Source organism: Cupressus sempervirens, chromosome 6 (genome assembly GCF_028749045.1).
Source record: "Cupressus sempervirens isolate cs-2001-9-10 chromosome 6, ASM2874904v1, whole genome shotgun sequence".
Lineage (NCBI taxonomy): Eukaryota > Viridiplantae > Streptophyta > Pinopsida > Cupressales > Cupressaceae > Cupressus > Cupressus sempervirens.
The window spans coordinates 613,508,628-614,080,827 of NC_143123.1; the positions used below are offsets into that span (position 1 = coordinate 613,508,628).

Consider the following 572,200-nt stretch of genomic DNA (forward strand, 5'->3'; position numbering starts at 1 on the left):
TAGCAAAATTTGTGGGCCTGTAGCAAAGACTAAAATTAAAAGATTGCACAACTAGAATAATGCATTAAAACTATTGGCTCAATTACATTCCTTGAACACAAATCCACAAAATATAACACACTTAGGTAAGTATCACTACACTCCAAATGCAAGCACCAATAGCATATATTATTGCATCAAAATAATGGTAGCCTAGAATACATAGTACAATCCTCAATTTATAGGAAATCTTCTGCTCAATTTGTGTTGAGAGTGAGAGATCTCTTTGTGCAAACATATGCTTCTAAACTAATAAAACAAATCTATTTATGTACAAACTGACTCTCTAACTAGTGCTTAATAGGACTTCATCCATATTTATATCATTAAATGGATGCATGAGTCTTTACATGTCTTAAAACAAAGAAAGCATGAGAAAATAAGAAGAAGAAAGCCTTTAGATGATGTAGGAGTGTTTGGAGGTGCCAAAAATAGAAGCTCCATGTTCACTAGGTGTCTGTAGGAGTTAAACTGCTATCCAAATGCGTTTCTAATGCATGGAAAGCTCCAAATTTAGAACTGGCAGTTAACTATTGGCACACCTCTAAATTCTTCAAAAACTTCTAGTGCAGCTCTGAAAAAGTGCACCTTGGAAGTAGTGCACCTATGCACCTAGTGCACCTGCGTACCTCGTGCACCTACGCACCTTGGAAGTAGGTTCAAAAAATGCAAAATTTCACCAAGTGTCAAAACTAAAATTCTAGCTTTTAGGTTTTGTTCTCATTTATACCATAGCTATGTTTGGGTATTTGCTCTTGAATTTCTCAATAATCTTAGTGACTTGAGCTACATCTGGCAAATCTAAAGCTTCATATTTTTCCTTCACTTTTTTCCTATAGTTGCCCACCTCAATGCGAGTCTCCGCAAAATCTCCTAGTTTCACATCCAAGTCTAATAATGCTTCTTCCATTTTGAATGCTTGTATACTATCATCATCATTAAAGCTTCTTCAAAAGTTTTCTAGAACTACAACAACTACTTCCATAGATATCAATTTGTCCCTTGAATCATCTCCAAAAATATCTAAGCATGCATCACTAAAATGTTTCTATGCCTCCAAAATTTGCTTTTCGATTTGATCCTTGAGCTTATGAATCTCCATGTGTAATGTTTCTATTACTTTATATCCATCCACAATCTTCTCTATCCAATCATCAATTCTATCTAACTCGTCTATTGTATATATCTCGATTAACATTTGATACCTTTGACCTTTGATTGACTATAATGCTTGTACGTCCTTGCCCTAGGTATGTACTTCATCCATCAAACCAAAATCTTGATTCAAAATGGCTACCAGCTTATTTGCATCATCCTACATTATATGGTGTAATAGCTTAAGATTTCCTTGTATAATCTACACACCTTTTTCTTCAAAACTTTCTTGCCATTGCTGACAAGCTCTAAAAAATGGATCAAGTTGCATTGTCTCCCTATCCCTTTTCTTCAATGCTACATTCAAAGTCTCTTCAAGATTTTTAGGATCTAAGGGACCAACAACTTTGTTTAGATATCCTTTTAGTATCTCATTCTATTTCTAAAGTGTTATCAATTTTGTGTCATCCTATTCTAAGTGCCTAAACACTTCTTTAATCCTAGTTGTCACCATCAACTTGGTAGTGTCCAACGTGGATTTCCCAAGCATAACCTCCCTAATTTGATAATCCTTCAGATTCAATTCTTCAACATCTATATGTGGAGGAGGGATAACAACATGAGAAAATAAATATCGGTTAAGATCACTCATAATGAAGACCAATGCCTGTGCATCTTTTGGAGGTGACTCAAGTTTTTTGAGAACTTCAATCAATTCTCTCATATCCTGTTCCTCAATGGAGTATTGCTACCTTTTGTTTCTAATCACCTCTTTCCTCAATCATCTTGGAACATATTCCATTGGAGATTTTCCTTTTGAAGATGAAGGAGCTTTCTTTTTTATGCTCTTCCCCTTATCACTCCTCTTCAGAGTCTTCTCCTTTTGTGAGAGATCCACATCGGGAGTCTTTGTGTCTGTAGAGTCCACAATTCTCACCTCTATGTCTTGGGAGGTCTACTAAGGGTACTCACATATTTTCCCTTCCTCTAACACTTCATCAACGGGTATTTGTTGTGGTTCTTCCTTTTGTTCCACTTGGACTCGTTCTTCTTCATTGCTTGGAGGGAGAGGAGTAGTAGAACCTTTATCCATGCAAAATATAACCTAATTTGGTGATGGTGGAGCTACTTTAGGTCCTTGTGGATTAGGTGCTAACCTACTCCAATCCTCCTATTGAGGTTGATTAGTCAGAGTATCTCTTATTTTATCTCCCACCAATTTAGTGCTAACTGGCATGAAATCAAAATTTGACATCTAAAAGACATCAGTGCCTTCACCATCCTGCTCATCAATCCATTTTTGTAGTTCATCTTCTAATGTAGTAGATGTAATAGGCTACTTAGGAATGGATGGTGGTGTAATTGTGGAGCTTCTTCTCCTTTTAAACTCTATAGCTCTAGCAAGATGAGTTGTCTAGTTTAAAGGAAGGTTATCTTCTTCTTCCTCATCATCCTATTCTTCCTCTACTTCTAGGAGAACTTCTAAGATTGATGGAAAATGAATAACTCTCCTAATCACCGTTTTTCTCCTCTTGACCAGAGTCTTGCTTTTTCTTCTCTTAGGAGAAGATGGGGAGGCTTATACCTCTTATTGAGGTAGAGAAAATGCTTGTACTTCTACTTTAGGTCTTCCTTGCCCTTGTTCAATCAGTGGCACTTGAGGATTATCCTAGGTCTATGTAGCTTCAACATTCTCTAACCCTTGTAGATTTTCTGCTCCAAGCTATGGCGGTGCTTGAGTTGTTTCCTCTTCTAGCTTGGCTTGTTGGTGAGAAGTTCTCTTCCTCTCGCCTTTACCTTTATGAGCCCTATAATATCCAACTTCTCAGTCAAGTTGCTGCACTATTTCTAGCTTCATTAGGTATTGAGTTATAAAAGTGGTCACTATTACCTTAGCTCCTCAACCTATTGCTAGACGAGCTGTAGCATGGAAGACTACCACTTGAGGAATTGGATCCAATTTGAAAGGTCTCTTGATCCAATACTTGGTCAGTTTGATGACATGCTTGGCCCTATGATTAATATCTAAGATAACTCTTCCTTATCAATCGTAGCATTCATAATGGGTCGATCACCAATATTGTCCCTATTGAACAATGGATCAAGGACATCCTTAGTATCCTATTGTGAAATCTTCAAAGGAACCTTTATCTTCAAGGCACTACTCACTAGATAGAGAGTCATCCTACAATAATCCTTTATATAGATATCGTAGTCCTCTACTACATTCATCTAGTGCTCCTTATTGCATCTTCATGTTGAAATGTCTTGCCAGCCAAATACTGTACCATTCCAATGTTATCAAAATAAGGGCGAGGAGAGTTGTACCTCCAAGGGATACTGATCCCACTTAGGCTCAAAAGATGAAATATCTTGTCTCCTGACAAAACTAAATGGTCCTATAGTAATAGGCCATAGCCATGTTATTTTATGTTGCTTCCTTACTTTGTTGTAGGCAGACAAGAGTTGTCAAGCAATCTCCAATAGTATAAGTCTATAACTTGGATACCTAGGGAGCTTCTTGGGATTGATCATTGTACCCGCTACTGTCAAATAAGTGAAAGTTAGATATTGGATATAATAGGTTCCAACTTCTAAAATCTTTGCCACTACCTCCTTTGACATCCTCTTCACATAATCCCTCTCAATAAATTGGATAATTGTAAATATAAATGCATCATTTACTATCTTATATTCGTTGCTATGCTTTGGAAGCTTTTTCTTCACCAACTGAGGATATACTATATAGGGCCATGCATTTGCATCTTGCATACTGCACTTTTTGAAGGGTCTGTAATAATTGGTCGCCCTTGTAGCTAACAAGTATACCAAATGTGATGTCATGTAGAACTTACAGTTATTCTTAACCATCACTAGCTATTCATCCAAGTTCTCACTAAGAATGGAAGCCCAATCAATTAGCATCTTCACTATCTTAATAGTCTCAATAAAGTGCACCATCCATATATTGAGGTGTCTTGATGCTAGCAACCCCATGACTCTAACCAAGAGTATTATAGAATATCCAATATCTTCTTTCATGCAACCTCTCATCTTGTCCACTTTTCCTACTTTATTCCCTAGAGGAGTCTTCTCAATGAGGTATGAGGACTGGATGATTTTAGACACTTCCTCTACATGTTCCCTATACCATCTTTCAACCTGGTGATAGGTTAATCTGATAAACTGGTCTACTATTAGAAGATGGAACACCTTCTCTATGTTCTTAGGTCAGAGATCTAGTATGATCTCTCTAGTTATAATCTTCACGACCCTTTCCTTAGAAACATATTCTCCACAAGTGTCATAATCAACTCTAAGGATTGTACTGATACTTGGTGTGATGTAACATTGACTAGTCCTGGTTGGATAAGAGTGGATATCAATGGGGACCTTTTTGTGGGGTTGTTGCACAGTACTAGGAATGCATTCCAATCTAAATGACCAAGTTCAATGTCCCAAATCTCTAAATGATCATCTTGGAAATGTGACTTTGTAGGAACACCTTAAAAGTTGAACACCACTAGTTTTGGGACTATCTTTGTAGCAAGGGAGGATGATGAAGAAGCCAGTGAATGTGCACAAAAATAACATCTATTTGTCTAGAGTCGAAGAAAAATCAATTAATACCAAGCCTAATAATGACACAGAAAAACCCAAAAACCCTAAATGTTAAAAAAAATCTAAAAACCTAAATTTATCCCTTTATTGGTGTAATTAAATATTCACTAATTACACTCACTTAAGATTACTTAGGATAATGCATTGCATAGTAATTTGTGATTGAGACATTTAGGAGTTTACACCTCAATTAAACACACGGTGTAGGAGAATTCCACTCTAGGTGGTCATAGTTGTTATCTCATTCCACCTTTAGTGCACATATCACATTATCATCCTCATCATCGCATATACTTCATTACACAATGGAGGATGATCCACCTTTTGTGGACATGTGATTCCACCTTGTGTGGGTGATAGCTTATCTTCTCCTTATCATTGTCTCTTATCGACTCTCCTATATAAGGAGGTCTATGATGTACATTTCAAATCAATCCATTGGATGTCAATCAAGTCCATTATCAATAATATCATTGTTTCATCTTCATGCAATTGTCTTGCCAATCTCTTTTGGAATTTATCTTGGTTTTTCATTTGATCCTGGGGGTGTTGTAAAGTCACCTAAAACTGTAACATGGTATCAAAGCTCTCATGGTGTGAAGACTTCTTCTCAAGAAGTGCAATCTTGGCTTGACTCATTATTGGTGCAACATTTGGTAGTTTGGACATCACAATTTGGAGGAGACTTCAAGATTCATATTTTGTGACCTTCTATTGTAGGCAAACATTGGGGCTTGCTAGTGCAAATAAGAGGTTGGCATCATATAGAGGAGGTCCAAAAACCCCTAAATCAAATTTTGTTTCATCTAAATTGGACGTCTAAGGCCAAATCTAGAGCCTTTTAATTTTCGAAGGTGCAATAACAACATTTTAGAGAAAATAATTTCAGAGGCAATTTTGAAACAATGATATCTCCCTCATACTGACTCCTTTTTCCGAGCAATTTTTTTTTTGTTTTGTGGTAGAATTTCACAATCTACATAGTGGTGCAAGTGATTTTGGATCTCTGTCTTTAAATTTGTTTGAAAATCACAAATCTTGTTTTTTTCAACTTTTAAGGCTCTGTTTGGGCACATTCAATAACATTTTCAGGTGCAATTTTTTTTTTGAAAGTGCATGATTTTTACTCTATTTTCCAGATCTATAATCAGATTTTAGTGATTTTTAGTGGTTATATCACTTTTAGATTTAGGTTTTTTTTTGCTATATTTACACTTGGTGAATAGTTGGATTACAATTTTATGAATTGAATCAGTAATTTGAAGGATTTATTAGTTGATTTTAGTCATTCTTTGATTCATTATGGATTTTTCAAAAGTTCCATTACTCACTCCATATAACTATCATAAATGGAAACAAGTAGTTTCTAATCAGTTGATGAGTATTGGATTTCTTAGAATGATTCTTGGACAGGACTAGAACTAGCTACAAGTGTTTCAGAAAGAAGGAAATGGTTTGATAGAAGGGATAAAGCACTTGGCTCTCTTAGATCTACCATCTCCAATGATTTTCTATATCATATTGCATCCTACACACATCCTCATGATGCTTGGTCGACATTGGAAAGAATCTTTGGTAAACCTAATAGAATAAGAAAATTCAAATTGGAGAGTGAGCTTATAGGTCTAAGTCCATGTGATTTTGACCATATTCAAGACTTTTTATTTAAGTTCAATTCCATTATATTGGAGCTTTCTAATTGTGGTATTACTAAAGATGATGAGCAATTGATATTATCTATTCTTTCCAAGCTAGGTCCTAAATATTCAATCTTTGTTTCCACATTCTATACAACTATGGATGCTATTGGTAGTGCATACAAAATGCCTTCTCTTGATGAATTTGTAGCTTACCTCACAAGGGAATAAGAAAATTTAGCACACATGGGTCAATTGAAGCCTTCAAACTGATGGGCTCCTAAATTAGCCATCTTTCTAATCACTTTTACCCTCTTTCTAAGACATTTGATTGCACATAGACATACATTTATGGTTTCTATGTATATGATTATATGTATGTGTGTGAACATAATATGGAATGTGGATATCTCTAAAGAAATAATGTCTACCTAATTTCATGGACAAGAATGGTGAATATAATATGTATGTTAATGGATGTTTTTCCTCCTAAGCTATGTTTTGGGTAGTTACCTCCTCTAATTGTAGGTTTGCAAGAGTGACAATTAAAGCTAACACCATTTCCAAATATTGATAGTACAGAAATATGTATAAGTATATGGTTGGATGTGTGTGCATTAATTATTTTATAGGAGTTGAACATGGATATTCAAGGATTGACATACTAGCGCAAGAGTTGTCAAAGTCAACTGTGATTACATAATCTTTGCAAACAAGTCAATGCCTTCTGTTGCATGTAATGCACATATTTATTGTGTGCTATATTTTGGGATTGTTCATGGTCAATAATGTTTTTTTATGAAACTTTACAAGTTGTAACTAACCCTCATTATGAAGTGATCATAGGTTTAGGAGTTAGTGTAGTTTTTCTTTTAAATAATCGATTGTTATGACTCTTTAGAGTTAGTTGAACAAACTAGTTTTAATACATAACTCTTGCATACTATTTTCAATCAAGTGTAATAATTTTTATGGATGAATAGACTGATCAGCTCAAGTTTGCAACTTTTATCTTGATTGTATTTTCCATTCACTCATTCAAGGGGACCCACTTGATGAGTGAATTTCTTTTTTAGTATAGAGTTTGTTTCCTATTTATTTTAGATGTCTTGGAACTTTGTTGTTCCTGTAGCCATTGATACAAGAATTAGTAGCCTGTTCCTACAACACAGTCAGTTGGAGTAGTTTCTAGTTGTAATTTCTTGCTTTGATTAGAATACAATTGCTTATTAGTTTTAGTTTAGTTTTCCTGAAGCATAAGCATTTAAATTCCTCAAATAGACTTAAGAAAGGAAGTTTGAAGCATACACTTTACAGATGCCATTCCAAGTTTATGTCCCTAATTGATAAATTAAATGAGACTAAATAGTGTATTAGGAATCATTTAGGGTGTCCAATCCTAAATTAAGTAGTCCATTGCTTTGGGTTTATGATACCATTATTTGGCCAAGCACAAAGCATCAAACATTGGTTGAAAATGAATCCTCTCCAAAAGCTCCCAAAGGAAAGGGAAACAAACAACATAAGGATCCTAAGAAACATGAAAAAGGTGATGACTCTCCTTCACAACATAATATTGAATCGAAGTCCTCTTCAAGAGAGGAAACATCTAGAAGAAAGAGAGATAATTGTGCTTATTGCAAAAAGTTAGGACATGATGAGCATAAATGTTTCCATAAGAAGATTGATGAGCTCACTCACATTATTCAAAAGAACACTATCCAGTTTTCCTCATTAGTGTCTTCTCCTTCTCAATATCAGACAATTGCTACATCTACATCATCATCTAAAGGCAAAGGACAAGCATTCATTGCTTCTACACATCTTGAGCAAGGTAAATGGCTTCTTGATTCAGGTGCATCACATCATATGGCATCTTCTATGGATATGTTTTCTTCTATTGAGCCTTGTACTTCACCTATATTGATGGGTAATAATACATGCATGAAGGTTTGTGAGAAAGCTTCTATTCCTATGGGATAGGGTACATTTAATGATGTTCTTTGTGTACCATCCTTGACCATTAATATCCTTTCCATTCACCAAATTACTCATGGGGCACAAGGTAAAATTATTGAGTTCACTTCTTATTATGTCTATATTAGGGACATGGAGACTAGAGATGTGATGGTTATGGGAGTTGTTGATCATACATCACATTTGTATTTTTTTGGACATTTTGTTGATAATGATGATGATATTCATGATGTACCTAACCCTTTATCAAGGGTGAATAATTCATGCGAGGAGAACATTGGACACTTGAATAATTTTGTTGTTCAGACAAGTGTTGAACTTCCTACTCCTCCACCTCGTGCTTCGTTAGACATGAGTTCTACTATTTAGTAGGATGATCTTTATGCTTCAGATCTTGTAGTGTGGGATGAATTTGTAGATGCTCTTTTAGATGAGTCTCATAATGTAGATTTGGTTAATACATCTAAGGGGGTTTCTCTTCAAGGTTCTTCTTCACCTTCTCTGGAGATTGGATTTCCAACTCTTCACGTTCTCTTAGTTTTTGACATCTCATAGGTCAGCTTGATGGTGTGATAGAATCTTTGAGCTTGGAGACACCTATTTAGTCTTCAAAGATGCATACATGGAGACATTCTTCCTCCTTCCTCACTTTTTACATGGAGTGATTTCATCATTTGATGTATTTATCTCTTCCTAAGGAGAGACATGTTTCTTGTAGGCATTGGATTAGATTTTTCTTGTAGGTACTCTTCATATACATTGGAGTTTCTTCATTATGGAGGGGATATCATGTCTCCTTATTTCCTTCCTATTGGGGTATTATTCTTTGTATATACATGATGTATGCAATTTTTGGGGGGTCTTGAGTACTCCATCCATCCATGCATCTTGTTGTCATCTCTCTTTTTGGAGGAGGGTTTTTCCAATGAAGTTTTCTCTCTTTCCCCACTTTATGAGAGATTACATTTCATGTATTTTATTGCATATTGTTCATGGGTACCTAAAATAGCCTAGTAGTTGTCATGCCCAAAAACATGAAGGCAAAAACACACAATTTTTTTTTGAATTAATCATTTATCATGCCCTAGGTTTGAAATGATTGATAATAGTTCTAGTACAGGTTCTTTACTTTACGTCTTAAGGTTATAAACATGAGAATGATTACATTGATAAGACTTTGAGACTTTTGTTACTAGATTGATATCAATCTTACGTTATGCCATTTAAGAATTAAACATATCAAAAGATCTTAACAATGTAAGTTACTCTTAATTTTTGACTAAAAGATAAAGGAAACAATCCAACATTTCCTATAGGTTTTAACATATGCTAACGTAATGAAACAGATGATAGTTTCAAGATGAGTTTGTTAAAACCTTAAATGTTTAAAATTTATACTAACTATATTAAGACAGATAACCTAAAACCAACTCACAATTAAACAACATAGTTATCAACTAACTTAATAATTAAAGGATTATATAAGTTTCAACGTAATACTAACTTAAAACTTTACTAAATTAGACTAAGTACACTTTAACAAATTTGAATATCATTTTAAAAACTAACAATTTAAAATTTAAAAACAATATATAAAAAAAAGAACTAACTAAACTAATCATGCTAAAATAAAATAACTTAAAGATTTAAACTAATTAACTAATTACATTTATAAAATAACTAAATTAACTAAATACTAACTAGCTAATCTAACACTAAATTATATTCTAAATTCTAACTAAAATAAAAAAAAAGAACAATTAAATCATACCCTACTAACTAAGCCTACCTATTGACTAGCATCTAACCACTAACCCTCCTGTCCTAAGACCTAACCTACACCCTAGCCTCTAACATCCACTTGACCACAAGTCAAGTGGATGTGACCCCTCCCTACTCCTCTCCCTAGGCCCCACGCAATCCCAAACCTGCACATCCAAAAGGAGGTACGCAGGGGAAACTAAGGACTAAGGATTAAGACAAGCAAGCAAAAAAAACTTACTAACAACAAACTCGACCCCACACTTAAACCAACGTCCAAATGAAATGTCATATCATGACATAACACTCTCTCCACTCCACTTGCCACGCAGCCTGAGGTAGTGAAAACGTAGCCCAAGAGGGGCACGTGAACAGAGGTGGAAAGGAAGGGTTAAGGAAATGAAGGTGGTCATTCAAATTTTCCCTTCACAACATTAATGCCACCTTTCCCACAACTGGCCGCTAGGAATGGAGGAGGATGGGGAAAGACAACTCATGACAACCACTTGCAATTTTCGCACAAAGGCAAAAAGGGACTTTTTGAGTGCCCTCAAAAGTCAAAGCTAGGGGCTTAGGGGTTGGAAAAGACCCCTAACCCATACCCACACCCATAGGTTAGAAAAAAAACATGTTTTAAAGCCTTAGGGAAGAGGTTAGAGTCAAGTAAAAATCTAGAAATAAAATAGGTCCATCTAACAACTCTAACTAGCAAATTAAGTACATAAACATTTTACGAGTGTCAAGCGACACTGAAAGAACATAATTACGAACAATAGGGTTTCCAAATTTTAGCACATGGAGATCAGTTTTGTTCCTCCGTAGGGTTCCTCGGCTAAATATCTGCACACTCATTGCACCCATCAGTAGTCCCGTAAAATCACATGTATATAAACGTATATGTATCAATTTTTTTCATAATTTAAAACATACATCAATAAAGTTTCTTCATCCTTTATAATTCTTAACCATTTGAAATATCTTAAATCACATCTCAATCCTACATCTACTGATTTCGTCAACATACATATACATGAAAATTAAATGACAATCATCAAATATATCTGGAAATAACATCACACAACATGAAATAATAAAATATATGCCAAGCATAGGATAATGTCTTGACATCTCGAGTCGTGTATAACAAAATAAGGGTAATGTATCACTATGCCACGATGGGTCGGGGCGAGGCCTCACAGTAGTCGGCACCCATCTTGCATTGTGAGTTTAAGTGTATTCCCCTAAGTTTCACTAAAGGTGGGGTGTTGGTGTAATTAAATATTCACTAATTATACTTAATTTAAGCTTACTCAGGATAATGCATTGCATAGTAATTTGTGATTCATACAGTTAGGAGTTTACATCTTAATTAAACAAATGGTGTAGGAGAATTCCACTCTAGGTGGTCATAGTTGTTATCTCATTCCACCTTTAGTGCACATATCACATTATCGTCCTCATCATCGCACATAGTTCATTGCATAATGGAGGATGATCCACCTTTCATCGACATGTGATTCCACCTTGTGTGGATGATAGCTTATCTTCTCCTTATCATTGTCTCTTATTGCCTCTCCTATATAAGGAGGCCTATTATGTACATTTTAAATCAATCCATTGGATGTCAATCAAGTCCATTATCAATAATAGCATTCTTGCATCTTCACGCAATTGTCTTGCCAATCCATTCTGGAAGTTATTTTGGTCTTTCATTTGATCTTGGGGGTGTTGTAGAGTTACCTAAAACTCTAACACCCTTAAATGTAAAAAAGAGTGCACCTGGCACACCTCAGAGGTGCGTTTCCTTACACTTAGACCCTTTTATTACTGAGCATGTGCATCTGGCACACCTCATGGGTGCACCAGGTGTGCATCCTTAGAATAAATAGGCACAAAAGGGTGGGCATTTAGCACACCTCATGGGGCACACCCTTTATCCTTTAAGGGATACTTTTTATTAAAGGTATGCAGCTATGCACTGAGACAGGTGCATAGATGTGCACCTTTAGTTAGGTTTGTTTATTTTTAAGATTTTTTAAAAGATTTTTTTGAGTTTCAGGTTTTTACAAAGACAAAGGTGTACCTTTAACTAGGTGTTTTTAATGTTTTTTTTTACTATGTAGGTAGAGTGGAGGGACATGACATGGCGGATCAATGCACCTAGATATATGTGCTGATGTGGTTGTAGAGCTTAGAGTGAAGAGAATGAAGTAAGGAGGGGAGGGGGGTCCTAGGTTTTATAGACTCAGGACTTAACGCACCCCTTGGTGATGCGCAGCTGCACTATTGTGCATTATCAAGGGGAAGATGCTTTTCTTGAATTTTTGGCACACTAGTGCACCTAGGGAGGTGTGCTAGGTGCACCATTTTCCTTGCAAAAATGACTTATCCTCTTAGATGATGATGTCCTGAATCTGGGTTTTCAAACTAGGACTCAGATCTGATAAAAGACATTAGGTAAAACCCCATAAAAGACTCTGACCTCGAACTAAGGATCCATAAAATTGAAAAATAAAGTAGGGGGTCCCCATTTCCAGGTGAAATGAGGTATGGGTTGTGGTTTACAATAGTATTCATTAAGTATCTTTTCAATTTTTGTTGACACTCGACTTACACTGTCATCTTTTGTTGTCACTTGGTAAATACTTTCTTCTGTCACTCAGCCATTACTATCTTCTATCACTCGACCATTACTATCACAAATGGTCCTTTAGTAATCATAACAAAAAAATATTTGTTCTTCTTCATGTCTTTTTCAAATTGTTTTCCATTAACCATACAAACTATAACAGTAGTACAATTTACCTCATATGGAACTTCAATAAAAGGAAACAATTTTTTTCTTTCTTCCATTCACCCAAAGAGTATATTGATTCAATCTACCATCATGTACAACATGTCTATCATAGTGCCAAGGTCTATGCAACAAAATATGACAACAATCCTTAGACATAATATGACATAGAAATTCATCAAAGCAATTTCCAATCTTGAATTTCACAATACATTGCTCACTCACCAATAGATTATGCTCAGCTTTGATCCATGAAATGTGATAGAGTTTAGGGTGTCTTAACCTTTGCAACTTTGTAACCAACTCCTTAGATGACAAATTTTCTAAACTACCACCATCAATGATCACTTTGCAAAATTTTCCAGCCATCTTACATATGGTTTTGAAAAGGCTTCTCCTTAGGATAGATTATTGATCAACTCTTTCACTACACAAAGTTATCCTTACCATCAAGTTTTCTCCAGCCTCAAGTCCACTCGGTGAACCTTCAAGATCGCCTTGAACCACAACATTTTGGTCATTATTACCTTCATTCTTCCTTCTAGAATTTTTACATTAAAAGTCTCCATGTCTTCCTTCACCACATTTGAAACAATTACCAATAAATCCTCCTCTTCCATAACTACCTCAATAAGAACTACCACCCTTCCACTTGAGCTTCCCTTTGTCTTCAATTTTCCACTCAGTTTTGCTCTTACCTTGCATAGAATTGTTAGATCTATCACTTTCTCCATAAGATCTAACTTTTCCTCTTTGAAATTTTTGACCTCTACCTCTTTGTCTTTTTTCATGCTCCTTTTTCAAGATTTCCTCATCTTTCAAGGAATATTGATATGCTTCTTCCACACTATCCAGTTTCACAAAACTTATCTCATCTTGAATCCTAGATCTCAAACCATTTAGGCACCTTGTAAATTTCTCAACCTCATCATCAACATGTCTAGATTTGATGTCTAATTTGTCGAATTCCTCTATTTACTCCTTCATAGTCATGTCCTTTTGTCTCAAATTTTGCATCTTCCTCAATAGGTTTACTTGATAATCAACATAGAGAAACTTCTTCTATAGATTATTCACCATCTTTAGCTAGGTTCGTATCTTTAGTTTTCCCTTCCTTTTCTTATCAATTTTAAAATGCTCCCACCAAAGTTAGGTGCAACCTTTCAATTTAGTAACATATATTTTCACCTTCCTATTATTAGAGGTGCCTTCAAATTCAAAGAATTTTTCCATCTCGGAGATCCAATCCAGCAAAGCATTGGTGTCCAATCTTCCATCATAACTTATTACTTCAATAACAAGCTTTGAGCGTGCTCTAGATAGGACTTGCAATAATATTTCCTCATAAGATTCCACCTCAGGTTCAAGATTATGGTTTGGTGCTCTACATGCTCCTTTTTCATCACTAACATCATCAAGATGTACTCCTCTCCTTTGGGATGTCTCCACAACATCTCATTTAGCTGCAACTTATCTCAACATGTCCATAATACCATTATTAACATTTTCTCTACCATAAACAATTTTGAATAGGCTCCTGCAAGATCGTAACCCTCTGCATGTTATAGGTCTCACTCATATCTGCCACCCCACAACCAAGATCAACTAGGGATCTACATGATCCAATCTCCAGAAGGATGAACCTCAATCTAATACTACCTGACACAAGGTAGGTTAGGTAATTAGGGCCAAAGGCATGCCTAACTATCAAACTACCCCACCAAGTAAACACAATGGAAGCAAAAAAAAGAGAACAATAACAAGGAGAAAGAGAAACAACAATATATTATAGATTCACAAAATGATATACAAACATGCCCATCTATAAGGTCTTTTGGGTTGTGGCTAACAAAATGGTTTATAAGTTATAAATCAAGATCCATGATCTCACCATAGATCTGACTCTATACACTAATCCCTCAAAATTGTCCTTCCAAAAATATGCTACTTAACCTAAGCCGAGACACCCTTATTTATACTTTCCAAAAATGGATTACAAAAGATGCTAGATCTTCACATTAGAGAAGGTTGACCACATAACAATCTGCACACATCTAATGCATGATCCTTAAATTAAATGCACAACTTAAAATAAATGAACAAGTCATCTCACAAAAGAACCATCTCATAGAGAAACATGACCAAATAAAGACTTAGATATGACTAAGCATCAAGAAGAATGACATTGAGTAGACACAACCAATATAGAAAGAACTTGAAAAATACTAGCACTTGGTAAACACTGGCATCCAACACTAAACTCAAACTTGGTGGAAACTACAACTTGGCCAACACTGAACTTGAATTTGATCGAAACTACAACTTGACCAACACTAAACTCGAACTTGGTCAAAGTTGCAACTCAACCAACACTAGAACTTGAACTCATCCAACACTAGAACTCAATAAAAACAAAAAAGATAATGAGGTTAGCAAAGAAACCTAGGATGCTCCTGCATCATCCACTACTTCCTTTTCTTCATCAATACTGGACTCAATGTGCTCTTCTTCAACAATGTAGCTTGATTTCTTCCCTTCATCTTTGTAATTCATATGCTTTCTATAGTTAAAATATTTCTTTTCATTTGTATCACTGTTATTTTTGTTAGGAAATTTAGTAGCAAAGTGACCAACTTCATTACACTTGAAACAAATAATAGGGAGTTTACATTTGTATTTACCTTTTTCTTTTGACAACCTTCTTGCAAGTAATGCTTCAAGTTCATCCAAATCATACTAAGATTCAAATTCACTTTCTTCCTTACTTTTCTTTTCTTTCTTGGAACTTCCAATGGTTAGTGAAGATTTAAAAGCATTTCCAAGTGTAACTATATTATTTTAGTTAGAGTAATAAAGTATTTTCTTATTAATTAAATCGTATTGATTTAATTATTAAGTCACTTATTATCTCTAGGTTACTTAAGCTAAACTTTGGGCATATAATAATTAATTCTTTTATCAATTATTATCATGAAACCTAGGTTTTTTACCTATTAGGGTTTTGATCTCCTTTTATAAGGATTGATATCTTTGTAATTCATTCATTCACTTTTGATTATAGCAATCTATTTTTTTCTCATCAAGAATGTATCATTTATGGATTTGGAAATTCTACCCTCCATAGCTTTTGCTTCTCTCTTTTTGTGATAGGTGTTTGCATGCAGGTGATTCTTGGGAGCTATGGGGTTTAGCTTTCATCAAATTTAACAATTGTCATAATTTCTCAATTCAAATTTAGTCAATTTACCAACTAAACTTTCAAGTGTCAACATTACCAAGCATCACTCTCACTTATTGAATTGCATAATCTTTGATAACATAAATATGAAAAAGAAACTTGAGAACTTTACTTTGAATCTTAGAATCATTGATAGCTCCTCCAAAAGATTTGATTGCACTCACAACTTCCTTAATTTGATTTACATATTGTGCAACATTATCACTTTATTTCATTCTCATGTCATCATACATTCCTCTAAGACTTTTATCTTTAGCTCTTCTTACATTATCATCTCCTCCATGATGTGCAAATACTACCAATTTATCCCACATTTGTTTGGTAGCAGTGCATTCCTTGATATCATCAAACTCGACATCATTGAGTGTAGAGGTAATCTCAATCATTAGGCTATTGTAATTCCTCTTCTCATTCATTTTCTCCCAGTCAGAGGACCAATAGGGATATCATAATCATATTCCAACCAATGTGTGACATTATCTCTAATTCCATATAGATACAACTTTATTCTATCTTTCCATGATGAGAAGTAATCTTTGTTCAATCTTGGTAGGTCTCTCTCTTATACATCTTTGATATTTAGCTCAAGTTCCTTTAAGCTTATTTCTCTAAGAACTATGCTTTGATACCAATTGTTAGATAACTGAGTGGGGGGAGGGGGGGCCAAATCAATTATGCTACAATCCCTTCAAATAATTTTAGTACCAAACAACATCCATAAATATCATTAATAATCACTTAGTGTATACATGTAATTTCACATTTAACTCTTTCAATTACTTTACTCCAAACTATGTATTTACTGTTCTGTTATAACCAAATGATAGTAATATAACTTAGTTGTTACCGAGTAGCAATTAAATGAAAATAATATGTAAGTCAACTTCCATCATAACAATATTAACACATTTGACACCCAAACTTTTAATGTGGAAACCCTGTAAAGGAGAAAACCATTTGGGATTGGCAACTTAAAATTTACTCTTCTAAAGTGATCTTGGCTAAGAGCCAACCTTGTTACAGGTTACATACACTTTGTTAATGTGACCTTATTAGATGATTTTAACCAAAAGATCATCTAGACCTTATCAATACTTAATCATCTCTAAAGAGTGGCCTCCGCTAAAGGACTTACAAACATCACTAATCGATATTACCATATAATATTTCATAGACTTGTTAGGTTAAGTTAATTTATGAGATTTTTTTTTACATTAATTAGAAAGTAACAATATAAAAATGATCTATTAGGTATAGCACTACCTTGATTATTAAAATCTCCTTTCCACTTGGTCTCTTTATGATCTCCTTACGTTGTTCTCTTGAATGGTTGATTCACACTTACACTCTTTCTCCTTCTTTCAACTCTACTCAGTTCACCTAGATTAACTATATCCTTTTAGCTTTCAAAAAATTCACACAATCATCACCTTAAAAATAAAAATTAACCGCAACTCAATTAGATTCCAACTAGCAACCAAAAAATTGTCCTGAACATCTCCTTAAATAATTGTCTCTATGCTTCCAAATTCTTTCCTTTTTTGTTGCTTAATCATAATCATCGATCTTAGATTTTACCAAATACAATGTATCTAGCCACTTAGAAAATATAACTTTCATAGAATTTTGTGCATATCCATATCCTTTTTCAATCCACATCATTAGATCCTTATTGAATTTTCCCAATCGTTAATCTTGTAACAAAATTTGACTCTCAACTTTGAAAATCTCAAACTTTCCATCTTTCTATCAAAAGTTAGCCTCATATTCCATCTTTGCAATATTGTTCTTCTAGTTGTTACTTGGTGAACATAAAATTTCACTCAGGTAATATAGTACTTGAGCAAAACTAGACTTTCTCAAGGAATACTAAACTTCTTCTTTACTTTTGAAACTTCTCGGTGAGCACTATAGTCACTCGACAAATACTATATTCCTTCTTTATCCTTGTCACTCAGTTTAGCTTGTGTAGCTCAATGCATTACACTATTATATTATTGTAAAATAATCAAACCAATATTACATTATCACTATCCAATCCATTCAAGTTCCCATTGAATACCATATCAACTCTATCTTAAACATACTTTCTTCAAATCTTCTTCATCAATCAAATGATATGACACTCTACTGAATTAGCATAATGTCTAGCTAACTAAGACTTGACATTAGTGACAACATAACAACTGATATGACTCTTTTACATACATTCATAGCATTGCCAATTACTTTATTAGTTGGAGCTAACATTTTCAACAAACATGCCTTTCATTTTGACTAAATCCTCTTCATATTTCTTGTTTCTTGTGCTTCCACCAACATGACTATCCAATATATCTTCTATTCCTTCTTTAGATGAAGTGGGTGTACAAATATTCTAATATTATTCTTCTATCTCATCCTTAATACTTTCTTTATGACGCTCAATGAAATTTGAAATATTAAACACCAATGTAATGTTGAGTTTATTGGACACTTGTACTCAATTTTTTTTTCCTAAATCATGCTTCTTCAAGATTTTGTATGGTCTCTCTTTCCTCAAACAAACCATGACTTCATCTTTAATAAAAAATCCCTTATATCTCCTTTTCTAATCTACCTTAGCATTGTATTGGTAATTCATTCTATTAAATATGTTTTATCAACTCTTCATGTAAATTCTTCAAGTGTTTTGCAAAGTCTTCATCTTTAGCACAACTCTTCTCTCCTTTTCCCAACTTCCTTTATTCTAAAGTATTTCTATGACTAGTTCATATAAAATGTAGAATAGTAATTTACTAATGCTCCAATTAAAATAATTATCATATGCAAGTTATTCCTATGGTTATACCAAAACCCAACTGTTGGGTTTATCTCCTACTAAGAACTTCAATAGATTTTATGAACTCATATTCACTAATTTTGGCTAAGTATTAGTCAATGGATGGCATACAAAGTTGAAGTTCAAATATATCATTATCTTTTTTCACAATGTCCTAAAAAATTTAGTATCTTCATCCTAAACTATGCTCTTTGTAAACCAAATAGTCTCACTATTAGCTATTTATGCAACCCTTTAGCCAATTACAAATAACTAATCGGAGATCTTTCATGGGATAATTTTTGTACATTTTCAACATAGGAAATGTACTGTGTATTCTCCATTATTCAAGAAGGTAAAAATATCATGTGTTTTTATCATTGGTTTAACTTGGCTTATTGTTTGGAATTTTTGGGTCCATCTTGATGAGAAAAGTTATGTGGATAACTCTTGTCAGGGTAACTTTTTATTATTTATTTGATATATTCTCATAGATGAAAATATTATGTGTTTTCTCACACAAGAGATCAATAATTCATATTTCATCATGCTTGTATGACTAAATCTAACATGTGCAAAATATTAAATGCAAGCACAGTGTGGAAAATATCTCGTGTTTTCTATATTATGGGTCGTAGTTGCTTTATTTTCATAATCTTTAAATTTTGATTATCTTTTTCAAGATCTATTGAACTTTAATGGTTTAATATAAGGATAATAAAATATTAAGTATGTATGTACAAAAAGGTTGTGTGTTTTTTACCATTTTGGCAAAAATTTTTTATGTTTTTTCACCTACATTTATTTTTAGTGTGGTTGGAGTTCAAACTTTACTTTTTTAGTCCAAGTTATACATGATCTATTTAAAAGGAAACCTTGTATATATTTTTTGGGGTCTTCTTTGGTTCTCTTGTAGCATTTTATGCTCGACAACTATTACTTTTTTTTTTCCTTCCATTATTGAACTTCCCTATTTTTACCTCCATTTGCATTCAAATATCTTGTGCATGTTATCTTGCCTTGTATTTGAATGTCTCTTTCTCTATCCTTAGTTTGAATGTTGTGTTGAATTGCTTATCATTATTTTCTTGTGAATGTATTTTCCTTGTAGTGGATCTTAAAAATCAACCTACTCTTTTTTGTGTTTAGGGTGGAATTAGAACAAGAATTGTGTGTGTTTTAGGGTATTATTTATTACTTTTGCATCTAGAGGCAAATGTAATAACCAAGATTTAATCTAGTGCATCACTAAATCATTATTTCAACATTTAGTTTTTGTGCATCTTTTTGTCTTTTCCTAAAAAGTAATAGTTTGGGTTAACCATAATTGTAAGAAAGCCAACCTTCTCCAAATATTTAGTTTCAAAGCACAAGTTGCACACTCGAAGGTTGTTTCTATGTTTCACAAGGTTGCATGGGGGTTAAGTCCCAAGCATGAGTGCAAACTTTTGTGACTATAATTTTTGGCCCCCTTGATGGAACACAATTTAATTGCATAAATCTATTGGTTAACCAATTAAAATTCTATTCACTAAGAATATGAGTGTTATTATTAGTGCCAACAATCTTTAGAGGCATTCAATCAAACAAAATGGTGACTCAAAGTACAAAATCTACTAGTTTCAAGTAGATACAATATTGGTATCTAACAAAGATCACTTTTTATCTTTCACATTTCTTTAGCTTTCTATGAAATTGTAACTTTTTAAAATTATCTATCATGGATCATTTTCATAGACATGTCTATTATTCTCCCCCATATCATGATCATTCTTCCTCTAATCCCTCCTACTATTAGTATCAATTTCAATTGCAACCTCATTATGGTCCAAATCTATCTATTGTGCCATAGAACCCACATGTCTAACACGTAGACAAATCTCTCACCCATGCTCCATCAATTCCAACATTCTTATACCATGTAAGCTTGAAGACATGATGTCAAACTTCTAAAGGAAGGTGGACTTAAAGTTTCATAAATATAACAAGAAATTTTTGGATTGGAGTAAGAGGTCCCAAGAGAAGTTACAAACTTGTGACTCTCAACTTGATGAAATTTAAATGCAATGGGAGCTCAACCAATAGTAGGAGGAGATGACATACAAACCCTATATCCAAGAAGAGTAAGATATGGAGACACGATAGAGACATTTTGAGGAGAGAAAGTTTCTACAATAGAAGAATAGAAGATGACACTTGGGTTAGCTCATTTATAGACCAAAGAAGCATATGCAACCCCTCTAAAAGAAAAATCCCAATCTTAAAGAATTCCCCTCTATTATAAGGGCCATTTTTTTGTAGCTTCTCTACTCCATGTGCAAGAATCTTCACCCTCTTAACCTTCCATACTTGTCTCGATTTCAGTTTTAAAGGGTGGGCTAATTGAATGGACTACTGATGGTCCTAATATGTTATTTTGGGAGGATCTTCAACCTATGTTCATGAGCTTCCACATGAGCCTAAACTAGAGTAGCCAAAGGAGGAAATAAATGCGATGCAAGAGCTTTTGAGAAGGTTGTATCTATTCATCTCTGTAGATAAATAATGAACAAGGAAAAGAAGAGGACACAATCCTCTTGTTTGAAGACATTTCATCTTTTGTGGAGGAATAATAAATAAAAATGGTTGTTCCTTCCATTGGGGAACAAATGATGGCTATTGAGCCTTTGAAAGAATTAGAGGATCTAAAACAAGAAGAAATGGAAGAAAATAAATTATTGCAGCAAGATTTCATTTTTTTCCTGGAGGAATAACATGTTGATATGCATGGTGTTTCTCATCAACCCAAGAATATTACTTCAATAGAGAAAAAAGTGTTCAATGAAGAGGAGAATTTTTGGGATTAGTTGGAAATATTTTTCTCATCAAATTATCTTGTCCTCTATCAAAATATCATGAGTTACAACAAAAATTTGTGGAGATGAACACCATACTAGGAGCTCCCAAGGAGGTGAATCATGTACAAAAAAATGAGGAGTTGTAGATCATATCTTCATAAAAAATAGGATCCATTTTTCAAACTATTAGAATACCAAAATAGTAGAGCATGATAGTGAGGTCAAGGTTTATTGCTTAGACACTAATACATTAGGACCTCTTTATTGATGATCATTTATGACAGTTGGTGCACATTATATGAGATTTGTATTTTTTTTGTTAATGTGCCCGATGATGTCATAATTGCAATGCCATTTATAGAGACCATTGCAATTGTATTGACCATAGGAAAACATAATAAAGAAGATAAAAAAAAAATTCATTTTTGTTCTCGTGCACTCTATAGTATCACATTGTGTGCTCTACATCTACAAGAAATATTTTATCAAGTAGAAAATTTGAGCTCTCTTGTAAGAATGATATTTGTTATTATTGATTCCTAGTGTTATTATTCTACTATAAGGGTACATAATAGGGGTTTGGTTTTAAACCCACCACATAAAATGAACTATGTTTCTAATTATTGAAATTCTCTCCCTGTGGATTCTTCAAAATGCATAAAAAGCATAGAAAACATCCTACCTAAACAAGGTCAAAAGTTCCTAATCTACACCTCCATGCATAGAAAGAATAAAATGCATCTTACCTATGGATTCTTGGATGACATAAAAAGGATTTCAGAAAAACCCAAATATACATATCCCTAACATTAAAAATTCAACATAGAGGCATTTCATGAGGTTAAACACAACCAAGCTTAATATTCTCCCATTCCCATAGCTTGGTTTCTATTCTGGATTCCATTCTTCATAACATTTGTTCTAGAAACTTTCTTGCCAAAGCCTTTGGATTAAATATTTAAAAGTAGTCCTTATAAATCATATCCAAAGTAGAGCCCAATCCAACAAACCAATTACAAGTAATGATGTCTATATCAAGACCCAATTTTACTGTATAGTAAAACTCACAACCTTGCCTAGGGAATCCAATATCTTTTTAAAAAAAAATATTATGGAGGGGCACCTTGGTGGGCTAAGGAAGATCTAGGGTTATCTTTGAGTTTTTGGCTTGTAGTGGTGCTAGCCACACTACTAGGTGAATAATAGAGTGATCTTACCCTAAGATGGGGTTATATAGGAAAAGTTGCTCATAGTTGCTCAATGTTGCTTAATTAGCCTATTTAGAGCATTTTTGGGTTTTGAGGGCTAGAAAGGTCAAATATTTGTTTGAAGTACCTTATTACATGTTTTTTAACCCTCTAAGTCCTTTGGAATGGTTTTTTATCATTTGGAGCAAGTTTGAGAAGCAGATGCACAAAATTGCTCAACTTGCAAAAGTTGTCATTGACAACTTTTTGACAATTTTCTTGCAATGGAACAAATTTTCAGTTAGAGATTTTGAAATTTCTGAAAAATTTGGGAGAAACCATGGGAACCCTATATTAGGCCATTCTCAACATGTCCAAGGGGTTGGAGAAAGTAAGTTTGTCACTATATAGACTAAGCAAGTAGGATTCAAATAACAATTTTGTTTTTTAAGTGTTCTTGGCATTTGTATAGATTAGATTCAATAATTTTTGTGTTGAGGTGTCATTATTAATTGAATTAAGGTTCTATACATTTTTTTTTTGTTTTACAGAGTTTGGTGTGCTTAGAGTAATTGTTTTGGTTTCTACCAATCTTCTATTTGAAACAGGTTGTTTGCAAGAATGGAGTCATAGGGCCATCTCCCACCATAGGTACAATACGATCTCTTGGGATTTGGAACATGACTCCATGTACATTCTATATAGTGGAGGCAGGGCCTTGTAGTGTTGAGGAGTTGTTTATGCAGTGATTCCCTAGGCAAGTCTTTGCAACTTGGTTAGGGATCACAGAATAGGAAAGTGTAGTGGGAGTGGTTGAATATTCTTAATACTTCAACCTAATGAGGGTGTTAGGAAGTATTATGGAGTAACCCCAAACTAGATGGGAAGCTTTTATGGAATCCCTAAGGAGTGCAAAAATAGTTTTTGTATCAAACAACAATTAAACTCTTGAAACCCTTGATTTTAGGCTAAATTTTTGCTCATATAGTACAAACAACTTGGGAACCTAAGACCCAAAAATTATTTAAGGAATCTAAAAAGGGTACTCAAAATGGTGATTTTTTTGACCCCTTGTTAGGGAGTTTTGCATGATATTTGGGTTTTAGTGCAATTGGAGGGCTAATCCTAATAACTTTTTTACAAGCATTTGAATGCATTTTCACTTGTGGATTGGAACTCGATTAGGGTTTTAGTATAGTTTTTGATTTGGAAGCTTGAAAGGAGTCCAAAAACATTCCAAGGTGGCCATCCATCTCTTTGGAGGGAAAAATGAGCATTTAGGGATATCTGTGTTGGTGGGGATTATTAAGCAAGTTGTTCTACCTTATGAATGTGTACCAATTCAATAGTCAAGATCTATTGTGTAGACTCCTAAGGAGCCTAGGGTGGATAGAATACATAGTTGGTCAAATGTATGATCAAAGGAGAACCTGAGAGAGCTTGGGGAAAATTCAAGATTGGTGGTTACATTAGAGTGGTATCAGAGCAAGTTAAAGATTTGGGAAAAAGTGGTGTATATCTACAGCTATTGGCGAGTTAGTAGGTGAGTCTAGCATGGTGACTAATGCATATTTAGCAAAAGAAGTTGATGAGAAAAAGGATAAGAACTTGCTCCTTGAAGTAGCCTTGGAAGAGGTGAAGACAAAACTTGAGGAAGTTATTGATGCAACTAAAAAGAAAGAAGAAGAAGACAATGAGAAGGGTAAAGAGGTAGCAAAAGAGGATGTTGTACCTAAAACTAACCCTATCTTGAATGAAGATCCCTTATTGAAGGCTATCAAAGCCTTAGGAGCAGGGTATACTTTAAGAAACCCCTCCTTTAGAAAAGGTGTAAAGACTTGGCGAAAGGTGTAAAACACCTGACAAAAAAATTTATTTTTTGTGGCAAAAAAAAAAAGATTACAAAGAAAAAATAATAATCTCTATTGGCGAATCATTCATAGTCTCTCAAACAATGCGTAAAATTTGGGCGAATTGTGTTATTTTAAAACCACAAAAAATTTATACATTGGCGAACAAAAAATAATAATCATAGTAAAATTTTAATTTTTTGGGCAAATCATTTCATTGTATTCAAGGTTTAAAAAAACATATGCGAAGTCAATGGCATCCGAGGTTCGTAAAGTGTTTCATCAGCTTGAGGTTGGCAGTTATGACACCGTGAGAAAGGCTTTAATAGGTCTATCACAATGTCACTACCAAAGTGAAAGTTAATAGTTTGTGTGTAGTGAAACCACGAGGAGAGTAGAGATCTCATCATCGTCAATTGAAAAGATAAAGGAGGAGTTAACATTATGGCTTTGTGAAAAGGATATTTTGTATCATTGACAATTAAATGATGGTGATTTGGTGAACTTTTATGTTGCGAAGTTGCGAAAAGGGAGATCACATCACCATAGGTTTTTTCTAGGTAGTTAGTCTATTGGTTGTGAGCCTGCAAAATGTTAATTTAGGTAGTTTTTGCATGTTCGTAGCGGTTAAAGGGAAAAGACTTTTGGTAGTTGCGAGACCGTGATGGTAGGAGTTTTCATGTTTTGAGGTTTTGATAGAAAGATATGTCATCCTGCGAAGCTACAAAAAGTTAAGATGAAGCCATCTTCACCACTTCACACTAGTTAGAAGGAAATGGGTTTTGACAATTGTGAGATCGCGATGTGAGAAGTTTAAGTTTTGCAGCTACGAAAGAAGGGGAATCTCATTGGAAGAGGATATAAGGCTTATAGTAGGGTCACAAGGGTAAAGTGAATATTTGATTTAGTGGTTGTGATAGCTCGAGAAAAGAAAAAGAAGGGTTTTGCAGTTTTGTGAAAAGAATTCAAGGTTAAGTTAAACCGCTTGTGATAGAGCACAAAAAGAAGAGTTTTGCAACTCATAAGATTTTATTTTTAAAGCTTGAAAGTACAAAAGACTTTTTTTTCAAATCTATTATCTAATTTTTGACAGTTTATGAGTTGACATTCTAAGGCAAATGAAATAAAGGCAGTACTTACTACTGGTCGATATCCATGCACATGCAAGCTTTTAAAGCCATTAACACTATGACCTATCACCAAGTTGCAGAAAACTAGAATCTAGAAGTAACAGAGCAAAAATAATTTGTAGTAAGATCAAAATGGCAAAAGCAGAATCATCAGTAAAGAAGGGCACTACAAAGGGCAACAAGGTTTCATTATTTGCCAAATTTGTAGAAGAATGGTTGAAGATTCTCCCTAAATCTTCAAATGCTCAAAGTACTAATGTCCTCATGTTTAGAGACCCTTACAACTTTTGTAGAGATGCTCAAGTACCAGACACCAATGGAACTGAATTGTTCTAGTACTTTTACAGGAATAGGGTGCAGAAGGTTCCCATCCCAAATCCATGGATGAAGAATTTGGGGAAGTTGATAATGCTGGAGGTATACGTGTACGTTGACGTTATCAAGGCACTGGTAAATGCATATAATCCAACTACTTGATCTTTTCATAGAAAGGATATGAGAATTCTCTGTACGTTAAGTAAGGATGCTTTTGCTGAAGCATTTGATTTGTAGGGTCCCATGTCAGTTCCTATTAACGTAGAATTGGAAGTAGAATTTTAGAAATAGAGAGGTTTCTATACAAAATAGGAAATATTGTGACATATCACGAGGGAAAACAAGATGAAAGGAGAATTCTCGAAAAAGGTTACTGATTTTATACCCTTGTTATATCTCTATCCATACTTTCAAAAAATAGTTTTTAGGTTGAACAAATTATTGGGAGTAGATGGATCCATGGATGCCTCCCCAACATTGTATGTGATAGCTCTAGACATTCAAGACCCACATGCTAATGTGCAGTATGATTTTTGAACATTCAATGCTAATAGTATTCATGGGCAGATGGTGACAAGGTGAGCTAAGAAATTTCAAATTTCTACATTACTCATTGCTTATGTATCTCATCCTCTTCTACAATGTGGGCCATGTGGATTGTAGTCTCATTGAAGCTTTGGACAACTTTGGAGAGGCATTGCCTGTTCAAAGATGGACAAGATTATGGTAGAGGTTCTACTCTTTTTCTAATTCCCTCTCTTTTTATAATGATTTTGTTGCAATTATTCATAGAATGTTAGGTTCAAAATTGGAAAGATTACCTAGGTTAATCAGGAAGATTATTAGACCAACTATGTGTTTTGATGATGAGGGACCAATTGATCATGATTGGGGTAGTGCATTTTTGTTAGAAAAATATACAGTGATTAGAATTTTTGGTTGTTCCCAACCCCCTCATTTCTTTCCAAGATATGTACCAGAGAGGGTGGGTGTAGTGGAAATTTTTTGGTAGTTTTTATCCATGAATAAAGAATATCTAGGGCCAACCATCAATAAGGGGTCTTTTTGGTGTAGAAATTTCAAAGTAGGGGATTTTGAAATTGGTAAAGCGGCCATTAAGGAAGTTGATGCCTTCCTAAGAGAGTTAAATTTCCCCACTACCCCCACTAGGGTTTCTGACCCATATAACATTGTTAGAAGTGCTCTTAAAAAAATGAGGGGTTATAATGTTGTCATTGGAAGGAAAATTTGGGAAGAGGATGTCATTAGGGATCAATTGGATGAAGATGTCTATGCTGATAGGATGTAGAAGTGGAGAGAAATCCTATTAGTAGAGGAAGAAATGAAGAAAGTAGATCATAATTTCTAGGGATTCTATTCTGATTTACCCTATTTTTTACAAATTGATAAGTGTATTAAGGAGTTTGATAATATTATGGCTTAAGTTCCTCAAAATTATAGAGATAAGGTAAACCCTTCTTCTCTAGAGGTAGATGTTGTATTGGAAATTAGTGACGAAGAAGATTAGCCTGGCCTTTTAGATTGGGATAAAAGGGGCAAGAAGGAACAAAAATTGATTAAGGTTCTAGAAAAGGCTAGAGAGAAAGGCTTACAAGTGCTTCCAAAAGGAACTGGGTATTTTGATGATGCCAGACAAAAGTTCTTAATTGATCAAGCTACTCAAGAGGAAAGGAGACCCGATAGTTTAGAACTATAGTCCATGATGCTGGATGACAAAATTATATAGGCTCAGGAATTCATGAAGGATGATGATTTTATCAAGAGTGAAGAATTCAAAAGTTTTTCTGTATAAACTCAAATAGAATGAACTTTCTTTGCATGTAAAACCTAGAGACATAGATGAAAAAGTGTCTAAAAAAATGCAGAAGCTCCAAGCCTATGATCCTAACAGTGAAAACCTCACTGTAAAGGAGGCTAGGGAATTGGTACAAAGGAGTGGTATGATAGTTTTCCCAGGATGGGATATTAGTTCATCATTCCTACTTAATCAAATGAGGAGAGAAGAAAAATCAATCTCTTATGAGGAGATTAATTCATTTGGTGAGTTGTAGGGGGCAGGATTTAATATAGATAGTAAGACAATGGCTATTTGGAGTATAGCTCTAGAATCAGAGAAGCCTACCCTGATGGAAATTAAAGAGACACCCGTAGGTAATGAAATTTTTTGGAATGCACATTCAACTTCTTCAGATCAAATTTACAACCTCCAAAACATTGCTGCTATGCTAGGCAAGAATAAGATTGATATTCTTCAAGAACAACTGGTGCAAATGTATGAAAAGTACCTTGACACCAGGAAGAAGTATGAAGAGGAAATGAAAAGAACATATGTTCTATAACAGGCTTTGGAGGAATAAAAAAAGGAGAATAAAGATTTGAAAAGAGAAGAAAGGTCACTAAGGGAGGTACAAGACTAGAATATTCAAATTGACTAGATAGTAGAAGAACCATATCCAGTAACACATATGGATGTAGATGAGTTTGAGATTAGCAAGGATGTAGAGATCAAGAAAATGAAATAGTTTTTGATTCATAGAATCACTACTTTAAAGAGAGACTCTATAAATGTACATAGTATGTACAATACTCTGTAGAGTAATAATACCAATGCTCTGAGGCTTTATCACTATTATCTCCATTATTTGCCCAGTGGGGCCCATACATTCAATTCTTTGATAGGTTAGTTCCTTTACTCATGCAGAAAAAGGAGCTACCTAAGGAGATCATTGTTCTTATAAGGAAAATGATACATCAAGTTAAAGAATTGAATTCATTCTTCAATGGTAAGATCAAAGCAATAAGGGGAAAATTGAAAAGCATAGCATTGGGTACCCTAGATTTCATTCCAACAATTTTGAATAGTGAATGGTATGTCAAATCTTGGCAAGAGTGGTCTGAATCTTTTGATCTAATATAGACCATCCAAGATTTCTAGTATTTTCAAGGGGTGAATCAAGTGCTCAAGTTGTACGTGATATGATTGATATGACATACAAAATTGAAGCAAATATGAACAAAATTACTGGAGGGTAAAGCCATCACAGATGCAAAATGGACTAAAAACATCAATGAATTAGAGGCAGTTAGAAATACAATGTGGCCTATTGTGGATACAAATTTTGCCATCTAGGAGGTTATAGTAGATATCAAAGTAATCCCTTCAGTTGAAGATGATTAGTAGAAAAGATGGTGGCCCTGGGGAATCAATTGGAGGACAAGTGTTGTAGAAGAATATCAAAGAGAAGCTGTTCATCATAACAAATTACTTTACCTTTGCAAAATATTCACTATGGGTAATGCTGCAGTTAGAATTGGAAGATAGGCTTAATGATCACTTGCCAATTGTCACATTTTGTAATTGTTTCCCCTTTTTCTGTTAAAAGATGTTACAAAAAGTTTCAAAAAATTATAATGATTATCTTAATTGTTGTTATCTTTTATCTTTTCTAATGAATCATGATGTAACCTTTCTAAGCCTGAAGCTTGTTGCAACTCAAGTGATATAAATATGAGTTCCCAAGGCTTAGAAATGGTCCGATCTGTTGTTATTTTTTAGATTAAGTATAATTTTCTTTAAGAGCATAGATTGTCCCAACTTTGTGTATTTCCATTATGTTTTGTAGTCAGTAGTTCTCTTTGATGTTAATGTTAATGAAAAGTATCATATTCTAAGCTGATATTATGGCCTTTGCACACATCTCTATTATCTCTTTTTTTATTATCAAACAACTAAATCAAGAGAAAGATACAAAAATAACATTGTGTCAACAATATGAATAGAGCAACAAAAATCTTGAACTCAAATCAAGAGAAAGATACAAAAATAACATTATGTCAACAATAGAGTAACAAAAATCTTGAACTCAATTTCTGTAAATTGTAATTGCAATATGACTAAATATGGAAGAACTAAAGTAGAGTATACCTATAAATTCCTTAGAATTAAATGCTACATTGCTAAATCATGATTCACTTCATTGACTTAGTCTCAAATGTGATGCTTCTATATCCCATATGGACTCCAAATCCTAAAATTGACTAGTACTAATAGGTTCCTCTTCATTCTAAATTGGTTATTCAAAATCCTTAAAATCTTCATCTTCATTATGACTTTGAGACCTAAATTCATCATTTATTTTGGAGTCAGTAGTAGAAGTAGAATTACCATCTTTTAAAGTGTTCCAAAGGCCTCGTATTTCACGTGTGGAATTCCAAATGGGCAATGACCTATCATAAGGAAAATCTCTAACATTGTATTGAGTTACAAACAACCTCAAGAAAGTTTCCAAATTTTTGTCTAGTTTGTTTTGACATTTGATTTCAAAAACCCCAATGCATTGAAAACTCTCTCATCTTCCACCAACCCTAATATCATTGTTTGACATAAATCAACAAGTTTGAAATATTCTGATATCGAAGTACATAATACTTCACTCTGACTTATCCTTTTCTAGAGCCTTGTTATTGCACCAGTATCAAATGGATTCTCAAAGTTTTCCATTTGCTGTTTCATACACAATGCAAAAAGTTTACATTATTTTTCAAGATTATTTGAATCTAAGATTCCTTGTATTAGTTGTCCATTGGAATCTATATGCTTTGAAAACTGTGTTATCAATTCGTCAAGTTTATTATGAAACAACTTTGCGTCACTTGGATTATGTTCAAAGTGTTTTCAAAATTGAGGAAACACATAACTCATGGCTTCAAAAATTTCTTGTCGAGGGAATCTTTCACGAATCTCACTTGAAAGTTGGTAGGAAATAGACTTCACATTTTCACTAACAGATTTAACAATCTTGTCAAAATCATCCTTTCTAAGTCATAGTACTCTGCCTCTCTTGGTTGTTTTAGATTGGTGCATTGGTATTTCAAATCCTTTCACAAACACACATAGCTCATTTTTTCCATTGAATCATAAAAAAATCTCAGCATGATTCAAATTTGTAATTATCTCCCACCTTGAAAATATTGGGCTATGACTTGAGAGATCTGAATACAAAGAAACTAGAGCCATGCATGTCATTTTATGTAAATCACAATACTCATGAATATACATAGTTCTGTCTTGGGCTTTCTTAACAAGTTTTTTCATTAAATCCAGCATGGGGAGAAGACTGGCTAAAGTTAATAGGTTCTCTATATCACTTAACTTATTTAACAAAATAGGAGCTTTGTCCACTGTAAGGCATTTCTCATATAGAACTCCAATCAAGGATTGATATTCTGCTAGAACTCGTTCTGCTAGTCCATGCAAAGATATCCATCTAGTCTCAACATCCTTGAGAATCTTATTTCCTGCTATTACTACCTCAGAAAAAAATCTTAGATTCTGCAAAGTGTTTAGGACTTCTGCAAAAGTATGAGTGGAGCTCACGGATTAGATCTTCAACTTTTGACACTATAGGAAAAGTAATTACAATCTTATATGCTAAATTCATTCATTGGGCCATGCAGTTTATGCCAAGCATGTAAGGTGCAATACTAGTTTGTAATCTTGCACAAAGACCAGTCCTTTGCCCTTGCATTACTGCTGCTCTAACACACACTAACTTCTTTACAATTGTCAAGTCATCCATACTAGCAATTTCATTCAAAGCTTTCTTAACTTCTAGATATAAATTTTTTGTAGTTGAATTGGCCCTCATTTTATGAACACAAAGTAGATTAGCTTGATAGACATGATCTTTTACAATATATACGTGCATACAAACCCAAGCAGTATTATCTACCACAGTGACTTCATCTAAGGATAATGAAATGAACTTGGATTCTTTTACTCTGTCTTGTACATTTTGCTTTTCCACCTTAGCAAGACAACTTGCCATTTCCCATCCAGTGTATATTGACCAATGTGACATAAGATAGTGAGGAACTCTCAAAAAAGATAATAAATTACTATATTCTAAAAAGTCTCTCATAGGACACCCTCTAGATAGAATATGAAAAATAACACTCATTTGAATAGTCTTTGCAAAGTCTGCATCATTGGCTGCATGTTGAAGCCCATCCTTGATTGGATTGCCACTATTGCCACTACTAATTACCGCTATTTTCTTGAAATGATCTTCTTATTCCATGGCATAATTAACATGAAGGCATTCTTCCTTTGATTTCCATCTCACTGCCGCTACTTCCTTTCCATCTATGATTTATTTTTCATTAACCTTACCAATATGTTTTTCTATAGTGTTGAGCTTTAGCTGTAACTTTTTCTCTCTTTTAGTTTTCCAGGTACAAATCGTACACCTACATTCTGTTGGTTGTTCATCATTATTTGTGACCAGTTTAATAAACTAGTACTTTGCTACCCAATCAATTTGGAAAGTCCTTTTCATTTTCCACTCCCGCCTCATTTTTACATTCCTTTTTCTTTTCTTCCTACCAACAACAATATTATCTTCTGTTACAACATCTTCTGTTGTTCAAACATTATTATCCTCGTTTGATGAATTTTGATTTAATTGAATAACAACCTAGTCTACTAGTGGTGGTGAGGTATTGTGATTTCCTTTTGCACTTGTACTTGCCGAAGTTGGTGGACCAGAAACATTATCAATTCCAAAGAAAGCCTTTATGGCAGTATCTCTAAGTTTTCAACATTTTGATGTAAGATTAATCCCTTCACTACCCTTGGGGGTCTTACCCTTGTCACTTCCCTGAGACTGAGCAATATTAGTTATAGAGTCACCCTCCCTTAACATCTCAATCCACTAACAATCCATTTACTTCCCTGAGAATAAGTAGTATTAATTTCAGACTAGGAGTTGAAACTTAAAGAAAAAAAGTTAAATTTCAAATCTAATTTTTGACAGTTGGTGAATTGACATTCCATAGCAAAGGAAATAAAGGTGGTCAATATCCATGCATGCAAGCTTTAAGAACCATTAACATCTCTAGCAACTTCTAGCATTGCATCCACTTTTTGAAAAATTCCTAATGAAAATGAGATAAGAAAGGAAACTGTAAATAAGCTTCTTATTAAATTAAACTAGATAAGCTCAAGGAGAGTATTTTACAGCACATACCACCACTTGTGGAAGCTATCTCTGGAGTCTAAGTCATACCCGCGATGTGTCCTATGTTGCCAAAAATTTGATGGAGTGCCAATGGTATTTAGTGAATGTCTCATTGCTTGGGAAAATTTGGATTTATACATATTACAAATCAATTACCAATTTACCATGCCAAACGAGCTGACTCCTCCATGGCAAAATGAAAGTGTGTTGGCAAAATGAGCCGACTCCTCCACTTTCCATAACGTGAAAGGAGCCAACTCCTCCACTTTCCATAACGTGAAAGGAGCCAACTCCTCCACTTTCCATAACGTGAAATGAGCCAACTCCTCCATGGTAAAATGAAAGTGGGATGGCGAATTCCCCCATATTGCATGAAATGGAAACTTGAAACCTGGTGAACATTACCTGATAATCATTACCTGGTTAGCTGTGTGAAAGGCAAATACTACCAAGAAAATAACTCAAATGTAACATTTGCCTTGGCGATTACAATGATATGTAACCAAGTAAACCCAACAAAGCTTGGCGACCAAGGAAACCATGGAAGGGCTCACAAATCGCCAAAAATAACACTAGCAAAACCTCAAATTTTCCAAAATACAAAAATTTTCCACTATATTATACCTTGCCTAGGACGAAAAGCTTTGGACGGTGTGCCACTATTTAGTGGAAAGATAGACATAGATGCAATGATGGATTGGATAGATGGAATGGAGAACCATTTTGAGTGTGAAGGGGTGTCAAATACATAGAAGGTCAAAGTGGCTAAGTCGAGGCTTAGAGGATCAACTTTGACATGGTAGAAATATGTCAAAGATGAGAGGATCAACATGGGCAAGAATCCTATAGCCAATTGGAATGCCATGGTTACTAAGTTTAGGGAGAATTTCCTCCCAAAGGATTATGAGATTCAAATCCATAAAAGGAGATAGGGACTAAAGCAAAAAGACCTAGATGTGGCCTCTTACATAGAGGAGTTTTAGATATTGCGTCTCAGATCTAAGAAATAAGAAGATGAGCCAATAAAGGTGGCTAGATACTTAGGAGGTTTGAAGTGGAATATCCAAGAAGAGATTAGTTTATGGGCACCTAGCACTATCCAAAGGTGCCATCAACTAGCTCTAAAGTTTGAAGAAAAGAAGAAGAAGAAAGGGGATTCCAACTTTATAGGCAGAGGCAAGGGCATAAATTAGAGAGGAAAAAGAGGAGCTTACCAAGGTCGAAGGAACAAGAAAAAGAATCAAGGTGAGAACAAACTCACTTAACAGACCAATGAAGGAACTTCTGTTAGAAATGATAGTCCACCAAGGTAACTGAGAAGGGTGGGGGGTGAATGGGTTATCCAAAAATTAAAACATTTATCAACCTTAAACAATCTTATCCATTCAACCAAAGTAAACAACCATAACAAGATGCACATAGACAATTACACTAGATATGTTAACTATGGAAACCCTTGATTAAAGGGAAAACCCCAATGGGAATGATGCCCATAAGATGATGTACAAATATGAATATTCCTTGTTAGAGGATGGACCCTGTTAGGAGTATATTACAAAATTTAGTACATATGAGTCCCTATTAGGAGACTTTGAATCCCTATTAGGAGATTCTAAACCTATTAGGAGTTGTGCCAACCCTGTTAGGAGTTGTATTACAATTTATTCAAGAAGAGCCCAATACCCAAACATGCAATTTCAATTACAAGAAGAGCTCACTACCCAAAAAAGTAATTTACTATTAAGTTACTCTTTCCTCTATTCTATTAACCAAGCCAATCACTGTTAGACCTTGTAGACTAGGTCACATACACCAGATCCAAATATCAAAACTCGGATCACACAATAAAACCTCAGTAATGAAGTTTCCTTCACTTCCGCTCTTCTCTGCTCAACTTCACATTCCTCTCTCTCTTATTCTTACAATCACTTCTCTATGCCATTCATAATAAAGGAAAATATCCTTCATTTATACTAAATCCATAAAACAATTCTCTGAGTCAATTGTTAGATCTTCTCAATTAATTATTATAAGACCACATTAAGAACATGTTATACTTAGCGATACCATTAATCTTTCACTTTGCAACTTAAATAAATTTCCATACATTCAATATTATGGTGAGAAAACTTAGCCACACAATCATCAACATGTCTTCTTCACATCCTCAAACTTGATTCTCAGAATAACATTTTTGCTAAGAGATATAACAAGTTTATGAGAACATGCCTCTATAAACTCTATCTCAAAATAGGCATCACCAAAACTTGCATAACTTCTTCTAGACTTAACATTTCTTCACTCATTGTTAACTACATTTGCTAGATACTTAGAAGTATCTCCCAAAACCTTGGATAGTGAGAATACTCAACTAGCCATCCATACCAACTTGATATTTCCATTGTTCTTCTGTCAGATACCACAAAAGACTACTATGTTGAGATCAATGACAAACATAGTCATGAATGTAACATATCATCATGATAACATATCTGCAATACTCCCCCATAGGAATTTCATCAACATTCATTCTTCCAACAATCTTCCCCTTTGGCATTGATGGCAACATAGATGAAAAACATCTAGTTTCAAGAATACCAACTGCAAAAGACAATTAACCTTTCTTTTCAAATCCTCTTCATTATTCATTCTCCCCCATTGATATAACTCAATGTGTTTTCTATTTTTCCATGCCTCCAAATTGTTCTCATGTAGTATTTTTCCTGAATATGTTGTACTTGTTCTTGCTTCTCCCCTATGATATTTTTCATGCGATACTTCTTCCCCATTGATGTCAATGTCAAAGGTTTCTGTAACCATCAAACTCTACAACAATTGATTCTTACTAGCTCAAGTGTCCAAAGAAATTGTTCAAAAGAACATCCAACAAGAATTCTAGATGACTCTGTCCATCATAGATACTCCCCCATATAGGAAGCATCAACATTCAGTCCAGAAAAACAATAGTGCTCTGCTATACTAGACTATTACACTCTTGCATAATCTACTTTGATGTAGGAAGGGGCATAACCCCTAGCATACCTCTCAAATACTCAATAGTCTCTTTGGAAAGAGGCTTAGTGAATATATCCGCAATCTACTCTTTAGTGCTCACATCCTCCAATCTAATTTCCTTTTCTGCAACTTTCTCTCTCAACATGTGATACTTAATAGAAATATGCTCTGTCTTCAAATGCAACACTAGATCCTTAGACATATTTACTATGCTTATGTTGTCACAATATACAAAAATAGGTTCACTGATTTCTATCTGTATATCATTCAACATCTTCTTCATCCAAACAACTTGATTACAATTGTTTGTTACTGCAACATATTCTACTTTCAATGTACTTTGTGAGGTACAATCCTACTTCTTTCTTAGCTAATAAACCAATCTTCCTCCAAGAAAGAAGGCTACACCACTGTTTCTCTTTCTATCATCCATGCTACTTGCCTAATCAACATCAATATAAGCACTTAGAGTGAAATCATTAGATATGTCATACCACAATCCAAAATCTTGTGGTTCTTTCAGGCATCTAAATATCCTTTTGACTATTGCATAATATGTTTCTCTAGGATCGACTTGGAATCTTGAAACAATTCTAACTACATTTACTATATCTAGCCTTGTGTGAGTTAGATGTTGTAATCCTTTGATCATAGATTTGTAATTCTTTTACTCAAATAGTAGATGTCTCATCCTTTGAAGATAACTTGTGTCCAGTTACCATAGGTTTTCCAATAAGTTTACATGTTTCCAAACCAAACCTTTTCAGTAAATCCTTCAAGTACTCAATCTGAGAAATAAAGATTCCTTCTTTATCCTGCACAATGTATAATCCTTGAAAATATTTCATTTCTCCTATCATACTGATTTCAAATTCCTTCTTCAATTCTTCTTCAAACTTGTCACTTTCATCACCATTTCATCCAAATATGATATCATCAATAAATATTACCAAGATCATTAATCCATCATCAATTTCTTTCCAATACATATTACTATCTTGTTGATCTCAGATTGGTTTTGACAAGTGAGTGTCAACACACTTAAGTTGTTTACTTAGTTCATGTCAAACAAGTAGTACATGCTAAGCACAACATGTATATTATAGAGCATGCTGATTCATAGTGAGTGTCAAGTCATTCAAGTGCTAAGCAAATAGTGTATGCTGAGTAACATGGGAGCCAAGTAAGTAGTGCATGCTGAGTGACACAAATGTTGAGTCACAACATAGAGAATAATATATCCCAAGCATTAGAGACTTCTGATGTTGAGTAAAATAGTTTTGACATATTTTCAAACAACTACCTAAACCATTTGTGAGCCAACTTAAGATTGAATTTCAATATTTTGGAGGGATGAATCTCAAGTTGGATTCCCTATGCAATAACATGCAACCAATCAAAAATCGAGAAGGATTAAGCAGAAAAATGGATGAATCTCAGTTGTAGATTCGTACCTAAACCTAAGTCGCCTAAGTCTTCTTAAGGAGGACAAAACCTAAACTCTCTAGTGGGTGAGTAAGGTATTGAAGGAGCTAAGAGAGAAGTTTGCATGCACAAATAGTGCATTCATAGTGGCTAAGGAGTTATGAAGTGAGATTACATTATGTAATCAGTTAGAGCAGAACAAAGGAAAGGAAAAGGATACAACAAAGAGACATCTCATCAAAGAGGATCAAGAAGACATCAATTTAGAGGTGATCTATTATTAAGAAATTAAGTGCTAACTGTAGGATCAAAGTTGAGACATTCTAATAGGTGATTTTAGTCAAAATATCTTAAAAGAGTAGTCCTAATAAGAAATATAAAATCCTTTAATATGGTGCTTACTTAATTGTAAGTTAAAGTCCTTTAACTAGACACACTTCTAACAGGGTGTTGAAATCCTCTAACAAGGTGAGACCTAATAATCTTTGTAAGCCTTTGACATGGCAGACCTTTCATAGGGTAGGTTATGTTTCATGGTCAAAACATTGTAACTTTTATTGGATACACTTTATTGCTGTAGTAGTGAAGATTTGTGGGTGTCATCCCCACCTTAGTTTTACCTTCTTATTGGAGAATTTTTGGGTAATCATATCTGGTGTTATATGTATGTGAATTCTTATATGTTTACATGATTTAGATGTACATTCTTTACATGTTATTTCAATTTACTCATTGAATGTATGAGATGGATGTGCAATGAAATTTTTATGGGTCCAAGTTTAAACTACTGATTCACCCCCACCCCCCTGCTCAGAGTTTTACCTATTCTATTGTAATTCCAACAATTGGTATCAGAGCCTTGTCCTTTGAAAGAGAAGTTTTGTAGCTTTGAGGAAAGATCTTGAAATGAAAGTCTACAAGTTGTGAAATATTTTAAGAACCAGGGAATTGAAATACAACTCATTCTACATCAACTGGATGAAGCAAGGGAAGAACTAAAGAAGTCTTTGAAGAGAAGGAAATAAATTGCTATTGTGGAGGATGACAAACAATTCAAAGAGATGGAAACTACTAAGCTATTTGCAAGTGGAGACTCCAATGAATTTGATGCAACAATTGCAGATCTAATGGAAAAGAATAGAGCCCAAGTTGAGGAAATAAAAAATCTCAAGTTAGAAAAAGAATCACAAGCTATACTGCTATGTGAGGTGATTGAACAAAAGAAGAAAGCTATGGAAGAAAAAACCATGATTGATTAAGACAAAGGAATTTTAAGCAACAGACTAGAAGAGAAGTCAAGAGGGCTAACCAAGAATTCCAACATGCAATTGGATACTCTATGTCAAATGATGAATGCCAACTATGAATTGAATGTCAAGGACATTGAGATAACCACATTGAAATTGCAAAATGAGCAATTACAAAATGATCTAAAAAAGGAAAAGGAATCTACTAAGATCTTCAATAAGCTAAATGAAGGCATCAAATAATTTGAGCAATTATTGAGATCCCCTAGATCCAATAATGATACATTTGGACTATGATATACAAGCACTGAAGAAAATTCATCCAAAAGTACTTAAGAAAGGAAGAACAAAGGTAAGAACTCCAAACCTACTTGTCATAATTGTGGTAAGAAAGGATATACTACTAATGTGTGTAGGAGCAAAACTAAAAATCAAAATATCAATCCTAAGCACATGGTTTACTGTCATAAGTGCAAAAAGTAAGGTCATCAAGCACATGAATACAAAAACAAGACCATGAATACACAAAGATTTGAAGGATGTTGCTACAACTATCAAAAGTATGGACATAGAGAATTTGAGTGTAGATCCAAACCCATGTGGTCATCAAATAGGCAAACAAAGGTAAGGAATAATGAAAACTCTTATAATTGGGATTATAATACAAGATATAGCTATCACTACTATCAAGAATATGGACATGCTCCTAAAACTTGTATTAGGACACACTTTAGAGGTAACTATCAAAGGTGGTTAAGTCAAACCACATGTTTTAGTTGCTTGAAGACTAGTCACATCAATAAATATTATCCAACAAGGTCAAAGACACCAAGTTGTGAGTTTGATAAAGGAAAAGGTAAGGCAAATGTTGAACACATCAAAGATGAAATGAATCTAACATAGAGAAAAATGGATGATTGCAGCACATCAAATGGAGAAGGGATCACTTCACCCAATGGGTTAGGTGATCACACCTCATCAAACTAGGCAATCAAGAGGTATGTGGAATTGATATTCAAAAGTTACATCATACATCAATTCCAAGAGGTTTTAGTACTGAAAATATTACATTAGCATGAAAAAAGATGCAAGATGTTGTTAGAAATCCAAGATGAATCTTTAAGTTTTTCATGTTTTTGTCGAGTATGAAAAGTTTTCTATATGTGCTGAGTGGAATGATAAAAGATGCCAAGCTGATATACTGGCTAGTTGATGTCAAGCTCATAGTGGTTTCTAAGTGATTGAAATGATAATGGATGTCAAGTGAGCCTGAAACTAGTTCATGCCAAGCTTACAGTTGTGTAAGGGCTCAACATTAATTGTAGGGTTTCAAAGGGGATTTGATCAATTTTCAACTCATTTTTCATCATTCCAAAATCAAGAAAGAGCAAGAAAAGAAGAAGGCGATATGTAAAACCATCCAAAGTGATTGCAGAAGGTTTAAGCAATGATTCATCACTAGTTCATCATATTTCATAAGGTATTTATCAAGAGCCGAGCTATGCAGTTTACATTTTCATAAACCCTAGTTTCATAGAATGGCATCTAGTTCAAAGAATGTAGAGGGAAGGGAAGTTTTGAATGTTCAATTAGTAGGTTATGAAGTTAAGCCACCCACTTGGAAAGCTATTCCTAACATTGTGTACAAGCAAGATCTTCTGGTGCATTGTCAATGATTCCAACAAATGTGTTAATGGTGCAAGATGTAAGGAAATGCTATAATTGTAAAATTGGTAGCACTAGGGATATGGAGATTAGGGAGGTATACAATAGACTATATGATAATGGTTTGTTGAAGGAAGAATTCAAAATCGTAGAGAAAAAGGAATTAACACGAGCCCTAGATTTTGTAGTGCCTACCCTAGTTTGCATTTCGCTATGATTGATTTTCGTATTTTTCCTTGTGAGTCCTTGGTGTATTTTCTATTAATTAAGTCTAATTAAAAGATTTAATTAATGAATTAATTAAATAGAAAATTAATATGAGATTTTATTATTTAATTTAATTTAATTAATTGGGAAATTAACTAAATAAACAAATTAAATTTGGAGATGAAAATTATAAGTTCAAAGTTGGAACGTGATAATATTTAAACTTAATAATAATATGTTTAGTGTTCATTTTTAAATACATGTTAAATAATAATATTATTTAAATAAATATTTTATTAATTAAGTTTCAAAAAATAAATTTTTAAAGTGGAAAATAAATTAATTTATTAAAAATGTCATGAATTGCATTATAAGTGCATGAGATTTTAAAAAAATAATTAAAAAAAAATAAGGTCAGGTGAATATTAAATAAAGTAATGTGAATTATTTTAATAATTACTCACTTAGAAGTATGCGTACCTCCTTGATGCATGAGTTATCTACAACACAAGAGTTAGCGTACTAATTAAGCACATGGTGTCTACAACCTTATCATTCTTATTCATTTATCTAGAAGGTAGGATAAGGCTCGTGCTTAGTTGTCAACACTTATCTCCTGGTTGCTTCTAGAGGATTCTAGGGCTCCCTAAGAGGTCTTTAAATCCAGGCATTCCTAGTCACTCAGGTGTGTGGTTGGAGGGATTGCAAATTAGCACCTATGTTCAACAATTTAGTGACAACCTTCGATGCATGGAATTGGGTGTTTGAGCAAATTAGAGCCTTCATTTCTTCATGACTGTAGCCATGTTTTCCATGGATGGAGTCGACATAATTATTTTACAACACTGATTTGAAGAGCGATATTTAGGATTCAAACCATGATTGGAGAATAAGTTGACTAGAACACAACATTCCCTCTTTTGCTTGGACTTCTTGAGAAATACAAAACATTAAGCTATAGGAGAATAGATTAAGGCAGTAGATGGATATTTTGGAAATGAATATCTTCTACTAAGGCTCAAAATAACCATCTACATACATATATCAGGTATGTTTTTTTTTCCTGCTTAGAAATGCATTATGTAATTTGCTCATAAGTGACTGAGACTAAGTAGAGTTTTTGGATTGGTATTCTTACATTTTGCCTTGAGTTATGCTACCATTTAGTTCAACCCAGCAACGAGCTTTAGGAAGCAATAAATTCTCCTTAGGACATTCGAAAAAGAAACTTTGATTTTTCATTTGGTACAATTTTGAAATTATTGTATAGATTTAAAAGAGAGATAAAAATTTGTGATATAATATATAGAGAGTACTAGAAGGTTGCATTTTCTTTACAATATATTTTAATTGTGGTAAAAGACGTGGCTTAAGAAAAAATACCTCTAAATATAGTCTTTTATGTCAAGAGGTTCCTGAGGATTAAGGCTTAAATATTTCCTCCGATGGTGAGCAATCATGTTCCTTATGCAGTTGTGACTTCTTGGAAGAGAAGTAACTTTTCCACGCGTGACCTGTCCCTTTCATAACTGAACATTATCTTATCAATGTCAGATTATAAACTTGTAGAACCACTTGTTTATCATTAATCAATTGCATCTTACTATTCTAATATAGTATTATGTGTATTGTTGTTCGAGGGAGTTACTGTCATAGCAGGAGCTGGCTTTTCATCCCATCTATTACACCTATTAATTGCAAGCGTGACATCAACATTTTCCCTCCCTAGAGTTGGCGTTGCATCCCATCTACTAATTCTAGGGGTGGCATCCAACGCATCCCAATTTAGAAAAAAACAAAAAAAACAAAACTCATTTCGTATGCATGGGGAAAAAGATGTTTGAAGGTTTATAAAATCTTATATATATAAAAAAAATAAAAAATAATAAAAATATATATATAAAATATGTGGGGAGGTAGTTTAACCCATTTCCCCCCCACCTTCTTAAACTTCGTTGGTGCTGACTATTGATGCAGTCGTACCTGCAATTGCGATCGCAGGGCCAACTGCGACAGTAGTCACACGGCCTCATGAATGCTATCTGCAGCGATATGAATTGCTTTGCAAAGATGTTTATTTTGCTTTATGTATGGTATGTTTTAAATTATGAAGTACTTAATTAAAGTTTTCTTTGAATTTAATAATATATATATTCATCGATTCCACTTTCTAATTCATACATGCATTCTTTTTTTAATTGTCACTATGCTAGCACCTAGCTGGGTACCTACGGTCTCGCCTAGGGAAAGCCAGTTTTAATATAATCAACTGCTTCAACCTGACCCTGAATTGATAATTTACAAGGAGGACATTTTCATATCTCAAGGAGAAATGATGACAATGATTGGAATTTTATTTTACCTTGCGAAACTACTGAACTAAGCCTTTCCATGATTCAATTGCTAATGAATAACCATACCATCAATTTTGTATGGTTTACGCTTTGTTTCCTTGTCCCTGATGAAAGTAGTGGAATAACCTTTATCATAATATGCCATCAACAGTTCCCGTACCCTATCTATGTGACTCACCATCTATACTATTTTCTTATATGATTTTGGAGATCGTCAATTCATCTTCCTTATATCAAGACGAATCGTTGTATCAATTTGTACACACAAAAGTTCGACATGAAAGTTTTGTAGCACTTGCTCTGGTATGCAATAACCACCTACTATCATGTGAGCTTTAAATGGTTTATCGGGTTTACCATCTTGTCTTGCCATTCAACATCATATTCAAAGGTTACTCCATTAAATTTCCATTGATGCCACCCTTGTATAGTTAAGGGTTTAAGTAAAGCTCTTGTGCAACATAATGACCATGTTAGCTCTGTCAAATGTAATGCTAGTGTGTCCAGTTATGTCATTGATTGTCTTTTATCAGTGGTATAGAAATTATATGTTAAACCCTCACTATGTTGTTTGTATTTCTCCAAACCAATCTCTTACTACCTATCTTAAACATGGCTGAGGTTCCCATGGCATCAGGCATCAGAAAATCATCATCTAACATATGCTTTGCATGGTCTACTCATACAGCCGCATGGCTTCTATCAAGATTGGCAGATTGTTATGAAGTTTGGTATTATATTAAAGTTTTAAAAAAGATTATAAATTGAAATCAGTAATATTGACATCTTTATCTATCTACATTAAAAAAAAGACAATGCCCGATTTCAAATGATGTTTCTAATGTAATGTCCTCATGTGGCATTTTAATCTAGTGGTTGTTTGACACCATATTTCTAAACTATGTAATCGATATACATAAAAACATCTTAGAAGAAAATCTCTGGCTTTTAAACAATCTATGCAGAGTTGGCATAGTCTTCTGGTACATTATTAAGAATTAAAATTGAAAAGAGAAAACTCAACTTTAAGATCCTCATAAATAGAAGAATAATTATATATGTTGATAATTATATATGTTTAAATAACTAATATTGATATATATGTTATGTTATTTAATATATATATCAATGTTAATGTTTTATAACTTGTTGATATTATATTAATCATATTTATTGTTTAGTTGATAATATTGTTCTATTTTAAATAATAACGATTATTAATAAGTTTTAATATAACTTGTTATTATAATATTTAATAACAAGTTTATTATTATTTGTTAATATTAATCCTTTAAGTGTAGTTAACTTTTAATTAGTTTGATATGACTCATTAAATAATATAATTAAATTAAACTTAATTAAGATAATTACTGATTGCTTGTTGAGAATTGGCAGATATTATGGATTATCATCTAATGCTTTTTAGTTGCTCGTAAAGAACTATTGTGGATATTGTGGATTATCATTTAATGCTTTTCAGTTGCTTGTAAAGAACTATTGTGGATATTGTGGATTATCATTTAATGCTTTTCAGTTGCTCGTAAAGAACTATTGTGGATAGTGTGGTTTATCTTTTAATGCTTTCCAGACGTTTGTTTATGACTGAGGTGATTTATATGATTCTTGATTTGTGATTTCATAAGCGTACACCAGAGGTTTGTGAGATACTTTTTATACTATTACGTGGCTGAATGCCATGATATGTCTTGTGATTCAATTGAAAATTATATTTATGAGGTTTACTTTATGGAGCATTTATGTGTACTTGGGTGGAAGTACCAACTTATTTTTAGGTTGCCTATTAAGGAACCGAGTTTGATTATTGTGAATGTTGTGGTATGGGACACAACTGTGTATTATGTTCTTAAGAGAGGTTGTCTAGGTACATTTCTTTGGGAGTGGCTTGCAGTAGGGGTCCAGGGCCCAAAGTGGCCAGTACCAGGGTAACCTATTGCAAGTTAAGTAATAAGTGATAATCTAGTAATTAATAATTTAGGGGAAAAACACTAAAAAGATAAGTTAGGGATATTTGACCCACCCATACCTTGAGTGCTTGTATAGACTGGGGATGGGAATGGGATGATTGCCTCGTCTTATCTAGAGGGCTTTTTAGTTCCACATTTGCCACGTTGAGGGTCCGAGGTTCAGAGTAACCAGTCTAGGGTAACTCAACACTTGAGGGTCCGGGGTCTAATGAGAGACCAATCCAAGGTAACTCAAGCAGCCATGTGATGACAATCCATAGAATGTAGCCTAAGTCTCCTCTATAGAGTTGATGTACCTCTGGTGGTGTACCTATTGTTGGATGTGCTTATTGTGGTTATTTACTTTCATTGATGATGATTGGCAATTTTTGGATGATGTTCTCTTGACATGTGGATTTTGACTTGAGCCTATCTCCTCCAGTGCATTCTTTGATGGCATTTACCTTCCTTTTGTTCTTGGATCATTATGATGGGAGTTATATCTTATGCTTTATTTTGCATGATTAGATTTCCTATGTATATGTTGTAGCATGTTAGATTTCTTTCTGCATATGTTGTAGTATGTTTTACGAGTGACATCCCTACTATGATAATATTGACGATCTCTTCGATGACTTGGGATGTTACACGCAGAGGGATGACTAGGGCCCATGATAGTCTAATGATGCTATTGATGATCGGGAGGAACCACACACTTAGATTAATTGTGTTTTATGATGGATCATAATCTGTATTGACAGATGGATGATTGTGTATGATGGATGGTATCATTGAATTTACTATACTTGTATCATGGATTCAATGAGGATGAAGTATCTTTATTTTCACATGTGTTTATTCTTTTAAGCCTTTCTGTAATGACCCCTTTTTAAATCTTTGACCTGTTATTCAAAATTTAATAATTTTAGGAAGTCATTCTAGTTAACATGCCTTAGATCCTTATTATTATTCAAAATAGAGGGATTGAGCAATATAATTAATTAATTAAATTGATTTATAAAGTTTCACTAAATAGCACCAGGCAAGCTATTCTCTCAGGGTTATGACTATCTAGAGACGGTAGATTGACGATGCAAAGGGTGCGTGAAACAAGCTACAAGCGGCTCCCTAGAGGATACTGTCAGGTGCTCGAATTTACTCTGCCTCTCCCTCCACCGACTCCCTATCTGAAGATGCCATAACTCAGAAGAGAGCAAGCTTCCTGGACTATAGTTGGAAAAAATATATCTTTATTGGTAATCTTTAAGATTGTATAATATAATGGGATCTTAATATAGTTATACCCACATTTACAAATTGAAATATTAATCATTGGATATATATATATATATATATATATAAAATAATTTATAATATAAATTATTTGATTACAATCCTATGCATACCCACGAATTATATTTACTAATCTAAGTGGGTGAATGACATAGCCATTTAATTAAGCTCAATGTAATGCGCATGATACCAATCCGCATAATTGGTTCTGCATACGATTCGATTATACTTACCTTTATTATAACACAATTGAAATGTTAATAACATGAAGGAAATTGCAAATTGATAACTATGATACAGAGGTAATTGTAATGTTTAATACAATAATACAATGACTGCAATTGTGAATTTATAACTATAATACTGCCACAGAGTCCAAATAATCATACCGATATTAATGATGGTTCAGAGGTTTGCAATGCTGTGGTACGGTAGTTTGATTAGACCTCAGTACGTCCTGTGGTAGTTGTACAGGTGCTGAACGAGTTGATTTGTGAGCGACTTGAAAATGTTCTCCTTCTTTATTAAATCTTCTATCTACTCACGCCTTGTTCGCTTGTCTTGGCGTATTAATATATTGTATCTCCTGCGTGTCCTTTACCTCACCCTAATCATGATATATATATATATATATATATATATATATATATATATATATATATATATATATATATATATATATATATATATATATATATATATATATATATATATATATATATATATATATATATATATATATATATATATATATATATATATATATATATATATATATATCATGCACAATTGCGAATGAAAGGTCGTGACTATCAAGATTTATTTAGTTTTTCATAATTCAATTCCTATTTAATATTATATTGATGTAGCAACTTTTATGCTATCATCATATTTTAGTAATTTTAGGGTTTCAATTTTAAAAGAATGTTTGTAGTAATCAAATTTGATTTTAGGTAAAACATTTTAGAATAGTAAAATGAATATTTTGGGAACTTGACAATATTAATACATCTAATAATAATAATAATATATTTAATGTTTGTATGGGACTTCTCTGTAATATTAGTAATATTTATGACAACTTATGAGTCATTTGATTAAAACAAAATTTTAAAAATAAAATAAAATTTATTATATCAATAATTATTTGAACTTAATACATAATATTCTTGATAGAGTAAAACACATTAATCCAAGTTCATTATAGTCCCCCCTTCCAAATTTTTCTTGTCCCCAAGCAGTGTTGTATGAGAAAGGGCTTCTTCTCCAACCTAGGTAGTATCTTCCTTGGGAAGATTTTTCCATCTTACTAAGTACTCTAGAATAGTCCTATTCCTTAACCTCTTCTCCCATTTTTCAAGAATAGTCTCAGGCTCTAGAACAAGCTTTCCTTCATTGTCTAGTGGTGGCAGATCAACACAGGGGTTTATATTCTTACCGAGGACCCTTTTTAGTCTGGATACATAGAATATGTTGTGGATTTTACTATTTTCAGGTAACTCTATCTCATATTCCACTTCTTCTAGCCTTCTTAGGATCCGGTATGGCCCATAGAAACGGGGCTTTAATTTCTCTTCTCCATTGATCTTGAGTGAGGTTTGTTTTTAGGGTTGCAATCTTAGGAATACTAGATCTCTGACTTGGAATGATCTTTCTACTCGTCTCTGACCAGCATAAATCTTCTGTTGGTTTTGAGCATGGCGAAGATTATCTTTGAGAACTTCCATAATATCAAAGCTTTGTTGAATGAAGTCCTTGGCTCCTGGTATCCTATTTTCTTGGCTGATTAAATCTCCAAATGTAGTGGCTTCATATCCATACAATGCCTTAAACGGACTCATCTCAATTGACATATGATGGGTATTATTATAACAATATTCTCCCAAGTACAACCATTTGACCCATGTATTTTGTTGTCCTGTCACATAATTTCTAAGATAACCTTCTATCCACTTATTGACAATTTCAATTTGTCCATCTATTTAGGGATGATAGGTAGTGTTGGGGGTTAATTCAGTTCCTGCTAACCTAAAGAGTTCTTTCCAGAATAGGCTAAGGAATTTGCTGTCCCTATCACTTATGATATTTCTTGGTAATCCGTGAAGCCTGAAGATCTCTTTAAAGAATAATTCTGCTATCTGTGGTGCTTTATAATGTATGGATATGGGAAGGAAATGTACAAATTTTGTTAGCCTATCCACCACTACCAGGATGGAATCTTTTTCTTGCACTTTAGGTAAGCCTGTGATGAAATCCATAGAAATGCTCTCCCACTTTTGATTGGGAATGGGTAATGGTTGTAATAAACCCTGGTCAGGTAATGCTGTTCAAATTTATTTTTCTGACATATTATACATTCTTGGACATGCTTTATGATGTCCTTCTTCATACCTTTCCAAGAGTACCTTTCTTTAACCTTTATGTAAGTTTTTTAAAATCCAGTGTGACCAGATAGGGGGTTGTCATGATACTCCTTCATGATCTTTCTTCTAACTTTGGAATTTGTTGCTAGCAATATTCTTCCTCTATATAGTATGAGCTCCTCCACAATTTTGATTTCCTCATTGGTTCTAGGATCTTTAGCATTTTTTGCAATAATTTCATTTTTCCAATTATCTGTGATACTAGTAAGAGTATTCAATTGTCCTTGCCTGGATAAAGCATCAGCTACCACATTATGAGTGCCTTTGACATACTCAATATCAAAGTTATAGGCTTGGATTTTACTTATACATTTCTATTTTTGATCATTAAGATCTTTTTGACTCATGAAGAATCTTAGGCTATTGTGATTTGTTTTAATATTGAACCTTCTATACACTAGGTATTGCCTAAATTTTGCTAGTGTGTGCATGATAGCTAACATTTCCTTATCATAAATTGAGAAGTGTCTTTCTGTCTTGGAAAGTTTTTGACTTTCAAAAGCAATAGGGTGTTTGTTTTACATAAGCACAACCCTAATTCCTTCACCAGAAGCATCACATTGTAATTCAAAAGGTTTTGTAAAATCTGGGATAGCTAAGACTGGGCACGAACTCATTCTTTCTTTTAATGCTTCAAAAGCTTCATGCGCCGCTTTATTCCATCCGAAATTTCCTTTCTTGGTTAGATCTGTCAAAGGAGATGCTAATTTTGAAAAATTCTTCACAAACCATATATAGTAGCTGCATAGGCCTAAGAACCCTCTGAGTTGAGTAAGATTTTTGGGTTTTGGCCATTCTCTTATTGCTTTAATCTTTTCCTCATCCACACTTACACCTTTGGCATTGATTTTATGACCAAGATATAAAATTTCTTCTAATCCAAATTTGCACTTTGATGCTTTTGCAAATAGGGATTCAGATTCCAATATACTCAGGACTTCATCAATGTGTTGGAGATGTTTTGCCCATGTTTTTCTATAAATAAGGAGGTCATCAAAGAAAATAAGAAGGAATTTCCTGAGTTGTTTTAGGAATATATGATTGATACATGATTGGAAGGTGGCTGGAGCATTAGTTAGGTGAAAGGGTAGAACTAGAAACTCAAAATGCCTGTAATGACATCTAAATGCCGTCTTGGGAACATCCTCCTTCCTCATCCTGATCTGATGGTATCCTAAATGTAAATCAATTTTAGAGAAATATACTGCTCCATGAAGTTCATCTATGAGTTCATCCACCCTAGGAATGGGATAGAGATTTTTTATAGTCTTCTTATTTAAGGCTCGATAATCTATACACATCCTCATTGTCCCATCTTTCTTTTTCACAAGTACTACTGGTGATGCAAAGGGACTGGAGTTGAGTTGAATGTGTCCCATTGCTAAGAGTTCTTGATTGGCCTTTTTAATTTCATCCTTATACTTTTGAGGATGTCAGTAAGGGGTGGTGATCACTGGTTTAACATCTTTTTCCAATCCTATAATGTGTTCAAATCCTCTTTTGGGAGGTAATCCTGGGGGAATCTCTTCAAATACTCTTTGATGTTTTTCAATGATAGGTTCAATGTCAATATGGATGAAAGATTCTTCTAGAGTTGATTTATTTAATACTAAACATTGTGCAATCCATTCTCCCTGATCATGTCGTAGTATTCTTTCTATTCTTTTGCAAGAAACTAGTTTCGCAGAATCATCAGGTATTCCTTCCAATGTTATTTCTTCGCCATTGTGCTCAAAATGGATTTTTAGGTTTGGAAGGTCGAACCTAAAATATCCTAGAGAAAATATCCATGGACTACCCAAAATTATGTCTAATTCTAGTGGAACCACATGTAGGTCTTCTCTGATGGTGTGCTTTCTTCCTAAAGTGATTTCTTGCTGTGGAATTACCTTTGTGCAATGTACCAATGATCCTGTGGCTTGAATAGCAGTAAAGCTTTTAAACTTCTCTATTTTTAATTTCATTTTGTTAACCAGTCTTTCATTAATGTAGTTATGGGATGCTCCACTATCCACCAGTGCAATGACTTTCTGTCCATTAAGGGTGCATCTAATTCTTAAGACCCTATTTTTCGAGGGTTGAGTCATAGTGGCTATTACTTCATATTCTTCCCCCTCTGCTTCTTCTTCATTTCCTTTGTCACATCTTGCCTTTTTTCTCACCCTTTCTTCCTCATCATCCTCTTCTATTCTTTGGATGCGGCCTTTTTTCCCACATCTGTGTCCGGGCACCCAGTCGATTCCACAATTTTTACAAGTGTTCTTTTTGCAGCTATGGCCTGGCTCCCATGGTTCTTGGCATTTAAAGCATAAATTCCTTTTCTTTAATTCCTCTCATTCTTTAGTTGGAATGAACTTTTTGTAGGATTTTTTTTTTTTGTGATTTTTAATAGTTGGCTTATTCCATGATTTGTTGCTCATGTTTGAGACTTCCAACCTCAATGCCATTTCAAAAGCATCATCTAAGGATGAAGGCTTTAAGGCACTTACTAGACCTTTTAGTGAATCTTTTAACCCTTCTATGAAAAAGTAGGTAAAGTGTTCATCATCTACTCCTGTGACTTGGACAGAGATCCTTTGGAATTCTTTAATATAATCTTCTACTGTTCCTTGTTGCCTTAATTGAGTTAATTTCTTAAAGTTTTCTTGAGGATGCTTCCTATCAAATCTCTTAATGGGTTTTTGAGAAAATTCTTTATAGGAAGTAATATTTTGGTGTCTCTGGGTGACAAGGCCATGATGCCACCAATCATGAGCTACGCCTTCTAAGTGAAGGATTACGAATTGAAGCACATCTTCCTCTGTCATTGGACTTAGGGTGAGATAGGTGTTCAATTTTTGTAGCCATGCACGTGCCGTAAGTTTTTCTGATCCATCAAAATTTGGAAGTGTCACTTTATTTACTTTACTTCTAAAATCTTGATTCTGATGTCTTTTTTCTTTCCTATGACTTTCTTGCCTATTGGCTTCACAGAATTCCCTAAATGTTATTAACTCCCTGATTTCTGGTTCAAGATTGGCATAAGCTCTGGCATTTTCAATAGCAATATTGGGTGTTTGACCTTCTTCTTCCATTGAGGGGCCTTCCCTGAGTAAGAAAGGAGGTTTGGGTACTTGAGATGGCATAGCCCCATTATTTTTCGGATGATTTGAACTTATGTCCCTTCCATTAGAATTATTATTTTTAAGATTGTTTATGGAATTTCCCATGTTTTGCAGTGCTTGAAGAAGTGCTTGATTTGATCTTTCTATTTGCTCTTCTAAGGTTTGGTTTGTTTGTTCCATAAAATTCCTAATTTCATTGGATAGTTGCGAATGAAAGCTCGTGACTATCAATTCCTATTTAATATTATATCGATGTAGCAACTTTTATGCTATCATCATATTTTAGTAATTTTAGGGTTTCCATTTTAAAAGAATGTTTGTAGTAATTAGATTTGATTTTAGGTAAAACATTTTAGAATAGTAAAATGAATATTTTGGGAAGTTGACAATATTAATACATCTAATAATAATAATATATTTAATGTTTGTACAGAACTTCTCTGTAATATTAATAATATTTATGCAAACTTATGAGTCATTTGATTAAAACAAATTTTTAAAAATAAAATAAAATTTATTATATCAATAATTATTTGAACTTAATACATAATATTCTTGATAGAGTAAAACACATTAGTCCAGGTTCATTACACTTTCATACCCTATGACATGTATAGTGGATGATTGAGCATTTCGAAATTTCATTTTCCAAGAGGCATTGAAACAAATGTATATTATGAACCTTGGACTTCTGATTATTCTTTTATGTTGATGTGGTAGTTGTTAGACTTAGTATAGTTAGATTAAATGTGACTCAACGTCTTGGGATCCTTAAGGAATGTAACTTGTATGTGTTCTTTAGATGATTACATGTCATTGCTTTCGCTATTATGTGTTTGAGGTGTATGATGTTATCTTTTCAAAAAAAAAAAAAAAAATTGTTCGACAAACTTAGGTTAATTCTTTTGGATCCCTTGACGGGGCGTTACAGGTTTTCCAAATGTGTTTGAAACTAAGTGGATCATGATAGTACTTAGCCCAATACATGATAATTAATTGTGGCTGGATAATGGACCTATCAAAATTACTAAGAGGATAATCCATAGGGTTACTGGTTACCCAACCCTAGATTAGCCTAAGACATTGAGAAGTGATGCTAAATAAGTGATTGAGAAGAACACTGGAGTTGTGTAGAACAAAAGAGGCATGACAATTGATACAATTACTGATCCATTCATTGAGTTTTCTGTCAAGGTGATTTCACACAAGTTTTACCAATCTAGTAGATTAAATAGTGTGCCCTACATAGCTATGGATGTGGGATACACAAATTTCAAGAAAGATCATATATATGATCTAGCAGAACTCCAACTATAGCAGCTAGTTGAGAACCTTGGAGCCATTAGAATGACAAAGAGTACACAATGCAAACTTGGTTCTATATTGATATGCATATATTTTTTATGTGCAAACCACCTTTCCAACATTTGGAACAATATTTTGGAAAACCAATAGGTTAGTAGTAGTTCAGATTGGTGAATATATTGAGTAGTTAGGAGAGAACTTTGAATTTGCAATGACTAGCTACTTTGAGGATTTCAAATAGTCAATGAAGAAAAGGTTGAGAATACCAGTGTCACTAGTAGAAAAACACTATGATATGTATGTTTTCTAGTGGATGCCAACTACACTTTTGTGCAAGCTGCTACACCAAGGGTGATATGGTTGAGACCCTTAGGTTATGAAATCAATGTGGATGAAACCTCTACAACTATTACTGCATTACTTGAAAGAAGAGGTAGATAAAAGTGTAAAGATATTTGGAAATTATGAAAAAGCTAAATTCAAAATAAAAATGGAACTCAAGACTACCTCTACCATGAAGGAAAAGGAGAAGATAGTGAAGAAATTAAAATCTAAGTTTGGAGAGGGTGTCGAGGAGGAGGAATAAGAGGAAGAAGAGGATGAAGAGGAAGAAGACATTCAAGCACAAGAACCTCTTACATTAACTCAAGGTATGGGTGAAAATTAGTTGGAAGAGGAGGAGACTGAATTAGCTAAAGATGCCAAGGAAGAAGAAGCTAAGGAAGCACCTACACCCATTGATACAAAGAAGAGGAAGGCCAAGGCACAACCAATGGAAAAGGCTACGACTAAGAAAACTATAAAACCAAACCAAGCCAAGCCTATTGCACCTACTACAAGAGTTGGTACATGTGCAACTACACAAAAGGATAAAGAAAAGACCAAACAAGTAGAGAAAGGAGGTCAATTGCAAAAAAGGCCAAGGAGGAGGTATATAGCACAAGCCAAAGTTTGATGAAGAGAAAATTGAGTCAAATGAAATCAACCAATTTAAGGTGGTGAGTCACAATCCTCTTTCAAACCTAAAAATATTATGTGAAAATGTTAAGAATAATGCAGATTTATGAGGATTTACACATATAGATTTTGAAAATCTTGGTAAAGTAGAGAAGAAACAAGTGGAGGAGGCCATATATGCCATGATGAAAAATTCAAGACTACTCCACTAGAGATTGCCAACTCTATGCCCAAAAGTTTATATGATTGAGTTGAGCAGAAATGACACTATTGTCTAAATCCAGAAAGACAAATTAGGGAGACCTCACTAGCACAAGTGATGCCTAAACTAACTAAGGCATGAATTGCTAAGGCTATAAAGAAATATGTAGTTAGGTCCACACCTAAATACAAAGCCTTTAGCATATTACAAAACAACATTAAGGGTGTGCTGAAAAAGTCCACATAGGTTTGGAAACTTACTTATGGGTTGACTACAATAAAGGAAGGAGAACTAGAACCTATTGAAGTAAAGGATGATGAAAAAGATAACACTGTTGAGGAATGAACAATAATGCAAATAGATGACAAGGTAATAATTGAGCTAGAGCAGCATGAATAACAAAGTGTGCAAGACACAAAATTGCCGAGTGTTAGTCCTCAACATGTCACAAGTGAGACTATTGAAATAGTATTTGTTAAAGATGTATCTAACCTATCAGCTCACAACATCAATCCCCTTAAAAAGGATGACCTGAAGAAGATATTAGATCAGTTTATACTATAGGCCAAACTTTGTGAGAATCCTATTTTGGTTAATATAGATGAATTGCAAAAATCAGTGACTAATACTGAAAGGGAAAAGGTGAATCCACAAGAACCACCTTCTATCATCCATCAAGTCACTACCATACAACCTTTTTTCAAAGAATCTATAGCTACATCAAATAAGGTTGATACAGTTGAGAATAGTATAGTGGAAACACAAACCACTATAGAAGAATAGAGTGGAATAGGACAAGTAATCTTATCTGCACCTGCAACACAAGATCAAGGTGCAAGTCAAGTCATTGTGGTAGAATAGGGAAAGCCTATAGAGAGTGAGATGAAACTTAAATTGAAGGAGCAAATGGCCATCCAAGCATTGGTAACCTTACCCAAATTTGGAACTCTTTCCACTCAAACTCTTCAGAAGCTGAGCACAAATGCAACGCCTTTATAGATCTCAGTGTCGATCCCAAGTTCATCAAAGGCAGAAGAAGTGATCCAATATGGAGATGTGAGCCTTGATGAAGAAATTGTTCTACCTAAGTATGATAATGATATAATAACTATAGAACAAATGGACATATTGCAACAAGCCCTAGCAAAGAAAAAGCATCTGGAAATGCTTAGAAGGGAGCATAGGCAGAAGCAGACACTATAGGACATCAAAGACATCTTTTTAGATGTATTCAGTCTGCCAACTCCAAATTAGACCAAGACAATAATAGAAAAACTAACAAATATAGTGGAGAAAGTGAGTGATGCTGACTTAGACACAAATGCCAAATTATTGGAATGGTCAGAAAAGAAATTTCAACACAAAGTCAATGAGAAAATATTGGGTGACATAGCACTGACACAAGTTGCATTGGAAACTAAGGTTGAGGATGTAAAGAAAGTACTTGAGAATATCTTCTCATTGTACAATAAATTGTGTAATTCAATACTCTTCACCCAAGAAACCATAAGTCACATCTTGAGCTTGGAAAGTTATACAAGTTCATTAGGTGCCAAACTACCTATGAATCCAGCTCAGAGTGAGAAGCACTTTAGTACATTGCTTCAAACCTAGTGTCAGTTAACTACATTGTCAAAAGATGAAGGCAAGTTTCAAACTAACTAGCATCTAGGCCACTCTAATCCCTCATATGGAGATTTTGCACAAGGAGCTAGGCTATGTTGAAACCCTAATGAAGAAAGACCCAAATCTTTCAACCTTAGATGGTCTCGTTCACCTTACTACTGAGCTAACTATCCAAATAAAGTCTTTTGATGTGGCATGTGAGAAATAGGATGCAATTCTCAAGATAATATTAGATGTCCATAAATCTTTTTTGGACAAACACACAATAAGTGTATAGCCCTTTGACATAAGTATCAAAAAGGGGGAGAATATTCTTGGGGAGATGAGATATTTTGAGAGGAGAGAAAAAGATAAAAGAAATGATATAAAAGGGAGAGCACAACATTTCACAATATTTTTAGGGAGATACAAAATTTTGCGAAGATATATGGAGATCAAGTAAAGAAGGAGAAGCATGAAGTAAAAGAGTATCAGATAAGATACATTTACTTAGTAGGTGTACAAATTTTGGATACAGAATAGACATATCAACTCAAGGGGAGATATCAGATTATGAGGTATCTAAGTTGTTCCAAAATTTTGAAAATTTCAAGTTATGTATATAAGGCAAGTTAGAGATATGTTATGCTCATGAGATTAAGGATAGTAATGTATACTCAAGTGTTTTTGACACTCATATCAAAGGGGGAGATTGTTGATCTCATATTGGTTTGACAAGTGAGTGTCAACACACTTAAGTTACTTAGTTCATGCCAAACAAGTAGCACATGCCAAGCACAACATGTATATTATAGAGCATGCCGAGTCATAGTGAGTGCTGAGTCACTCAAGTGTCAAGCAAACAATGTATGCCAAGTGACATAGGAGCTAAGTAAGCAGTGCATTCTGAGTAATACAAATGCCGAGTCACAACATATAGAACAGTATATGCCAAGCATTAGAGACTTCAGATGCTAAGTGAAAAAGTTTTGACATATTTTTTTATAAAGGCACAAACAACTATGTAAACCATTTTTGAGCTGACTTAAGATTGAATTTTGATATTTTGGAGATAAAGATGAATCTTGAGTTGGATTCCCTATGCAATTACATGCAACCAATCAAAAAATGGGAAGGATTAAGCGATAAAATGGATGAATCTTAGTCAAAGATTCATACATAACCCTAAGTCACCTAAGTCTTCCTAAGGAGGACAAACCCTAAAATCTCTAGCAAGTAAGGTATTGAAGGAGCTAAGAGAGAAGTTTGCATGCACAAACAATGCATTCATAGTGGCTAAGGAGTTATGAAGTGAGATTACATTACAAAATTAGTTAGAGTAGAACAAAGGAAAGGAAAAGGATATAGCAAAGAGAAATCTGATCAAGGAGGATCAAGAAGACGTCTATTTAGAGGTGATCTATTATTAAGAAATTAAGTGCTAACCATAGGATCAAAGTTGAGACATTCTAATCGGTGATTTCAGTCAAAATCTCTTAACAAACTAGTCCTAATAGACTGTATGAAATCCTTTAATAGGGTGCTTACTTAATTGTAAGTTAAAGTCCTTTAACCAAGCACAGTTCTAACAAGGTGTTGAAATCCTCTAACAAGGTGAGACCTAACAATCTTTTTAAGCCTTTAATAAGGTAGATCATGTTTCATGGTCAAAAGGTTGTAACCTTCATTAGATACACTTTATTGCTGTAGTAGTGAATATTTGTGGGTGTCATCCACACCTCAGTTTTACCTTCTCATTGGAGGGTTTTTGGGTAATCATATTTGGTGTTATAAGTGTGTGAAAGCTTATATGTTTACATGATTTAGATGTACATGCTTTACAAGTTATTTCAATTTACTCATTGAATGTATGAGATGGATGTGTGGTGAAATTTTTATGGGTCCAAGTTTAAACTACTGATTCACCCCCCCAGAAGTTTACCTTTCCTATTGTAATTCCAACATATTTTCCATACCTATGCTATATCCAAGCTTTGTTAAATGCTTGTCCAACCTTGCATACGAGGTTATGGGTGCTTGTTTCAAGCCATACAATGCTTTTATTAAGCCCGCATACTATGTCCTTGTCATCTATCAAAGGAAAACCTTTAGGCTGCTCTATGTAAACCTCTTCTTCAAGTTCTCCATTCGAAAATGCTAACTTGACATCCATCTAATATAATTTAAATTTCTTATATGTTGCATATGCTAAGAATAGCCTTATTGCTTCTATTCTTGCCACAGGAGCATAGGTCCCATCATAGTCTATTCCTTCTTGTTGTGAGTAACCTTTACATACCAATCTTGCTTTGTTCCTTATAAGTTTTCCTTGTTCATTCATCTTGTTTCTGAATACCCATTTAGTTCCTATCACATTCTTGTTTGCTAATCTAGGGACCAATTCTCATGTCTCATTCTTTACTATCTAATCCAATTCCTCTTTCATAACTTGTTTCCAATGATCATCTTTACATGCTTCGTCTACATTCTTAGGTTCAACTTGAGATACCAAACATAGTTCTTCATTGAATCTACTTCTTCTCATCACACCTTTATCTCTCCTTTCGATATATTCTCGGATGGATGATTCTTTGTCATATTCTTTCCAAAAGTAGGAGTTGTTATCTCAACTCTTGGCTCTATTGAAGGTTTCAAGCTTTGATCCTACCTCTACAAATCATTTTTAGCCTCAAGGAATACTTCATCATTCCTTGGTTTAGTAACAACATCATCATCTAAATTGTAATCAACTACTCTTTCTTGTATCCTGCATTTATCATCAACACTTACATTTGCACTTTCCATAATAGTCTTAGTTCTCATATTATAACATCTATAAGCCTTTCTTTTCAATGAATAACCAATAAAAATGCCTTACATCACTTCTAGCATCAAACTTACCAATATCATCATCTCTTTTCATACAATACTTACTGCCAATTTTTTTGAAATACTCAACTGTTCATAAGGGTCTTATCTATGTCTTTCTTGACCTACACTCTATTCATAGTGTAGAATTTTGTATTCAAAGCTTCTCTCCAAAACATCTTGTATACACCATTCTTAGATAACATAGCTCTTGTTGCTTCTGTAACTAACATGTTCCTTCTTTCTGCTATACCATTCTGTTCACGAGTCTTCAACTCAATTCTTTCTTCTTCTCTAGGATCAGGTCACTATTTTTTAATCTAATTCCCATTCTACAAATAATTCTTAATGATAATTTCCACATTTTCATGGTTAGCCTCTAGATCAACAATAGCTACCAAAGCTATTTGTTCTAATACTTCTATTGGAATACCTTAGAATAATTGAGGAGGGGGGGGGGGGGGGGGTTGAATCAGTTATTCAAGGTCTAGATGTATAAATAAATTTTTTCATAGCTTAGTGAACCCATTAATATCCATGCATGCATCCATAAGATTATTCAATCACCAAAACTTGTAGGTTACTATCAAATCAACTTGCAGAAATGTAAAGCATGAAACATAACAGATTCATCAACACACTTGACATAATGATTTACATGGAAACCCAATTTGAGAAAAACCACCAGTAACATGCTACTCCTTTTCACCCTTCTGAAGTGATGTCCTGCAAAAGGCCAACCCTATTAAATGTTACAATACACATTGTTAAATGTAACCCAGTTAAGGGATTTCAATCACCCTGTTAGAAGTGAGCCTTGTTAGAGGACTTTAGGCTATTCACTTGAATGTCGCTTGGTTAAAGGATTTACAAACGATTGTTAAGTCAACCTTACTCAAAAGGATTTACCCTAGACTGATACAATTGTTAGAGAGTAACAGTAGAGCTTTGATATGATACACCTTACAGCTTCTCTTGCAAATTACAGATCTCTATTCACTCTTTAATTATGCTTGGCCTTCATACTTTGTAGCTATTATAGCTTGTTCACCCTTCAAGCATTCATCTCCTTAAGCCTTCTTGCTTAACATGCCATTGTAGACTCTTCTCTTGGGTCACTTGATAAAGCAAAAACCTTAACTCCTTCTCTTCCTTAGGTTCTCGCACATGACAACTTTGCTTGATGATTAGACATTCCTATGAGTAGGAAATTAAGATATTTTCCTACTCATTTTTCATCATCAAAATTTAGTGTTTGGATGGATTAGGTAGGATACAATGTATCTACCTCATATCTCATATCTCTTCTAGAAACATATCCTAGAATCCATTTGTTTTCCCCTAAAAATGGTTTAATTTACCTCAAATTCTGTGCTACTAGCTCATCAACCCTATTTCTACCTGGTTCACAAATTCAAGAAAACAAACTTGTTAGCTCAGATTCAATGAATCTTTGATCTTTAAAATAATGCAGTAGCTCAATATTATCAGCCTTCTGATGCTCGACACATACTATGTTGCTTGGCATCTATTAACCTTCTGATGCTTGACACATACTATGTTGCTCGACATCAATTGTGAATTCACTTGACATCAATTAAAGTTCACTGATGCTCGACATCAATTAAAATTTAATCAACATCAGCTATCTTGCTTGACATCCACTAGAATTTGCTTTCACTTGGCTCTAACTAACTTTCTTCTTGGTTTGCACCGTCTTTGCTTGGCACCTACTATCCATTCAGTCAAGCTTGGCTGAAAAACTTTATGTAACTTGTTCTTTTAAAATTTCTAATTGTAGCCAACATTTGTAACCTTAAGTAGATTATCAATACATCATGTCATCATTGTCTTAACTGATTCTTGTACTTCATTACATAATCATAACTCAACCTTTCCTCTAGGTGCTTTTGTTACATCTTATTGATAAAATCCTCTTCATCAATCAACTAAGTGACAATACTTGAATCTTATAAGTAGTTGTCATAACAACAAATAACAAGTTTGACATCAATGACAAAACAATAATTAAAACACATAGTCTTCTTCAACAATCTCCCTCTTTCAATGATCTCTTTCAATCAAATCTCAACAATCTCCCTCTTTGGCATTGATGGAAAACCAAACTAATCAACTAGGTCAATCAAATGATGAACATCTTGTTCAACTAAACTGACTAGGTTAAAATAGTAAGACAATATCAAAAATAAAAACTTGTATCAAAATTTCTCCCTCTATCAGCAACTTCAATTTTCTAATTAGGTTACAAAACTCCTTCTTATGACTCCATTTGAGTTCTTTCTTGTATCTTTTTTGTCATACATGTATTTTCTTCTGATATTGCTGACCACTAACACTCTTCATCTCTTTGACAACAATCTCTTGATACTTCCATCTTGATACTATTGATCAGGAATGTCTCCCTCAATATTTATACTAGTTAGATCAGAAAAATGTCTCCCTTTTTATCATTAAATCTCTCCCTCTTTTCAAGCTCTTGATCAATATCTCCTCTCTCTGTTTTGACTCTTGATTAGTAGAATATTTCCCTCTTTGAAAATAATGCCAAAGGCATGTCATATTACTATCTTAAACATGTAGATAGAGGCTTTTGCAGTTTCTTCAGTTCCTCCCTTTGTCACCTTGCTTGTGACTGATTTGAAGTTTCAGCTCTCTGATTACTTTAGGCAGCTCCTAAAGTAAGATCCTTTGCATCAATGTGTAACATATGAATATCAACTTGTTTTATGCAAGGCACTCCTCTTGTTACTTAGATAGCCTTTGATAGGGGTATCACCTCTAATTTACCTCTTAGATTCTCATGAGCATCCTTAGGTAATGGTTTTGTGAAGATATCAACAATTTTCTCCTTTGTGTTAACATATTCCATCTTCACTTCTTTCTCTTGAACTAACTCTCTCAAGTAATGATACTTGATTGCAATGTGCTCAGTCTTTGTATACATCATTGGATTCTTTGATATATTGATAGCACTTGTATTATCATTTTGATTTCTTCCTTCATTCCTTTGGGTAGTTATTTGATCCATACAATGTTTGTGCTATTTATAGTAGCAGCAACATATTCAGCTTCAATAGTAGATTGTAAAGTACAACTTTGTTTCTTGCTAGTCCATGTGACTAGTCTCTTTCCTGAGAAAAATACTCCTTCACTAGTACTCTTTCTGTCATTAATGTTTCCAGCCCAATCAACATCAATGTAGGTTCTCAATTTAAACTTTTAATTCTTCTTGTAATCTAGACCAAATTCTATTTTTCCTTTTAGATACTCATTATTCTCTTCACAACCATTAAATGATTTTCCTTAGGATTAGCAAAGAATCTTGCAACTATCCCTATCGATAATGCAATATCAAGTCTTCTATGTACTATATATTGTAATTTTCCAGTCATAGACCTATGCTATGTACTATGTATAAATTTCTATTATCATTGATCCTTTCAATTCCAATCTTCACGAGATAATTATAAAGTCTCTCATACCATGCTCTAGGTGCTTGTTTTAAACCATATAGAGCTTTGTGCAATCTGCATAACATGTTCTTATTATTATCATCAACAAAACCTTCTGGCTATTTTATGTAAACCTCTTCCTCTAATATGCCATTCAAAATTATAGATTTAACATCCATTTGATAAACTTTTTAACCTTTGTATGCAACATAAGCAAGTAGAGTTTTTACTCCTTCTAATCTAGAAACAGGGGCATATGTCTCTCCATAGTCAATTCTTTCTTCTTGTGCATATCCCTTGCAAAATAATCTTGCTTTGTTTCTTGTGACTTCACCATTCTCATCTAGCTTGTTTTCGAATACCCACTTGGTATTAATCACATTCTTGTGTTTTGGTCTGGGAACTAGACTCCATGTTTTATTCTTTTCTATTTGTTCAATCTCCTCTTCGATGGCTTTGTACTAGTCAATATCTTCTAGTGCATCTCTTACTGATTTGGGCTCCTTCATTCTCAACAATCATGATTCAATCTATTTCTTTTCATTGGCATAGCATATTTATCTCCAATGATTTGAGTAATAGGATTATGTCTTTTGACATATTTGGACAATCTTGGCTTAGCTCTTATTTCTTCATTTTGTCTTTCAACTTTAGAATCACTATGTATATCTCTGTCAAGTATCTTAGGATGTCTTTCACATGTCCTAATCTTAGAATCATAATACACATCTACTTCATTGTGTAACTCAACATTTGAATGTAGTTCAGGTCCTGAATGCAAGTTGGCATTCATAGGATGTGACTTGATGGTCACTAAAACTTGTTGTTGGCTTGTAGCTTGATTTGCAATATCTTCTTCGGCAAGCATTTCTTCATAAAAGTATACAAATGATTTGTATCTTCTATCTTTTTCATTGGTTCAGCCTCATCTACTTTTGTATATTCATCAAAATTCACATTTGCACTTTCCACAATTTTGTTAGTGTTAGTATTCAAACACTTATAACCTTTACTTCTTGTAGAATATCCTAAGAATATACCTTCTTCACTTTTTGCATCAAGTATTCCATTCCTAAAATCTTTAAGAATGTAACACTTAATTCCAAATACTTTAAAATATTTTACATTGGGTGGATATCCATACTATAGTTCAAAAGGTGTTGAATGAGTACCTTTCTTGATTTGCACATAGTTCAACGTATAGACAGCTATGCTTACAACTTCTCTCTAGTATTTCAAAGCAACATTCTTCTCCATCATGAGTGTTCTAGCATAGTCCATTATAGATCTATTTCTCATTTTAGCTATTCCATTTTGTGGAGGGGTCCTAGGGGTAGATGTCTGTCTTTTAATTCCTCTATCATTACAGAACATCTCAAATTCACTTGATGTAAATTCTCCTCCTCTGTCAGATCTCAAACATTTCAATTTTTTTCTTGTTTCTTTCTCAACTCTTGCCAAGTACCACTTAAACATTTGAAAAGCATCAAATTTCTATTTTAGAAACATAATAGTCATCATCCTAGAATAATCATCAACAAATATCATTATTTACTTATCTTCCTTGTAGCTTTGTACTTCAATAGATCCACACAAGTTAGTATGAACAATCTCTAGTATTCTTTTAGAGGTATAGGTTTTACTCTTAAAACTTGACTTTGTCATTTTGCCTAGTTGACATTGTTTGCACACTACATTATCAAGCGTATTCAACTTAGGCAGACCTCTAACTTTCTTCATGTTACTAATACTAACAAAGTTATCAAAATTAACATGACATAACCTTTTGTGCCAAAGCCATACATCATCAAATTTTTTAACAAGACAAGTAGCATCCTCTATATCAAGATAAAATAGATTACTTTTAGTTTGATCACCTTTTCCAATTAGTTTCCCATTTTTTTCATACATCTTAGCAATCTTGTTTTCAAATTCAAACTTGTATCATAAATTGTTCAATTGTGACACACTCAACAAGTTATAGTTTAGTCCTTCAAAATAGTAAGCATTGTCACATGAAATCTTATTTGTGAGTTTTATAGAACCTTTTCCTTTTATCAAACATGGTGCATCATTATTGAATCTTACACTATTTCCATCATAACAATTTTATGTAATGAAGTTATTTTTGTCTCGAGTCATATGATGTGAGGATCCACTTTCAATGATCCGTCTATCATTTTTGTTCACACAAGTCACAAATGCAATTGTCTCATCTTCATCAGATTCATCTTTCATTGCAACACATACCACTTCATCATCATGTTTATTAGAATCATCCCTTGTTTCCTCTTCAACAATGTAGCATGACTTTTTGCCTTTATCTTTGTAATCTTTGCTATCATCTTCTCTTCTGATCTTGTACTTGTCACCACCTCTGTAGTTCTTCTTCTATGTACATCTTGCACTAGTATGGCCAACCTCATTGCAATTGAAACAAATTATGGGTAACTTACTTTTGAACTTGCCTTTACCTCTGTGGAATCTTTTTGCTAGTAGTGCTTCCAGTTGTTCAACATCTTCCTCATTTGTATCACTACCACTAGATACATATTTTATCTTTCACTTCTTCTTTTGCTTCACTTCATTAGAGTTTTTTTTTAATAGCAACTTAGCTTTGAAAGGAGATTCAAGAATCTCAGGTTTGTAATTATCAAAGTTAGATAGCTCAAAAGAAGTGAGTCTACCTACCAGAATTTCAAGGGTTAGATTATTTGTTGAAATACATTTCAGTTCTTGAATTGCAGAAACTCTAATAGCATAAGTAGATAGTAATGTTCTCAAGACTTTTCTTAACAAAGTATCATCATCTATTTGACCGGTAGCTCCTTTTATTGCACTAACAACTTATTTTATTCTAGCAACATATTGAGCAATATTTTCACTTTCTTCCATTCTCATATCATCAAAATTACCTCTAAGACTCTCAGATTTGGCTCTTTGAACATTTTTTTCTCCTCCATAGATGGTTGCTAGGGCATCTCACATTTTCTTTGCACTATCAAGACCTTTGATATCATCAAGTTTGGCATAGTTTAGGGTAGAGGAAATCTCCAACATCACCTGATTGTGTTCTTTCTTCTTCTTCATATCTTCAATAGATCTCAAAGTCCTCCAAGGCGTAGTTTCATCATAGTTTTCCATGCAGGAAAGTTATCTCTATTGAGCTTGGCTACTTCTCTTTTAGACATCTCAATCTTTGTGCTTCTAGTACCTTAAAACTAGTCCTCTTAAGCAAATGGATATGATGCTAATTGTTGGAATACTTTAGAATAACTTGGGGGGGGGGTGTGCAGTGAATCATTTATTCAAAGTCCAAAAGTTTAAATAAAACTTTTCACATCTTAGTGAACCCATTCATATCCATGCATACATCCATAAGATTATGCAATCACTAAAACTTGTAGGTTACTGTCAAATCAACTTGCAAAAATGTAAAGCATGAAACATAACATATTCATCAACACACTTGACACAATGATTTATGTGGAAACCCAATTTGGAAAAAACCACCAGTAACATGATACTCCTTTTCACTCTTATGAAGTGATTCCCTATGAAAGGTCAACCTTGTTAAAGGTTACAATACACACTGTTAAATGTGACTCGGTTAAGTAATTTCAATCACCTTGTTAGAAGTGAGCCTTGCTAGAGGACTTTAGGACATTCAATTGGAATGCCACTAGGTTAAAGGATTTACAAATGAATATTAAGTCAACCTTACTCCAAAGGATTTACTCTAGACTGATGCAATTGTTAGAGATTGATAGTAGAGCTTTGATCTGATACAACTTACAACTTCTCTTGCAGATTATAGATCTCTATTTAGTCCTGAATTCTGCTTGGCCTTCATATTTTTTAGCTCTAATAGATTGTTCACTCTTCAAGCATTCATCTCCTTAAGCCTTCTTGCTTAACATGCCATTGCTGACTCTTCTCTTGGGACACTTGATGAAGCAAAACCCTTAACTGCTTTTCCTTAGATTCTCGCACATGACAACTTTGCTTCATGACCAGACATTCCTATAAGTAGGAAATTAGGATATTTTCTCATTCATTTTCCATCAACAAAATTTAGGGTTTGGATGGATTAGCTAGGATACATTTTATCTACCCCATATCTCATATCTCTTCTAGAAACTTCTCCTTAAATCCATTTGAATTTTCCTAAAAATGGTGTACCTCTAATTTTAGGCCAGCAGCTCATCAACCCTATCTTCCACCTAGTTCATAAAATTCAAGAAAATAAACTTGTTAGCTCAGATTTAGTGAATCTTCAATCTTTAAAATAATGTAGCACCTCAGCATTATCAACCTTCTGATGCTCAGCACATACTTTGTTGCTCAACATCTATTAACCTTCTGATGCTTGGCACATACTATGTTCCTTGGCATCTATTGTGAATTCACTTGACATCAACTAAAGTTTATTGATGCTCAACATCAATTAAACTTTACTTAGCATTAACTGTCTTGCTTGGAATCTACTAGAATTTTCTTTCACTTAGCTCCAACTAACTTTCTGCTTGACTTGCACTGTCTTTGCTTGATACCTACTATCCACTTGGTCAAGCTTGGTAGACAAAATTTATGTAACTTGTTCTTCTAAACTTTCTAAGTGTACCCAACATTTGTAACCTTAAGTAAATTATCAATACATCATGTCATCACTACCTTAACTAATCCATGTACTTCATTACATAATCATAACTCAACCTTTCCTCTAGGTGCTTTTATTACATCTTATTGATCAAATCCTCTTCATCAATCAACTAAGTGATAGTACTTGAATCTTATAAGTAGTTGTATTACCAACAAATAGCATGTTTAACATTAGTGACAAAACAATGATTAAAACACATTGTCTTCTTCAATAATCTCCCTCTTTCATTGATCTCTTTCAATCAGATCTCAACAACTTCCTCTTTCTTAACCAAATCATCCTTATCACAACCATTCAAGAATCTTTCCATTTTACCTTTAATTCTTCATCTTTATCATAAAGAAATCTCTTTCTAGTTTCCCTTACTCTCTTAGGGCATGTAGATGAAAAATGACCAAACTCATTACATGTCCAACAAGAAAAAAATTCCATACCTTCTTTGATCTCTATGTCTTCTTTGGATCTAAATCTATCATTACTTATGCCTCTATCTAGAAACTCAATGCTCAATTTTGTACATGATTTTTATCTCTCACCAAGAAGTTCCAACTTGTGGGTGTTGAAATTTCCTGCATTAGACTTAGGATTATCTTTTCTAAAATAACTCCCCATTGATCTCCTAAAGATGTTAAAATTTATCTTCAAGGACGTGATACTTTAATACCAATTATTAGAAAGAATAGTCCACAAGATAATTGAGAGGTGGGGTGGGGCTGAATCAGTTGTCCAACAATTAAAAAATTTATCCACCTTAAACAATCTTATCTATTCAACCAAAGTAAAAAACAACCATAATAAGATGCACATAAACAATTACACCAAATATGTTAACTAGGGAAACCCTTGTTGAAAGGGAAAACCTCAGTGGGAATGATGCCCACAAGATGATGTACTAATATAAAATATTCCTTGTTAGAGGATGAACCCTGTTAGGAGTCTATTACAACATTTAGTACATATGAGTCCCTATTAGAAGACGTTGAATCCCTGCTAGGAGTTGTGCTAACCCTGTTAGGAGTTGTAGTACAATGTATGCAAGAAGAGCTCACTACCTAAACATGCAATTTTAATTGCAAGAAGAGCTCATTTCCAAAAAAAGTAATTTACTACTAAGTTCCTCTTTCCTCTATTCTGTCAATCAAACCAATCACTATTAGACCTTGTAGACCAAGTCACAAACCTCTGATCAAAATATCAAACCTTGTATCACATAATGAAACCTTGGCAATGAAGTTTCCTTCACTTCCACTCTGCTCTGCTCAACTTTGCATTCCACTCTCTTTGCTGCTTACAATCACTTCTCTATGTCATTCATGATAAAGGAAAATTTCCTTAATTTATACTAAATCCATAAAAAAATTCCCTTGGTTGTTATACCTTCTCAATTAATTATTATAGGACCACATTAAGAACATGTTACACTTAGCAATAACGTCAATATTATATTATGACAAGAAAATTTAGCCACGTCATCACCAACATGTCTTCTTCACATTCTCAACCTCGATTCTCACAATAATTTTTTTGCTAAGAGATATAGCAAGTTTACTAGAACATGCCTTTGCAAACTCTATCTTAGAAAAAACATCACCAAAGCTTGTATAACTTCTTCTAGACTTAACTGCATATACTAGATACTCAGAAGTATCTCCCATAACCTTGGATAGTGAAAATACTCAACTAGTCATCTGTACCAACTTGATATTTCTATTGTTCTTCTATCAGATACCAAAGAATACTACCATGTTGACATCAATGACAAACATAGTCATGAATGTAACATATCATCATGATAACATATCTACAATACTCCCCCATAGGAATATCATCAGCATTCATGCTACCAACAACTTCTATAGGAGGTTATGGTAGAGGTAGGGGTAACCAAGGATGCTCAAATAGAGGTAGAGGATCAAATAGAAGTAGCTCTTATAATTTTACCACCATGAAATGCTATAATTGTGGTTAATTAGGACACCCTGCCTATTGGTGTCCTAAAAAACATTTTTCATCTAATCTTGATAAGAGGATATCATATGTCTAAGAGAACAACTATTGAAATGATTTTGAAGTGGATCATATTGAATCAAAAAAGGGAGAGAATCTAATGTTTAGAAGGGTGTTGATTAAACAAGCTGCTCCTAATGAGCCTAAGCATAGAAGAGCTTTATTTAGGATTAGATATAAGATCCTAGGGTAAGTGTGCAAGTCAGTGGTAGATTCTAGATCTATTGATAACATCATATCAGAGGAGTTAGTAAATAAGCTCAATTTGACTAAGATACCTCATGTCAATCCTTATAAAGTGGCTTGGATCAATAAGGGAGCATACTAGTGAATGAGAAAACTTGGGTGCACTTCTCCATTATAGGGCATAAAGAAAAATTGTTGTGTGACATCCTACCCATGGATTTTTTCCATTTGTTATGGGGCAAACCTTGGAAATTTGATAGGGAAGCAATATATGATGGAAAGAAAAATTCCATCTCATTTAAGAAGGGAGGAAGAACATTCAAAATTCAATCTTTATTGGAGGGAGAAGAACCATAGACTAAGGTACCTAGTATACTATTTTGCAGTGGTAAAGAATTTTTGAAGGACCTCAAGGATGGAGTAAGTAAAAGTTATGCCATAGTGCTAAAGTCTAAAGGAAAAGAAAATGTAGTCAAAGAACCATTACCCAAAGAGGTGCAGGAGTTGCTTGAGAAATAAAAAGACATCATGAGTGATGAGGAACCTACTACACTACCTCCTAGAAGGGTTATAAGTCACAAAATTGACTTTGTTCTAGGTGCATCCTTGCCTAACAAAGCATCATACAAGATCACTCCAAATTAGAACTTGGATGTGGCACTTGAGACAAGTACAAGACTTAATGGACCAAGGTCTGGTACAAAAGAGCATAAGCCCATGTGTAGTCCCTGTTGTGTTGGAATCCAAAAAGAGAGAAAATGGAGATAGTATATAGACTCAAGAGCCATAAATAAGATCACAATTAGGTATAAGTTCCCCATACCTAGGATTAAGGATCTCATGGATTTTCATAGTGGAGCTAGGTACTTTACTAAGTTGGATTTGAAGAGTGGATACCACCAAATTAGGATTAAAGAGGAAGATGAATGGAAGACCATAAATGGACTATATGAGTGGCTAGTGATGCCATTTGGTCTCTCTAATTCTCCTAGCACAATCATGGGGCTCATGAATGAAGTGCTTAAAGATTTCATAGGAATATTTTTGGTTGTGTACCTAGATGATATAATCATCTTTATAAAGACTAAGGAGTAGCACATCAAGCACATGGAAGCAGTATTGCAAAGAATTCATGAAGAGAAGCTTGCCATAAATCTTGAGAAGTGTGACTTCTTCAAGAAAGAACTAGTGTACCTAAGCTTTGTGGTGTCCCAAGGAACATTGAAGATGGATCAAGAGAAGGTTGCTACAATTCTCAACTAGCCACCACTTACTACTTCAACTGAGGTAAGGATTTTTCATGGTCTTTCTCAATTCTATAGGAAGTTCATTAGAAACTTTAGTGGCATATGTGCACCATTGTCAGAGACCATAAAGGGTGGGGTCAAGTCCATGTTTAGGTGGACCTTAGAAGCTAAAAAGTATTTTGAGATGATCAAGAAGCAAGTAACTACCCAACATGTTTTACAACTCCCTAGCTTTGAGAAAATTTTTACCCTCGAATGTGATGCAAGTGGCCTAGCAATAGGGGGAGTATTGAGTCAAGAAGGTAGGCTAGTAGCTTTCTTTAGTGAGAAGAATAATGATTCCAAAAAGAAATTTTCTTCATATGACCTTGAACTTCATACCTTAGTTTAGTCCCTTAGGAAGTGGAGGCATTATTTGTTGCCCAAAGAATTTTTTGTGTTCATAGATAACTAGGCCCTAAGCTACATCAATGAATGGGAAAATTTGAGCAATAGGCACTTGAAGTGGATGGATTATTTGTAGGCTTTCACTTTCACAATCAAGCACAAGAAAGGACCAATGAACAAAGTGGAAAATGTATTGAGTAGGAGAGTGTTGATGGTTCAAGAAGTCCAATTGCATAGCATTGGGATGGAAAGCTTTAAGAGTCTCTATAAGGAGGATGAAGACTTTGGAGAAGCATACAAAGTATGTTTAGATTTTGAGAACCACTTTCATAGAAAATTTGCAAATTTTACCTTGCAAAATGAATTTCTCTTTAAAGGTAACTAGTTGTGTGTACAAATGGGATCCATAAGAGAGAACTTTACATAGGAGAAACACAATGGAAATCTAAGTGGATAGTTTGGGGTCAAAAAGACATTAGAATTGGTCCAAAGGTTTTATTATTGGTCTAAACTAGTCAAAGATGTGACTAAATATGTGGAGAAATGCATGGTTTGCATGAGAGCTAACGAAGGGATGAGTAATGTAGGTCTTTATCAGCCCTTCCTAGTCCCTAATAGACCACAGGAATGTGTGAGAATGGATTTCATAGTAGGATTACCCAAGACAAAATAAGGTTATGACAATATTTATGTGGCTTACATGATTAGTTGTTTTACATGTGGTTGTTGACAATATTTATGGAGTATCAGCTAGAACAAGTTTGAGAAGCAGTTGCACAAAATTGCAAAAATTGCTCAACTTGCAAAAGTTGTCATTGATAATTTTTTGATAATTTTCTTACAATGGAGCATCTTTTCGGTTAGTGCTTTTCAATAGTTTGAAATATTTGGGAGTGTTCATGGGAAGCCTATATAAGGCCATTCTCAACCTATCCAAGGGGTTGGAGGAAGGGGGTTTGTCATTTTACGGACTGAGCAAGCACAATTCAAATAACAATTTTGAGTATTGAGTGTTCTTGGCATGTGTATGGATTAGATTCAATAATTTTTATGTTGAAGGTGTTAGTAGTAATTGATTTAAGTTTCTTTACATATTTGGTTTGTTGTTTTACAAAGTTTGGTGTGCTTAGAATAATTGTTTTGGTTTTTACCAGTTTGCTGTTTTGAAATAGATTGTTTGCAAGAATGGAGTCATGAGGCCATCTCCCAGGTACAATATGGTCTCTTGGGATTTGGAACATGACTCCAAGTACATTTTTCATAGTGGAGGTGGGGCTCTAGAATGTTGAGGATTTGTTTATGCAGTGATTCCCTAGGCAAGCCTTTGCAACTTGGTTAGGGATCAAAGAGTTGGAAAGTGTAGTGGGAGTGGTTGAATGTTCTTAATACTTCAACCCAAGATTTGAGGGTGTTAGGAGGTATTGTGGAGTAACCCCAAATTAGAGGGGAAGCTTTGATGGAAGCCCTAAGGAGTGAAAAGCTAGTTTTTGTATCAAACAACAATTAAACCCTTGAAAACCTTGATTTTAGGCTAAATTTGTGCCCATACAGTATGGACAACTTGGGAGCTGAAGACCCCCAAATTCCTTAAGGACTTTGAAAATTGTACCAAAATGGTGATTTTTTTGAACCCTTGTTAGGGATTTTTGCAAGATATATGGGTTTTAGTGCAATTGGAGGGCTATTCCTAGTAGAACTCGATTAGGGTTTTAGTGTATTTTTTGGTTTGAAATCTTGAAGGGAGTCCCAAAACATTCCAAGGTGGCCATCCATCCATTTGGAATAAAAAATGAACATTTGGGGTTATTTGTGTTGATGGGGATTATCAAGAAAGTTGTTCTACCTTATTGATGTGTACCAATTGAATAGTTAGGATCTATTGTGTAGAGTCCTAAGGAGCCTAGGGTGGATAGAAGCCCTAGTTGAACAAGTCTATGTCTAAGGAGACCCTGAGAGAGCTTGGGGAAAAAGAAATATTGGTGGTTACATAAAAATCAAAATGAAACCAAACCAATTTCAAATTGACCACTTATGAGTTTAGTTTCCAAATATGTAAGTCATTAATTTTTGCAATGCATAAATCATTCTACAAGAACAAATCTTTGACTATAACTTTAATGAACATCTTTAAAAGATAGTTTTCACCAAACTTATCATAACTTTCACAATTTTTTTATATCAAAATGACTCAAACCAATGAGAAAATAAAGATACGTCACATATCTTTCCATTCATTATAATTAGGTGTTCTAATTTGTCCAAATGTGGTCATACAAAATGTTTCAATATGACTATAGTTGGATATCTTTAGATTTGCAAATAACAAATTTTACCAAAATGCTCATAATTTATTACTTTCTCCATGAAATAAATCCAATGCAAAGCTAGAACAAAGGTTATTAACTAAAATATCAAAATATATAGATTATACATGGTTCCCAAGCTATAGATGGCTATACAAGACCTAGAACCACAACAAAAACTGAAACACTAATCAAAACAATAACTTAGAATCACCCCAAATTTATTTCAAATATAACTATTTCCTTCCATTCTTGATTTGGTTAGACCATAAATCAGTTGTTATAGTGGTTTTAGTTGGTTATAACTTCCAAACCATATCCTTACATTCTTTTAAACATTATGCATTTTTGACAATATTTTATGCACTTTATGCATTCTTGCATTACAACTTTTGCAAGTTTAACTCTAAAATTGACAAATCTTTGCACAGACAATTTAATCACCCTAAAATGGAATTAAATGAACATTTTACATCAAGTTTCACCTTTTTGACATTCTTGACCACTTTAAGACCTCCATGTATAATTTTGACAACTTATTACAAATCGCTTCTCTAGCCTTTACATTGCAACTTATGGACTCAAACACATTATAAATGTCTTAAAGAAATTTGAATATATGAGATAAGGACTCTTAACCTCCTTTTTCTCTTGTAATTTAGGTCCTCCTACACCATTGAAATTCCCTACTTGAACACAATTGGATGTGCCTAATCCATCCCTCATAGAATGTATAGTTTACCAACATAGCCTAATGACTAGAGAAAGGATGGAGTAGGATGCATGTCGGGTAACCAGTTGAATGGACATGATAATAGAAAGCCAAAAATTAGGTTGTGGCATCTTAGGATAAATCTATAACTTTCATTTTTTGTGGTTTCACAATGCACGCCCCATTTTGAGTCACAAAATGGAGACCCCCTAGTATATTTTTTAGTTTTCCAGACCCCTAGTCTAGTGTTTGAGTCTTTATTAAGGTCCTACCTAGTGTCTAAGCCTAGTTTGGCTCATTGTTTAAAAAACCTAGTTGATAGAAACTGAAGGTTTCTAGGAAAAAGTGAATTTTGGTGCTAAGGTGCACTAATATTTTGTTCTTCAGAGGTGTAAATTAGGTTTTTAAGGTGTTTTAATAAGGTTTTATGTTCTAGGTCATTTTTTGTTGCAATTAGGGTTTGTTTAAGGTTTGATTTTCAGATTTATGGACTAATGTTTGCTTCTTTGTGCAGAGAAAAGGGCATCCTTAACTTGTCAAGGTCATAACTTTTGACCTAGAGCTCAAAATTCAAAACTGCTTACACCACTAGAAAGAAGAACTTAAAATGTAATTTTAGTCCCTAAAATAGAGAGCCTTCATATACCTAGTTTTAGGGACCAATGAAAGTTTCAACTTGAAATTTTGAGCAGAAGACCTTTGAAAAAGCCAGTTAAAAAGACCTAGAAAATCTTGTGGAAAAGTTTCAAACATTTGATCTTTCTAGATAATCTAGATTACCTGGTCTTTGACCTAGAAGGATTGGGCCATTGAAGAGAAGAAAGAATCAAAAAATTTACTCTAAAGATCAAAGATACAGAGGTTGGACACATGAACCAAAATAGGTTCTTCATCTTATGCAACTATTAATGACAAGATTCAACACAGGTGCCTTGGGATTTTAGAAGTAGGAGTTCAGGTCTATAAAAATTTTTGGCTATAAAGAGGGTATAAATCATCAAAAGGATCAAAGTAAGTACACAAAAGTGATCTAAAATCCGCTTTGAGAAAAACCCAGATATCATTTTCAAAATTGAGAACTTTGATTTTTTGGTGAATTAAGCACCTTGCACAAATTTATCCCACGTGCGCTAGTGCACAAGTGCGCAAGGTGTGCTTCTCCCAAGGTGTGCTTCTTCTAAGGTGTGTTGATAGTGAACTACCAGTTCTAAATTTAGAGCTTTCCATACATTGAAAACACATTCTGATGATAGTTTAACTCCTACCTACATCTAGTGAAGGTGGAGCTTCTATTTTTGACATCTCCAAAGACTTCTACACCATCTAATGGATTTGTTCTTCTTATTTTATCATATTTTATCTTTTTAAGATATGTAAAGGATCAAGCATCTAATTAATGATATAAATATGGATGAGTCCTACTTAGCACTAGTTAGATAGTTAGTTTGTACATAAAGAGATTTTTTTTATTAGTTTTAAGCATATATTTGCATAAAGATATCTCTCACTCTCAACACAAATTGAGGAGAAGATTTCTTATAAATTCAAGAATGTAATTTGTATTCTGGGTCATCTCTATTATTTTGCAATAATATATGCTTTTGGTGTTTGCATTTGGAGTTTAGTGATTCTTGCATAAGTGTGTTATATTTTGTGGATGTATGTTCATGGAATGTAATTGAGCCAAAAGTTTATTGCATTGTTTTGGTTGTGTGATCTTTTAATTTTGGTGTTTGCTACGTGTCTACAAATTTTGTTGATGTACTTAGTTTGAGAAGAGATCATCATATTGTTCTTGCATAGCTTTTCATCTTGCATAAGTGTTCATGGCCTTGTGATTTGATGAAAAGTGAAAAATCTTATGGTTACTAAATTCCCCTCAATGATTGCATTAGTGGAATTAAGGAAGCACTACTCCTATTTTCATTGGTTACCCACTAATCTTTTCAAAGGCTTAATTCATAGATGCATTGTTTCTATGGATTATGTCTTTTAGGATTTTACTTTCCATGTCACTTGCTTAAATTTCTTGTTACCCTATCTTTGTTATTAGGATTACTAACCCCCTTGGTTAAATTAGGAATTCATATAGTTGCATTGTTAGATTGCATTCATAAAAAGAATAAAAAATACCAAAAACTATATCTCTTTTGTGGTCAATTTTAAAACAACAAGCAGATTGATCATTTGATCCAAAATTGGTTTGAACCAACAAAGGCCTCCTCATGAACAAACACATTTATCTTCAATTGAGTGGATTCTAGTAGGCCGCAAGATCACTTGAAACCTTGGAGTTGATCCTTGGATTATATTTTCAAGAGAGGAGTTTGAAAGGATTCCTACCATTAAGCATCATGCAAAATGAAATCTCAACACCATTAAAATATCAGAGAAAGATGCACAACAATTTATGAGATATGGGTGACTCTTTAAAACTAGTATTTCAATCAATTTAGCCAAATTGGAACCCTATTACCACTTACAATGGAAAAAAATATAGTAGAATACTAAATATATAACCATGCCACTTGATAGGGGCAAGTTCTTGGTGTAGGAGCACCCATAACCTCTTCAACTAGGATGCTTAGACATGTTTTAGAGTTTGTTTTGGTTGTATATTTGGCTAGGGTTTTAATACAAAATGCTTTTATATCTTTATCCTACCAATAGAAAAATCTAAGTTTCAATAGTGTGATCAAGTTTAGGCTAGGAATAGGATTTTGGAGGTCTAAGAGAAAAATCAAATAAACTCAATGCCCAAATTTGCATTTTGGGGTTTGACATCACTATGTTGCAAATCAAGTAGTAAGGGTTTAAGGGCTGAACTTAAGACAATGAAATGCCCTTAGAATGTTTCTATGATCAAGAGGTAGGAATTTGTGGTCGAAAAAATCACCAATTAGGCCGAAAAGACCTAATAGGGCTAGTAGAGTGAGTTGATCAAAATAGGAGTTTGGATATGTTTGAGTGGTCCTTTCATATTGTAATTAACCTATTGATATGGTCTAACATCATTTTAACATCTCCATAAACATTGGAGAAGACTTCTCTTATGATCCATGAATCAAGTGTTTAGTGAGGTAAATACCATATAGACAAGTGTGTCTAATTGGTAAGTTGGATTATGTAAGGATGTTGGGTGTTATTGCATCTTTTCAAGTTGTAAGCATCTTAAGTATCCATTTTTACATTCATGTAAATAAATTAGTGTTCTCTTTATAATAGGAGATTACTTGAGGTACTAAGCCAAGTTAGATCGGGAGTTGTTGAGATTTCTACAAGAATTCTATGTCGTTGAACCTATTTAAGGAGATTCTAACATATTGCCTCCAAAGAGGATGACTACAGAAGGGACGAGGAAGCTTCAGGCCCTAGAAGAGAAGTTGGTAGCCATGGAATCATCCTAGTCCTTATAAACTATCATGGATAAATAAGGGGTAAAAAGTCTTGGTGAATTAGGAGTCATGGGTAGAAGCAATATAGGAGCCTATGAGAATAATATCCTATGTGACATCATCCCTATGGATGCATGTCACCTTCCTCTAAGAATACCTTGAAAGTTTGAGAAAAAGGAAAAACATGATGGAGAACATGAAACCTATGCAATTCAAAAATACAATATAACCTGTAATTTGTCAACACTCATAGAAGAGAGAAACCCTATGCATGAGGGGCCTAACATAACGATGGTAGGAGAAAATAAATTCATAGAGACCTTGAAGAAAGGGGATGAACTAAGATTTTCTCTGGTTCTAAAACCCAAGGAAGAATCTAATCTATCTAGCAATATAAGGAAGGGAATCCTAGAGAGGTGCAAGATCTGTTGTAAATTTATAAGGACATAGTAGTTGAGGAGATGCCTAATTATTTTTCCCTATCAGAGACATAAACCACCACATTGACCTCATACCAGGAGCCATATTTCCAAACAAAGTTTCATATAATTATTCTTGAGAACTGTATGCTACTACTATTAAAATTATCATCTTCTTTTACAAAAAAACTTTGTCATTCTTAGTCACAACATACTAGTGAGGCCACTGCTATTTGAACTGTAGACTACTTTTGCAAAAAAAACTTTGTCATGCCTAGTCACAATGTAATGTTGAGTCTTCTTCTATGCACACTGTCAGTTGTGCTTGGGTTCCTAACTCTACTAGAATAATTTTGTGTCTCTCTCTTCCTCAAATTTTCTATATTGATTTATATTGATTTCCGTTATGCATGAAAGTAGAACTAGGACATATTAGGCATGGTCACTACATTCTCAATTATAGAAAATAACATCTAATAGTAGAAAGGTCAAATGTTGAGTACTTAAAGGTTTCCAAATAGAAAGGTCACATTTAAGATAGAGTGAGAAATTATGTTTAAACCTCTATAATATATATGTTAGTGGGCTAAGGAGGATTTGGGTACAAAACTTATGTGTACACAATTGGTACTATAATGAAATAAAGGTTCACAATGAAAGATAAGTTGTTGTCTAGATGACTTGCTCAAAACCAATTGTAATGAACCCATGGTTGAATTAATATCTCTATAATTTGAAGATATGGGGCACACAAAGTATTTTCTTAAAGGAATATGATGGTGTTTTGTAGGACTATGATTAGTATGGACAATGGAAGTTAAAGTTGTAAAGTTATTTGTAACCCAAAATGTATGAAGTTGGCATCTATTACTATTTGGGTAAGACATCATTTTTTTCATAGAAATCTAATGTATCATCAAGTTTTAGAGGTACTTGGTGATAGCTTTATGGACTATGGATAAAGTTTATACATTGGGTCTAATGTTATCATATGAGGACAACATGTGAAGACAATTTAGAGGTATGGTGTACTTCTTTAAGTTTAAGAAAGTAATGTCCACTATTAGTTGTGGACATAGAATATGGTTAATGTTTATGTAAGCATACTGAATGGAATATGGTGTATTTTTTCCTTGACACAAAGATTAGTCCTACTATATATGTACAATCAAAACTTTACAAACCAATCAAAGATGATTTTTTCAACTCCAAGGAATCATAGATGATTGATTACATTATTATCAATCTTTGCTTTTATGAAGAATATAATCAATCCAATCAATAAATTGATCATATGAAATCAAAACAAGAAAAAAATGGTCCAATCATAGTTTCACTTCACTTTCACATGCTAGGATGTTAAATAATTTATTCAACACATAAAAATTCCATAATTCATAGATGAATCTGATATTTTTTTATGTTTGGAAGACATATCACTCTTTTATGTTTGGAAGACATATCACTCTTTTATTGTTCCCAATTGATAATGAAATTAGTCCATCAGAACAATTTATTCTTGATTGATATTGAAATGTTACAAAAAAATGATACAAAATGGTATTGTTTTTTTTGTCAAATTTGTGTTACCATTCCAACATATCATGATGCCCAACTCAAAAGGATATTTGAGGAGTCATAGTAGGTTATTAGTAGTTTTAAGGTGGTTAAAAATAAACAATTGGTATCGGCTCCCATGGTTGTAAATTTCTTATATATTGTTGGAAAGCCTAGCAATATGGGAGAGATATGATTCATAAGATCCGAGCTTAATAAAGATAAGTTTTCCAACATATTTTTGTATGTTTGGACAAAATTTATAAGATTTAATCAATGATTTTACAATCACATTTAACTTCATCATGCATTAAACATACCTTCTTTTGATTTTTTATCCTAGTATTTGAAACATGTACTAGATTTTTAATGTTACCAACTTCTCTACGAGGAAGGAGTTGTCTTTGATCTTGTATAAAAAATGTATTGATACTATATCATGCTCAAAATGTGTCCCTTTTTCATAAATTGAGAACTTTTTTAAAAATAATTTTTGTAATATTTTTTGCAGGTTGAAGATCAGATTATTTATGCTTTTGTGAAAATTGTTGAAGGGGTTCAATATAATAAAGAGCTTCATACAAACACTATCTTCTCTAAATTAGGTAGAGTTAATGGAACATGATTAAGCCATATATTTTGAATAATTTCTAACTAAGCCATGTCTATTTTTTAACATATATATGCTGAAAATAATTGATTAATTGTGTATTGTCTTTGATATTACACAAAATGTCATATCATTGCCAATTAGTGTATGTCGAGCTCACTCGCGCAATGAAGATAGTTTCCTGTGTCTACCGAGCATTCTTGAGTTTGCCTAGTTCAAAAGATAGTGTCTACCAAGTTCACTTAGTTATCAAAGGAAAGTTTATAGAAGCTGAGTATTACCAAGCTCACTTGGCTAATGAAGAAAATGTTGGATGGAACTAGTGTTAACCAAGCTCACTTAGTTACTAAAAGAACTTTGTGAATATGCAGTATCAATCAAGTTCACTTGGTTAACATAGGAAAATTATTTCTAAGTTAGTGTCTATCGAGAAAGGTTGGCTAATGAAGGATTTTCTTGTTTTGGCATATTGAGTTTAATAGATTTAGTTGTTGGTTCTAGCCAACTAAGAAAATGAATATTAAGTATTCTAAGTTGTATTCAAGTCAACTTGAATATATATATATATATATATATATATATATATATATATATATATATATATATATATATATATATAAAGGTCAAGTTGAGGGTAGGGTTGAATGTGTGGAACATAACAAAAGATTTGATGATGCTTAGAGAAAACAAATTAGAAGGTATCCTTGTTGAGCCACAACGATACATTTGATCAGGAAGGATCAAGTATACAAGCCAGAATTGAGATTTGTAATTAACAATTCAGTTTCATCAAAAATTAGGTCATCTCATTGTTAGTTTCTAATCATTGTAGTAGTGATCTAAATCTCTTGACTGAGTTGGCTTAACAACTATTTGTAAATCCTTTAACAAGGTGTCATTTCTAGATTGAAGTGTCTTAAAGACCTCTAACAAGGCCACTCCTAATAGGGTGATTAAATACTCTAATAGGATCACACCTAATAGTGTGTTTTGTAATCTTTAATAGGTTTGGCTCCTAACATGACTCATTTCAGAATAGTAAAAATTAGTATCTAGTTGCAATTGGTGCTTTTTCCCAAATTGGGTTTCCACATTAAATCTTGGTGTCACCTATGTTCATGCTATTTCTTTTATGTATGAAATTAAGTTGATCTTAAGGTTGATCACATTAAGATCAGTATATTTAGTTATTGCCAAGTTACAATATTTGCTAGAGTAAACCAAGTGCATGTGTATTTGCTGAGTTACAACATAATACAATTTAATCAAATTTTTGATTTGTATTGACATCTAAGGGATCTAGGATTTATTTTTGTAGTAACTAATTCACCCATCCTCTCTTAGTTACTCCTCTTATATATCCAACAATATAATAGGGGAGGACACAACATGGTTAGGGAAAAGGTGCTTTATGATGGATAACGAATTGTATATTGAAGTTATAACCATAGGCTACATTATTATCACTTGATCAACTATGATTAATAATGCATACAATTTGGAGATGCAAGTATTAAATTTTCCTAGGAAGAGGTCATGTTATATCATGAATCTACACAAACAACTGATGAAGAAATTAAATCTTATTTGGTCAACATGTATGGAGGAAATCAACTACCTTTACTCAAAGTCACTATCTCACAATAATGCAATGTAGCTATATAGGAAACCACTACTATTCAAAATCAACAGGAATTGTTGAATACTCATACAAGAACGATTCCTTGCTTCTATGCAGGATAATTTCCATTTGATTATTATGAATTCCCAAATAATTTCAGTTTTTATTCACATTTTTTTAAAGATGGGATTTTGTCCACTTAAACTAATCAAATAAATTAATGGTTTGTGAGACATTTTAGTTTATGTAGCCCATATATTTTTTCCTAAACTTGAATGGCCACATTCTTGGACAAGGAAATGTCATCCAATTTGGACATTTTCAAGATTTTAAGCATCTCAAGCACAAATTTCACCCAACTCACCTCCTCGACCAATGATACATGTTTGACAAGCTCTCTATTGGAAATACAATATACCTAAACTTTCAATTGATGATCTATTGCATGAATTGTAAATTCAACAATGAGAGAACACATCTAACATAGATGAGGAAGAATATGATCCTGAATGTAAATTTCCCTAATAATGGGTCTATATTTGATGGAGACTTTGATGAACATTGTGCAATGACTATAATGGATCCTATGTATTTGTGTTTCTTTTTAGATAGTTCTTACATCTTTTACTAAGTTTAAGTTCTTTGAAGAGAAATACTACTTGTTAACTAAAAGAAATCAATTATTGGGTGACTAAATAACATATGTAATTTCTTTTTTGAGCTACTAGGAAGTATTTTTAGACTTCTTGGTTTTAACAATATCTTTTTATCAATGTAATTCATATTATTGCCTTTAAGAGTTATTTTCTTTGTGCATGTAAAATTGGCATTGGATATGTACTTCTTATGATTTCATCAAATCCTCATGTAGACGTTCTACATTCAAAACCTTAAAATAGGGGAAAAAACATTGATTCATACAGATTACTTGTTGTGTATAGAGTGAAGTTGACTTCCATTGTACAAATAGTAGTATTTCCTCTCAAGTCTTTTTTTCAAAACCTTCATGTAAATTTTTGTGTGTATGTTTTTTCATTATTGTGTGTCACTCATGTTGTATCCTAATACTCAAAAGGCATCTAATTTTTCCTCCATAACTAACTTTTCAATATATATATATAACTAGGTCTAAGGAGATTTTTTTCCTTTCAATATCATTTTGCTTAGTTTGTGAAGTTTATAGATTGAATTAGTCCAATTTTTTCTTTCTATGAAGAAGGATCATGTTAGATAATATAAGTGAAGAACAAAACAAGGAGACAATCACTAGATTGTGGTCTAACTTGAAAAGAGAAGATGATGGAAAATTTTACCGTCCCTATAAAATTAGAAAGGGTTTAAACCATAAAAGACTGCTAATCAAAATAACTAAGATACATTATAAGAAAAATGGTCAAATCGAAAAGGGGACATGAGTATAATTGAATGACAAGCTGTTCATTATGTCATTTAAACAATTTATATACATATAAAATCATTTGATGATGAGATCATGATCATGGTTTATTTATGTTCACCAATTCTATATAGGTCAATCTCCCTATAGAAGCACATGATATGAATGAGCATAATTTAAAGAATATGGACTTTGAAGTAGAGAAACATGGAGGTGCTAATATCCAAGGTGAAGATAATGATCCCATTAAATATGATGATCATGCATTAGATAATATAATTGATGATGATGGTACAAATACATTGGTCCATGAAACATTTAGTCCAAGTGCAACTAATCATGATGATGATGATGACCTTGATGTTTTTAATGATGTACCTCTACTTGAGAAGGCACACGAGCCTCTTTATGGAGGATTCCAAATAAATCTTCTCTCTATTGTATTTTTGTTGTTGAACTTGAAACTTATGAATAATTTATCCAACATAAAAATGTCATATATGTTAAGGTATGTCATATACGTCATTATAGTTAACAAAGGATGAATAATGTACCATTAATATTTTTTATATTAACAACTTATAATTTTTTGTGTAGATTTATAGGTGAGTTTCTATTACCACCATCAAATATTCTACCTCTCTCATATCAAGAGTTATATGCCACTTTGAAAGATATTGGAATGGAGTATCAAGCAATAAATTCTTGTCCCAATTACCATATTATATATTATAAAAGCATGAATTTGAAATATAATTCCTTGAATGCCATGTGAGTAGATATCAAATAGATTGAATAACAAAAAAGGTGCCTCACAAGGTTCTTCATTACACTCCATTATTCCATGTATGCAATAGTTATTTAGGTGTAGTAGCTTGGCACAATTTATGGATTAACATGCACATAATAGAAGTCAAGATGACATTATTTGAATGCTTGTGGATTGTTCAATATTTATAGACAGAGAGGAAAAGTAGCCACACTTCAAAGAAGAACCTCATAATCTCAAGCTTTCATTACCAACGAACAATGTCAATACATTTGGAGAGATGAGATTTGCTTACTCAATGTGGCATATTTTTGTTATCAACGAAAATATTCCTCCATGTATGTCGATAAAGAGGGATCATACTATGTTGGAAATGGTTGTATTAGGTATTTTATCATTTAATAGTTACCTACATGTGCTTATAAATTCTATAGTAAAATGGTCACAATAATTATGTAACGTTGTTCATTCAACTAGGTAAGTACCAATTTCAAGATATCAATGTATATATTGAGCCTCTTATTGATGAGTTGTTGGAGTTATGGAATGGTGTCACTATGTATGTCATTTATAGACCAATCAAATAGACACTTTTAATTCCATGTAATGCTTGTATGGAAAATACATGATGCCCTAGGGCTAACACATTTTTGTGGTATGTTATAGCGAATTCACGTTGCACATGATAGTTCTAATTATAAAATTAACATATTTAATAATCAAATTATATCATAATCTTGTAGGTTTTCAAATGAAGGGAAAATTTAAGTCTAGTTTATGGTCCAAATATGAAATCTCATCATTCATAACATTTAGAAAAGTAGGTGTTTGATAAGTATAGGCACTTCCTCCACAATAGTGATAAGAAACAAAATGATAACAATCAATGATGTTAGGATAGATAGATTTCCTATGGAACCACTAGTTAATTAGCCAAAGATAGCTCACAATGCCATACAAAGAGTGCAATCTTCTAAGGTAGTGAAATGCTTTCAAATTGCATATAACATATTTTCAATGGAAAAGAAGAGACTACATCAAAGCCATGAAGAATAACACCTTGCCTATGGAAGTTGGAATATAATATAATTAACCATCAAGGTGATATTGTTCCACCTAATGGTTTGTTTTTGGAATTCATATATTTCCACTGTGTTTTATTTTTTGATTACACACTTGATGATTGTGTAGGTCATCAAGGCATTACTGACCACCTTCTAAAGGGACTAAAAATCTATCAAAAATAATTTAGTAGGTTTCCCCACTATGAGGAGATGAAAATTGTGCATTTTTTTGATACTATGCATATTGGAAAGAATATAATAGAGGCATTGTGGAAAATATTGGATGGAAGGTGTGACAAAGAAAACATTTTCAAAATTTGTAGTGACATCCATGAATCCAATCATGCAGTAAAGAATTTCATTCACCCAAGTAGCAATGGAGACCTGATTAATATAAGTGCCCTTCCTTGGTTATTAATAGAGTAGCAAAGTGATGCCATAAACAAGTCATACAAAAAAATTGATTTCCCATAAGATTTTCTACGAACATAAACAATATCATATCAAAGAAAGTGAAATTAGAAAATAGTTAAAAGTGCATGATTGACATTCCTTCATCAAGATAAGTCATGTCTTTTGTATTTATAGCATATTTGTAAACTGCATGTACTTTTCATTTTCTAATTAGAAAATATTGAAATGATCACTATAATTGTTGTAGCACATGCTACCCTATCTCTCCCAGAGAACTTTGACAAGAACATCAAACAAGTGATATGATCTTGGAAAATAGACGAGGTAAGAAAAGCTATTTTTATTGAATTTTTTGTATATATTTATTATATTTGTGATTTTTTTTTTTGTTATGTAATGTATTATATATTATTTTTTAAATTTTCATACACACACACACACACACACACACATGCACATACATACATACATACATACATACATACATACATACATACATACATACATACATACATACATACATATATATATATATATATATATATATATATATATATATATATATATATATATATATATATATATATATATATATAGAATCTCTTTAATGTGGTTGTCATCTAAAGAAGTCCATAAAAAATATATAAAATATTGGAAGAGAAGAATTCCTCAACTAATGTGTCAAACACAAAAGTGTTTACCTTTAACTTTTCTCAATGCACAAGAAAAATACTTCATACACCAAGTTGAGGAGATTGAATTGTGTGGATCTGTATACACTAGGTCAATGTAGATGGTTGAGAGACACTTGAAATATTTGAACGCATTAGTTTGACAAAGATAACATACTAAGGGTTCTATGGTGGAGCTATATATGGTATAGTAGACTATGGTGTACATTATTGAATATCTTCCTAAGTTTGCAACAAATATACATGTAGATCACATTTGGGATCCTGACACCATTAACTAATTCAAAGGGAAGTACTTGATGGGGAAAGGTAGATTGAGGAAAGTGAGAGGTAATAAATTATAAGATATTATTTTAGTTAATTAACTTTTAATATTCAAAATAAATCAGATATAATTCATCTATTTATTTTTTGTACAGTTGCTCGAGAGTGGAATGCACTACATTTGTATATTGAATATAATCAAGCTTGGATGATGATATGGATTGAACAATGTCAAAATTCTAATCAGAGATTAACATGAGAAAGTATGTCTTCAATGGCTAAAGAAGCTCATTGTAATGGAGATTCCAATACTATGCAAAGGGAAATAGATTTAGCATATGGTATAAGATATTTTTTAGGTATGCATAAATTCATTAATCACCTTATCAACTCACGATATGATTTAGGAGCATTGAGCTTGTATTTTGGTAGAGTTGTAATTTTCATGTTTAGGTATGTGTTTAAGACACATTGGGGAACCTTTTCTCATGATTTCATACATATTAGATGGATCATGTTGAAGTTAGAGCTATTTTTACCTTGTTGCTGGAGTTGTATTTTCTAGTTACTTCGTGCTTGTTGTGGGTGACATAACTAATTTTGCACAATTATTCAAAGACTAAATATTTTAAGGATTTAAGAGGTCCTAGGTTTCTATATTTGGTTAAGAGTAAAAGTCTTAATTCATTACAAGTTTGGAGATATGGCAATTCTCCTAGAGTAACGATTTATGTCAGTTTTTGTGATGGGTTTCTATGCATGACTTTCAGGATGGATGCATAGTTATCTTTAATGAATTAGACTTTGTGCACTTAAGGAGTTTTAGAGGACCTAAATTAATACCTTTAGTTCAAAGTAAAAGTTTTACTTCAATCAAATCTAGGAGATATCGTGGCTTTCCTTGTACATCAATTTTTAGGTAGTTTACATGGAAACATGTGGAGTTTTTGTCTTGCACATTTTTGTATCAGGAAATGAGATCTTGTTAAAATAGGGACATGTTATTGGGTCATGTGTGGACCTAAATATAACTTTTCATTTAGTTTTGTTCATTTTTTTTAGAGTTTTGGTTTACTCTTCCAAGGTGGACCTATATTGTAATTAAATGCTTGACTAGCCATCCTGTGGCTTAGCTAGCTATTTAAGGAGAGATTGGGTAGTTTCTTAAGCAAGGAGAAGGAAATTTAGTTTAGGTGGGAGTTGGAGAGAAAATATTTGAGTTGGAATCTGGAATGAGAGTTTGTGAGAAGAGCTAGTGGCTATAGTTTAGGAACAAAGAGACTGCTTGGTGGCTTGCAAGAACAAGTTGAGATCTTGAAGGTTTCTACCAGATTGTTGTTGTGTTATAGATCTAGGCTAGCTAGGATTTGAGTTGGATCTTGAGGGATCTTTTAGAAATGCTATTATAATTTCTATTATATTTTGTGGCAACTGGGAAGGCCTTACAACTTGACACATTGCATGCAATAAGTTATTTTATGAATAAAGAGTTGTGAATTGGTATAAGATCTATTGTTATTATTTATATTCTTCTGTGTGGTTATTTGCTAGTGGTTAGGATATCTCCATTGGGGATTTTTCTATATTGCATTGTATTAGGTGGTATTAGAGTGTAGTTGTTCCCAAGTGTGTAGATAGATCACTAAAGGTGAGGCAGTTTGCAATAGGAGCTTGGGTTGCTAGAAGTTGATCTGAGATCTTGATCTGGTAGTGATTGTGTTGAAGATTGATTACTTCAAAGTCCTAGTTTGTGATCTTAGTGTGGGGTGGTAGGTTTTATTTGACCTACACTTGTAGAGGTCTTGCTGATGGATCGATGGATGCAAAGATGGAAGGATGATCTTGTTGAGGCATGATCATAGAGAGTTTGTAGATTACAAATCCATGTTCTTGGACTTGTGATTTGGTTCCTGATTGCTCATGTGAGGTGGCAGGTTGCAATTGGACATGCAAAAAAATTCAAGGTTATCACAAGGAGCATGGGAAAGATTTATTTCAAAGGTTTTGTGAAGATCATTGAAGATGGATTCAAGAGGATTGGACCCTGAGATGATTGTGAATATCTATAATATAGTGGAGAGGAGGATTAACGAGACAATAGCTAGGGTGATGCTACTGTGGATGTTGAGATTTATTTGATTTTAATGTTTCAGTGAATGAAGAATAGATGGTTGATTTTTAGATTTTTTCTATTGACTTTGATGAAGTGGAAGCCTTTGGTGAAGATGAAGTTGGTTACAGATCTTTCTTTGGGCAACAAAGTATGGGACACACTTTTCTATTTACTTGGGGAGTTTGATGTAGGAGCATCAAGCTTGGATTTTGGTGGATTTATTATTTTCATGATTAGGGATGTGTTGGAGACACTTTGGGGAACCTTTCCCCATGATTTCATAGAGATTGGATGGATCATGTTGAAGTTAGAGTCATTTTTACCTTTCTGTTGGAGTTGTATTTTCTGGTTTTTGTGTGCCTATTGTGGATGACATAACTAATTTTTTGTAATCATTTAGAGGCAAAAATTTTTAAGGATTCAATAGAGTCTAGATTAAAATATTTATTTAAGAGGGAAATTATTAATTCATTATGCATTTGAAGATATGGCAATTCTCATAGAGTATCAATTTCTATAAGTTTTCATGACAAGTTTCTATGCGTGACTTTTTGGGATGGATGTATAGTTATCCTTAATGAATCAGCCTTTACACACTTAAGAGGTTGTATAAGACCTAAATTAATACCTTTATTTCAAATAAAAGTTCTAATTCAATCAAATCTAGGAGATATCGTGGTTTTCCTCAGACATCAATTTTTTGGTAGTTTACATGGAAACATGTGGAGTTTTCATCTTGCACAATTTCATATGAGAAAATGGAATATTTTTAAGATAGGGACATGTTATTGGGTCATGTTTGGACCTAAATATAACTTATGATTTAGTTTTGTTCATGTTTGTTAGAGTTTTGGTTTACTCTTCCAAGGTGGACCTATATTGTTATTAAATGCTTGACTAGCCAACTTGTGTCTTAGCTAGCTATTTAAGGAGGGCTTGGATAGTGTCTTAAGAAAGGAGAAGGAAGGAGAAGTAAATTTGGTTTAGGTGGGATCTAGAGAGAAAATATTTGAGTTGGAATCTGGAATGAGAGTTTGTGAAAAGAGTTAGTGGGTACGGTTTAGGAACAAGGAGATTGCTTGGTGGCTTGCAAGCACAAGTTGAGTATTGCAAGCATGAATGCTAATGATATTACTATGGGGGAGTATTGAGATATGATGATATTTTACATTCATGAATGAGTTTTTCATTGATGTCAACATACCAATTTTCTATGGAATGTAACAGAAGAACAACAGAGAGATCAAGTTGGTATAGATGACTTGTTGAGTATTCTAACTATTCAAGGTTATGAGAGATACTTTTGAGTGTCTAGTATATGTAGTTAACATCAGAAGAAGAAATGATAAGTATGGAAGCATTTATGTAAGTTTTGGTGATGTGTATTCTAAGATAGAGTTTATAGAGGCATGTTCTGGTAAACTTGTTATATCTCTTAGCATAATTGTTATTCCGAGAATCAAGGTTGAGGAGATGAAGAAGAAATTTATGCAATGACATGGAAAAGTTTGCTTGTCATAATATTGCATGTATGAAAAGTATCCTAAGTATAACATGTTCTTAATGAGGTTCAATAATGATTAATTCAAAAGGTCTAACAACTGACTTAGGGAATTGTTTTGAGGACTCAGTATAAAGGAAGGATATCTTCCTTTATCATCTAAGAATGGAATGGTATGGTTTTGATTGATGATAAGCAACAATAAGAGTAGAATGCAAAGTTGAGTAGAGTAGAGTGAAAGTGAAGGAAACTTCATTGCTGAGGTTTTGCTGAGTGATCTGAGGTTTGATATTTGGATCCAAGGTTTGTGATGTAGTCTACAAGGTTTAACATTGATTGGTTTAGTTGAAAGAAAAAAGGATAGAAGAACATAATAGTAAATTGTATGTTTGAGCAGTAAGCTCTTCTTATAGTTGAAATTGCTAATAGGGTACATCCTCTAACAAGGAATATTTATATTAGTACATCATCTTGTGGGAATCATTCCCACATGGGTTTTACCTCTCCCTAGTTAACATATTTGGTGTAATTGTCTATATGCATCTTATTATGGTTACTATTTACTTTGGTTGAATGGTTAAGTTTGTTTAAAGAAGATAAATTTTTTAATTGTTGGATAATTGATTCACCATGCCCCCCTCCCCTACCTTCAGTAATCTTGATGGACTATTGTTTCTAACAATTGGTAATAGAGCATTAGGTTATTGAAGATAAAGTTTAACAACTTTGGGAGATCCATGGAAAGCATGTTCAAGAAATATAGTTCAAAATCTAATGGGGAACCTTTGACACCTAAAATATAGAGCTTCTTGGTAAGAGATCAGAATTGTGTACAAAATTGAGCATTGAGTTTTTGGATAGAGGCATAAGTAAAGATAGATCTAGATCTGAAGAGAATATGAAGATCAAGGAAGGTATTGATTTGCTTGTGAAGAGAGAACCATAAGGTATGAAAGTTTTTTCATGTTGGACATGTAATGAGTTTGGTCATTTTTCATCTACATGCTCTAAGAGAATAAGGAAAAATAGAAAGAGTTCACTTTTTGATGAAGATGAAGAATTCAAAGCCAGTATGGAAAGATTCTTGAATGATTGTGAAAATGATAAAGAGCTTGAATTGGTTAAGGAAAATAAATTATTAGAAGAGATAACTTTGGTAGCTACTATTGATTCAAAGGCTAACCATGAAAATATGGAAGTTATCATTAGCAATGATTTATAGAATGAGAATCAGATTGAAGAACAAGAAAGAGTTGAGTTGAAGACCATTGAATAGAATGGCATTACAAAGAGAAGGAATAGGTCAGTTATAGAAGCTCTAATAGATATGTTAGCTGAGAATGAGGTATCCAAGATATTTTTGAGAGAAGCTATGGATATAACAGTCTACACTATAAACAGAGTGCAAGTCAGGAAAGACACAAACAAGACCCCTTATGAATTGTGGTTTGGTCACTCACCTACAGTTAAGCATATTAGATTTTTTGGGAGTATGTGTTATATCAAAAGAGATGATGATATTGGTAAGTTTGATGCTAGAAGTGACGAAGGTATGTTTCTTGGTTATTCATTGAAAAAAAAAGCTTATAGATGTTATATTCAAATAACTAAGACTATTATATTTTAGGAATAAGGTGTCTCAACCTTGGATAATTCCTATTCTTATTATTTTTTTTGTAAAATGTATTTCTTGCAAATAATGTTGATGTGTCGGCATCTTGAATTGTGTATAAGGAGATCATCGCTAAAACGGTTATGACGGATTCCTATGACATGTAAGAGCTATGTCAAGAAGATTCAATGACAGGTGAAGACATGTGGCAACTAATAAATTTGAGTACTGTACACTCTACCCCAATAGTAGGGTTTAGAAAATTTATTTTTGGGGTTCCTATTTTCTTAGAGAATGGTAAAACCCTAATATGGTTACCTTTGGGAGTAGCCCTAAAAGTGAAGTGCATGTTATAAGAAGTTTTAGGGTTGTGAAGAGGTGGGATGCAAAAAATTGTATTGTTGGTACTGTGAGTTGCTACTGGAGTCTTCTATTGTCGCTATTGAACTTGCATTGTAAGTGTATTGTAACCTTGTGTTGAAGATAATACATTGTGCAGGTTCTGGAGGGATGGGGTTGTTTTATCGAAAGGTTTTTCCCCACCGAAAAATCTTTGTGTTATGTGTTTCTTTCTCTATCTATTTTCTTTATGCTTGGTTGGCTGTAATATTGTTGTTTACATGATATTGAATTTTTAAGTGTAAAGGTTTTTTAATAGGATCTGCACCATACTTCTCTTAAGAGATTAGTGTAGGAAGCTATTTCCGCACCTAAGTTTCCTTACATTATAGAAAGTGAAAATGTGAGAATTGATGAGAAATTTAGGATACAAGAGAGAATAGTTGATTAAAATTTAGGTGATGATGTTTTTATTGAGCCAAGGAATGATGAGGTATTTCTTAAGACTAACAATGATTTGCAGAATGAAGGAGAGCCAAGGCAGGAAAAAAGCTCAGAACCTTCATTAGAGCCAAGAGTTGAGATAAAAACTCCTACTTTAGGAAATAATATGATAAAGAATCACCCATCTAAGTAGATCATTGGAAAAAAAGATAAAGGTGTAATGACAAGAAGTAGAGTCAATGAAGAGCTATGTTTGATATCTCAAGTTGAGCCTAAGAATGTAGATGAAGCATGTAAAGGTGATAATTGGAAACTAGCTATGAAAGAGGAATTGGATCATATAATAAAGAATGAGACATGGGAATTGGATCCTAGACCAACAAACATGAATGTGATAGGAACTAAATGGGTATTTAGGAACAAGATGAATGAACAAGGTGAAGTTGTAAGGAACAAAGCTAGATTTTTATGTAAAGGTTACTCATAGAAAGAAGGAATAGATTATGAGGAGACCTATGCTCTAGTGGATATAATAGAAGTAGTAATATTATTCTTAGCCTATGAAACATAGAAGAAATTCAAAGTGTATTAGATGGATGTCAAGTCAACATTTCTTAATGGAGAACTTGAAAAAGTGTACATTGAGTAGCTTGATGGTTATCCTTTGATAGATGATAATGACATAGTATGTAGATTGAGGAAAGAATTGTATGGATTGAAGCAAGCACCCAAAACTTGGTATGCAAGGTTGGACAAGCATTTGACAAAGCTTAGATACAACAAAGGTATGGCATATAGTAATCTCTATTGGAAATAAATTGATGATGGTTTAATGCTTTTGGTAATATTTGTTGATGATATCATATTTGGAAGAAATTCTAAAGAAAGTGAGAAATTTGCATAAGAGATGAAGAAAGAATTTGAAATGAGTATGATAGGAGAGATGAAATACTTTCTAGGATTACAGATTGTATATCTAATAAAGAAGGAATCTTTATTTCTTAGACTAAGTACTTGAAGGATTTACTAAAAAGGTTTGGTTTGGAAACATGCAAACCCATTGGAACACCTATGGTAACTAGACACAATTTATCTACAAAGGATGAGACACCTACTTTTGAGTAGAAGAAGTATAGATCTATGATTGTTGGATTGCAATATTTGACTCACACAAGGCTAGATGTAACAAATGTAGTTGGAATTGTTGCAAGATTTTAAGCCGATCCCAAAGGACATTATGCATCAGTCAAAAGGATATTTAGATATCTAAAGGTAACATCTAAGTTCGGATTGTGGTATGACAGATCTAATGATTTTACTCTAAGTGCTTATACTAATGCAGATTAGGAAGACATTATGGATGATAGAAGGAGCACTAGTGGTGGAGCCTTCTTTCTTGGAGGAAGATTGGTTTCTTAGTTAAGCAAGAAGTAGGATTGTACATCACAAAGTACAATGGAAGTAGAATATGTTACAGCAACAAAAAATTGCAGTCATGTTATTTCGATGAAATAGATGCTGAAGGTTATAAGGATAGGAATCAATGAACTTGTTGTTATACATTGTGACAACACAAGCACGGTAAATATGTCTTAGAATCTAATGCTACATTCTAAATCCAAGCACATTTCTATTAAGTATCATATGTTGAGAGAGAAAGTTGCAGAAAAGGAAATAAGATTGGAGTATGTGACCACTAAAGAGTAGATTGCAAATATATTCACTAAGCCTCTTCCCAAAGAGACTTTTGAGTATTTGTGAGGTATGCTAGGGGTTATACCCCTTCCTACATTAGAGTAGAAGATGCAAGAGTGCATCAGTCCAGCATAACATAGCACCATTATTGTCTAGACTAAATGCTAATGCTTCCTAAATAGGGGAGTATCTGTGATACACAGAGTCATCTAGGACTCTTATTGGATATTGTTTTAAATAGTGTCTTTAGACACTTGATTTAAGTAAGAATTAGTTGTCATATATTTTGATGCAATAAAGTTAGTTTCTGAAACCTTTGACATTGATGTCAATGGGGGAGAAGTTCAGCATAAAAAACAACATGGAAAGACAATTTGTACAACATGACAGTCAAAGAAGTTTGGCATGATAATAGAAAGTTTAAATAATTATAGCATGGAATGACAGTTTGACAGAAAGCGCATTGAGGTATATCAATGGGGGAGAATAATTAATGAAGAGGATTTGAAAAGAAAGATGAACAGTCTTTTCTTTGGTATTCTTGGAACTAGATGTTTTTTATCTATGTTTCCATCAATGCCAAAGGGGGAGATAGTGATTGGTTTGGTTAACAGAACAAAGGAAAGAACATAACCATAAATTGCATGTTTGAGTAGTGAGCTCTCCTCGTAGTTGAAATTGCATGTTTGGGCAGTTGGCTCTTCTTGCATACATTGTACTACAACTCCTAACAGGGTTGGCACAACTCCTAATAGGGTTGGAATCTCCTAATAGGGATTCAAAGTCTCCTAATAGGGACTCTATGTACTAAATGTTGTAATAGGCTCCTAACAGGGTCCATCCTCTAAGAAGGAATATTTATATTACTACATCATCTTGTGGGTATCATTCCCTCCAGGGTTTTTCCTCTGATCAAGTGTTTCCCTAGTTAACATATTTGGTGTAATTATCTATGTGTATCTTATTATTGTTGCTATTTACTTTGATTGAATGGTTAATTTTGTTTAAAGAAGATAAATGTTTTAGTTGTCGAATAACTGATTCACCACCACCCCCCCTACCTTGTTATCTTGGTGGACTACTATTTCTAACATTGAGATCTTGGAGATTTCTACCAGATTACTATTGTGTTACAAATCTAGAGTAGCTTGGATTTGAGGGATCTTGCAAAATTATTATTGTAATTTCTATTGTATTTGGTTGTAACTGGGAAAGCCTTACAACTTGACACATTGCATGTAATCAATTATTTTATGAATAAAGAGTTGTGAGTTGAAATCAAATCTTGTGTTATTGTTTATATTCCATTGTGTAGCTATTTTCTATGGGTTAGGACATCTCCATTGGGGATTCTTTTGCCTTGCACTGCATCACAATGCAATAATTTTTACATACATTTGATATATTATTGTAGATCAAACACCACAAGGCTATAATTTGCATTGGTCATAAATTTGACATCAAAAATTTGGATGACACAAAGAAAACTTGTAATTTTGGGATAGGTGCTATCTATTAGGTAACTAATATTTTCATCTAAAAATGATTTACATTCTAGAGAGTCTCAAAATTGATACTATGGCATTTTGGATGATATACTTGAGTGCAACTTTAATTCCTCCAAATTAGTTCTCTTCATTGTTAAATGGTACATACCACACCTTAACCAATATGATCTTGGTAGAACTATTATTGAACATGAAAATAGATTTTGAATGATTAATACAAGGTCATTTGAGATAGTTGGGGATGAGCCTTATGTTCTTCCAAGCCAATTTGAGCATTTATTTTACTAAAAGGTTCTACATAAATCGGGTTGGTCATTTATTATCGGACATGATCCAAGAGGATGCTTGATAAAGTATAATGCAATGGAAGAAGAAAATACCAAAGAAGTAGAAGATGATGTAGATGATGAACATGATTGACAGTTAGTCTTGATGCAATTTTTCTTGAATGAGAAGAAGATGATGACTATGATGCTGCTACTAATGATGTTGTTTGTGTTGATGATAATGTTGCTACTGATGATGATGATGGCAAGGAGGATGATGATATGATATTGAGGATGATGATGATGATGATGATGGAATTTAGAGGTATGTGATCAATCCTTAATCTATTTGATATTAATTTCTTGATAGAGATATATTTGTATTATATGGTTCCATAGTTTATTAATTATGTATATAATTCTAATGCCATTGCATTAATAATTCATAATATATGTTTTAATGTTTTTAACTCATATGTGATGCTTATGATGGATGTGATGATTATGATAATTGTATATTATTTACATTGTTTACTATGTAATTTTGAGTATATGTATCATGAATTTTTTAACTAACATAAGATAATTGAATTAAATATGCAAGAAACTAAAGCCCTTTAACGAAGATCTTGCATAGTCTCATGAATTGATAGGTATATAAGTCAACAAACCCTATACATATAGTCCGTTAAATCTAGTTCTCAATAGTAAGATTAATATCTTGTAAGATATCCCTCCCATTCCATGGATTACATATACCAAAAAATAGGTATTTTTCAGATGTATCTTCCTCGAGTAAGAGAAATATAAGAATACAAGAAAGTGAGACATGTAGTATGTCGAAAATAAGGAGATCAACTAGAGGCTAAAAGACTAGAAGAAAATTCAATAAACGCATAAATTTTTTATTTTCTCAAGGGGAGGTCACATTCTTATGATGATGAGATCACATGGCACATCAAGGTGCACTTGACATACCAACATCTATGGAAATATTGGTTACCCAAAGAAATTCCTCCAATAAACACTGATTTTTATGTTAACAAGAGGATATATCGCATAACACCATCATCATTGCATGCTTTGGTCCTATTTTCCATGGACGACATAAAGGTCTCCAACAAAAAAGTTTTTGAATTGATGGAGTATGTTGGACCTTGTTATGATTACAAAAGTTTGATGCATATTGTTAAATATAAAACAATTATGCATTGGTATGTACTCTCAACAAATTATATACAACCCAAAGACAATAATCAAGGTAAAGGTGTAGCTATATCATTGATGGAAGGCCATGCAATTTTCATAACTAATATGCAACCTAAGTTAATTATTAAGCAAACCAATTGCATATTTGAGATGTACAAGGTAAATCATGTATTTGTATGTGCAATAAAATCAATATGTGTAGGAGAAGAGTTGTTTATCGATTACAATCAAAATCACATAATACAAACAAAGCTACTATCATGGGGGTGGTATGTACTATACACCATTTAAACCAACTCAAATCAATGAGTCCAATACACCATTTAGTTATTAAGTTTTTGGCTAGCATTTTTATAATTAATCTTTGTTACAGGGGGGCATGGAGCAACCGTACTGTAGGGACAATGACGATATTCCCAGCTCTTTTACCCATTAGCTAGTAGACCTTATTGTAATTGCAAAAACTAGATAGAAGATACACTACTTTTTTATGTTATGTTCTTCACTATTAATTTGGAGTAATTTTGGTAATGCTAATAATAATTTTGTCATAGACACATGGTCATAGAGTGGGAAAGGAACCTACAATCGAGGACCCACTATTTCTTGATTTAGCAAAAATCAATGATTTGATCGATTCCATTAGAAGGTTGATACAAAATATTGGAAAATAACTTATATATTTGTCAGACATAGAGCCTCAAACTCTAGAGATAGAAGAAAGGGTGGATGAATTATTGTGCTGATCTCAAAACTTCAAAGTAAGTATTAATGAATTTTTTAATTATAAAAAAAGTTCAATAATGGTTTTTATGTTATGCTCTTTCATGTCATTAACTAAACTATGGATTTGTATTTTTTACAACATTATTTGTGTAATCATTAACCCCATTTCCATGATGAGGGTACTATAGGTGGTTCAGGTAGATCTCATGTTCTATCCCCCACTTGTATTTTCCACTCATTATATATAAGTAATGATAATAATCATTGATAGTACATGGTTGAACAATTTAAATTTTTTTTTTTTGTAACAATCTTGTCCATGCTAGTCCATTTTTTCTTTATGCTCTAACAATCTTATTCTTTAGCTCTTGTCCATGATTCTATGAGAATGCCACCTCTGATGAGGAAAACCATAAATGTATTATCAATTGCAATGTTGGCAACACAACCTACATACAATCAACTATTACACTATCCTATGGGATGTAGATCCCTCTTTTCTCTCTCTTTCATTATGTGTTTGTGTCATGCATGTTCTACACCATTTATTTCCCTCAAAGTATTCTTTCTTGAAGACATTTGATAATGGAATTCATTTTATGTAGTAGGAGATGCAACACATGACAATATAGAGCCATTTCCTAGATGTTCCGTTATTCCTAGTATGAGAATAGTGAACAACTGCATGTTGATGGTGATCAAGGATGATTGTGTTCTCTTAAAAGTAGCCAAGGTTCCAAGTACTTTGAAGTTATTATTATTATATAGTGTAATAGTAACTTACTCATTAATCACTCTTCTTTGACTAATGATCCCATGATTTTTTTTGTAGGGAGTGATATTTTCCATTGAAAACTTGGTGAGGAGTCTTTTCATATATTCAGGCCCACAATATGTACATGGTGGAACATCATATCCAAACTAAAACCCCAATCCAATACTTTGATTTCATATTATTGCTAGAATAGTTTTCCTTTGATATATTTCTTGAATTATATTAAAGTTCCCTTACCTTCATTTATGAATCTAATAGGTTTTCTTTTTACTTAAAAGGTGGAATCTCCAAGAAAAAAAGTTGGAAGATGAACTCGTAGAGAGTATGACCTAGAATTTTGGACCTACCACATTTGAGAAAAATAAGGTCTTTGAGAGAGTTGGGAAATATTTTAAGTATATTATGAACTAGTATAGGAAAAATTTAAATATTAACCCCAAGTATGATCATTCGTCCTACATTCTTGATGCTAAGTGACAAGCTCTAATTTTGGATAGGAAGGAGAAAGGTGATGAGGATTTAGGAAATACCCCAAAAGAGGGAAGAAGAAGGTATGTGATACCGTTAATAGTGTAATCATATAATAATTACTCTTTATATTTATATGACCTAACATATTTCAAACTTTTCATAGATTTCCCAACATATCAAAGGCAAACAAGGAAAAACTAGACAAGCACAAGCAACACAAGCTCGACTTTGGTGGTTATTCAAAACGTAAAGCACGAGTTGTAAGTATTAGTAATCAAAAGTTCTTAAATTATTATTTCACTTTTATTCCAACCCCAAGTAAGTGTTCAAAATAAATTGAAATCAAACTTCAAATTTATGGAAGTCACTTCCCTAAATTGATCTCCAAATCCTAACATGAACTGGTAAAACTCATATCTCAAACACTATGCAATCAACCCCAAACCAACTAATTTTTTTTTGTATTCGTTCCCATTACTGAAATTGAAAAAAATGAATATATATCATGCAAGAAACATAAGACTTATTTGCATCTTTAAACATGGGTGAATCAATTTTAATGATTCAACTCAACACTCATTATAACAACCAATAAAATCAGCTTTTAGAAGTAAGAGGGAACACAAGTTTATATGCAACCCAAATTGTGCTGTAAGAAACATTAAGGAAATCTGATTTTGAAACCAATAAGAGTGAAATATAATTATATTAAATTTTCTCTAATTCAATTCCTTACTCAAACCAATATAGAAGGATCATTGTCATTAGCCCACTATGATTGCTGATAAAATTAGAATTTCATGCCCAAGATAGATTTGGTTATGCAAACCAATAGCAATAACATTTTTTAGATTTAGATAAAACTAATGTTTACAACCCATAATTTTTTCTCTACCTTGGCCAATAATTTATTTAAGGTAAAACAATAATATGCAACATATTTTACTTTTATAATCATGATGAAATCAAAATTTGAGATCAAGACCATCTTGATGAAATAATTTCTATTTAAATCTTGAACTAATCTCTATGTCAGTGTGCACATGAGATTTATGAGATTGAATCTTGACAATTTAGAGTGCACATGTGATTTATTCCTTGTTCTTGTAGGTTTGCAACTTTGTACATTGACTTATTTCACTTGGTTGTATGCTTTCTACGCTTTGATTGATATAATGATCTAGTTAAAAGCATTCAATTTTCCATGATAACTTGCCCAAATTTGTTAAAAATGTATGGCATGGATTCCATATATCTTTTATAGAAGAGGACAAGAGGATTGGCTACTAGCCAGGCTATAGAGCCATGGTTGATTGACTATGATTTGAAATAAGTGCGCAAGGTTCTAATGATGGATTTGTGGTCACACAGGTAAATAAGCTAAATGAAAATTATTTCAAATCAAATAATTTATAGCAATTAGTCTATTTGATGTTAAGTTCCAACATAAAGTGAGTATATCTGGTTTAAGAATCAAGCAATGATAATAATGTGCATGGCATTGAAATGCAGTCTATGGTGATCATGAAGGTCTGAATGTGTATCCCAGTGGTGGAGGTATACATTTTATATTCAACAATTTATACATAACAATTAATACAAGTAAAAATCTTAAATTGAAATTGGTGTAGTAACAAAAAAAGTTAATTTCAATTGGTGTTTGGACTAATCTAACATTTTGATTGCAACTCCAGAGGATCGAGAGGCTAGTGTTCATGAACATGTTGGGGTTGAGGCTAGATATGATTATGTGGCTGGTTCAAGTAAAAAGATTCATAATTATGTTATTTAAAGCAATGAAATAATTGAAACAATCATAATAAAATATTTTTAATTTAACCCTTTAGTTTGTTATTATAGAGGACCCCTCATTGTAGTGGCATAGGAGTAGGCATGTAAAATGATCATAAGTAGTGGGCAAAAGAAATGACAGGGGAGGGAAATCATGATGATGACATTGATCCTCTACGTACATTAATGATTGTAATAAAATAATTGTAATCTATGTACCTTACTTGATAATGACTGGATCAATATATGTGTTAATGAATTTAATTTATGTGCTAATGAATGTTAATGAATTATATAATGTGTTAATTAATTTCGATGAATGTTGTGTGTTATTGAACCTAATGTGTTAATGAATGTTATAATGTGATAATGAATGTAATCTATTAAGAATTTTATCATTTGATAATGAATGAATATTATGTTTTATTAATGGTTGAAAGAATCTATGAATGTTAGATGTTAATGAGGAATTTAAATTGACATCGTTTGGTGGGGGGGGGGGAGATGAGATTCCACCTTCATGTGGTTGGTCCTGTTTAGTAGAGAATATTAAATTATTCTCAAAACAAAGTGAAGCTCATTATTAACCTTTGATTGTATCACAACTTTCTAACTCCACCTAGGACTATTATTGGAGTTTGCAAGTGCTCATGCATTGACCCTACTTTCCTATCTAACCACTTGCATATTTTCAAGTTGGTTTGTCCTTACTTGAACATCCATCTATTATCTTAATTTTCAAAATATAGATAATCCCATGGGTTGTCAATTCCTTGTACATGTTAGCAACCCCAACAGTGGTTTGAACTTTTGATAGGGTTTCCTAAACTTTCCAAGATGTTGTTGACATACTAATCCTAGGAGGACAAGAGATTGAGTTTGCTAAACTAATCATTGCTTCTTCTACATCAATTCTATAAAAAAATAGACACCCTTGCATTCTCTTACTACCCCTCTTCTTGATAGCTTTGACCTTCTGAATTACACTTAGTTTAGGTAGGAAAAATTTACTTGAATACCACTGAGTTTAGCATGGCTTTTGAAAATGCTAGTTTTAAATGTATAATCTCCTCCTTTCTCTTCCAAAAATCACAATTTTGAGGTTACTGAAGTACCCTTCATCTCTCATACTCTTAACTCCAACTAGGTATGGTTTTTATGGGTGAACTTGTTTCATTTTTTATTAGCTCCGAGCTGACTATCTTCTAATGGGCATTCTAATTGGTATTCAAAATTAAGGTGTTCCCTCTATTATTTCAAGAGGTGTAAATTATAACTACATATGGGGGTAGGTGGTGTATTGTCCTCTATATCAACTAATTATTCAAGATTGATAGTTCTTCTCTATGACTTAGGGACAAGGTCATCCTAAACTAAGTGTTCATTTGTTGCTACAAGTTACATTTAATTTCCAACCATTATCATCAATTTGAGATGGAAGTGATACTTTGTGTAAACTAAGAGGTTCTACTACACTAGTATAACAAGATGGGATTATAAAAACAATGATTAACATGTCATGATAGTGTGACAATAGGTTTCCTCTAAATCATTTTGAAATTGTGGATTTAGAAAGGAGTAGAAGGAGGCAAATCCAAACTCAAAATCCATAGCCACTATAAGTTTGTTCTAGATTTGAATTGTCCAATTTTGCATTTAGTTGACTATCAATTTTATCTCATTATTTAAGAATTTGATAGACTGTGTTTTGCTTTTGATAGGTTACAGAAGTTGGAGGAGAAAAATGGTAATCAATGAGTGAAGCTACTGGTTCTATTTCTTTGCCATTTTAATGAATGATAGGAAATATGTATTTATATTAAGCATTTAATAGAGTCCTTTGAAGTGATTTCTATAAAGAAAAAAAATGAATATCAGACTACAATAATTGCTTAAAACAATAATTTTTTTGATTTTCTAGAAACTCAAGTAAGGAACGCATTTACCATTTTTTTATATAGAAAATCTTTTATTTGTTCCTAAATATATACACTTTTTCACAAGTTTTGCATTGCTAAAATTATTAAAATATTGATATAAGATATTAAGATAAAGAAAACTTTAATGATGCTACTTCTAACACAATAGAGATTAACTTGGAAACTATGCTTAAATTGGAACAAAAGGTCGAGGAATTTTTTTGTAGTTTAACACTATCTTCCTATAATGCCAAACCTTTAACACAAGCAACCACAATTAAATTGGTCAAATGTCTCATCATGTCTTCAATAGCGTAATGAATCAATCAAATTAATTTGATAGAAATAAAATAAAAAAGTCTCTATGAACAAGAGCTCTTTGAGAGCTGGAGTCCCTGCCTCTAAGGAAACAAATTGGATGTAATATTTGTTAAAATTATGGTTTTGAAAAGAGAAGTTATAAATTTTAGCAAATTTACTTTAGATTTTTAGTTAATATTTTAAATTTAAATTTTATAGAATAATGTGGCGACTACCCATTGTCTAAAAATATACAACATAATGTAATGTATTGTAAAATTGCGAGATTTGAATGAGTAGAGTTTTAACTAAGAAATTTAAGATTTTTAAAATTTTATTACGTAAGTTAAATTTCGAGATTAATTGTTTTTAATTTTTTTAATTGATATATAGTAAAGTTTATATATATAAAGCAATACAATTCTTAATAGCAATAATATATTTTAATAAAAAATCAAATTTAGTAATTATTGATTTATATAAAATCAATTTTTAAAATAATATAAAATATATTAACATTTTTAAATACTATATTCAAAACTAAAAATTGTGATATTAATATTAATAAGACATTATTTTTGTTGTGAAAGATAAAAACATGATTTTTTATTAATAAATCTAATCAACTTGTGACAAATATTTAAAAGATAAAGTTTTAATTATTTTATGACTCTAATGAACTTGTGACAAATATACAAAAGATAAAGTTGTAATTAATAATGAAGTTGTCACAAATATGTAAAAGATAGAGTGCAATTAATGAATTCATTAATGCATGTTAGAAAATATTGTATTTCTTGAAATGGAAAAATAAAATAAACCTCACCAAAAATGTAATGGACCAATTAGAAAAAGGTAATAAATCAACATAAATTAATTTTAAAATAAAAAGTTTGTTGAACTTTAAGAATAACTTTAGAAATAAAATAATTGTTGTCAAAAATTAATAAAGAGGAGGGAAAAAAAAACATTAGTACCCTGCCTATAAATAAGCAAGGACTAACAACCACACATAAATAAACATTAGTTTGTTCATATTTTTTTTGTTTCTAAAGAATATTGTAATGTATTCATCTACCATTATAGCATTTGAAGTGTGTATTTTGTTGATGCTGAAGAATATCGTAATATATTCATCTACCATTATAGCATTTGAAGTGTGTATTTTGTTGATCCTGAGTGATGTGTATTATACATATTATTGTTTCAATCAATTACTAGTATAAGTTTCTATTCCCAAAATCTCTTTTGCATATGATCTTTGGGCTGCACGTAGCATGACTCATCCCATGTCTTTTCACCATTTGTTAAGTAGCATTTGCATCAGCCCCTTCTCACTATAATCTATAAAACATTTAATAATTCGGTTTGTTGTGTGAATCATCCAATATGTGTAGTGCCTTCCAAACAAGATTCCTTACATTACGTGTAAATCTTGTCCTTTCCTTTAAAATATTAGAATTCAGTTACTTTTATTAAAAAGTTTCCCAATTTTTCAAATTAGATGTTTTAGGGGATAAGAGATATATTCCAGCTTGATAGAATAACATTGCAAGATAGATCAGAAATCACATAGAAAGTAATAATTTTATTTTTTTGAAAATGTAGAAATCAAATTTGAGATTATTAATGGAAAGTACAAATATAGGTGACAGATTAAGAAATTAATAGCTTTTCAAATTATATAGTTTATTTTTCACATTCTATCATGTCTCCACTTAAGTGGGTGGAAGCCGATGAGAAAATTATATGGGGAATATTAGTCTAGAAAGGGTTGTGTCGGTACTTTATTAATTGAATGAATAGATAGTTAGGTATTCAAAGTGTCAAACTACAAAGTCTTTGAGCATGAACCAAGGTACAACCATCAATTATGAGCCCATGAGGCTTAGGCACAGTCCCTTGGGATTTTTCCTTTGTTCGAATATAGTTGCTTTATATTTTCTCAAAATGAGTCATATAACCAAGATAACAATAAAGTTTTTATTTATGGTCATGTATCTAATATTATGTACCTACTTGTTGAGACTTGTTACAGATGTTGGATGTAGTGGTTAAAATATAATATAAAGCAATACTCAGGTATATAATTATTATTATTGTTGAGTGTATTAATTAGTATGTTTATCATTCTACCATGAAGTTTTTCGTCTTCTAGAAAAATGTGCTTCCAAAATTCCTAGCTTGAATGTGATACAAATAACTACATATGGAATCAACCTTTGATCCCCCTAGTAATGGCCAAACTTTGATATTCATGAGAGTCATCCACTCTCTCCCTTAAGGTAAAAATTGTAGTGACAACTACGAAGACATGCAAGATTATAATCGAGCTCTGCCAAATGGATTGTTGAAAGGCCACTAATTATGTGATTTGTAAGTAAGCATTTCCCCTAAATTACTAGAAATGTTGGCTATTTTTGTTTCCCTTTATCCCATTGCAAATTATCAATCTGAGTTACCTTTCATAGGATAAGTTTTGTATGTTTTTGGCATAGTAAGTGCATTGTGTTTTTGCATTATTCAAGTGAGTGAAAACATCATGTGTTTTCACCAATAGTGTAACTTGGTTCATCAATAAGATATTTTGGGCTCATCCGATGAGAAAAGTTATGATGATAACTACTATCAAGGTAAATTTTTGTTTTTTCTCCAACATATTCTCTTAGCCGAAAACATATTATATTTTCTCACCCATGAGATCAATAGTTCATATTTCATTGTGCTTGCATGACTAAATATGAGATATAAGAAACATTAAGTGTGAAAAGTGGAAAACTAGCTAAGTTTTTTACATTGTGGGTCACAGTTACTTTATCTTAAAAGACTTAAATGTTGATCATCTTTTCAGAGATCAACAGTTTAGACTTTATCACACTTTCACAATTAAATCTATGGATCGAGAAAGCTTAAGTCTGTAGGGGTGCAAGGCCATTTTTTTTTTGTTACCATTTTGGCAAAAATATTGTATTTTTGCACATGTGGTAATTTTTACTAGTGACTAAGACATGACTTGAGAGCAGAGTATATATTGTCCAACTACATATTTTTACTTCTACACACAACACAATTACACTTTCATCATTTGTTGCCACTTTTAGAGGGCATGAGAATGATTTATTAACTACAAAGGCATTTATTGGACCATTTCATATCACTTCATGGATCAAATATACATAGAAATCAATTTTTCTTCTACTTGGGTTCATTCTACTTTTTGTAGAATCCCTTCATTTTTGGCTGTTTCTTGTCACTTCCATGATCAAGTGTCTACACAATAGTAGATTTTATCTAATATTTATTAACTTAGATTTTTTATAACTTAACTCCAATGTAGTTGGAGTTTGAATTTCATTGTTGTAATCTAAGCTATGTCTGATCTCTTGAAAATGAAGTCTTGTACATTTGTTTTGGGTTATTCTTTAGCCCTCTTATAACACCTTATGCTCCACAACTATAACTTCATGTTGCCTTCCATTATTGAGCTTCCCTATTTTTACCTCTTCTTGCACTCTAATATCTTGTACATGTTATCTTGCCTTGTATCTAAAAGTCTCTTTCTTTATTCCTAGTTTGAAAGTTGTGTTGAATTTCTTATAGTTATTGTCTTTTGAATGTATTTTCCGTAAAGTAGCTCTTAAGTCCTAACCCCACATTTTTGACTTTGGAGTGGAATTAGATCAAGAATTGTGTATGTTTTAAAGTCTTTAATTAAATTTTTGTGTATACATAGGCAAAGATAGTAATCAAGATTCAATCCAATGCATTATTGCATTTCTCTTTTAACATTTATTTTTTGTATCCTTATTAGTTTTCCTAAAAAGTAGTGATTTAGGAAAACTCTCATTGTAAGGAAGTTGACCTTCTTCAAATAATCAACCTCAAAGCACAAGTCCCACACTTGGAGCTTGTTTCCATGTTTCCCAAGGTTTCTTGGGGGTCAAGTCCCAAGCATGGCTACGAACATTTTATAACAACACTCAAAAATTATCTAAACTTTTTTTTTCATACATGAACACCTTTGTCAAAAAATTCTACCTCCTACTTGGGGAATCTGTAGCCTTATTAGAATTTCCACTCCCATGCATCAACACAAGTGTAACTATACTAAAAATAAACTTAAATAATTTTAAATGCATTTTATTTAACTTCTCTTGTCTATTCAAATATTTTAAAGTTTGATGATTAATAAATAAAACAAATTATTATTTCTAAATTAAAATTATTAAAAGAAAATATCCTAAGGTGGAACAGAGAACATTTTAATAATATCTTTAAAGAAAAGATGGAAATTGAAGAAAAGTTGAAAATTCTGAATTAGGATATCATAAAGCATGGCATGAATTATGAGAGTTACTCTTTAGAAAAAGAGCTTCTTGCAAAACAGGAAGATATCCATTCCAAAGAAGAGATTTTTTGGAGACAAAAATCTCGAGAAAAATGGCTGGATGAGGGTGACCGAAACACAATTTTTTTTCATATTTCAACTATATATAATAGATCTCAGAATAAAATCACTAGTATCACTAATCAACTAGGTATTCATATGAATAATCCTCAAGAAATAGCAGACATGTTAGTTGCTCATTTTCAGAAAGTATTGAATAATTACGAAGGTTCAAATAAGGAGGCTCAATCCAAGATGCTCAAATATATCCCTAAATTGATCACATCTAAAGACAATAAAAATCTTAATAAATCTATTACTTTGGAAGAAGTACGTTCTGTTGTCTTTAGTATGACTCAGACAAGTCTCTGGGACCTGACAATTTTAAACCTTCTTCTTTCAAAAATGCTAGGATATTTTGGGGAAATACTTATGGAAAGCAATTGAAGGGTCTAGGAAGGGAGGTTCCTTGTTGGCCGAGATCAATCACTCCTTCTTGACTCTAATCCCAAAAAAGAATCGGCTCGAACATCCTGGAGACTTTCGCCTAATCGCTTTATGTAATATGATATATAAAATATTTTCCAAAATTCTGGCAAATAGACTCAAGGGCCTTTTGCCAAAAGTAATCTCCGAAGAACAGACAAGATTTGTCCCTGGAAGATCTATTCTAGATGGTATTCTCACTATTCAAGAAACTATTCACTCGGCTTCCAAAGACAAAGTACCCTGTATGTTCATGAAATTAGACATTGAAAAGGATTATGATATGGTTGACTGGTTTTTCCTATGCAAGGTCCTTGAGGCTTTTGTTTTCTCTCATTAATGGATCAAACTTATCTTTAAATTCATTTCTAAGCCAAAAATATCTATTCTAGTCAATGGTACGCCTGAGGATTTCTTCGAAATTTCTAGAGGTATTAGACAAGGAGATCCATTATCTCCTTTCCTCTTTATTATTATGGTAGAAGCCTTTGGTTGAGTAGTTTTTGATGCATATCATAATTAGGAAATCTCGGGTATCACTGTATCTAGAAATCTTCCAAACATCATGCACCAACAGTGTGCAAATGATACAATTCTACCTAGCAAAAGTTTCATCCATGAGGCTTTGGGTTTTAAGAATATCATTCAGTCCTACATGGATGCCTCTAGACAGAAAGTGAATAGAGAAAAATCAGAGATTTTCTTTCTGCATACTAATCTAGTTTTGGAAGACTAGATATGCAGGATTATGAGCTACAAAAAGGAGCTTTTCCCGTGCAAGTATTTGGGTATCTCCTTGGAAAAGGGCTTGAAATAGAATAAGGTATGGTTGGAGGTGTTGCAGAAGATGGATGGGTGAATAGGTAGTTGGAAAGATAAGTGGCTTTCAAAGGCTAGTAAAATCACTAAGATTAGTTTGGTTCTTTCAACCATCCCAATTTTTCCTATGGCTTGTCTTCCCCTATCCAATTGGATGTCTGCAAAATTTGAATCCAAACTTAGAAACTTCCTATGGAATGATAGGAATGATAATAAGAAGTTAGCTATTATTAAATGGGATAATTTATGTAAACCAAAAGAATTGGGGGGCTTAGGGATCAAGAAACCATAGTGGCAAAATGAAGCTTTGGGGGCCAAACTTATTTGGCAGTTATACACAGAAAATAATCACAAATGGGCCAATATCTTCTATAATCAATATCTTGACCCGTCCAATCCTTTGTCACTTTTTAGGATGAATAAGTTACTAAAAGGGTTAGAATGTAGGAATTTTATGTCTAAATGTCGGAAGCTAATAAGTAAATTTTTGACTTGGGACGTAGGGTTGGGGGATAAAGCATTGTTTTGGGAAGATTCCTAGGATAAGCTTCCTCTGATCCCTTCCTCCCCATCTCATGATAGGCTAAAAATTGTGTTAACATCATTATGGGGTGATAAGGTCAAGGATTATAAAGTTAAGTTTTATTCTGATGGGATCTAGCAGTGGAGATGGCATCAAGTTGATGGATTAGGTTTAGATCTTGACTCAGTTAAGGCCTTTGAGAATTTTTTTTTAGAAAGATGTATTAAATAGTTCGGAAGACTAGGTAATCTAATTTGGGCTAGCTCTAAGGATGGTAAATATAGTGTGAAACAAGGTTATAATGCCTTAGTCCAATCCCAAATTTGGAAGCTCGTGGAGATGTCACTTAAACTCTGTTGGGACATGACTTTCCTTCCAAAGGTTGGGTTCTATTTGTGCCTTACCCTTCAAAACAGAGTTCTAACTGCTAACTAACTTTCTAGATTTGATATTATAGGCCCTTCTTGGTGTGTCTTATGCAAACAAAGCAATGAAGCTGTGGACCATCTATTTTTTAAATGTCTATTTGCATAGTCCTGTTGGGAGTGGCTTAGATCATAGCTAATGTGGTCTACACCACTGTCGAATTTGTTTCAAGCTTTCATCCTCTCACGGCCTACAAACCTAGATCATGGGATTTATTCTAAGCTTTGGAACATTAGTCCCTCTATCATTGTGTGGAAATTGTGGAAGGAAATAAACCGTTGTGTCTTCTAGGATAAAGATATGAACATAGAAAGATTTCTATTAAAATTAGAAGCATGCCATTGTGGAGGTGCTGAATTCTCACCTTAGGAAATCTATTAAGGAAGAAGGGTCCTTTTCCTTTTGGGATGGGCTTATGAAAAAGAATTGGCCCAACCTTATTAATCCACCCATCGTTTATTTGAAGAAAAATAAAGAGGCGTGTGCTAACTGTAAATAGGTTCCTCCTTCTCATGGGTGGTTTAAATTGAATTTAGATGGCACATCAAGAGGCAATCCAGGAGTGGCTGGTATAGGTTGCATAGTAAATAATAATTTTGGAAAATGGGTAGGAAAGTTAGCATCACCCCTTCCTCCTACCTCTAATAATTTGGCAAAATTGGAAGTGGTAGATAAAGGTCTACAACTTTGTATTAACCTAGGAGTATCTAAGGTTATCATTGAAGGAGATTCTCAGATTATTCTGAATGCATTAAGGAAGCAAGACACCTAACTGGATTCTTAATTTTAAACATAAAGAATTTTTGATGCGCCTTGATAGTTTCAAAGAGTTCCAAAATTTTCATATATTTTGGGAAGGAAATTAAAAAAGCTAATTGGTTAGCAAATAAGGGAGCTGATAGTGATTCAATTTTAGTTTACAATAGACGATAGGACTTTATGGTTTATCTAGGAATAGATCTAATATATAATGCAATTCAGCTAACAATGGTGAGTATTTGCATAGGAAATATAGGGTTAGAGATAGGCTTAATGTGGGTGGTCAAGAAGTTGGGATTGGCATATTCCTTCACTTTTTCCTAGTAATTGACTGCCCTTGAATATAGATTGGATGTGGTATCTATGATTGGTCTTATTCGCTATGTCTATTTTTAGTTAGGTCTTTGCTCTTTCTCTTTATAAGAAGCCTTTTGTGGGATGTCCATTTAATAATTAGCAATTTAGTAGACTTGCCCCTTACCATGATGTTCTTACCATATTTAGTTTTTGGGTTGAAGTTGTGCTGATCTATCAATATTTGTCATGATTAGATAAAGTACTCTAGAATGACTATGATTAAGGGCATTTAATGGCAGCACATGTTGACGTCAAAACTTGATGATAACAACTTCTTTAGTGTCAGAATCATGGCAAGGACATTTAGTTTGATAGTTGTAGATTGTTTCTAGAATTGGTGTCTTTCCTTGTATTGCTAATGGAGACCAATGTCCATGTCTTCCACACATTCGACAATAGAACTATGGCATTCCTGGGGAAGGTAAAACCTAAAAGATGGAGTCGTTTGCTCAAACTTGTTAACAATTTGATCTATTTCGTAATGAGCCAAGCCATAGGTGAGGGTGCTTTTTATTATAGTGCTACATGGAGGAAAAATAGTAGTATTATAGGCTCATTCATAGGTGTTTCTATGAAGGCTAAGGCTGGTCAAGGGCATATTATTAAGCTGTGCTTTGACATATTCAACCTAGTATGGTGAAAAGGGCTTGAGAAGGCAGTTTATAGTATAGATGAGAAGTTCCAGATTCCCCCTCCCCAGAAGTACATGAGTCTTCCCTTGGGTGTAGTTGATCTGGACATAGCTTCTTGGTGACAATCCTTGATTGTGAGGGAAAGTTTGACCTTTTATAAAGAGTGGCCCTATATGGAAGCGAGTATCCACTTCTTGCTTCAATGGAGGAAAATTATCACATATGAGGGTAAAGATTGGTTAATTAGCTATCTCAATCTATTCAATGCCTATGTCAAACTAGGTGTGGTGTTTGATGACCTAAATGTATTGGAATTCAACACCCTCAACTCTGAGAAGATAAGCAGGATGACGGTTAATTTCAAATTACCACACAATGCCACTAAGGAAGATTCCAATGAGGTACCAAAAGTGATCATGGTGACATGGAAGAAGTAGGTTTTAGAAAGGGGTTGTAAAATTTTTAATATTATAATATAAATTAGGGTTTATGTATTTTGGTACTCCTAGGGTTTTAGTAGAAATACATTTACGCATGGTATCGGCTAGTGACAATTTCAATCTTTCAGGAGATATTGATTAGTAATATGTAGCTCCTTTCATATGAAATAATAGTATCTTATATATCAATCTAAATGATGTTAAACGACTGGCATGTGATGTTTGGAAAGTCAAATGGATGCCCTTACAGTATGGTTTGCAATATTACAATATTAGATTTTTAGTTACTGAACTTATTTAGGGTTCGAGACTAACAAAATGTGATTTATTATGGGTCTTTTCAATTTTCCCTTATAGTTTAGTCTAATGAGATTTCCAAAATTTTTGTTTGAATGGGTTTGATTGATATGCTGAGGCTTTAGCTAGTTCAATTTGGTTTTATCTATAGTTCCTCTTTTAGCCTTCTTGGTTTTCATTTTTTGTATGGTAAGGATTTGGGTGTAATTATGTGGCTAAGGATTAAAGGATTTAATCTCCTGGTCCTCTCTATTGGATCATTGGTTACTTGTCATCATTCGGTAACTTGCCAATGAGAGCAAGGATATGTGATTATAGATTTAGAGACTAGTAATGGCCAATTGGTATGGGCTTTCTTATAGTACTTGCGTTCACATTTTTTGGGAGAAATCTATTGCAGTAGTCTAGAGATTGGCTTATTTGTTGTTTAGCTCTATTAAAGGCATGTTTTACTAGCATCTAGAAAAGATAGGTAGCTTAAGCACATTGCATATAGTTATCTCCTGGTGCTTTGAGGTTATAAATTTTAATTTGTGATCACAATTTGAAACATAGGCAGAAGCGATCTGACAATATATTATCAAAATGTTGATAATTGGTATCTCATTGTACTCTGTTTCGACTTCTTCATTATTTTATATCAATGACACATTTTGGTTTGGCTTAGAGTGTTTATAATGTACCTCATGGGTTTAAATTCATCTACTATTATTAGGGATAGTATGTATATGGCCGGGGCTACCTTTATTGCAGTCACGTTTCTTGTTTTCAATATGCTCTGTTATATAAGGACCTGGTTTAAGCTTTCCCATATTGAATGTGTATAGTTACTATAGTCCAATTCTGATAGTTTTTAAAATTCTAGAAGATATTCGAGTTAGATTTGTAGGTGTAATTTAGCCTATGACAATTCGGGCACATTGGAATGGCATAGGAGAGCTTTTTTCTATAGGTAATCTTTCTGTGAATTAGTCATTAGTATTTGAGAGATTAGGTTACCAGTAAGGTTTTAATGGTGTGGATTTCTTAGGTTTTTCCCCATTTTTCATATGAAGTAATTCTAATTACTTTAACACTTTCAATAGGTTAGGTTAAAGATTGTAGGGTTAATCCTTTTCTGCTTCTATTATTTCCTATGAGAGTATATGGAGTTAATAGCAGTTTGTTCCTATTTTGTTCTCCTTTGCATATTCTTGGCCTTCTTTCTTCTTAAACCAATCTAAAGGTTCAAGTTAATTCTCATTAAATTATGTAGGGATGGAATCAATTATTCCAAATTCTTCGTAGAATTCTCCTTGCTATAGTTATGCTTGATAACTAACCATGTTTTATGATTAGCTAGCTAGCTAGCTTTTATGTAAATTTTTCCCATAGTAGGCTGAGGTTTTTGATTTAGGTCTAATTATCCAACAACAACATCCAAAGATTTGAGGAAATAGTAATTTTTAGGGGTATGCCCCTGTATTGATTGTAATTTAATTATAATACTATCGAAGATAGCAATTCACTGGGGTATGCCCCTTTTAATATTTGTAATAATGGACTTCTGTCCCAGCCAAGACTGGAGGTTTTCTTCTCAGTTCTTTCCTATCCGCGCCCGTTTGAATGGAGAAAGCTTCTGCAATTTACCATTTTAATTAATAAAATTTATCATGGCCTTGGCCATTTATCGATTAAAAAATAAATAAATACAAAATAAAACAAATTATTTATCATTTGTCTCCACTTCCTAAATATCCGAACTATAACATAAAACTCTTGATCATAGATACATTTTTTTGCATCATTCAACTTCTTACTAAAATTGGTAATGGGTTTACCTTCTTGACTCAAAATAGCTCCAACATGGCATTTTCACTAGCATCACAATCTACTTGAAATACCTTATTAAAATATAGAAGTGTAAAAATAGGTTATTTTGTAACTTATATTTTCAATAAATAAAAAATCTTAGTTTCTCTTATAGTTCACTTAAATTATTTTCTATCTCCCCTCATCCTTTTAGTGAAGGGTCCAAGATACTACATAATTTTTGATAAACTTTATGTAGAAGCTAGACAAACTATGGAAATGTCTTATGTCACTAGCACTCCTTAGAGTGTGCCATTCAAGGATAGCCTTCACTTTATATGGATCTATTTTAAGACCATCTATTGAGGTAGAAAATTTTAGGTAAGCTAACTCCTTTGCAAAACTACACCTCTTTAGATTGATCAAAAACTTCTCTTCCCTTAACTTTTTAAAGACCTTACAAATATGGATCATATGCTCTCCCAATGTCCTACTAAAGATCAAAATACTATCCAAGTAAACAATGAAAAACTTACATGAAAATTATTTCAACACCTCATTCATGAGCCACATGAATGTTCTTAGTGCATTGGTTACCACAAAGGGCATGGATAACCACTTAGATAAGTCATCATTTATCTTGAAAGTTGTTTATCATTCATCTCCTTCTAAAATTTGGATCTTGTGATAACCACTCTTTAGATATATCTTTGTGAAGTGCTCAAATCCACTCAAAAATCTATAATTTCATGTCCTTGGCAAGGGAAACCTATACTTGATAGCATCCTTTTTGGTAGCCCAAGAATCCTTACATATATCATTGATCAAATTGATGTAATACCATGCTAGGGGACCCAAAAGAAATTAATCTAAAGTTTCACTAAGTTTGCCAAACATTTTTTAAAAAACATAATAACTTAATAAAAAAAAATATAATATACTAGAAGCAATAACATACACACATACATAAGCAACACATAAACAAATTATATATCTTAAGGGTCCCATGGTGTTGAAACACATTTAAGTTTAACTAAATGCAATACATAACAAATCCAAATCAAGGAATAATCATACGTGTAAATCCATTCAAATAATATACAATTACAAAGGATGCCACTTGTCATAATCAGGATGCTTAATCATCCATTGTACAAGTTGTTGGCTCCTAATTTAACAATTTTGAAAATGACCAAGAAACCAAACAAATGCATCTAAGGCTAGCAACTTCCTATGATGGATAGACCTGACTGCAGTCTTGGGCCAACTATAAGGCTAGACCCTTCTTCTTCTTCAGGCTCTACAAGACCTAGGTGGGTAGACCTCAGATTCAATTGATATTGTACCAGTACAAAACATATCCCCGAATCTATTTATTGCAGATGAAAACCCCTTATATCTCCTGATAACTCATGAAATGACACTAATCTATAGTATCTAAATGCAAATCTATGAATCTCATAAGTTGAGTGAGGGTTAAACTGTTCTAGCTCTTCAACATAAAATGTAAAGATGATTTGAATTTGATTTTGATTTTATGTGGGTGGAGAAAGTGGATGAAAACCAGGTATGAACAAAAAACTTATGATCTTGTAGTTGATCAGTGCCTAATCCATTGGGCAATTCATGAATCTCCCTCATGCATTTTGGATATCTGATACTTATTCATATATTCAGATATATGATCTATCCATTCACCTTGTAAATAGACATCAATGTTCGATCTAAATCTCATTCTTACCTGATATCCTCCTCAATAAACCTGCAACCTTGTTGAATCTCTGAAGCATTTACATAATTCCTTGAATTACAAGCAACAATGAAGCAACACACAACCTTAAGGGACTACACTTATGATCTAGGCTCTTTATTCAAAGACCATTAAACATCACAACTCAACTAAGAAAGGAGACAAGATTTAAACTAAAACTAAACACTTGTTGTTTCTTATATTGATTTCCTTGAAACAATACATAAAAATGCATGAAATTAACTCACAAAGAACCTAATAAACTAGACTATACAATGAGCAAATGCTGTCATACAAGAGAGAAAATGGTGGGAATGAGAAATTGATGGGATAGGAAGGGGGTATCATAGCCAAAGCAAAGCTTCATGGTCTAGAACTAGCACATCCCAGATCTTCCATGTAGATTTTATCAATTCCAAGGCTAGTTCTACTAACTATCTTCATTCTAAAGAAAACTTTCCAAAATTCCAACCCTACAAAAGAGAAGAAGAGAGTATAAATATCAACAAGGAAATTCCCAGATTCAATTTGCAATTGACATTTGTCCCCTCAAAAATCTTTCCCAAGAGGCTGAAAAAGCCTCTCTCTACCTTCTCTATGTAATTGAAAATCAAATCCCCATGATTCTGGCTCTTAAAAGCATAAAGAATATCAAATATTTGGTAGAAAATATAACTAATTTTTGATGTCACATTTGAACTCAAAGTAAAAAGTGAAAAATCAGTTATATGACCTTTGGAAGCTAAGAAAACATCATAGAATTGATTTTTATTCACTTTCACATTTCACCAAGCTTTCATATCTTTCCTTTAACCAATTCTGATGATCAATGATCAAATCTACTCATTCCGCTGAGAAGTCCCTGGGAATCAAAAAATGGCTTATAACACAAACTAGTGAAGACTTGTGCACAATCTGACCTCAGAAATGGAAAATTCAAATTCTCCCAGTTCTGGTGGTATATTGGAATGCCTATTTTGGATAAAAAATGCCCAGGTTATGGCCCTTTGAAGTTCAGGTCCCATTTGTAGGTTTGCATAACATTTTTGCAAAATTTAAAACCTTTTACATAGTTTGAACTATATTAAAAGTCTGAGACTTTATTTAAATGACCTGCACATGATTCTGAGAGAAAATATTAAAATATTAAATTTTGAAAACTTTGATTTTTCCTCCACTTTTTCACTTGAGTCAAACTTGGTTTGACCATGCTTGCCACGTGTCAACATGAGATTCGTCCACCTTCCACCATGTTAGTGACATGTGTCATCTTCTCATTATGTCACCATGTTATCTTCTTTGCAACTTTCCTCTAGCGATATAGCGAGAACCCTCAGATTTGCTACATGGCACGATCCGACGCATCTCAAGATCTGCTCGCCACATCATCTAGCCTCGAAATCTATGCCACATGGCACCTTGTGATTGGTTCAAAGCTCCACATCATTGCTCAGTCACACTGTACACCCTTGCTAACCGCCACTTGTCACTACCTAATTCGCACTTTCTATCCAGGCGGGACCCACGTGCTCATTTGGCTCTTGCCGAGTTTTTGAGTTTTTTTGGCAACTTGCTACCTCGCTAGCCAAGAATTTGTGAATTTTTCAGCTAGTGACATAGTGACTAGCCAGATTTTTACTTTTTTGGTGCATTTGAAACTACCGACATCATCCTAGTCATTATGCGTGTTTGCAAGAATTTGTGGATTTTTCAGCTAGTGACATAGTGACTAGCCAGATTTTTACTTTTTTGGTGCATTTGAAACTACCGACATCATCCTAGTCATTATGCGTGTTTGTTCAAAATTATCCACCTAGTCGTCTCCAGCTGGCGTCATCCATCTTCAAGTTGGGTGAGGGACCCACCTACACATGCATTGGCTTTCACAAGAGAGCCTATGTTTTATAGACATTACTACACATGCGTGGACTTATATTTAAACATTCATATTTCTTACCCCCAACCCATGTGGGATATCTAGTGCTCATATCAATCCTCCTTTAACACATGCCACAGCTTCAGATTTTTGATGCCGTGCCTACTTAAATGTATGAATGGCTTTTCCTTATGCCGCAGGGTTATAAACTGGTTGCCCCATTTTTTTATCAAAGCGTTAAGAATTTTAAAAATTCTATAGGGCCTTCCTATATATCCAACATTTGGCAGCTTTAATGACCATGTGGTCATTTAGATAGCTCCCTTTGGGTCTGTGGCTGCTATGTTTTGAACTAAGTGGCTTCTTCACTGCGTAGGAGGCTTCTTGTCTTTGTTACATGCCACTATCCTTTTGCCATGCATGGAGCTGCTCTTTGTAGAGAATTGCAGATTATTTCTCCTTTTTAATGCTTTCCTCATACGTGAGTTTATTTATATTGCTGTGATCTCTACTTTGCCCCACGTGGACTGGCTTTAACTGTTGTTATGCATGGTACAGCTCGCATGGCTACTGGACATTTTCCCTTTGCTCCAGCATGGACTTTTGAAGTCTTATTTGAAATCTTTGAAGGTCTTTTCTACAATTTCTCCTGTCACCAAGAATCTTTCCTAGCCTCTAACCTTCAATGTGGAGCTCCTTCCAAAAGCTTGTGTGATGCTTTTTGTAGCACAGGGTCCCTGTTTTAAGCCATGGCTTTCTTCTCCTATTCACACCTTGATTGGAGATGCTTCCTCAAACACAATTCCTCCTTTGACTGCTTGTTCAATGGTGTATTCTACCCTTCATCTGCCGGCTTGTGCTTTTCTTTCAAAGCATTGGCATGGGTGGCTTTTTTACCATTGCATGAACTTCTTCAACAAAGCATGAGGCTCCCTTTATTCTCATGTTGGCCATTCTAAATGTTTCACTACCTTTTAAAAGCATGCTCCCCTGTTCTAAACAACTCCATTCGGCTCCTCTTTTGTTTCCTGATGTGCTTTCCTTTAAAAGGTGTGACCTCCTTTAATTTATGCCAGCTTCATCTTCATTTCTCTATGGCTTGATGCCTCTTTAACAAGGAGTGAGCTTGTTCTTTTGAAGTTTTCCCAATGTTCCTAGAATGATGTGCTATGTACCAATCACACTTCATGTAGATCTCTCAATATTCTATGCTGTCTTGATTCTTTCCAAATCTCCATTTGTTGTTTAAAGGTCAAAAAATTCAAGCAAACTTGTAGCTAACATCAAGCATATACCGCCTTCTTTCTTGTGTGAATAAAACAAGTAATTCTTGGAGTCTTAAGAAAGATAAGTGATCACCCATCACCTCACTTTTTCCCTTCTATCAACTCCATTGAAATTGAGCTTACACCCTCCTTGCTTGAAATTACTTGTCTTTAAAAAGATTATATGTGAACATTTGGTTTCATCAATCATTCCAAAATTTTAAAGACATTCATAACGTCTTATGCAAATATACTTATGATAAGTGCATATTGATGAAAACCTTTTGTTAAATTTGTCTTGCAATGGTACCCTCATATCACAGTATCCTTATCTTTAAACACCATATCAGTTTGATATCGTTTAGCCGAGCCCCAAAGCGGGTTCGACTAAAAAAATTTCTTTTTTGAACAACTGATATTCAAAACTAATCCATTAACCATCTCAACTGATTTAAAACAAATTCGACCACTGAAAACAACTTTTATAGCTCATTTCATCACTTAATTGCAAATTGTGAATTTCATGTCAGGAGGTCCATTGACTGGCCTTAAAAATTGACCAGAACACTTGATCAAGCTCTGAAAACTGGCACACTGATTCTTTGTTCTGCATACTTGCACCCCATCGAATCTTGTCTCATGATGAATTCACGGTCAAAATATATTCGCTGTCAAAGTTGACCTCTCAGAATCACCCTTAGATAAACATGTCAGAAAGCAATAAATTGGGTTTGGATTCGACTTCAAAATCTGGGCAAATGGACACTTGGGAAGACAAAACTTGGGACATTGGTTCTCTGTCATGAGGAGAGTATAATTTTTGGATTTGGTCTCATGAAGAATAATTGGGCGCAAATGGCGAGCGGTCAAAGTGAGCTACTTGTATTTTCTGACTGGAAAGAATGGTAGAAAAGCGATTTTTGCAAATAGAAATGACCTGGAAAGGTGTGCACACAGATTTGTCATGACTTGCAAACTGGCACACTTAAAGTATTTTTAGAGGACAACACAATGGTACAATCAATTTGATCTCACCAATCACGAATTTTGAGTTATAACATCTTGAACAGGGGTATCAAATAATCTGCTCCTTTTGACACCAGTAAAAAGATAGAAATTGTGTTTGGAATCGCATTTGAAAATGTATCAAACAAATTTGTCATAAGTTGAAACTTGAAACATAACAAGTATCTGATGTTTGCAATGCAATGCAAAAGGAATTTTAGCATTTTGGTCAACTGGTCAAAAGTTATAACTCGTCAAACAGGGCTTCCCAGAAATATGTGCAATTTGCAAATGTGTGAAAATAGTACACTACCAACTTTGAGAGATTCAAAACTTAGTCAAATGAACTCGAAATGACTTGAAATCTAAAACATATGTTCTTAGGTATAGATACTAGACACTCCCAAAGTGGTGAGTCCTAAAAAATTTCTGGGTACAAGTTATTTGATTGCAAACATAGCCTCTTGTCACTATTCGACACAAGTGAATGCAGGATTGATATTTGCTCAAAATAGGACTTTACGAAATGACTCAAAATTTCAATTTAACTTCATGGAACACTTAGACAGGCTGAATGGAAGGTTCTAGAAGCATTGAAAACCTCTTAGGCCTCAAAGGTACAACTAGGTACAAATTCATTAAAAAGCGTTTATAGGGCTCAATTTTCTCAACAATGCTCAAAATTCGGGCTACAATTTTGAGCGCCAACTCAAGTCATAGGGTATGAAAAGCTCAAAGAAGATACATCATCAATAAAATACATCATCTCATAAGATTTTTGATAATCAAGTACAATACAATAGAATATAATCATCCAATAGAAAAACAAGATCAAAAGGAAAGGATCAACTGCACAGGTACATCTAGCAATGACATCCAATGGTTGGATCTCAATGGTATAAGAGAAATGAACTACCACCCAACCTCGTGGAACCCAAATGGCTCACTCCTACTATGCTGAAGAGATAAACTCAATTCCCATACAAATGTCAATCCACAAGTCATAACCAACATCTAGGTCAAGGAAATCCTGAAAGCAAACTATCTCAAAGGTACCAAGACACAGGTATCATATAATCCTAGAGGCAACAAAGACACATAGGAAATCTACTATGCAAGTGGGCAAGTGTCATCGCATGAGCCAACTCTAAGGTTACCCTGGCAACCTCTTTGGACTCTAGCCCCCTGGTGTCTATATGTGACACCAGTATCCTTTCACACAGACAAGGCATACTAATGAAGCAAGGTCACAACCAAGCATCCTCTCTACTCCCATCCTAGCCTATTCTAGCACTTGAGGCATGGGCGAGGAAAAATAATGACTCTCATTATTTTATTTTAAAACTCATTTAATGAAATGTTATCACTTATTAAAACAACTTACAATGGGCTACCCAAGTAGGCACTCTGAGCTCCAAACTCCATTGCAAGCCACTTTCCCAATGTACACATAGATTACCTACCCTTGGCACATAAAAGTACAACTCATAAAATCATAATTTTCACCTCAATCCTTTACAAGTGTTAGTGAACAGATTTTCCTTTGAGAAAATGTGTGCAAATTTGACCCTGAATGCCCAAATGAAAGGATAAACTAACACCAATAGTTGGAGAGGTTATCATGGGGTTGATGACCTTCTTCTAAATTTTTATCAGGTACAGCTCCCCATACAAGATATTCAATAAATTAAATGTGGGTTCTTTTACCAGAAAGCACGAAAGGATATCAAACATCTACCCGTAAATATAGCGTAGATGCGAGAAAAACTAAACAACTACAAGAAATTAAATGGTAAATGACACAAAGTCCATTCACCTTGACATGCTGCAAAAGACAGAATCAAGAAACACATTATCCATCTTCTTGAGAAAGTGAAGAAATGAAAATATGGGGATATAACAACATATTTTAGAGAAAACTAAAGTGACACAAAGATCACAATTAGTGGAAAGTAATTGCTCAAACTCAAAATTTTGACAAACAATTAACTTTCGAGTCTCCCTCCTTGTGAGCCCAAAAATTCTTTCACATTTTTTTTTATAAAAGGGGACAATGCTCTTGATTCTATCAGATCTTTGACATTTAACCCTTTCATATTTCTTATTTCTTTCCATATTTGATGAAAAACGTATGCTTGGGAAATTTCTTTTCCTTGGCATTTGGATTCGACATTTTTGCTAATTGGATGATTGCTATTGAATATTTTTTTAATTGTTTCAAAACTTCTACTCAATTGCATGCAAAATTCCAAATTTAACTCGATCATATTGAACATACTTATTTTGAGATCAATAAGTGGCAATTTCACCCTAAAATGAATAACTTTCATAAAAAACGGTAATTTCTTCCTGATGAAGTAAAGACTTTTCTTTTGTAAAAACGAACGCCAAATTTTGATTTGAATCCACTCTTTTTTCAATTTGGATTTTATGTTAGGAGAAGGTTGATCCATTCTCTGTTTAAAATCAGCTTTCAATTTATTATAAATATCTAGATTGAAGCGATACTCTTCATTCATTTGGTTGATTTGATCATTCATTGTGATTGTCCAATCATCTGGATTTGGAAGATCCAAATTTTGTTCCATCTAAATTGAAAATGGTTCACTAAAAGCATAAAAATGCATTGCTATTACAATCACCATTAATAAAATCTTGAGGTTTTCCTTGCATTTTAAGCAAAATACAACTTTTTTGACACACAGTTCAGAAAGAAAAGAAAGAAAACCCTGTCTCTGCTTCTCATGACCTGCTCAAGAAAATGGACTAATGCTGAAAAAAATCTGGAAGATTTCCCTCTTGGCTATAGCACCAATTCTGCAATCCTAGAGAGAAAAGATCTATCCTATCTTTGTTGCTGGCCTCTTTAACCTGTTCTTTCCCATGGCTTTTCTGTTTTCGTAACTGATTCTTGGAAGTCTCCTTTGTTTAATCTTCCCTTCCCTTTTTAATATCTCCCCATAGTTATAATGTTTGACTCTTTATTAAACATTAGGTAACAAGTCTAATGACATATATCATTAAATTTGTGATATAATACATAACCTTTTCCATTCTGTCCTGAAAAGATTATATAGGAGATATGTTTATAACCCAAAATTTTTATATATCCTGATAATTATAATGTTTAATAAAACATTATAATTTTATTTGTTTCTCTCCAAAATCTTACTTAGACACTTGCCATATATCTGCATTATGTGAAAAGTTTACATATGCCACCTGTCATTTGAATAATCTATTTTAAAACAAAATATTTAAGATGTTGGGCGGATTTGATGTAATTCTGGTAGTAAAAATAGGCCTGATTTCGGGGGGCATAACTAATTATTGCATTGTTAGATCTTGCTGAATTTTGGATATGTTATTAGAATCCTAGTTCTCCATAATCTCACCAATGGGATTTTGAAAATAATGTCTCAGTAAAAAGTTACAGTTCACTATTTGAGGGTCTATATGATTGTCATAAAATCCGACTTTCTAAATTACACTTCCCAACTACTGATCATTGATCCACCATCTTGAAAATGTCTCCCTATCTGCACATATTCCCTGGGTTCGTATAAAACCAAGAAGCTTGGTTTTAAAGCAAGCATAGTATAACATGAATGTTAGAATGATATAACTTCAAATTCATGGATTTGTTATTGGATATGAATGCAGCATGATGAAATTTATTCCTCAACACAAAGATAATATGTTTACCAACAACACTGCCCCAATCATTCAGAAACATAAGGAGGTCCTCTCTTTTTCTTCACAACAATGACACAAATGCTTTGGTGGTCTTTTCTAATTCATTCTACCCATTCATTTGTAACAGTTGCATGGTGAAGAGAAGCATCCAAAGCCATTACACAGAATTGATATTCAAATGATAGAAATTGAGAAAGATAAACTTGACCAGATCCTACATCAATTATGCAGTGCACACCAATATTGGGGGTCTTAGTTCCTCTATGTTTCTTAATAAAGGTTGACCATTCAATGCACATACGTTTTGCCTTCCTTATCCCTTGTATGCTAATTACTCATAATCATTTATGAGTTTTATCATTCTTGTGATGGGGAAGGAAAATGGTAGACATTCTTTTATATAATAGTCCCAATGGTGCACATTATTAATATTTCTCTAGGTGCTATCTTATGTATCCACTCAACAATTATTTGATTTTGAGTTAATGCAGTGGCGAACATTGTGATTCTCCTTTCCAACAACTCAAACTTCTCTTCAATGCTATTGTACATATAATGACATCACTGGTGATATCTTTCTAGTCACATCATTCCCAGATTGAGGCTCGGCTGTGTCATCTTTAGCAGATTCATCTAAAATATCCTTATTGAATACAAAAGCTGAGCTTCCATCCATCAAGTTTCCTTTTGAACCCAAACAATGAAGTGTGGCAATGCTAAAGTTGCTAAGCTCTAATAATTATGTTCTAAATGTCTTTGTTATGCCACCTCGAACAAATGAGTTTGAACTTCGTTTATATTGAACTTGTAGGATGGGTTATTTGAACCATTAAACCATTCTAAACTACTTTGAACTACTTCAAACTTCATTTCGAAGTGGTTTGAAAAGGTTCAACATCTAAAATTGAATTCTAAAACTGTAAAACTTCTTGTGAAGTCCTCTAAACTTAGACTAAATGATCCTTATACCTTTGCTCTGAATCATTGAACTTGACAACCTTAAACTTGATCCGAGTCTGCATGTTGAACCAACAAACCAACTTGGACCTCTGAACCATTGAACTACTTTTAACTACTTTGAACTTCAGTTCGAAGTGGTTCAACAACTCTAAACTTGAAGTTTTGAAATTGTGACCATATCGGGTACTAACAACAAGAAACTGGAAAACACCTATAGATAAAATATAGAAATCACCTTAGTCCTTTACAAGTGACTGGAAAGCACCTAAAGATCAAATCATAACATTCACCTTAGTCCTATGCAAGCAACTCGAAAGCACCACAAGAAAAATCACAATAATCACCTCAGTCTTATACAAGCAATTGGAAAGCACTAGAAGATATTCGATTGAAAGCTCAAAGGTTACAACAAGAAAGTCACAATTATCACCTTAGTTCTATACAAGCAAGTGGAAAGCATAAACAAGAACTAATCATAACTCATCATAGAAATACGTGTCGTGCATCACAATGGTTAAGTATAAAAGATTGTATATATAATATCATCATATAACAAAACCCCCAAGCCTCTTGTAAACATCCTGATTGGTCAAAGTACTAAGTCAAACCCAAAACCCCAAATTATACAATACAACATGCATCTCATCAAGTAATTAAACAAGTGGTTTTCATAATTCATTTTGTTTTCAAAACACAAAGGTTTGATATAGAGTTAGGGTTTTAATTTTCATTTACATAGTGCCATGTTTGAAGAAATATTTGAGTCTACATGAACCTCAAGTGACTCAAAATCCTTTAAAAAATGTTTAAATATAAAGTCCCATTTCATATAAAAATAAGCTTATCAATTTAATAACACCAATATGTATTAAAATACTCTAATTAAAAATATCATAATATTTTTGAATTTTAAAGATAATATTATACCAATCTTTTTAATAAATATTTTTAAAATTAACTAGCAATTATTAAATTATTAAAATAATAACTTATTAAATAATTTAAATAATAAATAAATCTCATTTCTTAATAATTTTACTTTTAAAATTTAATATACTAAAATTTATTACAATTATTATTAATACTTACTATCAAAAAAATTATTTAATAATAATTTAAGAAATAAAAATTAATAAAACAAAATTTAAAAAGGAAACTTGCCTTTTTTGTTTTAATATGTTTTAAACCCTATCAACTTGCTGCTGTACATAGTCCTGCTGCAGTAGGACTGTCACACACAATCCCATGCAACCATGATATGGGAGAAAAGAGAGGGGAAAGGGGGATGGAGGGGGTGGTGGCCCTGCACACCATTTATATATTATTTTATCTTTAAATAAAACAAAAGCCCTCCCCAAAAACATGAAATTTCAAAAAAAAAAGTTTCTTTAATTTATATATATTTTTATAATTATCACAATAATTATAAATTGCCGTTATATATATATATATATATATATATATATATATTTCCCATCTAGGTCTAATAGGGCAACAAACTTTAAAGAGTTAAATTCAGTAATTTAAAATTGGGTTTCTTTTCAGAACCCCTACTTCAAATTCAACCAAACTATATACAAATTCCCAAAATTCATCGAATAAGGGTTTCAATCTTAAACCATTTACGTATGTTTTCGAAATGAGAAACAATAGATTCACAACAAGGGTTTTATATTAAATCACAGACAATTCAATAATGAAAATCAATTTTTATTTAGACACAGAGAAAATAGATCTTTCAATGAAGGAACTATTGTACAAAACCCTCGAGATCCTACCTAGATATAATGCTAAACAACTCAATGACATAACTCACGAGAAATTTCCTTTTCTTTCAAACTCCACTTCTTAGAAATTTGCTGCTCCAAACCTTGGTTATGGAGAAATGAACTCTAATTTCCTAATAAAAAGCTTTCCCCAAATTAGGGCTTCGATTATGCAATCACGCAAAACCCTTTTTCCTTTATTATATTATATTTTGATTTTCATGTGCAACCTTTTTGCAATTTAATTAAAATAGCTTTTTAAAATCAACTTCTTTCTCTCTTTAATTAAATCTCGAGACATTTTAAAAATATTTATTAATTTAAATAATAATAATATTTAGAGTTTATTATAAAAATGAACTCTTAAATATATTATTATTGAATTAAACAAATATGATTACGCCAAAATTAGAACTTTAAATATATCTTTAAATTTAATTATTTAATTAAATTAATTTCTCAATTAATTAAATATTGAATTTTCTTTATAAAATTTCAATTAAGTTATCTTTTAATTTGATTTAATTATGATTGAAAATTATAACAGACTCACAAGACTACATGTGACAACTCAACTAAAGATAGAACATAATCAAACTCTAGGGTCAAAATCACGAATTCACATCACTTGACAAATTCAGGCAGGTAAAAAACTTAGACTCTTGTCCTACTTTCTAGGACAATTGGCTTAGGTTAGGATTTGGACTAAAGAATTATCTCCTCACTTTTACCATTGGGATACTGCAATAGGGTACACTCATCCTGGCAATTCAAGGAAGTCGATACCCAGTAGCTGGAATCTACATCAAATCCACGTATGTACATACACATATATTCTAAATTAAATAGACAATAGTGGGGAGTAGTGCATCATGTAGATCCCAACTAGTAGGTGACTACGACTCCCTCCCTCAACCACATTAGAAATATCATACATAAAGTAAAACATACAGTACACCATACAGATGCAAGTATGGGGTAAGTATCCATAACAATTGCACATAAATCATTCATTTAACTAACATCATGAAATAATTGAAATCACTATATGAACATACATATATCATCATCAAAATAATCCTAACACATGAAATAACTGAATAACTCAAGTAACTCATCACATAAATCAACTGAGTATTAAATAACATATAATCCAATATGGTAACCAAGTATTGCTAATCATAAAACTGGCCTAAAAGAATCTGACAATCCATCAGAAAAGTCAATTAGGGGTAGGCATTACAATTGATAAACTCTTATGGATAAATTATTTTAGAAAACCTAGAAACTTCAATCTTTGGTCTCTTTTTAATCATCGAAATGACCATAAAAAAACTAGCATCATTAGGATTCCTTATCATTTCTCGCTCTTCTTCAAACTATCCTTACTCATATTTTTCCTCACTTTCATCTCTTTTCTTAATATTAGACCCTCTTTCAATGCTTGTACTTGTCTTCGAAGATCCCTGATAGCCTCTTTTGTCACATCCACAACTCTTTTACTATGGTTCCTATGGAGAAATTGTTTATGCACTTATCGCTCAAACCTACAACCACAACCATGGTGAAAATTACCTCATGTTCTGTGACTTGTCTATACACTTAAAAACTTCTTCTTTGATACCACATAGTGAAGGGTACTCCCCTTACCGGCCCAAAAACACACAATACAATAGGGAAATAAACATAAAACTACAATAATCAAACAACTGTTATATAGAAACACTTGCATTCTATTATCTTTTATGAGATGACATTACAATATTCAGAAAAAATTCACATTACATCTGCATGAACATTTTCATTATAATTAACTTCAAGACAAAGTGACAAACTAACCTTTTGGAACCAAGCTCAAAACCCACCTTCATACCTGCATATGTAACACTGATACCCACCTTGGAATATTGTAGAAAGTGAAACTTCCCCATTTTTGTGTCCATCAATTCAATTTCTTCCCTAATTTATTTTTTGTCACTCCCTTTTTGTATTGATACTAAAGTCTTGATGACACAACCTTTGAAAGCCCTAAATTTTGAGTCGTGAACTTGATTTTATATTATAACCACTTTTCAAAAGCCTCTCAAAATTTTCTATATCTTGGATAACATAACATCATCTTGCATAAGTTTTAAGCCCTTCTAGAGCCTCTAAGTTCTTCAATATTGATTTCTAGTTTTCATAGCACTATGTCAATAGTAAATTAAATATATTAAAAATTGAACTTGATCTTGCTACGAAACTTTACCAACATGCTAATATATCCAAAATGAACCTCCATAAAAGTAATTGAAAAAAAATATGTTCTTAAATGAAAAAGCATATTAAATTAGTAAAATTACCAAAAGATAGTAACCCTATCCAAAAATAGTCCTTATTGAAAAACTAGACAATACTTTTTAATGATGCAAGACTGCTCTTTCACCTTGGATGCCCTTGCATCAAATGAATTTAAAAGAGTCTTTAGATATATGAAAGCTAACTCAAAATATTCTTTGTTCTATTATAGTACTATGACTTGATCTTGATTTCTTAATTATGTGGAATTAGGTTAAGGAGGTGATATAGATAATATAAGACCCACCAATGCTTATGTGTTTACATTATTTGGTCTTGCAATTAGTTGGATGAGTAAGAGATAGGTTGAGGTTCTTTTTTCCACTACTAAGGTTGAGTATATCACAACCACTCATGCTTTTAAAGACATCATTTAGATATTAGAATAAAACAAACTACAGTAGTAATTTAATGTGATAGTAGAGTGTGATTTGCCAAGAAAATAAACTAACTTTTCATGTCAAGACCAAGGACATTGATGTTCAATACCATTTTGTTAGAGATAATGGAAAGGATGGAAGGGTGAAGCTAGTTAAAGTAGACTTTAATAAATTTTGTAGATTCATTAAAAAAATGGGAGTAAAAAGCAATTCAAATAGTGATTAAATTCTATGGGCCTCGTGGCCTCTAGCAATTGAATTATAATATAGATATTTTTCTCTTTCTTTCAAGGTTTAAAATGGGAGTATAAATCAATTTAGATGGTGTTTAGATTCTATGGGCCTCGTGGCCTCTAGCAATTGAATTATAGTATAGTTCATTATTTTTTTCTTTCTTGCAAGGTTTTTAACAAGTGGGAGATTGTTGGGAAAAATGTCTCAACCTAATATTTACATAGGGTTTCTATTTTTAGTAAATTTTCATTTGAGCACATATTCTTCCCTCCCCTTTCCAAAAGGTTTAAAATGGTTAGATAAGAGTATTCCAATAAATTTTAGTTACGAGGTCATGTTTGGTTTGGAAGATATTAAATTTTTCATTTTGGAAATTGTTAGGAAAAAGTTGCAAATGAAATTACAAAGGCTTTAAAATAGGTTCAAACAATTGCTAAGAGACATAGTATTTTAAGATGTTATAGAACATGTCACAATATTTCCAATGCACAAAATCATTTTTCAATTAGATAATTGGTTCCAAAGTTATGACCTCTAAAATTTGAGTCTTTCAACATAGAAAATGTTAAAAATATGGTGAACATGTAATAGGTTGTAAAAGGAAGTTACAGCCTGAGTTGGCCTAGTGGTGGAAAACTTGTACTCTTGAAAGAGAGGTCACAAGTTCAAATCTCACTGGGGGGTAGGGTATGTACGCCTTGTTTGTAGCGCCAAGCGCCTCTCGAAAAAGAGTACGAGGTAGTCCCATATCACTGTCACCATGCGTAAACCCAAAAACTATGGCATAGTGTCGTGGACTATAAAACCTCCTTTCCTTTCCTTTAATGCCAACCCATGGTTTGCTTTTATGTTATATTTACCAAACTCTTTTGTGCCTATTTCATGAATGTGTTAGTGTCAAGGACATTGTATTTATAATTATAACTAAACTTATACATGCACGTGAAAATGAATATACTAAAAATAGAAAACTAAGTATATTATGGTTGCATGATTTGAGAGACCAAAGGATTGTGAAAATAGTGATTGCATGTTTATTTTTATTTTATAAAAATATAATTTAATTTTTGGATTTATTTTTAATTTTAATTTTTATGATTAATTATTAATTTAATTTTTTTTAAAAATTAAATAAAAATAATTTATTAATTTCAAAACTAAAATTAATAAAGTGGATATTGGTATTAAAGCATCTTTAAGTTTAGTTAAATTATTAGTTGCATATAAATGATTTTATATTTATTAATGCAAGAGGGAAGTAATAAATGAATATTTATAATTTTATTATATTTTAAGAGAAGTTGTGGTAGAGTCCACTTTGTAATCAGAGCACAAGTTTCAACATTCGGAACTTTGGGCATGTTATGCACCATTAGTTAACAAGTAGTTAAAATTGAAACATGATTTAAACAATAAACTTTTATCAACATCGAACTTGAACCTAAATAGTTTGAACAAAAAAATTAGAAGCAATCGAACTTTTGAACGTGAAACTTGGAAACTCATAACATTTATGTTCTTGACTTTTGATTTATGTCTATGCATTATAACTTTTATGTTTTCTGATGGATTGAGAGATGGTGATCTTTTGTTTGGGGTGTTTTAGGGGATCTATTTCAGTATTTGTTTAAAAGATGAATGTTGGATCGATATGGTTTTTAGTTTATTATTAAACTAGAATCATATTCTTTTAAATGACTGAAAGTGTATACATAGTTACTTATTTGTATTAGTTTCTTAAATGATCCTCTTGTTTGACATTGTAGATATTACTCTACTTTTAGTTACCCTAGTCATTGTGGTAGGCTTCCATTAGTAGGCCTAATTTTGGGGGCGAGGGTGGATGTAATGTCAACCCATAGTTTACTTTTTTGTTATATTTATCAAACTCTTTTATGCCTATTTCATGCATGTGTTAGTGTCAAGGATATTGAACTTATAATTATAATTAAACTTATACATGTATGTGAAAACAAATATATACTAAAAACAAAAATCTAAGTATATTATGGTTGCATGATTTTAAAGACCAAAGCAATGCAAAAATAGTGATTTCATGTTTATTTTAATTTTATAAAAATATAATTCAATTTTTATATTTATTTTAATATATATATTTTTAAAATGATTAATTATTAATTTCAAAAACTTATTTTTTATAAATAAATAAATAAATAAAAATTATTACTATTTATTAATTTCAAAAAATAATAATACTACTCATTTGGTTATAAAGTGGATATTGGTATTAAAGAATCTTTAAGTTTAGTTAAACTATTAGTTGCATATAAATGATTTTATATTTATTTATGTAAGAGTGAAGTTAATAATTAAATATTTATAATTTTGTTATATTTTAAGAGAAATTGTGGTAGACTTTGTAACCATCTAGTTAATAACTATTTGACTTTATGAGAGAAATTATTAATAATTCAATTAAATTTATAATTTTATCTCTAGTTGCACTATGAATTAAAGGAAAAGTAAATATTAATATTGAAATTAAATAGAAGTTAAATCAATATTTTAGAAATGAAACTGATATTAATATTTAATCTAATAATATACACTTATATTATTAATTAAATCATTTATGATTTAAGATTATTTAAATTAAAAACATGATAATGTTGCATGATATTTTATATGCACAAAGAGTTTCGACATTTAAATACTTATTGATTTAAATAAGTATATAAGCATAGCAATTTATATTAACATGTATATTCTTACTTTATTTCTAAACACATCCTTATGACCCAAACTAAAAAAGAGAAATTAATGAAATTAAATCATGTGACTGAAAACTATGCATTTTCTAATGCTCTATTTATAGTCTTGTAATGTTTTTTTTTTCGTGATGGTTTTTCTTTGTGGGTTTTTTAGTTGGCCATGTTAGGATGTGCACTAGAGGCATTTTTGAGATTTCTTTTATGATTATTTGACTAGATGTCATAATGAACTTTATGATTTGAGTCAAGATTTATGTTTTATGAACTTTATGCTATTGAGCATTTATGAGATCTTGGATTTTTATAACCAATATTATTTTTGGGTTGCTTGTTAAGGAATAAAATTCGATCAATATTGCTTTTGTGGTATGTGACAAAATTATGGTTTGTGAGTTTTGAAAAGGTAGTCTAGGTGCATGTCTATGGGAGTGGCTTGCAATGGGGGATGGAGCTCAAAGTGGCTACCATGGTAACTGATTGTAAGTTGTGTAAATAGTGATAACATAGTAATTAAAATACTTCCCCCCCCTCATGCCTTGAGATAAACTAAAAAGATAGGTTAGAGGATTTTCCTTGTCCATGTCTTTAGTGCTTGTATAGACTAAGGATGAGAATGAGATGATACCTTGAGAGGTATGACTAGTTTCCTCATCTTCACAAGAGGGTATTCTAGTTTCACATAGAGTCACTAGGGGGCCGAGGTCCTGAGAGATTGCTAGGGTAACCTTAGAGTTGGCTCATGTGATGACACTCCATAGTATGCCTAAGTCTCCTTCATGGTTTTTTTAATATTTACCTCTAATGGTGTACTTGTTGGATATTATTTTTGATGGTGTATTTATTATGAGTTGTTACTCATTGATTGGATGTCATTTATTGTTGATAGTTGGCTTTTATTAATGAATGATCAACTATTCATTGGCAGTGTTTTTATTTTTAGAACTTTAGTGATTGCTGGTTTACTTTTATTGAAGATAATTTTTATCTATTAGTTATTGTGGTTGTGACACCTGACATTGATTTGGAGGTGGGTGTATCTTTTTGGTTTTGATATTTGTTTTGTACTTGGTATCAGTTATTGATTTCAGTATGCGATGTTGGTTTGGATGAGTTTCTTTTAAACTTTGGTTATCTTTTCTTTATTAGTAGTTTGTGTTACACTTGAGGTAGATTTTCCTATTAGGATTTCTTTCCTAGGATTATTTTATGATTTGATTATCTGTGTGTGGATCATGCATTATCTCTCTTGCATGTTGGGAGTGGGAGCTTGATTAGGTGACCACGAGGTTAGGAGGTAGTTCCTTCGTGTTTACCGCATAGGGTAAGAAGTTCAACACATGTATAACAAGATTTGATTCAGAATATGTACTTTATTCATGTATGCACTTGCAGATTACAATCTGATTACAATGACTACAATGATCTATCGATGATTGCAAAGTCCATCTTGGACATGTACATATACCTTTCCGAAGGGGTGACTCAAGTGTCACGCGCCCGTTTGGATACTACTCTACCCATCGGCTACATGATACATTTACCGACAACATCATCCCCCCCCAAAAGAAAGGTCGTCTCTAGATGACAATAAAGAAAATTCATAACACAATTTCATTAACAAAAAAATACATTAACTGACTAACTACAACAAGATAAATCTGATTCTGCCACATCATTTTCACATTTGTCTCATGCCTGTACCCAACTGGTCTCCAAACCACGTTGCATCTGTAGCCTCTGCTAACACAATACTGTCTCCTTAGCTAACCTTGATAGTCACTCGTGCCACTTTCTTTTCTTCCCACTCTTGAGTACCCTAAGCCAAGTGTCGTTGTACTAACTCCAACTGGATGATCAGCTCCTCCAGAGCTGTCTATGCATCCACCAAGACAACCTCACGTCCAAAACCTGCTCCAAGTGCCTCTAGTACATAGACACTCCATGCCTGCAACAGCTCCAAGTCTTCACCAACTGGTCAGACTTTCCATGACTGATATACGCAATGACTGGGGGTCTAGGGGGCAATGCCCCTAGTAGGGTCAAGGGGTAGCACCCTCGCGGGGTCCTGGGGCAGTGCCCCAGATGCGCTCCCTATCGCGATATAGGGTAGGGTCGAGGGGCAACGCCCCTAGCCGCCAAGACCAAATCAACACTCTGAAACCCACACAAAATTGAATGGAACACACTATTTTTGTCATTTTCTTCCAATTCCACACTCTTTTTGGCAATTGCTTATGTCTACCCTTCCCTTTGGCATCATGCATTATACATTTCGAACTGTTTCAATCTGTCGTCATTTTTTTTTTTTTTGGCTCTTCCACTTCCTCTTTCCTGCAGACTGCATAACTGTTACCCTTTTTTTGTTTTGTGAATAAATGTCACACTATTATGGCAATTACTGTTCACAAATTTTGCCGACTTTTGTACTGTACGAATTCTACAAATCTTGTGAGCAATTTCTATGGTACGGTTTTATTGGATTCAACCTCCCAGGTGATGGTATGACTTTAGTTGTAACTTTCCCTAGTCAGGAGGTAGTGCCTTCTTATCATTTGGGTCCCCCTTAGATTGAAAGATGTTGGATGATCGTTGTTACAATTTTATTATTATAATTCTTATTCTTATCTTGAATACTTCTATTCATTTGATGTATCTATGTATCATGTATTTTGAGGTCCTATGAGATATTATATTGTATATTAATGTACTTGTATCTATTTTCACATACGCTGTGACATGTGTAGTGGATGTTATTCATTAGATGTGCTTTCATATTATTAGTTGTACTTATGCATTTGTTTATGTGACAATATATCTATTATTTCTTTATAATTGGGTGACTTTGTACTTGAGACTTAAACTAATTAATATAAACTTCATAATGTGACTCAACGTGAAGGAACCTTTGAGGAATGGAAACTGTATTTGTAATTATTTATGTGTACTTGATGTGTGTGTATATATTGCTTCTGAATTATTGCTATCTTGTATTGTTTAAACTAAAAAAAATAGTTTAGTAAACATTGTAACATGTTAGGTTTATTTCTCTTGGGTTCTTGAGTGGGGTGTTATAGTGCGTGTGTCGACACATCATGAAGAATCTTAATTAGAGATAAGGTGATCATAGCTTTATAAGTGGATATTAGCCCATGGTGTTGTAATATGATTTAATGGTTTTTTAAATTTTATCTCTTATATATCATGTGTGTGAGGCAGAGGGTGCATCTAAGAATTTATAGCTATTTAATTACCTTTGGATCTCTAGTCGGTGATACTCTTGAAGGAAGTTTTCTCTACAAGTACATATCATATTATGTTATTCGGTGTTGAATAATATATTGGGTTGTTTTTGGACTATGGCTTTATTCTCCCAAAAGGGTTTTCCCTAAGTAAACCACTATTTTGTGGTATGCATGTTGTTTTATATTATTTTTGTTAAGTTTCTGTAACTTTTTTAAAGATTTGAGAAAGCTTTTCAATTATGCTCTCCTAAAGATTAGTGTATGAATTTTTTTTGCCTCTACCTTATATTTTGAAACCCTTTCCCAAGTCTAACATAAATCTTAGATAGAACCAAAATAATTAAGATAAAGAGTGTCCTACTATCATAACTAAGTCTTCTAGAAAGAGCTAAAGACCTACACAAGTCTACCAAAATTTACTTAAAAGGAGGAAAATCTAATAAAAAACTTATATCATCCCTCAAAGGAAAGGGGGTACAAAATTCAAGCTTGTTTTAGATTCAAACTTATTTTCTTTATATGTGATAAGGGCCCCCAAAGTCCACTAAGAACCATCAACATTTTTCTTATATATCCTTTAACTGCAAACATTTTTACTTATGACTTCCTTTGTGCTACTTCTAAGAAGGGGTTAAGAGAGACACCTAAATTAGAAAACAAATACAACCTCAACAATCACACAACTCTAGAGAGGAATGCAAATTTTCAAATCCAAGGTTAGCATTACAATCTATGTCGCTCAATTGTCTCATCATTTCCCTTTAAAGTGTCATTTTAAGACAATCCTACAACCCTAGAGAGAGAGAGAGAGAGAGAGAGAGAGAGAGAGAGAGAGAGAGAGAGAGAGAGAGAGAGAGAGAGAGAGAGAGAGAGAGAACTTATCAATAGAAGATAATATTTCATTACTAATCTCTTATAGTGCCTTTTCTTTTAAAATATACGTCCACACTTTTCTTCGGATAGAATTTGTCTTAGTTTTTTGAGATATTGTTTATGAGATGGTTAGAAATTTTCTAAGGAACAAAAGATACACCTCACCCTCTTCAAAACATTTAGATTCCATATGGTCAAGATATTTACATATTTGTCCTCACTGAAGGCATTACACTTCAAAACAAAATATTTTTCTAACTTGACCATCTCAGGAGTGAAAAACTACACAACCTTTCTTCACAAGCTTCTTTGACCCTCTCAATTTCCTAATTTCACATTAAGACCTTTTTCTCTCGAAAGGATTTGTTAAAACATGTATATTTGTATTGTATTAGGATTATCTGCATATGCTGCTTTATTTAATTATGCGCATGCTAGACAATATTCTCATAATATTACTATGCATAATTGAGCACATGTTTACACATTCATACTTTACTTAAGTGCACTAAATTGAACCTAAAAAAATTAAAATAGTCTAGCCTAGTTGCACTCTATTTTGCACATAGTGCATATCATGCGCTTGTAGTTTCAATATCTAGCTCTAGTTTTCTATTTCTAATTTGAGTTGGCTTTAGTATATTTTTTAAGGGTATTGATTTATATAGAGGCTATTAGTCTCTTCATTTTAGTTCACCTTGCAATCATGTAATCTTGCATATTGTCATCTTTTTTATTTTGAGAAATTAGCAATTATTTTATTTCCACCCTTGCTTGTGGAAGGTTCTTTTGTTTATTGTTTGATCCTAAGTGTTTGTGTTGCAAATTTCAAGAATACTAGGCCCAACACACTTTTAATAAAGATCATGTGGGGTTGGAACTTCTCGATATATATTTCTTTCTCCTTGAGACTTTATCCATATACAATTGTTGAACTTATCTATAACAAAAGGTATATTCAAAATAACACAAATTTGTGCAAATTGTCATAGGAGCATTCATCCTTTAAAATCTCAAGTCCCAAACTAAGTCTACAGAGTTGAACTAAAAGTGAACCATTGGAGTAATCCCTAAATATGAATTTTATCCATGATAAAATATATATTTTCACAATAACATAGATTTGTGCAAAATTGTTCTAAAAGAAATTGTGGCATATATAGTAGTGTATATTATAAAATGGTTATCAATGGTAGACAATAGCTTACCATATACATTGGAAGACCTAAAATCAAATCCTTTGGACAAATATGATTGGTATAACCCATGATGATGATGGGATACAAATACAATTAGGTCTATCTAAAGGAGGGATATAGGGTACTTCATTATGTAGGTAAGAAAAGAAGGTTGCAAATGACTATTAAAAAGATGTTGACAAACAAGATATAATAAAAGATTTGATATAATGTATCAAAGCAGATGTAAGAAAGAGAGATAAGAATGTGTGCACCTAAAATGAGAAAGGAAGAATGCACTTGAAGATTGATTTATGTTTGATAGACTCCCAAAAGAGCCTGATTTCTGCACCTAACATTTTGTAACTTGCAAATTTGAAATGAGTAGTTCATTGTTCAGCTCTAGGAACAAGTCAACATGGTGTAACATATACTAGTATATGTTAAACTTTATGGCTATAGGTCAAACTTTGTGACCTGTAGCTGAAACTAAAAGTGATGGAAATTGAAAGTAGATTTGGAAAGTTCATCTCTATGGGTATCTGAAATTGTGTTTTGAACTTGTGTCTACACATAAGAGAGGAGAGGAAATTGTAGGGGGAAGGGTCTTGGCTTGGTCAAGCCCATGTACAAGAAGTAACCTTGAAATGTAATTGGTAGTGCATGAGGAAGTAAAATTTAGATATGAAATATAATTGCCTTATACCTTAGTGATGTTATGTCATTTTGGAGATGATCACAAGTGTTGATGTAATAGCTTGTCATGTCTCATCTTCTGGTATTCCTAGTTTCCTACTATGTGGTGACCTTGTCAATCTTTGATAGGTCAAACTATGTTTATGACATTAGTTAAGGAAATAATTAAAGTTATTTATGCATTATTTTGTGATTTAAAGGGATTAAAAGACATATTGATACATTTAATCTTGTGATCAATGGAAACGTATTAATGGATGTTATGAATCATTATGTTAATGAAATGTTATTACGTCATCTCATTATATGAAAATGATACCAATGATCAATTTGGATTAGTTACAATGTTTATCAATTATGATTATGCACATACTAACTTAGTCCTTGTTGAAGTGTTTGCATGGATGCTAAGACGAGAGTGTGATCAAGGTAGAGGAGGTTAGCTCCTCGGAAGGGGTTGGTCAGTTTGTTCCATTAGCTTGCAGACACCATGTAGCCAATTTTTCTTACTGAGTTACATATGTGTGCTCTTGACTATAATGCACCTTGAATTAAAAAGTGTCCCTACTCTAACCTCATGTGACAAATTTGTAGTGATAAATGCCTATTATTCTATTAGATGAAAAATTCATACTAGAACACTAATTGTTTGACCATCACAAATTAAAACCAATACTGTCTTCTACTTGCACGATTACATTAAAGCTTAAAATAAGATGAAAATTAAAGTCTTTATAATTTAAAATTTCCAGTATTAAAAATGAGCATATATCTTATATTTCCAAGCAGTCAGTTACACCTCAATGAAGAAATGAAATTAGAAACCCAATCCTGATCACCACTATCCGACTAGGACTCAGGGGATAACTAACTCATATCCGAGAATGGATAAAGGAAGAAACATAAACAGAAAAGAAATACTCCTTGGCAAGAAGGAAGAACAACAAAATTGCAGAGGCTGGCATCAGATGTTTCATAAGTTGGGAAAGGAAGAGAGCTTTTTGCTTGCTTGGAGGAACGTGACCTTGACGTGGATAGCCATAGGTAGCTGGAAAAGACCACACATCACTTAAACCCACCCCAAAATTTGCAGGTTTTGTCTCTTTTGTTTTATCTGTATGAAGGTTTGTATACTCTTGTGAGTGTGTATTGAGATGGATACTTGGAAAGATCTATTAAGATAACTACTAAATGAATGATCTGTTATGAAATGTATAACCTTTTGCTTGACCTGGCTGGGTGAAAGTAATCATACAATTTTTGGTCAGTCCTTAGTGATAAAGCTTTTCATTTATCAAATCAAAACATCCACCATCGACTAGAACTGAGCTGTGTAATCATGTATCCTTCCCTTCAAGGAAGAAGTATCTTGCCACATGTTTACATGTAGATGAATACTATGTATAAAAGAAAAGAAAAGAATTTCTTTCCCACCGTAATTGCTCAATTTGTGTATTATAGAAATAAACGGGTTTATATTATGATCAAAAAAAGGGAGGGGGTCGTTAAGGAGGAATCTAATATGGTCATTAGGTGCATGACACCTGCCTGAGTGTGATTACTTTAGATCTTTCTCTATATTTTGGTATCATTCGGTGTAGAGGAGAAAGCAAATAGAAAACAATACAGACCGATTCCTTGTGGATCAAAGTAGATATTTTGTATCCAACCACTGTTTCCTTCTAATGCAATGTGCAACTTTGGATGATGCGCCAGGTATTAAATCGAGCCCTTTAAAAATGATATGCTCTATGAACTAATTAACCAAGAGCTGCAGGGCAGCCAAGTTCCTGTCAAAGATAGACGATGGTGTTGATTTATAGATAGTAATAATGTACATTCTGTGAGGTGGAACAAATGACTACAACTCTTGCAAAGCTTGGTGATATTGACTAGTTTAAAATCAGCTGACCCAAAACAAGAATGAAAGCATTGGTTAATCAGTTAGAAACATAGAAACATAATGATAACTACAATTTTTGTAAAGCTTAGTAGAAGATCTATTGATTCAGTTGGCCCCAAAAGGAGGCACGTCTTAAACAAAATCAGAGAGAATAATAACTACAGTCCTTCCAAACTTGGTTTGATAGACTAGTTTTATTCAATGGAACTAAAACATGAACAAATAGGATAAGTTAATGAACGACATACAAACACAATGATAACTACAATTCTCCTAGGCTTGGTACTTCGAAGATGATAATTTCTGATTTCCTATGTGCTGCAATTCGCTTCTCTCACCTGGGCATACTGCTATATACAATAACAATATGATTAAACGTAATCGTCTGGCAGTAACATAGCAATGCATTCAAAATTATGATCATGCAACACCCAAATTGCAATACAAAAAATTACTTTCATGAAATCACAAGGCCATTAATGACAGCATACCCAAGTTTAATGACATCAGTCTAGAGGTTCCGTTGGCTGCCCCTCTCAAACTATATCATTCATACAAGTGATGAATATATTGGACTATTATTTAACAAGGTCCTCCTATGTAACTATCCTCTTGGCGAATCATTCATCTCGAGTAAACGGAGAATACTTTGTCAGTGAAAGCAGACATGACTTTATGTTGTACGATTTGATTGATGGAAATTTATCACACCCAGAATGCATAATTTAGTTTTAAAAGACAATCCTTTTTTTATAATTATATTATTATTAACAAATTTCAATAACTAATATTTTTTATATTATTATTATTTTCTCATTTTAAAATTATTAACTTAAATTGTGTGTTTCAACATTAAAGGAGTGGCTTATTGTATGAGGATTTTATTGCTCCTTCAACATGATCGTAAGCTGAAATTGTTCTTAGGTGCTTGAAAACATAGTGTTTTTTTGACATCGAAGGAGTTCTACTTATTGTAGGAAGATTTTATTTCTCATTCAATGAAGTTCCTTCGAAGCATGAAATTGCACAACATCACGAGATTGCAACAAAGAGTCCCTTCATTTCAAACAATCAAGTGATCCTACGTAGGCACAAAAATGCACCACAGTTTTTGACCTAGGAATATCGAATGAAGTGACGTCGTATGAGAAGAAAACTATTCCTTCGATTAGACAATTCATTCAATGAAGTTCCTTCGATGCACGAAACTGCACAACATCGAGAGATCACAACAAGGAGTCCATTCACTTCAAACAGTTTTGCAATCCTATGTATGCATGAAAATGCACCACAATTTTTGACTTATGAATGTCAAATGAAACATCATCAAATGAGTAAAAAGCTATTATTTCAATAAGCCAACTTATTTGATGAAGTTCCTTCGATGCATGAAACTGCACAACATTGTGAGATTGCAACAATGAGTCCCTTCACTTCAAACAGTCATGTGATCCCGTGCAGGCATGAAAATGCACCACAATTTTTGACCTGCGAATGTTGAATGAGTAGAAAGATATTCATTTGATACTTGACTCATTTGATGTAACTCCTTCGATGCATGGAACTGCACAATGTTTTCGTGCACCCAAGAATGCTTGAAACTACACAACTGTATCCAGCCAAAAACTGCAAAATTTATCCCATGAAATCTGTCTCTGATCGGTTGTCTGTAATGGGATAAATGATGACAAAAAATGCCAAGAATTCCATTAATGAAAAATAGTGGTTTTTGAGTAAAAACATGGAAAGAAAATGAATAACATTATTTGGAATTATATTCTATTATTTAGTGAAGAATAGTAAAAATGAGAAGTACGTAGTTGAAAAAGAAAAAAGTTGAAGTATTTTTTTCTTCATCTTATGAATATAGTCAACGATTTTTCTTGAGTAGCCATTCTAATGAGTAATATGAGAATATATGATTGATTGATTCTAAAAAAATGAAAAAAAAATTCTTCAAAACTTAAACAAAGATCTCTTCATGTACAACACATCTAAAGATTACTTATATAAATTTCCCATTAAAATTATTGATTTGTGTATTATTTAATAAATAAGACAAACGTAGTTATCTACTTTTAAATAATTGTTACAATTTGATATAAATATCAACATCTACCATGCAAAGTAATATTCTTTTATCTACCACTCACTTATAGTAAAACATATTTTTAGTTCTCATTCTTTTTAAATATATTTTTATTTTTATCTACACAAATGACATTTTTCTAATATTTAAATTAAAAAATATATAATTTACATTATTAGAAATTACATGAAAATCTTAAATAGTCAAATAATCTGTCAACTTTACATATGTAAATAGGCTTGAGATTGATATTTAGATTATCTATCACATTTTTCTTGTTTTCCTTTGCAATGATTTTCATTAGCACATCTTTGCCTAAACTCTCTAAAACTTTATTTCAAAAGTATTGTACAATATAGTAGTGTAATGACTATTGTGCTCAATAGGAAAAAGAGACTCACAATCATTGATCAAATATGAAGATTGTCATGGTTTATTATTAATTCAATAAAAGGTTACAAATTAGAAAATAAAATCTTTAATAGAAATCTTTAATCCCCAAGCATAACTTTTATTGCTTTCCAATCAAGATCTCAAAACAAGGCACGACTATTGAATATAAATATATCTTTTTAATATTAGTTTCAAAAAAAACCCCAACATGATATTTTCCATCCAAACAATCAAGCTAAGTTAAAAACTTATGCATTGTAACTGAAAATGTAACTTAAATGGAAATTAAGTTTAAAAATTAAAAAAATATAATACATGTTGAGATAATATCATCGAAGAAAATTTTAGAAAATTGAACATCATGACCACAATCACATTCAATTTGTCTTCATCATGTGAATAATATCTCCACTAGCCACATTGGATTGTCACCAATGTCATAATCACTGCCTTTAGAAGACTACTAAACTTGACTCCCTCGCTCAAAAAAAATAGTATGCTTATGATTTAGACCAAAATTTCCAATATTCAATTTCCCATGCCTGATCTTAGATCAATAAAACATAGACAGGAGCAAGAGTAAAAAATTCAAATTCAATAAAAGAAAAGAAAGCATTTTTATTGAGAGAAAGCCATGACAAAGCTGAGGAGGATCAAATTCTCTCGTGCAGATGTACAATCATCCTACCAACTGCATCCCATCATCCACAATGCTAAGAGAAAGAGCTTGAAAGCAATCAAGCACTCATAAAAGATATTCAATCACTCCTTGACTCCTTGAATCCATGACTCCTTTAAACTAGACCAGTGACTCTCCAACATAAACACACATCATACAAAAATGAGTATAAGCGCATTATATAAATTTAAACCAAAATTTGCAAGACTTAGAGAAATGATTACATTTGTTTTTCAATGGGGGATCTTGTATCACTAATATGATCGGTTTGAACATTAATTAGTATACTTGACATAAGCCCAAACTTTTTTTTCTTCAAGGTTACTTTGTGGTCATCAATAACAATCAAATGAACACGAAGGGTGACCATATTTTCCCCCTTTGTGAACTTGTCATTATCAGATAGCCATTTTCCACATGGGCATTTGTTCCTCTGTCACATATTACAATCTTTCCTTTTACAATCAAAATGAAAACCAAAAAAAGGGAAACTGAAAATTTGCTAATAAGGCAAATGAAACTTCAAAGCATACTGTTGAGGGCCTTTCCATGGGAGAGATTAGAAAAAATAAGAGAGCAATCCATTTCTCAACAATCCACAACATTTTGGCAAGAAGGGAACCCATATTTTTTGCATGGTGGGTCTGCATTTCGCCTTCCTCCATGCCCGCTCTATGAGCTTCTCCATCGAATTTGTTGCATCTGAATCACATTCAAATGTGTTTAGAAGATTTTAAAATCAATATTATCCAAATTATTTTGAGTAGGAGATTTTGAAAAAAAAGCTCCGACACATACAAAATTAGGTGAAAAGGATTGTCAACTATCCTATCTATCCCATTTAATCTGGATGCAACTATCCCATTTAATCTTTCATGAGTCATGTTATGGCATAGAGATGGTATGATATGGTATGTCTAGTGGAAGCATACATAGCATAACAATTTGTGGAGAGATTAATTTGTCTCATTAGCACCACACATAATTCATCTCAGTAGGGAGCATCCACTTTGATGTGCAACATATCCTAATAGGTGAACATTGCACGTATTTATAACTCTATAGACGAGGCTCCAATATTGTGTCTCCTTCATTAGCCTACACTATTGCAATACCACGAATTTCACTTTGTATGTCATAATTCAATCCCAAAGGATAAATTATGCACGAGAAAACTAGTAAACATAACCCTATATTATTGGGCTACAATAGACATACATCATTCTTTAGAGAGTATAAGATAATATAGTAATTTTTTATATTATTCAGATACAAGATAGAATGTATAATTCTATAAGGAAGATTGGAAACTTTCATTGGAACTTTTAAATAGCTTTTAGTAATAACCATACATTTTTTGTAAGGCTTACTAGCATTTAATTTGCTAATGACATGGTGATAAAAAAATGACTAGCAGGTTTCACCCCATTTTTAAAAGTTCACCTAATTACCAACATATTAGTAAAAATCTTGACCACATAGAAATCATTTAAAAATTTCTCAAAATTAAATAATTCATAGCTACAATCTTGGCCACAAAGAAAATTACTCTATTTATGAATAATTATCAATAACTAAGTTATGTGGACAAACGATTAAAACATGTATTATCAACATATTACTAAAAATCTTGATCACATAACAATCATTTAAAATTCTTTCAAAATTAAATAGTTCATAGCTACAATCAACCACAAAGCAAGTCACTCTATTTATTAATAATTATCAAGTTATGCAGACAAATGATTAAAACATGAAGGACAGAAATAGGTAGAGTTGTACTGTCGAGGAGTGAAAGGAATAACAATTTTCAAAAAGGATAAAGGGTGTCACATATTGAAAAGACATCCCATCCTCTAGAAGAAAGTAATTATTTTGAAATTTTTTATGCCAATTTGTCTACATTTGGAAGGATAATATGCTTCTATTGAAACAAGAAAAAAATGATGGGATCATGTCCAATAGGACAATCATTTCTGCTTTAAGCTTAATATTAAGAAATTGTATCATAACCCCTCCATCATAGATGTATACATGTTGGTAAAAAAATTTGTCACTTAGAAAATATGCGATTTAGCCCAATGGAGTGTGTGGCAAATCAATTTCTCCAATAGTTGGATGGGCCCTTGAAATCTGGCCTTCCTCTGTGTTTAGAGGGGCAACTCCCTCGTAAGATAATTTTTTTGATTTTTCAATAAAGATGATTACAACTTAGAATATAAAAAGGAAACCATTGATAGAAAAATGCACCACACAACTTCAATATTTCCATAAAATCAATGTAAACTATTAATGAAAACAATCAAGAGCTATGCTTGAGAGCTATCACTAACACAATGTTGATTTGGAAATTCATGAGCATTTGCACAATACCGTGAAAAATGCCATTACAAAGAAATAATCAACATTTTAACATTTTAGATATATAGAAAGAGAGAATACAAAGTCTACTTTCTTTATTTCTTAGCACCAAGAACATAAGAAATGACCGATTACAAGAACAACAATTGTACGCACTTTCCAAAAAATTGCCTTGTAATCAAAACATAAGTGTTCCCCTCTCTAAATCCAAAAAGTCTCTTATTACATTGAGGTTTATAAATTTATAGCTATTCTAGAATAACTAACTTTTCAGGTTCGTAACTACTCAATGTTAGTGTAGTTATTTATTTCCTAGTAGGTTATTCATTTTTCCCTATATTGCTAGGTTTTTCCTACACTTTTAATAATCTCGCTTAGGTTAATAAAGCATGTCTTATTAGGTGAATGGTTGTGAGGTGTCACCTTCCTACATGTGACCATCCATTAGCTATCTTGGGAAGATACTTTTCTATCTTAAGTCCGATAGATGGTTGCTCCTCATTGGTGAATGTTGCCACCTCCTCCCTCTTCCTAGCCTATATAAGCATGCTACCTATCTTGTATTTGTATCTCTTATTTTTGCATCTTCTTAATGCTATTTTTCTTCTAGCATTTGCATTACTCTCTTGGAAACTAACTCTGTGTTGTTATTTTGATTTTGTATCATTTGCATTCATAGTATAGATATTTATTCTTTGCACTAGTTTTTTGGGTTATTAATCTTTTTAGATTCTAACATGGTATCAGAGCTTTTCTACATGCAAGAGTAGATTTTAGTTTCCTTATTTGAGAGGTTCAGGGGGGGCTAATAAATCTTATTGTAAGTTTTTGAAAAACCCAATATGCTCTTCTCTCGCATCTTCGGATGATCTTGAGAATCAGAAAAGTTTGACAAAAATATTTTTAATCTTTGAGTGATTGCAACATTTCTGGTTATATTGGCAACATTTCTAGTTTTTCCAACATGTTCAAAAGGCTTGAGAAAGTTAGATTTGGCTTTCATTTCACAGAGATCAGAGATCATCATACAAGTTGCAAAACTGGGGTTTCAATCTCAAGTTTGATAACCAACTTGCATATTTGGTGTTTTTAATCAATATTGCAGGTTCCAGCATGCCATTTATTGACTTTGGTAGCTGATTCAATATTTTCATGGCATCTTTTGGTTGCTGGAGTCATTTTTTGGTTGTTGGGGCCTTTTTTGTTGTTAAAGGCATCTGATTTACACTATAGCTACAACTTTTGTACATTAGCAAGAAAAACACTTTCTGAGTTTTGTTTGTAGCCCCGAAAAACCATCTAGGTATCTTTTAGTTTTTGCATGCAATCTGTATATTTTGCAAAATTGAGAACAAAAAGCTACAACCGTACCCCTCTCCATTGGCAATCGTAGTTTTCAAATATCTCATTCTTGCTCATACGGACTCCAATTTTAACAATTCTTGTTATGATCTTGGCTATTATTTTGTGCTCTATCCACTAGTGCAACTATTTTTTGATTTTCATGCATAATGTTTCCATAAATTGCAAATTCTTAGTGGTGACTTTGCACAATTCTCATTTTTGAATATTTGGAGGATCATAACTTTCTCATACGACCTCGTATTGAGGTGATTCTTTTTTTAAAAGTGCATGATTTTTTGAGTATATCATAGTGGCACTATTTTTTTCCTTGAGTATTCAGCATATGCTCTTCATGAGGGTTTTTGTAATGCATTGAAATCAAGACCACTTAGTATTTCTTGCTAGTGGTAGTTGTAAATGCACTAAAATAAAGTTCCAAATCATATTTCTTTTAGGGGGGGGTTCTTAAATTGAGTAAAAGGGGGGGGGGGGGAGGGCATTGTTGTGGCTGGGTTCTCTTCTTTTTAGCATTTCTTCTCTACATTTCTTCATCATGGATCAAACAAATATGCCCATCCTAATTCCATACAATTACTTTGAGTGAAAATTACGCATGACAATTCACTTAAGGAAAGCTGGATTAAATAGGATAACTATAGGACTTGAAACTGAACCTGATAAATATGAAGATAAGCCTAAGTGGTTTAACAAATGTGATGAGGCATATGGAACATTGTGTTTGTCTGTTTCTCCTGACTTGCTATTTCACATTGAGTCTTTGGATACACCAAATGAAATATGGACAAAGCTAGAAACACTATTTGGCTTACAAGATTCAATAAGGGGTCATATGTTGGAAAATGAACTAATTAGTCTAAGTCCAGGAAATTCCAACACAATCCAAGATTTCTTCACCAAATTGAAATCACTAAGGCTGCAGTTAAAATAATGTGGAATTGAAAAGAAAGATGAAAAATTAATTCTTAGTATTCTCTCTAAGCTAAGTTCAAAATATTCTATGTTTGTCTCTACCTTCTATGATACTAAGGGTGCACTTGGTACTCAATTCACCATGCCATCTTTAGATAATTTTTCTATCAATCTCACTCAAGAACAAGACAAGCTAATCTAGATGGGCACTCTTAAGTCCTCTAAGTCACATGCCTTGGCTGCCAACCAAGGCATAAAAGAACAAAAAGGACAAAGTAGTAACAACAATAGTAAGGATGAGAAACAAAATAATAGCAAGGAAAAGAAGGATCAGATACTGGTTGCTTCAAAAGCAACTATTGATACCCCATCTTCCAAGGGCGATAAGCCTAAGAAAGAAAAGGTCAAATGTGCCTAATCTAAAAGACTCGATCATGATGAACATAAATTTTTGAAGAAAAAAATTGATCACTTGACATACATTCTTGAGAAGAATAATATTAGTGTTCCTGAGTCTATCAAACAAAGTTCTAATGAAGGGTCTAACAAGGCAAAAGAAAACAACAAGGGGAAAGGAAAGGGCAAGGCTCTTGTTGCAGTTGCTTCCTCATCATCCACTTGGGTTCTTGATTCAAGTGCTTTGCACCACATGGCTTCATCTAAGGAAGAACTTGCATCCTTGGAGCCATGTACTATGCCTTCTATTTTGATGGGTGATGACACTCATGTTCAGGTGTGTGGGAGAGAGTCTATTGATGTGGGGGATGGCACTTTCCATGATGTTCTTTGTGTACCCTCATTATCAACTAATCTCCTATCAATATACTAGATCACTCACACAAGTTTAGGCAAGCAGGTTGAGTTCACTCCTGATTCAGTGGAGATACATTAGTTGCATAGTGATTATATAGTTGCAGTTGGGAGAGCAGATCATCAGTCAAGACTCTATCTATTTTCTCACTTTGTTCCTGATCCTCCATTTTTTTGGCTCACTCACTCTAATGATGTGAGTAAATTATGGCATGAGTGGTTTGGCCATCTTAACTTTGGCTATTTGCATCAGCTCAACCAGCAGAGCATGGTCACAGGGTTGCCTTTAGTTCAGTTCTCAAGAGGTGTTTGCCAAGGTTGCATTCTTAGTAAGCATCCTAAAGAAAAGTTTGACAAAAGTAAGGCATGGAGAGCTTCACAGATACTAGAGTTAGTTCATAGTGATTTGGCTGGTCCATTTCAACATCCTTCTTTCAATAGGGCCCAATATGTCCTCACATTCATTGATGAGCTTTCTCAATATACTTGGGTGTACTTTCTCAAACAGAAGTCGGAGGTATTTGATCATTTTTAGGACTCCAAAATTTTTGTATAAAAGCAACCCAAGAAAGCCATCAAAGTTTTGTGCACAGACAAAAAACAGTCTTTTATTGCTCTATCTTCTACTAAGGCTGGGTATCGGGAGGTTGTAAATGCTGCCAATGAGGCCGTTTGGCTTCAACATCTTCTCACTAAGTTTGGTATCTAGATTAGATGGCCATCAATCATATTTTGTGACAACCAGAGTGTCATTCAGATCTCACAGAATCGGGTTCATCATCAGTGGACCAAACACATAGAGGTCCACATGTACTACATCCAGGAGCTCATCCATGGTCACGTCATTGACCTTCGCTATTGTCCCACTTCCAAGTAGGTTGTTGATATCTTCACCAAACCTTTCACTGAGAGAAAGTTCCTTTATTTACGAGCTTTGCTGGGGGTGCAAGATGCTTCTTCTTTTGGGGGGGCCTCTTCCCCTCACTCAGAGTCCTAATTTTTTTGGGGGATCTCTTTTCTCTCTCTTTTGGGGGAATATTATGTACATGGGTACCTCATCGGGCTTGACTTGTTAGGACCAATTTCTACATCCACCTAAGCTTTGCTTATGGGGGGGCGTTAGTGTAGTTTTTTATTTCCTAGTAGGTTATTCATTTTTCCCTATATTGCTAGATTTTTCCTACACTTTTAATAATCTCGCTTAGGTTAATAAAGCATGTCTTGTTAGGTGAATGGTTGTGAGGTGTCACCTTCCTACATGTGAGCATCCATTAGCTATCTTGGAAAGATACTTTGCTATCTTTAGTCTGATAGATGGTTTCTCCTCATCGATCAGTGTTTCCACCTCCTCCCTCTTCCTAACATATATAAGCGTGCTACATAGCTTGTATTTGTATATCTTATTTTTGCATCTTTTTAATGTTGTTTTGCTTCTAGCACTTGCATTACTCTCTTGGAGAATAACTCTATGTTGCTAATTTTGATTTTGTATCATTTGCATTCATAGTTTAGATATTTATTCTTTGCACTAGTTTTTTGGGTTATTAATCTTTTTAGATTCTAACACTCGAAAAGTTAGAGTTTGGACTACTTCGAAGACAACTCGCAACTAACTCTAACTTTCAATTTTTAGCTATAGTTAGAAAAAGTTAAGACATTGACCAAAACCAAAATTAATTCTAAAGTTGACATATTTAAAAGATACATAAAAAAAAACCCGAGACAACTTTAGACATATGCACTTCTAACTTTTAGCTATGATCACTAATATTTCCTGAGGTTTTTCTTCGATCTGTAGGTGCTGTGAGTAGCTAAGTCAAGTTTTCCTTGTATGCTCTAAATGATTTGATGACTTGTGCCAAAGCCTTGTTTTTAATAATGATTAAACTCTATATTTTCAGCTTGCATAGATCATGTCTTTTTCTATCTTCATCCAACTCTAGGATGTAACCTAGTAAGTTTTGAGTACAGGAGTCCAACACCACTGATCTAGACTGCTTAATCCTGTCATAATGCTAGCATCTAAACTTTGTTTACTGCTAAGTTCAGTGCTGATTTTTACCTCTATGCATTCCAAAATGGAAGATATGCCTAGATCCAGAGTGTGTTCATTAATAGGAATACCTTCTACATTCATCGGTATATTCCCCAAGGCCTTCTTTTTTAGTAACTTGTAGGAGTTTAAGAATTGCTCTCCTTCATCTAATTGTTGATTATGCTATCATTCTTCCATCTGATATTTTCCAACCATATTTCAATTTTCTCTTCTTCTCCACTAGTGATTAATTTCAACAATTTGACTATATCACCATCCATTCCTTCAATCTCTACTAAATTAGCATCAGTTTCTCTCCAGAATGTTTTTTTTTCCTTGAGAGTTGTTAATTCTTTTTGAATGTTTTGTTGTATATGATCCACTTTAGCATATGTAAGCTCAACCTCCTCAAATAGGCTTGATGCTCATTCTTTCATGCATTTTATCCATGCTTTCACCATCTTACCATAAGTTTGGCATTCTCTTATGTCTTGAATGGTTTCTTCATCAAACATTTTCTTGGGATCTCCAGTGATTTTTGCAGATGAGCTAGGATCTAGAAAAGAATCACTAACTATTAATTGGATGCATGAAGAAAGGGCTTGAACTTGACACTTGAGTTGATTCTTAGCTTGTTTATCTCTCATTGACTATTCCATTAGGACAGCCACTGACACTTAAAAATTTTGTTCTCTTCCCTCATTGGTAGTCTGGCCTAGATCCACTTTAGCTATGCTAAAATCAGCTTCGCTTGCCTCATTTATATCTTTCTCTACGAATGGTTTTGCAATTTCAAAAAATAAGTTTCCTGAGGTAGGATTCACTACCAGTCTAGAATCTATTCTAGTCTTCTTCATTTTTGCACCTTTATGCACTAAATCAGCTATGAAATCTAGATTTGGTGCTCACAATTGAATCATCCTTTTCTTCTTTCTCTCCAAACTTTTTTGTAACCAAGATGTTGAGATACTAGTAGATGGGCTGATTAATGAAGGAACTTGTAGGATTGTAGATGATAAATCCAAGTTATGTACATTTTCTACAACTGGCACCTCTTGAGTTGCATCCAAACTTTCAAGAGACAATGAACGTGCAAGAAATGCTATGGATTGCATCATCTCATCTATGAATGATGGTAACGTGTTCATCTCAGGAGCTTCATCTATCATCTTTTGAATTGGTTTTAAAGTCTTCTCCTTGTGTTTTGATCTCCTCTTCCTAGTGACTGTGTTGAGTTCACATGTTGAAACTAGATCAACTCCTTTATCTGGATCTTCACCATCATCTCCACCTTGTGTGCTATGTAAAGTGCTTGAGCAAGTAGGGATAGAGTACATAATGTTTGAAATTGATGTACCTTCTTGAGAATTATTATTTTTCTTTGCACCACCTCTTCATGTTGATCTAGTAGTCATGGCTTATTTAACTTTATTCTTTAACCAATTTTCAGTTCGTTGAATCACAAAGAAGGTCCTTTCCTTGAGGTCTTTCAATTTTGACAAAGATGAATTAATATACGACAATTCTAACAATTGTATCTGCTCGAAGAAGAAAGGATCAATTAAGTCTGACCCATCCTCTTTTATGCCTATCACATCCCATCCCATTTTTTAGTCAATAATTTGCTATACTTTGAATCTCTTCTAGTCCCTTGTCCTCACTTTGAAGTCATTTTCACAGTTCACCTAATAATCTTCCATTGTAGGAAAATGGAGATAGCCGAGTCCAAGTGCCAAGTTTTTTTTCAACATACCCACTACCATCAAATGGGAAACAACTATGTAAAGAGTGCAAAGTTATGTTCACCATGGATCTCTCGATATTTTGAGCATCTAAAGAAGAAAGACAACTGTAGTGCCCAATAGAGATTGGGAAAGAAATTGATCTTTTGTTCCTGCACTTTTTGTTTACTTGACTAATTTGTCTACAAAGCACCAACCTGTAATCTACAAAGCGAGGCAACATGAGAGGACAATCTTGAAAACCTCCAATGCAGATGTAAGTGAATTAGGGGTACTATATGAAAAAGCTACTATAAGTACTAACAAGACTGGCTGCTTCAGGAGAAATCCAAAGTCCTATATCTCCTTGTAGCTCCCTGGTTGTGAGCATAGAAAAAACATCATTCAGCCTACAGAAGTGTGCATTGCTTTGTTTTAATTGCAACTGGGTCTAATAATGATAAATTTTCATGCTTAAGCTATAATCCCCGTAAGGATTAAGACCAGGCCATGACTTCATACTAGCAATTGCATACAATAGGTATGAGGACATGTAAAACCCATGAATCACATTGAATCTAGTTAATTGGTGATGTAAGGCATCACTAATTATTTCTCCCCAATCTATAAATTGTTTTCCAGTGGTGATGGTATTAATGTACAAAAACATCAAATATTGAAAATCTTCACCCATTTGATTTCTTGCCACTCTATTGAGAAGAATTATCATATCAAAAATTTCTTCATTAAAGATATTTCTATGTAACACTCTTGGTAATTGTGACTATCCTCATCTAGGTTGATCTTGAGCACCTTCTTTAGAGATTTCTGTGAATTCTTCTCTTATTGACAATTTGAATGTGATGGAGATAGATACTGGAACTAACATTGTCATGAGATTACCTCCTAAGGTCTTGATGTCTCTCAAATTCTAATCATACACCTTGATACATTCCAAAACTAATTCTGCACATTCAACTACAAGTGGGTGTCCTCTTGCATGGGCTAGACAACTTTCCAATGTTCATTGCGCCAAGGGTGATTTATCTTCTCTGCTCATCATTTTCCAAAAGTCTACAATTTCCATATGTCCCATCATTGTATCTGATATCTTGGGAAGCATGCTTGTTAGTATCATGGGAGGCACTTTACCTTGGAATTTGTACCTTGTAGTTTCACTTACCAAACCCCTTGATCAATGTTCCTTCAACTTTGTATTTTCAAATTATTGACTTCAAGGCACACAAATTCACCTAAAGTATCATGCCAATCAATTCATATGCCTTTCTCTCTTTGGCTCAAGTTCACTACTTGATTCAGAAAACCACTTCAACTAATATTTTCTTCTTTTCAAAGTTCTTAGGTATATGTAGGCCTTTGAGCAATGAACCTTTCTTGTTTCCTTATTAAGCATTCACATTATAATAGAGAAAATCTAGTGATGACTTGTCATTGAGGCATTTTATCAAACATTTGACCTACAACTCATTTATGCTCATGTTCTACGAATATATCTTGTTGAGCTATTTATAAGCACAACATGTATGCTTGGATATTCTAGCATGCACTGATGATCTTCTTGTTGCTATGTGAAGTATTAAACAACTCTCCTTCCTAACATATTTCCTATGTTTATGATTTCACCATTTCCAAGTGTATCCATGCCTTCAAGGAACATTCATCACATTTGATGAGGTGATAAATTGCCTTGATATTTTATCAAACAAGTCAATAGCTCCACTAGATGAAAATGGTACATTCAAGTTTGGTATTCTATCAAACAATTCACATTCTTGATTTATGTTTTAGACTACCTGCATGGATTGAGGCATTTTGTTCAATAAATGACGTGCACTCTCTATAGTTAGCTCCACAATTACCATACACACACATGCAATTACTTGCAAGGTAGTTGACACTTGCATGAAGATAGACCATCAACCTTGGTATTGCTAAAGTGTTTCTAAAACTCCTCTTGCTAAATCCATATTTTGAAGCCTTGCAAATCTATTTGCACACAATCTGCAAATACTTCATTGCTTTCCTTTTCCTAAGATTGCATTTCTAACAAATAATTCTAGCTCATTGCTTATGGTTCCACATTTTAATGAATGTTTCTTGTGTGTGGAATGAAGTCACATTGTCCCTATTTATGTTTCATGACATGCCATGGGTTGCATAAGATTAGCCTTAAATGGAATAGTGCAACTACCTTTTCTATGCCTTGAAGAGTAGAGTTTTGAAGGTATTGTTCTTGTGAGCCAGTTTTGAGTGGCATAAGTCATAGTTAGACTACTGCATTTACAAAACCCCCATGGTTTTTCTCCACTGAATTGATTGTCTGAAAATTCAATCTCAATAAGATTGTGCAATTGTCAACTAATTTTAGAATATTGCCTCCAAGATTATTGAAAGTAACATACATATATTGTAACTTTGAAAGTTGGCCCAAAGATTGAGGTAACTTCCCAACCAACTGATTCTTTTCCACATAAAACTCTACTAGATTCCTATAATTTGTAATGGATTTGGGTTAGGATTAGGTTAAAAAGTTAGAGTACATAGTGAGAGAGTATTTTAGTATGTGGAGAGAGAAGGATTGAGTACAAGAAGGCAACCCAAACCTGTACTTCTCTCTAGAAGTGTTGGTAAATAGAAGGAGGTAGTACGGGTAGAGAGAAAATGTTTGAGGGAGGGAAAGCAATCCAAACTCATACCTAAACTTCTCTGTAGAAGTTAAAGTACGGGGATAGAGAGTATGTTTGAATAGTGGAAAATAATCTCTCTTTCTCTCCATCTTTCCAAAATTAATTTAATTAACTCTCCCAAAAAAATTATTTGGGTAATAGCTGGCTCTATCTGGGGACAAGAAATGTGCAAGACGTTGAATGAACCCAGAGTCAAGAAATAACAGTGCTTTATCACAAGGGCTATAGAGTCACCCAAAAAGGAGATAAATCGTAGAAAAAGGGACTAAGAACAACAAAATTAGGAACACAACCAAACAGAAAAGAAAAGAAGGCACAAAAAAAATTCCTAACTAAGATATATAGAAAGCCGCAAACTACACGCCTTATTGATGATAATGCTTCAAATGTTGCCCATTGTAAGGCAAGGGCAAATGAGTACCACTGAGATATGATAAGATGAAGGAATTTTTTACACATACCTCTTTAATTTGGAATGGGCCTCTCCATAAGGAGTCAAATTTTCCATGTAAACTTTTTGTTCCTCTACGCTTGCCCCAAAGTAAGATCACCTTCCTGGAATACCCTTTGTTTAGCTTTCTTATCGAACAAATTTTTAACTCTGGACTGATGTTCTTGTATCTGATCTACAACTGCTTCTCTTTCTTCTTCTAGTTTAGTCAAATATTATATTCTCTTTTCAAGAGTATCTTTGAATTCATAGTTTTCAATAGCATTCTGCAACTTCAAAGTAGATAATTCCAAAGGAAGCAAGAAAACTGCTTCGGTACCATATAGGATTTCAAAGGGGGATAGCCCTATTGCCCCTTTCTTAGTAGTATGATTTGCCCAAAGTGCATCATACAAGTATTTTTGCCAAGACCTCTGATTAACATTTATCAATTTTTGCACAATGGATATAATATTTTTATTGCTCGATTCCACTTGACCATTTCTTTTTGCAAAATAATATGAGTGACAGAGAATGATTCCATATTGATGGCAGAAGGCTGATATCTCTTGGGAGGAGAAGTTTGTAGCATTATTAGTAAAAATCTTGTTAGGAACCCCAAACCTAACCAAAATATTTTTCTTAATAAAACTGCACACCACTTCTAAAGTTGTTTGCTTGATTGGAATGGCCTCTATCCACTTGGTGAAATAATTAGTTGCCATTAAAATGTGAATATGTCTAGTAGTGGATGGAGGGTGGATAAGACCAATAGATTGAGAGCATTTTGATGCTTTTTCTTTATCTTCTATTCCTTTTGAACAAAATTCCAAAGCAGATTGTCTCACAATTTCTGCCTCTCTCCTTATCCCTCATCTCGAGTTCAACAGGGATATCTACACAGTAGATATGATTCATAGACCTAGTGTGCCAGATAATGATCGGCACTAGAAATTCTTTGATGATGATGAGAAAATAATTGCATTTCTTGAGGGAAGAACTCCATTTTCAAACTTCAATTTCGAAGGATCACATAATGTCAAGATGAAGAATTGTGATGGAACACAAGGAGATAATTTTGAGATTATTCAACTACAAGGTAATGTCACCCTTGAAAGTATTTTTGATAAAGAAGATAAAAGGAAAGGGAAAGTCAAAGATACTAAATCTTCTAATTCTTTGGGTTATGAGAAGGTAAACATTGGTTTTGAAGAAGCTCCAAAGATGGTCCTAATAGGGAAAGATTTTTCATAAGAAGAGAAAGAAGAATTCATAAATTTGTTGAAGGTTTACCAAGATGTTTTTTCTCAGGGATATGAAGATTTGAAAGAATTCATGAATGGAAAATTTAAACATTAGATTCCTTTGAAGCTTGGTTCAACTCTTTTTCGATAAAAAAAAAGGCAATTCAATCCAAAGGTCGTCGATGCTATATTCAATGAAGTTATAAAATGCTTAAAGAAAAAATTATCTACCCTATCCACCATTCAACGTGGTTAGCCAATATTGTCCCAGTCAGGAAAACAAATGGTGAGATAAGAATATGTGTCAACTTTCACAATTTGAATCAGGTGTCACTTAAGGATAATTATGGGCTCCCTGTCATGGATCGTATTTTGTAGTTGGTATCTAGTTCTGAGCTCATGTCAATTTTAGATGATTTCTCAAGTTATAATTAGATTAGTGTTGCGTTGGAAGATCAGCATAAAACAACTTTTACTACTCCCTAGGGTACGTTTGCCTACAATTGTATGCCTTTTGGTTTGTTAAATGTTGGAGCCACCTTTCAATGGGAAATGGATCATTCTTTTGCAAATCTCAAGAATAAGATCATTGTCATGTACCTTGATGATCTTACAGTGTATTCTAAACATAGAAGAGATCATGTGCATCATCTGGAATCTATCTTGCATCGATGTCGAACCCATGGCATCTCACTAAATCCTAAGAAGTCTATATTTGGAGTGATTGGAGGAAAATTACTTGGAAACATTGTCTCCAAAGAGGGTATTCAGATAGACCCTAAGAGGGTGAAAGCTATCCAAAAGTTATCAATTCCAATAAGTAAACTAGGGGTCAGGTCTTTCTTTGGGCAAACAAACTTCATAAGGAGGTTTGTACCAGACTCCTCTGAAATTATGAAGTCAATTGTGGATATGATGAAAGGGAATACAAATGTTAAATGGACAAAGGAAGGTAAGGCTTCTTTTGAACAAATCAAGACTACGATTGCTAATGCTCCTACCCTTTCTTATCCAATTTTTTCTAAAAAAATTCATTTGTATTGTTATGTATTTGAGAACATTTTATCTGCCATACTTACCCATCCTAACAAAGAGAACGTCGAGGCCCTGATAGCATTCATGAGTGTCCCTCTTAACAAACATGAATTGAAATATTCTTTGATTGAGAAGAATGCATATCCTCTAGTTAGCGCAATGAAACAATTTAGGTTTTACATCCTAAACTTTCACTCCAAGGTATTTGTTCCTAATTTAGCGGTGAAGACTCTTCTAACACAACAGGAGATTGGTGTGAACAAAAGAGCTCCCTAGATAGCTAAAGTACAAGAATTTGATCTCGATATCAAACCTACAAAGCTCGTTAGAGGAAAAGGTTTGTGTAGAGCTATCACAAAAGGATCTACCAGGGATGAAGAAGAGACAAAAAAGAAATTCCATTAGTTCTATTCATTAGTAATGTCGATAGTTGGTTTTTTAATATCACCTATTTTTTGAATTATGGGGAATTCCCAACTCATTTGTCACCCAAAGAGAAGAGGACCCTAAAATTAAAATCTGCAAAATACGTTATCTAGGGTGACACTTTCTACAAGAAGGGAATAGATGGTACCTTCCTAAGATGTGTAGATTTTGAGCAAAGGAAAGAGTTGCTTCAATTGTTTCATAAAGAAGCATGTGGAGGTCATTACTTAGCATCGATAACAACCTGTAAAATTCTAAGAGACTATTTTTACTAGCTCAAAATGTTCAAAGATGCAAAAGAATGGGTCAAGAAGTGAGAATAATGTCAATATTTCAAAGGAAGAGTCCAATTAGCAGCACTACCCTTGAAACTAGTAGTGATTGAAGAACCCTTTTGACAATCTGGTTTGAACTTTATTGGTCCTATCCATCCTCCATCCATTTTTGGACATACTCACATTTTAATGGCAATTGATTATTTCACCAAGTGGGTAGAGGCCATTCTAGTCAAGAAAACAACTTCAGAAGTGGTGTATAGTTTCATCAAGCAAAATATTTTGGTTAGGTTTGGGGTTCCTAACAAGATTGTCACCGATAATGCTACAAAATTCTCCTCTTAGTAGACATCAGCCTTCTGCTATCAATATGGAATCATTCTTTCTCACTCCTTAGATTATTTCACACAAGGAAATCGTCAAGTGAAATCAAGCAATAAAAATATTGTCCATTGTGCGAAAATCGATAGATGTTAATCAGAGGTCTTGGCACAAACACTTGTATGATGCACTTTGGGCAGATCATACTACTAAAAAAAGGGCAACAAGGCTATCTCTCTTTGAAATCCTATATGGTACCGTAGCAGTTTTAGATGCAGAATGCTATTGAAAACTATGAATTCAAAGATGCTCTTGAAAAGAGAATATTATATTTGACTAAACTAGAAGAAGAAAGAGAAGCGGTTGTAGATTGAATATGGGAACATCGGTCCCAAGTTAAAAAGTTGTTTGATAAGAAAGCTAAATAGAGGGTGTTCTAGGAAGGTGATCTTGTCTTACTTTGGGACAAGCGTAGAGAACTAAAAGGTTTACATGGAAAATTTGACTCCTTATGGAGAGGCCCATCCCAGATTAAAGAGGTATGTGAAAAAAATTCCTTCATCTTATCATATCTTAGTGGTACTCAGTTGCCCTTGCCTTACAATGGGAAACATTTGAAGCATTATCATCAGTAAGGCGTGCAGTCTGCAGCTTTGTACATATCTTAGTTAGCAGTTTTTGTTGTGCCTTCCTTTCTTTTCTATTTGGTCATGTCCCAATTTTGTTGTGCTTAGTCCCTTTTTCCTGGATTTATCTCATTTTTGGGTGACTCTATAGCCCTTGTGATAAAACACTACTATTTCTTGACTCTGGGTTCATTCAGCGTCCTACACAATTCTTTTCCCCAGATAGAGCCAACTATTACCTAGATAATTTTTATGAGAGAATTGATTAAATTAATTTCAAAAAGATGGAGAGAGAGAGAGAGAGAGAGATATTATTTTCCACTATTCAAACATATTCTCTCTCCCTATACTTTAACTTCTAGAGATAAGTTTGGGTTTGAGTTTGTATTGCTTTCTCTCCCTCAAACATTTTTTCTCTCCTTGTACTACCTCTCTCTAAATTCTAAAACTTCTAGGGAGAAGTATGGGTTTGGGTTTTCTTCTCATACTCAATCCTTCTCTCTCTACGTACTCTAACTTTTTAACCTAATCCTAACTCAAATCCATTACCGATTGTAGGAACCTAGTATAGTTTTATGTGGAAAAGAATTAGTTGGTTGGGAAGTTGCCTCAATCTCTAGGCTGGCTTTAAAAATTACAATATCTATATGTTACAAGCAATATTCCAAAATCACTTGGAAACTACACAATCTTATTGAAATTTAATTCTCAAATAGTCAATGTAGTGGAGAAATACTATGGGGGTTTGGTAAATGCAATAGTCTAACCATGACTTATGCCACTTAGAACTGGCTCACAAGTACAATACCTTCGAAACTCTACTCTTTAGGGCATAGACAAGGTAGCTGCACTATTCCATTTAAGGCTAATCTTATGCAACCCACGATATTTCATGGAACATAAACAGGTTCATCTCTTAAAGGGACAATGTGACTTCATTTTGCACACAAGAAACATTCAGTAAAATGTGGAACCATAAGCAATGAGCTTGAATTATTTGTTAGAAATGGAATCTTGGGAAAAGGAAAGCAATGAAGCATTTGCAGATTATGTGCAAATAGATTTGCAAGTAAGGCTTCAAAATATGGAGTTAACAAGAGGAGCTTTAGAAACACTTTAGCAATACCAAGGTTGATGATCGATCTTCATGCAAGTGTCAGCTACCTTGCAAGTGATTGCATGTGTGTGTATGGTAAGTGTGGAGCTAACTATAAAGAGTGCACATCATTTGTTCAACAAAATGCCTCAAGAAATGTGGGAAGTCTAAAACATAAATCAAGTGTGTGAATTGTTTGAAAAAATGCCAAACCTAAATGTACCCATTTTCATCTAGTGGAGTCGCTGACTTGTTTGATAAAATATCAAGGCAATTTATCACCTCATAAAATGAGATGAATGTTCCTCGAAGGCATGGATACACTTGGAAATGGTGGAATCATAAACAAAGGAAATATGTCATGAAGGAGAGTTGTTTGATACTTCACATTGCAACAAGAAGATCATCGATGCACATTGGAATATCAAAGCATACGTGTTGTGCTTATAAATAGCTCAATAAGATATATTCACAAAACATGAGTGTACATGAGTTGTAGGTCAAATGTTTGATAAAATGCCTCAACAATAGGTCATCACTAGATTTTCTTTGTTATAATGTGAATGTTTAATTAGGAAACAAGGAAGGTTCATTGTTCAAAGGCTTGCATATACCTAAGAACTTTGAAAACAAGAAAACACTAGTTGAAGTGGTTTTTCGAATCAAGTAGTGAACTTGAGCTGGAGAGAGAAAGGCATGTGAATTGATTGGCATGATACTTTAGGTGAATTCATGTGCCTTGAAGTCAATAATTTGAAAATACAAAGTTGAAGGAACACTGATCAAGGAATTTGGTAAGCGATACTATGAGGTACAAATTCCAAGGTAAAGAGCCTCTTATGATATTAACAAGCATGCTTCTCAAGATATCTGATACAAAGATGGGACATATGGAAATTGCAAACTTTTGAAAAATGATGAGTAGAGAAGATAAATCACCCTTGGCACAATGAACATTGGAAAGTGGTCTAGCCCATGTAGGAGGACACCCACTTGCAGTTCAATGTGCAAAATTAGTTTTGGAATGTATCAAGGTGTGTGATCAGAATTCCAAGGACATCAAGACCTCAAGAGGTAATACTGTGGTGAGGTTAGATCCAGTATCTATCTCAATCACATTCAGATTTCTAGTAAGAAAAGAATTCACATAAATCTCTAAAGAAGGTGCTCAAGGATACTTCCAATAGAATAAGAAAAACATGTATGAATGCCATTGCTAGGAGTTGGCTAGATCAATGTAGACGAGGATAGTCACAGTTACCAAGAGTGTTACATCGAAATATCTTTAATGAAGATATTTTTGATATGATAATTCTTCTCAATAGAGTGGCGGGAAATAAAATGGCTGAAGATTTTTAGGATTGGATGTTTTTGTACATTAATACCATCACCACTGGAAAATAATTTATAGATTGGGGAGAAATAATTAGTGATGCCCTTCATCACTAGTTAACAAGATTCAATGTGAATCAAGGGTTTTACATGTCCTCGTACCTAATGTATGAAATTGCTAGTATGAAGTCATGGCTTGGTCTTAATCCTTATGAGGAGTATAGCTTAATCACACAAATTTATAATTATTACCCCCAGTTGTAATTAAAACAAAACAATGCACACTTCTACAGGGTGAAACAATGCTTTTAGAAGTTTGCAGTCAAATTGGTTAGGTAAAAAAAAAGTGCATGAACAAAAGATCAATTCATTTCCTAATTAGTATTGGGCACTACAATTGTCTTTCTTCTTCAGATGCTAAAAATATCGAGAGATCCATGGTGAACATAACTTTGCACTCTTTCCATAGTCTTTTCCCATTTGATGGCAGTGGGTATGTAAAAAATAACTTGGCACTTGGACCTAACTATCTCCATTTTCCTACAATGGAAGATGAATGGGCGAACTATGAAAATAACTTTGAAGTGAGGATAAGGGACTGGATGAGATTCACAGTAGAACAAATCATTGACTACAAAATGGGATGGTATGTGATAGGCATAAGGGTCATACTTAATTGATCCTTTCTTCTTTGAGAAGATACAATTGCTAGAATTGCCATATATTATTGGTCTTTACCAAAATTGAAAGACCTCAAGTAAAGGACCTTCTTTGTGATTCAATGAACTGAAAATTGGTTAAAGAATAAAGTCAAAGAAGCCATGACTACTAGATCAACAAGAAGAGGCAGTGCAATGAAAAATAGTAATTCTTAGGAAGGTAGATCAGTTTCAACCATTCCATCTTCTATCCCTACTTCCTCGGGCTCTTTACATAGCACACAAGGTGGAGATGATGGTGAAGATCCAGATAAAAGAGTTGATCTAGCTTCAACATGTGAACTCAACATAGTGACCAGGAAGAGGAGATCAAAACCCAAGGAGTAGACTTTTAAAAAAATTCAAAAGATGATAGATGAAGCTCCTGAGATGAATGCTTTACCATCATTCATAGATGAGATGATTCAATCCATAACATCTCCTGCATGCTCATTGTCTTTTGAAGGTGCAAAAGCAACTCAAGAGGTACCAGTTGTAAAAAAAAGTACATAACTTGGATTTATCATCTAGAGTCCTACAAGTGCCTTCAGTAATCAGCCCATCTACTAGTATTTCAACATGTTGGTTACAAAAAAGTTTGGAGAGAGAGAGAAGAAAAGGATGATTCAATTGGAAGCACTAAATCTAGATGTCGTAGCTGATTTAGTGGATAAAGGTGAAAAAATGAAGAAGATTAGAATAGATACTAGGTTGGTAGTGAATCCTACCTCAGGAAACTTATTTGTTGAAATTCTACAACTAGTCACAAAGAAAGATATAAATGAGGCAAGTGAAGCTGATTTTAGCATAACTAAAGTGGATCTAGGCCAGACCACTCGTGAGGGAAGAGAACACAATTTTTAAGTGTCAGCTACTATCTTGATGGAACTATCAAGGAGAGATAAACAAGCTAAGAATCAAGTCAAGTGTCAAGTTTGAGCCCTTTCTTTATGCATCTGATTGCTGGTCAGTGATTCCTTTCCAGATCCTAGCTCATCTACAAAAATCACAGGAGATCCCAAGAAAATGTTTGATGAAGAAACCATTCAAGACAAAGGAGAATGCCAAACTTATGGTAAGATGGTGAAAACATGGATAACGTGTATGAAAGAACAAGCATCAAGCCTATTTCAGGAGGTTAAGGTTACATATGCTAAAGCAAATCATATACAACAAAACATTCAAAAAGAGTTAACAACTCTCAAGGAATAACAAACATTCTAGAGATAAATTGTTACTAATTTAGTAGATATTAAAGGAAAGAACAATGATATAGTCAAATTGTTGAAGTTAATCACCAATGGAGAAGAAGACAAAATTGACATATGGTTGGAAAATATCAGATCGAAGAATGATAGTTTGAATCAACAATTAGATGAAGAAGAGCAATTCTTAAACTCCTACAAGTTACTAAAAAAGAAGGTCTTGGGGAATATATTGATGATTGTATCTAGAAGGTATTCCTATTAGTGAACACACTTAGGATCCAAACATATCTTCCATTTTGGAATGCATAGAGGTAAAAATCAGCACTGAACTTGGCAGTAAACAAAGTTCAGATGCTAGCATTATGACGAGATTGAGCAGTCTCTTAGTGGTGTTGGACTTTTGTATTCAAAACTTACCAAGTTACATCCTAGAGTTCGATGAAGTTAGCAAAATACATGATCTATGCAAGCTAAAAATGCAGAGTTTAATCATCATTAAAAACAAGGCTTTTGCATAGGTCATCAAATTATTTAGAGCATACAAGGAAAACTTGACTCAACTACTCACAACACCAAGCTCAAGAAATATTAGTGATCATAGTTAAAAGTTAAAAGTGCATGTGTCTAAAGGGTTCTCAAGTTTTTATTTATGTATTTTGTAAAAAGGTCAACTTTAAAATTAATTTTGGTTTTGGTCAATGTCTTAATTTTTTCTAATTGTAGTTAAGCATTGAAAGTTAGAGTTGGTTATGAACTATCTTCATGTTAAGTTCATGGATCTTCTACAAATGTTTACAATCCTCTACTAATTCTATTTGGGCAGATTGCTAGAAAAGAAAACTTATAGATTTCGGTGTGTCTTCTAATCTGCAATCTAATCCTCCCTTACACCTAACTCAACAGGCATGTTCATTGAATCGACATGTCCCTCTCTAGGTTGGCCTACTTAACAACATAATTGTTTCTTCAAGATTGGTGCCCATTCCAAGAGTTACTAATGGTTAGTAACTAACTAACCACATTAGTAAATAAGAAGGCTTATAAAAGCCACAAGGAAGATGCCAATCTATCTAGAGGGAACAATATGTTCTAGTGATCAATATTTAAGAGAACTCATGCATCTAGATCAGACTGATTTGAAAATTAGAATACTTATCTTGTCAAAGTTACAAGGAATTAACACTTCGGAGTAGTCCAAACTCTAACTTTTTGAGTAATTACGAATCCGAAAGGTTAGTTATCCTAGAATAGCTATAAAATTTATAAACCTCAATGTAATAAGGGACTTTTTGGCTTAGAGAAGGGAACACTTATGTTTTGATAACAAGGTAATTTTTGGAAAGTGCGTACAATTGTTGTTCTTGTAATCAGCCATTTTTTATGTTTTTGGTACTAAGAAATAAAGAAAGTACACTTTGCATTCTCTCTTTCTACATATCTGAAACGTTGAAATGTTGATTCTTTCTTTGTAATGGCATTTTTCATAATATTGTGCAAATGCTCATTAATTTCTGAATCAAAATTGTGTCAGTGATAGCGCTCAAGCGTAGTTCTTAATTGTTTTCATTAACAATTTACATTGATTTTATGGAAACATTCAAGTTGTGTGGTGCATTCGCTATCAATGGTTTCCTTTTTATATTCTAAGTTCTAATCATCTTTATTGAAAAATAATTTTTTTTATCTTACGAGGGAGCTGCCCCTTTAAACGCAGAGGAAGGTTGGATTTCAAGTACCTATTCAACTATTGGAGAAATTGATTTGCCACACACTCCATTGGGCTAAATCGCATATTTTCTAAGTGACAAATCTATTTACTAACAGATTTTTGGCAACTTTGCTAGGAAACTTAACGAAAAAAATTGACAGTCACCTATGATGAAGCAGGATGGTGCTACCACATGAGAACATTTTTTTGGTTCTCCAACCAAACCTTGGCTTCCAAGACACCCAAGAAGATATTATCTCAGACTCGAACACTCTAGCCTGGAGGCATAGATAAAGTGCGTACAATTGTTGTTCTTGTAATCAGTCATTTCTTATGTTCTTGGTGTTAAGAAATAAAGAAAGTACACTTTGCGTTCTCTCTTTCTATATATTTGAAATGTTGAAATGTTGATTCTTTCTTTGTAATGGCATTTTTCATGGTATTGTGCAAATGCTCATGAATTTTCAAATCAGCATTGTGTCAATGATAGCTCTCAAGCGTAGTTCTTGATTGTCTTCATTAACAGTTTACATTGATTTTATGGAAACATTGAAGTCGTGTGGTGCATTAAGTTCTAATCATTTTTATTGAAAAATAATTTTTTTTATCTTACAAGAAAGCTACCCGTCTAAACGCAGAGGAAGGCCGGATTTCAAGAGCCTATCTAACTATTGAAGAAATCGATTTGCAACACACTCCATTATACTAAATTGCCTATTTTCTAAGTGACAAATCTATTTACCAACAATACAAAACTTACCATAAAAATCATTTCTATTCAATCAAGTTACAAACAGAGAAGAATGCATATATTTGTTTTTACCATGCGTACCTATGTAACATGGTATCCATCATAGAAGGGGTTGATTCTATGCAGAAGCCCCTGCCGAAATGTACACAACCACCGGTGGCTTTTCTCCTTCGCAGGTGTTTAGAATTTGCCTTTTCTTCACAGCTGTTAGTCTTATCATATTGCTTTGCTTTTCCAAACAGGAGGGGGCTGTAAATCTCATGGGTTTTATAGATTATGATTTGCATGCTCAATTAAGTCATATTTTTTTGGAAGAATCCAACTAATTGTTCACTTTGAAGGTTAAACTACTATGCCATAACGTAACAAGAGGAGACCAAGAATAGTAATCAAATAAAAACCCTCTCAGAATTATAATGAAATAATCATGTTCCCTAACATTCAATACCGTCAGACTCAGACTATTGTGCCGCAGAAAATCTGACTGGTATAGGATTATAGTCTACAATCATTATGGCGTAACCAAAGAAATTATTAAAAGAAAATAATAAAGGCAATATGGCTTGGCCATAATACTCAACTGTATATTGTGCAGTTTTTAAAAGAGAGGAAATCCTGCAGGTTTGGTTATCATATTGAGAACCAGCCATTATTAAGTTGCTGCAGACAAACAAATGGACTACCAGTCATAAGCTATTTGAAAATTGAAACAGACATCAAAGTTTTATATTAAATTTGAAGCTGAGGAAAAGTAGGAGGAATGGAAACCGACACAATGAAATTAGGTGTTGTTTGTGAACGGAAAAAGTGGGCCACCTGGAAAAACAACTCTAAGCACAATTAAAATTACAAACTACCAGTATCTATATCAAAACACACGGCTGCATAAATGGCTGCACCAGAATTTTCAGCAATGGCGACTTAGACAATAATGAAGATATTTTCCTTGCCACCAAATCTACTATGATATTATAAAATTTATAGACATCAATTTCAAGTCTGTCTCAAACAGAGAGTTCCTTGAGGAACGTGTGCTCTTAGGCTCCCGAAGCTACTGTAAATTTAACCAAAAAAGTGTTTTAAAATGTTGGAATGATGTATTTGTGAAATAATATGATCCCTACTCATGAAGACAAGGCTATATTTAGCCGTGTATAGCGTGGAATCTGACTTTTAACTTTTTTCTATTCTACAGCATAGCTCCTTCTCTTACAGGATAATTATAATTGTATCTGCCAACCGTCTGCAATACCAATCAGAGAAATGATAAATAATTTTTACTTATGGTTTAGGTAAAGAATTTGCAAGCTGTCTATAATGAACATAGGAAATAAAATATTGGAATGGAAATAAAACAGTTTCATTGGGTACAAGAAAAAAGATTAATAGCCATTTAACAATCAAGTCTGGGCAATAGTTATATGCCATGGCATGACAGGAACTAATAAGTGATGAACTTTTTAAAGCAAAAGTTCATTAATGCAACGTATGGATGCATGTAAAAGTATATTGCAAGTGGATGATCTAATAGGTGGCTGATTAGCCAGAGCAATCGGTAGTCCAGTTAAATGTCCAATGAACTCCCTTCGTTATGAATTCAAAACAGTGCATTAGTTGTTACTTGTTGGTTTTTCTCTATCAATATAAATCAAATCTAGAGTAACTCCTCTGTCAACTGGGAACATAAATCCAAACATAAGAGCTAGCTTACTCCTATTTCTTTCTCCTCTTTTAATTAGCTGATGTAAGGATCTCTAAAATGTCTTTCTTGTCAATGGGCCCATGGTCTACTGGTGAAGTTGAATGACTCACAAAAAGCCCACCAGGGATCAAGTTTTGCTAAGTGCAAGGTCCAAAGACATCATAAGGGATGAGGCCGGGATTGTGCCCTGGGCAAATTTGGCAGCGTGGATGCTCCTCAGTCCTCGGCTCTAAGCCGAAGAGGTTTCATGCACGAGTGGGCCCATATCGGATTTTAAAAATCTCTAGGTGGCCTTCACTGGTTGGTAGCTTGTAGGCTTCGTGCTTCACTGGGCTGCCTCCAGGTTTGAACCCTCCGTCAAAAAAAAAATGCCTTTCTTGAAAGCAGAGATAACTAATTAAGATGGGTTATGTTCTCAAGAGCTGAGACAAATTATTGTATGATATATTTGGGATGAAATTAAGAAAAATGTGGGTGACTTAGACTACTAGCCTCATAACTGTCATCGATTCATCCCTTCTATGTTAAACAAAAATACATTTAATATGTTGAACTCATATAACAAGGTCACCGCAATTAATATGGACTTGTTCTTGATTGAAAACAAGCAGATAAAAGGAAAACACACGATTGTGTATGCACTTTTGTTTTTCAACATTGTGAACTTAGCATACATAATTAAATGAAATTATTGTGGACACGTTGACTTAATTAACTATACAGTGCATTGTTTGTTGCTGTGATGATCTCTTAATGAAACCCATGACAACCATTCTTCAACTCTTTGGGGTCATATCTTAACGCAAACTGTCACAAAAATTATACATTTTGTTTGAAGGGTTGTACAATATCAGTTTGTATAATTACTACCTCTCTGATTAGTAACAACATAATTTAGACTATGATAAATTTCTTTTTGTAAAAGCAATTATTTAATGATTCCTGAATGATAGTTATCTAACAAGTGGAAACTCCAGAGTCAGATGTTGAACTTTAACATGTATCTTGCTGCTGGAATTATAACGAATTACAGTGCAATACCATGTTGGAATCAACACCATACTCAACGGCATAGCACAAATTGTCTGCGTTAAGTTTTCTTGTGTTTTTTATAAACATGATTGAGTAAATGCCTATGTGTAGATAGTGTACATGGAAATTCAGTTTAAATTTTGAATTGATATGTATATATACTCCTTGATTTTCATTATGGATGTGTTTAGACTTCCTTATGGGATGGATGTTAATGTGGAAAATTAGGGAGGGATATAAATAGACACATTTGCTTTGTTTCTTTCTATCAATTAGAAATGGATACATTTGTTTTGTTTCTTTCTATAAACAATTTTAGTTTAAAGTATTTTGGCCAAAATTATTTTATATTTGCATATGTATAGATATGGTTGTTATTGTATTTCCCTGCCACATTATGTGATTAGGAATACTTAGACATATATGGAAAGTAATATGTTTCATGGCTGCACCAGATCCATCTAGCCTCCCATTCTGGGTTGTTAGGATTTTTGTGCTAAGGTTGGAGAGTTCTTTGTGTTAGGAGGAACCCTAGGGGAGCTAAACACTCTATGGTTGGTGTGATAAAAGTTCCTAGGCTACACTCCTGTCTTAGATAGCATATGGAGGATGTCCAGTGGCTGAGGAAGCCAAGACTTGTAGATGTATACTTGTTCGAGGCAATCTTTGCTTCAAAACTTCTCATATGTTGTAATTGATGTAATAATCTTACATTGAAAATTTTGATGTAATTATGTACATGACAATGATGTATTCAAATTATATGTATATTGTACAGTTGAATGTATGATTATATTGTTTATGTCATGGATGTATATGTGCAAGTCAACATTACTAAATTGACATCATGACTGCTTCATTAATGAGCAATTATTGCTAATCTTGGATTATGTTTAATGACATGGATGGTTGAATAGTCAACTAGGGTTCCATGAATGTTTTTCCACACTTCTCACAAATTGATGATGTGGCAATTGCTTAGTAGGAACTAGTTCTCACATAGCTTGGAATTTACAAAAAGCAATAGGAAATCATAAAACCAAACCTTTGAATGATGAATATTTTAGGTTGCTACAATATTGAATTGAAAAATAAAGAGAAGTCTTGATAGAGGAATGTGGATCTCCTCACTTGATAGAAAATGAATGGAGGCTTGACAGATGATAGATGAATGCTTGCTTGTTTGAACTCTTTGAAGGCACAATAGCTTTCTTGTAAAAATGTTCATCAATCATTGATGTGAAAATGAGAGGAAGGTCTCATTTTCTAGCGATTCCAGGCTTCAAAATCAAGAAGGCCGACAACAATGGGCAAGAAAAGAAAAAGACTTGGCATTGAGCCCCAAAACACCTCATAAATGACGTTATGAGGTATAGGTTGCTTGACAAGGTGGATTTCAAGGTACAATATGTAGTGTATAAGGAGTATTTTAAGTTTGAAGAAAAAACTAGATATACAAGTGGCAAAATCAAGTGTAAAAGCTAAAATGGGGCAAAGAGGAAAAGTGAAATGGGTAAATGGGTGGGTAAATAGGAAATTTTACATAGAAACTAGAGCCAACATAGAAATTAGAGAAAATAATATTGATGTGAAGGATGCAAAAGGGTTAGAAAGACATAAATTTAATGTGAGAACCCATTAATGCTAAAATAAGGCTACAAATAAGCACCTAATAAAGGTTCTTACTTGTAATATCTCACATATGTAATAAGTACTTACTAAATAAATAGTTTAGTTAAAAAATTGAATTAATTAAACATCAATATTAGTAATCAAACAATTTAACAATCAATATTTTTGATGTAATGAAACTTATTACCAAACCAATATAAGGTGGCAAGGTAACATTTCAATTAATTATAATAGATGAATATATATATTAGAAATTAATTAAGATTTAAAAATAAAACTAATATTTAATACTTAATAATTAAATAAACAAGTAAAAGTTAATAAAATTGATAACTATAATTAAATAAACAAACAAACATAAGTTAATAGAATTGATAACTATAAAGTTAAACCACATCCTTAATAGCTATAACCAAACATTAATTACCTTATAGTGTAATGCCCACCCGTAGTTTGCTTTTATGTTCTATTTGTCAAATTCTCTTAGGCCAATTTTATGTATTGATTAGTTTTAGAGATTTTAGATTTGCAACATTATGATATTATCTCATGTCTTGGATTACAAATATATTTGTTATAATTGCTTAGTTGATTTCATTTCACATGATGTTAATGATGTCTTGATGATTCCTAATTAGTAAATGTGGTTTCTTTCATAAAAATGTTAACGTGATGTCTTTAATGATGATTGTGTTTGTATTGATAGAGATGCATTATTATATGTACGCATTTGATATTAGACTTGTGATTTTATGATAATTACCCCATACTTGCATGTGTATGGTGCGTGTGTTTGTTTTATCTTTTTTTCTGATGTGTTTGATGTGGTTAAGGGAGGGAGTCGTAGTCACCTACTAGTCGGGATCTACACGATGAACCACTTCCCGCCATTGCCTGTTTAGTTTAGATATATATTATATACATGTACATGCTCATCTTTTATGCAAGATGCAGGTACTGAGCATTGACTTCCTTGAATTAGCAGGATGAGCGTGCCCAATTACAATTGCTCAAATGGTGAGAATGGGAATATAATGATCAAGTGGAAATCAAATAAAGTAATTTAATAATTCATCTAACCTACATGAAAGGAGTAATAAATTAATATCTTAATTAAAAAGAAAATTAATTGTGCATTAAAGAATTAATTACATAAAATAATTATAATTTTAGAGTTGTGGAGATATAAACCCTAAAAGGTAATTAGAGTTTATATTAGAAGGTTTTTGGGTCATTATTACACACATAGGTTTTGGAAAGCAACTCAGAGGGTTTGGAGAAGAAGGGAATTTTTCATGGCGTGAAAGATTTTGCTTAGAAATTTTCATCTAGCTGTCAAAGTTTAGCATCAATACGAGGTAGGGTTTTGAAATTTCAAGAATGTATTTTCAATTGGAAAAAATCTATTTGCTCTGTGTTTGATTGGGTGCTTAAATCTTGTTTGACATTCTATTTATTTTCTCGGATATGTGGAAATAAATTTGATTCTTATTTATATTTACAGAAGTAAATCATAGTTAAAGCTGGGAATGATTTGAGATTTAAAAAGAAATTTTAATTTGGAAATTCAGATGGTTTTCGATAATTCCCCTATCAAATTTAATGGCAATTGTTTATTAAAAATAAAATAAAATTATATATATATATATATATTTTTTTTTAAATATTTAAATTTTTTTTGAGAGGGGAGCGTATTGGTTTTATTAATTTTTTTTATATAAATTAAATTTTTTAAAAACATATTTATCCAAACTTTAAAAAAAAAATGTAATAAATAAGTTTTTTTTTTAAAAATAAATTTTGAATGGGGTGGGGATATACCTCCCCCTCGTACCTACTGACGGCATTAATGGCCGCAACAGCTAGTACCGCAAGCAGCAGTTGTACTGCTGGTGCGCACAACAGGGACCCTACTATTGCAGGTACCAAGCTGGCGAGCCTTTAAACACACTTGTTTAGTTTTTTTTTTAAAAAATTTTAATCATAATTTTTATAAATAGGTTCCATTTAATATTAAATTTAATTATTAATAATTTTATTTTAATTATAATTAAATTTAGCAAATTTTTAATTAATGAATTTCAATAATAAATGTTATTAAAATTTATAATTTTTATAATTAATTAATAAGTATTGTCATTAATATTATTTAGTAAATAACGAAAAAAAGCTCTGCTCTGATAAAATGTTGAAAAAAGAGAAATTACATCCCCAATTCAATCGCCCCTTCTCAAAATGTGTTGCATTCCAGCAGAAAATGACTCCCCAACCTCCCCTAGCGACCAAAAATAAATTTGAAGTCCTTATGCAGGCAAGTCAGGGCAAGGAGATACTGGTAAAGTGAACAATCACAGTTTTGATTCATATGTTCAACAACACACCAAGCGAATCTCAAAAATTCGTGGCAATTATCCTCACAAAAAAGAAAATGGCAAGAAATCAGTATGAAGAAGGAGAAAAGGGCCCCAAACTCGACAAAAAATAGACGTCACAGAAGAATTTTTTTTAAAACAAAAGCTATTTGCTTGTCAAATTAAATTTGCGACAAATTTTGAGCCTAACCCTAGCTCCAAACTGAAGGAAAACTTCAACCAGAAGGAGCAACTTAAAAGGCCTCAATGGATTTCAGAAGTAAATGTGATCCCTCTTGGAAAGCAACCAGAAAAACTTCCATAAACTCAAGGGTTCCACTGAAGCAAATCCATTAGAATAACTAGCAAATTAATCACACTGAGAGAGGATTATCGATTTATATACCACCACATCGAAAGACATAACAACTAGCACATAAGGAAAGAATCACAACTAGCCCTAAACAAAGCCTTACCAGTCAGTATACATCAGGGGAAGAAATAATTATGAGCAACTCATATAATGAAAGAAGATGGAAGGATTGTGAGGATAAGGGCATCTATATGTATTGGAATGGTCCGCCAAGGAGGAGGTCTAAGCTGGTAAGCATCATATCCACGATTTGGGGCTACAAGGTAAGTACCCTTAACTCATTTTCAAAAAAATCCTGGTTCATTTTATGTAGAAATATTCAGGAGAAGGAGGAAATTTTAAAATCAAATCCATTATATTATAAAGGACATCATATTAAATTTTTAAAATGACAACCTAACTTCAACAAAACTAATATTGAAAATATGGTAATGATCAAATGGATGGAATGTAAAGAAATCCCATCAGAATTAATGGAAGAATCCACCATTAAAAAAATTGGCAATTCTTGGGGAAATGTAATAGGTTTTGAAGACAACCTAAATAAAGCCAACATGATTAGGGTTTTGGTTAAATTAGATCAAAATCAACCTGTAAATAGGAAGATCATTACAAATAGATCAATATACAAGTTAACTTTTGAAGAATACTTAGGAGAAATTCATAAAACAGTATGTTGAGCTAATGGGTGTTGCACACATTGCATAATATTGTTATATTTTATTTTATTATGTAATGTTGTGCCTAGATGGACGTGCAACATGTAAAGATTCTCATGAAATATTCTTGATGAGTTGTATTGTAACATTGTAAAAATATTTCATGTAATTATTTAATATTGGGGAAAAGAATTAAATGCCCAATATTAAATGTGGGGTCATTGGGTTAGGTAGCACATGGTTTTAGCACATGGTTTATGTAATACCACTTGGTGGTTTTGTGGGACTTGCTACTATATAAGCAGCCACAAGGGTAGTTGTTATAAGAGAGAGTGACAAGGAGAAGAGAAAGGCAAGAGTTGAGTGGGACAAGGCTTGAAAGGTTAGCCAAGGGAGCATTTGTGAAGGTTGAAAGCATGTCATGGGATGTGTGGATTCATGCTTGTTCACATAGTTTGCTCGGTTGTGGCTATGGCCATGAAGGCTTCCATGGTTGTATGGAAATGGTATTTTTGTTGAATAATACATGGTGATGGATGCTTTTGGAGGCTAAGTTTTTCCCTCAATGAGGGTTTCCCAGGGTATATCTTGTGTCACAATTTTGTGGGTATGTTGTCTATTCTCTTGCATGTGGATTTTTAATTCCGTATTTATTTTAGATCTATTATGGGTTATGTGGAAACAGTTATATTATTTGTTGCCAAGTTTTCTTACAAGTGGTATCAGAGCTATGGTTTTATTATTGTAACCCTAGATTGAATCCATGGGAATGCATGAGAGGATAAAAGAAAGGGCAAGATATATGAATGATTTATTGCAGATCTAAGGGTTTTGGATTTGCTGTTATGATGGGATGTTAAAAGATTTGGGCATGTGAAATTGTTGGACAAAAAGATATATAATATGCCCTAGTTTGGCCATGTTCAGAGAAAATGAAAGAGTTTTTTAATTTCAGCCTATGATGGCCGTCAAATTTAATCCCGTCGGAATTTTCATCACTGAAAAAATAAAAAATAAAAAATCGTACTGAAAATGGTAAAAAGGCTGTCTTAGTAAAACGGCCATAACTTTCTCTCAGAATATCAGATTTTAGAGTTCCTATAGGCGTTGGAAAGCTAATTCAGAGCACTACAAGATGGTGTAGATTTGGTTCTGTGATTTTGAGATTTTGTCTGGTTTTAATAGCCCTAAAGTCAGATGTTATTTATTTTGAGCACGGATTAGGGCATAACTTAGGCATACGGAGTCGGATTTTGGACTTTGAGTAGTCAACGGAAAGCTCTTGGAGAGCTCTACGCATTGGTTCAGATTTGGTGCAGGTTTGGCATGATTTATTTGGTGATATATTAATCTAAACAGTTTATAGGTATATTTTGACTATGGTAACATTGTGAGTTTATGGCATTGGAGATTTAAGTTTTGATGTTATTGTATACTCAGTTCATATTTCAGATTGGTCTCATGATGATATGGTTATCAGTGTTTGGTTTGGATATGCATGATGACTTGTTGGATCTACAAGTTGTGCAGTGTTGTAAGCAGTCTATACTTACAGGTTGCATTTATGGCTTGGTTATGGGTTGTCTTTGCCCATTGATCTTTCATTATTGATGCATATTCAGATTGGTGGCTTGGATTTGGGTTGTCTATGCCCTAAGTCACATGATTTACTATTTTCTTCATGTAGAAGGGATGAGATGTTGTTACCAGGTACAGTCATGGTGGAGGATTGTGGTTGACTATGTTGACAAGTTGGATACTTTGAGAGCCAGATGCTCGGTTCATGGATGTGATCATGGTGTCATGGATTTTGGCATGACATGATTGGTTATATAGGTACATCCTTGATGTTTATTAGCTTGGATTCTCTGATTCAGTTATGGTGGTATATCTTCTTGGTTGAGGATCATGGTTATTTGCTTTCTTTTGAGGAGCTCATGATGTGCACTTTGAGTTCTTTGATAGTTTGATGCCTTGGTTGATTCTCATGGTTAGAGGATGGGTTTTTCATCATGATGTCATGGATAGCTTGGATACACATTTTAGTGGGAGCTTGTGACAGTGATGGGGTGACAGTGCAGGATTAGTTCCTGGTTTGGTTTATATCTTCTTGGTTTGTAGAGGATGGATTTTATGATGCCACAGGTAACTTGGTACCACAGTTGAGTGGAAGTTGTTGGCGTTGATATATTTATTGAGTGTTTGCAGATGTTGGAGGTTTGTCTTAGATCCTGTTGCTGTAGAAGCATTTTTGACATTTGCATGGTGCACTTGTTATTTTCATGGTATGTGAAGATGGTTCTTCTTGGTATGTGGAGATGGTTTTTCTTCATGGTGTGTGGAGATGGTTGCATCTTGAGGACTCGCAGGGTTCTTGGCAAAGGTGTGGTTTATGCTTTTATTTGGCATGTTATCCTTGGTATGAGGATGGTTTCATTATTATGTCATGGTATACTCTTGATACGCGTTTAGAGTTGTGACATATTATGGTGTGTTCATATGGAACATGTTATCTCTTTAGTTGAGATGGTAAGATCATGTTGTCATGTTTATGTTTCTGAGGTCATGGTTGGAACTTTGACATTGATCTTGGTTTAGTTTATTGGTATTGAGTACACTGATCATAAGCTGGATACTTCATGATATTGCTATGTTGCATTTGGAGTTGGCATGGATTGATTGGTTACAGGTGCTCATGGATACTTAGAGACGGTGGTGATGCTAATTTCTCTTGGATTAGAGAAGTATTTGTTGGGACGGTTGATGGTTTCAACAGGAAGTCCGAGGGGCAGTCACCTAATATGGACTTGAGAGGAGATTGTTCTTAGATGAGTCTTGGTTGGAGACTTGGGTATCTTGATGAGCATTCTCATTCCCCACTCTTGGTCTACTTGTCAGTTTGCTACTTGAGAGGTATAGCCCATTGTTTCTCTCAGTTGCATTATATTTATGCTTGTCTTTCATAGAAATGGATCTTAAGCTATGGTACATGAGTTAGTTCTGGAGGGTTCATTTGAGAGATGGTTTTAGCATTGGTTATCTCCATGTGCATATGTTGTTATGCTGGTTGAGTTTGGGAGATGGTTTTATATTGGGCATATTCCTTGGATTAGGAATGGTTATTCCTTGAGTTAGGAATGGGTTTATTGAGTTTGATCTTCTTGTGAGAGGCTTACATCCATGATTAGTTATATGGTATGGTTTGGGTGTTGTTGAGGCTTCTTGTTGGGGTTTTATGGAGGAGATCATACTTGCACAATTTACATCTAGAGGTGTGTGTAGAAGGTCATGATACAGGTTATGATTTGCATGGTTTCTCTAGTCTTGGTTATCTTCTTGGATGTTTAGTTTTGCTTACATTGGATTTGAGATTGGTTAGAGATTGTGATCACTGGTTTGTGCTCATGTATGTCATGTGAGAGATGACATGGTTATTCCTTTATCTCTTTCCTCTGTTGGTTGTGAAGAATTTGAGAGACTATTGGAGACTTGTTATGAGAGTTGTTCTTGCAGGATATTGGATTATGTATTGTGGATGTCCTTGATACTACACGGATTCACTTCTTTGAGATGTGTTGAGTGGATTGGTTATAGATTTGACATTATCTTTTGTAGTGAAAGCTTCTTGGTATATATGTGGCAGATATTGCTCTTGAGGCTTGTGATTGCAAGTTATAGATTGGATATGTTGACAATATAAGATTCACTTGTTATACCTTTGAGGTATGGATAGTTGGATGGGTTTGACACTTTGTTGTGAGTGCTATTTTAGCTATGGATATTTTGACAACTACGGATACATGTGATTACCTTTGGATCAGGTTTTTTGTGCTTGGAATTTTAGTTGGTACAGGATTTTATGATCTTCTAATGTGACAGGTTGGGTGGCTTTCTCTTTGGATGGCTTCTATGTATGTCCAGTGGGAGTGGCATAATAGGAGGTGAGATCATTCATGTTTGAGATGCTAGATAATTTGACTTTGTTGCAGGTACTAGGATGGAGCAATTGGTGTATTTTGATCCATGATGGTGGATGTACTGGGAGTGATTGTTCCCTTGTTCATTTTGTGTGGCTACAGATTGACCCTATGCAATGTATACAACAAGTGGAAGATTATTGAGATAATGGGTGTTGCACACATTGCATAATATTGTTCTATTTTATTTTATTATGTAATGTTGTGCCTAGATGGACGTGCAACATGTAAAGATTCCCATGAAATATTCTTGATGAGTTGTATTGTAACATTGTAAAAATATTTCATGTAATTATTTAATATTGGGGAAAAGAATTAAATGCCCAATATTAAATGTGGGGTCATTGGGTTAGGTAGCACATGGTTTATGTAATACCACTTGGTGGTTTTGTGGGACTTGCTACTATATAAGCAGCCACAAGGGTAGTTGTTATAAGAGAGAGTGACAAGGAGAAGAGAAAGGCAAGAGTTGAGCGGGACAAGGCTTGACAGGTTAGCCAAGGGAGCATTTGTGAAGGTTGAAAGCATGGCATGGGATGTGTGGATTCATGCTTGTTCACATAGTTTTCTCGGTTGTGGCTATGGCCATGAAGGCTTCCATGGTTGTATGGCAATGGTATTTTTGCTGAATAATACATGGTGATGGATGCTTTTGGAGGCTGGGTTTTTCCCTCAATGAGGGTTTCCCAGGGTATATCTTATGTCACAATTTTGTGGGTATGTTGTCTATTCTCTTGCATGTGGATTTTTAATTCCGTATTTATTTTAGATCTATTATGGGTTATGTGGAAATGGTTATATTATTTGTTGCCAAGTTTCCTTACACAGTAGATGCCAACTTTGCTAAATTTCAAATTATCAATAACATAAAAAATTAATTAAAAACTAAAAGAAGCATAGGCAAGACATTAAGGAGAGAGGAAATGGCTATTGCAAAAACTCCACCCTTCAAGAAACAAAAATATATGAAAGAAGATCCTCAGAAAGCAGAACTGCATTAAGAACTAGTAAAGAAGATGTGGATATATCAAAGGAAAAAGAAGGGGAAGAAAAGATCAGTTACCAACATTCACTGAATAAATTCAAGAAATTCAAGGACTGTCAGAAAGAAAAAGAGGCCATTGAAGAAATGAAATTGAATATTGTTAGATTAAACTAGCTTCACCATGAAACCCTACTGATTAAAATGATTTGATAGATCAGATTTTATTAGGAGAAGAGCTGCATAAGGAGCACAAAGGGAAAGAGGTTCAATTTATGGAATCAGGAGACATACTAGAAATGAGTACAAATTGATTTAAGGACAAGAAGGCGGAGGGAGAATTGATATACTTTCAATCAATTGAACTTAGATTAAAGGAACAAAGGTCAGAAAATAGAGTAGAGCAAGCTCTAGAAAAATTGCAAAATATGGAAAATCCAAATGAAGATAATGAACAAGGAGTCATCCTTCCACTAGTAGACTCATCCTAGTGGAGCAACATAACTATCAGAAACAAAGGAAAGAAGAAAAATCACAAGTTTTGGCAAACTCCTAGTAATGGGAAAGATATGTTTACATTAGATAAAGAGGATAATGGATCAGTATTAAGAGTAACTCCACATTCTATAGATATAGAATCCATTTGGTGTGATGAAGAACTAAACAGTCGAAAAAATAAAGAAGGTCATAAAGAGAATGATGTAATAAAGCCCACCCAAATAGTAGCAGAGGAAAATCAGCAAATGAGTAATTTGTTAATCAAAGAAATAATCTTAGAGGAACTTAAAGAGGGGGAGATCTCTTCTATAGTAGAAAAGGTATTAGAAGAGCAAAACCTTGATAATATAGGCATTGCTATGAATTAACAAGGATTGAAAACTCCAATTTGTGGAAAATCTAAGCAGAAACGTGGAAGGAAATCACTTAAAGAACTAAGAGAAGCAACAGGGCAGGTTAAGGATCAGGTAAAAATCTTTGATATACTGAACAATGGGAAGGGGAAGTTCCTTCCCAAGGAGCAATGAAGATAACAACCTAGAATGCTAGGGGTCTTAACGTCCCTAGCAAAAAATGCTTGCTAAAGAATAACCTCACCCAATTCGACACAAATATTTTATTATTGCAAGAAACTAAACTTAGCCAAGAGGAAGGATTAAAGTTAAATCAGAAATTGGGAAAATGAAAATCAAAATTTTAGCAGTCTCAGGGAGCTTCAGGAGGATTAGGAATAATTTGGAACCCTTGGCAAATCAATATTGAAATGATCTCCTCTCAAGTTAATTGGATGGGAACAAGAGTAGTCAGCACTAAATCAAACTTGCAAATAGTAATAATTAATGTGTATGGACCGACAGCTACAGATGACAAGAGGGAAGTATGGAAAGAGATTAGTTCATTTATTAACTCAAAGCCACAGGAAATAGCCATTGTAGGTGGAGACTTCAATGCAGTCTCAAGCACAGAGGAAAAACAAGGTGGGAATAGTCAAAGTAATAGAGCTATGGAAGGTTTTAAAAATTGGATTCAGAGGGACTCTCTCTTAGATATCAAAACCAAGAATGGAATCTACACCTAGAATAATCAAAGGAAGGGATTCTGCTACATTGTTGAAAGGCTAGACAAATTTCTTCTAAAAGGTGAATTAAGTATGGATAATCTAATCATTGCAGAAATATTACCTATGGCAGGATCTGACCATTTCCTAGTGAAAATGGAGATTAAAGAACAGAGTAAACCTAGTAGAAATCCTTTCAAATGTGAGAAAATGTGGTTTATGGATAAAGGTTTTATGGATCAGATTAACAATTGGTGGTAGGAGGATCAGTTTGAAGGATAAAAAATGTTCTGCCTAGTTTCCAAACTAAAAAACTAAAAAACCAAGATTTTAAACTGGAACAAGATACATTTTAAAGACATTTTTAAAGAAAAGCTAGACATTGAAGATAAAATGAGTAAATTAAACAAGGAGATTATAATGAAAGTAATGAATAATGAATCTTATCAACTAGAGAAAGAATATCTCTTAAAATATGAAGAGATTCTAGAAAAAGAAGAAATGTTCTAGAGGCAGAAATCCAAAAAAAAACTCCTAGAAGGAGATCGCAACACAATTTTTTCCATAATAGTACCATTCACAATAGAAATTATATTAATATTACCAAAATTAGAAACCTAGAGGGGAAGCAAATGGAAAATTTGGTCGAAATTACTGAAACTTTTATAGAACACTTTTATGACACGTTTAATAACTTTGGCTCATCAAATAAACTTGCCCAAGATGAAATGTTGAAATACATACCCAAGTTTATCACTAAGGAGGATAATAGATTCCTTAGCAAACCTTTTACTCTTACTGAGGTTAAAACTGCACTCTTCAGTATGAATCCAAATAAATCCACGGGTCTAGATGGCTTTCAAGCATTCTTCTTTAAAAAATGCTGGGATATAAAAGGTGTGGATTTGTGGAAAGCCTTAGAAGCAACCCATAATAGTGGATCCATATTAACTGAAATTAATCATACATTCTGAACCCTTATCCCTAAAAAGCATGAAAGCATAGCTCCTGGATATTTTAGGCCTATCACATTATGTAATACTATATATAAAGTATTCTAAAAAATTCTAGCCAATAGGCTCAAAATATTTCTACCTAAACTCATCTCAGAAGAACAAACAAGATTCGTCCCTGGTAGATCTATTCTAGATGGTATCTCAATTATTTTGGAAACAATCCATTCAACATTAAAAAATAAAGAAGCTAGTATGTTACTAAAAATTGATATACAAAAGGCATGTGACAAGGTAGATTAGACATTTCTTTGTAAAACCTTAGAGGCATTTGGTTTCTCCAAATTATGGATTAACATTATCTTCCAATGTATTTCAACTCCCAAAATCTCGATTCTCATCAATGGTACCTCAGAAGGCTTCTTTAATATCTCAAGGGGTATCAGACAAGGAGACCCTATATACCCTTTCCTGTTCATTATTATGGAAGAAGCATTCGGGAGGGAAATTAAAGCAGTGCAAGAAAAGAACAAAATCATCAGGATGAAAGTCACAAACAGAGTTGAAAATACCACCCATCAACAATTTGCTGATGACACAATTCTAACTAGAATTGAGTATGATGGAAGAGGTTGACCATATGCAATATTTATTAAACACATATACAAAGGCATCTAGGCAAATGATCAATGCTGAGAAAGCAGAAATTTTCTTTCTAAATACTAATAATGAAGTTGAAGACCAAATCTATCAAAAATTAGGATTTAGAAAAAGCAAATTTCCATTCAGATATTTAGGGATTCACATTGATAAGAATAAGCAAACTAGTCCTGGATGGGAGCATATACTCAGGAAAATTGATTCTCAAATAGAATCATGGAAAGGAAGATGGTTAACAAAGGCAAGGAGAGCTACAAAGATTAAAGCAGTTCTGACAGCTATCCCATCATAGCAAATGTCTTGTTATCACCTACCCAAACACATTAATTCTAAACTGGAAAGAAAACTACGCAACTTCTTCTGGGAAGGATTGGAGGATAAGAAAAAAATTGCACTAATTAGCTAGAACAAAATTTGAAAACCTAAAGAATATGATGGATTAGGTATTAAGAATCTGGAATGGCAGAATGAAGCCTTTAGGAGCCAAAAAAGTTTGGAGACTTTATCAAGAAAGAGATAGGAAATGGGCAAAAATCTTATACAATAAATATCTAAATCCTCTAGATAAAACTTCATTATTTAGAATTAATTCTCCCCCCAAAGGATCAACAGGATGGAACTTTCTTATGAATAATCGAAGCTTGATTTCTAAATGCCTCACATGGGATATAGGGAATGGAGATGAAGCATTATTCTGGGAAGACTCCTAGAATGGGAACCCTCCTTTGATTAATTCAAATTTCTCTCCTAACACAATATCACATCTTAAAATAGTATGGGGTACAAAAGTAAAAGATTATTTAGAGGAAACTGAATTAGATATACGTAAAGTATGGACATGGAAATCACTTGCTGAATGTGATATCAATCAAGAGGAAAAGGATAAAATGAGATCATTATTAAAACCGCAGACTATTACAATTAAAGGCAAGGAGGATAAGCTAATCTGGGTAGCATCAAAGGATGGAATCTATAAAGTCAGAGAAGGATACAAGATGATCACAAACTCATAGCAATGAGAAGTTAGCTCCCTGCATTTGAAGCTATGTTGGGATCCAACAGGTCTTCCTAAAGCAAGAATGTTCCTATGGATCGCTATGCACAAGAAAATTTTAACAGAAGATAGGATTCAAAAAATGGGTTTTGAAGGGCCATCTAGGTGTTCCCTTTGTAAAGAAGAGGAAGAAAATGTAGAACACCTCTTATTCTCATGCAAATTTTCTCAGGAATGTTGGAGAGGGCTTCAAAGTAAATTGAATTGGTCTTCCCCGTTAGCAGGTAATTGGGAAGATCATTTGTTGGGTTGGCCCAAAGAGGATCCAAAGAAAATCTATGGCAAACTTTGGAACATTTCCCCAGCTATAGCTCTTTGGGAAATTTGGAAAGAATGTAATCACCGAATCTTCTTAGACCAATACTTTTCGGAACAAGCCCTATTTTCGAAAATAGAAGTAGCAATCTCGAAAGTAATAAATAGTGATCTTAGAAAGAGACCTAGAGAAGAGGGGTCCTTCTCTGATTGGGATGCTGAAATTAAAAAATGATGGTCATTATTAATCAACCCCCCCCCGCCCCCTTATTATAAGAAGAAGAATGACCTTGCTAGACTATCTTGCAAATGGGAGCCTCCCCCATCTGGATGGAATACATTGAATTATGATGAGGCTTCTAGAGGAAATCCTAGTAAAGCAGGAATTGGATGTATCATAAGAGATGATTTAGGTGAATGGATCGTTAAAAGATCAGAGTCAATAGACATGGCATCTAATAATATAGCTGAACTTGAAGCAGTAGAAGAAGGTATAAACCTATGTATTAAACTTAATATTAAAAAACTTATTATAGAAGGGGACTCACAAATTATTATCAACGCTCTCTGAAAAGGAGTTACCCCAAATTGGGTATTAAATTCCAAATTAGAAGCCATCATTAAATCTCTATCGGCATTTGAAGAAACGAGATTTAAACACATTTTTAGAGAAGGCAACAAGGAGGCCGATACATTAGCCAATCTCGGCATTGATGGTTTTAATACCTTAACATACAATCATTAATATTAACCCTTGGTAAAGGTTGAATTAATCATTTTTCTTTCTAACTCCGACGCATTATAGTGATCTCACATGTTTCGGCCAGAGTACCATCTTGTGGGCAATCTTTCACTTAAGTTAGGATATCCTTCCAATATGATGATTTTGTGAGGAGAAACATTAATCATTTGTATGCCTTCCTCATTATTAGGCATCTCAAATTTTGACCTCACCTATTTATCTGTAATTCCAAGGCTATTTGCAGCACTCTTCGGCCCGCATTAGGTTTTAGCAGTAAAATAGGAAGGGTTAAAAATCTAGGTGCTATGGATTCTAACATTTGTCTATTTTGTGCATACGAAAATTGCACCATGGCCTTCTATGGGCCGATTACAAAGGAGTGATGGAATAGAATTCTAAGGCCAATAGATGATATGAGTTGTATAGTGATCAATAGGTCTTTAGGAGAAGGAGTTTTCAAATATAATTACTCATGGAGGACTAACAGTGATGTAGTAGGGCTCTGTGTAGGATGCTTGGTCTGGGTAGGAATTGGAAAATGAGACATTATTAGGATTACCTACAATATTTTTGACCCTTGTTGGTTAGTGGGGCTGGAGCTAGCAGTCACAAACATTGATGCTCGGCTTCACATTCCTCTCCTAGAGGCATACATGGAATTTGAAGTTAACAGCCTAGAAATGGGAAGGAGCCTGAGATGCCTTTGCATGGTAATTAGGGATAATATCTAGTTTTTTAACGAGTGGCCATGAATGGAGTTGAGCATCAATTTTTTGCTGAGATGGAGGGGAATCATCGAAGATCTAGGAAGGGTCTAGTTAATCGATTACCTGAGGGCGTTTGATGCCTATATACACCCAAATGTGGACTTCAACAACATGGAGGATGTGGAATTTTGTCTTCCAAACTATGACAAAACTAGTAGGGGTAGTTCAACATATGAATTCCCCCTAGGATCCAAGGCAACCACTATGCACGAAGCTTTGGAAATCATAATGGTTTTAAAAAAAGAATGACTAAAATAGTTCTTGGGTCATTTTGTATAAGCACCCGACCCTAAATTTTGACTTGTAAAGCTCTATTATTAGCAAGAATGCCTCTATATGTAAGTCATTCAAACTATAATTAGGACGTAGCAGTAGACTTATGTTAATATAGTGTCCTTTTCAACTGAACACGAATGTTACTATAAACTCTAATATATATGAATGAAAATAGTTTTTAGTTATTGCTCAGCCCCTTTTCTGGTAATGGTTTTGGTTCTTAGATTTTGGCACTTCTGATCATGTTCCAATATTAATTTTTGTATAGACCCGCCAACTATTCAGGGTTTATGCTAATCTATATTAAAACTTAATGTTTAATAGTGTTAACAATGGGAGAATCAGCACATCTCCACAGACAATTGTGACTTGCTATCGGTTTGCTCCCCCTGGGTTATAGATAACAGTTTTAACTTTGGCATCTTTTATTTGTTTAAACCATCCTTATATTGCGCATGGAAATTTATAACTTTTAGATATAATAACTTCGGTCACCACATGTTCTATCATTAAAACTTCAGAAATGTGAATATAGTTGAGTTAATTGTAAATCAATATAATTGAACTAATGGCAGATCAATTAATGATTATAATAGATTTAAATCCATTTTATTATCTTCATAATGATATCCTTTATTATGTTGAAATGACTCCTCTTGGTCCCCTTTGAGATTTGTTATTTCTGGTTTAACCTTAACTCTTAACATTTATTGATGGTGGCGAATTTAGATCAAATGCAGATTATCTTTTTGACAAATTAGAACCTCATCAGATAGATAATTAAATGGTTGTAAATTTCAGATTGATGTATTTACTGGGGTACCCCCCTTTTATGTATGTATAATATAGGACTGAGGTCCCAGGCAAGATAAAAGGTTTTCTTTCCCCGTTCTTTCCTACTTGTGCCTGTCAAAACAAGGGAACTATATTTAAATTTTGTTTTCAATCTAATAAAGTTAATCATGGCTTTGGCCATTTACCGAGAAAAAAAAATATAAATAAAAAAATATTATTTAGTAAATAAATAATTAAATAATATTGAAATGGTTTTTGTTTAAAGATATGTATGTATTAATTAATTTAGTTAAAGTATTATTTAAATAAGGTTAATTAATAAAAGAAAGATATCTGATTAAGTATTGAACTCATTTAAATTATCAATAATGACGACCTTAATAAATTGTGAAATTAATTTAGTTGGAAATCAATAGGTAAAGTTTAATAATTTGAGTAAATTAATACTCTTTGATTATTTTGGGAAAATTGACCTAAAATAAATAGGTGTAACTTTGCAAATTCTTTTTAAACAAAAGGGGGTTAGTTGTAAGGGTGAACTATAAGATTTTTTTAAAGGTTGATTAACTTTAATAATGAGGAAAACTTTATATAGTTGAATCAAATAAACGAACGAGTTATTGGGTGGGATAAACTGAGAATCTTATACACTTAAAACATTCATTGAAATGCAAATTGAAACTTTATTTTTGACTCTATTGTGTATTTTCAAATCAAACCCAACTATGAATTTTATTGTTTGTTTGTATTGTCTATGCTTTTGGATTTTGGAGTGATTAGATGTTGACCAATTTAGGTTGTACACTAGAGGTTTTGTGAGATTTCTTTTATACCATTTATGTGGCTGGATGTCATGATATGTCTTGTGATTCAAATTGAAATTTTATTTGTGAGGTTTACTTTGTTGAGCATTTATGTGTACTTGGTTGGAGTACCAACTTATTTTCAGGTTTCTTATTAAGGATCCACATTTGATCATTATGGGTGTTGTGGTATGGGACACAACTATGTTTTATGTTCTTAGGAGAACTTGTCTAGGTACATGTCTTTGGGAGTGGCTTGCAGTAGGGGTTCGGGACCCAAAGTGGTTAGTGCCAGGGTAACCTATTGTAAGTTATGTAATAAGTGATAATCTAGTAACTAATATTTTGGGGGAAAAACACATTAAGAAGATAAGTTAGAGATATTTGATTTTCCCATGCCTTGAGTGCTTGTATAGACTAAGTATGGGAATGAGATGACAATATAACTAGTTGCCTCATCTTCTTGAGAGGGGTTTCTAGTTCCACATGTGTTATGTTGAGGGTCTAGGGTTTAGAGTAACCAGTCTAGGGTAACTCAACACTTGAGGGTCCAAGGTCCATTGAGAGACCAGTCCAGGGTAACTCAAGTAGTTTGACCATGTGATGACACTCCCTAGTATGTAGCTTGAGTCTCCTTTGTAGATTTTGTGTACCTTTGGTGGTGTACTTATTGTTGGATGTGTTTATTGTGGTTATTTACTTTTATTGATGATGATTGGTGATTCATGGATGATGTACTTTTGACATGTGGCTTTTGACTTGAGTTGATTATCTTTCATTGACTTTATCTTATGATCTTGGTTTTCAATTTATACTTTGTTCATGTATGATGTTTGATTATGAGGTGTTGGTATTGGATTGAGTGTTCTTACTTTTGGATTATTTTATCTTCTTGAGTAGTATGTGTTACCTTTGAGGTAGTTTTGGCTATTAGGAATTCCTTGCCTAGGAATGTTTTATGTTTGATTAGCCGTATGAGGATCGTTCATTATCTTCCCTGCATGGTGGGAGTGGAAGCTTGACTAGGTAACTACACGGTCAAGAGGTAGTGTCTTCTTACCATTTGGGTCCCCCTCACTTTGCTAACTATTGGATGTTTGTTACAAAAGATGTACCTTTATCATTCTTATTTCTTACCTCAGAGACTTCTTTTTAGTTGATGTAATAATTCTATCATGTATTTTGATGTATTGTATCTATTCACACATACCCTGCGACATGTGCAGTGGATGTTATTAATTGGATGTACTTTCATTGTATTAGTTATACTTATGCTTTGCTTATACAATTATGTATCTATTATTTCTTTATGATCATGTGCCATTGTACTTGAAACTTAAACAAATTAATTTAAAATTATTAAATGTGACTCAATGTAAAGGAACCCTTGAGGAATTGAAACTATATCTGTAATTGCTAATGTGTGTTTGACATGTATGTTCATATTGCTTCTGCATTAATAGTATCTTAATGTTGTTTAAACCTTTAAAAAAAAAATAGTTCAGTAAACATTGTAACATGTTAGGTTTATTTCTCTTGGGTTCCCGAGCGGGGTGTTACATTTGGTATCAGAGCCTGAGTTTCAACATTGGGAACTCTAGGCATAATGTGCACCATCACTTGAGCATTTAGTAAACTTGCAAATTTTTTTTTAATGAAAAACTTATATTGATATCAAACTTGAAACCAAACTGTTGAACAAAAAACTCTGAAACAATACAAATTCTGAACATGGAACTAGAAAACTTATAAAACTTTCTGGATTATTGCTTTATGTCAGTAAGTTATGACCTTATGGTTATGATGGATTCTTAGATGTCATTCTTGTATTTGGGTATTGTAGGAGAGATGACTTCTGGTTCTAGATCCATTGCTAGGGGTCGTAGCTTAGGACGTGGTAGAAGTCGTGGGAGAGGTAGTCACCATATTCCTTCCTTGGTCCATTTAGAGGACCCTATTCAGAAAGAGGCTAGAGAGGATGATAGTGTTAAGAAACATGCTGAGATAGAAGGACCACTCACTAGAGACTTGGTCAAGGAGATCCTAGCATGCCTACCCTTGCAGGATAGAGCTCATCATTTAGAGCATGAAGATAAAGAAAGTTCCATGAGTCCTGGAAGGAGGAACCTAGAGAGCAAAAGGTAGTCTAGCCAGTCCATCCAGATGAAGGACCTATTGTGGGTCAAAGTCAAACCTTTCAATGGAGAAGGTACTGGATATGATGTTGAGAATTGGTTGATCACACTAGATAGATATTTTTCCATGCAAGACTTTGACTCCAACGTCAAAGCAAGATATGCCATCACCCACTTAGAACACTTCACAACGATTTCGTGGAATATAGAGGAGAAGAAACTTGGGATAGATATGAAAACTATCACATGGGAGTTGTTCCTTGAACACTTCTGTGAGTGATTTCTATTAGAATAGTGGCAACTACAATGGGCAGATGAGTTTCATGACTTCAGACAAGGTACCAAGATAGTGGTGGAGTATGAGTGTAAGTTCTTCGAGCTTATGTCTTATGTAGGAGTTAGTGATAGTTCACCATTGATGGTCCAACATTTCATTAGAGGACTTAATGCTAACATCATTGGGGGTGTTAAGGTTTTCCAACCTAAAACGCTTAAGGATGCAATATTGCAAGCTACTTTGGTTGAGATGAGTGTGACTTCGGATTAAGGTGGCCTACTAGGTGTTCAGGCTAGAGGGTCACCTTATTCTAGAGCATCTAGGGATAACCAGTCTCAAGGAGTTGGAAGTTCTAAAAATTCTCCTAAATTCTTCAAGGGTAAATAGGAGAAGCAGGGAAGGAAGTTCTTCCATGGTAACAACGATGGTTCACAGTCAGGGAACTATCACAACTGGAAGCATAGTATGCACAATAGGTTGAATCAAGTTCCTTAGGGTTTCAGTCAGGATGCTAGTGTTGGTAGTTTTGATCAGTTATGTGCACCTGGAGCTCAAGGAGGCTTTAGTGGAGATTGCTATTTTTGTGGACAATATGGTCATAGAGTGACCAATTTCCCTAAGCGTGCACCTCAATTTTGAGTAAGAGGACCTACATATTGAGTTTTGTGTTTGAGAGTTTGATTCATGTCTCTTTGTAATGGGCTTCTAGGAGTAAGCCTAATTTTAGGGGGGGTGGATGTAATGCCCACCCATAGTTTGCTTTTATGTTCTATTTGTCATATTCTCTTAGGCCAATTTTATGTATTGATTAGTTTTAGAGATACTAGATTTGCAACATTATGATATTATCTCATGTCTTGGATTACAAATATATTTTTTATAATTGCTTAGTTGATTTCATTTCACATGATGTTAATGATGTCTTGATGATTCCTAATTAGTAAATGTGGTTTTTTTCATTAAAATGTTAACATTATTTCTTTAATGATGATTATGTTTGTATTGATAGAGATGCATTATTATATGTACACATTTGATATTAGACTTGTGATTTTTATGATACTTACCCCATACTTGCATGTGTATGGTGCGCGTGTTTGTTTTATATTTCTGTCTGACGTGTTTGATGTGGTTAAGGGAGGGAGTTGTTGTCACCTGCTAGTTGGGATCTACACGATGAACCATTCCCCACCATTGCCTGTTTAGTTTAGATATATATTATATACATGTACATGCTCATCTTTTATGCAAGATGCAGGTATTGGGCATCGACTTCCCTGAATTGGCAGGATGAGCATGCCCAATTACAAATACTCAAATGTTGAGAATGGGAAGATAATGATCAGGTCCAATCCCAACCATAGCCTATAATACTTTTCCTGCAAGGAGGACTCGTAACAGACTGTCTACCCTTTTTAAAACCCGTGAGTCTTTTGTGCATATGTTGTTTTATGAGTCTTTGATGAGTTTTCTATTAAATAAGTCTAATTAAAAGATTGAATTAATGATTTAATTTAATGGAATATTATTATGACATATTAATAATTAATTATTAATTAAGAAATTAATTAAATAAAAAGACTTGAATTCAAAGATAAAAGTTATAAGAATAAATTTAGAACATGATAATATTAATTTAATTTAATAATAATATATTTAGAGTTCATTTTAAAATAAATTCTAAATATTATTGTTATTTAAGTTAATAATTATTTATCAAATTAAATGTTCAAAAATAAATTAAGAAGTGAAAAGATATTAATTTATGAAAAAGATTTAAGTTCGCATGATGCGTGCATGAGATTTAAATATAGGAAATTAATTAAAAGATAAAATATGTGAACTTAATAAAGATATTTTAAAGTGCGCATGAGATTTAAAAAGTTAATAAATTAATTTAAAGTGAAGTCAGGTGGAAATTAAATAAAGTAATTTAATAATTCATCTAACGTACATGAAAGGAGTAATAAAATAATATCTTAATTAAAAGAAAATTAATTGTGCGTTAAAGAATTAATTAAATAAAATAATTATAATTTTAGAGTTGTGGAGACAGAAGCCCTAAAAGGTAATTAGAGTTTATATTAGAGGATTTTTGGGTCATTATTACACACATAGGTTTTGGAGAGCAACTCAAAGGGTTTGGAGAAAAAGGGAATTTTTCGTGGCTTGAAGGATTTTGCCTAGGAATTTTCATCTAGCTGTCAGAGTTTAGCATCAGTACGAGGTAGGGTTTTGAAATTTCAAGAATGTATTTTCAGTTGGAAAAGATCTATTTGCTTCGTGTTTGATTGGGTGCTTAAATCTTGTTTGACATTCTATTTATTTTCTCGGATATGTGGAAATAAATTTGATTCTTATTTATATTTACAAAAGTAAATCGTAGTTAAAGCTGGGAATGATTTGAGATTTAAAAAGAAATTTTAATTTTGAATGGTTTTTGATAATTCCCCCATCAGATTTAAAGGCAATTGTTTATTAAAAAAATAAAAATAATAAAAATAAAATTATATATATATATATTTAAATTTTTTTTGAGAGCAGAGCGTATTGGTTTTATTAATTTTTTTATAAAAATTAATTTTTTTAAAAACATATTTATCCAAACTTAAAATATATATATATATATATATATAATAAATAAGTTTTTTTTTTATAAATAAATTTTGAATGGGGTGGGGATATACACCCCCCCCCCCTTGTACCCGCTGATGACATTAATTGCCGTGACAAACAATACCACTATTGTCGCAAGCAGCAATTGTGCTGCTACTGCACACAACAGGGTACCTTGCTGTCACAGGTACCAGGCCGGCGGGCCTTTAAACACACTTGTTTAGTTTTTTTTTATAATTTTAATCATAATTTTTATAAATAGGTTCCATTTAATATTAAATTTAATTATTAATAATTTTATTTTAATTATAATTAAATTTAGCAAATTTTTAATTAATGAATTTGATTAATAAATGTTCTTAAATTTTATAAATTTTATAATTAATTAATAAGTATTGTCATTAATATTATTTAGTAAATAAATAATTAAATAATATTAAAATGGTTTTTGTTTAAAGATGTGTATGTATTAATTAATTTAGTTAATGTCTTATTTAACTAAGGTTAATTAATTAAAGAAAGATATTTGATTAATTATTGAACTTATTTAAATTATCGATAATAATGACCTTAATAAATTGTGAAATTATTTTAGTTGGAAATTAATAGGTAATGTTTAATAATTTGAGTAAATTAATGCTCTTTGATTATTTTGGGAAAATTGACCTAAAAAAAATAGGTGTAACTTTGCAAATTCTTTTTAAACAAAAGGGGGTTAGTTGTAAGGGTGAACTATAAGATTTTTTTTAGGTTGATTGACTTTAATAATGAGGAAAACTTGATATAGTTGAATCGAATAAACAAATGGGTTATTGGGTGGGATAAACTGAGAATCTTATACACTTCAAATGTTTATTGAAATGCAAATTGAAACTTTAATTTTGACTCTATTGTGTATTCTCAAATCAAACTCAACTATGAACTGTATTGTTTGTTTGTACTACCTATGCTTTTGAATTTTGGAGTGATTAGATACTGACCAGTTCAGGTTGTACACCAAAGGTTTTGTGAGATTTCTTTTATACCATTTATATAGCTGGATGTCATGATATGTCTTGGGATTCAAATTGAAATTTTATTTATGAGGTTTACTTTATGGAGCATTTATGTGTACTTGGTTGGAGTACCAACTTCTTTTCAGGTTGCATGTTAAGGAACCACATTTGATTATTATGGGTGTTGTGGTATGGGACACAACTGTATTTTATGATCTTAAGAGAGGTTTTCTAGGTACATGTCTTTGGGAATGGCTTGCATTAGGGGTCCAGGACCCAAAGTGGTCAGTGCCAAGGTAACCTATTGTAAGTTATGTAATAAGTGATAATCTAGTAACTAATATTTTGGGGGGAAAAACACTCTAAAAAGATAAATTAGAGATATTTGATCCACCCATGCCTTGAGTGCTTGTATAGAGTAAGGATGAGAATGGGATGACAGTATAACTAGTTGCCTCATCTTCTTGAGAGGGGTTTCTAGTTCCACATGTGTTATGTTGAGGGTCCAGGGTTTAGAGTAACCAGTCTAGGGTAACTCAACACTTGAGGGTTCGGGGTCCATTGAGAGACCAATCTAGGGTAACTCAAATAGTTTGACTTTGATGACACTCCCTAGTATGTAGCCTAAGTATCCTCTATAGATTTTGTGTACCTCTGGTGGTGTACTTGTTGTTGGATGTATTTATTGTGGTTATTTACTTTCATTGATGATGATTGGTGATTCATGGATGACGTACTTTTGACATGTGGCTTTTGACTTGAGGTGATTATCTTTCGTTGATTATCTTATGATCTTGGTTTTCGATTTATACTTTGTTCATGTATGATGTTTGATTATGAGGTGTTGGTATTGGATTGAGTGTTCTGACTTTTGGATTATTTTATCTTCTTGAGCAGTATGTGTTACCTTTGAGGTAGTTTTGGCTATTAGGAATTTCTTGGCTAGGAATGTTTTATGTTTGATTAGCCGTATGAGGATCGTTCATTATCTTCCTTGCATGGTGGGAGTGGAAGCTTGACTAGGTAACCACGCTGTCAGGAGGTAGTGTCTTCTTACCATTTGGGTCCCTCTCACTTTGCTAGCTGTTGGATGTTTGTTATAGAAGATGTACCTTTATCATTCTTATTTCTTAACTCAGAGACTTCTTTTTAGTTGATGTAATAATTCTATCATGTATAGTGGATGTTATTAATTGGATGTAATTTCATTGTATTAGTTATACTTATGCTTTGCTTATACAATTATGTATCTATTATTTCTTTATGATCATGTGGCATTGTACTTGAAACTTAAAATAATTAATTTAAAATTATTAAATGTGACTCAATGTAAATGAACCCTTGAGGAATTGAAACTATATTTGTAATTGCTAATATGTGTTTGATGTGTATGTTCATATTGCTTCCACATTAATAGTATCTTAATGTTGTTTAAACCTTTTAAAAAAAAAGTTTAGTAAACATTGTAACATGTTAGGTTTATTTCTCTTGGGTTCCTGAGCGAGGCGTTACATATAGGCTTTCCCTATGAGGTTTCCTTCAACCAGAAGTTGAGTCACACTGCCAAACCATTTTCACTGTTCAGTTGCCTTATTCCATTGGTCTTCTTAGTGGGGTAAAATATGGAAGGAGGGATTGTCAACTTTGCGCCATTATGGTAGCATGGCATCCATTGTTTGGAAAAGATGGCATATTTTTTTGGACAACCTAGTTTTATTGATAGGATGACATAGGAGACAAAACAAACCAAACTATAGGATGCTAATAAATTTGTAGAATTATGCTTTACAACTTTGAGTGGTGGTACTTGATTTTTTTTTTTAAAAACAAAAATCTCTTTTTCCATTATGTTAAAAGCATGATCCAATTTCAGTGACATTTTCTTCAAAGATGAAATATTATTTTTAGCACATGAATTTGTGGGATGTGGAGAGCTAGGAAATGCAAAAGGGCATTATCTTTTGGACTCTCATTTTAATAGCTCACATGGTGTGCTTGTGAGTATTTTTTTTGTTATGCAAATTGAGAAACATGGACCCTTCTCTTGGCCTTGACTTCTGCAAGGGTTTCTAAAAAATCAAACAAGATGTATTTTAGTTTGGCATGTTAGTGGAATTTGGGTGAATTAGAGAAAATTTCACCAAGTTAGGGTTTTGTTGTTGTGACAACAATGGCAAGTGGAAATTTTATCTAGACAAACAGGTAGGCTAGACCATTGACAACCCATAAAGTCGTGTTGGATACCACATCAAGCATTCATTCCTACCTTCTTTAATAGGTGATTTTCTTGTTAAACTTTTTAACTTATTCCCTTTGCTCTATTTATAAACAAGTTTTTAGGTTTTTTCTCATGCACTAATATTGTTAAACAATTTTTGTTAGAATCACACTATATTTAATCTATTTATTCTTTGTTCCATGTTTTTATTGAGATACGCACTGTAAAGGGGGACACCCACATAAAAAAATTCCAACTTTTTATTACACTACAATCAACAAGGGCCAATAGTGTCGAAATAGTGACATGCAAATGTCTTCTGCAATTTTTTTCCCATTAATTTTTTTTTCTTGGTTTATTACCTAAACTTGTATCATAGGTTTATTTGATGCCCCAACCTGTGGGAAGTGGATTCTATTCTAAGAGGTCGGGGGCGTCTGAATCAAAATAGTATGATTTTATCTAATTAAAATCACTTTTATGCAAAATTAAACAACAAATACAACACTCATTGCAAGATAAATGATCATGAATTGAAACTAAGTAACAAAAGAAAAGATCATAACTCACAAAAGTGATACACAAGATTTGTGTCGAGTGGGAAACCTTCAAAAGATTTTTGATTTCTTCATAGGGAGGAAAACCACTCCATTTGAACCTGCCATCTTTATTGAGTAATATATCTCTGTTACAATCAATAGCTACAACTGCTTGGGCTACAACCCCTCTTCTTACAAACAATCTGTCAAAGTTGAATACATATATATATGTACGCTTCTGTGGTACACACATCTATATATGCAACCAACCCAAATGATTTTCTTTCAATAATTATCATAACATTCTCCACAATCTCAACTCTATTTTATTACACACCCTTATCTTCTTTTATACATGGAGATGCTCTAAAAGATATCATTCACTGATTTACAATTTTATAGAAATAGTTCAGACAGTTCATAAAATTGTTTTCCTTTTTATTTTTTTAATATTCATGTTGTGAAAGATGATCATCAATTTTACATAACTGAGATCAAGAAACTGAATGTTAAGAACATGTCAACTACAAACGGAATCAAGTAACTATTTCTTTTGTTTAGTGTTGTTATATCTTAAACGTTTTCACCAATTTCCTTTCTTCATAAGTATCAACCGTTGTATGCTTAAAGGAAAACATATTTTAACCATATAAAACTTTCATGCTCAAAATTCATTAACTGAAATATTTTCATCAGAAAAATATAAAACTGTCTATATAGGAAGTCTTTTTCAAATGCCATGTATTGATTCATGAAGCAAATATTCTGCTATAGTAGAACATTTTTCCTCTTTCTTTCTCAAGAAAAAATTGATAAACATTGCATACCTGATCTGTGCAAAAGGAATAAAATACCCTTTGTTCATTTAGTATCATTCAAACAAAATCTTCTTTCCATTAAAAACTTCCACAATTTCAATACTCAAGCCAAAACATGAAAAACAAAGAATCTTACATTAGAATACATATACTGTGAAAATTATAAACAAAACTTTGTTCCTGTGCAATAGAGAGAAACCTTCATAATACCTTTTTAAACATTACTATGCATTTCACCAAAAATACTATTGAAAGAATTAAAACAAAAGCTTTATAGCATATTGAAAACTCATATCCTGATTTGTTAAAGAGATTTTCAAGAGTTGTGAAGAAACATTCGTGTCAGCGACTTGCTATGATTAGGGGAAAAAATAAATAAACGTAAAGCTTCAAGAGCTTTCCTCTAAAAAACCCCAAAACATAGTTTATACTCCTTTGAAGTCCACCACACAAACACCACATGTGACTGAACAATGAATCGGATTACAAAGTTTAACTTTACTCAGTTGTTAACACAACACAACATTTAATATGTAATAAATGACCACAAAAACCCATTGTTCAATAAACGATGTTACATAAAAACTGATTTGACTTTGTCCAATGTTCATCTTAATCAATTTGCATCAAGGGAAGTATGCCAACAATCTCCCCTATTGTCCTGGAGGAAAAATTATATATGAAACAAAAAAAATAAACTATTATTGTTTTTGTTGATTTTGATCAAACTGAACTGTACCTATCACTGCCATTATGATGTTGTGAAAACTAAACTATATATAATGTTTTTTCTGATGTCATCCTAATGTTGTGAAAACTAAACTGTATCTATCAGAGGAAACCTCTATCATTCTATACATCAACACAATACTAGATTGTAGCATCAACACAATACTAGACTATAGCATCAACACAATACTAGACTATAGTAGTCAACACAATACTAGCACAAAAATCCTACTTCTCCCCCAATTTTGCATCAAGGATCAAAGCAATATCAATATTAAAACTATTTTTAAACAACATATGTCTTTGAATTGGAGTACCGACCTATTACAGACTCCCCCATATTTAGAGAATTAGTGCAAGAGAGATTGAGAGATAACTCCCAACTGTGCTAGAAATAACTCAAAAACCTCTTGAGACAAAGGTTTTGTAAAAATATCTACAATTTGGCATTGAGTAGGAACATATACCAAATAAAACTCATTATCAATGACCTTATCATGAAGAAAGTGAAGTTTCATAGCCGCATGTTTGGTTCTAGAGTGTAATAGAAGATATTTACTTAACTAATTGACACTCATATTATCACACATATGGCAATAGTTTTTGAAATTTGTGTGCCTAAGATAATTGATAATCCATCCAAATTAATTGAGTACAACATGTTGTAGTAGCAATAAATTCAGACTCACAAGTGGATAATGTGACACATTCATGTCTCTTGCGATGCTAAGCAACCAATCGATCACCGAGAAAAAATGTAGCACCACTACTGCTCTTTTTATCTTCAAAACCATCCCAATCTACATCTGTATAACCAAGCAAAGAAAAACCTTCCTTATGTGGATACCATAAACCAAAATCAAGAGTACCTTGAATATATTTAAATATTTGATTTATTGCATTAAGATAAGACTATTTTGGAGCAGATTGAAATTGAGAAGCCATACAAAGTACTTACATTATGTTAGGTCTAGATGTTGTAAGATATAATAGACTATCAATCATAGATATGTAAGAAGTTTGGTTAACTAAAGGTGAATCATCTTCTTTAGTCAACTTGCAACCTGTTTCCATAGGTGTGCTAATTGCTTTACAACATATGTCATGTTAAATTTCTTCAACATTTCCTTAGCATATTTGGTTTGAGAAAATAATAAAACATGTTCAAGTTGTGATACCTGTAGACCAAGAAAGAATGTAATTTTTCCCAAAAGTGACATTTCAAATTTAGATTCCATGATGTCAGATAAATATTTTGCTAATTCATCATTAGTGGATCCAAAAATAATATCATCCACATAAATTTTCACTGCTAAAATATCATCATTAACAACTTTAATATATAAAGTGTTGTCTACACTACCATGAGAGAAACCATTTTCTTTCAGATGTTTATCCAACCTAGAATACCAAGCTTTAAGATCCTATTTCAGACCATATAGTGCCTTTTTAAGACAATACACATAATCAGGTTTAACAAAAGATTCAAAACCTTCTAGTTGTTCCATATAGACTTCCTTTTCAAGATAACCATTTAAGAATGTTGTTTTAACATCCATTTGATAAACCATGAACTTTTTATAACTAGCATATGGAAGAAAGATTCTAATAGATTCCATTCTTGCAACTGGTGTAAAAGTTTTGAATTGAAGTCAATACCTTTCCGTTAAGCATAACCCTTACATACAAATCTGGCTTTGTTTCTTATCACTTTACCATCTTCATTCAATTTATTTTGAAACACTCATTTTCCACCCATGATGTTCTTGTCATTAGGTCTAGGAACAAGTAACCATGTTTTATTTTTCTCATTTTGGTTTATTTCATCCTGCATAGCATTCAACCAGCAAGTATCTGTCAATGCTTTAGTCACATTTTTAGGATCAAATTTGATATCAAGCAAAAATGTTCAGCAACGTGAGCATGCTCATCTATTTTGGCTTTTCTTCTAGTTAAGATTCCTTCTTTTATGTCTCCAATAACTTGACCCTCATGATGTGTTTTAGTAATGATCTTGGATGGAGTTTTAGTCATTTTTAGACCAATATTTGTTATTTTAAGAGTTGAACAACTTTCTTGTTCATTTTCATTATGTGTATCTAAATCAACATCATTTGATTTTTGATCATTAGATATGCTTTATGTTCTTTGAAAAGAGATATTTTCAAGATCATCATTATTAAATTGCTGTGTAAAAATTAACTTTCATCAAACACTACATTTATAGCTTCTACAATCTTATTCAATCTTTTATTGTAGCATTTATAAGCTTTACTATGTGTAGAATACCCATGGAATATTCCTTCATCAGATCTTGTATTAAAACCTTCCAAGGAATCATTGTCCTTTTTAATGAAACATTTACAACCAAATATTTTAAAGTTCTTCACATTTGGTTTTTTTCCGTTCCACAACTCATAAGGGGTATGAGATGTTCTTACTCTTATTTGAGCACTATTTAAAATATACACAGCTATTTGAATAACTTCTTTTCAGTATTTGTTAAGTAATTTGACTTCATTCAACATAGTTCTAGCCATTTCTTTAACAATTCCATTCTTTCTTTCCCTAACACCATTTTTCTATGGTGTACGAGCAGTTGCATACTACCTCTTAATGCTACATTTCTCACAATATTCAATGAATTCCTGAAAGGTGAATTCACCACCTCTATCTGACCTCAAATACTTTAACTTCAAGTCTGTTTCTCTTTACACCAATTTTCTAAAGACTTTAAAATGATCAAATGCTTCATATTTGATTTTCAAAAATGTTACCCAAACCATTCTTGAATAATCATCTACAAACAACATGAAGTATTTTTCACCATTCAAGGATGGAGTTTTAGTTGGTCCACATAAATTAGTGTGGACAAATTCTAATGGCATGTTTGATAGATATTATTTTATTTTGAAAGATACTCTAGTTTGTTTGCCTTTTACACATTCTTCACAATTTTTTTCTAGTTTACTAATATGAGGTAATCCTTTGACCTTCTTATTCTTACTAATTCTAGCAAGATTATCAAAGTTTAGATGTCCCATTTATTTATTCCATAACCAATTTTCTTCAACTTGACTCACTAGAAAAATATTAATTAACAATGATTCCTAAACTATAGAATCAATCAAATTGTAAAGATTTCCTCCTATCCTTAGATCACTAGCAATGAATTTATTTTTCTCATTTTGATTGAGCATCCTTGAGCATTGAAAGAGATTGAGTATTCACTATCACAAAATTGACTAACACTTGGAAGATTATGTTTTAAACCTTCTAAATAATACACATCATGAATAGGTGTTTCTCTATTAAGTATTATTGAACCATGATCTATAATATATGCACCTAAATTATCTCCAAAGTGAACAAATCCTCCATCAAAATCCTTTAAGGTTTTGAACTTACTTTTACAGCCAGTCATGTGAGTAGAATAACTGTTGTCAAGAACCCAAGTTGCAGGGTTTTGAGAAAATAACATTGTTTCAACAATTAATGATTTTTCAATTTTCTTGACAATAGGTTTCCATACATGTTTAGACTTTAAATTCAATTTGCATTGATTTGCAAAATGACTATAACAGAAACATTTGAAACACCTAACAATTTTCTCCAAACCATAACTAGTACTGCTCATATTACATTGAAATGCCTTATGGCCAAAGATATTACAATTGAAGCAATAACCATTAAAATTTTATTTTTTCTTCTATTTTAAAACCTCCTCTTCTTTTATGTTTAAATCAGATTTATTAATCAGATTTTGCAAATAAATCAGCTTCTTGTTATTTTCATCAAGTGACAAATTTTGGTTTTCAATCAACTTATTTGCTTCCTCCAAATCTACAAGAAGTTTATTGTTATTTATTTCATGATTTGAGATTAATTTCTTTAATCTCTTCAATTCTTGTAAGGATTGAAGAATTTCATCTTCAAAGTCAAATTCTTTGTTTGAATCAGATGAGGATACAGATGGGCTTGATTCTGAATTGGGAATATTGACTATTTCAACCATAAATAATCTTTCTTCTTCCTTGTCTGGTTCACTTGATTCTTTGTTTGAGTCTTGTTTTGACAAGATACTCCTCTTTTTAAAGTTCTTGAATCTTTTGTTTTGATTCCAAGGTTTCCTTTTGGAAAACTTTTCAATTTTCTCATCATTATCATCTTGACCAGCATGGGGACATTTTGTAGAAAAATGTCCTAATTGACCATAGCTAAAGCATTTTGGTTTTCCTTGATATTTCTTTTTCATTTTCCTAAATAGTAATGCTTCTAAGGCTTCTATTAAATCTGAATTGCTTTCTTCTTGTTTCTTAGCCTTAAAGGTTGTCTCTTTTGATGTAGAACTAGCTTGATTGCTAATTCTCATTTCATAGGCAATTAAGGTTCCTTGTAACTAATGTAGAGTCATTTTAGAGAATTTTTTCTTCTCTTCCAAAGTTGAGATTTTGGTTTCAAACCTTGGTAGGACAAACATTATGACTTTTGAAACTATGTCTCATTCTTTAATCTCTTCTCCTAAACCTCATCTTACATTATCTGTGTCATCAACTCTCAAGAAATAGGCTACTATGTTTTCATCTTCATACTTTAAGATTTTCAAATTGATTTTTAACAGTTATTAGTTTTGACTCTTTTACCTTCTCATATCCTTGATAGATGCTCTCTAATTTAACCCAAATTCCATTTGCAAATTGACAATATACTGCTTTGGCAAACACATCTTTAGTAAGACCACATACAAGAGCATATCTTGCCTTTTTGTCCAACTCATATGTAAGTTTATCATTTGGATCAGTAGGTACTATTTTTGGGACAGTATAATTAGTAACAAAAACATCCCACATTTTGACATCTAAAGAATGTATGAAGGCTTCTATCATAACGTTCCAAAAAATGTAGTCATTTCCATCAAATAATGGAGCTCAATTAAGAGAAGCACCTTCAGCTTGAGCCATTATATTTCCAAGATTCCCAAGAACAATTCCTATAGGTAGAGCTAGGAAGGAACCCCTATGCTCTAATACCACTTGTTGGAAATGGATGCTATTATGGTTGGTGGGGGGGAGGGGGGGCGGGAATGAATCAAAATAGTATGATTTTATCTGATTAAAATCACTTTTATACAAAATTAAACAACAAATACAACATTCATTGCAAGATAAATGATCATGAACTGAAACCAAGCAACAAAAGAAAATATCATAACTCACAAAAGAGATGCACAAGATTTGTGCCGAGTGGGAAACCCTCAAAATACTTTCAGTTTCTCCATAAGGAAAGAAAACCACTCCATTTGAACTTGTCATCTTTATTGAGTAATATCCCTCTATTACAATCAACAGCTACAACTACTTGAACTACAAACCCTCTTCTTACAAACAATTTGTCAAAGTTGAATACACACACACACACACACACACACACATATGCTTTTGTGGTACACACACCTATTTACGTAACCAACATAAATAATTTTCTTTCAATAATTATCAAAACATTCTCCACAATCTCAACTCTGTTTTATCACACACCCTTATCTTCTTTTATACATGGAGATGCTCTAAAAGATAGCATTCATTGTTTTACAATTTTACAAAATAAATTTAGATAATTCATAAAATTGTTTTCCTTTTTATTGTTTTAATATTCATGTCATGAAATATCTTCACCAATTTTACATAACTGAGATCAAGAAACTGAATGTTAAGAACTTGTCAACTGCAAAAGGAATCAAGTAACCGTTTCCTTCGTTTAGTGTTGTTATATCTTAAATATTTTCACCAATTTACTTTCTTCATAAGTATCAACATTTGTATGGTTAAAGGAAAACATATTTTAACCATATAAAACTTTCATGCTCATAATTCATAAACTGAAATATTTTTATCAGAAAAATATAAAACTGTCTTCATAGGAAGTCTTTTTCAAATGCCATGTATTGATTCATGAAGCAAAGATTTTTCTACGGTAGAACACTTTTCCTCTTTCTTTCTCAAGAAATAATGAGAAATATTACATACCTAATTCATGCAAAAGGAATAAAATACGTTTTGTTCATTTGCTATCGTTCAAACAAAATATTCTTTCCATTTAAAACTTCCACAACTTGTATGCTCAAGCCAAAACAAGGAGAAAAAAGAATCTTACATTAGAATACATATACTGTGAAAATTATAAACGAAACTTTGTTCCTGTGAATTAGAGAGAAACCTTCATAGTACCTCTTTAAACATTACTGTGCATTTCACCAAAAATACTATTGAAAGAATCAACAGTAAAGGCTTTATAACATATTGAAAACCCATCTTGATTTGCTGAAGAGATCTTCAAGAGTTGTGAAGAAACATTCATGGTGGTGGCTTGCTATGATTAGGGTTAAAAAAAAAAACATAAAGCTTAAAAAGCTTTCCTCTTAAAAATCCCAAAACATAGTTTATACTCCTTTGAAGTATGCCACACATAGCTCAACAATCTGTCGGATTACAAAGTTTAACTTTACTCAATTGTTAACATGACACATAGTATTTAATATGTAATAAATGACCACAAAAATCCATTGTTTAGTAAACAATGTTACAAAAATATTGATTTGATTTTTTCCAACGTTCATCTTGATTCAATTTGCATCAAGGGAAATATGCCAACACAACAGAGGATGAGATAGCATCCCAAAGAGTGGGAAGATAACTATCCTCTCTGTAATCTCCAAACATCATGTAGGCTTTTTAAATCTTATTCACCAGAGTTATTTAGTTATCCAAATGAAATTCCACTAAGTTTCCCTTGCCTCTACTTTAACTATAGAATAAGCTTGAAAATAGCCATTTTGAACTAGTCACCGAAGCTGATCTCCTAACCATAGAGCAAGAAATTTGTAGAGCAAGTTGTAATTCTAAATTTCTCTTGTGTAATACTTACTGAAAAACCTACAAATTTTCTTTCAAAGTTCCTATTCTAAGTTGTGATTAAAAAATATATTTATAATTTGAGAAATTGATTGTAGTTTCTATGTTACTTGCTTCAAACATAAATACTAATTTACATATAATTTGTTAACAATACAAATAAATTATTAAAACTAGAAAAAATGATTGTAATTTATGTACAAATTACTTGAAATAGAAATGGTGAGTATGTAGAGAAATTCATTATTTTTAATATATAAATTTCTTAAAATAGAAATAGTGGATATTTAGAGAAATTAGTCATAGTTATTGAAATAGATATAGTGGGTGTGTTGAAATAATGATTGTAATTAGCATGTAAATTATTGTAAATAGAAATGATGGGTATGTTGAAACATTCATGGTGAGTGTACATTGAAACATTTATTGTAGTTAGCATGTAAATTGTTGTAAACAAGAAAGAAAAGGTGAATGTGTGGAAAAAATTATTGTAATTTATATACATAAACTCCATAAAATGAAAATATTACCTCATATATAAATTGCTTGAAAATGAAATGATAGTTCTTGTATTAATTGCTTGGAGTTGACTGTAACTCAACCCGACTTAGCATATTCTACAAAAGACTCTACCAACCAAGCTAATGGATGCAGATTGTCTCTTCTTCTTTTGTGTGCACTGTTGGTCTAAGACTTCAACAATGCAAGAGAAAATAAAAATAGCAAGGCACTTTCAAGCCAAAGTATTTTTGGATTCATGGAGCTTAATGGAATCTTTCTCCAGGGAGTAATATTAGGGGTTAGGAAAGGATTTAGCATTAATAATGTGTACAACCTAGTCATGGTGTGGTTTCAAGAATATTTAAATAGTCTTGTTAAATTTATGAATCTTTAAGATAATTTTGGTTTTGGTTTAATAAATTACGAACAATTTATATTATTATTTTTCTTGCTAATACCCCAACCATGACTATTTATTAGTTTTGTTCTATCCACGGATCTATAACTCTAGCTATGGGTTGTATTTAATTAGATAAAATATTTCCCCTAATCAATTATGTTATTTCTTTCTTGATATAGAGTCTTTATCATCTCGTATGAATTTCCTACTCCTCCATATTGGCTTATTTTGCTTTCCCAAATCTCATATTAGTTGACAATACTCATCTTACAATTTTGTGATGTTATCGCTATAAATGATCATAGCAAGATACATTGAAGAAACAAATATGTTTTCAATCAACAAATTATCTCATTATTTTAACTACACATTTATTCTTTGGGTAGTATTTTCTATGAAGAATTTGACAAACTCTTTCAAATCTTTCAAATCTTTTTCCTATAGAATAGCCTTTGAGTTTGTATTGCTATATCTTGAAATGGTTTCTTTAGTGTTTTTAATTTATTTTGTACTCTTTTATTTGCTTCTAGAAATAAGCTTGGCTAGAAACTTACAAATAAAGGAGTAAAACATCATTTGGGAAAAATTATCCTTATTGTTTGTTCTTATGATGTTTGGGTAGGGGAAAGCATTGCTATATTGACTACTAAATCAAAATCTAATTTTATGAAACTTTACTATAATGAAAAATATCAATGATTTCTTCCATTTCTTAATTAAGGTCAAATGTAGATGGTCATAACCAAAAGCATAATTGAAAGATGCTTTATTTGGCTTGAAGTAGATCACATATGTTGTATCAAAATTTAATATCAACATGTAGTTTTCTTGTGATTTTATTATTAATTCTTTACAATAATGTTATCATTTCCTTTTTATGTGTCCTTTCTAATTATTTCACATTTCACAATCACAAGGACTATCAAAATTTTTGGTTGAGATTTTTATTTGATAGATAATAAGTCTTGGAGGCAATATTAAAAGACCCATCTCAATTGGGCACGAAAGATTAGAGATGGGTAGGTATCATTGGTTATTCCTTACAAATTTAATTTTAACAAAAAAAATTAAGAACCTTCTTTAATGTATAACTTTATTGCTTTCGTAGTCCTTGTAAATAATTCCTAAAAATTAAAAGTTGGATAAGATTGAATTCTTAAAATAAAATAAAAAATTCATGATCTAAAATATAATGTTATTTGTCATAAAATCTATCATTTGCTTACTAATACATGATTTATTAAAATGGAGTAATACATGATGCCCTAAACTAATTAGATAAACTTAAAGATCACTTTTAATCTTGATTTGGCATTAACCAAAGGTAATCTAGTATAGTAATGAGAGATATTTTCTAATTGTTTATTGATTTATCATCGATGCCTATGCTAGCTAAATCCAACTAGTTGGATAAACTTATATATATTTCTTATCTTCTTGATCGAGTATTAACCAAAAATAATTTAGTAGAGTAATGAGAGATATTCTCTATATGCTTATTGATTTACCATCAGTGCCTATGTTAGCTAAAATACCTGCCTATGTGTTGCCTTCTAGAAATATGTGTTTTAACTGTATATTCTCAAAGGAATTTTATAATTCAAGGGCTATTTCCAAAAATGACTAGATTTTCTAGTTTGGAGGTTTGCCTCTCCTTAAAGCATTAATAATTATTTGAGAGTCACCTTCAATTTCCAAATTGGGAATTCCTAGTGATTTACTAAATCTTAATCCTTGTTTCCCTTAGAGGTTAAAAAAGTTTGGCAATGTTCTTGCCATCATGGTCTCTAATAATTCAACTGATACCTTCCTTTCTAGGGTTTCCCCTTAAGGCACCATCAAAATTAAGTTTGAGCCATCCACATTTTGGGAGCTTCCATTAGCACTTGGCTCTTTCCATCTTACTCATTAGGTCATCTTTTCCATATTTAGCAAGGATTATAATTCAAAACCAATTTTTATGAATGATTCCATCCATGATGGAAAAAATACCCTAATGATGGTTGGGTTTACTTTATCTATTGTTCAATGTTTCAACAATACTAGCTTCTATCTTGTTAACTAAGGACATAATTGACATTTCTTTATCTTGAAAAATATGATCGTTTCTTTCTTTCCATAATTCCTAAGTAATAATAGAGGGGGCAATATTCCATAAGTTTTGATATAAGCATGTGCATATAGATCGAGGCCAACTTCTAAGATGCTCAGTGAGGTTGTTCTGAAATGCAAATTTCTAATTTAATTTAGCACCAATATGAAGCCAACATTCATAAGCATGTTGATAATTGAGGAGAGTGTGGTCCATTGTCTCTTCATTTTATTTTGCATAGAATACATCTTGACAAACCTTCAATTCCTCTTTTTTACAATCATTCAATTGTAAGAATCTTCTTCTGCATTGCAACCCATTAAAAAATGTCTACTTTTAGAGCACAATTTTTGTCCCAACATAGGTCAATAGGGAGATCAAAAGTAGATACTTTCGGAGAGGATGTTATTAGTTTGTATCCACCTTTAACCTAGTCATTCCCATTCTTAAATCATGCCTAAATAAGATTTCCATATCTAGTTTTGATGGAGAAAGTTTTTTCCATCAATAACTTCCTAATGTTTTCTTTTTGAGAGTCCAATAGTGGAATATCATTGAAGTCTTTTCACCTCCAACCTAGAGATGACTAACTATCTAAAGTAATATAGTCATTAAATTGGTACCTCGAAAATCTTTAAGAATATTTATTATATATTGGTCTATACCTAAAGAAATTAAAGGAGCATATCTTGCCAAAGAATCTTCCCAAAATAAAATAGATTGCCCATCCCCTACATCCTAGTAAAGTTCATCATTAATAATTGGAATACATTTTGAAATTAAATTTGGCCAACATTTTTTTAATTATAAGGTATTTATTTATTTTTAAGTGACTTTTGTAGGTCATCTTTAAAACCTCAAGATTTATAAATGATTGAGTACATACGAAAAGATTTGGTCATGAGGTTTACAAAATAACTATCATTTAAACTATTTATTCGATTGACTTCTACTTGAAATTTACTTTTTTAGTTCAATATATTTTTCTACTAATTTTAACATATTATTTTTTACATTTCTCTAGCTTGAGTTTAAAAGTGTTAAATAGTTTTTTTTTTCTCTACAATATAATCATTGAAGTTGATGAAAGGTTAACCTTATAGCTCCCAAGAATCACTACATGAAAACACGTGTCATAGAAAGAGAGGAGCAAAGCTATGGACGATGGAATTCATAGATCCACAAAAGAGGAGACATTCTTGATGAGCAAAAAGAGAAATTTCTATTAATAACAAGTGTTTTGTGAAAGAGAGATCAATTCTTATAAAAGGAGATCAAAACCCTAAAACATACAACCTAGGTTGCATGACAATAATCAATAAAAGGATTAATTATTATATACCTAAAGTTTAGATTAAGTAAAATAGAGTGAACGAGAAAACTCCTTATTACTCCAACATCCCCACCCCCCCTTAAGATAAACTTAGGGAGTAGCTAAAAACCTAGAAACTGCTACTAAAAGTAAAATTGAGTCCCAACAATAAGGCCTAATGAGCTACCCATGCACAATCAAATCTTTGTAAAGAGGAGATATATAGAAAATGACATGGGAAAAACCCTACTCCAAGAAAAGATGGAAAGAACATTGAAAGAACTAGTGAAGGGCTGAAGGAGCCTCCAAATTAGAGAATGTCCCAGAAGATAGGAACAAAAGATGATCATGAAGAACACCACTAAAGCATGTAGAAGCTGCAAAGCCTAACAAAAAGTAATTAATGATATGAACAACCTCTACTAAAATAGAATTTGACTAGGTAAAAAAGACTATAATTTGCTTGAGTGCCCTAAGAAGATACTACTCAAATCAAGAGGCACATAAAGGCAAACAACTAAATTCGAAGATATATATGACATAAAACACCAAAGCCTGAAAACATGATCTATTGAACATGGAAGACTACAACCAAAGTAGAAATGAAAAGATGAGTGTGTGTATGTAGAATGATCCATCTCACCAAAATGCATAGGTACCCCATCCACTGCATTCATCTAAGTACATATGAACAAATAATGAATACATATCTCACTCCATCAAACTAATGAAACATAAAAACCAATAGAAGAACCCCCTAATGCAAACAAGGGCGAGGAGACTGACAATTGAAAAAGTGAATCAAATGAGTTGCTTGTCAAGGAACCACAATCAAGATGCACAAAATAATACATATGGGTGTACTAATGTGATCAATCTCAAACACATCATGAGGCTAATGTCATGGATGGAACACTCACTAAAAAATGAAGATGGAAAACAAAGGAAAAACATGAACTCCCCACTTTAATTAGAGTGGTGCACATATAATAAGACACAAGATATGGTGAATCTAGAGAATGCAAAAATCTGTATGAGTGTTCTCAGATGACACTGCTTGAATCAGAAGGCAAAACAAGGTAAAACAACTAAAAACAAAATACAAATGTAGGGTAAGTGAACCAAGTTGTGGTGCCAAAAAGATGACACCCATTTTTTTTTCTAACTTTCCATAGCGCGTACGCGCTATAATGTGTGCGCACTTTTAAAAACCCAAATTATTATAAATAGGCTACAAACCTACAACCCATTCATTTTTTCCTCATTTTCCATCTTACTCTCCTCAACACATACACGACTTTAGAAATTTGAATATTTTTGCCACCTACCTCGTCAAAATGCCTCCTTCTCGTCAAAGTTTGAGATTACAATCACACCATATGTTGTCTAACCTTCTTTTTACATTGTTTTATATGTTCTTTGTATTGTTTTGTAGGTTTTTTTCAAATTTTCTTTAAATTTGTTTATTTATTTAGATTGCAATTGATTTCTTATTAGGAAATGTGAATAATGAACTAGAAAATCCCCAACAAGATCAAAACCAAAACCCTCAACAAGATCCAAACCAAAACTCTCCACAACAAAAAATTTTGCAACCTGCACAAATTGGAAGACCTCCTCCTTGAACACAAGAAAACATAATAGATGAAATAGAAAGAGGAAAGAATGAACTAGAAGCACTCATTGGTAGGTTGAAAGCTTGTCGACAAATCAATCCAATGAAAGCTCAATTGGCATCCTCCCTCGAGTCCATTATGACCCACGTAGGTTCTGTTAGTGATCAGTTAGATATTTTGCAAGTTAAGAGGGATGAACAAAAAATATATTATGCAAAAAAATTATCATATCAAGATGTAAAAAAAAAAAAAAGATATACCAAAAGGTAGAATTTCTGCATTATTTAGAAAGCCTGGTGAACAAAATACTATTAGAGAGATAACTAAATAGTTCCCCATCCATTGGTGCATACACGATGGTATTAGAAATTTTATTTGGGATAGATGGTGGATAGTTTTTGATGCCCCTCCTTGCAATAATCATGAGGTCCCAATGTATTTCTTAAAGAAGTTGTATTGTGAGTTTGTCCTTGAGGAGATCCCCAATTATTTTGATAGATTAGAATCTCAGGGTAGAGGTGGGAGATCATCATTTGAGAGGCTAGGGGCACGTTGTGACCATAATGTAGTTAGGGCACCTATGGTCAAGCCACAGGGTGAGCATGTGACTATTCTTTTAGTTGTGAAGGAACATGTAGAGGCCAACACTCTAGGGACTATTAATGATTTGACATATACCCTCATTCATTGCATGAGTTCATTAGTTGAGGAGGAGCCTTCTGCATGTCGCGGCCACATGTGCACATCATGCAGATCCTTATGCACATTTGCCAGTCATGCTGAAGATGGTGCAGATGATGGGCTAGTCACTAATCAGTTCCTAAATGAGACATTTGGCATTAACACATAGATAAATTACAATTATAATAAACTAATTTGATCACATTCCATATGTATAGTGAATGACTAATTAATTAGAATGTATTGACATTGTTCAAAATTCAGGGTCAAAGTGTTGGCGGCCCTAGTAGCGATCCCTCGGCCCCATTTTTTGTCCCGTCAATGAATCCAGAGGTATGTATTGATTTAATCATTTAAATTAATACATATATTTATTAAGTAATCATATGAAGGATTGTCAAATTTTTTTATGCATGTGCATCAGTTCTCTACAAGACCATTAACATTCCCTACGAACTTTGAGCCTAGACGTGATATGAGCTTCATAGAGGTAAATTTGTTTCATGTTAATTTAATTCATTTGATTATATTTTTTTGATGTTTCATGTTACATGTAATGTGTATTCTATAACATGAAACTCTTGACATTTGAGACTCCTCATCTTCGATAGTCTGTCGATCGTGGAGTGGTTACAACTATGGCTAGTTCACAGCCATTGACTGAGGTATGAAAGAATTTTCTTGGTTTTAGTTGTTGTTTATAATAGTTAGTATCGAAATTTCTAATATTATTTATAAGTGATTATATTGATTGAATTTTTGTAGGGTCTTTTTACACCCGATCATCCATGAGCCTTCGAGGTGGACTTATAGAGCAACTATATGATGGTGGTAAGAAAATAATTAATTTTGTGTGTACATAAATTTGATTTCAATGTATAATAATTATTGATTCATATCTACTTTGTTTGTATCAGCTTGAGTTAGAGAAGAGCCTCAATAAGAGGGTGAGAAAGTGTGTGAGGAAGACAATATCATCGCCATCATCTCCCTCCACATGATGACCGAAGGCCTCTAGAGATTTATTTCCTTCCCCTCACAGGAAGGAGAAGATATAGTTGATAGACATACATGTATAGGCATTAGCGAACATATATGTTGGATTTTATGTCAGTGGACATATTCAATATACATTTGATGTATATATGACATTTTATATTTGATGTATGACATTTATTTGATGCATGACATTATTAGACTTATGAAATTATTGGTTAATATACGATATGTTTGTTCATGTACAACATTCTTGGTTATCATAATATATCATGCGTTTGTTAATGTATGGCATTATTGGTTATCATTTTATATTATATGTTTGTTCATGTATGACATTATTGGTTATCATAATATATTATGAGGTTGCATGGGTACTTGTAACCACACCCTTGGTACTCGTACCCACATACCCAAGTACCAGGTATATGTATCCCAAGTATCAGGCACTCATAGAGAGCATCATAGCTAAGGACCTTGATTGAGATTTTGGATTATTTTTTCAATTTTTTGTTTGTGTATGAACTCGTTGTTTATAAAGCTTAATTCAATACCTAATCAGTTCAAAACTTTGATAGAATATTGATTAACTATAAACTTTATCATTTTTTAAGCATAAGTTTATCATTTCCAATATGTCATCGTCATATGATTTATGATCTTGTTCATGTTTAAAGTTTTCCTTCTCTATTATTTGTTTATCAAGCTTAATTCAATAGCTAATCAATTTGAAACTTTGATACAATATTAATCAACAATAAAATTTATCAGTGTTAAAACTAGAAATTTATCATTTGCAATATGTTATTGTCATATGATTTATGATCTTCTTGTTCATGTTTAAACATGCCTTCTATGTTATGTATCTAAACATTTATCATAAATTATTATTATTACTCATAAATTTAGGTTTTCTATAAATATAAAAGTATAATTAAAAATAAATTTTGACATACCCAAGTACCCCTATCCCCTATTACAAAAAATAGTTGTACCTGTACCCATACCCATACCTATACCTTGAGTACTCCAAGTACCTCCACCCCCGTGCAACCTTGTATATTATATGTGGATCTTGGTGTTTTCTATACACCTATGTGGTCTAGAGGATCTCTTTCTACTTATAACATCCCCTGACCTTTCCCAACCTCCTCACTAGGTTAACTAATCCAAACTTGTAGCATCACTCCCTTACTCTTCTACGAACAGTATCCCTCCAAAGGTTTTATAGGTCTACTAGGGTATCATAGCACTCCCCAGTCCAACCAAGGTTTCCATGATTTCCTAAGGTGTTATTGGAACACTTGTACTATATTTGAATGGATAAAAACAATGGGTTTGTACCTATTTTCAAGATTTCTTCACAAAAGGGCTACAAGGAGAGCCCCTAATTAAGCCTCCACCCAGATTTCTAGGTCCAATAGCTCCTTTTTCTTAGAATTTCAACACCTCTAGCCTTAAGAACAATTGATACATAGGACCCATGCTCAAGGATTTTTAGGGTCTCAGGGTGCATACAAGTCATACAAAAAAAATAGCAAAATTGAGGGTTTGGTAGGGTTTTCTTGGCTACCTGTTGTCCCCACTTTTAAGAAACCTTCCACACATCATAAAGAATCATCCTCCACAAGTTATAACCTCCTCATACCCCTCTTCAATCCCTCAGAAGGGAAATTCTTCATTCTTCAAGCTTTGCTCTCAAGAGCTCTTTCTTTGCTGACAGTCCCTAGCCAAGCATTGCCTAACTCACCTAGGGCTTGGTCAAAGAATTATTTGCACTCACTTTTAGGGCCCCTGCTTGCATAATATAATATATTAGGGTTTTTAGCCTCAAAATATTTAAGACCATGGAATTCTATTGATGAGACAAGACTTACAACCCTTTCATGATAAACAACTGAAGAACTGGTAGCAAACAGGTATCTTTGAAGAAATTTACAAAACCTTTCAAAACTGGGTCACAAACTATAACTAATGCATGGTGAATATAGAGGCTGAAATTATCTAATGTTTTTAAGCTATTATAGAGAACTTTCATATATCTATTGCTTGAGCTCATTCAATCCATGTCTCCTAGCTTAAGGCCCTACTTTCATGGCATTAATGTCCTTAAAAGTGTATTATGCTAGTGATTTAAGATAATGGGATGCATGTCCCATGTTCATCTATGAAAAATTACTTTCCTAAACCTTTTTGTTCTTTAACTTCTTGAATTTGACCATTTTTCTACTTTACAAATCATCTTTCATGTCACCAACAAGACAGCCATGAACTTCATTGTTTTGACATCTTTTGGAATCCCTTTGCTCATTTAGGTCGTGAATTTTGGAAGTGACTATTGTCATCTTTTTTAACACTACTATTTCCATAATGCTATAACTGTCACATTCTCCAAAGGGAAAACCTCACTATTTCAATGTCTTATCCTTAATGCTATGACAATTGCACATCTTTGGACCTCTAGATTTGTTAGGTTCTTATTCATTAGATCACCATTTGTCATAACAATATAATAATATATTGATATAGTGTAGCCTCAAAATCACCATATATCACTAGTGCACTGAGAAGTATGCAAAAATATTTGAAAGCCTTTGTTGAATTCTCAATTCATGCTAGGTGAAACTTGTAAATTTATTCTAATAGAGTTCAACATTAAAAAAATATGATTATATAATAAGTTTCCTCAAACTACCAACCTACCACCACCTAAATGGCATTTGGAGCTCCTCTTCATAGCTTTAGAACTGTGATTGTTCTTTCATGGTTATCCCTTTATGAACTAACTCACAACTTTACAACCCATTGTAGTATTTGATTGTGAGTCATCTTGCATGTACATAACTAGGTTTTTTGTTAAACGATCCTTGAAAATTTTTAATTTATTACTCCTACTATAAATAGTACTAAATGTCTTCTATTCTATTACACATGATTACTAGATTTATTAAGATTGTTGTCTCACTATGTCTTATTTTTTGTTAAATTTTCTATCATATGCATCATTAAATTAGTCCCTATATACCTCTACCATAAATGTTCTCCATGCTTTTTACCATATGACTATAATCTATGTGATATAGTAGTAAACTAGCTTTTAAGAGGTTTTTCATCATACTTTAATCAATCATTGATCTCAATTGGACACCTCTATTCCATTTGCACATAACTACTACATAGGATTCTCACATGTACTTTTTCACTTGTTTGGACTGAGCACTATTGTTGTGCTTAGTTGAAAGAAAAATCAGAATGGTTTTAAAGATTGTCATGATCATACTTTGCCACTTGACATTCTTTTACTTATTCCATTTACATAGGAAATGATTCCACTTTCTTTAACTCTACCACAAAGCCCTAGAAATGAACACAAATATTAAGTTTAATACCATGTCATTGTTTTCATGGAAATTAGCATTTTTATAAAGATTTAAGAGTTTTTCTAGAGATGTTGATAGTTACACTACTACAAAGGTTTAAAAAGTTATTCATCACACTTACTATTGTTGCTAATATCCTAGTTAGTAATGACATGTCAAGAAAGAGTTTTTGTAAGGACCTAGGAGGAAAAGTTAAATTGGATTGGTCCCAAGATACTATACTAGTGGGTAAGGAAATTGTGACACTCCAACCAAATGGAAAGTCTATGTACATTCCTTTCATCAAAAGATCCTCGAGCCCAAATTCTATGTGCTAGGTGTTAAATTTCTAATTACATTATTTTAGGAGGGGAAGAGGTTGTTGAATCTAAACTTAATAATAAAGACTCCCTATAGGATATCATGAGTCTCCATCACTGGATGAGATGACATATCTAGTTGCCACAGTCAAAGATCGTTGCCCTATGACATTTAGTGACACTTAGGGATGTTTTAGTTTGGCATGCCCAAGAACATTTGAACACTCAACGAGATAGGACAAGCTTGGGGCTAGTGTTTACCTAGCTACCCATAGCTAACAAAATAGATAGTTTGATTCCATGAAAAAATGTGAGAGAGATTTGGCAGTTGGCAACTTTGTACTGGCCAACACTACAAGTTTCAACATCACTTGAGATGGTGTCGCAAAATCAAAATAGAGTAAGATCTCCAAAAAGTGAGAGAGGTTATTGTAGATCTCTGCAACATGGTTCTATAGGACCTAGAATCACATCCATACCTCACACAAGCTTCGAGATATGCCCTATCAAATATTGTTGTCCTATGGCATATAGTGACCCTTAGGGATGTTTTGGTTCAGCATGCTTGAGAATGTTTGAGCACTCAATATGATAGGAGAAGCTTGGAGATAGGGTTTACCCAGCCACTTGGGCCTAACAGAACATAAAATTTGATCCCACGATGAAGGGTGAGGGAGATTTGGTAGTTGGCAACTTTGTACTAGCCAACACTACAAGTTTTAGCATCACCGGAGATGGTGTCACAAAATCAAAATGAAGTAGGATCTCCAAAAAGTGAGAGAGGTTATTGTAGATCTCCACAACATCATCCTATAGGACCTATAATCACATCCATACCTCACACAAGCTCCAAGATATGCCCTATCAAAGGTCACTACCCTATGGCATTTAGTGACCCTTAGGAATGTTTTGGTTCAGTGTGCCCAAGAATGTTTGAGCATTCAACAGGATAGGATGAGCTTGGGGATGGGGTTTACCCAGCCACCCAAAGCTAATAGAATAGACAATTTGATCCCATGATAAATGGTGAGAGAGATTTGGCAGTTGGCAACTTTGTACTGGCCAACACTACAAGTTTCAGCATCACTCGAGATGACGTCACAAAATCAAAATGGAGTAAGATCTCCAAAAAGTGAGAGAGGTTATTGTAGGTCTCTAAAACATGGTCCTATAGAACCTAGAATCACATCCATACCTTGCACAAGCTTCTAGATATGCCCCATCAAAAATCACTTCCCTATGGCATTTAGTGACCCTTAGAGACATTTTAGTTTGGCATACCCAAGAACATTCAAGCACTCAATAGGATAGGAAAAGATTGGGGATAGGGTTTACCTAGCCACTTAGAGCTAATGGAATAGATAGTTCAATCTCACGATGAACGGTGAGGAAGATTTGGCAGTTGGCAACTTTGTATTGGCCAACACTACAAGTTTCAACATCACCCGAGATGGCGCCACAGAATCAAAATGGAGTAAGATTTCTAAAAAGAAAGAGAGGTTATTGTAGGTCTCCACAACATGGTTCTATAGGATCTAGAATCACATCCATATCTTGCACAAGCTCTAAGATATACCCTGTCAAAAATTGCTGCCCTATGGCATTTAGTGACCCTTAGGGACGTTTTGGTTTGGCATGTCTAAGAATGTTTGAGCACTCAACAATATGAGATGAGCTTGGGGATAGGGTTTACTTGGCCACCCAGAGCTAATGGAATAGATAGTTTGATCCCACGATGAATGGTGAGAGAGATTTGATAATTGGCAAATTTGTATTGGCCAACACTACAAGTTTCAGCATCACCCAAGATGGCATCGCAAAATCAAAATAGAGTAAGATCTCCAAAAAGTGAGAGAGGTTATTGTAGGTCTCCACAACATGGTCGTATAAGACCTAGAATTGCATCCATATCTCGCACGAGCTCTGAGAGATGCCCCGTCAAAGATTCCTGCCCTATGGCATTTAGTGACCCTTAGGGACATTTTGGTTTGGCATGCCTGAGAATGTTTGAGCACTCAATAGGATGGGACAAGCTTGGGGATAGGGTTTACCTAGCCACTCAGAGCTAACAGAATAGATAGTTTGATCCCATAATGAACAATGAGGGAGATTTGGTAGTTGACAACTTTGTATTGGCCAACACTACAAGTTTTAGCATCACCTGAGATGGTGTCACAAAATCAAAACAAAGTAAGATCTCTAAAAAGAGAGAGAGTTTATTGTAGGTCTTTGCAACACAATCCTATAGGACCTAGAATTACATCCATATCTCACATGAGCTCTGAGATATGCCCCATCAAAGATTATTGCCCTATGGCATTTAGTGACCCTTAGGGACATTTTGGTTCAGTGTGCCCGAGAACATTCGAGTGCTCAATAGGATGAGATGAGCTTGGGGCTAAGGTTTACCTAGCCACTCAGAGCTAATAGGATCTCATGACAAATGGTGAGGGAGATTTGGTAGTTGGCAACTTTGTACTGGCCAACACTACAAGTTTCAGAATCTTCAGCTTCGAGGCCCCAACAGTTCTATATATAGTAGGCTCAACCCCGAGGCATCGACGGTTGGGTCACCATGATTATTAGACTATGAAGTGGCATCTAGAGAGGTTATCATAGGTCTCCACAACACGGTCCTATAGGACCTAGAATCACATCCATACATCACACAAGCTCTGAGATATGCTTCGTCAAAGATCACTGCCCTATGGCATTTAGTGATCCTTAGGGACATCTCAGTTTGGCATGCTTGAGAATGTTTGAGCACTCAACAAGATGAGATGAGCTTGGGGCTAGGGTTTAATTGGCCACTCAAAACTAATAGAACAAACAGTTCAATCCCACAATGAATAGTGAGAGAGATTTAGCAGTTGACAACTTTGTACTAGCCAACACTACAAGTTTCAACATCACCTGAGATGGCATCACAAAATCAAAATAGAGTAAGATCTCTGAAAAGAGAGAGATTATTGTAGATCTTTGAAACATTTTCCTATAGAACCTAGAATCACATCTGTATCTCGCACAAGCTTCGAGATATGCCCCATCAAAGATCGTTGCCCTATGGCATTTACTGACCCTTAGGGAGGTTTTTGGTTCTGCATGCCCGAGAACATTTGAGTGCTCAACAAGATGAGATGAGATTGGGGCTAAGGTTTACCTAGCCACCTAGAGCTAACAGAATAGACAGTTCGATCCCATGACCCTTTTTCCACTAAGTTGCAAATTTGAGCAACTTTTACAACTTTCAACAATGCAACTTTGCACAAAATTTGCAATTTTTACATTTTTCACTTAATTCCACTTCTATAACTTGGAAAAAGTTTGAAAACACTAAAATGAATTATTTTCAAATGCTCAATCCTTCACCAATTCTCAAACTCCTTCCATTCACAAATCAACATGTTACAAGAGGTCAAATCCTTCATGATACTTGACCTAGGGCTTGATTGGAAAAATCACAAAACACATCATCCAGTCTTGAAACCCTAGAATCTTAAAAAGGACCTTAGTAACTACCATTTATCAAGTGGGCATGAAATTTCAACCAAGGAAATTGTAGGTAGAGGCCCATTTTTGCTGTGTGCACCAAAATGCTATCTTAAAAAGCTAGTTTCACTAAAAATGCAATAACTTCAGTTAGAAAACATATAGAATGATGAGACTAGAAGAAAAGGAAATTTGATTCAAAGCTCTATCTTAAAAATCTATCACATCTGGTCTAAAATTTCATACATTTGGTGTAACATGCAAACAACAGTCCAAATGACTCGAAAACTAAATTTCTTTCTTTGCAACTTCTTCCAATCCGTATATTAGTACCCTCCAGAATCAAAAAAACCACTTGGGAGTCTTTCTTACCATGCCAAAAATCCATTCCATGCTTCACTTGGGTCACTACAACAAGTTTGAGAGTTTTACACCAATTTCTCTTCAAAATCAGGCTGAACACATGATGATGTTTAGCCTAGGGCCTGTAAGAAAAAATAGTAAACCAACTTTTCTGCCCCTAAAACTCTATAATATATAATAATACACCCCTAAATTTCTTCCCACCAAATTTTATGAAGATCTCACAATTGGATTGCAAGTTAGAGGGCCATAAGTGCAATCTAGTCAATTTACAGGCTTACTCAAGCAACCCTCAATAAAATGGCAATATCTTACACAAATGAATAGATCAAAGCCTCAAGCTAAATGTAAATGAAAGATACTTAAAATACCTATCCAACCATATCAAATTTTCACATGACACATCTATACAACAGAAAAACACAAGAAAAATGATAGAAAATCAGGTTTTTATTGCTTCAAAAGACATCAAATCCGTACAACCATCACCCACCAAGACCTGTACGGTCATATCATACATATATTCTTCCATTCCAATGGTTATAACAAAATTTAAAATAGTGGTTGTAGCTTACACTTGGTTTTTCAACAAAATTGCAAAGTTGTCAGCATTTTTGCAATTTTGCTTTAACAACTTTTGCAATTTTTTACAATTTTTGACATCTTAACTCCTAGATGCCTAAAAATTAACCCAATGACCCTAAAGAATCTTTATAACCTTCAAATAAATATAAAAATCATTTTTTCCTTGAAAAATCACCTATATTGCTCATTTTTGACCCCTTGGTTCAATTTGGTGCTCTGGCTTATAATGGCACCTAGAGTTCAATTGACCTTACATATTAGATTTTATTACATCATTTTGTAGAATTTTTCATAATTCAAAACTAGGATCACACCTATATTTTTTTCTTGGTTCCTTACACCAATGATCATCCAACTGGACAAGTTTGGAGTGCTTGGGTGCATGAAAATGCATTAAATTTGATGCCATAGGTATAGCAGCGGGAGATCTGCCTAAAGAAGGCCATGGTCTTCTATAAAAAAGTCAAATTAATCATCATAAACATGATGTAGGATCAACTAATAGGTCTTGGAAGTGATTTCTTGGTTAGATTTGAAGAGACCCTAGTTTTTGACCTTGTTTGTTGAGGGTTTCATAAAAAGAACATATGGAGAGTTGATGGGTTCAATCCAATTAAATAAACCCCACTTTAGGATCATATTAAGATAATTTACCAAATTGTATAGTTGGAGGATAATTATTCCATATAGTTCCTTCGTAAATGGAGGGATTTTTATGCCTAACAAGTGGCCCATAGTGTAATAGCAGAGACTTGGTCCAAAACAACCATACCTCATTTTTTGATATGTTATAGAGAAGCCAAATGGGTATCCTAATATTCAAAATTTTTTTTTTTAATGTTATAGAAAAATGTGGAGAAAATGCAAGAGGACCATTTTTTGTGTGTGGTCTATACTAGTGTCTTTACCTAGATTTGAAAATAGTGTCTCATTGACATTATCTAGGGAGGAGCATGAAAAGAGGATCAACAAGCTCCAATCTAGGATGGTAGACAAATAGTTACAATGTATAGAATGAGGAAAAAAAAGCCTATATGGAAAAAGCATGACAATTTTCTCAAGGATTGATCAATTAAATTTATAGACATTGTTCACTTTCACCCCAAAGGTCAAAACATACTAGACATGGTTCAAAATATAATGATCTAGATCTAGAAATCACTAAGGAAGAGACCTTACAATTTCAACAAGATAAATATTAACAAAAGCTCATGAAATTGAACTTGGATCAAGAAAAAGATAAATTCTTCATGCACTTATTCTCTCAAGGAGTAAAATTTTCACACAACCTCAATGTTGACAACTTGATTCAAAAGGAGGTACCTTCACCTTTAGAAGTTGTTATGAAACAAATGGAATAAATGAGGAAGGATATGTTACACATGAAAAATGAGCAAGAGAAATGTAAGCTATTTTTTTCACTTGAGTCTATATGTCTATTTTCTTTTGAAAAATACTTATAAATGTATCATTTTACTTGTAAGGTTGAATTTTTTAAGTGTGAAAAATATGATGGTAGTGGTGATCCTCATGATCATATTAGATATTTGTGTGCACTAAGTATGAAATTCTTACATGAAGTCACTTATCTCATAAGCCTTTTTTTCTAGAAGTCTTAGTGGGCAAGGTATGGAATGGTTTACAAAATTATGTCCTCCACTTATGTCATTTGATAAAATGGAAAAAGGTATTTCCAATATTTTTCTTACAATATTCAACATGCAATCACTATGCTAGACTTATGAAACATCAAACAACACCAAGGAAAATATTCTATTTTCTTTCTTCAGTGATGGAGGAAGCTTTATTCATGATATCCAAGGAAAATCCCTGAAGCTGAAAAGATTGATATATTTATCAACAACCTTGTTCCTTAATTACAACATGAACTTAGGAAACAACTATTTTCCAATTCCTTACAACTATGTTCCAATTCCTAAGGAGCCTAATGTGATCAACTTGACCAATGACATTCAAACTACAAAACAATATGCTTCTCCAAGACTATTGACTCAAACAAATCTAATCACTCTAGTAGAGGTAAATCATCATGGGTTTTTAAATCTAACCACACCTATACGTGTCTAGCAGACTCATTTGAACTGGTGTTGAATACTTTGATATCGAATAAGATCATTACACTACCACATAACTATAAACCTTATGAACCCAAGGTTAAGCCTAAATTTTGGAATGACAATCACTATTGCATCTATGATAGGAATAAGGGTCATAAGACTAAAAATTATGGTGCAGAGCACCTAACTTTCATTGATTAATATGTTTGTAATAAGGTTAGGGGATATATCTCATGATCTCCTTATGACCCATCCATTTTGTTAAAGACACAAGACCCCTTGGTTTGTTTATAAACCTTGGGCATTATTTGGTCCTAATGGATGATATGTTAGTCATTTAATGTTTTTCTAGGTGTGTCTTAGGGGTTTGGAATCTTAACAAGGTTTCTAAGTGTTAATCAAGTTTAAATGCAACATTACTTGCTATAGTGGCAAAAGTTGCTTAAAAGTTGTCAGTAACTTTTACAATTTGCTAAGAAACTTTTTGGTTTAGGAGTCCTAACGGCTCAACCCATTTGATGGTTGAGTAGAATGGTTGGAAGTAGCCTACTTAGGCTTGAGACATTCAAAAATGGATAAAGAGGGAAGATCCAGTTGTAAACTTTCTTTCAAATCAATAAAATATACCTGTTTCAGTGCAATTTCTTAACATTTTGCAAGTATAGTATGGAAGAATAAGGGGTGGATTATGACCTTTCTGATCTAAAAGTTGATGCTAAGTGTCTAAAGGCTTTTGGTAGTGGTTTGAAGTTTTTATCATTTTTCTTTCAAAAGCAATCAAATTTATAAGCTTGCTGGTTTGAGAAACCCATGATTTTACGGTTTTGGCATTCAAATGGCCCTAACTTGCTTATCTACTCATGTAATTTCTTCTCCACTTTTATGAATCAAGTTATGGATGTGTACTATAATATTTTTGTAGTTTTGGAACAATAATTGAAGGCATTGAAGCCCTAGGTCAAATATCACCATGTATTTGACCAATTTTAAGGAGACTGGATTAGATAAAGAGATGGAGAGACTTTGAGGACTTGGTGATCAAACAAATTGTCCTTTTTTGAGTTAGTATAACACCCTATAAGTGGAGTTTTGGTTCTATGCACCCATTCCTAACCTCTTTCTTTGAAACCCAAGCCTAACCTAACTAATTAGGCCTATGGACTTAGTCAAGGTTATGATATGTTGGAGTGGAATCAATCTCTGCAACTTTGGGGTTTGAGAGAACTTGAAAAAGGGTTTTTGAAAGTGTGATTTTTTCCTTAAGTCTTTTGGGAAGTTTTGAATTTAGTGGCAAAAATAAAGGATTGGAGATCTCATAGCATTATAGGTCCTTTCTTGCAATTTGTGTTGTGGGTTGTTGGGAGTGCAACCAGTGGTGGATTTTTTTTTTTGTTGGATTCTGACTAAGTAGTTTCTAGCCTTTGTTGGAATTTGTGAGGCCTAGAACCATAAAATTCCTAGTTTACCCAAATTAAGGGAACTTGTCCTTAAAGGCTTGATTTGGATCAAATTTCTTTGTGTCATACTTGTGTATGGTGAGCCTTAACACCTTGATAGCAGCTCCTTGCAGAGGTATACACTTTTTGAAGTGAAACAAACCAATTGTTCAATCCATTGAACATCTTGAGTGTTGGTTTTGGGGTTGGATCTTAAGGTTGTGCTTCCATTGTTGCACTCTGCATCAAATTATATGAAACTTAAATACCTCATTCAAGATCTCATTGATGATAAGAAAGTTTGGGTGGATGGACTCATGACTAATACTGATCATAAGGTTTTCAATGAACCTAGGTACCCAAGCATGAACAAGAAGAAAGTTCTAGGAAGAAAAATAGGATGCAAAGACCAACTACATATGATTGAGCCAACTTGTGAGAACATAAACATGATTAGGTCTAAAGGGAAAAAGGAAGGCTACAAATCAAACGTTGATGAACCACCTATGATTATCCTTAAGGATGTGGAGTCTTCCACACAATCACAACCTTACAATATTGAGACTAAGAGCGAACAAACATAACAACCTATGGTCATCCTTAAAGGATTTGACCCCCAAACCCATACATATGCTAAAAAATTGAATCTTGTGACTAGGAGTGAACCAAAGATCATACACTTTGGTTTTAACGCTTCCAAATAGACAACATCTAAAAAATTTATAAGATGGGTTTTATAAGTTTATGATTCAAAAATAAATTTGTTTTGGATTTTATCTAAAATAATTACAAATGACAAAAAAAAAAAAGATAAAGGCATGTCACTCATAATATCATTATTGGTAACAATGTTCCAAATGCAAAGAATTATTTGTTTGAGCTTCTAAAAATGATCAAGTGGCTTATTGAATGGCTTGATGAGTCTTGGAAACTTCTCCCATTATATCCTTACTTTTGCTAGTTTTAAGATCCTGGTTACATGCACACAATCATGACTTTACATCACAAAACATTCACATTCTAACAATTTTCATGTTCTTTCATTACATTTTGATCTAAACAACAAATTTTAAACGTTTAGTTATTCAAATGACTAATCTAAAAATGGATCCTATTAAAGAATCTAATATAAATTCAAATAATGTATCTAGATTCTAAACAAATCAAAAGATAAAATCTATGATTTAAACTTATCTCAACACTTACACATAATAACAATACCCACCTTGTAATGTGGATAGTCTTGGGGGAGAGGTAGCAACATTTTATTTAGATCCAATTGATCTCTCTCTCTCTCTCTCTCTCTCTCTCTCTCTCTCTCTCTCTCTCTCTCTCTCTCTCTCTCTCTCTCTCTCTCTATTCAATCTAATGAACCAATTGGATTTGCTCTACATTTTAAAGTCTCAAGTATTGCCTCGTGGTCTAACTCACAAACTTTCCAAAGAATCTTATTATGTGATTTTCTATCATATTTTATCAAGTGTACATTTGATGCGACAATAAGGTTTGAATAATGAAGAATCTTCCTCTTTGTTTGCCAATACTCGAATAACTACAAGTTAGAATTCTTCATAGAATATCATTTAAACAATGTGTCAGTTACAACCACCACACTAATATGGTACTTTAAACCTTCACCATCTATAACCGAGTGATCCAATTTTTGTTTGGCTTGGACACAATGACACAAATAATAATCTATCCCTTCTTCATTGTCTTCAGGTCATAGCCTATAGTGACAAATGTACAAAATGTGGTCATTAATTGAAAAAATACTTAGGTAAAAGTTATAAAGTTACATATTGAAATTACAAAGATATATAAATATATATATTATCAGGTTGCACTAGATTAGACAAGTGGTCAAAGTCAATAGAAAAATCCATCTCTACCATTTCTAGTGCTTGTGGGGGATGATAGGTGTCAATTGGGTCCAAAACCCATATATCTCATTTGTCCACCCATTCAGTTGACTCATAGTCATCCCAATTTTCCTCTGCACATGATGAACAATAACATGCCATTTTCAAGTGTGGAGTACTCCATGAACCTACATCAGAGCTTCTAAAAGAATGCAACTCACTAGATCCTATTAGTGTGCAAAAATCCTCATATGGTGCAATGTTAGTATTATCTATCAACCAAAAAAATCTATGAACCGTAGACTCACCTTCCTTACCTGGACCCATTGTAGTGTTACACCACTAGATGATGGACTTTGCATCTATCAATATTGCTCCATCTTTGTACTTTAGTTCTTCACAATCTAAGGCTCTTTTGATGCATGCACTTTCACCATTGTGCTCTCCATTTCCATGACCAACCTCTATGAAATTTCACATATATTGAATTGTACACAACTTGTGCATCCTACTCAAACAATAGAACATCTGTGCATTCTTTAATTGAGATGTGCAATTGCTTGACCAAATAATGTGCTAATGATATGTTATGCCCCTGCTAGCTAAATCTCCATAAAATAGTTGAAAACAACTATGTACAAACTCTGTAGAATGTGATTGATCATCACTAATGTAAAAATGGTACTCCCTCAAAATCTTCCTATCATCCTCTGTACTTGTAGGTGAATGCATGAATGTTATGTGAACAAATATGGAAACCTATTGAGAAGTATAATACTTTGCTTGCACCTCATTTTGTGGTTGTAGTGTGTAGTTCTCTGTGAAGTCTACAACTGAAACAATGGTATCCAGTGGAAACATATCCTTGCACAACTTGAATTGAAAATCTAGCCATCGAGCTCTATGTGTTGGCCTTGCATACTCGTAAATAATATTTTCACAAAAAATCTTCATGAACTCATACACTAAAATCTTTTCAATGACTAAATCACATCTTTTACCTTGTTTCCCATCTGTTAGAGCATATGTCACTATCTTAAATTTTTTCTAATCTACTATTTTATTTCCAATTGCATGTGTACTATCCATATGTTCAAAAGTTGATAAAAGTTGCAAAGAACCATAAAATAAGCATGTACCATCCAAGCATGATGTCTTGTAAAACTGTTGGTCATCCCCTATTTCACACAAAATGTTGGATATGAATTCCCTTGAAGATCTTGATAGCTCATTCATGTCACAATCTTGCAAAACAAACTCAGAATGCAAAAACACACATATATGCTTGAAAACATCAAAATGGTTAGAAAACTCAATATGTATCCTAAAACAACAAGTTGTGTGTGTGTGATTTATCTTCACATAAAAAGGTTTACCCATCTCAAAAAATCTTTGACTTATTCAAATTTGAGGATACATACTAATAAATTTTGCAAAAAATTGTGTCTAAGCTGAGTACAAAAATGTTTCGCACGTGGGTCACAATTTTGGCTACCAATCCTCCTTCTTACAACATCTCTTTGATTAGGGGAAACATGTGTGTTATTTTTCCAAAAATCTTTGATCAATGATTTCAAAGCTTCACTAATTTCTTTATCCTTTCATGGTAGTCTACCGCTAAATTTTCATAACTCATTTTTTGTTAGATCTTCCAATCTCTCACGCCTTAGCATGGCTCTCCTTAGAGTACCTCTACCAATTTTCAATGTTTTGTTTGTCTTTCTCATGAGTTGAGCTTTCTTCATTTGGTATTTACTATTGTCAATGTAAGTACTTGTCTTGTGATATTACTATTTTTGGTGCATGATTTAGAACCCACTTTGTCATAAGCACTCATTACATTCTTTACAATGCTTTTTTCATTTGAATCGTCCATCATTCTTAGCCCAAGAATCTTCATGATAGGCCTAAATTTCAAATTCCTCATCATTTCAACAAATAATTGACATTGACCTATAATATTTAATTCTTCAAAGAATAATCTCCACATATGATTAAATTTTCTTTGACAAGTAAGCTTGCTAATCTTGTCAGGCATTGATTTCAAAATGTTAGAATCAATATCAATCAAATATTTTGGTCTTCTAAAATGAATTCTAGAAGGTGTTATAATCTCTTCCATTCCCTCAACATTTTGAACATCAACATAAGGTTGAGTGTTTTGCATACCTTGAACCGAAGATGATGTGCCTTGGCAATAAGATGCAAAAGATGGAATATCACCTACTTGGTATGTTGATGTTGTGCCTTCAATATGACATGATGGAGTGTCTACATCGTCGGATCTACAAATTTGTATCTCTTCAACATGAGAGGATGATATGACTCCAACATTGGAAGATGGTGTAGCTTCACAATTCAATTGTCTTCTTAAGTGCAATAGTCTCATTCATTCTCTTTATCTTTCCAATTCTTCCTCTTTGTTTCTTTGTATCAGTGGTTCTTGATCCTCTTCGAAAGTCAATTCTTCATTATTGTTTTGAAATTTTCTTTGTTCATGTAGTAGTTTCATTTTGTCTCTTTTAATTTCCAAATCTCTCTCTCTATCTTCATTTGTTTGAGTTTTTGGTTTCTTCATTGGCATAATGATGATTTCTACATGTCAAATTATTCAAACATCTAAATTACTTACAATTTGTAAATTACAAATCATTCAAATACACATAAAAATTACAATTATTTCAATGAATACACAATATATATCAAACAACTTGCCAAATTTCTAACCATTTCCAAATAAAAATTCATTCAAACATACAAATTTTCAATGAATTCACTATATATGAAACAACATGTCAAATTATAATCAAATTTGTCTCTAATCAACAAACAATATTTAAAAAGGACTACACTAACCTTTTCTATAGAAAGAATATTCAAAAAGCCAATCCAATGATTGAATTTGGTGTTTGCTAGCTTCAAAAAGTCTTTAAATAGTGTTTGCTAACTTCCAATATCTTGAAACCTATGTTTTTTCTCGGAACAATAGAATGCACAATAGACAAAAAGTAGAATATGGATCGAAAGGGACCCAAACTTGCTTTGTGACCCTTTTTTGGTGATTTCACATAGTGCATATGCACTATAGTGCGTACGCACTATGTCAAAACACATCTCTCCCTATCCCACCATCCCCCATCCCCTACTATCTCTCTCTCTCCCTAATCTCTCTCATCTCCCATCCCCTACTCTCTCTCACTCTCCCTCTCCCACCACCTACTCTCTCTCACTCTCCCTCTCCCATCACCTACTCTGTCCCACTCTCTCTCTCCCATCCCCTACTCTCTCACTCTCTATCCTCTCCCATCCCCTACTCTCTCACACACTCTCTCTCTCCTCTCCCATCCCCTACTCTCTCTCTCACACTCTCTCTCTCCTCTTCCATCCCCTACTCTCTCTCATTCTCCCTCTCCCACCGCCTACTCTATCTCACCCTCTCTCCTCTCCCATCCCCTACTGTCTCTATCTCACACATTCCCATTCCCCCTCTCTCTCTCTCAGGCTACTCTCTCTCTCCCCTCTCCCATCCCCTAATCTCTGTGTGTTCCTACTCTCTTTGTGTCTCTACTCTCTCCCCTCTCCCATCCCCTCCTCTCTCTCTCTCTTGCTCTCCCTCTCCCATCACCTACTCTCTCTCTCTCTCTCTCTCCCATCCCTTACTCTCTCTCACATTCTCTCTTCTCCCATCTCCTACTCTCTATCTCTCTCTCACTCCCATCCCCCCTCTCTCTCCCTCTCCCACTGTCTACTCTCTCTCTCTCCCATCCCCTACTCTCTCTCTCTCACTCTTCCTCTCCTACTCCCTCTCCCATCACCTACTCTCTCTCTCTCTCTCTCTCTCTCTCTCTCGCATCCCATACTCTCTCTCTCATTCTCTCTTAGGTCTCACATCCCCTACTCTCTCTCACTCTCCCTCTCTTACTTCCTCTCCCACCACCTACTCTCTCTCTCACTCTCTCTCTCTCTCTCTCTCGCATCCCCTACTCTCTCTCACTCTCTCTTAGGTCTCCCATCCCATACTCTCTCTCACTCTCACTCTCTCTCTCCTCTCCCATCCCCTACTCTCTAGATTTCTCACACACACTCTCATCCCCCCTCTCTCTCTTGCTCTCCCACTCCCTCTCCCACTACCTACTATCTCTCTCTCAAACTCTCACTCTCTCCCTCTCTACTCTCTCTCTCTCATCCCCTACTCTCACTCTCTCTCCCATCCTGTTCTCTCTCTGTACCACCCCCTACTCTCTCACTCTCTTACAATCTCTCCCATCCCCTTCTCTCTCTCTCTTACACACACTCCCATCCCCCCCTCTCTCTCTCCCTCTCCCCCTCCCTCTCCCACCACCTACTCTCTCTCTCTCTCTCTCTCTCTCTCCCACTCCCTCTGCCACCACCTACTCTCTCTCTCCCTCTCCCACTCCCTCAACCACCACCTACTCTCTCTCTCTTTCCCACTCCCTTTCCCATCACATACTCTCTCTCCCTCTCCCACTCCCTCTCCCACCACCTTCTCTCTCTATCCCTCTCCCACTCCCTCTCCCACCACCTACTTTCTCTCTCCCTCTCCCACTCCCTCTCCCACCACCTACTCTCTCTCTCTCCTCTCCCATCCCATACTTTCTAGATCTCTCAGACACACTCCCATCCCCCCTCTCTCTCCCTCTCCCACTCCCTCTCCCACCACCTACTATCTCTCTCTCTCACTCTCTCTCCCATCCCCTACTCTCACTCTCTCTCTCCCATCCCCTACTCTCTCACACTCTCTCCCATCCCCTAATCTCACTCTCTCTCCCATCTTGTACTCTCTCTTTGCCACCCCCTAATCTCTCTCACACTCTCTCCCATCCCCTACTCTCTCTCTTATAGACATTCCCATTACTTTCTAGATCTCGCACACACAATCCCATCCCCCCTCTCTCTACCTCTCCCACTCCCTCTCCCACCACCTACTATCTCTCTCTCTCACTCTATCTCTCTCTCCCACCCCCTACTCTCACTCTCTCTCTCCCATCCCCTACTCTCTCTCTCACTCTCTCCCATCCCCTAATCTCACTCTCTCTCCCATCTTGTACTCTCTCTTTTCCACCCCCTAATCTCTCTCACACTCTCACACTCTCTCCCATCCCCTACTCTCTCTCTTACAGACATTCCCATTCCCCCTCTCTCTCCCTCTCCCTCTCCCACTCCCTCTCCCATCACCTACTCTCTCCCCCCCATCCCCTACCCTCTCTCTTTCATAGACACACACTCCCATCCCCCTCTCTCTCTCCTCTCCCATCCTCTACTCTCTAGATCTCTCACACACACTCCCATCCCCCCACTCTCTCTCCCTCTCTCTCTCACTCTCTCTTTCCCTCTCTCTCTCCCATCCCCTACTCTCACTCACTATCTCTCTCTCTCCCATCCTATGCTCTCTCTCTTCCCCCCTCTCTCCCTCTCTCCCACTCCCTCTCCCACTGCCTACTCTCTCTCTCTCCCCTCTCCCATCCCCTACTCTCTAGATCCCTTACACACACTCCCATCCCCCCTCTCTCCCCCTCTCCCACTCCCTCTCCCACTACCTACTATCTCTCTCCCTCTCTCCCTCTCTACTCTCTCTCTCCATCCCCTACTCTCACTCTCTCTCCCATCCCCTACTTTCTCTCTACCACCCCTACTCTCTCTCACTCTCTCACACTCTCTCCCATCCCCTGCTCTCTCTCTTAAACACACTCCCATCCCCCCTCTCTCCCTCTCCCACTCCCTCTCCCACTACCTACTCTCTCTCTCTCCCATCCCCTAGTCTCTCTCTATCTCTCTCTCCCCTCTCCCATCCCCTACTCTCTCTCTTTCACACACACACAAACCCATCCCCCCCTCTCTCTCCTCTCCCATCCCCTACTTTGTCTCTCACTTGCTCTCCCTCTCCCACCGCCTACTCTCTCTCTCTACCACCCCCTACTCTCTCTCATTTACACACTCTCTCCCATCCCCTACTCTCTCTCTCTCTCTCTCTCTCTTGCATCGCCCTCTCTCTCCCTCTCTCACTCCCTCTCCCACTGCCTACTCTCTCTCTCTCTCTTTCTCTCTCTCTCTCTCTCTCTCTCTCTCTCTCCCATTCCCTACTCTCTCTCTTTCACACACATGCACTCTCGTCTTTCTCTCTCTCTCACTCTCCCTCTCCCACTCTGTCTCCCATTGCCTTCTCTCTCTCTCTCCCTCATCCCCTACTCTCAATCTCTCTCTCCCATCTAGTACTCTCTCTCTCTCTCCCTCTCTCTCCCATCATGTGCTCTCTCTCTACCACCCCTACTCTCTCTCTTTCACACACCCACACACTCCCATCCCCTACTCTCTAGATCTCTCACACACACTCCCATCCCCTCTCTCCCTCTCCCACCACCTACTATCTCTCTCTCTCACTCTCTCCCTCTCTCTCTCCCCTCTCCCATCCCCTAATTTCTCTCTTTTCCACCCTTACTCTCTCTCTCACACTCTCTCCCATGCCCTACTATCTCTCACACACACTCCCATCCTCCTTTGTCTCTCTCTCTCTCCCTCTCTTGCTCCCTCTCCTATTGCCTACTCTCTCTCTGCCATCCCCTACTCTCAATCTCTCTCTCCCATCCCATACTCTCTCTACCACACCTAATCACTCTCTCACACTTCCTCTCTCTCTCATCCCCTACTCTGAATTTCTCTCTCCCATCACGTACTCTCTCTTTGTCACCCCTACTCTCTCTCACACTTCCTCTCTCCCCCATCTTTTACTCTCTCTCTACCACCCCTACTCTCTCTCACTTCCTCTCTCTCCCATCCCTTACTCTCTCTCTCCCCTCTCCCATCCCCTACTCTCTCTCTCTCTCTCTCTCTCTCTCTCTCTCTCTCTCTCTCTCTCTCTCTCTCGCTCTTGCTTTGCCTCTCTTCTTCCCTCTTTATACACTATTTAGGTCTCAATAGTGCATGCACACTATAACATGCACGTGCTATTGAGACCCAAATTTAAAAAGCTTTAAATAGTGTGTGTGCGCTATAGTGCACATGTGCTATAGGGAATACATGCTATTCAAATCTTTGCATTCTACCAATTCTAAGGCTTGGTTTTGCCTTGGGGATCCAACCCAAAGGTTTGGAGTCTATAAACTAGTCTGAGACGTGTTTTGCTATAAACATACAAAAAATGATTGATTTTTCTTGTGTGCTCTCCTTCAACATTCCTCATGGTTGTGCATCAATGAGATTAGGTTACATGACATTGTAGGTCTCTATGTTAGCTATATAACCCTATAATTTATTTTTTATTTAAACTATTTCAAGCCTTTCATCTATAATTTCTTTTGAATGTATGTCCATTTTTTGTCAAAAACCAATAGGTACTAATTGGGTTGTAGATTTTAGCTCATTCATCCAATTTTGTAACAACTTAGTTTTTTAGAAACTAGACTCCATTCTACACACTTTGAAAAAAGAAGTTTTGATTTTAGATTAGTTTTCAGTCATTTCTAGGGGAGCACACAAATATTTCACACTTTTGGGATGTGTCTAGTTAAAAAATTCATTAAAAAAAATATACATTATAAAATTACTCAAAAAATCTAGGATAAACTACATAGTGTTAAGTAACTTTTGACTAGAGTGATTAAAGAATTTCAAAAAAAAGTTAAAATTTTAGGGGGGCCACATTTTTCATAGTGTTATTTTTTTTGGAATAAATAGTACCACTTTCTATGGCCCTCTTTTTTGAGGACCTAAAACTAAACCATTTTGAAAAAAATTAGTAGTTTAGAAACTGGATTCAAAGGACTACTACTTTTGTTTTTGTCATATCTTAAAATTTTGAGCATAACTATCTTCAAGTTCTTGTTGAAGTTCAAAAATTATTGATTTCAGAAAAAATGTGTCCACTTATACCCCCCTTTTGGCACCACAACTTGGTGCACTTACCTTGTAATATGTCACTTTATCTTAGTGTGTTTGTAAAAATACATACAATAGATAGCTACAAAGATGAGAAGATACATAAGTTGATAAAAAAGATAATACAACCCATGACAAATCATTTGAGGCAACATAATTGATTCTTAGACCTGAAACAACTAAGACATCTACTAGAATGCAAAAGTGCAAAAAAATGAATAAAACATGCCTAGAGTAGAATCTGGAAAAACAACCAACATCATTGGAAAGAATACATAAATACCTTTCTAACAATATAAAGAATTCTCAAATCAAAGAGTGGATGCTCAAGATATGTCTCCCAGAGTGCATAATAGAACTCCCAACTTTGACAACCATAAAAACCATAAAAAATGCATCAAAACTGAAAATTACCTACACCAATATGATGGGTTTCAAATCATCTTTTTGGCAATATCTTGTTTTCCAAAAATGGAGTCCAAATGAGCAAGATATGACAAACCAACCATAGATAGGTCCAAAATGAGCCAAAAGGACAACCAGGTGTGATGATGTAGGCATTGATGTCAACAAGTGACAAGCCCAAGTTTGAACATCAAATAACCATCAAGGCAAAATCATGCCAAAAAAATCCCCCATGCCAGAAAAACTAGAATGTTGGAAAATGAAGGGGTCGGTGCAGGAAAATATTTTGGTGCCCATGAAAATAAGCATGTGGGTAGAAAACATTGTTTTTACAAAAAAAAAATCGAATGACATGAAAAAACAGTCTCAAATCCACATAACCATTGATTGCTACTAAAAATGTGGCATATAGATGGGCCACATGATAGGGAGATGGTATGGATAGTAGGCCCAAAGTGGAGTTGGAGAGGGCATGCTCAAAACCTCCAATAACACATCTGAAAAATGCCTTAATCAAAGGTTGAAACCACAGTGCAAAGCCATTGAAACAACTATCAAGGAGACAAAATTGCTTAAAACTCCAAAAACTGCTTGTGCATGAAAACTGCCTTGATTGAAAAAAACATACATAGGGGAGGGGCTCAAGGTGTGGGCCATGTGACGAAACAATCTGCTCATGAATAATATGTTGAAACCATAGATCACCAATGCCAAAACCACTGTCAATGAATGCACTTTGGCCTAAAATCATAGTGACTAGAATAATGCCGATGAAGGTGGGGCTAGTAGGATGATGTGGATGTCCTTCAAGCCTACTGACTATAGTGACCTAGATCCTGGATGGTCAATAGAGACCAAAATTAAGTGAGCCTCTAATCATGTGTGTTGCTAAGGAGAGTGCCCTTAGGGGAAGGTCATTGCTGAAGGATTTGAGCAAATACACAAATCAAATCCATGAATCCCTCGAATACTTGCATGTAGAAAACATGTCACAGAAAGAAAAAGATAAGAGAATGCAAGGGTTTTCTCTATAAACATGCAAATTTTATTCTTTGATAAAGAAAAGATGTAGATTATTACAAAAGATCAATCCTTATAAAAGGAGATCGAAACCCAAAAGGGTAACCTAAAAGGTAAAAGCCATTTAATAATTACTAGTTAATTATTAAATGTAAATGCAAAAAGTACATAAAATGAAATATTAAGAAGGGATAAAAGATAATTTAATTAATGAAATTAAATTAAACTTTTTCTCTAACACCTCCCCTTAAGATGAGCAACAATGCAGAAAGAGCAAGGAAACTATAATACAATGTTGAAAGTAAACTTGGGTCCTGGCAACAAGGCCTGATGAGGTACCCAACCACAACCATATCTCTATGAAATAGAGAAATAGAGAAAATTCAGTGGGAAAAACTCTACTCCAAAAAGAAATAGCTAAAAACCTAGTGAAGGATTACAAAAGCCTCCAACTAGAGGAATGTTCCAAAAAATAGGAATAAAGAGCGATTAAGAAGAAACATTAGTGAAGCATGAAGAAGTCACAAACTTAGCCAAAAATAAATCACTAATCTATAGAACCTCCTCTAAAATAGAACCTGACTAGGTAGAGAAAACTATAATCTACATCAAATCAAGAGGCAAACAAAGGCAAACAACTAAACTCAAAGATATAGATAGCATGAAACACCAAAGACTAAGAGTTGATCAATCAAACCAAGGAAGCATGAGAAACAATAGAAGGACCCCCCCAATGCAGACAAGGGTGAGGTGACAGGCAACTAAGATAATGGGCGAATAACTCCTGCAAAACAGAAAGAACTAAAAATATCGAGAGTGAGGAAGAGGTACAAACACCCATAAAGGCACGTGTCATTTACACATCATGGGGCTAATTTCATGGAAGGGACACTCATTTGATAAAGGAAGAAGGCACTAAAAGGAAAACAACTATCCCTCCATGACATTTTATAATGTAGTGCAAGTACAATAAGTTACAATGATGAAAAAGATCCTGAAAATGCAAGGAGTGACATATATCTCAGTGTGTTTGCATGAACATGCTTACAAATGATATCAACATGAATCAAAAAGGGAAAAGAGCTATTACAATAGACAGTACAACCCAAAAGAAGAGATCCCATGCCACGAAAATGATCCTTGGACCTGAAACACCCAAGATATCCACCATAGTGCAATAACACAAAAACCATAATAGAAAGAGCTTGAAGTAGAATATGGAAGACAAACCAACATTTTTGGAAATAAAACTAAATAAAATTTCCAAAAATATAATCTTTTCAAAAAGCAAAGATGGGATGCTCAAGATATGCCCTCCAGAGTGAAAAATAGAACATTTGACTTTGACTACCCAAACAAGCAACCAAACTGCATCAAAAACCAAAAATTCTTGCACCATTATCCCTGTCTTGGAACCATATTTTTGGCACTTTTTTTAGATTGAAAAAAGACACCCGTATGCACGAGATATCATGAAAAATCGACAGCGCTTTTGGAAATGCATCAAAAAAGAATTTATTTTTAAAAAAATTTCTAAAAAAATGTGCTTTGGGCAGCGATGGTGGGAGGGAGGTGACTCCGCTAGTGGTAGCAATCAGCTAAGCAACAATGGCCAGCAATAACCATTGAGGGTCACAAGAGCCGCAATGGTCTATAGGGCCACTAGCAGTTACCATTGGTGGTTACAAAAACCACTAGCAGTTTCGGTGACCGTTAGAAATTTTTTTAACTACTACAACAAAAAAACTATTTTTTTGCAATTTTTTTATAAAAAACCTACTTTGGAGTGTGTGTAGGAGCTGTACAACCATCTGGGAAAAAAAGTTTTGCCTCCCAGATCAATGTTGTCCAAAATGGATGAACTTTATATGGAAAGATGGGTTTTGATGCCTTCTAAATCTATGTATGAGGTCTATTGGGCCTCAAGCTGCTTCAAAAATTAGTGATCCCCCTATTTTCTTAAGAAATACCTGAAAAACTCCATATGTGATCCATCAAACCCTTGTTCTCCCTTTTTCTCCAAATATCAAACAAGCTACAATAGATTTGGCTCTAATATCATGAAGGATTTGAACAAACACACAAATCAAATCCACAAAGCCTTCAAATACTTGCATGTAGAAAACCTATCACAAAGAAGAAAAAGACAAGAGGAGACAAGGGTTTGCTCTGAAAAAATGCAAATTGTATTCTCAGATAAAGAAAAGATGTAGATTATTACAAAAGATCAATCCTTATAAAAGGAGATCGAAACCCAAAAGGGTATCCTAAAAGGTAAAAGTCATTTAATAATTACTAATTAATTATTAGATGTGAATGCAAAGAGTGCATAAAGCGAAATCTTAAGAAGGGAGAAAATGTAATTTAATTAATGAAATTAAATTAACCTTTTTCTCTAACAACTGTAAGTTCCAAGGCTTGAAAAAAAATGAATAGGGGAGGGGCCTGAGGCGGGGGCCATGTGACCAAACAATTTTCCCATGAAAAACATGTTGAAATTGTAGATCACCAATGCCAAAACCACCATTAATGAATGCACTTTGGCCCAAAATTACAGTGACCAAAATAATGCCAATGAAGGTGGGTCCAGTGAGGTGATGTGAATGCCCTTCAAACCTACTGATTGTAGTAGCCCATATCCTGGATGGTCAGCAAAGATTGAAATTAGGCAAGCCTCCAGTTACATGCATTGCTAAGGAGAGCACCCTTAGGGGAAGGTCACTACGAGTTCCAAGGTGGAGAACGTAGTACATGAGTCAGGCCTAGTAAGATGTCCATAAAATCCATGATGGGGCCCAAGAAAATAATCAACGACGACACAAAAATGGGTATAACCTTTTGAAAATGCACCTTAAAAACCATGCATTACTTGCAAGTCCAAAGGAAAAGCACATGGGTCCAAAATAAGTGAACCAGGTACCTATGATGCCATCCATAAGGGGATAGCCCAACATCTATGTTAGATCTGTCGGGGCTCGCAGGGACCCAATAAAGGTCCTCCAAAAAAATTGTACTCTCTTTCCTTAAGAAAAAAATGTGTTCACCCTTCTAGAATTTTTGATTCAAAATTTCAAAAAAGGAATTTGAGAAATATATTTTTTGATTATAAAAAAACTCTATCTTGAAGTGAATGCCCAAGCTATATGGCTTGGGTGCAAGTGTTTTTTTTCCTCAAGTTGGAACTTTGTCCAAATGAGACAAATTTTATATGGAAATTGGGGTGTTTGGACACTTTGCATCAACATTGATGTCTTTGAGCTAAAGTGAACCAAAATAAAGGTCCACCCTAGATCCAGTACAAAATCCTTTAAACAACACAAATATGAAAAACAATGCCAAATCCCTCATGAAGAGAAAATGGGTATGAAATCCTAGAGCTTTGATGCCATGTTGAAGTTGATGAAAGGTCAATCCCACAACTCCCAAGAATCACTACATGCAAAAAATTGTCATAGAAAGAGAAAAAAAAATTTATGGAGGATGAAATTCATAGATCCATAGAAGAGGAGACATTCTTGATGAGAGAAAAGAGAAATTGCTATCAATCAAAAGTATTGTGTGAATGAGAGATTAATCCTTATAAAAGGAGATCAAAATCCTAAAAGATCTAACCCATGTTGCATGATAATAATTAATAAAATGACTAATTATTATATGCCTAAAGTTTAGCTAAGTAAAATAGAGTGAATAAGAAAACACCTTATTACTCTAATGATAATCAATGTTGAAGATTTCTACCATACTATCAAAACCATATGTTATCATAGTGTTAATGTGGTTTCCTTCTTTCTTCATATTTTTTTTAAAATTCTCCCCTCCTCCAATTATACACTTATTGCAACAATAGCCTATATGCTTGTTATTTGTTAATTTTGCTTCTTATATTTTCACCTTTCTCTCAATTCAAAATTTCATTTGCCCAATTGCTTTTGATAGCTAGCATTGTACAAAACGTGTGTATTCTTACAAGTGTAACTCTTGTTTCTTAGAAGTTAAACAAGATGTTCCTTCACTTCCCATTTATATACTAGCTAGAATTAAGCAATGTATTCTAATAGATAAAATGAGCTTCATAGGCTCCAAAATGCTACTAAAGGTTGATGCCAGATTGTGTGAAGCAGTATGCCAATGAAAACATCATTCCTTTGGCAGTAATACCCATGAATCTAATAGAGCACCTAGTCCAATTTTGACTTGTTATAGATAAAACTATATATTTATTGCACACAACTAAAAAAAAACTATGGCACAATTTTAATACAATTTTAACATTGCAAACAATATTTACACAAGAAGGTCATGATCCAATTAAAATATGATTTAGACAATTATTTTTTAAAAAGTGCAATGTAGAACTAATGCCACATGATTGGGAGTTGTTAATGACTAGCACAAACATGCACCTAACATCAATCAAACTTGCATAGTTTGATAAAGCAATACATTTGTTCTCTACAAATGAAGAGTACCACCCTATAAAAACTAAAACAACCAAAGAAAAAATAAAAGCTAAAGCTACTAAATGTGCCTATTGCACTTTGTGTTGCACTAAATACACAATGTAAACAATTATCAAATCAATTGACGATGACTAACTTCCCATATAGGTCTTATTATGTATGATTAAATGTGTAATTCTTACAATAAACCCATGGATCAAAGTAAGGTTTTGGAAGGATCTCTTAGAGAGCTCAAAGATATTGTGTTTCAAATAGGCTCTAAACCTCTCGAGTTGCCTTCATATGTTAATGCTTGAATTTGATAATTATAATGGTCCACTTTGGGATCCAAGGTACCCAAAAACTATATCAATACAACCCATAGTGTAAGATAGTCATTCACAAATCCTACTAATCACAACCTAGGCTATTATTATACAAAAATCACAAGTCTAACACTGGTTAGAGCCGCAATAATTTTAGGTAGAGCTGAAAGACAAGGTCTCACCTTCACAACAATCTCTAGAATGAGATCCCTTCAAGGACATTATATAGATTGTGCCTTCTCTTTCAACCACTTTTTCAAAATACAAAAGAATCCATACAGCATTATTGGAAAGAAAGAAGAAGCTCAAATGTCCTTGATCTCATGTACAGCCAAGTATATGAAGCTACTTTTACACCAAACTTTAAAGCAGTAAATTTCAATTTTCTTCCATCATTCATTTGATGCACTCTTTTACAGTGCCATAAGTAATCCATTCATCTATTCTACATGTTGCTAGTTTCAATGGTAAATAGAAAAAATGGTTCTCCTGCAAAGTGCAAGTATGTGTAGTTACTTATTCAACCATTTTTTAATTACCACACTTCAAATTTAACCCTCTCTTTAATCACATGTTTTTTGGTTATTACTAAATCTATTTTCCCTCATCTATAGGTTACCACTTCCTGATCAAGAAGATAATTCAAAAAAAAATTATATTTACATTTGCAACTTTTTAAAATCTTTTTTTGCATGTCTAAGGGGTTTAGCTTAGTTGGTTGAAGCAATGTGTTCTCCTTGTGGAGACCCTGATTCAAATCCCAAGAGGGGAAACTTTGTGGAATTCTAAATTGTGACTCTTGGTCTTCTATTGGTTGTATTTGTCTCATTGTAAAAGGTGGATTCTATTTTGTGAGTCTTGGTCTTCCTATTGTTGTTTCTAGTGTGGTTGCTCATAAGGAGCTTGAATAAGATTGTAAGTCTCATGTTGTTGCGTGAATAAGCACAAGATTTGTAAATTCTTTCAATATAAAAATCTTGTTTTGTATCTCAATGTTGCAATACACTTAGATGTTATAAATAAAATATAATATTCCACTTCTAGTTTTAGTCAATTGTTAAATGTTACTACTATGTACATGTTGCACTTCTACAATTCAATGTCTTCATATAATGCTACTTTTATATGAATCCTTATGTTATGTAAATCTTTAGTTTTATTTCCAAATCAAAAACCTATTGGTGTGCACCTTGCACCTCCTTTTGGTACAAGTGCTATAATAATAATAATAATAATAACAATTACTATTATTATTATTATTACATGGTGTAACACTTCCACATAGTCCAATTTTGGTGGGTCAAGAAGCAACTCCAAGGTTAGGACCTTTTGATGATGTGTTTGGACAATATATAGCCCATACCATTGCAAGGTAAGAGGGCATCAAAGGAAATATGATAAAATAGAGAGAAACATTAACAAAATATTAGAATGGATATAAAGTGAAGAAGTTGGATATCAGTGGATGATAATAAAACTATAATAGAAGACACAAGTTTGAAAATGAACAAAATATATACATTATGATTAGTGACAAGTAATGAGGGACATTAAATATCTAAAATCCACATATAAGCATATATTATGGGAATCAAGGAGTGCAAAGTCAATATAATAAATATGATCAAATAAGTCTAAAGACATTATCAAAGGATAAATATAACAAGGATACTAATAAATATAATATAGCAAGCGACTGATATAAAGAGAAATTGTAGTGCCTTCCCCTAAGTTACATTTTCCATCATTATCAAACATTTTTAGGCCAATTTTATGCGTGATTACTAGTAGTATTGTTTTGAGATTATTAGATATTGTTTTACATTCAGTTGATTATATGATGAGATTACTTGGTACCCTATATTCCATGTATACATGATGATTATTATATTATTTTTAGTTATTGATAATGATTAGTAAGATGGATTATCATATGTGTTTTCTTATGGATACTTACCCCATACTGCATGTGTATGGTGTACATGTTTTTTTATTTATGTATGGCATTTCTAATGTGGTTAAGGAAGGGAGTCGTAGTTACCTGCTAGTCGGGATCTACACAATGCACCACTTCTTGCCATTGTCTATTACCTTAGAATATTGTGTCTATACATGCGTAGATTTTATGCAAGTTGCAAGTATCAGGCATCGACTTCCCTAAATTTCCAGGATGAGCATACCCTATCGCATTATCTCAATGTTAAGAGAGGGGAGATAAATTCTTGAGTCCAAATCCTAAACCCTTAAGGCATTTGTCCTAATTGATTATTAGGACAAGTATCTGAGTTGAGTACCCTCTGAATGCGTCGAATGACATTAATTCATGATTATAACCCTTTAGTCTGATTTTGTATATTTTTCTATGATGGGTTTTTGTATTTTATTTTATGAGTCTTTGGTGTATTTTCTATTAATCAAGTCTAATTAAAAGATTAAATTAATGATTTAATTTAATGAAAAATTATTATGATATTTTCATATTTACTTATATTTAATTAACTAGAAAATCAATTAAATAAAAGAATTAAATTTGAAGATAAAAGTTATAAGGATAAATTTAGAATGTGATAGTATTAATTTAATTTAATAATAATATATTTAGAGTTCATTTTTAAATAAATGCTAAATAATATTATTATTTAAGTTAATAAATATTTTATCAGTTAAGTTTCAAAAATAAATTTAAAAAGTGGAAAAGAAATTAATTAAAAGATAAAAACAAGTATATTTAATAAAGATATTTTAATGGCATGAAGTACACATGGGATTAAATTTAATAAATTAATTAAAAGCAAAGTCAAGTGGAAATTAAATAAACTTATTTAATAATTCAATTAATGTGCATGAAGAGAAAAAGAAAAGATTAAGAAAATATAAAAGAAAAATTAATAAAAGTTAATATGGAGTTTGAGTCTTGTGAGCAAGGAGTTCTCTCAGGTGAACATACAATTAGTGCCCTGATTTGAGGAGAGAACTCCTTATCACCAAATTGAGGGTTCATTTTTGAGGGAGATGAATTTGGGCATGAATTTTGGGGAGAAAATTTGGAAGTGAATTTTGGAAAGGAAACTTTGGGAAAATTGTTTGAGAAGTTCTTGGCACTAGTAAATTTAGGCCTAAATTTCGACGCGAAAAGGTCAAAATTTCGACCAGAGTAGGTCGATAAGGTGACTAAGCTTGTTGTCAGTCTTTTTTGGTTGGTTTTTTGACACACACATTTTGCGTCAAAATTTTGACTTCATAAAGGTGGACTTACTGATGTGAATTTCATCAATTTCCTTAGTCCAACTTGAATTGTTATTTTCTCATTTGTGAGCACCATTGGTCAAAATTTTGACGTAAACCCACACCAATTTGGCGTTGAAATTGCAACCAAAACCCCTTACTTTTCTATGCTAATGCCATACAATCGATGCCAAAGGTGACCAATTTGGCATCAAAATGACGACCAAAACCCCTTACTCTTCTACATTGGTGCCATACAATCGACGTCAAAGTGAAGACGTTTGTGTCGAAATTGAGACCAAGATATGTAGAAATTTCAACGAGATGTCCCAATTATTGTAAACGCTTTGCTCTCATAGGAGCCTTCTAAACTGCACAAATTTGATTCTAAAGTGTAATTTCTTGGTGCATGAGAGTTAGGGTATCATGCACATTTCTACCTCCATACCATTGTTTTGTTCATGACATGATTTATTTCATACAAAACAATGGGAAGGAGGAAGAAATGTGCATGATATCTTGAGTCTCCACCGAGCAATTATGGTTTACAACTCAAATTTTGTGTAGTTTAAAAGGCTCCTATGAGAGAAAAGCCTTTGCAATAATTGGCACAATGCGTCTAAATTTTGGTTCCTGTTGTATATGAGCAATGTTAGTATGCTAAAAGAAACCAAATTTAAATAAAGCTTCTACAAACTAAACAAAATTCATAAACTTCAAGATAGACTAAGATGAGCTCTCAATTAAGAATATGAGCCATTAATGGGCTCTCTCAATAAGAAGCTCTCTTGTTGAGTGGCTTTGTCTAAATAGATAGGATGTATGCTCAAGCTTATGCTTCAAAAAGGGCTTCAAATGGAGTTGGAATTTGGGTGTGAGTGTATGGTTTTGATGTAAAATGGCTTCTTAAAATGGCATTATGACTTTACTTCATGGATTGTGTTGTTTTGCAAAGGGGAAGGATCCAATTTATAGGCAAGAGGCTTGAGGGATTGAGGGCTAAGATGCAAGGATGGGAAAAAGCTCATGGAGGGCTCAAATTGCATGAGAGGAGAGCACATGGATTGTGCTTCCTTACAACCAATCAGAGAGTGACACATGTCACAGGGTGAGAGGATGGAAGAAAGGGGAAGGATGAGTCAACAAAGGAGGCTCAAGGGATAAAATCTTCATAAAGACCCTCATAATGGCTTGTAAGAGCAATAAAAGGGCTTGGAAGAGTCATTTATGGCCTAGTGGGCTTCATAAAGTTTTATGGTTGGGATATTTTGAGGGAGATGAGAGAAATTTTGACTTGGGCTTGATTAGGAAGGTTTTAAGCTTGCTTAGGCTTGTGCAAATGATTAGAGGATGGATTAGGATGGTTTAGGATTAGCTTAGGAATAGACAAGTGGATGGCATTTAATGAGGGTAGGTGAAGGAGGAGATATTTGTTAACTTTGGCTTGGGTTAGTAAGTTTTATTAACCCATGTTTAGGGAATGTGACAAGGTTAGGAGGGGATTAGGATTAGGTTTAAAGACATCTTCTAGAAGAGTATAGACTTTGGATGAGGATAAAGACTTTCTAGAATAGTCCAGAACGTCCTAGGATGAGGATGAAGACTTTCTAGAAGAGCCTAGAACTTCTTAGGATGAGGATAAATTAGATTTTTAGGAAATAAATAAATTTTTATTTATTTCAAGGGTTTGGGTTGAGGAGATATTATTAAAACTTTTTTAATAAACATGAGTATTAATATTTAATCTTAATTAAATATTTTGAGTTGGGATTAGGGGTAGGAAATGATGGGATTAGCCTTTAATCAAAATTAAAGAAGGATTAGAAGATTTTGGAAGAGGTTAGTGGTCTTAAGGAAATTGGCCAAGTTTTGGGAAAAAAATAAATTTTTTATTTATTTTGGATTTTTTGGTCAATTTATTAATTAAATAATTAATAAATAAGGAAATAATGTTTAAATAAGATTTAAAATTTTTTGGGAGGGATTCCTTAATTAAATATTTTTAATTAAGATAAAGGGATTTAATGGCATAAAAATAAATTAATTAATTAAATAAATAAATAATTAAATAAATAATTAATTAATAAATGATGATGTCATCAGGAATTTTTCAGAAAATAAAAATACTTTATTTTCTAAAAGTTTTTAGGTGTCTACACCTGCAGGGAAGAATAAAATTAGGAAGAATTATTTATCAAGAATGAAAGCCAATAATTTCATCTATTTTTCAAACAGATAAATGTGACAAAAAAAGCTTACAGTCCCAATCACATCATCATAAGAGCGCATATATAACTATAACTATAACTATGTCTAAAACCAACATAATTTACAAATATCCACAATTCAAATATTATCCCTTGATGTTTTCTTTAATGTAAAGTATTAAGTCAACTATGTTATTGCCTTGGATGTAATACCACACTGTCATTAGGCTAAAGTCTGCAACAAGATTTACAAATGCAAGGAGAACTACCCAACCAAAGTAGAAAATGACATGAAAAGTTAACAATCTATCAATTAACAATCTAGATGAAATATTTCTAACAATTGAATTGTATGTTATAGAAACAAAAAATTACCTTAAAATTGATACCTCACCAGTTGTTCATTTGCATCCATAATGGCTTCACAAAAGTTGAAAGCTTACGATTTTTCAAGAACACAAAAGGCACTTGTAGTTCAGTTGCACGGTGAGGGCAAGAGACTATCAATATTGACTGTGGAGTTGCAGATAGGTAAGCGATAAACATAAAAAGGTAGTACAAGGCACCATTTTCCATGTTCTAATATGATGAACTACCTTGGAGCTGGTTCTAAACCTTGATTGCTTAATGTTGGATTTGATCCAATGGCACCATTTTCTGGAGGAGGTCGCACACGCCACTTTCCTACTGATTTTGAAGGCACTTAATAAAGGATCTTTGCTAGTTGATCTCCCTTGTGAGCTCTCAACTAAAAGAGAATTCCTAATTGAAGAATGCCAAAGATAGTCATGATGTACCTATCAGTCAAAGATAGTCACAATGTACCTATTGCTAATAGGTACATCGTGACTATCTTCAACATTCTCTTATGGCTCTTGTGGTTCTAATATTATAACATGAGGCTTCCTCTTCTTTTTTTGAGCATAAGGTTGATGCGGCCCTGTAATAAGAAATAAATGGGTTAAATTTCAATTATGTACAACACAAAGAAAACCAAAATGTAATAGCATTTTTTAACAGAAAATGAACTATATAAACTTATAAAGCTCATAATAATAATAGGCCATAAAATTGGACAGATTTTTTGTAGCTTTCTAGGATGATTGGGGTGCACTTATCATCATGATCTAAATTATGTAAGAGATTAGCATGTGTTATTTCAGCAAAGATAACTGCCTGAGAGAAATGAGTAGATGTTGGTGATTGTTCACTTTATCTAATTTGGTATTTTCTTGCTAGGTTTCAAATTATTAATTTATATAGTCTATTAACCAATCCAAGCCTTACTATTATCCCTATTTTGTTAAGTTAATCATGGCCTAATCTTTGCTTCAAAGCTAAAGTCCAAGATTTACTCTCATTGGTATTCAGCTTCCATTGATGCTTGTGAGATTCCTATTTTGTTGAACAACTACATTATAACTTTCCATTCTTTATATCTTATCCTCATATAGCTAAAAAAATGTCACTATTATTTTCTTTCGATTCCCTATATCTTATTCACATAGTAATGGAAATGTCATTCTTATTTTGAAATCTATGAATTCAAAAACAAAGTTCAAGGGAAACTAGCATATCATATGATGTCAAATGGGCATCTCAAAAATTGTATGAAAAATGATCTCATAAGCATGCCATGCTTCATCCAGAAGAGCTACAATTCCCCCTAGTTTCTACATATACAAAATACAATTGCATTTAAGATCTTGGTCCTCAATTTCAAAAGTTTGTGCTCTAATAAACATGAATTTCTATCAAAGCACTACAAGTTAAATTGAGAAAGGGATCATTCATTCTAAAATATTTAGTCCATAAGATACTCAATTCTATAGAAAAAATTATTATTTGAAGTTATGAATAAGTGTTAACCCACTGATTTACCTATAACCAGGATGCTTATTGAGAACCTTAATTAAAATGATATATTGTGTGTATGTTTAACTATCATTTTGCATCTACATCTAACTAGAAAAGGAAATGGATATCAAAAAAGACCTTTTCAATCAAATCCAAAACATCTTGATTGTCAACAAACTCAATGTAGCTCCAATCAATTTCTTCTCTTATGTATTCATCATGTTCCATCTAAAGACATGTTGCATAGCATATACAAAAATCCATACAAAAAAGCAAATATCATACACAACAAAATAATATTAAAATAGTTAAGTAAATATACCTTGAGCAAAGAGCAAAAAAAAAAGGTATAAAAAATATATTTCTTTCAAAAATCATGATAATTTAATAGATATGGAGCTTTCTGACCTGATTGAAGTGTTGTTGTAGCTTCTCATTTGTAAGATTGATACAAAATAGTTCAAAACTGCAATGAAGAAAAAAATAGGTTTTCCTTAGCTCACCAAAGAGTAATATGTAAACATTTCATATTATGAAAGCTTTCAAATATAGCTCGCTAAATTGCAGTGACTATAGCTACAAGGCATGATTTGAAATATGTAGTCTTGATGTCTATTAAAAAATGTGCCTGTTATTCTTAGAAATCTCAAAACTATAAATATCAAGAATGCCAATTAGGGTCTTGGCCAATCAAATTATTTATTTTATTTACCAGCATGTATCCAATACGAATGGCATTATCTTAAGAAGAGCCCATAGAAAAATATATATTCTGAAAAAACTAAGAAATATACTTCACTCTCCAAATATATTCTTCTTTGAGATCTTGTCCTAAGAAACACAATACTCACAAATGGTACATCATACTAGTCAAACAATCATGAGTATACTATTTTTGCCAATGCATCTCGGCTAGTAAGTGTAGCAACTAGGTCAAGAGATTTGTAGTGCTTTCATCTCGAGTCACAATGACACGTTTACAAAAGAGTCTTCCAGAACCTTAACATCACACCTAAGATAATATATAATGTAGTTATTAACCCACGCATAACTGTTTTCTTGCTGTGCAAGTGTAAGAATTCAAGACTAGCCATTGAGGGATATAGATAATCTTGAAGGATTATTGATTTAGTCTTTAGATGATGCTTGAGGTAGCAAGGAGGAGGTGATATATTTTATTCTTTAAAGAATGCTAGATGTATTGTGTAGGGAGCCCTGGTATCAACAAAGACAAAAATGAGTACTGCATAAGCTAGAGTTAGGATGTGGGAACATCATAGTTCAGAAGAATATGTTCTGGTTAAATTGCACTAAGAAAATTGAGCATTTTGAATTTGAAAAATTTAAGTTTACTCCCAAACCATTGCACGTCAAAGTTTAAGCATTCAAAATTTATAAACATTCTTTTTACTCCAAAATGAAAGCACACCAAAGGAAAAACTACAAATAAGAAAGCTCTGATTTCCTATATATGGCACTCAGGTTATTGTAGACTCTAGAAAACTGTACAAAATAGTATATTAATTGGAACAATAAAAAGCATAAGAAATTATTTCCTATTATTGTTTGTTAAAATATATATTTGGTTTATAAGGACTACCAATTAGTAGAAGTTTCTCATTTCCACCATCAAATCCTTCCATCTCTATAAGGAATTGTGTCTTTAATCTTCTGCTCGACTCATGCTCTCCTTCTGACTTGCATTGTCACCCACGATTATGGATAAGAATTAAGTGTTTCTCTTAGATTACAATGCAATGGTTTTTCTGTAGACTAACATACAAATTTGAAAATATATGGCATATTTACTTGAGAGAGAAGAGAATCTATTTCATCAACAAATATTACTGTAGGTTGTCGACAGTAAGCAACTCCAAACAATGCCCTCACCAGTTTCTCACCTTCACCTATATTTATATCCATGATCAATAGGAACAAGAATCAAACTATTTAGAAGGGAAAAAAAAACTTTGGGATCTATTATATACAATGGTTCAAAAAGCACAATGCTTGTTGAAAGTTTTGTGAAGGGGCCTAGTGGTAACAAGTTAAGTGGATTGACTGTGCGGAAAGCTCCATAGTTAAGTGTGTTGTAATAGCCTATATTACTAGAATGGGTAACCTCTCAAAAGAACTAGTGCTTTAGCCTTTAGCTCTATGAACATTTCCTAGATGCAATGAATGCTAAGTGGACCATTCAAGATTCAGAAAGATAGGTTCTTGTGACTCATAAAAAATGGATCAATGAAGATTGACTCAAAACTATGACCAATTTTGGTTGGAAGATTTTTGGTGGATAGAAATGGGATGTAATGTTTGGAGATGTTTATTGGGATGTTTTTGAAGGTGTTTGAATCAAATTCAAACTTGTGTGTTGCAGGAAATGGTTTTTTCTAGAAAGCCCTAGGTTGTTAATCCATTTCATGAGGGTTTGTTGGTTGGGAGTTTAGATGTGGTTATCTAGAAAATCTAAGTTTAAAATTGGTGGTATTTTTTTTCTCTACCAAAACTATTTTAGGTCTTTTGAGTCTTGGAGGGTAGTGGAGGATAGGGCTTCTTTGTTGGGCTAGGCTAATTAGGCCTGGTGCATGTGCAATCAACAAGAAAAGGCTTCACCAGCCAAGGCATGAAGGTCTGAGTTTAAGATGGGTTTAATAAATCCAAAAAGGGTATTTGGAAAGGTAATCAACTTACAAGGCTGTTTGGAAACTTTTCATGGAATTTCCAAATTTCTGTTTGGACAAGGCTACTAGGCAAGCCTAGAAGGACTATAGTAAAGAATGACGAAAGATGGATTGTTTGGAGTGGATCATTATAGATAGACCATGATAAGTTGATCCAAGGTTTTGTGACCAGTGTGAGAAGCTTGGTTGAGATTTTGGTATGGTGGAGTTGCTAAGTAAAATATTGAACAAAGAAAGCTTCAGGTACTATAATACAAGCTAAAAGATTTTCTTAGCTAGACATATAAGAGATTTCATTTAGGAACAACACTCTCCAGTGCATCTAATGTTGAAAATTCTATTTATAAATATATGTGTCTAGCTAAGAAAATATGCAATGCAATTCCTTTTGGCTGGACTGTGGAAAGCTAGATTGCACAAAACAAGAAATAATCTTGTCATTCAAGGAAGAACCAAAAAAAAATTAAAATTACCATAAGACTTGAAGCTTTAGCATATTGACATACAAATATTGTAAATTCATAGCCAAGAAATATACATAGATTTCTATGAGAAAAATGTACATTGGTATAGATGATAGAGAACCCAGATTACAAATATTATTGGTTTATGATTTTCAGATTGTAACCAATCTTCATGGCTAGGCTGAAAGATCCTCACAAGTAGCCTATCTACAGTAGAGTGTTCTAAATACAAACATCTTATTCTTTCCCTTCTAAACATTTTTATGCATGCAACATAACAAAGTACAGAAAGCTTCACTGTAGCATTATAAATTAAATATGCATATCTCTATGAATGATCTCTGCAATAAATCATTCATATCCCAAAAGTAGAAACACCTATAGTTCATCATTTTCTACCACTTTGAGACCCCAAAGAAAATCTTCACAATGTCATACATATGAAAAGACCTTTCTAGTATGTATATCTTTCTTTGCTTGAAAATCATAAAATGGAGGTGTATGAAAGCAAGGCTCCATTGACATGACTTTATGACATGGTGGATCTAGAATAGTGTCATTTTTAGGCTTAAACATAATCAAAGGCTTTATGCCTGCAAAACCTTGAGCTACATATCCAAATGTGGACCATGGGCTTATTATAAGTACATCACAAAGAGAAAGAAGATACATTTCTACCCATGCCTTCATACCGTGAGATTGATTTTTAGTGTGCTGCCATTCTTCATGACTAGGTTGAAAGACACTCACAATCTGCCCATCTATGGTAGGGTGTTCCCAACACAAGTCTCTGATTCTTTCATAGTACCCAAAAAATAGAGAGGTTACTCATACTACATTAGGCTTCTTTACAAATCCATTTTCATATGTAGGTTCAAGGAATTCATCACTATGAGATATGTTGGGTAGAATTTTGTCCTTCTAACTATAAACCAAAACCTAATTTGATATGTGGGAAGTACCTGAGATCATATGTTCTGATCTGCAGACCTATCCTTTGTTTTGCATGAGCTAGATAAGCTTGATAGAATCTAGTAATCAAGCCCCAGATTGGATTGGTGGGGTGATATACGTACCTACCTAAATAATGAAAAATAGAATCTCTTTGAGGAAATAAATGGTTCAATTCCTCATCGAATGAGGGTAGTAGGTAGAGAGAGGGGACAAAATAGTTATTAGACCTTAGAAACAACCATGGTATATGCTTTAGAAATTGCACCCGCACATGCAATCCTTATATGTGTCTAATTTCTCACAAATAGAAACCATTTGTTATTTTTTTGATGTTATCTTTTATTATGTAAGACTTCCGTTAAGAACAAGTGCTTCCCTAGAAAAACAATTATACAAGGTTTTTTACATTCAAGAATCAAAACAATAAAAGAACTTAAAAGCATGATTTTATTAGGAACTTACTCACTTACTCGTCAATGAACTGGCAGAAATATAAAAGAAAGTAGCTTTGCCTTCTCCTGCAATAGCTCTTCCAATCATCATTTTCCCAGTACCCTAAGAGAAAGTTAAATGTACTTTATTGTAAACAAAAATGAATTTCCAACATATAAAGAATACAGAATAAATCAGACCGACTTATAGGAGGGCCAAATAAGAGGAGCCCTTTGCCTGGAGAGCGACAGCCTTGAAAGATGTCAAGTTGCAATAGAGGCCATATGACCATTTTTTTCACACACTTTTTGGCATGCTCTAGCCCAGCTTTAGTATAATTTTGGAAAATTAAATATTAATGTTAATGGGTACATAGAAATAAACATGAATAATATTGTCATCAATTCATTTAGCCATATTAAATTTACCAATATCATCCCATCGAACATTGGGATCCTGGTCCATTATCTCATTGCTAACATGCTCTATCAGACATGGTTCCAAGTTACATAGCTTATTAGGAAGCTCACCATCAGGACCAACAAGCATTTCTAAACTGAAAATATAGGACAAAAAAGAAACAACCATTACCATGCTTCAAACCAAAATTGCTAGAGATGGTTATTTATTTAATTAAAATCAAAATCAATTGATCCTATTAAAAAATAATGGCTAGAAGTAAAATATTGCATTTATATCAATATTCTAAATGACGCATTGTAGGAAAGCCACCAACTTGATGAGTCTTGAAATACTAAAGTCGTGATGCGCATGAAAGCCTTCCCAATATCTCAAAAAAATTTGAATGGTAAATCAAAATGTAATCAAATAGAAAGAGCTCATTGAAAACTATATAATAAAAAATGCAACTAGGCAGAAAAAAACTCCATATGATGTTGTTGATACTATGAAGTAAGCTGGACTGCTGAGATCTAGCTCTTCTATGCAAAGATCTCTACCATGGTATTGAATAATTAAATATTGAACTTTAAGATAAAACATTTCCTTAAGCAATACAAAATAGTAATTTGATGTTTTTTGTAGCTTCAACTAGGCCTACACTCCTCCGAGAACCAATCAATCATGTATGTGTTTCCTATTACACCTCTTGGTATCTCCAGTCTAATCCTTAATATCCCATCTATAAAAATCCTTTGTCGATAAAATTTTGGCTTTGCTTGCTTCTTTTCCATCTTCTTAGATATTTTGTATCATGCTTGCATTTTCTCAACTGAAATGGTTGCCCTTTGCCCATTTACTAATTATGTGTTTGACAGTTGACCTACTTAAAATTTATAATATTTTGTCACTTTTGAAGACTCAAGCAAGGGAATAAGTAATGATTATTAGAATGTATGCTTTCCAACTATACCTTATAGACTTCTTACAACCATATCATATTTTTGATAGGTTAGAAATGAGATAGCTAGTTATGTCCAATACAAGAGGTAGCTATGAGTTATTGTCAAACTACCTTCAGATTTGCAATACTTATCTTTGCACAAGATATTTTTATAACTAAATAGTTTGAAGGATCGTGACCAGAGAAAAAAGCCCAAGAAACCAAGGTTACCGAAGACAAGCAAAGGTAGTTTGCTATGGAATATGCATGTGGATAGAGTATTTCCCAACCTGTCTGAACATTTGAGCTGCAAAAGGATGTTGATTATATACTTTACAGTACAAAAAATTAGTATACACAGACAAGGTTGAATAGGCACTATAGCAACATATTTAGAACTAGTAAAACATCCAAATCACCATTAAAGAAAGGAATCATACATGAATAACTCCACAACCATCTTAAGATGAAACATAGTTGTCTCATCTTTTGGCTTAAAAGAATCACTATCATTGCCTAACCACAAAATTATTGTAGTATTCAACTATGTTCTTCATAGCCTATAAAAGCTAAGGTTGCAACGTTTATAATGATTATAGACAAAAATATTAATTTAAACCAACAATATTATCATCAATATTTTTAAATGTAGAATGAAATGGTTGTAAGTATGCATTTCTACCACATGCAAATGATTTTGAGATACAAACTTGTGCAATCCAATCTCCCAAGGAATAGACAACACCACTTATTGCCATCTTTGCCAAAATAGGATTTTTCATAAAGCTATGTTAGAATAGTTACTAAGATGGTCATAAATTATGTTGTTATAGTAAAAGAATACTTTAACTTAAGAAAAAAAGCTATACAATATTAAAACATGACATCATGCTTTAAAAACTAAAAAGGTACCTGTAAGGAAGAACTTCATTTCAACTTGCTAATTGGTTGTCACTATTAACTATAAGCTTATCTTTAAAATTTGAGCTTCACTTGGTTTCAAGAATAGTTTAAGATTCTCTACTAAACAAGGCCAACCACGTGAAGGTGGAAGCTCATTTGGCCCCTCCCCCAACCCGCCACCCCCAAAATCACTCTAAATTCCCCATTAACATTTAATAACATTCATTCATTAATCCATTTTTGAAATATAACATTCAATCATTATAATCACATGATAACATTCATTAACACATAAAATTCATAAACACACAACATTCATGAATAATTCATTAACACAAAATTCATTAACATGCAACATTCAAGAGTAAGTCATTCATGAATAATTCATTAACACAATATTCATTAACACCCAACATTAATGAATAATATTCATTAACAATATTCATTAACACAATATTCATTAACAATATTCAAGAGTAAGTCATTCATGAATAATCATTTCTTTTTTTCTTTCTTGCCGTTTCTTTTTTTCATAAAATTTCTAAAAGGAATATCAATGTCCTCATCATCCCCCTCCTCTACTGGTTCTATCGCATCTCTCCTCCTCATCCATTTAGGAGCATCATGAGGCTGCTGCACCAAAGGAGGGTCCGCTACAATAACAAGTACTTCATGAGTTAAATTCGCACCATTTTGTATTAGTGAATTATGAGTTTTTATTTAAGTAAAAGAACTATAAATCAAAAAAAAATTAAAAGAAAAAAACATAGATTTTCTTTACCTGAATGTGCGTCATGATCTACCTGCTCATCAACCTAAACATCCTTCGACACTCGTTCAGCACGACATGATTCTATATCCTCAAAAAAAAAAGGTTACACCAAGTTTAATTAAAGATGTTAAATTGTATTAATAATTATATAATTAGTTTTAAATAAAAAATGAGCACCTCCAACGATAGTACGATGCACATCAGGGGCTTCATGATGTTGTGTATGATCTATGTCATGATTCACAGGCTGCATTGCAATGTCATGCACATTATTATCAAATAAATTGTTGCTCAAGTATTCAATTTCTAATATATTTTTTGGCATATTTACCTATGCACATGATGTAGGAGACTGTTCGGTTGGGCCAATGGAAGCTTGCCGTAGGCATTCAGCCAACACTGCATAACCTTGCTTGAAGGAAATTTTTTTGTGTTCTTCTGTGGCCTCCAGATTAAAATCACTGCCGTGCATTTTTTTATTAATTAACAAAATTATTTGCAATTCATTTACTCCTACTTACAATGCATGCTTTGATTTTCGAATATCCCCCAGAGCCAAGTCTGTGCTGCCCAACCTTTTCTAGCCTTGCCTTTGTTGCCTTTGATGTGTCCTACAACCTATGAAAAGTTTGAAATATGTTAGATGATATAGATATAAAGATCATTACTAATTAGTGGATTATTATATATTGATATGAAGGTTTTAGCATAAAGAAGCATGTTCCACCAAAAATATGAAAAAAGGGAAGAAATTATAGCATCATACCTTTAATTATAAAATAGCTTTAAAACAAAACAACATCACATATATGCATTTTAAATTGATCTTTAATTACCCATTATTCACAATAGATTCAGAAATTTAAACTAAAAAATTCAAATATATTATCATGTCATCATGTTGAGCTTGCAAGGAGCAATGCACATATTTCAATAAGAGAGAGCACACGACTATCAAAGCATGATGGAAGACATTAGATGAAAAAATAATTTTTTTCACTGACTATACAAGTTGGGATATACAATATAAGAAATGTATATTGTGGACAATTCAAGATTAAATTTATAGGGAAATCTAGGTATGTTAGTAGTTTTCAAGTTAAAGATATCAGCCACATTGATGAGCTAGTCTCAATTCTTTCAATTTTTCTGTCCTTTCTCATGACATTCATTTCTAGTGACATGTGTAATCATGCTATTTATCCATGGAGTTTGTGACATATAAGGGATAATTTTTAGAAAAATCTATAATAAAAATTTTAAAAAATTGATCCAATCTCTTGCAATTGCATGACTTGTAGATTGTGGGAAGTGAACCACTACAAAGGATAAGTATCTTTTGAGATCTCAAACTCCTACAATACACTCAGAAACACAATCATTGGATTTCAATTAATTATAAGATTGTGGTTTAATTTAGGAAGTCTTGGAGGTTTCTTTTTGTATTGTGAGCACAGAGAAGAATTAATTTGTGAGGTCTTTATAAACTAGATATATGGATCACAAAGACTTTTTGGGCAGTCAATCAAACTCTCTGTCCTAGATGTCAATGCAACATGGTACGAACGAGGACTATCACAAGATCCATTTGTATTCTACATGGTTTCTGAGGAGAGAAAGTGTCAAGGTGCAATAACAGATTATTAAATGCTGAAAGGGAAGCAAATGACACAAAGGAAATGAGGGAAAAGAAATCACCCAAAATCAAAGAGGATTGTGGTTGTTTTTCCAGTAAGAGATCCCTCCAAGATTTTCACACCAAAGACCAAAGAGAAATGTTATGATGATTGAATAGGATCTTGTCGTAGTCAAATCACCACTTTGGTGTTCCCACCTCCATGGACAACGAAGATAGATGGAGATACCAAATAAAAGGCAAGGTATTATCACCTAAGAAAGCTTCAAATGTGTAAACTACTAATCCTTTAGACGAGGAAGACCAACTGTCCAAGGATAGAGTTTCCTTCACAGAAATGCTACAAGAAAGAAAGGGCAATCTCAAAACCTCAACAATAATCTCAATGTGGCAATAAGAATTCTGATATGCTGCTACATGTGGGAGAGGAATAGCAATGCAGATAAATGCTAGAGCAATTGTGAAGGAGATTTAGAGAGTCTCAATCAACAATTGAATAGCAGAAAAATAGAGGTTTTACCATCAATATACTAGGTCTGGATTCATCTGTGATGCCTAGGAGGGTTGACAGAGGTGTTACACTGCCAAAACACTTGAAAGTGGAATGTTTCAGCATTCAACCCAGTTGCAGATTTTTTGCAAGATGCTAGTGCCACATGCATATGTTTGTATGTGGTACATTTGTCCAAGAAATAATTGGGCTAAGAGGTTGGGGAGTAAAACATATTTTGATTGAATTAAGGAATATTCATCAAAGGATTTTTACAGTATGGTTTAAGAGAACATAAACTAAACTAAACAAACATATAAATAGAAAATTAACAACTACCATCTACATATCATTTCTCATGTTGATAATGAATCTGATAGATCACAAAAAGTGAACCAAAACATTCATGCCAAAATCCTATTCATACATACCAATGGGTGATATTCGTTTCCCCCTTCAATGTGACCATGTTGCCTACAATGTTGCTGAGTTGTTGTGATTAGATATCTTCGAGTCTTTAAGCCCTTACACATTTTGCAAGGACAATAAAGTTTTCCATCACATTTTCTTTTTAAGTTAGACCACAGTCTAGCAATTGTCTCCTTATTTTTTTGTGCGTTGATATCGTTAGACATGGTCTTTCTCGAATGTAATGACTCGTTGTTGGAAGAAGGATGATTTGTTTGCAACCTACAGATGGAGTAGTACGAGGAAGAGACGTATAAAAAGGAGTTAGGTCTATGAACCAAGTAGGAGTTAGGACATGCTAGAGTGGGGTTAGCCCAAGATATTTTGGAATCTTGAAGAACCTGGTAAAGGGTATCTGGAAAGGTGAAAATAAACAAGTATTTTTATAGCTACAAAGGAGGAATCGAGAGCATTATAAATAATGAAGAAGAAACTTAAATCCATACAACTTCACCTCTATTCACAATTTGACCTTTCTACATGTGAAATATGACAATATACAAAATTTCTAATCACATTTTCACTTAGAAAAGAACACCAAATATACCTTTGCTACAATATCTTCTTCAGATTCTTTGCTATTAGATTCTTTAGAATTGTAAGCTCTTGTGCAGAAAAAAGATGAGATGTACTAAGTAATTTTTGATGGGCAATATTTAAATAAATCAACTATCAAAAAAATAAATTATGAAATTCAGTTGCTTTATTATGCACTGAAGACTTGGCAAGATGTTCCCACGTCTATCTATAGAATGCCTATCTGCATGGTTGTTTGCAAATAGCCTAGTATGGTGCCACTTTTGAAAAACAAAAAATGTCACTGGGGCTGGTAATTTGGTTCAAGAGATGCACAAGCCTATTGACACCACAGAAATTTTAGTTTATATAGCATTCAACTATCTTCTTTAACAAAATCCAAAAAGAATATAAGCAAACTAATGAGTCGGGTCTATCTCAATTGAATAGAAAGTACTATAGTGAGTATTAGGAAACTGACCTTGCAAATAGCATCTAGTTCATAAAGTAGAACTTGGTAAAACTATCCTTCACTTACACCATCTCTGAATAAATACCAAAGCTATTAGTAAGGAGACATAAGAAATGCAGAACTAAATCTCACCACAAAAACCAATCAAAATGAAATAAATTACCTATAAAATATGATTCACAAAGGCTTTTGTCATGTTGCTTTGGGAAAAGAAATTAGTAGCTCCCTGTAAAGAAACAAAGTGAAATAATCATTTGAATTTCCTAATAATCAAGGTAGAAATTGTGCTCTAGAGGGTTTTCTCCTCTTCATCATTTAGTAATTCAGAACATGTCCCTAATCCATGGTGTGTGAAGTTGCAAAAGTTTTCCCCAAGTTAATTCTTTGTGACTTCAGGCTAGTCTTGGGATGCAACCACCTGACATTTGCACCAAATTCCCAAAATATTAAGATAAGCATTTCTCATATGAATTGTGTGAACTAGAAAAATAGCAAACAATGATCTATATTAAAAACCTACTACTGCTCTTGATGGACTAGAATCCTCTCCAGGGTGTGGATGTCTAACATCTACCCCACAGGAGTCTAAAAGACACTGTGAACTTTTTAATCAAGTAATATTTCTTACTTGTAAGAAAACCTAAGAAACACAAAAGTAAATAATCTTAAAAGTTCTCCACAATTACACATTAAATAAATAGCAACAAATCTGCAAAATAATAAAAAGAAAACTCAACACCAACTTGTATCAAGAATAATTGATCAAACTTGAATCACCTCAACGCAAAAATTCATTTAAGATATGGTGATTAAAAGTTAGGTTTTTTTCTCAAAATTGTTGCAACTCAAAGGACCAAATATTTTCTGATTAGTTTAACATAGATTGGTGAACAAAAAATTCATAATAAAAATTTGATTTTTTTCCACACTTGTTCAAACCATATAAGGAATGACAAAAAATGAATTGTATATGAGTCAGTCCAAATCCTTAGCTTTTAATACACTTCATAGATGAGATTGCATTATATGGTTTGAACAAGATGTGGAAAAAAATGAAATGACAGAGTCACTCCAAATCCTTAGCTTTTAATATGTTGCATAGATGAGATTGATCATGACTCTGTTGATGATTTGGAGTGATAAGGATACAAATAGAGTGTAGTTGCTTTGTAAGCTTGTGGTTTTTAAGTCATTTTGAAGGTCACTATGTTGGAAAAGTTAGAACCAAAGGAGTGTATGGAACAATTAGAGCTTTAAGTAATATATTAGATCTAAAATCACTTGTAACATCAAACAACCACTTTGATATGGCTTAGAGAACCTAAAAATCCAAACATTATAAGGAAGCATCCAACACAAACAAAGTATTTTTTCACATACTTTGCATGGATGATAATTTTACAAACTTGGAGACAAATAAAGCTCACTTAACCTTGAACAAAACTAATATTTGTTCTTCAAAAGTAATGAAGATAGTAGAATACCCAAAAAACTTACCTTAGATTTGGTTGAATTTAACAAGAAGGTTCTAAAGACCATTCATTAGAGAAATCAATTCAAAGGTAATGTCTTGTTGCATATGGTAAGAGAATTTCACTTTCTAAAAGAAATAGAATGCTTACTAGCTCTGTGACACATTTTGATACAAAGAATTATAATGACTAGTCAAAATATCAATATGCTCAATTTGGTATTATATGTCAAATTTTATAGTGCAACTTGACTTCGAAAGGCATAGGTACTATCTTTAGTTTCTTAGCTCCTATTATTTAAGTAGACTTTGATGCAATGAAGCTTGAACTCTATTTTGAAAAGAAAAGAGTTGTTGATTATTTAATTTCCACTAGTGCCACTTATCCAATTTATATAAAAAGAATACCATCAATATTTGATTATAATTTCCATGATAAGTTGATGTAAAAAGAAGTAGAACAAAAGTATAGTAATAGTCTAGATTGAGTTGAAGACAAATTTATGGTATTCATTGATTGTGAAGGATATCAAAATCATATATTATAGATTTGAAATTTTGAAATAGAAGAAGATTTGAATGTTAATTTTAGTTCTAATAAAAAATATGGTTTCAGGTATTTTTAATGGTTATATACATACTCTTGTCAAGAAATAAGGTTATTACTTTTAAAATAGCATTTAATCTTCAAAGCCACCCAAATGAAAACACACAATATTTTGGTCTTTTTGTTTCAATAATCCACTTATTTAATGAGAAATCATATCATTAAAAGTTTCATTATAGTATTTATAAAGGTCTTAAATTTTGTCAATTACAATCTTCCATAGAAAGAAAAGAAGTTACCAATTGCCCAGCCTACATAATTTTGTTGAAGGAGATCTATGTTGTGGAACACTTCGAAGAAATGCAAGTTACACTTCAAAACAAACAAAAAAACATAAAGTCAGATGGTACTTTCTACTTCTATAAATTCCATTTAATCCTAATATTAACATAAAATAGAACAAGTTTAAATGACCATAAACAAATTGGCTTTAGAAACTTTCATTAATTCTTGGAAATTTTTGAAACATTTAAATTGAAACCCAAAGTAACATGAATATTTGGACTTAGTTATCAAACCTTATTTTAGTAGCATACTGAGGACTCCAAGAGCCTTACAGCAACCAAGGAGGGTGGAAGTAATCCACCATTGGTAAGAAATAAAGATTGCATGTGCATATAGCCTCAATCAGAGAGGATGATCTTAACAAGAACATCACATAATAAATGAGATTAAATATCAGAAACAATGATAAAAAAACTTCAAACTGGCAATTATATCAAGCCATCATTTGGATTAAAAAGTGGATCATCACATACACAAAATTGATGAACATCAGAAACAATGATGAGCATATTACTTTCAGATTGATTTAAAGTTCTATATTTGATTGATACAATATAGAAATAATATTCAACAATATAAAACCATTCGCAATCAACAGTAAAAACTTCAAGAGATGATACCAAACCCTGTTGTAGCCCTAAGCTTCTTATAATTTTTGTTGAATTTTTTTTTGTTCAGATTCAATTAGGGTTCAAATACACTTTTCACTTAAACCTGCCTAATGTACCTAAGAAGAGAAAAGTCATCAATCCTTAGGCTCAAATTTAAAAGATTGAAAGAAAATTTTATAATATGCAAAGTCTTGCCTCAAGAAAGTCTATCATTATTTCCTTAGATATAAGCTCTTTGAAATTCATAAATTAACAATTATTAATTAATAAACTCACATAGATATAAGCATTCTCACACCATGAGTGAAGTGCCAATTGCATAAAGCTTTATTGCAAAAAAATTGTCAATATTATTTACATTGTACATACTTGTTTATATAATGCTTCAATTCCTAAACAAAGAAACTATAGCTAGTGTTCTAATCATGCGTAAAAATAAAATTACAGTGCAAATGTATGAAATTATATGCATAACTACTCCTATACTAGTTTATAACTACTATGCACATATTTTTATCCATTTACAAAGTGCATCTAGGTGTTACAACTCAAAAATCTGTCAAAAAATAGAAGAAAATGGATTGCACAACAAAAATTGGTCTCCAACTTGAGCTCAGTTTGATCTTCTAAAAATATCTCTCAACATGTGCCCATGAAGCCTCTAATTGAATGCACCTAATTGAATTACTAGCACAAACAAAATACACATAAACCAGAAGAAGCAAATATAGAATGCAAATGATGGACCTAGAACACCTCAATTTTTTTATTTTTTTTCTATCCCCATATCATCATAAGCTCCCTTCCCTATTGATCAACTCTCTTAGCTTGGGGAAGAAAGTTGAAACACATCCCAAAACTATAGTAATTTGCCACACAAACAGCTATCCATGTACAAATACATTTTGAAGATATTTTTTTATTAAATGATCAGTACTCTTCAATAGAATCTTATTACTACTATTAAGTAAGTTTTAATCATTATTCTTATATTGTGAAGGGTGAAGTATTGGCAAGAGTTGTATCTAGACTTTGTGATATATTGGGAAGTACAATATTTTATCTAATTAGAGTGGACTCGATGTTGACTTAATTTTTTAATAGAAAAAGGATTATTATAGTTCTTAATCATCTTCTAAGTTCAGTTTGTTCATTGATAATATCAGGACAATGATTATCTAAGAAGATTTCTAAATATATATCTCTTGAACATGCAAAGAAAGTACTCTGCCTACTTGCTTGGGTGGAATGAGCATAAAGATTTGTATCAACCCAACTTGCTCAGGTCATGATTGTAGATTTGGAAAATACAAATGTAACATCAATTTGAAGATCTCAAAGGATGAGTGAGCAACAATCCTAATTTATTTGACATACAAATCATCAAAGAGATAATTTGAATCAAGGAGCTTGGGAGGGAGGAAGAGATTGGTGTGAATTTTATGACAAATTTGTCTTATAAAAGGTTGTAGATTTAAATGAGACTATCTTGGATGAGTATTAAAGGATTTTGATGTGTGAAATTTCATATTGTCTTGTGATCGATTTCTTGTAAGAAGAGGAGATGATATTTAGAGGTTGTTCCAGTCTAGAGATCTTAGATATCTCTGTGGCAACAAGAATCAAGGACAAGTTATGTGTAGAAGTTAAGATTTCAATTAAGCTGATTATGGCCTTGCAAATCCAAGTAGCTTAATAGTAATAATTTTCAAGTAGCCCAATCTAGTGAGAATTGGCAGCTCTTCAAGCTCAAGACACTCACCAATGCACATGTTTATTAAGTTTGTAAGATTGCCAATTCCTATTACTATTTTCAATTTCTTGTACCTACACACTCTGAGTTTGATGAGTGTCATTTGGAAACAATGTTGAAACTTCCCACAAGAATCAATAACAATCATCTTCACACAACCATCACAATGTAATACTCTAGAGAGAGTCCATACCCTCAAGACACAAGTCAGGCTCAAGCTACCAACACTTAGATATAATTAATTCTACTAAACTCTTCAGATAGAATATTTTTGATACACTTATAATTTCTTTAAAGGACTTCAATTAAAGATTGTTCAATGACATTTGAAATGTTATTTTGTTTGGCTTCACACCTGAATATGTGAATCCACTCCAAGCAACTTGGACGTGCAAAACAAGATAGCTCTAGACAATTTGATATCCACAGCTATCATAAATGACCTGTGTCAAAGCTACTTGAGACTCATTTAGTCATTGCACAATCACTATCAGTCACCTAGGGGTGATTAAGCTTCTCGTATCCATTAATTTCAATCCTTTCAAGATTCCTTACACCAGAAAGAATAGTTATTTTCAGCAGCTTTATACATTTGATTATTTGAATCCCCTCCAAACAAGTTTGACATGCAAAATAGGGAAGCTCCTCAAGCACCAAACAATCTAATATCCACAAGTGCACCAAATGGTTCATATTAAAGCTACTTCACACCCCTTCTGAAATCCCACCATCAATTAGCTTTAGATGATTAAGCTTCCTGCATCCATCAATTGTAATAGTTTCTAGGCTACTTAGACCATAGAGTATAGGCAAGTTCTTAACATGAAGACACTCAATAATGCATAGCTCTATAAGTTTTGGAAGATTTCCTATCTCTGCCACCAGATCCAAATTTTTGCACCACTGCACTGTGACTGTGAAGACTAAAGATTGACATTGAAAATATTATCATATAAAACTTCTCAGAAGAGTTAGTGGTACTTCTCTCTAGGCAACTCAATTCAACAAGAAATGACAACTCCATCTCCAGATGCTTAGTAACATCCAACTTTGTCATCTTTGACGGATCATCCATTCCTATGATCTTTTGTGAATCTTTGCAACATTGCATGATAAGTGTTTAAGTTTGTGTCCACAACCCTGTTTGATGGCATTACAAGTAAATGGGAAAGCAACATATAAGGATGCATTCTAAACATGGTTCTCAAACAATATGGAGAAGTGTAATCCTAGTTATTTGTAGAAATTTATTTGAGTCTTGATGTAGTTCTACCAAAAATTTCATCCCATTATAGATTTAGGCATGATAGTATTAATAGGTGCATGGAGTGTAAAATTTATAGACTAGCAAGTAAAGGTCTGGTTATATTCCTCTAGCTATGAACATTAGCAAATTTTCCACAATCTCTTGAAAACCTTCCTCTTACTTGATCATATTTACTCTTTTGTATGATTCTTTCATGTTTATGCATAAAACAACTTTTTTTTAAGTCATCTTCTTCACTATCTACCATGCAACATATTTTGAATAAGCCATTAGATTCTCTCTATGTAGAATTGATAGCCAGGGTGTCATCTTGAATCCCCAAAAGTTCATTAGTTACCTTCTTTCACATGCATGAACAATTGCGAAGAATGTGAAAGAAAATGGATGTTAACCTAAGCAGAATTGAATTGTTGGATTATCATTTGCTTAGAAGGAATTTCCTTCACAATCATGGAGGCTAGGGCTGAGACCACTTTCCTCAGTCTCCTAGCTACAAACATAGAAAAATTCTCAATACACACAAATAAGAGACTAAAAATTAGAACTCGAATCAAATTTTGTTATGGCCAATTCATCAGCCCCCTTTTCATTTTACTCTTCCTTGACAGAACCTTATTCAAGAACTGATACATCCGTTTGAATGCAATGCTTTGAAGGTAGTTTCTACCTAATTCTAGGCTAGGAAAGGGTTTGCATCTTGGTCGAACTCAAGATAGATAGGCAGTTTTAAGCATTCCAGTGAGCAAATCCCTAGCCAAATGTCCATATTCACAATCCAAACATTTAAATTGTGCATCCTCATAATCAAGGTTTTGTTCCCACAATATGTTCTCTTGTTGACCATTCATCATGGTAAGGAGGGGGTTGTTGAAATCGAGTTCAACTCAAATCCAAATCTCAAAGCAGTCAGCATATTAGTTTCCTTATTTCCACTAGTTATGGAGGGCGTATAAGAAAATGAGAGGGAAATTCCCTTAGTGGGTTAACCCTACACCTCAGACACAGGGATTTCATACATAATTAGCTAGAAAAAAACCTTGTTCAAGGGCCTTGACTCTATCAACTATTTTTTGTGACAACACAAGAATTAAGTTATTTGTTGGTAGGATAATATCTAGACCTTCCTCTACCGGCCATATTCTTCTTATCCATTTCCCCATATATTATCCCATCCACCATAATTTGAATATAACGCACACTTTTGCATATATTGGTTTTTCTTGAATGAGTTTTCTATTCATGCCTCACTATCTTACACATCATAGAGCTACACTATATTCTTCAACCTATCACCACCATATATGTTCTGTTCTCACAAATTTAAAGGCCACTCCAAGGAAAAAACTTAGAACTTGAATAAGATTACTGACATATCCAAAAGAAAATCTTTAAACAGGACATACTAGAAATTAGTATCTTGACTTCATTGTAGATTTTTTTCTCCTATGGTTATAGTCTTTTGGTATGAGGAGTCTTTAAACCAATAGATTAAAACGAAGCATATGCCCTGGACTGTGTGTGTGAATCTAGGACCAATTATTGATGAGGATCAAATAGTGGGGCTATTAGTAACCATTTTATCCTAAGCAACTAAACTTTGGATGGAAGAAGTTGCCAACAATTTTGCTCATGGTCATTATACCATGACACTTATTGCTTTAATCATAGTACCCTAAACCTTAAACCCTATCGCAACTCTTCTACTGCATCCTAAGGACCTAAGGATGGATACTTGGATAAAATTCCCAAGATCTTGTGCCATATACCTTGCCTCCCTACTGGAATTGAAATATTCTTGTACAATGCCATCTCCATTCAAATCAAACACAAACACATAATCCACTAAAATTTTACCTGTTACAATGGTCCCCTACACAATGTCGTGGTAAAGAAAACCTATTATCATATATGCCACAAAAATTTTACTTGTTACAATGGTCCCTACACAATGTCATGGTAAAGAAAACCTATTATCATATATGCCACTAAAATTTTACCTGTTACAATGGTCCCTACACAATGTCATGGTAAAGAAAACCTATTATCATATATGCCACTAAACTTTTACCTGTTACAATGGTCCCTACACAATGTCGAGTCCTCTCTTCCAGAACCCCCCTTGAAAATCTATGCCCTCATGCGAGCAAAATGCTGGAAGTGAAGGAGTTGAAGTGCCCTTGGATTGATGTAGGCGGATCCATATCAAATCTCTAGACATACCATTAACTCACCCTTCTCGCGAATAGTCTAGAACCCTCGACACCAAATAAAATGTGATATATTTTTGCACCCCCCTTTTTTTTTCTTTTTTTTTTATGTTGCGGTGTGCATCACAATTGCGACCAACATGGGCATGTTATAAAAAAAAACAAAAAAATTCTTTATAAATCGACCAACCAACCCATTTAAAATACTTAGTTGAAATTTAGGGTAAAATGCACTAGTGTGGATAGAAGCGAATTCTCTCATAAATCTTCTGGGCATTGCGATTTTAGCATCAAAATCAAGGTAGATTCTTATTTTTTGAATTTGCACAGTTAATTATGTTATTTTGTCATCTTCATGACTGTGAATTATAGATCCAAATTTCTCTATGGTGAACTTGTGAATATTTCAATATTGTAGGTTACTAAATGTATGTTAATATCTCTATGTGTTCATGGAGATTCAAAATATAGTAAAAGAAACCTTGTTCTATAGATTTTGGAAAATCAAAATTAAGCCAAGAAGGGTTGAAAGTCAAAGAGAAAATTAATCAGGGAGGGTTTCAAAATTAAAAGAAAACTTAAGAGGAAATTCAATTGGTTGGTCAAATTTTCTCTATCAGATTAATGTTGAAAATAGTTTTTTAAAATAATAATAATAAAATAAAAATATGTTTTATAGAGGAGGGTTTGTTTTATAAATTTTATACATTTATAAATCTTAAATAAATTAATATATATTAAAAACATTTTACAAGATTTTTTTTCTTTATAAATATATTTTGGGAAGGGGGGTTTTACCCCACCCCATCCCCACTTACCTGTACTACTGGTGACAACCGTATCTGTTGTCGCAGGTACTGTGACTGTTGTCACAGGCCCTACAACAAAGGGTAGGGCCACACGACCTGTTTAATAAAAGCCAACGGTTTTAAGATATGTGATGTATAGTTTGGTTGTTATGAAATTTTAAATTATTATTTTTATTAATAATATTTGTTGATAAAGTTTTATATTAATTATTAATTTAATTAGTAATTATTATTATTAAGTTTAATAATATTGTTAGTTTTTATTTTAATTAATAATATTTTAATAATTACTTGTTATTATAATATTTATTAACAAGTTTTATTATTATTTATTAATTTAAATATTAATGCGTTTAAATATAGTTAATTTTTAATTAGTCTTATATAATTTATTAATGAATTTAATTAAGATCAGTTAATAATTGGAGTAATCTAATGAATTATTAATCAATTTAAATAAATGGAATTTAATGGAGATTGAATTAAAGGGGGATATTTAATGGAAATGAATTAAATCAGAACTAATTCATTGAGAGATCATTAGTTATAATCTTGATGATTTAAGTAATTCAAAACATTTACCCATAGAATATTTTAAGGAAATTGATTTCAGAAAAATTATCAGGGGGGTAAATCCTTATTGTTATTCAAATAGATACTTGGGTTAACTAAACAAAATTGGAGAATACTTTTACTTGAAACCATAATTGAAACAAAAACTGAAACCTTACTGTTTAATGTGTTTCCAAATCAAACCAAAACTTTGATACTTACATTCTGTTTTACGTGTGTTGTCTGTGTTTGGGGTTTTTAGGGTTGATTAAATGTTGACCAGTTTAGGTTGTTACCAGAGGCTTGGGAGTTATGTGTTTGTGTTGTCATACTGATGTTGATCTCGACCTTGATTATTTTTACTTAACCATAGTATGTGATGATATGCTCTATGTTGAGTGTGTTTATATTGTTGATTACTGTTTTTAGTGCCTTGTGGGATGGCAAGATTTATGCTATGGGTTATTTGACTTGACCATCTTTGAGTCATCGATCAATTATATTTGATTTTCTTTCTAGTCACTTGAGAGGACTATGGTGTTTTGAATGATTTGTCCTTGATGATGTCATGTTGTGACATGTTTTGACTTGACCATTTCGGAGTCTTCAATCAGTATTGTTTTGGGATACTTTTCGATTACTCATTGAGAAACAATGAATACTGTGATTTATCTTTGATGCTTTCCAGTTGCTCATGGAGAACTGATGTGATTGGTGTGGATTATCTTTTCATGCTTTCTAGTCACTTGTATAGGGTTGAGGTGATTTTTAGATGATTATTGATTTGTGCTTTTATGAGCCTAGGTTAGGTTATCTACTTGTAGTGTCAAGAAGTGGCTTGTAATGGGGGTTGGGGGCCCTAAGTGGTCCTGGTGGTAACCCATTGCAAGTTGTTTTAATAAGTGAAAATATTACACTAAATGGAGATTAAAATGAACCTAATAAGAGTTAATTGTATGTTCTCGCCCATGCCTCGAGTGTTAGTATAAACTAGGATGGGAGTAGAGAGAACGCTTGGTTGCAACCTTGCATTTCGTAGTATGCCTTGTCAATATGAGAGGATACTAGTGGTCACAGTGGGATCACTAGGGACCCGAGAGTCCTAAGGGATTGCTCGGGTAACTCCGAGCGTGATTCATGCAATGACACTTGCTCGCTTACAGAGTAGGTTTCCTCTCTGTCTTGTGTGCCTCTAGGAATTAGATGTCGACCTATCTTAGAACCTTTGAGTTAGAATACTTTTAGGATTTCCTAGACTTAAAGAGTATTTTGATGTTTGGATTGGTATCCTGTTTGGGACTTGAGACTATATCCTCAGCGTGGTGGGAGTGGGCCATTTAGGTTCCATGTGGTCAGGTGGTAGTGCTTTTTCACTCTTACTATTGAGATTCGTCCGTAGTCACTGTGGTTGGAGCTTCTTGGGATGCTTGTTTATCATGTTTAGATGATGTTATTTACTGATGCTTTTCTTTATATTGATGATTAGCATGTTAGATTTCCTTATGCTTATGTTGTAGCATGTTTTAGTAGTGATGTCCCTATTATGATAGTATTGACGATCTATTTGGTGGCTTGGGATCTTATGCATGGGGGATGGCTAGGGCCCATGATGATCTTATGATGCTATTGACGGTTGGCAAGAACCACACACTTAGTTGTGTTTTATGATAGATAGTTTTGTTTTATGATGGATGGTTATATTTCATGATGGATGTTTATATATTTTATGATGGATGGATGTATCATGTATGGTAGATGGTTTCATTTATTTTACTGTACTTTGTATCATGGATTCGAGTAGGATGATGTATCTTTATATGTATATTCTTTTAGCCTTTCATACCCTATGACATGTATAGTGGATGATTGAGCTTTATGAATTAATTTGCCAAGAGGCATTCAGAACAAATGTATATTATGGACATTGGACTTTTCATTATTCTTTCATGTGGATGTGGTAGTTGTTAGAGTTAGTAATAATTAAATTTATATGTAATTCAACGTCATGGGATCCTTAAGGAATGTAACCTGTTATGTATGTTTTAGTTGATTGTATGTTATTGCTTATGCTACTGTGTTTGATGTGTATATTAATCTCTCGTTAAAAAATTTTTTTTGGCAAACTTAGTAAAACTTTAGGTTATTTCTTTTGGATCCTTTGGCAAGGCATTACAGAAATAAGGGAAGGAAAAAGTTTTAAGTGACTATGGATTGAAAATGACACAAATGATACCATGACAATGTATTCATCTATATATTTAAACCCAACATATGATTTGGTGGAGAGGCACTTAAGAGGATCATTTGATATGCACTCCTTTAATAAGTGTTATCTTAAAAGTCTATGTTGTTGTATATGTGTGTGTCTATATATATGCTCTTCTTAAAAAGGTAATGAAAAAAATCAATTTTATTAACAAAAAATGTTAAAAATTACGAGTCATCTGGATGCTTCCAAAAAGCAAGCTCTTCCTACAAAACTTTTTGGAAAGTTGTACCCTTATAATTTCTCCAAATTTTGCCAGCCTTGACACATTTTCATTTTTTCTCCCACTATTATAGAGCTCTACCTATCAATGACAACCCTCTTTGATATCATTGGGATCTTTCAAATTAGATGATCTCAAAATCCTCACTCTCTGCTAATATTGATATAGTTATGAAAAAATAGGGGATAATCCCCTAAATGGAGGACACTAGTGGGCAAAAAATACAAACCCATTCCTTTCCCTTCTAGTTCCTCTTTAATCTGAAAAAAAATTGAAACAACCATGTCTAAATGATAAATTATCACAAGTTTACTAACAAAGAAACTAAGGCTGATACCCAAAGAATGTTATTGAGAGAACTATTTGCTAAACTGTTCTGACTAGATAAAACAAGATAGGGCCTAAACCTATACAACCAAAAGAACCAACAAGATCATAGAAAAAACATTAAAGCTAAGAGGTAGGTTGAAAGGAATTCACAAGAGGTGAATTCTAAAGGCTTTTGACTGGAGCCAAAACTAGCAAGACATAGGTCCAACAACTAAGAGATTACAATTTGAAAATCATAGGGGTTTAGGCAGGAACCTTGAACCAGACACCAAAGAAAAACCCTTGCACCCAGGGAAGGAGGGGCAAGGAAGAGGAAAGACCTCCAAAGTTGCCACCAAGAAATTGTGTGAAGAAGGGCACCCACAACCACTAAACTCTTCCATACCAACAACAATCCACCTCAAAAAGATGTGCCTCCACCTCGAAGGGAGTTCCCACCTCAAATGGAAACCTAAAAGAAGAGAACAATGGAAATAATACATTTTCCAAAAAGGAACCAACATAGATCTCACCTCTACAAAGAAGGAATCTCCCTCAATAAGAGCCTCACAAAGAGATAACCAGCTAGGGAAGACCTTGAGCAAGGAAGAGAAGGGAAAAAGAGAAAACCCCACATTAGATACTAGCCTCCAAAAAAGTAGAGAGGAGGAGGAGATCCAACAAGGCACTAGAAGCCTGGCCCCAAGAGAAACACCACAAAAGGCTCTAGAGTCTTTAGTATGAAAACCCAGAACTAGAAGCACCTCAGAGAAAAATAGAAGAAGGCACAACAAATAACCCTGGAAGCATCAAAAAGAGGCACACCATGCCCAAAAGTGTGAAGAGCCCAGATGGGGCAATAAAGCAATAACACCACCTTTAGTCACCAATAGGATAACCTAGAAGCAACTTGAGGCAAGACAATGTCTGAGAAAAATGGACAAACCGACACCAAACTGATTAAGAACTCCAAGATCCTAGCAACCAGATCCGAGCAAACAAATCCCCAAGGGAAGAGGACTCAATGAAGAAGAGAAGGTTGATAAACCCAAAAAGATGCAGGGCAACAAAAAACCTCAACAACCAAAACCACAACAGTCTGAAACAAATGCCCAAAGCATCATTCCCGGTGGCAAGACAAAGCTCCCGAACAAGGGCATCAACAATACCCAAAAAAGACAAATACAAAGCAAGGGGAAGAGGCCCCAAGCCCCAACCAATATCCACATGCACCCCTGTACAGCAGAAGAACAATGGACTGTGCCACCAAAGCCCACACAGTCACAAAGCCAAGACAACCTAACTGCAAATCCATCTGCATCGCCATCATCCTCGGCATAATCCTCCAAATCCTCTCCCGCTGCCTCCTGGAACCCTACCTCTCCCACTTGTTCTCCCTCTTCCCCTCATTTTTTGTTTAGGAAATTCTGTCTGCTAAATTGATAATCTAAACTATTAAAATCACATGTTGTGATGGATCATTAGAATAGGACAAAGTGATACACCCACTACTTTTACTAATATGATTATCTCAGGCCCCTCTGGAAGAATTTTTCATGTCACCAACTATGGCGTGGATCCGATAAGTGCAGCAATGTTCTCTAATTACTTTCATAGAATTTGGGGGTAAATTCATTTTGGCCTCCTATTTCATGTCCACACTGTATTTTACTCTATATCCCTGTGGGAAACAAAATTCTTGTTGACTATATATATCAAACATAACTTTAACGAAGTCATGCAATTCTTTCCTAAGATAGATGACGGAGGAGAAAAGCATTCCATCCCATATTAAAAAGGAGAAAACAGTCTCCTCTTAGATTAATTATAATTCAGTCAACAACAATGTACAATGTTAACATTTATTTATTTCTATGATTATAAAATACAACTTATGATATAGCGATGCCTTTCAGCATTTTATACCATATGAAAACCATTGTATTAAATGATACTAGTGTCATCAACTGAACATATCTCTCACCCAACTTTCTAATCTCTGTTACAAAGACAGCAGAACTTTTTCTATTGAACTATGATTTGGAAAATTTGATGATAGTAAGGATATTTTTGCGTAATGTTGGAAACAATTATCTACTAGAACGTTTTTTACCAGCACTATATGATAGCGAGAATTTTTTGATATCAACGAATCGTCTTTTAAAATAAATCATCACTCTGGATAACTATAACTTGCACCTCCTATTTTCAATACTTCATATGCAGGTTAAGAAGACACTATACACCTTCTAAGAGAGAAGGAATTAGATTGAAGAAAACTCACATATGACAAATGAAAGAAAATATTCCTTTCACTATGTGCAGGAAGCTCTCACTCATAACGAGATTGTGATCAAGAGGCATGCAGGTTTCTGCTCGTTACAGATTGAAGTTCTTGCAGCCAGGCTTTCTTTTGGCCTTTAAAATCATGTAGAATCACATAATGATTATGTTGGTTCAACATGATTGTCAATGTGGACATGGCATAAACAATATATGTACTCCGTAAATAATTAAAATAAAGTGGCAGGAATAAAAGCAGGGATTATTCACAAATACCGACCAGAGTACCCATTCCTTGGATTGTTCTTCTGTAGTGTAAAGTTAAGCTCATACGTCTCTTTTGAAACTTGCCTAGGTTTCCAAGATCCCACAAGCTTGGCAACTAGATTTGCACTACACCTAAAGCTGAAACAACAAAAGGAGTGAAACTGAAGAAAAGAATAGAGCAAAAGCAGATTAATTTCAAAATTTTGCTTTATGGCAGTATAAAATTTATCACAGATTTTTGAACATATACAGTAAAGAGATGTCATTTTCCATTAAAATACAAATTTAAGAGAGGATGCTTGGGGAAGGTATATATCCCAAATCCTTATACTCTGCCTGGTATTCGTAGCCTATTGATTTTATATCTTTTTTTGCACTTTGTTTGCGGATGTCCATATTGATTTTATATCTTTAAAATTATTTAAATTTATTATTATTAATATTAATATTAATTTTGATAGAGAAATATATTATTATACATATTATTTTATATTAATCAATTAGACTGTTATGCTATATAAACACTATAAATTCTTAGATTTTTTCCTGAAAAATATTATTGTTATATTTATGATATACATTGTATAATTTTAATAGAGTAAAAAATATATGTATATATTATCTTTACATTTGATTAGTATTCTTTAAAAATAAAAAATAAAAAAATTGTGATATTTACATTTCTTAACATATGATTTTCATTTATAAACATCTAATATATTTAATATTTAATGTATTTCATTATCCTCTTTATCAATTTGTTGCACCCCCTCTTCACAATCCCCTCCTCTCCACCCACCTTCCCCATCCTTGCCCCCTCTCTCTCTCCTTTGATCGTCCACTCCACCCATGCCCACCCTTCTCTCCCTCTATTCCCCTATTTATCCCTCTCTCCTATTGCATACAAAAAACAAGTATGTCAATGATGATTCAAAGGTTATATTTTCACACATCCTTGAAACTTGATGCATATTTCCTTCCAGGCTATCACTTCTCCATTAGAAACTTTGTTGCACTTTATCTTCATTTTCTTAATGATCTACCAATTAACCTCATCTACTACATAAATGTATGTGAAAAAGATCAATTTTTTTCTATATTGTCCTTCCACCCCTTGTAAGTGCACCCAACGCACACAAGGGGAAATTGCTACTCCATATACGCACATGCTCAATTACAACATGTAAGGAAGCAAAGGTGCACGGAATCACTTCCTACACTAATCATGAGAGGACGATTATGCAAATTCAACTAACTATTATAGAAATCTCAAGAAATGCATAATAATATAATCAAAATAACAATGAACTCATAACACAATAATTATTGTGGGGTAACCCTTCTGGGAGAAAAACTCCACCCTCAAAAATCTGTACAATGTTTTCTCAAATCAAGAAGATTACAATACGCAAGTTCTTACAGAAGCACATCATCGCAACTCAAACTTGGACTCAAACTCAAAGAGACTCCTTCTAGCACCCAATCTTGCAAACTAAACTCGATGATTCAAACACCTCCCCAGGGCCTCCTTTTATAGTGGTTTATAACTTGAAAACCATTTGTGGTCTTACAAAACTATTGGCCAAAACCATGGGCAAAACAACCATGCCACATGTTACCCACTTATCATTTGTAACTCCAAGAATAGTATTTTCGTCCATAATTGTGTCCTCTAGTTTAGACCCCCATAAAAGTCATATAATGAGTTGTTTATACTCTAAAAATAGTTCTCTTATATTGTAATAGGGACAAGACACATTTTTAACAACTCATACACCTTTTTCCAACTCATAAACATGTACAGAACTACCACAAACAAATTCTAAATTTTTTTACAATTTTCCAAAAAAAGCTTTCAAGGTTGAGACACAATTCTCAACATTCTCTCACTTGTCGAACACCTTGCAAGAGTTAGGGAATCCAAAGTGTTATGAACTTAATTGCTAGGGGCCGAGAGGCCCATAAACTCTGAATACCATCTAAATTTCTCTATGCTCATGGGCTTAGTTAATGCATCAACAACATTCACCAAAGTCTCTAGCTTCTCCAGCTTCACTTTGCCGTCCTTGACCATATCTCTCACAAAATGATATTGTACATCAATGTGTTTGATCCTGACATGAAATGTCAAGTTCTTTGCTAGGCATATTGCACTTTGACTGAATTGTCATTGCACCCTGTTTGAATTTTATATCTGAACATAATCTCTTAAGCTAGATAGCTTCCTTGTAGGCATGAATAGTTGCCACATAATCTACCTTAGTAGTGGACAAAGAAACCACAAATTGTCACCTACTCATCTAACTGATTGCACCATCGAATAATGTAAACACATATGCACTGGTGGATTTACTTCTATTAACATTGTTAGCCTAGTCTAAATCCATGTAACCTTGAATATCCAAGGAATGCTCATTTCCTGTTCCATAGAAACATATGAGTACTCTGAGGTACCCTGCAAGTATCTAAAAACTCTTTTTACTGCATCCAAATGTGTTCTTCTTGGATTAGACATGTAAAGAGAAAGTACTCCCACTGCATTGGCAATGTCTAGTCTTGTATAGACCGTAGCATACATCAAACTTCCAACAACAATCTAATATAGTATTCGACTCATCTCTTCCATCTCCAATGGGGATGAAGGACACTGTGAGCTAGAAAGCTTTGTTTCCATTGTAAGAGGAACACTCAATGGTCTGGAATCCTGCATATTTAATCTTTTGAAAATATTATGAACATACTTACTCTAGCCTAGCCAAAGCTTTCTATTTTGTCAATCTCTTATAATCTCCATTCCTAGAATGTATCTTGCTACACCAAAATCTTTCATTTCAAAATTTGCTAAGAGTTGAGATTTTAATTCTATAATCAAACATTTTCCTTTGCAAATAAACAAATTGTCATCAACATATAAGGCAATAACCAGGAAATAATCACCATCAGACTTGTAGTATATACAGTGATCAGATTTGGATTGCACAAATCTCAAACTCAATACATATGTATCAAACTTCTGGTACTACATCTTAGGACTTTGTTTTAGACCATATAAGAATTTCTTCAATTTATAGACCAAATGAATATTACCTTTCACCACAAAGTGCTCTGGTTGTGTCATATAAATCTCTTCCACCAAATCTCTATGAAAGAAAGTTGTCTTCACATCAATCTGTTCAACTTCTAGATCATAAGCTACTGCAATAGAAAGTAAAAATCAAATGGATCTCATTTTTGCTATAGGAGAAATTTTTTTTCTACAATCAATTCCTACAACCTAGGAGTAACCTTTTCCACTCATTGTGCTTTATACTTCTTAATGCCTCCATCTGAACCCATCTTCCTTTTGAACACCCATTTACAACCAATAGGCTTTCGTCCTTCAGGCAATGGTACAAGGTCCCATGTTTCATTCATCTTAAGAGTTGCCATCTCTTCTTCCATGGCTATTTTCTAGGACTTTGAATCATTAATACCAAGAGCCTCTTCTACAGATTTCAGTTCATCAATATTAGCATTCAAAGAAAACATATGCCTCCAATTATCAGAAGAATATCATACCTTTCTGGTGTTTTCCTCTATCTACTAGACCTTTGAACAAGATTTGGTTCTAGTTTAGGTTCATGATCAGGTTCTCCCTCTTCCTCTAATGATTCAAAACTCGTAGAGCTCTCTTTGACATCTTGTCTTTCTAAGGGCCTCAATTCAACTTTCTCAGGTGTAACAAGAAGTTGAATCGCATCTTTCTTTTCTTCTATCCATTCTAGCTACACTATAACTGAAAAAGACTTAATTTCTCTAAAAATAACACTTCTAGAATAAAATACCTTTTATACAATAGGATTGTAAAGCTTGTATCCTTTCACACAATAACTATATCCAATCAAGATATATTTGATAGCTTTGTTTTCCAATTGTGTCTACTTCTCCTTTGGCACATGAGCATATGCCTCATAACCAAAAACTCTCAGATGTCTAAGTGAAGGCTTGTGGCCCAACCATGCTTCCATTGGTGTCTTATCAACAAGAGCTGATGTAGGAGACTTGTTTAACAGGTAGCAAGCAGTGGTTATAGCTTCAGCCTAGAACTTTTGTTCCATTCCAACTCCACCTAGCATACTCCTAGCCTTCTCCATCAAGGTCTTGTTCATTCTTTCTGCAACTCCATTCTGTTGTGGAGAATATAGAGTTCTCTTCTCTCTTTTAATACCACAATCTTTGTAAAATGTGTTGAAATCATTGGAACAAAATTCACCACCATTATCAGTTTTCAAACACTTTATCTTCTTTCTAGTCTGCAACTCAACCATTCTTTTAAATTTTTTGAAATGACTAAAAACTTTAGCTTTACTCCTAAGGAAATAAACCCATGTTCTTCTATTGAAATCATCAACGAAAGAAACATAATAAACTAATCTACCAATAAAAGAACATCACCAGGACCAAATATATCTGAATGGATTATATCCAAAATACATGAGAGCTTATGAGAACTTGAGTAAAATTGAATGCAGTTTTGTTTACCATAGATACAATGCTCACAAAAATCAAACTCAAGATTGCAGTAATTCAACCCATCAACAAGGTTTTTATTATTTAAGGTTCGCAGACCCTTCTCACTTATGTGGTCGAGTCTTTGGTGCCATAACATAGTCTTCACTACAAGTAACTTTGATTTAGTAGATAGAGCACCCTTTGGTACCTAGAAACTACAACCATCTATTGAAAGAGAAACCATCTCATTCTCTAACAAAGTAGTCCTCTTCATAGTCTTATCAAAAGTACTATTGCACTCAATTGTGCATGCATCAAGCTAGTACAATGTACCCAATCTGATTCCTCTTGCTATTACTATAGAACCTCTCACCATTTTCACACTTGCTTCAGAAAATTGTACATGCACACACACATCTATTTGTTTGCTAATAGATAACAAATTCCTTGCTAGTCCTAAGATATGCAAGACACCATCAGATCTTCTAATTCTTCCATTAGAAAATTTCACACAAATACTTTCACGACTAACAATATCAAGAACTGATTTATCACCCAAATACACCTTACCACCATCAAACTTTTCATACTTACTAAACCAATTTCTATTAGGAGTCATATGAAAAGATGCACCTGAGTTAGAATCAACCTTGCATTGTCACCTGCATGAGTGGCCAAGGCTACTATGAAAATATCTCCATCTTCCTTCTCAGACTTAGAATCAAAATCTTGCTTCTTCTTCTTCTTCTTCTTCTCCTCTTTGTAGTCCTTTCAGAAGAGTCCAAATTTTCCACAATTCTAGCAAATCACCTTGGACTTACCACGAAATTTTGATCTCCTCTTATTCTTGGACTTAGAATGGGCATGCTACTTTTTGATCCTGCCTCTTTCTTTTGGTCTTCCTCGAACACTCAAAGCCTCTTTGGCATTCAGAGAGACCTTACTTCTCATCTCTTTGGAAAGTAGAGAACAAACAACATCCTTCATTTTCAAGACAACTAAAGTGCTCCCTATGGCCATGACAAGGCTATCCCATGAGCTTGGCAATGGACATAGCAAGATTTGGAACCTTTCTTCTTCATCCATCGAAACCCCAACTCAAGTCAACCAAGTCACCAACATATTAAAACTTTCAAGATGCTCAGAAATCCATCCACCTTCTTCCATTCTCAAGGAATACAGCTTCTTCCTCAAGAAGATATTGTTCACAAGTGATTTTGCTTTAATAGATCTCACTTAGCTTCTTCCAAAAAAAATTCGTTGTAGGTTTTTCATGGACATTAATCAAAATCGAGTCTGCAAGATATAATCTAATGAGACCTTTAACTTTTCTATCTATCACATCATACTTTATGGTTAAAGTTGGATCTATGGGCCTCAACTTTTTCTCATCAATCGCATCCCATAGATCCTAATCATTCAATAGATCTTCCATCTTTAGCTTCCACATCTCAAAGTTTGTGCCAAAAAACTTCTCTACATTAATCCTTCTTGATATCTTTGTCATCTTTGCAATCCTACAACACAAATGAAACCTCTGCACAAGCTCCCACTTAAACCTTGATTAGCTCAAAAAACCCTGTACCCAAAAAATAGAACCAAAATTGGTTAGGCTTTGATACCATTTGTAAGGAAGCAAAGGTGCTTGGAAATGCTTCCTACACTAATCTTAAGAGGACAATTATGTAAATTCAACTAACTATTGCAGAGATCTCAAGAAATGCATAATAATATAAACAAAATAACAATGAACTCATAGCGCAATGATTACTATGGAAAAACCCTTTTGGAAGAAAAAACCCCACCCTCCAAAACTTGCACAATGTATTCTCAAATCAAGAAGATTACAATACACTTTCAATGCAAGTTCTTATAGGAGCACATCACCGCAACTCAAACTTGTACTCAGACTCAGAGAGACTCCTTCTAGCACCCAGTCTTGCAAATTGAATTCGATGATTCAAACTCCTCCCCAAGCCCTCCTTTTATAGTGGTTTACAACTTGGAAACATTTTGTGATTTTACAAAACCATGGGCCAAAACCATGGGCAAATCAACCATGGCACATGTTACCCACTTGTCATTTGTAACTCCAAGAATAGCATTTCTATTCATAATTTTGTCCTTTAGTTTAGAACCCCATAAAAATCATATAATGACTTGTTTATACTCTAAAAATGGTCCTCTTATATTGTACTAAGGACAAGACACATTTTTAACAAATCATACACCTTTTTCCAATTCATAAACATGTGGAAAACTACCACAAACAAATTCTAGAATTTTCTACAATTTTCCAGAAAAAGCTTGCAAGATTGAGACACAATTCTCAACACAACAAAGATGCATTATGAATAGGATATAATATTTCCTAGCACTTTTCACCTAGTTAGTCATTGTCATCATTAGATTTCATCAACTAGGTATTATCACTATTTTCCTCTATTGCATTATCTTATGTTCTTAATTATGTCCAAGGGTTGGCCATCTTCATGAAAAATTGTATACACAAAGTAAATATAATGCATGAGCATCCTAGGCTTTCTTGCAATACTGCATGTTGGAGCCGTGTGCTAGCGGTTTCTAATTTTTTGTTTGTTGTTGTTGAGCTATTCAGTGGAGCTGATTTACTATAGCTCTAGTGGATCTCGAGTTACTGTGGCTCTTAGTGGATGCCTAGTTACTATAGCTCCTAGTGGATGTCGAGTTACTATAGCAATCTTCTATTGACCTAGTGTTTCTTCATGTGTTGAGTGATGTCCAAGGGTTGGTCATCTTCATGAACAATTGTATACACAAAGTAAATATGATGCATGAGCATTCTAGGCTTTCTTGCTATATTGCATGTTGGAGCCATGTGCTAGCGGTTTCTAATTTTTTGTTTGTTGTTGTTGAGCTATTCAGTGGAGCCGATTTACTATAACTCTAGTGGATCTCAGGTTACTGTGGCTCTTAGTGGATGCCTAGTTACTGTAGCTCCTAGTGGATGTCGAGTTACTATAGCAATCTTCTATTGACCTAGTGTTTCTTCATGTGCAAAGTGCTAGTATTGGTTTTGGTTTTGTTCGTGTTGAGTTGTCTATGAGCTAACTTTTGGCATTTATTTTGTATGGGTGTTTAATTTTTTTTGTGGTTGACTTGTGGCTCAACATATGTTTAATGTGAGAGATTTAATTTAGTTTGTAATGAACTAGGCCGACTTGTGGCTTAGTTGAGTATAAGTAAAGGGTTTTGTGGAGTCTTTAGCATAGCATGAAGAACTCATTCATTCGAAAGATTAAAGGAGATTGCGTAGATTCAAATTTTTAAGAGCTAGGGTTGTGTCTTAAGAACCAAAGGATTGCTTGGTGAACCTAAGGGTACAAGTGTGAGTTTTCTTGGTGTTCTTATCCACTTGTGGATCTAGACTAGCTGGGATCGAGTTTGTAAGTGGATCCTATTGGATCTTGTAGAACTGATATTGTAATTGTTGTTTGTATTTGGCCCTAATCCGAAAGGCCTTATAGCCATGCATATTGCATGTAATCAATTATATCTATGAATAAAGAGTTATTATTTGGTATCAAATCTTACATTATTGTTGTATTTTTGTTGTGTGGTTGTTTGTAGGGGGTTTAGACATCTCCTTTGGGGATTCTCCTGCCTTGTACTACAAAATAAGACATCTAAAAAAAATTAACCAATCAAGCACATTAATGTTATGCAACCATATAATGCCCTTGCAAATCAATTTATGGCTACATTGTAAAATTTAATATGTGAGCAATTGAACCAACACATCTCATTCAACACAACACTATCACCTCTACAACTCACGTGCGAGAGATATTTTCACATTGTCTCACCAACATTCTATTCTGATAATATATTACCACCAAAATAATTATCTTATAGGTAGGAACTTCGATGCTTATGTCCCTTGTTTTCTATGGGAGTAGGCTTACACTATTCCCTACCATATAAACATAATGTTTTCATATAATAATTAAAAGGAGGGCCTTAAAGTGGGATTAGAACATTCAATATATCACATGAAATATGCCTCCCCCAACAGGATTAATTATAATATTCTCTTAAGATTAAGAGAACACTAAATGAAAAGAAAATAAGGCACCAAAAACAAATCTTCATATACTCCCATTCAACAATTGTTATGTTGAAAGTTAATTCTATACCAAGGGTGCCAAATTAGGAAAGTAAGGGACAATATGATAGGGATTGAATAGAAGGAAGTAACAAGAAATATTACTCATTCAGACTAGATGTATTGTTGGAAAATGGTCAACGAGTAATTTTGGATCTCGAGTATCATATCTGATCTCTATTAGGGACAAAGGACCTATATATATTTGTATATATAGAAATAGTCATAAATATAGAATTATATATATATATATATTACGATTGCAATATCAATTATGTTAAGGAATAATTTTAATATATAGTATGATTATAATATCAATTAATCCTTAACATGATTTATATTACAATCGTACTACACACACAGTCTTGTTACTATTTAGTTAGGAAGGGAAGACTAAAGTTTTAAAAGAGGGGCTTGTATAATTCCAAACAATTGAATCTTTGTCCCAATATACGGTATGGGTCATAAATTTGTAACCCTTCGGGGTGTGGACTTGGACATGTAAACTTTAAGGAAATCCATTGCACATTTGGTTTCTAGACAACTTGGATAACACCGACTCCTTTCATTGAGTTGGAATAGTAATGAGAGTGGACATAAGTGTCAATGATAACTTAAATCTAATTAGATGAATGACTAAACAGGTCATGAACATTATTATCCAAACTCTAATTGAGGAAATTAAAATAAATTAAAGTTGCTCCCAACATGGAAAATTACATTACTTTTGAAGACAATACAAGTAGACACCTAGATAAGATCAAATGTAATTTTTTGTAGCTTCACGAAAGAGAGATAAAATGTGATAGACATAAGTTCCTCAAGTTTCAAATTTGATGTTCTTATGTGAATTATGTTTCAGATATATTTCTTGGGGTCCCTCTTCATCAACTATCGTGCTTTCATCCATATTACTACTTTTGTTCATTCATCAAATTTCACAGTTACCATATATATTGTTGTCATGTTTAGTGAGTTGATTGGATCAATTGGTTGTATTTTGCCCCTTTTTATTGTGAGGTACTATATTTAGCTATATTATATGGCTTGGTATTGTAATTTTGTCTTTATTCTTTGTACAACCTTTTCTTGGACTACTATTTATTTCCATGTAATTTCTTGTTGCTTTGATCAAGGAAAAAAAATGTTCTAAAAGCATTCATCCTTAAAATCAAATACACATCAACCCACCTGACAAATATCCTAACAAAAAAAAAATTTCAAGGCCAAAGTATATAGAGTTGAATGCAGAGGAGAATCATTACAATAATCTCTAAATCTAAGGGAGTGAAGGGACACCTTGGGCATAGATGCACTCCAACATCTTTTAGTAACCATGGACCATATGAAAATTGATATCATCTTTTCATGGAAACTACAAGAAAAATTAACCCCTAGTATGCGAAACTAGTGTAAGTACCCATTATCTTAATGAGTTACATATCTCCTCTAAACTTGATTCTTTTCCCCAATAATCTACACACAAATTATCTGTTCACTTGCTCCTTGTAAAGTTCAAGTAGTCCCCAAAAAGGATCAACTCTGGTATTTCAATTGTCAATTGAAATAAATCATCTCCAATGAAAATACTCACATTTAGGTTCTTCCATTCATACTCACATCAGTCAGAGGCCTATGATTTTGAGAAAACACTTGGGACTCAATTCACTTGTTGTCAATCAGGATTGCGCCTATAGCAAGATGTAGAATCTAGCCATCTTGTTGAAACATGGAAACTCTCTCGGGTGGTGGGTTGTCCTAAAACCAAAGAAATCTCCTAAAGTTAGGCCGGTTCCTAAATAGTGATCACCTAAAACCTAAATTATATGTGAGATAAGGGATGAGAAGTGAATGACAAATAATAAACAATAACCTAAATGAGGTGATATACCGATGATTTTGAATGTAACTTTAATCAAATCAACACAAGTTATGCAAGACACAATTGATTTACAATACTCAGACATACATGCAACTACAAAAGTGATTCTATGCAAGGACAAGAATCGTCTGCTTCGAAAGGAAAACCTAAGCTTTACCAATTTTTTGCAAAAAGAACAATGGACACAAACAAAGACCTGTAATAACATGTATCAAGATTCAAATCTGCAATAAAGAATATAACTTAACTGAAGGACAAACACAACATAAAGGTAAAGAATCCACAAGATTGCATGATAATCAATGAGAAGGAACCGTTAAATATATATAACCAATGTTGGAAAACCTCTGCTACAAATTGCTCTTACAATCAACTCGAAATCTGCAAAGTGCAAACATTTAAATCCAAAAGAAGATCCCTCGTAATGAGGTGAATGTACAATAAATAGAGCTCATAACACTAATTTGGATTTCAAGATCATGCCTATAAAAAATAAGTAAAAAATGATACAAAATATGAAGAAGCCCCTGAAAACTGCTCTCAACCACCTGTCCAACTAATAGATAACTGGAAATTGCCTCTAGCTCCTCAAAATTATGCATAAAACCCTAACTCGGATCTCACAAGCAATCCAAAAATATAGCATGTAAAACTCCTCAAAAATATACAAAGTATGCATAAAGAAAACTCCCATAATGAACTGCAAGCACAACTGGCCTTAATCGCTCCATAAATCACCAAAATTAGCACTAAAGTGCTCCATCACTGCATGAGAAACTCAAATTGCCCTTAGCCTCTAAAAATAACTCCATATTTGACTCCACAGTCTAGAGTTCAACTTGCGAGTTCGAAAATAGACACTAAACTTCTCCCCTTGCATTTAGACATTAAAAAATTTGTTAACTCTCTCTTAATCTCTTTATTATTATAATTAATGATAAAAAGGCTTTATAATTATAATCATTTGATATATTAATTTTACAATAATATTCTTCTTTTTATTATATTTATTAATATTAATGTGTTTAATAATTAACATTATTTATTTATTAATTTTAAACACATTAATGTTAATGAATACGGGAGAAAGGGAATGAAACATTTTTTTTATAAACTATATATATATAATGATAAAAATAGACTTCATTCAATATGTATAAAGTTTATAAAGTGTTTTATAGCTTTGACATAAAAAGATTTTGCATGGACTCAAAATTTTATTAAACTGGTTTAAATCAACCAAAGGTAAAAACGACACAAATTTGTTTAATCTTAATCATTTGGTCTCTCACGCAAATGAAGGGAAAGAGGTTCTAAAAAGTCTAACTGCCATGAACTTCTTCTTGCGATTTTTTTTATGCTTTGAATGCCATACTTGCAAATTTTCTGAGAATTTTATTGGATGCCATATCTATGATTTCATGTTGGACAACTTGAACTTTCTCTTATTTACGGGTTCCTACTATCTACAGCTTGCTACCTGCAGGTTTAACTTGCTTTTTAATGAGTTTATCTTGTTGCTGTGAGACATCATTCTCTTCTTGTTGATAGGTTTATGGATATAGAGCTAGCTATTGTTGATAATGTGAATGTTGGGTTTCCTTTATGGCTGGATCTATCGAGATTTAGACTCCATCTCATGGCTTTTCACATGTAAGAATTTGGTATAGCTATGATACCATGAGGAATATGCCTTAGGGAAAAATAATGCCAAGATCCAGAAGCACAAGACTAGCACAATATGGACCAAATAATGTATGAGAATGAATAACTAATTATCTTTGGATATTAGATTATTCAATAATTGATGATTAATGAATGTATTGATGTACAGGTACACTAGAAGTGCCTATACATAAATGCCTCTAGAATGCTTTTAGAATGTCTAGGAGTTAGCAATATGATAAGTTTCACAGCTAAGCACATGTCCACCAAGAGTGGATTATTCTCCATTGAGAATAGAAGTTAGTGCGATGATGAGAGGATAAACTTACATAGGTGTGTCATGTAAAATTATGTTGTAGACACCATGTGCTAAAATAGAGTTTCTCACTCTTGTGTTGTCAACAAGACAACTCAAATGAGTATGCATACTCCTTGGTGTCTAACTAATAAATAACAAAACAATGCATTAACCTAAGTAAACTTAAGTAAAGTGTAGATAATAATTAATTATTTACACTAACACCCCCCCACCCCCAAAGTGCAACTCAGGGGAATGCACTTAAGTTTACAAAAGCTATGATGAAAATGCATAATGGGTTCCGGCTACTATGTCATATTAGGCACCCATGTACAAATGCAATGTTGTACATATAATGCAATGAAATCTCTCTGCAAATGGTGAAAGAGGGAAAACCTCATGGGAAAAACCCTCCCCCAAAAAGAGAGATAAGTACAATAAAGAAAGATGGATGTATGGATAGAGTAATCAAGACCCCCCTATTATGACATACATCATGCATATACAATAGAGAATCACTCAATGAAATCCCTCCCTTAGTGAAAGATCTCGTGATGATGAGTGCTTGAAGACAAAAGTAAATCCAATGCCGACAAACAACATTTCTCCCTTTAGGAAGAAGATACACCAAGTATAGGTGCAAGTAAGCTTCCAACTATGGATAAGAAGATGGAAGAGGGATCCATATGTAGTATGTTGCGGATGTTGCCTCTGAAGTCTGCTCATATGTTGACAAGTCCTTGATGAATGTAGATGCCATGAACCAATCTGGTGGATGCCAAAAAGAAGGTGGTAAACAAGGTAGCATGTCCATGTATGAAGCTAAATCAACCTCCAAAGATGATGAAGCATCCTAACAGGAAGATAATGGAAGAGAAGCAATGTTGCCTCCCCTCAATGATATATGCACACCCATGATAGAAGCTCCTTGATGATTGAAGAAGTTGCACCATGGAAGTTGAATGATGGTCCTCTGTGTGGGAAGAAATGGTGCCATAGGTGTTGTAGAGAATGCCCCCCAACTGGTAGGAAGAATCCTCAGAAGATATGATGTCTAAGGAAACTGAAAGACAATCTCCAAAGACTGATATGACTCCTCATAAGTGAAAGAGTTCTCCTCCAACTGTTGTAAAGAAATGTCCACAATCAAGTTAGTCTCAAAAGACAACTCAAGTGGTTGAGAGTCAGAGCGTACCCTCGCAACAAGTGAAGAAATCTCCTCAACAAAGAGAAGATTGATGTCATCAATGATGTCTACCACATCTTCAATATGAGACTCCACAAATAGCCCTGCAATGTCTGGAAGGAAGTCATCCCATGAAGCTGAAATAGGAAGACATGGTATATCATGATGCATTGAATTAGGAGCATCTGTGGCTAGAACTTGATCAATAGAAGCAATAGGAGCATCAAGAGGTAGGATCTCATCTAGAGTTGAAGGTACTATAACTGGAGTGACTGGTGGTAGAATGTCCTCTGGAAATGGAGAAATTGTGGGATCTCCATATGCTTTCCAAAGAGCCATCCAAATGTCATAAGGATAATTGAACTTGTCAATGATATCAAAGCAATATCTATTGACACTGAAATAAATGACATCCATAATTATTTTAATGGGTGTATGATCACTAGAGGATCATTCTTTAGAAAATAAATAAGGAAATACTTCCTTATGCTCTCTTCTTAGATGATCAATGATCAAGGCACTCTATTTCTGATAGTTACTCTTTGTCAACCTCGATCTAACACCAAACTAACATGTGAAACAAAACTCCCTGAGATCAATGTATGTATGCAACCCCCAAAATGCAAAAATAAGCAATCAACCCCCACTAATGTATGATTTGACACTTTATAGGTAGTGTGTTTACAATAGACCACTTTGTCAAAATGGACTTAGTGGAGTTCTAATTTTTTATGTTTACAACCTACTCCTGTAGTTCAAATCTAGAACTTTACAATCTAGCTCAAAGATACAACAATTTTGAAGTTTGATCTAAGAAATACAATGCAAAATAGGGCCTATTTTTTAAAGTGATATTTTTGTCCACACAAGCCTATAATCTGATTGTAGATCTGGAAAGTAGATGAAAAATTACACACTTTCAAAAAAAATGAAACCTAAAAATGTGTCTAGATGAACCCATACTAAGCCTTTGAGGTTTCAAAAATTGGGATTTGCGATTTGCAAAAAAAATTAGGAACAGAGATCTCAAACATCTTGCACAATGTGTAGATCATGAAATTCTACCCCAAAATTTTTAAAAAGTGCTAAAAAAAAAAGGAGTCCATATGAGGGAGATATCGCTATTTGAAAATCACCTTTGTAATTTTTTTTCCTGAATTGTCGTTGTTGCGCCTCCAAAAAATAATTGACTCTAGATTCCACCTCAGATGTCTGATTTTGATGAAACTTTTGGGTGTTTTTTGACCTTCTGAATATGATGGCACTATCTGATTTGCACCACCAAGCTCTAACCTTCACTTGCAAAAATTATCTCCTACTGGCTTGATGGCCAAATTTTTCCTAGAAAATAATCCAAATCTGAAAAAAATTGTAGAGATGCAAATAAAAAATGCAGATCTGAAAATTAATTGCACATATCTGATGAGATCATACCAATTTCACAAATGAGGCCTTTAGGTTCTAGTTTGCAAAAAAAAAATGTCTTAGATTTGACTATGGCCTAGGGTAGGCAAATTTATAGTCAAAATTCATCGATCGACACTTCGAACACAGTGGTGAGGTCCGCTTTGGCTCTAAATGGTCCCAATAGCTATGGATACTTTGGATCTGAATCGAGGTCCTTAGAGAGGTGAAGCAAGAATAGTTTCAAATGGCTATGAAATGATGCTCTTATGGCTCTGATACCATGTAAGAATTTGGTATAGCTATGATACCATGAAGAATTTATCCTAGAGCAAAATAATGCCAAAATCAAGAAGCACAAGACTAGCACAATATGGACCAAATAATGTATGATCATAACAATATGAGAATGAATAACTGATTATCTTTGGATATCAAATTATTCAATAATTGATAATTGATGAATGTATTGATATACATGTACACTAGAAGTACCTCTCTATAAAGGCCTCTAGAATGCTTCTAGAATGTTTAGGAGTTAGCAATATGATAAGCCTCACAACTAAGCACATGTCCACCAAGAGTGGATTATCCTCCATTGAGCATAGAAGTTAGTGTGATGATGAGAGGATAAGCTTACATAGATGTGTCATGTAAAATTATGTTGTAGACACCATGTGCTTAATTAGAGTGCGAAAAACTGTGTTGTCAACATGACAACTCAATTGATTATGCAAACTCCAATATTGTAGACATTATGTGTTAAAATACAGTTGCTCACTCTTGTGTTGTCAACAAGACAACTCATATGAGTACACATACTCCTAGGTGTCTAACTAATAAATAATAAAATAATGCATTAACCTAAGTAAACTTAGGTAAAGTGTAAATAATAATTAATTATTTACACTAACAACCGTTACTTCTTTCTTCTAGCCGAGTCTTGGGGGTTTTATTGGCCTATTGATACGTGAGCAGCTATTGGAGATTTCTTCATTATATGGCTCTGTTGGATGCCATATCAACTGAGTTTCACTTTTGACTTACAGGTTCATGGCTTTTTTCTCCTTTTCATGGCATAGGTTCTATTTTGCATTATACTGTTATGCCATTTCGTGGACTTCTCATCATGCTAGCTATGAGTCTCTTTCTTCTTCTCATGAGTTAATTTTATGGATGTTATGACATCTTTATCTGTTGGGTTTCACGTTTTTTTTTTTTTCTGAGATATGACTCCATTTCATGTTATGGTTTCTAGAGGGTTTCTTCTTTTAATGTTACGGGTTCCATATTGCATAATCTAAATAGTGCTAGAGTTATAATTTGGGTTCTTGCTGTTTGAACCACCATGCATCTTTATTTTTGCCATTGAATGGAAATTTGTACACTATTATTATAAAATTGTAGCTTCATTCTTTTTCCAAATTCGGGTTTATCGCATGAACTATGATGTTTGTAAATTGTTATTGATTGTCTTCCCTGCCATAGCTATTATAGTTGAATACTTATCAGAGCATGAATGTTTACATCTTGCTATTATATTGGACATGGTTGTTCTATGATGAAAATCCCTATTTGTTGTATGGTCTTTGGGATAATTAATGTTGTTGAAACCTCTTAATATCTGCTCCCAGTATGATTGATCTGCTTTAATGCAGTTGATTGCACCCTTACTATCAGAATAAAACAATGATACTCTTCTTTATGAAGTGATTTACAATTATCAGTTTGAAGCAACACAATTTCACCCTAGATTTTCCATTTCTTTTGTTGTAATGACATGATTGTCTGCAATTTATTCCCTGAATTGTATCTCATTCACATGCATGCTCATATACTAAATATCTAAAAAAAATTAAAGGCTACAAAAAAATTTCTATTTATGTTGTAGCCTACTGCCTATTTTTCTTATTCTAGAAAATACATCTTGTGCCATTTTTTGCTGATGCATCTGCCATGATTGTTTAAAATGCTTGCTTATTTTGAACTTGAAAAGGAAACTTGGAAGTTATAACTTCTTGTCTTTACTTTATGCTTGCTGAAAGGTCTTTATTACCTGCCTGTATACTTGTAAAGCTCCAATCCCTCCATGATTCGATTGAAAGGTTTCACACATGTAACATATGTATGTCCATTTGACAATCTCCTCATGTCTTCAAACCTTCGTTATGGTTCAACTAGAAGGTCTCATACTTGTAATTTATGTATGCCCCCTCAATAGTCTCCCCATGTCATTAGACTTCACCTCTACATTAGTTGACTAGAGGGTTTCATGCTTGTAATTTATGTGTGTCCTTTTGATAATCTCCTCATTCCTTCAATCTTGGCTTCTACATGATTCGGTCAAAAGGCTTCATGCATGTAATTTATGCAAAATCCTTCAACAACCTTAAACTTCATACCTGTATCTGCACGTGAAACAAACTCATTAGCATAAAAACTTGTTTCATTTTCAAATATCTCTCTTGCCTTCTTATCTTTTAATATAGCTATCTGAATAACCATGTTGTAGGAACAATAGTGTAGAGATAATTGGAAAGATTTCCATTACTCAGTTCGTATGAACTGACCCTCCTCTTCTTTTATTTTTTGCAAGGCTATTCCCAAATGGAGACGTGGGCTCACTCCTTCAACATTCAGAACAATGAATCTTCCATTCAAGCAATGGAGGCCTTTCTCTTTATCTTATCAGTACTTTTTTATTTATAAAATGTGTTTATTTAAATATTATGTTGGGAACTGAGAATGCTTGTGTGGTATCTGAATGCATTGTATTAAGTACTGTGTAAAATTTGAACACTTTGTACCTTATCAAAAACAATTTTGAATACTTCAATAAAAAAATATACAATATTGGTATTTATATTTCGAATAAAAGTGATCAATTTTTCTTGTTTACTGATTTCTATACTTTACTTTCTGCATCCATTTCATTATATAATATGTATGCTCAACAACTTAAAACACCTAGCTTAGTATAAAGGCATGCATAACATAGCAATTTAGGAGGTGTGTTAAATTGGTAACACCACCTTCAAATCATAATCTAAGATATGCAAAAAGAGCCACAACTCTCACATGAATTGATGACATTTTGATAGTCTTGTAAATATTCCGCTTGAATGAAAACTCTATGACTGACCATAAACAAAGGAGGCACCAAAGAAACATGTCATGAATGCCTCCTTGGAACCCAAGAAGTAAAAATGAAATTTGATGTAATGTCCTCACCATTAGGATTAAGCTTGGTACAAGAAATACTTGCAAAATAGATGTCAAAGTTTAAATAATAATAAGTTAAACAATACTATTCTACCTTCTATCCTAACCCTAACCTTAAAGATGTCTCCACATCGAGATTACTAACCCTCCTAAGGATCTCTAGGTCCTGAATGATATCATATCAATTCTACCACCATCCTTGGTTACTTCTCTATCTTCTATGGTGTACTCCCTCTAAGGTCCTTCCTTGAGAGATATCCCATGCCCATGGCCCTTGTCACATATGCATATGTTAACATCAATGGGATATTCCAACCTTAAAGATTGTATCATCCTCACTCACATCGATGAGATGGAGACTAACCTCACACACTGACATAAGGTGATGCCATATTAAGACCACTCTCTTCCCTCGAAAGGGACTCGTGATCTTAAACCTTTAAGCATTAAGTCCATCTATGCCATTCATTTAGAATTCCACATTTACATATACACATAAACATTTATAATTTTGTATATATGTATGTGTATAAATTATCCATCTAAAAATAAATGAATCCATAATTAAAATTAAATAATTGTAAACATAATTCACAATGTACCTTCCTTACCTTGTTTTTGCTTCAACACATGTGATTCAATCTCGCAATGCATTATGCTTAATCTCGTTGATATTTTGTTCATTGGTCCTTGTGATTCCACTTATTTTCCTACCTTGTTTCATTTGCCATCTATGTCCTTTTCAAATAGTCACAACCTTTCTTAATAAGAATCCTCTAAAAAGTCACAACACTTCATAATTACAATCTTTTTGAAAAACCTCTTCTTTGTTTTCTTTTCATTCCTTTCCTATTTCATTAGTCATTCTTTTACTCTTATCTCCTCCTCCTTTTCCTCTCCTCCTTTTCCTTCCTTTTCCTTTCCTTTCCATTTTAAAAATGGACTCTCCTACATTTTATAGATTAATTTAAATGCGTCACATCTTTCATTACATATCTCAACTTTTTATTAGGTTTAGCTAATTTATATTATTTTCTATCTATCATTTATTTATTTAATATTTATTATTAAATCCCATTTAGAAAGGTAATACACTTGATATAATATTCTTTCTTATATTTACTTTATTTATGTATTCATTCATTGTAAATTCATGCTATTTAACTATTTTACTGAACATTGTTTTATTGATAATAGATTATATATATTTAATTATTATTGCTTATTTTTATCTATTTATATTCATTTTAATACGATTCTATTATCATTATTTAGTTAATAATATAGTATTATGTAATCATTGTTAAAATTCTATCTTACAAAGGGGATATGACATTTAAAAGCTTCCGAAGGTGTTACAGCAATGAAATGGTTTGCTACATTTTTACAGCCAAAAATAACAATTTCAATTTTCATCTGCATGTAATCACCTCTCCACTTTTACCCTGTCTAATCTTAATTCTTAAGGCCAGCATCATCAGATTAGTCTCCTATAAAGAAACTTGACGTCCAGGTAACTCTTGCGTTTACCTGCTAAAATTCAATTTTTGTTTCTATCAAAAATTCTTGAATGGCTTAATCTAGTTACACGAATTTTAAAAATTAGTGCTCATTCATCATGATTTCTGTTACCTGTCTTAAACGCACCACCAACATGATTTTAAAATTTCCAAGGGTATCAAGACAACTGACCTGGGTTGTGCTCGTATCCAAGAGAGTAGATCTTTGAAACAAAAAGAATTAAGGAGATTACAGGAGTTGGCAAGAAAAATAGCAGAAGTTTGAGGGATTATATTGGCAATAGGAGAACAGGACACAATGTTGTCAATGAGAGGCGCATCAGTGCTGCCTTTTGCTTAGTTTTGTAATTAATTTCATCTTCACAAATTAGATTTTGGATTCCATATGAGCAAAACATAGTGCATCATTGGCACCAAAAACTAATTTTGTTGTTTACATTTACCAAAGTATTCAATGATACCGAACGTGCATTGCTAACAGTACTGAACTATGACAGAAATATGTCAAAAATTCATATCTGTAGAGACATATTTCTTCTTTGACATATAAACTAATATTTCAATTTCTACCATTTGTAAACCATAATATATAATTCTTTCCATTATGGTCTCACTTATAGGTTGCAGTAGCTGCAAAAATTCTCTTTTATATTTAGAAGTGCTAAAATATTGTGGCATTGTTACATATGACAGAAGAAGAATCAATGAGAACATAAATAACCAACTTAAAATCAGGATATTATGCTGGGATAATCACTTACCAGCACAGTAAGTTATCACAAAATTTGTCTTTCCAATTGCATTCAAAAAATGACCTTGAAGAAGATGTCAAATATCATATGGGGATAGTTTCAACCCAACAATCAAATTTAACAGAATCGTGATTACCATTGCCATGAGACATTCTTTTTCCTTTCCTAGAATAAAAAATGTCTAGTTACACAATTTGATTCCACCCTGTACATGTCTGAATTCATGTGTAGAATCTTAATTCTCCAAGGTATTATTAATAAAAAATTGAAAGATGAATGCCCAGCTGCTTCCCATTAATTTGAGATGAAACTTGAAGATTCCGCGTGTAAAGCTTTATATTTGATCCATTGTATCTTAAACATTGAGCTCCCCAAATGTTGTACTCACTGTTATCAAGATACATCCTTATGTATCATGTATTTGACTAGCTCATAGAATGAAACTACAATTCCAACAGATGGACCAGCTCGACTGACTCGTGGTACTACACCAGCAAACAACCCACGTATGCCTCCATCCCTGGAGATAAATGATTGTTTACTTCTTAAGTGAGGAATGAAAAACTTAAGCAGATAAAACCAAAGAAACTTGCCTCCAAATCTCCACCACTGTTTTCCTGGTACTAGTATGGATTGCTTTTATTGGGTCTTTCTGAAAACAGCGCGATTTTAAGTCATTTGGAAAAAAATGTAGAATTCAAATTTATGCCATCAACTAGATTATAACATCATATGTTCAAAGTACCTCTGTTTGTCGACGTGTCTTAGCAACATCTAATGGACACGTAGCAGCTGCTGCGACCCCACCGGCTATTATACCAGCCGAAAAATTTGCTCCTAAAATGCTCAATGCATTTTCTTCAGACTCAACCAACCCAAGTAGATGCCGCCTCAGCTGCGAAGAAACGGGAATTTCATTTTTACATAAACAGAAAACATTCAAGACCTTTAACACAAAGAAAGCGCTAATGTAATGCCCCTTGCTTGCAATTAGAGACAGCTTTAAAGTAAAACCATTATATGTTAGTAAGATTTAAATATACACAAAATTGAGGAAAACTATCAAAACCACAATCTGGGGTGGCTTCTTATCAAAGTTTGTGTACCCTTTCTCTGTTTTGGTTCTACTTACCTACCATATGGGCAAAGAGTATCATTATTTTTCCTACCACTGTGAAGGATTAAAAATACTGATATCTAAAAATGGTCTCCATGTGGGGTAAATGAAAGTAAAGAAAAAGAGAGAAACTGTTGTTTGAATCACAAGTTATTTGTAAAAACTACATTATACCAAGTTAAAACTGAAGTCCAGAATGAGAAAATACCCTGAATTAGACCTATAGGTGACCATAAGCTATTGATTGGACAAATGACAAACCAAGATGAGAAAGTAAATGGAAGATGGCAGAGACAACAACACTTCCATTTTAACTACGCCATCTATATGAATCTTACAAATATTACTAGAGCCAAATCAATCTTTTGGCTCAAGATTTCAAGGACGCATAGATATCAAACTATAGAGCAATCAAGGGTCCCCTTACCAACACAAACACAAACAACAGAGTCAAGAAGTAATAGAAAATTACAAGAACAAAAACCTTGCTTTCTATTATCTCCAATGAAATGGAATTACAATATTTAAAAAGATAACATGCACAGCCACATGGGCATTTTCTTTAGAATATTTTGCAAGCCAGAGCCACCATGTACATCCTTAGAGTTGTCCTAGATAACTCTACGGGCCTTCATTATATAGACAATTTTTAACCGTCTGAGAAGGTTCTAGAAATTTTAACCATAAACTTTGAGGCTGACTAGCCATAAGATATTATTATTCATATTTTATTACATTGGAAAAGGCCCCAAACAATTTTCGCAACTCAAATGAGGTTTTGAAGGAGTTTTTTTTGTCTATCTTAAGTATTGCAACTTCCGGAGCCCATAACTCTTCGCCAGTTGATCTGATTGGCTATTATAACCTCATTTCAGAAATGTGCGAAGTGCTCTACAGACTTTCATCTGGTTTTTCAATAAGAGTTATATCAATGCTTCTGCATCATTGAGTAAAGCTCATAACCATAGGAGAGCATCGCTTACACATGAATCACACAAAATAGGTGGACTTTAAGTGGATTCCAATTACATGAATTTAAAAACAAAATACTTCCTGAAGATTGAACAATAAAACAAATATACCATCAATATACATATAATTTCATGTTTAACTCACCTGTAATTGCAAACCTGCATTTGAATCACAAATTTGACCAGTTTATTCATGTGTTTGATCGTTGCTCTATGCAAGGAATCAAATCAGCATTGGAAATCCATCAGGCCAGTTTAAATAACAGTCACATAATTAACTTGTGGGTTCTTCAATGAGGCAAAGTAATATTTTTAGATGGATTTTGATTTCCTTAGACATTATTAATCCTAACTAACAATAATAGTTACTAATAAGAATGAAATTAACCTGAAAACTGAAGTTTAACAGTTTATTACATAACTCAAATTTACTAATTTGAGTGTATCTCAGAATATATAGATCTTATCCTCCTATCTCTGCTGTAGAATCTTCCTCCAATCTGCAGTGATCTCTCCCTATTTAAATTCCTTTCAAATGTCTTAGAATCTTCTGAATCGAGGGTTTTCATCTACAAACTCAGTGATAAATTTAAAATGTCTCCGTCCATTTATTTCAAACCTCGAGAGATTTCACATTTAACAAGGGATAATAACATAAAAATTTCTTCCATATTGTTCTCCCCTTTCCATGATTGATCTCCTTTACATTCATTATCCTTTGACACAACCCTTCACATGCCTTGTGAACATTATTAAGTCTAATCTTTTATTTAGATTTAGTTTTAACTTTTACAATATTAATTATCTTTCCTTAGCTACTTTTATTATCCATAGCAGCTCATGGTTATGATTATTAATTGTATCTATTGTTATAACTTTAGGCAGAGACATTATAGGTGTTGGTGTAAAAAGGGTATTACCTAACTAGTTCATTATTAGATCTTCTTTACACCTAATCATTTAAGTTTACTTAAAGTACAAATAGGATACTTCCCACCTTACATATAATCTTATCCTATCTTATCACTTTGTTATATATCATAAGAATTTGATAAGTTATCACCTTACATTCGATCTTATTCTATGTTATTACTTCATGTTTCATTTCATAAGACGACATATGTCGTAATCTTATGATATCTTATCTCTCACTGTGGCCTATATAACCAATGGGTTACACTTATAATTCATTCTCTATCAATTTAGATTTGCATTCATTAATAGGAATATAATTTATTCTTGTCATAGTGATCTTCCCATTAGATTGTGTTTTCCATTAGACATCTAGGTCTTAAGTGGCTATCTCCATACTTATAGCCAAATCTTACAAATAGACTAAAGTTATTAAACCTATTATAGTCAGTGTTTACCAGGCTTGTTAAATGGTAGCAGATAAGGACATAATGTGATTAAAAAATCCCCTAAAAATGACATGTGTATCATAGTAGAAAAAGAAGAATAAAAATCACAAATATCACGATATATTGCACATCATATGCGAAAACGATATTATTGCACAATTACTAGATGGTGATTTTTTCAAAATTGCACAACTTTCTAAGCACGAAAGTGGCACAAAAATAGGGTTTTGCTGTTTCATAACATTATCGACTACTTTTGGAGGTTGTGACCAACCATGGGAAAGGCTGCAAATGAAGGTATTAAATTTTGCTCTGCCACACCCGATAACAGACTAGTTAATATTGAAGAAAATATTAACAGTTGATTGGTTCACAAAATTAGGATTCAAAGGTCCTGCAAGATGTCCTCTATGTGAGGAAGAGGAAGAAACAATAGATCACTAGTTTGTAAGTTGTCATTACACCCAAGATTGTTCATTACGGCTTAGTCAAAAATTACAAGTCATTCTTTTTAAACTAACTTATGAATGTGATCAAAGGATGGCCAAGTATTATAAATCAAGTTTGTTTTGTGTATTATGGACAATATCCCCTTCTATTTTGATCTGGGAAATATGGAAAGGAATAGGAGAATAATTCAAGATAAAAAAATGAACATAAGAAGCCTAACAAATAAAATAGGAGCAGCAATTGCAGAGATGACAAATAATAGATTGAAAAAAAGTCACAAAGGAGAGTTAAGTTTACAATATGGGATACTGAAATGAGGAAATCATGATATGGACTGCACATCCCTGAACAAAGAAGGCAAGATGGGATGGCCAGTAAACTAGAGAGAGAACAATGTAAATGGGAAAGACCTAGTTATGGCTGGTACAAATCAAACGTTGATGGGCCATCGCAAGGAAATCCTAGGGCAGCAAAAATTTGATGCATTATCCATCAATGGGATGGAAAAATATGTGCAAGGTTAGCAAGACTAATAGGCAAGGCTTCAAATGCTGAGGCAAAAATAGGTCTTCTTTTAAGAATAAGACTTTGAAATCAACAAAATAGAAATAGGAGATTTACAAATAATCCTGAGTGCAGTCAGAACAGGAAGAGCCCCAACCTGGAAACTAAATTCAATACTGGAAAAATCTACAACACCACTCAATTTCTTCGACGATAGAACAATAAATCGCATATATAGGGAAGGTAATAAGGAAGCTGACAAGCTACCCAACTTGGGAGCAGATGGTTATTTTTTGGGAAAGGATAGGCTAATTATCAAGTGTAGGAACGCAATAGAGTGAAGGTCTAATAAGGACAGTCGTGCTCATTGAATCCCTATTGCCATTATCCTCCAACTCAACCCTGAAACAAGAAAGGAGCTAAGCTGAGAGAGGTATGACAAAAGAATAAAACATTATTGATAGCCCAATGCACATAAATAGGAAACTACCCAACAGAGAAGGCAGACAAGGCCTATTTAATCAAAGAAACATTTAAAGCACGAAACAAAAGGAGGAAATAATAAAGCATTATATCAGGAGGAAGGCGAATTGACTTCCCAAGCAATTAAGGGCAGCAATACTAGCAACAAAGCAATGGATTACTATAACTACAACATAAATCTGTAGTCATACATTTTATTGATATATCTAATAGTATATTCTCCTTTCATGTTTAATAAGTTTCTTATATTTATATATATGAACATATATATTACACACACACACACACACACACACACATTCATTTTTATTTTATTTGTATGTATTTCAATATATACAGAGCCATGTGGGAACAAATAGAGATAGAGAAATAGAGGGTAGAGACAGGCAGGTAGAGTATTAGCATTGTTGCATTTGTTTTGTATGGTGTATATATATTGATATTCTTATATATTTATATTAATTATAGTCCCTCATATGGTACCGATTCTATTCATATACCTTATATATTAATATTCTAGCTAGAAATGCAACCAAACTGCCTGATAGCGAAGCTAATAGCAATGGATTACAAAGGACAAACCCCAAGGGAATGACATCTAAAATGTCACAAGAGAGAATAGATGTCCTATAATGCCAAGAACAGATCTGCAACTCACACACCAATTTCTTCTCATATTCAACATGTTGAACAAAGGCCACAAGCTCTCCTTTTTATTTCTACTTCATAGGGTCAACCCACTTTTCACAAGCAATGTGGGATAAGTGTTCTAAAATAAAATAAAATAATATAAAACCTTATGTCTCCCTTGGGCTTCCCTTTTCCAACACACAACCCAACATGAATAATAGTAAAGTAACCCTTCATTATTTTCACATTTAATTTGAATGTTACTTTAATAAATTTCAAGTATTAAAATAATATAGTAATTAGGCTCGAAATAATATGAATGATAGCTCGTCAGAAAGCTCTCATCGAGGAGCATCAAACCCAATCACTAATTCTGACATTGCCCATGCCCTGGTGACTTACTAAAAGTAGTAAGTTTTCCCAACACCATGTAAATCAACTCTGTTCTGGCCTAAACTAGAAATGACTAGGCCAAAACATCTTAGGATCCCAACCTCTTCGTTAGCCTTCGGGACAACACAGAAATAGGCTAACAGTCACACAACTGGACAACTACTAAAGTGGGGACATTACAGTCCGCCCCCCTTGAAATTGTTTGTCCTCAAGCAATCTCAGTCCTGTTTGCTGTAACACCTGCTCACTCTCCCAAGTAGCATCCTCCTCTAGTAGGTCTCTCCATCTAATTAAATATTCTTTAACTGCCCTATTTCGCAAACTCGTCTCTCTAGTATCCAGAATAGCCTTTGGAATCAATATGAGCTTCCCCTCTTCATCCAATGGTGGCAAATCTACAAAAGGCACAACTCTTTGACCAATGGCTTTCTTAAGCCTCGACACATGAAGCACAATATGCACCCAACTACCCTTGCCCACCCTGTGAATCACTCTGTAGGGACCATAAGATCTAGGCTTCAACTTCTTTGCTTTGCTCTTCTTGAGTGATGCCTATCTGTATGGTTGTAGCCTCAAGTGAACCATATTCCCAACCTCAAAGTTGCGCTCTATCCGGTGCTGATCAACATACAATTTCTGTTGATTCTAGGCCTACTATATATTCTCCCTGAGCACCCTCAAAATATCCTTACTATCCTGCAAGAAGTCTTTGGCTTTGGGCACTCTACTATCCCCAAAAACCAAATCCATGAAACTAGGTGCTTCATAATCATACAGTGCCATGAATGGAGTCATCTTGATGGACATATGATAAGTGGTGTTATAACAATACTTTTCCACATGTAGCCATTTGACCCAAGCTCTCTGTTGTACAGTCACATAGTTCCTCATTTATTCACAATCTCTGTCTGCCCATCTGTTTGCGGATGATAACTAGTGCTAGGTGTAAGATCTGTGCCACACAACCCAAACAATTCCTGCCAAAAAGCACTCATAAATTTACTATCCTGATCACTGACAATGAAACTAGGTAGGCCATGTAACTTGAATATCTCTTTGAAGAAAAGATCGGCCACCTATGCTGCTGTGTAGGTGGATAGAATAGAAAAGAAGTGAGCAAACTTTGTCAGCCGGTCAACTACCACATAGATGAAATCTCTCCCCTGTATTCATGGTAACCTGGTGATGAAGTCCATAGAAATACTTTCCCATTTCCTATCCAGAATGGGCAAAGGCTGTAACAACCCTGCAAGATATGTGTGCTCTCCCTTATTTTGCTGACAAACTGCACACTCCCTGACATGCTTCTGAACATCATCCTTGAGCCCTTTCCACATGAACCATTCACGGATCTGCCTGTAGGTCTTAAAGACTCCTGGATGTCCAGCTATAGGTGCATCATGAAATGCCTTCAGTATTACCTCCCTTAACTACGATGAAGGAATCAAATATATCCTACCTTGCAACTTGATCAATCCATCCATCACCACATAATGATCATCCTGTATGGTGCCTGCAATCACTCCAAAAGCCCAAGTGTCCCTCGCATACACTACTGTAATCTTATTTCTCCAATCTCTTGTAATCTCAGCTAGAGCACAAATATGAGGTCTCCTGGATAAAGCATTTGCCAGCACATTCTTCTTAGCTTTGACAAACTTAATGTCAACGTCATAAGCCTGCAACTCCGTAATCCACTTCTATTGTCTATCATTCAAGTTACGTTGGCTCATGAAGTATTTGATGTTGTTGTGATCAGTCTTGATAACAAACTTCCCCCCAACTAGGTAGGACTGAAACTTGGCCAATGCATGCATAATAGCCAACATCTCCCGGTCATAGATGGAATAACTCCTCTCTACTCCACAGAGCTTCCTACTCTCAAAAGCAATGGAATGCTTCTCTTGCATCAAGACTGCCCCAATCCCATCACCTGATCCATCACAATGAAGCTCAAATGGCTTCATGCAGTCTGGTAGAGCTAATACTGGACATGATGACATCACCTTCTTGAAATGATCGAAGCATCTTTGAGCTGCCCTTGTCCATACAAAGACCCCTTTCCTGGTAAGGTCTATCAAGGGTGCAACGGTCTATGAAAATTCCTTAATAAATCTCCTATAAAATCCGTAGTGACCAAAGAACCCCTTAAGCTGTGTGAGGTTCATAGGAGTAGGCCAATCAACAATAGCTCTAATCTTTTCGAGATCTACCCGAACTCCATCTGCGCTGATGATATGCCCAAGGTATAGTAACTCAGTCAACCCAAACTCACACTTAGATTCCTTGGCATATAGTGACTCTTTCTCCAAAATGGATAACACCATCTCAAGATGTTGCAAATGCTCCTCCCAAGTCTTACTAAAGACCAAAATGACATCAAAGAAAATCAAGACAAATCTCCTAAGCTAACCCTTGAATACCTAATTCATGCAACTCTCGAATGTAGCAAGGGCATTGGTTAGCCCAGCCCAAATGGCATAACCAAAAACTCGAAGTGGCCATAGTGACACTGAAAGATTGTCTTCTCAATGTCCTCAATCCTCATCCTGATCTAATGATACCTTGACCGTAAATCAATCTTCGTAAAGAAGGATGCACCATGCAGCTCATCAATCAGCTCATCTATCCGTGGGATGGGATATCTGTTCTTAATGGTCTTCTTATTTAATGCCCTGTAATTGATGCACATGCACATCGTCCCATCTTCTTTACCAATACTATTGTTGAAGCAAGGGAGCACATACTAGGCCTAATATGCCCCATCTCCAACAAATCCTTAATCGCCTTCTCTATCTCATCCTTGTGTTTCTTAGTATGACGATAGGGAGTAATCATAACTGGTTTGGTTCCCTCCTCGAGCTCAATAACATGCTCTATCCCTTTGTCAGGAGGAACCCTGTGCAGAATCTCGACAAAAACTTTAGCATGCCTATCAAGTATCTCCTGGATATCTAGTGGATGACTCTTCACCTGTGGCTCCTATGAGGCTAGCATAGTGAAACATTCTGCCACCCACTCTACATCATCATGCCAAAATAGTCTCTGCATTCTCCTCAAGGAGATTACTCTACAGCTCTCATTTAAAAGTCCTCTAAGTACAACAGTTCTGCCCTCATGATGGAACATCCATCATCTCCAATTTTGCCAGGTTGAGTGTGAACTCAACCAGCGAGGCCATCCATGTCATGTCGAGGATGACATTATAATCTCCCATGTCTACTACATAGAACTCATCCTCCAACTCACAGCCATCTCAAAACCTTATATGAAGGTAAGATATCTTCCGAGTGCATAATAATTTGTCACTGTTCGCCACCATGACTCTAAGCGCAACATGCTCCTCCGTCTGTAAATCTCTCTTGGCTACCAATTGTGCATCTATGAAATTGTGTGTAGCCCCAATGTCAATGAGTGAGATCACTTTTTGCCCCTAGATAGTGCCCCTAACCTTAAATGTGATTGCCTTCTGAGCCCCCGTTAATCATGCCAATGACTTCTCTTCCTCAGGAATGTTGCTCTCCTCTGTAGTGCTACCCTTGTCTGACTCAGAGTGTTGATCCTCCCTCTCTGACTATGACTCCTCTGCTAAGAAATACTCCATTTGATTTGCCTTAGCCTTGAGAGGACACTTATGAGATAAGTCCCAAGGCTCCCTGCAATGAAAACATAGCTTCTTCCTCTTCAACTCATTCAGGGTGTCATTATCCAACTTATTATCCCTTTTATGTTGAGCATCCTGGTGAAAATGTTTTTTATCCTTCTCCTTATCCTTCTTCGTATGTGAATCCCTAAGCTGAAATTTGCTCCTAAAAGAAGGTGCTAAGTCACGAGCCTTCTTAGTAGCCTCTTGTAATGTAGCTGGGTCATGCCCCTTGACCCAACCCCTCAAGGAATTTGAGAGTCCGTCCATAAACTACACTATTAACCTCCTCTCTAAAATATCTGTGACCAACATAGCTAACCTCTGAAATTCGCTGATATACATCTCAACTAATCCCTACTGCTTGAGTTGTGCCAACTCCTTAAACTGTACCTCAGGATCCCTGGTATCAAATCTCTCTATGAGCCTCTCAGTGAACTCGTAAGATGTGATCTAATTATGCCCCAAGGTTACCATGCCATGGTGCCACCAGTCATGCTCTAGGCCATCCAAATGAATAGCCGCATACTTTATAGCCTTTCCCTAAGGCATACGATTCAATTGCAAGTATGTATCTACCTTCTACACCCAAGCTTGTGTAGTCATCTTCCCTGAAGCATCATAATAAGGTAAATAAAGTTTTCCAACTTCCTTTCTCAACTCAAAGTTTTGATTCCTCCCTCCTGCTCTAGGCATGTGTCTCATCCTCAAGTCTCTATAATCTCTAAGGGAAATGTCTGCTTGAAACTTCAGTCCACTAACCTCCCAGTCCCTCCTAAACTAATCTTGTAACTCGGTAATCTGCGGTTCGTTTACTAGTTGAACTGGATCTATGCGTCGAAAGGTGGGTAGAAGAGGTCTTGAGCTCACTGTTCGAGTTGGGCGTGCAACATGTCTAAAGTTATTAACCTCATTTCCATTGTTGCCATGTCCATTATTACCATTAATGTTATTCTCAGGACCGTTGTTGCTGCCTCGGCTTCCATTATTATCATTGCCCCTATTGTTATCGTTTCCCTCATTGTTATTGTTTCCATTGTTGGCATCACCTGGATTAATATTGACGCCCATCTATCTAGCCATATGCTGCAACATCATGTTCATTCCCCTATTCTGCTCCTATTGCATATGCTGCCCCTGCTCTAATGTATCCAGTAACTGTCTGAACATTACCTCCCCCTGATCTGGACCGGTATTCCCGCCTCTGACTAATCCTGTATTCGTGTCATCTTGGTCACCCATATTGCTGTCCTAATCAAAGAATATCTCCTTTGTGCCTGTATGACTAGATTGTATGTCCACCTGCACGGATGAACTAGATTGTTCGCTCTGTAGGTCTAAGATCCTATTTTGTTTTGTTCTAGTATTGCGGAAATTATAAGGCCCCTGTCCCATGCTCAAACATAAATGCTTAGCCTATTTTTTAGTTTTTGATTTTAGTGTTTTGACATTTTGTCAAACACTTTTCCCTCTATCCGGCTGTTCCAAATCCCCTACAAGACCTCCACAGGATGGCAGGACTTATAGCTTTGATACCACTATAATGGTCACCCCTGAATCCCCAAAAAACTAAACCAATTGCTGAAAGGAATTATGTCAAACAGTTTGCATTCAACTTCTTATTTCTCTGTTTAATGTTTATACCCCTTATAACTTTGGAAATCAAATGTTTATTTGTTTGTTGTGTTTTGTGCATGGAATAGGAATCAGACAACATAAACAAGAAATAAACTACAATAATATGCAAAGTGGACAATGAACTGTTGTCGATAAAATGTTATTTTCAGAATTTAATTAAATCAAATACATGACAGGTTGTCAACTCACTAATTACTCCAATATCATTGCCCTAATACTCCAGCCCATGCTTTCGAACTTGCTGCTTCAGTGACGTGAATAGTACCGTGTGAACAATGTCGCGTGAATAGTGTCGCATGAATAGTGTTGCTACAATACTTTGTCTATCAAACAATCCACTACCTTCATAGAATCATTCCCTCAAAGCGGCATAAGCGTCGGACAAGTAGTGAAGAAGATATGAGCAAAATATCAAATCCACCTGTGGCTGGAAATGCAACCAAACTGTCTGATAGCAAAGCTGATAGCAATGGATTCCAAGGGCCAAACCCCAAGGGAATGATGTTTAGAATATCACAAGAGAGAATAAACGTCCTCTAATGCCAAGAACGGATTTGCAACTCACACACCAATTTCTTCTCATATTTAACATGTTGAACAAGGGCCACAAGCTCTCTTTTTTATTTCTACTTCATAGGGTCAACCCACTTTTCACAAGCAATGTGGGATAAAGTCTTCTAAAATAAAATAAAATAAAATAAAATAACACCTTGTCTCCCTTGGGCTTCCCTTTTCTGACACAACCCAACATGAATAATATTAAAGTAACACTTTATTATTTTCACATTTAATTTAAATGTTACTTTAATAAATTTCAGGCATTAAAATAAAATAGTAATTGGGCTCGAAATAATATGAGTGATAGCTTGTCAGAAAACTCTCATCGAGGATCATCAAACCCAATCACTAATTTTGACATCACCCATGCCCTGCTGACTTACTAAAAATAGTAAGTTTTCCCAACACCATGTAAATCAACTCTGTTTTGGCCTAAACTGGAAATGACTAGGCCAAAACATCTCAGGATCCCACTGACCTCTTTGTTAGCCTCCAGGACGATGCAGAAATAGGCTAACAGTCACACAACTAGACAACTAGTAAAGTGGAGACATTACAAATTCTTCTTTGTCAAATTCGCACATTCTAGAATATACAACACTCTGAAAAACTTCTCAACAATGTCCGAATGTAAACTTAGAACAACTTTCCCTACAACATCTTTAACCAATATTTCTTCTTTTTTTCTTTTTGGATCAAATTGTTTGATGTATTCCCACACGAACTCAAGCTCTAGGGCAGCCACTAGGAAAGTGGAGACCAAATGAATAATGCCTTCTGACGGAATGTCTTTGTTCTTTGAAAAAATTGTGACATATCTTGACTTGGAGAGTTTGCTGCAACATGAGAATTCCAAAAAGGAAAACATCTTTCAATAGGATTGAATCTATGAGGGCTTTGGGGTTTTGAGTCTCAGTGACTGATTGATGAAGGATAGGTGTTCATACTATGGTTTAGATACTTACTGAATACTTTTGAAGGATGGAAATGAATGCGGCAGCTTGTATTTTGGGCGAAAATGACCAAAATCGGGTTTAGGATGATGGATTACATATAGGTAAAATGAGGCTTTTGTTTAGAATGACCAGGAATGCAACTTGGAAGCATAGAGATGTGTGCAAAATGAGAATTTTGGTCTTTCAAAGTGTGATCTTTCACCAAAAAATGGGTTTATGAGAGGTAATCACACGTGGTACAAATTCATCATTTTTACTTGATGTAAATATGCAATCGAGTTTGTAATAAGATAAGATAATATGCAATTGCATATATAGGAAAATGGAGTTGGAATGTATTTAGAAAATGGATCGAGTATGGAAGATGAAAGCATGTATATGCATTTGCATTCTTGGATGAAAATCTTGAAATTTTCTCCAAAAGTAAACCAAAAACAAAAAACAAGATATATAGAAAAACTAAAAACAATGAGAAAAACATACCTCTTGCTCTGACTCAAACTTTGACAACTCCAAAACTTCTCTTTGTATGCAATTTCATTTTTGAGATGGAAGAGCTTTGCATTAGCAACAAAGATAAAGCTTTCAAGCTTATTTAATAACTTGATGTAAAAAACTAGGGCTGCATTTTAATAAATGGATAGCAATGAGCCAAAGAATGCAGCAAATTAGCAAAGCAAGCAAGAAATGTAAGCAAAATTGAATTCTCACACTTACTTGGAGATCAATGAGCCAAATGTGGAAGAAAGAGAAGTTAAGATGCACTTGTCTTCTCCAATCTCAAGTTCTCCAAGTGTTAAGTGGGAGATATTTTCCACAAAAAGTCAAACTATGATATTGCTGTCAGGATTTAACCATGTAGTTTTTTGAGTCAAACTCATTGACTCATATTTCATGAGTAGTGGTTTGGAGAACCCATCTATCAAGAGAATAGATAGAACTACGCTTGGTGAAGGTTTTGCAAATGGAATTGCAAGAAGAGTGGGTTAACCATGGAGAAAACTCTATACTTAACCATGCTCAAGGTGGAGTAGTACTGGGATGGGTGACCTCCTGGGAAGTCCCAGTGCTTCACCTTTGTGAGCATCACCTAGATCTAATGAGTGTAAAGTGTTCCATTCATTCTCATGAGAGATGGGTTCTCTAAACCACTGCTCATGTAATATGAGTCAATGAGTTTGACTCAAAAAACTACACAGTTAAATCCTAATAGCAATATCATAATTTGACTTGTGGAAAATATCTCCTTCTCAATTAATGAGCTTCAAGGGCTTTCTAATGAATGGTTCATATGGCACACCGCCTGGTGAAGGTTTTGCAAATGGGGTTGCAAGCAGAGTGGGTTTAACCATGGAAGAAACTTTATAGTTACACACGCTCGTGATGGAGTCGTACAGCGATGGGTGACCTTCCAGTAAATCCCGCCACTTTACCTCTGTGAGCATCACCTATCCAATGAGTTTTACAGTTAAATCTTGATAGCAATATCATGATTCTCCATGTGTGTTTGCATATGATAACCAAAGATTTTTGAAAAATTCTAAGTTAGCTTCAGATTGTGATCTCCAAGGGCAAACGTATGTGCAAGTATTGAGCAAATGCGGATGCAAGTCCCCTTCCTTCAAAAGTTTCTTGTGAAATCGGGTTTAGAAGACCCTAAGGCATGAACATTTTTGCCTTTGAGCAGCAAATCATGGTCTTGGAGGCCAAAAACATGAAAAATAAATGGTGTTATTGCATGTTTTCCATGTAAAATGTGGTCTTGGGATGCAATAGCATGCAATGCCTCCTTGCATAAAGCAAATTGGGGTCTTAAGATGCAAACACAAGTAGAGAAGAATGAAGGCAAATGCGTATAACATGTGTATTGACCCAAATCGCTCTCTTCGAGTCCATTGCATGTGACGTTTTTGACTAAAATACATGTTCTCCATGTAAATCAGGGTCTTGGAATGCATTTGCATGTTTTAAAATGCAACAAATCAAAATGTTTTCACTTGAAGAGAAAAAAATAGACTCTCTAGATGCAATAAAATGTCACATTTTTGGGTGCAAGAGGAAAATCACATTCTTTAAGTGCTTTTGCATGTTTTAAGTATGCAAGGAAAACACATACATTTGGGCGTCTTTGAAGTCCAAGAGGAAAAACATGACTTGGAGAGCATTTGCATGTGCCCAAAACCAAAATCGCACTCTCCAAAATGCAATTGAAAGTTTAAAAACAAACAAGCATCTAGTGCAAAATCAGGGTCTTAAGAGATGATTACATGTCATGTATTTATACTTAGGCCAAAAGCACACTCTCTACATGCAAACACAAGTTTTAAATATGTAATGCATTTGCATATCTAAGCCAAAATTGGGTTCTTTAGATGCATTTACATGCATTTTATTTTAAAGAATAACATGTAATGTAGTTGCATCACTTAAGTTTTCTATTAGCACATGTTTAATTGATTATTGAGCAAATATCACTTAAAGGGGTCAAATACAATATTTATATCATACAGTTTACATATTATGTGTAAATATATTTAAAAAGTAACATTTCACTCAAAATGTTTTTAAAAAATAAATAAATAAAGTAAATCTCACATTAAATTAGACTATATAGTGCAATGAAAGGGCGCTTCTTGTTGCGAAGAAGGCAATAGGATAGTCGCAAAAGAGGGAAAGAGGGCTAATGGTTGGTGAAGGCAAGAGTCAAAAGTCTTACAATCCACATCATACCAATGGTTCATAGGACAAGAACATCTAGGCTTAGGGTTGGAGGGGACAACCAAATGAGGGAAGGACAACAGTGCAGCTTCCCAAATAGCAATGGAGAGGTGGGGCCACAAGTGGGAGAGTGGGAGGAGGAGTGTCAACTGAAAGGAGTCGTCTAAGATGGGAGAAAAAGAGCACAAGGTCACAATCCTCAAAGTGGAGAAGGGTGTGGAAAAGGGGGAGAGGAGATGGGGGAGGGGGGCAAATTGCGTAGGAGATGGAGAGGCAAATAAGAGAATGACCAGCAAAGGGGAGAGGGATGATGGAGAGCTGAGAGATGAAGGAGATGAAGGACAGGGAGGATAAGACATAGTCAATGATGTTGACCCCACCACAACAAGGTCTACAAGTGAAAGCAAGAGATCTCAGAAAGCACTAGAGCCCATTGTAAATCATAAGGGCAAACTCACAAAGTTGAAGGTGCCTATCGTACTTAGTGAGCAGGCTCACGGAGTCAACGGAAAATCTATGAAGGTCAGACACAACAATCTCAACGACCTCCATTAAAAAAGAATTAGTAGCTCTGTTATGGAGTCTAGCCAATCTAGGTACAAGGATTGAAGTCCCTGAGAATGAGAATGTCACCATAAGCCAAAAACTGAGAGATGTTATCAAAAAGATCATTGAACACGTCTCCATCAAGGCTATTGTGAATGGCATAGTAAGAGGAAGTGGGGGGGGAAGTAACAGCTACAATAAAAAGATACCTGAGATGACAGGCAGTGTGGCAAACAAAAACCCACATGAATCTAGCCCAAGTGTCAAAGTACAACGTCAAAATCTGACTCCAAATACAAAAACGAACTAAGCATCCCACACCTCCGAAGCCACGAACACTACCCAAGAATCTAGTCTCCATCTGACACACAAACAACAACTGAAAACCTGGAATGCATGGAAAGGGACGAATGGGGCTCTCATGAGTCTTAGTAAGACAAAAGATATCTGAGGCACCTAAGGCATCAAATAGCAACCCAAGTGAAGACCAAAAAGAGCAGTTACCGTTCCAACAATTAACCATAAGATCAAAGTCAGTAGAACTCCCCCACATCCTCAAGTTACACCATTTGGCAGCCTCAAGATGACTCTTTGACCAGCCAGATGAGAAGTCCTTGATGATAGCGGATTACCACATATTTACCGTTTTTCCTAGCTACAACAACTAGGATCCTGGATTTCTAAGTTCAGTAACCTGCAACTTGGTCAAATCCTCATCAGGATACACCTTAGAAGGCAGCAAGAAAACCTTACGTCTTGCCCTGAGAGCATAGAGAAAGTCAACAGTAGATTTGAATTGGAGAATTGATGCGGAATCAAACCCAAACCTAGCTCTATCTAAATTGATCCTAGTAACACCAAGGTATTTGCCCAGAAAAGTGATAGTGAGAACTATAGAAGCCCATGGACTCCCAGATTGAGTTCTTTAAATCTCCAAGATCTATCTTCAATGATCTTGGACTGTACTAGCACCTCCACACCAGCGGGAAGAGAAGAATAATAATTACTGCTGCCGCTGCAAATCAACACCTAGGACTGAAGTTTCTTATCTGCTTTTGCAATAAGGTTATCATAAGAAGATAAAAGTTTGGTATGCTTGGCCTTGAGTTCAGAAATATCAGAGTCCTTGGCCATTGTCTGTGTAATGTTGGTATTAATCAAGTGTCGTAAACATAAATCTTATAAAAATGACATATTACAAATGATAAAACTTTGACTTGAACATGAACAAGAAGATCATAAACATATAACAATGACATATTGCAAATGATAAACTTCTGACTTGAACAGTGGTAAAGTTTACTGCTGATCAGTATTGTAACAAAGTTTCAAACAGATTACATATTGAATTAATGTTCATAAACAGCAAGTTGATACACAAACAAAAAACCACAACAAAAGTCAGAAATCTTAATCAAGGTACTTAGCTATGATGCTCTCCACTAACTATTGGTACTTGCCTACATGTACCAGCACCCGGTATACATCCCAGGGGTATGTATACAAGTACCCATGCAACATAGTATTTTATCTTTTTCATTTCCACTTTAAGGCATTCTCTTCTCATAGTTCCCGCTTGATTGGGCCCCACAAGATAGTTTCATTCAAAAGATCCAGTACTTAGAATAATTTAATTAAATTCAGAAAAGCAAGGAAGGTAATAATTGCATGAAATGTGAGGCAGCTTGTACGTAAGAAATGACAGCCAAGGCATGTCATGATGAATTGGGCTTTAATCCTGACCATTTACATGTATGAGTCACAAAATTAGGAAGAAACGAAAGAATTTGACAATGTTACTTTTCAGTTTAGTTTCAGTGTAACTTGAAGCAAAGCCATGGAAACCAACATGGAGGTTAATAGAGGATACCAGGATAATGCCGTGTTATGCGGAAATCAAACAGGAGAGATGGTGAAGGTTAATGAATGACTTGGATGAACTAGCCAGCAAGGCAGTTAAGGAAATCCTAGGAGAGACATACATCATATATGAATACTAATATCGTGCTAACTGTGATATCCTAGTAACATTTACTTCCATAGTGCTGGTTATGAGGTTTTCAAAGTGCAAAATAGATGAGATATGCCATAGGATTTTCAAGAAAGATTTGTTGGGGAACTTGAGCAAAGAAAATAAAAATGGGGATGATAAGTTTACGATTCCATAACTTGAAGATTATCAATAAATAGTAGGGCAGGGGGGCAGGAACACACTATCGGGAAAATTGTGAAACAACCATTGTTTGTAATTGAAGATGCCATGCAACTTGATGAGCGCAAACAGAATATAGCAAGAAACAAAGATTTCCTTAAAAAGTGGCTGGACCTCAAGAAAGCTAACGGAAATTATTGGTGAGTTGAATACCTTGCAAATGAAGCGCTTGAAGCTCCATTGACTTTTCAAAACACAAAGGTGGAGAATTCAAATTCTTCCTTCAGTAATTTTCGAAGGAGGAAGGAACAAGGGTAAAGTAAAGAGGCTAGAAAACGATACAAACACCTTCGCAGCAGAGAATGAGGCTGCACCTTTGAGCCCTACTGGTGAAAGCTCTACCATGGCAATGGAGGATGAGGTCTGTGTATTCATAGACCGTAGCCTTTTGGAGTAGATATTAATATAGGGTTTCCTTTCTTTTTAGTAAGGAAGGGTACTGTGACCCTTGTGTCGATAGATTATGATTCAATTATTTATATCTATCAGATCTAGTAGCTCATATCACAGTACAAAGAAGTTGGATTCAATGGCAGGCGGGGGGGGAGGGGGGGGATATCAAGGCATTTTTGAATAGTTTAACAGGAATGGGCTTAAAGATTTTGTTATATCATGACAAAATGGTATAGGATTAAGCATCAAGAGATATTTTTAAATACGGTTAGTAATTTTTGATCTTTGTATCTGCAAAACATGTCTAATAGATATGATAGTATTATATGCTTATGAAGTATGTATATGGATGAACTGATGAAACCATAGTTCCAAAAATCGCCATGAAATCGCCGAAATCGCGATAAGATTCATGGCTCCCGATTTTTTTGGAATCGGAAATCGCTGGTGGCGATTTTTTCCTGTGAATCGCCTGAATCGCCAAAATCGCCATCGTGAATCTCCAGAAATCGGCCGCAGTAGCAAGGATAGAAAGTTCAATTTTTAAAAAAAACACATGTTTTATTTGCTTTCTAAGTTGACTTTCCTCTTTGTTATAACCCTAAAGAGCCTTCTATTTGCTTAGTATGAGTAGAAGAGAGGAAGAGTGAGAGAGAAGAAGAGAAAAGAGAATCCATAGGTTTCCAACCGGCAAGAAGGAAGAGCACCAAAGAGATCAAAAGTCCATCTGAGGAGGCCATAAATTGCATTGGGAGCATTAGGAGTCAATATCAACACTCCTCAACTCATTTGCAAGAGGTAAGTGTTGGTTTTTTTTTAGCATGTTAGTGTAGTATGCATTTTTTGTTAAATTTTTTTAGTGTTCATTTGCAAATCTTGAATGTTTTTTATTTTTACTAAATTGCAAACTAGGGTTTGTTGTTTTGTAGTTTTTGTTTATTAGTTGCAAACTTTGATTTTTTACATGAATTTTTTTATTGCAGCAGCCCTTTGCTTTCATTTTCCAATTTCCACAATAGGTAAAAAAGATGAATGCTGAAAATATAATGAAGAGTTTCCTGGGAGAACCAAATATCAAACAAAATGTATATTTTGCAAAGAAAAAATAAATTCGGGAGGTATCTATAGATTGAAATACCACATTGCTGGCATACTTGGCCATGATGTCACAGTTTGCACTCATCAAACCGCTGAGGCAAAACGCTCTTGTTTAGTGGCATTAGAAAAAATTGAACAAGACAAATTGACTAAGAAAATGCAACTTGAAGGGTTAAGAGGTATTGGCTCCCGTGCTCCCACATCCGCAACCGCATCTACATCTGCAAGTGCATCTGCATCAACTTCCGCATCCGTAGGTTGTGTTGGAGAGGGTTCTTCTAGGCCTCCTTTTCATCCTAGTGCTAGTGCTCATGTGAGTGTTAGTGGTAGTCGGTCTCATACTAAGACAGAGTCCAACACCAACCTATTGCGGCCTAGAGTGCGGAAAAACAGAATGGATAGTTACTTTGTGCCCCGCACTACTCCTGGCTCCCAACCCACGCTCGAGGGCATGGGTTTGAACAAGGAGATTCATGATGCTGCTAGAAAAGAGATTTGCAAATTCTGGTACTTTTGCAACATTCCATTTATTGCAGCCAGGTAATTGATTCTTTTTTCTTTGTTATCTTCAAAGTTAAAGTTAAAAGTAAAAGTAAAACTTTAATTATATCTACTTGTTTTATGATTTTAGTTTTTGAAATCTAAATTTCTAATCAATATCATTATCTATTTGTGACAGGACTCCTTATTGGCAGAACATGATAGATGCAGTTACCATTTGTGGTCCGGAGTTTAAAGCCCCAACTGAGGTTGAGTTGAGTGGATACCTCCTGGAGGAAATGGCTGAGGATATGAGGCATGAGCTTGAGGACAACCGAAAGGAGTGGATCGAAAAGGGTTGCACCATCATGACTGATGGTTGGACAGATAGGAGGGGAAGAACACTCCTCAATTTTCTTGTATCCTGTGGAGGTGATTGATCATTCTACTTTCCTACATACATAATTTTGAATCGTGATTGACTATTTCAAATTTTGATTTGTTGATTGCTAATAGTAATTATAATTCGTTGTTTTGTTACTTGTAGGATATACCATGTTCCTCAAATCCATGATGCTTCTGCTCATGTAAAAAATGCCACATACTTATGTGAGGTTATTGAGGAAGTTATAGCAGAGGTGAGGGAACAACATGTGGTGCAAGTGGTGACGGATAATGCAGCAAGTTATGTTGCTGCAGGTAAACTTTTAACTTTTTAAGTTTTGAAAATAAATTTATTTGAATTTTGAACTTTTTCTAATTCTAACTTAGAATTTCTAAGTTTCCTAAGTTCTAACATGTTTGAAATTTGAATTTCTAATTATCTTAAAATTGTTGTAGGCAAACTTTTGATGGAGAGGCACCCCACCATATTTTGGTCCCCTTGTGCAGCACACTGCCTTGACCTCATGTTGGAGGAAATTGGCAAACTTGAGTGGGTCAAGTCATGTGTGGAAAGGGCAAAAAACATATGCAAGTTTATTTATAATCATTCATTTGTCCTTAGCACAATGAGGAAGTACACAGGAGACAAAGAGTTAGCTCGTCCAGGGATCACGAGGTTTGCCTCGAATTTCATCACCTTGCAGTCCTTGTTGACATCAAGGGATGATTTGAGGAGCATGTTTGTTGGGCGGGAGTGGATTTCATCTTCCTATGCTACGACCACTGCAGGGATAGATGTGGTGGATTGCATATTTGATGATGATGGTTTTTGGAAACCTGCTAGAGAAATCCTTAAGGTAATTTTATTGCAATTTAGCATTTAATATTTTACAGTTTACTATGCTAATTGTTTAATGATTTAGTTTTACCTTAAGTTATATTATTGAATTATTCTATGTTTAAGTTTTGACTCAAATTTTTGTTTTACTTTATATGTAGGCCACTAAGCCCCTTGTATCTCTCCTACGAACTGCTGATGGGAGAAGCCCTCTATGGGCTACATATATGAGGGCATGGATAGGGCCAAGGAGGCCATTAGAGCTCAGTATGCAGGAGTGCAGGAGAAGTATGCCCCTATTTGGGACATCATTGATAGGAGATGGCAGAATCAGCTCCACAGACCCATCCATGCAGTAGCTTACTTTTTGAATTCGGCATTTCGTTTCCGTCCTGACTTCAAGGTGGATGAGGAGGTTCTCACCGGATTATATACAGTGATCCAGAGGTTGAGTACTGATGAGGATAGCAGTGCTGCAATTATTGAGCTTGATAAGTTCAATAATAAAGAAGGGCCACTTTTCTCTAGCAAGGTAGCCATAGATGCTCGGGAAACAATACAGCCAGGTAAAAATTAAATAATATATTCAATGTTCATGAATCTAGATTCTAAACTTAAAGTTGATTATGTAATTTTAGAGTTAACTTGTAATTTGTAATTTGTAAATGAGACTAATTATTTTTATTTTCCCTTATTTCAGATAGATGGTGGCAAATGTTTGGGGCCACAACCCCAAAACTTCAAAAAATTGCCATTCATATTCTGAGTCAGCCAAGCAGCGCTTCTGGATGTGAGCGCAGTTGGTCCATGTTCGAGCACATCCACTCGAAGAGGAGAAACAGGTTGACAGTGCAGAGGTTGAATGATCTTGTCTTCGTTCATTACAACCTCCATCTTAGGATCAGACAGATTTTGGGCACTAACTCCTCTCCAATCATTCTGGAGGAGATTGATCCAGAATCAGAGTGGCTCACAGAGGTTGTAGATCCAATCTTCACTGAGGAAGACCGTGCATGGATTGACCAGGTGGATATAGAGGCTGAGGCAGCTAGAGCACGTTCTTCAGGCATTGGTAGACGCACACGTGCACGCACAGACACAGGCCCTAGCGACATTCGTGAGCCCATCTTATATGCAGGAGATATGGCTCGACAGTCCTCTAGGACCTACATTAGACGCCTTGCTACTAGGCAGACTGGATACTCAGAGGCTGAGGCTGAGGCTGTAGCCGAGCTTGAGGATGATGTTGAGGATGATGATGACTATGAGCCTGAGGCTTAAGCTGGAGCCTTGTTTTTATATTTTGTTTACAGATATTGATATTGAATCATTGATAGACATATGTTTCAAATTTTCATGGATCTTCATCTTAGATTCTTACATAAATTTATGATTTGATGTCTTATGGATCATCTTACATACATTCTATGATTTAAATCATTATGATCATTTGATTTCTATTTACTTCAGCTAGCCTACAATTTACATTTTAGATAACATAGTTACGTATGTGATGGATTTTATGTTCCATGTTTATGTATGTTAAGTTTTAACTTCTATTTGATGATGTTATAGTGTGCTTAAGTTATATTCAATAAAGGGTGCATGAAATAAGTTTTAAATTGTTAAAATCTTTAAATTTAAAGGGTTTTTTCAAATTTGCTGATTCATCGCCGATTCATTGCCGATTCATTGCCGATTCACGATTCGATTCGGCCTTGCCGATTCCGATTCACGTTTCTTTGGATGAAACAATAGTGAAGTATTTTGCTTTTTCTCTGATTTGTTAAAAATTGGGTTCCTATTACAAATACATGAAGAGATGGAACAGAAATGGATAATCAGTACATGATCCTGATTCGACCAATGAGCATAGTCTATTTCCCTATATATTTGTGATTTAGAATGGTATAGGATTGATTCTAATATTCATCTTTGACTCAGTATTGTGAAATCTCTACTCGGAACAACTGCTGGCTGATAACAATCTGACCATAGGGATTTGACTATTAGGAAATCACATTTTCATTATCTAAGCTCAGATAGACAAAATTATCGAGCCAGATTTTAGAACAATAATAACACGATGCCACTATTCAAAGAACTATGCTAATAGGGAAGTATTTATACCATATTTTAGGCTTCTCTGGATTTTTCTGATTAAAGCTTAAGAATTATGAATCAATATGAGTCTAGAAGATAAGAATTTCTTGCAGCCAGAATGCTCTTAGTCCACAAGCATGAATATACAATTATTACAAAAACAAAATTATTCTGATAGTGAACTAGGAAAGCTCTAAACAATGAAATAGAGATACAGTTCTTAATTGTTTATCAAATGTAAGTGACCACCTAATATCAAAGATGATGAATAAGGCAATAAACAAGGGGAGGGGAGAATAAATCAATTCTCATAAATTAGTAATATCTCTGATGTTTTAAACAAGCTGTTTGTTGAAGGGGTTAGCTATCAAGGGCAGGAAAGAAAGACAAGGTAAGCATAACAACTTTCTGCGCATCTGTTATCTCCACTTCAGCCTTTTATCTATCAAAAGAAAGACCCGCTACTATTTTCCTTGAATCGAATGCCCAAGTAAACCATCGAGAAATTAATTTATATTAGGTTTAATTGGTGTGGAGAGCCTATCAAAGTTTATTTACTTGTTTTAGATATTAATTCTACAGATGTCATTTTATAAAGAAAACAAGTTTTGTTTGGCTGGCTCACTCAAGAACTATGCTGGATAGATATTTTGTTTTTTTGAAGGTTTTGCAATTGTTTTGTTTTTTGATTGATATATTGCTTATTTTGTATTTTCAGAATATATAGAAATGCTAAAACAAATGACATGAAAATTAAATCACTATGAATGCCAGCACACTAACTATGAATTGCAATTAAGAGATTTGCAATCATTACAAACAATTTAAATAAACAACTTGATTTCTTAAGAACCTGGTTGAATTTTGGCAATGGATAACACTTAAGCTGGTATCAATTTCCTACACCAATGCTCAAGAATGCTGAATGCAGCCCCTTAATGGATCAAATGCTGCAGTAGCAAATTGAACACAGCTCCTAGTCGAAGATTGCAGATCATAAATGCCAAATGCTTCCCTGATATTAACGCAAATGACCAGTATTTTGATTGCTGTGGCAAAACGGCCCCTCTATAGTAAACCCAGGTAGTAGAAATCCCACACTAAAGCATATACTTACACTGCCAACACCAGATGAATTGCAGCCCACAATAATGCAAGAAAATGGCGTTGATTGCGAGGAAAATGGACAGAATTCAACATCAAGACTCACAGATCCTTCCTCAATTTGCAGCAATTAAATGATTTGGAATGGCATACATCAGCACCATTCAAGCCACTGGTTGATTCAGAACAATTCTTCAGCTGCTTAAGAAATAAACTCAAGAGAGAAATACCTCAGATTCTCAAACAAGAAACGCAGACCAGCTAATTGTCTGATTGGTATACCTCAGGACCAATCAATCTCTTACACCTTTCAGAAGCAAAGACAATTCACTGGATTATTTACCAGCTCAAAGTGCAAAGGAGGAACTCAGATTTCCTCAAATCCCATGTCCAAACTCTTCGAGAGAAAATCTCAAACAAAATAAAAGCAACCATAGAATGGATTGATTTCTCTCATGAAGTTCTTTTTATAACATTTGCAAACCTAAATCGTCCTCAAGACACCAAACGCCATTTGGCTTCCTGGTTACTCTTTTCACATAAGAGTCTTCAACTTCACACCATCAAATTATAATGAAGACTTATTCATTGAATATAACTTAATAAAATAACTTACAATATGCTATTCAACAATGAAGCCCAATCAATCACTGAAGAAGCCAAGTCACTAGGTACCTCAATTGCACAACCATGAATAGCAACTCTGCCCAAACTGACTTACTATAAATAGAAAGTCACTCTAGTGAGACCTTTAAAACATAGTGTCAACTCAAAAGGGTCGTGAGGATGAACTAACATACCCATGCTCCTAGGCCTAACTGAATTGGGGACATTACAGTCCTCCCTCCCCATGATGTCTTGTCCTCAAGCAATTGCAGTCCAGTAGACAACGAACCCCAACCTTCACCGAAATCCCATGGACAAATGCATCTGATGTCCCTATCATTACCAAATAATCCCTAAAAATACAACACCATTTGTGTAAACAAAATACTCTGCACAACTATACTCAACACCAGTGTTGATGATGTAGTATCCTAGACATCACAAGGAAGCAACTCAATAGGAAATCTAGATTTGCCCTCTTTCTCTACACCAAGCTACCATTCCGAAAATCAGCCTTAGGCACAAACAAACTCTACACCCAATAAATATCTTGTATATGGGGGTCAAATGTGAAATTGTACGCACTCACAGTATACACCTCAGTGAACTCCTCAGTAAGACCTATCAGGAAACCTGTAGGGACTGACTGACATCCTGATGCATCAATGGAATCCCAAATATCATCCTCACTCATCACTTGAGGGAGACCAACATTAGCCTCAAATAGTAGATAATCATTTGACAAAGTGACATCCATATCAAACAAAGGATTGTTGACAAAGTGAACTACACCTATATGTTGATCCAAACTAGATATCTGTAAACTATAGGAGACATGGCATGTAACTTGCTCCAGCTGAACTGTATCATGACTCGATAACTCCCCACTACCCACTGCACAAAGATAGTACGTAAACTCCCCTCTAAAATACCCTGCAACACATACCTCCTACCCCAGTGCTCAAACTTCATCTCCATCAAGCACATAATAAGGAAAGAATCCTTAATGTCCTATATCCATTGCATCCCTAGCACAACATTCATCCCTCCCAAGTAAATAACACAGAAAACTATCTACAACTCATAATTACCAAGAAATAAAGAGAGATGTATACACCCAGTGCAAGTATTTAGCCATCTGCCACCTTGACTTAAAACCCAGGAAACTCCTTCGCCTGAAGACCACATCAAATAATAAAACCCTCATGTATGACATTGTGCGTGGCCTACACCCATATAAATGTATGCACAGATATATACATGTATGGCAACTAGGGCATGTATACGTGTATGCATAAATGCAAAACTCGCTCAATACTCACTGATAAGTCAAAAAGTCATGAGTTATTTTGCTTGGTGAGTTGTGTTGATTTCACTATAGTTCATCATCATAAAATTTAAAAGAAAAACTATATCTTAACAAGTCTTAGCATTTTGGATCTCAATCTTTATCTCATTTCTAAACTCTTCAATCACTTGCTCTAGTCTTCTAGGATTCATTCTTCTAGGCGGCATGTTTACCAAGATGTCAATCTTCAATTTCTTAGGTTCGACGATCTGATCACAAATGTTGATTTCACTAATCCAATCTAACAATCTACCAACACAAACAATTTGCCTCAAGCAATTAGGTTTGTTTTGTTAGGGTTTGACAAATCCAGAACAACATAAGAATAAACAGTTATATGCAGAAACAAATACACAAAGAACACAGATAACACACAGATTTAACGAGGTTCACCCAAAACCTGGGCTATGTCTACCTACACAGCTTTCAACCTTTCTATTATCCAACAAAAATGTACACCAACATTACAATGCATTATGCGTCTCAGCCGCTTATAACAACGTTTTTGGGGTAACCTCTAAAATCAACCATTTTTGGGTTTTTACAATGTCGATTTTCTTTTCCAGAAAAAGCACAACATCAATACCCACTGCATGATCAATCACCACAATATCAACATGTTCGATAACTAGAAAACTTATGAAATTCACCAACTAGCCAATCCTTCCTTGTACAAACACCAGAATTGCAAGTCAGATCAGATCTCCTACCACCCCACAACTAGGTTCACAAGTGTGATCTCAATCTTCCAATTGTGAATCCTTCTATTTGCCACCTTGTACAAGCCTCTGGTTGAAATAGATCAGAACCTCAACTTTTGTCACTCCAAAACAAGAGATGCAAGTCAACCACGAGATTCCGAGTGCTTGCAATCACCAACAACACCAATAAAACTAACAAAACCATCTCTAATACCACTTGACGCAACAAAGATCAGACAATCCCTAAGGAAGATGTCTAACCTTATGGCTACAATAAGCAACAACAAAAATATAAAAATTTAGAATAAAGCGCACAATGTGGAAGAATATCATTGGATTATCATCAGGTTGGCCTGCAAATGTAGTTATTACATTGTAATTATCAATATACAATTGCTACCAAGTTCACAGCTCATCATCCCTCAAAATTATAAACCTAACCTTCCAATTGCTTCTAAACTACCTTTGACAATCTATCACTTTAACCGCACTTTGTGCCATAGCCATGTCCTTCCAAGCTCTACCTTGCACTACTAAAACTAGAACCTCTAGCCTACTTATATACAAGACCTTTAGCCACGGATCAACTTATCCAATCACTAAATCCCAAGACAAACAAAATGTATTATAAAGAAATAGGTCAAGACCCGAGTATAATCTTCAAATGGATTCATTGTGTCATGCAAACATACAAGAGGGTTGATGAAACGTATTACAATATAGAACAATGTGCCAACACGTATCATATGCCATGAAGCTTCATTGCAAGCCGCATCTCACGAACCTAGTTGTTAGAATAGGAAAGCCAAAATAGGAAGATAACTTTAATTGGAAATATCATAACACCATGCGAAGCTAGACATAGGATCTGCATGATGCCTAGACCATGCAATAAGGATCGCATAAGAAAACAAGCCTACTGGATTAGTCGCAACCTAAAGCAACAAAAAACTACTTAAATGAACAGTAGATAGATAAACCAAATGGAAATATTTTGGGTGATGCAAGATTACCAATAGCCCAAGGATGGTCCTGCATCACAAGTGATATGATCAAGGATATTTATTGCATTCCATAATGCTTGAAGATTATATAGTGATTAAATTTATCATAATACAACTATCAATTGTATATTCTAAGAATAATCAATTATAAAGCAGATCATATGTTATAATTTGTATAATAAGTGATATCAACCATCATCAATAAAAGATTTATAAAGGAATTTAGTTATAAATAAAGTCTTTGATCATAAAGAAATCACTTGCAATTGAATTGTGAATTTATAGTCCTTTATTACTAAGAATTTACATAAGGGGACATTGCACAACAATATACTATCTATGTTTTACTTTTGAGTTTTGACTCTTATTAGACTTCTAACATTATATGATACATGGATGCAATGATATATGATATGATACTTTCATATTTTTTGAACTTGCAACGCTTGGGCAATTTAAAATTCATTATTCATGCATATTGACAGGGAATCCATATTCAATGAATTATATCTATAAGTATGAAAGTATGAAATTCTTACGAAGTAATTGGAAAATATTTGCTTGTTATTAACAATGATCAAGAGATCAATTTATACAAGAGATTGAATGATGTTTCCTTAAGAAACAATCGTAAAGAATAGAAAATTTCTATTCTAGAAACAGAAAACTAAATATTTAAAAAATTCTAATATTTACAAAAGATTACTATAGATAACCATTAGATACTAAACAAAGATAATAGAAACTATCTATTATTGTAATACCCTCCCTTAATGGTTAAACTATCCAGAGCATGAAGTTGTCAAAAAGCGTAAAAGGTAGATTTTGTCTGCTCAAGGTGCTCTGCACTGTTCACTATGGGTTGTGAACCAGATTGCTTAGATAGGGCAGCTAAGTAATTTTGACATTCAACCTTTAGGTGCCCATACTTGTAGCAATAGTTGCATTGAATGTTCTTTTTCTTTGAGCCTTCTGAATCTGGAGCAGAGAATGTCTGCTGAGAAGACTGCTGATGGTACTTTGGATAACACTCCAAAACTTTGCAGATGAGCATAATGCTCCAAAACAAACAGCAAAAAGACATGACTTTTTAGAGAAAATCGAAAGAACCAAACACGATTTTTGGGGTTTAAAATCAATCAAAACCCAACATAATTTTTGAGGTGAAAAAACAATCATAAGTTCATAACCCAACATGATTTTTAAGGTGAAAAATCAATCAAAACCCAACAGACAATTTGTGAGAAAAAAATTATAAACCCACAAAGGAATCCCACACAACTTTGTGAATTACAAAATCAAAAAAAAATTAAGGGAAAATTTATAGAAGCCTATTAATTTTCATGGAGGATTGTTGCAAATGTACTAAGCATTGCTATATATTTGGTATGTGTTTTCCAAAGGCAGCTTTCCTCAAACAAATAAGAGTAAGACATGAATAGACATGTCCCTTTAAGGGACATGTCTATTTCTTAATTAATAATTAATATTATAATAAATATATAATCATTGTTATTTATTATTATTATATTAATTCTAATTAATATATAACCATAATTATATATATTATTATGTTAATTTATCTCATATAATAAAAAACACATATATAACTATATCTCATAGGTTTATCCAACTAAAGCTACCACACATTAACACTCCCTCTTGGTAAGGGAGGATAAACGCATGATCATATATCACCACAACATAGAAATATCTTTGATCAGAAGATATTCAATGTTTAGATATCACGAGTCTTGGTCTTCTAGAATATTGATATTCAATATACACCAAGTACTAAAATGTTTGCTATCACATATGATATCAAAAGTATTGGCCTCCCAGAATATCAATGATATTCATCAAATACCCAATAAGGTTTGATATCAAGAGTATTGGCCTCCCAAAATATCAAAGATATTCACTAAGTACTCTTATAGTAATGGCCTCCTAAAATGTTGAGATGCAAGACATTCACTATATACTCAATTTGTTTGATCTCATAATACAAGCTATTGTAAGATCGTCACCTTACAATAACTTCTGCAAATACAAGTGACATCATTTGGAAGTTGTCACCTACTCATGATGTACACAGGGGGTAGGCTCATTAATTTCACAGTCACAAGGTATATTCATGAATCGCAGTCCTTTTGACTTGTATGACTTAATGATCACAAGAGAATCCCTCTTTAAAACGATCTACTCCCTCTAAATAAATACGGTCAAGATCGCCATATCCTCTATATTCTCCCTTTAAACGAATGCATCTGACTCCCTCTGATTTTGATATGATCAAGATCTTCAAAGATCAACTAAAACATATCCTTTATCCACTCCTCTAGTTTTGATTTCAGATTCCCTCTAAACATTAATCTCTGAGCTCCTCATCCAGGGATGCTTCTAATGGAGTGTTAAATTGTCTCTTAACTTGATATCAATCCTCCTTTTCCTGCAAGATCATTCTCAAGGAAAAGATCAAGACAAATAGCTCCTATAGTGCTTATAAAAATAAGAGAGAGAGATTGGAATAGATTAATGCAATATTCAAGGAAAAATACTTATTATTAGTTAATTAAAGGTGTAGCTTCCCCTCGCATATCTATAGTGCTAGTATCACCTTATAAAAATAGAGGCAATGAATAGTGGACCCTACCCCTACATGAGGTATCTTGTAAAGAAGTAATATAACAACAATCGCATCAAGTAAAAGGTAGCAATACTAATCTATCTGAATTATAGGGAAAGGTTTTCCTCCAAAAGGTTTTCTGTCGTCATCATGAACACGTTACGGATCTGTCAATACGGTTTGTACTTGTATGGTCTTATGTGTGGTGTGCTCCCTATCTCACAATAGAAGTTGCCCTTTGGGTGTCAATCTTTCTTGACTCAAAAATTCCTCACCAACAAATGCAACCAACAACCCAATACATGATTTCATTAACCAAATTCCAAGACCCGATATCATTTCTACAAGATGAAGTTCAAGACTTTGCAATCTACTATTGTTGTTTTATCACATCCATCAACTATCCAAACTGTACCATATGCATTATAGGACATTGTCTGATGGCCAAGTCATTGATTGGCATATAGAAGAATAATTTCAACCCCCAATTTCCCCCAATAAGTTGATAAATCGATCTTCTTTTCTACCTCACCGATACTTCACTGTCAAAGTAGCCTCTTTGCGCCAGATCTTCCATGGATTATTAATGACATAATATGAGTTTCTCTTCCACCATGAAATGAATATAGAAAAAAAAATCAAAATACACGGTGTCCTTTTCAATAAATTATGTTGTAGTTGCACACATATAAACAAGGTTTGAATGCTATTAACTCTGTCATTCAATCCTCATCCCTTAATGTTCATGCAGACATTCATGTCAATGTTCTCTCCTATACAATTTTTGTAATACTAACTCCATACTAGTCACTGAATATATAAACTTCAAAACTCTCGAGATCATCATTGCTACTTAGAAATATCCATCACATTGTGCATTCATCCGCCATTGAAATTACCACAATATACATAGTCCATAATAATTTCTCTAACTGCAAAAGTGAAAGCAACTTTCACTTCGAGCTTTTTGTGTTTGGACAGGTTGCACTTATACGTGACCTCTACTTACAGACATAATATGCTACGATATCCACTTGGGAAAGACTCAACAAATAGAAGATTCACCAAGCTCTCTGTCATCAAACACAGACATCGTATCTGCACATTGTAGAACTTAGGCCTTTAATGATTATCATATGTTTTTGAATTGAAACCTGCTCTAATACCATGTTAGTTTTCATGGAGGATTGTCGCAAATGTACTAAGCACTGCTATATATTTGGTATGTGTTTTCCAAAGGCAGCTTTCCTCAAATAAATAAGAGTAAGACATGAATAGACATGTCTCTTTAAGGGACATGTCTATTTGTTAATTAATAATTAATATTATAATAAATATATAACCATTGTTATTTATTATTATTATATTAATTTATCTCATATAATAATAAACACATATATAACTATATCTCATAGGTTTATCCAATTGAAGCTGCCACACATTAATAAAACCCATAAGGAAAAAAATTTAGGGACAAAAATATGAAAACCCATCAGAAATTTTAAGGGAGGCAAAACATGAGACTTTGCATGGCAAAGTAACACGTGCAAACAACATGCAAGTACATCCAAAACTCAAAAAGTAGAGACTTAAAAAATTTGAAGGGTGACCTAGAAGAGAGCTTGAAAAATCTAGAAAGATTATGTTATCCGTATCTGGGTCCACTAGCTCAAAAATTGAGGCACTCAGAAAAACAAATGACAACCTAGTTGAGATCTCAAAAAACCCACCAAGAATCTATAAAATAAAATTTGATCCGATACAAAAGATCAAGGTTTTGAACAAAAATGGTTCTGCTGCAAAAAAACCACAAAAAATGGTAGAAATGTGTACAGAAAACAGACAGATCTCGATAGAAATGGGTTGCAAAATCGAACCATAAGTTGGCGGATTCATCTCTCAAAATGGAAACCCTAGTTGGATTATAGAGAGAGTAGGAAACAAATATGCATGTAAATAATTTCTAAAATTAAAGGCAAACAATTTCAAACAAGAAATTATAATTATTTTCGAAAAAATTTAGAGTATTAGCTCTGATACAATATTACGAAGTGATTGGAAAATATTTGCTTGTAATTAACAGTGATCAAGAGATTAATTTATACAAGAGACTAAACAATGTTTCCTTAAGAAACAATCATAAAGAATAGAAACATTATATTCTAGAAACAAAAAACTAAATATTAGAAATGTTCTAATATTTACAAATGATTACAATAGATAACCATTAGATACTGAATAGAGATAATAGAAACTATCTATTATCGTAATAGAAATTGAAATTTGAACTCTCATTTCAAGTTTCAACACAATTGCTATTTATAACAAATATGTCTATGATGAATTATTCTAGAATTATCAATGTTATCATATCAATATATTTCAAATTTCAAATTTCCCTATATTTCATATAGCCATCCCTTCCGTACCCTAAAATGACACAAATAAAAATTAAAAAACCATCCTGAAAAGTTGGGGTAACATAGGATTCTCACATCTCCTATGCAAGATAGATGTCATACTTTAGTTATTGTTATCAAAGAATTTTGCAATGGTTCAATTGTTAATGATACAATTGCCTAGTAATTTCAGCATTTGCATGGCCCCAACATTTTGGCCTTTTGGGGCTGTCCCAAACTTCTATGACATTGCTGTCATTTGGGGAAATCATTCACTTTAAGAAAATTTAGTGTATGCCTCCAATACCTTGATTCTATAAAAAGTTCCTAGAACATCTGGTCATCTCTTGTGGCTATTGTATGAACCCTAAAATGGTCGCCTAGACTATGAGCCCCCGTTTTTCAATTTATCAATTTCCTAAATCAATGCATTGCAATATTTTATTGAATCAATTCAAATCATTTTCCTTGATCAAATTGCAATTAATTTAATTATTTCAATATTTCCTAAGGTTTGATCATCTTATTTTAAATCTTATTTAATAAAATAAAACTTCTCTTTTAATTAAATAAATAACGAGCGCCCATCTTGTGTTGGTAAAGCATGCATGAGACACAAAACAATAGTGATGAAATTTGGGCCTTTATAATTGTTTTATTTCCAATGAAGCTCTTATTTAATTAAAAGAACTTGTTCCATTTTAATTAAATAAAATCCCCACTTAAATCTCTCTTTACGATGAAAAAAAGGAAATAAATTAAATAAAAATAAATAAATAAATCATTTTTTCTCTACACTTAAAATGCACACATTTCTAAGTGGGATTCCTGAATTTCCTTTTGTACTTTCTTGTCAAACGCCTTTTTTCTCATTGGTGGAATTTTGTCTCACATAGATCAAGCCTTATTATCCCATATTGCTTGTGAGAAGTCTCCACCTCCACAATTCACTATATAAAAGCTCTCTCCTTCTCATTTGGATAGATGCTAGTTGCTATAGTATTGTTATGTTGCAGGTTTGGAGAGCGATTTTGCAAAAAGAGTTTGAGCATTAGGGTTTGAACCTTAGGGTTTGGACATAGGAGCTTCATTGCAACTTCTCTCTTCTTGTCTTCTTCTCTCATGCATCCATGGCTTCCATCATCATGTTTCATCCTTGCATTTTCATATTAGCTTAGAATCATATTTGTTTTCATAGATTAATTTTGCATTGTTATTTCCTTTCATAGATTAGATTTTATTTCTTGCATTACTTTGCATTGTTATCATTTAGATTAGCTTGCATCTTCATTTGCATACATATTTTGATCCTTGAATCTCTCGTTTTATGGTGTACGTGCATGAACACAAACTAGGTCAAAATGAGTGCTTCCATTACAAACCCTTGCACTCCATAAATAGAGAGCTATGAGTCACCATTTGAGATCTCATTCTTGAGCAATCTTGAATATAATGACTCATAGAAGTGTGTCAACATTTTAGCACACATTTTGGCGCCCACCATAGTCAAAGCGCTATTGAGTTAATAGTCAAAAACATAAACAACACAGTCTCATAGCTTGAATGAGGACTATATGCTCATAAAAGTTACCATGTTATTCTTGCCTGGTTCTTATTCATGTGTAAAATTGTATGCTGATTACACACTAAAGTAAAAACTTAGAAAAAAGGACATCTCACTATCATGAAATGCTTTTTCACTCTTCTTGATTTAATGGTTTGTCAGAGCAAGTCTTATCCTGATTTTTTTAAATTTGTTTTACTACAGGCTGTTTTCTCGTCATCAATATGGGTAACCATAACTTTCATGAATGTTAGTTAATGCTAAAAGAAGGGCTGACTTACTGCTCATCTTAGAGTCTCCAACTATGGCATTTGATATCAATTTTCACATAAATCTTTCATGCCCAACAATTTTCTTTCATTATATCTACTGTTGGATGTGATTGTTGTGTGCTATGTGTTTCCTATGATATAATGGTCCAGTTTTATTACATGTCTGACTTAGGCAAGAAAACACATCTAAGCAATTCAACACAATGTCCTTATCCTAAGAATCTGTGGAGATTTCTAAGCTTGCTCCTCAATAGAGTTCTGCATTTCTTGTTTTATGATTTTGATTTAATTTTGATTTTTGGTATTTCTTTGTAGTGTCAACTATGTACTTTGTATTCCTGCATTAATGAAATTAATATCATATTATGAGATGCATCACTGGATTAATAGATTATCATGGTAAATCCAGCAGTCCATACTTACTTTTTCTATCATTCATAATCATCATGATCACATACTTCAATGTTGGATAATGGATTAACTTATCAAGTTTCTTTCAAAATTCCGCTTCTTTTAGTTTGTTTAAATTTATTTTTCTATTTTAGTATTCAGCTGGAAATTTTTATATATTGCTCTAATGGATGGCCCTCTACTATCCCAGAAGTGCAAAAATGCATAGCTTCAATTCTATAATCTATTTAACTATTAACTAAGGTGTTGAGACTTTTGTGGTACCACAGTGACACACTAGGTCCAAAAGCATTTCTCAATAAACATGAGCATGGATCTAGAGATTAAAAAATCAACTCACTCTTCATAAAATATGATATCAATGGAGGATTTTTTATTAGTTGATTGAATACTGTGGACAGAGATAATGAAAGCTCACCGGCTCAAGAGTTACCCAACAAATTGCAGAGAAAGGGACATCACGAGCTAACTGTGTTCCTGCTCCTGTCCATAGAAGCTGGAATCCTTGAACTACACAGAACTGGAACTTATGTTAAGAGTTATAATGTTATCCTTCAAATACATAAATAACAGACAAAAAAATTAAATGGATCAAAAAAGACTGACATAGATGTCTGTGCAAGCAAGTCTGCACATTAGTACATACAGAAACCACTAAATGATGATCCAAAGTCTCCTTCTATATAGACATATAAAATTCAAATATATGACGCTAAAACCTGGTCCAAAATCTAGAGTCATCTCAGATACCTTCAAGGATTTAGGTTTGAGACTTCTACAAAAAGCAAATAGAAATCAGTAAATAACGATCTTATATTCTGTGTATATATATTGCAAATATATGAGGCTAAAACTCATTTCACAGTCTTGTCGCTCAGAAACCTCCATGCATTTAGGCATTAGACTTTACAAATAATTAGAAGGTGCTTTTTTAATTCAAATCCTATAAAAAAATTGTAAATACCATTATCTTGTAAATGGACAACTTGAAACACAATACACCAGCTATGCATAGTGCACATGCCTACATATTCTCACACACCTATGTTGCATTTATTAAATTTGTTACCATCAAGTATGGTTCAATACCAACCATTACCTTTTGAAACACAGCTGATGATAAATCAGTCTTGGTGAAGCCATAGTTGCATTGAGATTCGAAACTGATAGGAAAGAGATATGCATACAGTATTGTCCATGGATACAGATATGGTAAATTTTCAAGACCCCTGATATAGATACAGCTAGATGTAATAATTATAAAATTATATATATCGCCAGATGTTTATATATCTAAGGATATAGAACATAATTTTTTCAAAAATTAAAGGTTACCCCTGATTTTTGTTGTTGTTGAAGGTAGTTTTGCCGCACAAATAACTTTCCTACACAAACTGAAAACACTTGCAAAATTAAGTCTGATCTGATTCCTTAATTCATTCAAAGCACAATACATATCCTTGGAAACAACATTATCACAAACTCAAATTGAAATATCAGTGCAAAACAACAGTTTAATTTAACTTCAGTCATTACATCAGTGGAATACCTCAAATAGGCAACCAATGAAGTCTTTAAAGGTCTGTTGCAAAATACAGATTTATAACAATCAGTATCAGCTTTGTGGCATCACTTATTTTGACTGAAATTACACCTCTATGAGCCTGCGCTGGTACCAAAGACATCCAATAAGGTGAAGACCCTCGAAACCGCTCAGAATTATTTATCAACAAGAAAAGGCCCTTTTATAAACTGGATAGTTCTCAAAAAATCTTCAGATAAGACTTCTCTGTAGCTAATTTGCTGCTATTTCGTACTGGATGGCTAGCTAGTCTTCCGAAAACCTTTTCTACCTACCACAAACTATACTAGTAACACATGCTATCTGCTTGTTCAGGCCAAATGCCACAAGAAAGATGGGATAACAATCCTCAAAGCTCACCATAAAAGCCTTGGCACAGTTTTTAAAGCAACCCAAACTTGTACGACCTGCCTGGAGGTGTGATTCCTATTTGAAAATTCTGTCTCCCAAAAACATTCAAATAGTATATGGAAAGTGGTCACGTAGCTGAAAGAAATGCATAGAAACAATATCCAGAAGCAAATAAGTGATGCCCTAGGAGATATGTGTTGTCCTATATTTTGTAACCACAAAATGTAGGAACAGTACGAAACTGTTTCAACTTAGTTTCGCATTTCTCTGAGTTTAGTTCATTATTTAATTGGTTAGTATTGATCAATCGATTGACTCCAATTGATATAATGAATCATTTTATTGAAAGCTTTTGTCAAGTCTTTTTAGTTTTTCTGTTTGTTGAGCCTATGCTTGATTTTTGAAGCCTTCAACGTCCTTCTCCTCATTTTTGTGTGTTTGTTGGCTTTTCGTCCTTTGGTTTTGGTCAAGTTATTGCTTTCGGTTTTCCCTTTGATTCGGTCTATCTAAAGGCTTAATCAGAGTTGGCAATTAAAAGATATGACCATTTTAGTGCCCAAAAAGTGGACTCTCTAGGTGAAACTGCACGAATTACAATATTATGTTGTATTTTAAAGTTGACATTCACTTTAAAATAAATATAACATAAATTCACTTTATGTTATATTTTTATGTTACTTTATCATTTTAATTTTTCACTTAAAGTAACTCTAGTGCACTTTATGTTATATTTTTAAGTTGAGTTGTTCTTTAATTTTTCACTTAAGTGACTATATTAACTATATAGTTTGATTTAATTTTGCGTTTTAATTCAAAACATCTTAGTAAATATTACAATTTGAATGATATTTGCACATTATATATTAAATTATAGTGTAAATATTATTTATGACTCAATTAAGTGATATTTCTTCTAAAATTAAATAAACATGTGCTTAATTGATCACTTAAGTTGTGCAAACATGTCCTTCAAACCCATTTGCATGTAAATATGCAAATGCTCCTAGAGAATGAGTTTTTGAACTAAAAGCATGTAAATGCCTTTGACTTAAAATATGCAATCGCCCTCCTAGAATGAGCAATGCATATTTGAGTTTTTAAAATGTACAATGACCCTCCTAGAGTGAGTTTTGCATGTTTTTAAAATATGTAATGACACTTGGGGAATGCATTTTTGCCTTGAAACATGATTTTAAAATATGCAATGGCACTTCTAGAGTGTGTTTTGCATGAAAAGATCAATTACATGTTTTTAAAATATGTAATGGCACTTAGAGAGTGTTTTACATATGTTTCATGCATTTGCAGATGATGAACCCGAATTTGAAGAAACAAGGGCAAAAAATTTCATGTTTTTCCCATAGTTGCACCAGCCTGCAAGATGGGGGGACAAGTTTCCAAGACGGGGGGCCAGAAGGGCCTTGATTTTGGGACGACTAGGGGAAAACGAGGGGGGCAACGGCGTTGAACAAAGGGGTGGGCAGGGAGAGCAAGGATGTATATACTATACATATGGTTCTTAAAATGCTAGTTATGAAAAGATGTACTACAATTATACAATATAAGATATAAAGATTTTAAACTTTTAAACATTGCAGTTTTGAACTGGAACATCATGATTCATGATCAAATGACAAATAAATAAATAAATAAAATTGAACATTGAACATCAGCAAATGAAAGAGTGTCAGATTATATAATTTTAGCTATTAGTTTATACATCAGTCTTCAGATCAATAGTATGAGTATCTAGATTCTACTATCTAATAGTAATCAATGATCATATGAGTCAAGACTCAAGTGTCATGACATAAAGATGATTACAATAAGTATCATGTGCCATGGAGCATGATATCAAAATAACTATATAATGCAAAAAAAAACTACAAGTCTCCAAGAGTCCAAATCAAAATGCCAAATCAATGATTAATGATCATCCTCTGGAGGCTAGAAGTTGAAACTCGTTGCCATTGGAACTATCAGTCTCTCCAAGATCAAGAGTCGAAAAGGGAACACCAACTAGCCCTGTAGCTAGATCTAAACCATCCTCCTCCTCATCAATCTATGATGGCTCCTCAGCCTCTACATCCCATCGTGATGTTGGGCTCTCCTTGTACACACATGTATTGTGGTCATCGATGCGCAACACACTATGTACAACCACTAGCTTCTCTACTCTCTAAGAGGTAAGTCTATTTCTCTTAAGAGAGTGGATGAAGCTATATGTAGATCAATTCCTCTCAGAAGCTGAGGAATTTGAAACCTGAGATGAAAAATAATTAGCCAATGTGAGACTCGGGAATTAGAAGTTGAACAATGATCATTGAAAACTTAAATAGGTTCAAGTTGAGGAACTAAGTACTTGGGACAGCAAACAAATAGCTAGTGTGTTGGTTGTAGATTTCGCTCCACAAGCTGACCACCACAAAATGGGATCCTCTTGTGCCATAGTCTTGATATCTGCCTTTGTCGCTTGATTGTAACCCCTAAGAGTAGAAAATTTGGTCCACTTAGTACAAACCTTAGTTGTTGTCTCAAGGTCACACATCCTATCTATGCTCTTGAAGAACCATTCCTTCACCTGAAAAGATTAAAAAGTATAAATTATTAGCTAATAGAAGAATCAAGATGCTAGTAATGTAAATGATTTTAATTTCTAAAATGATAAGAGTCTAAGTCTTAAGACAAAGTCTTAAAGATGATTAAAATGAGTAGTGTTATATAATAAATTATTAATTAATAATATAAATCACCTCATCATCATTAAGTGGTGTAACTCTACCAGGCCTAGTCATCTACCACTTTGGATTCAATGCATATGTAGTCATGTGTAAGGGTGTGTTTTGTAGAAGGCTAACGTGGGGGTCCTCCTCTTGCACAACTGCCCTTATCTGCCCAAGCATAGATGTACTCGTACATCCCTCCCAAGTATAGGCACATCCCCATCTCCATACCTGATCACCTTGAAGACTGGCCTAATGATAGAGACAATATATTTTGCATTGCTTCAAAATACATCACTCTTAACTATTTCCTTCACCCTCATCCCCTGCTCTAACCTGGAACCATCCCACCTATTCCATTCATTTGTCATAACCATTAGTTGTAGTGGCTCCTGCAACTCAAGCATTCTCTCCAAGAGAATGAAATAGGATGCATACCGTATCTCAACTGGCTTTAGGAACTCTTTCTTGGCGAAGCTCCTAAATAGTGCATGTGAGGTGTGGTGGTAGATATATATCTGCACATCTCTAGCATCACTCACCACTACCTTTATCCAGCTAATCTTCCCCATGTCCTTTAGAGAATTGCTCATAGCATGCGCACAACAAAGAGATCACCAAATATGCCGATATGTGGCCTCAATAAGCATCCCTACAACTCTGCACACCTGAGTCGCATCTGTCACTACTTGGACCACATTTTGTGGCCCAATCTCCTCCATGGTTTTCCAAAGAATCTAAAACTGAAAATCAACATCTTTTCAATGCCCTGAACAATCAACCACCCTAAGAAAGAATGGGCCCTCTGTGCATGTGACTATGACATTGATGAGTGGACGGTGTCTAATGTTCGTCCACCCATCCATGTAATGCTACCACCTAATTCCTCCCAAATAGTCATCATCCTCTCCATGGAATCACTAATCTTGGAATACTCATCATACAAGATTTTTGTCCTCAATTTGTGCTCACCTATTGGCACATGATGGTAACACTACCTTCGCTACATTTTGAAATGCCTCCTCAAAATAAGGAGACCAAGCAATATGAAGTGGAATGACATTGGCAAATAACATTCTCCCAATGCATGCATCTAACTTCTCTCTCGTCTGGGTTGCAAACAAATTTGCTATAGGGTTGTCACTAGACTGTGCCCTACATTTCCCCTTCCTCGACTGGGCTGCTACTACACCCATAGAGCTATAAGTAGAGGAAAGTGTGGAGGCTGCCCCTTGCAATGTAGTATCTGAAGCTCTATACTATGGTCTAGAAGAAGACATGTGTCGGTGTTGTTGCCCTTGTATTTGTTGCTCATGCACCTTTTGTATAGTCCGAATCTACTCCCTACCAGCCAAGGTAGTAGGCACTGGAATACCCAAGTCCTTTAAAACTCCCCAAAGCTTGTTGAATTCAATTCTAAAGTTCAAGTTTTTGTATTTAGTCAAAAACTTATATGGTCCAACACCTTTACTTGTCCAGAAGAGTTGTGCATTCACTCTAGTGATGCTACCATACCATACATCACCACAAATATTGCATCTCCACATTCTTGTGCCACCTGATGCTGATCTGCTTGTTATTCTAGTGGAAAATTGTTTTAGAGGAGATTTTGGATCAAACTTATCCCTAGCCCACTCTGCCAAAGATGGGGAGGGGCAATCAATAGATGGAGTACCAGGTAGTATAAAATCACTACCCATGGAAGTGGAACTAGTTTGGGCCCTTTGCTGATTTGGCCCAACCCCAATGTCACTCTCATGCTCACCCCTCTCAACGGTTTCATCATCATCCTCAGCCCCAACCTCAAGCTCAGGTTCATATTCTAATTCATTACTACTATCTGAATGAAATTTCATCCCGTCATCACTATGAGAATCAATGTGGAAGCTCATTTTGACACTGTGGTGGAACCTAGAAATTTTGGGCAATTTCTTGAGATGTATTTGTCAGGGTTGGTTGATGGAAAGATTTTTCTCAGTTTTGTAAGGGCAAAGCATATATGTTGACAATCATACTATTGAGCGTAGAATGGAAAGCAAGAAAGAATTACACTTTTATATGGTTGATGGGGACTTCAAGCAATATGAAGGAAAGTGGTGTTTTGTCATGTCCCCTTTTCAAATAATTAAAAATAATAATCTTTTCTAAGACAGGCAGGCCCAAAAAGGTGAAGTTTCGGAAAAAGGGGATAATCTTTGGAAGCTAATGGACTAATAAATGAAAATTATTATTAAAATATGTTTTATTAACCCCTCTTGGACGTGAGTTAGGGTTATGCCCTCTTTTAAGGAGTTTGGAGGCATTTTGGGCTCATTCCAGAACTTGATTTTTGCTCATTTCTTTGTTATTCTTCAGAGGCTGCCAAACCTGTGGAGAAGGAGACCCAAGAACGGGAGTTTGCAGGTTTTTAGGAAGGCTAAGGATGGGAGTTTGAAGCCATTCCATGTGCATGCTCATGCAGAGTTTGCCTTTGTGCTGAACAGTGCAGATTTGTGGTTTTTCGGGTGTGTTTTTTGTAAGAGTTTGGTGTTTCTGATTGAGTATTTCATATCAGTTTGGGTTGCTTCTGTATTTCAGACTTTTAGATGTTCAAATAGAGCTGAATATATGTATTTGGTCGTGATTATACTTCTGTGATAGATTATTAGTGTTTTTGTGGTGTTTTCGGGCTATTCTATGTTGTTTTCGGGAGCCCGATGAGCATTGTTTTTATCTTCCGTTTGGGAGTTGTTGTGTAAATGTTATACAGATCTGAAAATGTCATTTTGTAGGCTATTATGCTGCTGAAATTTCTATAAAAATGTCCACTTTCAGATTTACTAATAATATGTGAAGCTGTGAAGTTTTTGGCACTATTTCTAGCATACCCGATTTGGGGTTTATTGAGAAATTGGTGGATCTTTGAAAGATTGGTTGTTTGATCTTAAAGATCTGATTAGAGGCTTGAAATAACATATAAAATCAGAAAAGGGACATTTCATGTTTGAGACATGGTCCAAGGCTAAGAACGACAAAGTTATATTATGAAGTTAATGTCATACTGAGGTTCAATTTCCCTGCAATATTTGTACAAAGAATAATCAGGAAAGATCTTCTCCTCAGCCTTCAATCTGTTGTTGCTGGAGTTGAAGCCAAATCTGGATAAATTTGTAAGAATGTCAAAGCACTCTATCATGCAATCAATCACATGTCAGAATCTGCAGAAGTTACGAATAATCAATCAATTAGTACACTGGATTGCTGATGCTTGGAATAGTTGACCACAACTGCACAAAGAAGTAGTCTGGATAGACCTTGTATTGTTGATGAAGTTCATCTTAGAAGACAGTAAATCAATGTCTGCTATGTTAACTAGAGAAACTGATTTGGTTGCTGACACTGAAAAATTTAGACTCTCTGTTGCTAGCGTGGAAAGACAAAACTATTAATTCAGCTGGAGATGCTTCATATCCAAATTGTGTGTCTGCAATATAATACGTTCAGGTCAGAGAATAATTATACATATGTTGTTTATTATCATTGAGAGCTCAAATAAGCAGACCCCATTCCTAGCATCCTCTGTATATCTCATTGTTCTTGGGCTTCGGAAGTAGTCTTCTAGATTCTTAAATGCAAGCAATTGCTGAAGTCAAAATATCTGACGGGTACATATGAAGATCAGTTTAGAGGAGTATTGAACTTCCCTATTCACAAATCAACACGCACGTGAACCATGGATCAATAGCCAAGGAGTAGGAAATGAAAGGAGCTGTTAAAATATTGAGAACAGTCACAGGAACAGAGTTGAATATCCAATATGAGATACCCAGCAAATAGCAGATGAAATCCCAATTAAAAACAAAGTGGAGGAGAAGTGTTCATCCGTTCATCAATTTGATGTCATTGTCATGTGAATTCCTTGCGCAGGAAACCAGTGACATGAAGAATATAAGCCAAAACAAGCAGCACCCAGCGATCTCTGATGAACGTGGAATCATACAGGAAAGGGAGCTATGCCAGTTTTCAAGCAATCAAGCCGTAAGTATAACAAATAAGCAACCATTAGTAAATAAAGACAAAATCATTGCCGGCGCCATACAGTGAGTCGTCAAGTAAAGAAGTCTGAAGATGCATGTTTATTACTGCCACTATTGCTCTCGCCAAATCCACACATAAAAACCCATCATCGCGTGGACTTTGAAATCTGCCTGAACGAGGAAGAGTACGCAGGTGGAAGCAGACATGTTTGAATCTGCGATGAAGAATCCATATGCCCTCGGGAGTTTGTTTAAAAGCCACGGCAATAAAAACATTATTATAGTGCCAAGAATGGATTACGGTGTATGCATGATCGCATTTGTTATTTAGAGTAACTCATGCAACATAGTCCAAAACTCAAAGGATATCGTATTGGAAAATAAAAGCCATAACCAACTATAGTATCCGCCAAATCATAACTTGCGAAATGAAGGCCCGTAAAAGTTTATCCAATCTAGGGTTCGATGTGAATAGAAAGAAAATTATTAAACTATAGATTAGTAATTATTTAAGAAAAGATATAACTTTTATAAAGAGACACGACTCTTGGGTAGAATAAAAGGATATAAATAAAGAGTCATCTACTGAAAAAAAAAAGGAGGATATCATTGAAACATTCATCCATATATTCAGAGAGGAGGCGTTTTATATTTATATTTTATTGTAAGGAGGAATAAGGGTTCAATATGATTTTATAATAAAATTCCATTATTTTATTATTATAAAATTATTTTATTTTAATAATAAAATAAAAATGTTCTTTGTTTATCAGTAATGGAATAGAGATTTAAACCACAGGCGAATCGTCCTTCATAATTATATTTTAGAGTTTTGTATATGATTTTGTTATCAGATAAGTGGACATGATCAGTTAGCATTTTAAATGTGATTATCATAGGTGTTGTGAAATATTTAATTGTTTCTGCAGCTGTGTCCAGTTTGTCTTAGTGGAGTTAAAATTCAATCTGGACTAATTTAAGATTGCATCATAATCGGTCTGTCGCATCTAGATTATCAAAATTATTGGCAGTGCAAGTGCATTGAACATTATGAAGTTGTATGTAAAAATTCTCTGAAGTTGACTCTATCGCCCGGATGAGCGAAGGCACTGGTCTTTTTGTTGAAGTCAGAAAATTAATATATTCCTTCTGCAAGCATCAAATTCATTATTTACAAAATTTATACAAAACATTCAATCATCAAATATTCAGCATTCAGTTTCAGTTTCATTTTGATCGAGTTCAAGGACCTTGCCAGCCGAGGAACTCGCAAAGTTTAAATTCACTATAGAAAACCCTTGAATTGCGTAGTCAGTGTGCAAGGTGAAGGTTTACCCACCTGGGTGTAGCGGAGCTCGAAGTGCAGGGGAATCTTAGTGATTTCCGTTCGTTGGCCAAAATTTGATTGAGAGATCCTACCGGAAAAGTGGCAGGCTCTTGGATTTCTAATCTGCGGTTTTGGGAACCAACACACTGCATTTCACAAAATGAAAAAAAAAAATTAATAAAGTTAAATAAACAAACTTTCAGCCTATGCCCTACTTTAAGTTTTCTAAATTTTGAAACTAAATAACACGAATTTTCAAAATGAAACATAAAAAATCTTAATCTATTATTTATAAATGATTCAATGAATGAATGACAACTATAACAAATTGAAACAACACACATTTAGAACTAAAAACAATGAACAATAATTTATAAACATGCATTTAAAATTTAGAAAAGCAAGTTAAAAACTTTACCTTTTGCTTGAAAAACTCCTTCAACAAGATGGTAAACCCTCCTCTTCTTCTTTTTGCTCTTAGGCTATCCCTTTTCACTTGCAAACACTTTCTTCACTCTTGCACAAACCCTTATCTCAGCTCTTCACTCTTCTTCTTCCTATTGCAAACAATGAGAAATGCAAATGTGAATAAAAATGAAGAATAGACGGCTTTCAAACAAAGGAGGAACGAATGGGCCCCACAACCCATTACAATAAAAATAGAACCAAAAACACATTAAAACACTGCTTTTATTTTTTTATTTTTCAATGACCCCTTTATGTTGCTATAAGAGACGTCCAGGCATCCCCACGCACCCACAAGGGACACCAAGACATCTCACTGTCTCCGACAGAGGTGGCACTCTAAGTTACATTGATTTTTCGTCTCCAAGAAAACGTTTTTCACTAAAAATGAGCAGATACTACCCATGATATGACTTGAAATCCCCAAGAAGAGGGTCATTTTTGCACCTCTTGGCATTATAATGCCCTAGGCGTTGAATCTCATGCAAAAAAATGGTTCATTTCATGACAATTTTGACCCACGTTTTTGTGAAAAACGCCTAGATTTGGGGCAGTTTTGATCACTTTTTGGCTTGAATATAAATCAATTGAGGTTTTGATCCATATATATACTATTGAAGAACACATTTTTTCTTTTAGATGTCAAAAATGCTTCATTTCATACCCTTTATGAATCACGTTTATGCTAAAAACGCCCAGAAATTTGGATTTTTCTTTTACCTTTTTGCATTTCAGAGCCAAGTTTTTGCATTTTGGTACATGTATATGCATTTGGGAAAGTCATTTTTGCATTCACAAGTCAATAATGATCAATATATATGCATTTGTGAACCACGTTTTTTGCAAAACCGACCCAAATTTTTGCATGAAAAGTGCACGTTTTTGTTCAAAAAACTAAAAAATGGCATTTCCAGCCCATACATTTGGATCAATAGGGGTTGTTTTTGAGTTTTAATGCATGTTATTGCCTTTGGAGACCATGTATTTGGCATTTTCATGTCAAATTTGACCCTTCATTGCTCATTAATATTTATTTAATGCAAGTACAAAACAAGTCAAATAGTCGTTTGAAAATCCAGATTTGAAGGGGAATTGGTCTTCAAGTCTATAAATTTTGCTATTTTGGCTCATTAACCTCCAAGAAACTGACATTTTCAAACTTGCTCAACAATTCATGCTTATCTTGTTATTTCCATGCATATTTAAGCTTGATGTTGCACAGTTGTCCATATATATGCCATGAAAAGTGTATTTTTTCTTTTAAAAATGATGAAAATTCTCATTTTCATACTTCTGGTTTTTTTCCCAAATTCTAAATTTGAATTTGCATTTTGAAAAAACTTGCTTATTGACATGTTTGAGTCTAAGACCAAAGGCATGTGTTTGTTTGCTTGCTTTTTCGTTTTTCTTTTTTTTGAAAGAAATTGCAAGTTCTCTCCAAGAACTTGAGAAATTTTCTTTTCACTCCACCTTCCATCATCACATGTAATTGCATCAAATCATTCCATATTCATCATTACATGCCTAGGCACATTGCATCCATTCCTTTCATATGCAATTACACTTCAAAAGTGCTTACATGTAATTCCACTTTCTATGTCATGACACACCTCATCTCATTCTCCACATGCGATTACATGTAATCTCACCCTCCATCCACAATTACATGTAATCTCTCTCTCTATTCCCATTTACATGCATTTCCATCTTCCGAACCTAAATGTATGTTCACTTTAAATGTAATCCACTTTACGTGTAATGACATCCAAAGAAACCCATTTTTGACTAAAGATCACACTTTTAAAGACAAAAGTTATCATTTGCACGCATTCATATGCATCCAAATTCGCATTCTTAGCCATACCCATGAAAGCCCATCATTGCCCATATGCAATCCATCTTTCCAAGTCCGACTTTAGCCCTTTCCATCCAAATACATATGCTTTCTAGTTCATTTTCAGCCATCATATGTGTTCCATAAGTGTCTAATCCTTACTTTAAATACCCACTCCTCATGGATTCGTCATTGTAACTCAAATCCCAAAGTTTTCAAGGATTCAATCTCATTGGAAGATATTATCATCTTCATGTTGTGGCACACTTTTCAAGATGTGTCAAATAATCTTCAAATAGTAGAGATATCTCGTCAAGAAGACATGCTTTGATTCTCAAGAAGCAATAATTCATTTGATCTTCATTTTTCCAATGGTTGTCCGAAAACCTAAGTTTGTGCAGGAATGTGCCAAGCAATTTGTTTCCAAAAAAAAAAAAAAGTTGTCCAAACAACATCGAGAAGGTTTTCCAAAGGGTCAAGGACACTAGAATGTGCCAATCTACAAAGGAGAATTCACAACAACTCGAACGAGAAAAAGCTTGATCACATCAAGTTTTCAAATGACAACAGACAATTCATCAAAGAGAGTCAGAGGCTATCAAAAGACGCAATACCATGATTATCAAGGTAAATGCAGTGGCACGAAATACAAGACCTCCCCATCTTGTTATCATCCGAGATTGCATCGCCAAGTACAAGGCCCTTCAAAACAATCCCTAGGATTGTTTCAATTCATTTCCATCTTTATTCATCTTTCATGTTTGTAATTGAAGAGGATGTATTACATAAAAATGTGTAATTACATGTAATATGACTTACATGTGTAATGACATGTAATCCAATAATTTCTCTTGTTTGTTAGACCAAGTCAAAGTTGGTTGAGTTGCTCCCACTTTTTCCTCCATCTTTTTCTCAATTCTTTTGCCTGTATAAGGAGTGCCCCCCCCCCCCCCCCCCGCCCCCATTGTAAAAATCATCTTTTATTGTATGCAAGAGAGCTCAAGAGAAATTGTGCCAGCAGAGCTTTTATTGTGTGGCATTGTTTTGATAGAAAAGTGAATACAAAGGAGCAATTGAATCTGCACTTTGATTGAGTGCAATTGTTACTTGTGTGAATTAGAAGCTTTATTTGTGATTTGCATATGTTCTCTTTGATTCATGGGATCTTGTGTTCTTGATAATTGAGTTTAAAAAGAATTAGGAAGAAATCGGAGCCGAAGCTTTCATTGGGAGAGGTTGTAGAGATATATAGACTAGAAGCCTTCTCTGTAGCTTATATCTCTTTCTTGATTCACAAAATAATTAGGTTATCTTTAGCTTTGGAAGTCTTTGTGCCCCTATAGCAAAGTTTATTCATATAAAATTATGACTGGACTTGGAGCCAAATCAGTACACTTTTGGCTAGCCTTTGAGTTAGTGTTAGTTTATCGATATCACCATTTCCAACTTTTAGATAGAAGTGTAGTTAGAGATTTCACCTTGCCCATTACTCACTCCATGGGTAAGTGGATTCTTTCTTGAAAGTTAAGAGAAAAGAATATTGGTAACATTCCTTTACAAAATCTCTCAACTTCTTACTTACCTTGAGTTGATCCAAGGAACAATGAGAAGGGGAAGCCTTCCCTTTAAGGTAGGAGACACTGTCTCACACCTTGTGGGTGGTCATCCTGTTTTGCGACTAGATTTTACCCAAAACTATCGGTTGCAAAATATCCACTCAACAATATGAACCAAAATGAGGAGTCACTTGTGGTTGGATGTGTACAACATCTAAAAATCCACCTAAAACTTGCAAAAGCATTAAAACCACAAAAACTCATCAATCATGTCAAAAGCCAAAGCCTAAATCAGAATACCAAATAAATCTTCATCTCTGCAAAACCCAGATTACCAAAACTTTGTGAAACTCAATGTATCTCTTGATTGAAACTACCAATCAGCTAGGGTGAGTCTCTAAGCACCAAAAGAAGCAGCATGAAAAGGGATTGTTCTCAACTTTGGCCAAAAAAGATACCCCTATTCATTCCAACAACATTTTCTTTTGTATAAAAACTTTGTATGAAGAAACGAGAGCCTAAACTCAAATTTATTTGAAGTGAAATTTGAGAATCCAAATTTTAGATATTTTATTTCCCTCGAAAAGAGTCCAATAACACCTTTTGCAAACAATTTTAATCACCACAACCTAGGCATCCAACTTGGGGGCATTTAATTTACAAAATATTTTACGCATAATAATAAAACATCACTTTAATATTCAAGCGTAAATATTTTTTTAAAAATTCCAATCAACTCATGGGAACTTGTCAAGGCATCGAAAATGGAAAATAAAAAATGCCACAACCAGCTGAAGCCAAAAGATGATATCTAATGTCGGCATGAGCGCATATCATTAATATAAGTGTTCTCCAAGAATTGAAGAAAACAACCCAAAAGAAACCAAAAAGATTGGTGCCACAAAAGAAATTACTACAAATAGCAGCACTCTCTGAGGACCAGAGATAACAAACCCAAAGTAACCCAAAAGGAATGGTGGCATGCAAGCACTTACTATAATTACTAGTGTTCTCGAAGGACCAAAAAGAACAAACATAGAAAAAACCTTGAAAGATAGGTGTCATGCTAGCACTTACTATAATTAGCAATTGCTCTTAAAATACAATTAAGTTGAGAATTGAGCTCGCCGAAACCATTGGAACACATTGTGCAAAGTTGATAACCTAAGAAAAACCATGAAAATTGGCCAACACTCACAATACAAGATGGCATACAAAAAGGGACATTCTACAACTATGTTTATTTTTAATAATGTATATTTTGGATTTTATATTTATACAGTGATATCATATTTGTTTTTGGTCATTTAAGTGAGTGTGTACTAGATATGGTGCCCAACAATGTGGTGCCATATATTCTCTTTGTCACATCGTTAGGTGTCATTAGTCCCCTCGTCACAATGTTCTTGGGTGAGTTTGGGCCCATCCTTTCAAGCTCATGGCCATCTTCAATCTAGTTTGTTTCGTTCATTGACTTTGGGGCTTTGCGGACTCGGTTGAGGATCGCCACAAATACTCTTATCTAGCATATTGCTTGTCTGAGGCATTTGTAGGCACCGATTCTGCAAGTAGGGTCCATTACTAGTATGCCCAAGCTTCTACTTTGTTGGGGTCGATGGGGATTGAGATGGATCATCTTCTCCCCTTTCAGTTCTTTCTGGATGCCCCCGCTCATCTCCTTCCTTCCCAACAAGAGCTGAATGAGCACATCAAGTTCAACATTTATAGACAGCATATTATCACGACTTGGAGTAACACCCTTGGAGGGGCTTTGTCCGAGGATGGCCTTTTATATTGAGCACTTTATGGATATTTAGGATGAGATTATTGTGCGCCCTCGATGCCTTTCTTACTGTTGAACTCACACCCTTCACATTTCTTTGGGTTCTCTCAGAGTTGGCTCCCATGAGCTCCGCATACAAATAGATCATTAAATCAATAGAAAGAATCGACTCTGCTACCTTTGTCCTTTAGGGAAGGCAAAAAAAGAGACATTATTTTCCATTACCCCATCTACTATGAGATCAGAGAGAGGTATCACTGCCAATTTAGAAAATGTCAATCCCCTTTCTTCATTTTTCAAATTCATTGATCAACGGTGTCTTGCACTAGGCCACGTGGTTTCAAGATCACACTTTGTAGCTGCAATTCCAGTCCAGACAGGCTTCAAATCAGCTTTTCACCTCCTCCTTCATGTCTGTGTCTCTAGCCCAAGGCATGAAGCGATCGCTCCACCCTCCTGCTTTGGGAAACATTGGGTCTGTGAGGCCTCGCAGAGGTTAAACTCAAAAGCAACACCCCTCCTCTAACAGTTCTTTGAGACAGCTCAAGGCTCACTCTCACCTTGAATTGTATCCTTTGATTTTGGGCTACTTCTCATTGGCGAGGAGTGTTTTTCCTTTTCCTATTTGGTTCTCTTGGGTTCTTGCTTGGTTCTTTCTAGCTTGCCCTTTCCCAAGCACCGTTTGGTGTTATTGCTGCTAGTTAATGCCTTGTTGTATGTTTTTCAATCCCTTAGACCCTCTTTGTGGTCTCTTGTTGGACATAAATAAGTATATCTTATCTTATACAAATGCATTCAATATGGCTCAAATATAGGTTCATTGATTGAATCTCTAGATACAGTATCCATGCCATATCAAGGACTATTATGTCCAATGAACATCAATATTTGGATGTATATATGTAATGCCTCTTTTTGGAATTGTGATAGTTTTTGCCCTAGGAACTTCTTGTTGTCGGTAAAATCTATATTGTATAGCCAACGGGTAGATTAGAACCAAAAGATTGCGTGACAGTTGAGTCGCCCCTTCGGACAGACATATGTACTTGAACAAAAAGCAAACATTTGGCATCAATCATATCGAATATTGTAGCATCTTCTGTATACATGCGAATAATAGAAGGAATACTTCTGTGTTACATGTTCTTGTCTATTGTCTGAATGCATTAATAAACCATTTACCCTGTACGGTAAACATTTGGCGCAATTGCCTATAAGGACCGAGTTCTATGAATGCCAAACACATTAAATAAAGATAGAAATAAGAATCCAAAAGATGACAGCATACATGTGGCACGGGAAATATTAAACCATACATAGCAAAGCGACCAAAGGCACAGACTCCAACAACTCGCTAAAGGGTACGACAGTGGTGTTATAGGAGGTGACCACGGTACCACAGGAGCACTGACAAACAAAGTGCAGTCATTAAGTTGATCAAGGGAGAGGTAGATAGAAGAAGCTCGAGAAAGGCAAAGGGTGATCGAAGGAACAAAGGAAGAATTGGCATACTAGTGTACGCTAAGGGGAAATCTGGACGAAAAGGAAAGGACCAGCACGGCTCGAAGTGTCAAAGGAACATGAGTGTGGGGTGAACTCTTCGTCCCTGATACACCTGACAAGCAAATATAGTTTGGTCGAAACAACCAAGTCCTTCAAGACCTTCACACCAATCGAGAATGTAGGTGTTCATAACGCAGGTGGTTAGAGCGGTACAGGAGTACAGAACAACGTGGGTACAAACAGTAGTGCACAACAAAAGAAAGAAAGGGTACCGGTGGCCGGTCCAAAGGAAAAGTTACCAAAGTTCGACAGGGATGGCATAGCTAACCTAATCAGACACTGCAAAACTTGTGAAACGATTTGTACAGCGAATGGAGAAAATGACTATGACAAATAGGCGAGGCAATTTTCAGCCACCTTACGAGGTGTAGCAATCAATTGGTTTTTGGACAATGATCTGACAAAGCTAACCACATGATAAAACATAAAGAAGGAATTTATTACAAAGTTTCAACTGCTACAAGACGACAACAAGATAGTAGGAGAAATCTACACCACAAAACAAGGAAGAAATGAAATAGTCCGTGTACATGCTAGAAAACTAAAAGAATTAGTAAATAAAATGGAAAGTAAGCTAGCAGACGAGCTGAAAAAAAATATATGGTTCATAGAAGGACTTCGCCTAGAGTTAAAAGGAAAATGAAGATTGTACCATCATCGTTGTACATTGAAGCGTACAATTGAGCGATGGACATAGAGACTGAACAGAAAAAGAAGAAGAAGAAAAGCAGATCATCCGACTCGGTTGAATCCTTTTCTGAGGATAGCAGTAGTGATGAAAAGGGCAATAAGAAGGTCCGAGCCCTCTAGAAGGATATGATCAGGATGATGAAAGAGTTTAAGAATATGTAGAAAGGGAATAGCCAGACTAGAGAAAACGAGCTATGGTGCACAGAGTGCAAGATAGAAGGTCACACTAAGGGATCCTCTCTAAAGAATCAGTTTTGTGATATCTGCCAAATTGTAGGACATTCCACAAAGGAATGCTCGTTCAATATGAAAACAAGAGGGCATCAACAAGTGCTCCTGACACAGGAAGCATCCAACTTAGGAGAGAACGGAAACACAAACAATGAAGGTGCCACCTTGGGTGGGTACAAAAACAATAGAAAGGGACAAAACAACACCAACAACAATAATAACAATAAAAATGGCGGCCGCAGTCGGATTCAGTATGATGCGAACGGCCGACCGATGGTTCAATGTCGAGCATGCAACTTGTGGGGCCAATTTGCACGAAACTATACAACAACGAACACACTGCAGTTATTATGCAGATGGTGTGATCTTGGAGACCATGAAGATGCCAAGTGCCCGAAATCAAAATCAGGAGTGAATTTGATCAGCATCGAATTGGGAACGAATGAAGAGGAAGTCCTAACAATTACACGTAAACAAGCAAAGTTGTACCCAGACCCGACAGAAGAAAAGAAGAGACTAGAAGAAGCACAGGCAGAAATTGAGATGGGGATGCAAACAAAGAAATCACAAATGGAGAAGGGGGACACTGCAAGTACCTCAATGAGGAACTACGCAGAACAGAATATCATAAGGCAGAAATTACAAACTAAAGTGCCAGTAAAATTAAATGATCTGATCCTCACAATGCCCTAACTATGAACGGCACTCACAAACATGGCTTAGGCTGCTAAACTACCAGAAGAACCTAAGAAGGAGAAGGGAAGCGGAACAAGCACAGCAAACCCAATGTTGCTAGCCCTCACATCAGGAAGGCATTCGGCGGTCGTAGAAATGGGTATATTGGGAATGATCCTCTCCAACACAATTGTGGAAGGAGGTTCGGGGGTAAATGTCCTACCAGAAGATGCTTGGAAGAAGTTGGGACAGGCGATGTTGTGGCCACCCACATTCCAATTGCTAACTGCAGACCAACATGGCATTAAGCCTCTAGGGATCCTGATGGCACAACCAGTAACGATTAGAACACAGTTGTTCTTGCTCGACTTTGTAGTCATCCTGCTAAAAAGAAGGGGATATGACGCCATTCTTGGACGAGAGTGGCTCGTACAAGCTAAGGTTAAACATGACTGGAAGAAGAATACACTATCAATGGAAAGCAAAGGACAAAGATTTACTATTGATTTACACACACAAATGGTGGGAGAAGAAGCCGGATCGTCCGATTCAAAAGGACAGGACGAAGGTAAGAAGAAAATAGAACAGGGCAAAGGACTGTTGAGATTAGAGGGTCGAACGATGACAACCTAGACTTGGTGAACGACCTATTCCACTGGCAGATGGAGGATTACGAGCTCTTTCCGAGCTGTAATATGTTAAGGGTCAACGAAGGTGAGAAAGGAGAAGAAAATGAATGTCCAAAGGAATACAGAAAAGCAAAAGCGAGAAAGACAGTTAGGGTGGAAGTAGGTGGGAAGAACATATCGTACGAACCCAAAAAAAAGAAAGATTCCACCGTACGGTACACGGTGAACAAACTGCATGGAAAGAAAATATTACGCTACACCACGGATTTAGTAGAAAGGTACTAGCAGCAAGGAAAACACATCATATAGTCCGCACAGAAAATAAAGAGGAAGGGCTTAATAAAAACTTCAGCAGCACGGAGTGAAGGTTCTAAAATCAAGAGTACAGTTATTGTTAGCAAAGAGTGGCAACCGATGAAATTCATGGTACCAAGTTCGAGGATTGCGATTGGAAACAAGCTTGGAGATATGGAAAGTTTGAGGGAGGGATGGTATAATTTAAATAAACTTGATGAGCGACAATTGCGGGCACAAAGGGCCATGAAAGTTATATAGAACAAGCATTAGGCATGGCACAACAAGCACTTGAAGTTGAACAAATTCCAATCAGGATAATTAGTTTTGAAGTATAAGAGGCGCAACAAGATCAAACCAAGCAAATTTAAAATTGTTAAAAATGGAAAAAGAAATCTGTAAATAAACAATACCAGGAAAGAATCTAAGTGAGTAAATGCATGAAAAGATATTACCATAAAATAGGAGAGAGAAAGCTTCAAGCTCCAACACCATGAGACAAGATATTTGGAAAGGGGAAAGCAAAGAAAACCCCTTGTGATATTATGAATGAGGCATGAAAAGCCTAAGAAGGAAGAGAGAGAGAGATAGAGAGCAATGCTCATACAATAATGAGAAGAGGAAGAAACCTCATTGTTGTTGAATGAGAGAGGAGGGTCATCTCTTAAATAGAGATGAGAGAGAGGAGTTGGAATGTAACTCCCATGTCTATGAATGCCACCATTCATAAGTGTGTGATGCCAAGTGTGAGATTCCTCTTAAGGAGGAATAATCTAAAATTAGAAATTACAATATATATTTGTCCTCACATATTCCACTAGATGACAAAATAAGATGTCGTGGAAAAAGGACCAAAAATAAATATATTAGGATACCTTGGCTTATATCCTAATATATTACAACAATAAAGAAAGGAGTTCTAACCTTGGTTTATAAATACACCAGGGAAAGATTACAACTTCTAACAAAAATAAAGTGGGTCGGGCCATATAAAATCCGCGAAGTGGGCAATAACAGAGCAACAAAATTATGGACACTCAATGAAAAGGAAGTAGCCAATGCAGTGAATGGGTCGAAGTTGAAAGTCTATCATGAAAGAAAAATGCACCTTCGTGGACGAACAATTGAGAGACAGTATAAAAGTAGTAATTATTAATGTATATATGTAAATGTAGATAGTATATAAATTTGAGCATATTTTCTAAGTACTAAAGAAGTAATAAAGTAATGAGTATAAAAAACAGGATTATTACCATACGGCTTTGGAAATCCTTATAGCAGCATGAAAAAGATAGATTGGGAAGAAGGAAAAGCAACCACCGTACGGTCCTCAGAGCATAAGAAAGTGGGCGCACAAACATAAGTGAGGGATCAAAGACACTATACAAACAAGCGTCAAAAGGAATTCTGACCGTACGGGAACGTGTGGAGGAGAGTAGAAGGGAGTATGATTGCCATAAAATAGGATCATACAGCCTATCAGGAGCGTAAGCACAAAAGGAAGGCAGTTAAGAAAAACAAAATGCTAGACAACTTCGGAAGGACACCGTACAGCCAGCCAAAAGACGATAGGAAATCACAGGTGATCCACCGTATGGCCAGACAGGAGAAGATATTGTACATCACACATCATATGGCTCAAGAGAAGGGAATAAGTATCACCGTACGGGTAAGAACCAGCTAGTGAATTGGACCATACAGACTCAAGAAGAGCACAAGTTAATGCACTGTACGGCCTTAAGGAAAGCACATGGACCATAAGGCCCTATTTAGGAGATGACAACTGATCTACCGTACGACTAAACAGAAGAATAGAAATTCCACAGGCGGTACATGATACACCATACGGAAAGGGAGACAGAGAAAGAAGGTGACAAGAAGTAGACCCTACAGCCATACAGTACTAAGGAGTAACACAAGTACTAATTAGTCATACTCTGTGGTGACCATAGGTAGTGAATGGTGTAGCCATACACCGTACGGGTAGGCATAGTCAGCTATACAACATAGAAGTCTGACATCACCATACAGACTCACTTAAAGGGAAGCAGATTGCAGTACATCGGTAAACACAGAAGAAGGGTGATAGGAGGTTCTAAAATTATAAAACAAAAAAAGACGACAAATCAAAACAATTGAAAATGGAAAACGTATGGTACTGGAGGGACAGACATAGGTACAGGAACCCTATACATAGGTACATGAATTCTTTTTTAGGGCGAATTCTTTTTTAGGGCTTTGGCTATGTTTGTGTGTGTGTGTGTATATATATATAAATGTATATGTGAAAAAAAAGAGAAATATATAGAATTGTAAAAGTAAATCATTTCATAGTATGATACTTGATCATTGCTTAATGCCAAATGCCAGAGATAAATGTTGTATGTCAATTGAAAGTTGAAATATATTCAGATAAGCCATATGGTGCAGGAGCACCAATCAAAAAAGAATAAAAAGAGGATACATGAGGATGAAATACTTTAACTTGTAATTGAATTTTGAATCCATTTGAGTCAATACGTAAGGCTAAATAAAGCCATTTGAAATAGATTGTCCAAATTGTCTAGCATGGTCAAATTATGTAAATAAACCCATAGAAGGGTAAAATATCATAAAATGTCATATATAGTCTATTTTGATACATTAGTAGGGTTTTTATAAAGTTTCATGGTCATCTATGAGAGAATGTGAAAGTTTTCAAATATGTAATAAAATATTGTAATAAAAAGTTGACAATATGTAAAGTTGATGTCAAGAAGAAGGTCAAGAGTCATAGAAGGTAGACAATAGGTTAAAGGAAGTGAAAAGGCATTAAAATAACATGTATTGGTCGTGATTTTCAAAATGTAATCACTGGAGAAGCTGAAGAAGAGGGGAAATAAAGAGAAGTTTGTATTTGTGAGTTTTATGACAAATTTCTGTTTAAATTTCCAGAAATCCGACTACTGTTTCTATTGGTAAAAATTCATATCAAAAGACACAAACCTCTAACTTATATTTTCAGAAAAGTATTTGAGTTATCTTTCTTTTGGTTTTTGTTTGACCGAATTATATTAAGTTATTTTGGTGACTGCAGATGTAAATCTGTCCTAGAGTTAGCAGTTTTAGGAAAAGTTTAATAACTTTTATTTCAGCTATCATTTTGAGCTATAAAATGGAGAAAACGTGTTTAACTCATCCATAATCCATATCATAAAAGGAAGTTTTAATATCTTTTCATTTGTAAAAGTTATGAGCAAATCTTGGAAGTGTTTTGATGTTGTGCTTGAAAATGTCCATTATTAAAGCCTCTTGAGTTTTAATCCCAAAAGAGATGTTCGAAAAATGTACCTCTGCATCATTTTTGGTATCAGAGCTCAACAAAAGGTCTGGGCAAAAGTGAGTTTGTGAATTTGTGTGGGTTGTGACAAGTTGAGGAGAGAACCTGTAGAGTGGCCAAAAGACTAGGTTAAGTGGAGAGAACCTAGATAGAAGAAAATGGTTACAACAAGAAATTTATCTCATGATAAGAGGATACTATTAGATGCATGGGTTTTATATTGGAATTTTCAAAAAAAGAAGAAGCAAGAGGCAAAGAAAAGAGAGGAAGAGAAAAAAAAAAAAAAAAAGGGAGAGAAGAGGAAGCTAGAATGAATCAAGAGATAGAAAAGGAAATAAGATTCCTAGTGAGGGAACTTAAAAAAGGGAAGAAAATTTAAAAAGACTAAAAAAGGAGTTGAAGAAAAATATGAAAATAGAAAATAGTGATCTAGAGAAACAATCCTTTGAGATTACAAAAGCTTGTGAAGATGGAATACAAAACTTGGTTGCCAATGAAGAGAAGACTTGTCCATTGGAAGGACAAGGTGAACAAATTGATGCTGATATAAAAGGTGAGCATCAAATAGTTTTTGATGAACCTTATGATAAAAATGTTCTTGAAGATAGAAAAGATATGGAAATGCTAGTTGATGACGAGCCTTATGATGAGAAGGTTCATAATGATGATAAAGAGATGGATGTGATGGTTATTGATGGAACCAAGAGATGGCATTTGAAGTTAAGTAAAAAAGTGGTATGGCCTATCAAAAGGATAATAGTTGCAGCAAGGAAGAAGACTTGTGATGAAGCTAAGAGAATAGGGAAGGCTCAAATAGTGATGACTTTGTCTCCAAGCATGGAAATATTGCAGCATAAAGACATTGAAAAAAAGGATGCAAAGGTTCCTATAGTGAACCAAATTGATGAATTGATATATGATGAGGTCCCATTTATTTGTTCTAATCCATTTATTGCAGGTTTACAGGAGTTCTGTTTGAATTCTTATGTGGAAGAGGTTTATGAAAATATGAAAGTTGACTTGGGTACTTGGCAAGAGTACAAACAACAAATACCAATAAATTGGAAAACAAGAAAGAGGAAGGACAATCCAAGGGACTTAGATTCTACTGTCCCTGGGAGTATGGTGCAAGAGCACCTTTCAAAAAAGAATAAAAAGAGGATACATGAGGATGAAATACTTTAACTTTTAATTGTATTTTGAATCCATTTGAGTCAATATGTAAGGCTAAATAAAGCCATTTATAATAGATTGTCCAAGTTGTCTAGCATGGTCAAATTATGTAAATAAACCCATAGAAGGGTAAAATATCATAAAATGTCATATATAGTCTATTTTGATATATTAGTAGGGTTTTTATAAAGTTTCATGGTCATTTATGAGAGAATGTAAAAGTTTTTAAATATGTAATAAAATATTGTCATAAAAAGTTGACAATATGTAATGTTGATGTAAAGAAGGTCAAGAGTCATAGGAGGTAGACAATAGGTTAAAGGAAGTGGAAAGGCATTAAAATATCATGCATTGGTCGTGATTTTCAGAGTGCAATGGCTGGAGAAGCTGAAAGAACAGGGGAAATAAAGAGGAGCTTGTATTTGTGAGTTTTATGACAAATTTCTGCATAAATTTTCAGAAATCCTACTGTTGTTTCTATTGGTACAAATTCACATCAAAAGACACAAACCTCTAACTTATATTTTTAGAAAGGTATTTGAGCTATCTTTATTTTGGTTTTTGTTTGACCAAATTATATTAAGTTTTGCAGAAGTTATGGCCAATTTGGTGACTACAGGTCTGAATCTGTCCTAGGGTTAGCAGTTTTAGGAAAAGTTTAATAACTTTTATTCCAGCTATCATTGTGAGCTATAAATTGGAGAAAACGTATTCAACTCATCCATAATCCATATCATAAAAGGAAGTTGTGATATATTTTCATTTGTAAAAGTTATGAGTAAAAGTTATGAGCAAATCTTGGAAGTGTTTTGATATTGTGCTTGAAAATGTCCATTATTAAAGCCTCTTGAGTTTTAATCCCAAAAGAGATGTTTGAAAGGTGTACCTCTGCATCACCATATCAAGTACCCACAACACTCAGTAAGTACCCAAAGATGAACCGGTAGTGGGTGCATATCCGAACCTAGTTTGGGTCTTGTAGGTGCATATCCAAACCAAGTTTGGGGATTGTGGGTGCATACCCAAATGTGGTTTGGGACTTGTGGGTGTGAACCCGATAACTAAGGTGGAAAGATTACAGTAGGGTGGTGTACCTAGTGAGATCTTATCGTTCCCCTTTATTAAAATTGCTTTCTAGCTATATGGACTATCCTTCAAAAATATTGCATGTGTATGATGTAACCCATGCCCATTCCACAATTTATGGGTATAGCAGATGTCGAGGATGATTTGGTATCCAAAAGTTCATATTAGTAGCAAGAAAGGAAAGAAGAATCAAAGGATAGAAAGGAAAGTATTGGGAGAGAAGATAAGTTAACAAAGTAAAACACGGACCAACAATAACCAACAAGAGGAATTACCAGATGAAGATCTTGAGGGGGTATTAAAAGAGGATGTTGAAGAGAGCCCTGCTCTTCAATGGCAGTCCACATCCTTTGCTTATGGATTTACGCACGTCCATAAGCTTATTTTGGAGAGCCAATTGAAAGTTGGTGAAGAAAAAGTCATTGCAGCCTTGTCACATTTTGACAGTTCCCACAAATTAGTTGAGCTACATTTGGAAGGTCCAACTTGAGGGAAGTCATAAATGTATAGAAGAGTCTTCATCAATCTTTGATTTGCATGTGCTTAAGACAGCCATAGAGGCAATGAAGAATAATTACTTACACCTCCTTTCAAATAGAGATCATCTTCTTGACCTTGGTGTTATTTACTCTATTGCTTCGAGGGGGAAGAAGAGGAGATTGGTAAGCTTATTTCAGAACTTTTTAAGATTAGAGAAACTTTGGGAAATTCTCAAGTAGCTCTCCTCATGGCGGAAATTCTTAAGTAGCAGAAGAATTGAATAGGGAGTTGAGTTTAATCCATGCTTTACCTACAAAATCAGAAAATCAGTGGGAGGAACATTGTGTGGAGCTGAGTTTACTACATTCTACTTCAGCTCAATCAGAAAACCTACCTCTTGCATCAGCCCATTTAGATAGACAACATATTCATCAGGTGAATGAGGAAGAGGAACCACTTGATCATACATTATCCAATGACACCAGTAGTTCCATTAATACTGAGGATATACAAGATGATTCTAAAGAAGGTATAGAGGAGGATTCCAAAATTCTGAGTTTGGATAGCAGCAATTTTACTTCCCATTCTCATGAGTTTGCTACCTATAGTCTTGAAGAAGTTGAACACATACGTCCAGTCATTGTTGATAAACCCTTTTTCGAGATGAGTGCTCATTTGATTTTAAATAATCCACTCTTTGAACTGGATGATGAGAAGGCTCTTGATCTTAATGACACGAATGATATGAGGAGCTTAATCTTGGAATATGATTGTGAAGTTGAGCATACACTTGGTGGGCCAGCCACTCAAGGGTTGTCCCTTATGGGCATGGATGACACATATACTTCTAGTAAGAGGTGGCTTCATGGTTTCCTTGATAGTTAATGTAATGTCCCCGTCATAAAATAAATGTATTTAATTAAACCTTGTTAATGGGCCGATTGATTTAATATATCTCGAACCCATTTTTATTTTGTTTCCATAGTTTGTGTCATCGTTGGCTATCTTTGTACACCCTTGGAAAGTTTTTCGACAGGTATTTAAGCACGGCTTGTAGGTAGTCTTTAGGTATGCGTTTTGGATTATTTCTTTGCACTGCGAATTCCTGCTGGAGTTCTCTGTCGTTGGCCATTTCAGAAGTGAAAAACCTTCCCTATTTGGTTTCGTTCCATTTTGGTGGGATTCAACCCTCACCCTATTCCGGCTGTGTATTGTTTGGCTCAGATTTGGCAAAATCGGAGCATCATTTGTATGTGGGATTTTATTATTATCTAGCACAAGTATGTATCTATTTGATCTCTAATTATCTGCAAGTTATTGTATTCAATATATTTCATTAGTTTCTTGAATAGCATTGTCGAACATCTATGCATCCGTCGTCACCATACACATCATCCCAACCCACCACCGTAGTGCAATTTTGACCCCTGTACAGCCTTCCCTTGACTGTCGTACGACCTCCCTTTGGCTTCCATACTACCCTTCACTCCTCCATACCCCTTCCTTCACCCTGCATACCATACGGCTTGCCTAAGAATACCGTACACTCCCCTTGCCACCGTACGGTCAAACATCTCCACGATACCGCTGTCTCCCATCTCAATGTACAGACATCTCTCCATCATACGAATCCCTCAATTTGACCATACGGCCTCTTGTAATTCATATCATCGTACAGCCCATCAGGTAACCCCACCGTATGGCCCTGCAATTTTCTATTTCGTACGGTCATTTTCACTCCTCTTCGTATGGCCGTGGTTTTACCCCCATTCATCCCCACAAGGCCTGCAGTTAGCCCTATATTCCATATGCATTCCCTGACTGCCTAGCATAGAAGAATTTGAGGAGACATCTATTCGTGTACAAGGACTGGAACATTACAATGGTATCAAAGCTTTTGATCCTGCTTGCTTGTGAAAGTGAATGCAAATTTATACTCAAAGGAGAAGGTGAAATAACCCTATTGATAGGATGGTAGATTATCAGGATCCTACGACAGAACTCATGAATCTATTTAAGAGAGATAAACAGAAATCAAATACAAATCAACGAAACCCAAAGGCTTATTCAGGAAACTCTACGAAAATTGGCCGAGGCAAAGACAACAGGAGAACAAAATGGGCATAGCTTTACGATTTTGTTTCGAGAAAGAAAAACTTGCAACCCTCTCGCTCTCAACCCTCAATACCCATCTTCCTTCCAAGGACAAAAGCACCACACAAAGGAAGAGAGCCCACTTTTGAGGAAATGCAAGAAAAACTTTGGGAAGATTGGTAGGACACGAATATGGAAGGTGATATATCTTATAAAGACTATGTTGATCTAAGAATGAGATATTCTGGTGAGGGAAATCACGATTATTTTAATTATGGTCTCAGGAGAAAGATCGGAAAGGTAAACTTATCGACATTTGATGGATCTGGAGTCATTACCGCACAGTCATGGGTCCTAAAGGCAAATACCTATTTCCAACTCAATCCAATGCTCGAAGAGGAAGCAATCAAGTTCACAGCACTTCATTTGGAAGGAGTGGCACATGAGTGGTGGCATCATAGATTGGTCACTCTCAGTCACGACCAAGTGACCTTATGTCGAGTTCACTGAGAGACTCATTGATCGTTTCGATGGGAAAGATCCTGAGCTAAACTTCAAAGATCTAGCTTAGCTAAAGCAAATGGGCACAGTAGACAACTACATCACTGAGTTCCAAAGGCTGCCAATACTAGTCATAGACATCTCTGAAAGATGCCAAATTGTGTTATTCATGGATGGGCTGAGAAAGCATTCGAGAGGTTGGATCAAAGGGTTCAACCCATGGGCACTCAACAAAGCTATTAAGAAGGTGTGTGACATGGATACATCTTCCTCCAAAACTCACACAGCTATACCAACACCATCCCTACAAGAAGACAAGGACGAGGAGATAGTTCAAAAGAAACCTTAGATTGATGAAGATTCTCGGCAAGAACTCCAGAGGAAAAAGCTTTGTTTCACATGCAAAGAACCATGGGGACCTAGCCATCACTGCCTTAGGAGGGGAAAGATTCATTACATTGAGGTGATGCCTGATGACGACGAAGGACAAATACCTGCAAGAACTGATGAAGAAATTACCCAGTAGGAGAGAATAAATGCCTTGATACAAAAAGGGGGTTCCATTGCTACCCTCACTACATCGATTGGAAGTGGTATCTTCAAGGTTCATGGCACACTTCACGAAAACGAGTCCCAATCATGATTGATAGTGGTGCCACACTCAATTTCATCAATTCATCTTTGGACACTAGTAAAGGCCTGCGCGCAGTTGAGCATGGAGGACATGAGGTTAATGTCGTAGGAGGAACCTTGTTACCTTGCACTCATGTGATCCCATAACTACAAATTTCTATAGGAAACTATACCATGGCAGATGATTTCTTTGTCAGATTTGGTTGATACTGATATCATTTTGGGCATTCAGTGGTTGGGAACTCTTGACCAGTACACCCAAAGTTTCAAAAGGATGAACTTTTGATTCGAGACGGAGGGCAAGAAGGTGTTGCTAAGAGGAATGTCAAATAAAAGATCGAGGGAAGTCACAATCAAGAAAATGGATGTAATGTCCCCTTTTTAGCATTTATAGCATGATGTTGTTGTTAGCCTATTTCCCCACGGTCCCGTAGGCTAACTAGGACATTAAAGGGACATAAAGGCCATTTGACCTAACTAGTTTCAATTGCAAGTCTTTCTGAGGGGTTTTGAGGCAACTTTGGGCATACTTACTATTTATAGTAAGTCATCTTGGATATGGTCGGACATCCAATGGCAGCGGTATGTCGATGGTAATTGTTAAAATCGACAAGAAGACTTGTTTATCATTGATAAGATTTGTTATACATTGATAAAGCTATTTTATAAAGTTAAATTTAAATATTTAACTTTATTAATGCATAGACTATAGTTTGTGAGAAATATTTAAATTAAAAGAGTCCCCTTTATTTTATAACACATTGGAGACATAAGTTACATAAAGGGAGTGATGTTTTATCCCACATTGAGAAAACGAAGGATTGAGCTCTTGTGAGAACACTATAAAAGAAAGAGAAAATCTTCTTTTTAGTATGCTTAGAAATATCAAAAAAATTGGAAAATTTTCTGGAGATTATGTCTCAATAGTTTGAAGGACGAAATCTCTTCAAACTGAAAATCTTAATGCCATTGAAAGATATGGTCTTGAGATTCTACATGGTAGCAGTCCGAAAAAACAGATACGAAAAAGTAGCCCAAAAAAGCAGGCTGAAAAAGCAGTCCGAAAAAGCTGTTCAAAAAGCAGATCTGAAAAAGCAGTTCGAAAAAGCAAATCGGAAAAGCAAAGTAGAAGGGGCAGCATTGAAGAAAATTATTACAGACATCTACAACCAGGTTCCTTTATTAGTATTGCTTTTAGGTTTTATAAGTTTCAGCTGTAAGTGTGCATTATACCAGCATTATCATTTTGTAATCCATGTAAATGCCAAAAGTCTTGGCCATATTTCATGAGCATTGTATTTGAAATTTCATTGCAATTAAGAAGATAATAGTTGCTAGTGTCATTTAAGCAATTCAATATTATTATTTATCAGCTAGTTAGTTGCATACCAACTGTTTGTAAAAATGCCAGTTGGCTGTAGGTATTCATTTCTCATGCTTAGATCATATATATGCACTAAATATTGTCAAAATTAGTAGCACACTCATGTTAGGTCATTGTGTAGTCCATTTGGAGTTTTCTAGCACAAGATTCTCATTGATGCAAATTAAAGAAAGAGTCATTTAAAGCCAGCTAAAATACTATATCAGTCATACGTCCCTTGCATGTGAATTGTTTGATGAAATTCCTTGAGCTTTCATCAGCATTTTTTAGAGCAGATTTGAGGAAATATCAAAGAAATTGGGAAATTTCCTGAAGATTATGTCTCAATAGTTTTAAGGACAAAATCCCTTCAAGCTGGAAATCTTGACGCCATTGAAAGATATGGTCTTGAGATTTAACATGGTAGCAATCCGAAAAAGCAGATACGAAAAAGCAGTCTGAAAAAGCGGAATCGAAAAAGCAGGTTGAAAAGAGTAGTCCGTAAAAGCAGTCTGAAAAAGCAGAACCGAAAAAGTAGTCTGTAAAAGCAATTCAAAAAGAAGATCCGAAAAAGCAGTTCGAAAAAGCAAATCGGAAAAGCAAGGCAGAAAGGGCAGCATTGAAGGAAATTATTACAGCCATCTACAACCAGGTTCCCTTGTTAGTATTGTTTTTAGGGCATTATAAGTTTCAGTTGTAAGTGTGCATTATACCAACATTATCATTTTGTAATCCATGTAAATGCCAAAAGTCTTGGCCATATTTCATGAGCATTGTATTAGAAATTTCATTGCAATTAAGAAGATAATAGTTGCTGGTGAGCAATTCAATATCATTATTTATCAGCCAGTTAGTTTGCATACCAACTATTTGTAAAAATGCCAGTTGGTTGTAGGTATTCATTTCTCATGCTTAGATCATATATATGAACTGAATATTGTCAAAATTAGTAGCACACTCATGTTAGGTCTGTGTAGTCCATTTGGAGTCTTCTAGCAGAAGATTTTCATTGGTGCAAATTGAAGAGTCATTTAAAGCCAACTAAAATACTATATCAGTCATACGTCCCTTGCATGTGAATTGTTTGATGAAATTCCAGGACGCAATCCTTTCAAGCTGGAAATCTTGATGCCATTTAAAAATATGGTCTTGAGATTCAACATGGTAGCAGTCCGAAAAAGCAGATACGAAAAAGCAACCCGAAAAAGAAGAACCAAAAAAGCAGGCTGAAAAAGCAATCCGTAAAAGCAGTTCAAAAAGAGGATCCGAAAAAGTAGTCGAAAAAGAAAATCGAAAAAGCAAAGCAAAAGGGGCAGCATTGAAGGAAATTATTACAGCCATCTACAACCAGGTTCTTTTGTTAGTATTGTTTTTAAGGCATTATAAGTTTCAGCTATAAGTGTGCATTATACCAGCATTATCATTTTGTAATCCATGAAAATGCCAAAGACTTGGCCATATTTCATAAGCATTGTATTAGAAATTTCATTGCAATTAAGAAGATAATAGTTGCTAGTGTCATTTAAGCAATTCAATATCATTATTTATCAGCTAGTTAGTTTGCATACCAACTGTTTGTAAAAATGCCAATTGGCTGTAGGTATTCATTTCTCATGCTTAGATCATATATATGCATTGAATATTGTCAAAAATAGTAGCACACTCATGTTAGGCCATTGTGTAGTCCATTTGGAGTCTTCTAGCACAAGATTCTCATTGATGCAAATTGAAAAAAGAGTCATTTAAAGCTAGTTGAAATACTATATCAGTCATACGTCTCTTGCATGTGAATTGTTTGATGAAATTCCTTGAGCTTTCATCAGCGTTTTTTGAGAGCAGATTTGAGGAGAGTCATTACAGTGGTATCAGAGCGGTTTCCTGCCAGCCTGATTGAGTTATTTCAAATTGAATTCAATTATCAATATGGCTTTAACAGGAAACAAGGATTTGAAAGAAAGAATGCACAATGTAAAGAAGAAATTAGATTGTCCATTTCAGCAAACAGAGGACCTTCTAAGAACTTTGGAGGAGTTGGAAACTTATTTAGGCAAGTTTGATCAGTCAAGACCCGATGCTATGCGAACAGTTTTATCTCCAGCATTTGGTTTGTTGGTTAAGCCCCGATTATTGAGACATCATGATGAGGTAATAAGACTTACAGGTCTCTCTTGCATTAGTGAAATCATGAGGATAATAGCTGGCCTTGATTCTTATGACGATCAGATTATGAAAGAGGTACTTCATGTCATGGTAAAAAGCTTTGAAAAGTTGGACAACATTCGGGACCCTTATTTCACAAAGAGGGCAAGATTACTTGAAGTATTTGCAAGGTGTAGATTTGAAAATATTATGCTGGCAATTGGTTGTATTAGTGACATTCGCAGGATGTTTTATACATTTTGGAATATTATGGATGAGTTTCATCCCAGCGGAGTATTGGCATCGATGCACTCCATCATGGTCACAATCTTGTTTGAGGGGGAGGATGAAATTTCTAAACTTTTGGCAGAAGACTTATGGTATGTTTGGACAAAAGAGAGGAATTTGTCACCTATGGCATGTACGTGGTTAAATAGCCTAATTGATAGGCCTAAGGATCGTACCTTGCCTATGATAGGCAGAAACTTGTATGAGGAGTTTAACAGACATGCGGATTCGATACAGGGAGACATTAGCACATCTTCAGGTAATGGTTTATCTGCATCATCTTCACAGGCAGAAGGGGTTACAGATGTTGTGCTGGTTAAGCCAATTGCATCAGAAGGTGATATCATAGACACACCAGATTGCGTGATTGACACAGATAGTGATTCCAGTACAGTTGGACTGGATGAAGTTACTGCAGTTGAGGATACTGTCATGTTTGAGGATAGTACAGTTGATCAGAAAGTGAGCATTCATGACTTTGCTGAGAAAGAGTACCAGGCACAGTTAGATGCTTCGTCACATGAGGTTGAGGCTGGTAGAACTCCGCATGATTTGTCCAGCCAGCTGAAGGTGAGCAAAGACAATATTGTGACTTCATTATCTCATCATGACAGGATGTGGGATATGATAGAGGATGACATTCAGATGATTCAGTTATAGGGTAGACATAAGGGAGTTCAGGCAAAGTCTTCTTGTGTTGATTACAGGCGATTAGGGAAGGAATGGGAACGATGAAGTTGAGTTGTTTACATCTTCTATTAGATCGTGACCATCTTCTTAGCTTTGTCGGAGACTATTCAGATGCCTTGAGGAGAATGGAGGAGGAAGTTGACAAGCTTTCTCACGAGCTTGAGGACACTCGAGCTTCTTTGGTGAATACTCCATTGGCATTACAAGACTGGGAGAGACATAGGGATAAGCATGGCATGGAGTTGAGTTTAGTTTCATCTTGCACTCCTGATACTCAGCTTTCTGCGGCAGGCAGATCATATGTGGTCGTTGATAATGTTGCGAGTTCATCTTGCATTCACATCCAGGATACAGGGACAATGTCAGACAGGTATGTGGAGTTAGTTGGTATTGGTCATATTACCCAGGTGAGAAGTTTGCTTGAGTTACCAGCTAATTCTAGTTTACGGATATGGACTCAAGATTGTTATATTGACGTTTGGGATTCAGTTGACTGGAGATCTTTATCACTTTTTGGTAGCAGTGATTGTTTGGGTGCTATCATGGATTTGATTAGCAGATTGCACGGTGTTGTCTTTTCTTGTGCCAGCAGCTTGTCCGATGTTGGTATTAGTTTTTATACACCGGTGTTGGGCTTTGTTCATATATCCAGTCGACCATTCTTGCTGGAATGTGTTGATGATCTTTCATACTTGGCAGTGTGTACAGATGAGTCCCAGGATCATATTGGCATTGATGACATCCAGGAGGATGTGGTGGGCAGTTTTGAAGACTTAGTTTCCTTGGCAATTTCTTTTGGTACAGAGGAGTTGGATAGAAGTGCTACAGTTTTTGATACTATGTATGTTGATATGAGCTTTGGAGTTGATTCGCAGGATATGGATGGTAATTCTCTAGAGACCAGTAACTTTGGGGATACTCCTTTAGACAGTGCATCAGAGGAGGTTTGTAGGAGACAGTCTAGCCAGTGCCATCATGTGTCTAGTCAGTTGAGAGTTAGTGAGCGAGACATTTCTATCGCTTGCCAGCATTTCGATGCTGCTCGTCAGTTGCTAGCAGTTTGTGGATGGGGTTCTCCTACTAGTGATGAGCAGGGAGGTAGTTATCTTTCCTTGACAGAGATCCACTCTTTATGGGAGGCTATTCGGATTTTGAGACAAAATTATATGCAGTTGGTAGCCGACAGAGATTATCTTATGGAGTGGGGGAGTACAGCATATGATGCATTATTGGCCAAGGAAGATGAAGTGAGTGAGCTTACTTAGCAGCTCGAGGTGACTTCTGAGATTCTTGAGAGTACATAGCTGGCTTTCAAGGAGTCACAGTTTCATTTGGCTAAGGTGACCATGGAGTTCGAGCGACTGCAGTCTTTATCGGATTCTTTACAATCATGGACCGTGGTGTCTAGTGATCCGCGGATGTCCATGGTCGAGGTTGATATAGGTAGTGGAGATGAGGATATATCTGTCCACGACACTAGTATTGGCATATTTGGTCTGTTTCCACTAGAGGCAGGTTCAACTGAGTTGGGCGCTATAGCTGAGCATTGTGATATGTTTGACTTGGAGGGCACAGAGACTAGTGATGTTGTTGTTGATTTTGCACTCTTGGCTATATCATCCTCTAACTTAGTTGATGATCTGTCACAGTTGGTTGTATCACGTTTGCAGGATGAGTCTTTGACTTGGATTAGTTCTTTTTACCGGCATTATACTGTAGGATATGTTCATCGGTTTTCTTTTGATCCATGTGTTGAGGAGTTGATGGCAGACAGGTTTGGTCAGGGCTCTCATTTTTGCTATCTACCATGTAACGACTATTCACCATTAGCGGTGCATGGGTGTTATGGTTATGAGACAGTGACCGGTGATCTGCAAAGTTGTGATAATTGCAGTAGATGTGCAGTGTGTGGATTCTTTGTATTTGGTGCAGTTTCATGCGGGAGTATTCATCGTTGTTGCAGAATTGTATTGTACATTCCACATAGGCTAGTGGGATGTGTTGATGGTATTTACTATGTTGGCAGTTTGGGTTATCTACTCTACTTGGGTTTTGATATTTCGAGAGCTTGTTTCTCATGGGTTCCTGACTTTGGAGTTTGGGTGAGTTGTATTCACCAATTTGATTATGGATTCCTCTTGGTTAATTTTCAGAGGTTGTTGCAGGAGCCTATGTTGACTGACAGTAGTATAGTTCATGACTACATTTGGGATCCAGGTGAATTGATTGGGTTGTTGTTCGACCATTGCTTAGGGACAAGCAATTTTGGGAAGGGTGGACTGTAATGTCCCTTTTTTAGCATTTATAGCATGACGTTGTTGTTAGCCTATTTCCCCACGGTCTCGTAGGCTAACTAGGACATTAAAGGGACTTAGAGGCCATTTGGCCTTGATAGTTTCAGTTGCAAGTCTTTCTGAGGGGTTTTGAGGCAACTTTGGGCATACTTACTATTTATAGTAAGTCATCTTGGATATGGTCGGACATCCAATGGTAGCGATATGTCAATGGTAATTGTTAAAATCGACAAGAAGACTTTTTTATCATTGATAAGATTTGTTATGCATTGATAAAGCTATTTTTTTAAGTTAAATTTAAATATTTAACTTTATTAATGCATAGACTATAGTTTGTGAGAAATATTTAAATTAAAAGAGTCCCCTTTATTTTATAACACATTGGAGACATAAGTTACATAAAGGGAGTGATGTTTTATCCCACATTGAGAAAACGAAAGATTGAGCTCTTGTGAGAACACTATAAAAGAAAGGGAAGAGCTTCTTTTTAGTATGCTTGGAAATATCAAAGAAATTGGAAAATTTTCTAGAGATTATGTCTCAATAGTTTGAAAGACGAAATCCCTTCAAGCTGAAAATCTTGACGCCATTGAAAGATATGGTCTTGAGATTCTACATGGTAGCAGTCCGAAAAAGTAGATACGAAAAAGCAGCCCGAAAAAGCAGAACTGAAAAAGCAGGCTGAAAAAGCAATCTGTAAAAGCAGTTCAAAAAGCGGATCTGAAAAAGCAATCGAAAAAGAATATCAGAAAAGCAAAGCAGAAGGGGCAGCATTTAAGGAAATTATTACAGCCATCTACAACCAGGTTCTTTTGTTAGTATTGTTTTTAGGGCATTATAAGTTTCAGTTGTAAGTGTGCATTATACCAGCATTATCATTTTGTAATCCATGTAAATGCCAAAGTCTTGGCCATATTTCATAAGCATTGTATTAGAAATTTCATTGCAATTAAGAAGATAATAGTCGCTGGTGTCATTTAAGCAATTCAATATCATTATTTATCAGCTAGTTAGTTTGCATACCAACTGTTTGTAAAAATGCCAGTTGGCTGTAGGTATTCATTTCTCATGCTTATATCATATATATGCATTGAATATTGTCAAAAATAGTAGCACACTCATGTTAGGCCATTGTGTAGTCCATTTGGAGTCTTCTAGCACAAGATTCTCATTGATGCAAATTGAAAAAAGAGTCATTTAAAGCTAGCTGAAATACTATATCAATCATACGTCCCTTGCATGTGAATTGTTTGATGAAATTCCTTGAGCTTTCATTAGCATTTTTTGAGAGCAAATTTGAGGAGTCATTACAATGGAGGCAATTTTTAAACAGGATTTGGTCCTAGACGTTGCCAGTAAAAACAAGATACTCAACACTTCACTGTATTCCTTGGATAATTGGCGCACCTATCTATTGGTCGAAGAACACTTTTGCATGTGAGTTGATGGATGGCTATGTACGCAATGAAAGATACAAAGTTATTGATGACATCATTTACTTTGACGGGAAGATCTACTTAGTGCCTAAATTAGAACTGAAGAAGCTAATTATGGAAGGTTTCCTAGATCCAGATGTGCATTTGCTTGAGGACAAACAAATTTTGGGACGGGAGGACTATAATATCCCTGTCATAAAATAAATGTATTTAATTAAACCTTGTTAATGGGAAGATTGATTTAATATATCTCGGACCCATTTTTATTTTGTTCCTGTAGTTTGTGTCGCCATCGGCTATCTTTGTACACCCTCGAAAAGTTTCCCGACTGGTATTTAAGCATAGCTTGTAGGTAGTCTTTAGGCATGCATTTTGGATTATTTCTTTGTACTACGAATTCTTGTTGGAGTTCTCTGTTGTTGGCCATTTCAGAAGTAAAAGACCTTCCCTATTTGGTTTCATTCGGTTCCAATGGGATTCAACCCTCACCCTATTCCGGCTGTGTATTGTTTGGCTCAGATCTGGCAAAATCGGAGCATCATTTGTATGTGGAATTTTAATATTATCTGGCACAAGTGTGTATCTATTTGATCTCTAATTCTTTGTAAGTTATTGTATTCAATATATTTTATTAGTTTCTTGAATAGCATTGCCAAGCGTCTTTGCATCCGTCCTCATCATACACATCATCCCAACCCACCTCCGTAGTGCATTTTTGACCCCTGTACGGCCTTCCCTTGACTGCCGTATGGCCTCCCTTTGGCTTCCATACTACCCTTCACCCTGCATACCGTACAGCTTGCCTAAGAACACCGTACACTCCCCTTGCCACCATACAGCCAAACATCTCCACCATACAGCTATCTCCCATCTCAGCGTGTGGACATCTCTCCACCATACAAATCCCTCAATTTGACCGTACGGCCTCCTGCAATTCATATCATCGTACGGCCCATCAGGTAACCCCACCATACGGCCCTGCAACTTTCTATTTCGTACGGCCATTTGCACTCCTCTTCGTACAACCCTAGTTTTACCACCGTACATCCCCACAAGGCCTGTAATTACACCACTATTCCGTATGTATTCCCTAACTACCTGGCATCGAAGAATTTGAGACATCTATTCGTGTACGGGGACTGGAACATTACAAGGAAGAAATAACCTTGCTGATTGGTGACTTTGTACTCTTGAATCCATTGAGGATTAGTGTCTATCCTAGTGGGGATCTTATGACTCATCCGAGTTTTTCACTATCTACATTAGGTTTTCAACAGTATGGGAGTGTTGGGAGGTGCCCCTATAGGTTAGCAATGGAGTGGGGAGTGTTTTTTGTTGATTGGAATTGGTTTGATAGTATGTTTGATACATAGTAACGAGAATCGCCTGAATCGGCGATTCCGCGACCCGATTCATCCTGGACGATTTTTTTTGAATCGTGAATCGGTATCGCCGATTTCTGGGCCATGAATCGCCTGAATCGCCAATTCAGGCGATTCATGTAAAAATCACCAAAATCGCCTTAAAAAATCGGCTGTGAATCGCCCGCGGCATGTAAAAAGGGAAGTTGAAATTTTTAAAAAAATCACTTGTTTTTTTCACTTTGTTTTTGACCTATTCTCTTTGTTATAACCCTAAAGGGCCTTCTATTTGTGAAGCATGAGTAGAAGAGAGGAAAAGTGAGAGAGAAGAAGAGAAAAGAAAAGCCATAGGTTTCCAACCGGCAAGAAGGAGGAGCACCAAAGAGATCAGCAGGCCATTTGGGGAGCCCATCAATTGCTTTGGGAGCATTAAGGAGCCAATATCAACACTCCTCAACTCATTTGCAAGAGGTAAGTGCTTTTTTTTTTTCTCGCATGTTAGTGTATTATGCATTTTTTGTTAAATTTTTAGTGTATTATGCGTTTTTTGTTAAATTTCTATAGTTTTCAAGAATTTTAGTGTAAATCTTGAATGCTCTTTATTTTTACTAAGTTGCAAGCTAGGGTTTGTTGTTTTCTAATTTTTATTAGCTTCAAACTTTGATATTTTACATAAAAAAATTTATTGCAGCAGCCTTTGCTCTCATTTTTCGCAAATTTCAATGGGTAAAAAAGATGAATGTTGGAAATATAATGAAGAGTTTCCTGGAAGAACCAAATATCAAACAAAATGCATGTTTTGTAAAGAAAAAATAACTTCCGAGGGTATTTATAGATTGAAATTCCACATTGCTGCTATACCTGGACATGATGTTACAGTTTGCACTCACCAAACTCCTGAGGCAAAACGCACTTGCTTAATGGCATTAGAAAAAATTGAAAAAGAAAAAGCAAATAGGAAAATGCAAGTTGAAGGGTTAAGGGGTATTGGCTCCCATGTTCCCGCATCCACATCTGCATCTGCATCAGCTTCCGCATCCGTAGGTTGTGTTGGAGAGGGTTCTTCTAGGCCTCCTTTTTATCCTAGTTCTTCTGCTCGTGCTAGTGCTAGTGCTAGTCGGTCACATACTGAGACGGAGTCCCACACCAACCTATTGCAGCCTAGAGTGCGGAAAAACAGAATGGATAGTTACTTTGTGCCCTGCACTACTCCTGGTTCCCAACCCACGCTTGAGGGCATGGGTTTGAACAAGGAGATTCACGATGCTGCCAGAAAGGAGATATGCAAATTTTGTTACTTTTGCAACATTCCATTTATTGCAGCCAGGTAATTGATTCTTTTTTCTTTGTTTTCTTTAAAGCTAAAATTAAAAGTAAAAGTAAAACTTTAATTATATCTACTTGTTTTATAATTTGAGTCTTTGACATCTAAACTTTTATTTGTGACAGGGCTCCTTATTGGCAGAATATGATAGATGCGGTTGCTATTTGTGGTCCGGGGTTTAAAGCCCCAACTGAGGTTGAGTTGAGCGGATACCTCCTGGATGAGATGGTAGAGGACATGAGGGTTGACCTCGAGGAGAACCGAAAGGAATGGATTGCAAAGGGTTGCACCATCATGACTGATGGTTGAACCGATAGGAGGAATAGAACACTCCTCAATTTTCTTGTATCCTGTGGAGGTGATTGATCATTCTACTTTACTACATACATTGTAAATTTTGATTTGTTGAATGCTAATTCGTTAATGATCCATTTAATATTATAATTCGTTGTTTTGTTACTTGTAGGATATACCATGTTCATAAAATCCATTGATGCTTCCGCACATGTGAAAAATGCCACATATTTATGTGAGGCTATTGAGGAAGTTATAGCAGAGGTGGGAGAACAAAATGTGATCCAGGTGGTGACGGATAATGCAGCAAATTATGTTGCAGCAGGTAAACTTTTAACTTTGCAAGTTTTGAAAATAAATTTATTTGAATTTTGAAATTTGAGTTTCTAATTGACTTAAAATTGTTGTAGGTAAACTTTTGATGGAGAGGCACCCCACCATATTTTGGTCCCCTTGTGCGACACACTGCATTGACCTCATGTTGGAGGAAATTGGCAAACTTGAGTTTGTCAAGTCATGTGTGGAAAGGGCAAAAAATATATGCAAATTCATTTATAATCATGCATTTGTCCTTAGCACAATGAGGAAGTACACAAAAGGCAAGGAGTTAGCTCGCCCAGGCATCACGAGGTTTGCCTCGAATTTCATCACCTTGCAGTCCTTGTTGACATCAAGGGATGGATTGAGGAGCATGTTTGTTGGGCAGGAGTGAATTTGCTCTTCTTATGCTACGACCACTGTAGGGTTAGATGTGGCGGATTGCATATTTGATGAGGATGGTTTTTGGAAACCCGCTAGAGAAATCCTTAAGGTAAATTTATTGCAATTTAACATTTAGTATTTTGCTTTTACTTTAAATAATATTATTTTATATTTAAGTTTTGACACAAATTTTTTGTTTTACTTTATATGTAGGTCACTGAGCCCCTTGTAGCTTTGCTACGAACTGCTGATGGGGAGAAGCCCTCTATGGGCTACATTTATGAGGGCATGGATAGGGCCAAGGAGGCCATCAGAGCCCAATATGCAGGAGTGCAGGAGAGGTATGGCCCTATTTGGGACATCATCGATAGGAGATGGCAGAATCAGCTCCATCGACCCATCCACGCAGCAGCTTACTATCTGAATCCGGCATTTCGTTTTCGTCCTGAGTTCAAGGCGGATGCGGAGGTTCTCACTGGCTTATACACAGTGATTCAGAGATTGAGTAGCGATGAAAATAGCGCTGCTGCGATTGTTGAGCTAGACCAGTTCAACAATAAGGAGGGGCCACTTTTCTCTGGCAGGATGGCCATAAATGCTCAGACAACACTACAGCCAGGTAAAAATTAAATAATATATTCAATGTTCATGAATCTAGATTCTAAACTTAAAGTTGATTATATAATGCATTAATTTTAGAGTTGTAATTTGTAAATGAGACTAATTGTTTTTATTTTTTCCTTATTTCAGATAGATGGTGGCAAATGTTTGGGGCCACAACCCCAAACCTTCAAAAAATTGCCATCCGCATTCTGAGTCAGCCGAGCAGCGCTTCTGGATGTGAGCGCAGTTGGTCCATGTTCGAGCACATCCACTCGAAGAGGAGAAACAGGTTGACAGTGCAGACGTTGAATGATCTTGTCTTTGTTCATTACAACCTTCGTCTTAGGATTAGACAGATTTTGGGCGCTAACTCCTCTCCAATCATTCTAGAGGAGATTGATCCAGAATCAGAGTGGATCACAGAGACCATGGACCCAGTCTTCACTGAGGAAGACCGCGCGTGGGTTGACCAGGTGGATGTAGAGGCTGAGGCTGTGGCTAGGGCAGAGGAGGCAGCTAGAGCACATTCAGGCATTGGTAGACGCACACGCGCACGCATAGACGCAGGCCCTAGCGACGTTATTCATGAGCCCATTGCCCATGCAGGGGACATGGCTCGGCGGTCCTCTAGGACCTACCTTACACGCCTTTCTCATAGGCAAACTGGATACTCAGAGGCTGAGGTTGAGGCTACAGCAGAGCTAGAGGATGATGAGGCTTGAGCTGGAGCCTTGTTTTTATATTTTGTTTACACTGTATAGATATTGATAGTGATACTGAATCACTGATAGACATATGCTTCAAACTTTCATAGATCTTCATCTTAGATTTATACATACATTTATGATTTGATGTCTTATAGATCTTCATGATTTCATCTTACTGATTCTATGATTTGAATCATTATGATCATTTGATTTTTATTTACTTCAGCTAGCATACAATTTACATTTTAGTACATAATGATAACATAGTTACGTATGTGATGGATTTTATGTTTCATGTTTATGTATGTTAGATTCTATTTGATGATGTTATAGTGTTTTTAAGTTATATTCAATAAAGGGTGCATGAAATAAGTCTTAAATTGTTAAAATCTTTACATTTAAAGGGTTTTTTCAAATTTGCCGATTCATCGCCGATTCACTGGCGATTCACCCCCGATTCACGATTCGATTCGGCCGTGCCGATTCCGATACGATTCCGATTCACGTTACTATGGTTTGATATCACTTGTGTTGCTGGTCAAAGTTATGACAGTGAGATAGGGTGGCCATTGTTGATAATTTTTTAGCATACAAGATATTAGTCACCCATAGTTATGGTGTCCTACATACACAGAGGGTTACTTGATAGTGATGGTGATCATATGAAGTTCTTCTACATCACACACAGTACGACATGTGTTTTGTTATGCGACCCTTGTATTGATTTGCGAGATACATCACTTTACACGGACTTCCATATACTGCTTCATGGTTTGGAGTGTTTCGGCATTTTTGTTAGAATGGAACAGCTGGTTGTATGTTTGAGAGATATGGAGGGTCGCATGTTGTGGTTGAGCATGTTATTTTGTCAGTTTCCTCGGATTGCATCAGATTCAAGGATTGTTAGTAGGGACCTCACGGAGAGGCTTTGGCAATATGGGTTTGCACATCTATTCAGACAGGTGCAATATGAATATGTTGCATTTTTTTTTAAAGTAGTTTGGAATCCAAGAATTGACATGTATAATACATTCCTCCAATGGATTCATGGTGAGATGCTACACTTTGAAGATCTTGATGTTTATATCAAAGTAGCGCAACAAAGGACATGGGTGCATTGGTTGCACTTGGGCGAGTATTATTATAATACTATGTATCATATGTCGATTGCTATGACTCCATTTAGAGCCCTCTACGGTTATGATGCTCTATCTTTTGTTGATTTGGTGATTAGTGACAATAGGATTCCTTTGGCACAGGATTGGGTACAGGAGAATCAAGACATCATGAGATTTCTTAGAGAGAATCTTCAGCAAGCACAGAATTGGCAGAAGGTCTACGCTGATCGACACAGGATTAAGAAGATATTTGAAGTGGAGGATATGGTGTACCTACGACTACAACCTTACCAACAAAGCACCCTTAAAAAGGTGGAGCTGAGAAGCTCAAACCTTGTTTTTATGGACCATACAGGATTATCACGTGTGTTGGAGAGGTTGTGTATGAGATTGAGTTTCCATCTAGCATGTCGTGTCTGAAAAAGGCACTGGGACAACATATTATACCATCTCCAGATCTTGGAAGAGAGGGAACACCAGCTGAGAAGCAGGGTGATTCAAGAGTATTTGATTCGCTAGAGAAGTCCCCCTATAGAGGACGCCACTTGGGAGGGCGAGACTATTTTACAACATCCAGCTTTGCAGTTGCTTGTGGGCAAGCATCTCTGAAGGGAGGATTTGTCATGTCCCCTTTTTAGCTCTGTCTAGCAGTGACATGAGAGTTAGCCTATTATGGAGTCTCGTAGGCTGGCAGTGGTGATCGAAGACTTAATCAAGGTTTTCAACATCCGGATTTCGTACTACAGGCAGTAGTAGATCAGTTGAGGGCAGTTCCTTGATTTTAGGGGGCAATTCCTTGATTGTAGGAGATTCCTACCTTTTAGGAGGTGGTGATGTTTCCAGAGTTGAGGTTCTATGAGATCATCCCCTGGTCTCAATTTCAGGAGATTTGGGTGTGTTCCCTATATTTTAGGAGTATAAGTGTTTAGCCATTTTGGAGTAATAAGGAGTTTTATGGCTCCATTTGGATCGATTTGCCTATGTTGATAGCTTGTTGAAAAGAGCTCAGTCTCTAGTACTTGATGCTATTTGTCATTAATAAAGTAATGATTTCCTTCTATTTGGATGCCTTTATTGGGAAAATAATGTTATATTATAAAGTTGAAATGAAATCCACTTTAGAGTTCTTTTAGGGCTCAAATTGCCTTGGAGAGGGGATATAAGGAGAAGGCAACCTAAAGATGAGTATCTTTTATCATTTTGTCAACCTATTTTGGACACCATTGCTCTGGAAGAGCATTCCTCACCTAGGACGCAAACCCTAGTGCTGAGAGCAGATTTGTTAGGACGTAGCCCTCAACAAGATCAAATTCTAAGGTTCTTATGTATACAGTTTGATCAAGGCAAGGGATCAATTTCTAGTATTGTAGTCACACATTGCAAGCAGTGGATTTTTAGGGAAGTCAGCCAATTTGGTTCAGCTTGGCATTCTTTATAGCAGCTCACCTGGATCCCATTTTCAGCTAGCATCAACCTTGTTTGAAGCACATCTGTATTGGTACGGTTCTGAAATAAATCAGATTTTGTTGGTATGGTTTTAGAATCATTTCCAGATTAGTATGTATTGCTACATATGATTTCTATCACTTCTATTTTATCAGTTACTGTTATTTATTCAGTATAATTCCTATATTCTGAAAAATACAAAAAGAAACAACATTCTTTTGCAACTTCTGTCTAGCTCTATAAGATCAAAGAAAAATCTATAGGAAAATATAATTTATATAATTAAACATTATAGCAGCAGCAGAGCACATATCCATTTGGGATATTTCAACAGGTGAGACGCATGCTAGTGACAGGTAACTCGCATGGACTTGATAGGTGAGCAACACAAAGGTGACGGGAGAACCTCACGGAGGTAGGGGGTGAACCGTGTGAAGGAAAGGTGACTTGGTACAGGTGCAATACATCACTGCATGTGTAGGGTTGTTGGTGAAGGACTCTCATCTGTGTGTCGTACACCATCAATACATTATAGTAGATTACACTGCAGGACTTACCTATCCTACAAGGTACTAATACACAAATGTATTATTCTCCAAATTCTTCTCCCCTTTTTTGATTTTATCTTCAAATGGAACCTTCTCCTTAATATCTCCTTTGAGCATAGGGAGTGACACCCTTTCATTTGTTAATTTCCTTTATGAACCTTTATGAAAGGGTCACACCCTTTGGTTTTAAAAGATGAATTTGTTTGACAACTACTACTGCCCCTTTCACTACTTTTCAAATCTGCATGTATCCCATCTAAGCATTGCATATCCTCTTATTTTATTCATTCCTTCTCAATTCTTATTCTAGGTCCCTCCTTATACTTTTGTTCTAAATCGTCTAAATCTCCTTTACCCTTTTTTAACCATTACGTTTGATCTTCCTACTTTATATCTTCCCGTGTGTGTGTGTGTGTGTGTGTGTGTGTGTGTGTGTGTGTGTGTGTGTGTGTGTGTGTGTGTGTGTGTGAGAGAGAGAGAGAGAGAGATCACCTATTCATCATGTCTACCTTTTGACAAGAGCCATGACCCTTCATAATTGTCTCTCTTTCAAAAAGTCAACAACCCTTCATAATTACAATCCTTTTGAAGAGTCACAACCTTCATAGTTACAACTCTTTCAAAGAGTCACAGACTCACAACCCGTTATCTTTTGATGGTCACTTCCCTATTTTCTTCCCTTTCCTTTCACTTAATACTTCCTTAATTCCTATGCCCCACTCCTTCCTCCTCCCCCCTTTTTCCCAAATGAAGGTCTCATCTCTCCCTTTTATACCTCTCACTTGAGCAAGACACAGCTTTTCTATTCATGGCTTTGACCTTTTGTTTAACAAAATAATATTTAATTATTTTTAATATTATTCTTTTATATTTTCAATTTAAGTATTATTGTTTACTGTTTAAGCCTATTTCAAGAAGGGGAAATGACAGTATCCAGACTGGCAAGGAGCAATATTAAGCAACTCTAATTTAGAGACTTCAATAGAATCAATCCAGAGAGGTCTGCTTTACAATAATATTGCACACGGCATTTCGAGCGTCTAATCCATAACAGTTGTACTTTGAAAATTGCATTTTAATGATACTTTTGGGAAGCATCTTTACCCAAATTTATAGGCAGTTTGAAACTTCTCATCAAAGTTGATTTTGGATGACACCCATTTTATTACCTCCCATTAAATAATAATACTATCCTGAACTTAATGCCAGGTTGTATATAGCTACTATTGAGAGATTTTTCCAGGATTCATCCTTGTTTAAATTTGCCGTATCATTTCTAATAAAAAGCCTTCCAAGAAGGACAATTTTAATTTCCAATGCAGAGGGCAGATACATATGATATGGGAATTATTCACTTCTGTTTGTCTTTTATTTCCGGAAATCTAAATCATGGTCTCCAAAATTATGATAATCAAATTGTATAAATTTATGTTCTAATTTGTAATGTAGACACTATTTCATAAAAAGGTTCATGATATAATGTCTGTTGATGGGAAGCATCATCTACTGATATTTACTTATAGCTTAACACTGTAATCAAATACCCAGTCTACTTATTATGGAAATTAAATGGAGTCTAATTTGTCTTTTCTGTAAACTGCGATTGTACAAGACAGACAATGTTAAGACTGAACTTGACTTGCCTTTTGTGGAACAGAATCATTTTGAGCATCCATCTAACTATTTCCTTCCATGATAAAACAGCGAGAACTAATAATTGAGAGAGAAATTTGACACTTTTAATTCCTGTAACTACTACATTAATCATAAATGTTTGGAATTGTCTGTCATACTAGATTTGGATGACGTTATTGAACCGTCTGGTAACTATGACATTGCCTACAGATGTATTGTTCCTCTAGTCTGTTGGTACCACTAACAAACATTGCCTATAGGCTATAGTCAGTTCTTTCTTGTTCTAGTGCCAATATTAACCAATTTTCCCACTAATCAAATCGAAACATGGTTTTGTTTCAGTATACTTTCTCATCCACAAAGTCTTGCAGATTCTCTGAGCTTCAGCTACTCAAGAAGGATGAAAATGATAATCAACTCATATTCAATATCAAACGAAAGAGAGGTATACTCATTAAATAAGCAATTACAAGAAGATCTTTCCATAACGAAAACGATCAAGAAGTAAGGAGAGATTTGAAACTTACCAAGCTCTGGCTGGCTTAAAAAAATATGAAATTACTAATTGAACTAACTAGACGACTTAAATGACCATTAGAAGCTAAAAATTACAATATTTCTTTAATACCCTCTCTCAATGGTCATTCTACTTGTTGAATATGGATAGCTGCAATAGAGATCTTTCTGAGTATCTCTGCAATTTTTGTTGTCATCTTTTGAGCTACTTTTTACTCTGATGTTCATGACTTTCTCATCCTCCTGCTGCTCATGTACTATTTCCTATTTCACAATCCTGAGTTCTCTATGTGTTATCCACATTTCATAATTGTTACTCTCCTATGTTGGTGTGAAAGCAATGAGCAATGAACATGTACATTTGCTTATACACTTAGCATCGATTATGAAACTCCTAAGCATACTTGCCCCTGATGATGTGGCAGCATTCAATTTGTATCGTGTTTCATACTATTTGATTTTCTTATATTTTCGGGTTTTCATTTTGTGTCACCAGTTATCTTTATCATTGCCGGCAGCGGTTTCTCTTCCTCACCGTCGGGCTTTTACTATATTCCAGCTATTGGTAACTGACGTCTATTGGTATTCTTCTGCTTGGTATCTCTTATGCAAACATTTCACCATTCTTGTAGTGAATCGTCAGACAGGGTTTGTGAATTATGCATGTGTGTGTGATAAACCTGATATTGCAAAATATACAAAAGTGTGACAGAGATTTGTGGCTGTTTTCGGAGCATACATTCTAGAAATTCTGTATGCCGTGCAGAGCATTTTATTGGAGATTTTCTGTTCAATGAATTCAGTTAGCTTATGGACTGTATATTAAAAGTTTGTGGTTAATGTGATTGTGTTCATCCAGTCCTGATAGCCTTATGTGCATTCAATGTGTTTCAGCATTCATATATTCAATATTTGTGATATACAGTCGATACTATTGTGTATTCAGATTGTGATGACAGTTGTGAAAAACAAAGAAATGCTGAGAGCGAGAGGGGGTGAATCAGTATTTCAAATCAGTAAATCAGTAAGAAGAACCAAAAGAAAGCATAGAAGACAAGCAAAAGAAAGCACAGAAGACAAGGACAAATGTTTATCCCATGGAAACCCTTTTGGGTAAAAACCATGGCATCACTATCTCCAACTAAAATGGGCTGCTACCCAGTACACTCAAAGAGCTGCAACTTTGCTCAGTCCAAACATATAAGCTCCTACCTTAGCAAACAGAGGTTTCTACCTCAAGGGCTCCTACCCTTTTCAAAAGTGAAAAATGGAGGTCAAGATTACAATCAATTTAACTTCTTGTTTCGCCAAGAATGGTGAAACTCATTTTAAAAGTTCTGCAAAATCACAAAAGCAATGATAGGAACACTCCAACATCAACTGAACCTCTTGAACCAAAATAACAGATATTAAGATTTACTGTGAACAGCTTGCTCACACTCAATACCCAAGCTCCTAATCAAACAACAAATTCTCCTCCGTCTCTCATAGTTTCACATATATTTTGCAAACTCTTCATGCCCCCAAAATATCATATTCAAACACCAGTATACCATCCCTTTAGCAATCCAATCTAACACACTTTCGCACGCTCACATTCCTGTGCCGAGACATATATTCTCTATCAAAACCACCACACCATAAAATGCATTGCCCACTCACAGCGATGATACCTACTATCATTCCGCATGTCTCTGCCAACCATTTTTAATCTGCTTTTTCCACACTTTTCAGAAAATCAACTTAATCTACCCAAAAAAGTTTGTTACTTTATTGGTATGTTTTTACCAATTGATCCACACACTTGATCTTTATGTCTCAATAGGAAGCTTCAAGATTTGATTTTTAACTTCAATCTCATTAACACAGTATCTAAAGCACCTTCCTACACTTTTACAAAGATTGCCAACACTCACAAAAACATTTGATCTCTTCTTTTCATACCAGCCAATACATCCATCTCTCAATCGCTCTATCTTTTTTTTCAAAACTGCAGACCATGGTCCCTTTTTTCTTACCAACTCCCAAGAAACATCAGTTCATGACCAAAATCATGACACAGGAATCTGCCAAACATGCTTTTTGTCATTTTACTTTGTTCTTGAAAGACGTTCACATAGCTCTGTCAGTCCCAAAGACATGTTTTCTTTGACGACCTCCCAAGCCAATCATACTTCTTCACTTTGTTGTGGCCCCAAAATTTCATTCTCTCAATCCTATGTGTAATGACAACTATCATATCTCTCACAGTTATAAAAAGCGCTCCTCTACTAGTGCAACACAGTGATAAAAGTTACACCTATGTAGCACAAAGAGGACATACCAGCTAGCATGAGTAACTATTTTCGTCCTAACATTCATTGCTTAAAATGTCTCCTAGAAGTAATACTTTTGAAAAATAATCAATGAAATATTGGAAATTCCCAACTGCTATGAAACCTCCACGTACTTGTTCATTCAACAACAAGATATAGTTCCAACAAAATATAATACACATGCCAATAGAGGAAGAGTTTAGACAAACCTGAGTTGATAATAATGAGAATCAAGCTCTTGGCATATTAGCATAGTTATATCATACACAATTGTTGTGCAGAAAAACACAGCTAGTGTTTTACATGCCAAGACACAATCAAGTCAAATTGGTCATGCTCCTTAAACAGGTCATGTTGGTCAAGCACTTCAATTTGACTTTGAAGTTTATACAACCTTGATCGCAATCCTTTTGACATCCATCACAAAAAAACCAACAATCTCCCCCTTTCCTCAATGATGGCAACCCATATTGAAACTGGTCTACTGAAACAAAGCATACAACTCCCCCTTTGACATCAATGAACACACAATCTGAAACCAAAACTTATCAGTGAAAAAGATATAGCAATGAAGCTCTCCCCCTAAATATATGTTAACTAATGAGGTAGTAGAATATCGAGTTTTCTTTTAAGATACTCAAAGCGATTCCGAGGTAAAGATTTTGTAAAAATATCAGTCACCTGTTCTTTTGAACAAAAATATTCCAGCTTGATAATATTGTCAACAATGTGCTCCTTTCACTGGATTCTTGAAGATATCAATCGCACTAGTATTAACACAATAGATGCAAATAGGATCATCAAACTGAATCTTATAATCAACCAAAGTGTTTTTCATCCATATTGCCTGAGAAAAACATGAAACAACTGCAATATACTTTGCTTCAGCAGTAGATAAAGAGGTGCAAGACTGTTTCTTGCTAAGCCACAAGACCAAACAGCTACCTAGATAGAAGGCACAACCACTTGTGCTCCTTTTATCATCCACGGAGCTACCCCAATTTGCATCTGTATAAGCTGTTAGAGAAAAATCAGAACCTTTAGGAAACTAAAGACCACAATCAGTCGTCCCTTTAAGGTATTTAAAGTTTGTTTTAACTGATGAAACATGTGTTTGCTTGGGTGATGCTTGAAAGTGTGCCACATAACCAACAACCTGCATAATATCTGGTCTAGTAGCTGTGACAAACAACAAACTTCCTACCATAGACTTGTTAAAAGTTTGATCAACAGTGGAAGACACGTCGTCCTCACTTAATTTGCATCCGGTTTCCATGGAAGTGCTTACCGGATTGCAATCTTCCATCTTAAAGCTTTTAAGCAACCTTCTAACATACTTAGCTTGTGAAATTAAAATACCTTCAGCTGATTGACTAATTTGCAGCCCAAGAAAGTAAGATAACTCACCCATCATAGACATTTCGAATTCATTTTTCATGCAATCAGAAAACTTCTTGGTCATTTAAGAGTTGTCACTACCAAAAAATCAGATCATCAACATGTACAGCGACTATGAGAATGGTGTTACCTTCGTTTTTGACATACAAGTTGCTATCCACATATCCTTTCTTGAAACCTTGTTATTGTAGATAGTTGTCCAGCTTGTCATACCAAGCTCTAGGAGCTTGTTTAAGTTTGTAGAGTACTTTCTTCAGCTTGTATACATAATTCAAATTATTTGTTAACACAAAACCTTCAGCTGCTCAACATAAACTTCCTCATTCAAGTCACCATTCAAGAATGCTGATTTAACATCCATTTCGAACACTTTAAGACCTTTGAAAGAAGCATAAGATCAAAACATTCTAATGGCTTCTACTCTAGCTACAGGGGCAAAAGTCTCATCAAAATCAACATCCTCAACTCAAGAGTACCCTTTGCAAACTAAGCGTATCTTATTCCTTATAACTTTACCTTCATTTAGCTTATTGTGAAACACCCATTTTGTCCCAATCATGTTCTTGTCCTTGGATATAGGCACAAGCTCCCAAGTATTGCTCATACAAAGGCATAAATGAAAAATCATCATCCTCAAAATAATTAACATTCTTTCTAGTAGCCCTTGTTCTCCTTTCAGCTATTACTTGGTCTAAGGGATAATTCTTTTGAACAAACTTAGAAGGGAGTTTTAAAAGAGGAATCACCAATTTCACCTTGTGTATCATGCTCAAAAAGCCCATGTGAGGTTTCAGCTTCATCAAGGGAAGAATTTTCAATTCCATTATGTGATTGTGACTTCTCCTTGGTATTTGCTTCACCTTTGCAAGCTGCTCCAGCTTGCGAGGGTGGAGAAGATGTAGGTACAATAGTGCTGATCTAAACTTTTGCTTCATACATGCTGTCCACAATCTCATTAGACTTGTTAGTAGACTCGTGAACTTTGACATTTGCACTTTCAGCCAACTTATGTAACCTTTGTTGATGTTTGGTAGCTTTAGTCGGATAAACCTATATATAATTATATATGAGATATAAGTTTATTGTTAATTTAATGGCAGTGCTATTGCATTTGCAGTGATCCTTGTAAACTCAACATGGTATTAGAGCAGGCTGCAAATATAAGAAAATAATTCAAGATATGGTAGAAAAATTCAAATCAGAAATTAATATATAGATACATCAATAGAGTTACATGGAGGAAGCACATATATTATGGAAACATCTGACGAAGCATCTCTTATACTAGATGACTTTTAAGAGAAATTAAAAAGGATAAGGATGAGTGCATGTGCAAAGAAAGATTGCTGCATTATGGGTATCTTTGCTGCATTACGTGGATACCCAACATCCATTCAACTCTACCGCAAACGTGGTTGTTGGTCCACTATAGTGATTGAAGTTTGGCCTATCAATATTCAATATAAATTTCAGTCAAAAATCTCCTATGTCGTGAACCTGCATTGCTGCGATATCACCTTGTTAATGGCCTTTGAAAAGTGATCCACATAATTACCATACGACAAAGAATATGTTCTTATACTAAAAAAGTGAGCAAGCAAATAATGGTGTTGGGTACCATTAAATATATATAAACAATCATGTCCAAAATCAAGCCACGTAACATTCCATACATGGTAAGAAGGAACTATATGCAATTATATACCAGTGCTGCAATCCACACCTTTGGGAGTGCATGGTTAACTGCGGGCCCTTCGATAGAGAAGTGAAATTCTTGTTTCGACCAAATCACGTCGTCGATAAATCTAATGACAAGTGTGAATCGTAACTACAAACACACATATGGGTGGTAAAAGGAGGAAAAGGCGATGTCCAACATAAGTCGTCCGAATTTGTGACAAAAAAGGATAACATCAAAGCAACATAAGCCGTCAGGGGAGTGAAGACATATGACCCCACCCACTTCCCCCCTTCTACATTGTCAGTTTAACTAGCACCATGTATAGTGAGTACAAGTTGTGTTTCAAGATAATCAGCCTAAATTAAAACCGTGACGCATACATGCCTTTTCACACAAGGTAAAGGTGAAGAGATAGGACATCGACACATAAGATATTAAATCAACCGAACAAAAAGGATGGCGAAAAGGAGAATAAGAAATTCATATGCCTTGTGGTAAAAGTGGACCCAACCCATCACGACAGGACTATGAAAGTGTAGAAGAAATGGAAAGTAAGACACACAAATTTATAAATGAAGTGATAAAGGAGCATGAATGAAAATAGAAAGGAAAAACAATTTAAGCAAACAGAGATAGATACATTAGTAAGGATGACAACAACTTCTCATAATGTATTAAAGGTAAATATTTTTTATTTGTTGGAGGTAAGTATTAATCATTTATTTCTTAAGAATATAAGTGAATATAGATTGGGAAATTGGTCACCTTTGATTATTATCTGGCATTGATAAAGAAATAATATGTTGGAAATATAGATTAAAAGTTTATATATAGAAGTTTGAATATATGCATATATGTTCAAAATATACTTTACCTATATTTTATTGGAATGGTCTTATTATGTAGAACTATTTATTATCCTTGAGGATTATTGTACTCTCTCTCTCTCATTTATTTTTTACATACTATAAGAGCTATGTGCCTTGATCTTTTCCTCCGAGATCGTTATTGCAAGAAAAATGATTGATATCAGAGTCAGAGGGAGTCTGACGCTTTATTAAAGGCGAGTTAGGATAAGAAGCTCAAAAGATTGATGTTCAGAGGCAGTCTAACACATTCGTCTAAAGGAGCAGATAGAGGATATGTTTCATTTGATCCTTGAAGATCTTGGTCATATCAAAATCAGAGGGAGTTTTGACTTCATGTAAACATTTGGTGTAATGCATATGACTACATGATTTAATGGGCCTACCACCTATGTACATCATAAGGAAATGATGACTTCCAAATGATTATCACTTGTATTTGCAAAAGTTATTGAAAGGTGACAATTTTACAATAACTTAATTTTCTATTATGATGGACATCTTACAATGTCTTTGCAGATCATGATAAATTATACTTTGCATGGTGGATGCTTATATGGTACACATTCTGAGAATGTGTGTGCACATACCTTATAAACATTCTTGAGTACTTGATGAATATCATGTGTTGATATTCTGGAAGATCAATACTCATGATATTAGATGTGATATTAAACATTTTTGAGTACTTGGTGAATATCATGTGTTGATATTCTAGAAGACCAATAGTCATGCTATCAAATGTGATATCAAACATTTTTAGTACTTGTTGAATATCATGTGTCTATATTCTAGAAGATCAATACTCATGATATCAAATGAGATATCAAACCTTTTGAGTACTTGCTGAATACCATGTGTCAATATTCTGGACTCATGATATCATATGTGATATCAAACTTTATTGAGTACATGGTGAATATCATATATTGATATTTTGAAGGCCATTACTCATAGTATTTAGTGAATATCATATGTTGATATTTTGGAGGCCAATACTTATGTGATTTCAAAATGGTGAATATCATGTGTTGATATTCTGCAAACCATTACCCAAAGTATTTGGTGGATATTATATGTTAATATTTTGGAGGCCAATACTCATGATATCAGGTGTGATATCAAAAAGATAGATATCTTCTAATCAAAGATATCCTTAAAATTTGTCATTTTTAATATTACTAATGGTGTAATATTTGTCTTGTGTTTATCTTCCCTAGCTATGAGGGAGCATTGATGTTTGGTAGCGTAAGTCAGATAAACCTATATATAATTACATATGAGATAATTTATATATATGTGTGTGTGTGTGTGTGTGTGTGTTCATCATGTATGAGATATAAGTTTATTGTCAATTTAATATAATAATTTAATAATTTAATATATATATAACTATGATTAAATATGTTATTATTTTAATTATCTAATTAACGAATCGACATGTACCATGAATGCACATGTCTATTCCTGGCTTATTCTCAATATAAATAAGAGATTGCTGTCATTTAGAAAACACGTACCAAAAACATAGCAATGCTATTACATTTGCAATGATCCTTGTAAACTCAACAAGCTCTTGTTATAGCATTTGAACTATTTACTTTTGGAGGAATAACCAAGAAAAATTCCTTCATCAGCCCTAGAATCAAATTTACCCAAGCTATCTTATCCCTTCTAATATAACATGGGCTGCCAAAAAATTTATAATACTTCACTGTAGCTGGTTTTCCTTTCCAAAGATCATATTGAATCTTGTTAACCTTGGACCTCAACAAGGTCCTCTTTTGAATGTACACAACTGTATAGACAACTTCTCTCCAAAATGTATCACTTACTGATGAAGGGCCACACCACCCTACTGACTCATAACAAAAAATGCAAGATCTGATATCAAATCACAACTCTTTATTCATAAAATAACTGTTACATGCAATGTGTCGAGCTGTAAGGCCTTCCCGATTATGGCCAAATACAATAGCAATTACAATAACAGTTCTGCAAGATCCCTCAAGATCCAATCCAAACCCAAGCTAGTCCAGATCCACACTCTAGTAGAAACCTCCAAGATCTCAACTTGTGCTCGCAAGCCACCAAGCAACCTTCTTGTTTCTAAACTGCAGCCACTAGCTCTTCTCAAACTTTATCCAAGATCCAAGTGTAAACTGCCTCACATTCGGCACTCTGTCCACACACTCACAACTCCACCACAATCCTACTATAAACTGCCTCACATTCGGCGCTTTGTCCACAAACTCAAGAAAACTTACCCTTTAGCTTCCTCCTCTCCAAGCTTCTACTACGAAGAGATCACACCTTGAAGCCTTCACACCTTCTAACTTTCACACCTTGAAGCTTGACCTCCCAAAGCTTGATTAGAAATGCTCATATGCCTTGCTTAAATAGACACTTACCACCCAATGCATGATTTATCCACAACCTTCTAGAATTCCACCTACACAATATCCACAACCTTCTAGGATTCCACCTACACAATATCCACAACCTTCTAGAATTCCACCTACACACCTCGGTATTTTTTTTATTTTATTTTTTTTCCTTCTATTTTCGTCACTTTTTCTCTCCACAATTTTTTTTTTCCTTTTAAAAAAAAAAAAAAAAATTTACCATGCGAGATGCTCCTGCATCACTTACCTTCTTTTCATTTATCAAACAATGTGTCATTTCTTGGATTGCTCTATTCTTTCTTTCCACAACACCATCATGTTGTGGTGTTCTGGGGGCTGAAACATGTCTTCTAATTCCATGTAGTTTACATGAGCTCATAAACTCATTAGAAGTGAATTCTCCATTATCAGAACGCAAGCACTTGATCTTCAAATCTATTTCATATTCAACTAAAGCTTTAAACACTTTGAACTTTTCTAAGGTTTCTGATTTTTCTTTTAGAAAAACAACCCATGTCAGGTGAGTATAATCATCAATCAGCAACAATAAATATTTCTCACCTTGGAGGCTGCTTGTCTTCGTTGGTCCACAAAGATCTATGTGGACTAATTCAAGTAGCTTGTTGCTGGCATATTCTTTTGGTTTAAAGGAAGCTCTTGTTTTCTTCCATTCTTGACAATTCTTGCAAACAATATCAGTTGGTTTCTAAATCTTTGGCATGTCTCTAACCACTTCCTCCTTGCTGATCTTGACCAGGTTATCAAAATTAATGTCCAAGACACTTGTGCCAAAGCCAAGCATAATCCATACTGCTTAAACAAGTTTCAGTATTAGAGTCCTCAAGAATATAAAGATTGTTAGCTGCCCTATTTGCATTGGCTATGACATCTTTCCCTCTTTTAATAATGCACGAGTTTGAATTAAATCCAAGATCATACCCCTGATCACATAGCTGACCCATACTTAACAGATTATGTTCCAGCCCTTTAACATAGAGTACATTCTCAACAATAGTTTACCACTATTCAACAAAATATTGCCTATACCAACAACTTTGGTGGAAGAACTATCAGCAAATCTTACTTTTCCACTTTTCATTTGTTTTATGGAATGAAACTTACTTAAATCATCTGTCATGTTTCTAGAGAAGCCACTATCAATGTATCAAATATCTTTCTCATTTTTAGCTAAGAAGGGCAGTTAAAACAAATATATTTCTTCCTCCATAACTTAACAACGTTTGGCTTCTCTTTAGTTTCAGTCTTAACGAGAGATCTTACACCATGATACACCTTGAAGTATGACCAAACTTGTTACAGCTGTAACAAATTCGAATAAATCTTCTAAATGAACCAAAGACATTCCTTTCAAAGTTTTACGACTTTCTTCTAGAGGCAGCCTTGCAATCTATAGCCTTATGTCCAAAATAATTGCATAAAAAACAATAACCATCAAAGAAAAGCATGTTCACCTTAATAGCTTGATTTCATTGAAAGATAGTAAGTTGCTCACCATTTGAACCCAGTTGGTCCTTTCCTTTTGGCAACGAACTTTCACCTTCTTCCCAACCAATTCCTTTCTTATCAAGAGTTGGTTTTTGTGAAGCAAGAATGTTGTCCAAGGATTTGTTGTTGTTGTTGTTGTTTGAGAAATCCAAACTAGACAAGATAGTAGATTAACCAATCTTTTTAAATGAAACAATTTCAACTTCTAACTTGGCTATATTTTTTTCCTTTAGCAGAATCTGATTCTCATGTATTATCTTGGCCTCATCATTCAGAATTTTTAATTAGTTAAATGTTTTGCAGCCTCACTAAGAGCCATAGCAATTCAGCTTTTCTTCACTTTCCACTTGCAACAGATCAACAAGATTCTAATATTTCTTCTTGAATTTTTTAATTTCAGCCAAGGCCGCAACTAGTTCAAGCTCTAAGTCAACTTCACCATCATCCATAACCACATCTTAACCAAAGCCTTGGTCTTCAAACTGAGCGGCCTCTATAGCTATAGAAGTCATATCCTTTTGAAGATCTTTGCCATATGTAGCATGTAATTGCTTCGAAATTTATTTGGCTGTATTGAGATGTAGAAATTTGTCACATTGAGAATCAGCAAGACAACTTATGATAGCACTCATCGCCTTTGCATTTGTGGTCACTCTTTTTTCATAATTTGGAAGATCAATGGGAGTTGATGGAGCCCAAATTTTCAAGAGATGTGGGTTTCCATTTGAACATCTTTTCTAAAAATTGTTGGCTAATATCTCATCTTAGGAATCTGGGAGAATTGAACTTCATCATGTTTACAAACATTGGAAGGTTAAAAATTGTCTAGCTCAGTTACCTTGAAAGAATAAATATCCCTAGTTTTCAAAAAGTGAATAGCATTGAAGTCAGAGGTTGTAAAACTTTTTGAGTGGAGTAGATTTTGAGAATCTAACAAATGTTATTCAATGGATAGTCAACGATTGTCCCGAGCTTGAGAAAATGCCAAACTTGGATGTGTCTATCAATTAAGATTTCAATACCAGTTATGTTCTATATTTATTTTGTTGTGGAGGAAAGTATAAAGGTAACAATTGGTAAAAGGAAACACACAATCTTCAGAAGCCTTCTATCACAATGTGGCAATTGTTTGCAAGCATAAAGAAGAATTACATTCAAAAAAACCATAATTTCATCAAAGGATATAGATGATGGTAGGCATCATAAATGGGCAACTATAATCTCGAAATCCTCTGTAGAAGATTCACAAAATCAAAACAATACCCGATAACAATTCCAACCATTGGAAATTTCGAATGTAGAACAATCAACAGTGAGCGATTAAATAGTTTATAACAAAATAAAACGCCACTGCTCATCCATGACAAACACTCAGAGGCAATAGAATATGCATATCACTTCGGAATTGGCAAGAATCCTCAGGAATGAAATGGGGCAAGTCAAATATGATGCGACAACATCATTTCAATGAACAAAGTATGCATAGGATGAGATTCAATGACAAGTCTGAGTCAACTCAGATAGGATGACGTATTGGTAATGATGGAACAAAGGCCCCTGTACATGCGATGGCATCATAATATAGTTGAAGGCAAAATGTTTTTGAAGAAGATGAACTTCGAACATGGAGCACATACGGAATACTTGACGAGTAAGAGTTCTAGCGGCTAACATATTAGATGTGGCGGCATATGCGTTCAAATTAAAGAAAGAAAACCCTACCAACAACGTATACAGTATGAGTGATAAAATGATTGGTCTCGATGGAATAAAGATGATGGCAATAATCATAGGGATGGAATCGAACATGCAACTTGGGCATACACATAGATGCAACCAAAGGCTCCTGCTTCACAACTTAATTGAATTGTTACAAATTTGGGCATTATTGCTAAAAGGATGGAAACAATTGGTAGATGAACAAATATTGATGGCAACTCATTTATATGTGTGAATGGTTAAGTTTTCTCAAGAGAAGTCATCCACAATTGAGGAGTGTGCCTAATCGTTACACAAAAAATAAATAAATAAAAATGCAACTCTAAAGATGGTGGTCCAGGACTACATCATTGCATAGTGCAACATAGAAACCAGAAGAACATATATCTCAGAGATTCTTTGGCACAGGTCAGTCAGCGTTTGTGCTCAATTAATCAACATATATCAGAATTTTAAACTATTTAAAGTTTAAGTAAATCACATTGACAGTGCGGACATGATTATTGGTGATTAATATAAGCATTGAAGAAATAATTAAAGGAGAGTTTGTTCAATAAAAAGCCCGTGTTATTTTGAGCAATTAATAATTATTAAATGAAAAGATATGACTTTTTGTTATGAAAGGTAACGTCCTTTATGTATATAGATATCTAAGATGAAAGAATCAAGGAAAAAAAAACAAAAAAACAAGACATATCTGATATTTGAATATTCAACTCCAAAGAAGAAGCATTTATATTTGTACAAAGGAATAAGGGGCTTCAATATGACTTTATAATGAAAATTCAATAAATTTATTTTAATAATAAAATAAAAAAGTCCTTTGTTTATTTTTTAAGGCATGGAGAATTAAACTTCAGTTGATTCGTCTTTTATAATTATTTTTAAAAAATTTGTAAACAATTCATGTCAAATAAGTGAACGAGATCATCTATGCCATTTTAAACTCAATCATCGCAGAAATTGTGAAATATTTAATTGTTTCCAAATCTGCATCCAGTCTGTCTCCCAACCATAGGAGTTAAGTGCAATCTAGACTAGTTTAGAATTGTGTATGTATATTTAATTTGTCGCATGTTGATCATTAAATTGTTATAGTTGAAGTGCATAGAACATTATAAAGTTGTACGTGAAAATCTTCATTGTAGTTGACTCTGTTGCCCAAATAATTAAAGCATTGGTCTATCGGATTTATATTTGAACTCAGAAAACTTCTTACAAACATCAAATCCATCATTGACAAACATTATACAAAACATCCAACTATTCTACGCACTCAACATTCAGTTTCATTTTGATCAAGTTCAAGGACTTTGCCAACCGAAGAACTCTCAAAAGCTTAAATTCTCTTTAGAAAAGCTCTGAACCAAGTGATTAGATTCAAGGAAAAGGTCTACCCACCTAGGTGTAGCAGAGCCTTAAGTGCAGGGGAATCAAGGCAATTCTCGTACATTGGTTAGAATTGATTGAGAGATCCTATCGGAGAAGTGGCAAGCTCTTGGATTTCCAATTTGCGGTTTTGGGAACCTACAAGAGGAACATATTCAGCTGAAACACATTTCCAAACATCAAGTCCAAGAGGCTTGCTATAAGTCGTCATTCTAAAACTCCAAATAGTGAAGTTTGAGCCATCAAACTTGGGAACCCCACAATTTTCATGCTCTTCCAAGTTCAAGTCATCAACAACCATTGCCACAAGTATGGTCACATAAAGGTTGAATGTCGGAAACGCTTAGCTGTCCAATCTAAGGAATCAAGTTTGCAGCCCAAAGCAAACAATGCAGAGCACACTGAGCTGACGAAATTTTCCTTTTACACCTTCATGGCTAAAAGACCTACAAATCATGTGAAGCCATCTTCTTGGTATATTGATTCACGTGCCTCATGTCATTTCACTCACCATAGAGAGTGGTTCACTGACTACCAGCCTTATTCAGATTATATTATTTTTGGTGGCGTAGAAGAGTACATCGTTGTCGGCAAAGGCAACATTCAAATTCAATCTGCTCGAACAAATCTTATTTTCTTCGATGTGTACTACATTCTAGGGATGGAACTAAATCTACTCTTAGAAAGTCAATTGTTGCGATATTGTCCACAATTGGATGTCACCTTCAGTTCACATCAGTGTACCATTACTGATAAGGCAACTCGGTCTATTGTTGTAGTGGGTCTTGAGGATCATGGTCTTTTTTGACTTACTCATTCTGGTGATTCTTGGGACTTAGCTATGGCTGCTCGGTGATCTTCTTTCAGCACACTTTGGCATTAGCGGTATGAGCATTTAAATGTGCATTATATCTCTCAACTTGCTCAGGAAGAGCTTGTCCTCAGTTTGTCAAATATTCAGACTTAGCTGCTTGGAGTTTGTGATGCATGCCAAACTAGGAAGCAACATTGCACAACTTTCACCAATGGTGATTCATGTCGAGCTTCTCAGGTACTTCAGCTTGTTCATACCAATATCTATGGCCTTGTGGCCCCTCATTTTGTTCTTGGGTCCAGGTATTTATGTTGTGTGTTGATGATTTCTGTAGAAAAATGTGGGTATGTTTTCTTAAAAAGAAATCAAATGCATTTACTATATTTCATAAGTTTAAACCTTTGGTTGAAAAAGAGTCTAGGAGATCTATTATTACTCTTAGGTCAGACAATGGGGGGGAAATTTGTTCTAATGAATTCTCTAGCTTCATGGATACTCATGTTCAAATGCCAGTTAACCATACCCCACACACCACAACAAAACAGTGTTGTCAAACGTCGAAATAGATGAATCACTGAGATGGCTTGATCCATGCTCGAACACAGACATGTTCAAAAGAAATTTTAGGCAGAAGCAGTTAACACTGCAGTTTATCTTTTGAACTAGTTACCCACAATTGCAGTCAAAGGTAAGACTTTGGAAGAGGCCCGTTCAAGTCGCAAGCCCAAAATTAGTGACCTGAGAGTTTTTGGCTCTCTTGCTTTTGTTTGGATCCCTGATGTATCATGCACCAAGTTGGATGTTGGGAGTCAGAAACTCATACTTACTGGATACAGTAGTCTTCACAAAGCCCACCGCTTTATTGACACTGAGACATCTCATCTCCTGTACAATCGTGATGTAGTCTTTAATGAGCAACAAGGACCATTCATCTCTATTTCTCTTATTCCTAATCCAGTAGACCAGCCTATGAAGGCTCATGATTTAGGAGTTAGGCTTCCATTAGGTCCACCTGATGGGAAGGCTCCAATAGCTCCTACAGCTACCAGTAATCCCTTTACAAACACCTCTTGCTTCTCTTGCAGGATCACCCAGATTTGTAGATGCTTCACCTGAGTTTGATCCACATTCTTCTGATGAGGAACCCGATCGTAGAGCATCTCCTGATACTAATGTTGGTCATTCTCCTCTCTAGCCTAAGTGGTGGGCTAAGACACTTGCTGGTCTTCAAGATGATGAGCTCATTTATGGGAGAACTACTTAGAAAAAAGAGCAAACCTATAGAGTCAATTATTTTTTCTCTTGTGCCCAACATTCACAATGTGTTTGAACCTCAAAAATATTCTGAGACTAAAGGAATTCCAGAGTGGAAACAAGCCATGACATCTAAACACCAGAGCCTGCTGATATAACACCTGGGTCCTTTCTGATCTTCCACCAGGGAAGAAACCCATTGGCTACAATGAGCTTACAAAATCAAATACAAATTTGATGGCACTTTGGATAAGTACAAAGCTCATTTAGTTGCAAAGAGCTTTTCTTAGCGTCAGGGCATTGATTATGAGGAGACCTTTACTCCTACTACAAAGATGAGCACAATCAAATTAGTCTTAGCCATGGTAGCACAATTTTGATGGAGGCTCCATGAGATGGACTTCAAAAGTGCTTTCTGAATGGTGACCTACAAGAAGAGGTCTACATGACATAGCTTCCTGGTTTCAAGATTGTCGATAAAGAACATCAGGTTCTCAGATTAGTGAAAGTATGGCTTGAAGTAAGCCCCTCGAGCATGGTACATGAAAATTTCTAAGTACCTTAGTGATCAAGGTTTCCAAAGGATTTCTTCATACTCAAATTTGTACATCAAGACTACTAACAGTAACATCATCCTTCTAGTTATTTATGTGAATGATTTGATCATCACTTGCAGTTTGACATCTTTGACTCAAGGAATCAAATAGAATTTATGTCAGTCTTTTGATATTACTGACCTTGGGCTTATGCATTATTGCCTAAGTGTTGAGGTTTGGCAACAGTCTTCTGGTATATTCATCTCTCATTCCAAATATGTTAGGGCTCTATTAGAAAAATTTCATTTGCAAGATTGCAAGCCTACATCTACACCCATGGAGAAAGGTCTCAAGTTATCAGCCAAGTCCGATTCTCCTCCTGTTGATGATACTACATGCCGGAAACTAGCAGGTAGCCTCATCTACCTCTCTGCTACTAGGCCTGATATCAGCTTCACAATCAGCTACATCTCACGCTTTATGACAGCTCTCAGGGCTGATCATTGGATGGCAATCAAGCATGTGCTTCATTATGTGAAGGGCACTACAGATCATGGACTTCTTTACTCTCGAAATTCTAATCCTAGACTCAGTGGGTTCACAAATTCAAATTGGGCGGGCTTTGTTGGCAATACAAAGTCAACTTCAGGATGTGTTCAATTTGGGATCCGATGTCGTCACATGAACCAATAAGAAGCAGCATGCAGTTTCTCTCTCCTCCAAAGAGGTTGAATACAGAGGGACTATTAAAGCAAGATGTGAAGTTGTTTGGCTTCCTCAGATTCTTGGGGATATGCAGATGTCACCAGCAAGACTGACTACTTTGTTTGTTGATAACAAATGCGTTATTAAATTAGCAAGGAATCCAATCTTCCATGAACGAACGAAGCATGTGGATGTTCATTGAGACTACATACAAAAGCTGGTTGAAGACGGGACAATAGATTTGCAGTATGTTCCTACAACAGATCAGACTGCAGACATTCTCACCAAGCCTCTCGGTCTTGATAAGTTTGTCAAATTCAAAAAATAACATGGTCTTGTAGATAGGTTAACCATTAAGGGAGGGTATTACGATAATAGATAGCATCTATTATTACCTAATGGTTATCTATTTGTAATCCATTGTAAATATTAGAATGTTTCTAATATTTAGTTAGCCTGTAGTTATCTATTAGTTTTTTATTAGCTAGAATAGAATGTTTCTATTCTTTACAATCATTGCCTAAGGAAACATCATTCATTCTTTTGTATATATTGACCTCTTGGTCTTTGTTAATATCAAGCAACTACTTTGTAATATTCTTATCTTGGGTTTTGTGACGCAATTTTAGTACTATCTGGACACTAGCTACAAATGAAAAATTGTAGTACAAAAAACTAGTCTCTCATTTGCAAAATTTATTTCTAGCTAGTGTGTTACATATCATCCCCAACTAAGTTTGGTTGGCAAGAGTTCTTGCAAGGGTCTCAGTACAAGGGGATATGCATCTCCCAGATTTTCAGTGTCAGTAGAGGAAAAATGACAGAAAATAATTAACACGTGTAACATGAAACATTAACTAATTTAAAAAGCATTCAAAAGCACAGTTCTCAGTAGTTTAATCGGCAAGGCTTAGAGGAACTTACTTATTCCTTTTTATCAATAGAAACTTACATTTCCAGCTCTCCTTTAGTAAATGCAAATCCATGTATATCAAACAAATTGTAGTTAGGCACTTCTTCTAATGAGAAGATAAAATGTCATCTAACTGCCTACAGATTTGTTCAGAATGTCTCTTCATCAATGACTCAAGCATCCCTAGAAATGGCTGAACATACTTAGAGAGAGAGAGAGAGAGAGGGAGGATGGGGAAGTGAGTTTCAACCTTTGGGCATTAATAACTGTAGAAAGCGGATCATAAACAACAAGATTCATATCAAGAGGCACAGACCATGTTTTAACATGGCAATGGCCTTGCTCCTACAACTTGTGAAGTCAACTCAAAGTCCACAGGATCAGGCAGCAGACTTCAATGTAAAAAGAAATCTAAGAGAGTTTTGTCATAGTAAAAGAAACGAAAAGAATATGTTGTAAACATAAAAGTAAATGGGAGTTTTGAATCATTTCTTGCAAGAATAAACACTTACAATCTCTTCGGGTTGATTTATTCTTCACAGAGAACAGCACACCAACTAAAGTTTCCCACATCCCTGGTGGTGTCATTCCCGCATGAAGAAATTTCTGAGCCTTTTTTATCAAAAGATCAAAAATAAAATTTTTAATCAGTAAACAGTCAAATAAGTACAAGAATTCAAAACGACTCTTTATTCTGAGCCACTACATGTACACCATTTATTTTTTACTCACATTTTTTTCCCTTTATATTTTCATAGGTTATTCAGCCACTCAATTTATCTTTTCTTCTATTTATTGAAAACTCAATGTCACTTTTCCTTTTATTTCATGGATTTTGTTTAATTTAAATTTAGCTACAATTTCAACTTTAGTTTGGATTCAATTACCTATTTACCTAGAAGAGTAACCATATGATAACTCAAAGATGGAAAAGTGAACAGAGTTTATTTAAACCTTCAAAGTGACAAAAAGAAAGCTAAAGCAGTTCATTAAGATGTTTAGCAAATGAAAATGAAGACCATATATAATCTGAAGAAGCTTGAACATTTTATTCAAGAAACAAAATTAGGATTAGGCATCTGAAACGGTCAAAACAATTGGGATAAGCGAGAAAGCACGCTCTTCTTCTCCCCTCAGCTTGTCAATTCTAATGGAGTTGTAAAGTAAAATCAGTATATAGTAAAAGTAAATTCAGTGTACAGTAACTGCAGAGGAAGCTTGGGATATCCTTGAAAACATATATAACTGAAGACACTACTTGCATATGTGAGACATGATTCATCTGTTAATCCGGATCCTTAGAAATAACTCGCAGATCACACTCTAAACTGTGAGAATCTATAAGTGTTCAATATGCATTACAAATTAGAGTCGATGATTATTAAACAAAAAATGGCACATAAATCTGGAACAAGAAGATTATTATATGTGCCTTTTGTACATGGTATACTTGCAAGGGAGATATATGACTGTTTGTCTTCCACTAGCTATGTCCATTTTCCAAATTTTAAAATTAAAATGACAAATGTCAAAATTGAAAATATGAATATCAAATATAGACATTGCAATGCCCATTTTCCAAATTTTAAAATTTTCATTTCGCAATCATATTAATCATGACCCAATGTTCATCAAGATTCAAAAATTACAACCAATTGATCAAGTTATCAAGATGCAACAATTTTTTAACTTCAAAAACAAATAGTAAATACTACAAATCATAGTCCACATCACTCAAACTGTAATGTCCCAATTTTTAGCAAGTTTTTGCAGTTGGCCAGGTCAGTTCACCATCGCGATCCTCATGAGCTGACAGTGGGATTTGAGGGTCTCAATTGTGTGGTTATAGGCTTTCTAGCAGCCTATGGTGTGTTTTGACTCTATTTGAGGGACTTAATATTTATAGTAAGTCAATCTATTGGTTCCAATGAGCTCAATTGAGTTAGAGTTGGAGGATGCTCTTAGTCTTTATTTTAGGCTTCCAGTTTGAGCTCCAAGAATCTTGGAGGGAGTGTCTATTTATAGTAAGTCACCATGTCAGGGTCATTCATCATCCTTCATCTTCAAGATCACTTCGGTGTTGTCAAAATTTGATTCTGATGCCTGTTCAATTGTTTTCGCAAGACGGGTGTATTATTATTATTTATATAAATACGCTGAGGTTGCTATTTCTGATAGTGTTGTTGGTTGGTCACCTCAGTATCATAGCTCGTTGGAACCTAGACGAAAAGTTTTAAATCATGGGAACAAGAAACAATGGCCTTACATGTCAGAATTTTAAGTTAAGGTGAAAAAGGTCATCTCCGGAGCCAAAAGCAATTAATAAATTAGTTTATAATGGAACTTTATAATATTTTAATTTTATATGTGGGAAGCTTCCTAAGTGAAGTTCATTTGGGAAACTTTGTGCCATTTGGAGATTATAAATATGAGTTTATTTGATGAGTAAAGCATCTAATTGATTATTTTCTTTTGTTGCCAGCAAAAAGTTTCTGAGTTTGCCAATTTCTTTGCCCTTGCTGAAGTATAAGAGTTTGGAATTAAGAAGTGCCTGGTAATTCATAGCTGAGGTATTGTGAATTAATTCTGAGAATTGTCTTAATCAAATTATAGTATTTCCCGACTGTTATGTACTGTACCTAGGAATTTCATTGTGGCTAGAGAATTTGTGATTTGAAACGCCATTATTGTCTATTGTTTGGCGTGGTTAAAGAAGAATGTACTGTGGTTGACATCCCTGTAGTTGGCAGCGACTTCAGACTTTGTGGAAGGCTGCAATCAATTATTGGGGGCAGCAATCAGGTTTTAGAGCACCTACGATTATAAGCGAGGACCGTGTATTTCTAAACCTACGAATAAATTGGATTATTTCTTGAGAGCTACAATCCATATTTCATCTATTAGAAGTCAATTTCCACGATATAGCTTGTTGAGGGTTTTTACACTAACTGTTGGATTCCACAAGCTCATCCATACCGATAACAACCACGCCTATCTCTGTAGCATCGTCATTAATCTGTGTTGGTTCTTTTGGCTCTACATTACATCTGGAAACTGGACTAATAATCTTTAATTTAAAGTTTTATATTACAATTTTAGATTTTTTTGTTATAAATTAAACCTAAAATTTAAAATATTATAAAACGTGATTTATGAATTATATTATTTCTAAATTAATTTAGAATGTTATCTTAATATTGATTTGGTTAAAACTTATAACTTAAACTTTGCCTTTTAAGAAGAAATGTATGGAAGTTTTTTTGACATCAAGGGACATGTACGTGTGTCAGGGACTTCTGGATGTCCCCCAATGGAGTCCCATTTTAGCAAAACATCATAGGAAATGTGTTGGAGACGGTAGGGAAACATGGAGGAGGTGGAGGGTCTCCACCATCTCTGTCTTAAAAACTCCGAGATAATTTTTTTGGAGGGGGTGGAGCACTGATATAAACAAAATATTGAATCTTTAGACTGTCACCTATACAAATTGCATTTATTCTATAATTGTTTGTGGTTTATGAGGTTTGTCTTGATCAATGAAAACACACTTTGCTATTGTTTTATCAATATTGCTTCTAATCACAGACTTCTTCTATTACCAAATCGCACCTGCTAGTAATGATAATGTTTATTTATTCTGAATTCACTTATTGTCTTATTGTAAATCATCCTTCTAGACATAGTTTGCTATTATTGAAGGGAGATCAATTTTCATAAGAACGATCACTGTTCAAAGGGATGGTTTCTGCACCATTACTCAACCCAAAAAAGATCCATTGTTTATTGTTGTCTAAATTCACAACATGTTTGTTTAGTCACTGATTGTCAATTGTTCATGTAATCATAGAGAGTATGAAACTTTTGCATGGTTAAAATTTTAAAATGTTTGAATGACAATGACTCAATTGTATTCAATCACCAAACCTTGCCATAAACAAGACATCAATGACAGCATCTCAACAAATATTCTGTAAAAGCAAAGACTAAATGCTTTTGCATAGCTACACTAAAAAAAGATGCTCACATGTTTCTACATTACAAATGTTACAAATCAGTTCTCCCCAAGGATGCATTCCTTGCTAAATATGACCATGTCACACATAGAGGAACTTTCAGGGATGCAAGGATAGGTACAAAACATCCTTATCCCATCTCTTACTTTGCTAAAAACTTGGATACATTCCTAGTATGAACAATTTTCTTGGGGATACCTAGGTACATTAGAGAATGACCAAGTAACATCCAAACTTCCCCTACTCGTCCCAATAATGGATAGGCATCCTCTAACCCAAGCCACATTTCAATTACCTTTTTTAAAACTTACAGCTTTTCACTCCCTATCTTTTTTTGTAACATGCCTCTATAAGATTTTCAAACAGATACATAAATAGAGTGTGCTAGCCATAGACACAGAAGGGGGATTGCTCCTCAACATTGCGTGAGGTGTTAGCCCAAACCCCTACCAAACTATAAATCTAACCAAGTAATGGACCAATGATTAATCATGATCACAATATCTACAAATTACGTATCTCATCTTACAAACCTTATTTCACAATCAAGGATTGTCGCGTTTCATACATTAGACAACCTATTCAATACACAAGGACCGACGCATACAAAATTGGCATGCTACAATCATTATATTGTTCTATAAAAATTTAATGAGGTAAGAAATGCCACAATATTAGCATATGAATACTTGAAATTGCATTATATTTTAAAATCTTTCATTTTTTAATAGTCGTCCCCTAAAAAACGGCCTTTAAAAAACTTGTCCCAAAGCTAGAAACTTTGAGGAGCATGGTTACAAACAAATCATTACAAACCAAACTGGCACACGATAAAACCAACAAGGAGCTTGTTAACAAGTAATAGCCATCTAGAAACATGATTTTAGTGGCTCAATAATATTAAACTATCAAGGTTTAAGGATAAAGGACCATTCTTTCTCATCAATATTCAGTCCCCATTTGGAGTTGACACAGTTAAGCACCTCTTCTGGGTAGACTAATAGGCTATACAACTTAATGTCATTAGTATTATAGAGTGCAAAACTATCAACCCACTAAAAGTTATCAATATTCATAAAACTATATTTGATATTAATAGGACACTTCACCTTAAACAAAGAGTTATTCAAGACAACAAAAGTTCTCAAACGCTTTAAGCAAAGAAAAGTTTTTTGATATTGTTTCATCTTTCAAGTTTTCGACTATCCTTTATCAGGGATGGCAATAAGCTCAATAATGCCCTTACCATTCTATGCCTTAAAAAACCACACTTACAACAAAGCATGGATTTTGGTATTCCAGTATAAGTTCCACCAAATGGATGTTATGATAAATCGATGTTGTTGTTATTAAATAGAGGAGATGAACACTACTGACAAGGAGATGAACACTACTGACAAAGATTTACAAAGATGAGAAACAATATTAAAGACAAAAATAGAAACTACCTACCGACCCAAACAAAAATAATAGAAACTACCTAATAAACTATGGACTAACTCAAATGATCATTAAAGAAATATTATAATATTATAATACCCTCCCTTAATGGTCATAATCTAACTACTATCTTTTGGTCACAAATTCTTCTAAACATTATGCTATTGTTGAGACCCTCTTTGGATTTGCAAAATGTTAATGACCAAGAAGCCAAGATCCGTCCAAAAAGGAGTAGAGAAGAATGCCCCCTTCTTCTGAAAGCTTTGTAGAAAGAGACAAGAGCCTACCACCGACTCTACCATTGAGATGAGTTTGTCACTAAACAACAAAACATCTCACCAAAAATCATCACAAAACATCCAACCTGATGTTGCATAACAGAGCTTTGCTTCCCTAGAGACAGAAACAAACATTAAGAACAACTAGCACAATTTTGGGGAAAAATCGACAAACCCTCCAAAGTTTGCAGAAGAGCACAATGTCCCAAAACAGAGTGCACCAAGCCACAATTTTTTTACGAGAAAATTTGGAAAGGCCAAACACAATTTTTGAGAAAAATTGACTAGACAACAAAATCTAGAGACAAAGCTTCATTTTCTAGAAAAAAATAGTAAAACCCAACAAATAATTTTTGAGAAAAATATTATAAACCCACTAGATAATTTTTGAGGAATAAATTCTAAACCCACCAGATAATTTTTTAGGAAAAAATTATAAACCCACCAAGTAATTTTTGAGAAAAAAATTATAAACCCATCAGATAATTTTTGAGGAAAAAATTATAAAACCACCAAATAATTTTTGAGGAAAAAATTACAAAAACGTTACAATAATTTTCAAAGGGGAAAAATACAAAAAAACCTATCAAAACTTTTTAAAGGGAAAATTTATGAAAACCCATCAAAGAAACCTTCACACGGCAAATTAGAGACTTTTGCTTAAAACAAGAAAACATGCAATTAAAACCCTCGACCAAGCTTGTGATTTTCAACAAAAAATCTTTGAAGACGAACCACAAAATTTTCATAAAATACCTCCAATGATTTTTATTTCAAAAAATCAAGAAACAAATTTCTGGAAAAAAAATTGATCAAAAGAGGCTCGAATTTTTCTTAATAAATTCAACAAATTTTATTAAATCCCATCAACCTACTGTGATGCCATGTTATGATAAATCGATGTAATTATTAAACTAAGGAGATCAAAATTCCTTTATATAGATTTACAAAGATGATGTTTCTAAAAGAAACAATCATGAACTAAAGACAAAAATAGAAACTACCTAATAAACTAAGATTACCATTAAAGAAACATTATAATATTCTAATAATGGATATAGACAAAAGAAACTTCTCTCTATTGAAGGCATTACAACCCTTAACAAGGCCTCTTACAGCCTCCTAGGCCCTCCATATGCTGCAGAAAACGATAGAAATTGGAAGGCTTAACATAAAAATTGCCAAAAAATATATCACGTGGGTGCAAACCACTAGTATTTGGCTTTCTTAGAAATAAAAGGCTGAATACTGTTTTTGACCAAGATTTTTAAGGGTTCATAAACTCAAAATGCCTAAATAATCCAATTAGTAGCTACAGTCACACCTTCATTTTTAAGGTTCTTAAGAACCAAGCCACCTTAATAGTACTTATCAAGTACAAGGGTAACTAAGTGTACATGTTGAATTGTGATACTTCTGTTTGGATAACAGCATCCAGAAGCTTATCTATACAGAATTAGACAAAAATCATTGCAAGAAAACATATTTATTTTAAGCTGCGATACTTCTACATCCTTATAGAATCAAAGTCCTGGAGAAAACTTAAATCTTAGACGGGCAGCTCATAATAAACAGCTGTAACCTAGGCAAGAGCCTACAACACAACGGTAAATTATGACCCTCTTATATGGGAGGTCTTGGGTTCAAATCTACTCGAGCTTAACAAATAATAATAATTAATCACAAGAAATAATAACTAACCTTGGCTTCAGCCTATCACCGATCGAAAAAAAGAAAAAAAATAAACAGCTGTAACCTAAACTCGTTAATCTTGAAATATATTCAAGAATTTTCAAGAATATAAAAACTTTGACCTTCCAATGTTTCAATTATCAAAATTTCTTAAACTGAAATAGACTACAGATTCTAATAATAATGCCAGCAGTTTGAGGCAACAATTATGTAGTGACAAACCTGCATCCTTGTCTTTGCTAATTCAATGGGAGAACAAGTAATACATGCCAAAGCACGTGCCATTGATCCAGCTACTAATGGTGCATATGGTGTGAATTTGGGTGCATTCTTTTGTGAAAATTCTTCAAGCCAATCTCGAAAAACATCATAGCATGGCATGTAAATTCCAACCTGAATGCAACCAATCAAATTTAATGAACTTTCAAAAATGAAAACATGGCCAGCACAAAATTTGATAAAACAGTTAACCAGAGAATCAAAACGCAAATTGATTCTTATGATGCATATTTGATTGTCCCAAGATCTATTAAAATTGGAAATGCTAGTGTTCCAAGCATTGTCCCTAGACACTTGGGCCTGTAATTTACAAACAAAAAGGCTGTTCTGTTAAAAAGAGAGAAACATGTGTTGCATCATATTATAAGAATTACAAATACACAGCATTCAATTATAGAAATCATGGAGATCCTAAAGCAATAAATTATTAAAGTAACTTCCCTATTTAGTCCTACCTAGACATAAACTTCTTGTAACTGCAGAGAAGAGATATTTCCTTAAAGGCAGATTTATCATCTTGACCATAAAAAGTAATTGAAACATGACCAACAGCTGCCCATAAATCTTTGCCTTAATTCTTGATCATCCAGGTGTCTCTTAGAAGTGCCCCACAAAAACTATTAGACCTTGTTCTTTTACATTCCCCAACGATATATAACTATGTTACTCATTGCTCATAAAGCCCTTAAAAACTATCCAGCACATCTTGATTGGTGACTCTGGAGAAGAAGTAGCCACAATTCTACCCAAATACTTTTTGAAGGCAACTCAAGTCTTCAATTATCTTTGCAGTTTGAACAACTATTGTTCTTTACAACTGGGTACCAAGTTTAATATATAAACCAGGAGGATTTTGTCTAATCCTATCATAAAATATCAATAAAAATCCTTGGCATTCCTCCATTATCAGTCTTTTCAAACAAACTTTTGAGCCTGTGATTACAATTCTAACATGCAAATGTAAAGAAAAGCCTTGTAAAGATTTGGGTTAAAGGAATTATCAGATCATGAGAACAATTTTCTGCACTTTAGAGCCCTGCTACTTATCCAATTACTTATTTTGTATTTTAGTTTTTGATCCTGCCACTAACTTATCGGGTTCTTCTGGTTATCGCCAGGGTCCCAGTCTGGTCTGGCCCAAATACAGGTCTGGATATGGTCCTCCGTGGATCTAAACAAGGTCTGGCACACTCACTATGAGTTTGGCCTACTAGACCGAAGAGACTGCGAGAGTAATAGGATTAAGCTTGCACCATACTCTTCAAGAAAATCTTGTAGCTTTGAATGAGAGAAAAATGCGTGAGTTGAACAGTAGAGTTATTGAAGAATATTCTGGTGATTTTTCCATGGCTACAATTGCAGCGTTCAGGGTTCCTTCTCCAAACCTTTCAAGAGGAAAGTCACTTGAAGATTCTCCAGTATCTCCTCCTCGTGAACATAAGGGAAGAAAGGGTGACATTGAGGAAGTTGAAGAACTTATAAAGACACTGAATATATCAAAATCTGATTCATTAGATAATAACCCAATTGACATCAAAGAAATCAGTGAATCTGTTACTCCACATCCTTATATGGGATTTGATGAATCCACACATTAAATTTCATCTAATCCATCAGAGTTCTGTCCTCAAGATTGCTGATCTTTCATCTAATCCATCAGAGTTCTGTCCTCAAGATTGCTGATCTTTCATCTAATCCATCAGAGTTCTGTCCTCAAGATTGCTGATCTTTTAAGTGTAGTGACTTGAAAGGGGCTAAATCAGATTATTCTAAAAATGACAGCAGTAACATATCTCCTTATCATCCTAACATGGCAGTCTTGATACATGGCATTGACAGAGCTATAATATCTTCATATGATGGGACTTCATGCTTGGAAATGGGGCTTAACAAAGGTATACACTCGGGAAATTCTTCAGTAGCCAAACAATAACATCCTCATTTTAAAACTTTAGTGGATTCAGTCTTTGAACCAAACCTTGGTGTAGTCATTATGCTTGATGGCATTGCTGATCTAGATTCATCTGCTGACAGTCTTGTGTGGAATGACACGAGCCTACTGTTAGCCATATTCCTTTGCAACAGAATTATTCTAATGGAGTCCCATGTGCCAGGCTGAAGGATTTAATAACAAACTAGTGATTAAAAAATGTTTAGAAGCACAATCTTGTCAAACTCACCAAGATTGATGAAAAGGGAAAGCCTGCAAAATGGACAATTAAGACATTATAATGCTTTGGTAGCATACTCAGAAAAGTAGTTTAAACTTACATGATTTCGAACTAGTTTCCAATCTGAATTGGCCATTACTATAGCGGCACATAACAATTAAAATTTTTGACCCTTTCATCATTTCTTTTTGGTTCATATTGAAACCTGCTATGTTGTCATTCATATATACAATGGAAATAATTTAACTTCATCAACCTTTGTAGAATCTCTTTTCAAAAACTTATATTTTTAATAATGTGAGGCTCAAGGTTTTATAAAATATTAAAACAGGACTTTATAGGAAAGATCAATTGTGCTTTGTCATTTCCAATCACTCTAGAACAAACTCTTGGCTAATTAGTTGAAACATGCTCATCAGTTATTGCAAAAGTTGAAATTAAAAGGGCTCCTGTTGTAAGTGCCAATTATGTAACAATTGAGTGAATGCACCAAATTGTAGTTACGGATGCTACTTGGAGGAGTTGATGAACTATACTTCAATCCAAGAAAAAATATATATTAGACAAAAAAAAATTAACAGTCTGCTTTTGCTCCTGACTAGATCTGATACTGAAACGAGTTTATCAGGATGATCCTGGACTAGAACTGTTATTGAAATGAGCTCCTGCCAAGCTGTGTAATTCTCAAGAGAAAGAAAGAGACTTGAAATCCAAAATCCAACCAGCAATCGGCAGCAGAATATTAACCACAGCAAATTAGAGCAGAAGTTTTACAACAGATTCAACTAATAATTTGAAAGCATAGATTGGCAATCAGAGATTCACAGCAAGAAACCTGGAGTGCAATTTACACTTTGTAGATAAAGCCAGAGATTAGAACCACAGAATCAAACATCTGCAAAAAAAATTACAATTAATCATGAATATAGTTGAATCAAGGTTTTGGAAATTTTCCCTGCAAAAAAATCCAATTCTATTTTATATTGCCTGCACCAATTTGACTTCAATAAGAAAAAAAATTATTGGGAAAGGATTTTGCATGCATTTTAAAACTTTGTTTCACTTATGTGATTGAACACAGACACCTTGTCATTTTCCTTCTTAAGCTAGCTCATCGAGAATGAAAGTTCATACTAAGGCTCCTTTAGATTTTGAGTATACTGAAGAAATTCCATTAAATGCTAGATACAATTAGATATTGTTCAAAATTAATTTCACTGACAGCTGAATACATTTGGGTAGCATGATTACTTGGTTTAAATGTTGCCCTTGAGTGTTTGATACCTTCCAAATTCTACCTTGTCAATTTCAGTAATGGAATACGGTTCTCCAATAACTAGCAAAACATTTTATTGGACATAATTTAGAATAAGCTGAAATTAGTTTGTTTCACACTGCATTCTCAAATTTTTGAGATCTTCCCCCAAAAAAGCTTTCAAACATTAAATTCAGTAGTTCATGTATTTGTATCATAGTTCCCAAACTCAGAATCAGCTTGAACTCAGCAAGGCCAACTCGGCTACAACTTGGCAAAATGAAAAAACCCTTGAAATTTAGAGATTTTAATGATTTAAAACTTATTTCATGCAAAGATGATTCAAGTACACATTGAAACCCTCAAAAATAAACTATGTATACGTGAAAAACATAACTTTGTCAATAATCTACTCCCTTGTTAAAAGATTTTTAAAAGGATTTTGAAGGTCCTCCATCTTGCATTCCTGCACTTTGATGACATTCTGAGTGCCAAGTCCTAGAGAATCAACATGAAAGCAGCTTTTCAAATAATTACAAACAAGGCATAGAGACAGGAATTTGTGATCTAAGTAAAATATCATAAAATCTCTTCATATATATGTTACTTGATCCATCCAATTATAGGAATATTTGCATTCAAGCTCTGATTGTGATGATTTGGATGAGGTGCCTTAGCCTGTTGAGAAGCATATTTTCTAACTTGAACAATGTATATTAGCACTTGAAGACATTTCCCATTAACAGATTTCAATTCAGCCTTGCATGTTTGAAGTTTACTTTAGGCAGCTTCATACTTGCCATTATACTACTATGCTTTCATTGATAAGAATTCTGTAGAGAATGATTTCCATGTTAAGAAGAGAAAACTTGCATTTATTGCAGAGTTCATATTTGAATCGGCAATTTCTGGGCCTGATTTCTGGCGATTTATGGTGAATTCAGCAATTTCTGGCAATTTCTTCCCAGAACTCAGTGAGTTACCAATCTAAGTCAGCAAACATTTCCACCCTTAATACAACTCGCCAAATCACCTAAATCGCCTGAATCATGGTGATTCTGGGATCTCTGATTTGTACAAAAATGCTAAAATTCAATTTGCACAAATAATACATAGCAAACTCAGCAAGGTGCTGAGTACTTGCAAGTTTTCTTAAACACATAAGTACTCATGGGGTTTACTTGCAGAAAATTTTTGCCAAGTATTTGGGTAAAACTCAGTGAGACCAATGACTTGACTCAACATGCCAGCGACGTGGAGAAAAGCATGAGTTAAATGCTCCAAAACATTTCCTGGCCTTATAAGCATTGTTTTTTCCCTTAAAAAAATTATGAAAATGATGTGCAACATAAAGGTCTATATGATTTTGAAGGACTTCATTTGCATTCTCCCTAGACACAACAAAGGGCACAAGCCCTAGACCCCCAACAAACCCATTTGATACATTTTGTAGCTGTATTATTTATTAAAAAAAATATTTTTCAAAAAATTAAGTGTTTATAAATTGTCAAGTTTCTGCTCGGTCGGTGATTTTTGGCCTCTCAAGTACACTGTCAAGGTCTGAGTTTGTGACTATGGTTCAAAATTCAAATAGCAGCCTTGATAAATGCAACAGACCAAATTCGTTTCTACTTTCATAAAGACAATGTAAACTATGAACACTGCATAGGAAATGTTTGCCTTCAATTTAAACCATTCAAGTATTTCATTTCTGCCCTTGCAAATTTCATAAAAAATTTGATTTTCTGTATTTCATTTTTGTGCTCTATAACTCTATACTATCAAAATGCCTTAAAATTTAGATAACAGCATGTTTTTCTCTCTTCATGTGTTTCTCTATATTTTAAGATCCAATTTTTTACCTGATCTGTTGGGAAGAACTTAATCATTTGGTTGGCCAATTTTTCCAAAACATTTTTGGCTGCTATAGTTGGAGCCAATATATAGAACAAGAAGAGAGTCAAAACAACATTTTACACTAGATGAATGATGAATTAGAAATTAGAAACTTATAAAATTTAAAATCACAATATAGATTTTGGAAATCCAAAATCAGAGATCTAAACTGTGATACACAATAAGCAGGGTGTCAAACACATAATTAGCGTGCAGAAGGAGGGTAGAGCAGTACCCTACATAATTTTAGTATGCAGAAATCTGAGGATTGGAGATAAAAAGGAAGTCGCAGTTATGGAAAGTGCCTGACGCTAGATGAAATACTTTCCGACTAGTGAAAAACTCATGACTATTATGCTGGGCGAGTATTTACCACTTTTAGTCGCTGAGTTTTTGTGAAAAAGTCGCAGATTTTTTTACAAGTTTTTCACAAATACTTAGTGGAGTCTCCTGAAAAACTTGAGCATGGCATAATAAAAGGCCACAAACGCAAAAACAATGTGAGTTCTAATTCATTTTTTGTGCTTTCTTTGAGTCCTGGGATGCAATGGGAGCTTGACTGAGGCCATCAACACAAAGAAGAGGAATGTGTTAACTCAGAATTGCCTCAATGACCTTATCTTTGTGCATCATAATCTTTAGTTGCGCACAAAGAAGGTAGAGAAAACACAAGCTGGTCCAATTGATTTGGATGATATAGATCTTTACAGTGATTTGACATCACAAGAGAGCCATTGTGTACAAAGGATAAGCTCTATGATTTGAAGAGGTGGGCCATGGAGGAGGGGGGTGAATTTGGTTTCACATTGGATGATGTTGAGGGTGACGAGGTTGAGCATGATGAGAAGTCATTGTCGATGCCAGCAGAAACTACATCCTAGATGTAGTCGAGAAACTACATGAGGATGCCATTTTGTACCCATTTTGTACTCTTTTATGTACTCATTTATTCACTCATTTGATGCATCTCCTCATTGAATTTTGCAAAATATGCATTTCTAATCAGATTTAAGCAATTTTTAAGTTGCCAAGTTTTTGCCGTGTTTTTTTCCGGGCCTTGGCGAGTTTTTGCTTTTGGCATGACTAGAAGGCTTCATGTACCAGGATGTGATCTCTTCTTGATACCATTATGTAGCTCATGGAAATTAAAAGGATCTGTGTTCATCATCCAAATATGCAGGCATCAGTAATAAAGGTAACAAGTTGGTTACTCACAGTTGGCACTGCCAATAACAGGCTAGCATTTGTACCTCTCCATAGCCGAAAGAATCCCTCCTGAACAAAACATAAAACAATATAAAATTCAATTTATAGGAGAGCTTCTAATAATTGGCTCAAATAACAAGCAAAGTCAATGATAAAAATACCTGTTGACTTATCTTACAAAAGGCATCAAATGGTCCTTTGTACTGAAAAATGACATCAACAATTGCAAATCAGAGATTCCATCAAAATGAAACCAAATTATACCATATAAAATACATCAGATTGTAATTAAAATTGTTACAGAAATCCTTACCATCTCTGACCTCACAAATTGCATACTGTGGTGAGGAAGGGCTGGTCCACCTGCCTGAGCTTGTAGTCTGGTCTGAAAAATATAGTAAAAACAAATATGACAAGAAATTTTTGATAACAAACATTAAGCATGAAAAAATTGATACGCTGCTAACTGAGAAGAGTGTTATTAACCGCCAATTTTGACAAATGTAAGAACAATGTACACAGTTAGCATGGCACACTTATTATTTTTTCATTTTTCCTAGTACCTTGGGTTAGATTATTCCAGAGGTGAGTGATAGTCTGTTCTTTACAGCTAGTTAGGAAAGTGCAGTATAGCTACAAAACATAAGAATGATATAAGAGAATGTAACATCAATGATCAATTAACTGTGACTACAAATAAAAACAAAATGATGATTATCAATTGCCAAAATATTAAAATAATGTACATAAAAATGAGTTGTCATCAAGGATGCCTTCTAACAACATATTTATTTAATTGACTGTCATGACCCCAGCAATAACACAGTAATCATCAAATAAATTCAAAAAAATTGTCTAAGACTTCACAATTATCTGAAAAGAACAAGTGATCACAGCATTTAGGCAAGAATACCAGAGGCAGCGATTAGTAACTAAGGCTCTCCTAGTCACAGCAATAAAGCAATCAAAGGTTCACATAATCACAGTGATTAATCAACTAATGGTTAATGCAAATGATATAAGGACAGTAGTCATTTAGTAATTAACTTTTCAAGGGAATAACTTTATATGTTAATCACATATATGATGGCTGACCCCAAAATGATTTAAATGCTGGCCAACCAAATTTGTAATATGGATCAAATTAGTATACTTCAGACTGATCCTCCTTGTCTTTTTGCCCTTTGTGAAGAAATTAAAGCAAGATATATTATAATTAAGGCCGACCCATCACCTCTTTTAACTGACGCCATTCCCCTATAAAGAGACAAATCTCTTGGGCCTTTTATAAGATATAAAAACAAACATAAGAGGAGGATATAAAAGGGCAATAAAAAGTGGATGAATCAAATCAATCAGCAGCATCTATAAGAGCAGATCGACCCCTAGCATACATACATATAAGCAATCAGATCTGCAAATTTTGTTTATTGCAGGTTTTAGAATTACTGTGCAATTGTGGTATGCATAAATGTGTCTATTATGTATTGTTTAATATGCAAGTTATAATATATATGCAATAATGTATTTGATGAATAATCATTAACAAATTGATATTGGCAATTATGTAGAATGACTTGTCAATTTTCTGCAACAAACCTTAAGGTTAGGAAAGGAATACAAGAAGGAAGAAACTGCTATGAGGTCCTCTTCTAAGCATTCCACCTCATGGTGATGACGGATAGTCCCATAAGGCCAACTGGTGCAAGAAGTGCCCTGCCATTGGGCTTAGGAGGGAAGGATGCTCCAAACATCCTATCGTGACTTCCCCAACAACCTCAACAATGGTTGATTATTGGAATGGATTCAATGGGATGTCAATCATAGACACTGAATAGGGTGGCACAAGTAGGGAGAACAGATACAAGTGTCCCCACTAGGCACACCAACTCATGAACGATGGATGGTAGAAGGCCACATGAAACAAGGGCAGTATATCCACTCTCGGGCCTAGGGTACAGAGTCAATCCCAGCACCTTATTGTGTTCTCTAATCTGGCCCATAATGGTTAAACCCAAATAACAAATTGTATATGTTGTAAGATTACAATGACTTTGAATATATGGTCTCTAACCCTGGTTGTAATAATTGATATTATGTACTCCATTTTTTCCTAACATGATTGCATGATCTCAACAATGTTCTATCTTGTTTCACTTTCTTTGGGTAAGTTACATCTCTAACTAGATTTGCACCAACATGAATGACAATGAGTCTCCAAAGGGTAGGCCAGAAATGTCAGATAGTGAGGAGCAACATGAAGGAACCTAGATGTTATTTAGAATAATAATGACAAAGGTGTCATTCATGTTACATGCTATTTGAATCCTACCACAATCTATGAATTCTTGAATTTTACACTTCAAATCATAACATTCGAAAGTATTTCCCTGTCTATTGAATATGTGATTCAAGGGTAAGAACTAAGGCATTAAAGGGGACATTATATTGGCACAATAAAATGCTAATGTTCCACAGTATTTTGAGGACGGGGACAAGGAGACAGCAGGGGATGCATTTCCAAGAGGTTTCAAAAAGGGCCAAACATAGGGGATGGCAGGAGATGGCAGTATACATTTTTTTAGAATATATATATGAATTTTTCAAAATATATTAAGATATGATAGATAAAGAGAGGAAAAGAGAGAAATATGCCAATAATTGATAACAAGACAATATACAAATAAATCACGGATTCACGAGTTAGAATAATAGTATAACAACATAAATGATAATAGCAGCAGTATAAATCAGTACAACAGCTTTATAAAATGTCGAAACCATTATCTATCAATATAAATATCCAAATCAAAATGTCCCAAACATCTATTCAGATTTTTATTTTTACTTTTATTTTTACTTTCTGTTTTTAAATATAATTTTAATTTAGTCGCTTTAAAGTGTGTGTGTGTGTGTGTGTGTGTGTGTGTGTGTGTGTGTAATGTCAACTTGAACTGTTTTCTATTCTAGTAATTAGATATTTAAAAGATATTGAATTAAATTTATAATTATAATCTATTTTTATTTAATATATAAGTATTTTCACATATTTTATCTAATACTAAAACTCAATATATTTATTATGATGAATATTAAAAATATAAGTTAAATATCAGACATAAAAGCAAGAAGATAACTTCATTGGAAAGGAGGATAAGGATAGAGAAAAGAAGAAAGAATGGAAGATGTGAAGCTTCAATTGAAGAGAAAAGAGGGATAAGAAAATAAAAAATTGGTTCATTGAATACGCAGAAATGATGAAGAATTATAATTCTTCCAAAAAGAGGTAGTTATGGAAGGTTGTGACTCTTTCAAAGGGAAGCTGTTTCAAAGAGTAGTAATTATGAAAGGTTATGACTCTTCCGGAGGGTGGTATTGTGAAAGATTGTGACCCTTGCAAAGGGGCAAATGTGGTAAGGGGTGTCACTCTCCCTCATATTGGAAGATATAAAAGGGAGAAGGTTTCACTTGAGGAGGTCAGACGAGGGAGATCAATTTGGGGAATATTTTATAATTGTCAAAGGCAACCATAGAAAGTGGTGACTCAATTATTATGAAAGGTGGTGACCCTTTCACCAATAATGTATAAAGAACAATTAATTTTCAAATGGAAGACGAATATGATAATTCAATCCAATGAGATGGTGATTAAGAAGATAAAAGGAAGTGAATATATTAAGAAAAGGAAGTGTAAATTTAAATAGAAAAGCAGCAAATATGGAAAGGGGGCAGCAGAAATACATATAGAACCAATTTTGCATGCAGCTATCTCAATCATATTGTATGCGATGATTACAATATATGAGAAGATTAAAAAGGTAATAATTAAGGGCTGCGATCCTTAATGGAAAGGTGCTTCTCTTGGGAAGAATGCATCATTATGAAAAAGCATCTCTTTCCAGTTAGAGATAGGGAAGGATTGTGTGATTGAAGGATAGTGTGAGGGGGAGAAAACATAAGAAAAACATAAAATCTCATAAGCAATACAGATTGAACCAATTGAATACAATCAGCACCCTTAAACACATGCAGCGGTATAGAACATCAGCATCAAAGGAATCAGAAATAAAATAAAAACAGAAGGAAATAAATGAAAAAATGCATCTTTAGATTCAGATATAAACCTTGTTCTAGCAGCCTGAATTTCCATATTTATCATTCATAACTCCAACCAGCCAGTCATTTCATTGCAGGAAAAGATATAATACATACAAGGAGGGAAAGTGGCTGAAGAACCAAAGATCCATTTGGGTTAAGCAGGAGGTCAAATGCAAATGTGCTTCCATGCCCTTGAACCCGAAAAGTTAAGTAGGAGGCAGTATGATGGTTGTACTTCCAAACCCTCTCAAAGGCCCCTTGCAATATCTTCCGTGGGTGCTCCATAATGGTGATGATGGCTTCATGAAACTCCAAAGGCATCTACTGAATATCTTGAAATTGTAACTTTATATATACATTATTTAATCTTATGACATAGTTGTTGGCTCAAAATTCAGAAACTAATTTGACAATACACATTTCCAAGCATCAACCAAACCCTAATTAGATAACATTAGGATCAACTGAATAAGGTTCCTGTAGGGGACATTATATTTTGGTGCAATAGTTGCTTAGCTCTATCACGTCCCCTTTTTCAAACTAAGATTAATAATATTATTAAAGTTGGACCCAATAATATATGACAAGGAATTTCACCCTTGATCCAATTTGATATGTTTCAAAGGGTTTTTGTCCAAGTTACCGGTCAGAAATTTCACCCTTGATCCAATTTGATATGTTTCAAAGGGTTTTTGTCCAAGTTACCGGTTGTTGAGTAACATGGATCGTTTTCTGCAAATACACTAACATTGCCAATGTGATTGATATTTTTCAAATGCAGATTTGGATCTCATATAACTATGAGAGGAGACATGTCTCTAAGATTTAATCATCATTTAATTAATATATTTAATAATAATAATTTGTATAATATATATATGTATATATATGTGTATGTGTGTGTGTGTGTATATATATATAAGTGTGTGTGTGTGTGTGTGTGTATTATATATAATATAATATATACTATAATATATAATATATATTATTATTACATGAATATGTATATATAGGAAATGATGATTTACAAATAACAACAGTGTATCTCAGATCGAATTAATCCGATTGAAGCTACAACTTTAACACTCCCTCTTAGCTAGGGAGGATTTATAGAACACATTATGCTCTCAAGAATATGGAGAGATATCTCAATATAATATTTTTGAAATGGCATATTTAAGGATATCAACATAAATCCATTAACTTAGATGTTATCTTTCAATATAATCCAAAGTATGATTCAACAAGAAATATCAATCATATAATATTCATCATACGTATATTCTTTTGGAATGTACATTGGCATCAAATCCTTGATGCCTATCAAGAGAATATGTTATATCCTAGAAGGATATGAGTTATTTGATTTCTAGCACTCCGGGACAACAATTTAAAATAGTATATCAAATAACAAGAAATCACAATGTCATGGTCTCTATCATGATCTCCAGCACTTCGGGACAACAACTTAATGAAGTCTGATCATGACACGTTTGTTATCATGACTTCTAGCATTCTAGGGCAACACCTTAATGAAGTTTGTCATGATAACAGGTCTACCATTTATAAGATCACCACCTTACAATGGCTACCTTTTGTATGATACGTTTGTTATCATGACTTTTGTCACGATAACAGGTCTACCATTTATAAGATTGTCACCATACAATGGTTACCTTCTGTTTATGTATGTTCATTATCATGACTTCCAGCACTCTAGGGCAACAACTTAATGAAGTTTGTCATGATAATAGGTCTACCATTTATAAAATCGTCACCTTACAATGGTTACCTTCTGTTTATAAATGTCAATGAAAAATCGTCACCTTTCATTACATATCAAATAGTAACCACCATGAACCAAGTCAGAGGGTGGTACAAAGGCTTTCGCCTAAATTCTCTCTCAAAGAGAAGAATGCATTACAAGGAATTTCACTTCAAACTTTAGAGAATATATCATTCACAAAGGATTTCACCTCAAAATTCTCCCTCTGAACAATGATCCTGGGAAGTCAGGTCTAGTAGTTACTCCTTTAGAGGCTCTCTTCCCCAAAGGATTATTGTCAGACTCACTCTGAAACTGATATCAATCTTCCGATTTTCTAGTGATAAGTCAATATTTCCTTATGATGCACTCAAGCGTAGGCCCATCAAAATCATATAGTTACACGCATGTATTTCTTGACTCCCTCTAAGTATTAATCTTCTAAGCTCCTGTGTTGCCTTCAAAGAAGTTTCATACTCCCTCTTAATGTAGAAGGATGCTCATAATCTCAATCATCAAAGATATTTGTTTCAAGAGCCTCACTTTACTCAGCCTGATCACAACTTCTTTTAAGCTACTGTCATAAGTTGCCTAATGAGTTAGTCTTCTTTTCCTGCAAGATTAACTTTAGATACAAAAGAAAAGATCAAGGAAAAATAACTCTTATAGTATGTGTAGAATTACAAATAAGAGAAAAAATACAATAAGCAAGTAAATATAATACTCAGGGATAATAAATACTTAATCTGCACATCAATGTTCTTGATACAAGTTGCTCTAATTAGGTCCATATGTATGAAATAAGATGATGTCTCTGTATAAACATTTGTCAACCAATAAGAATGAAACATTGGTTATTATTCCCCCCACAATGTAAAATTCCCACTCATTCCATCAACATTGTTGGGTGATAGTATCTATTTAGTGATACTTAGTTCTCATGAGAGATCATTTCTTTTTATGCAGTTCATATCTTGAGGAATGTAATGAAGTTTTGCTTCCATGAATGATCCTTGCAGTTTCCTTGTCGAATATTTCTCACCTTCCACTTTGATATGTAGTAAGGTTTGCCTTAGTTTTATGGAGGTCGTATATGTTTTACTCTTCCGAATATATGTTTCCTCTATTTGCTCCCTCTCTTTCAAGGTTGCCTCTAATGAAATGGCAAGCTCCCTCAAAATTTCAAACTCCCTCACATGCAATAACATTCTCAGTTGGTGACCAATCCTTATGACCTTGACGTGGTAAAATCATGTGTGATCATTTGCAATGCCCAATCTACACCTTATCCAATGTCATGGGCCCTTTATAGTTGACCGCCCATTTTCCAAACCTCTTACTCAGTAATGTAAGCCCTTCTTTGGTATTCGTACACTTACTTTACAAATCCTATTCACAATCTTCTTAAGCGTCCCAACTGCTTTAAGATAAGGAAACTAATGTGTTATTCTTGTTTTATAAACCCCATGTTTACCGTACTGGTAAAGAAATCAACGCATACAGACAATGGAACAGAATAGCAGAATTATATTCGCATACATTATGCTTCATAAGAGGAATAATAATAGAAGATGATTTACAATGATCCCAAACGAGATATAAATACTATCCGCCGAACCTTCTCGAAGGAGTCCATCAGCCACAAACATTATGTCCGCTACAAACTATTTACCCATCGGCTACAAAATACAGAAACACCGACGACAAGGACCCCAAGGACCCCATCGGCTACAAAAACACCGACGACAATCCAATCGGCTGACACCATCCCCCCCAAAAAGAAAAGTCGTCTCCTGACGACTAACAAAATATCTGAGACAAATTAACAAACAAAATACATTAACAGAGTGACTACAACAAGAAAAATCTGCTTCTGTCACATCACTTCCACATTCATCCCATTACATCTGTAGCCTTTGCTAACACAATACTGTCTCCTCAATGAAGCTGACCTTGATAGCCACCTGTGCTACTTTCTCTATTTTCAATTCCTCGGTACCCTGAGCCAAGTGTCGCTGCACTGCCTCCAACTGGATGATTAGCTCCTCCCGAGCTCTCTACGCATCCACCAAGACAGCCTCCCAGCCAACACCTGCTCCCAGTGCCTCTGGTACACAGACCCTCCATGCTTGCAGCAACTTCAAGTCTTCTCAACTGGTCACACTTCACGACTGATATCTGCAACCACTGGGGGTCCAGGGGCCGCCAAGACCAAATTCGCACTCCGAACCTCATACAAAAATGCATGGAACACACTATTTCTGTCCTTTTCTACCGATTCTACACTCTTTCTGGCAACCACTAATACTTCCTCTTCCCTGTGGCATCATTCGATACTCATTCCAAACTGCTTCAATCTGTCGTCGTTTTTTTTTAAGCCATCAAACTAAATTCAATTCATGTTACAGGGCATCTATACAACTCGAGATTCGAACCCAGAACCATTTTGAAAACCAAATGAGTAAGTAATATCACAGCCCCCTGCAAGATTCAAACCCATGACCTTTCCCTTCTCCCTAACCATATTTTACAGGCAGTGCAAGCTCAAATTTTACATGACCATATTTTACAGGTGGTGCAAGCTCAAATTTTACACTTCTCCACAACAAGAAAACTCCATGAATCATGTCTTCTTGGCAAAAGCACTCTTCATCATCTCTTTAAACTCTGTGCAGTTCACCATTCCATCGTCATCCTTATCAACCTGGCGGATCATATTTCGACAATCTCCAGTCGTTCGTCCTTCCTTCAACCCTAGCAAACACATAACAGACTGCAACTCTTTAGCAGTTATCAAACCGTCGTCATTTCCATCGAAAACAGCAAAAGCGCCTGCCAATTCTAGATCTTCCTCCAAATTAGCAACCCCTCCTCCAACCTTACTAATATCCTCATAAAATATCACAAACTCCTCACAATCCACATTGTTGTCGCCATTTGCATCTACCTATTTAATGGCGGACGAAACCTCCTTTTCTCGGATCTTTAGCCCGAGCTTCTGAAGCGACTCCGCCATTTCCTACTGGCCTCCGAAGGAAGAGAAGAAGCTACGGAAGACAATGTCCAACAGACAAAGGCAAGTCGCGGAAGGACAATTGCCCACGGGAAGACACCAACGCTGCGGAAAGAGAAAATAAAACCACCCACGGAAGAAATAAGATAACCCCGCGGAAACCTCCCGCAGACAGGTGCCCGAGGACAGCTGCCCGCAGAGCACCTCTCGCGGATAGGTGCCCGCGGCTAGATGCCCGTGGAGCACCTCCCGCAGACAGGTGCCCGCGGGGCACCTCCCGCGGACAGGTACCCAAGGCCAAATGCCTGCGGAGCACCTCCCGCAAACAGATGCCCACGGAGCACCTCCCACGGACTGTTTTTTTTTTTTTTTTGACAAAATTAAAATTAAAAAAAACACCACCTCAATTTTGCCTCCACGCGTCGCCATTCTGCAACGACGACGACAAGGGACTCATCTGATCATTCTGTGACGGTGACGGCGACGGCATCTTCCTGGCATGGTAGGGTCCGTTGACTGCGTGAGGTACCTCTTGCCCGTCCAACGTCCCCAGCTTTACCACTCAATTGTCGCCGACCTCCCAGATCTAATATGGTCCAACCCATCTTACCTTAAACCTTTCCTATTTGCTTTCATTCCGATCGTCGTACTTAAGTACCAACTGCCCCGGCTAAAACCTGTTGAGTTTGTCATGCCATGGCTTATGCCTGTTCTGTGTCACCTCCGTCGCCCACTGTGCCTGCGGTCGTCGCGCATCTAGCTTATTTCCTTGCCGTTGGTACCCTTCAAGTAATTTTATGGTACGATGCATTCTTTTCTTCCTGTGCGGTCCGTTCACCGTGTACCGAATGGTGGGATGAGCTTGAACTATCACAGTATCTCAATGGTAAAAGTGGGGAGATAATTCTTGAGTCCAAATCCTAACCTAAGCCAATTGTCCTAAAAAGTAGGACAAGCATCTGAGTTGTTTATCTGTCTAAATTTGTCAAGTGACATGAATTCGTAATTTTGACCCTAGATTTTGAATCTGTGCTTTGTCCTTCAGTTGAGTTTTCGTATTTGGTTTTGTGGGTCTATGGTGATTCTCAGTTATAATTAAATCAAATTAAAAGATAATTTGATGATTTAATTTAATGAAAACTTTATAAAGGAAATTCAGTATTTAGTTATATTTAATTAATTGAGAAATTAATTAAATAAAAGAATTAAATTTAAAGATTTAATTGAAGTTCTAATTTTGGTGTAATCATATTTATTTTATTTAATAATAATATATTTAGGAGTTTCATTTTAATAATAAACTCTAAATAATCTTATTAGTTAAATTAATAAATATTTGATTAAAACGTCTCATAAATTAATTTAAGAGAGAAAAAAATTGATTTAATAAAAATATTTTAATTAAATTGCAAAAAGGTTGCACATGATAATTAAAATATAATAAAGTAACTAAGGAAAAGGGGTTTCGCGTGATTGCACAATCGAAGCCCTAATTTGGGGAAAAACTCTTTATTAGGAAACTAGAGTTCATTTCTCCACACCGAGGTTTGGAGGAGCCAATTTCTGAGAAGAGGGTTTCCGAAAGAAAAAGAATATGCTTGCAAGCTCTGTGCATTCATGGTTTTAGCATTAGATCCAAGTAGAATCTTGTGGGTTTTCCATGGTAGTTCTTTCATCGAAAATATTTGTCTTCTCCGTGTCTGATTGAAATTGTTTCAGATTATATTTGGGTTGAAACTCTTGTGCGAGTTTCATTGTTCTTCGTTTTGAAATCATTTGTATATGAATTAAAAATTAGAAACCCTCATTTAGTAAATTTAGAGATTGGTATTTTGTTTCAGGTAGGGTTTGGAAAGAAATCAAACAAGTTTGAGATGTGAAATTTGATTAGTTATTTGTATTTTCCGTATCAGATCTTGTATGTAAATTGTTTTAAAAATATATATATTTAATAAATTAGTTTCCTTGAAATTATCCACGTAAATATGGAGTTCAACAAATATTTACGGGGGGAGCAAATTTGTTTTATGTTTTTAATAAAACATATTATAAAAGAAAAAAAATATATAAAAAATGGGATTAGCATTTTGTATAGGGGGGGAACTATGTGATTATTAAAAAGAAATGTTTAAATGTAATTGGGTGGGCGGGACCCACCACACCCCTCCTCCCTTCTTCCTTCTTGCTCCAGCTACAGCAGCTCCGGCTACATACAATAGTCGTGGTGTTGCAAGCAGTGGCTCACATTGCTCTAGAAGCGTCAAGCGTTGCCTTGCAACTCTCACACTACTACGTACAACCATCCGAGTGGCTATAAACCTATTTAAATATAGTTTTTATTTTTATTTTTTTATATGTTATTTATTAAATAAGATTTTGTTTATTAATATTAATAAATTTATAACAATTATTATTAATTAATTTAGATTAATATTTATCATTATTATTCATTTGTTAATAATTTTCATTATAATTAATGATAATTATTATTAATAGATTAATATTATTTATTAATAATTTGATTATCATGATAATTTAATAATTTTTATTAAAAGATTGATTATAAGGTTGTCCATAAAATTCAGAATATTTAATGATATTTTGATTAAAGTATTTGAATGGACATTGGTGTTATTGAACTGATAGGTTCATTGTTCTTATATTAAAATGGGGTTTTATTTTTTAAACGACTTTTAACGAATTATGGAATCTTTTGAGGTTCTTGTGGACTCGGATATTTTGTCGGACATAACACTATGAAAAGAATGAAAACTAAAACCCTAATTATATATCGAATCTTGTGTCTTGAAAATGAAAATGAAAACTTTAAAACCTATAAGTGAAAATTGAACTTTTCTGTTTTCAAAACCTAATGAATTATTGAAGTTACTTTTGTATGTACTATATGTGATGTGTGGTTTACTAATGTTGGGTACGAGTTGACTTAGTACTTTGACCAAATCAGGATGTTTACCAGAGCCTTGGGGGTTTTGGTCTGTGATGATGTTTATGTACACAATCTTTTATACTCAACGATGGTGATGTGTCACATATTTCCTATGATGAATTTTCAGATATATGTGGTGCTTTCCAGATTTTTATGTAAAACTAAGGTGAATGGTGTGACTTTTCTGGTGTAACATTTGAGTCTTCGATCAGTTATCTTATGATGATTTCCAGTTGCTTATATAAGACTAAGGTGATTATTGTGTTTGATCGTTTGGTGCTTTCCAGTTGATTGTATAGGACTGAGGTGATATTGAGATTGGTCTATGGTGCTTTCCAGTTGCTTGTAAAGGACTAAGGTGACAACTGTAATTTATGAGTTATACTTTTTATGAGCCTAGGGTAGGTAATCTATGTGTACGTTGGCAAGTGGCTTGCAATGGAGGCCAGAGCCCAAAGTGGCTGGCTGGGTAACCCATTGTAAGTTGTTTTAATAAGTGATAACATTTCATCAAATGGGTTTAAAATGAATTAAAAAGAGGCAGTGTTTGTTCCTCGCTCATGCCTTGAGTGCTAGTACAGGCTCGAATGGAAGTAGAGAGGATGTTTGGTTGCGACTTGCTTCATTAGTATGTCTTGTTTGTACAAGAGGATATTAGTGCCGCATAGAGACACTAGGGGGCCGAAGTCCAGAGAGGCTACCAAGTTAACCTTAGAGTTGGCTCATGCGCATGACACTTGCCCACTTGCATAGTAGATTACCTACGTGTCTTTGTTGCCTCTTGGATTAGATCATACTTGTGTCTTGGTACCCTTTGAGTTAGTTTGCTTTTAGATGTTTCCTTGACCTAGATGTTTATTATGACTTGTGGTCTATTACCTATATGGGACTTGAGATTATCTCCTCAGCATGGTGGTAGTGGGATATTTAAGTTCCACGAGGTCAGGTGGTAGTGCATTTTTCTTATACCATTGAGATCCGACCGTTGGATGTCGTTGCTGAATGTACCTGTGCAGCTGTACCTTTCTTTTTGATCTTGTATTTTTGTTGGATGATTATATTCTATTGTACCATATTTGTGTTTATCAGAGATCTTATGAGATGATGTATATTCCTTGAGCTTTTCATACCTTGTGACTTGTACAGTGGATGATTATGCATTGTGATTATTGCCAAATGGCATCCTGTAATTGTATATTATTTTAATGGATTTACACTTATGATTATTCTTTGATGTCGATTTGTTATGTATCGGATTTAGTATTTAATTAAACTTTTACATGTGATTCAAAATCATGGAAACCTTAAGAGATGTAATTTGTTTATGATGGTTGTATGTATGTGAGTTATTGCTTCCACTATTATATTTGTTGTTGTTTATTATCTTTAAAAAAGCTACTTATGAAACTTTAGATTAATTTCTTTTGGGTTCCTTGGTGGGGTGTTACACAAGACCTGTAAATGTGGGACGGTATTCTCTTTTCCCTCTGGAATCAGGGTCTCCTTTCTTATTCTATACACCAATAGATGAATTTGTCCGGTGCAGCTATGACTGATTCCACATGGAATTGTATTCCTTATCCTGAGGAGGGACTTGTCTTGTGATTAAGGTAAGTCGATATTGTGTGCAGATTTGTGCTTTCAATTGCATGTTGTCATGTATTCTTTGGGCCTTCCAAATGCATATTGCTTTTGTTCAGACATTGATTTCAATTTATCCATCTATCATCATTAGATAACCCGTGGTCCAGCCATATCAGACCCATCAACCATGTTTTAATAGAGTGTTACATGAGGATTGGTAGCAAAGATGAATATTCGTATGTCAGAAATATCAGACTCAGGGGCCACACAATGTAGTAATATCATGACATATGAGACATCACCTATTCTAATCCAAATACAAATGGAAATTTCACTACTTCATTCCATAGCAATAATACTGCCCAATATGCATCGCTTATGATAATCATCGGGAATGCATATTCGGGTATATTGTTGACTATATTTTGAAAGCCCTCAAATGTCTCCCTTTAGCACGCTATAGACATTTGATGATATAAACTCCTATATACATTGTTAGAATCTCTTAAGATTTAGTACTGCTCAGGTGGCATCATCTAATATCAATCAAACTTTCAACCAAAGCCATGTTGAGCATGATACTGAAACAATGTAGGAATGTGCTGATCGTAATTGATCACCACATTATTGTTGACCTGTGATGGAGGGCATTTGTCGCAAGGTATCAGAAAACTTCTCTTTCAAAGAAGTGTAAGCAGTTGAAAACAAATTTCAACTAGGTGGATTCCAATTTATCCTTCGATCCACATTATCTTCGATGCCCTCCCTCTGGAACTTCTCTTTCTATCAGTCAATCAAAATAATGACTAATGATAAGGCTCCAAACTTCAATACTACACTTTTCGTGTCGATCTTTCTAATATCAATGTCTCGAAATGGGATTTCATGCATTGAGAATATTGTAAGACTCTCCCAAGATACATGAGTGAGTATGCAGTTGGGAAATTCTCCAAGCTTGTTGTATTTTAATTATTCTCAGTAAAATTTGGCCAATAGTGGCATGTTGTGATGGTTAAGTTGTTGCATTGTTATCCTTGCCATCAAGGTTCAAATCTCATGGGGATGAGGTCCCCCGTTTGTGGCCTCACTGGTTCATAGCTCCAGGTCAAAGCGTTTACCCCTCTTTAAAAAAAAAAAAATTATTCTCAGTAAACAAGTTGGTTTATGATTGCCTTATTTGTACCCGTCGTCTCTCTATTTCAATGTCTTTATTCTTCTCTACTGCAAAGAACATATGTGACCAATGTCTTGAGTTTCTGGTTTGCATTTGCAGCCTTTGCTTTGATACCATGTTGAGTAACATGGATTGCTTTCTGCAAATGTACTAACATTGCCAATGTGATTGATATTTTTCAAATGCAGATTTGGATCTCACATAAATATGAAAGGAGACATGTCTCTAAGGTTTGATCATCATTTAATTAATATATTTAATAATAATAATTTGTATAATATATATATGTATTATATATAATATAATATAATATAATATATATATATATATATTATATACTACAATATATATAATAATATATATTATTATTACATGAATATGTATATGTAGGAAATGATGATTTACCAATAACAACAATGTATCTCAAATCGAATTAATCCGACTAGAGCTACAACTTTAACACTGGTTTGGGTTCAAGGACAAAAGTGGGTAAGCAAATCAGGTACATGGATGTGTTAAAAAAAATTAGGGGTTTGGGTATATTTGGATACGCGAGTGTATATGTGTACAAAAAAATGAGGAACATACAACATTGTAAAACTAAATCATTTCATAGTATGATACATAAGCATTAATTAATGATCAATGCCGCATGCCAAAGATAAATATTGAATGCCAATTAAAAGTTGAAAAGTACTCAAATATCAATGACATCATATATGCCTATGTTCACCATTCCTATGAAAATCATTACAAATTCTGAATTACCAAATATAGTTCATGAACCATGACTTAATCAATCATCAAAAGAATTGTCAGAAAATTCATCCTCTATTGGATTTTTTGTGGCTGCAAGTTCAAGATCATCATCATCATTTGAACCCAAAGCAATTCCACTTGCACTAGAAACACCATGTGATATATCATCATCACATCATATCATCCACAGTGGCTCTAGCAATATCCTAAATGGTTGCATCCAAGTCAGCAAACTCAAGTGCTACATCCCAAAGCTTTACAGCCCCCTACTTGTATTGGAGATCCTTAAATAATAGAAGATGCAAATTGGAATGAATATACACCAAGTCTTCAACTCTGTTTGCAGCCAAATGGTTAAACTTCACTGAATGGATAAAGGAACGTACTCCAATTTTGTTCAATTGTAAAAGAGCTTGCAACTAGGAGAGAAAACCAACAAAATAAAAAATAAAAAATGTAAGACAAAATCAAGAATGTTAAGGGTTGAATTCTACAATATGAGTAGTGAAAAAAAAGTAACTTGTGAGACGATCTTGATTGCAAGAGGTTAGAGGTACATATAATCTTGAATATGGACATACCACTATGTAGTAGCATCCATTTTGGATTGCTCTTTGACAACACAAGGGGTCTAATTTTCTCCTATGACAAACAATCCAAATTTTTCCTATCACTTGACTCCACTTCTAGATCTTTGAAGAGTCTACTACTTGCCTGCTTGCACCCATTAGCAACTTCAAAATCCCTATATGGCGATACTCTCCTTGGATATAGAGCCTATGCAAGGAGGTGGAACGATTGCTTCCACCCTTTTGTAAAAGGTTTCTTCAAGATCATTCTCTCTTTTGCATTGCCGATTTATTTTCTCCAACATCATGTCCATGTTATCATAGAATCCACCATGTATGGTGCATCTATATCAACACATGATAGGTTCAGTGAATTCCAATACAAATTCCACATGGACCCACCAATTATCATCCAAAATCGATGCCTTGACCTTTGGGCCCCCTCTGAAATTGACCATGTCCATATCCATAATTGGTTATGAATAACCATTTGACCCGATGCATCTTGCACCTTCAAAAGTCATAACAATCTTATAAGATGCAAACCACATCTCAGTTCCCGAAAAACATGTCAATAGTACATTAATACCACAAAAAAAAAAAAAAATTATTCATTCATGTAAAAAATGGAAAATAATAAATGAAACCAAATAAACTAAATTCCCCTTTAACAATTCCAATCTTGAGAAAGCTCTAAAAATTGCTTGTGGACATATAGTGGTTCATCACAAACATTCTTCTCAACCTCTTGGTATATTTCTTTCATGCACTCCATTAGAATGCCAATCGCTTGCATCACCAAATTAATGGAGTGTATAATGCACAATGTCCAAAAATGTGCTCATATCTTACCTCAACCAAAGAACCTGCAGCCCTATAGACTTTTGCATTATGCTTAATCACTTGGACCGCGATTTCATTACCCACCATCTCTATGACGTCAATGAGAACCTTGGAAATGAACTTTTAATCTTTGACTTCCCCTTCACAATCAAATGCCCTTAAAAATATTGCCCCCATGGGGAACAATATAATACCATTTATCAATGGACGGTCTTTGCAATCTTTCCATCCACTGGAAATAATAGATATGCCTATTTCAATCCAAGAATCTCTAATTGATTTCAATTCGTCACCAACAGATTTCCTCTCATTTTGCATTAAGGTGGTATGCACCTTTTCATATTGAGATGTTCTTGGCATTGTTATTGTAGATGTTAAAACCTTCAAACTGACTACTTGGTAGTATAAGTTACTTGTTGGCAATATTGGTTGGATAAATGTTGGTTGTTAGTGAAATACCAGAAGTTTCACTTAAATACAGAACCGGTTTAGTACATATAGTTTTGGTGCTTAATGAGAAGTGCACTTGGTTCTACTCATTGGTTGTTAGTGAAATACCAGAAGTTTCACTTAAATACAGAACCGGTTTAGTACATGTAGTTTTGGTGCTTAATGAGAAGTGCACTTGGTTCTACTCATGAATTACATGTTTTGGTACATTTGTATGCTTTCAATGATTGGAGATGTATGGTGGTTTTTGTCACAGTCTATTTACTACTACACTTACTGTGTACTTCCAGGTATTCTTGATATCTAGCATTTCTTGCAATTCATCAGAAGTTTTGTATATTCAATTTGGGCAAGTTTCATCGGTTCCTATTTGATGGTCAATTCAGATGTTTTGTTGATAAAGACATGGTCTTGGTTGTAGTGTTCCAATGGTATGTATATAATATGAAGTGTATGTATCTCAAGTGTGACCTATATTTATGTCCTATGGTAATGTACTGTAAAATCTCTTAAGTATGACTTAGATTTAGGATCAATGGTAGTGCATTAAATACAATTGTAATATCCTTTTGAACTAGGGCCGACACACTTTGTTCGTGTGGCGCACATACGTATGAGTCGATACTTGTCTAAATAAAAGAAACCTTTTGTATTTGAGGTATCAAAGTAATAGAATTGTATGGCATGTGAATGAGAAGGTGATACAATGTGAGTTTATGAGTGAGACCTGATGTTGATGTATGTGAGCAGAAGTTTGTGAGATCAAGAAAAGCTTTGCATATAGTGTTGAAATGGATCAAATAGTGGTATACAGTTGAGAAGTTTAGCATTAGTAGTATAACTATTTCATGCATATTCAGATGCAATCTTATCAGTTTATGTTTTTTTCCATAAAACATTTATGTTATATATATATATATATATATATATATATCAATTGTATAAGGGTAGTTTGCCCAACCGGCAGTAAGCCAAACAACAATGAACAGACCAGCAATGAGCCATTTGCAAAAATCACCTTACCTGGTGTTCATTTTATGAGAATTTTCTCTATGGTTTTTCCCATTTCGGGTTTCCAAGTAAATTTTGGTGTCCTTTGAGTTGCAAGTTATGTGCTTTCATGTTTACATTCATTATAAATAACAACAGAACAAAAGTCGATATAGATATTTTTGTCTTAATCATTTGTATGGTTTGTGAGTTTACCAACACAATACAAGTTTAAGAAAGAGTTTTGAATAACAAATTCACACACCCCCTTCTCAGTTATTCGGTTTGTTCAACAATTGGTATCAAAGCTTGGTCACTTATAGATAAAGCTTAAACACTTGAGTGTAATGTCCCCATTTTTTGAGAGCTCTTGCAATGGATTGAGTCAGTTCATTATAGCGACCCTCATGAACTAACAGGGTGATTTGGGGGTCTCAGTTTTTGACTTACTATTTTTAGCAAGTCAAAATCAGGCAATTGCCATATTTGGTAGTGCGGATGGTAGCATTGGAAGCTGGTCGTAACCTGCATCAGATGGGAATATTTATTGCATGGGTTCGTATTTATTAATTATTTATTAAAATTTCATTATTATAATAGCAATTTATTATAATAATGTTATAAAAACAATGTTGTGTTGGTGAAGCTTCTTAAGTGAAGTTGTACTTGGGAAAATTTGTGCCTATGGAGGTTATAAATATGAGCCCATTAGATGAGAAAGGCATCCAATTATCTGATTATCTTATTTGCTTTGTTGTCTTGGTGATATTTTTGAGGTTCTGCTTTAATATCCTTGCTGAGGTATAAGGGTCTGAATACTGAATAATGTCTTTGCAAGTTTGTTGCTTAAGCATAGCAAAATTGCCATTGCTTCTCTTATGTATTTACTGTGTTTGAGAAATGATAAATACTGAAGAAGTTAGACTAAGATTTGAAGAGATTTCATTGCTACAATTGAATTATACTACTTGGCGATTTAATTTGGGAAATGATTGTGCATAATAGGGTTGTCCTCTAGTTTCTTGTAGTAGTGATTGGTCTTGTGTTTTCATATTTAGGTCCTACGTTTAAATATGTGAAGCCTGCAATTGGAATTATAGGCCTGCATTTGGTAGTTGGATGTCATTCCCAGAAGGATTTGCGATCATTATTCTTGGGTCTGCGTGGATAAATTCAGCCCTACGTCCCAATTTGCATCACTTGCAATCATCATTGGTTATCTACGACCAACATTTGGAGGCCAACATTTGTAAATTCCCACCTGCGATCCTTGCCTGAGGGTGGTGGTTAAATTTCCAAGCCGCTTTTGACTAATTACAAGCTACATGGGAGAATCTCAAGTTCAATGTTTCTAGTTTAGGAGTATATATTATTTGTCAACTGTGGATGTCATTATTCAGGGCATTGCTGAAGCCTCAAGCAATCATTGTACAGGTTCCAAAATTATTGTCTATAAATTGTATTTCAAATAATATTTGGAAATTTCATCTAATATAAGCTAGATGAAGATTGCATGGCTAATTATCTAGTTAATTTGAAATTCAGTGTTTCTTTGGTGCATCACATATATATTTCCAAAAATAACTGTCATAGCAAGAAGTTTGTCTTTATGCAATTTATTTATATATTCAAAATACAAGCAAAAAGAACAAAAGGGTCATATATAAGACACGAATTTGCAGAAACAAAATAAGACTCTATACTTGTTGCCAATTGAATAGATTGGGCCAGGTCAGGGTTATTATAGTGGTATCAAAACGATTTCCTTCCATCCTGTGGAGTAGGAAATCTATTATTAATTTAGATAGTGACCAGCACTTTTGCACTTTCTAGCTATGGACAGACACAAGAGGCTTAGTATTTTTGTGATCCGACGGAGTAGTGTGGAAAATAGAAAAAAAACGAATGCTTTGCAAGAGTATGGAAAAACTTAAGCTTCCTCAACAAAGGTTGGCAGCGAGGTTGTTGGATCCAGTGGCAGTTGATAGAGCAGAGAGGTATATGGTTTCCGCATTTAGTAGACCAGCACCAAGTTTCTAGGGAAGGAGGCTTGAGTTTTCCCCGACAAGTGTTTATGATGCAGATGTGCCTATGTTTAGTATAACACCCACTAGTCCTATCCGTAGTGTTGCTAATGGACTCATTTCATAGGGGCATGCAGTTGTGGCAGTGGTAGTGGCAGTGGAAGATAGCAGCACTGAGATTCAGCGGATTGAGGATTCTAGAGTTGTTGCGGATAGTGTAAAAGGCTATTGAGGCAATTGTTACCATTGTTCATTCAAACTATCTTGAGGAGGGGATTGTTCTTGGGAATTGTGCAAAGAATGTCAGTATTGATGTCTATAATAGTTGTTACAATTGATTCAATGCAGGAGGCAGTGGTTTCCTTAAGTGGGACTGATGCATGTATGGGGTTACCCAATTGTGATATGGATGACCAGGGTGTTACAATGAAATCAGTAGATGTTGGTTCTTGCTCTTGCATTATTGATTCACAGCTTGACATTGAGACATGTGTTGAGTCAGGTGATAGAAGTTGAGCATTTGTTAGGTGATGTAGATATCGATAGTATGGACACCTCTGATGATCCATTTGAGGATGCTATGAGCTGCGATGGGTCTGGTGTTCCTTGCCAGCTATTTGGTGATGACTCTAAGGAGGTTTTGGATGGACTCCAAATTGATATTTGCAGAGACTTACCATAGAGGGGGAAGCAGAGTCGTGAGGAGTTAGATATATTGAGGGCTTCCACTTCTTTGGATGTAGAGTTGGTTGAGGTACCGAGGTTGTACCTCAATTCTTGATGTGCGCAAGGACAGGAGCGCACATGATATTATCATTCTTGTGAGGAGCAGCACTGATTCAGTTTTCTATCATAGTGCAATGGCGAGACAAAGAGCTTACATAGGAGTCAGGGTTACAGAGGCATCGTGTGACTAATCAACTAAAGGTGGGTGATAGTGATGTCTCTTCAGCTCTTGAGCATTATGATGTTATTCATCAAATGTTGGCCACATCTAGTTTGGGTGCTCCTATGTAAAATGAGTGAGGTGATAGTAGTCTTTCCCTAGCAGAGGTTAATGCGCTTTGAGAGGTTGTTAGGATCTTGAAGCATAATTATTCAAAGTTAGTTGCTAACAAGGATTACCTTCTGGAATGGGGTAGCACCTACTAAGAGACATTGTTAGGGAAAGAGGAGGTGGTTGAGCTTACCCATAAGCTTGAGGTGACTGTGACCTCTCTTCAATGTACTATATTGGCTCCCCAGAAGTTATAGTCACATTTGGAGGAGGTTACAATAGAGTTGGAGCGATTACAGTCGGTTCTAGTCTCAGACCTAGTTCAGTGGCATATTGTGGTGGTTGGTGGTGAGTTTGCTTCCACAATTGGGAAAGGGGGATGTGATGATGTGGCAGTCACATCCATCCAGGATATGGGTGCAGTAGGTGCACAGGAGGTGAGAGCATCAGTGGAGACGAGCTCTCATTGTGATTTGCTTCTTTTTGCTGGAAGTGAATCTATTTCTTCATTCCATACAACTGGTAGCAATGGACAGCTGGCAGTGCCACGTTTTCAGAGGGATCAGTTGTGGGTCACAGGGGAGCAAGTTGATGCTTCCATATATAATTTCTACTAAACCGAGTTGTTCATGGAGTATTTGCTTAAGTGTTTAGATTTGCGAGAGGATTTGTGTAGAGTATCTAAGGGTACTATTATTTGGGGCTCTCGTGTTGTATGGAGATTGGTGGGGATAATTGTAGAGACTTTGGCTATAATGCTTCCCAATAGGGATTTTGTGGTCAATTTTGTTGAGAGGGTTGCGCAAGATCCTGGTCGACCAGTAATTGTGCAGAGTCAGAGATTGGAGCCATCTCCTAATTCCTGGCATGGTACTCATGAGCCATTGACAGAGATTGGGGCTTTCTACCAACATTACACAACGGGATGTGCTCATCATTTTGCTTTTGACCCATAGGTAAAGGATTTGGTTTTACTTTGATGTGGGTTGGCTCTACTTTCATACCATCCATTATGGGGTGGGTTAGCATCATCTTTTGCAGATGGGATCAGTGGTTGCAAGTTAGAATACTTTCAGTATCAACACACCCAGGATAGTTCAATAGAGGTTGGAGTTAGTGGTGGTGTTTCATGTACCTATGGTCGTTACCATCTTCTCAGTGAAATTGGGTGTGAGTTTAAGATCAATGGGGACTCAAGTGTTGACATAATTGGTATTTCAGTTGGGTTGAGTTATGATGGGTTGTTGCCTCCATCAACGCCTATAGTCAATTTTCAGATAGTTTTTTCAATACTTTTTTTATTTGGGTGTTGGTGCTACAGGAGTCAGTTGTGTGCGTCAGAGATATTGGACACTTTCACCCTTGGGATTGCTCGGGGACAAGCAATCTTAGGGAGGGAGGATTGTAATGTCTCCATTTTTCATGAGCTCCTAGAATGGATTGAGTCAATTCATTATGGCAACCCTCGTGAACTAACAAGGTGATTTTGGGGGACCGACTTGTGCACTTGCTATTTGTAGTAAGTGAAATTCAAGCATTTGCCATATTTGGCAATGTGGATGGTGGTGCTAACAGTTGTTTGTCACCTACATCAGATGGGGCTATTTATTGCACAAGTTCATATTTATTAAAGTTCCATTATTATAATAGCACTTAATTATAATAATGTTATAAAATGATGTTGTGTTGGTGAAGCTTCTTAAGTGAAGTTGCATTTGGGAAACTTTGTGCCTATAGGGGTTATAAATGTGAGCCCATTTGATGAGAAAGGCATCCAATTATCCAATTGTCTTATTTGCTTTGTTGTCTTGGTGACATTTCTGAGGTTCTACTTTAATACCCTTGCTGGGGATTAAGGGTTTGATTTCTGAATAGTGTCTTTGCAAGTTTCTTGCTGAAGTATAGCAAAATTGCCATTGCTTCTCTTCTGTATTTACTATATCTAAGAAGTGATAAATGTTGAAGAAGTTAGACAGGATTTGAAGAGATTTTGCTGCTGAAATTGAATTATACTACCTACAATTTAGTTTGGGAAATGATTGTGCATAATTGGGTTGTCGTCTACTTTCTTGCAGAAGCGATTGGTCATCATTCACATTTCCAGACATTCAAGAAGGGTCTGTGATTTATCATTTAGGGTCTACATGCATCCTAAGGGTCTTGTGTTTCCATATTTAGGGCCTGCATTTATATCTGTAAAGCCTACAATTGTAATTACAGGCTTGCATTTGGTAGTTGGAGGTCTTAATACACAGCTGCAATCATCCCAGAAGGATCTGCGATCATTATTCCTGGGTCTGTGTGCATTAATTCAGCCATATGTCCCAATTTGCATCACTTGTGATCATCATTGGTCATCTGTGACCAACATTTGTTGGCTAGCGTTTATAGATTCCCACCTGCGATTCTTTCTTGAGGGTGGTTGTTAATTTGCCATGCCGCTTTTGACTGATTACAGGCTAGGTGGGAGAATCTCAGGTTCAATGTTTCCAGTTTGGGAGTATATATTAATTGTCACCTATGTGTCATTGCTCATGACGTTGTTAAAGCCTCAACCGATCATTGTATAGGTTCCAGAACTATCGTCTATCAATTGTATTTCAAATAGTATTCGGACATTTCATCTAATATAAGCTAGATGAAGATTACTTGGCAAGTTATCTAGTTAATTTAAAATTCAGTGTTTCTTTGGTGCATCACATATATATTTCCGAAAATAACTATCCTAGCAAGAAATTTGTGTTTCATGCAATTTATTTATATATTCAATATACAAGCAAAAAGAACGGAAGGGGCGTATATATATATATATATATATATATATATATATATATATATATATATTCAAAACAAAGACAAGAATTAGCAAAAACAAAATAAGATTCCATACCTATTGCAAGTTGGATAGATTGGGCCAGGTCGAGGTTATTACATTGAGGGAGATCTATGATGTTTAAACAGGTGGAAGAAGAATACTACTCAGATGAGGATTGGCAGATCATCATGAGTGATATTGATAATACCGAATCGGAAAATAAGGAGTTGAAGGAAAACCTGAAGGAAGCAAATGCTTATATTACTAAGTGAAGAGATCAGATCCAGAAATTCAAAGCAAGACATAAGGAAGTCCATCAGGAGTTAAAGTAATCAAAGGAAAAGGTGGCAGATCTGGAAAAGAATTTGAGCAAAAGAAAATATACTGAGGAATTTATCATAGATAAATTAAAACTCAAAATGGAAGGCTTCAAAAAGATAGAAGATCTAAACAATGTTATCAATCAAAAAATAGATGAATGAAAGACAACAATAGATAATCTCAAAAGACAATTACAATACGGAAGAAGAAAGTTGATGGTAAAAAGAGTTTTGTGGTATCAAATCCTGGTACTAGCCCCTTCGATAACTGAGCCATGCTTTGGCTCGGGGGAGTATTAAAATGCTCTATCAATCACTTCCCCTACTTCGAAGTGATTCCAGTTGCAACTAGCTTGTCTTTGGTATGTTGGATGAAAAAACAATAATTACAAATGTATCATTTGGCACTATTGCAAAAAGGATAACTCAACGTTTTCCAAAGAAAGCTTGAGGAGAGAAATTTATGAGTGATAATGGAATCTCAACTAGCAGTTCGGAGTGTTTATGTGTCTATGTCAAGAATGCTAAAGAAGGTAGAGCTAAAAGAATTCTATCATAGTAGAATCAGGAAACTGGAGATTGGTTTGTTAGTAGAAGAATTGCAGAAGCTACAAAATCTTGGTCTAGATATATGAGGACAATTTCCCTAGTCAACAACAAGTTCATTTTGTTCTTGCTAAGTTGGTTTTAGGATGGAAACGTAGTTTTGGACAAGCCGTGTCTAGTGACAAAGAAAGTAATTGAAGACATTACGAGATTATGCAGCATTGGAGATTTACTTGGAAAGAAGTTGAGCAGTTATAAGGAGGTAGAAGAGCTAATTGGAATTGGCCATGACCAATGCACACTCCTAATCAATACCCTTCAAAATCTGGCGGTAAGGTATGTTGCCTATGATATCTCTTACAAAATTTAATTTCGAAATTGTAATGTCCCATTCTTGAATAAAGATTCAGTAATAAGTAAATTAAAAAGATTAAAAAGTAATAATAATTCAATATTATTATATAATAGTAATATTAAATTATAAATAAATAAATAAATAAAATATTAAATTCTAAAATAAATAATAAATAAAACAATAAAAATATAATACAATGTGATTATAATCTAAAAAATAATAATAATAAATATATTAAAATAAGAAAATGAATATAAATTGCTTAAAATATAAGTTATAAAGTAATGATAAAGTTAATACATCCTAACATTAATGTGAAGAAGCTCAATAAAAGTAATAGACTATAGAATTGGTGAAGGAAGAAGTCAATAAGGATGAAAACACCACATATAACAGCCAAATCATATAGCTATGATTATTGTTGTCCTGATTTTTGTCACCACAAAATGCAGGTAACAGTACGAAACTTTTTCAAACTAGTTTCGCATCTCTCTAGTTAAATTTGATATTCAATTGCTTAATGTTGATCGATCAATCAACTTCAATTCACATAACAAATTCTTTTACTAAAGGCTTTCATCAAGTCCTTTTCGTTTTTCTTTTTGTCGAACCTACGCTTGATTTTTGAGGCCTTCATCGTCCTTTTCTTTGTTTTTGAGTGTGTATTTGTTGGATTTTAGTCCTTTGGTCTTTCTCAAGTCATGGCTTTTAGTTTCTCTTTTGATTTGATCTAACCTAGAGCGTAATTGGAGTTGTCAATCAAGTGATATGGCCATTTTAGTGCCCAAAAAGTGGACCTTTTTGATGCAACAGCACGAATTAAAAATATCATGTTATATTTTTAATTTGACATTCACTTTTTGAAAAATATAGCTTAAATTCACTTTATGTCATGTTTTTAAGTTACTTTATTATTTAAATTTTCACTTAAAATAACTATAGTGCACTTTATGTTATATTTTTAAATTGAGTTTACTTTTTGATATTTCACTTAAGTGACTATATTAACCATATAGTTCAATTTAATTTTTAGCATTTAAATCAAATGCTCTAGTAAGTATTACTTTTAGCATTTAATTCAACTTAGAAGTATAAATCCATCAAAAGTGGACCTTTTTCATGTCTTAGCATGTAAAAGCCATCAGAAAGGTGAATTTTATAACTTAAATATGCTATTGCATCTAAAATGTGAGCTTTCACTTAAAATATGCAATCACCCCAAAAATGTGAGTTTTTAAACTAAATGCATATTTTAAAACATGCAATGCCTCCTAAAAGGTACGTTTTGCACTATGGAGGGATTTTTAAAACATGCAATGACCATGAAAAGGTGTGATTTGCATCTTAGCATGTTTTTAATATATGCTATGGACATCAAAAGGTGCATTTTGCACTAAAAGTCCATGTTTTTGGCCTCAAGAAACCCGTTTTTGGAAGAACATATGCAAAGAGTCTCCAAGAACCCGATCTTGAAGATTGTGGGAGATTTACTTCATGGTTTTTCACGAAATCTTCTCTACTAAGTTTATTTTTCTTAGCCATGGGTTTTCAAGCAATGAAAAACAATTTATCTTGCTAAAAAATGGTTTTTTTTTCAAAATCCTTCCAAGGGCACGTTTTTGGAAAAATCTTCAAAAAAACCCCATCTTTGGCTCACTTTTTGGACCAAAGAGGAATCGATTTGGCATTTTATGTGTTTGTCATTGCATTGTGATACACATTTTCAACTTTGGAAGCCAAAACATTTTATTTCCATACATTGAGAAACACATTTTCTTATCAAAAACGTCTTGTTGGTTCCCAAAACCGCAGATTGGAAATCCAAGAGCCTACCACTTCTTTGATAGGACTTCTCAATCAGTTCTGGCCAGCGAACGGGAATACTTCTTGATTCCCCTACATTTCAAGCTCCACTACACCTAGGCGGGTAGACCTTCTCCTCGAACTTGATCACTTGGTTCAGAGCTTTTCTAAACCGATTTTAAGCTTTGAAGTTCTTCGGCTGGCAAAGTCCTCAAACTCAATTAAAATGAAAGTTGGGTACTGAGTAATGATTGGATGTTTTGTATAATTGAATAATAATAAATTTGATGCTTGTAGGAAGGAAGATACAGATTTTTTGACTTCAATAATAGAAAGACCAGTGCCTCTGCTCATCAAGGCAATAGAGTCAAAGTTAGTGAATTTTCACGTACAACTTTATAATGTTTTACTCACTTATACTACCAACAATTAAATAATCAAGATGCGACAGGCCAAATATTAAGCAATCTTAAATTAGTCTAGATTCGAAAACAATTTAATATTTCACAATATCTATAATGATCGAATTTAAAATTCTAAATGACCATGTCCACTTATCCGGTATTTAAATTGTATACAAAATTCTAAAAAATAATTACAAAGGACAATTCATCTGCAATTTAAATCTCCACACCTTTAATAATAAACAAAGAACATTTTATTTTATTATTAAAACAAAATAATAGAATTTACATTAGAAAAGCCATATTAAGCTCCTTGTCCCTCCATACAAAATAACATAAAATGCTTCTGCTTTGAGAACATGAATCTGAATGTTTTCGAATATGTTCTTATCTTTGACTTCTCTTTATATCTCAATACTAAGTAGGTACAAATGAAAAGTTATATCCTTTCATTTACATATAGCTTTATTTAATCACACTTGTTTGATTAATTTTCAACCTTATAACATTAATAATTATCCAACTAATAATCCTTACCGTTGATGATCTATATTCCATAGAAAACCTTAAAGAAATACACAGTTATATAATCAATCATGGCTTTCTTACTTATGTGGCGTGGGTAATAATACTTTTCCTCTTCATGTACTTCCATGAAAATCCATCTTGCCCACGGGCTTCAACAAATTGTTATCTTTATTATCTGCAATAAATGCTGTTAAACTCATTAATCAAGCCATATGCTCTTTGTATTTGGTCTTGCGACGAATATATTTATTTTTCTGCAATGTGTAGACTGGCCTCAGCATTTTTTGAGCGAACTGCTCTGACCATTGACATCCACCGTGTTACATTTGCTACCTGAGATTATTGAATCAATGCCTTTGGGATACAGAGATATGACTATCAGCATTTTGCATTTGGTGCTCTTCATATTTTCTATCCTTTAAGGCTTCATTTTCTAAATCATTTTATTCCATAGTTGTATAGAGAGTTCAATGTGTACTTTTGTCACAGCTTAGGATAAGAAAAAGCTAAACATTCCTGTTTCTGTTCATTTCATTTTCTAAGGTTCCAGATTATAATCTGCAACCACAACATTGTCCAGAAATTATTTGTATGCCAATATGTGACTTCGGAAGGTTTTGAGAAGTCTTCAAGTCTCCAAGAATTGATAGTGCATGTGTGAAGCCAAGGAACCCTTTAATTTCCTTGTGTTCTGATTTGTACAGAAGTAATAAAGGATGTAACATTCATGCTCAATTCTAATATGACTGTGAATGGAAATATTGATTTTCAACCCAATTATTATTGCTTTCTTTTATTTTCAGTTCTATATGTATATGGCTTATAAAATGCAGACCACTATTATATTCCATCATATTAAAAAATGTAAACTCAAAAAATTAGAGTTCCATCAGCGGCACTCATTGGGGACTTATGCCCCTTGTGGGCATAATGAGATTCCAGCTATCTCTGGAAGAGCAGACCGAGCATCCATATTTAACATGCTGCACAGTGAAGTTGGGTTGCCCCAGGCCCCCCAAAAAATGAATTTTGGTTCTTTCCTCTATCAAACACCTTATTTTGATCAAGTAACACTTTCAACCTCGCTGCATTGGAGGCATCATCCTTATAAACAATACTTATCTCTTCCATTTCATCAATGCATTCTCTAGTACGTGTCTTACATTTATCTTTTGAGAAGTCATCAAGTGGCCTATGATTTTTGCTGAATGGAGGATTCTCATAGTCATGGTTTTGGTCAGTCGCGCAAACATTTAGATCATGGTTTTGAACATCTCCTTGCACACAATATGCTTTGTTCCCACACTCTGAATTTTGCTTATCCTCACAAAAAGGCTTGGAGAATGGTCTATCTTCATCAACTGCTACTACTTTTATATCAAGATCAGATGGGATACCTCGATAATTTTTTGAATCCTGCTCAAGCATGCTATCCTCACTGCACCTTTCTGATTCTATCATTCCTTCACATGTTTGTTGCAACTCTGCTCATGGGATGAACTAGAAGATACTTCACCTTCTAAATACACTTCCACATTCATATCTTCAAAATTATCATCATCTTCAAAATTATCATCAGGTTTGTTATTTTCATCATGATGGTGATGGATTTGGCTGCATGGAAGATCTCCTTCAAATAAAGGATTCAAGAACGTAGAAAATTTAGACCTGTCTTTTATTACTTCTTCTTCGAACAATGGGTTCAAGAATATAGAGAATTCAGCCATACTATCATGAGAGCTTTCATTTGGATAATCAAGTGTGTCATCAACAAGGTTGAGCTCTTCATTGTCTTCTGAAACTTCTCCATGTTCATACATTTTATGCAATTCTATTTTATCTTCACTATATGACTCTTGTGAATTACTATGTCCTTCATCCAATACCCCCTCAAAATGCATTGTTCCATCAACTTGTTTATTTTGGTAGATTGAGAAAAAATTTGGACCATTTCTTTCAATGTGTTTCTGATATTCCAGATCTAACAAGGCTGAAATTTCTTCCACGCTTAGAGAATCCTCTTCCTCATTTTCACATTCTCTATCCTTTGAAGGCGTATAAGTATCATCATAATCAGATTCCTCCTTAGACTATCCACAAATGTCTTCTCCATTTAAGTCTGAAATATCATTAGACTCGTATGTTACTTCAATCCTGAATTCATTCTCCTCTACAACTAGTTCATTATCCATAAGTTTGGGAGAGTTAAGAAACTGATGATCATATAAGAGGCCTAATTCCTGCATCCTATAGAGAAGACCAAATGATGGAGGTATGTATTATGAAGGTATTTCTTGATAAGCATTAAACATCCTCATAAAGAATTGTGTTGAAAGATTCATCTTCTTGCTTTTCTAAAGTCAAATATGTATCCAAAGGAGAAATATAACTCGAACTTTTATCCAATATTTGAAAGTGATGCATCAAATCAGGATCTTTTGGCGAGATTCCCAACTCACGAAACTTTCTTATCAATTCCTTGCGTGGAGGCATGATGTCTAAAGGTACCTCCTGAAAAATATTCAACATCCTTATGAACAAATGTGCCAATGTCTCACCTTCATAACTTTCTAGATTGAAAAAGGCATCAAGTGGGTGTATGTCTACTTCCTCCATGGTGTAACATAGATCTGCTTCCTAATCATAGTACATATTCTCCATAGTACACAATCAAATCACTTCCTTCTGAGTCTTCTCCCTCAGCAAATTACCAATTGAAATTTTATTGAATAGAGTCGCCACCTCTTTCAAGGAATGCATTGATCTTCCAAGTTCTTACTTCCAGCAGAGTACGCTTCCAATCAAACTAATAGAACTACCTTCTAATTTTGGTCTTATGAAATCTGAAACTCTAGGTAACTTCACAACACTTGTTGCGAGCAACTCTCCCCAGTAGAGTCGCCAATTTGTTGGTTCCACAAATAGTAGATTGGAAATCCGAGAGCTTGCCACTTCTCTGATAGGACTTCTCAATCAGTTCTGGCCAACGAACGGGAATACTTCTCGATTCCCCTGCACTTCTGGCTCTACAAAACCAAGGCAGGTGTACCTAATCCTAAACAAAATACTTGAGCCCAGGATGCTTATAGCAGATTGATTAGAATGCAAATGTATTGAAAGTTTCCCTGAGGGCAAGGATTATAGAAAACCTCAAACTTACAAATTATGAATTAAAAATAAAAGTAAATGACTATATAAATGTGATAATGTTTTAAATAAAGAATCATTATAAATTAATGTAACAAATGAATATATTAATTCCTCAAAGGAAAGAAATGAAAAAATTGCCAACATATGAATTATGAATCAAGAGTAATATAAAGACCAGTGCTTAATTAAATGGGCAATCAGAGTCAATATTATAAGTTGAAACGTACAACTTTTTTAAGTTCAATGTATTTAAACTATAAACAACTTTAACAATTCAGACGCGACAGATCAATTATATAAACGCAATTTTAAACTAGTCTAATATGCACTTTAACTCCTGTGGAGACAAACTAGACATAAATTCGGAAACAATTAAATATTTCACAATATCTATGTTTATCAAATTTAAAATGCAATAATGACCCAATCCACTTCTCTGAGTTTTAAAATATTTATATAGGACACAACTTAATAATAATTTAGAACTCCAAAATTTAAAATAAATAATTATGCCAGAAATAAAATCAAAATAAAGACACTCCTTACAGATGATCTATCTACTACATTTCAATTCTGGAATTGCATATAAACTTGCTTGATAATTCTATCCACGAGCTTTGTTTCAAGAATTCATTTCTTTGTCAATTGGAAAATACATCATAAGTGCATCATAGTATAAAAATTAGAAAGAGTATAATCGTAAGATTTTACATCTTATATTTATAGTGGATGGAGAGGTATGTCATCTCTCCCAAACAACATGCCACTTCCAAACTATAAACTAACTCATAAGTTTAGTTTAATCAATTGGAGGGTCAATGTCAACCAAACATTAACTTATGTCTAGCTTGATTAATGTTTAAAAGATAATAAAATCTCAGTAGAAATATCTCCGTGCTCTAATCGCATCAATGACCCATTTGAATTATGAGTTATGTGCAGTGAATCGCTTCATTATGTCTAGCTTGATTAATGTTTGAAAGATAATAAAAACTCGATAGAAATATCTCCATGCTCTAATCGCATCAATGACCCATTTGAATTATGAGTTATGTGCAATGAATCGCTTCATTTCTCTCACGCACACACCTTTCTCCTATATACATCTCCCCGCTCAAACACATATCCTTTGCGGAGATGCGTATTTGCACTTCTCTTCCACTGGATCTCTTCTTTCCACAGAGGTGCTCCTTTCTGCAACAAACATAGAACAATGTTAGACACCAATGATTTAAATAAGATACAACACATTGCTTTAACAGTTCTGGAGAATATTGCTGCAGAGATATCAATCATCATGGGAGACCAAAAAATGCGTAGAACATGGAGTTCTTCGACAAAGACAAAGTCTGGCATATCTTCGTGCTTTTTGAAGAATACCATTTGTTATTGTCGTGGCCACACAGGTTCATAGCATCTATGATCATTCACAAGCCCTCATCTTTTCATTCCAATGCTCCTCCTCTGCGGGTACATTTCATACTTCTATAGCAACCCTTTCTTCTTTTCATACTGCTCAGAGATTACTGTTGCCGCAAAAATTATGACATGAGGAATAGCACACAAAGTGCCATTACACTTTTGTGAAGACTCCACAATTGAATGACAACACATCCCACATGCATTTGCAACCAAAAACATTGGGATTTAGAGCAATGATAGGGCACATTTTTGACATCTACCATTAAAAAAGCCTAATTTTCTGCCTTCTCCATTTCGAAATTGCAAAGTTTGAAGGAGTCAAATTTTCAACTTTGGAACTTCTCTCTCCATCATTTTTGGCACTTAAATCTTCATGTAAGTGGACATTTTCTTTCTTGCTATTTAACTTGTGCTTATCTTGCTGATTTTATACACATTATTGCTTGATGATTGCCACTTATTGAAATTGATATCATGGAAAGTGCATTTTTCCTTTAAAAATGAAAAAATGGTTGATTTTCATATTTTTGTTTTTTCCCCAAACTCCAAATTCGAATTTGTACGTTGAAGTGCTTTGCATAATGACATGTTTTGAGTCATTTACCAAAGGTACGTTTTTCTTTGAAGTTTTTTGTGTTTTGTGTGCTTGTTTTCTATTTTTCTCCACTTTGGAGAAGTTACAAGTTCTTTCCCAAGAACTTGTTCTTGTTTCATTTCATGTGAAAGCATCATCCCATTCCATTTCCATCTTCCATGTCACAACACTTCGCATCACATCTGATAAATGCAATTATGTGTTTTTCATCTCATTCACCATCCACACATGCATATAATCTCATTTTCCACTTCCATTTTCACCCATTTCACTTTTTGTATCCACTCACACGACATGATTACATGAAAAGGCTTTATGTGTAATTGCATCTCCAAAACCCATTTTTGACTTTGTCACTTTTTGAAAAGTAAAAAAAATGTCATTTTCATTTTCCATGTACTTTGACTTCACTTTTCCACCAAGGCAACTATAAATGTCATTTTCCCTCAAGCTTTTTCCATTTCCATCTCTCCATATGCACTCACGCCTTCATAAGCAAATACATGTTTTTCCATTTTTTGTCTTATCATGCTTCACATCTCATCCATTATCCGCACTTGCATGTAAAAGCTCATCCTCCATCTGCCTTCGCATCTCATCTCATCTTTCATCCCTTGTTACACATTGCACTTACATGTAGTCATTTTTCATGTAATAACGTCTTGAAAACCCCAAGTCACGTTTGAAAATCAAGAATCTTTATTCACATGCATTCCCACGTGTTCCACCTTCACACATTCATTTTCCTTTCATTTCATTTCATCATCCATTTTCCACCTTCATAGCATTTCATTTCATTTCCATTCACATTTCATCTCGATTCATTGCACATGTATATGATTTCTCTTTGAGATCATTTTGTTAGATCTATAAAGTCTCCAATCCGTATTCGAACCTTTGTTGCTCATCGAGAATCAACTTGTATGGCGATTCCCTCCGATAATGTGTTTATGTTTTGAGATTTTTGTGTTGCCGCACAAGCACAAGAGATGCCCTCACCATCAAAATCAAAATCCAAAGGCAAGATGAAATATCAATTTGATAAAGAGTTGGCTCATGCAACTCTATCATCAATTGTAGCTATTATTGATAACATGCTGAACACAAAGATCGTTCATGTGGACCTAGCTCATTTTCTGCGAAGAGTCGAAACTCCTATTGGCCACAAGATGAAGCCCATCAAAAGAAGTCACATTCACTTGGTGTCTACATTTCCTTTGGCTGCCATGGAACCTGATTTCGTTCTTGGATGTGCAAGACGTTTCAGCCCAAAATCGAAGACAATCAAGAATGCTAACGGCAAAGTTATCATTAGTCTTGATCTTGAGGTCATTAAGCAAATCTTCAAGGTACCACATAATGCAAAGTGTGCAGGTCTAACCAAAGAATCATCTTTGGTAAGCTGGAATGAGAAGAAAGGTGATTATCAAAAGTATGTTAACAAATACTAGTTAGACAATAAAAGGAACAACTTCTCAAGATGGTCAAGACCATTCATCAGGTCTAACTTCAAACAAGAATACAAAGATCTCATCATTCTAGTCAGCAGAGTTTGTGATCTCAAAGATTTTACTGATTTCGAGCCATCGATGTACAACATCTTCCAAATCATGGAAAACAAAAAACACATCTTTTGGGGAGAGTTGATTAGCACTGCACTTTGCCAGCAGTTGCTCAATGTAGGAATTGCAGTGCCTTTTTACATGAACTCCTACCTCATCTACATTGTTGCTGCTATGGGATCTTTCTCTGGTCTCTCAACCAAAGGAGATCGTCTTCAGATTCCAAATTGGGATTACTATGACCAGATCACTCTGGCTAATTGTAAGTTTTATTACAGAAGAGTCCAGGATGCTTTCTTTGGGCATTTTCGGTGCTTATTCGATAAACAGTTATCCATCAAAAGGGTATCTAATGCAGCTTGGGAAAAGGTTAATCAATACAGTTGTATTTTCATTCAGTTTCCAACTTTAACATGCTTGAGAGTTGGATACTTTAAAGGCAATTCGTATACCTTATCTAAGTATGCGACTGATAGGATCATCCTAGTGGAATTAGCTAGATAGCTCATGGAAGGGCAGAGTGATCAGCATACTTTGCATAGGCCTAGTTTCAGTGTCACTTCTGCCAAACCTTTGGAAATTGGTAACTATTCAATCAACTCTATGCATAAAGAAAAGATTATGGAAGCAAAGTTGCAATTGATCACCTTGAAAAAGTTAAAAGCCTGATTCGACTCTGATTATCGAGAAATGAATTCTCAAATCAAAAGGGCTTTCACACATGTTCATCACATCGAGGATATCTGGATTGATATGAGAACAAAGCTTGATGTAATAAAAATGGACTACTACAGATTAAATTTGCAGCAGATAATCAATCTTAACATGTTGAAAATTCCTTCAAATTTTCAAGTCGAAGATGACGGCAACATCCTTGATCCGAAATTTCATCAAGCATAAAAGGTGTCCTTTTCCTATTTAGTGGCAGTCAAAAAGAAGGTACATCTATCTTGGATAGACTTCAATCCATTTTGGCAAACACCAACAAATGGATGAAGATTAAAGGCCTAAAAAGAGTTAATCCTAAGTTGGGTTTGGATTGTAGAAGCTTTGGCCCTCCTGGAAGGAACATTTTGATGTGAAGAATTCCCCCAAATTCAAGTTAAAGGGTGGAAAGGGATCTAAGTCATCTCTTATCTCTGAACCAGTTCAAGACTCAAAGGAGGAACTAGAGACAAAACCAGATGAAGAAGATGAGGAAGAAGAGGAAGTCATGATCATATCTCCCCCAAGGCCTGCACAAACTCATGCACCATCTATACATGAAGCACCTTTTCTAGATGAAGTAGATGATGATGTGGATTCATCCTCCATTGTTTTCACACCTTCTATTCCAATTTCGAAAGTCAATACTGTTTACCGCATAGGTTAATTAAGAAATGCACACAAATAATGAACACGCATACAAACAGCATAACTCCTTTTATTATATTCGCATATGCCAAACAGTACATTAGGTTTTGATATCCCCCCTACAATGCCTCCCGAAGGGGTTATAAATACTTTCTGAAGAACTTTCCCGAAGGAGTCTGTCGGCCACATACAACATGTCGCTACAAACTATTTACCCGTCGGCTACATAACAAGAACTTTCCCGAAAGTATGCGTCGGCTGACACAAAAACTTTTCCAAAGGGTCCTATCAGCTGATACACAATTTCTACCAACGACATCATCCCCCCCAAAAAGAAAAGTCGTCTCCTGACGACTAGCAAAATTAGGAGACAACTCACAAACAATAAAAGAAATACTAGAGAGAAGGAGGTGTCCCAGAAGAGCATTGTTGACGACGTAACTCATACACCTGGTCAGTCCAGATGCGCAGATTCGTCTGAATCTATGAATTAACCTCTACGGCCTCCTTCAGTAGAAGCGCAGCATCCATAGCCTGTCTCTTGACCAACTGCAACTCATGCTCTGCCGCATCTTTATCCCGAATAGCCACGTCCTTCTCCTGTACCATTGCTGCCATATCCTTCAATAGTGCTGCCCGCTCGGTTGCTGATGCTGCCTGCTAGTCGGCCAAGTCAGCGGCTAACTTTTCTCTTGCCTCTTTCTCAACCGCTAGAGATCTCTAAGCTGCAACACTGTCTGCTGCCCTATCCGCCTCCGCGCACTACCGAGCATAGTAAACCTCTTTGTACAATCCCACGATCTCATGTGCCAACTTCATCATCAGAGTGTCACTCGGTCCCAACTCTAGCTCAGTGGCCCAATCTGCCAACATCTCTTGTGTTTCAACTACCAGTCAACCTCTATCCACAAAACAAGTCTAAAATCACCTAGGACAAACCCCACGAATATACGCTCAGATCAAATGCCACTCCCTTCGCTGAGTGAGAGCCTGAATCGCCACATCATGCCCCTTCTTCAATGCAGATTTCATAGTCCTGAGGTAGTCCTGGCACCTGTCCTCATCCGATCCGTAATCCTCCTTGGCGAAGTCCTCCAATGACCATTCTGCATCACTGTTTTCCTCCTCATCAGCGGGAGCCATGCCCACATACGGTGTTGCCTTCTCTGCTGTTGGCGCAACCACGGCATGTGGCATTCCCTCCTCCTGAAGCTGAGGCTCTGGTATTGTTGGTGATGTTCCTGAATGCCTAGGAGACTGAATGGACAAACCCCGCTTCGCAAGAGTGAGTCGGAACTGCTGCCTCAGAAACTCACTAGCTCTATCCATCACCTCCGGTTGGTCTGACTGCGCGAGCTCCATGTTCTCCTCCGGTTGGTCTGACTGCGCGAGCTCCATGTTCTCCTCCGGTACTGGCTGAGCTGACTCGGCCTCTGCTAAAAAAGATGATGAAACAATGACAACTGCATCACAATCAATGACCTCCAACCGAACCTCCGGCTCAGGCTCCAGCGGTGGCAACTGTGCTCTCTGTGAGACTGCGACAGCAACGTCTGCTGGTACAACTGGAATCACCTCCGCTACAGCCATCAACAATATCTCGGCGACTGTCCGTGGGACATCTGTTGCTGTCTGTGGGACCATCTCCGCCATTGTCCGTGGGACATCTGCCTCTGTTGGAGGAGTCATAAGGACCGGGGCATGGCACTGACCAAATGCCAGAATGACTGTCGGAAAGGTAGTCAAGTGCGTCGAAGTTGACAGCTGAAGAGGGGTAAAGAATGTGGGCCCACTACCCGCTACCTCACCGTCAACTTCCGCCGATGTGCTAACTTCTTCTTCCACAGACTCTGCCCCGTCACTCATTGAAGTCCCCTCCCGTCCGCTATCTATCTCTCCAGAAGCAGCCAGTCCGCGAAGTACTTTCTTGTGACCTGCTGTTGATCCTCCTGTATCCAAGTGTCGCCAATAGAATATGGGAGGCTCCCCATTTGCCAACTTGCCCCTTGGAGGAGCCTCAAAACCATCTAATGGAATCTGGCTAGCTGCAACCTCCAGAAACAACCTGATGGCATGGTGCAGCATAAAAAATGTTTGGTGCTGAAGCGTCATGAATTCCTCCATCCTGTCGGCAAGCATTGAGGCCCAATCATATACTACTCCCTGCATGATACCATTCATAAACACAATCTGCGGCAATGCTATATCCGAAGATCGAGTGGCGTCGGTCAACCTGCTCTTGATGACGTCCATGATACACCGCCAATGACCCTCCCGAATAAAGTCCCTGCGAAGCCCTCTGCACTTTGTCTCGTGAACCGCTACCTCCCTCTCGATGGGTGTAAGATCCTAGCACGCTAGATCTATCCAATGCTCCTTCTGTTCCCGTGAGAGTTTATGGTTCTTGATTTCCACTTTCCTCCCATCGGGGCCAGGGATGCCGAAAACCCTAGTGAAATCCCTAGGTTTAAAGGACATCGTCATCTGCTGCTGTTTGTACAGGAATGTACTTGTTTTGCTCTGGGCGCTATATGTCTTTATCATGGTGCGCAATACTGATTCGAACAACCGGATGGAAAAGATGGGAAGCTGGATGGCCCAATGCACCTGTGCCCGCATCAAAATCTATTTAATTTGGTCGGCCTCCGGAGTCTCCTGCCACCACTTCCGGCATTCACTCCCACTAAGACTCTCAAACTGGACGGTGAGATAAGTGAGTTCCTCCTTGGTCTTCTGTTTCTTGCTACTGGAACTGGAGGGGCCTGCAACTCAAATCCCTGATGCCAAAACTCTTGAATTCTTTTCCATATTAGCTGCCAACTGACTCTTCCACGGCTTCCGCTTGCCTGCTGACTCCATGCAAAAATGGCTTATTTCTCCTTATATAGGTTTCCTCCGTCTGTTACAAATGCAATCTCACCACTCGGAGGAGGTAAAAGAACGTGTCGTAGTCAATCCAACGATACTAGCACTCCTATAAGGCAGCCAATAACTTCCGAAAAAAATCTCAATCCCTCCTCAAGAAAAAACAAAACCCGACCAATCTTTCACTTGAGATTTCTCTACCGGCAATCATGATGATACCCGCCAGAAATATCAACCCGAATTGAACCAATTAGAGCTTTTTCTTTGCAATTTCTCCTCCCTGACGAAATTAGTGGGCTTCTCGAAACTCTTGGTGAAAAAACCACGCTTTTTGTTTTATTTGTCTCTGTTTTCCCGCGGAGAAGATGTAGCAGAAGGATTGATGCACAAATATGATACCCCAAGTAGCAAAAATAAAATAAGACTCCACTAAAACAGCTTCCAGCAACTTTTCCCAATGATATTCGGCCCCTTAGATACCATTCAGTGATTGATCAAAGAGAGAATGACTTAGCCCAAAATTCTCTCGCAATTCCAAATAAAAAGATCGCCTGCTTATTAAACTCTGTGTGATGGCCTCACCAATTGATCAATTCACCCGTCCGTGCATGATTCGACCGAGTAACTTTGCCTTTTCCATCCTAATGTTTGTCCTTCGATGTGCCAACTTTGCCTCGCACAACCATGAAGGAGCCGCACTGAATGAAGACACCCACGATTGAGAAAAGCATCCCCCGCGGAGCAGTTTTTCGCGCGACGCTGGACCGGAGGAGGGAGACTTTTTTTTTTTGTTTTTTAACCGCGGGCCTTTCCTTCTTCTTACACCTGCGGGCAGTCAGCGATCCTTTTTTTTTTTTGTTTCTATCCGCGACCTTTCCTTCTTTTTGCACCCGCGAACAGTCTGCCCGCGGGGCCCTATTTTGCCCGCGGACAGGCTGCCCGCGGGGCCTTCATACACCTACGGACATACGAATCCTTACCATAAGGATTTTTCTATTCGCAGCGGACGCTTGTCTTCTTCGGAGTTTTCTTGTCCTGCGGATGGTTTTATGCAGGCTTTTTCTTAGTTCTCTCGCGGAGGTGGTTGAGTTCAGCTTGAAGGACAAATTCAACTCGGACGACTTAATATCATTCTCTTGGCAGGGACCAGCAGGATAGGAAAGAGGCACAGCAGCGGGCGAGTAACAAAAAAAAACGACGACAGATTCAAGTTGTTCGGAATGAGTAACAGATGATGCCAAAGGGAAGGGGAAGCAGCAATGGTTACCAGAAAGAGTCTGGAATTGGCAGAAAATGGCAAAAACAGTGTGTTCCATGCATTTTTATGTGGGTTCCGGAGTGTTAATTTGGTCTTGGCGGCGAGGGGCGCTGCCCCTCGACCCCACCCTGTACTCCGACGGGGGCGTTGCCCCCTGAACCCCCAGTCGTTGTGGATGTTAGTTGTGAGAAATTCGATCAGTTGCGGATATAGGCATAGAGTGTTGTGTACCAGAGGCAGTGGGAGCAGGTGTTGGCTGTGAGGCTATCTTGGTGGATGCATAGAGAGCTCGAGAGGAGCTGATCATCCAGTTGGAGGCAGTGCAGTGACACTTGGCTCGAGGTACCAAGGAGTTGGACAGAGAAAGCAGCACGGGTGGCTATCAAGGTCAGCTTGAGGAGACAGTATTGTGTTAGCAAAGACTACAAATGCAACGGGATGAATGTAAAAGTTGTGGCAGAAGCAGATTTTTCTTGTTGCAGTTAGTTCGTTAATGTATTTTGTTTGTTAATTTATCTCAGATATGTTGTTAGTCGTCAGGAGACGACTTTTTTTGGGGGGGATGGTGTCAGCCAACTGGATGGTTCCAGCGGTGTTTCTGTAGCCGACGGATTGACTGTCGTCGGTGTTTTGTATTTTGTAGCCGACAGGTAAATAGTTTGTAGCGGATGTAATGTTGTGGCCGACTGAACCCTTCGGAAAGGTTCGGCGGTAGTATTTATATCCCGTCTAGAATCATTGTAAATGAATCATCTACTATCACGGATATTATGAAGTGTAATGTATGTCTGGCATATGCAAATATAATTCTGCTATTCTATTCCATTGTCTGTATGCATTGATTTCTTTACCAGTACGGTAAACAAATACAATGGCTCTTCCTATTTCTTTTGTCGCTCCTCTCATCTTGGCGAATGAACAATATGAGCATTTGGGAAATATGTTTGAGAATTTTCCAACTCTTAAAAGTGGTCAAGTTTCCCAACTTGATACATCTTTGACAGTTTTGAGCTTTTTATGATAGAGTCCTCTCATCATACACCAATGAATTTAGTTGTGCAAACTGAATCTTGTTCAGTCATGATGGAGATACAATCTGGATCAATGCCAATGGTCTCCACTATACCTGCTTACACGGATGAAAGTTTCAACTTGCCTGCATGGTTGAGCAAAATAACAACAAAGAGAAAAAATAGTGATTGTACCTCCGGATAATCTCCCTGTCAAAAAAACCAAATCCAAATCTTTGAAAAATAAGATTGTTTCAAGGATTTTGGTTGATTCGGATAAAACCAAATTTGTAGAAGTTGTTGAGCCACTAATGGAGAAACCTATTGAAAAACTTACTCATTATGATTACAAGTTCGCTAAGGTTGAAATCGAGAAACAGTCACGTCTAAGTTGTTTACAAGATGCTCAAGATGCATTGGCTAATGTATCAAAAAACAATCATGAACTATGGGAAAAGAAAAATCATCTCAAACAGGAGGTTTTTCAACTAAATGAGGTCACTTGGCAACAATGTTGTTGTTATGTCTCAGACATCCAAAAAAAAAGCTGATTGAAGCCGCCAAGCCTTGGATAGGAGAAATCATCTCTAAAGGAGTTCGAGCCATCACATAAACATTTGCAGTTCTTAGGCGTGTCAAAGAGATGAATGAAATGGAACAAAACTTGATCTTTTCTTTGACTTGAGAAGTGAACGATTTGAAGGAAATCCTCAATGACTAGGATGAAATTGCAAAATTTGATCTAGATATCTTGTTCTCATGTGACATTCTTCAATCATGTGAAATGTTCTTCAAATTTCAAGGGCTTATTGGCTACAAAGAGGAAACATTGAAGAAGCTGATTACAAAGTTGCAGGCAACCCTTGGAAATTGTCAAGCAGTTGAAATAGGTATTACTTGTGATTTGGAACAAATTGAATGTCATGTTCTTGATGAATTTGGTAATCTCATTGCAGTTGAAAGAGTAAGTTCAGAATATACAATCAGGATCAATGCTGATTTGGATTCTGAAGACTTTGGTTCGCACACGATGAACAAGTTTGTCTAGTATAAATCCTCAACAAAGCACTTGTTAGATTCTCCGGAAACAAATTCCAAGGTGCAATTAGTGTATGCAGATGCAGTGAGAATAGATGCCATATCAAAGACGATGAAGATTGCTGATCTTCCTACAGTGCGTGATGTCATTGTAAAACTCGAGGCACTAAAAAACAATCTTTAAGATTGTTATTTTTGTTTGTATTTCTGTTTATAGGTCTAAGAGGATGCATTGCATGAAAAGATGTAATTACATGTAATGTGAGTTGCATGTGCATGCAAAGATGTAATGTGAGTTGCATGTGCAGTTGCATGTAACCCAATAATTTCTCTTTTAGACTAGGTCAAAGTTGGTTGAGTTGCTCCCACTTTTTCCTCCATCTTTTTCTCAACTCCTGTGCTTATATAAAGAATTGCCCCTCTCATTGTAAAATAATCTTTTATCTTATATTGTATGCAAGAGAGCTCTAGAGAAATTGTATCAGCAAAACTTTGTTTGCGTAGCACTATTTTGAGAGAAGTGAATACAAAGGAGCAATTTAGACTTAACTTTGATTGAGTGAATTAGAAGCTTTGTTTGTAATTCGCATACGTTATCTTTGATTCATGTTATCTTGCATTCTTGATAATTGAATATATAAAAGTTAAGAAGCAATTAGAGTCAAAGCTTTGATTAGGAGTAATTGTGGAAATATATAGCTAGAAGTTTTGTCTGTAGCTTATATTTCTTTCTTAATTCGCAAAATAGTTAAGTTATCTTTACTTTTGAAAGTCTTTGTGCCCCATTAGTAAAGTTTTTTTCATATAGAAGTACGACCGGACTTAGAGCCACATTGGTACACTTTCAGCTAGCCTTTGAGTTAGTGTTAGTTTCTTGGTATCACTATTTGCAGCTTTAGATAGAAGTGTAATTAAAGATTCACTCTACCCATTACTAGCTCTACGAGTACGTGGATTCTTTCTTGAAAGTTGAAAGAATATCAATAACACCCCTTTTACAAAATCTCTCAACTTCTTGCTTACCTTGAGTTGATCCAAGGAATAGTGAGAAGGGGGAGCCTTCCCTTTAAGGTAGGAGAGACTCTCTCTCACACGTTGTGGCTAGTCATCCTATTTTGTGATTGGATTTTTACGCAAAACTATCGGTTTCAAAATACCCACCGAATAAAAGATTATTTTACAATAAGCGAGCACTCATTTATATAGGAACAGGAGTTGAGAAAAAGATGGAGGAAAAAGTGGGAGAAACTCAACCAACTTTGATTGAGTTAGATTGTTATTTGTGTGAATTAGAAACTTTGTCTGTAATTCACATACATTATCTTTGATTCACGTTATCTTGTGTTCCTGGTAATTGAATATAAAAGAGTTAAGAAGCAATTGGAGCTAGAGCTTTGACTAGGAGCAATTATGGAAATATATAATTAGAAGCTTTGTCTGTAGCTTATATTTCTTTCTTAATTCGCAAAATAGTTAAGATATTTTTTCTTTTAGAAGTCTTTGTGCTCCATTTGTAAAGCTTTTTTCATATAGAAGTACGACTAGACTTAGAGCCAATTTGGTACACTTTCAGCTAGCCTTTGAGTTAGTGTTAGTTTATTGGTATCACCGTTTCCAACTTTAGATAGAAGATAGAGATTCACCCTTCCCATTACTTGCTCCACGAGTAAGTGGATTCTTTCTTGAAAGTTAAGAAGAAAGAATATTTGTAACATCCTTTTTGCAAAATCTCTCGACTTCTGATTTACCTTGAGTTGATCCAAGAAACGATGAGAAGGGGGAGCCTTCCCTTTAAAGTAGAAGAGACTCTGTCTCACACGTTGTGGCTGGTCATCCTATTTCGCAACTAGAGTTTTACCCAAAACTGTCAATTGCAAAATATCCACCCAACAATTATAACAAAAAATGTGTTGAGTGCCAATAGGAATGATTTATATTATTAAATAATTTGGCATGTGCCATGTCATTAACTAAGAGATGATTTAAGTTACTATCCATCCACCTAAGGTTAATGTGTATGAAGAGGCACGGAAGAGATCACTGGCCAATAGATTCTTATCCTCTCAAGTTGTCACAAAGCACTGGAATAAGCACTAATTATAGAATTTCCAATAACAGCAATTAAGAAGTCAAATCAGTATAGGAAGGTGCGATTCATGTACAGAATAGATGTTGATGAACAGAAATTATTATTCAGATAGAGAGATAAAAAGGACAGAGCTAATGCAACCAATATAGAAACGGCAAAATCCAGTATAAATTAAGAGCAATCAATCATCTTCCCTAGAGTCGGAAAACCTCAATCCTACTCAGCAAGAAAATATACAGTCAGCAAATTAAGGAATACGAACCCCAATATATTTAATGGACTAACCAGCAATGCAAGCAAGTCATTACTTATTACACACAGATTGTGTTCTATATACGATAGTCTCAAGTGTATTTATCCACTGTTGATAAGAATAACTGATTGCATGGGCAATTAGACTCTAGCAAAGACAACAATATAGTAAATTTATTGCTATACATGGTATCAAGAATAGAGAATTAGCATATTGATTCCAGATTAATATAAAGCTTGTGTTCGATCAATAATTATAGTCATATTACCCTTTCTGAAATCAATAAAATCATTATAATATCATATCAATATTGATATCAGCAATTACTGTCATATTCAGATTGGTAGCAGACAATGGATCTCCATATGCATTGATCTCTGTTTCACCAGGAAAGTAATTATACCCCCATCAGAGATCATATTAAAAATATTTCTTCTATAAAATCATGATAACCAACATATACTTTTCCCTAAGGTGGTGTTACTATGCATATCTACAAGTAATATTAAAGCCATACATCATCAAATAAAATATTGGATAGAAAGGAATCCCTTGAAATGAATTATAAAAATATTATTCAAATTCTGGAAGAATGCACCCAGGGACATTACAGAAATCAAGATGGTACTACTTCAGCATTGGCCATGTTACATCCCAAATTTTTGCCCTAAATCTTAAATTGATCATAGCCGTTGGTTTAATGAATTATTATCATGTGAAGTGAGTTAGTTAATTATAGACGTTGCATCAATTTATTTCTTTCTGATCATGTGAAGTGAGTTAATTATAGCCGTTGTATCAATTTATTTCTTCCTAATCATGTGAAATGAGTTAGTTGAATTATATATGTTGTATCAACCGATAATGAGATATTTTCATGATCATGTGAAATGAGTTAGTTATTTAGACGTTGATGAAATCTCTAACGGTCACTAGATGATCGACAATGGTTTTGAATCAACAATTAATATATCTTGAATTAATGTCCTAGCAAGAATGTTGTTTGAATGATTGCAGGAAGAAGACTGAAGAGAGGGGAAGCATTGCTAAACGAGATAATCGGAAGCGGATGGTCGAATAGTCAAGTCATCAAAATCGACAGGTTTGACCTAAACCTACCCTGGCAAGGATATTAGGATTTGACAATATGTTGCATTGTGGAACTGCATGAGCTATTAGAGAAACAATATAACAAAAACTTAAAATAATATAAATTAAAACAATAATTCATACCTTTGAAAAATTATTAATGAATTTATTATTTAATCATTATTATACACACTCAAATACGAACATATGTATATAAAAATAAGGTGACACCAATAGATTATAAGTTACAATCTAATTATGCCACTTTATCAATACATACACATGAACGTATATAAGAATGAACAATAATAATAAACTAATAAAATCAAACTTTTCAACTTCTTATTCTTTCCCTCTATTTTCCTTCTTTTTAAAAAAATTCAATTTGATTTGCATTCGAAAAGTCTTCTTTGTAACTGATGGTAGTCGAAGAGCCAAGCCATCTTCTTATTAGAGACTCATTGATCGTATTTGGACATAGTCTTTCTCTTCTTTCCCATTCTTTTCCATCTGATTTTCGGTGACCGTCTATTCTTTGCTTATACATTTTCACATAGGAAGGAGAACCTGGTTTTTAATACCGACAACATTCACTGGGATTCTGTTTACCATTTCACTCTCACATTATCCATCATCTGCAGACTCTAAGCATGGGAGAGAAGAGATCATCATCCCAGCCACAGATAACTAGAAGAAATTGTGGCGTCACGTAAGAACACTGATACATCGAGCCTAGAGTAATTGTCATTTTCTTTTTGAAGTATGCCAGTCAGGTGTCACATTTTATTTTTGTTTTCAATGAATTGAAACCAAATATTGTAGCCATCATATTACAGATGGAATTGAGATAGGCACTACCTAGATTTTAGATCACAGAGTCTGTTCATATTGCTGATTGTTCTTTAACCATAAGCCGTATCAAACATGAACACGAAGAATAGGAATGCAATGGTAATCTTGATCAAATAAATACTGCTTAGAATCTAATTCTTTCATTTATACTCATCCAAAGATGAAAATGATATCATGAAAATCCAAACACCGAGGAATTCAACAGGTAATGATGTCATTATAGGTGAAGAGGTGTTAAACTCACAAGCACCTAAGAATCACCGGCATGGTAGCCTGAAATGGTGAGGAGGTGTAGAGAGTCTGCATACAATAGGAATGGACTCAGATTAAATAAATAATATGCAAAAACTATAATAGCTCATGCATGTTCCAATTATGTAATGTGGTGTCAAGTCGGGTGGTGGAGATTGGGTTTGTAGACCCAACTTGAAATCCTTAGCCAGGGTAGAAATTAGGCAGATGTGCCGAACACGTGATCTTTGTTGTTTGTCTAGACGCTTCAGTTATTTTGGAGAATAATTGTTGGGACACTCAACCCACCTGATTACTCAGATGGCTGGGCTTATGAACATCCCAAGCTCGATCCCAAGGTAGGGAGGGTCGTTCTATTAATTTAGGATGAGTGGGAATAAGTAATGGTCCGCAGTTGGGAGGTTAAGCCTATGTCAATGCTTCTCTCACCAATGCCAAAGCTCGGACAACGAATAAAAGGATTTTATGTTAATACTGTATGTTTTTTTTTTTTTTTTACTTTTAACCCTTAGAAGAATAGATTGATATTTTGAAAACTTTTACTTATATGTTGAATAAGCATTTCAGTTGATATAATTAGCCGTTACTTATTTTCAATTGAATATGTTAGAAGTAGTTAAATTGTTAGCAATCCATATATATACTTCTTTTTAATTCTCATGAAATTCAGCTGAATATGAAAGACAGTTAGATTCGAAAGATTATTCTTTCAGTTATAATCAATTGATAGATATCATTGTCATGTGAAATGGAATCAGTTATTAAATTAGATTAATATGAGATAAAAAATTTGCTATGAAAATTTGTATGTTACAGGCCGCATATATTGCTCATAATATTGTTATGAAAGAATGTTCAATTTGATCTATGTTAAGATGTCACCAGATAATTTTCTTGAAAATGGTGAGATGTTTGTTGATGAAGGTATAGATTCAGATTTGGTTCTTTGAGCATGCGTCTGGCACTTTACTTCATGAGATCATTGCCTGGTAGTGAGAATTTTGAATGGCCCTGTCAGTAAACAGATTTGCAAAAGCCTAGGATTGTTGGCAAACAGAGCATATGCCTATAAGGCATATTTCACTTCTTTGCAGAGGTTTGTTAGTTCCTGTTCGATTGTTACTGCATTGTTAAGCCTGGAGGTTGTTGTCAATGATTTGACGCTGAAACCTAAAAGGAGACAAATCAGTGATAAAGGAAAAGAAATTATCACTCTCTTGGAGGATGAAGCAGAAGAGAAGGAAGAAATAGAGGAAAAGAATGGAATCTCTCCATCTGAATCTGACTCTGCATTCAGATGTAATTTGGTCTTGGCTAGATGATGATAAATTTGACAGCATTGGTGACATACAGATTAGTTGCTATCTGGTGAGCAGGACAGAAATTGTTGATTGATCACCTGATCAGTAAGAAGAAAATTGTTTCGGAGTTACCAAACTTGGTTCCTGTTGAGCTAATCAAGGCTGTAGAAGAAAGATTGTTTCAATATTCTGCAAATTTCAGTATGTTATAAAGGATCTATTGAGAATAAGTGTACTGATGCAAAGCAGAAATATCCAAACTAATCGGTGAAACGAAGGATTGTATAAAGGAAATCACAGATATTTACAATTATTGTCTTTGGTGGCCTGTTGCTATAGAAAAATTCAGAGGCAGAAATGAAGTCATTGAGGAAGAGTCGATTCAGTTAGGAAAACTATATGATTACTTCAAGAACAAGTAAAAATTTGTATGGTTTGGGAGTTATGCACACAATAAAAATTTAAGAAAGAGTTTTGGGATAACTAATTCTTCCCCTCCCTCAGTTATTCGGTCTGTTCAACATATTGCTAACTCCATACCCCACCAATATGGCAATCTCACCAAGTTGAATGGAAGACCATAAAGGCATAAAGGCAATATCCTATAGGCTATGTTTAGTCTTGTGGATATTAAAATATTCTTCTTCCTCTTCTCCTACTTCTATTTTAAACACCCTCTCCAATGGACTTCTCTTGCGGCGGAGAGGGGGGCGGGAGATTTCTTCTTCATCTTTGTCTTTTGTAGAGGGTACAGGCAAGAAGAGATGTTTGGAGGCCACAACGGTCTAAGCGGGTAATTTTATTATTTTTTCCTTTCCAAAACTATAACCACTTTTTTCCCATTTGAAACCAATTCTTCAACATCTTCTTATTCTTTTATAAATACAACTATTTATACATGAAATAATCCCTTCTTATCAGAGTCCTCGCACATATTACTCCCTTTACAACTAGAGCACATAAAATGAAGTTTCACTTGGTAATAAGAGCTATTAGATTGTACATTACAAAAATTACACCTCCAAAAATCTACATTACCAGTTTCACACATTGGGCCCTCAGACCAGGTTTGGGTGCGAACTGGTCTATACTAAGTCGGCACAAGGTCCGTGTTCAGATCTATGCATCCGTCTGGATCTGCAGTGGCAAACTGGTCCATACTCAATTTGCGTAGAGTCTGTGTTCATACCTATGGATTCGTCTAAGTCCCCAGAGGTACACCCCCAGATAGACCCACAGGTTTGAACACCGACCTTGTACAACCCGAGCATGGACCCTAGGTATCCCACGCAGACCACCAAGGACCCACACCCTAAAACTTAGGTGAAGTGGGCCCAAACTCACTTTAAAATGGTTTTTAATGTTTTTTCCTCCAAATCCTGAAACAACCCTAATCTCAAGCCTCCAAACATATTTCACTTCACATTTGCTCTCTCATTTTGCTCTCTCCATCTTGCAAGTTTGAAATGAGGTGATTGTATTCGAAGGAGATCGATTGTGGAGTGGCTAATATCTTCCAAGAAGAAGATTTGAGTGTTTAAGACATGCATTTCAACCATGTAATTTGGTTTTTTGATAGATTTTTTCACATTTAAAATTTTTTTAAAAAGTTTCTATAGAAGTTTTTTTTTTTTTTGCATTTTGCATTTTTGTTATATATTTCAACAATAAGTAGTCAAAGTTCTATGGTGGAAAGGGGTCTCAACCATTTAAATTGAAAAAGGGTCTCCTTTATGGAGACACACTACAAGACTTTCACAATGTCATGGAGGTGGGGGTTTAATTTGGAAATGTAATTTTTGCAACACACAATATAGAAGCTCCTACTCCCAAGTCAAACTTTATTTTTTGGACCTTGGGGGTAAAGGGATTAATATGTGTGAGGGCCCAATGCAAGATAAGAAGGTGTTGTCAGCTAGGCAAAAAGCGGCATTAATAAAAGAATAAAAAGAAGTTGCTAAATTAGATGCAAAAAGGAAACAAGGTGATTATACTGGGATACAAAAAACAATAACACCACCCACTTAACCAGCCCCTAGACATCCCTTCTTGCCTATGCCTTCTAAGGAGTATGAAAAAGTAGAACCACAAATCACCACCCACAAGAAAGGCCCATTAGATAAGGCATTTAAAATAAGTTAAGAGATATTGCGAATGATAAAACTAGGCGTTACCTCTACATGAATGGTCGTCCATTTAACTTAGTGAGATCACCTTATTGGAGGGAGATGGTGCAAGTAAAAAAGAATGCACCTTTTGGTTACCAAGGCCCTAGACATGAAAAGTTGTGCACCACCTTATTGCAAAAAGAGAGAAAAAATGCAAGGTCCCAACTAAAACCAACAAGAGGCTCTTGGGTCACCAATAGTGGCATGTTGTGATGGTTAAGTTGTTGAGTTGTTATCCTTGCCATCAAGGTTCAAATCTAATGGGGATGAGGTCCCCCGTTTGTGACCTCACTGGTTCATAGCTCCAGGTCAAAGCGTTTACCCCTCTTAAAAAAAAACAAGAGGCTCTTGGGTTCAAGCGAGTGTGTCTATTGTTTATGATGGATGCAAAGATTGCAAAAACCATCCACTAATCAATGTATTTATTTTATCCCACAAGAGGTAATGTTTTTTAGGGTGGTTGACTACGAAGGAGAAGTAAAAGATGTAGAGTTCATTGTCGAGATTCTCGTTATTTCCATTGAGTCAATGGGTCGTAACAATGTTGTCCAAGTAATTACGGACAATGCAAAAGTATCCAGGGTTGTAGGTGCTTTGGTAGAGGATAGATATGATCACATCTTATGGACATTGTGCACCCTCCATTCCCTCAATTCAGTAAAATGCAAGGAATTGGCACCCAAGTAGAATGAGTGAAAAAAACATGAGGGTGAGGAGATTCAGATGTTTGTAACAAACCACCATATGTCACAAGCAATTTTCATAACTTCCTCCAAATTGGTATTATTATTGAAGGAAAAAATTAAAATTTAATTTATTTAGTTTCATTTATCATTTTGTGTCATGTTTTATATGATTCAATAAAAAAAAAATTGTTTACATATTTTAAATGTGTTATTAGCATACTATTAACATGTTCTTAGGTGGCTGAATCCCACTTTGCATCACACACAATTGTTCTTAGACGACTTGTGAGGGTGAGAGTGGCATTGTCACAAATGGTTATCAGCAACCAATGGGGTACTTGGAAGCAACCCAATATGGCAAGGGCCCCAAAAGTAAAGGAAATGAATTAGATGAAGATTGGTGGACTTATGTGGTTTATGTATTGAAATTCACTAAGCTTGTCATGTTTATGCTTCAGTTTTCCGACACTGATAAACCATGCTTGGGGTACATCTACAATGTCATTGCCACCATGTTAGAGAAAGTAAAAATTGTTAAACTATTTGAGAGTTCTAAATTTGTAATCGTCCTAAATTGGAAGCACTTCAATTTAGTGATGACTTAGCACCCATTTAATGTAATTTCATGATATTTGCATTTAGGTTGCATTTGCATATCTCTTCTTATCTCTCCTAAATGGAATTGGGGTAGGATCTAATGGATCCTCCTTGGATTCCTATTCTATAACACAAAACTTGAGGTAGGGCCTATCCACCTAATGTCCTTTTTCATCTTCCAATCACAAAAACACTTTTCTGCATTGAAACAAGGTTTTTCTAAAAAACAACACCCAATTTCTCAAAATCAAAGCCTGATCTGGAACCTCAAGGTAAATCCCGAAGTTCCCTAGCCCCCAAAGACTGGGATGTACCTCCAAGTCCTAGGACCTATTTTGGGTCCCCTTCTTGGGCCTTCTGTCAAGGTTGATCTGAGGCATCATTTTGTTGCCTAGTCGACCATCACGAAGAAGATTATTATGAATCCTTTATAAGCCCACTCAATTGCTTCATTTCACGGACCAAGATTCCATATAGATCCACAATTGATAGCATTCTTACGCCCAAGCATTCAAGCAATAAAGATTTCAAGGAGATCCTTTTGCAACCCATTGGAGAGGAGATCTCTTGCATCCAAGGTGTTTTCAAGGAGCTTCAAAGGAGTTCATTTGGGGGCTTCATCATCAATCTTCCATGCTCATGCCACAACCCTTCAAGATTTGGCTTCCTCCATTGGTGGTAGTGGAGCTTGTCATCAAGAGAGGGTTTCAACATTTATCCTTCTTCTACGTATAATTTGATTCAAATACACATTCACATCCTCTCGATCTAATCAACTTGGTAAAGTGAGTTCATTGCATTTGATTGAGATAAAGTGAGTTCATTGCATTTGATTGAGAAATCCTAATCTTGTAAGGTGAATTTGTCCATTTACTTTAAATTTCTAACTTTGCAATTACTATTTCAATTTCAATTTCAAGGTTAATTCTTAAACTGGGGTTTGACCAAGGCAAACCCCTTATCAACAAACAAAAACCCTTTTTCTTGCAAGTTACAGATCTCAGAAAGAAAAACAAAGTACAAATCGGGATACCCATTTTGCCAAACTTCAGAGATCCAAAATCAATTTTACAACTAGGCACAGATGGATAGGGACGCATTTCTTCCTCGTCCCAAAAAATTAACTTTGTCCTAGATTAGGACGTATTTCCTCCCCTTCCTGCAAAGCCGAACAATTTCTAGGTTTTGTAGATCTCACAGTTTCACTCCAGAACCAGGTTTGTTTGTTGTCAGTAGCAGTATTGAGAGTAGAAACTTAGATCCAATCTTCCATTCACTTTTCAAGGTTAGTCCTTTATTTTCTTTATCCATTTCAATAAATTTACTTTGCTTCTCTAAATTGCAAATCATAGCTTCTTCCTACTTCCTTGGTTGCAATTTCCACAATTAGGGTTTTAAGGATCCTGTATTTTTCTTTAATTCTATAACCATTAGATCTTTGTTTGCATTAGTGCTCCTTCATCATTTAGATTGCATTAATCTACTTGGATCTAATAACCTTAGAGTTTGGAATTGAGAGAATCTATCTCCTTAACTTCCCTTTGAGGTATAATGTCATAACCCCCACAAACGAAATGAGAAGTAATTGAGAGCTTTTTTGTTGCTTCACATTTCACCTTATACACTTATATCAAGATAACTTACATTAACATCATTTGATATCCCAGGTGATACAAAGAAGAGGGGATGATACTGAGGAAACCTTATACAAAATGTGGACGCAATTGTTCTTTATTGCTGGAAAATTATGATTGCACCTTTGCACCTCCTAGCGTATGCTTTATCTCCCAAGTATTATAGCGCAAAGGTACCCGCTATTCTAGGTAAAGTGCCACCATATAGAGATGTTGAGGTTGCTAGTGGGTACAAGAGGGCATTTAGTAAACTCTTCAGTGATCCAGAGGTGGGGGGAAATGTTAGGATAGAATCTAGATTACTCATCTCACGAAAAGATGCAGACCATATTGTTGTCAATGGCCAAAGAAGAACGGATGCTATTACATGGTAGTACCTATAAGGGCTACCTCTAGCCTCTTGCATTTAAGATCCTATCAAATATTTTTAGTTTTAGTTTTTTTTGGCCATTTGCATTGTAGAGTTTAACACTTCACGCTTGAATTTATCTTGTTACTTTTATTTTTTATTTTGTTAGTTTTCTCTGTAAGTTGCAAGCTCTTCTACCACTAAGCAGAATTGGAGTACATACTCCTTTATCCACTCAATGCAGCATAACCAATTGGGTTCAAAAAAAGAAAAAAGACTTGGTGTTTGTTCACAACAACTTGCGCCTCATGGCATGTAAGGATCCAAAAACAAGTAGGGGGCAAAGAAGCTTCTGGATGTAGCACCTAAGTTTGTTGACTTGGATATGACCATTCTAGATCTTGCTAGAGCCGCTTTGCTTGATGTGGATGATGATGATGAGAATGACACAAAACCCTCTAGTGCTAGTGGAACTAGTTTGGGCTATAATGATGATGTTGATATACCACTTCCATCTGTTGAAGGCCCCATTGATCCGGATTTTTTTGATAATCCAATTGGTGATTGATGAACACTTTCATGATTCAAGAAAATTGAATCATGTTTCAAACTTTATTGAACTATATTTTGAATTTTCATTTTGTAATTCAACTATTGAATGTGATGATTTTCTTTAGAATCGTAAACATAGATCAATGATCAAGCATTTGAATTTTTAATGTTTATCTTTGACATTTGGCATTGACCAATGATAAGGCATCATAGATTCATACTATGAAATGATTTAGTTTTACAATCATGTATATTTCTCTTATTTTTTTGTATTTATAATGCATATATACACACGAATCCTTATGAACCATTATGAAAAAAAACACAAACTCACAAACCAGGTTCTCGTACCCGAACCCAAACCGATAACTTAGCCAAGACCTTGGGAAATTATTGTAATGTCTATATAAAGGAGACCTTTTATCAATTTTGAATTTTTGACTTCCCTCCCCACCCATTGAGCTTAGACTACTAGCTATTGTTGCAATCTCTAGAAAATGAAAAAAAAAACATATGTAAATAACTTCTTCACAAAATTGAAAAAATCCATCAGAAGACTTAAGAATAGGGTTTAAATGCTTGACTTAGACACTTAAATCTCCTTTGTGGATGTGACTTGGTACTCCACAATCATCTCCTTCGAATACAATCATCTCCCTTAAAAATGCCAAAATGGAGGGAAAATATGGTGAGAACAAAATAATAGGTGAAGTGGTATGTTTTTGTTTTGGAAGGCCTCATAAACAGTCATTTCAGGGTTTACAAGAAAAAAAACATAATAAAAACACTTTTTAACATGTTTTTAAGCCACTTTTATAAAGTGGACCCCAACGGGTGCGCCTAGATATGGGATGGGTACATACCTTGCATTGTGGGTGCCACCAGAAGTGTGGGGTTGCACATCTTGGCACACCAAGTGCACGCATGTAGGCGTACCCTCACCGAGTCCAGGCATGCAGGATATGAATCCTATAACGTAGGTTTTTTCCATCTAGAATTTGAACATGCCAATGGTTTTCAACCTAGATGCAATATATTGAAAATTTGCTCAAATGTAAAAGCAGCAAATGAATGAGAGCTTGAATGATCCTTGAATAAAAATTGGCACCTCCTGGATATATGTTTCCAAACTGGACCCTTGGGTTCTAATTTTCTCTTCAAGAATTTAAAAGTACTTTTAATTTCAATTTTCTCTATTTGTTTAATTTAATTGAACTATTCAAAAATACTTATTCTAATACTACTGCTTAAAAAAACTTTTTTTAATTCTATTGATATCAATAGTAGGATATATTTTCCACAACAAGTCAAATGGTGATATTGCTATCAGGTAGTTTTGAGTACTCATTGATCCATGTTTCATGAGTAGTGATTCACCAACACCCATCTCTCATAAGAATGAATGGAACACTTATCACTCATGGAACACAGAGGTGAAGCACCAGGACTTCCCAGGAGGTTACCCATCCCAGTACTACTCCAGCTCAATCACACTTAGCTATGGAGTTTCCTCCATGGTTAGGCCCACTTTGCTTGCAACCCCATTTGTAAAACCTTCAGCAAGTGTTGTGCCTTATAAATGATTCATTAGAAAGCCCCTTAAGTGCATTAACTGATAAGTTAAGTGCATTAACTGATAAGTAGGAGATATTTTCCACAAGTAAAATTGTGTTATTGCTATCAGGATTCAACTATGTGGCTTTTGACTCAAACACATTAACCTATGTTTCATGAGTAGTGGTTCACTAGAACCCATCCCTCATGAGAATGAATGGAACACTTGCACTCATTGCAGCTAGGTGATGCTCACAGAGATGAAGCACCGAGACTTATACTAACATAATTAAGTGACTATAAGAATCTTTTCCAGTTTGGGTAAAGATCACAATGATGACAATTGGCTAAGAATTTGAGAGTTTTACAACTTGCTACAGTGTTGTTACAGTAGTGCTATACTTTTTGTTCTTGTTTTTTGGAGATTTCATAAATTCTAGCAATAGGGGCAAACTCAGTTTGCAAGCAAATTTCAATATTTGGTGCCATATCATATTTGAAGAGTCCTATATTGATTTTCAGAACTTTGGGAGTCATTATGCAGCAAAAGCTGCTGGATCTGAATTGTACGGGTCTATTACAGTCAAACCTGGTAAAGCACCACCATTGGTAGGAAACATTTGACAACATATTGTCATTTCATGTTTCAACCCTATTTCCAGCAGAACTGCAATATTTCCAAACTGATTACAGCAATTCTAGAATTGTACAGCCAATGATACATCTCCAAATAGCAGCCATACCAGTTGTCAACCTCTGCTGGTTGTTCACCAACATTGTCAGGTCTGACCTAAATCTTACTTCCATCTTTTCGGCTGGTAACAATATTCTGTGAGTGCCAAAATATCCTATAAATCCTGATTTGTACCTACTAACATCTTCGTTTGTTGTGTTACGTTTATGCATTTAGGTGGATAAAGAGGCCAAGATGTGGCACACATCCTTCTGTTTGCTATATCATGTCATATGGAAATTAGGTGGTAAGAAAGCTTTCTTTAGGATTATGCCTCCATTCATTATTATAGGTGGATCTTTTTAGCAAAGCTGAATGTTGTTTGTGTAATATCCCTTCCTAAGCTGCCCTTAGCTTGCTAGTTTAAGGCTCAAGGAATGTTGTCAAACACTTATCATTAAACCTCTAATTTGCTATTATTGTTTTTTAGATTGACTTTTTGATCGCTTTAAATGTGTTCAAATGATGTTTAAAATTCAAATGATTCCACATTAACACTACAATGTATTAGCAAGAAACTAGGTGCAAATGCAAATTCCTTTGGTCTTTTCAAATGCATGCATATGCTTTCTACATGTAAGATGTACACCTACAACCAGTGGACATTTTCAGAAACACTTGGCATGCATCCTTTTGTTGGAAATTACATTAATTAGGTTAGTTTTAGGTTAGTTTTAATTAATAAATACATTATAGTTAATGGTATGTTGGGAAGTTGCATTCCCGTCGACAGTTAATCACCTGAAAATAAGGCTTTAAAAGCCACTGATATTGTATTCCATGTCATCCAATTATAGTGAATACATATCAAATTTTGAATACAAATCTGAATATATTTTGAATTTGCTCCTTCATGTGATATCAGAGCTTCTCATGCATTCATGTACCTGCACAGTTGACCAGTAAAGAAAATGATAATTTATTTGCATATCAATCATGGGCGATGAAAAGGTGTGACATTAACCACATATTGTTTCCTGTCTAATCTGCTCTTGCTAAACTGAGTCTACTCATTTATGATTTGTGCATTGTACCCAGCAAATAGAGGAAGAGTAGAGAACAAGGTCATTAACACATTGTGCAAGAGAAAGGAATGCAGTTTTGAATGGCAGCGATGTTGTATGTTTAAATTTGACTGTTAGAATGTTCGAAGAGAAAGAGACCAAATGCACATAGAAGATTAATTCATTTCTACAATGATAAGAAAATTGAAAGCTACCCACGCATTGAAATACATAGTTGGTTGTAATGTCCCCATTTTTAGCAGGCTCCTGTAGTTGGCTTGGTCAATTCACCATTGCGACCCTCTTGAGTTGGCAGTGGGATTTGAGGTCTCAATTGTGGGGCTATAGGCTTCCCAAGAGCCTATGGTGTGTTTTGACTTCGTTTGATGGACTTACTATTTATAGTAAGTCAACTGTTAGTTCTGATGAGCTCGGTTGAATTAGAGGAGCTGAGTGATGCTCTAAGTTTTTATTTCAGGCTTCTCGTTTGGATTCCAATGGGTTCCAAGAATCTCGGAGGGAGTGTCTATTTATAGAAAGTGACCCCATCAAGTTCATTCATCGTCTTTCTTCATCAAGATCACTCTGGTGTTGTCAGATTTCAATTCTAATGCTTCTTCAATTGTTTTTGCAAGACGAATGAATTATTATTATTATTCATCTAAATATGTTGAGGTTGTTATTTCTATTGGTGTTGTATGTTGGTCACGTCAGTATCAAACCTCGTTGGAACCGGGTTGAAAAGTTTTAGATCGTGAGCACAAGAAATGGTGGTCTTGTGTGTCAGAATATTACAATATGGTGGAAAAGGTCATTTTTGGGAGCCGAAACCAATTAATAAATTATAGTATAACGGCACTTTATTATATTTTAATGTTGTGTTGAAGCGGAGTTCATTTGGGAAACTTGTGACATTTGGAGATTATAAGTATGAGCCCATTTGATGAGAAAAGCATCTGATTAATTGTTCGCTTTTGTTTCCTATGAAGAGTTTTTGAGTTAGATGAATTTGGTACCCTTGCTGAAGTATAAGGGTTTGTTCTTGAAAAGTTCATTGCGATTCACAGCTGAGGTACTGTGAATTAGTTTTCTGAGAATTGTTCTTTATCTGCCTTGTTGTATGCACTATGGTTGAGAGATACTGTGGTGATGGGAATGTGGATTTTGGCGTCTTCTCATAGTGTTATTAATGTGGCTAAGAAGCAGTTGTGCGCTGGTTAATTTGGAGTTCGTTAAGTGCCCATTTATATATGTTGTTGGGTGTTTGTTTCTATCTGCACTTTGAGAGCAATGTTTTCCATATTTGCAATTGTATTTGTTTGTTGAAGAGTTCTTTTGCTGCTATTAGTCTTCGTTTCAGAGGGTTTCAAGGCATATCTTAGTTGTAAGTTCATGGATTATAACTTCTAATTTTTCTAGGTATTGTTGATTTAGATAATAAGGGATATTTTATCAATTGGGTTGTTGGCATTTTATGGAAATACTCAATACTTAAGTTGATATTAAAATCTGGAGTTTTTAGTTGTATATTCCCTATGTAATATCCAAATATTTGAGTTGAAATTATTATTACAATATCTTCAATTTGGTTGCTATATTGTTGTATCAAAAACTACAAAACCTCAAAAACAAAAACAAAAAAATCAATTCTTCAGCACAAATTGTTTGAGAGCCAACAAGGCTCAATACAGTGGTATTAGAGTGGTTTCCTACCATCTCGTGGGGTAGGAAATTCATTGTTATTTCAGATTTGTGGTTGTGTTGGGAGTGACCAACACTCTCGTATTTTCTAGCCATGGACAGACATAGGAGGATTAGTAGCTCTACCAATGTAGCAGTGTGGAGAATAGCGAGAAAATAAATGCTTTGAGGAAGAGTATGGAAAAACTTAAGCTTCAACAGTAGAGGTTGGTGGCAAGCTTGTCAGATTTAGAGACGATTGATAGGGCAGCGAGGTATATGATTTCTTCTTTTAGGTATATATATTGTTATACATATTATTATTTTTGTTAATATATTATTATTAATTAAATGATGATTCAACCATAGAGACATGTCTCCTCTCATATTTATATGAGATTCAAATATGCATTTGGAACATACCTATAGCAATGGCAATGTTAGTACATTTGTAGTGACCCTGATAATTCAACACTCAGGTTTGTGTTTTATCAACGTTATGTGGCAAAAGGAAAGGTCTGTTACAGAGCATCTGGCACAGCATCAACCAAAACAGGCACCAAAGTGCCAGGCGAGTTAGTGACACGAGGCTCTTGAAAGTGTATCTAGTAGGTGAGTTAATGGTGCTCGGGAGGATCTACAATGGGGTTTTAAGTGGCATGATGGATTAAATTAGGTGCCTTAACTGACAAGATTAACTAACTTGTTGCGTAGCATTTGTTTGACTGAGCTTAAAAAAGAAGTTATTGCAGGGGATAGTTGCTTGGTATTGATGAGATAACCTGTTTCAAATGACTTACGTGAATGAGAAAGGTGCTTAGTTTGGCCTTATGGAGATCAAAAGCCTTATACTGAACAACAAGTGTCACTATTTGTATATTATATACAATAATATATATTATTTTAACATGGATAAGTATATATAGGAAATGATGATTTACCAATAACAATAATATATCTCAGATCGAATCAATTTGATTGAAGCTACAACCTTAACACTCCCTCTTAGCTAGGGAGGATTTGTAGAACACATTATACTCTCAAGTATATTAAGAGTGTAAGAATTTGGTATAGCTTTGATACCATGTAAGAATTTATCTAAGGCAAAAATGAAATGCCAAGATCTAGAAGCTCAAGAGATAGCACAAGAGAGACAAGATATAATCAAATAAGAATGGATTAATCAGATGATTAGATGAATACATCATAGAAGAGCCTTGTATATAAAGGCAACTGATATGTCTACGAGTCATACAAGAGATAAGTATAACAACTAAGCACATGTCCACCAGGAGTGGATTATCCTCCATTGTGCATGATTGTACGTGCAACAATGAGAGGATAGGAATACAAAGGTGTATCTCATAACGAGATGTAGTAGACAACATGTGCTCAGTTGGAGTGCAAACTATTGTGTTGTCAAAATGACAACTCATATGAATATGCAAACTTCTAGGTGTCTACATGACAACTAATATGAATATGCATTATACTAAGTAAACTTAAGTATAAATAGTAAATACTTATTTATACCAACACCCCCCCTCAAGTGCAACATAGGGAAATGTACTTAAGCTCACAAAAGCTAGATAATAATGCAAGATGGGTCTCGGCTACTAGGCCATGTTAAGTACCCATGTACAAACTACAAGTGTAAAAGATATGCAATGCAATCTCTCATAAAGCAAAGAAAGAGGGGAAACCACATGGAAAAAACCCCCCTCCAAAAAGAGATATAAGTACAATAAAAGGAAATGTGAGAGAAGAAGACCTCATGTGAGGAGAAGATCCCCCCCATAAGAGAGAAGAAGAGGAAGATAGACCAAGTAACCCCCTCTCAATGTAGAATGTACACCTGTGGTAGATGCGCAAGGCTCAATGTAGAAACTCCTCCATGAGTGTAGAACAACATGCCTTCCCTTAGGGAGAAACAAAACCAAAGGTGTATCAATGAAGCCTCTCCCATCTGTAGGAAGAAACCTCAAAATGTATGAAATCTTTGAAACCTGCTAAAGTGTCCCCATGTCAATACTGAAAGGTGCCTCCTCCAAATCATGTGTACTATGTCACTCTGCTAAAAAAGACAAATTAGGCTCAATTGAGGACGAATGTAGAACATGTATCAAAGACTCAAATATCTCCTCTAAAAATAAAGTGACCTCCTCTAACTATTGTATCAAAGGATCTATCATCATGTCAACCTCAAAATATTAATCAAGTAGAGAATGAAGATGAGGGTCAGCATGCTCCCTCGCAACAACTGAAGAAGGATCATCTTCACCAAAGAGAAGATGAATGTCATCAATAGTGTCTCCCAAATCTGCAATATAGGACTCCACAAACAAACTAGAAATGTCTGTCAAATAGTCATCCCATGGAACTGAGTCTGGAAGACAATGAATATCTTGTTGCACTGAATCACTTGAATCCATGGCTACGTGAATACAACTATCATCAGGAACAACAGTAGATGGAATATTAGTAGGAGGAGAAGCAATGGATGGCTCAAGAACTTGATCACATGTGAGAACACCCAAGTTCAAGTAGCCAAAGTTCTCCTCAAAATCTGAATCATCACTGGAAATATGATCAAAATCTATTGAAAAATCACTATCATCGTCATGACCAAAGTCTGAAAAGTAGTATAGCTGAGATGCATGATCAACCACCCCTGTAGCAATGATTTGTCTAGTCTCCAAGTCTCTAATAAAAACTAAATCAGGTGTGAATTCCACAGTCCTTCCTCTATCTCCATGAGTGAGCTGATAGATGGAAAGAAGATTCTGACTTAGGTGAGGTACACACAACACATCTTTGAAGTATCCCTCCCCCTTATTTATAGTTCCTTTCCCAATCACATTCATGTAAGTATGATTGCCCATCAAAATAGGCAGCGTATGGCAAGGATCAAATGATGAAAACATAGACTGTAAAGATGCCATATGATGAGAAGTCCCTGAATCTAGAAGCCGTCTCCCTGAATCTTGACTTGAAGTAGCTACTAAGGCTTGACCTTTTCCGATGTGATCCTTTCGTTTATCAAAATTTGAATGTGAAGAAGAGGGTGAAGTAGTCACTCTTGAAGGTAGACTAATTTGATTCTTCTTGAAAAGATTCTTGAGTTCATCCATTTCCTTCTTGTAACAACGATGTTCTTCATGTCCATTTTTCTTGCAATATGCACAAGTAAGCAACTCCTTCTTGGATGATTTACCCTTATTGTTGAAGTTGTCTTGTGGTGAGGAAGATTGTTGTGTGTCATCTTGTGGCTTAGCCTTCCATTGCTTTTGCTTCTTGTTGGAACTTTTACCACCTTGATTCCCTTGATTCCCCTTATTAGCTACCAAGGCTTTAGACTTGGAAGACTGAAGAATTCCCATACTCACTCACTTTTCATGTTCTAAGACCAACATTCTTGAAAGTGACTCAAATGAAGGCTTCGTGAAGGCACTTTCCATTGTTAACTTGTGAGTATTATAACTTGAAACAAAAGCCGCATATTCAAGAGGAAGATGAGTCATTACATGTTTGATCAAATTTCCATCCTTGATGGGTTCACCACATGTCTACTTGGGTAAGATAATCTCTTATGGTGTCAAAATTCCTAGGATCCAATTTGAGAAGATTGTCCTCAATGGTGCAGGCCATATCTTCATCTACTATCTCATAAAATGCTTCAAGTTTATCCCAAACTTCTATTTGCCTAAGGCAAAAATGAAATGCCAAGATCTAAAAGCTCAAGAGATAGCACAAGAGAGACGAGATATGATTAAATGAAAATGGATTAATCAAATAATTGGATTGGTAATGTTTTTGATGTGATATTTGATAGGATCTGAGATATTCTTTATCAAGGCTCCTAAGGCCATCTCTTGTTTTGATTCCCAGTCTTCTTTACGAGAATTGTCGGCATCATCATCAGGTTTCTTTGCAGCACCAATTACATAACGTAGTAAACCTTTTCCAACTAATGGTTCCTTTATCTTTTCTTTCTAAGTAGCATAATTATGTGGTGTTAATTTAGAAAAAGAACCCATAATGCAAAAGAAAGAGCACAATATCCAATAGACTGAAGAACACAAGACACACCCCCCCTTTCACTCAATCAAAGAATCCCTACCCCAAAAAATATGATTTGGCACTTTATAACTAGTGCGTGCACTATTGACCACTTGTCAAAATAGACCAAAGTGGACTTCTATTTTTTATGGTTACAACAGCAAATATGAAGCTATACATGACTCAACAAGATAAGACACAAGCTCTCTCAAGGATCTAATTAATTACAAGTGTCGAAATAGGCCAAAAATGACCAAATGTTGAAAGTACTATAAATTACTCCAAACTAATACCAGCTCTGGAAAGTAGACAAAAATTATGCACTTTCAAAAAAAATAGCGACTGAATGTGTCCAGAGCAAGAATGAAGCCTCTGAAGTTGTAAAACTCAGGATTTTCTATTTGCGAAAAATTCAGGAATAGATATCACAAACAACCTGCACCAATGTGTAGATCACGAAATTCTACCCCAAAACAAAAAAAAATGCTCGAAAAAAGGAGTTTGTATGAGGGAGATAATACTGTTTGAAAATCACCTCTGTAATTATTTTTCCTGAATCGCTGTTGTCACACCTCCAAAAATCGAATGAGTCTAGATTTCGCCTCAAATGTCTGATTTTGATGAAACAAAAGTTGATTTGGGGGTTTTTTGACCTTTTGAATGTGATGCCAACATCTGATTTGCACCAACAAGCTCCAACCTTTGACCTGCAAAAAAAAATATCTCTCCAATGGCTATGCAATGAAACTCCTATGGCTCTGATACCATGTAAGAATTTGGTATAGCTCTAATACCATGTAAGAATTTGCCTAAGGCAAGAATGAAATGCCAAGATCTAGAAGCTCAAGAGATAGCACAAGAGAGACAAGATATGATCAAATGAGAATGGATTAATCAGATAATTGGATGAATACATCATAGAAAAGCCTTGTATATAAAAGCAACTGATATGTTTAGGAGTCATATAAGAGATAAGCATAACAACTACGCACATGTCCACCAAGAGTGGATTATCCTCCATTGTGCATGAATGTACGTGCAACAATGAGAGGATAAGAATACAAAAGTGTATCTTGTAAAAAGATGTAGTAGATAACATGTGCTCAACTGGAGTGCAAACTACTGTGTTGTCAATATGACAACTCATATGAATATGCAAACTCCTAGGTGTTTACATGACAACTAATATGAATATGCATTATACTAAGTAAACTTAAGTAAAGTGTAAATAGTAAATACTTATTTACACCAACAAAAGATATCATCTCAGTATGATATTCCTGCAATGGCATATTTAAGGATATCAACATAAATCCATCAATTTAGATGTTATCTTTCAATATAATCCGAAGTATAATTCAACAAGTAATATCAATCATATGATATTCATCATACGTATATTCTTTTGTTATGTGCATTGGCATCAAATCCTTGACTCTTACCAAAAGAATATGTTATATCCTAGAAGGATATGAGTTATGTGATTTCCGGCACTCCGGGACAACTTAACAAGAAATTGCAATGTCATGGTCTCTATCATGACAAGTAACATGATCTACGACACTCTGGGAGAACAACTTAATGAAGTTTGATCACGATACATTCGTTATCATGACTTCTAGCACTTTGGGACAACAACTTAATGAAGTTTGTCATGATAACAGGTCTACCATTTATAAGATCGTCACCTTTCATTACATATCATATGCGAAATAGTAACCATCATGAACCAAGTCAAAGGGTGGTACAAGGGCTTTCACCTCAATTCTCTCTCACAAAGAAGAATGCATTATAAGGAATTTCACTTCGAAATTTTCCCTTATAGAGAAGAGATCACACTTCAACTTTCTGCCTCTGAACAACAATCCTGGGATGTCAAGTCCTCTAGTTACTCTCTTAGAGCTCTCTTCGCCTATGGATGCCTCTCGAACTCCCTATGAATCTGATATCAATCTTCCTAACTTTCTAGTGATATGTCATTACTTCCTCATTATGTACACAGGAGTAGGCCCATTAAAATCATGGAGTCGCACACATGTATCTCTAGACTCCCTCTAAGTATCAATCTTCTAAGCTCTTTATCTAGTCTAATCATCAGATGACTAATGAATTGTAGATCACAACTTCTTTCTAGCTACTGTCATAAGATTGAGTCTGCAAAATATTTTGGTAGCATGTGTAGAGTACCAGCCTTCATTTCCTGCAAGAACATCCTCAGACATAAAGAAAAAAGATCAAGGCAGATAAATCTTCTAGTATGTATAGAATTACAAATATGAGAGAGACTACAATGAGTAGATAAATGTAATACTCAAACTTATCTACACATGAATGGAACATCTCCCCTTTAAAGATGGTTCACCTAGGAATGGAACATTGTTTATCATTTTCCCCCCACAATGTGAGCTTCCCACTTTACTACAAAACAATTTCGCATCATACTCAAGCATGAAAAACATCTTAGTTATTTTGTCAATGCCAATAGATCACTCCAAAATATAGTCATTATTTACTGCTAAAAGAAAATGATTACTCTTTTAATCACTCTTGCCCTGAATGATGACATATGGCAAATCAGCTATTCATTATCATCAAAGATTGTTTCAAATGTAGATATCCAGGCACATAAAATTAGTCACCAAGACTATCTAGATTTCCATGTGGCTACAAGAATGACTTGGATCATCTCTTGATTAACTTAACTTTGAATGATAAAATTTGTATCTGTGAATAATCTCCAAGACTATCCATAATAGAATACATGGACCTTCAAATATAATAAGTGGATGTGATCTTGGTTTGTTGAGATTATACTATTGTTCTTCTTGAGAGTCGTTGTTCTCTTAGGAAATAGACATATCCTTGCCCTCTAGATTCTTATTCGATATTTGTTTTGATATATATATTGTGCATCATTGGCACCAATGTTGGACATGTCAGTTTCCCTAACTAGTTCATGTTCACAGGATATCAACCCTTATTGTAATGCCCCTCCTAGGAATATAATTTATTTAACCAATAATTATGAATTAATGTTTTGATTTTGCTTCCTTTCCATATCAGAAAGCCCTTATTTTATATTTACATATTATTCTATGTTCCACAATCAATACTTCATCCTTAGAGGCATCACATATTATACATAAGTTTGTAATCTTCCATCCAATGCTAGAGATTGATGTAATGTACTTGAATCCTATACGATTTGGGACTAATATTATCTTTAAAGAGACCATCTAAATTTGTTTCTTTGATATGTAGAGGTTTAACTATCAAGAGTTGTATCTGATGTATTTCTCCAATCTCAACTTCATGTGTAAACCCTTCTTCATAGTAATAAGATTATCTTCTTGTTTGCGGCTGAAGTATTGATATATTATAACTAACATTGGGTTGAGAATATTTGTTAAGGGTTCTCCTTTGCCGACTCGACTCCTCTCCCATCTGTCGGTTTCATTTTTGCCAACCCTACCCTTTTCTACGTATTGATTTGATTCTCAAAACCAACTCCACCTGCGCCTTACTGCAGTAACGTCCCTCCCTGGGGCTCATTGCTTGGTGCGGAGAGTCACAAATTATGTAAACTTTGATAGTCGTGACTTATTGTTTTTATTTATTTATTTTAGATATTCCCTTTCTTTCAATTCTTACCATTGTTTATTTCTTTTCTCTACTATGTTGATTTCTCTGTCTATAAGTCCTTCGACTGAACTATAATGTCCTCCCTTTCCACCCTACCATTATTTGCTGGTGTCTGCTAATTATTTACCTTTTGTTGTTATTCACTATTGTTGTGCACAGTTTGTAATCCCTTTTCTCCACCCTTAATATCTTTTCTGATTTGTGTTGTTCTTCTGGCCTATTCCGTCCTCTTTGGATATTGTGATGAAATATTATTTAATTCTTACTAGCTGTATTATAACTGCAACTATGTTCTTACTAAATTCTATTCGCTAGTTGTCTTAGATGACTTGATGATTCAATGGTTTTATATATATTTTCTTGTGGCAGGTTTAAATACCTTGTTAATGCATTAGCTCCGAAGGATCTGAAGAATTCATCATGGTTTAATCATAGTCTAAATGCATAAGGCATTGATGCACAAGACTCCCTCCAATATATTAACCACACATGTTGACTGAAGTGGATCTTTTCACTTTGCCAGTAGATGTCTTCCTACTGTGAGTGATTAATTCCACATAATGTATTATATTCATAGGGAATGATTAAATTCCACGTTGACATCTTAATAATACACCTGCGCATTATATTCAACAAAATAAAGAAACCATCGAATGAATAGATGGGTCGGTATATGGGAGTACTGTTAGCATAGAGGGATTCGTTTTGATTTGCCAATATCCAAGAATGCGGTGACTGAGATATAGTGGGATATACACGGCCAAGGGTGACTGACAAAATGGTACAGTCAAGGCACATTCAGGAGCATGAGAGATAAATGGTCATCTCCACCCTTCAAATTTCCTTCACATTATTTGTAATATATGCATTACTCTTATGTTGTATGATAGGAGCCCGCCCCATTATGTATTCTTTTTCTCTTTGCTGAGTCAGATGCCTGAAGCCTAAAGATCAAAGGAATATATGGTTCTTCGTCCTCCTTTCATTTGATTTCCATTCTCGTTAATCTTTTATTATATTTGCAGCCTTGCTCTGACACAATGTTAAATTATCAGGATCGCTGGAAATGTACTAACATTGTCATTGTTATAGGTATGTTCCAAATGCATATTTGAATCTCATATAAATATGAGAGTAGGAGACAAGTCTCTGTGGTTGAATCGTCATTTAATTAATAATAATGTATTACCAAAAATAATAATATGTATAACAATATATATATATATAATATAACTTATATATTATATACTATAATATTTATTATTTAACATGGATAAATATACATAGGAAATGATGATTTACCAATAACAATAATATATCTCAAATCGAATGAATCCAACTGAAGCTACAACCTTAACACTGAGCACCATTTTATGTATGCTTTAAACAACAAATCGTTGTCAACTGACAATTAGGCACCTTTATGGCTTTATCTCACTGCCATCTTTTGATCAATCCTATATTTCTTCCATATTTGACATAGAATATTGCTTAGAAGATTAAAAGAAGGAATGATGTTTGATTTTCTAATACCTGATCAGCCATATTCAGTAACAAGGTCAAAAAGTCTAGCGCTTTACAAAACCCATTGGAGCTCAACACTGCCTTCACTGTCCCCTCCAGAAAAAAATTAGACATACTCCTGACAACACCAAAGCAAATGTTTTCTGTCCAGATTTTGTTTGACAACAAACCACCAAGGAAACACCTACAACGAACTCAATGCTTCACTCAGAAGACCCGGCTCAAGCTCTGCATACCCTATGGCAGTTTCTTGATTCTTTCCTCACCTGTGAATACAAGTGCCTTGCAATTTAGAAAGGATCGGGTCCAACCCTTCCTTTCCTCGGCAAAGGATAGAACAGGTATGAAATCCAATGTGGCATTCTAAAATTACAATGCTCCTTAAGTGGATTCAAATGCAGATTCTTGTTTTCAAGTGCAGTTTGCAAATTGTGCACCTCCTCCACCCCAAGTTTCAAGCCAGCTGCATGTTTTTTTGTGAGTTGCAAAGAAATTGTTGCCTCAAACTAGTAGCTCACGATAATGAGCCACTCTGTTGTCAGCCTCTGTGGCCTACAACTCTGCCAATTTGCATTTTCAAATGCAGATTCTCGTTTTCTACAATTTTGGACAATTCTAAAATTACAATGCTCCTTAGGTGGATTCAAATGCAGATTCTCATTTTCAAGGGTAGTTTGCAAATTGTCCACCTCCTCCACCCCAAGTTTCAAGCCTGATGCATGTTTTTTAGTGAGTTGCAAAGGAATTTTTGGCTCAAACTAGTAGCTCATGCTAATGAACCAGTCTGTTGTCAACATCTGCGGCCTACACTTTTGCCAACTCCCATTTTCAAATGCAGATTCTTGTTTTCTATCAATTCTGGACAATTCTAAATTTACAATGCTCCTTAGGTGGATTCAAATGCAGATTGTCATTTTCAAGTGCAGTTTGCAAATTGTCCACCTCCACCCCAAGTTTCAAGCCAGCTGCATGTTCTTTTGTGAGCTGCAAAGGAATTTTTCAGTGTAACAGCAGTATTGAGGTGCATCGGGATGGGGGGACGCCAGGACGAGTTTCTAGGATGGGGGAAAATGGGCCTCATTTTCGGGATGGCAGGGGGATGGCAAGGGGACAGCCAAGAGATGGTGGCAAGTGGTGGACAAGGTAGGTAAGGGTGTTGTATAGTATACATATATAACTTGAAATGCTAGTGATGAAACAATGTTTCAGCAGAACATACCAAATTAAATACTCAAATATAACAAAATTGCAACATGAACTAGAACCATTGAACATTCAACGTAGTAACATATTACATATCCAATTGTAACATTCAAAAATCAAAATTCAAATAGTAATTCAAGTACTCATCCCAGTGGAAGAATGGTAGACGTGGGGGTATTCAAGTACTCAAGTACCCGATGCAGGACGTCTCGGGGATGGGTACTTCAAGGTTTGCAGGGGGGTGGGGGGTGGTGAGTCCCCGTCTTACACTAGAATCATTGGCAGCATCTGCAGCCTACAATTCTGCCAACTCGCATTTGCACATAAGTAACTTAGGTTTAGGCACATGTATTTGGTTATTGAAAACAGAAAACATTTAAAGTGCAATTTACATTCGATGCCAATATCAACTAATGCAACCCACCACATCACTTGCATTCTGCAGTAAGGCCACACCCAACCTCACCCCTGTGCATGACATCAGCCCTAAAAAATAAGGCACATAAAGTTGGATGAGATAGAGGTATTGTCTTTTAGGTCACCCACCTTTGTGAAAACCCACGAGGAGATTTATTTCTATTCGAATTACATATCTTTCAAATATTGTACCAGTGTGTTTGAACCTCGAACCCAGAGTAATCCAATTCCTGTTAATCCACCCTATAGTGAGCTAGCTATATTGCACAATCATCACTGTTACACCACAAACTCTATTCCACGTATTCACTAGACATACCACAATCACTGAGGCATGTAACCTATTTTCAAAACACCAATTAATGTGTCCTGAACCCTACTAACTCACACAAACAAATTCCGGATGCTCTGCGTCCTAATTATTCTTCAATCTGTCCAAATTTACAGGCAGCAGCACTTTCCTCCAAAATTCGCCAATCTAAGAAGTTAAGACAAACTTTATGAGGGCATCTGAATATGATGCTTACATTACCATTACACCACAAACCATTAAAGGGCATATTGACATTTGAGAAGTAAAATAAAAATTAAGCTACTGCTGAAACATAAACAATAAAGAAATCCCATGGAAAATGTCACGCATTTTAAAGCTATAAATTTAGTTATTATAACATTTCGACAGAAAACTTGAAAATTACAAACCTTGATGACGTCCAAAGGATTGAAAATAATGGCGGAAAGAACAGCAGCTCCGCCACCAGCCAGAACTCGCTCCCTCCATCCAACGTCACTATGCCTTAATGTTTTGTTCACCTCGCCATACGCGTGTAGTGAATGAAGTTGATTCTGCTCAGATTTCGAGTCTGCCATATACAGGGAATAACTTGTGGTCTTTCAAAGTCTTTCATTTCATTTCAATCTTCGCTACAAAGACCACCATTTTTAAAGGAGGTCGTGTACAGCACCCGCATCAGAATATCTTACGCGCCTAGCACCGCCCGCAACCTCCTCCTAGCGTTATTATTCGACTTGAAGCGTCAGCCTTTTGGGTATAATAAAATGTAACACGCAGCTGGCGAGTATAATAGGAATATTGGTTAATTACTTTAATTAATAATTATTCTAGTTAATTACTTTAGTTACACTATCAAAATGAATTTTTAAAGAAATAGTCAAAAAAAATTATTTAAATATGAATAAATAAAATATTTGTTAGGAGATATTTTTTAAATGAAACAATACTAAATATAGAATATAATCTTTTACATATTATATTTGTTAAAGAGTTATTTTATAGTTCATATATGTGTATTAAAAGGGATATCTTAATTTTCTTTTAAAGTTTCTTATTGAAGATAGTAGGTATTGTCAAAATGTGGTTTTCATTAATAGATTCTAAATAAAAGAAATCAAATTTCTAAATAGATATATTGCAATTCTAATTTGAGTCATTAAAATCAATTTTTGATATAAGATTGTAAAATTATTTTATGAATCGGAACATTTTTCTCAAAAAATTTAAATTTGTTTTTCTTTGCACTACTTTCCACCCTAAGAAGAGAAAAGAATATTAAACATTTGTTTCAACCTTAATATTTTTTATAGACTATGTCAACTAGAATAACCTCGTTCCAAACTACGTCACTTGAGGTAACTTAGTACCAATATTCAAGACTCGCATTCAAACCCTCTAATGGCTAACTTATGGCACTGGGAAATCTTCTTTTGTATCATCTATTTTTGAAATTATAAGCTCCTAAAATAATAGGGAGAAGTATAAAATCAAGTATCTCCAATTGAGCACACATATAAGTAATCGGTTGATGCATTCACATCAAACTGAAGCATTCAAGCATCAAGAATTTGAGATATTTTTCTTTGGATCTAACATTGTGACAAGCTTCAACAACCTTTATGAAAACGTTTGGTCATGATTTATTTTCCTCTAAGGTCTTGTGTAGTCATACTATTGCATAAATAATTGTGATAATATATTCACAAAGCATTTCATCAAAAAGGTATAAGATATTTTAATTTTCAAAAGTTCTAGCCTCTAGTACATATTAGCATGTTTTATTTTTCATTTTGATTATTTTAATTTTCAAGTTTAATTCCTAAATTAGGGTTTAACCTAGACAAACCTCGATCAACCTTATAAATTTACTTCTTTTTGTGTGTAAGTGGTATAGTGGAAATGTAAATATCTAGGTTTGTGTCAAGCATCAAAATAGCTACAAATCCCCAATTTATGTATTCGAAAAGATTGAGACTACATTTCCCTGATTGATATTGTCTAGGATTACTTTTCATCACTCATTGTCTCTCCTATTTTCCCCAGGTCCAAATGAGTTCTTCTATATCCATATTTTCCTAATTACAATTATAACTTGTATATAGATCTTTATGTTGTTGTATATGATGAAAAATGTCATTTTATATCTTGTTACCTTAGCTTTTGCATTCCTCTTTTGTAATTAATCAAACTTTTCCAACTCATGACAAGGGAGTACTGAATCCATTTTGTGACGAACATTTTGAGATAATTTGACCACTCCCTCTCAACGTAATTAATTAAAAAATACATATAGCTTCCTAATTTTTCATATAAGCTAGTGAACTCAATTTCCCTATATTACACACACAAACACATTTCCACCTTGTAGGGTGATCTACCTTTAATGGGCATGTGACACTTACATTTCTCCCTCTTAGTCAAGGGCGATAAGTTATCACTCTATGTAACATATAATCTTATTCCATAATATGTATCACCTTGGCCTACTTAGTCAAGGGTCTCCTTTATGATTTGACTTTAGTCAATTCAATCAAATTGATCTAGTGTATTACATTGTTGATAAGAATATTATTTTTTCTTGTTGCATTGATTCACTCCTATTATTGTACTCTCCATTAGGCCTCTCGATCCTCGATGGTTATCTTTATAATAAAATTTTACATAAATTATTGGAATAAACAATTATTACATTAATGAATGAAAAAATAGTGAGATAATGGTATGAGGTCAATTTGCTGTGTCTATTCTCTTTGATGTAATATTGTGATTAAAAAATTAGTGTCATGTAAAAACAGATTAAAACGTAACATGGTTAGAAATTAATGAAGGCATGTGGCAAACTGAATAGTTATTGAAAGGATAAAGAGGGAGTTTGGTATGTGTCTTCAAGGGAATATGTAGTTTAATTCATGTTTCCTCAAAATAAATAGGAGGAACAAACAAGAGATAAAAGAAGGCTATAAATTATGGGAAAGGTAATAGATGAGAAAATATAAGAGGTAGAGAGAGTAATGAGATGAAGAGATTGGAACAAGCATTAAGTGGTTTATCTATTTCCACTCTAGCAAAAACTAGAGAATCATTTTCTTATTTCCTTGAGGTCCACCTTCATGCCAAGTGTGGAAACATGTTGAGAGAGACATTAAACTCATAGCCTAGTGGTCATTATTTATAGAAGTAATCCAATAAATGTATGTGTTTAAGTTATTTGGTTGTCCTAAGGAGGAGTGGAGTTTTCAACAGCAAGATATTCCACAACATGGAAATTAATTTATCATTATGAATAATTAATTTTTACTTGTAATAACATATACATATGATCAAAAAAATATTGGTAATATTAATTTTTTATTAAATTAAATTACTTAGAATTATAACTTTGAAAGAGTTTGATGTCATCACACTCAAAAAGATCCACCCACTCATCCAACTAATAAAATCAAAAATAATAATTTTGTTCACTTATACATCCCTACCAAACAAAACCTAATCCCAACCTAGGAATTGTTTTGACCATCTACCGTTACTTGTTCATTACACTTTTGTCGATAAAATTAAGCCCTAATTATAGACTTCATTAATAGAGTTTTAACAATAAATAGGGAAAAGCAAACATTTCTAAACAAAACACCAAAATTTACAAGTCAAATTTTAACTAGAAGAAAGGAACCTTTCTTGTGTTGGTTGTCATCCACAAGCTCGCCCTCTTGTCATTTCCTTCTACATCTCCATCCACTCCATTGAACCCTGCCATCTACACCCTATGAAACACCATCCCAACTAGCCTAGAGATCCACATAGTTATTTTCACCCTCCTCAATGATCATTTGTCTCCTCATTGGTGCCCTATGTCTCCTAAAGACTTTCATAGTGTTTAGATATTCAATTTGCTTTAACAATTCAATTTCTTCATCAAATTATTCAATGGATATAACACAAAGAATCCCAACCAACCCTTTCTTGCCTCCTTGAATTTTTTGTCTCATTTCCCATCCTTAAACTACCAAAAAAAGGGCAGTACTTTGTCTCCTCAATCATTTCTGTGTGGATTGGGCCATCTATAAAAACTCATTTCAAACCCTGGTTGTGCCCTTGTAAGTGTTGTGGTTTTCACAAGGCACGCCCCATTTTGCCTAAAATGGGGACCCTCTACTTAATATTTTTGGCTTCTAGATCCCTAGTCTAGGGTCCGAGTCTTTTTTGGGTTTTATTTAGTGTTTCTGGTCAAGACTAGGTCCCAACGAGAAAACCCAATTTCCAAAAGTTAAATTTCTGAGAGCATGTGTCTTTTTTTTGAAGAAAAAAGGTGCACCAGTGCACCTCCCCAGGTGCGCTAGTGTGCCAAAGTGCTTAAGTAAAGGGGATCACCCTTGGTGATGCGTAGCTATGCAGCACCAAGGGTGCTTAGGACCCTAGGTCTATATAACCTAGAGAACCCCCCCCCCCCCCCCCCCTTTTACCTCCACTTGTTTTTATTTTTGCATCACTGCTCTAAGCTCCACAGTTGTGCACTAGTTGAGGTGCACATCACTTCATCTCAACTCTCCTACCTACACAAAGACATAAAACAACATTAACACTCAAAGGTGTGCATCAACCCACCTTTTACCTTGTAAAAAAACTAGCAAACTTTAAAAATAAACACAAAGAACAACAAATAGGGTGCGCTAATTAGCTATGGTGTTGCACACCCTTAAATAACAAATGTTCTTTGCACTAAGTCTAATAAAGGGTGTGCATTAGCGCACCCCATATTAAAAACATTATAAGGGTAAATTCACACCAGGTGCACCTTAGAGATGTGCTAGGTGCGCATTGTTTTTGCACTCCAAGGTCATAAAATTAGGTTTCTAGGTGTTTTTGTCTGTTAGGTTTTTAGGGTTTTTTATTGTGTCAATTTTAGGGTTTGAATTTATTGATTTTTCTTTGACTCTAAACTAATGGGCATTGTTTTTTGTGCAAATTCAATGGCTTCCTCATCATCCTCCCTCACAACAAAGATGGTTCCAAAGCCCATAGTATTCAAGTTTCAAGGTGTTCCAATCAAGTCACGCTTTCAAGATGACTATAAAGAAATCTAGGACACCGAACTAGGTCACCCAAATTTGGGTGTGTTCCTAGCATTATGCAACAAACCAATAGAAAGATCATCGATAATATCCACTCTAATCTGATTAGGATTAGTTAACACAACATCACATCTAGTTTCAGTGCAGTCCTCAAAATTGATCATGACACTAGCAGAAAAATATGTTCTTGAAGAAAGGGTTGTGAAGAGCATAACTAGAGAGATCGTCCTAGATCTCTAACCCAATAACATAGAGAAGGTGTTCCATCTTTTGAGGGTAGATCAATTTATCAAATTGACTTATCACCAAGTTGAGAGATGGTACAGGGAACATGTTGATGAAGCTTCTGAAATCATACAGTCATCATACCTCATTGAAAAGACTCCTCTAGGGTGGAAAGAAGGAAAAGTGGATATGACAAGAGGTTACATGAAAGAGGATATTGGATATTCAATCATACTCTTGAGTACAATTATGGGCTTGCTAGCATCAGGGCACTTGAACATATGGATGGTCCATTTCATTGAGACTATCAAGACGACAAAGATGCTAATTGATTGGGCTCCCATTCTCAGTGAGAACTTGGGTGAGAAATTGGTGGTGGTTAGGAATAACCATAAATTTTGTATGACATCATACTTGGTATTCTTGTTAGCCACAAGGGTGATGGATTATCCAGGGCTTTATAAGAAGGGTAGCATGCAAGATGTAAACGCATGGCCCTATATTGTATATCCTCGGCTGGTAAAGAAGAATATTTTAGAGCAAAGCAAGGAATATAATATTGTGAATGATTCTTTTATATTCGCAATAATCTAGTTCATAGAGGGGGATTATGCAAAAAGGATTTCAAAAGAGGCAGCTACTAAGATATCAGAAGTTGGGGCCTACTACATCCAGTTTCAAACATTTACATATTTGAGGGTAGCGGGTACAACTATCAACCCTAAGAAGCTCCCTAGGTATCCCAGTGATAGACTTATTGTGATGAACCTCCTTATAGCAATATCGTGAGAATGCTCAAAATAACAGAATACAAAGTGATAGCAGAACTCAGAATGAATCTACTGATCGCAGGCCACTTCGAGGGGGTAACCTCCTTTGAGCAAGCTCAATACAATAAATTCGTCCGTGCCCATCAAGGGCCTCAAGCTATTCTTATATACTGAGTACGATCTAGAAAAGTAATACTACCTATGCATGTGGGATAATAAAATATACTCACGGGACGACTTACAAAGCATATGCGTCCAACAACACTACTCTAACAAAATAAACAGAAGGAACACACAGGTTCCTAACATCCCCTCTCCCTTAGAAAAAAGCTTTGTCCTCAAAGCTTAAGGTGTGGAAATTGTTGTTGAATCTGAAGAAGGGGTTCCCAGGTAGCATCCTCTGGTTGCATGCCATGCCACTGAATCAAGACCTCAGAGATGGAGCGAGAGCGAAGCTGGCGAGTGCGCTGGTCAATGATTGCCACCGGCTCCAGGATAATGGATCCTTCCGTATCCATTTCAGGGAGAGTAGTTTGTGCTCTGACAGTGGTACCCAGAACTTTCTTTAGACAAGAAACATGAAAGACTGGATGAATGCGGGAAGAAGGAGGAAGTTCCAGTTTATAAGCAACTGAACCAATCTTCTGCAGAACCTTATAAGGCCCATAAAATTTTGGGGCCAGCTTATGACGCCCTTTCAGCTTTAGGGAGGATTGTTTGTATGGCTGTAGACGAAGAAAAACCATATCCCCAACTTGAAATGAGCGCTCAGAACGGTGTTGATCTGCTTGCTGTTTCATCCGATTACGGGCCATGTGAAGATTATCCTGTAAGGTCCGAAGAATCTGATCCCTGCTGCGGAGAACTATGTCAACTGCCTGGACTGGTGAGCTGTTGGGAGTGTAGGGAAGGAGCACTGGAGGTGCCTGACCATAGACTGCTTCATATGGAGTCATTTTAGAGGCAGTGTGGTAAGAGGTATTGTACCACCATTCAGCTAAAGGGAGCCACTTGGCCCACTGATGTTGCTGTTCGGAAGTGAAGCAACGAAGATAAGTTTCCAAGCATTTATTGACAATTTCAGTTTGACCATCAGTTTGTGGGTGATAGCCCGAACTCATCTTCAGTTTGGTGCCAGTTTTCTGAAACAGTTCAGTCCAAAAATGACTGGTAAAAGTTGCATCACGATCAGAGACAATGGAAGAAGGGAGTCCATGAAGACGAAATATCTGGTCCATGAAGATTTGTGCAACAGAGGAGGCAGTATAGGGGTGGCTGAGGGCACAAAAATGACTATATTTCGAGAGACGATCAACCACAACCAAGATCACTGTCTTGCCACCGGATTTAGGAAGCCCTTCAATGAAATCTATAGAAATATCAGTCCAAATCCGTGTAGGGATGGGCAATGGTTCGAGCAAGCCAGGAAGGAGGGTCGTTTCACCCTTGTGGCGTTGGCAAGTATCACATTCAGCCACCATCTGTTGAATCGTCTGTTTCATCCCTTTCCAAAAGAAGTTTCTCCTTGCTCGCTCATAAGTTTTGAGGAAGCCTGAGTGCCCTGCTGAAGGAGAAGCATGGAGTTCATAAAAAATAGCCTGATGTAGAGCTGGGTTCTGAGGAAGCACTAGCCGACCCTTGTAGCGAAGAGAAGCACCATCCCAAGAGTAATGTGGTATAGCAGAAGGATTATTGGCTAGCTGGTGAATGATTTGAGATAAAGAAGAGTCACTGTCATAGCCCTGCTGAACAGACGCTAACCAATTGGGAATGGGCATAGAAATAGCGGAAAGGGAAGCTTGATTATCAAATGTGCGAGAAAGAGCATCTGCCACAATATTCTCCTTACCCTTCTTGTAGGTGATCTCATAATCATACCCCATGAGTTTGCTGACCCATTTCTGTTGTGTAGGAGAGGATACCCGTTGTTCCAGGAAGTATTTCAGACTTTGGTGATCGGTTCTGATGCAAAAATGACTCCCTAAGAGGTATGGCCGCCACTTCTGTACAGCATGCAAAATAGCCATCATTTCTTTTTCATAAGTAGAGAGGGCTAGATTCTTACCAGAGAGGGCTTTGCTAGTGAACGCAATAGGATGGTCATCTTGCAGGAGAACAGCACCCAATCCATTGCCGCAAGCATCACTCTCAATAGTGAAGGGTTTGGAAAAATTTGGCATTGCGAGAACAGGTGTACTGCACATAGCCTGTTTTAGTTGTTCAAATGCAGTCTCAGCAACAGGGGTCCAGGAGAAGGCATCCTTTTTTAACAGAGCTGTCAATGGTGCTGCAATTTTCCCGTAATCTTTGACAAACTTGCGGTAGTAGCCAGTCAACCCCAAAAAACCCCGAAGGCTCTTGAGAGTTTTAGGATGCGGCCAAGTTTTCATGGCATCTATTTTTGTAGGATCCACCCGCACTCCATGGCGTGCAACAATATGCCCGAGATACTCCACTTCCTCCTGGCCAAACACACATTTAGATAGTTTTGCACAGAGTTGATGATCAGAGAGAAGTTGCAAGACAAGCTCCAGATGATGGAGATGCTCAGCCCAAGTTTTGCTATATATGAGGATATCATCAAAGAAGACCAGAATGAATTTCCGGAGGTATGGTCGAAATATGTTATTCATCACTGCCTGAAATGTTGAAGGAGCATTCGTGAGGCCAAAGGGCATGACTAAAAATTCATAGTGACCATCATGTGTGCGGAAGGCAATTTTAGGTATATCCTCCTCATTAACCCGAATTTGATGATACCCAGAACGAAGATCTAACTTGGAGAAAAAATGAGCCCCATGAAGTTCATCAAGAAGTTCATCAACAACTGGAATGGGAAACTTGTCCTTTATAGTGAGATGATTAAGTGCTCGGAAATCAATGCAGAGTCGCCATGACCCATCTTTTTTGCGAACAAGCAGAACTGGAGAAGAAAAGGAACTGGTACTAGGGCGAATAATACCTTGCTTCAGTAAGTCACGGACAAGTATCTCGATTTCGGTCTTCTGATGAAATGGGTAGCGGTAGGGCCTGATGTTGGGCGGAACACTGCCAGGAAGGAGCTGAATACGGTGGTCCTCTGGACGAGAAGGAGGTAATCCCACAGGTTCAGCAAATACACCAGAATACTTGTCCAAAATGTGGTGGAGATCGGCAGGAGTGCTAGAGACTGCTGATGGCTGCATCTGAATGGAATGGAGCTGAGCGATGACACCATGTGAATTCTTCTTAAGAAGTTTTTCCATACGGTGTGAACTGATGATGCTGAGAGACCCTGGTTGTAAGCCTTTCAAAGTGTGTTGGTGCCCCTCGGCTGAAAACTGCATCCAAAGTTCAGCAAAATCCCAGAGAATGGGGCCAAGAGTGCGTAACCATTGGGCACCCAAAACCACATCACAACCACCTAAGGGTAAGGCAAACATGTCAGAGCGCATGTTATAATCGCCAATAAAGAGACGCACATTGCGACATTTCCCTTTACAAGGTAAAGTGCCCCCATTGGCAATCATGACTTCAAAGCTAGAGCAGGGATGGATAAAGCAATCAGCTTGTTTGGCTATTCGTGGATCAATGAAGTTATGAGTGCTACCAGAATCAATGAGTATAGTAAGAGGGATCTTCTTGAAGAAACCCTGGACCCGCATGGTTTGTGGAGTAGTGACTCCTGCCAAAGCATGGACAGATATCTCTGGTGGAGCTTCTAGTGAAGGAGGTTCAGGCTGGTGAGGCTCAACCTCATCATCCACTGTTTCCTGAGCATCTACATATTCTTCCAGTTCCGGTGGAGAATCCACATCCAAGAGATAGAGCTTTTGCTGAACACATCTATGGCCCCGAGACCATTTCTCATCACAATTATGACAAAGCCCTTTGTCTCGCCTGACTCGCATCTCTGTTTCAGACAAGTGCTTGATCGGAGTAGTTCTGGGAGCTGGTATGACTGGAGGGTTGTGAGAACCTGTATTTCTGAATCGAACAAAATTAGATCTGGAGCGTTGTAGAGCACTAATCTTGTCTTCCGCTAACTTAGCCAACCCAAGGGCTTCCATCATTGTAGTAGGTCGAAACATTTTGACTTCTGAGCGAAGTGCATCCTTCAGACCACTGACAAAATAACTACAGAAGAATTCATCAGACAAGCCCTCTGTGTGATTAGCTAATTTTTCAAACTCTGTCTGGTATTCTCTTACAGTGCCTGTTTGACGCAGTTTAGTGAGTGCTCCTGTGAAATCATCAAAGGAACTAGGGCCAAAGCGCTCCAAAATGAGGGTGCACAATTCTCTCCACGTTGGGCCTACATTAGCCTTGATGTACCAACGGAACCATTGAAGAGCTTCATGTTCCAAATGAAAAGATGCAAGGGGGACTTTGTGGTTATCCAAAGTATTATGCAAGCTGAAATACTGCTCTGCCCTATAGATCCATCCAGTCGGATCAGAACCATCGAAGCGTGGAAAATCAAGCTTTGGTCCACGGAAATTGCCAGAAGAGGACCCAGTATCTCCTGAATGGTTTCGGCTCATGGCTGACTGCTGAAAGTTAAGACCCAGAATTTTGTCATCCAGATCTTGAAGTTTGGTTTTGAGGGATGCCATTTCTTCTTCCATGATTTTTGCTCCTGTACGCGTAACAACCATAAAGCAAGGTTTTTTTTTTTTTTTTTTTTTTTTTTTTTTTTTTTTTTTTTTTTTTTGGAATGGGTAGAAGATGAGAAACAAAAACTTTTTTAGTTACGGCAAACTTGGATTTGGGTAAAACTCAGATAGGAAATGGGTGTTCGACGGGTGGTGGGAGACTATCTGGGGACAAGGGAAACAGAAAAATGAGGGTTTCAAGGGTAGGGAGGCGAAATGAGGCGAACAGTCCAAGAGGGATAAGGGAGCAAAATGAGGAATTGAATATTGTGGCTCAGTTTGGTGGCGATTGGATGAGAGGTGAAAAAGATAGGGCAAACCCTAAAATTAGATAAATGAGGGATTTAGGGCTTTGATATGTAAAATTTGGGGTTGGGTCGCCAAGGAAGGAAGTATGCGAAATGATATTGCAGACGTTCTGCGAAAGTATGAGCAGAAATAGAAAGCAAACAAGGAAGCTACGACTAAAAAATAGAAAAAATTTTACTCTTTTTTTTTTTTTTTTTAAATTCACTCACAGACAGAACAACTGAAAAGAGTTATTGCAATAACAAGAGATATTAGAAGTGAGAGGAACCTGAAGGCCACGACAGAAAAAAATTTGATGTAATTTCCACCCAGCGAGCCCAAGAGAGTGCTCTGATACCAGATGTGATGAACCTCCTTATAGCAATATCGTGAGAATGCTCGAAATAACAGAATACAAAGTGATAGCAGAACTCAGAATGAATCTACTGATCGCAGGCCACTTCGAGGGGGTAACCTCCTTTGAGCAAGCTCAATACAATAAATTCGTCCGTGCCCATCAAGGGCCTCAAGCTATTCTTATATACTGAGTACGATCTAGAAAAGTAATACTACCTATGCATGTGGGATAATAAAATATACTCACGGGACGACTTACAAAGCATATGCGTCCAACAACACTACTCTAACAAAATAAACAGAAGGAACACACAGGTTCCTAACACTTATTCTACTGGAGATCACTTGACTACTCTTGTCCGCATACGACAGAGTCAGGAAGTAGCACAAAATGTGTTGGATATGGCTTATTACAATAGGATCTTTCATTGTGGTTCAAAGATAAGACATTCTGTCTTTTGAGTATGAATGGGATCAATATCCCTTACAAGAATATAATTCTCCTAAACCCTATTTTGATAACATTGGAAGAGTGAAACATCTACCTGACAAGACATTTAGCATGAGGATGTGGTTAAGGATCATTGGATGAACGCAATGGATGACTACGATATTCAAATAAGGGATTATTGCAGGATGAATCTGTATAATAGAGAGTGCTTTGAAGATAAAGATCCCATTGAAGATCGTACAACAAGATATGGAGGATCTTCTCTATCCATTATTCAACTGGGACAAAATTGGTGATAGACCCATCATAAATGTCGAGATTGACAAAGAAGAAAACTTAGACATTAATCATAGGGTGAGGCATGTCATCAAATTGACAAAGAATTGGATCAAGAGAACTTTCAAACTGGATCCAATTCCTTAGATGGTGGTTTTCCATGCTCAAGCCTACCCAGCTAAAGGTCAAGGAGCTAAGGTCATAATGGCTACATTTATAGCCCAATCGCTAGTAAGACCCAAGATAGCACACCAACTTGATAGACCAGTTGGATATTACAGGGTTCAAAAAGGTAAAGAAAAGAGGAAGAGAACTTCTCCTCAATGGGATGAGCTAGAAGAAGAAGCAACTCAAGCACCTCCACAACAAGGAGAAGAAAATGTACAAGGGTTGGAGAATGTGGAAGCTACACAAACCCAAGACAATCTTCTAGTGCTACCAACTGAATAAGGCCAAGGAGAAGCTAAAATTGAAGTTCAAGACGCGTCTCCACCCCAATAAGAGGTACAAGCCTCCCCCTTCTGCTCCTAAGAGAAGAAAGATCAAGACTATGGTAAAGAGGTGACAAAAGGTCACTAGGAAAGTGATTCCTTTCCCATCAATCCTCGAACCTATTCTAGAAGAAGCAGAAGGAGAGGATGATGAAGAGGAAGAGGATAATCTACCTTTGAACTGGAGGACTTGTCTCGCAAGAGCCATAGAGTCAGAAAGGAGAAGAAGCTCCACAATCACACCATCTATTCATGAGCAACCCATTTAGACTACAACATTAGAAGATGAAATGCAATAGTGGATAGATGAGTAGGGTGTGGAGGGCACTGATGTCTTTTAGATGCTAGATTTTGATTTCATGCTTGTGGGTACTGAATTGGTTGGGGATAAGATAAGAGACACTACAACCAATAAACCTCAACAAGAGGATTGGAGTCAGTTTCCACCCAAGCCACAAGTACCTAAGGTAGCTCCATCATCCCCAATACAAGCCACACTTTGTGTAGACAAGGGATCGACTACCCCTCTTCCTCTAAGCATTGAAGGAGAACAAGTTCGATTAGAGCAAGAGCAAGAGCCACTACAAGCATTTGCAAAGGAAGTGCCGGAGGAAGGGTAGATAAGTGATCAGCCTCAGCAAACTTCCCAAGATACCGAGGTAAGGACTGTGGACTCTACAGACACAGAGACTCTTGGTGTAGATCTCATACAAAAGGAGAGGACTCCAGAAAGGGGAGATAAGGGAAAAGGCATAGTTGATAAAACTCCTTCATCCTCAAAAGATAAATCTCTGATGGAGCATATCCCAAGATGGTTGAGAAAGGAAGTGATAAGAAACAAGAAGCAACAATTCACCACAGAGGAAGAGGATAGGATGGAAATGATTGAAGTCCTAAGGAAACTTGAATCACCTCCAAAGGATGCACGGGCATTAGCCTTCATCATGATTGATCAAAGTCAAGACTTATTTTCTCACATGGTTATCCCTCCTCTACATTCAAATGTTGAAAATTTGACTCAAAGGGATTATCAAATCAGGGAGGTCATGCTTGGGAAACCTACCTTGGATACTGCTAAGCTGATGGTTACAATAGGGATTAAAGAAGTATTCAGGAATTTAGAATAGGATGGAGCAGAATTGGTAACACTTCAACGACAAAATGATATCCTAAAGGGATATCTAAGCAAAGTTGTTGGTCCCCTAGATCCCACATACCCCGAGGAGACCTTGAGTGCAACAATCGAGAGAAGAGATAGGGGTACAAGCCAATTGGATTCATTTTTGAAAGCTTGTTAGCAATGGTGAGAAAGTTTTGAAGAGCGAGGTGTATAGATTATACAAGGAAATTTGAAGTTGCTACACCATATGCAAGATAATACAGATGGGTTAGTCGCCATTTTGAATCAAGATTTTGGTCCAATGGATGATGTACATACCTGGGGCAAATATTTGTAGACATTACAGTCTATCAAAGGAAAAAGGTATTAGATGTTGATGGAAGTGTATACAACTGAAGAGTTAGATAAAATAAATGATTGGATAAAGAAAATTGTGGATGGCAATAAAGTTATGGAGACATTACACACAAAGATTCTCAAGCTCAAGGATCAAACCCAAGAGCGAACTTTTGAAGCAGAGAGGCATTATAATGATGTGTGCTTAGACATTTTTGAGGATGATTCCAGGGAGAAGTTGATACCAATAGAGGTAGTAGTTGAGCAATTCTAGAAAACTTTTGTGGAAGCTGCTAATGATGATGACATTAGGCAAGCATTAAGGACAAAAGAAGCACTATTAGAATTAGATGTAAAGCTTGGAGATTTTGCAGAGACCCATATCGAGGTGGGCAACTACAAGAAGAAAGTAAAAGAAAAACATGAAGCCTTAGATTTTCCAGATGTAGCTCAAGTCACTAAGATCATCAAGAAATTCAAGGGCAAATACCCAGACATAGCTCTAGTATAAAGGGGAACAAAATCTAGAAGCTAGAATTTCAATTTTGAAACTTGGTGAAATTTTGCATTTTTTGAACCTGCTTCCAAGGTGCGCAGGTGTGCTAGGTGTGCAGGTGCGCTTTTCAGTGGTATTTTGGATGCGCTAATAGTTAACAACTAGTTCTTAAATTAGAGTTTTCCATGCATCGAAAATGCATTTTGATAGCAGTTTAACTCCGAAAAACACCTAGTAAAGATGGAGCTTTTATTTTGGCACTTCCAGAAACTCCTACATCAACTGATGGCTCTCTCTTTCTTATTTTCTCATATTTTCTTTGTTTTAAGACATGTAAAGGCTCATGCATCCAATTAGTGATATAAAAATGGATGGAGTCTTAATTAGCACCAATTAGAGAGTTAGTTTGTACATAAATAGATTTGTTTTATTAGTTTAGAAGAATATGATTGCATAAAGATATCTCACTCTCAACACAAATTGAGGAGAAGATTTCTTATAAATTTAGGAATGTAATATGTATTCTGGGTTGCCATTATTTTGATGCAATAATATATGCTATTGGTGCTTGTATTTGGAGTGTAGTGATTCTTGCCTACATGTGTTATATTTTGTGAATGTATGTTCATGAAGTGTAATTGAGTGAATTGTTTTATTGTGTTGTTCTAGTTGTGCAATCTTTTAATTCTAGTGTTTGTTACGAGTCTACAAATTTTGTTGACATACTTAGTTCAAGAAGAGATCATCTATATTGTTCCTATATAGCTCTTCATCTCGCATAAGTGCACTTTCTATGGCCTTGTGATTTGATGAAAAGTGAAACATCTTACAGTTACTGAATTCCCATCAATGATTGCATTAGTGGAATTAAGGAAGCACTACTCCTATTTTCATTGGTTACCTACTAATATTTTCATAAGCTTTACTCGCAAATGTGTTGTTTTCGTGGCTTATGTTCGTTAGGATTTTACTTTCATGTTATTTGCTTAAACTTCTTATTGCCTTATCTTCATTATTTGCTTTACTAATCCCTTGGTTAGATTAGGAATTCATATTGTTGCATTGTTAGATTGCATTCACCTAAAAAATAGAAAAATTCAAAAAAATAAAATCTTTTTGTGTGTTTTATTCTTTTTGAAATAGTGAGTAGATTCTAGATCATATCCTAATTGTTTAATGAACCAAGAAAATGCCTCCTCATGAACATTCACATTTATCTTCAACTAAGCGGATTCTAGTAGGTTGCAAGATTGCCCAAAACCTTGGAGTTGATCCCAGATCAACTTTTCAAGAGAGGAGTTTGAAAGGATTCTTGTTGTTACTTGCATCATGCAAAAAGACAACTCAACAATAAGCAAGGGATCTAAATCCCTTAAGGGGTTCTCTACAACAATTGAATAATCAAAAATCTTACCACAATTGCAGAAGCCCCCAATTAAAGCCCCCACACCATGATCATCAAGTAACTGTTTGAGTTTGTTTCAAGATGATTCTCTAACTTATTAAAAGTTTCTCCTAACAACACAAGCACAACTCAAGATAATTTCGAGTCCTAAATATTAAAAAGACCCATAAATCTTTACATGGACACTGGTCCATGGAATGGGTTATGTTGTTTCCTTGGCTACAAGGTGAACAAAGTCTTCATTATCATCTCTCACCCACTTTCCCAACACCAATCATTGTGATCATAGAAAGAGAATGTTAGAATGTTGTGTGATTTTGGAAATAAATTCAACATAAACTATGAATCTTCCATCTTAACCACTAACTCTTCCAGTAGAACACCTCATTACATGCTTATGTATGTTCTAGGCCACCACCTTATCAAGCAACTTGCCACCTTATTTTAAAAATATTGGTGCATCTAGTTTAACTAAAAGGCATCATCATTTAAGTATCTAAAATCTTCATTGGTCACTTCATCTTCTTTAACAAATCCTCACAAGACATCATTTTGTCTTCTCAAAACTTGGAGCTCTTCCTCTCCTTCATCCAATTTTTTGAGACCCAAGGTCGTCAATGTCTTGGTGGTGTCCTTAGTAGGCTTCCCCAATATAACATATTGTATATGATAATCTTGGGGTGTTATGGTTTCTAGACTGACATAGAGTGGAGGAATAGTGATATGTGCCACCATGTCATCTTGCATGTGTTTTGCGACAAAGGTCATTTGATGCAACTCCTCCAAGGGGGACACTGTAGTTCGTACAACTTGTGTCAAAATTGATAACCCTTCCTCTGGGGTTTGTATATAGCTTCTCTGTCGAGTCTCCACTACCTGTGTCAACCATGTCAGAGTAGTACTTGTTGAAGACACATACCAACTAGATGAAAAAATTGTCATAAGTGTTAATCCATTTCCCCTATCCATGGTCTTTAGGGTCTCTTGTAACCTTGGTTCTTCCACACTTGAGGTGACCATTATTGTAGTAGGAATGGAGCGAGATGGTTGCACTATCAAAGGAGCATGTTCTTATGTTCTAATTATTTAACCCTCTACCAAATCTTCCTCTGTATGAATTGAATGCATCTCCCCCTTTGTAATATTCTAAAATTTCTCAACTAGCATGGGAGGGAGCACTGGCACTATCTCCTTCTTTGGTGGAGGTGGAGGAGGTGTTTTTGGGTTTTTAGGAGGTGAAGGAAGTATGCCAAGTGGACCCTATCGAAGAGAAGGTATTTTTTTTGAGTAATTTCCTAATGGCTCCTGACATGGTGTATCCCTTATCTATCCTTCCTCCATATGTGTCCCAACTGGCATCCAATCAAAACCCAAGAGATCAAACACATCTATCACCTCTCCTAGTGTTGACTCATTCCATCCTTCATGCTCTTGGTTCATTGACTCATCCTTAATTTAGATGGGTTGATCCTAAGTAGTTGGGGTTGTTTTTGTTGTGCTTCTTCTTCTCTCTTCTTCAATGACTTGTGTTGAGTGTGTCCTCCTATTAAGAGGGAGATTATCAATCTTGTTGTCTTCCTATTTTTCTTCCTCAACCTCTGGAATGATTTTGGGAATCTGAGGTGAAGTGGTACTTTTCTTCTTTGGTTTCCTCCTCTTTACCCCTAATACCACCATTTCTATTCTACTTCATTTTAGAATTGATAGAGATGCTTTAGGATGGACTAGATGCTCTTCAACTTGTTATTCTTCTACCTCAACATACTTCCTCTTTGTCTTACCCTTGACCTTAATGTCCTTTCAAATGAATGATACACCCCTTGCATGTTTGTAGATGGTCTCGAGTCTGATCATGGACTTTTCCTAATAAGTAGGGATAGTGACTTTGGAACCTTTAACCTTTTTTGGTCTAGCAAGGTCGTTTAGAGTTGTAACATTAGGTACCGGATCCAAGTGGTAAGGCTTCTTTAACCATTTCTTTGTCATCTCAATGACATGCCTAACCCAATCTTGTATATCATCATTCTCCTCTGTACTCAGCTCTACATTCATAATGGGATGCTAAAAAAATCTTCTCTCTCTTGTAGAGGGGATATAGGAAATCTAGGCTATCCTTATTCCATGCCTTAAAGGAAATCATGGGCAACACCCACATCAGGATATCTTACATTCTTGGCACCACATACAACCTCCTCCTAGCGTAATTTAACTTGAAGTATAAGCCTTTTGAGAATAATAAAATGTAAAATGTAGCTGGCAAGTATAATAGGAATATTGGTTAATTACTTCAATTAATAATTATTCTAGTTAATTACTTTAGTTACACTATCAAAATGATTTTTTAAAGAAATTATCATAATTTTTATTTAAATATGGATAAATTAAAGATTTGTTAAGAGATATTTTATTTTCAAACAATAGTAAATATAGAATATAATCTTTTACATATTGTATTCTCTAAAGAGTTTTTTTTATAGATTTTATAGTTCATGTATGTGTATTAAAAGGGATATTTTATTTTTATTTTCAAGTTTCTTAGTGAAGACAGTAGGTATTAAATGTTAGATTCTAAAAAAGAGAAATCATGCATCAAATTCCTAAATAGATACATTGCAATTTTAATTTGAGTCATTAAAATCAATTTTGATATGAGATTGCAAAATCATTTTATGAATCAGAGCATCTTTCTAAAAAAAAAAAAATTGTTTTCCTTTGCACTACTTTCCACCCTAAGGAGAGAAAAGAAGATTAAATATTTGTTTCAACCTTAAAAAAAAAAAATTATGAATTATATCAGCTAGAACAACCTGGTTCCAAACTAGGACACTTGAGGTAACTTAGTCCCAATATTCAAGACTCGCATTCAAACCCTCTAATGGCAACTTTTTGGGACTAGGAAATTTTCTTTCATATCATCTATTTTTGAAATTATAAGATCCTAAAGTAATAGGGAGATGTATAAAATCAAGTATCCCCATTTGAGCACACATATAAGTAATTGATAGATGCATTCACATCAAACTGAAGCATCCAAGCATCAAGAATTCAAGGTATTTTTCTTTGGATCTAACATTGTGACAAGCTTCAACAACATTCATGAAAAAATTTGCTCATGACTTATTTTCCTCTAAGGTCTTGTGGAGTCATACTATTGCATCAATGATTGTGATAATATATTCACGAAGTATTTCATCAAAAAGGTATAAAATATTTTAGTTCTCAAAAGTTCTAGCCTCTGGTACATATTAGCATGCTTTATTTTTCATTTTGATTATTTCAATTTTCAAGTTTAATTCCTAAATTAGGATTTAACCTAGACAAGCCTTGATCAACCCAATACATTTACTTCTTTTTAAGTGTAAGTGGTAGAGTAGAAATACAAATATCTAGGTTTGTCTCAAGTATCAAAATAGCTACAAAACCCTAATTCAGGTATTCAGAAGGTTGAAACTACATTTCCCTAATTAATATTGTCCAAGATTATTTTTCCTCACTCATTGTCTCTCCTAGTTTCCCCGAGTTCAAACAAGTTCTTTTATATATGTATTTTCCTGATTACAATTACAATTTGTATATATGCTCTCTATGTTGTTTTATATGATGAAAAACGTCATTTTCTATCTTTTTATCTTAGCTTTTGTATTCCTCTTTCATAATTAATCAAACATGTTCAACTCATCATGAGGGAGTACTAAATCCATTTTGTGACGAACATTTTCAGTCAATTAGACCACTCCCTCTCAAGGTAATTAATTCAAAAATACATATAGCTTATTATTTTTCCATACAATCTAGTGAACTCTATTTCCCTATATTACACACACAAACACATTTCCACCTTGGAGGGTGATCCACCTTTAATGGGCATGTGATACTTACATTTCTCCACCTTAGGTGGGCGATAAGTTATCACTTTATGTAACATATAATCTTATTCCATAATATGTATCATCTTGGCCTACTTAATCAAGGATCTCCTTTATAATATGACTTTAGTCAATTTGATCTAGTGTATTACATTCTTGATAAGAATATTTATTTTTCTTGTTGCATTGATTCACTCATGTTATTAGACTCTCCATTAAGCCTCTAGATCCTCAATGATTATCTTTATAACAAAAGTTTACATGAATTATTGGAATAAACAATTATTAGATTAATGAATGAAAAATTAGTGAGATAATAGTATGAGATCCATTTGGAGTGTCCATTCTCTTTGATGTAACATTGTGATTAAAAACTCAACGTAATATTAAAATAGATTAAAACATAACATGGCTAGAAATCAATGAAGACATGTGGCAACCTAAATTTTTCATTAAAAGGATAAGAAGGGAGTTTAGTATGTGTCTTTGTGGGAATATGTAGTTTAACTCATGCTTTCTCAAAATAAATAGGAGGAGAAAACAAGAGACAAAGGAAGGCTATAAATAATGGGAAAGGTAATAGACAAGACAAGATAAGAGGTAGAAAGAGTAATGAGATGAAGAGATTGGAACAAGTGTTAAGTAGTTTATCTATTTCCACTCTAACAAAAACTAGAGAACCATTTTCTTATTTCCTTGAGGTCAACCTTCATACCAAGTGTGGAAACATGTTGAGATAGACATTAAACTTGTACCCTAGTGGTCATTATTTATAGAAGTATTCCTATGAATGCATGTGTTTAAGTCATTTGGTTGTGCTAAGGCAGAGTGGAGTTTTTTGTAGTGAGATAATCCACAACCTAGAAATTAATTTATCATTATGTATAATTAATTTTTACTCATAATAACATATAAATATTATTAAAAAAAATTGGTAATAGCACTTTTTTTTTCTTTAAAATTATTGAGAATTACAACTTTGAAAGAGTTTTATGTCATCGCACTAAAAAAGATCCACCCACCCATGCAACTAATTACATCAATTTTTTAAATTTTTTTCACTTATATTTTTGGAAATAACAATGAGAAAGTAAGTTCTGAGAGGGGGGTGAATCATCACTTAAAGCTTTTATCACTAAAAAATTTCATTTTAATTCATCTCATAAATTAACATATAAACTTAAATATGTAAGCACGCATCACATCCATAGCATAAAGTAAATCAACACATAACACAAGTATTTGTTACCCAGAAACCCTCCACAGAGAAGGTAAAATTGGGGTGTGGATGACACCCACAAATCTTCACTACTACAATAATAAAGTGTGGCCAATTATGGCTACAAAGTTTTGCTCGTAAACTATGATCTACCCTATTAAAGGTCTACCCTATTAAAGGCTTACAAAGACTGTTAGGTCTCACCTTGCTAAAGAATATAAACTCTCAATGAAGTAAACACTCAGTTAAGAGATTTATAAAAGTCTATTAACACTACTTTGTATCACCTATTAGAATGATTCAACACCATGATCCTTCGGTTAGCACCTTACTACTTGATGTCAGATCTCCCCTTTACTTGTTATCTCTTGATCCTCCTAATCAAATCTATCTTCTCTAACCTTTCACTTCTTGTCTTTATTCTTCTAAGACTAATTCTTCATTGCATAACTCTGTCTTAGCCATCTTCTCAATCTTTCTTTCACACCAGATACTCTCCTTAGTATCCTCCTTCACAACAACATTAGTAACCCTTAGGGTTTACATCTTTTATAAACATCATGGAGACACAATTAGGTTAGAATTAACAATTCTTGTTGATCCATATTGTCGCCTAATGCTTTGCTCAATCTAATTGGTTGCATGCATAACATAGGGATGCATAATATGACTCCCTTCTTCTTTCTTATAATAAAAAAATTATGTTTATGTCGGCCAAAAATGGTTTATATAGAAGTTTGTGCCATACAAACATCTATGCCATAGATTGTTCACTTGACATCAATAGTCTCTAATGCTCGACCTTAAATGTGCTCTTTTTGCTAATACTCAGCTCTTGAATGACTCGGCACATACTATTGCTCGGCACCAAAATCACTTAGCACATATAGTTTACTCGAGACCTTCAAATTGTTCGACACCTAAATGATTTGACACACACTATGTGCTCATCACTGACTATCATATTACTCGACATGTATTGTCTAGAGACTTACCTTGGCATGCTCTATTTGCTCAACTTGCATTGATCACTTGGCTTGCACTATTCTTTACTAGATCATGACTAAGTGTTTTGTCACTACAATGTCAAAACCACAATGAGAATAACAATAAAACCCTTTGACATGAGTGGAAAAAACACTTTTTCATGGCATATACATACCTCCATGCATAAGTTAGACAATATATCTTCTCTACTCAGCTTGTATGCAAAATCTCCAAAATTTCAAAATTTGCAAAAATGTTACTATCTCCCATACCTTATTACTCCCGTTGAGTAAATACTTCATTTTAGTTTTGTAACTTCTAGGAGTAGATATTTACCTTGACATAATTATGCAAATTCTTCAAATTTTCATAATCCCCCTTTTTTGATACTTATGTCATTTGGGTGGTACACTTAAAGCGTGTTTTTCCAAAAATGGCTTATGCACTTGCATTATGATTCCCAATGTGGAATCTCAATTATCTCTTGTTGCATCTAGTGTTTGAATATGGATTTCTAGTCTAGCAACCATATCAACTAAGCCTTCATGAGTAGAAAGATGTAAATCTCGCTTAATCAATGCTTCTACTTGGGCTTGTTCCTTCTGTAAAACTTCCATGTGTGGAATCAATGTGGACTGTATGCTAATCAGAGTGAATTTGATATTTGCATATTTTTTTTGTAGCTCAATAAGCCTACTCTATGTCAGCATCAATCACTGCAAATGTAATTGGCTATTTGTAGGTGATACATGTAATGAATTTCCAGTTGATTTCAACTCTTCTTGTGACTTGTCAATTGACTATTGAGTCTCTTGGGTAAAGATATCAACATCACATAGTTTTGTGTACATAAAATAAATGTGATCTAAAACTGTCTTCACACCCTCTATCTTAGTTGCTAAATCAACTCGATTAAGTGCAATAGCATTAGATATCTTATCCATAACTTTGGTGTGAAAAAATAGCTCATACCACTCCAATAACTTAACATTGGTCTCTATATCTTCATCCTTTACCTTGTCGACTATGTGGAAAAGTTGCTCTATAATAGGCTTATCAGTCAAAGAATCTAAGAGACTAAAAGCATCAATAAAAATGTCTTTGATTTCATACAAAACTTTCTTTTTCTTGTGCTCTCTCCTTAAATTTTCTTGCCTTCTCTTCCTTTGTAGAGCCTCTTGAAGAACATTCATTTCTTCAAGTGTGATTGTTTTCAGATCAAATGTTGGTAATACAATTGCCTCATCTAAACTTACACCCTCAAAAGATGTAGCTTCAAAACTCTATAGTGTGCTTGAACTTGGCCTTGAAATATTCAATGGAGTAGCTTGTGTACTTGGCCTATGAAGAGTTTGGCTACTAGGATGAGGTGTAGTGACTAGTAAGGTAACCAGTGTCTGAATTGCTACTTGTTCCTCACTCTCAATAGTCATCTTATCCCCTTCCTTTGATTCATTCTCCTTTTTTTCTTCACTAGGTTTTAGTGGGGCTACTATAGGGTTTTCTTCCTTACCATTTTTCTTTTCTTTTCCCCTTCATCTACTTCCACAATAGCTGGTGATCTTGAACTTAGTAGGTCTGGTAGTGATGTAGCTTGGGTATTCACTTCCTTCTCTTTCATCTCAATAACAACTATTTGTACTAAAGATGGTGCTTGATTGAGCTCTTCTTTCTGTTCAAGAATTACACTTTGATCTGTAGTTTGTTCTTATGGCTCATTTTCTTTCAATTCAACAATGATGATGTGTATTTCTATTGCTCATTCTTAGAGGATGCAATCTCAACCTATTGAGGTTTATCAATCCTTACCAATATCAGATATGTGCATGGTAGAATAGTATTGGTGGATTCCTATTGTAGTGACTTGATGTCCTCCTTACTCAATCGATTTACATTTTGAGTGGATTTATCAAGTAACTCTTCAATAGTTACAAACTCTTTCTTTGTAAGTGGAGGACTGGTGCTCGACACTTGATCATCTTGTGCATCTTGTGCACTTTCCTCTGTTGTGTTATTCTTATTTTCTTTTGTTGTGTCCTCCTTTTATTTTTTTGTTGTTGTGCTTTCCTTTTCTCGATCTCCCTTCTCTTCTACAACTTTGGTGGATAGCACATAGATATCTTTCCATAGTAACTTTCTCTAGGTTACCACCTCTTCTACTTTATTTCTCAAAATGTTAAATGCTTGGTACTTGGGAGAAAATCTCCCTTCATGTTTCTCTACAACCTTTGTAATCATTCTTTTGTCGAGTTTAGGCATGACTGTGGCTAAAGTAGCCTCTCTAATTTATTTTTCAGTATCCAAATTGAAGTTCCACTTTTTCTCAACTCTCTCATATAGAATTTTAGGAATAGAGTTAGTAATTTCTAATGGAGTGGTCTTAAATGTGGCCATCATATCATAAATAACCTCTTCAAGGTTATGTATATCCTTAATCCCTAACTTATCCAAATCAATATGTGAAAAACTAGATAAATCTACATTGGTCTTTACATTTTCACATAAATTGTCAATGTTAGATGAGAGATTGTGGCTTACCAATTTGAATTGACTTAAGTCATCTGATTTTGTCTTCTCATCATCTAAGTCGTCTTGAGGTTTTTACTTTCTCCTCGACTTCTTAGTAGACTAAATCAGCTCTACTGTGGCACTCGCTCTTTTTCCTTTTTCCTCTGTCTCTTTGGCTTTTGTAGTGACAACCCTTGTGCTTGACCTTGTCAAAGGTGCAGTTGGTTTCTTTGTAGTTTGCTTTGTTGTTTTCTTTGGTTTCTACACTGCCTTTTGTTGTGCTTTTCTCTTCTTGCCAGTTTCTTTAGTTTCCTTCTCGACATCCTCTTCATTATCATCTCTATCCTTAATTAATCCTTGAGTAAGTTCTAATGGTGCTTGGCCTTCTTCTTCTTCTTCTCCTCCTTCACCAAATTTTTCTTTTAGCTTCTTCACCATATTGTTCTTATTTCTTATAACTATGGCATTTTTCAAGTCTATGGTGATCCTTGGCTTCTTCATAATTACCAAATAGTGTGGCATCCTTGTCAAGTTCTTCTGCCAACAATGCAATAATAGTTATTGATGTCTCATCAACATTTATATCATAAAGCAACGGTCTCAACCATCTAACCCTTGGAATAGCTACTTGAACATATCTATAGTTGGCATCAACTATAAAACATACATCATTATAATGTTGTTCAACTAGTGACACAAGAATTCTTGACCTCTACTTCATTGACTTCTTAAAGTCTTAAAGGTAACTAGTCGTAATCGAATCAAAATTGTCTCCTAATTGCTCAATGAACTCTCTTATATGTTGCATAACAAATTTGTTTGTCTTCCACGTAATCTTTGCCAAATGTAGGAAAAGTATTTTGCACATAAAAGAATATGAAAATAATGAGTAATCCAAACTTACATTGTGAACTATTCACTTTCTTTCTAGCTTCTATATTTTCTAATAGTTGCAGCTTGACTAGGTCATGGGCATGATCTTTCTTTATGATCTTATAACCTAGGTCGATCGCAATGCATGGCACACTATTGAGTCGGCTCGACTGGTAGAATTTATGTGCTATCACTCTTACTATGAATGCAATAATAGGGTCTATGATGGTGTCAATTGACATTCCATGTTTGTTCCACATGGCTCCAATATTCTTCTCTATTGCGTCTTTTGCTTCAATTCTAAAAGTCTTCAACCTGTCTAGGGTAGGATAACCTATGACTCTATGGATGCTCCTCTTAGATATTTTGATTGGTCCACCTTCTAAGAAAATTTGATTGTTATGTATTCAACTCAATACAATTCTTACCCACTTCATTTTGAACATTTGTGGGAAATCTAGGGCACATGTTAACCCTTTTCGCTCTACAATTTTGTGCTCTTCTTTCGAGATGTCATTCTCACACAACTTCTAATAAGTTTCTCTTATTTCCAAGTCTCCAATGCTCCAACTTTTCATGTTTAGCAACATCATACATCCTAGATCATTAAACCTTTTGTGGTATCATTGACAGGGTACCAGATGGATCTTCTTTATACACATCTTAGAAATGGCATAGAATGGAGGTTATCTCACATCATTGCTAATTAATTGAACATTAAAAACTTCCTTCCCCTCTTTCCTAGGCATTACTGAAGAAATTGTTTCCATCTTGACTTGTTATGGTTTGCAAAACACAAAACAATGTAACATGGCACAAGTTAAATACCTTTCAAATTTTCTGAATGAATGTGAGCTACAATAGAATCTAGTTTGCAGGTGCTTGAATCTCCTTTAGTAGTTCACCTTCATTCTCTTCAAACTCTGGTAAATGCAAATGGGTCATAAAATTGAGTATATAGCCTTCAAAACCTTGCATTTAATGCTTAGTGCATATACAAATGTACACTCAGTTGCTATAGGGTTTTCCAGTATGCTCGACTATCATAGTGAGCTCAGCTATCACTACCATACCTTCATTACTCGATAGTAACTACAAAACTTTCAATGCTCATCAGCAACAAAGAAAGTAACAAAATGACAGATTTTCTCTTTGTTCTAATCACTTAATTACATCTTAATATATGCTAATAGATCTTTTTCATTACTTGAATGCTCGGAACCAATGCAAAATATATCATTTTAGATGTCAATTCCACAGATACCTTTAATTACCTAGTTAGGGGTTATGTGACCACCTGATCCATTGGATGAAGTGACCTCATCTGTGTTAGAGTAAATAATTATTATTTATGTTTTTACTTAAGTTTACCTAAGTTAATGCATTTATTTAATAGTTGTAGTTTAGGAGTTGTTGACAACACGAGAGTTTGTTCTTGTCTAAGTCATACTTATCCTCTCACCTTGATCAAGGATATCCTACCTTTTGTGGACGTATGCTTAGTTGTCAACCTTATCTCCTAGCACCTTCTAGCTTGTTCTACAAGCTTCCTAGAGGCCTTTATATTTGGGCTCTCCTATTGTAATTTTCATATCTTTTCAAGTCATATTGTATAGCAATTTTCATTTCTCATTGTTGCAATATAATTTCTCTTGTTGCTTCAATCTCTTACTCCTTCCTTCTTTGATTTCTCTTTAGTAAGTTATTTGCATACAAGTGATCTTGGTGAGCTGTGAAGTTGAATTTCATCAACTTCTACATGGTATCAGTGCCTCCCTATTGCTTCTTAGTTTGAAAGATTTTTTAAGAAATGATTCAGAGACACAAACCCTAGTTTGTTTGTGATTTTTTTCTTTAATTAGGAGGAAGTGCATTTTTTCGGGGCAAATTTTTACAAAAAAAAAAGTTTTGTATTTATACTTTTTTGTGAAAATTTTGTAAAAATATATATATTTGTTTGTAACAATTTTTTTTTCGAAAAAAGTGTAAATTTACTTGCCTATTTTTGGCCCCCAAATTTTTTTGAATTCTTCACAGGTGCCACGATTTTGCCACCCATAGCTCTCTGTGGCCTCTCCAACTACAATCCTCACTGCCCTAACAACCTTAGCCCTCATACACCATCACGCCATCATGGTCCTACCATTGCGCAATCGATGTTTAGCCCAGGCGTTGTCACCGCTGGCAGTGCAGCTGTGGCGTGGCTTGAACCCCGTTGTTGCCCTGCAACCATTATCGCTCGCCCGACCCACCACCCTTCTCAATGATGCCACCTCAGTCTGTATCCCAGCTGCCACTTCCATTGGTACCATCACCTCTGAGCCACCAACACACTGCCCTTGCGCCCACCACCCACCTGTGGACACTTGGCACCATCTCTGAGTACCACGTGGCATGGGTGCCACATTGGCACCTACCACGGGGCCCATGCCATGTCACCTTTTGTAGTAGACCTGCATGTGGCAGTCTTTTTTTGCCACGATAACTGTCAAGCTGTCAAATTTAAGCATGTGAAATGTTGACATCAACCCTACATCATCACCTTCTTGCCTCTCCTTCAAGTCCCTTTTTGACCTACTCGCAATATTTTGGCCATAACTTAAGCATACAAAGGTATTTTTCTGATTTGAAAGAAGTGTCAAAAAGATGGTTCTAAGACAGAGACATTGTTATAGGTATTTTTTGGTTTTGATGCAATTTTTAACCTATTTTTGCAGTCAAAGTTGGATGTTCTATTTTTCACTTCGACGAGCTTATCTTGTGCGTCCCATCTCCATTTTTTGAAAATGTTATATTTTTGGAAAGCTGGTTCTATCTAATTTTTAGAAATGCTATAATTTCCTACAAATTTTGCCCCATGCTCTTTCTATCATGTTTTTGGCATTTTTTCTCTATTGTGGATATCTTGGGTGTTCCAGGTCTGAGGATGATTTTCATGGGATGAGATATTTTCTTTTGAGTTTTACTATCTGTTGTATCAACTTTTTTCCTTTTCTGATCATTGTTGATATCATTTTTAAGCATCTTTGTGCAAACATGTTGAGAAAAAGTTTCACTCTTACATTTTGGGTTCATGAACATTGTTTTGAGACAGTTGTACTTGCACTATTTTATAAAGCACCATGGGGGGTTAGTTGTTGTCATTTTTGTGCCCTCTTCCTATCAAGTGAGCATCCCTTCCATGACATTAGCCCCATGATGTATCAGTGACACATGCCTTTATAGGTGTTTGTACCTCTTCCTCTCTCTCACTGTTCTTGGTTCATTTTGCATAGGATTTTGGCCAACTTTTTCAGTTAATTGTCATCTCACTCTATCTGCATTAAGGGGGGTTATTCTGTTGTTTCTAATGCTTCCTTGGTTCGATGGTTTGAGCTATGTGTTTAGTATTTGATCCTATATACTAGGCGATTGCAATGGTTGGCTACCTATGCATTTCGATGAGATGTATCATCTACCATATAGAAACTCTCGGTTCGTGCCTTCTATTTTCCATGGAGGATCTTCAGATCAATAGTTTCTTTCCGATAGAGTTTGTGACTTCTTCATGCTTTGGCTTTTCCATGCTTCAGTGATGCTCTTCATGATCTTCTTTTTGTTCCTATTTGCTGGGACATTCCTCTAGTTGGAGGCTTCTTTAGTACTTCGCTAGATTTTCAGTTATCTCTTTTTGGAGAGGAGTTTTTCCCATTGGGTTTTCACCCTTTTCTCCACTTTACAGAGATTGCATTGCATTTTACATGGGTACCTCATGGCCTAGTTGTAGGGACCCATTATGCATTTCATCTTAGCTTTTGTGAGCTTAAGTGCATTCCCCTAAGTTGAACTTAAAGGGGGGTGTTAGAGTAAATAATTATTATTTATGTTTTTACTTAAGTTTACTTAGGTTAATGCATTTATTTAATAGTTTTAGTTTAGGAGTTGTTCACAACATGAGAGTTTGTTCCTATCTAAGTCATGCTTATCCTCTCACCTTGATCGAGGATATCCCATCTTTTGTGGATTTATGCTTAGTTGTCAACCTTATCTCCTAACACCTTCTAGCTTGTTCTACAAGCTTCCTTGAGGCCTTTATATTCAAGCTCTCCTATTGTAATTTTCATATCTTTTCAAGTCATATTGTATAGCCATTTTTATTTCTTATTGTTGTAATATAATTCCTCATGTTGCTTCAAGCTCTTGCTCCTTCCTTCTTCGATTTCTCTTCAACAAGTTATTTGCATGCAGGTGATCTTGGTGAGTTGCAAAGTTGGCTTTCATCAACTTCTACAATCTGAACTTGATGTGCTACAATCTTCCTTCTTTCTTCATGTTGTTCATTTGCATCTTTTTTCTTTTCAACATCTACCTTTCCTTTTCCTTTGCTGAATTCATTGCTCGATGTAGGTGACCAAGTTGGACAATTTTTTCTTACATGACAAGTCTTAAGACAACTAAAGCATACAATCTCATTCAACCATTTATCATAATTGCCTCTAAAGTGTGTCCTTATACAATTTTCAAGAACGTGACTGTATTCTTGCTAATAGTGAAATTGTACCTTGTATTGTTATCCCAATCATAAGAATTGCCTATAGGGCCCATTTGCCGTTGCACCAAAAGCCATGACTGTTAGTGAACATGGAACACCACATAATTAACCACCTGTGGGCAGGGGAGCGCGTCGCATCACCCAAAAATCTCCCCCTCGACGCGCATACCAGGTGCTTATGCGGGTCGGGACGGCACCGGGGAGATTTGAACCCATGACCAAGCCAAAACCAGGCTCTGATACCAATTTTAGGGCCCATTTGCCGTTGCACCAAAAGCCATGACTGTTAGTGAACATGGAACACCACATAATTAACCACCTGTGGGCAGGGGAGCGCGTCGCATCACCCAACATTGCCTTGATGATGTACCTTGGTTTTCTTGTTTGATGTCCACTTGGGTTTAGATCTATATTCATATCCCTTGTATCCATGCTTCTGATAGTTGTAACAATATCCTTCAAATCTCTGAGTGTTGATGGTCTTTGTCCTGCATTCATGTGCTTGATGTCCTTGCTTTTTGCAGTTATGGTAATGTCCCTTGAGTTTCTTCTTAGGGCTTTGATTTCCAGTGTTGCTCTTATAAGATTTGTTGTGTGACCCAATTTTCCATAATGATGACAAGTGGACTTGTTGTTCTTTCCCTTATAGTTCCTTTATTCACCACTTCTAGATTATTCTCCTTTCTTAGTAGTAGAATATCCCAATCCAATAGTATCATTATTTGATCTTGGTGTGTTCATCAATTTTTCAAAGTACTTTATGGCTTCACTAGCTTTTTTGAAACTTTTAATGAATTCCTTCTTTGCTCTTGATTCATTTTGCAGTAGATCATTTTATGATTTCATGGTTGAATTCTCAATGTATTTTCTATTTAGCTCTTGATTTGCAATCATTAATTGATTCATCAAATCTAGTTGAGTATTGGTGAACTTTTGCACATTTGATGACTTCTCCTCAAGTCTATTAGCCAGTAGTATTTTGTCTTTGTCAACTTTCTTTTTCAATTCACAAAACAATATTGATTATGCTTCTTGTTCTCTTTTTAGATGCTTGACTTCTTCATTTAGGGTAACATCCTTTTCCATCATATCTACAATTGCTACATTGTACTCTTTTGAGTTCTTTTCCTCAAATAGTCTAGTAGTGTCTTCTTCTTGATATTGAGTGTCATTTTGCTAGATGGGTAGATCTTTTCTTCTCTTCAATGATTGTTGTAATTCATCTCTTTCCTCCTTGAGTTCATGTAGGGCAAGTTGTATTTCAATCTTCTGGCTCTCAATAGTCTTTCCAAATTTGTAGAATTCTATTTCCAAGATCTTTCCTCTTAAGTTGTCAAGCTTTCCTTTCTAGAGAACTCAACTCTGATACCAATTGTTGGAAATAACAATGCGAAAGTAAGTTCTGGGGCGGGGGGTTGGTAAATCAACACTGAAAACTTTTATCACTAAAATATTTTACCTTAATCCATCTCATAACGTAACATATAAAGTGAAATATGTAAGCATGCATCAAATCCATAACATAAAGTAAATCAACACATAACACAAGTATGTGTTACCCAGAAACCCTCCAAGGAGAAGGTAAAATTGGAATGAGGATGACACCCACAAATCTTCACTACTTTAGCAATAAAGTGTGGCCAATTATGGCTACAAATTTTTGACCATAAACTATGATCTACCCTATTAAAGATTTTCCCTATTAAAGTCTTACAAAGACTATTAGGTCTTGCCTTGTTGAAGGATTTAAATTCACAATGAAGTAAGCACTTAGTTAAGAGATTTATAAAATCCTATTAAGACTACTCTATTAAGATATTTACTATGTATCATCGCTTAGAATGATTTGACACCACGATCCTTCGGTTAGCACCTGACTACTTGATGTGAGATCTCCTCTTTATTGGTTATCTCTTGATCCTCCTAATCAAATCCATCTTCTCTAACCTTTCCCTGCTTGTCTTTGTTCTTTACAAATTAATTCTTCATTACATAACTACGTCTTAGCCATCTTCTCAATGTTTCTTTCGCACCAAATACTCTCCTTAGTACCTCCTTCGCAACAACATTAGTAACCCTTAGGGTTTACATCTTTTATAAACATCATGGAGATGAAATTAGGTTAGAATCAATAGTTGTGGTTGATCCATATTGCTATCAAATGCTTTCCTCAATCTAATTGGTTGCATGCATAGCATAGGGATATGTAATATGAATCCCTCCAAAATTCATGTTTATGTTGGTTAAAAATAATTTATATATCTAAGTTTGTGCCATTACAAACATCTATAACATAGATTGTTCACTCAACATCAATAGGCTTTGATGTTTAACCTTCGCTGTGCTCTTTCTAGTAATACTCGACTCCTAAATGGCTCAGCACATACTATTGCTCAACACCAAAATCACTCAGCACATATTGTTTTCTCAACACCTTTAGATTGTTTGACACACATTGTCTACTTGGCATGTACTAGTACTCGACATTGACTATCATATTACTTGGCATGTATTGTCTAGAGATTTATGCTTGGCATGCTGTGTTTGCTTGGCTCACACTGATCACTCAACTCACTCTGTTCACTCAACATGCACTATGCATTGTTCTTTGCTAGAAAATGACTAAGTATTTTGTCACTACAATGTCAAAACCATGGTGAGATTAACAATATCCCTACCAAACATAACCTGATCACAACCTAGTAATTGTATCAACCAAATACCATTACTAGTTCATTACACTTTTGCCAATAAAATTAAGCCCTAATTATAGAATTCATTAATAGAGTTTTAACAATACATAGGGAAAATAAAATATAACTAAACAGAACAACAAAAATTACAAGTCAAATTTTAACTAGAAGAAAGGCACCTTGTGTTGGTTGTCATTTACAAGCTCGCTTGTTTTTCATTTCCTTCTGCATCTCCATCCACTCTATTAACACCTCATTATTTATACCCTATGAAACACCATCCCAACTACCCTAGAAATCCACATATTTATTTCAACATCCCCAATGATCATTTGTCTCCTCATTGGTGCCTTATGTCTCCTAGGGACTTTCATAGTGTTTAGATATTCAATTTTCTGTAACCATTCAATTTGTTCATCCAATTATTTAATGGACAAAACATAAAGAATCCCAACCAACCCTTTCTTACCTCCTTTAATTTGTTGTCTCATTTTCCATCCTCAAACTACTAAAAAAGGGGTGGTAATTTGTCTCCTCAATCATTTCTATGTGGACTAGGTCATCTATAAAAGTTATTTCAAACCCTAGTTGTGCCCTTGTAAGCAAGGGATCTAAATCCCCTAAGGGATCCTCTAGAACAAGTGAATAATCACCAATTTTACTACAACTATAGAAGCCCCCAATTAAAGCCCCCACACCATGATCATCGAGTAAATGTTTGAGTTTTTTTAGAGTCAATTCTTTAACTTATTAAATGGTTCACCTAGAAACACAAGCACAACTTAACATAATTTTGGGTCTTAAAAATTGAAAAGACCCATCAATATTTACATGGTCATTGGCCCATGGAATGGGTTATGTTGTTTCCTTGGCTGCAAGGAGAACAAAGTTTGCATTATCATTGCTCACCCACTTGTCCAACACCAATCATTGTGGTCATAGAAAAGAGGATGTTGGAATGTTGTGTGATTTTGGAAATAAATCCAACATAAACTATGAATCTTCCATCCCAACCACTAACTCTTCCAACAGAACACCTCATTATATGCTCATGTATGTTCTAGGCCACAGGCAACTTGCCACCTTATTTTAAAAATATTGGTGCATCTAGTTTAATTAAAAGGCATCATCATTTAAGTCTCTAAAATCTTCTTTGGTCATTTCATCTTCTTTAACAAATTCTCACAAGACATCATTTTTTCTTCTCAAAACTTGGAGCTTTTCCTCTCCTTTGTCCAACTACTGGAATACCTACTTGAGACTCAGTGTTTTCAATGCCTTGGAAGTGTCCTTAGTAGGCTTCCCCAATACAACTTCTTATATCTAATAATCTTGGGGCATTAAGGTTTTGTAATTGGCATAGAGTGGAGGAATAGTGATATGTACCACCATGTCATCATGCATGTTCTTTACAACAAAGGCCATTCAATGTAGCTCCTCCAAGGGGGACATTGTAGTTCACATGGTTTATGTCAAAACTTATAACCCTTCCTCTGGGGTTTGTATATGTCTTCTTTTTTAGGTCTCCATTTCTCATGTCAACCATGTTGGAGTAGTACCCATTAAAGACACATAACGAATAAATGACAAAATTGTCATAACTGCTAATCTCTTTCCCTTGTTTTTGCTACTTGACATCACTCATGTACCCTTCATTGTTCCAAACTTAAGGTGACCATTATTGTAGTAGTAATGAAGGGAGATGGTTGTACTATAAAGGGAGCTTGCTCTTTTGTTCCAACTATTTGACCCTCTACAAGAGCTTCCTTTGTATGAACTGCATGTGTCTCCCCCTCTACAATATTTTGACATTTCTCTTCTAGCATGGGATGGAGCTCTTGCATTTTTTCCTTCATTGGTGGAGGTCAAGGAGGTGTTTTTGGCTTTCCAAGAGGAGAAGGAGGTGTGCTAATTGGACCCTCTAGGAGAGGAGGGATTTTATTTTAGTCGTCACCTAATGGCTCCTGGAATAGTGTATCCCTTATCTCTCTTTCCTCCAAATGTGTCCCAATTTGCATCCAATCAAAAACTGAGAGTTTGAACACATATGACACCTCTCTTAGGGTTGACTCATTCCATCCTTCATGCTCCTAGTTCATTGATTCTTCCTCAATTTGGATGGGTTGATATTGAGTAGCTATGGGTGTTTGTGTTGTACTTCTCCTTCTCACTTCTTCAATGGCATGTGCTGAGTATGTCCTCTTATTAAGAGGTAGATTATCAATCTTGTCCTCTTCATGTTTTTCTTCCTCAACCTCTGGAGTGGTTTCAAGAATCTGAGGTGAAGAGGTACTTTTCTTCTCCAATTTCCTCCTCTTTACCTTGACTACCACCATGTATATTATACTTCATTTTGGGACTGATGGAGAAGCTTCAACCTTTCATGGTGGTTCTTGAACTTGTTCTTCTTCTACCTCAACATATTTCCTCTTCTTCTTACCCTTGACCTTAGTGTCCTTATAGATTTATGCCACATCTCTTGCATTTTCATAGATGCTCTTGGGTTTGACCGTGAACATCTCCTAATAGGAAGGGATAGTCACTTTGGTCCCTTTACCCTTTTTTGGTCTATTTGGTGCCTTCAGAGTTGGAACATTAGGTAGCATATCCAAATGGTAAGGATTCTTTACACATTGCTTTGTTATCTCAATGACATGCCTAACCTAATGTTTTATATCATCATTCTCCTCTCTTCTCACCTCTGCATTCATAATGGGATGCTAAAAAATCTTGTCTCTCTCATAAAAAGGTTATAGGACATTTAAGTTGACCTTATTCCATACCTTGAGAGGTAGTCCTAGGTTCAGTTCCTTCTCTGCTAGTGATAGGCTCATCCTACAATAGTTCCTTATTCGAACTTTGTAGTCATCTACACAGTTCAACCAATGATCTTCAATGGGAGCATTTGGGATGAACTCTTTTCCTATAACCTCCTAGATCATCTTGATATTATCAAAATTTGGGCGGAGAACCGGGTAGTCCTCTAGAGGATACTTCTACCATTAACCTCATAGGTGGCAATGTCTTTGTGATGATCCTTTTATCAATCATTCCAAAATAAGGAACCAAAAATCATCCAATGCCTTCTTGGAAACATTGTTTCCCTCTAATATATGTGAGTGGATGAAGGTTCATGACTATTCATTTAGTCACTATTGGTAATTTATTTGATCTAATATATATTTATAGTTTAGTTAAAATATAATATAAAATACTTAAAATAAATACATACAATATTGATTACACTAATGCTAATAGATTATCTATTAATATATTTGAATTATGATTACTTATTAACTTATCATTATTATATTTAGGTGGCTTATATATATATATATATATATATATATATATAGGAATACTATTTATTTATTATTTATTATTATATTTACTATTATAGGTATTATCGGACTTATATAGAATAGTTTACATTAATTATCTACAATTGATTATAATTATAATTATATTTTATGTTGTAGTTTAATATTTAGTTTTATTATTGATATTACTTATTAATATTTCTTATAGTATTTATCAAAATCTTGTTAAAATAGGGACATGACAAGTCTATGCCTCTCGATTTTGCTTATCCTCAAGCAATACATACGATCATAATTGATTCATAGCTTAGATTCCTTGGTTTCCCTGCATATGCATTAAACTTTTGTATACATGTTAGTATATAATGGTCTTATACAAGAATTTATAAATGAAAACTCAAAGTAGACACATTAATGCATGAAGATGCAATGCAAGCACAAGGTAGACATGAAGAAGACATGAAGCAAACACATTGATGCATGAAGGCACAATGTACACAGATACTATACATGTTAGAATCTTGCCGTGAGGCCTTGTCCCGACCCATCATAGCATAGTTGATATATTATTATTTTGATACTCATGACTCGATATGTTGAAACACTATCAGATACACTAAACATATTATGTTATTTCATGTTGTGTGATGTTTTAATTTTAGATATTTGATTTCGTCATTTAATGTTTTATGAACATGTATTTTGATGAAGTAAGTGAATGCAGAATTAACACTTTGATTATGTAAATTTTAATGATTGAGAATATGAGTAGAATGAGATAAACAACTGATTATTTGAAAGATTAATGTTTTAATTTATGAGATTTCCCTGATACGTTATATACATATGTGCATGTGATTTTCTTGAGCTACTGATGTGTGCAATGAGTGTGTAGGATATTTTAGATGAGAAACCTAATAGAGAAACGAAACTGAACCCTATGTACCATTTGTGGAAACCCCGTTGTTTGTATTTTATTTACTATTGTGAGATGCATGAACGTATCATTCTGTAATCAGTAAATATTAATGTTTCGTAACAATATTTTTATAGTGTTGCTTGACACTCATGAATTTGTATATGCATTCCAGCATGATAGTTAGGGTTAACTGAGTAACCCAACAATCTAAGTCAGACTAGGTTAATGATCCCTAATTCAGATTAGTACTTAATCTACTTTTTGAAGGTTGTTAGATAGTCCTAAATTTTTCTTAGCATTTGTTAGGTCCCTAATTAATCCCCAAGGCCTAAAATCATGGAATCTAAGTACCCAAGGGGTATGAGTATGGGTTGGGGGCATTTTCCACTCCCTTAGCCCCTTTTGTTGAATTTCATGGTCACTCAAAAACCCAATTTTTGCTTTATTGCAAAAATTGATAGTTTTCATCATGAGTTGTATGACTTTAACTCCACCTTGAGGTTAGCCTTAGGTCTAGTTGTGTTAGAAGCTTCTAGAACTTTTTGGCAAGTGGGGGAGTTATTTCTTTTAAAGGTGGTTGAGTTTAGGATCTTATTTAGAGGCAATTTTGAGAGGGTTTTGGGTGTTCACCCAACCTCTAGTTTTAGAGGGATTTTCAGAATTGAAGGAAAAGGAGAGGAAAGCAAGCTCATCTCAAACTTGTTCATTTGTCATAACCTGATTTTTGAAGGTAGGAATACTTCACCTCATTTTGTTCATGTTGTGCTTCATGTTTTAGTTTTATTGCTTATGTATGTTTGTGTGTGTGTTGATTATGTTGGGAGGGATTGAAATAGGTTTTCTTAAATGTCTTTCCTTTGTGTTTTGTTTTAAATTTTTGAAAGGATTTTATGGGTGTATTGGCATTACTCACCCTTGGATAGGGTAGAAGTGGCCATGTACGAGGTAAGGTCTTTAGTTGGACCTCAACAGTGTAGAGTCTCTTCTTAGGACGAGAAGAGGGAGAGAGGGTAGGGTGTTATGGGCCTCTACTCGTTAGCACAAACCACGTATGAGTTTTGGAACATAAGAATGGAAGAATGTAAGTTCTTGAGTTTTAGCCCTTAAAGGGCACCTGTTTTGGTGTTGTGTCTAATCTCTCCTGTTGGAAAAATCCACCTTCTCCCTAGTTTGGTTAAACGATGAACCTATTGTGTAAACTTGGGATGAGAGTAAATGTATGATTTTGTCTTCATGTTATGATTGGTTTTCTCCTAGTCAGTTTTTGTTCTCTCCTTGATCACCATGATGTATAGCAAAATTTGTAATGGATCCCTTGTTAAGGGCCAAGAAGGAAATTCAAAATTGTATTGGATTTCAGTTATGTTGGGAGTTTTTCCCCCGGGATGATATCTTGTGTAAAAATGTACATTTAAACTTATTGTTGAAGTGACAACGATATTGGGTTTTCTTACTAGTTCTTTCCCAATGGAACCTTTGAACCAGGTGGTTTAATAGAAAAAAAGATTGAGTAGTATTCTTATATTTGAGTCTTATAGTATTTCAGTTTATGCATGTGTATATTGAAAAATAGATAAAATGGTGATATGCAATTTATGCAATTTTGAGTCCAAATATGTTAAGAAAAAAATTATGTTATAGTTGGAATTTCGATTCATTTTCGTGCTTATTAGGAGATGAAATAATCTTGCATTATGGTTTGAACAAATATTTAACTCAATGATTGTAATTAATGTTAGGAAGAAAATCAATAATATTGTCTTGATTAAATAGATATGGTTTGCTTTTATCCTATTAGAGAGAAAATATATATACATTTACCTCCCTTGTAAAACTAAAATAAATTGCACCAAAAAAAAACAAACACTTAAAAAGAAAAATTTGGATAAAAAAAAAATTACCTATCCTAGAGCAAAATGCTCTCTAGATTTTGCATGAGAAGAAAATTAATCCCTTTGTAGCAACAGAGAATATTCCATTATATTCTCTTAAATAACCTTTGCTTGAATAAATTAATATCATGAAAAATAAATTTTTAAAACTAATATCTTCCTATCCAACAACGAAACTTTTAAACTTAAATTTCCCCCTTATAGTGATGTCACCTTGCACAATATGTTTGGAGGGAAGGAAAACAAAGAAAAGAGTTAACATGGAAATTTATGGTTAAAGTTATGAGAAGCAGGTTAATGATGAAGTTTAATTTTTTTTAATAATAATATATGCCTTAGTCTTTATCTTGGCGCAGGCAATATTGACCCAAGATTGCATTAAAGGGGATGTCATAACCTATGTACTCCCATAAAATTTGCAGCCCCAAAAATTTGCATTGAAATATCTCACGTGGCCCCAAACTGCCATGTTGTCTTGTCACTTGGAATGGAAGAATATATTTAAAAGGGCAGGCTTGCTTTTTTATTTTCAAACTCTTCATTTCACCTTTTTACCATGGGTTGTGTTTTCTTTAAAATCTTTGGTCAGTGCGGGGAAAGAAATTTGGGAAGGTTAAATTAAGAGGAAATTAAGTTAGTAATGTTAGTTGTAAAGTAATTTTCATTATTGTTTAGTTTTACTTTAATTTTAGTTTAGTATAAGGTTTAGTTAGTTAGAATTTATAATGTTAAGTTAGTATGAATTAAGTAGTTGTTAGTAATTGTTAAGTTAGGATTAGTGTTTATTAAAGTTGTTTTATTAGTTAGTTTTCATTTATTAGTAATTTAATTAATTTGTTTAAAGTGTTAGTAGATTTTAAATTATAATATTTTTAATATGTAAGTTAGTTTTATTATTAATAGTCTTAGTATTATTTAGTATGTTTTTTTTAATTAGTATTTTCTTAGAGCAAAGTTAATTAGTAAAAATTTTAGTTAAGTATCATTAATTGGATCTTGTTTTAAGTTAGAATTTTTTTTAAATAAAGTTTTTCTTTAAAAAATAAAAATTAGTTAAGTTTATAATTAGTAAGTAGTTTAAATTAAAAGTTTTTAAATTGTAGATTAGTTTAGAAATTAGCTTTAATTAAATGTAGTTTTAGTTTAGTGTATTTTAGTTAGTTTGTTATTTTAGAATGTTAATAAAATAAAGTGAAGTGAGTGTCATTTTAAATATGAGATAGTTTATTAAATTTTAAATAATTAGATAAATTAGTTTTCATAAGAGTTTAATTTAGACTTTAAATGTTAAGCAAATAATTGGATTAACTTAGAATGTTTTGTTAGTTGGGTTTCGTAAGTTTTTTTTTTGAAAGGTAAATGACAATTAATATATTGTTTTTAAAATTAATATAACAACGAAACAAATGTCAATATCAATTCAATAACAAATATTTAAATTTAATGATCTATTCATACTCATTGATTTTAAACTTAAATGAAATATTGGGACATTGGTAGGAGAACCTGTTATGTTTTGCTAGGTACCTATGCTTTAACTTCTGCAATCAAACTTATCAAAATTAGTAGTGTGATTAACTTTAAAAAGAAAAAAATTTCGTGTGTTTTGCCCTTGCATTTTGGGCATGACACTTGCTTACAATTTGAAATAAGAAAAGGGTAAGGAAATGTTTTACCACTTTGATCATGAATGTCATGCTCCTTTCCCCTATATCAAAATCAAAAGTTCTTGAAGATTCATATTTTTAACAACTTTTCTATATCTAGTACTATAATAGGGTGTATAGTTCCATAGTGGATGTAGATTTACTGTTGCTCGAGTTTGGACACGCTCAACTTGGGGCTCCCTCAGACTTTTATCTATATTGGGATTCTCTTGCCCCAACGCGATTGATTTACTCCTCCCCCTATGCACACTCCCTACCAACTAGGAACATGTTTAATTTCATTATGGATGGAAGGTTTATTGCTTCTCTAGTTTGGACATGCTTAGCTTGGGGCTCCCTTAGATCTTAAAATCCATATAGGGATTCTTTTGCCCTAATGTGACCGATTTACTCCTCCCGTTGTGCACACTCTATACCCACTATGTACATATTTAGTTTCATTATAGATGGAAGCTTTACTGCTGCTCCAGTTTGGACACGCTCAGCTTGGGGCTCCTTTAGATCTTAAAATCCATATTGAAATTCCTATGCCACAATGCGACCTATTTACTCCTCCCCTTGTGCACACTCCCTATCCATCATGAATTTAAGCATAACAATTTTGAATTATGTCCCACATGTGAGACATTTCTTTATAATTCTAAATTTGTTTGTCATAAATTTCTCAAAACTAAATTTTATGCATAAGAAATAATTGTTCTCTCCATATTCCATGATGAATAAACTTTATATTAAATTTGCATTAGTATAACCTACTTAGCGAGCCATGGTTGTTCTCCATTGTTTGATCACATTTTGACCACTATTTTGAAATTTCATTTCTATCATTGTTCACCCCTCATTGTGTCAATGCAGGTCACTACAATTTGGTACTTTTGCTCTTCATTTACTAGTTTCATGACATAATACCATTAGACTTCAAGCCCTTTATATGTTCTCTACTTACATGTCTTTGTCCTTTTCCATTATTGATTATTAGTACAAGAAAATGAATATCTTTCAATGTATATTGAAACACAGTCATGTAGTCACGACATTTGAGTCTTTCAAATGATTGTTTCTAAAAATTCCCATTAATGCATTCACTGTCATAGTATGACCTTGTATATCTATGAAAACTGCTTCAATATTGAATATCACTATGTCTTCATTGCTTTTTAACATTTGTTCAACATTTATTCAACGTGATCATTCTTTCTAACTTAAACTTCTACCTCAATATACCTTAATGGATCACCCTTGATGACCAATCATATCGCATCGATGATGGTGTATAGTCAAATTCCATGAAAAATGATAAACCTTTGCCGATATCTCCTCCACTCATGCACGATAAGAGCATGGAAATTGATTATAGAAAGTGTGGAAGATGCATTTGTCTAGAAACATCTCAAAATATATGAGATATATGAAGTGAATCAATTGTATCTTAACATGGTCAACATTAATTTGAGTTCTGAAAAATGAACATAGGTTGTGGATTCTTGAGTTATCATCCATGTCTTCAAATCATCCTTTGATGATATTTTTGTACTTGGAATGTTAGCTATTGTTGTCTTATTTAATGATATCTTTAATGTCAGATGGTATTGATTAGTACCCACATTATATTCCAAATTAGTGATAGTTGCCAATTACCCTAAAATTATGTGAGACTTTGCATGACCACACTTGGGCCAAGAGGATTGTAGAGAGGAAACCTTTTGAAATTGGATTTGAGAATCCCATACCAATGATGGAACCCAAAAGAAGGGAATGGGGAAACATTGCACAATCAAGGAATTATGCGGCAATGAACATCTGGTTCTATAATTCCCAATAATGTCAATAGAAACAAAGAGAGATCTTCTTATTTTATCTTGAAATCAAAATGTGATAATGATCACTTTTAGCAATTTAAGATGCAATAATGATTATCTTTTGTGATTTATTTTAGAATAAACTCTAGCATTTTCCTTCCATCCCATGGTATAAGTGTATCTATTATTTGAGAATAAACTCTAGCATTTTCCTTCCATCCCATGGTATGAGATATTTTTGATATCTATTATCATATAATAGAACTCGTCCATTTGCATTATTCAATGTTCAATGTTCAAAGAAATGTCAGTGTATTTAGTAATTTTCTATTTTACATTGTTATGTCTTATACATCTTTTCATAACTAGCATTTTAAGTACCATATGTATAGTATATAGTATATAAAACATATTGATGTATATACTATGTTGTCTTTTGCCAACAATTATGTGCATACAATGACTATGAATAGATACAATTATAGAACCATGATATAGACAAATTACTCAAAATAAACACCCTACCAATGACTGGTAAGGGGTTAACACTCTCACTACAAGAATCATTGTCATTTCGTGATGGGTCAATATCTGAGAATCTTTATTGGGTCAATACTGTTAAGGTTTCTAGCTGCAATGAAGATATTTATCTCTGAAAATCTGGATTTTATTACCGTTATTGTCATCTTCAGCTGAAAAGGACATTTAAGTTTAATTTGTAATATTAAATGTAAATGACATGTGTTATTCACATGCATTGAGGCATAAATATTCAAAGTCATATTTAATTATAGGAATTATGAGAATCTCAGGAGACCTTCAGTTATAATGTGAAGAGTCTCTCCTATTGTTATATATATATCACATTAAGTGATAGACATTGTACTCCAAAAACATTTCATTATCAATAAAGATATATTTTTGTTGTGTGGTTGGGTTTTTCCCTTCATTCTAGAAGGGTTTTCCCTGTATATGAGCAATGTTAGTATGCTAATAGAAACCAAATTTAAATAAAGCTTCTACAAACTAAACAAAATTCATAAACTTCAAGATAGACTAAGATGAGCTCTCAATTGAGAATATGAGCCATTAATGGACTCTCTCAATAAGAAGCTCTCTTGTTGAGTGGCTTTGTCTAAATAGATAGGATGTATGCTCAATATGCTTCCAAAGGCTTCAATGGATGATTGTGGATTTTTGGTGTGGATAGATGGCTTTAGTATGGATTTGGCTCTCAAAATAGCATTATAATTTTACTTCATGGATTGTGTTATTTTGCAAAGGGAAAGGATCCAATTTATAGGCAAGAGGCTTGAGGGATTGAGGGCTAAGATGCAAGGATGGGGAAAAACTCACGGAGGGCTTAGATTGCATGAGAGGAGAGCACATGGATTGTGCTTCCTTACAACCAATCAGGGAGTGACACATGTCACAAGGTGAGAGGATGGAGGAAAGGGCAAGGATGAGTCAACAAAGGAGGCTCAAGAGATAAAATCTTCATAAAGACCCTTCATAAGTGCTTTGTAAGAACATTTATGACTTTGTGGGTTTTATAAAATTTTGTGGTTGAAGATATTTGTGAGAGATACCATGAAATTCGAATTTGAGGGTTTAGGGGGGTTTTAAGCTTGCTTAGGGTTGAAAAAATGATCAGAGGAAGGGTTAGAGATGGCTTAGGACTAGGCAAGTAGATGGCAAGTGGATTGCAATTAATGAGGGTGGGTGAAGGAGGAGATATTTGTTAACTTTGGCTTGAGTTAGCAAGTCTTAACCCATGTTTAGGGAATGTGACAAGGTTAGGAGGGGATTAGGATTAGGGTTAAAGACATCTTCTAGAAGAGTCTAGGCTTTGGATGAGGATGAAGACTTTCTAGAAGAGTCTAGAACTTCCTAAGATAAGATTTTATGAAATAAATAAAGTTTTATTTATTTCAAGGGTTTGGGTTGAGGAGATATTTATTAAAATATTTTTAATAAACATGAGGATTAATATTTAATCTTGATTAAATATTTTGAGTTGGGATTAGGGGTAGGAAATGATGGGATTAGCCTTTAATTAAAATTAAAGAAGGATTAGAAGATTTTGGAAGAGGTTAGTGGTCTTAAGGAAATTGGCTAAGTTTTGGGCAAAATTTTTTTTAAAAATTTATTTTGGGTTTTTTGGTCAATTTATTAATTAAATAATTAATAAATAAGGAAATAATGTTTAAATAAGATTTAAACATTTTTGGGAGGGATTCCTTAATTAAATATTTTTAATTAAGATAAAGGGATTTAATGGCATAAAAATTAATTAATTAATTAAATAAATAATTAATTAATAAATGATGATGTCATCAGGACTTTTTCAGAAAATAAAAATACTTTATTTTCTAAATAATTTTTGGTCAATTTATTAATTAAATAATTAATAAATAAGGAAGTAATGTTTAAATAAGATTTAAACATTTTTGGGAGGGATTCCTTAATTAAATATTTTTAATTAAGATAAAGGGATTTAATGGCATAAAAATCAATTAATTAATTATTTAAATAATTAATTAATAAATGATGATGTCATCAGGACTTTTTCAGAAAATAAAAATACTTTATTTTCTAAAAGATTTTTAGGTGTCTACATTTTGCCCCTCTTTGATGTGATGCCGCAAGTGGCATGGCATCAAAGATAAGAAAATAAGATGCCCAAGGCTAGAGCAGAAGAGGAGAGAATGGACTATGAGATGCCCCCTCAAGAAGGCAGCGGGGAGAGAAAGCGAGGCTCGGTGGCTTCTTGAAAAATACAAGAATCTAGGATGAGCAAGGAGACTCAGATTGGCTTAAGAGAAGAGGTTTAGTTAGCGCAAACTCTCACTACGGGAGAATGATAAAGGGAGAATCAGAGGCACAAGGGGAAGCAAGCTTAAGATCTCAGGGATTGCAGAGGATGAAGGAGCGAAGCACTATAAAAAAGAATCCAGGATAGGGAGATGGATGAGGGGATTATAAAGCTGATGCAACAGGATTTCAAAAAGTCAGATTGGCGGAAGATGGGTTGGTTTCGGAGATCCCTAGGACTAGGATTGTGGATCTCGAAAGATGAGGCTTGGTGGATTGATTTGGATTGGTGGATCCCTAAGACTAGGATTGTGGATCCCTAAAGCTAAAGGTGAGGAGTGATTCAAAGAGATACTGATGCATAAGTTGGGGTAGGAGAGATGGATGTTGGATATGGATGGGGGATAATGGAGATGAAGGAAAACCATTGAAGCTTTTTGAGCGGGGGAATACTTCAAAGAGAAGTACCACCATGTAGTTGAGCACTAGATTTGCTATAGGACTGTTGGTTAATTGCCAAGGTTACCAAGAACATCAAGGCCTTTTCACCAACTGTCCAGAGGACTGACGAACTGACTCAAAACAAACACGCAAGGATTGCCCCAGCATCACACATGAATCTCGAAAGAATCAGAGTGGAACCGACACTGGGTAACCCACAAGCAGAAAATAAAAACAAACAAAAGACTTGATCAAGACCTTACACTCTGATTGCCCCATTCGCAGTATACCATGATATAGAAGATCGTGGCAACCTTGAGGAGGGAACAAGGAGATTGCTTGGAAAAGATATTTCAAGACCCAACAAGGAAGAGTCCAAATCAAAAGAAAGCGAAAATCCAAAAGAGAACCGTTTGCCAATGAGATGGGTAGGACGAGGTACTAACGGACCAAGATCAGACATGAGGAAAGCTATATCCTGTAAGGACCTATCGGAGAGCACCTAAGCTGGTGGATTTGGATGAGTGATGCGTCTGGCAAGCTGGACTAAGAAAGATAACACTTTGGTGACAGGAAATCTAGCTAAAGGATGCATTGGAATAGCTAACCAAGATGTGCAATGGGTGCAAGATGCTGATCAAGGACGAACTGACACGAACACTGGATAGATACAATGGTACTAAGCTAAAGAGGATGTACAAGCTGATGGACCAAGATATGTTACAAATGTACAAGTTTGTTCATGTTTTGGTTTTTGTGAGATGGAAATGTTTGTGAAGGATGGGATGTCTATAATAGGTGATAGGTGGATAGGTAGATGGTTTGCGAAAAGCTTAAGTGAAAATGGAGTTTTGTGTGTGCATGTGATAGTATACAAGCTAGGATACAAGATTATTTATAGGCTGGAATATGGTACAAACCTTGGACAAGATTCGGATAGACAAGGTATGGTACAAGATTTACAAGGTATAATACAAGATTTGGTACAAGATTTACAAGCTGTACAGGAGGTATTTACAAGCTCCATTAGATTTTGGATATTTGGTTGGAACACCAAGGGAACAAGCAAGTGCGTCTTATGGGATGGTGGGTGAATGGATGAGGGATAGGATAGTGATAGATAATGGATTAGTCTTAGTACACAAGGTGCCTGAATTACCAGGTTTTCACCAAGGTGCCTATCCAAGGCGCTTGAATTGCCAAGTTTTCACCATTGGACGCTTATTTCTCTTTATTATTATTTTTTTGTATTTTTCAAAAGCTAGGTATACCAAGGATCTTCAAGCATAGAACTTCTTGAGATGAATGATGTTAGTAGGATCATTCAAGAGTTCTCCTTCCGGTGTAGATAACTGATAGGCTCCGGAGCCAAAGGAAGCAGTGACAACATAAGGACCAAGCCATGTAGGTTCAAACTTGCCTTTCTTTTCTTGATCTGCTTGGACTTTCATGTTTTCTTTAAGGACCATGTCACTTGGCTGAAAGTGTCGTGGAAGCACCTTCTTGTTGAAATTCCTTTTGAGACGAGTTTGATAGACTGTGAGATGATCATAGGTTTGTTGTCACTTCTCGTCTAAGAGATCTAGCTGGGTGAGTCGAGCTACTCTATATTCTTCATCTGATATTTGCCCTTGCAAAGATATGCGCAAGGATGGAAGTTCAACCTCTATAGGTAGTACCACTTCAGCACCATAGACTAGGGAGTATGGAGTTGTGCCTATGGATGTACGGAAGGAAGTTCGATAGGCCCATAGGGCTGGATTTATTTGTAGGTGCCAATCACGGCCGAAATCATTAACAACTTTCTTTAGGATTTTGAGGAGGGTTTTGTTAGTTGCCTCTGCCTGGCCGTTACCTTGTGGGAAATATGGGCTAGAAAAGCGGTGATGGATGCGGAGGGAAGTGCATAATTCTTCCATGTTGAGATTTTCAAAGTAACCTCCGTGGTCAGTGAAGATGGTGGATGGGATGCCGAAGCGGCAAACAATGTGGTACAAGATGAACTTGGAGACCTGAACTCCTGTAGCTGAGATTAGGGGGACTGCTTCCACCCATTTAGTGAAATAGTCTGTAGCTGTTATTATCCATTTATGTCCATCAGATGAGAGGGGTGTGATAGTTCCAACTAGATCAAGGCCCCAACAAGCGAAAGGCCAAGGTGGTGCAATAGGCTGTAGATCCTGTGCTGGAGCGTGCACAAGATTTGCATGATGCTGACATAGGAGACACTTTTTGACAAAGTCGCAGGAATCGTCTTCAATGGTAGGCCAATAGTAGCCTGCTCTAAGGATTTTTCGCGCTAGGACAATACCACTCGTATGGGCACCGCAAAGTCCAGAGTGTACTTCCTTTAACACCATCGCGGCCTCATTTTGGTCTAAACATCGAGAGAGAGTATCGTGATAACCTCGACAATATAGGGTATTGGCTATGATAACATAGCGGGATAATTTTCGGATGAGGTTCTAGCATTGGGTTCGTGTGAGGTGAGGGATATGATACCATCGTTAAGGTAAGCGTGAATCTCATGGTACCAAGGGGATTGGGGACCAACCAAGATACAAACACGGTTTGAATCCTCATTCGCATAGGCGGGTGTGAGGAGCTGCTCCACTAAAAACTCATACTGTGTAGCTGCTTGGGGAATTTCCAAGAGCGAGCCTATAGTAGCCATAGCATCTGCTGCTTTGTTCTATATTCGAGGTACTTGTGTAAACTGAAGCTTTGTAAAATGTTGGGTTAGCTGATCAACTAGCTCTTTGTAGGGTAATAGCTTTTCATCTTTGGTTTGATATTCATTTAGGGCTTGCTTGATGATGAGCTGAGAATCACCAAAGATTTGTAGATCAACAATGTTCCATTTTGCAGCTATCTTTAATCCTGCTATGAGGGCCTCATATTCAGCTATATTGTTGGTGCTAGGGAATTGTAGCTTGAAGGCTTTTGGAATGTAATCTCCTTGAGGTGTGACCAATAATATTCCTGCCCCTGATCCATGAGATGTGTATGAGCCATCAAAATAAAGTTTCCATGGGGGTTGTTCTTCAATTAGACAGATATGCTCATCTGGAAATTCTATGATCAACGGATAAGCATCTATTAGAGGTGCATCAGCTAGGTGATCTGCTATAGCTTGCCCTTTGATTGCCTTTCTATCCACATACTGGATGTCAAATTCGCTAAGGAGCATAACCCATTTGGCCAAACGGCCTGTAAGTGCTGTTCTGGAGAGCATATACTTGAGAGGGTCAATCTTGGAGACTAGTTGGATGGTATGACTTAGCATGTAATGGCGAAGCTTTTGAGTTGAGAAAACAACTGCCAAACAAGCTTTTTCCATAGGAGTGTAATTGAGTTCATAACCAACTAGGGTTCTACTGATGTAGTAGATGGCTCTTTCTCTGATGTAGTCATCAAGCTGTGCTAGAAGTGCCCCTAGAGCAGTAGGTGTTGCTGATATGTACAAAATCAGGGGACGACCAGGAACTGGTGGAACCAAGATAGGGGGATTGATGAGATACTGCTTGAGATGGTCGAAGCTGCGCTGACATAAAGGATCCCACTTGAAGTTCTCATCCTTCTTCAGTAAATGTGAAAATGGTGTACACTTATCTACAAGCTGGGAGATGAAGCACTGAATAGATTGGAGCTTTCCTTGAAGAGAGCAAAGCTGTTGCAGTGTCTGGGGAGGAGGCATGTCTAAGATAGCCTTGACCTTCTTGGGGTCAATCTCTATACCTCGTTTAGAAACTATGAAGCCTAGAAGCTTGCCAGATGTGACCCCAAAGACACATTTCTTGGGATTCAACATGAGATGATATTTGGCTAACCTATCAAAGACTTTCTCCAGGTCAGCAAGATGATCCATGAAGGTATGAGACTTGACCAATATATCATCCACATAATCCTCCAAAATGCTATGGATGAGATCATGAAAAATGGCTGTCATAGCTCTTTGATAGGTAGCCCCAACATTCTTTAGGCCAAAAGGCATCATGTTGTAGCAAAAGGTTCCCCAAGGGGTAGTGAATGTTGTCTTATGTTGATCCTCTTCTGCAATCTTGATTTGATTATACCCAGAAAATCCATCCATGAGGGACAAAATTTCATGTCCAGCTGTAAGATCTACAATCATATCTATGTTGGGCAAGGGAAAATCATCTTTTGGACAAGCTTTGTTAAGATCTTTGAAATCAGTGCAGATTCTAATGTCACCAGAAGGCTTAGTGACGGGGACCATGTTGGAGATCCACTCTGAATAGTCAATAGGTCAGATAACCTTAGCAACTAACATTCTTTCTAATTCAGCTTTGACCAATAATGCCACCTTGGGGTGCATTTTTCTAAGCTTTTGTCTGACGGGCTTGATCTTTGGATCGACTGCAAGATGATGAACTACAAGCTTTGGATCAAGCCCTGGCATGTCCTGATATGACCATGCAAATCGACCAATGTTCTCTCTTAAGACCTCAAAGAGGAGGTCAGCTTGGTCTTGCGATAGGGATGCAACAATGTGAACAAGCCTAGGGATCTCTGAAGAACTGATGTTGACTTCCCTAGTATCCTCAATTAGAATAGAAGATATCTCTGGTCGATTATCTTGAGGAGGTAATGCTAAATCCTCATGTTCTGCTTGTGGCTTTGGATGCTCTTGCTGAGGGGTTCTCTTCACTACCTTAGCTAGTCTCAGATTCACCTTAGTTCCAGTTTTGGGTGTATCAGAACTAGGTTGGGGATTTTCTCCAAAATACCCCTTGGGATCTAGCTTTTAGATATAGGCAGAATCTGGCTTTGTTTTCTTGTGAGGAGTTTCAGCTCCCATGAATCTTAGAAGTGCCTCCTCTGATGTGAACTCATCGATGTGTATGACACTTGGTTGGTCCCAATCTATGAGTTATGGATGGGCGAGTGGTAGGTCAATGAGGTGGATGGATAGTTCTTGGAGAACAGATCGTCGTAGGCTCTCTTTTCAACTTCCTTAGGAATGTCTTCGATTTTGACAAGGTTGTGGTGAATGTTCAAAAAAGCGTGACCGTTCTCATTGGTGCCCCTAGTTGTGGGTATGCCAAAGCCAAGACCTGATTTCGATTCCCACTTGTGTGCGTCGATGGGGCACTGCATGCCTCTTTCTTCTGGTCCTAGACCACCACCTTGATAGTTCCATTTGTCAGTGACGAGCTTATGTTCTTGGGGATAGTTTTGGCTGAAGTGATCAAGGCGTGCTTGATTTCTTTGAGGTGCATCCTTATGTAACCATTTGTTGATATCTGGAGTGAGCTCCTCATGAAGAGGGATTTTCGAGGATACAAAGGTTGTTGGGCCAAACTGTTTGTATCGAGGAGGTGGAATCTCCTTAGATTTGTGATATGTCGGTCGTCTATGGGCATGTGGATCAAGTGGGAGTGCCCCGACAGCAAATGCATCCGACAAACTATACTCTCCACAACCTTTGTTATTGATCTTCATGGTAGACAGGGTAGAGGCGAGGATGGTTTTTGGGTCATTATAAGTGTGGGATGAGCTGGTGATGGATGTGCCGATATCTATTCTAGGGCAATGGTTTGTATATGAAGCTTCAACCGCATTGCAGTAAGCAAAGGGTTCTGGATCGGCATGGATGGTTACCTCAGTGCCTTGATGCGAAAATTTGATGCACTGATGGTAAGTGGATGGAACGGCTTTCATGGCATGAATCCATGGGCGACCGAGGAGGATGTTAAATGGTAGGTTTAGATCAATAACATGGCAGAGTGTCTCTTGGATGACTGGCCCAACCTTGATTGACAGCAAAATAGTTCCTTCTGTGGTTCTTTCCAAGTTGTCATAAGCTTTGATGGTGATAACCTCACTGATGATATCTGCCTCAGTATACCTAGCTTGTTTTATGAATTTTAGGGTGCAAATATTCAAGGCTGATTCATTATCTATCATTACTCTTTTCACAACAAAGTTGGATACCATGATGGCTATGCGAAGCGGAAGGGTGTGATCTGGCTCGACCATGGGTATGTCGGTGGGCTTGAAAGATAGGGCACATGAGGAGGATAGGTGTCCAACAAGATTACGAAAATCAGTAGCATTGATAGCTGAAGGGACATGGGATTCTATGAGAGCACTGTCAAGGATGTTCTTGTACACAGGACTAGTGCGAAGAAGGTCTAAAATTGAGATTTGGGCTCGCATGTTCCCAAGGTGTTCCAAGATATTGTAATGGATTTTTGATGGAGCTGATGGTGCTGGTGGAATGGGTGGGCCTGCGATGTTAAATCACGCTCTTCGAGTGGTGACTGCACACTCATTGTTTCATCCTTGGATATTGATAACATTGATAGAAGGCTCTTTCTCAGATATACAACCAATAAGGCTACCATAGTCTATATAGGATGAAGTGTGGTCATTGTTCTTCCCATGCTGTTGGTTTGGCTGACGATTGTTGGTGTTGTTGTTGTTGGTTTGGATAGGTGCTTTTCCAGGATTTTGGTTGTGGTGTGGAGGAAAAGAATTTTGATAGATCTGTAAGCTTGCATTGGGAGAGATTTGGGCACCAACAGTGATTTCCTTCCGATCAATGAGGTCCTGCACATAGTCTTTTAGTTTCATGCATCTGAGGGTAGCGTGACCTTTTACCCTATGAAATTTGCAGTACTCATTATCTTTGTACCATGCAGCTTTGGATTGGTTTGGGTCAATTTGCTAGGTAGGAGGAAATTTGATGAGGTTTTCCTTGACTAATTTCTCAAAAATGACATCCAATGGCTCACCAAGGGGTGTATAGTTTCTAGGTGGAGGTTGGAATCTAGGCTTTTGTCCTGCAACTACATTGATGGCATTAGCTTGATTGCTAGACCCTTGAAAGTTGGGTCTTGGATTGTGGTTTTGATAGCTTTGGTGATTATGCTGTTGGTAATTGATAGCTTGTTGATTGTTTGGTTGATATGGTGGGTTGGATAGGTTTTGAGAAGGACCAACAATATTCACATGTCTGGTGTCAGTGACGCCATCTGTTGCAACGTGCTTGTTTTTGTTCCAATACCTAGACTTGTCATTGGAATGTGATTGATTTGGTTGGCTTCCTTGTAAATCTTGACCACACCATCTTTAATGAGTCCTTGCTCAAGGATCATTCCTTTCTCTTTGATATCTTTGTAGGTCTGCAAACAGTTCATGGTCATGTGGTGAGCCAAGCTAGGATGGGCATTATCAATAAACATTTTCACCACATGGCACTCTGGCAAGGTGCAGGATATGCGGGTGGTAAGGGTTTGCCATCTTTGCAGGTATTCAGCAAGGCTTTCTCCACCTTTTTGCTTAGTGTGGACAAGGTCAACTATTGATAGCTCTGTTTCAATAAGATGGGCATATTGGGCTACGAATGCCTTAGATAATTCAGCAAAGTTTTTAATTGTGCCATAGGGGATTCTATAAAACCATTCAAGAGCTGGTCCAGCCAAGCTTTTGGGAAAAAGGCGCAAGAGGAAGACATCATTGTATGCTACGTCCTGGCAGTGCATGTAAAATTCTTTGATATGTGTGACAGGGTCTCCTTTTCCTCTGAATTTGTCAAATTTGGGTACCTCAAAGTGTTTGGGAAATGGTGTCATGGTAATGGCTCTGTCAAATGGGTAAGGACACACATTCTCAAACTTGAATGTCTTTGGATCATTCCCTTCTTGGATGGCTTTTAGAGCTGTCTTCATTTGCTCCCATTCTGAATTGATAGGTGATGCCTGGGGTGCCCCTAATGTAGGAGTGTCTTGAGGTAGGTATGTGCTGGATGGGGCCATTGAATATGGATGGCTGTGAGGGATTTGCTGATAGGAATTGTACATTGTTTGGGTAGCTGCATGGTGGATGACAGGTTGTTGAGGGGGAGGTGGCGCATATTGCTGCATGTGCTGCGAGGCTTGCTGTTGATATGGGATTTGAGGTTGGGATTGAGGAACATAAGCTGGTTGTGGGATAAATGAATGGCTTTGTGGAGGTAAGGTATAAGATGGCTGTGAAGCTTGGGGAAAGGATCGGGGGGCTTGTGGGGTTTGACCAAGGTATGTGGGCTGTGCCCCCATTTGGGATGGTACCTGCAAATAATTGGTGGTTGGCTGGGGTGGTGGATTACCTCCTAGAAGTGGCATTGAAAAGTAGTTGGTAATTGGAGGTAATGGATTAGTTGGTGGTGGAGGTGGTGGGAATTGAAAGCTTGGGAATGGAACTGATGGGGTTTGATAGCTTTGTGGTTGGATTTGGAAGCTTGGTAGAGTGGTGGCAGGGGCTGGGGTCACTTGGGAGCTTGGTAGAAAATTGGTAGTAGCTTGTGGGATTTGATAGCTTTGTCGAGTGAGGGTAGTAGCTTGTAGATTTGTGGCTAATTGTATTGAGCTCCCAAGACCTAATGAAAATGATGGGATTGTGCTTTGGGCTGCGGTGAACAAGCTGGGGGTAATGAAAGGTTGATTACTTGGCCCCATGGGTGGCATCCCTATTGTATATTGCTGAGGTTGGCCAAATATGCTAGCACTGATTTGGGAGATGGGTGGATTGGGAAGGCTGGGTTGGGGAGCAGCAACAACAATAGTGAAGGGGGTGAACGGTGAGTTGTTTTGGGTAAAGGGGGTTTGGAGCGGAGAGGTATGAACCAAGGATGGAGTGGTGGTGGCTGGGTTGGCTTGCGGCATGGAGATTTCAACTTGGGTGGATGATGGTATGTTTGGGTCTGTTGGATCATATGGATTGGCTGGAGGTTCTTCTTTTGGCATATATTGAGGATAATTTGGATCATAAGGGCCTATGGGTGGTGGCAGCTGCCCAAACAACGGGTGAGATGGATCTGATAATGGAGGGGGTCTTCCAAAGTCAAAGGTTCCTACATTGTCCCTTCAAAAATTAGCCATGATTGTCTCTTTGTTCTTGTCTATAATGGCGTTTACCAATACTGCATTTCTTGGTTGGTTCATGAAAGCTTCAATGTCAGTAGGTGATGGCATAGCTTTCTCTGGGCTGAAGGATGGCTGAGTGCTCAAGGGGGGTGAGGCTGTTCAATCCAAATAATAGGGCTCCATTGTTTCTTTCTTCTTGGCTAAGCGAGTGACGGGTGGCATGAAAAATGCTCCTAGGGATGGGATGCAACAAATGCTGGTGGATGCAAAAAAGGGGGGAAGGCTTTTCTATGCAAATGATTTCCTAAGTTGAGGCAAAGCTATATGACAAAACCTAAGGAGGATTGGGTTTGGGATTCTAACTTCAAAGATATGTTGCCAAAGTACAAAAGGTCTGCTTTCCTATGTGCAAGCTTGGTGGTGATTGTGTCAACTTAAGGATAGATTGATGATCCTTTAGAAAGAACACGAGATTGACCACTTGTGGATCCCAACTTTTAGCTCAAGGTGATGAGGGATAACAAGTGACAAAGCTGGATTACCCTAGACAAAGCTCTGTCAAAGGGATAACCTTGGTGAGATTGGTGGATTTTGAAAGATTTTAGGAATGGCAAACTTTTGGCAAGGTGACAATAATTTTGAAAGCTTAGATGTGCAGATTTTGGATTGCTGGCTAGATGGTTTGATTCTAAATGAGATGGATGAGCTAATAATACTTAAGGGGATAACCTAAGATGGCTGGATTGTCTACAAAGATGACTCTAGAGTGAAGCTTATCCAAGAAGATGTGGAGAAACAAGGGTGTCTAATCATAGAAATCATGCCTAGTTGGTAAGGCATAAGCAGGATTATCTCCTAGATGTTGGCTAAATTTGATGTTGCGCTCTAACCAGGCCTCTTGAAGTGCTTCGTCGGTAGCTTTGTCCTCTGCTTTGTGGAGTTTGGCAATTCGTGGGCTTGGTGTTATTTCTTTTCTCTTGGCTGAAAGTTCTTGGTATGCTAGAGATGGTTTGAGTTTAACTTTGTGGAACTTCTGTTTGGGTTTGGGTTGCTCTGACATCAATTCTTGAATCTGCTTGGCTTTGAGAGATCTTGGTTGTTTTGCTTCAACTCGTTCAACTTCTGGAATAGGCAGTGACTACGCTAAGTATGCCCTAAGCTAGAATTGACCAAGTTTGGCAAACATTCATTCAACAAATAAAAGATCAAGCAATAGATAGAAACAACCAGATAGAAGTTTTTGATTCTCAGAAAGTGATACTTGCGCCAAGGAGTGTGTATGTTCTAGAAATGTTTTGGTCAGTCACCTCAAACACATTAACATCCTAGATGGTTGTCTACAAGGCTGACATCTGGTTTAGCTAAGGAGTCCTCGATATACCCAAGGTACGTGAGGCCCAAATCCGTAGATGAGACCAAAAAGATGTCACACAGCTGAGAGGAGCGGTAACCCACTTCTCCTCTTTCACTTCTCAAGGGTATAAAGTTCCTTGAGGCTTAGCTCGAGTGACAAAATTTTGATCCCAAGAGAGGTGTCTTTCGATTCACCTCCCAATTCTTATACTCCACCAGAACGCTGGAGTTGAGGTCGTCCAAGGGGTGATGAAATCCCCAAGCAGACCTCCTAAAAAGAAACAAGGTTTTGGATCCTAATCTTATGAACCCAAGATGGCCTCGAAAGACGACAAGGGGAGAGAAGACTTGGATGACCTTGGGCTAAAAAACACGCTTGTTCTTTTACCAACTGACTCTTATGTGTGCTAATCTAGACTTTGCAAGCACTCATGTTTAAGAGACAATGTTCAATTCCAACTTGAAGCGCCAACAAAAGTAAATCGATCGAAGAATGCAAACAATAAGAAGAGTTAGGGTCAACAAAAGAAAACTCGCGCGCCCGGAGGCCCTCCACGTCAAGTATCGATTAATTTTCTTTAAGGCATTCAAGATTGAGTGTGAGTTTGTTTTAAGCCCAAAACAAAAGTGTGTGGGATTCGATTTCAAGCGCGCGCTCGGAGGCTCTCCACGTCAGTTGTTGTTCAATTTTAGTGCCCAAACTTGAAGTGTGATTGATTTAATCTAGAGTTTTGATCATTTAAAATTTTTGATAAAGTTAAAGCAAACATTCAAAGACCAAGTGAGTGAGTTAGATTGTGGAACATTTAACACCTTTTTCAAGTAGACCCATCCCCATAAATGGCGCTGAGATTGCAACCAATGGTTAATATTTGATGGGTGATTAGAAAAGAGGTGAGTCCAAGGAACTATTCAAATTGATTTTTGCAAATTTGTATTTTAACTTAGCAAAGTTTCTTAAATGTCCAAAAATCAAACTTTACCTAGATTGCATGTGGAAAAGAGATTTGTTTTGTTCAATTTTTAGAAGCTCCAAATGAAGTGTTTGATATTGCAATGGTTAATTGATCCTTGGAATTCAAGATTGGATTTGTTGTTTTAATCATGCATTCAAAGAAAATTTGATTTTAATCCATGGCATTCAAGAGTATGTTTAGCAACATGCATTCAAAGACAAGTGATTAAACATTCAAATTTTTTCCTTTGAGCATTCAAGATTGAGATTTTGTGTGTTGTTTTAAGAACTTTGAAGTGCTTTGTTTTAACCTTAGATCATTCAAGATTGTTTTGGACTCAAAAGTGAAAATGACTCTTTGGACTTTGGTTTTCATTCAAGATTTTGTGTTCTAATTTGCATATTTTAAGCCCAAAAATGATATTCCTAGATTGTTTTGATGCATGAAAAACTTAAGAAACATTCAAGATTTTGCAACAAGACATTTGTTTGGAACAAATAACAAAGCTTTTAGGACAATTTTTGGCAACCATTTAGGACTCTTATTTTTCATGAGATTTTTAAAAGAACTTTAAAATATTTGCAAATGAGGTTCATTTTATCCTTGATTGATGCTTTGAGTTTGATTTAGATTTTAGTGTGCACTTAGTGTTGATTTTGAACCTTTTGAAATGGAAACTTGAAGTTCTTTTTAAATTCTCAAAAATGAAGTGTTCCTAATTTTGCATGAATGAATCTAAAACCTTGATGTTGCAAGGATGCAAATGATTAGATTGGTTTAGTTTCACTTGTTAAAAGATTTTTTCTTTTTTGCAAATTTTTAATTTTTCAATGGATTTAAGTATGATTTGGGGGTTCATTTTAAGCACTAAAAAGAAGTGTGTATGATTTTGCTTCCTTAAAAAAAAATGGCCAAGATCTCCCACAAGAAGAAGAAGAAGAAGTAGATGGAATAAGAAGAATATAGACAAGAAGAGGAAGAAGAATTCCAAGTACTTTTTCCATCTATAAGCTTGAAAAATCTGCAAATACTATGAGATAGACTATGAGTTCCTTTGTCTTCTTCATGCTCATGTGGACCTACAAAACCAATTTATACAATCCTACCAATCACAAAAACAAGCAAAATTAGCCAAAATTAGCAAATGACATACAAAACTTGACTAAAAAAGCTAATGAAGATGACCCATGCCAGGTCCCACCGGGCGTGCCAAAATGTATATGAGCAATGTTACTATGCTAATAGAAACCAAATTTAAATAAAACTTCTACAAACTAAACAAAATTCATAAACTTCAAGATAGACTAAGATGAGCTCTCAATTGAGAATATGAGCCATTAATGGGCTCTCTCAATGAGAAGCTCTCTTGTTGAGTAGCTTTGTCTAAATAGATAGGATGTATCCTCAAGCTTTATGCTTCAAAAAGGGCTTCAAATGGAGTTGGAATTTGGGTGTGAGTGTATGGTTTTGATGTAAAATGGCTTCTCAAAATGGCATTATGACTTTACTTCATGGATTGTGTTATTTTGCAAAGGGAAAGGATCCAATTTATAGGCAAGAGGCTTGAGGGATTGAGGGCTAAGATGCAAGGATGGGGAAAAACTCATGGAGGGCTTAGATTGAATGAGAGGAGAGCATATGGATTGTGCTTCCTTACAACCAATCAGGGAGTGACACATGTCACAGGGTGAGAGGATGGAGGAAAGGGCAAGGATGAGTCAACAAAGGAGGCTCAAGAGATAAAATCTTCATAAAGACCCTTCATAAGTGCTTTGTAAGAACATTTATGACTTTGTGGGTTTTATAAAGTTTTGTGGTTGAAGATATTTGTGAGAGATACCATGAAATTCGAATTTGAGGGTTTAGGGGGGTTTTAAGCTTGCTTAGGGTTGAAAAAATGATTAGAGGAAGGGTTAGAGATGGCTTAGGACTAGGCAAGTGGATGGCAAGTGGATTGCAATTAATGAGGGTGGGTGAAGGAGGAGATATTTGTTAACTTTGGCTTGAGTTAGCAAGTCTTAACCCATGTTTAGGGAATGTGACAAGGTTAGGAGGGGATTAGGATTAGGATTAAAGACATCTTCTAGAAGAGTCTAGGCTTTGGATGAGGATGAAGACTTTCTAGAAGAGTCTAGAACTTCCTAGGATAAGATTTTATGAAATAAATAAAGTTTTATTTATTTCAAGGGTTTGGGTTGAAGAGATATTTATTAAAACATTTTTAATAAACATGAGGATTAATATTTAATCTTGATTAAATATTTTGGGAGGGATTCCTTAATTAAATATTTTTAATTAAGATAAAGGGATTTAATGGCATAAAAATTAATTAATTAATTAATTAAATAATTAATTAATAAATGATGATGTCATCAGGACTTTTTCAAAAAATAAAAATACTTTATGTTCTAAAAGATTTTTGGTCAATTTATTAATTAAATAATTAATAAATAAGGAAGTAATGTTTAAATAAGATTTAAACATTTTTGGGAGGGATTCCTTAATTAAATATTTTTAATTAAGATAAAGGGATTTAATGACATAAAAATTAATTAATTAATTAATTAAATAATTAATTAATAAATGATGATGTTATCAGGACTTTTTCAGAAAATAAAAATACTTTATTTTCTAAAGGATTTTTAGGTGTCTACATTCCCAAGATATCTTCTGGTGTTGATTTTTTTCTCATATGATTTCTTTATTACTATATTTTATCTTTAGTTTCTAGGCTCTAGTTTTAACATGGTATCAGGACCAAGATTTTTTTTAGCAATAAAGAAGTCTCTGAAAGTTTTTTTTTATGAGAAAATTTGTTTACATATGACAGTCTACATAGAATGAATGGAAATTGAAGGTGTCTCTCTGTTGTGCACATAGTTGTATCACCATACTATCTCTTTTTTGAATATCCAAAATTTTTTGCGCCCCTATTTGCGACTCTTGCATGAATATTTAGATGCAATGTTGCTGGAAAAAATATTCATGAGAATAAGAAAAAGAAAAATTCTTCGGTTACTTTGTGTCTACCCAGTCTATTTATTATTGGTTGGTTTATGCAATGGACTATTGGAAAATTCTTGCTTCCATTGCATCACTAAGATACAATATATTAGTTCTCAAGCTAGGCTTAAAAATCTTTCTCTCTTTTGCCTTTCAAATTTTTTTGAGAGTAGGCTCTCCTTTGCATCGATTCAGTTCTGATTTATTTAGAGTTAGCATATTGCAGAGCACCATGTATTGGTGGTTTTCTCTTAGGTCCTAGAAATCATTTTGTCTTGCTTGCCAAGTTTGCACTTTTATCCGTCACGGAATTCCAATATTTGATATTCAAGTAATGCTCTTGAATCTTATAAGGTGAACGCTCTGAATTGTTTATGGCATTAGAATTAATTACATTGTGAGATGCTGCACTGTGCGTATGTCTTTCATGCTGGCTATATTCAATTTGGAGTTTTTTGCATCTTATTTTTTGAACTACTCACTCTCTAGAGGTGCCGTAATAAGTATTGCTTCTTGCCTATGATCTTTCAATATTGTCATCGTCTTTCTTTATGATCCACCTTGCAATCTCCAAAAGCATAAGTCTATCTGATGGATATTGTGGTAGCTTCTTAGAGCATAGGAGAGTTTCAACTACCCAAATGTATGTGAATCTGTGGCATTGGATAAAATATCCACCAACTTGTGTGACTCTAGCTGCAACCTTTATTGATAGCCTCTTTGTGTAATCACCTTCAGCGAACCAGATTATGATGAAGATAAATGCATGACTCACTAATCTATATTCTATGCTCTTATCCAAGAGATTATTTTATATCCAATTATAGGTACACAATGTATGACCATTCATTGGGGTCTTGTATGTTTCCCCTCCTCACGACACCTAGATAGTTTACTTCCTTGGATGCTATTAAGTAGACCACATATGATGTCATATAGAATTATGGATTTGTTTTTACTAAAGTGAGTTGCTCATGCAAAGAATAACTGATGATAATACCCCATCAATCTTGAAGTCCCTCCTTGTAATTGTCTCTATGAAATGTACCATCCAAGTCTCCAAATGTCTTATCATAGGAAGTCCCATTACTCCACTTAAAAAGATGATATTGTATCCAATATTATCAATCATTTACCCTCGATTCATGTTCACCTTGCCTTCTTTTATGTTGCCTAGGGTTCTTGTGATCAAATATTTGTCTTGCACTAGGTCTTTTTTTACTTGTTCATTCTCTGTATACCATCTGTCTCTTGTGTTGTATGTAATCTTCTAATACTGCTCAACAACAGATAAGTAGAATACCTTCTCAATATTTTGTGGTCAGATGTCAAAGATAATCTTTCCAATTACACTTTTAACCACCTTCTCCTCAGGCAAGTAGTGTTGGGCCAATGTCATAATCAACTCTAAGGATTGCATTGACATCGGGTGTGATGCTGCCTTCACCAACCTGCTCAAAATAAGTGATGAGATCATTTCTAATATCTGATGTGGTTTGTTTCATAGCACAAGGAATGTATTCTATTCTACATGCCCAAGTTCTATATCTGAAATCTTAGAGTGTAAATTTGTGAATTTGGACTTCTTCTATAAGCCTTGAAACTTGAAGGTCACAGGTTTAGGTGTAATATTTGTAGCTATGAAAGATGAGGACACCATTATAATCTATACAAAATTGAAACATTAGTATACTACTACTTGGGGGCCCAAATAAGGTTAATGACTAGCAAAAATTTGTGAAATTTTTGACAAAGTAGGTTAAAAGAAAATGAAAATGCATAGTGTACCTTGCCCACCTCTGAAAAGTGTCTTAATCTACTCATGACTAACTAGGGAAATATTGTGTTTTCTTTTATCACATGTTGTGCAATTGTGCACTTGTGCAGGTGTGCTAGCTATGACACTGCACACCACTTGTTTGTTCATTGGGAGATTATTTCCACACTGGATTTGGGGAAATGTCAGAGGTTGCATGTCCTACACATGTGCACATATACTTTACCTTAGTGTAATCTCTGTAGAGGATCATAGCTATGGAATGAAGAGGGTGCAATGAATGGGAGATTGTGAATGAAAATGAGCACTTGCATGGGGGGTTCTTCTATTTATAGGCACACTTGTGGAGGAAGCACATATTTTGTATCCTACCAAGGTGTACACATGAACAAGGTCCACATGTGTGCACCTTGACATTATCAAACTATTTAATTTGGGCAATGCATGCAACACATTTGCATAGGTGCACACTAGGTGATGTAGTGCAAAAATGCCCATTTTCAACTGCTAGATCTTGAGTGATGTGGACTTACTATACTCCTAGACTCGACTTACAATAGTCCTCTCTATGAATCAAAATCAAAAAAGGAGGGGGGTCCCAATTTTTAAGTAGAAAATAGGGCATGTGTTGTAAAGCCACAACAATACATTGTGCTACATAAATCCCCTTTTAAATAAATCCTATTTATTTAAATCTCTCCACATGAATAAAATTCCTAAATCCACCATTAAGTTAAATCTTATTTTATTTAATCCTAAATCCTACCTAAAACCTCTAGTCTACCACCCATCCCTCTCATCCTCCTAAGTTGCACTACCCACTAGTTAATCTCACTTAATTAGCTAAAGTACCTTTTTATCCCCTTTTAGTTCCTAAGTGGTTACTCACACGTGTAAACAACTCATCCCAAAAAGAAGCCCCTTTCATTAACTCCTCCAAAAGGTATATACTCTTACTCCTTTGTACCCCACTCATTTCCCCAAGGTTGCTCACACATGTGTGAGAAAAATTTAAGCCACTCAAACCTTAAAGGCTTGGTTTGAGTTTTGCATGGCTTATCCTTTAACCCATGTATCTCCCTTGTGGAACCCTTGTGGATGCCACATAGATGCCACCTCATCAAAGTGTCCCTTAAGCCTATGAATAAGACCCTTGTCTCAAGAATTTTTCATCTCCCTCATTTTCATTGTTATCGTGCTAGTTTAGTGCTAGAGCTTTTAGAGATTTTTAGAGACCTTACTAACCCTTTGGTAGGTATTTACTTTTTTTTATTGTTCTTTCATATTCATCTTAATATTTCATTGTTAGCTTTTTTTTTTAATCTTGCATCCATTTTACATCCTCTGGATGCCTTCAAGAATGGATGCTTTCATAGCCATTTCTTGAAGTGTTCTTCATTCATTTAGCCTAGATTTCAATCTTGGGATTCAATAATTGTGTTTGGGGAGAGCACATTCACATCTATCAATCTTGAGCACACCAACAAACCCTTTGGGTGCACTTGTTGAGTTGCTCCAAGGTTGTGTTGGACTCTATTTTATTGGTTGCATTTGCTTTGTAAAACTCAAGTATTTATTTGTTTTCATTCTTGAATCTTGATATGCATGTATGACTAACATTTGCCTTGTTTAAGTGTGCTCCCAAAAAGTAGGTTTTTCATATATACACCTTGAATCCAAACATATGTCTTCCTTTGATGAACCAAAAATAGTAAAAAGTGTTTTGGAGAAATCAAACCAATAAAAAACAACAAAACATATCAAAACCCTTGCAATAAAATCTCTTTCATGACAATCAAAATGTGACAATCAAACATCAAATCAAATCAAGCAACATGCATCATAAATTGAAAATGGACTCATGAGACCCGTCTTCATCAATCAATCAAATGAAACATCAAAACAACCTAATCAATGACCAGTAAGGTTGTTGACAAAGAAAATTATGTTAATCCATTATTGATTTATCTTTCATGATTATGTACCTATGCTTCTCAAGGATACCACTAAGTGGTGAGAATTGCTATTATGGTTTATAATCTTGTTTTTTTTTTTTTTTCATTTGTGGAGTATTTCAATTAAATTTTGGGGCAAGGATGATGTATGGTGAATGTGATGAGAATTGTCATGCATCTGACAACCACACACACCCATGATCTAAGACAACCTAGAATGATATTAAAACATTCCCTATTTATTTTTAATAAATCAAAACAATGAAAACCTGGGATAAACATTTGTCGATTCAATACATCATCCAAGTTGATAGTATAAGTTTAATTCTTCTAAATCACATCTCCTAATTCATTCTTATAGATAATTCATACATTTTACTAACATTTCTTCTATTAATCAAATAAGTCAATTCATTTATTTGTCCAAAAAGTTCAAATCATGTTATCAATTAGTCAATCAATCAATGATCATGTATTATATATGATGTATCTTTCCTTAAAATACATGTCATTTTTTTTATACATGATGTATTATACATGTATTATAAATGAAGTAAAATTGAGAGTAGGTCTATGAGTGTGATCATCCATAAGGAATAGAGAATATCCCTAGTACGTTTAGCCTTCAAACATAGTAAGCATGGTTGTTCGTTCCAAGTCTTATCCACTAGAATGCACAAGGCTTTAATTTTAGTGTTTATTCATTCTTAGAAGGAAAAATGGTTAACTAGATCATGAACTTGAAAATACCAAGGCTTAAAAAAGTGGGTTGTGAACCTAGACATGGATTTGGATCTTTTCAATAAATGAAATGAAAATGTTTTCATTTTTTGGAATGAAATCTAAATTCTCTAATTTGGTGGCTTTCTTGTATTATGAAAAGGTTTTTTTTTTTTCCTCTTTTAATGCATTCAACTTTAGCCAGGGCCACAATCTATGCTCTGTTTGCATACACGATGGTGTAACATAGATTGTAAATCCATACACAAAACTTGTTCCTTTTCTTGAATGAACTAGTAACATAGTTTATGTATTGTGGATGGTGTACTCAACATTTTAATTTTGACTGGAGTGTTTTTTATTCAAGCTACTTTACATTTATTACTTATTATTTAGTGTTGAGTCTACTTACTATGATCTAAAAATTTAATAAAAATTACATTGAATTTTGATCATTATTGAATTGGTTAAAGGCCAGATACTTTTAAATGAACATTGATACTCTTAAATGAACATTCTGAATGGTATAAAATAGTCACTTTGAGCATTATGCACATTTATTCAGCCTTTTTTTTGTAGATCTTGTTGCACATGTTTTGTCATAGTAGTAGTATTTTGGCAATGATAATGGTTTCTTAAAGATTTTTCCAAAAGGTTTGAGTGGCCAAAAACATGGAGATTTCTGAAGAAGTTAAACATTGGAAAATTATAATATAAATAATTTTCAATGCATGTAATGCCATAAAAGCACTATGTGTCAACTGGGGATAATTAGAGCTTGATGCACTTTTCTATTCATAAGTAAATGGAGCTTTCATAGTTAACATCTAGTACTTTTGGGTTATGAAGATCTTATTTCTGTATGTACACTACAAAACAATTTCAATTTTGTTTGAAGCAATTATGAAAAGTGCTATGCAATCCCCTTAGAAGCTATGGGGTAGTTATGTCTAATCTCTTCTGTCTACAAATTTTGATAGGTGTTTGAAAATATGTAATATTTACTATCAATCATGTTTTTTCTTTTCTTAGTGCATGTCATTTCAGACAAATTTATTCTTGTATGCACCCAAAAATGGTCGCCTAGACTATGGGCCCCCATTATTCAATTTATCAATTTATCAAATTTTCTGAATCAATGGTTTGTAATATTTTATTAAATCAATTCAAATCAATTTCCTTGATCAAATTTGATTTATTTCATTTCTAAGATTGATCATTTTATTCCAAGTCTTATTTAATTAAAAGAAAATCTTCTCTTTTAATTAAATAAAATAAAATCCCCATTTAATTAAAAGAAAACCTCTCTTTTAATTAAACAGTTCATCCACATTTAATTAATTAAGAGAAAAACCTCTCTTTTAATTTAATTAAATATCTTCTATTTAATTAAAAAGAACTTGCTCCCTTTTAATTAAATAAAAATTCCACTTAAATATCTCTTTTGATGAAAAAAGGAAATAAAATAAATTCTTTTTATTTAATTTCTCTACACTTAAAAATGTGATCTAAGTGGGATTTATCTTTCCACTTTCTCCTCAACCACTCCTCTTTTCTAATTGGTGGAATCTTGTCTCACATGGATCACCACTTTCTTCTCAACCACTCCTCTTTTCTCATTGGTGGAATTTTGTCTCACATGGATCAAGCTCTATTATCCCATATTGGTTGTGAGAAGCCTCTCACCTCCATAATTTCCTTTATAAGGGAGAGCCCTCTCCTCATGTTAGAGACCCATGATTATGCTATCGTTATGCTGCAGGTTTGAAGACCAATTTTTGAAGGAGTTTGAATACAAAAGCTTTTTGTGGAGAAATTCTATTTTCTTGTCTTTTTCTCTCTTGCACCCATCATGGGCTTTTAGCTTAGATCTTGCATTTATAGATTAGATTTTTCTTTCATAGATTAGATCTTATTTTCATAGCTTAGATTTTGCATTGATAGATTAGATCTTGCTTTCATGCATATTTGAAGATCACGGAGACTAGCATTCTTGCTTTTTCCTCTTTGAATCTCTCATCTCATGGTGTACTTGCATGGGCATAAAAATAGGTCAAACTGAGGACCTCCATTGCAAACCCTTGCACTCTATGAGTAGAGAGCTATGGATCGATTTGTGAGGGCTCATTCTTGAGTTTTCTTACATGTAATGATTCATAGAAGTGTGACAACATTTTAGCACACATTTGATGTGGCAGAGCCCTGAAGATTGTAGGATAACACCTATTAGAGGTTCCCTTCTTATGTCTCCTTTCCCAATAATACATTTATTTCCAACCTTAAATTTCTAAGTAGCCCAAACAATGTGCAAGTTTCATAGACTCGATCATAATTAGATGTACCATATGTTGGAAATTACAACTGATACAATTGTTATGTTGTCATTGATGTCAAACCTTATTGTTAAGACAATTTTCTATTTGATTTGAGTGCCATATAAAGATGATTGATGAAGAGGATTTGAGGAGATGGACATAACAAAAGGACCTAGAGGAAAGGTTGAGTTATGAGGAACTACAATGGGCACTTGATTAGTTAGACTTTGACAAGATAAAGTGATTGTTTAATCATAAGCTAAGTGAAGAAGACAGTTGTACTGAAGCCTAGAAGAAGTGATCCAAGAATGACCAAATGCATTAGCTTGACCAAGAAAAAGAGTAGAAGACTAAGGAACTTGAAGTTTATGCTAAGTGATGCTAGTGTCAACTGAGCATCAACATTGATTGAGTGTCAGTATATGTGCCAAACAAAAAAGTTAGCAGTGACCGAGTAACCTAGTGATGATCGAGTATCATAATACAATGTTGGTAGAGGGACAATGTTTGACAAATTATGAGGAAATCTTGATTTCCAGCCAACACAGTTGATTTCTTGGAATATGTAAAGTGTGTGGAAGATAAGGATGGATGTGGTGGATCATTTAATTCAAGGGAAACTATGTTTGAATGTTCCTATGTGAGATTTCAATGCAAAGTTTAGATTAGTTTTTAGAAGAGAACATAGGAGATGAAATGTTAGAAGGATTCGATGAATCTAACCAAACCCTAAGATCTACGATGATGTTTAAGTGACAAAAGATCATAATTCCCTATTTAAGGAGGTAAAAGGGATAATATAATAAGGTTGTTAGAGGTTAGCAGAGCTAGTGAAGACCTAATAAGGTTGGAGCAGTTGTTGATGCTATTGATTGGTAAACTTGAGTAGGAGGTTGAGAAGAATTGAGAAGAGGTGAAGTGTGATTGCTTGAAGGAGTACCAAGCATATTAGAGACAGAGTCACCAATGGATGTTAGTTAGTGGATCAACATATGAACCAAACTGTGATCTAAATTAGCAAAGTGGGTTGTATTTGTTAGGTCAACGTGTTGTTACTTTCTAACCATTGTATTAGTATTGACATCCTTTAATCATAGTTGACCTAACAATCATATGCAAATCCTCTAATCAAGGTGAGATTCTAATGGAACATTCTTAAGCCCTCTAACAAGGCCACTCCTATCAAGGCGATTTAATCCTCTAATAGGGTCACACATAATAGTGTGTTTTGTAACCTTTAACATAGTTGGCTCCTAATAGAGCTCACTTCAAAAGAGTGAAAATTTGGTGACATGTGACTGGTGGTTTTTCCCAAATTGGGTTTCCACATTAAATCATGGTGTCATACTCATGTGGATGTCATTTGAGATGTTTTATTGTTATTGTTTTACATTCTGTGAGTTTGTTATTATTAGGGCAATGGATTGCAAGTTTATGTTATTGATTGTTTACTATAGAGACTGAGCTATTGAATGTTTAGATCTAAAGTATTTGAAGTGTTTAAAAGTTCAATTAATTCATCAAGATATGAGAATTATTGATTCATCCCCCACCTCTCAATCATTTTAAATCAATATAACACCATGTAGGGGTTACAGATGATCACCCTTCAAGCCAAGGGACACATCCCGATAAGGCTCGATTACGCTTCCAAAGCATCTACTTACATCATAATGTTAGATTTGTGCAAAATAACAATGATTGGTAAATCGTGGAACTCTACACTTTAGATCCATCTCTGTGATATTGTAACGGGTCAGACAAGTTTGGCTAGGTGTTAAAGATATTCTTTTATCTTGACTTAGCTTCTAATTACTTTATTGTCTTATTTGAATATGAAGATCATAAGGATTTTGGTCACACAAAAAAGTGTGGTTATGTATGGGCTTTGGTCTATTTGACATTCCATAGCTAGAAAATTTTAAAGTGAACCTTCCATGTATAATTTCATGCCTTTTTGGATAACATTCTCTTCATTTTTGTTGGAGTATTGGGACCCCAATAATATTGGAGAGTTATATGCAAAAAAATTTGAAATATTTATCATTCATGATCTCATTTCATGTCATAAATCAAACTTAGCATTTAGGTTGTGTTTGTTGTCAAACTTGGCAAAATCATTTCCAACTAGCCTCTCTATTCTTTCCAAATCAGGATTGTGGGATAATAAAAAATTATATATCAGATGTAACTTTTGCTCAGATACATGTTGATTGCATGGCTCATTAAACATATCAATGTCAAGGCATAAACAATCTAGATTCATCTATATATAGGGAGCATGCATCAAATCCTTCCCAATGTATATTTATAAAGGTTTATTTTGCTTCCCATGTCATTCCCCCTTTGATTCGTCATCTTACCATATGCACAAATTGCATCGTCATGATATTCAACTACCAGAAAATGTGAGGCATCCATGACTAATATTACTACATCTAATTTGTATGTGGATTTTACATAGGATAACAAAAGGATGAGGGTGGGGAGAGTGGAGGTGTGCATGGGAGGAAAGTGTATGAAATTGGGGGTTGAAAAACTGCTAGTTGCTTTTGAGGAGAGAATAGATATATCTGGAAAGGGATGTGGGGTATAGGCTGTGGGATGCAAATGTATGGGGAAGTGTAGAAATGCACACAATATGAGAGTGCATAGTGATTTCTCCCAAGAATTGCTTATGTGCATATTAAGAGAACTTAATGAAATAGACATAATAGAGGGAACAATTCTTGATAATGCAAAATGATTTTTGTTCCTTCCTCTGTGAAAGGGAACATGGAATGACCTCAACGATATAGGCACAAGAAGGGAACATGGAATGACCTCAAAAAAATAGGCACACACATTGACCATGGTAGCATAAATGTGACCTAAACCATTGTAACGAAACTGACAGTAACCAAATTTGTTATTCAACCATCTTCAAGACAACCTAAGATGAGATAAATGTAGTTCATTGACAACAATCATATTTAAGCACCCACTTAACTAAGTATGAAAATGATTCCATTGCATATAACATGTATAAACAATAAATGAACTTGAGTAAAAAGGCATGGATAGACGCATTAAGCACAAAAACAAGTGTGGCTTGCATGGATTAAGATGACCAATGGCATGCAGTATCTCCCATCTTTCTATGCTTACACATGATCTCAATAGGCATTATTTTTGCAATTATAAGAAAAACTTCTTCTCTTTGATGCTTGTAGACAAAATGTTATAAAAAATGTATTTCTATTTTTTTAAAAATCTCATAATCTTGTGTATGTGAGCCTTGTAGAGTCTAATAGGAAATATGTAGTTGAAGTTCATGTTCTTATTCCATAGAGCTAGAAAAAAAATTAGAAGTAGGAACATGCTTCAAAACAAGAATCATTGCACCTAATTCTACCATAAGTTTTAGACATGTGCATACGTAACATTACTTAAGATGCATGCACAGGGAGGGAATGATAGACCATGCCTTCTTTCATGGAGGAAGGATAACCTCCTTTTTACGAAGGAGAACTATAGTTGAGATCATGCCTTTCACATGACAATTTACAAATTCAACATGGCCAAGGTGATGAATTAGCAATTGCACATTTATGTATTTATAATGGTTAGCCGATTGGTTTGTTTTGAATTCTTAATTGATGAGTGTATCAATGTAATACAATGCACAACCCTGATTTTACACATTAATGCTTATATCGATTTTGTTGAGGCCATTCAACATTCCCCTTTATGGAGGAAGCAACAAAAATCACTATGCACTCTCAAGAATTGTTCTCTCCCTTATGTCTATTTTGTTGATTTCTCTTAATACACCCATATGCAATTCTTGAGAGAAATTACTTGTGCACTCTCACATTGCATGCATTTGTGCACTTCCCCATACATTTGTAGCCCACAACCTATACCCCATATCCCTTTCCAAATATATCTATTCTCTTCTCAAAACTAAGCAACAAATACTCAAGCTCCAATTCATGCACTTCCCTCCCATACATGCCTCCACTCCCCCCACCCTCACCTATTTGTTATCCTCTACAAATTCCCCATAAAAACTAGATGTATTTGAACAATTTTCTCCCTTTAAAATGATAGGAATTGAGTCCTTAAGGGTCCTTCCACATCAAATTTTATTAAGGAATGAAGAAATTCATCCTTCTTTCATTTGATAAGGACCTGCCACGAATATTTGCAAACTTCTTTAAACCTTGATTCACATGAAAACCTTCCTTAAAGCTTCTAATTTATTTGTCTTCCCACAATAGACCTTGATTGCTTTTGCAAAATATAAAATTGATGCAAAACTTAATGGAGTCCCCTATTATTAGTAGTGGCTCATTAATATTAGTCATCGATGCCTTACATTCTCTGGTAGTTGAATCACATGACAAGGATTCATCTTTATATGATTCTTTATCCTATAACATATGCAATTATTTTATTTAGGAAGAAGATGAATCAAAGGGAGCATGACATGGGAAGCATAATCAACCTCAATAAATATACATTGAGAAGGATTCGATGCATGCTCCCTACATATAGAGGAATCTAGATTGTCAATGCCTTGACATTGGTAGTGTGATGACCTGTGCAATCAACAAGTTTTTATGCAGAAGTTACATCTAAGGTCTGAACTTTTTGATTCCACAATCCCCATTTGGAAAGAATAGAGAGGGAAGTCAGAAACCTTTTTGCCAAGTTAGACAACAAACACACCCTATTTGTTAAATTTTATTGCTAAAGTAAAATAAGATCATGTATGATAAATATGTCAATTTTGTTTTCAAAAAATCTACAATATTGAGGTCTTGATAGTACAATGGAAACAAAACAAATGTTACCCAAAAGACGGGAAATTATAGATGTTAAGATTCACTTTGAAATTCGCTATCTTTGGAATAGTAAATAGACCAAAGCCCATGCCAAACTACACCTTTTTTTTGTGAATAAAATTTCTATGATCTTTATATTCAAATATGACAATAAAATAATTAGAAGTCAAGAAAAAAAAAAATCTTCAACATGTGGCCAAACTTGCCTAGCCCATTGGAAGATCACATAGATACTTGTGAAATGTAGAATCTAAAAACTTACCTATCACTATTATTTCTTGCAAATATGAGATTCATGATGTAAGGAGAAAGATCTGCAAGCTTCTTCAAATTTAACTTTTCTAATTTATTTGTCTTTGTTTCAAGTTTGAAGCTTTCATTTTAAACTTCTCACTTTCATCTTACTATTTTTCTTGTGAGAGGTTTACTATCTCAAGCCACAATTTTAGCAAGAATATTTTTTGAAATCACTGTAAAAACACAGTTTTTAAGTATTTGATGAGTTTTATTTGATAGTTCTATATGTCTTAATTGATTTCTCATGCATATTATGTTAACTAAGGATCCATTTATTTTGGGTCTACTATTAAAATTGTATAAAGCTTTCCTCCATTTATCATTGAAGTTTCTTTTGGCGGAGGTAGGCACATTCCTGTGTGAAGGCCTCAACAATTATTCGGTTAATAAGTTACTTTGAAAAATTGGGAAAGATGGATAAACATCGTTGGCCTAGGATGGTGGTTGATGAGGAGCTAGACCATTGAAAGAAGACATGGAAGAAACACAATAGCAAATGGTTCAATAAATGAAACATTAATTAGCAATAGTGCCTAAAACCAAGTTAGAGATTAAAACAATGGGTGTTGGGAAAAGTTAGGACTGCCATGTGGACAAATCAGATAGATAGAAAAAAATTTACTATGTCAAATAATTCAACCCCATATGCGATAAAGAATATTTAGGAGCTGATATCAAAGGAAAGGCAAAAATTTTAATTGCTCAACTGAGGTTCGGATCATATCATTTGAGATGTGAAACTTGCAGATGGAAGGTCCTTAAAGAAGGGTGGGAGGAAAGAATTTGTATATTTTGTAACAAGGGGGTGGTGGAAACAAAATGACATTATGTGAAATATTGTACCACATATGTGGATATCCACAGCTAATACAAGGACACTTTACATGTGAACAACATAAAATAACTTTTTGAGGAGTCAAGAGTACACAAGGTGGCCATCTTGCTAACATAGATACACAACAAAAGGGACAGCCTGGAGAAATATGATTAGACTTCTTAATGGGTCTTCTTTTGGTTCCTTAGACCATTGGTCTCATACATCATCATTTGATTACATTTCATTAATCTAGCTATCTTGCAATCCTTTCAACTTCTCTATTTTTCAATTTTCTCTAATAGCTCACCATTGCTTTGTAGCTCGATAAGTGTTCAAGGCTCTAAATTTTTGATTTGTTGGAAACGTGGGAGACGAAAATAGTATGCCAAGATGGATATGCATGAATGAATGATTTTAATAACGTCCATGAGGGCACAACAACTTATGGGACCCGCAATCAGTACATGCCCCCAAAAAAGGGTAAAAATACTTAATTAGGCTATAACTTGTTGATTAACTCCTCTCTGCACTGATGGATTTTAATAATCAGATTTTGCCATTTTGCCCAACTACTCTTCTTCAAATAGGTAGTTTAGGTTGCTGCTTTCTAAAATCTCTGCATACCCAACTGTGATGTCCCTATATGTTGGGCATTGCATAGCAGAGTGATACTCCATTTCCACCTCCTCCCTATCACATAATATGCATGTCCTGTCCTCCCATTCTTCTTTAGGCACCCACCATCTACCCATTTCACACCTCAATTAATGAGAGCTAGTTCTAAGCTAGGTAATGAGCATTTTTGCTTTCCATTTAATATTAGCCTTGATATACGCTCTTTCCTCATGACTAGTAGTTGGATTAAATTCCTTGATATAATAAGCCTTTTTTCTCCCCTTTTGTCTAGTCCACATGATATTGCAAATTTTTTCACATACGTACTTTTTTATTTCTTCATTACTACCTAGGCACACATGGATGTTAATGCCCCACTTTTTCATCCATTTTTTTGTTTTGCTTCATCCATGTTCTCTTTCTCCTATCAAGCTTTTCGTCCATAACCAACTTGGGCCAGCGATGACTTTCCATATTTTTTCTTTAAGTAACTTATCATCTAGACCAAAGCAAAGGTCTCCAATAGTAAGAAACAAACCTTTGCTAATAGGTTCTCATAAGGCACTGTAGTTTTGATTTTGAGGCTACTAATAATAAATGCTTTTGAATTCTTTCAACCTGTCTCCATTTTTGATTTGACATACTACTGCCCCAAATTTCGCACCCATACAAGATCACCAGGGTGACAAGTAGACCAAAGAGCATTTTCCTAGTCTTCCACCCCCATAATTCTGTATATCTGCACTTATTTTGTAGAGAGTACAATGCTTTCCATCCACCTTGGATCCTATTTTATTTGTATGTTTCCCAGTTGAGCTTGTTTTGAAAGTTGATTCCTAAATACTTGTATTCGTTCACTATCTCTAGAGGATTACCCTCAAAGAGAAATGCGTCTGGAGACCTCCTATTTCTCTTCAATGAAAAGATCATAACTTAGGTTTTACTAGCGTTTACTTGCATTCCCACCTCCTGGCAAAAAATTTCTAATTCCTTCAAGTGTTTTCTCAAACCATTGGCTGACTTAGCAATTATGATGAGATCATCCACATATAAAAGCAACCTTATTACATAGTTCGCCGGTTGCACTCCATCACCATTGGCCTTGTTTAACCATTCTTCTAACTTATCAATGTAGAGCCCAAATAGGGTTGGAGATAACGAGCACCCTTGTTTGACCCTAATGTTACTGCCAAAACGCTCAGACAACCCATCCGTTGTTCTAATTTTAGCCTTGACATGCTCATATAATTTATGAACTACAATCCTAAGCTCCTCAGAGATTTCCAATTCTTCCATCTTGTCCCATAGTTTGTTATGTGTCACCATATCAACACTTTTGTAAAGTCCACAAAATAACAAAATGCCTCAACCCTTAGAGTGTCCCATGTTTTTTTTCAACCATCTTAGAGTTACCCTGTGATCTGTAGTGGAATATTTTGGTATAAAACCTCCTTGCCCCTTTGCCCTCTTTCCTTCTATTTCCGCCCATGTAGGCCCGATTTGGTTGGTGGAATATGAGTGGAATAGGAAAATGAAATTAGAATATGTTTTATATTCGCTGTTTGGTAAGCTCAATCGGAATTGGGAATAGGAAGACATATTCCAATTGTGCCCCTAAAATGAGCATATGTCTATGCCAAAAAATATCTATTATTGGAATAGGCCATTTCCATTTCCATTCCGATTTTCCATTAAAAAAAATAAATTAATATTTTTTTTTTCCGAATTTTTTGAATTTAAAATTTTTTTAAAAACTTTTTCTTTTTAAATTTTTTTAGTTAAATTTTTAATTTTTTTTTTTTTTAATAACATTTTTTAAAATTATATCTATTTGTTTAAAAAAATGAAAATGAATTAATCAAAAAAATAATAAATTAAAAAAAAATTAAAAAAAATGTTTTTAAAAATACAAAACTTAATCTTATTCCTATTCTATTTTTGTACAACCAAACAATGGATTGAATTCCAAGTGCACCAAACATGATTGGAATTGCCTATTTCTATTTCCATTCTCCATTTCCATTCCCATTCCATTTTTCTATTCTAATTTTGTATTCCTATGCCAGCAACCAAACGGAGCCTTACTGATTTTCCATTCTAACATACTGCCGAATAGCTTGCCAAGATGCAGGTTAACCATTATGGTCTTGAAAGATTGTTTATGTCTCAACTTTTATGTAGGGGAATCAGCACACAAGTGGTCCAATGTTTAGGGAAACCTCGTTGCGTTTGTTGCGACTGATATGAGGTGTGATATCAGCTACCCATTTTAAATATTCGACCTGCAGCGTGGCTCTGTCTGCTGCTAGCTTCCTACTGACCTGTATCATATCCTAGTTGTTGAAGAGATCACCTGTCGACTTAGCTACCGTGGCGTTATGATTCCCCCAATTCACATTCATAGAGTAACTTGGCATACTCCAGCTACTGAACCTCAATGATGATACGATATACGATGAGAAGCGGCTCCGCATGTTCGTGGGTGGGGTAATCGTCAGCTGCATAGCCGGCACCGTTATTCACGTGGCCTTATCTAATCTGATTTATGAGGGAAACAATTCTTCTCTTCGAATACCTTTACCCTGTCACGTACATGGCGGCACTATCAATCGGGGCAACGAAACACTCATTTAAATTCAAGTACGCTGTATTTTCTCAATTTGTTGCTGTAAGAACCGTAAAATCCAACACCCTAAACGATAAATTATACACAGTAAAAGCTCCCGTCAAGAACTGGCCCAAGAATCCCAACCCAAAACTAATACTACGCCATTTGATCCAAGTCCCCAATGTTATTAAAGCCCTCGAAATCTTCAACTACGCGGCCCACTACCAGCTGGGTTATAAGCATAACTACGCAACCTACTATAAGATGGTCCAAAGACTTGTAGTGTCCTCGGAATTCGAAGCCATGGAAACTGTTCTTGAACAATTGAAACATGACAGGACTGAATGCTTCGAAAATTTGTTCATTTTTGTAATTGAAGGTTACGGCTTTGCCAATAAATCCAAGGAGGCAATGAAAACCTTCTTTAAGATGCGTGATTTTAGGCTCAATGGTCCCTATACGAGGTCATTCAATGCCCTTCTCAATGTTATGATTCATAATAAGCGTTTTCAGCTACTGCACTCTCTGTATAACAATTCGAGGAAGTTTGGGATTCTACCTAATGTAGGTACCTATAATATTTATCTCAAATCCCTACGTGAGATGGGGAAGTTTGAGGCTGCATGCAAAGTGTTTGACGAAATGCCGAACCTTGGATGTACCCCCAATGCTGTCACTTATTGCCTGCTTGTGAGCCTTCGTTGTGCTTGCGGTGATCTAGTTGAAGCTAGGAAGCTGTTTCAACATGTTCTTAGCAAGGGTTGGGTTCCTGATGATGCGACTTATATGGTATTGATGGATGGGTATTGCAAGCACGGAGAAGTGCAGGTAGAGAAAATTGTACCGTCTAACATTTAAGTTTGGTTTATTTCCCTCATTTTTGCTAGGAAAAGGTGTCAGCTGAACTTTGCGAAACATGTTTTTGTATAAAATCTTATGAAAACTGGAAAATAAAAGGTTAGGTTTTACACTTTCCTCGCGTTTGATTTTTTTCATGATAAGATTCTGGACTCGTTGTGCAAATTGAATGCTATCACATGACAATCCTAGAAGCTTATGCCTAAAAATTGTAAAATACTGTGAAATTTTCGCTGCAGAAAAATTGGAATCCCTAATTGAAAATGATTGGCAAGGTTGGTGGACAATTTTATTAAAGTTTTTTGATTGGTTGCAGGAAGTTATGACGCTTATGAGAGCAATGGACGAGATTGGCTGCAGTAGTACTGATGTGACTTATAGTATAATCATTGAAGCTTACTGTAAAAAGTGCAAGATTGACGTGGCGGTGAGCTTGTTGAACGACATGATAGGTAAGAAGTGGATTCCAAGTTCAAGTCTCTGTAATAAAGTTATTGATGGTCTTTGCATGGAGGGCAAGTTGGAAGATTCCAATGCGCTATGGCATTGGTTGCTGCAGAAGAATTGTATGCCAGATAATGTTGTTTATAGTACACTTATTTATTGGTTTTGCAAGAAGGGTGACACTTATGAGGCAAGGAAGCTTTTTCAAGAATTGTGCCTGGTTTGCGTTCCTAATATTGAAACTTGCAACACGTTGATTGATGAGCATTGCAAAAGAGGTGAGTTACAGGAGGCGTGTAAGATCTGGGATAATATGTTGGAGATGGGATGTGTGCCAAATGTGCATACGTATAATGTTTTTCTAAGTGGATTCTGCAAGGTGGGTAAAGCACATGATTGCATTCAAATGTTGGAGGAGATGCTGCACAAGGGCTGTGTTCCAAATCCTTTAACACACCGGATTTTGGCAGATAGTTTGAGCAAGTTATCGAACACAGAAGATAGTTTGAGGCTCCTTGATGTAATGACGAGGCAGAAAATATTCCCTGACCTAGACGTCTGGAATGTGCTTGTTACAGGAGTTTCCAAGGCAGAAAACTTTCAGAAGGTTGAAAAGCTCTTTCACGAGTTTTCTGAGGTTGCTCATTAGAACTCTGTGATAATTTGCAAATGGTTCAGGCCTTATATTCTCCTTCACTGAGAACTGAATTCAATTTAAATGGTTTGTTATAACGCCTAAAAGGGGATATCAGAATTTTTTCTTGCAATTATAGTCAATCCTATTCATAAAAAGCTTATTTTCATTGAGTTGTCAAATTGAGACATCAAGAACATGGTATCTGTGTTCAGAGGCAGCGTAAAGTTTACAATGTAAAGGAAGAAAGTGAGATTATACGATCCTCAGGAAAAAAATATTAGAGATTCGAATTCAACTACAGGTGGACATTCTCTGGGTGCCCCCCCTTCGAAATGTGGCAGAACTTAGGATTCAAGTTGATACCCACCTTTGTTTCTCTGCAGCACATCAATGTCAAGAAAATTATTTTGGACAATTTTTCCATGATTAAAGAGATTGCATTTTCTACTATGTTTTCTCTGTTTTTTCTTGTTTTTCTAATTATGAAAAACAATGTATTGGAGTGTTTTTTGTGCAGAAATGCTGACGGGAAACATACACTTTGGTTCAACATATTTAGTAAGCAATCTATTAATTTTTTTTTCTCATTTGGTCATTTTAATTCTTGAACATCACATCAAATATTGAATTCACCACATTACATGCTGTTCTTTAATGCCATGAACAGTATTTATTCTGAAAGCTTGTTATCTTGGTAAACTCTAGCACATCTTAGCGTGTTTAAGGACAAGGGAAATACAAATAACTCACCTGGTAAATTGAACTGCCTTATTGATCAGTACAAGAGTCAGCATTTCTATACTTGTGTATACTTGCAAAGTTAGCTGATTTCTGAATGTTAATATTTTACTAATACTATTTTGTTTGCAAGATAAATTCCTGTTGACCACTAGACAATTGAACTGCCATCTAGCATACGTCCTCTTAGTTGAAATAGGGAAGGAGAAGATAATAAAAATGACTATGAAAAGCTGCGTAGATTCCCTGTCTGCAGCATACTTTTCCTTCATGTAGTCATAGAAATATTTGTAGGTTCCATTTCCATATAGTAGAATATTATAATGTTAAAAAAAAAATCTTATAGGAAATCCTAATAGGAAAATAGACATTTAATAACTAATTTAATTATTAAATGGCTAATGCAAGTGCATGAAAGTGAAATCTTAAGTAGGGAGTAAAGTTAATTTAATTAATACAATTAAATTAATACAACACTTTCTTCTCCTCAATATTAGATTCATAATCAACAATCTTCTCTATTTTTTTGAAAATCTTTATCAACTCTCACATTTGTACTTTCCACAATTTTATTTAGCTTTTCTTTGAAACACTAATACGCTTTTCTTCTAGTAGAGTATCTTAGAAGTATTCCTTCATTAGATCTGCTATCAAACTTTCCCAAATTATTTGCATGTCTATGAATATAGCATTTACTGCCAAAGATTTCGAAATATTTCATAGCATATGCTTTTCCATGCCAAAGCTCATATTAGGTATTGCACTATCTCTTTGGGTACAAGACTCTGTTCAATATGTACCACTTACTTTTAGTAGACTTCTATTAGATTTTCCTTTTCAATCATAGTCACCATTGCCGCTTGAATTTTCTGTTCATTCTTCCACATCATCATTTTGCTATGGTGTTTTGGCTGTAGAAACAGTCTCCTTATTCCATGTTTCTCATAATACCTTTCAATTTTGGTAGAAGTAAACTCACCACCTCAGTCAAATCTCAAACATTTGATTTTCTTACCACATTCATTTTCAACTCCAACCTTAAATATTTTAAATTTCTCAAATGTTTCAGATTTTTCTCTTAGAAATGCAACCCACTTATATCTAGAATGATCATCAATGAAAAGCACAAAGTACCTCTCACCTAGAAAACCTCTTGTCCTAGTAGGACCACGAATTTTAGTGTGCACAAGATCTAGTACATTAGTAGATGAGTGATCTTTAGCTTTGAACATTTCTATTCCTTGCTTTCCTTTTTGACATCCTCTGCATATCACATTCTTTGACTTGCACAAATTTGGTAAGTTTAACAACTTCGGTTGAATTTATTCTTACCAAATTGTCAAAATTGATGTGACACATTCTCCGATGATAGAGCCAACTAACATCAACTTGGGATATCAAGCATTCTTTTGTAGCTCCTTCCAATTGATGCATATTTCTGTCGGTTCTCTTCCCTACCACAATCAATGCTCTTGATCTCTTCTTGTTTTCACAACCTTCATTCTTGAAAATTACTTCATATCTATTTTCACACATTTGTCCAACACTCAACATATTATGATACAAACCCTTCACATAACAAACATTGTTAGTATAATTCTTACCATCAAAAGTAATTGATTGTTTTCCAAAAATATATGTTGCCTTGTCATCGCCAAATCTATCAGAACTACCATCATACTTATCAAGTGAAACAAATTAGTGTGTACCTCTAGTCATATGATGAGAACAACCATTGTCAGTCAAACATTCATTCTTTTTCCTTCTAACGTATAATACAACTTCAATATCATCAATCTTAGCACAAATGTCATATATATCAATTTCAGATTTCTCAACCTCTTCCTCATCTCCTTCAGCATAAAATAAACAGTCTTCACCTTTTGATTCATCATTAGAAAAACTAGCATCTTCATTCACATAATAAGCCCTTTTTATTGAATCTTTTAAACTTTTGTCTAAATCCTCTCTCAGGACATCTAGTAGCCAAGTGACCTACTTTACCACATCTAGAACATTTTAGAGGTAACATACCTTTATACTTGTTGATACGTTTCTTTAGTCTTCTTGCAAAGTTAGGTTCAATATCTTCTTCATCATCATTGTCAAGTTCTTCAATTTTGGTTGCTTTGAAAGCCCTTTTAGATCTACTCTTGTCTTTGTTAAACTTTCTAAGCTCAAATGCTATCAATGTTCTAAACAGTTGTTCCTTGATAAACTTCTTTGGATCATAAAGTTCTTCAATAGCCAAAACTTCATCATTGTAACTATCAGGTAATGTCATCAAGATCTTCTCCATAAACTCTTCATCAATTATGTTGCCGCCTTAATTCTTCATTTCATTTACTACATTCTCAACTCTTTGAAAATAACTCTTAATTACCTTCACCATCTTCCATTCTAATATATTCATATTGTCTTTTTGCTATCAATTTCTTAGAAAGCTTCACTTTATCATTTCCTTTGAATAGACTTCTTTCAATTTTTCCGAAACCTTATAAACAGTCTTCAAAGAAATAGCTTTAGCAAGTTTTGATTTAGATAAAGCACTAGTAATTGCATACCTTGCCTTTTTGTTGTCCTCATATGCTTCGATTTCATCTACAATCTATAAGTGATTCTAAGGAAACACATACATAGTCTTCACATGCTTCCAAGTCTTGTAACTACTAATTGATTCCTGGTAAAATTTCATCTGATGTTTCCATGAACTGTAGTTTGATCCATCAAACATAGGGATATTTAATTTGTGTGCCATCAAAGCTGCCTCAAGCAGTTAAGCTTCACACTGATGAACCAAGCTTTGATACCAATTATATATTGAACAGGCCGAATAACAGATGGGGGTTAATAAGTTTTTCCTACACACATAAAAGCTTTTGATCTGTCAGTTAATACTTAGGAATCAATAACTATCACTTAAGATCTATCGGTTAAAGCACAATAAATTGTGAAAGCAAAGATTAGCACTAAAGAATTGAAACACTAATACTATCAACACCAGGATTTACGTGGAAAGCCCAAACTGGGAAAAACCATGGAGAAACTAATTCTCATGAAATGGAAAACACTGGCTAAGTACACCATTAAGGTGATTTTATACAAGGCTAACTTCCTGAAATGCTCATTGCAACATGGAGTACTATCGGTAGATTTCATTGTGAGGTTGGTTGTGCCCCAATATTATAGTAAGGCTCATTGCCAATAGGCTTATAAGAATCACCACATAATAAAGTTGCTGAGATGCATCACATATAGCTCACATATAAGCAACAACATTACATGAATTGTATACACAAACTCGAATTCACAGACTTGCATTCATCCCAATTGAAACGATAAATTTTTATACTCTTTGCACACCATAAATCTATCGGCTAAATGGCATAGGAGCACCCAAGCATGGAGTTGTTCTATGAGATCAATTTATATTGTAAGTGGTATTAATGTTTCATTGATAATTTGTAAGGTCCTAAAGTTATGAGCATCAAAACAATCAACTTTGTAAGGCTGTAGGAGCCATTTTGAGCACAGAGGCCTATGAGGTCCTAACATGACCAAAGTCATTCAAAGGGTTAAAAATGTCCAATAAAGGGTTTGAAAGATTGTAAATGGTGAAATCAAGTCCATTTCATCGTGTTAAAGATGTTTGTAAGTATTAAGGTCAAGATTGGTAATAATGTGTCAAAGACTTGTCAAAAGTGCATAAGTTGTAATATTGTAACTTTGTAAAAATGCAAGAAAAGTTGCAAGGTTTTGTGTCCATTGGTATTGGATAGTTGTAAATGTCAAGAAGGAATTGAAAGGGGTTTATAAAGTCATGAATGGTCGAAATGAGGGCAGTGATGGTCAGTTTCGAGAAGGATTTGTGAGAACATTCAAGGCAATTCAATATCTATCATAGTTTTGGGGAAATCTACAACTATTGCAGAGCCATGTAGGCTCATAAAGCAATATAATTTCATTGTTGTTTTGATTTTGAATGATAGACTAGTGAATCTAGTTGCATATGAACCCATTCTTATATATATTTAGGAAGTTTTTGAAAACTTATGTTAGTTTCTCTAAAAACTGTTAAAACCCCCTATTAGCGTAAACAAAGGACTTTGAAATTCTCTTTTGTCCATTCTTAACTAGTGAAATTTTCTATAACTTTGTAAAATGACGTGTCTTGATGTGTTTCAACTTAATCTAAGGTTGTGAAGAGTTTGGACAAGCTTTGATCTGTGAATGATGATGCCCTAGTAATTCTATGACAGAGTTCTAGTTGGTAAAACATGAATTAGTGAGTTATTTTGGCTTTTGGCAATTGAATATATGGTGAATTGTATTCTAGGGACTTGAACCATGTATTATAGTTAGGAAAACTACTTTTCAAACTAAAGATTGCTTTGTGTATAACATTTTTATGCTTCTAAAGATTCCTATTTGTTGATCAATAATTTGTAATTCTGATTCAAATACAGTCTGACATGATAGTAAGTTGAATGTTGTAAACAAGCTCTTTCCTTGTGATTATTCATGCAAAAGAAGTTTGTGAGTGTTGGAAGGGTGTGTTAGACCCCTTTGGTCTAAGGTTTGATGGAATCTTGAACCTTTTATGGGCATTGTTTTGTTATAAATGTATAAGACAATCTTAAGTGAAAGTCTGATTGATAAATTGTTTCAAATTTCCAAAGTAAGATTGATGAAGCTTTGTCATAACATCAATGGTGCAAAATTGTTGAATTTCTAGATCTGCTGCAAATGTAATAGCACTGCCATAATATTTTTGGTATGTACTTTCCAAATAGCAGCCATGTTTCTAATATAGGATGAAGTATGTCTATTCATTAGCATTTAATTAATATAATGACAAATATATATATATACACATACATACATACATACATACACACACACACACACACACACACATATATATATATATATATATATATATATATATATATATATATATATAAATGCACTATAGTTTATCCAACTAAAGCTACCAAACACTAATACTCCCTCTTAGCTAGGGAAGATAAACAGGATTCATACACAATATGAATAACATATTACCTCAATGTAAAAATAGTTTCTAGAATGTCAACTCATTTGACATTTGAAAGTCAACTTATTTGACTTTCTAGTTTCTTGAATATCAACTCATTTGATATTTGAATGTCAACTCATTTGACATTTGAATGAAGTTATTTTAAGATCATCACCTTACAATAACTTTTGTAAATACAAGTGATAATCATTTGGAAGTCGTCACTTCCTCATGGTGTACATAGGGGATAGGCCCATAGATTTTTGAACAATAGTCATAAATCATAGTCCTGTTAATTGTTTACAATTTATTGATCGATAGAGAATTTTTCTCAACATGATCTACTCCCTCTGATTCAATACATTTGAGATCATTGAAGTTTGACGGAACCATATCCTCTATCTACCCCCTCTCTTTCAAAATTGCCTCTTAATGAAATGTCAGATTCTCTATGAATCTCAATCTCCCTCTAAACATCAAATTTAGAGCTTCTTATCCAAATTTGCCTTTAACAAAGTGTCAAACTCTCTTTGAATCTCCATTTTCCTACAATAACCTGCTTAGAGGAAAAGATGAAAGCAAATATCTCTTATAGTACATATTGAAATAAGAGAGAGACTAATATAATAATCAATAATATAGATCAATATCTAATTTAAATATATACATTAATGCTAATTTTCCAATCTCTTATATATATTTATTTCATTTTATATCTCTTGTGTTCTTGAATATAACATAAATAGGCCTCTAAGGAAAAAGCCTACAATGCAATGGTAACTTGCGAGCCTCTCATGTGGGAGGTCTTGGGTTGGAATCTACCTTCGCTTAACATATAATAATAAAAAATCTAGGCTTTGGCCGTTTACCGATTAAAAAAAAAAAAAAAAAAAAAACATAAATAAGCCTCTATGAAATAACACAAATTAATGTAAAATGAAATAAATTCATAAACTTACCTCACATGAAATTTACCTCTTTTCCCTCCAAAAAGAAAGTCACATATATTGATTATAAATGCCCCCTCAATATACTCATTTGTAAGTTATCCTATACAAGTAGTTGTTAATGTCACCATAAAAATATGCTTGTCCTTTTTATCTTTTGAACGACAAAACTCTTATTCCAATTATTGGCACAAAATGTCTTCCGCTAGTCAAGGTACACCTCATTTGGAATTGCAATGATTTTACCTCATATCCAAGCTTTCACATTGCATGATCTCGATGATCAAGCATGCCAAGCAACATGTCAATGAACATGGAAACTTGGTAAATCCAAGCTTGGATCAACATTTTTGATATGAAGACATTGCCCGATCACCTCCAAATTGGATTATCATTGTTCTGAGACATCCAAGCAGGAAGCCTAAAGCTAGTCCTCCAACTACTTCTGAAATGAGTCATAGTTTGCACACTCTTGCCTAGCCTACACATGTAGACCCCACATTATTAGAACCATTGAGCGAAACAAGCAGCTCCAAGAACAAGTTGAGTCCAACTTATCGAATCCAAATCTTGAAGTCGAATCGATCTGCTCGCACCCCAATCTACAAATCTTGGCATTTGAGAAAACCCAACTCACCCATCCACTACGTCTGTTTGATCTACCCATGCAACCTCTCATTGTTCATTCATGATTATTACAGTTTTGATTGAGTCCCATGACTATTCTCGGTGATCCAACATGAGTTTGGTGAAATATTTTGATTTCCTTCAACACAACATGGTAGAAACTATTTTTAAGTTCATAGATCCCTTTTGGTGAAACACTCAACATTTATAGAGTTTCCAATTAGCACATGATAGATGCTATGTTCTTTGTTACATTTGTAGTTGGCTCTAATACCATGTTGAATTTTTGAATCTATTGCAAATGTAATAGCACTTCCATAATATTTTTGGTATGTACTTTCCAAATAGCAGCCATCTCTCTAATAAAGGGTGAAGTATGGATAAACATGCCCCTTCAAAGGACATGTCTATTCATTAGTATTTAATTAATTTAATGACAATAAATATCTCTTATATTTAATATATATATATATATATAGTTTATCCAACTAAAGCTACCAAACATTAACAAAAATTAACATGTAGACTTGATTTGAAACCTCATATAATTTGTTTGATCATTCAAGGGTTGGAAAGAATGCATGCCACTATTATTGAGGCGCCTAAAAGGTACATATCACTATTTGATAGATAATAGTTTGTATATTTGTCTAAAGCATCAAATTACCACAGGCCTTGTAGGTTGCACATGATCCAAATGGATGCCAAGGAAGGTGATTTCAATCAGGAAAAAAATTGTGAAAGAGTTATAGTCAAAAGAAAGATGGTTTGTAGTAGAGATTGGGTTAGTGAATTCCCTACTTTGGGGACAACATTTAAGGATGAGGGAAAGGTTCTAAAGTGTGAGTTGAAATCCTATTGAGTGTGGCTTATAAATGAAGAGGTAGTGATTGGAATAGATAAGGTTATTGTGAAAATTTTTACTTGAAGAAATGGATAAGTTGCACTTGAAATGTCCTTGCCTAATAACCAAATTATGAGTTTTTGTGGATTTAATCTTGTTAGATGCTTCAATCAAAAGGTTAAGGGATTTGCATTGAACTTGGATCAGAAGGATCCTTAGTGGTTTTGTCATTTGTATAGGATTCTCTGCATTACTGAAACCAATTTTAGATAGGACACATGACCTCGAGCAATGTGATGATCCTCGAGCACATCAACATGCCACAACAATCTCCTATGCCAACGATTATGATGAAAATGCTAGGAAAAGAGCTGCTAGGATTGAAGTTGAAGCCACATGCTTCACAAAAGATTGACCCAAAATATCATCCATCAAAATGATGCATACCATCACTGAGGCATGGAATGGTTAGACAATTAATGCTTAGCCAATGGTAAAACATAACACCTAATACACATTCTATGGGTGAAAGATAATCAATATGCAACCAATTGATATACCAAGTTGAGGGTACACATGCACTAATACATCAAAGGTTGAGAGAAGGATGTTGACAACAATGATAACTATCAACCTCACATTCTAACAAACTAAATTAATAGATTTTTATTAAAATACTAGTCCTCATATATATATGATTGTTTATTGGTGGAGACTAACTGAACTATATAATTTTATTTGTGTGAGCAATCTTCAATTTAACTCTGAATTTATAGATAAGAACAAATCTTCTTTATCAATGTCTTAGTACTGATTTAATTCAATTAGATATAGAATATGTAGATCTTAGTTTTACTAAGATAATAATGCCTTGTTAATAATTATATATCAGAACTCACAAATGCATATCCTATATATATGTATTGAGGTATGCTTACATAGGGGTATGACCCTATGTAACCATACATCAACACATAACTAAAATCCTTTCAAGAAGCACCGATCAAGTGCCATGATTCTTAATATAAACTTAGCCCTAATTAAGGCTAGCGTCCAATCATAGTATTGGTTCATGTTAGAGTCATTATAAGTAATGAAGATATGATCAAATCTCTATTACTTGATTGAGATTCAAAATATAATGATAAGGAATATATATATATATATATATATATATATATATATATATATATATATATATATATATGAGTTTGACTATGAGTGCATAGGTAAATAATAATATATATAAATCTACACACACTATATGAATATATATGTATAATCAGATTTAATATATTGATTTATCATCATATATATAAAACAATATAGTATTTTGCTTCAATTCCCATGAAAATAAACATTCTTAACACTCCCTCTTTAGCAATGAGGGGATTGAAGGAAATATAAAACAAGGTTATGCACCACTTAGAATGTGGTTTAACCAAATTATGGTGTTTGCCAAAATCTGGCCCGAAGAGCAATGATAACACATACTTCAACACTTTTGGTGTTAGAAGATAGATCAATTATAAATAAGGTCGTCACCTTACAATAGTGATCTTACACATAAGAAAACACAAGTTTCCAAACACCTAATTTTTTTCACAAATATATATGAAGCAATGAATTTACAAATTTGTCAAACCAAGTTTATCTCTGAAGTATTCTATTTTCAACCTTGCAAGAGGCTTAGTAAAAATGTCAGCATTTTTCTCATTGGTGCTGATGTAAATCAACTTGATAACATTTTAGTTGACCATGTCTCGAATTTAGTGATAAGGTGTCTCAATGTGCTTTGATCGATTATGGAAAATAGGATTAGTAGAAAGTTTGATGAAACTCTAGTTATCACAACGAATCACTATGAGATCTAGTTGTTTTCTAAAAAGTCCAAGTAACAACTTTCTTAGCCACACTGCTTCACGTTTCGGCTTCGATGGAACTTAGGCAACTTTAGGTTATTTTCTACTAAACCATGATATCATTGCTGACCCAAGATTGAAAAAATATCCTATAGTACTCTTATGGTTTATGGAACATCCAACCCAATCAGAATTAGTATATCCTTTACATTTAATATCAACATTCTTGTACTTCAAACCAAGACCAATAGTGCCACGTAGATATCTCAAGATATGCTTATCAACCATCAAATGAATCTTCTTTGGTTCACACATGAAATAATTTAAAAAATTTGTGGCATAGCAGATATCAGGTCTAGTATTTACTAAATGCATAAGTGATCGAATGATCTATCTGTAAAGAGTGGGATCAATAGCCTTAAATAGCCTTAGAATTCACAGCTTCTTCTTTTAGTTTGTGTAGATTAATTTCCATCGAAGTTGCTAGAGGTTTGTTGTCCATCATTCCAAATCTAGTCAAGATGTTTTGAGTGTACTTCCCTTGATTTAGAAAAGTGTGATCTTTTTTTGACATACGTCTAGGCCCAAAAAATAGTGTAGTAGGCCTAGACCTTCATTTCAAATTCAACTATAAGATCTTGTTTGCATCTTTCAATTAAGTGATCGTTACTTGTTATCAATAGATCATCAACCTATAAAACAAGTATTAACATGTCATCATTAGAAATTTTAAAGTAGATGTTAGGATCAACTTTGTTCTTTGAGTATCCTAGTTTGTGAGGTAGCTATCTATCCTTTTATACCAAGCTCAAGGTGCTTGTTTGAGGTGATAGAGAGCTTTCTTGAGTTTACATACATATAGATTCTTATTTTTTATAACAAAACCTTTATGTTGTTCAATATATGCTTCCTCATTAATAACACCATTCAGGAATGCAGTCTTGACATCCATTTGATGTATCTTCCATCCTTTGGATGTTGCAATTGCAGTAATCGTTCTTATTGAAGTGTATTGAGCAACTTTAGCAAAGGTTTCCTCATAATCAACACTTGCCTCTAAGAAAAACCTCGAGAAACAAACCTTGCTTTATGTTTTTCAATATTGCCATCTAAAGCATATTTGATTTTGTACAACCACTTTGATGAAACAATTGATTTGTCTTTTGGCCTAGGTACAATATCCCAAACATCATTTTGTAATATGGATTGATATTCTTCAATCATAGCATTTTTCCAAGCTTGACAAGTTAGTGCTTCTTTAACAGTTGATGGTTCAGATTTAGTACTAGCTCAGTTACTAGAGCAGTGTAACAAGATTTGTTTCTTGTTTTCTTGCTTTTGCTGGAAATTTCATCTGGCTCAACATTATTTCCTTGCCCATAATGGTCTTTTCTTTATATTAGAGATCTCTCTATTTTCTATATCTGGTAATGGTTCATTTTCTTTTGATATGTTCTCCCTCTGAATTTTAGTTTGTGGATTTTCATCTAAGTCTATGCTGGGCTCATCTTGTATACTTATTGATAGTTTTAAAACAATGTTTTCTTCAAATATAACATCTCTGCTTAATTCAACTGATATTTGTCTAGGTAAATAGACTCTATACCCTTTGGAGTTTACACTATACCCAAAAAAAATTCCTTTCTTCCTAGATGGTTCTAACTTGGTTCTTTTTTCTTTAGGTATGTGAATGTAAACAGGGTAGCCAAATATTCTAAGATGACTTAAGTTACATTTAATTCCTATAAAGACTTCTTAAGGAGTTATGTTTTCTAAAATTGAGTGTGGAAATCTGTTTTGAATGCATACAACAGTATTGGTGGCCTCTATCCAGAATGAGAAGTATAAATGTGGTCATGAAGTATGGCTTTTGTTGCTTCAACAATGATTCTATTTTTCCTTTTTGCTACCCCATTCTGTTGAGGATTATAAGGTATTGTATACTCCCTCTTAATCCCAACAGAGGTACAAAAAACTTTGAAATTTTTAGAGGTATATTCTCCTCCATTATTTGATGATTAATCTTAGAGTCTTAATTCTTTTGACATTTGATTTTCCACAATTTCTTTGAATTCTTTAAATTTTGATAAGACCTCATTTGATTCTTTGACCTTTAAAAAATATATCCAAATTTTCCTATAGAAATTATCAATGAATATTATGTAGTAAGAGAATCCTCCTAGAGAAAGTGTTGGCATACGTCCACATAAATTAGAGTGAACTAGTTCTAGAATTGATTTAGACTTGTGTTCACTAGGAGGCAAAGATCTTTTTATATTCTTTCTTAGTGCACATCCTTTACAAGTGCCTACATGTTTTGAATTTATGCTAGGTATTCTAGTGGTGATTTTTTCTACATTTGGAAGTGAATTAAATCCAATATGTCTAAGCCTTCTATGCTATACTTCATTAGAATTTGTTACTTTATGGCTTAGGGCTTGCTTTTGAATGTTGCATAGTTTATATAGAGTCTCATCTCTAGTCCCTATAGTTATAGCATTCTTGAGATTAGTGTTTTTAGGCTAGTACAACACTAGTGAAGGTGGCTTGAAACCCTTCAGCAACAAGTCCAGAGATTGATACTAGATTTCTTTTTATGCCCGATATGAAAAGAACATCTTTCAATTTAAGTGTAACCCCAGTTCTTAGTTGTATAGAATAGGTCCCAATTCCTTTTACTAGATAAGTGGAGTTGTCTCCAATGGTGACTCCTTCAGTGAGATAATCTTCACAAGTTTTGAACTTATTTTTGAATCCTGTTATATGTTGGTAAGCATTGCTATATTTTATCCATACATTTTGGTTGGATTTCATCTCACTTGATAGGGAAAAGTAGAATAACAAATTTTCATCCTTTTTTATTTTGGCTAAGGAAGCTAGGATTTTTTTCTCTTTCTAGACAATTTCTGAAGGTATGTTTGAATTTATCACACTTATAACATTGAACTTTGGAGAAATCATTTCTTTTGTAATTATTATTTCCTTTCCTTTTATCATATTTCTTTCCATTGAATTTCATATTCTTCCCTTTGTTTTTGGAGAATGAGAAAAGAGCTTGATTTTCTCCCTCTTGATTTGAAATCATTCCTCTAGAAATTAGTCTTGATTCTTTTGATGTGCAATCATTTTTCAGTTGATCAAAAGCTAGTATTGATGGTTTGTTGACAACCTAGAAGAATGCTTCCCAAGACATAGGTGATCCTTTAAGTGCTATTATGTATAGTTCTTGATCTTCTACTTTTCTTTCAATAGAAGATAAACAATTCTTTATTTCAGAAATCTTTCCAAAGTAGGATGAAATTGACTCTCCTTTATTCATTTTTGTATTCATCAATTAATTTTTTAATTTAATCAATCTACTTGAGTTATTGATTTCAAATTTATCCTTAATTTTCTTGAATACCTCAAATGTTTTTTTTGAGATTTGAGATGGATGGAAGAATATGATCTTTTACGGAATCAACAATGATTTTCTTGGCTTTATTATTTCCTCTTTTCGAAGTAGCTTTTTCTACCTCATCTCCAGGTATTGAAATATCTGATTCAATGAATGATTCTAGTTCTAATTCTTCAAGAATTGTTATAATTCAAAATTTCCATGAGAATAATTTTGTTACTTCTTCAAGCCTATCTTCTACTCTAATGTTGTTTGACATGTTGTCACTTTTGATTCAAGAATTTAAATTTGGAAGTCTCTCTACCAATTAGGCTCTGATACCATGTAAATTTATATGATTGTTTATTGGTGGAGACTAACTGAATTATATAATTTTATCTATGTGAGAAATCTTCAATTTAACTCTCAATTTATAGATAAGAACAGATCTTCTTTATTAATGTCTTAGTACTAATTTAATTCAAATAGATATAGAATATGCAGATCTAGGTTATACAGAGATAGTAATGCCTTGTTAATGATTATTTATCATAAATCACAAATGCATATACTATATATATGTATTGAGGTATGTTTACGTAGGGGTATGATCCTACATAACCATACATCAACACATAACTAAAATCCTTTTAAGAAGCACCGATCAAGTGCTATGATTCTTAATATAAACTCAACCTTAATTAAGACTAGCATTTGATCATAGTATCGGTTCATGTTAGAGTCAATACAAGTAATGAACATATGATCAAATTGCTATTACTTGATCGACATTCATAATCTAATGATAAGGAATATATATATGTGTGTGTGTGTGTATGTATATAAATGTATATATATATATATATATATATATATATATATATATATATATATATATATATATATATATATATCTATATATATGTGCGTATATATATTTGTGTATATATACACAAATATATATATATATGTACATATATATATGTGTGTGTGTATATCTATATCTATATATACATATACATATACGTATACATACATACATATACACATATATATGTATACATATACATACATCAGTATATACATGTATATGTAGACATATATATGTGTATATGTATATATATGTATACATATATGTATATGTATATATAGATATAGATATACACACACATATATATGTATATGTATACATATATACATACATATATATGTGTATATGTATATGTATGTATATGTATATATGTGTAGATGTATATGTATGTATATATACATACATATACATCTACACATATACATATATACATGTATATGTGTAGATGTATATGTATGTATACGTATATGTATATGTATATATAGATATAGATATACACACACATATATATGTATATGTATGTACATATATACATATACATATATATGTGTATATGTATATGTATGTATATGTATATGTATATACATATATATACACATGTGTATATATATATATATACATATATACATACATATATACATGTGTATATATATATATATGTATGTATATATGTATATATATATATATATATGTATATATGTATACATATATATATATGTATATATGTATACATATATATATATATATATATGTGTGTGTGTGTGTGTGTGTGTGTGTGTGTGTGTGTGTATGTATATATACATATATACATATACATATATATATACACATATACATATGTATGTATATATGTATATATATATGTATATTATATATGTATATATATGTATATGTATATATATATATATATATATATATACATGTATGTATGTATGTATATATACATGTATGTATGTATAATTAGATTTAATATACCGATTTATCATCAGATATGTAAAACACATAAATATTATTTTTCTTCAATTTCCATTAAACTAATATTCTTAACATGAATAAATAAGAAACATTTGTTTTGTGATTGCGATTTGCTAAGTTTTCATGGAATAATGGTAATTTGTTTTTCTGCAATATTGCGCAAGGGATAATGATGCTACATTTTTTAGTGTTCTACATTATTAATGTTTTTTGGTAGTATTATGCAGTATGGCTCACATTATCCACTTTTATCATTTATTTTCTCTATTAAATTCTCTTCCACCAAATCAGACAAAACATTGTGACCTGCAACTTTTGGGACTTCCATTTGGTGCTACCCACTAGTACAATATTTGGTTAGTTTGAATGATTTATAGTTCACCTTTAGAAAATGAAATTTAATGGGAAGATTTTGTAAAGTTGTGAAGAATTAGTAAAATAGATGTAAATTCTCAATAAATTTTGTCTCCTGTTTTATAGTTTTCATTGTTAGATCTCATAAACAAATTGGATTACAAGCACCCCTAAAATCACATGTCAAGATCAAGAATTGAAGTACCTGTAAAACCTCAATATTTTTAGTCCTCCTTTTGTTTACTGTGATTAGATTAGAGTAGCAGTTGTACGAAGATTTGGTTTGGTTTACTTTGTTTGAAAGATTTCTACTGTGGTAGGGTTCTATAAAATTTTTCTATGGACTACCCATTTTTTTCATTGGGATTGTTGAAAGACACAATTTGTGTAGAATCTTTGTAGACAAGTTACTTGTCATAGTTTTGTAGTCAGATTATTTCTATTGATGTATTATATTACATTTTATATAATTATGTTGTTAACTATTAAATGCACTGGCTCTGGGTATAGTTGTTCCACGCAGGTAAATCAACTTTTAGGAAATTGAAACATTCCTTGTCACTTGCTCGAAACCAAATTTAAACTCTCAAGCTACAATTTTTTTTCCTTGAGCTCATGAGTCTAGGAGCTTTATAACTCTGATGTTTTTAGATTAATTATCATATATTGTGAATGAATTAAAGCAACAACTATAGGGAGATTGGTTGTAGTTCTCATTTTTACAACATTTTTCTTTGATAGGCTTTCATACTATTTTTCTTCCAAACTTTATTCATTTTGTCTAATTGATATGTATTTGACTATATATTTGTTGCAAATTCTCCTCTAGAATGACCCTTTATTTACTGTTAATGACACATAATATTTCAGAAGTGACCTTTTGTATTGTACTATTGGTTCACGCCTATGAAAAAAAGTCAAAGAGTTTCAATGCTTGCCATCCTAATAATTTGCCTTGGACTGCTTGAAAAGAACTCCCTAAAACTCTAACCTAGGTGTCCTTTTTCTCATCCTTTGCAGAGGAGATAATATAAGACAAAATTAAGACCAATACAACTCTCAAATCAATCTCTAATTTCAACCATTCTATTGTCCTATGCAATGTTATGTAAGACAAATAAGTCCAAACTGAACTATCACTATATTTTCCTTCTAATTGTAAAAATTGGCTTCATGGTCGAAATATTGATAGTAGATCTGAGCAATGTAGAAAAGTTCATGGAAATAACCAATCCAATTTTTTGGTCTTGGCACTAGCACTACTAGAGTCTGAAGGTTTCTCAATGATAAAATGCTTGGACCTGCCTATTTTCCATCCTAGTTGCTATAGCATGTGATGTATGAATAACATCATTTGTATTGCACCCACATACTTTTTTTTCTCATTAGCTGAAATTTGGTATTTTACTCTCTATTGCTTAGTCTACATTATCCACCTTATAAGCAAGTACCAATTTTTTTAAAGATCTAAGTCC

General features: G+C 34.7%; 6 protein-coding genes and 2 pseudogenes across 7 annotated transcripts; 5 read left to right on the forward strand and 3 right to left on the reverse strand.

Moving 5' to 3' along the window:
• Positions 1-249,627: 249,627 nt before the first annotated feature.
• Positions 249,628-289,719, reverse strand: LOC149553731 (galactoside 2-alpha-L-fucosyltransferase-like; annotated as a pseudogene).
• Positions 289,720-292,673: 2,954 nt separating this feature from the next.
• On the reverse strand, positions 292,674-478,330 carry LOC149553732 (mitochondrial carrier protein MTM1-like). Of its 2 annotated transcripts, XM_089789095.1 has the most exons (10): positions 477,997-478,328; positions 407,733-407,804; positions 407,581-407,622; positions 407,429-407,488; positions 400,835-401,005; positions 393,702-393,801; positions 328,638-328,729; positions 293,454-293,603; positions 293,302-293,360; positions 292,674-293,228 (listed from the first exon to the last, which is right to left on the reverse strand). In XM_089789095.1, the coding sequence occupies exons 1-10, from the start codon at positions 478,162-478,164 to the stop codon at positions 293,102-293,104; spliced, it is 1,041 nt and encodes a 346-aa protein (XP_089645221.1). In that variant the 5' UTR covers positions 478,165-478,328; the 3' UTR covers positions 292,674-293,101. The 2 variants fall into 2 exon arrangements, with proteins under 2 accessions (XP_089645221.1, XP_089645222.1); XM_089789096.1 differs by lacking the exon at positions 400,835-401,005 and having other exon boundaries at positions 477,997-478,330.
• On the forward strand, positions 310,937-314,127 carry LOC149553733 (uncharacterized). The gene is made up of 4 exons (XM_089789557.1): positions 310,937-311,028; positions 311,090-311,249; positions 313,474-313,558; positions 313,700-314,127. The coding sequence occupies exons 1-4, from the start codon at positions 310,937-310,939 to the stop codon at positions 314,125-314,127; spliced, it is 765 nt and encodes a 254-aa protein (XP_089645683.1).
• LOC149553734 (uncharacterized) lies at positions 314,284-315,362 on the forward strand. The gene is made up of 2 exons (XM_089789558.1): positions 314,284-314,647; positions 314,782-315,362. The coding sequence occupies exons 1-2, from the start codon at positions 314,296-314,298 to the stop codon at positions 315,360-315,362; spliced, it is 933 nt and encodes a 310-aa protein (XP_089645684.1). The 5' UTR covers positions 314,284-314,295.
• On the forward strand, positions 367,305-368,709 carry LOC149553735 (uncharacterized). Its single transcript, XM_089789099.1, has 3 exons — positions 367,305-368,122; positions 368,245-368,477; positions 368,586-368,709. Exons 1-2 carry the CDS (start codon positions 367,518-367,520, stop codon positions 368,426-368,428), a joined length of 789 nt encoding a protein of 262 aa, XP_089645225.1. The 5' UTR covers positions 367,305-367,517; the 3' UTR covers positions 368,429-368,477; positions 368,586-368,709.
• On the forward strand, positions 369,079-370,575 carry LOC149553736 (uncharacterized). Its single transcript, XM_089789098.1, has 3 exons — positions 369,079-369,224; positions 369,329-369,734; positions 369,866-370,575. Exons 2-3 carry the CDS (start codon positions 369,383-369,385, stop codon positions 370,438-370,440), a joined length of 927 nt encoding a protein of 308 aa, XP_089645224.1. The 5' UTR covers positions 369,079-369,224; positions 369,329-369,382; the 3' UTR covers positions 370,441-370,575.
• On the reverse strand, positions 415,906-416,298 carry LOC149553737 (putative calcium-binding protein CML17; annotated as a pseudogene).
• A 74,391-nt stretch (positions 478,331-552,721) lies between the features above and the next one.
• On the forward strand, positions 552,722-555,541 carry LOC149553738 (uncharacterized). The gene is made up of 2 exons (XM_089789946.1): positions 552,722-553,982; positions 554,329-555,541. Exons 1-2 carry the CDS (start codon positions 553,092-553,094, stop codon positions 555,103-555,105), a joined length of 1,668 nt encoding a protein of 555 aa, XP_089646072.1. The 5' UTR covers positions 552,722-553,091; the 3' UTR covers positions 555,106-555,541.
• The last annotated feature ends 16,659 nt before the right edge of the window (positions 555,542-572,200 follow it).

Excerpts from the sequence above, each read along its gene's own strand:
- LOC149553738 (XM_089789946.1), top strand. The coding sequence starts at position 553,092 with ATGAGGGAAACAATTCTTCTCTTCGAATACCTTTACCCTGTCACGTAC. Across the intron at positions 553,983-554,328 it reads GCAAGCACGGAGAAGTGCAG|GAAGTTATGACGCTTATGAG; the intron begins GTAGAGAAAATT and ends GATTGGTTGCAG.
- LOC149553736 (XM_089789098.1), top strand. The coding sequence starts at position 369,383 with ATGGGCTACATTTATGAGGGCATGGATAGGGCCAAGGAGGCCATCAGA. Across the intron at positions 369,735-369,865 it reads TCAGACAACACTACAGCCAG|ATAGATGGTGGCAAATGTTT; the intron begins GTAAAAATTAAA and ends TCCTTATTTCAG.
- LOC149553732 (XM_089789095.1), bottom strand. The coding sequence starts at position 478,164 with ATGGCAGACTCGAAATCTGAGCAGAATCAACTTCATTCACTACACGCG. Across the intron at positions 393,802-400,834 it reads TAGCAAAGACAAGGATGCAG|GCTCAGAAATTTCTTCATGC; the intron begins GTTTGTCACTAC and ends TTGATAAAAAAG. Across the intron at positions 293,229-293,301 it reads ACAGTGGTGGAGATTTGGAG|GGATGGAGGCATACGTGGGT; the intron begins GCAAGTTTCTTT and ends ATTTATCTCCAG.
- LOC149553733 (XM_089789557.1), top strand. The coding sequence starts at position 310,937 with ATGCAACTTGATGAGCGCAAACAGAATATAGCAAGAAACAAAGATTTC. Across the intron at positions 311,029-311,089 it reads AAAGCTAACGGAAATTATTG|GTGGAGAATTCAAATTCTTC; the intron begins GTGAGTTGAATA and ends CAAAACACAAAG. Across the intron at positions 313,559-313,699 it reads AGCAAGTTATGTTGCTGCAG|GCAAACTTTTGATGGAGAGG; the intron begins GTAAACTTTTAA and ends AAATTGTTGTAG.
- LOC149553734 (XM_089789558.1), top strand. The coding sequence starts at position 314,296 with ATGGGCTACATATATGAGGGCATGGATAGGGCCAAGGAGGCCATTAGA. Across the intron at positions 314,648-314,781 it reads TCGGGAAACAATACAGCCAG|ATAGATGGTGGCAAATGTTT; the intron begins GTAAAAATTAAA and ends CCCTTATTTCAG.
- LOC149553735 (XM_089789099.1), top strand. The coding sequence starts at position 367,518 with ATGGGTAAAAAAGATGAATGTTGGAAATATAATGAAGAGTTTCCTGGA. Across the intron at positions 368,123-368,244 it reads ATTCCATTTATTGCAGCCAG|GGCTCCTTATTGGCAGAATA; the intron begins GTAATTGATTCT and ends TATTTGTGACAG.